The sequence below is a fragment of the Macaca nemestrina genome, chromosome 12 (assembly GCF_043159975.1).
Source record: "Macaca nemestrina isolate mMacNem1 chromosome 12, mMacNem.hap1, whole genome shotgun sequence".
Taxonomy (NCBI): domain Eukaryota; kingdom Metazoa; phylum Chordata; class Mammalia; order Primates; family Cercopithecidae; genus Macaca; species Macaca nemestrina.
In genome coordinates this window covers 127,977,375-128,554,090 of record NC_092136.1, presented here as the reverse complement: position 1 = coordinate 128,554,090, position 576,716 = coordinate 127,977,375, and the positions used below count along the sequence as shown (strand labels likewise).

The 576,716-nt window shown below is 44.6% G+C and overlaps 8 protein-coding genes, 5 long non-coding RNA genes and 1 other non-coding gene across 52 annotated transcripts in view; 10 read left to right on the top strand and 4 right to left on the bottom strand.

Annotated features, from left to right (window-relative positions):
• The window catches only part of LOC105476208 (Rho GTPase activating protein 32), a 308,635-nt gene extending 241,852 nt beyond the window's left edge, over positions 1–66,783 (top strand). For 12 of the 13 annotated variants that reach the window (XM_011731907.3, XM_011731908.2, XM_071075804.1 and 9 more), the window contains 12 exons: positions 31,828–31,977; positions 42,422–42,524; positions 43,861–44,005; positions 44,448–44,530; positions 48,415–48,522; positions 49,100–49,245; positions 49,812–50,007; positions 51,648–51,793; positions 53,858–53,929; positions 56,806–57,684; positions 58,374–59,416; positions 60,727–66,783. In XM_011731907.3, coding sequence (XP_011730209.2) covers positions 31,828–31,977; positions 42,422–42,524; positions 43,861–44,005; positions 44,448–44,530; positions 48,415–48,522; positions 49,100–49,245; positions 49,812–50,007; positions 51,648–51,793; positions 53,858–53,929; positions 56,806–57,684; positions 58,374–59,416; positions 60,727–62,979 — 5,324 coding nt within the window. In that variant the 3' untranslated portion in view covers positions 62,980–66,783. Of the gene's footprint in view, positions 1–971; positions 2,020–31,827; positions 31,978–42,421; positions 42,525–43,860; positions 44,006–44,447; positions 44,531–48,414; positions 48,523–49,099; positions 49,246–49,811; positions 50,008–51,647; positions 51,794–53,857; positions 53,930–56,805; positions 57,685–58,373; positions 59,417–60,726 lie in introns of those variants that run through there. The other variant, XM_011731912.2, reaches the window with a different exon arrangement.
• On the top strand, positions 142–766 carry LOC105476209 (cytochrome c oxidase subunit 4 isoform 1, mitochondrial-like). Its single transcript, XM_011731914.2, has one exon. The coding sequence runs from the start codon at positions 208–210 to the stop codon at positions 715–717; it is 510 nt and encodes a 169-aa protein (XP_011730216.1). The 5' UTR covers positions 142–207; the 3' UTR covers positions 718–766.
• Positions 36,909–37,012, top strand: LOC112425684 (U6 spliceosomal RNA). Its single transcript, XR_003016827.1, has one exon. It is a non-coding gene; the product is annotated as a U6 spliceosomal RNA (small nuclear RNA).
• Positions 66,784–108,039: 41,256 nt separating the features above from the next.
• On the top strand, positions 108,040–113,039 carry LOC139357384 (uncharacterized). The gene is made up of 3 exons (XR_011610372.1): positions 108,040–109,026; positions 111,657–111,731; positions 112,628–113,039. It is a non-coding gene; the product is annotated as an uncharacterized lncRNA (long non-coding RNA).
• A 1,617-nt stretch (positions 113,040–114,656) lies between these two features.
• LOC105476215 (potassium inwardly rectifying channel subfamily J member 5) lies at positions 114,657–145,841 on the bottom strand. 4 transcript variants are annotated; one of them, XM_011731924.2, is made up of 5 exons: positions 131,197–131,283; positions 127,342–128,442; positions 124,634–125,580; positions 120,297–120,587; positions 114,658–115,900 (listed from the first exon to the last, which is right to left on the bottom strand). In XM_011731924.2, exons 2-5 carry the CDS (start codon positions 127,374–127,376, stop codon positions 115,830–115,832), a joined length of 1,344 nt encoding a protein of 447 aa, XP_011730226.2. In that variant the 5' UTR covers positions 127,377–128,442; positions 131,197–131,283; the 3' UTR covers positions 114,658–115,829. The 4 variants fall into 4 exon arrangements, with proteins under 4 accessions (XP_070931899.1, XP_011730226.2, XP_011730229.2 ...); XM_071075799.1 differs by having other exon boundaries at positions 114,662–117,661; XM_011731927.3 differs by lacking the exons at positions 127,342–128,442; positions 131,197–131,283 and adding an exon at positions 145,564–145,841.
• On the top strand, positions 131,182–197,928 carry LOC105476213 (potassium inwardly rectifying channel subfamily J member 1). 6 transcript variants are annotated; one of them, XM_024791063.2, is made up of 3 exons: positions 131,182–131,305; positions 132,200–132,367; positions 195,674–197,928. In XM_024791063.2, exons 2-3 carry the CDS (start codon positions 132,245–132,247, stop codon positions 196,811–196,813), a joined length of 1,263 nt encoding a protein of 420 aa, XP_024646831.2. In that variant the 5' UTR covers positions 131,182–131,305; positions 132,200–132,244; the 3' UTR covers positions 196,814–197,928. The 6 variants fall into 6 exon arrangements, with proteins under 6 accessions (XP_024646831.2, XP_011730221.2, XP_011730223.2 ...); XM_011731919.3 differs by lacking the exons at positions 131,182–131,305; positions 132,200–132,367 and adding exons at positions 168,790–168,992; positions 169,512–169,644; XM_011731921.3 differs by lacking the exons at positions 131,182–131,305; positions 132,200–132,367 and adding an exon at positions 168,792–168,992.
• A 10,532-nt stretch (positions 197,929–208,460) lies between these two features.
• On the top strand, positions 208,461–211,848 carry LOC105476212 (uncharacterized). Its single transcript, XM_071075797.1, has 3 exons — positions 208,461–208,519; positions 209,649–209,823; positions 210,838–211,848. The coding sequence occupies exon 3, from the start codon at positions 210,847–210,849 to the stop codon at positions 211,318–211,320; it is 474 nt and encodes a 157-aa protein (XP_070931898.1). The 5' UTR covers positions 208,461–208,519; positions 209,649–209,823; positions 210,838–210,846; the 3' UTR covers positions 211,321–211,848.
• Positions 211,849–223,900: 12,052 nt separating this feature from the next.
• Positions 223,901–349,642, bottom strand: LOC105476218 (Fli-1 proto-oncogene, ETS transcription factor). 2 transcript variants are annotated; one of them, XM_011731928.3, is made up of 9 exons: positions 349,570–349,642; positions 277,257–277,468; positions 267,460–267,614; positions 262,770–262,973; positions 253,715–253,780; positions 230,823–230,888; positions 229,029–229,088; positions 227,082–227,129; positions 223,901–225,861 (listed from the first exon to the last, which is right to left on the bottom strand). In XM_011731928.3, the coding sequence occupies exons 1-9, from the start codon at positions 349,606–349,608 to the stop codon at positions 225,332–225,334; spliced, it is 1,380 nt and encodes a 459-aa protein (XP_011730230.1). In that variant the 5' UTR covers positions 349,609–349,642; the 3' UTR covers positions 223,901–225,331. The 2 variants fall into 2 exon arrangements, with proteins under 2 accessions (XP_011730230.1, XP_070931896.1); XM_071075795.1 differs by lacking the exon at positions 349,570–349,642 and adding an exon at positions 341,927–342,275.
• LOC139357620 (uncharacterized) lies at positions 278,458–295,742 on the bottom strand. Its single transcript, XR_011611176.1, has 2 exons — positions 289,608–295,742; positions 278,458–289,366 (listed from the first exon to the last, which is right to left on the bottom strand). It is a non-coding gene; the product is annotated as an uncharacterized lncRNA (long non-coding RNA).
• LOC105476216 (uncharacterized) lies at positions 289,742–344,525 on the top strand. Of its 11 annotated transcripts, XR_011611173.1 has the most exons (8): positions 289,742–289,878; positions 294,087–294,198; positions 295,391–295,471; positions 295,741–295,881; positions 296,865–296,983; positions 312,673–312,851; positions 314,471–314,662; positions 314,954–315,091. It is a non-coding gene; the product is annotated as an uncharacterized lncRNA (long non-coding RNA). The 11 variants fall into 11 exon arrangements; XR_011611174.1 differs by lacking the exons at positions 314,471–314,662; positions 314,954–315,091 and adding an exon at positions 344,082–344,525 and having other exon boundaries at positions 312,673–312,772; XR_011611169.1 differs by lacking the exons at positions 295,741–295,881; positions 296,865–296,983; positions 314,471–314,662; positions 314,954–315,091 and adding exons at positions 340,222–340,284; positions 344,082–344,525 and having other exon boundaries at positions 312,673–312,772.
• LOC139357621 (uncharacterized) lies at positions 349,349–355,030 on the top strand. Its single transcript, XR_011611177.1, has 2 exons — positions 349,349–350,058; positions 353,811–355,030. It is a non-coding gene; the product is annotated as an uncharacterized lncRNA (long non-coding RNA).
• Positions 355,031–401,418: 46,388 nt separating this feature from the next.
• On the top strand, positions 401,419–428,795 carry LOC105476221 (uncharacterized). 5 transcript variants are annotated; one of them, XR_011611164.1, is made up of 8 exons: positions 401,419–401,611; positions 403,925–404,130; positions 406,636–406,717; positions 410,314–410,405; positions 414,817–414,887; positions 423,264–423,500; positions 428,075–428,529; positions 428,709–428,795. XR_011611164.1 is itself a non-coding variant. In XM_011731936.2 (8 exons), exons 2-7 carry the CDS (start codon positions 404,055–404,057, stop codon positions 428,228–428,230), a joined length of 714 nt encoding a protein of 237 aa, XP_011730238.1. In that variant the 5' UTR covers positions 401,420–401,611; positions 403,925–404,054; the 3' UTR covers position 428,231; positions 428,709–428,790. The 5 variants fall into 5 exon arrangements, 4 of the variants coding, with proteins under 4 accessions (XP_011730238.1, XP_070931894.1, XP_070931895.1 ...); XM_011731936.2 differs by having other exon boundaries at positions 401,420–401,611; positions 428,075–428,231; positions 428,709–428,790; XM_071075793.1 differs by lacking the exon at positions 423,264–423,500 and having other exon boundaries at positions 401,422–401,611; positions 428,075–428,231; positions 428,709–428,790.
• A 19,220-nt stretch (positions 428,796–448,015) lies between these two features.
• Positions 448,016–576,260, top strand: LOC105476220 (ETS proto-oncogene 1, transcription factor). Of its 4 annotated transcripts, XM_011731932.3 has the most exons (10): positions 448,016–448,112; positions 462,385–462,467; positions 478,368–478,512; positions 544,142–544,261; positions 545,229–545,429; positions 548,609–548,686; positions 549,674–549,922; positions 554,288–554,548; positions 571,415–571,533; positions 572,467–576,260. In XM_011731932.3, exons 2-10 carry the CDS (start codon positions 462,399–462,401, stop codon positions 572,680–572,682), a joined length of 1,458 nt encoding a protein of 485 aa, XP_011730234.1. In that variant the 5' UTR covers positions 448,016–448,112; positions 462,385–462,398; the 3' UTR covers positions 572,683–576,260. The 4 variants fall into 4 exon arrangements, with proteins under 4 accessions (XP_011730234.1, XP_011730235.1, XP_011730236.1 ...); XM_011731933.2 differs by lacking the exons at positions 448,016–448,112; positions 554,288–554,548; XM_011731934.3 differs by lacking the exons at positions 448,016–448,112; positions 462,385–462,467; positions 478,368–478,512 and adding an exon at positions 512,416–512,814.
• On the bottom strand, positions 485,853–489,869 carry LOC139357619 (uncharacterized). Its single transcript, XR_011611165.1, has 2 exons — positions 489,543–489,869; positions 485,853–488,847 (listed from the first exon to the last, which is right to left on the bottom strand). It is a non-coding gene; the product is annotated as an uncharacterized lncRNA (long non-coding RNA).
• Positions 576,261–576,716: the final 456 nt, after the last annotated feature.

Here is a 576,716-nt window from a genome sequence, read left to right as displayed (position 1 = left end):
TAATAGAACTGCCTTCATTAGATTAGGATAAAAAATGTTTTTAAATACCTAGAATTGTGTGGCACATAAGTGCTATAATGTTATTTTGTAAATTAAAAAATACCTGAGAGTAGAATTTACGTTAATATTAGTAAAAAGTCATTGGAACAGCTTCCGGTCGCGGGACACCGGGCGTAGAGGGCGGTCGCGGCGGGCAGTGGCGGCAGAATGTTGGCTACCAGGGTATTTAGCCTAGTTGGCAAGCGAGCAATTTCCACTTCTGTGTGTGTACGAGCACATGAAAGTGTCGTGAAGAGCGAAGACTTTTCGCTCCCAGCTTACGTGGATCGGCGTGACTATCCCTTGCCGGATGTGGCCCATGTCAAGCACCTGTCCGCCAGCCAGAAGGCCTTGAAGGAGAAGGAGAAGGCGTCCTGGAGCAGCCTCTCCATGGATGAGAAAGTCGAGTTGTATCGCATTAAGTTCAAGGAGAGCTTTGCTGAGATGAACAGGCGCTCGAATGAGTGGAAGACGGTTGTGGGCACTGCCATGTTCTTCATCGGCTTCACCGCGCTGGTTATCATGTGGGAGAAGCTCTATGTGTACGGCCCCCTCCCGCAAACCTTTGACAAAGAGTGGGTGGCCATGCAGACCAAGAGGATGCTGGACATGAAGGTGAACCCCATCCAGGGCTTAGCCTCCAAGTGGGACTACGAAAAGAACGAGTGGAAGAAGTGAGTGAAGCTGGCCTGCGCCTGCCTCTGACACCTCCATGCAACTCCATGCCTATTTACTGGAAACCTGTTATGCCAAACAGTACTACTGCTAATAAAATGACCAGTTTACCTGAAAAAAAAAAAAAAAAAAAAAAAAAAAAAGTCATTGGAACAGAAAATAGGTAAATATTTTCCAATTCATTTGTTTCTTCAATAAATAAATAATTGGGTTAACACAGTTCAGTATTATTAGTTAGTAGAAGTATTGAATCTCAGTATTTATATTGTATTTTGCAAATAACTAACAAGAATCTTTAAAGCTTTAAAAAGTCACAAATTGAGATTGAATGCCAGTTTGATAATAGTTGCCAAAGATTTTCACTTTTGCTAATGAATGTCTCTGGTAGAGGAAAATAAGTGCCTTGGTACTCCATGGGTGAAGGAGAGTTACATATTTGACCTCTGTGTAGTATATGAAGGAGAAGGTTATACTTGGGAAAACTTCTTTAATTCTGGATTTCCCATTCTGAAGAAACCTTTTTTATTTTTTTCCCTAATAATTGCATAAGAGATTGTCTTAGAATTTTTCACACAGACACTGTGTAAGTTGATACTTAAAAAAATGTGTTAATGGAATAACAATCTTAGCTCAGTATCAGCAAAGATATTAAAAGATTTGTTTTCTCAGCCTATCCTGTTGTTTTAGTGATTCAGCCTTTTACTGGCAGTACTTCCTACTTGATCAATTACTTTTCTTATTTTAAAGGAGCCTAAAGTGCCATCATTTTTATTGGATACACTGTCTCCCACCTACTTAGCAAACAACTGACAAGCAATTAACTTTTTAAAAGAGAAAAGACAATTTAATATCAATTTCATATGGTGTTTTCTGAGCAGGAAATGCTCACCTGTGTGGGGTTGATGGGTGGAGCTCTTCTGGTGAAGCCTGTTCTGCAAGTGTGAGTTTAGGCTGGGGCGTTTCTGTGGTGTTGCAAAGCAGTATGTGCTGAGAGAGGAGGATTAAGCTCCTGGAGGCAGAGCTCTCCCACACACTTGCTGGCTTGCTGGGCTCCACCGACTGGACTGAAAACAGGGCCAAGAATCGTGCTGCTGCAGGGGTCCTGAAAACAGCTGGAACGTGGCAGTGATGTGGGACCTCACTTGGAGTTAACCTGTGGTGGTGAGGTTGGAACCAGTGTGATTATGATTTATTTTCTACACTCATGTACGGAATGCAGAGCTGTTGTATCCTGATGAATCTACTGCTAAATATAGTCATTTGGAATAATTTTAAGTATTGATCTTAAAACTTGTACCACAAGAGGTAAGGAGATCTCAATCAGTCATTTAAATATTTGACTCAAACAATCTTCAGAATTTTTCACTGAAACTATTTTTAGATTATATTTGGGCATATGCTACCTTGGTTGCTCTTAGGTGAATGGTTAATTATTTAATTATTTAGAAATTCAGCAATTGAACATTAGTATTTGTCATGTTTGTAGAGAGGTGATTACTTTTTGAAGTAGGTTTTGCTGATTGTACAACACAGATGGTTATTTTCCCAGTCGGTTTCAAGAAATATCTTTTTTTCTCCTATTTCCAATTAGCTTATTTCTTGTTTTCTGTGCATTAGGTTAATATAACAAAAATTTTTATGATTAAAAGAACCTGCCTTTATTTCTTAAGCTGCCAGCTTATATCATATTTTTAATTTTTTTCCTGGTAGGTTAATAATATTTCAATTATTGATTAATGGAAATGGGCAGTGCTAATACACTTAAAATAATTTGGTAGGCTGTATAAAGAGGCTCCTTAAGTTTGCATAAGAAAGTAACCTTTCTGGCCTTTTCCCTTCAAGTATGGTGCTTCCCCCCTTCATTGGTATTGGTATTGGAAAGGATAACCATCTCCATCCATAAAATATTTTGTATTAAATCTCAGAGATTTTACCACTAAGATGGTATTCCATATGTATATGGTGTTTCTTCAGACCTCAGTAATAAATGCCTTTCATTAAAATAACATGGAGACCAGAATTTTCTCTGAATCACAAATCAGCCCTTAATAGGGCTGATTAGTATGTTCAGCTTCTTAACAGAGGTTGAACATTTTTCTTTCCAGTGCTTAAATGATATCAATATTTTAATTTTCAAAACCATAAATGGAGGAATTTCAGAATTTACAGCTCTTTTTCATAGCTTTTTAAAAAAGCATCTACTACTCATATAATAATGGTTTGAACTACAATTTCTTTTTTAAAAAAAGAATGCTATATGGCATTTAGTGGAAGATATCAGAAATCTAAAATGTCTTAGGTTAAGTTTATATTTAAGAAAATTATAGGAGGAAGGACTAGAAAGTGATGTCATGTTCTCAGTCCTGAATCCAGGATAGATAGCCAGATTCCATGTTCTGGAAAGCTGAGTCAGTTTTCTGCTTAGCCCTGTACCGCAGGGATTCTCAAAGTTTTCAGATCAAATGTAACAAGAAATTGTAGTAGTAATAATAGCTCTTATTTATTGACACAGAATTAAATGTTTGGCACATACATTTCATGTAAGCATCATAGTAACCCCAGTGAGAGCTGTTGTTAGGGTCATTTCCATTGTGAGTGAAAGAATTGAGACTTAAGTAGGTAATTTGCTCAAGATCTTGCAGTTGGAAAGTGATTAGGGACTGAATTATAACCCTTTGGTCTGATTCCAAAGCCTATTTCTTTTAACAAAAACTCATTGTCAGTTCCATACTCACCAAATATAGAACCTTTCCCCTCTACTTCCTGCAAATCAAAACAAAACCCACAAAAACAAAAACCACCTATGATAGTATCACAGTTCCACACCAAACTTCATAGCTTAATAAAGTGCAGAGAACTATGTGACATTAAAGTATGTATGATTACATTTTAATATGACAAAACTTTATCTCAAGAGAGTTTTTACACCGTTAAAATTAAGGTTCTAAGTTTTCTGATTTCTAGAACTAATGTATGTTTTGCTAGTCCTGTTACCTTTGATGTACCTGAATTCCTAGGAATATGTGTTTGTTATATTAAATTTTTGTAAGAATACACAAACATGTCCTCCTGAAATAGTACTAGCTTTTAAGCTTCTTATCAAATAGTACTAGTTCAGCCTGGAAAAATAAGAGCCTAGACAATTTAAAATTTCTTAACAGGTTTTAAAATCTATATTCTGTATATAATATCCCATTCCAATGTTAAAACACTTTAAGTGTCAGGAATTTATATCTACTTCATGTTTTTTCCTCCTGCTTCTGGTAAAATGCAAATTTTCCTTTTGTTCTGTTTTTAGAAATGAAGTTAGTCATAGTCTCTTATATAATAACTGAGGTGGTAAAGTCAGCAAGTTAAAAATACTTCTTACTTTGATTTTGTACCAAGTTGAGAAACAGAACCAATCATATTTATTATTTTAAATTTATAATTTAAATTTTGAAATAAAAATTAGTATCACTTTTAGCAGGAAAAAGGTGTTGCTTATTTATGTCAAGGTAAAATAACCTAAATTTGAGCCTTCTTTGATATTTATAACTGAAATCTGAAGCTTCTAGAAAAGTCAGTGTATAATGTAGATAATAATAGTCTTATCTTAACCATATGACCATTTTCCCAAGGGAACTATGATTTTTAAAGGTCTAGCATGAGCGGGTTCCGTTTTGTAACAGTTTTTGTACTCCTCTAGGAAGGGCAGCAGCATAGTGGTGTTGCTTTGGTTTCATCTTTAACCCTGGAGAAGAGATACAGTTTTATTCAAATGTCTCAATATTTTAGTTAACCGTTGGTATGCCATTCAACATGAGTTGTGCTGATATTCTGAAGAAGCAGTTTATGGCCCATTTTCTGCTCTCTTTTCTCTCAGTGAATTGTTTTTACCTCTTCTGTGTCTAAAAGATTCTTTTCTAAAATCTACTACAGATTTATTTTCTAGATCCCTTGATGTCATTCATTTGCATTCCAGTCAGTAATGCCTTTACAAATGGCTACTCTTCTCTCATAATTAGATGGAACCCTGTTTGACTTATGTAACTGTTAGTAGCTTTCCCGTTTTTCAGTTGAGAGCCATTACTAGTGGTGCTATTTTAAATGTAGCCTTGCATGTATATGAATTTCTGAGATACTTGGTTTTATTCCTTTGAGGTTGGAATGTTCAGACAGCAAACTGTTTCATTTAATTCCTGATCCGGCCCCAGATATCTTTTCTGTGACAGCTCTTGCAGCTGTTGTATACATCAGTTAAAGAACTGTGGTTTTTCCTATTCCAAAATTGTTTTTTTTTTTTTTTTTCTTTTGAGACGGAGTCTCGCTCTGCCGCCCAGGCTGGAGTGCAGTGGCCGGATCTCAGCTCACTGCAAGCTCCGCCTCCCGGGTTCACGCCATTCTCCTGCCTCAGCCTCCCGAGTAGCTGGGACTACAGGCGCCCACAACCGCGCCCGGCTAATTTTTTGTATTTTTAGTAGAGACGGGGTTTCACCGTGGTCTCGATCTCCTGACCTTGTGATCCCCCCGCCTCGGCCTCCCAAAGTGCTGGGATTACAGGCGTGAGCCACCGCGCCTGGCCTAGTTTTTTTTTTTTTTGTATTTTTTAGTAGAGACGGGGTTTCACCGTGTTAGCCAGGATGGTCTCGATCTCCTGGCCTCGTGATCCGCCCGTCTCGGCCTCCCAAAGTGCTGGGATTACAGGCTTGAGCCACCGCGCCCGGCCCTCCAAAATTGTTTGTGATAGATTGATCAAAAATGATTCTGTACTTTCTTACTTCACAATCGCTTTGCAGTGCATTAAAATTCAAGACCCAATTTATCTAAAAATTTTTTTGACATATACTTGGGATAGGGGTGGGAAATGAAGCCCAAGGCTGAAAAACTGTTACATTCCTGATTTTAAAAAAGTGGTTCCTAGAAAGACAGTGAGAATTTTGTTTTGTGAGCATCAACCTGATAGATTATAAGTTTTCTGAAGTTCAGAATCTACAGATAGTATTTACCTTATTTTTCTTTTACTGCAGTAAACTCTTGAAACCTATGTCAAAAAATAATTTTTATAAAGTATATGACATTTTATAATAAAAAGAGTATTATAAGTGACCATTGTACTGTTGATCAAGGACTTGCAAGCAAATAAAGAAGTAAACAACAATATACCATATGGCGTGACCAGCAACTGTGAATGTCCTTAACAATTAAAGATAATACAAGCATCAAGTCCAAGAAACAGTTATAAGCATGTTATGTAAATTAGTTATGTACGGACTCCTTATTACTACTAAGCATTCATCAAACTAAATAATTAAAATTAATTTAAAAAGTGTTAAACCTAATATGCTTAGTAACCTTTAACAGTGATTTTTTATCTTAAATTTTTATACCAGCCTTCTTCCAAGATGATTTAGAGAGCCTAATTTTTTTTGACAGAGCTCTCCAATTACGTTTTAAACAATGTCCTTTTTTTCTCCTGATAAATTCCCCGAAACTAAAAGTATGTTTCATAGATTTTAGAGCTTTGTATGCTATTCACACTTCATACATTCTCAGAGTACTTTATAATTTCTCAGGTATTTTCATTAAAATCTAGAATCATATTGCCTGGTTAAACTTTTCATTTTTCATATTATTAATCTGAAGTCTAAACTGCTTAATTTCCTTTTCTAAAATCTTACAGTGAGTTATCAGCAGAATCGGGATTAAAACCCTGTCTCCACATTCTTGGTCTGGTACTTTCTCACTAGCACATGCCTTAGCCAATAATGGCATGATTGGATGAATGACCTTAATTAGACTATATGTCTTATTATTGGAAAATAATAAAAGCTTTCAGTTACTAGGTCATTGGTTGAAGGATGTATTTTTAAATCTTCAAATAGGATTGCTAACATTTTATGCTTACTACATGTTTTTACCACATATACAACTGTGTATTTAGATATTGTAGGATATTACTAAATAAACTAAAGAAAGTGAATTGAAATATGAATAATAAATTATCTTGATAATTAGAACTAGATATATAGAAGGGAGGAAAGGAATAAAATTTCATTATTCTGATAACTCTTATTACATTTAAGTTATTACACAGAATGTGATGGGAGATAATTAGAATTTATTTAATATACCTGTTCTTTTGATATCAACTTTTAAGGAGGTAATTCTGATGATTAGAGAGTTGTTTATATTTCGAATGTAGATTATTTTGAGTGTGATGTTAACACAGATTAAATTAGTTAATACATGTAAAAGCCTGGCACACAGTAAAATAGTAAGCACTCAATAGTCATTACGTATGCAATAATTATTGTTATGGTATTACTGTAGCGTCTAGATTTTCCTTCAATTTTTGTTGACTATCTGGGTTAAGATTTACCTTTTCCTTCATGCTGTCTTTGTAGGACTGGGAGCAGGTCAGTGGGTGGTGCCAGAGAGAGGGCAGATCTGTCACAAAATAGATCGGAAGATTTACAGAGATAAGAATAGTGACAGAATTTCTTCAGCATGTCCTTATTTCATCAAACAAAACTTACTGGGTTTACTTTGCAAGAAACTCCTTTACTCTAATTTGAATGATATTTTTTGTAAAACTGGAAAAACACATCATCAGAGTTATTCATGTGTATTTTGAGTCATTGGCTTAAAGAACTTCTTTTATATCATTAGTCATAATGGTATGAAAACATTAATTATGTTAAAGCCTTTTTATGTTATAAAAAGGAAAATTTTCAAAAGGGTATATTTTTCTATAGAATACTTGTTATATTTCTATATTATTGGAAAAAGTATTTGTTCAGTTCCTTTAATATTTACATTGCATATTGAAATCTTGCCCAACTACCTACACATTTTTATTTAAAAGATTTGTAGTGTTATTACTCTAGTGAATCATAGATTAATTTGAGTCCAGTTATTTGTAAATAAAGCTTTGTTGGTTAAGCTTACACTAATTTAACTGATATACTCAAGGCTATAGACTGAGATTTATATCACATATTTCCCAATATGAATGCTAACTAAACTTTTTCAGAAACTTTCTCAGTTGCCTAAAGATCCTTTTAGGACAAATAACAATGCTTACTAAAGATAAGTTTATTTTTACAATTCTTGGCAATATTCCTTTTAATAAATTTGAAAATACTCAGTACACAGTTCAACTATTTACTTAAGACTCTAAATGTAAATCAATGTCATTTTTCTTTTGCTGCTATTTAAGGCATTTGCTGATGCCTATTGTAGTTTTTCCATTATTTGTCTGTGCTTTCACCCGATACAGTTCTTCTGTGTTTGTCTTCCTTTACTAGAAGTTCACGTCTAATGTGTTTACAGTATTCTTACATTTATTACAGTTGCTAAGACGGAACTTTACCCTGGCTTAAGGCTATTATTTTTTTAAGTTGCCACTTGCCTTTTCAAGTCTATTGCACTCATTTATATCACTGCAAAGGATACAAGGGAAGTAGGAGTATTTAAAAATATAAAAGCATAAAAGCAAGCCTTCTGCACGTTCTGCACATGTATCCCAGAACTTAAAGTATAATAAATAAATAATAATAATAATAAAGTCAGAAGCAAGAAAAAAAAGTAGTTACAAATTTAGTGTACCTCATTCAAAACTTAAACTAAAATATCAGCTTAATAGATGGAGAGAAATCATTTGATAAAGGTCAACACTTGTTCCTTTTATATATCTTGGCAATTAGGACTAGGTAATTTCTTTATATTTGAGGTTTCTACCCAAAAAACCCAAGTGAATTCTATTCTTATTGGTGAAACATAAGAAATAATCTATTTAAAGTCAGGAACAAAATAAATATTTATTGGGGGTCCAGTGAAGTTAGACAAAAAGAATTAAAAGGATTGGAAGGGAAGAATCAAATATATATTATTTGCAGATTTATAAATCCAGATGATTCTATAGTCAAATTTTAAGAAATAATAACAAGGTTCAGCAAGGTTGCTGAATAAAGGATAAATAATACAAAAACAGTAATAGCACATTTATTAAGTTTTGCTGTCTAGCACTAAGTGCTTTATAATTTTAACTCATTTAATTCTCACAACAATGCTGTTGAACAGTTATTTTTTTAAACTTTTTTTTTTTTTTTTTTTTTTGAGACGGAGTCTCACTCTGTCGCCCAGGCTGGAGTGCAGTGGCGCAATCCCGGCTTACTGCAAGCTCCGCCTCCCGGGTTCACGCCATTCTTCTGCCTCAGCCTCCCCAGTAGCTGGGACTACAGGTGCCTGCCACCATGCCTGGCTAATTTTTTGTATTTTTAGTAGAGATGGGGTTTCACCGTGTTAGCCAGGATGGTCTCAATCTCCTGACCTCGTGATCCGCCTGCCTCGGCCTCCCAGAGTGCTGGGATTACAGGCATGAGCCACCACGCCCGGCCCCTTTTTTTTCGTTTTTGAGACCTGATCTTGCTCTTGTCGCCTAGACTGGAGTGCAGTGGCACGATCTCAGTTCACTGCAACCTCCACCTCCAGGTTCAAAAGGTTGCAGTGAATCTGCCTCCCAAGTAGCTGGGATTACAGGCGCCCGCCACCACACCTGGTTTATTTTTGTATTTTTAGGAGAGACAGGGTTTCGCCATGTTAGCCAGGCTTGTCTCGAACTCCTGATCTCATGATCCGCCCACCTTGGCCTCCCAAAGTGCTGGGATTACAGGCATGAGCCACCACACCTGGCGTAAACTTTTTCATAGATGAGGAAAATGAAGTACTGATAATTTAAATATTTGTCCATAATCATACCGTTAGGAGCTGCAGAGGCAAAATTGGAACCCCAGAGGTCTGACTCCTGAGTCTACCCTTTACAACCCTGCTAATTGCCTTTCTGTACACCAATAATAAATGATTAGAAAATGTAATTTAGAAAACTCCATTTTATAACATCAAGAAAGTCATAAAGCTCCTAAGACTATCTATAACAAAAGTTCGTAAGACTTTTATGAAAGGAAATTAGACACATTTATTGAAGGACATAAACGAATTGTAAATAAGTGGAGAGATCTATTATATTGATGGAAAAGAAGACTCAATATCATAAAGAAGTCTGTGGTCCTTCAAAATAATCTATAATTCAATGCAGCTTCAATGAGATTCTAAAAAGTTTTTTTCTCCTTCTAATTTGACAAGCTGATTCTAAAATTTATGTGAAATGGGAAACAGCTAAAAATAAGGCAGTTTTAGAAAATAATAGTAAATGAAGGGACTCATCTTTCCAGTTATTAAGACTTACAGATTAAGAAAGTGAGGTATCGATAGAACTGAGAGAAATGAGAGAACTCAGAAACAGACATCTTACATGCTATATGCATTTTTCACATAAGATAGAATCAGTCTTACAATTCAATGGTGAAAGGGTTATTCAATTAAAGGTGACAGAATAGTTGGTTATATATATGGAAAAAAGTATGTATCTCTCCCTAAAATACATGAAAAAACAAAAGTTTTTAGGAGAAATAGGACAATATGTTTATGACTTGTAAGGAAAATATCTTAAAAGTACAGAGTGATTCCTGTACCTAAAGACATTTTAAAAGTTGTACAAGAAAAGACAAGCCATAGACTTGGAGTCAGTCTTTATAATATGTAAAGTATTCGTTTCTATATTATGTGAAGAATTCTTATCAGTAAGAAAAAGAAAACAAAATAGAAAAATGGGCAAGGATATGAACAGTTATTTCATTGAAGAAGAAAACTGAATGGCCATGTGAAACACATGAAAACAATGCCTGTTCTGATTAGCAGTCACAGAAATGCATATTAAAGTGAAATATAATTTCAGAAATTTGGCAGAGCTAAGTAGAACAAAGATATGAAGAATGAGGACTGAAAAATGCATCTAATTAGAGTGTATATTGATAAACCATTTTAGATAATATTTTAGCAAAGTTGAAATATGGTCGAAAAGTAGCATATTCTACAACCCAACAATTTTCGTCCTAAACATGAGTGCCAGAGAAGTCCTGTCACTTGTGCCCAGGGAGACACCAGATTATACAGTGCAGTCATGATTGTAAGAACAAACACTTGTAAACTCTGATAGCAGGAAAATGGAAATATAAGTTGTGGTACATACTTAGAAGAGAATATTGTAATGTAGTGTAAGTGATATACTGAGCCACAGTGCCATGGATAAATCTCAATACACAGTTTTGCAGAAAGTTTGATATCAGATGATTCCATTTCTGAATTTGAAAAACATGCAACATTTTAGTATTGTTTATGGCTACATACACATGTTGTTACAGTGTAAAGACATGGATGGAAATGATAAATGCTAAATTCAGGATACAGGTTCTCTGTAGGAGAACAGGATTGCAGAAACAGAGTGGCTTCAGCTATATCTGTTATACTTAAGGGAAAATAATCTGAGGAAATAATGTGACACAATGTTAAGATGTGAAAAACCTACATGATGGGTACATGGGTATTTATCATATTATTCTCTTAAATATTTCTGTATAGTCAAAGTATTGAGCAATTTTAAGAAATAAGTACATTGACATTGGGCTCTAATACTTTCTATCAGTTCCTTAGCTCCTGATTTTCCAGGGCAGTCATACCCCAGGCCTATGTCTTCTGGTCGTGTTTTCCAGTTAGTCTGTGCTAAAACTGGTCTCTAGAGACTTATGTGAATACAAAGCTAATTAAGCATTAAGCCAGTAGGCTTTTAAATAGTAGTCAGGTTAAAACTAGGTATAATACAATAGGAGTTTTGTTTCAGCACTTTTTTTTATTCTTAACATTTGTTATATTTTCTTTTGAAGAGCAGAATTTTCAGAACATTTTTAGTTCATTAAATGGATTTGATAGTTGTCTAGAGAAAAATTCTTTCTTCATATTCATTAGTGCGAATAGATACATTGTGCTTTAAATAAAAGCAATTTATGGAATTTTAAATTAAAATTCAAACTTTTTAATATTTGTTTAACATAAAGTACTTTAAGGTATGCAGCAGAGACTGAGAATGATAGAATTTGTGAGATTATAAGAGAGCCTTAAATATTACTTAGTGCAGTTGCCTGTATTTGGATTCTCCTTGCTTAAATTTCTACCAAGTGGTTATCTAATCTATGTTTGGGAACTTTGAATGAAAGACAGGATATTGTATACAATGTGTAAAAATCCACTGGACATGTTAAACATTACTCTCATATTTTATTATACCTTTGGTTTAATCAGAACAATCTGCACAGGTATTATATATTCCCACCAATACATTCTAATTTTGTCTGCTTGATGTTGTGAATTTATTACCTTTCCTAAAACTTGATGTATATAATCAAATAAACTTAATGCTGAGGTCATTATCTTGGGACAAACCATGTTCCTATACACCCTGTATAGGAACAAATTAAGCCCAGATTTGTCTTAAGTCAGTCTAGAAGATTTCTGGGAACCAATTCCTAAAACTTTAGAGAAAGTATTATGAGAAAGCAAGAATTCGTTGGGATTGCTGGGGAAGCATTATACTGGTATAATTAAACAGCACTGCCCTGCCTCTTCATGCCAAGGTTCACTACGGCTTAATGAACTGCATGTTTTTTAGTATCTCTCTATAAACTGGTTATTGGTATCATAAAGATTTACCTTGGAGATACTAGGTTGTGTGTCATACTGCTAAGGCTTTTAACTACTGGAAAGACTGGACTGGTAGGGTTTGTCTTTGGTTTAAAAAAAGATTGCAAATATAAAGTATGTCATGTCTAAATAACATTGTGGCACAAGTTGTATTTTAGCCCTCAAGTGGGAAATTTGAATATAAAGTAGTATGGTTTGCTTTTGTCTAAGTATTGTTTTGCATTTTATTTTTTATACATTTTATCTGTAGAAATACCATCGGTATCATTTTAGTGTCTCTAATCCAGGATGTTTGGTGAACCTTAACCCTCACAGCCGTGCTTGCCAGTGTTCTTCTGTAGAAATGGGTTTGTAAGCACTTAATCATCTAACCCTATACCCTGCCTTCGTCAGTAGAAATCTTCTGATATAATTGATAGTATTAGATACTTTGCTCGTCAAAAGGTAGTAACTAGTAATATTGAACAGGAAGGCAACAGGTGGGGATCAGTGCTCGTGTCCCAAATAAGCTCTTTTTGGTTACTTGAATGTCTAAGAAATGGGAAGAAAGTTTAAAATGAAGAAAACTAATTTATAGTTTTGCTCAAACTCTACTAGGAGGCTACTGTAACCAAAACAGCATGGTACTGGTACCTAAACAGAGATATAGACCAATGGAACAGAACAGAGCCCTCAGAAATAATACCACACATCTATAACCATCTGATCTTTGACAAACCTGACAAAAACAAGAAATGGGGAGAGGATTCCCCATTTAATAAATGGTGCTGGGAAAACTAGCTAACCATATGTAGAAAGCTGAAACTGGATCCCTTCCTTACACCTTATACAAAAATTAAGATGGATTAAAGACTTAAATGTTAGACCTAAAACCATAAAAACTCTAGAAGAAAACCTAGGCAATACCATTCAGGACATAGGCATGGGCAAGGACTTCATGTCTAAAGCACCAAAAGCAATGGCAACAAAAGCCAAAATTGACAAATGGGATCTAATTAAACTAAAGAGCTTCTGCACAGCAAAAGAAACTACCATCAGAGTGAACAGGCAACCTACAGAATGGGAGAAAATTTTTGCAATGTATTCATCTGACAAAGGGCTAATATCTGGAATCTACAAAGAACTCAAACAAATTTACAAGAAAAAAACAAACGACCCCATCAAAAAGTGGGCAAAGGATATGAACAGACACTTCTCAAAAGAAGACATTTATGCAGCCAACAGACACATGAAAAAATGCTCATCATCACACACCATCAGAGAAATGAAAATCAAAACCACAATGAGATACCATCTCACACCAGTCAGAATGGCGATCATTAAAAAGTCAGGAAACAATAGGTGCTGGAGAGGATGTGGAGAAATAGGAACACTTTTAAACTGTTGGTGGGACTGTGAACTAGTTCAACCATTGTGGAAGAGAGTGTGGCAATTCCTCAAGGATCTAGAACTAAAAATACCATTTGACCCAGCCATCCCATTAGTGGGTATATACCCAAAGGATTATAAATCATGCTGCTATAAAGACACATGCACACCGATGTTTATTACGGCACTATTCACAATAGCAAAGACTTGGAATCAACCCAAATGTCCATCAGTGACAGACTGGATTAAGAAAATGTGGCACATACACACCATGGAATACTATGCAACCATAAAAAAGGATGAGTTCTTGTCCTTTGTAGGGACATGGATGCAGCTGGAAACCATCATTCTCAGCAAACTATTGCAAGAACAGAAAACCAAACACCGCATGTTCTCACTCATAGGTGGGAATTGAACAATGAGATCACTTGGACACAGGAAGGGGAACATCACACATTGGGGCCTATTGTGGGGAGGGGGCAGGGAGAAGGGATAGCATTAGGAGATATACCTAATGTAAATGATGAGTTAATGGGTGCAGCACACCAACATGGCACATATATACATATGTAACAAACCTGCACGTTGTGCACATGTACCCTAGAACTTAAAGTATAATAATTAAAAAAAAAAAAGGAAACAACAGGTGCTGGAGAGGATGTGGAGAAACAGGAACACTTTTACACTGTTGGTGGGACTGTAAACTAGTACAACCATTGTGGAAGACAGTGTGGTGATTCCTTAAGGATCAAGAACTAGAAACACCATTTGACCCAGCCATAGCCATCCCATTACTGGGTATATACCCAAAGGATTGTAAATCATGCTGCTATAAAGACACATGCACACATATGTTTATTGCAGCACTATTCACAATATCAAAGACTTGGAACCAATCCAGATGTCCATCAGTGATAGACTGGATTAAGAAAATGTGGCACATATACACCATGGAATACTATGCAGCCATGAACAAGGATGAATTCATGTCCTTTGTAGGGATATGGATGAAGCTGGAAACCATCATTCTCAGCAAACTATCACAAGAACAGAAAACCAGACACCGCATGTTCTCACTCATAGGTGGGAATTGAAAAATGAGATCACTTGGACACAGGAAGGAGCACATCACACACCGGGACCTGTCGTGGGGTAGGGGGCTGGGGGAGGGATAGCATTAGGAGATATACCTAATGTAAATGACGAGTTAATGGTGCAACACACCAACATGGCACATGTATACATATGTAACAAACCTGCACGTTGTGCACATGTACCCTGGAACTTAAAGTGTAATAAAACAAAAATAAGAAAATAAAATGAAGAAAACTAATTTAAGAGATTTATATATGGAAGTGTTATTAGATCCTCAAATTTGAGTATAATTAAATTGAATATTTTTATTTATATCTCCAAGGCAGTGAAATTAATCTATCTTGATAAATAATTGATTATTTAATTACGTATGCCAGAACTTCTCACTGCCTGCCACAGTGAGGAGGAGTCCAGTTAAAATAACATCACCAGCAATGCTGAAACTATGCAGAACGCAGTTTAATCTTCCTTTGAAGGCTTTTGGAATCACTTAAGACTTTATGTCTAGTCACCATTATGAATATCCATTATTTCAGTGTCTCAGATTGGGATATACATTGGCAAGAAGAGACCATATCCACCCCTCCCACTCACACACCCAGTTTAGATGTTTTGTGGAAAGGTAACGATGCAAAGTGGCCATTCAGAGTAAAAGCCAGAGCTGCATGTATATCAGCACAGTTTCCCAGAGCCCTGGAGTGCCAAATGGGGGCACAGAGTTGCCAGTGACACCCTCCATTATCTTAATTGTATGCCCTAGTGCAACTCTTACTTAATTGGGCCTTGTGTCACTATTTAGGAAAAATAAACATGAACACTCTTTACCCTAACAGGAAAAGATAGCCATGTTTCCTTGTTCTTGATCTAAACTTGCCAAACCAAGAAGCAGAGTCAGTTACCTAATGTCCTGGGAAGTCAAGTTGTACACAGGCTGCTTTTGACTAATGAGGTGTTGTGTGGGAGAGTTTGGTTGGAGGATCATAACTAAAAATGTGTTTCCAATGACTTACCACTGAATTGTGAAGATGTATGTTTATTGGTCAGTATATAATTCCAGTTATAAAATTGCTAATCGATGTGAAAGAAACAAATGTGTTCTTTACTGTTGAGAAGCCTAGTTCAATATGGCAGACTACCGCTGCAGTTTAAAAACTGTTCTCCCTCCATTTGTGTTGAAAATGGTCACTTTTTCCTTTCTTTCTTTTGGATACTGTTACTACTGACTCAGGATTTTTATTTATTTGATCTTTTACGATCAGTTATAACCATTCCTTATGATGCGTGGATCATCCCACATCTGCCCACAAGAGTCTGACTCAGCCCTTGTCAGGGATCCCTCAGCTGTGGGCATCCCCTTGCTTTCTGTTACAAGCTTTCCATTCTCATCTTGTGCTTTGCCTGCTTCTGACTTGCATTTGGGGTTTGTTTTGATAAGGAATTTTACTTAGCCACTAAGATCTGAGACCAGAGGTCTTCATTGCAACCGATATATCATTATTTCTAAGCCTTTTAAAGTGGATAGAGCTTCAGGAAAGTGTGTGAGTGTTTTAGTCATGAGTTCATGTTGATGTTTCCAAGTCAAAGTTAACATTACAGGTTTTTCTTCTTAACCTTTAGATATTATAATTGTATCTCATTTTCTCTCACATGGAAAATCTTTGTTTTGTCCCACAATATGTATAAAGTTGTTTCCAAATTACATTACCAATATTATTGCCAATAGTAAAGGAGGTGGATGGAGTTAAATATTACTTTGCAGGATTTTTTTTTTGTTTTTGTTTGTTTGTTTGTTTGTTTTGTTTTGTCCTTAGAATATATCCCACTAAGCATGTGGTCCTTTTTTTTTTTTTTTTTTTTTTTTTTGCATTTTTTATTTCCATAGGTTTTGGGGGAACAGGTGTATTTGGTTATATGTGTAAGTTCTTTAGTTGTGATTTGTGAGATTTTGGTGCGCCCAACACCTGAGCAGTATACATTGAACCCAATTTGTAGTCTTTTATCCCTCACCCCCTTCCCACCCTTTCCTCTTGATTCCCCAAAGTCCATTGTGTCATTCTTACGCCTTTGCATCCTCACAGCTTATCTCTCACTTATGAGTGAGAACATACGATGTTTGGATTGCCATTTCTGAGTTAGTTCACTTAGAATAATAGTCTCCAATTCCACCCAGGTTGCTGCAAAAGCTATTAATTCATTCCTTTTTATGACTGAGTAGTATCCATTGTGTGTATGTGTGTGTGTGTATCACAGTTCATCCACTTGTTGATTGATGGGCATTTGGCATTTGGGTTGGTTCCACATTTTTGCAATTGCGAATTGTGCTGCCATAAACATGACTGTGTAAGTATCTTTTTCATATAATGAATTCTTTCCCTCTGGGTAGATACCCAGTAGTGAGATTGTTGGATCAAATGATAGTTCTACTTTTGGTCCTTGAAGAAATCTCTATACTGTTTTCCATAGTGGTTTTACTAGTCTGCATACCTACCAGCAGTGTAGAAGTATTCTCTCTTCGCTGCATTCAGGCCAACATCTTTTTTTTTTTTTTTTTTTTTTTTTTTTAAACAAAATGGGAGATATTACAACTGACACCACAGAAATACAAAAGATCATTCAAGGCTACTATGAACACTTTTATGCACATATACTAGAAAGCCTAGAGATGATGGATAAATTCCTGGAAAGATAAAATCCTCCTAGCTTAAATCAGGAAGAATTAGATACCCTGAACAGACCAAAAATAACAAGCAGTGAGACTGAAATAGTAATTTTAAAAAATTACCAACAAAGAAAGTCCAGGATCAGACAGATTCACAGCTGAATTCTACCAGACATTGAAACAAGCATTGGTACCAATTGTATCGACACTATTCCACAAGATAGAGAAAGAGGGAATCCTCCCTAAATCATTCTATGAAACCAGTATCACTCTAATACCAAAACCAGGAAAGGACATAACTGAAAAATAAAACTATGGACCAATATCCTTGATGAAAACACATTAAAAATTTTTTAACAAACTTCTATCTAACCAAAACCAGCAACCTATCAAAAAGATAATCCACCATGATCAAGTGGGTTTCATACTAGGAATACAGGAATGGTTTTACTTATGCAAGTCAATAGATGTGATACACCTCAAACAAAATTAAAAAACAAAAATCACATGATCATCTCAATAGATGCAGAAAAAGCATTGGACAAAATTCAGCATCCCTTTATGATTAAAACCCTCAGCAGCAAAACTTGCATGCAAGGGACATACCTCAATGTAATAAAAGCCATCTATGACAAACCCACGGCCAACATAATGCTGAATGGGGAAAAGTTGAAAGCATTCCCTCTGAGAAGTGGTCCTTTTTTTTAATATTTTAAATTTAGTTTTGAACGTGTAGAAAGAACATGAACGTGTAGAAAGAACATTAACATGATTCAGAAGTCAGGCTGTGTAAAAACGGTATACTCAGAGACGTCTCACATCTTATTCTTACCCTTTTCCCTTTTCCCACCTGTTGTTTTTAACCCATTTTTATTAGTTTCTAGTTTATCCTTCTAGTGTTTCTTTTTGCAAAAATAAGCTCACGTGTACATGCATATTTGGGTGGGTGAATTTGTGTGTGATGTGTATATTCCTCATCCCTTCTTATTGTAAATATGCTGTTCTCTGCTTTGCTTTTTTCACTTAATGTATCCTGAAGAGTACTCCCTATCAGTAGGTAGAGATCCTCCTTAAAAATTAAAAAAAAGAAAAAATTAACCAATAATACTCTGTGCGGATGTATCGCAATTTATTCAACCAATTCCCTATTAATGCTCTTTTGCGTTTCTAATAAACATATTTGGTTATTTTTAAAGTAACCCAGTGTTTTAAAATGTTTTGACATGTTTAAACTGTTTATTTGTAAACTCTCTATTCTGGCCTATGATCCCAGCCTTTGCATACCCCTTAAGCCTCATTTCATACCACTGTCCCCTGGCTCCCTACCCCTCTCATGGCTTCCAGCTCAGATATGACTTCCTCAGAGAAACTGTTCCTTACCTCTCTGTTTAATGCAGTTTCTTTCAAGTCACTAATACGTCAGCCTGTTTATTTTTTTATTAGCCACTATAAATAATCTGATATTACTTTGTTGCCTTCATTTAGGCAGTATCATTTAGTGGATAAGAGTTTGGGCTATATGCTAAATGCCCTGATTTGGAATCCCGGTTATGTGACAGTGGGCACATTAACCTAGCATTCTCTGCCTCAGTTTCTTCATCTAAAAATGGGTATAGTATTAATATTTTCCTAATAGTGGGCTGTGAGAAATGAATGATTAATAAATATAAATATTTAGGTAGTTATTTGTACATACTAAGTGTAAAATAAATGCTGGCTGTATCCATATTACTATTTAATCATTCATTGTCTGCCATCAGTAAGCTCTGTGACAGCAAGGACCTTGTCTCTCCTGTTCCCCATCATAATCTCATGACTTAGAGCAGTTCCTAAGTTATGGTAGGCACTTACACATTTGTTGCTAAATGATTAATAGTTAATATTCACTTTCCATTCCTTTGAAACATTCTTAGAAATATGTTACTTAAAGAATGCTTTCTTATATACATCATATGCAGTTGCCAAATTTGACAGTTATTTTCATCAAATTCAGCATCAAAATATAAATGCCTACTGTTAACATGTATTTTGGAAGTTCTGGACAAAATCTGAAACACAAATCAGAAGCTTTTACTATCAGACAAAAGCTAGAATGGCCATATTTACTTTGACACAGTTACATATCCATGAAATTCAAAAGAATCAACTAATATCCTTCTAAAATTATTGAGAGTTTAGTAAATGATCATATGTGAGCTATACATTAAGAAATTGTTTTCTGAGAATAGAGAACTCAGAAGTAAGATTGCACGCCTACAACCATCTGATCTTCAACAAACCTGACAAAAACAAGTAACAGGGAAAGTATACCCTATTTAATAAATGGTGCTGGGAGAACTGGCTAACCATATGCAGAAAATTGAAACTGGACCCCTTCCTTACACCTTATACAAAAATCAATTCAAGATGGATTAAAGACTTAAATGTAAAACCCAAAACTATAAAAACCCTAGAAGAAAATCTGGGCAATACCATTCAGGACATAGGTATGGACAAAGATTTCACGATGAAAACATCAAAAGCAATTGCAACAAAAGCAAAAATTGACAAATGGGATCTAATTAAGCTAAAGAGATTCAGTACAGCAAAAGAAACTATCATCAGAGTGAACAGACAGCCTACATAATGGAAGAAAATGTTTGCAATCTATCAATATGACAAAGGTCTAATATCCAGAGTCTACAGGGAACTTAAGTTTACAAGAAAAAAAAAAAAAACCCCATTAAAAAGTGGGCAAAGGACATGAACAGACACTTCTCAAAAGAAGACATTGATCCCACCAACAAACATCACTGATCATTAGAGAAATAGAAATCAAAACCACAATGAGATACCATCTCATGCCAGTCAGAATGGAGATTATTAAAAAGTCAAGAAACAACAGATGCTGGCAAGGTTGCAGAGAAAAGTGAACACTTTTACACTGTTGGTGGGAATGTAAATTAGTTCAACCATTGCGGAAGACAGTGTGGCAGTTCCTCAAAGATCTGGAAGCAGAAATACCATTTGACCCAGCAATCCCATTACTGGGTGTATACCCAAACACATGTAAATCTTTCTGTTTTAAAGATACGTGCACCCATATGTTCATTGCAGCACTGTTCACAATAGCAAAGACATGGAATCAACTCAAACACTCATCAATGATAGACTAGATTTTTAAAAAAGGGGTACACATACATCATTTTATGCAGCTATAAAAGGAACAAGATTATGTCCTTTGCAAGGACATGTTTGGGGGTAGAAGTCATTATCCTCAGCAAACAAAGGCAGGAACAGAAAACCAAACACTGCATGTTCTCACTTATAAGTGGGAGCTGAACAGTGAGAACACATAGATGCATGGGGGAAACAACACGCAGTAGGGCTTGTCGAGATAGTTAGGGGGAGGGAGAGCATCAGGAAGAATAGTTAACGGATGCTGGGCTTAATACTTAGGTGATTGGATGATCTGTGCAGCAAACCATCATGACACATGTTTACCTATGTAACAAACTTGCACATCCTGCACATATACTCTGGAACATAAAAGAAAAGTTGAAGAAAAAAAATTGTTTTCCAGCATACTAGTAATGACCAGTTAAGGGCATAATTGAAGCAAGGTATTATTCTACTAAAGCAGAAAAAAAATTAAGTTACCTAGCAATATTGCTAATAAGAAATATGTGGAATGAATCCTTTATGAGGAAAATTAGAAAAATCTTTTGAGAGATAATAGATTTAGAAAAATTATGACATACGCTTTCCATGTAGAAATATTGAATATTACAGAAATTAAAATTCTTCCAAATTATTATATAATGTTAAATTGTTACAAACCAAACTTACTAGTTTTCTGGGGGTCTTGTCAAAATTATTTTAAAGTTGGTATGGAAGATGTTTACAGATGAACATGGCCGGGCACAGTGGCTCAAGCCTGTAATCCCAGCACTTTGGGAGGCCGAGACGGGCGGATCACGAGGTCAGGAGATCACGACCATCCTGGCTAACACGGTGAAACCCCGTCTCTACTAAAAAATACAAAAAACTAGCCGGGCGAGGTGGCGGGTGCCTGTAGTCCCAGCTACTCGGGAGGCTGAAGCAGGAGAATGGCATAAACCCAGGAGGCAGAGCTTGCAGTGAGCTGAGATCCGGCCACTGCACTCCAGCCTGGGCGTCAGAGTGAGACTCTGTCTCAAAAAAAATAAATAAATAAAAAATAAAAAAAATAAAAAAATTGAACATAAATGGTTTGATGACCACTCTGTAACAAAGATTCATTACACACAATCTGCTAGCAACTAGAGGAGAATAATTACACCAGCCTGTAACTTTTAATATAGTAATATTATATGTGACAAACTTCTGAAGTTAACCTCTATACTATAAATGCCTCATTAGTAGAAAAGTGAGCATGTAATTTAATTTTACTGTGAGGAATCTCAGATACAACAGAGGTTATAATATACCCAGAGTTTCAGAGCATGCATGTCAGAAATAGCATCAACATTATATTGAGATTGCAAATAAGTTTTAACAGGTGGTGTAGAAAAGGATAAAGGTTTTGCATTTAATCTGGGTTATGGTCTAGGATGACGGCTTTGTTGTACTTTGTCCAAGACTTTTACTGGTTTTAGCCTGGAAAGTTCCATGTCTCAGGAAACTTGTCAGTCATGGACTAACCAGGATGGTTAGTCACCTTGTGTAGTCTATAAAAAAGACACAAATGTCTGTAAATAATGTTTTCCGTAGAATGAAAAGAAATGGATGGCAGATGTCTAATCTTGTGTAGAGTAGCCCATCTAGTGTTCTATCTAGGCCATAAGTTACTCTAGGCACACAAGGTTCCCTCAGGAATCCTCATCTGTTCAGGAATGTTAAGGTTTGGATTCATTCACGACTGTATAGTAGGGGAGGAGCAAAGCAGGACAGCCAAATAAAAGGCTTCACTGATTGTTTCCCCTTCAGGAGTACCAAATTTCACAATTCTGCACACATGAAAAAACACCCCCATAGGAACCAAAAATCAGGTGAGCACTCATAGTACCTGATTTTACCTTCCTATTGCTGAAAGAAGCACTAGAGAGGGTAGGAAAAACCAGTCTTAAATCACCGTTGCCACCCCTTGCCCTGTCCCCCAGTAGTGGCCCTGTGGCACAGAGAGAGAATCTGTGCTCTCTCTTAAGGGAGAACTTAGGGATTTTGAGACTTTGTCTTGAACTCACTGCTGCCCTGTCACAGTGGAAAGCAAAACCAGGTTGAACTTAGATGATGCCCATCTGTGGAGGGAGCATTTAGACAGCAGTAGACAGAGGGGAAATCTCCTATCCCAGCGGTCAGAACTCAGCTGCAGCTAGCCTCACCACTGCAAGCTAAAGTGCTCTGGGGCCTTGAATAAATTTGAAAAGCAGTCTAGGCTGCAAGGACTGCAACTCTTAGGCAAGTCTTAATGCTGAACTGGGCCCAGAGCCAATGGACTTGAGAGGCCAGTGACCTACTGAGACACCAACCAGCGTGGCTAAGGGAGTGCTTGTGCCACCTCTCCCCTTACCCTAGACAGGACACTTTGTGACTCCAAAACAGATCCCTTCTTTATGCTTGGGAAGAGTAGAAGGAAGATTAAAGAGGACTTTGTCTTGTATCTTGGATACCAGCTCAGCCATGGTAGGAAAGGGCACTGATGAGAGTTGTGAGGCCCCCATTCCAGGCCCTAGCTCCTGGACCACATTTCTAGATACACCTGGGGCCAGAAGGGAACCCACTGCCTTCAAGGGAAGGACTGTCTTAGCAGGCCCCATCACCTGCAGACTAAAAAGCCCTCAGACCCTGAATAACCAGCAGTGATACCTGGGTAGTATGCCATGGGCCAAGGGTGAGACTCTGAGGTAAGCTGGCTTCAAGTGAAACCCAGCTCATTCCTAGCTGTGGTGGCCATGGTGAAAGACTCCTTCTGCTTGGGAAAAGTAAAGAGGACTTTGTCTTGCACCTTAGGTACCAGCTTGGCCACAGTGGGATAGAGCACCATGCAGACTCTTGGGGACTCTGATTCTAGGCCTTGGCACTTGGTCAGCATTTCTGGACCTGCCCTGGGCCAGAGGGGAGCCCACTGCCGTGAAGGATGAGTTCCAGGCCTGGCAGCGTTAGCCACAAGCTGACAAGAGCCTTTGGGCCTTGAGTGAACATCAGTGGTAACCTGGCAGTACTCCCTGTGGGCTTGTGGTGGTGGCCATGGGGTGGCTCCTCTGCCTGTGGAAAGGGGAGGGAAGAGTAGGAAGGACTGCATCTCATGGTTTCAGTGCCAGCTCAGCTGCAATATAGTAGAAAAACAGGTAGATTTCTGAAGTTTTTGACAGCAGTCTCTGGCTCCTGGACAGCATCTCTGGACCCGCCTAGGGCCTGGGGGAACTCACCGCCTTGAAAGGAATGACACAGCTTGGCTGGCTTTACCACCTGCTGATTATACAGTCCTTGGTCCTTGAACAAACACAGGCAGTAGCCAGGTACCAGTTACAGTGGGCTTTGGCAAGACCCAGTGCTATGCTGGCTTTGGTTTGACCCAGTGCAGTCCCAGTGGTGGTGGCCACGGGTGCTTGTTTCACCCCAGCTCCAGGTAGCTTATCACAGAGACAGAGAGAGACTTTGTTTGGGAGAAAGTAAGAGAAGAAAACAAAAGTCTCTGCCTGGTAATCCAGAGAATGCTTCTGGATCTTACCGAAGACCACCAAGGCAGTACCTGTACAAATTTGCAAAAACTACAGCATTATTGAATTGGGGTGTCCACTAATTCAGATACAGCTTGTATTGTGATGCAGATCACAACACCCAACTTCTTTTGAATACCTGGAAAGCTTTCCTAAGAAGGACAGGTACAAACAAGCCCAGACTGTGAAGAGTACAATAAATACCTGACTCTTCAATGCTCAGACACTGACAAACATCCACAAGCATCAAGACCATCCAGGAAAACATGATCTCACCAAATAAAGTAAATAAGGTACCAGGCACCAACCCTAGAGGTGCGTGACCTTTCAGACAGAGAATTTGAAATAGTCATTTTGAGGAAACTCAAAGAAATTCAAGATAACACAGAGAAGGAAGTCAGAATTCTATCCTGTAAGTTTAAGAGGTTGAAATAATTAAGAAGAATCTAGCAAAAGTTCTGGAGTTCAAAAATGCAGTTGAAATACTGAAGAATATATCAGAATCTGTTAATAGCAGAATTGATCAAGTGGAAGATTAGTGAGCTTGAAGACAGGCTGAAAATACACAAAGGAGACAAAAGAAAAAAGAATGAAGCATGCCTATAAGATCTAGAAAATAGTCTTAATTGGGCATATCTAAGTTACTGGCCTTAAAGAGGAGGTAGAGAAAGAGATAGGGGTAGAAAGTTTATTATTCAAAGAGATAGTAACAGAGAATTCCCAAAATGAAAGATACCGCTATCCAAACACAAGAAGTTTACAAAACACTAAACAGACTTAACCCAGAAAAGACTACCTCAAGACATTTTAACAATCAAACTCCCAAAGGTCAAGAATAAAGAAAGGATACTAATAGCAGGAAGAAAAAAGAACATACAGTGGAGTTCTAGTATATCTGGCAGCACACTTTTCAGTGAAAACTTTAAGAGAGAATGAGTGGCATGACATATTTACAGTGCTAAAGGAAAAAAACTTTACCCTAGAGTACTATATCTGGTGAAAATGTCCTTCAAACATGAAGGAGAAGTAAACACTTTCCCAGACAAATAAAAGCTGAGGAATTTCATCAACACCAGACCTGTCCTATAAGAAATGCTAAAGGGAATACTTCAGTCGGAAAGAAAACGACATTAATGAACAGTAAGAAATTATATGAAGATACAAACTTAGTGGTAGTAGTAAGTACACAGACATGGAATATTATAACACTAACTGTGGTGTGTAAACTGCTCTTAAGTAGAAGACTAAATGATGAACCAATAAAAAATAATAGCTAGAACAACCTTTCAAGATGTAGACAGTATAATAAAATATAAATAGAAAAAAACAGAAAGTTAAAAAGCAAAGGATGAAGTTAAAGCATACAGTCTGTTAGTTTTCTTTTTGCTTGTTTGTCTATGCAGTGTTGTTATCAGCTTAAAAATGGGTCATAAGATAGTATTCGCAAGCCTCATTATAACCTCAAATCTGAAAGCATACAATGCACACACTAAAAGTAGAAAGCTAGAAATTATATCATACCACCAGAGAAAATCACCTTTACTCAAAGGAAGACAGGAAGGAAGGAAAGAAGGAAAAGAAGACCACAAAGCTACCAGGAAACAAATAACAAAATGGTTGGAGAAAGTCTGAACTTATCAATAATAACATTGAAAGTAAATGGACTAAACTCTTCAATAAAAGACATAGAGTGGCTGGATGGATGAAAAAACAAGACCCAATGGCCTGTTGCCTATAGGAAACACACTTCATCTATAAAGATATACAGAGACTGAAAAGAAAGGGATGGAAAAAGAAATTCCGTGTCAATGGAAACCAAAAAAGAGCAGGAGTAGCTATACTTACATGAGACAAAATAGATTTCAAGACAAAAACTATAAGAAGAGACAAAGAACGTCACTATATGATAATAAAGGGGTCAATTTAGCCAAAAGATATAACAACTGTAAATATATATGCACCCAACACTAGAGCACCCAGAAATATCAAGCAAATATTGTTAGAGCTAAAGAGAGAGAGAGATCCCAATACAATAATAGCTGGAGACTTCAGCATCCCACTTTCAGCATTGTACAGATCTTACAGACAGAAAATCAACATAGGACCTAATCTGTACTATAGACTAAATAGACCTAATAAATATTTACAGGACATTTCATCCAACAGCAACAGCTACAGGATACATATTCTTCTCCTCAGCATGTGGATGATTCTCAAGGATAGACCATATGTTAGGTCACACAAATCTAAAAGTATTCAAAAAAAAAAAAAAAAGAAAACATTGAAATGATATCAAGCATCTCTGGCCACAACAGACTAAAATTAGAAATCAGTAACAAGGAATTTTGGAAACTGTACAAACACATGGAAATTAAACAGTATACTCCTGAAAGACAGTGAGTCAATGAAGAGATTAAGAAGGAAATTGAAAAAATTTCTTGAAACAAATGATTATAGAAACAATGTATCAAAACCTATGTGATACAACAAAAGCTGTACTAAAAGGGAAATTTATAGCTATAGGTACCTACATGAGAAACAAGAAAAACACCCCAGCAATGTATTTTAAAGAACTAGAAAAAGCAAGAATAAACCAAACCCAAATTAGTAGAAGTAAAAGCAATAATAAAAGATCAGAGCAGATACAACTGAAATTGAAAAGAAAACACCAAAGATCAACAAAAGAAAAAGTTGGTTTTTTGAAAAGTTAAACGAAATTGACAAAACTTTAGCTAGACTAAGGAAAAACAAAAAGAAGACCCAAATAAAATCAGATGTGAAATAGGAAACATTGCAACTGACACTGCAGAAATTCAAGGGATCATTAGGGGCTATTATGAGCAACTATATGCCAGTAAATTGGAAAATCTAGAATAAGTGGATAAACTCCTAAACACATTCAGCCTACCAAGATCAAACCATGAAGAAATCCAAAACCTGAACAGACCAATAACAAATAATGAGATAAAAATTATAATAAAAAATCTCCCAGCAAAGAAAAGCCCAGGACTCAATGGCTTAACTGCTGAATTTTACCAAACATTTAATCAAAGAACAACAACTACCAATTCTACTGTATTCAGAAAATAGAGGAGAGAATACTTCCAAACTGATTCTACAGAGCCAGTATTACACTGATACAAAACCAATGACACATCAAAAAAAGAAAACTACAGGCCAGTATCACTGATGAATATTGATGCAAAAAAAAATCTCAAAATACTAGCAAACCAAATTCACCAACACATTAGCAAGGTCATTCATCGTGGCCAAGTGGGATTTATCCCAGGGATGCAAGAATAGTTCAACATACACAAATCAATACATGCGATACATCATATCAACAGAGTGAAGCACAATACCATGTGAACATTTCAGCATTACTGAAAAAGCTTTTGATAAAAATTCAACATCCCTTCTTGATAAAACCCCTCAAAAAATAGGTATAGAAGGAACATGTTTCAGCATAATAAAAGCCATATACTACAGACCCATAGCCAGCATCCTACTGAATGAGGAAAAACTGAAAGTCTGTTAAGATCAGGAACATGACAAGGATGCCCACTTTTACCACTCTTCTTTAACATAGTATTGGAAATTCTGGCTAGAGCAATCAGAAAAGAGAAAGAAATAAAGAGCACTCAAACTGAAGAAAAAGAAGAAACCAAATTATCCTTGTTTGCAGATGACATGATCTTATATTTGGAGATCCTAAATACTCCACCAAAAAACTATTTGAACTGATAAATTCAGTAAAGTGGCAGAATACAAAATTAACATGAAAAAATCAGTAGCATTTCTGTATCCCAACAGTGAACAATCTGAAAAAGAAATCAAGAAAGCAATCCCATTTATAATAGCTACAAATAAAATAAAATACCTAGGAATTAACCAAAGAAGTGTAAGATCTTTATGATGAAAACTGTAAAACACTGATGCAAGAAATGGAAGAGAACACAAATAAATGGAAAGGTATTCCACGTTCATGGATTGGGAGAGTCGATATTGTTAAAAATGTCCTTATTACCCAAACCAAACTACAGATTTAGTGCAATTCCTATCAAAATACCATGACATACTTCACAGGAATAGAAAAAAACATAGTGAAATTTATATAGAACTAAGTAATAGCCATAGCAGTCCTAAGCTAAAAGAACAAAACTGGAGGGATCACATTACCTGACTTCAAATTATATTGCAGAGTTATAATAACCAAAACAGCACGACATAAAAACAGACACATGAACCAGTGGAACAAAATAGAGAACCTGGAAACAAACCCACACACCTACAGTGAACTCATTTTTATCAAAGGTGCCAAGAGCATACACTGGGGAAATAACAGTCTCTTCAATAAATGGTGCTGGGAAAACTGGATATCCATGTGCAGAAGAATGAAACTAGACCCCTCTTTCTCACCTTATACAAAAATTAAGTCCAAATGAATTGAAGACTTAAATCTAAGACCTCAAATTATAAAACTACTAAAAAAATTGGGAAAAATATCCAGGAAAATTAGAGGAGAAAAGATTTCTTGAGTAATACCAGACAAGCATAGGCACAAGGCAAAAATGGACAATGGGATCACATCAAGTTTAAAAGCTTCTGCACAACAAAAGAAACAATCAGTAAAGTGAAAAGACAACCCACAGAATGGGAGAAAATATTTGCAAACTACCCATCTGACAAAGGATTAATAACTGCAATATATAAGGAGCTCAAACAACTCAAAGGAAAATAATTTGATTAACAAATGGGCAAAAGATCTGAATAGCCATTTCTTAAAAGAAGACATACAAATGGCGAGCAGGTATATAAAAGATGCTGAACATCATTGATCATCAGAGAAATGCAAATTAAAACTATAATGAGATGTTATCTCACCCTAGTTAAAATGGTTTTTATCCAAAAGACAGGCAGTAACAAATGTGGAGAAAAGGGAACCCTTTTACGCTGTCGGTGGGAATGTAAATTAACACAGCCACTATAGAGAACAGTTTGAGGGCCCTCAAAAACCTAAAAATAGAGCTATTATACAATACAGCAATCCTACTGCTGGGTATATACCCAAAAGAAAGGAAATTCGTATATAGAAGAGATACCTGCACTGCCATGTTTGTTGTATCCCTGCTCACACTAGCCAAGATTTGTAAGCAGCCTAAGTGTTCATCAGCAGATGAATGGATAAAGAAAATGTGGTGCATATACACAATGGGGCAGTATTCAGCCATAAAAAAAAATGAGATTCAGTCATTTGCAACAACATGGATGTAACTGGACGTTATTATATTAAGTGAAATAAGCCAAGCACAGAAAGATAAACTTTGCATTCTCACTTATTTGTGGGATCTGAAAATCCAAACAATTGAAATTATGGAGACAGAGAGTAGAAGAATGGTTACCAGAGGCCAGAAAGGGTAATAAGCCGATGTTGGGGGGGAAATAGGGATGGTTAACAGGGACAAAAAATAGAAAGAATGAGTAAGACCTAGCATTTGATAGCACAACAGGCTGACTACAGTCAAAAATAATTTAAATGTACATTAAAAAATAACTAAAATACTATAATTGGATTGTTTGCAACACAAGGGATAAATACTTGAGGGGATGGATACCCCATTTACCCTGGTGTGATTATTACACATTGCATGTTTGTATCAAAATATGTACCCATAAATATATATACCTACTGTGTACCCATGAAAATTTTAAAAATGTATAATAGGCCTCAGTAAGACTCTCAGTAATCATCTGCAAACTTAGTAGGTGGATTGAGGCCATCCAGCTTAGTCTTCTATTTAACAACTAATCTTTGAGTTCATGATATTGTTGTATGTTGACTTTTAGCATAATTATCCCTATAAGCTGTACTTCTCAGCAAAAGTCATTTTTAAGGGATTTGTTCACTTTCCGTTTTTTTCAGTTGTCTTTCTAATGTGTCAGTCAGTGGAAATATTTTTTCAAATATTAATTTACTCACCTTTTTCCTTGATCTATAACGGATTTAAGATGATATACTTAGTATATTATAGATGAATGTTAATGGAAGATCTGATGCTTGTGTGGGTGTGTGTTTTGTATTTATATAGCCATTAGGTTGACAAGTGTGTTCTGTGTCATTATGGGATTGTCCTCTTTGCAAAATGAGAGTTTTCTTTTTTCAGTTATATTCAACAGATTACAAGTACTATGATAATTTCTAACCATCAAGTAAAATAATTTAAAAATTGACTAGAAATGCAAACCGCTTTTACACCATTTTAGGTCTTACTTACTATAAAGATCTCCAAAGCAATACATTCAGTAAAACTCAGGTTCCTCTTGTAATCCTGTAACATCCTTAAGTATGCATTGGGAAGATGACTGGTTTACCAAGCTTGATTCAAACATCGTGGGTTACAACACTTAAATTTGCTTACAGTCTCATAAGGTAAGATGGTGAGAAGATATCGAGGGAACCAGCCCCGAGTATTTTAATGTAGGTTCTTTTCTATTTTCCCTAAGTGTTGGCCAGTCTGAGAAACAAAGGGGAAGAGTACAAAAGAGAGAAATTTTAAAGCTGGGTGTCCGGGGGAGAAATCACTTGTCGGCAGGTTCCGTGATGCCCCCTGAGCCGCAAAACCAGCAGGTTTTTATTAGCAGTTTTCAAAGGGGAGGGAGTTTACGAATAGGGTGTGGGTCACAGAGATCACATGCTTCACAAGACAATAAAATATCACAAGGCAAATGGGGGCAGAGCAAGATCAGAAGACCAAGGCGAAATTAGAATTGCTGATGAAGTTTCATGTCCTGCTGTGCATGCATTGTCATTGATAAACATCTTAACAGGAAACAGGGTTCAAGAGCAGAGAACTGGTCTGACTAAAATTTGAAATTCCTGACTAGGCAGGAATTTCTTAATCCTAGTAAGCCTGGGGGCGCTGCAGGAGACCAGGGCATATTTCATCCCTTATCTACAACTACATAAGACAGACAGTCCCAGAGCAGCCATTTTAGAGACCTCCCGCTGGGACTGCATTCTCTTTCCCAGGGCTATTCCTTGCTGAGAAAAAGAATTCAGTGATATTTCTCCCATTTGCTTTTGCAAGAAGAGAAATATGTCTTTGTTCTGCCCAGCCCCGCAGGCGGTCAGGCCTTATGGTTATCTCCCTTGTTCCCTGAAAATCGCAGTTATCCTGTTCTTTTTGGATACTCAGATTTCATATTGTTCATACACACATGTTTTACAAACAATTTGTGCAGTTAACACAGTCATCACAGGGTCCTGAGGTGACATACATCCTCAGTTTATGAAGATGATGGGATTAAGAGATTAAAGACAGGCATAGGAAACCACAAGAGTAATGATTGAGGAAGTGATAAATGTCCATGAAATCTTCACAATTTATTTTCAGAGATTGCAGTAAAGACAGACGTAAGAAATTATAAAAGTATTAATTTAGGGAACTAATAAATGTCCATGAAACCTTCAAAATTTATGTTCTTCTGCCATGGCTTCAGCCGGTCCCTCCGTTCAGGGTCCCTGACTTCCCGCAGCAAGAAGAAAGTACAAAATTATGATGTTATTTATAACACAACTCTTAGCTAAACTTCTGCTGAAATTTCCTAAAGATTATAAAGTATGTTTATAATAGATTATTTTGCTGTCAGCCTCTTGAGATATGCTTCTTTTTATGCTAAGTAAAATGTAACCTCTTGCCACAACTCAGATCTTTTCTCTTTATTGATTTCTAGTGTCTAAAAAGCACGGCAAGCTCATTACGTTCTTACGAACATTCATGAAGTCTCGTCCAACAAAACAGAAGCTGAAGCAGCGGGGAATCTTGAAAGAGAGGGTGTTTGGTTGTGACCTGGGGGAGCACCTTCTAAATTCTGGTTTTGAAGGTAAAAATAAAATGTGCAAGCTTATACTTTGAGTTTCTGACCTCTCCATATTGGTTCTCTATGACCAATTATGGAGTAGATTTAGGCAAATGATAACTGTTTCATTTCAGTTCAATGCATGTATTAAGCTTTCTCAGGTACTCAGTTCTGGGTGGACCTGAGAATGAAAAGTCTACGAATACAGTTTGGCATCAGAGATGCTCATGTTCTGTTCCAGAAGAGTAGGACATTCACACGAAATATATTACAACCACCCTGTTATTTTGCCTTACTTTCTATTTCTCCCTAGATAGCTTCTTCAGCCAGTTTTGCCACCCACATTTTATCCTAAAATATTTATCTAATTATTCTTATGGAAAAAAGATGTCATAGTTTTGAGACATAAAATGCCAAAATCAATCTTCCAATTTTTTTGTTTTTAAAGAGACAGGGCCTTGCTTTGTCGCCCAAGCTGGAGTGCAGTGGCGTGATCATAGCTGACTGCAGCCTTGAATTCCTGGGCTCAGGCAGTCCTTCCAGAGTAGCTGGGACTACAGGCATGGGCCACTACACCTGGCTCATTTTTATTTTTCATTTTATATTTTGTAGAGGATCTGTATTTTATTTTTTGTAGGAATCTATATTCCTTTCTTTATAAATTAAATTATGAATCAAGAATTTAGTTGTTGGATGGTGGGATGGATAGGAGGGAAAGAAAAAAAGGAGTTTTCCTTTCATATTTTAAAATAGCACTTTCCTCCAGCATCTCCTTCAGAAATGCCAGAAGATGAAGGCAGGATCTACCTATGATGTTGTTAAACACAAGAAATAGGTGATTGTGAAATTCCAAATTAGTATGGGAAATACCCATTGTGCCTTTTGAGAAGACCATTAGTGAAAAACAATGGTAAAGTAATACTAATAATACTGAGTTGATAGTGTCAAATTCAAATTAAGGTCTTACTCGTTGTTAAAAGAATATCAATGGACTTAGGAATTTAATGCAAACTGTACCATGTTTCTTGAGCGAGTAGACAAAATGTTATTTCAAACAGATGTTATTCCCAAATTAATACCAACTTGATGCAGATCCCTAAAAAACAAAAACAAAAGAAAAACCCCTGAGGATTACTTTTGCAGCTAAATGCACATGGAAAACTCAACCAGTGACAATGTCAAAGAAAAAACTCAGTGATAGGATGGGAGTTTTACTAGTTTTACTATATATTAAAACAATCCTCAAAACTAGAAAAGCAGAGTTTTCACTGTGTGCGGTAGCACATGCCTGCAATCCCAGCACTTTGGGAGTCTGAGGCAGGCAGATAGCTTGAGCCTAGGAGTTCGAGATCAGCCTACACAACATGGCAAGACCTGGTCTCTACCAGAAATACAAAAACTAGCCAGCGTAGTAGTATGCAGCTGTAATCCCAGTTACTTGAGAGGCTGAGGTGGGAGAATCACCTGAGATTGGGAGGCAGGGGTTGCAGTAAGCTGATTTCATGCCACCGCACTCCAGCCTGGGCGACAGAGCAAGACCTTGTCTCAAAAAAAAAAAAAAAAAAAAAACTTTTTTTAAAGGCAGAGTTTTGTGCAGAGAATGAAATGTGAGTGAAACAGCTTAGAGTGTTCAGAAATAGTTGTTACTATACATAAGAATCCATTGTGAAAAAAGTATGGTTTTAGAACCATGTCACATGGAAGAGCTATTTATACTACATATTAAGATAATTAAATAGCAGTTTTGAAAAAAATTCACACTTCATCATACTGGAAATAAACCTCAAATGTATAAGTTAACCATTTTAAACTTATAAAATTGCCAATGTGAACTGATTTTGTTTTGAGATAAAATAGCTTTCTCAAATTTAAACAAAAAACATAAAGAGATGCATATATATATATATAAAATATATATATATATATACACTTTTCATATAATGAAAAATAATGTAGAGGAGAGGTACCAGGAAATATAATCATTTTTTGGATATGATGAAATGCTGCTATTATAGTGTATGAGAATATCGTTTCAGATTTTTTAGAAAATTAAAGTTCCTGAGTAAAAGAATGGAGAAAAGATACAAACATTACACAGAAAAATGTTTATCGTTATTTGTAATCATGGAAATGTATCTTTAGGCAATTTTGAAATACCATTTTACTTTGGTAAATATTAAAATAACAAAGCTATTTTTCTAAATTATGATATCCAGTGCCATAAATATAGCAGTGATTTTTACCAGTAGGTTCAGAATCGTTGGTTTCAGGAAGTTCTGAGTTAGCACTACCTTTTTGGAAAACATTTGACATTTCATAGCAAGACACTTTATAGTGTTCCTTTCATCTAACGAATCCATCCTTAGGGACTTATCTTAATGTTATAATTAAATAGAAATAAAAGTGTTCATCATAGCATAATGTATGAGAACAAAGAAAATGAAATACCCAACTTTGGGAGAATGTTCTTTTTTGAAATGGGGTTTCACTCTGTCATCCAGACTGGAGTGCAGTGGCACAATCTCAGCTCACTGCAACCTCTGCCTCCTGGGCTCAAGCTGTCCTCCTGCCTCAGCTTCCTGAATAGCTGGGACTATAGGCATGCACCACCACACCCAGCTAATTTTTGTATTTTTTTTGTAGAGGTGGGATTTTGCCATGTTAGCCAGGCTGATCTCGAACTCCTGGACTCAAGCGATCCATCCACCTCGGCCTCCCAAAATGCTGGGATTACAGGCATGAGCCACCACACCCATACAGGGGAATGTTCTATAAATGCTGAAGCTATTAAAAATTTTAAGTTTGGGCTGGGTGAGATGGCTTATGCCTGTTATCCTAGTATTTTGGGAGGCCAAGGTAGGAGGATCGCTGGAGGCCAGGAGTTTACACCAGCCTGGGCAGCATAGCAAAACCCCATTTATATAGGAAAAAAAAAAACCAAAACGAGCTGTGCATGGTGGCACACACCCGTACTCAGCTAGTTCAGAGGCTGAGGTCAGGGGATTGCTGGACCCCAGGAATTGGAGACTACAGTAAGCTATCATCCTGCCACTGCACTCCAGCCTGGGCAACAGGGCAAAACCCTGTCTCTAAATAAATAAATAAGTTTGAATACAATGTAGGAACCTGAAAAATATTATCTATAAATAGTAGATACAACTTTTGAAAGTCTGGATACTTAGGTGATATGAAAAATGAATATAATTATAGTAAAGTATTAGAGAATATTGTTTAGATTTTTTTTTCTTAGTTGTCTTGCTTTTTCAATTAAAAAAATTAGAGGAATATTGGAAATGAATTTAATAATCCTGGAAGATTAATCCCTCTTTGCCAAGTTAAACTCAAATGACTAGAAAAAAAATTAACTTGTGACATTAAAGTGTAATTGAAATTCAGTAAACCTTAGGAGCCAGAAACCTCGAAGACCGAGGTCAGATATATTATACTTGGCATATTAAAATAATTTCCTGTTTCATCAGGGTTGGTAATAAGTGAATAAATATTCATAAGAAGGATATTCATTTGAATATTCAAATGAAACCTAAATCAGCAGAAGGGAAACCTTTGAAGTTTATTAACTAAAATTTTAATTAGGAAATAAAACTTTTTTAATAGCCAAGTGATTTAGTAGTTTGTCTTTGATTTAATGAATATATGAGGAATTTCAGTTTTTTCTGATTTTAAGACTTCATAGGGAGCTGGGTGTGGTGGCTCATGCCTGTAATCTTAGCTCTTTGGGAAGCCAAGATGGGAAGAGCACCTGAGCCTAGGAGTTTGAGACCAGCCTGGGAAACATGGCATGTTTAATGCCCTGTAACATGTTAAACCTTGCTTAGATGTGATCATTAATATGAAAAAGAGGCCTGGCGTGGTGGCTTACTCCTGTAATCCCAGCACTTTGGGAGGCCGAGACAGGCAGATCACTTGAGATCAGGAGTTCAAGACCATCCTGGCCAATATGGTGAAATCCTGTCTCTACTAAAAATACAAAAATTGGCCGGGCATGGTGGCATATGCCTGTAATCCTAGCTACTCAGCAGGCTGAGGCAGGAGAGATTGCTTGAACCTGGGAAGTGGAGGTTGCAGTGAGCCAAGATCTCACCATCACATCTGGGTGACAAGAGCAAGACTCCATCTCAAAAAAAAAGAAAAAGAAATTGAAAGAGAGTTTTCCAATTTGTCCTGCCATGCTCATTAGCTTTCAAATATCAATTCAATTTTAGTTGTACTTAGAAGTTTCAGTTATGTTTCCATTCTTCATAAGGTTGATAGGGGAGGACAGAGGCTATTATATCACTTCTTTCTGAAAAGTAGCAGGTTAAACTACAGTATTCATCTGTTCCCTAATTATGATAAAAGCTGTTTGAGTGGAACAGTTTTTTGGTATCATTGATTTTTTTTTTTGTAGAGACACTGTCTTTACAAAAAAATTTTTTTAATTAGCTGAGCATGGTGGCACGTGCCTGTGGTTCCAGCTACTTGAGAGGTTGAGGTGGGAGGATCTCGTGAGCCCAGGAGGTCCAGGATGCAGTGAGCCATGATTACACCATGGCACTCCAGCCTGGGCAACAGAATGAGACCCTATCTCAAAAAAAAAAAAAAAAAAAAAAAAAAGACTTCATATGTATTGTCACATGGCCTATAACCACAGTTATACCATATGTGTGTATATATTTACACATACATATATAGAGAGAGACTATTTTAAAGTCTAAAACAATTAGAATTGAATATGTATTTTAAACTCTAAAATAATTAGAAAAAATGAAGAAAAAATGATTATATACATAATTGTGAGGAGAGATGAGACACATACAGTGTATATAATATTGATATGTATCATATAATTGTCTTTCTCAAAGTTTAGACTTTAACATAGTGTCTTTACCCTAAACAAAATTAACCTTGCATTAGATTTTTCTGAGAAGGAAGCTCATATCAAAATTACATTTTATGTGCTTGCTTCGACAGCACATATACTAAAATTTGAACAATACAGAGATAAACGTGACCCCTGCACAAAAATGACACACAAATTCGTGAAGCATTCCATATAAAATAAAAATTGTTTAAAAATTATGTTTTGGTAAATGGTTAATTCTCTGAATATTTCCTAGTGAAAAATCAGCTTTGTAGAGAGATTATCCTGTTATACTTTCTGAACTTCTGAGTACCTCTCTGTTGGAGCAAGTGACAAACTTGACCTGTGTCTTCTGTTCAAAATGTTGTCAGAAGTCACAAGGAACCTGACAAAGCCATTGTCTTTTTATTCTTTTATGTGTGGTCCCTGGTGCTCAATCAGGATTCAGAATGGTCATACAGAGTTTTAGCTATCACAAACCAGTGTTTATAATTGAGTTTATTAAACATTATATCACAGTTATTTGTGGAACTGATTGTTTAAAAATCTGCCCACAAAAAAAAGAAATAAATAAAAATCCGCGTACATAGTACCTGTTTTGAGCATAGATTATACTAATATGTCATTTACTTTGGCATCTTTTTGTTTTGTTTTGTTATGGAGTTTTGCTCTTGTTGCCCAGGCTGGAGTGCAATGGCACAATCTCAGCTCACTGCAACCTCTGCCTCCCAGGTTCAAGCGATTCTCCTGCCTCAGCCTCCTTAGTAGCTGGGATTACAGGCACCCACCACCATGCCTGGCTAATTTTTTTTTTTTTTTTCCTGTATTTTTTGGTAGAGACAGGGTTTCACCATATTGGCCAGGCTGGTCTTGAACTCCTGACCTCAGGTGATCCACCTGTCTCAGCCCCCAAAGTGCTGGGATTGCAGACATGAGCCCCTGCCCCCAGCCTACTTTGGCATCCCTACCTGTAGCTTTAAAATGTTTTTGTTGTTGTTGTTGTTGTGACGTTAATGTCTTTTTCTGGTATCATTGATTTTTTTTCATAAGACTTAGTATTTTTTTTTCTGTACATATTTAAAACTGAATTTCGTTAAAAATTTGAATTGAGATCACTAAAACAAAATAGTGAGAGGTTTATAGAAAACTAGGTCAAATTATGTTTGGTACAAAATATTACAAATATTTTGGAACCCTCGGAGAGGACTCTCTGTTGCCTGAACATATTTCTGTGTTGTAGTATATGCACAAAATTTTAAATCAGAGAACAGTAGGAAAAGGCAAGGCCCAAATAACCCCAGAAATTAATCCTTTAGGTAGTCATACTAGGTAGAATCATGATGCACATTCTAATAAGTAACACTGTACTCGTGTCCCTTTAGCCTGGAAACCACTTCCCTGAAACTGAACTGAGCTTTTTCATCTGTATCTGTAATGCTTTCGTGATGCCTGGAAAATGGAACAGACTTAATAAATGCATGATTGATGAGTGAGTGAGCGAGTGAATGAATGAAGAGAAAAGAGCCGAAACGAAACCAAAACTGTCAACAAAAAAAAATCAAAGATCAGTTCTTGTCATACTTATTTCTTACTTCTTTTAGCTATATTCTAGTTTTAAGGATCATCGATTTTAATTTAAATATATACTTCTTATTCTGTTGTCATATGATGATATTTTTAAAACTAAGAATGTAAAATCAAAGTAAATCAGAAGTGTATTATGTGGAGAATGTGGGAATGATTCTGAAAATCGTACCGTCTTTTGGAGGAAGCATTTTGGAGGTTTCTGGTGTTATATTTTGACTGGGTCATTATTTGGTGTGCATTTGGCTGGTTCGTTAGATGGTTTGGGGGTAGCTAGCAAAGTGCCTTTTTTTAAAACTAGGATTTTTTTTACAAAACATCATATATTGGATTCCTATACTGCTTTCCTACTCTTTCATGCAAAAATAAAACAGATCTTTTCTCCTTTTTTCTTCAGACATTGTTTTTCAGTTTCTGCTCTCTTCAAGATTCAAGTTTATGCTTTTCTTTCATTCTGCCACCCATTTATATTAAATGACTCATTTGTCTCCCTTAAGCTTATAAGTAATAGTTATGTAATTTTGTTTATTAAGCTGATTATGTGATTGTTGCGTAGACATTCAGTCCTTCTACTCAGGGAACATAAAATATAAGGAAACGATTCAGATGCTTGCTATGAAGTAGTACATGTGTAGATACTTGGTCATATCAGGAAAAGACCTCTAATTCTCCATATTTTCAATGTTTTCCTACTTATTTGGAAGAATAAACAGATATGAATCTAATAACATACAGATATACACATCCAATGAAAATTACCGACACTTTTTTTTAATAAATGGTAGCTTATTTTTATGAAAAATTTATGTGTGCTGGGAGAGCCTGATAATATGGAACTAAATCCTGTGCTCTGAAGGGTTTTTCTCGAAGACTGCCCTTCTGTGTGCCCGGGTGGATCAGCACGCTAATTTGGAGCATATATGATGAGAAGCATCTTCTCAGTGCTTTACAGAAAAGAATCTTAACTATTTTCCTAAGAATGATGTTAATTATCCCAGTAATCTCTAAATATACCCTTTGAAGCAGGTGACTGAAATATTCTAGCCCCAAATTTTATTATTCCACTTCCAGTTTTTCAAATTGAAACCTGAGACACCAAGGTTATTATTGGTGGGACAATGTTAGAAATAGAACCCAAGCTTTTATAAAGATACTATGTATTTTGCATGTCATTTCGACACAAAGGTTGCTTCTAGTGTCAATTAAATCCACAAGAAGCACCCAGCAATTCTACCTGCCCTTCATCTTTACTACAGAAACATAACCTTTTCTTGTTACTGAAAGTCTTGAATATTTTTAGAGGCAGAAAGCATATAGTTGAAAATGTATTCATATGAACAAGTTCCATATGAAAACTAAGGTTCCTTTCCAGCTAACTTGACCAGATAATGACTATTTCAGGCTCTCAGGGCACTGGTAAATTAATTCACTTGCTAATTTTACACATTGTGTCAGGACAGTGTTCCTGAGTTTTAAATACTCAAAGATGAATGATGCATGGTTTTGCTTCTGAAGAACCTGCAGTCAGAAAAGGGTAATAGTTGTATAAACAAATAAGTGATAATTTGAAATATTGTTCTATGAGCATATGGAACACAAAGCTCAGCCACCTCTACTGGTGGGTATTCAGTGAAGGCTCACTTAAAAGTGAGAGTTTAGGCCCGGCGTGGTGGCTCACGCCTGTAATCCCAGCACTTTGGGAGGCCGAGGCGAGCGGATCACGAGGTCAGGAGATCAAGACCATCCTGGCTCACATGGTGAAACCCAGTCTCTACTAAAAAATACGAAAAAAAAATTAGCCGGGCGTGGTGGCGGGCACCTGTAGTCCCCAGCTACTCGGGAGGCTGAGGTAGGAGAATGGCGTGAACCCGGGAGATGGAGCTTGCAGTGAGCCAAGATCGTGCCACTGCACTCCAGCCTGGGCGACAGAGCGAGACTCTGTCTCAAAAAATAAAAATAAAAATAAAGAGTGATAGTTTAGCTGGATTTTGAACAATAGACAAGAATTTTCTATATGAAGAGGGTTATGGGAGAGAGTCCAGCTAGAGGAAATTGTTTTGTGAAGAAGTCATAGGATGATTGGTTTGTATGGCAAAAGGTAACACTTCACTTGGCCTAGAGTTGTACACCATGGAATACTATGCAGCCATAAAAAAGGATGAGTTCATGTCCTTTGCAGGGACGTGGGTGAAGCTGGAAGCCATCATTCTCAGCAAACTATCACAAGAACAGAAAACCAAACACCACATCTTCTCACTCATAAGTGGGAGTTGAACAATAAGAACACATGGACATGGGGAGGGGAACATCACACGCCGGGGCCTGTCACGGGGTAGGGGGGCCGGCGGGTGGGGGGCTAGGGGAGGGATAACATTAGGAGAAATATCCAATGTGGATGACAAGTTGATGGGTACAGCAAACCACCATGGCAGGTGTATACTTATGTAACAAAACTGCATGTTCTGCACATCTACCCCAGAACTTAAAGTATAATAAGAAAAATATATATATAGTGTGTGTACATATATATCTTATCTATATAGCTATATAGTATATAGTATAATCTATATAGCTATATAGTATATAGTATATATACTATATAGTATATAGTATAAAAAAGGTGTGTGTGTGTGTGTGTGTGTGTGAAATAAAACAAAAGCATTGGCTCTGTACTTGGACTGCCTGAGTTGGAATCTCTCACTTCTGCCACTGTTTCCTGCCTGCCCTTGGGTAAAACTTACTCTAAGATAAATTTTCTTCTTTGTAAAAATGGGAATGTGATAGTACTTTCCTTGTAGGATTTCTTTGAAAATCAGAGAGTATCCGTTGTAAAGTTCTTAGCATGGCACATATTTAGTACTTAATACTATCAGCTGCTGGTTTTTGTTTTCTGATTTTATTTTTAATCAAAGATAAAGAGGTTAAGTTTTAAATGTTGTTATAGGATCTGACAGAATTTAAAGATGGACTTCAGGAAGGACAGCAAAAATCAGGAAAACCAAGGAAAAGTTGATTGTAATAACAAAGGAATGACAATATACTGTTAATGAAATACATTCACTAAAATTATCTAATTAAAATGTCTTATTTGCTTCATTTGCCACTCTGAATGTTTCATCTCTAGTATAGTAGCTCTTTGCAGACCAAATTTTCCAAGCATTTCTTTTCAAGAATTTTAACTAACCCTGTCAAACGATCATGCTAAAGTCTGTAAACTCATCAATCTGCATTGCAAAACAGCTAACATTAAATTCTCAGCTATTATAAATGTTTGAATGGTTATAAAATTTTGTATCATATACTTTGAAAATTCTGTTCTATCCTGCATGCCCCGTCATAGCTGTCCAGTGTATATGCATGGAGCTAACCAGAGAGAGTGCCCTTTGTCATGAGCTGATAATATAAAGGCAAAATATCAGTAAAGTTAATGTAAATATGGCCAGGAAGTTACAAGATTCCATCTATTTGAAATTGCCTTGGCCTTTGTATTATATTGGTGTTTTGTTTATTGAATAAAGTCAGAATTTGCATTAACTATGAAAACATAGAAGATACTTTTTTAGAAGTAAAACTTTGCAGCACTTACAAGCAATTATATTGTTGAGATTTAACTTTGTATATTCATTTGCTGTATCTGAAAGTCAGCTGAACAGCTGTGTTTGTTAAAAACCTGGCATGGTGTTAGGACTAAACAGTTCACTCTACTGTGATGTGTAACTGTAACATGATCTAAATGAGTCTACTGCAGAAGAGAGACTGTCCTAATGTATGAACTCTTCTACTCAGTTAAATATCATGGCACAGAACCAGTCTTGATTATTCAGGAATTAGTTATCTAGTTTAGGTGGGAAATTAAATAAATATACCCTCATCATTTTTTGTAGTGGATTAATTTTTGCCCCTTTTAACTTTAATTTACAAATTTTATTTTGCTTTTGTGAACTAAGACTATCTTATTTTTTGGTGTCTTTGGTTCCAATGAATACTACCAACTTAATCTATTTCTTTAAAAATTCTCTTTAGTGCCCCAGGTTCTTCAAAGCTGCACAGCCTTCATTGAGAGATATGGCATTGTGGATGGAATATATCGCCTTTCTGGTGTTGCCTCTAATATCCAGAGACTACGGTAAAATCTTACATGGCACTTTTTCACTCAACTAATTAAAATGAAAATATTTTAAAATGGATTCACTTACTTTGATAACCTATTTTCATTAAAGATAATTTAGATAAAATAAGAAACAATATCTGTGTTATTCTCTGTGTATACTTTTCTAAATGGCATTTTTTTCATCTAGAGTCAGAGAACCGTGCACCTTAATCTCTTCAGTACTTGTAGTTTGTCTCTTTATAATGTTTGAAGATTTTAGCAAATTGAGTTTGAACCAATGACAGCCATGAGAGAGAAAATTTGCATTATAATAGAATTATTCTTTAGGTGTTAATTAAAATGGATGGGAATGGAACAGTTTCTAATCTCCTTTGACCCTGATTCTGTGTATATGTTCAAGTATGCATCTCTACATATTTCACGTTCTCCCCAAATCTTCTCTGAAACAAAAACAGTGACAAACTCTGTGCCAGCAATATTTTATTTTTGCTTAATCTCTTGGATTCTAGATTATTCTTGATATGCCATTACCCTTTCTTTTTTACTGTAGTACATGGTAACTGCCATTATTCTGTAGAGATTTTAATATTTTAGTGGATCACAGAGCCCATCTCAGTTTTGGGGAATATATGGCTTGAAAAATACATAAATTAGTTCTTATACTAAAGACAGTTTCAGTTTAAGACAAAGTAAATCTCATATTCATATTGTACACACACATTAATCCTCTAGGTGGATGATAAGTGGTCTCATGCCTGTGGATTAGTATTAATTAACCTCCTGGAGAGTGAGCTTAATCTCCCTTAATATTCTGTGTACAACTTTTATTTTACTCATTCTAATGATACACATTTTCCTGCCTATTAAAATTTGTTGTTAGCTAGGAGTTGCTTTATGTTGTTTCTGACTTTTTTTATCCTGCTTCAGGAAAGCATTTCTGTGTTGTACAATTTGTATCTGAGGAATTTCTGTTCATAATTTTTCATGGATCCATTGCCATTCAGTGCTCGTCTCTGGAATTGCCAAAATATTGGATATTCAAGTCATTAGCAATTAGGTCCTGTTTTCAGACTGTTGTACTATAAGAGCTGTTCATTCATATGTATCTCAGAGGCTGTTGTTCATTTTAATATTAAAGCTGTGCCCTTAATTTCCACATGGAAAGATATCTGTCTTGTACTAAGACATCCAGTTATTGCTGAAGTCCAAACACAAATGAAATATAATAAATGGAAGATAATTGCAACTCACTGAGATAGAGCTGAACACTTTTGGGGCTTATGCTTTCTGTTTTTAAGACACGTATTTGCTCTCCTCAATCAAACGATTTGCTTGTCATCTTCTATGTCAGCCATGAATTTGACTCTGAGCACGTCCCCGACCTGACGAAAGAACCTTATGTTCAAGACATCCATTCTGTGGGCTCCCTATGTAAGCTGTACTTCCGGGAACTCCCAAACCCTCTGCTTACCTACCAGCTGTATGAGAAATTTTCTGTGAGTACAGGCTACTTTTGAATCTAATTCTTTATGGAACTTTGCTGTGCTTTTGTTCAAAACACGTGACCATTGGTTTGGTCACATGTAAGAAATAGTTCTGTGACCGAAATGACTCCTTAAAAAAAAGAAATATTGCCAGCTAGTCAGGGGTCTTTGCTGTTTTCACATTGTCATTCTTGTGCTTTCTGACTTTGAGCTGCTAGTCTTGTCACCCTTAATACTGATTACCATCAAGCCTTTTTAAAATTAGTTTCGTAGACCTCAGTGTTCACACTATGCGGAAACCATTGACTTCCTTAATACAATGTTGTGTTTCCTCACCATTTCACATCCAAGAGCAAAGCAAGTTGATCTCAGAGTGAAAACTGAATTGTAAGTGAAGAACTTTCATTTTTACCAACAGAGCTCACTAGTTTATTTTGTACTGTAACTGTTCTAGGATGCAGTTTCAGCAGCAACAGACGAAGAAAGGCTGATAAAAATCCACGATGTCATCCAGCAGCTCCCCCCACCACACTACAGGTCAGCCACAGTGGGTAAATACCAGGCAGAGGTAGAAGTCAGTTGACCTGTAAACGTTTTTTTTTTTTTCCTTTGAATTTCTATTTAAACTTCCTTGGAGTTCTAATTAAACTTCCATTATATATATACACACACACACACACACACACACACACACACACACACACACACACGATGTATGTGTACATATATATATGTGTGTTTATGTATAGATACTCATTTGTCCTTAGATCCCCAGGGCCTGGCACACTGCTTAGCATTCTATAGGTACTTAAAGGTTGAATGAATGAGTGAATGGATGGACAAAAGGATGGCTGACTAAACTTGGGGGTTTTTTGTTTGTTTTAGTTTCTTCTTTGGTTTTATTGTTGTTGCTACTTTTTAAAACCTAATTTGATTTGTGTGTTAGTTTGGACTCTTGGAAATATTTGTGCTATGTCTGAGAAAGCCAGAATAAAATTGAAGGTTACTTTGCCAGTTAGAAAAGGAAAATAGTAGAAACTAGATTCTAGTATGCAAAGAAACAAAAGATACATTTTAAAATTCCAGTTATTGACAAGAAATTAAATTCAGCAGATGTTCTAGTAATATGCAAATTAAGTAATTTATTATTTTTTTTTCAAAATGACATTGCTTATATATATGTTTCAAAAATCAAAAATCAGCACTATAGGCCAGGCGCCATGGCTCATACCTGTAATCCCAGCACTTTGGGAGGCCGAGGTGGGTGAATCACCTGAGGTGAGGAGTTCGAGACCAGCCTGGCCAACATGGAGAAACCCCATGTCTACTAAAAATACAAAATTAGCCAGGCATGGTAGCGTGTGCCTATAATCCCAATTACTTGGACGCTGAGGCAGGAGAATCACTTGAACTTGGGAGGTGGAGGTTGCAGTGACCTGAGATCGTGCCACTGCACTCCAGCTAGACAACAAAGGGAGACTCCATTAAAAAAAAAAATTCTAATTGTGGTTTCTGTTTAATGTTTATCACCTTTGCACCATCATAAATGTCAAAAAGTCATAAATTGAACCGTTGTAAGTTGGAGACTATCTGTATACAGTCTTTCTAAAACATAAGGTACTTGAGGTCATGAATTCTGTCTTGTTTACCACTGTATTTCCAGAATAGAGTCTTGCAGATAGATGTTCAATAATATACACTGCATATATATTTTATATCTTCTGTACACTATTTTATAGCTTGACTATAGATACTTAAATGTATATATATCCTAATATCCTCTTTGCCTGTCTTCTAATATATATTATATTACTTACCATGCATATATGCCCTACCTGGATTTTATACCTTGTCTGCTATTAATATGTACATGTATATCTCCTGCTTTATAATGTATACAATATTTTGTGTAACTCTTTTCTTCACTATAACTTACATGTGTGTGTATCTCCTACTTTATATATCTTTTGATGGACTTTTTATCCAAAATTTTAACATCAACATTTCTGAATTCCTCAGATGTTCTTGAAAAGCGTAATTTTCAATCGTGTTCTCTCATTTGGATATGCCATATGTTGTTTAACCTTTCACAGTTTGCATATTTAATCTATGTATATGGTGGGGTCTTTTCTTTTTCCTTTTTTTTTTTTTTTTTTTTTTTTTTTTTGAGGCAGGATTTCACTCTGTTACCCAGGCTGGAGTGCAGTGGCACAATCTTGGCTCCCTGCAACCTCTGCCTCCCAGGCTCAAGTGATTCTCCCACCTCAGCTCCCCAAGTAGCTGGGACCACTGGCACAAACCACCATGCCCAGCTAATTTTTTGTATTTTTGGTAGAGATGGGGTTTTGCCATGTTGCCTAGGCTGGTCTCAAACTCCTGAGCTCAGGCGATCCACCCACCTCAGCATCCCAAAGTGCTGGGATTACAGGTGTGAGCCACTGTGCCCGGCCTTCCTTTTCCAATTTTGAATATTACTATGAGGGCCATCCTTTTACGTGGAATCTAGATTATGTTTTTTATTACAGGATAATGACCTGGCAGTGAAATTCTGGAAATCTAAATTTTATTCTCAATATTAGACTACAATATCCAAATTACGTTCCAGGTTGCGAAGTTTTGCACAATTCGCACTCTCATCTGCTGAATATAAAAGTGCTCATTTTATGGAATCCTAAAATTCTACATTAACTTTTAAAAACATCTTTATAATTAGATAGGCAACCCAAATAGATGTCTTTGGTTTTTTAAATTTGCAATTCTTATAAAATACATTTCTGAAGTCCTTTAATCATTCCCTTCATTCACCTTCCTTGAGTAATAAAATTTTACATGGTTTTCTAAGTACATTTCTCAAGCTTCTCACCTCTGTCATACCCAGGCCAACCTCACTTTGGTTTGTCTTTCCTTATTTAATTATATACAGGAGAGACAGAGAATTACCATTTTAACTGTAAAGCAACTACAGTGCCCTTGAATATGCAGGCACTTTGGAACCACTCTGACCTTGATTTGAAATGCAGCACTACCACTGCTATTCTGTGGAACCCCGGCAACCTTGACTTTGTCCTTGGTACAAGGGGAATGGTAATTCTGTGCTTGTTAGAGCTCTTACGAGAATTAAATGAGACTGCTGGTAAAAGCCTCTTGAACAATGCCTAATGCCGAGTCTATTATATTCCTTTTCCTCTCAAATTCATGTTAGGTCCATCTGAATCTTTGTGGCTTATATGTAGACCACATTTTATCTTTTATTACTGTTTCATGTAATAAAGCCTTGTATTTCTGTCTCCCATTCATTGTCTCTATTTTTTTTTTTTTTTTTTTTTTTTTTTTTTTTTTTGTGAGACAGGGTCTTACTCTGTCACCCAGGCTGGAGTGCAGTGGCATGATCACAGCTCACTGCAGCCTCAGCCTTCCTGGGCTGAAGCAATCCTCCTGCCTTAGCCTCCCGAGTAGCTGGCACTACAGGCATGCACCACCACACTGAGCTAATTGTTTTTATACTTTTTGTAGAGATGGGGTTTCACTGTGTTCCCCAGGCTGTTCTTGAACTCTCAAGTTCAAGTGATCTGTCTGCCTCAGCCTCCCAGACTGCTGAGATTACAGGCATGAGCCATCACACCCAGCCCATTGTCTTTAATAGTTTTACCCTGGGTACTATTAGGTAGGACACTTTGAGACATGCTAGGTGGTAGATAATAGCTCTGTGTATGCATGCACGCACACACACACACACACACACTCACACGCACACACACTCACACACACACTCTCACACACACACTCACACACACACACTCTCACACACACACACTCTCACACACACACTCACACACGCACACACACACACACACACACTCACACACACACACACACACACACTCGGCACTTACCTGGTTTAACTTACATTTAAGCTGATAATGTTTTGTTCTCAGAAATACTCTTCCCTGTTGTTTACTCTCAATATATATGGAATTGTTTAAGTAAAGCAAATTTTAAGTAGTCAAGATAAACCAGAATGTGAGTATTTGAATTAGGCTCTTTATTTCAAAAGCATATCCTTTGCTCAAATGTTCTCCCCTTGATGCCTATTGGAATTTTTCTTTTAACTGTTTTTAGACTTTTGAGACATTACTGTTTTCTTTCATAGAAGTGTTGAGGCCCTTTCCTATTAGTGTGTCTGCTGCAAGTAGAATGGCATAACTTCAAAATGTTATTTGTTCCAGAAACTAGCTTTGGTGAAGGATTCACTTCTAATAAGTAATACTTCAACCTGTTAAGCAGGAAAAAAGTTTTCTTGGGTTTGTATGGTCCCTTTCTTCATTTTGCTATTGCAAACTTAGAATTTAATTAGTAGGTTTTTATGTTCTATATTGCTCCATCATGTTTCTTTCTGTTAATATGTTGTATTTTATTTTCAGAACACTGGAGTTCCTGATGAGACACTTGTCTCTTCTAGCTGACTATTGTTCCATCACAAATATGCATGCAAAAAATCTAGCAATTGTTTGGGCTCCAAACCTGTTAAGGTAATTTGCATTTCACTTGTGACTTTTAGTACAACTAATCCTAAATAAAAGGCTGATTCATCAGTGTTCCTTAAGGAAATTTTTAAAAGATAAAACAAATCTGTTCTTTTTATTTGCGTCTCCCTAAAACAGGCAACTGGGCCTTACCTAAGGGACAGTAAAAGTATGATTTCTGGGGGCTGGGCGCGGTGGCTCACGCCTGTAATCCCAGCACTTTGGGAGTCCGAGGCGGGCGGATCATGAGGTCAGGAGATCGAGACCATCCTGGCTAACACGGTGAAACCCTGTCTCTACTAAAAATACAAAAAATTAGCCGGGCGTGGTGGCGGGCGCCTGTAGTCCCAGCTACTTGGGAGGCTGAGGCAGGAGAGTGGCGTGAACCCGGGAGGTGGACCTTGCAGTGAGCCGAGATCGCGCCACTGCACTCCAGCCTGGGCGACAGAGTAAGACTCGCTCTCAAAAAAAAGAAAAAAGTATGATTTCTTCCTCTGTTTGTCTGTGATTTACACGTTTAAAAAAAGAGGCCCTTTACGAGTGCTATCTTTACAACTCTGTGGTGAAAATGTTTACCTCACAGATCAAAACAGATAGAATCTGCCTGCTTCAGTGGAACAGCAGCTTTCATGGAAGTGAGAATTCAGTCTGTGGTTGTTGAGTTCATCCTGAATCACGTTGATGTGCTCTTCAGTGGCAAAATCAGCATGGTCATGCAAGAAGGGGCAGGTACGACTCAGATGGGTTCTTTCCCTACCAGGAGTGTGTGTCTGAGCTTCCGAAGAAGTGGAAAACCACACATTTCTTACCACAAAAAAAAACATGTCGCTGGTATAAGGCAGCTAATAATGTATCGCTGCTTACCAAAATGCACAATTTGACAGTTATTTTGTGTGTATGTAGTGAATACTGCATATTAGACCTATTTTGATCTAAGTTCATGACACATTAAAAAACTTGTCATTCATTATTGATGTGTATTAAAGTATAAAATGGAGCAGAAGAAGAAAAATTCCTTCCAAAACTAAAAATATCTGAGCGATTGATCACCTTTCCTCATATCTTTTAAGAAAGGGAAACAGTTATTAAAGAGTTGTATGTGTGTGTATGTGTGTCACTGGTATGTCATCTTCAGTTTTTCATTTAATATAAAGCACTATGGGTTTTGCTATTTAAAATACTTGAAGAAAATTTGAAACAGCAGATAGGTAGATAGATGGAGAGAGAGTTACTAACAAATTGAATCCACTCACACATAGTTGACTCTCTTCATCACCTTCCTTTTCTTTTTGAAGCTTCTCTGTCAAGGCCCAAGTCCCTCCTGGTATCCTCTCCATCCACCAAACTGCTGACACTGGAAGAGGCCCAGGCACGAACACAAGCTCAGGTCAATTCTCCAATTGTGACGGAAAATAAGTATATTGAAGTAGGAGAAGGACCTGCTGCACTTCAGGGGAAATTTCATACCATAATTGAGTTCCCACTTGAAAGGTAAAATTTGTTAAATCCTATTTTAGGATATGATTTTCATAGCTATGCCCTATTATTTTCTTTTAGTTTGCTTTTAATTTTGTATTTTAGTATTACTCTATCGAATTCTAGGCTCATCCCAGAGAAACCTGTTTATTCGAATATGGATGATACTTACCACTTCGTGGGGAATGATACAAATGATTCTTGCTTTACAACATCATGTAATTTTATAAAAGAAGAATGTCAGTTGTATAGGGAAAATTGTTTGGAAAAATGAGGATATACTGTCACTACATAGGGTTGATTTTTCTCTCTGAACTATGTTGTTTATAAATTTGTTTAGAAATAAGCTGTGTTGAACAGTTTATTCAGAAAGTCAGGAATGGACAATGACTTGTTTGACATTGGTTCCACATTAAGGTTAGAAGAGATCAATAGTGTGGTCTCCCAGCCAACAGCATCAGCATCACCTGGTGATCATTATTAGAAGTGCACATTGTCCAGTCGTCCAGTCACACCCCAGACCCGCTGAATCGGAAACTCTGGGCGTGGGACCCAGCAATTGGTCATTCATCTAACTTTCCAGGTGATTCTGATGTCTGCTAGGACTTGAGAACCACTGCAGCAGTTCACTCTTTCAATGTCCCTTCCAGCTCTGAAATTCTGTTACTCTAAAGAAATGATAATAACATGGTTTCTGTATCTTCTTTACTAGGTTATAGTAGGAAGACTAATGTATGTAAAAGTTATTTTTGATGTCTCTGCTACTCCTTTGGCTATTACACATGAATGTAAGGATTTTGATTCTCTGGATTGGGTAGTACTAATATAACTTTAGAATTTGTTCTTCCCGTATTTTAGTATACTCCTCTAACTTCCTTTCACTTCCTGTGACTAAAAACATTCTGTCAACGAAAAGTCGGAACATACTCTTTTACTTTGTCATCCTGAGTTTGTCTTCAGCATCTTGATTTTGTATTCTAGTTCCATAATTTTTTCAAAGATTTCTTTATGGAGTAGTAGTAAAGAGAGTAGATATTGGGATGTAGATAGGCCTGGGTTCCAATTCTGACTCCATCATTTAATAGTTTTATAATGTTGAGGAAGTTATTTGAACTTCTTAGTGTCATAATTTCCTTGGCTGCGAAATGAGAGTAATAGTACCTACCTCATGTGGTTATATCTGATTTAAAGGAGATATTACATATAAGGCAGGTAGCAGAGTGCCTGGCATTCGGTATATGTTTGTTATTATTCTTAATCTTTGTCTTATTTTTTTGCCTTTATTCTCTACTCACACCTAAATCATTTTCTTTAACTCTGTATTATTGTTGAACACTTAATATTTCCTATTCCCAGATATATCTTATTCCCACTTATTTTTCAGTTTGTGAGGTTGGATCCAAATATGAAGACATGTATAAGAATGATCTTTGTGAAAATAGTTACTAATACTAAAATCTGCATGTTTAATATCCATTTTCTGCTTTGGCTGCACTGTGTAGAGTGTGCTGTCTGGAAGGTAGATGTTTGCTTACTATTTCACTTATGCCTCTCCAGGCTGTTTGGTTCTTTCTGTCATGTGTTCATTTCTTTTCTATAAGAAAAGACAGACCCATGGCTATCTTAATATTGATTGATTATTTTCTCTTTCATAGAAAGAGGCCTCAAAATAAGATGAAAAAGTCTCCTGTGGGTAGCTGGCGTTCCTTTTTCAACTTGGGGAAATCATCATCTGTTTCTAAACGAAAGCTGCAGCGGAATGAGAGTGAGCCTTCAGAGATGAAAGCCATGGCTCTGAAAGGTGAACGCCTGGGAGATTCTCACTTCTGCTGCTGTCATGATGGTCTTTGGTTGCTCTGGGCACATTCTTCACATATTGTTATGATCCGCTTCCGTAACATGTTCACAGTTGTGTCACACATATGGAGTGTCTTCTTTCACCAATTCTTTATTCCTAAACTGAAAAGTAATATTATATAAATGATATATAAATATGTAGAAGTATGCAATTTCTTTTCTTAAGGAAACTCTATATATAGTGTAAATGTGATTAAATTCCCATATACCTTGTATATTGTTGTAAATAAATACTGCTATGGTATCTAAATTTATCGATCTGTATTTTTACAGATCTAAAAAAATTTCAAAACTGTGTTTCAACATACCTTTCAAGTTTATAACTCTTTTAACTAAAGAAGGTATTCTTTATTAGGAGTCTCATTAATAGAGTATTTTATTAGATCGAATAAATCTATTACTGTTGAAAAACTGCTCTTTTAAAAATCGTTTAAAAGCCATGTTCTATTGATAGTAACAACTTCTGAATCTAGGAAGGATAGTAGTACTTTCTTCTTAGGTAGTGTTTGAGGTGTAATGTTCAATTCATTTAATTCGTCATTCAGTTTGCAATCATGTAGAGCATGTGCTAACTATTTTGATAGCAGTCTCTGCAGATAGAAAATTAAGGTAGTCTGCCTTCCAAGTCAAATTGGGAAGTCATACGTGTAAGAAAGTGAATTATTAGCACAGAATCATAGTTATTGAAATAGTGGTTTAGGCTAGGTACAGTGGCTTACACTTGTAATCCCAACATTTTGGGAGGCCAAGGCGGGAAGATCGCTTGAAGCCAGGAGTTCAAGACCAGCCTGGGCAACAAAGTGAGGCGTTGCATCTACAAAAAAAAAAAAAAAAAAGATAAATTGCAAATAAGCGAGGCTTGGTGGCACACACCTATAGTCTCAGCTACTCTAGAGGCTGAGGTAGGAGGATTGCTTGAGCCCAGGAGGTTGAGGCTGCGGTGAGCTATGGTTGTGCCATTGTACTCCAGCCTGGGTGACAAAGTGAGACATTGTCCCTTAAAAAATAAAAGAAATAGTTACATGAGATAGTTATAGTAGGAATTGTCAACTCTTGTAGAGGAGGGGCTAGTGATTAGAAAATACAGCCTTTGATATGGGTTGTCAAGGAGAAGTAGGGATTCACCTAACTGACAAGGGACTAAGAATGGTATTTCAAGAGATGGGAGCAGAGTGAAAAGAAGCCAGCTGAGGGCTGAATTTTGGAGAGAAGCAATGTTTAAAGGTGGGAAAGGAAGAGCTGTCATGAGAGGAGAGTAAGAAGAAATGATTATAAAGGTAGGCAGAGAAAAAAAGATGCATGCTATCCTTAGCAGGGGAAGAGGGGGTTAAAAAGAAAGCATTCATAGTGCTGCCAGGGGGTTAAAGAGGACGAAGATATTTAGCGAATAAGATTCACATATGTACGTAAAGTTACCTGTGTTCATATCCCAGAGTTCCCGTAACAAATTACCACAAGTCGAGTGGTAAAAAATAAACAGATTCTTTTTTTTCCGTCTGGAAAAAAGTCTGAAATCAAGGTATCAGCAGGGCTGTGTTCTCTCCAAAGGCTCCAGGGAAAAATCCTTCCTTGCTTTTCCCAGCTCCTGGTGGCTCCTGGCATTCCTTGACGTGTGGCAACATCCCTCCAATCTCTGCCTCCATGTCCACATGGCCACCTCTGTGTCTGTGTGTTCTTACAGGGACGCCAGTCACTGGGTGTAAGGTCCACTCTACATCCGGTCTGATGTCATCTCAAGATATCATATTGGTCTTTACGAAATGTGAAAGAAAGCAGCATCTTAGTTAATCTCTATGCTCAAATTCATCATCCTTTAGAAAAGAGATTTTTCACACGGGAAACCATTTAAGAACAGTGTCACACGCTATATAATAGAATACTAAATTGCTGTCAAAATGTACAGCTCATCACTCTCAAAAGTTTAAATGTATCAAGGAAAACACTGATCCCATTAACCACATATGTAACAAATAATAAATCTTCACACTATTTGTTTTTTATTCTTCAGGTGGCAGGGCAGAAGGAACCCTCCGTTCAGCTAAAAGTGAGGAGTCTCTTACCTCTCTCCATGCAGTTGACGGTAAGACTGAAAGCTTCAGTCATTTTAGTCTATAATGTATTGCATAAAAGAATACTGCAGTTGAGTTTATTTTTATATACCTGTGCTTAATAAGTAGGCTATTCATTTCCTAGGAATACTAGTATCTATATAGTATTATTCAGATTAAAATTCATTGATGCTTCCACGTGGTAGCAGTCTTTAATCTTTTCATTTTTGGCATGACTGCTATTCAGTTTACATAAAAATAGCTGAAATATTTCAAGTTAGCCATTTATATTTATTAATGTCTAGTGAAAACTTGTGTTATTACTATTTCCTTTAAATTTTACAATGGGAGCATAATTTTATAAAGTGTATAATTAAGCAGTTTTGATATTTAGACCAGTAGTCTTTTGTCTTGCAAATGGCTTAACCTGGTCTTAAATTTCATAGATTGGATTGATTACATGTGGTCCTCATTTACAAGGATAATTAGTACTTGGAGAAGGCAACTTAAGATAAATCTTTGGCCAGACGTGGTGGCTCACGCCTGTAGTCCCAGCACTTTGGGAGGCTGAGATGGGTGGATCACCTGAGGTCAGAAGTTCCACACCAGCCTGGCCAATGTGGCGAAACCCCATCTCTACTAAAAGTACAAAAGTTAGCTGGGCATGGTGGCAGGCACCTGTAATCCCAGCTACTTGGGAGGCTTAGGCAGGAGAATCGCCTGAACCCAGGAGGCGGAGGTTGCAGTGAGTCTAGATTGCACCACTGCACTCTAGCCTGGGTGACAAGCGTGAAACTCTGTCTCAAAAAAAAAGAAAATCTTTTTAAAATAGGGACTAAAATTTCATGGTTAAGGGTGAAAAGAGGTTTGACTGCAGTGTAACTTAAAAAACAAAACTAAAAAATTGTGCAAATAAGTTTATTTTCTCTCTTATTTAGCTAAAGTTAGATTATGGTTATATCTATGCACTAATTTTTAGAATAAAGAATTAAATGTCAATTTGGAAGAAGCTTTGTTTTTTTAATAGAACTGTAATAGCATAATAGGACATTCTTCATTTATTTGAATTGAGTTTTGCCATTGCAGCAGAATTATAAAGAAAGTCCTTTTAAAAAAACTAACCAGCCGGGCACAGTGGCTCACGCCTATAATCCCAGCACTTTGGGAGGCCGAGGTGGGCGGATCTCGAGGTCAAGAGATCGAGATCATCCTGGCCAACATGGTGAAACCCTGTCTCTACTAAAAGTACAAAAATTAGCTGGGCGTGGTGGTGCTCGCCTGTAGTCCCAGCTACTGGGGAGGCTGAGGCAGGAGAATTGCTTGAACCCAGGAGGTGGAGGTTGCAGTGAGCCGAGATTGTGCCACTGCACTCCAACCTGGCGACAGAGCAAGACTCTGTCTGAAAAAAAAAAAAAAACAAAAAAACAAAAAAAACAGGAGCTACATTGATTTCCAAAGGGCTTTTCTTAATCCAGTGATACTCAAGAACAAGTGAAATCTTGCTCTTTTGAAATATCCTGAAGTATCATCATCTTGGTCAGCTTCCTCATCTTCATTTAATAACTCTTCTAACTGCCAGATCCTCACTTATCAATGGCTTTGCTTTTGATTCCAGAAGTTCTTCCCCGTCACTTTATCCGAGTGTCTGACATCATGTGAATTTTCCAAGATTTTCAATTAAACTAGTCAAGATAACTTACAAAAACAATGCAGCAAGCTAGGTAGATACTAGTGTTAAGCAGAAGATGTTTGTAAGGAATTAATTTTATGGGTAATCAGTATATTTGTGAATACATATATATATTTTAGACAGAATCTTGCTTTGTCGCCCAGGTTGGAGTGCAGTGGCACAATTTTGGCTCACTGCAACCTCCAACACCTGGTTTAAGTGATTATCTTGCCCAGCCTCCTGAATAGCTGGGACTACAGGCATGCGCCACCATGCCCAGCTAACTTTTGTATTTTTAGTAGATACTAAAATGGTTTTAGTATTATATTTAGTAGATACTAATATATTTAGTAGATACTAAATGGTTTCGCCATTTGGGCCAGGCTAGTCTCGAACTCCTGACCTCAGGTGATCTGCCTGCCTCAGCTTCCCAAAGTGCTGGGATTACAGGCATGAGCCACTGTGCCCGACCAATAGATTTATATTTATTAAGATAGTTTCTGCCTCTTTAAATTACTTTTTAACTATGGCAATTAAAATAATCCTAATAGAATAGTTTCTTTTTTTTACCAGTTTGATATTTAGCAACATCGTAAAATTATGTAATACTCTCTGCCACTCTTGAGGACTCTGCTTGGGAAACTTAAAGCCTATTAAGGGAAAAAAAATGAGGTTCTTGTTTAGTATCTGAAAGGAATTTTTTACTAAATATATGTAAATACTTTATGGGATTGTGAAGATTTTTTCATTGAGAAGTTCAGTTTATTTAGAAATTTGAATATTATAAGGATGTTTCCCCACAAAAAAAAAAAATCCATTTTGCTATTATAGATTCAAAACGCCACTCAAAGTGATTAATTCCTCCTCATAAGTCATATGAGGGCCAGTGATAAAATAAGACACAAAGAAATGAAAAGCTTGCCCAAAGTCACACCAAGAATCAGTGTTGGATTAGTAATAGAATCCAAGCATTCTGAGTTATTTTTCCTATCCAGACCATGAAATACTGCATTCACCCTCTGATTCTATCACATGTTCGCTATGTAGCATTTGGTTTGGGAGTTCTATTATCTCAAGTTTAAATGATCTGTGTGCCCTGAAAGAATTTTCAGAAAGAAAATGAGAAGTAACACTTCCTTCACCTAGACAGTAAGTTACTTCTGTGCTGAGTAGGTGACTTACCCCAGCATTGTGTATCTAGGATGTTCACACTTTGACATTGTTACTCATTTTTTCCAGGTGATTCTAAGCTCTTCCGACCCAGAAGACCCAGATCTTCCAGTGACGCACTGTCTGCCTCTTTTAATGGAGAAATGCTGGGGAACCGCTGTAACTCCTATGATAATCTGCCTCATGACAATGAGAGTGAGGAGGAAGGAGGGCTGCTTCATATCCCAGCCCTTATGTCTCCTCATTCAGCTGAGGATGTTGACTTGAGCCCACCAGACATTGGAGTAGCCAGCCTGGATTTTGATCCAATGTCATTTCAATGTAGTCCTCCCAAGGCCGAATCAGAATGTCTGGAGAGTGGTGCTTCCTTTTTAGATTCACCAGGATACTCCAAGGATAAAACAAGTGCCAATAAAAAGGATGCAGAAACAAGTGGTAGCCAATGTCAGACTCCAGGAAGCACAGCAAGCTCTGAACCTGTCTCTCCTCTTCAGGAGAAACTGAGTCCATTCTTTACCCTGGACTTGAGCCCAACTGAAGAGAAATCATCTAAGCCATCCTCCTTTACGGAAAAGGTCGTCTATGCTTTCTCTCCGAAGATAGGACGGAAATTAAGCAAATCACCTTCTATGAACATATCTGAGCCAATTTCAGTGACCCTACCACCACGGGTGTCAGAAGTCATTGGTACAGTCTCAAATACCACAGCTCAGAATGCATCATCTTCAGCCTGGGACAAATGCATTGAAGAAAGGGATGCCACAAATAGATCCCCCACCCAGATAGTAAAGATGAAAACAAATGAGACAGATGCCCAAGAAGGATGTGAATCTGAAGTCCAGCCCCTGGACCAGGTGGCTGCTGAAGAAGTAGAGTTACCAGGGAAAGAGGATCAGTCTGTCTCAAGCAGTCAGAGTAAGGCTGTAGCTTCTGGACAGACTCAGACAGGTACCGTTTGTTTTCCTCCATTCTTTCTTTAAGTTAAGAGGGATCTGCAATCCTGTGTGCCATCTGTGCCTTTTAGGAGAGAAATTTGTCCACAGCTAGCCTTTAATCAAAGAGAATGCTTTTCTGGGTGGTGCTGATGGCTCAAAGCCCTAAATTAAAAGCAGTCAAACAAAACTCCCCAAAAGGGCCAATGGTCCTGCTTCAAATCTTCACAAAAGCCCCCTTATCTCTTTGGACAGTGAGAATTCGTGGATAATTTTTGCACAACTGCGTAGCTCTTGATTCTGTTTTCTCTTCTAATAAAATATCTTTATTGTAGCCTTCCAAGTTAACAAGCCAGCCTACACCATCAAATGTAAAAACTGTTCATAATAACAGTCTGCAAGCACTTGAAGCTTGTTTTCTAAGCAATCTTTTCTGAGCCAGGTGAGGGATCTGCTTTTTTCCCCCCATCTCTGTAGCAATTCAAGAAGAGATTGCGGTCTTTATACACGGTTTGTTTTAGTTTTCCTTCTGCACCAGATGTGTTTTCTACAGCATTTGCATGTGGGATAGAAGATCATGGATTGCCATTTTGAAATATGGAAGGCACCTATTTTTTAGTGATCACATGGGGAGTGTTTGGCTTTCCATTTAGGATAACGTAAGCTACCTTTTCACTCTCATTTTTTTTCCCAATTTCCCACTAGGAGCAGTTACCCATGACCCCCCTCAGGATTCCGTTCCTGTCAGTTCAGTCTCTCTTATCCCACCACCACCGCCTCCGAAAAATGTTGCCCGAATGTTGGCGCTAGCATTAGCTGAGTCCGCACAGCAAGCCTCAACTCAGTCATTGAAGAGACCAGGGACCTCTCAGGCTGGGTATACAAATTATGGAGATATAGCGGTGGCTACAACTGAAGATAATCTGCCCAGTTCTTACTCTGCAGTTGCTCTAGATAAGGCCTATTTTCAAACCGATCGACCAGCAGAGCAGTTTCACCTCCAGAATAACGCACCAGGAAACTGTGACCATCCTCTACCAGAGACAACAGCTGTTGGGGATCCTACCCATTCCAACACAACTGAATCTGGGGAGCAGTATCACCAAGTAGACTTAACAGGGAATCAGCCACATCAAACATATTTATCTGGGGACCCAGAAAAGGCCAGAATTACTTCAGTTCCCTTAGACTCAGAGAAGTCGGATGATCTTATAAGTTTCCCTGAAGACCAGTCTGGGAAGAACAGTATGCCAGCTGTCTCCTTCTTGGATCAGGACCAGTCTCCACCCCGTTTCTACAGTGGAGATCACCCTCCTTCTTATCTTGGTGCAAGTGTGGATAAACCCCATCACCCTTTAGAATTTGCAGACAAATCTCCCACGCCTCCTAATTTACCTAGGGATAAAATCTTCCTTCCTTCTGGGTCCCTTGCAGACAAATCACCCACACCTCCTAATTTACCTAGGGATAAAATCTATCCTTCTGGGTCCCCCGAAGAGAATACCAGCACAGCCACCATGACGTACATGACAACTACTCCAGCAACAGCCCAAATGAGCACCAAGGAAGTCAGCTGGGATGTGGCTGAACAACCCACCACTGCTGATATTGCTGCTGCCACCCTTCAGCGCACACACAGAACTAATCGTCCCCTTCCCCCTCCACCTTCCCAGAGATCTGCAGAGCAGCCACCAGTTGTGGGGCAGGTACAAGCAGCAACCAATATAGGATTAAATAATTCCCACAAGGTAAGAAGGGGAAGATATCAGTGAGATGAAATATACTATTACCAAAGGTATGTCACTTTTCAGCAGGGTGTGTTGTTACCTTTGAGTCAGACACAACAATTGCTTTTAAGCCCTATGGCTGGTTTCCATGAAATAATTCCCATTTGAGGTTGGAGCCTGCCGTTACCTTGATGCTGGCTTTTCCCGAGGAAAGGGAGTAGCTCCTCCATGACTATAGCTTAACTGTACCTGCTCCCTTTTCTTCTAAAGTGTCTTGGTAGTTTATTCCTAGTAACACAATAAACTAGTAAAACACTAGTTTATTCCTAGTAACACTTAGTAAGACAAAGTGGGCTTTAAGGTTGTGAGTTGTTTTTTTTTTTTTTTTTATTCCAACTCCATCACTGACTCATTGTGACTTTGGGCAAGTCATTTACCTACCCTCTGCCAATTATTCACAGTTACACAATGAAAATACTTCATTCTCAAAACATCCGTAGGACTGTCTGCCTTGCAGACTTTTTGCAAGTGTAAGAGATTATAGTACCTTGGGATTTTTGTTACTTTCCTAGCATTCACCAGCAGTTTGTCCCATAGTCAGGCACCTGCTTCAGTGAGAGAATGTAGTATACAGAATGCTAAGGTTTCTTCCTGAATTTCCTCATATTTTAAGAAGGGCCACAGGTTGTTTTTCTTAGTCACCTTGAACTATTAATAGGACCTCAGATTTTAGACCTTAGTGGAGGATGCTGTGTTTACTGCTTCTCAAGGATAGCATGTTTTCAGTATGAGGATTATCTTTGGCCAGACTAAGGTGGAATCAAAGGTAGGGGAGAGGCAGTAGCCTCTGATTTGAATATTGCCTTTCCCTATTTTTGAAGGCCTAAAGCTGCTCACTGTGTACAACTGTGAATTTCAAAAGTCTCTCCAGATGATAGAATTAACTCTTAATTTAACAAAATGTCCTTGGTGTTGAGACTGAGCTAGACTAAGAGACCGGGTATGTATTTTTAAGCTCTACAGTATTACTTGACTAAACCTCTCTTGGTTTGTATATTAAAATCATGCCATAGGCCACCTCGCCTCGCATTTAAAACCTCTCATAAATTAGAAAACTTTGAATGGTTCTCCAGAGAGAATACTATATTTATACAAAATAGCAGCACCAGCCTTCTTTTCCTATCAGTGGGTACAGATTCTTTGCAACCACATGGCTTGGGAAAGTTCAAGTTGCTACCCAACCAGCCTCAATTTGTGAGTTACAAATTTAATAGTACTTGATTCATAGACGGAACAAAAAATAGACGCATAGTATTATGGTCTTTCAATAGGTTCAAGGAGCAGTTCCAGTTCCAGAGAGGCCACCTGAACCTCGAGCCGTGGATGACCCTGCGTCTGCCTTCATCAGTGACAGTGGTGCAGCTGCTGCTCAGTGTCCCATGGCTACAGCTGTCCAGCCAGGCCTGCCTGAGAAAGTGCGGGATGGTGCCCGGGCCCCGCTGCTGCACCTGCGTGCCGAGTCTGTCCCTGCACATCCCTGTGGCTTTCCTACACCACTGCCCCCCACCAGGACGATGGAGAGTAAGATGGCTGCTGCCATACATTCCAGCAGTGCAGATGCCACCAGCAGTTCAAATTATCATTCCTTTGTCACTGCTTCATCCGCCTCTGTGGATGATGCATTGCCTTTACCACTTCCTGTCCCACAACCTAAGCATGCTTCTCAGAAAACAGTTTACTCCTCCTTTGCTAGGCCCGATGTCACCACTGAACCCTTTGGTCCAGAAAACTGTTTGCATTTCAGTATGACTCCAAACTGCCAGTACCGTCCCCAGAGTGTACCTCCACATCACAGTAAATTGGAGCAGCACCAAGTGTATGGTGCCAGGTCAGAGCCACCAGCCTCCATGGGTCTTCGTTATAACACATATGTGGCCCCAGGAAGAAACGCATCTGGACACCATTCCAAGCCATGCAGCCGGATCGAGTATGTGTCGTCTTTGAGCTCCTCTGTTAGGAATACCTGTTACCCTGAAGACATTCCACCATACCCTACCATCCGGAGAGTGCAGTCTCTCCATGCTCCGCCGTCTTCCATGATTCGCTCTGTTCCCATTTCACGGACAGAAGTTCCCCCAGATGATGAGCCAGCCTACTGCCCAAGACCCCTGTACCAATATAAGCCATATCAGTCCTCCCAGGCCCGCTCCGATTATCACGTCACTCAGCTGCAGCCTTACTTTGAGAATGGCCGGGTCCACTACAGGTATAGCCCGTATTCCAGTTCTTCTAGTTCCTATTACAGTCCAGATGGGGCCCTGTGTGATGTGGATGCCTATGGCACAGTCCAGTTGAGACCCCTTCACCGCCTTCCCAATCGAGACTTTGCTTTCTACAATCCTAGGCTGCAAGGAAAGAACTTGTACAGTTATGCTGGTTTGCCTCCACGTCCCCGGGCCAACGTGACTGGCTATTTCTCTCCCAACGACCATAATGTAGTCAACATGCCTCCGGCGGCTGATGTGAAGCACACCTACACCTCATGGGATCTTGAGGACATGGAGAAATACCGCATGCAGTCCATCCGGAGAGAGAGCCGTGCTCGGCAGAAGGTGAAAGGGCCTGTCATGTCCCAGTATGATAACATGACCCCGGCCGTGCAGGACGACTTGGGTGGGATCTATGTCATCCATCTGCGTAGTAAATCAGATCCTGGGAAAACTGGACTTCTGTCAGTGGCAGAAGGAAAGGAAGGCCGCCATGCAGCCAAGGCCATCAGTCCCGAGGGAGAGGACCGCTTCTACAGGAGGCATCCCGAGGCAGAGATGGACAGAGCCCACCACCACGGAGGCCATGGTAGCACGCAGCCGGAGAAGCCGTCCCTGCCGCAGAAGCAGAGCAGCCTGAGGAGCAGGAAGCTTCCTGACATGGGCTGCAGTCTCCCTGAGCACAGGGCGCACCAGGAAGCAAGCCATAGGCAGTTCTGTGAGTCAAAGAATGGGCCCCCTTATCCCCAGGGAGCTGGCCAGTTAGATTATGGGTCCAAAGGGATTCCAGACACTTCTGAGCCAGTCAGCTACCATAACTCTGGAGTGAAATATGCTGCATCCGGGCAAGAATCTTTAAGGCTGAACCACAAAGAGGTGAGGCTCTCCAAAGAGATGGAGCGGCCTCGGGCTAGGCAGCCTTCTGCCCCAGAGAAACACTCCAGAGACTGCTACAAGGAGGAAGAACACCTTACTCAGTCAATGGTCCCGCCCCCTAAGCCAGAGAGGAGTCATAGCCTCAAACTCCATCACACCCAGAACGCGGAGAGGGACCCCAGTGTGCTGTACCAATACCAACCGCACGGCAAGCGCCAGAGCAGCGTGGCTGTTGTGTCTCAGTATGATAACCTGGAAGATTACCACCCCCTGCCTCAGCACCAGCGGGGAGGCTTTGCAGGGGGCGGCATGGGGACGTATGTGCCCCCCGGCTTTCCCCATCCGCAGAGCAGGACCTATGCTACAGCTTTGGGTCAAGGGGCCTTCCTGCCTACAGAGTGGTCCTTGCAGCATCCTGAAACACAGATCCATGCAGAATGAGCCCTGGAGCAATAGAGTTGAAGCAGCCTCTGCTGGACAGTGGACTGTTCTATTTTTTTCAATAACCAAAAAGATTAAAAAACAAAAAATACTATAAAACCCCTGGCCACATTTAAAAAAAGATAATAAAAGTAAACACATCACCATCTTTTTCCCCTTCCCTGCTTCATTACCACCTCTTCCATCTATAGACTTTGTCATTTTTGTCTTTAGAAAAGATCCGAAGGATGGTACAACCCCGTGCTGAAACCCAGTAGAGAAACCTGTCGCAGGACACAGATCTAGGGCTAGCTTGAAAGAGCCTGAGGACTGCCTTTCACTGAATTCGAATTCAGCGTTGTCCTTTCTTCTTAGCATTTGCTGCGTAATTGAGAGCAGCTCACACCGATGTCCTGGTAGCCTTCTGCATTCCCTGTTGTCTTCCTGCTTCTCCATCAGTAGCTGCACAACTTGCCCAGATTGACACACTCTTCTCACTTCACTCGCCCCATCTGAGAAGGAGCTTGTGTTCAGTTAGAGTCGTCGAAAAATCCCTGATCCTTCAAGATCAGTCAGTCAGACAGCAACATTATAATTAAAAATAAGAAATTAAGACTTTAAATTAAACATTTGGTAGAGTCATCATAAAACACCAGACCACTTAGACTCAGGCTGAACCATACTTTTTCTATTCTTACTTTCCATCCTTGTTCCTCACGGCTCAATGAATGGGCTCATATCATGACAGAAGGGATTTTTAAAAGTTAGTATTTAAGGAAACTTCTTAGGTGGAAGATAGTAAAGTTCTTATTGTCAGTGAACTTTGTTAGCACCAGAAAACTCTTATTGATGCTTTTAATGCATTGCCTGCCTTCAGGTTTTCTTCTTACCCCACCCCTCAATAATGTTTGGTGAATTGTAATTCTAGTAAAACATGTCATACCATTGGTTTTCCTAAATTATCAGCTTTCTTTCATTAAAAAAGCCCAGCATGGTTTGACTGGATAGACACACATAATTTATTATGAATATAAATTTCCGTGTTTGTTTCTGTTTCTAAACCTGAGTACAGGATCCCTGGGAATTTAAGTAGCTACAAATTATCTATTATTAGACTGCAAGTTCCTGCAATAACGGCTTAGTACACAGCCCCATTTCATCAGTGGAGTTCTGGGCAGTTATCATTGCTGTCCTAAGCCATTACTGTCATTTGCTTACTCTGTACTTGTGTGGTCACAGTCGTGTTGTAATTACCATCTACACCAGCATTTCAGGTATAGCTCTTTATAACTCTGGAGACATGTTAAACATGTTTAACACCTGCAGCTTTTGAAAGTTGCATTCCTTATTAGAGTAGGAACTCTCTAGCCCAACTCCATTCTATGTTCTCAGCTCCCTCCACCCCACAAAATACATCAGACTAGCAAGGCAGTCCTATGTTTACAAAATGAGTTTAGATTGTCATTTCATTCCATAACTCTTAATAATACTCAAGTTTTATACATTCACATATTTTAAATGCTCAGTCTGTAGAAGACACTAGGAGAATTGCATTCCATTTATTGGATGGTTGCTGCTCTGGCTTTTTAGAACTTGAAATTTTTATTTAGAGCAGAGGAGGAAATCTTTTAAGAGGCTAAAATCATGCTGCTATTATTGCTGTGAAATTGTATAAAGATTAGGATTCATGCCAGTTTTTATTTTAAAAAATAATGTGCATTTTAAGGGTTTATATTTAGAAAAAGAAATAAAATGTTTTAAGAACAACACATTGATATGTGGGAATATTCTATAAGGTTTTCTTTTGTTCCCTTAGAATTCACTGGAGGGATGCAGTAAAAACCATAGTAGAAACCTTGAAACTCCCATATGTGAAAAGGTCTGGAAATTGAGGCCTCTACATTAAAAGTGCAGACCCAACTGGTATGTAGTCAAAGTGCTAGGAAACTTGTTAGGATACTTCCCTTTGGCACAAAAACACCCTGGGTGCTACATACAGGAGTTTGACCTTTGGTGAATATGTGGCACTAATTTTTTTTACCTTAATCGTATTTTTGTCAAATAGGCAACCCATTGCCCCTTGGAGACCACACCAGCCCTGTAAGTTCTCACCAGCAGCATGGAGGTTAGGAAGAGGGGCTGCTGTGACCAGGAGATACACATGGCTTCAGTAACTGAGAGCCTGAAGGAAGTAACCCAGGGAGTCCGGTCCTGTTGTAATATTTGTGGATTTGTTGTCGCACACATTGTTTAGTCCTGAAACTAAAGCCTTTTTTATAAATAGTAGGGTTAATTCCTCAAAGCAATTTCTTTATTCATAAATGTCCTATGGGTTTAGAAATATCAGGTAAATATTTCAAATATAGAATGATGATTGCAATTACTGTTATAAGCGTGAAACACAAACTTTAGATCAAATCTAGAGTTACTTCATTTAATGCATGCTAGCAGCAGCCTTAACTTTGGATTCAGTTATTTGAGAGACTTTTCCAGCATCTTTCCCTTTCTAACGTTGTGGGGTGGAAATCGGACGGCAAATCACTGTGAGCCGGATACCTCAGCACAGTCCACCGTGTGTGGCTTCACAAATAGAGTAACTGAATGTTATTACTTTCCAATTTTGACACGGAGCATTATGATCAAGGAAGTGGAGCTGCCTTATACATTAAACCCATAATTTAATCCTGTTGACATTTTCAGAGCCCTGCCTCCAGATTTTATCTTTTTGGCAAAATTCTGATTCCACAGTTTGGTCTGATTGAAATAAATATTCCCTGGACGTCTGGCTAAAAAATTTGCTAACAATCCCAGAGGTGCCATTTTCTTACTAATAAATTTCATCTGAGCCTTATTTCTTACTATATTCAATTTCCTTTCAAACATACAAGTCCCTGGGATGGTCCCACGTGTAGGGCCTGCACGTTTCTTACAATGGCAAAGCATTTTTTAAAATTTAGGGTCAGGTTGAAAAATTCTAGGACTAATTCTGTAGAGAGGAGGGACTGTTACTAATGTGAGTGGGGACAGAGGAGTAGGTTACCACATTTGGAGCAGTAATAGACGCAAACGATGTAAATTTGAAATTTGCCCCTTTAGTTAAAGAAGGAGCCTGCAAAGTTCATTTCTCTGTTTTCAGCCCTGTCAGTCACCCATTTAGTATGTTGGCAAAGTATTGCTTGAGCAGAATGTGTAAGAAAGTAATAATGACAGTAAAAGTATGTCAGAGAGTTACTTCTGCCACATGGTTAGAGGCATGTGATTTTCAGCACTGTGTGTTACAGAAATGTCAGGAATGGTGTATTATAACGTGTGCAAGATAATGTCAGTGTGCACAGACGGTTTTCCTTATCTGATTAGTACCGTTAATGTTCAAAGAATAAAAATGGTTTTACAGTTTAGATTCTGAATAGCAAAACCTGATTTTTCAACCATGACCTGCATGAGAGAAGCATCCTAGGAAGTCTTAGATCATACTTTTGAGTTTTTAATTTTAATTTATATAGTGTTTTTTTATGTCTTAATATTTTTGTGAACTGGTGTAAATTGTTAATGCATATAAGCTTGTGTATTTTTGTAAATAGTTTTGTGATTTATTTCTTGCCCCATATGTAAATATTTAGAGTCTCATTTCTTGCAAACTTATTTGAAGCTGAGTTGTGGGTTTGGGTTTTGTTTGTTTCTTTGGTTGTGGGGTGGGGTGGGGGGTGGCAGGGGAGGGAAGAAGGGATTTTTTGTACCTGGAGATGGAGATACCTTGTGGTTTAAAGCAAATGTCCCACTGAAAGCGATTCGAATATCAACAGAATTATTTCAGGTTAAAACAGACTGCTTTGTGTATGTGTTTCCTTTTTGACCTAATGTGAATTATAGTGAAATAGTGGGGGTAATTGATTTGGGGAATTAGGACCAAAGGACACGTTTTTATGACACATCCTATTATGCCCAGTGGTACATTATTTGAGGAAAGGGGTTAAGTGTCTCCTGTTGTTATCTATTTGCCACCTTTTGCCGCCTGGCCACATTTCCCCCAAGTCAAACACTGTTCCCTGTAGAGTGGTGGAGGCCTCTTGATCCATCCTGGAGAGTCTGGGCTGACTTGCTGCTTCCTGCTCCTGAGGGAGTCCGTGCTCTGCTCTTGCAGCCTGGTTCCCAAGTGTGCACTTCTCAGGAAACTGAATCAGCTTGTCTCAGGATCCTTCAAAGGGAATTCTGAATAAAACCATTTTTTACAGATTCCAAGGACACATCTTGGACATCCTGTTTTCTCTTAAGGGTGAAATGACCATGAAATAATGATGCCCCAGATGAGGCCACCTGCTCACAGCAAACCCAGATCAAGTGTCAGTGAGACAGTGGCTGTAGATGTGAACCAAGTACTGCAAGTGACCCAGCTGCCCAGCAGGGCTCCAGAGTTTCTTCTGCTGCCACAGTTGTCAAAATAAATACCTAAGTATCAACCAGGACTTGAAGGTGAGGCGCGGAGGACCCTCAGTATTCAGCTCTTGAATATTGGTTTTCCTACTGAGAGTCAAATTGCAAATCATTCTTCATTTTCAGGTGTTAGGCCCTGTTTTTTTTTCTTGCCAGCAATAGGGAAAGTTGTCTGTTTATTCCAGATGGCCCTAGTAAGTCAACCGTCTTTTCTGTGCCTGCATAGCATGCTCCAGACCTCAGCAAAGATACAACATCTGCTTCAGTAAGCATCCTCAGATCTGAATAAGTGTTCCCTTGGAAACTGCTCAGATGGGATGAAAGAAAAGATACAACCACAGCTCCACTGGGTCTTCTCAATTTTCAGGACTCTGCTTTTCATGCTAACTATTTCGTCACCAAACTTATTTTACACTGACAAAAATACGGTACCTACCTCTTAAAATGTGTATCACTGAGGAATCAGTAACACATACATTCGTGGTGGTTGAGATTTTAGTTGTGGTTGTACAGGAAGAGGCACATTTTAAAGTAACACTGACTCCCCATCCAGTAAAACTTTGGGCATCTGGAAACACCAGAAATAAGATATTTTAGTTGGTCATGTTTTTCATACAGTTGATAGTGCACCTCTGAAAAAGTATAAGGTTTAATTTTATTTTAGACCTTTAATCAAAATACTTCCAGAATATATTTCCAACCACAAATGTTGCTGCCAGTGTAGTCTCATCACGTGTGTCAATAGATGACCGCACCACACACAACTTAGGGATATCCTCAGGGCACTGAGAGAAGATTTGCATTTACACCAAGTGGTTTAACACCAGTTCTTTTTATATTTTTGTACCCCTTTTTTTCAGTTTTGTATGTCTTTGCTGCTGTCACTTTTTGTTACTGTCTAGGAACTACCTATAAACCCTCCTCTTCCTTTTTCTCTTTGTAATTCTAATGTGGGGAGCAAAAGTAGTTCTGAACTGGAGTCCTGAAAGGTTATCCTGAATCGTGTGGCCTTTGCGTTGTCTATTTTTTGTTACTCCGAGGCTCTTGTACTTTTCTCCTAGCAATGGGCTTGGATAGCTGAGTCTCAGAAAGATGTTCGTGTGTAAGATGCTCAGAAGGGAGAATGAAGCAAAAGCTGTAGGAGTTCACCCTGCATTTGACAGTCTGCGAGAAAGCGATGTGATTAGATGCAACAGCATTTCTGTTAACTGCAGAGCGTTTCTCCTCGCAGGAGAATGGTAGGCTCGAAGACAGTTTGAGCATCCACAATTAAGAAACCAGAATATCATGCAGACAAAACAGCGTCAGCTGTCACCAAGTCATTTGCAATTCGTGTTCTTAGTTCTCTAAAACATTTTGAAAAGCATCCTAGATTTCTCAGCCACTAGTTATGTTTTAAGCTCAGCAAGTAGTTCTCAAACTTCAGAATCCATTTAGAACACCTGGAGAGCTAGTTAGGATTCTTCAGCAACCACCAGATGGTCTGATCCATTGCGTCTGGGATTGGATTTACAAATCTAGTTTTGGTACCCATGCCATGTACCTGGTACACATGGCTGAGAAATACAGATCTAGGCAGCGTATTTAATGTGCTTGCAGAGGGAGCCATCTCTTGTTCATTGAGGTTACCACCTTTTCCCGTTCACACTTTGGTTCCCCTTCACTTTGGTGACAGAAATGTGTCATTAATTTCTCTCTCCTCTTGGTATAAATATTAAGCCCCAGACTCATTTGTAACGATGGCATGCAAAAATTAAAACCAATTGAACTGAACAAACTATAGAAAATGCAGCGTTCTTTAAAAAGGAGGTAAAATACTGCTGACTGAATAATGCCTCCTATTATATGCTTATATTATATTGTTAAGACAACCTGAGACATTTGGTCGGTTAGGGAAGTGTAGCTAATTCATACTTGCTTTTTGACAGCTAACTTTTTCAAATACTGCACTCTGGCTGGGTGTGGTGACTCATGCCTGTAATCCCAGCACTTTGGGAGGCCAAGGTGGGCGGATCACCTGAGATCAGGAGTTCAAGACCACTCTGGCCAACATGGTGAAACCCTGTCTGCTAAAAATACAAGAATTAGCTGGATGTGGTGGCACACCTGTACTGCCAGCTACTTGGGAGGCTGAGGTAGGAGAGTTGCTTGAACCTGGGGGGCAGAGGCTGCAGTGAGCTGAGTTCGTGCCACTGCACTCCAGCCTGGGTGACAGAGGGAAACTCTGTCTCAAAAACAACAACAACAACAAAAAATCAAATACCGCACTTATGGAAAACAAATAGCTCATAGGACCAAGTGATGTTCCTTCTTTTCTCACCAAAACTTTTACAAGAACTATCGTCATGTAATTAGCTTAAGTTTTTTCATAGTTTATCATTTCTGGGTAACAGTATAGCAATGTTTTTAACAGCAGTAACGAACTATGCTTACTCTAGTGCCAGTTGTTGTGAGCCTTTTGCATCTGTTAACTCATTTATTTCTCATAACCCATCAGTTTGTAGATGAAACCAAAGCATACAAAGGTTCAACGCTCTGCCCGGTGGCATCCAGTGAGTAATCCGTGTGGAGCTGAAAGTCACACCTGCACACACGGACTCAGAGCAGACTTTAGAGTTGGCTGGTTGACTCTGGACTGCTACTAACTCTAAAACGTCTACTGACCCACTAAACCCTCTAAAATTATTTCTAAAAGTCTGATGAAGCCATGACTTCCTAATCTCTAAAGTGGGAATAATAGTACTTATGAAGGGTTGCTGTGAGGATTCAATTAGATAATAGATGTTTGTACAGGGCTCAGCAGGAGAGCAAGTGCCAAAAGTTACCCAGAACTTTTACTTTGAAATAGTGCAAGACCATGCCATAATAAAAGGGAAGAGGGCTATATTATGCTGGTATCATTAAGCATTTAACCACTTTCAATTGTATCATTAAGAATTTATTAAGGGTCAACCTTTCTGAAAAAATAAACGGGAAGTTCTCCCATGGTTGGATCTCGCAGAAAGAGAGCCTTGGCAGTTAAAATGGGACTTCACAGGGAATCCTATAGCATGATGTAGTAGGGGAGAAGGTCCTTGCTTACCATGAAGTCTGAATAACGACCAAAAAATCTTGTGGGATTATTCAGTGGAAACCGTTATCCAGATAGCACTGATTATGACTATTGAACTGTGTCTACATTTCAGAATAATGTCTAGTGCTAGGCTATCTATTCCATCTGTCAACTTTCCAGTTCAGGGAAGTGGTCTCAGGAACCTCTCTGAGCCTCACCTTCTCTGCTAGTGGTGGTGCCTTCTACGGGTATCGCTTTCTCGTATTGCCCTAGTTACTGATAGGCTCATTCAATACACGAGATGGCAGGAGTAGAAGCAACATGGTGAATTTCTGCAAAAGAAGTAATGGGGAGAACAGGCCTGGTATTTTACAAAACAGTTGCTAAAGAGAGATGGATTTGACTGGCTCTCCATTTCTGGATAGTAAAACTTGGTGAATAATGAAGTTTTGTTTTGTTTTTTGAGACAGAGTCTTGCTCTGTCACCCAGGCTGGAGTGCAGTGGCACAATCTCGGCTCATTGCAACCTCTGCCCCCAGGTTCAAGTGATTCTCCTGCCTCAGCATCCTAAGTAGCTGGGACTACAGGTGTGTACCACCACGCCTGGCTAACTTTTGTATTTTTAGTAGAGATGGGGTTTTGCCATGTCGGCCAGGCTGGTCTTGAACTCCTGACTTCAAGTGATCCGCCTGCCTCAGCCTCCCAAAGTGCTGGGATTACAGGTATGAGCCACTGGCCCTGGCCTCATTATTCTTAAACACATACATTTTCCTGGTTCAAGATCAGTTAAAGCAAAATGCATTTCCAGAGAAAAGAGCATAGCAATTGCGCTGATAGTAGCTAATATCATTAAAAATTTGTTGATCGATTATCATGTACCAGGCTATCCTAAGTAGTTTGCATATATTAATATTAACTCATTCTAACAATTATGTGAGGTAACATTTTTTCTTTTATTGCCACTTTACAGGTAAATCAAGCCTAGAAAGTTTTCAGTAATGTGCCTGAGTGTGTATCTCCGAGGTTAAGTGGGATTCAGGCCCAGGCTGTATGACCCCAGAGCCTGCAGTTTTTATTACTGTTTTACTGCATTGCCCGCTGTGTATCCTCAGAGATCATGAACCCCTAACGTAGTTGTGCCTGCGAGGCTAAGACACTGTGTTGTTGATTTGCAGGGAGTGCAACTCCTCCCATTAGTCAGGTAAGGCTAGGGTTATGCTGAAGTAACAACCAAAATCTCAATGCCATAGACATAAAAAGAGGTATTTTTCCTGCTCAAGGCAAGCCTGCTGCAGGTCCAGGCAACCTTCCTGGGTAACAGTCCTCTGAGCAGCCCTTGGCATCCCTTACCCCCATCACCTAAGACTGAATTCCTGGGATGGTGTGGCATGGGAGGAGAACACTGGAGGAGCTTGCCTGAGTAGTTAAAATGTGGTCCAGAAGTCACACACGTCGTTCTTGCTCACAGCTCATCAGATAGAATGAGTCTCAAGGCCGTGCCAGTACAAGCAAGGTGCGAGTTAAAGACAGGAGACCACCTGTCTGGAAGGAGAGCAGAGCTGGGAGCAGTGCACAGCATGGAGGTCTACCTCCCACTCCACTCTCGACTCAGGTTCTCCCACGACATCTGTCACTGACAAGGGCGGCAGCATGCGGAAGAAGAGTGCTTTAGCTTCCTGCAACAGAGAGCGACAATTAAGCCCCCAAGACAAGCTTAAAGACTAGCGGTTTATAGGGCAAAAGAAATTGAGGGGCAGTATAGGTCGCCAGATGAGGTGTCACTCTTGAGACCTCATAATGGCAGCAAAAGGTTGGTCCTGCATCCACAAGCTTCTAACCATATATTGGAGAAGAAGCTTCTGGAAATAAAGAGAGGGTGTGTCTTGCTCCAGCTGCAGAGATATGGAAGATATGCAAAGGGGCAGGGGATGTTCAATGAATGCTGCTGAGAGTCAAGTACAGCCATCCTCCCTCTCTCTGCCTTGTCACTGCCGCCTCATCAGCCTCCTCGTCCTCCCATAAACATGCCAAGTCCACTTCCACCTCAGCCTTCGTGCCGACTGACACTCCTCCCCCTGGGGTGCGTAGGCCCCAGGTGTCTATGTGGCTCGCTCCCCCACTTCAAGTCTTTGCTCAAACACCACCCCCTTAGAGAAGACTTTCCTTGACCATCCTATCTCATGTAGCATGTCATTACTCTTATCCCCTTGCTTGCTTTATGTTATTTATTTTTTATCTATAGTTTCTCTGGAATGTGAACTCCAAGAGGACAAGAACTTTGTCTTGTTCATTTATATCCTGAAATAATGCTATAGCATAATATGTGCACCAACCTTTCCTGAAGGAGTGAGCTGATGGTCCCTAGTATCCATGTGCAGGTGACTTTCAGCTCCACACGGATTACTCACTGGATGCCACTGGGCAGAGCGTTGAACCTTTGTATGCCTTGGTTGCATCTGCAAACTGGTGGGTCATGAGAAAGAAATGAGTTAACAGATGCAAGAACTCACAACAACTGGCACTATAGTAAGCATCGTTCATTACCGCTGTTAAAAACATTGCTATACCGTTGCCCAGAATTGATAAGATACAAAAAACTGAAGCTAATTAGGTGATGATAGTTCCTGGAAAAGGCAGGCGCTGGGAACCCCTTTGTACTGAGTGTTGAAATATAACAGGGCATCTTACTTCAGTAGCAAGGGTGAATCCCATCATTTGTTTGGTTTACTTTCATATGTTACAAGCACCTGGACTACTGGTGTTGGTTGCTGGTTACAGAAGCAAAGACAAGAAGGCTTACATGATCTAAAATGCAACTGCCAGAGTGACTAAACACTGGTAGAATTAGTCATAAAAGGAGATCAGTTTCGAGCAGTGCTTGGAAAGTGGGGAAGGGGTTAATTGCAGGAGAGGAAGGCTGATATTCTAGGTGTCCAGGAAAGACTTTTTTCCCGTACTCACATCTACCCTACAAAGCATCTTAGGGTGTGGAACTGAGAAGGTGTCATGGGAACTCTCTTCCAGGCCACAGCAACTTTGGAAGAGAAGGAAGAATGAAGGTTTGGATCGTTTTCAACAAGCATGTAGGACCTATGTACTAAGATAGGAAAATCTAGGAAAATGTGAGTGAGTGAGTTCCTGAATGATCTGCTTCTCTAAGTTACATGAGTTTTAGAGAAGACAACAGTGATGTTACCTAGACCCTATAAAGTTACTGGACTCCCAATACCCCACATGCCCTTGAATCCCAGGAGCCACAGTAACCCTCTGAAAGGAGTGGCCATGACAGGATTTCACGGTTGCCGGGTCCGGCAATAGAGATGCCCCCCTTCCGGAGTGTTCCTCTCGGTACCACTTTGCAAGTATTTTACTTTGATTATGGTGGGAGATGGTTCTGTTCCTACCAGTGTTTTGTAATTATTAGGTTCCTAAAGGCTATACTGGCTCTCTTATTTTTATGACCCTTCTCTAAAAAGCTAAAACATGCAGGCGTAGCTTCCTTGAGGCTAGGAAAAAGCATCCAACATTGGACTCAAAAAATACTTTGCTACACGAATTACAAATGTGCGTTCCCTAACAATGGCCTCTCCCCCTCTCGGGTCATCTCCTTGGCTTTCTGGGATGATTGCCTCCTGTAACGAAGGGCACCTTTGGTTCCCTGCCTTAGAGAATGTGACTGACTGCTGGTCCAAAGCCGTCCGTTTTGTCCAGTGAGGCACCTGACAAGCTCCTCAGCAGCACATGCAGCTAACCTATAACTCAAGTGGCAGTGAAAGAGGAGGCTCGGGAGGGAAAGGAAAAGCATGAGAGCCAGCCCAGATATAAGCAGGGCTCACAGAAGAAAATGACTTAGGCTTTTTCTGATGGACCTTGAGCAGTGGAAGCAATCAGAGACGGGTGACCATCAAGCAAGGGTGTTGTAGGGGGATGGAGACACAGCATGGGTAATTGGAGCAAACCTGGAAGTCCCTCCCAAACCTAAGGTTGTGTGATGTTCGTGGAGCCATAAGGAAATGGCCTGTGCCGCCTGGAGGGGAGCTCCCTGCCCAGCTGCCCAGCGCACACAACTCCTCCCCACTGGGGCACCGTTCTCCCCTCTCGCTCCTCTTGGCACCTGCCCCTCCAAAGACTTCCAGGAGCCTTAAATTAAATCCAAATGGTTCACTTTGGCCTGTGAGATCTGCCTCTCTGATTTCATCTCCTCTTCCAGGTTCCCGTGCAAGCCGTGCCCTCTGCCTCGAGCGCTTTTCCTAGCCAGGCAAGGCTGCTCCTCCTCCGTGTCTTGCGTCAGAGACCTGCCTTGATGACCCAGTTTGATGTAGTCACTTGATCACCTCTCCCTCTTCATCTTCCAAACAGAACTTCTCATTCAGAAGTTATTTTTATTTATCGGTTTATCTATTAATTGTCTCTATCCTTTCGCTAGCTCATAAGCTCCATGAGAGCTTGATACATGGCATGCGCTCACTTATGTTTGTTTAATACATGCACCCATACATAAAGCTGAGAAAGGAAGGGATCGCTGGAAACAGTCACTTTAACAAACTTTATTATTTTGCCTAAGCTCAGCCTTTGGAAAGGAAAGGAATGTCCTTTGTAACCACACGGAGTCCCTTCATGTGTGGAGACCCAGCATGCCTACTGCATAGAAACTGGTATTTTTAAGAAGCCGCCAGATGGTGCTAGTGATACGCTTTTTCCTCACCAGTGTTCCTGTCGATGGGAAAAATTCACTGAGCTTCCCAGTAAGATAGGAGAGGGGATGGAATAGGTGACTCAGTGTGATTCTTCCTCATCTCTTTTCACCCCACTTTTACAAGGGTAGTTTTAAGGGCAGTGACCAGGCAGCAAATGCTGGATGCTGATCAGGACAGCTGATACGCTGCCTTTTTTTTTTTTTTTTGGAACTTGCCCTGAAAAAAAGAAGGCTAAGATGAACAGGTTGGATAAAAATCGGAAGAACTCAAGCGGTGGTGTGCTTTCATTATGAGACTCCATGATTTCTTTTTTTTTTTTTTTTTTTTTTTTGAGACTGAGTCTGGCTCTGCCGCCCAGGCTGGAGTGCAGTGGCCGGATCTCAGCTCACTGCAAGCTCCGCCTCCCGGGTTCACGCCATTCTCCTGCCTCAGCCTCCGGAGTAGCTGGGACCACAGGCGCCGCCACCTCACCCGGCTAGTTTTTTGTATTTTTTAGTAGAGACGGGGTTTCACCGTGTTAGCCAGGATGGTCTCGATCTCCTGACCTTGTGATCCGCCCGTCTCAGCCTCCCAAAGTGCTGGGATTACAGGCTTGAGCCACCGCGCCCGGCTGAGACTCCATGATTTCTAAGGATGATTTCATGTTTTTAAATTCCCAAGTATTGTTTATTGACATTTTTAGAACACGGTAGGCAGCATCTAGACCCTGGTTTTTCGGTTTCAGATGCTAAGTCCAGGCAGGGCTTCAGAGCCCCAGCAAAGTTTCCAACCCCGGACGCTTCTGAGGCCCGCACAGAGCTTTTCAAAAATACAGATTCCCAGGCTTGCTCCACCAAAGCCATTGTGTCTTCGTGGGCCCTGGAATGTGTATTGCCAACAGCATTTCCCAGGTGATTCCATTTCATCCGCACATTAGGAGCCACTGTTCCTGGGGAAGATCGATCTCTCCAGGCTCCCTTCTAGGACCCGCCACTTCTGCTCACTGGTTCTGGGCTTGAACCTGGCCCCAGTCAGAATCATCCAAGTTTTGCTTCATGGAACTTCATTGTTAACGGGAATCTCTCCAACCCACCCCTCCCCGGAAGGTGGCATGATCCCATAGGTTTAGAAAATAAGAGATTAAGCTGATTTGCTTTGAACTGTGTAATTAATTTCTTAGATATCCACACTACACCATAGTACTTTCTCAGAGGAAGCATACAGTAGGGATCACAGAACACTTTATTCACAGAGCAACTCCTCAGAACAATTTCAGGGGCCTGGCGCGGTGGCTCACACCTGTAATCCCAGCACGTTGAGAGTCCGAGGTGGGTGGATCACCTGAGGTCTGGAGTTCGAGACCAGCCTGACCAACATGGGAAACCCTGTCTCTACTAAAAATACAAAAATTAGCTGTGCATGGTGGCGGGTGCCTGTAATCCCAGCTACTCAGGAGGCAGAGGCAGGAGAATTGCTTGAACCTAGGAGGCGGAGGTTGCAGTGAGCCAAGATGGTGCTATTGCACTCCAGCCTGTGTGACAAGAGCGAAACTCCATCTAAAAAACAAACAAATAACAAACAAAAAACAAAAAATTTCAGGATACGTCATGTAGTTAAAAATAACCTGGACTAGGTGTCAGAAATTTTTGGTTTTGGTCATAGCTTCCTTATTAAGAACCATGTGACTCTTCTGTTTGTACCTGCTGGATTCCACATGGAATTGAGGAAGCTGACCACGTGACTTTGGTAAGTTACTTCTTTTCAAAGCCTCTATGCGCTATCTGTAAAATGGGGATAGTAACTGTGTCATGACTCCCACAGGGCTGTTGAGGAACACATCAAGTAACCTGTGAGAAAATGCTCTGAGAAGAGTGAAATACTGCACAGTGGAAGGTAAGGTCATGGCCAGTGGGATGTGAGAATTAGTCCAAAGCACCATAGGATTGAAGGTTTTCACACCAGCACAGCCACCACCTGTAGCACATCTTTTCTGTAATGAAAATAATACAAGTAATTAGTTTTAAAAGTCAAATCGAATCACAAGGCTTATGATAAAACAGCAGGTCCCATTTCTCACTTTCTATTGCTCAGAGACAAACTTTTCAAACTCTTTTGGATGTTTCTTCTGGTATTTACCACCCTATGTCTAGATAGTGTGCTAGTTCTAGATTTTTCCATGTTAGACGATCTGTACTGACTTCCTAATAAGGAGGAAGAGGATAACACTCTTCGCTAAAGCAGGCCACTGCCCTCCACATCCCACCAACACACACAGGCTTCCCCAGCCCCATTTTCCTGTGCTAGTTAGTCCAGAACCCTTTAATCAATAGTCAGTATTCGTTCTGTGCCAATTCCTCCATCCTCAGCCTCTGCTGTGGAAGTGTTCATTTCCGCCCAGTATCAAGGATCTCTGTTTCTTTGTGTTCTTCCTCTTAGAGGCAGGTAAGAGAGCTCTCTCCTGGAGTGCTGATGCTTCACCCTCCTGCCAAATCTAGAGTAGCTCTTCTCTGGGCCTGAGTCACAGCTGGGATAACTGTGGGGTTCCCTTTACCTCTCTGGAGAGGAATCCCTGGTTTCCTGGATCCCGTTTTCCTCTGTCTTATGTCATTCCCTCTTTATAGTGGGAAAGGTGCAAGGGAAGTAATTTTTGTAACCTTTCATGTCTGCACATACCTTTTCACCCCGCTGCTCTTACATTCTTTGATGGTTTGGCTTAATACAGAATCCTAGTCTGAAAATCATTTTCCCACATAATTTTGATGATACTCCTTTTTGTCTTCTGCAGCCAATCTACCTGTGGACAAGTCTGATGCCATTCTGTTTCTTGATCCTCACATGTGAACTACTTTCCCTTTGGAAACTCTTAGATCTCTTTTCTCCTGGTGTTTCTGTGTTTTAGTGATGATGTTTCTTTGCGTGGGTCTTTTTGCACTGATAGTGCTGGGCACTCAGTGACCCCATCAATCGGTCTCCAGTTCCGGGGATTTACAGAATTCTTTCCTTGGTGTTTTCTTCTCAGTGAGCCTTCTGAACATCAGCTTAATTGGATGCTGGAAACTCATGGGCCACTGAATCTACATTGATCCTCAGTTCCTCTTATCTTTTCTTTCCTATTGTCCATGTCTGACATTTTGTTTTACTTTCTGGGATATTTACTCATTTATGAAACAACCCTGATATGGAATTTGTTTACATCTTCTATATTTTTTATTTCCAAGAATTCTTTCTTGATCTTGGAATGTTCTTTTCTATGTTCTTGTTTTGTTTAATGGATCCAGGCAGTACCTTTCTGAGATATAAGAGGGAATTATTACTATTATTCTGTCCCCTGCATTTTTATCCCTTAATTTCCTTTGCATCTGTGTTTGTTTCTGTTACGTATGTCAGAAATTTTCCTCATGTCTGACAATCAGTGGCTACCAATTCAAATTTGAATGATACGCCCATGTGCATGCACACACACACACATGCACCCGCACACATGCACACACACATGCATGCGCACACACATGCACACACACGCACATACTCACATGCGCACACACACGCACACACATGCACAGGCACACACGGGGACACACGCACACGCACACATGTGCACACATGCATGCACACACTCACGCACACACACACACGCACACACACGGATTCACACATGCACACACACGGACACGCACATATACACACATGCACACATACACACGGACGCACACACATGCACACACATGCACATGCACACACATGCACATGTCCACATGCACACCCAGACACACGTGCACACACACAGGCACCTGTGTGCACACACATGCCACACATGCACACGTGGACACACACACATGCACACACACACACAAGCATGAACACACATGCACATACATACACTTGCACCCACGCATGCACCACAGATGCACATGCATGCACAGATACACACATACACATGCACACACACATGCACACACGGACACTCATACCCACGCATGCACCACACATGCACACATGCATGCACAGATGCACACATACATGCCCACAAGCACACACACATACTGTCACACACACAAGCACACACACACGCACACAGCTGACTGGAAGCTGTGTTGAGCAGGCAAGGCTGCTTAGCTAGTGAAGCATTGTTGTTGGAAGAATCATGGCCCCCAAAGATGTCTATGTTCTAATGCTCAGAACCTGTGAATGTTAGGTTATGTGGCAGAGAGAGGAATCAAGGCTGCAAATCAGTTCATTTTAAAATAGGGAGATTATTCATGGGCTCAATGTAATCACAAGGATTCCTAAAAGTGGAAGAGAGAGGCAGAAAAAGACAGAGAAGGAGATGTGAACTGGAATCCAGGTCAAAGTGTTGAAGGACTCCACTTGCTATTGCTGGCTTTGAAGATGTGGAAAGACTGCCATGAGCCCAGGAATGTGGGCGGCTTCTAGAAAGTGGTAAAGGCAAGAAAATAAATTTTCCCCTAGACAGTACAGAAAGGAGCACACAGCCAGTGGACAACCTGATTTTAGCCCAGTGAGACTCGTGTTATACTTACGAAGTTTAGAATTGCAAGACAATAAACGTGTTTTTAAAACCGCTAAGTTTGTTACAGCAGCTACGAAAAACTAATACATTTGCAGGTCAGGGACCCACAAATGTTACAGCCAAGGAGGTAGGGAGAGTCAAAGCAGCCAGGAAAAGGTGCTTGAGACCTCAGCTGGGGAGAAGAGCAAGAACTCCCTGGACTTCAGCAGATTTCACGGCTAGGTCCACGGTGTCTGCTGCGTCTGTCTGGGGGAGTTCCGCTGCCTTCTCAGCAGCCCAAAGGGCATTCCCTTGGAGGAGAATTTGGGGGTTCAGATTCTAATCCTGAACGTACTTGACTTATTTCTCCAGTAATTTTTTCAGGGCCTACCTCAGACCTCAGGCTTTGCAGAAAAAAAAAAAACAAGAAACCTTTAGAATCCACATGCATTCTGTCTCCTGGTCTGTTTCTATGAGTTTGGCTAGAGGTCGCTCCACCTGATTGAGGCCTCAGCAGAACATCATCCAGTTTCCCCGTGCTGCTTAAGGGTCTGGATTAGGAAACAGAGTTTGCCGGCTTTTTCATCTTGAATCACTTATGGGTGGATATAAATGACTCTATGTATTTCTAACATTTTGTCTTTTTAAAATTAATTTTTAAATTAAAAAAGCCAAATAACTGGAAGCAGTTTGCATACTTGTTAAACTATAAAGCATAAGTAACTGAATACTATGAAGTTATGACTCAATTTAAAACAAGCACATTAGCTAGGACAATTGAAGTTCTTTGTGTGTTTTTCCAACAGCTCATCTTTCTAACCCCTCCCACAACCCAGTATTTATCCTTTTTTTCCAGATTCACCCTTTTTTGTAAAAACTTTTGTATTATAGAATATAATATGTTGAGAAAGTGCCAAGTAAGGCTTATTCCAAAGTGAACACCCATGTGGCCATCATGCAGATCAACAGAAACATTCTCGCACCCAGAAAACCCTTCGCATTGCCGTTTCCACTTCCATCGCTAATTGTTTAATTTAATTTAACAGACTCTCTTCTGTATTTTACATTGTTTTTTCTTTCCATGTCGTCTTCGGGGTATTTTTCATCAGTCTACAAGTTCAGTGAGTTGCCTGTTACTCCTTTTTTCAGTGTTTGTCTTTTTTCTTAATCTCCAGGAGTGCTTTGCCTAAGAATATGTAAGGAAGGATAGGCACCTTTTGTTCATTTCATGTGTTGCGAGTATCTTCTCCCAGTCTGTGGCTGATCTTTTCACTCTCTTAGTGAGATCTCTCAAGCAGCAAAGTCTTCACTTTAAAGTATTTAGATTTATCCAATTTTTCCTTTATAGTTGGTCTATCTTTGAACTTCCACTTTGGATCCTTTCCTTTTGCAAGGACAACATCTTCTTAGAAAGTCCTTTAGTATGGGTCTGCTGTTAATGAATTATCTTAGTTTCTGTTTATTTGAAAATGTTTCTATTTTATTTTATTTTATTTTATTTTATTTTATTTTTTGGAGACAGGGTCTCACTCTGTGGCCCAGGCTGGAGTGCAGTGGCACGATCTCAGCTCACTGCAACTTCCACCACCTGGGTTCAAGCGATTCTCCTGCCTCAACCTAGCTAGGATTACAGGTATGTGCCACCATGCCCAGCCAACCTTTGATTTTTGGTAGAGATAGTGTTTCACCATATTGGTCAGGCTGGTCTTGAACTCCTGACCTCAGGTGATCTGTCTCCCTTGGCGTCCCAAAGTGCTGGGATTACAGGTGTGAAACACTGTGGCTGGCCAAAAGTGTTTCTATTTTGAATTCATTCTTGAAGGTCATTTCCATCGGATACAGGCTGGCTCTTATTTTCTTTCCGTTGTCTTCTAACTTCTGTTGTTTCCGTTGAGAGTCAGATTTAAGTCTAATTGTTACTCTTTGGAAGGTAATTGTTTCTTGTTTGTTTGTTTGTTTGTTTGTTTTACTCCCTCAAGCTGCATTTTAGATTTTCTCTTTGTCTCTTGTTTTCATTATTTAGCATTTTTACTATAATGCACATAGATATGGAGGTGATACATATATGCATGAATATTATACATATATTTTAAATGTTTTGGCTTAGAGTTGTAGAACTTCTTAAATATGTGGTTTAATATTTTTCAGCATTTTTGTAAAGTTCTCAGCCACTCTTTAGATGTTGTCTCTGCTTCATTTTCATTCTCCTTTCCTGGAATTCCAAGTATATGTATGTTAGATTCTCTTACTATATCCTCTCTATCTCTTACTCTTGTTAAAAAGAAAACATTTTGATCCATTTCACAGAGTTTCACTGAGCCAAGAATGATTTGCTTCGTTGTGAACTGGGCAGCCCTCAGAACATGAGGAGGTTCAGGGAGCTCACTCTGCAGTGTCAGCAGGATTTGCTTCATTGTGAACTGGGCAGCCCTCAGAACGTGAGGAGGTTCAGGGAGCTCACTCTGCAGTGTCAGCAGGGAATCTCTCTAGACAGAAAACCCCAAGTGAGTTACGGTAACAGTTTGATTGCTGATGGCTTGGCACTTGCCTTATTTGAAAGTGGCCTGATCAGTTGGCTGCCTGTGACTGGCTGAAGTTATTGGCTGACACCCAGCTGTTTGTTATGAAATGCTCCTAAGTTAGTTGCAAGTTTGTTTACATACTAAGTTAGGTTGCAATTTTTTATGTAGGGACTTAAGAAAGGAGTCAGCCTCAGCCCAAATTTAATTTAATTTAACATTCTGTCTCCTGTATTTTGTCTCTCCATGTTTCATTCTGGGTGTTTTTCATCAGTCTACAAGTTCAATAACTATTTTTAGATTTATTTATTTATTTTAGACGGAGTCTTGCTCTGTTGCCAGGCTGGAGTGCAATGGCACAGTCTCAGATCACTGTAACCTCCACCTCCCAGGTTCAAGCGATTCTCCTGCCTCAGCCTCCTGAGTAGCTGGGACTACAGGCGTGTACCACCACATCCAGCTAACTTTTGTATCTTTAGTAGAGAGAGGGTTTCACCATGTTGGCCAGGATGGTCTCGATCTCTTGACCTCGTGATCCACCCACCTTGGCTTCCCAAAGTACTGGGATTATAGGCGTGAGCCACCACACCCAGCCACATCCATTGAGTTTTTAAAGTAGAATCTGTTTTTCAGTTCTGAAATATTCTTTTTTTACATATATAGTTCCAGTTCTCTGCCAAAATTCTCAATACTGTCTTTGTCATCTTAAACATGTATACATGGATGTTTATTTTTATTCTTATTTTTTTGAGACAGAGTTTTGTTCTTGTTGCCCAGGCTGAAGTGCAATGGCGTGGTCTCGGCTCACTGTAACCTCCACTTCTCAGGTTCAAGCGATTCTCCTATCTCAGGCTTCTCAGTAGCTGGGATTACATGTGCCTGCCACCACACCTGGCTAATTTTTTTTGTATTTTTAGTAGAGATGGGGTTTCTCCATATTGGCCAGGCTGGTCTGGAACTCCTGACCTCAGGTGATCCGCCCGCCTTGGCCTCCCAAAGTGCTGGGATTACAGGCGTGAGCCACCACACCCAGCCACATAGATGTTTTAAAGACCATGTCCAATAGCTTTTATTTTTTGAGTCCTTGTAAGGCTGTTTCTATTGCCTGTTTTCTCTTAGCTCATTTCCTTTTCTTGTTGTGTGCCTGTTATTTCTCATTGTGTGCTGAACATTATTTTTGAAACATTGTTTGTTAAAGCAATTTGAGGGCTAGGGTAATATCACCTTCCTCCAGAGAGGATTTCAGCTTGCTTCCGCCATGCATCTCAGGATGCATAACACTGGGAGCTATGCAGAGGATGGCTCCAAGTTATCCTTGGAGATACCTTCCTCCAATTTCAGAGACACAGGATAACTCTTGGAGTTACCTCCTCCAATTTCAGAGATTGAGAAAGCTTGAGGCTGAACCACAGTCTCCTTGAAAGCAGTCTGCTTCAGTTCAGTTAGCTCCGAGGGTGCAGCTTTTCCATGATCCCCCCCAAAAGGAAGAGGGTTCATCAGGCCACCAGCCACACACAGGCTCACCCTGCGCCAGGGGGCTCTGCACTCCATGGCGGGTGCACTCAGCCCCGCCTTTCATCCAGCTCCTCTAGAACCTACACAGGCCTCAGGTGGAAAAGTGGTCCTGGCTGCTGGCTCTTCTCCCTGGGCCTCTGGTCTCACTCCTAGATCTTTCCCTAGTAACTCATCATTATCTTGTTACCACACTAACAAGAGCTAAGAATGCCTTCAAGAGCAATTTTTAAAAGATCTTATCTACCTCTTTAATTTCTTCTCAGCTGGAGGGTTGTTCTAAAATGCTGAATTCTGCACAATCAGGAGCAGAAGTTCTCTTGGGACTTTAAGCAAAGGGGCTCTGACCACTAGCATTTATTCTTTAACACGTAATACCAGGTCATTGTCCAGGAGACCGGCGTTGCAGCTGAGAATACCCTTGGTGGGGGTGGGGGTGTTCAGTGTGCTGGGAAGAGATTCTGAAGAAACTCTGGGTCATGGTCAAACTTCAGTTGCAGCCCTTTGGTTCGGAGATTGGCTCAGGAAAAAATCTTGTTATTTTCTTTATATATTTTTAAAAGGCTTTTAATGCTATGGATTCTATAGGGTTCTTTCAACTGGAATTGTGTCTATATGGATACATTTCTCTTCAAGTTATAAAAATGTAGTTAAATATCCTCTAAAAAGAGAAATAAACAGCCCCAAAACATATTTTAGATTTAGATTTCCCAACTCAGGCAACTTGGAAAATAACTAAAAATATTTCTGTGAACTGAAAGCTGCTCTTCTGAGCTCGCCGGTGTAACCAGACTCGGTCATGACAGTGCGTCACTGGGCTTCCTCTGGCTTTCTGGGCCAGGGCTCCAAATACTGGGAGTTTGCCTTCTTAACCTCGGAGAATATATAATCTAGCTAAAAACAGACAGGTGAAACCATCTAAGGTCATAAATATGCATAAGATGGTATAGTGAAATGTACATATTTAATAGCATTCAAATCTTCTAATAGCAAGAAAGAACACTTATGAATTATTCTACTTCACTGACTGCTTATTTATCATAAACGCTACAGTCAGTGCGTTATTGGAGTTGTTGACTACCTTTGGCTTCCTCTGAGACATTTTAATGTATATGTACAATCCAAAGAGTTTTATTTATTAATAACCACTAGGACCTATAAACGTGGTGTAAAATAACAGGCAAGAGAGTAGGCCCAGGAACCAGACTGGCTGGGTAGGAATCCAGGCTGGCTACTTACTAGTGTGGTGACCTTGGTTAAGTCATTTGACCTCACTAGCCCTCTGTTTGCTGTTCTGTAAAATAAGGATAACAACACCTATCCCGTGACATGTTTTGCAGAACAACTGGGTTCATATACATAATGCATTGAGAATAAGGTCTGGCACGTGGCGAAGCACTCCATATAAATTCTTACTCTTCTTAGGCAGGCACCCCCAAGCCCTGGGCCACGGACCGGTATGGGTCTGTGGGCTGGTAGGAACTGGGCTGCAGGGGGTGAGTGGCAGGTGACCCAGCAAAGCTTCATCTGTATTTACAGTCGCTCCCCATTGCTCACCTTCCTGCCTGAGCACCACCTCCTGTCAGATCAGGGGCGGCATTGATTCTCACAAGAGCACACAAGAATTTTATCCTGAACTCCACACGTGAGGGATCTAGGCTGTGTGCTTTTTATGAGAATCCAATGCCTGATGATCTGTCACTGTCTCCCGTCACCCCCAGATGGGACCGTCTAGTTGCAGGAAAACAAGCTCAGGGCTCCCACTGATTCTACATTAGTGAGTTGTATAATTATTTCATTATATATTAGAATGTAACAATAATAGAAATAAAGTGCACAATAAATGTAATACACTTGAGTCATTGTGAAACCATCCTCCTCTTCAGTCCATGGAAAAATTGTCTTCCATGAAACCAGTCCCTGGTGCAGAAAAGGTTGAGAACTGCTGTTCTTAAGGTGCAATTATGGTTAAACATTTACCATGGAGAACTGAAGTATAAACAGGAGTATACTTTGTGAATTATTACCAACAACATCCACATAAAGTGGGAAAGGGGAAAATCCATTTTATTCTCAGCCAAGAGACATTTAAAGCACATACTCTCCCTGCCCCGACTCAAATGGGAGGTGTAGAAAGCACTTTCCTCTTTGTCCTTCCAGAATCTCTTTTTCATGTGTCTTATACTCACAGCTGAAAAGGTCAGCTGGTGGCATTTCTTTCTGGAGGCAATTTTGCTGAAAGCATTTTTCACCTTCTCAGTGTGCAGGGACTGGAGGCTCAGTGAAGAGGATACGGCTATGTCCACGTCATGTCAACTCTCAACTGATTGTAGAGTTGTTCTCCCACCCAACTCAGTCCTCTCTCCCTTTACCCCTAACAGGAACATTTAACTCTGGTTACTGACTACAGCTCATTGTGATTTTTGAGCACATTTATTAAATAGCCTGGGGTAATACTTTTTTTTTTAGATGGATTATCGCTGTGTCGCCCAGGCTAGAGTGCACAGACACAATCTCTGCTCACTGCAACCTCTGCCTCCTGGGTTCAAGTGATTCTCCTGACTCAGCCTCCTGAGTAGCTGGGACTACAGGCGTGCACCACCATGCCCAGCTCTTTTTTTTGTATTTTTTGTAGAGACACGGTTTTGCCAGGTTGGCCAGGCTGATCTTGAACTCCTGACCTCAAGTGAACCACCTGCCTTGGACTCCCAAAGTGCTGGGATTACAGGCGTGAGCCACCACGGCCGGCCCTGGGACAATACTTGAATGGAGCTCCATGGACTGATTACTACCCACCAAAACGTTCTATCCTGTTGAAATATAAATGTATCTGAAGCAGACACACAAAAACATGCTTTCCCACATAAGCTCCCACGCACTGGGCAACTTCCCTTCTGCCTAGTCCTTTCATGTTGGTGTTCTTGAAGCTTTTGGCTTCAGTGCCTTTTCTTCGCTCTCACTTTCATCCTGAGAAATTGCATCTACCCCAAGGATTTCCTTTCCCACCTATTTGGATCTTTTGTTTGCAACTTTCTCTTAAGATCCAGGCCTGTGGATCCTACTTTCTGCTGGACTGCTCCCATCTGGAGATCTCACAGGCCTCTCAACTCAGCCCCTGTTTCTGAATCCCCTAATTATCCTCTATCTACTTGGTCACTCAAGCCAGAGACTTGCCCTGGCCTCCTTGTCTCACTCTACCCTGCCACTGACGATTGAGATCAGCTTGTCAAGGTCTGTCACCTGCAGCACTACAGCAATTGTTTGTCTGGACTCCAGTTTTTAAAATCCGTCCCACAAAACATGACTGAAGTGGCCAATCTGATGATGCCATCCCTTGGCTTAGATTCTTCAATTAACATATCGATCAATGAAATATGCACAAGAACCTCCTAGAATGGAAGTTCCTGGGCCCCGCTCAGAAAGATTCTGATTCAGCAGACCCAGAATGGGGTTCAAGAACCAACACATTTAACACTCAGACTGCTCTGGGGCAGGTGGGCTGTGGGCTCATTCTAAGATGCACAGCACTGCAGGATGCTCCAGCCCCTCAATGTGGCCTGGATGCTCACCATCTTCTGGCGGGCATACACCTCTATAACCTCATCCATGTCTAACCTCTTCACGTCCTAAAGTCCAGCAGGCAGGGTCAAAGACTAGGGTGACATTAGGCCAGGCCTGGGAATGCTGGAATCTTGGCCTGCTGTTGATTCATCGTTGCTTTGAGGGTCTGATTGGAGGAGCTCTGCCCTCAAGCTGTAATAGGCAAAAGTAAGAAAAGTAACCCATTGTTAGTAGCTCAGACTATGCTCAATACCCTGGAATTCATGGTTCTCTTATAAAAACGGAAATGCTGAGTATGGTTTAGCAGAGGAGAACTGGCAGGAAGCAAGACTTTCCCACTGTGTCAAGGGGTGGGAATAGGCCAAGTCTACAAAGCTGACCTGAATCCATTTGTCCAACTGGTGAGCCTGTCCGGCCTATCCCCAGGGGCCAGACCTTGCCCTCGCCCCAAGCAGTAGATGCGAGAGCAGAGAAGGATGGTCAAGTCTATCTAAGGAGACAGGCCCTATAGAAGTGTTCTGATTGCATGGGAGCAAATTTTAAGAGAAGTGCCATGCATGGATAACAATATTCAAGCCACAGTAACTGCACACTGGTAAATTGTGGTTAAACTTGGTGCAAAAGTAATTGTGGTTTTTGTCATTATTTTCAAATGGGTCTTAAGAAGGAGTGTTGGGGGCCAGGTGCAGTAGCTCATGCCAGTAATCCCAGCTCTTTGGGATGCTGAGGTGGGCAGATCACTTGAGGTCAGGAGTTCGAGACCAGCTTGGCCAATATGGTGAAACCCCATCTCTACTAAAAAATACAAAAGTTAGCCGGGCATGGTGCAGGAACCTATAATCCCAGCTACTCCGGAGGCTGAGGCAGGAGAATTGCTTGAACCCAGGAGATGGAGGTTGTGGTGCCTTGAGATGGTGCTCCAGCTTGGGTGACAGAGTGAGACTCTATCGAAAAAGAAAAAGGATTGCTGGGGGAAGGCTGGAAGCCCAGGGAGGAAGCAGGGATTCCCTGCCCAGCAATGATTGTTCCCTGGTTGCTGGAGGAATGATGGAATCAGAGCCATCCAAGGACCAAAGCTCCGCACCTCTTGCTATCCCAGACTCTCTGGAACACCAGGAAGAAAACATATTTGGACAAAAATTATTCTTGGCAAAATTAGAACTTTTGATTCTGGAATGAGACAAGGAAATATATCTGTATCTCAGAGAGACAATGAATTTTTAAAAGGAAATCTGGACCATTTCTCAGGATGAGGTGTCTTACCCGGTTAACTACGAGCCCCCCAGGATTTGTACTCAGTGAGGGTTCATCACATCAGGTTTCCAGTCTCTACAATAAAAACAGCCAGGGAGAAATTACCCAGCACTGGGAATAAAGAGCTCCAAAATAGAAGCAGCTTTCGAGGAATTTGGAGTGATAAAAAGGAATAGTATGTCTGAAAGTTGGCAACATGTAAAAAGGCTAAAAATGACAATTCTGCCTGTGATACTATCTCTAGTGGGCAACGCTTCATTCAAAAGGCAGGCACGTCTCCCCTCCAGGCGGGAGTGGGAATCTCACTGGGGAACCGGGAACTACATTTGAGCTGATGCAGACTTAGGGTCAGCTGGACAAGGGAGCCCCGCACCCAGACACAGCGGCGGTCACCTCACCTTGCACTGTCTTTGTCGGTCTTACAGGCATCGTCTTTTCCAGCCTCATTTGAGCCAGGATCTGACTTGCATTTCTAGGTCAGGCCTTGCCATTAGGGAGAGATGAAGTCAGCTGATGAGCATGCCCGCCTTGAGGAAGGACAGAGTGGGTAGCAGAGTGTAGGAAGTCGGAAAAAACAATGTGCCAGGTAAACACCTTCAAGTCAATTTCGAGAGACGGGGTAGAAACTGCCAGGACTTCGGGGAGCCCTGCCTCGCGGGTCTCCCTGCGCCCTCACACTTTGGCTTGATATAATGCCACCTTGTCCCTGAAGAGAGGCCTAATTTAAGCTGAGCAAGAAAAGGTGAGAAAGACTAAAGTCAGCGTTGTGGAGAGACGCCAGTTTCTGCTGCACACGTGGAAACGACATGCACATAGAGCGAGCTGGCCCAGCTCCCAGCCACGTGGCTCATGCTGTCCCTGCTCACCCACCCGTTGCCTTCACCCCCAGCAGCACTGGTTGTGAACAGGGCACCTGCCTGAGCCACCCCACCACTGCAGACCTGCCAAGGACAGGCAGGGACTCAGCCATTCCCCTCAAGGAGCCCAGGGGCATCTCCAGGGACGGCTCCCCAGCCTATGGGTTTGCTCCTGACAGGCCATGCTCGGGCTCACCTGCTCAGCTCACTCGGAAAGCCTCTGCTCAGACCCGCACTCAGTCAAAGCAGGAGGAGACCATTTCCACGGGCCCTCCGACTCCTAGGAGGCAGGGGAGGAGAGGGGAGGGAGGGGGCCAGCCCTGGTGCTTCAGGTATGCTCCGACCACCGCAATTCACTCTGCTGTGTGCCTGCTGTTTCACACACATCTCAGCGACTGTGCGCAGAGGGTGCGGCTGTGACCGTGCGCAGGCGAGGCCTGGAGGAGTTCAGTTAAACGGCTCTCCCTCGATGGTCCTCAACCCTGAGAGTGCATCAGAGTCACCTGGAGGACTTATGAAAACATAGACTGCAGAATTTCTGACTTGGTCGAAGGAGGTTGGGGCCCAAAATGTGCATCTCTACCAGGTTCCCGGGTGACGCTGATGCTGATGCTGATGCCGCGTGTCCAGAGCCACACCTGAAGAGCTACTGCGCAAGCTCACACAGCTAGCAGACCACTGAGCTGGGGCTCAGACCTACGTCAGCCCTGGTCCACGGGCCAGGCCCTTTCTCATGTCCCATGGTGAGCAGGGGCATGGTGGCCTCACGGACAGTGACCAGGGCCCCTAGGGAAGCCTGTCTGGAGGCCACTTCACTTTGAATGGATCTGAGACAGAGGAAGGACTCAAGTTGTGGGAGCCTGGGTCCTGGGCACAGCGGGCATGTCACGGCAGGGGTCACCAGCCTCCTTTGAGCAGTTCCCTGGTTCTGCCCCAGCTACCTGTGGTTGGTGGTGGGAGGTTCATTTGTTAGTTCTCTCAGCAGTGACTCGCTACACTTACTGAGAGCTTACCATGCGCCAGGACTGCCACAGGTACGGGGATGCAGAGTGTCCACAGCCCCCAAAAGGATTGATGACAGGACCCTCCATGTGGGAAGGGCTGTGACTGCGGGCGGGACACGGGGCAGGGCACCTGTGTTTGCCACAGCCTCTAGAGGATGTCTTCATATTCCCATCTGTGCGCGGGGCCCCTCCTCCACCAGCTCTGCTTCTGGAGCACAGCCGCGCAAGTCCACAGCTGGTGACTGTGGCTGGCAAGCAGGGGAAGGTGGGTGGGGGCGGCAGCTGTGGGCTTGCCACTGGGTCCCAGCAGACCAAGGCTGGGTACAGGGGAGCATGGGCTGGCACTGGCAAACCCTCCTCAGAGAGCAGCAGGCCAGGAACCTGGGATGGGACTGGCAACAACATTTGCTGAAGGGAGAACAGTGCCGAGTATCCCTCGTGTCCCCCCAGCAGCCAGAAACAAGCAAAGAGAGAAGTCTCAGAACCGGGGAGAGGCCCCTGCCTCTGCACAAGGCTAAACGTCATGCCAGCTGGCAAGAGAGAAATGGGTACAGGGCCCAGGGGCATTATCACAGAGGAAGGCAATGAAGGGTGCGTTGGAGGCTGAGGCAACCCATTATAACTGCACACACCACACACCAAGTATCCACTAATTTAGGCTATCACGTGAATGGTCGTTTGGGAACTGAGATGTGTGAGGGCCCAGAGGGAGGGATCCAGCCAGCTGGGAGGAGGTTAAGGAGGTCTACCTTAAAATACTTCCTATTCCTTCTCAGAGAACCCATGGACACTGGCCACAGGAGGGAGAGGAACGGCATCGCAGGTGGAGAGAATCGCTTGTATGAAGGCACAGAACGGGGCAAGAAGATGGTGGTGGACTTTCCCCAGGAGCTGTTCGGGAGAGGGAACAGCGGATGCCGAGCTCTTCCTCTGCCCTGGAGCAAGTCCCATTTCCTCAGAGAACATGGCCCCCTTGGGCCAAAAGGACATGAAGAAGCTCTTGCTAATGCCAGCCTGGCTCTCCCCATCCCGCCCCCTGCGTCCCTGCCCTCCTGGCTGCCCTCCCTTCTCCTAGCTCTGTCCCCTCTCACTTCAGGAGCCTCAGGTCCTTCAGATTTCTGCTCCAAAGTCTGGGGGTCTCTGGACGGGTAGGATGTGATCTCACCACCTCTTCTCTTGCCCAGACTTGTTGGGATGAACTTCCTGATGCTGGTGGCGCTGAAGCTGACACTAGCCAGGGCACCTCCCTGACATGAACGCCCCTTGAGACTGGGCCAGTGCTCCTGGTTCCTGGGCACCTGCAGAAAGGCACCCAGCATGGCCGCCGCGGCACGCCCTGAGTGTGTGGGTGGGGGCTGATGCAAACTGACATTCCAGCTGTCCCAGTCCATTTTGTGCTGCTCTCACACAACCCCGGAGACTGGGCGATTCATAAAGGACAGAAACGTATCTACCCGCAGTTCTGGAGCCAGGTGCCAGCAGGTTCCGTGCCTGGTGATGGCTCCAGTCTGTGCTTTCATGATGGTGCCTTGCTACTGCGTCCTCACATGGCTGAAGGTGGAAGGGCAACAAGTGAATGTACTCCCTCCACACAGCCCCTGCATCAGGACCCCTGATTCCAATCATGGCCTAATCCCCTCTTAAAGGCCCCACCTGTTAATGCTATCACATTGGCAACACCTGGATTTTGCGGGTGACCACATTCAAACCGTAACGCCATCTAAGGCTGCTTCTGCCTGAGACAAGTGTGCTAATGTCTGCCTCAGAGACAGGGCCGAAAGCAGCTTGCTCTGCCCTGGCCTGGAAGCAGGGACAGGGGATAACTTTCATTTCTCTCTTCCAATGCCAGCTGGTCTCAAACAAAACTTAGCCCCTCGTGCCCTCTAAGGAGTGGGTTCCTGTGCAGGAGGCTCTAAGGTACTTTGTGATAAGAGACCAGGGAAGGTAAGTGGGTTCCCTCTCATGCTTGGCGTCCAGGTGTTTGAGGGTAGCTGCCCAGGGCCGTGTGTTGAGGGTTCTAAGGCCAGGGCTGCAGCAAGGGGGGATGGGTGCATGATGAATTTGCATGGTAGCTGGAAGTGTCCCCTCTGAATGGCTCCCTGGATATCCCGGGACCACTGGCCATTTGCAGCCTGAGTCCCAGCATGAACTCAGCTAGGGCCCTCCTTCGTGTTAATGCTTCACTTTTCAAACAGGAAATAGAAGGAAAACAAAGCTGGTTTCTAACAAAAACTTTGATTTTAAAGCCAGAGTATGAGTCAGAAACATCATCCATTGCAGCCAACTTTACATGGGAACAGCCCAGATCTTCAAAATAAGCAGCTGTCATTTCATGGCCCCAAGGCATCGTGTTTCCAGAAGAGCCACAGTCCCTCTTGCATTGAGATGGGTTGTAGCATGACCTCTTAGAGAATCCGACAGTTTCGGGCTGGAAAGGGGATCCCTTTTGTTCTGTCTGGACACTAAGGCAGTGCATCATCTACAGGTACATGCCCTGCATGGCTGCTGGCTTGTCACCCAACAAAATGCCCAGCATTGATCCAGACGCATAGGCGTGAACCCTGGAGAATCCTGTTTTCTGTGGCTGGAAGAGGCAGGTGGAGGCACCAGCTCAAACTGTTCACCTCCTGCCGTCTATCCTGCAGACCCCGGCAGGCCACATGGTGACCTTCTATGTCCATCTGGGGCAGCAGGCAGCTGCCCCTGCCTCCGCGGGGAGTGAGCAATGGGCCGCGGGAGCACTTGTCCTGGGCAGCTCTTCTGAGGGTGGCTTTGCACTGCCACTGAGTTTTGGGAGCCCAGGGCCTGTAGTCTCCTGGGGGCTGCGTGCAGAGTGTAGTTCCCCAGAACCAGATGGGGAAGGGAACCGCGGGGAAAGAACGTGACCTTTGGGCTCAATCCTGGTATTGAAGCCCTGTTCGTTCTTTTACATTTTCCTGATGTGCAGCATTGGGTAAATGCCTTCTGAGTTTTGTTACTGCTGGTTAAATTGGGTGAGAACTTCATAAGGTTGCAGGAAGTATTCCAAGAAATAGTACACGCACAGTACTTAGCATGGTCACTGCACGTGGCTAGCGTGCACCAAACTGGCCCAAATTGACTAGAATGGGGAGGGTGGCAGGTGGCAATCTCTACTTTCTTTTTAACCTGAGGCGTCTGTTGCTACTTGCCGGGCGGGCTTCTGGCCTGTGACGAGCGCTCCCACTCTCTGCTGCCCGGAGACCTCGGTGGCTTTTGGGGTATTCTTTGTTCTCAGTGCCTTTGTGTGGAGAGCCTCTGTCTCCCTCTATTCTGTGGGTGATGCAGGGGGTGCTGCTGTGGGCTGCCCCTGGAGGTCACGGACTCTGAGCCTCGGCTGTCAAGGATGGGGCCTGCCGTCCCTGAGCTCCCGCCGCCCTGGGGAAGCCATGTGGGCAGTAGCTCAGAATGCAACTCCCCCCTAGAGCCTGGGCCACCGGGGACTTGCGGGAGAAAGAACAGGGATGCGGAAGACTGGACAGTCCTGAAAGCTGAGAGGGGCCACAGGAGCCCAGACGACAGAGGACTATGGGAGACAAGTGAGGGCACCAGCTTCCCTGCGTTGAGGGCCCGTGATACCCAGGAGGGCAGAGAGGGAGACAGGGAGCCGGCCGGGAACCTCTGAGCAGGCGAGTGGGAGAGAGAGTGGGACAGAGAAGGCGGCTCTGTGGTCCGCTCAGATCCATCTGACTCCACACAGACGTGGAGTTCTCTGAGACGCCTTTCCCTGAATCTGAGAGCTTACTCACAGGAGGCTGGGCCCCTGAGACAGAGATCAGGCATGTAATGAATGAATGTGAATCGTGAATACAGCTGGAGCACCCCCAATCAGGGTAGCCCATGCCTTCCAACTGTGGACACAGAGGCCTCGTTGCTTTCCCGAAAGTCTAGTTAATGACTAGTTAATATCTAATCAATGACCAGTTAATGACAGTGCTCCCAAGTCCATCATCCCACCCCCTTTCCCCCAAATTCAGCACAAATGGCATCAGTTTGAGCTTCCCAAAGCGTCTCCTAAGATGTGTGGTTACAGTGGTTACAGCCCTACCCTAGGGTCTCTGGGTGCATCGGCCTCCCGCTCCCAGATCCAAGCACGACCGAAACCCTCACAATAGAAATCATCATTGCTGGCCCAGCGCTGCCACCGCTGCTCCTGCTTTTAGCCTGTTTTGTTTGTTTTTAGTCCCTTAGGCACTGGCCCTAACAACAAATGAGGAGAAGCCAAGTTCTCTGCTTTCTGCATTCAGGGTCTGCCCTGGATGGGGTCCTCCTCTAAGGCGAGCTTCAGATCTGCTCAAGCTTCCGGCGGTGGGGCCAGGAGGCAGGGCCTGGGCAGGGGAGACCAGAGCCTCTCGATGATGCCTCCCAACGGCAGGGCTCAGACACACACACTGGACTGGGGAAGCCCCTGCAGTGAAAAGCGAGACAGTCTTTTGCCTGCAGTGGCCCTGCGCAGACTCTGCTCTCACCGTGGTGCTGACATCCCAAGTTTTCAGACTCGCCAGCACCCAGTGACAGCATCTGTGTCCCCAGCTCAGGGCACTGGGTGGAGCTGGGAACTGACAGCCCTGATCAATAGTCCCAAGAGAAAGGCCAGTCCTCTTCCTCCTCGGAATCCTGGGTTTCTAGAAGGCAAAAGGTTTTCTGAGAAACAAGGCTTTTGGAAGGAAGGCGGTGCCTGGCTGGGCTTTCAGAAAGGAGAGTTAAATGGAGAGGCTGAACAGAGGACACATGTGGAACGCATGGGGAGGGGAGGCTGGGGCGCAGGGCTCGGGGTCTGCTCTTCTGTGTCCATCCCGGATCCTGCTTTTGTCCAGATGGGCCTCGGAGCAGCAGTCACTTACTCCAAGAAGTCATTTCCTGTGGCCAATCATGAAGATGACGCACTCGGAAGCTTGTGGGCTCTGAGGAGGGGGAAGGATGCAGCGGCCATGCATTCATCCCAGCACAGGCAGCGCGTGGCTCCGGAAACAGACACAGGCTGGGCCTGGCCCAGGAGTCTGCCAGGAGCCAGGAGCGTCTGCACCTCCCTGGAGGCCCAGGCTTCTCTCCCCAGAAGCTCAAAAATCACGCAGCGTCTGAAGTGCAGGGCCCAGGTGTGCTGGAGTGACAAAGCCCCGAGCTGTGGTGATGGGAGGGAGGAAGCGCCGGTTTTTGTCTGTTCTTTGGGCGGATTTGCTGTCTCTGTCTTTGTCTCTAATGTCCTTTGCACCACTGACCTTGAGGAGCCTTTTGTTCCTCCTGTCCCAGTTTGGTTTCCATGGGAACCTGAGTGGCAGCGTCATCACTTTGCTGAGGTGAAATGCCCCCCGATGCCATGAATACCTAGGGGAAAACCTGCCAGAGAAGCATAAACCATCCAAGAGACGGCCTGCAGGGCAGGGCCTCACAGCCTGCTCCCATTCTCTCTCAGGTTTCGGTCTTTTAGCTTTGTGTCTCCAAGTTCACGGAAGGTGCAGGGGAAGAGAAGCTCCATCAGTTTCGTCTGGATCTTGGTCCTCAGCAACTGTCTGGTGCCTGACAGGTGTGTGATAATTACTTAGTGAATTCATGGGTGTGGGCTGTGATAGAATTAAGTGATTTGACGCCCTCTCGTTAAATTCAGGTAACAACATAGGGTTTTTGGAGTTTGAGCCTCTCCTGAAATTTGCCATCTGACAAAATGACATCATGGCAGAGTTGTAAACTACTGTGGATATATTTTATTTAATTTCTCAAATTAAAATAAAAGGTAATGGTACACGTAAGAGTGGTCACCACAGCCAAGCTCATTGACACCCACTGAACTTTCTCGAATGGGCCGTGGGATGCTGGACAATGGGAAAAATTGGAATGAGCGGTCTTCCATTCCAACTTTAGTTTCTGCAAAGCTGTTGAGAGCATGGAGCCAGGCTGCGGGGTCTGGGTTCAAATCCTGGCTCTACCACTTAGGAGCTGTGTGTACATGGGCAGGACAACTGGCCTGCCTGAGTCTCAGTGTACCTGTCTATAAAATAGAACGACAATGGCTTCCATCTCACAGATTCACTGAGTAAAATGGTATATGTGAAATGCTAAGAACAGCACCTGTACATAGTATGTCCTAGATATCTCATTGTTACCATTAGCATATTTTGTTTATTCCACAATATATTGTTTTCCCATTTGATATCTATGAAATCTAAAGATGTTTTTTTCCTGTCTTGGGAGATAGAATAATGCTCTGTCTTACAATGGATTGTTTTAGATTCACTGAAATTCACTGTTGTTTTTATCCCTGGTCTCTAACATGATATCTGGTAAATAACAAGGACTCCATACATTTTGCAAAGAGCAAATTCTCTCCCTCCCCGCTGAGACCTTGGTCTAGGTCTCTCCAGGCCTTTCTTTCCTGGAGCCACAGTGCTTAAAGATAGGCCACTGGGGTCAGCACGTAAGCCTGAGCTGTGATCAGAAAAAAGCACCATTGAGGTTGCAGTGAGCCGAGATCACACCACAGCACTCCAGCCTGGGCGACAGAGAGAGACTCCATCTCAACACAAACACGAACAAACAAACAAAAAGGCACCATCTAGAAATGGCCCCGGCACTGACTAGTGGCCACCTCATTTCCCCCCTTGACCACTGGGCCCACTGGGTGGCTAGGCTGCCTCATTTTGCATCCTTCTGACAATCAGAGGGAGCTTTATATCCATGGCAGTCAAGGCCCTCCGGAGAAACAGAACCAACATGGTGTGTGTATAGAGAGAGAATGAGCCTGAGGAATTGTGGAGGCTGGCTAATCCAAAGTCTGCAGGGCGGGCTGGGAGGCCACAGACCCGGGAGGAAGCCAGTGCTGCTCTTCACTCTGAGGCTGTCTGCTGGGGACTTTCTTCCTGCTGGGGGAGCTGAGTCCTTCATGCTCTTCAGGCCTTCATTGTGTTCAGCCGCTTGGATGAGGCCTCCCTGCATTACAGAGACCAACCTACTGCACCAAAACTGCTGATCCAACGTTTATCTCATCCAAAAAACACAATCACAGAAACATCCAGACCAATGTTAGACTGAATATCTGGACACCGTGATCAAGGCAAGTCAACATAAAATCAGCCGTCACCGTGTCTATGGGAGGATTCCTGGAGTGAAGGTGTGTGTTTGCTGAAGACCCGTCTTCCCCAGGAGAGGCCGCGCCTGCTCCCCCGTGATGTCCTAGGGGCTCTGTCAACTCTACCGTAGTATCTTCTGTTATCTCTCCAGCAACCCTGCCCTGGAGTGTCTTCATTTTTCAGATTAAAACAATCAGAGTTTAAATGCCTTGTTCAAGGGTAACTCTGGGAAGCCAATACACTGGACAAACCCAGGTTTATCTGTCTGCAACTCTTGCTTTGGAAGGATAATAATAGCTACTGTTGCATTGTTTTATTATTGTATTTAACACTTACGTTTGCTATATTTCAGGCACTGTTCTAACTATGCTAACTCTCCCCAAGAATTCCAGAGGCAGGTGTGATTCACAAGCCATCTGAAGGTGGGAACCACCTGCGGTCCACATTGCCTGGGCACTGGCCCCCAGGATGCCTCAGAGCTGCCCCAGGCCGGTTATTTCTCTCTCACCTGCCAATCCTCTTCCCTACAATTTTTTTTTTTTTTTTTACTGAGCAGCTGATGAACATCTGCTCAGGGTGGGCATGAGTGCCCTGTAGTGTTCACGCCCCATCTGCTCTTAGCACCTCCTAATGGCTTCTGAGATTGGTGCCAGTTTCTCAGTCTGACACGTTTGATGAGAGGCTGGACACAGGACAGGGGTGGGGTGTGGTCCACGCCCACAGTGCTCCTGGCGGCACCCTGCACCTGGCTTGTACTTTCCTTAATGGCCAGTGGCTGAGGCTCAGTCCTTCTGCCCTCGTCCTCGTGAGAAACATGGATTTTGGCAGCGGGACATCTGTCGCTCTCTGAGTGTTCATTCAAGGCTGAAGTCCCGAAGTCACAGGGAAGCCACGGGGTCTCCTCCGTCACTGCTTCCCGGGTAGACCTCTCCGTCAGGACAGAGCCGGGTGCTGAGGGCGCCACAGAGGGAGGAAGCGCCACCTGGACCACTGGGCCACCAGGTGGCTGAGGCCTTCGGCACTTTGAGAAGACACCGGTGATTACCTGGAGTGAACAATGAGTCCACTGAGGGAGACCACGAGCATTCAGTGGGAAGAGGGAGCAGTGTGGGTTGGGTTGGGTATGAAGAACAAAGGCGGTGTGACTTCATCTGGGGAGTGGAAGACAAAGAGGATTTTCCAAAAGGCAGAGAGAAGGGGGCAGAACAGGTAGCAGGAAAGCAGGGAAGAGCAGAGCACCCCTTGGAGAGGGGTTCTCTACCTCATCCCGCCTCGGGCTCTGCGTCCCCACTCCCACCTACCCCGGCCTCACGCCCCGGGTAATCTTTGCCATTGGCATCTTCTGCTTCCTCTTCTCCAGCAGACATTTCCCATCCGCACTTAAACATGCTTCAGTGTCTTGCATCTTAAAACATCAGCTCACAATCTGAAACTCCAGAATCATCTCTGCCCACCCCCTTTCCCTGCAGACACCTGCTGCCCTGGTTCTCACCTCCACATCATGACCAATATTCCAGGAATCAAATCATATGCACCTCCTGTCAATCCTCTTGCCTGGTGCACCCTCAGCTCCTCTACACTGGCCTCTGTGTCCACACCCTGACAACAGCTCTTGCTAAGGGGCACCGTCCCCCTTGCACTCCCCATCTTGGCAGTGTACAACACTCCTCCTGACACGCTGGAAGTGCTCCTCCCTTGGTCTTTGATGGCCTGGACACCTGGCTCCGCTGGTTTGTCTTCTGCCCTTGCACTTTCCTCCTCCTTCTTGGGCTTCTGTCCTAGGCCAGTAGCTTCCTTGGATGCGTCACAGAGGGTTCACATCTGCTATGCTTTGGATGTCTGTCCCCTCCGAAATCATGCTGAGCCATAATCCCCAACACGGCAGAACTGAGAGATAAGGCCTTTGAGAGGTGACTGGGCCATGAGGGTCCTACCTTCATGAATGGATTAATCCATTTGTGGATAAACGGATTCACAGATTAATGAGTTAGTGGATGAATAGGTTCTCATGGGATGCCTTGTGCTGCCTCAGGACTCTGCATACTCCCTGCCATCAAGAAGACCCTCACCATGTTTAGCCCCTCAGCCTTGGACTCCTCAGCCCTTCATAAAAAAGGAATTCCTTTTCTTTCCAAATTACCCAGTTTCAGGTACTCTGTTATAAGCAATAGAAAATGGACTAAGATAACATTCAACACAGAAGAAAAGGAACTCTTTTTCAAGCACGATCTTTCTCCAGTATTTTCTTAGCAAATGTGATCATTTATCCTTTGTTCAGGCCCCAAATGAGAATGCTGATCTTGACATCCCTCACCTTACTCAGTCTCCTTCTCCCACCCCTCACCCTACTCAGTCCCCTTCTCCCATCCCTCACCCCACTCAGTCCCCTTCTCCCACCCCTCACCCCACTCAGTCCCCTTCTCCCACCCCTCACCCTACTCAGTCCCCTTCTCCCACCCCTCACCCTACTCAGTCCCCTTCTCCCACCCCTCACCCTACTCAGTCCCCATCTCCCACCCCTCACCCTACTCAGTCCCCTTCTCCCACCCCTCACCCTACTCAGTCCCCTTCTCCCACCCCTCACCCCACTCAGTCTCCTTCTCCCACCCCTCACCCTACTCAGTCCCCTTCTCCCACCCCTCACCCCACTCAGTCCCCTTCTCCCACCCCTCACCCTACTCAGTCCCCTTCTCCCACCCCTCACCCTACTCAGTCCCCTTCTCCCACCCCTCACCCTACTCAGTCCCCTTCTCCCACCCCTCACCCTACTCAGTCCCCTTCTCCCACCCCTCACCCTACTCAGTCCCCTTCTCCCACCCCTCACCCTACTCAGTCCCCTTCTCCCACCCCTCACCCTACTCAGTCTCCTTCTCCCATCCCTCACCCTACTCAGTCCCCTTCTCCCACCCCTCACTGGCCCTGTTGATGCAGGACTTTTTTCTTGGTCACTTTGCAAGCTGGGGACCTCCAGCCAGTGACACCCCACCTGGGCCTCGCTCAACCATGCTACCTGCTGCAGGAGACGGCCCGCCCACTCAGCCTGCCTGGGCAGAGTTGGGCTTGCGCACTAGTTCCCAAGATCTTGTCCAGTATCCAAGACGAATGAGCCGATCGAAGACTGAGCAAGGCAGGGAGTTTCACTGAGTGAAGAAATGGCTTTTGGTGAAGAGGGGATGTGGCGGTGGTCCCCCTACCTGAAGGTGAGAAAGTCCCTGTATGTGTGGGTCCAGGGCTTTTATGGGCTCAGAATAGGGGAAGGGCCGGCAAACAGGAACAGAAGTTCTCAGTCTGGTCCGAGATTTTACCCAGGACTGTCTTCAGCTTGGAGGTGGGGCTTCACCCGGAACCCGCCCCTATCTGCCTAGACATTTGGCTGCTTCTAGTCAGTATCTGTCAGTTCAGAGCTCAAATCCAGTGTCACTTCCTGGAGGAACTGGTTAGCACCCGGGCTAGTGCTCACTCTCCTGCTACATATTCCCACACGGCACTCTGCTCAGAGCAGATCTCAAAGTCTGAATGCAACACTAATTGCGGGATGGCTTTTTGCATGCCTTCCCTGGTCCCCAGAATGAGGCCTTCAGTTTGCCTGCTGTCACTTCTGTGCCCTAGAGTATGTGTTGCACACTGTGGGTCCCCAGGGAGTCTGCTGAAGGCCCCAGCCTCTCCCCTACACTGCAAATCTGATTGTTGCTCTTTCTTGCTTGAATATCTTGGGTGGCTTCAAATGATCCACAGCTCCTCTTGTCAATCTCTTCCGCTGAAATGAAGAGGGGCAAATGCAGCTGGAGGTTACCTTCTAAGCAAATAACAAGTAATGCAGAGACAGAAAACCAAATACCGGGGCAAGGTGTGGTGGCTCATGCCTGTAATGCCAGCACTGTGGGAGACCAAGATAGGTAGATCACTTGAGGTCAGGAGTTCAAGAGCAGCCTGGCCAACATGGTGAAACCCTGTGTCCACTAAAAATACAAAAAATTAGCCCGGTGTGGTGGTGGACGCCTGTAATCCCGGCTACCAGGGAGGCTGAGATATGAGAATCACTTGAACCCAGGAGGCTGAGGTTGCAGTGAGTGGAGATTACGTCACTGCACTCCAGCCTGGGTGACAAAGCAAGACTCCATCTCAAACAAGAACAACAAAAACAAAAACAAATACTGGATGTTCTCACTTATGAGTGGGAACTAAACGTTGGGTACACGTGGACATACAGATGGCAACGATAGACCCTGGGGACCCTAGAGGGGGTAGGGAAGGAGGAAGGTGAAGATTGAAACACTCTCTATGGGGTACTATGCTCCCTGCTTGGGTGACAAGATCGCTCGTATACTAAACCTCAGCATCACGCGATATACCCAAGTAACAAATCTGCATGTATATCCCCAAATCCAAAATAAAAGATGAAAAAAATTATTGTGAAGTTTGCATTCCAATCTATAATATCCACTTGCTAAAAAATAAAAATGACGCATCCCCACAAAACTCCACAAGGAAAAGTATGCTCCAAGCTTTTCCTCACAGCCGTGGCGGGCACCGGGACCCTTCCAGGGACATAAGTGGTGGTTTGAGAAGTGCGGGTTTGATCATCTATAGCAGATGCTGCTGATGCCAATCAGCAAGCCCCGGGCCCCCGCTGGGTGTCCCCCACCTGCAGTGGATAGTCATTCCTGCTGACACGTTCCTACCACAAGCCCTGGCAATGATAGCTTGGTTTTGTTTTGTGTTTTTCAGTGCAGTAAGAGCTTGCCTGGCCAGTTGCAGAGCTGCCTCCTCCTGAAATTCCGTGAGTTGGAAGCCCCCAGGGCAGCCCTTAACCAATGGGGGAAAACGCTGGTGTGTAAATCCCCCAGCTTCCCTGGGTGGGCTGCTGCTGAGCCATATTCTACATGGCACTTCCAAGGATCCCTGATAGGGGAGGATGGGGCCCTGAGACTGGGAGTGATTCGTCAGCTGGGTCCTTGGGAAGATGTCGTTAGATGTGCCAGAGATTTACAGGGGTAATGCCTGTGAACAAAATGGGGAACTAAGCAGAAGTAAGCAGAGGGAGCCCCAGGTCTTGATGCAGGTCTGACACCTACGAAAGGAGAGGGAGGAGGAAGGAGGGTCAGGCAGGAAGATCCTCAGAATGCAGGCCACTCAGAAAACTTGGTGAGTGGTACAGGGGCTCCTGCCCAAGACTGCCCATAGAGGAACCCACCACAGCAGTCATCATCAGCTTGCTGTGCAGGCCCCTGTCACTGGAGGCTGTCTGCTCATTGTATTCCTTGGGGCTGGACCTGTTATGAAGGGAGACCATTCTCTGTCTTTTGCAAAGGAGGTTAAGTAAAGGGCCTGAGGTCACTGAGCAAACTGTAGATCCAAGGCTTGCTTCTGGGTTAGCCGGCTCCGAGACATGTGCTTAATCTCTGACCCATGTGGCCTTGGAGAGTGGGCCAGCAGTGGGCAAGACCAGCCTCTTGATAACAGTAGAAGTTAAAGTGCACTTGAAGTCTTGGCTGCAAGTGGGACAGTGTCAAAACCTGGGGATGCCAGCTTGACTCCAGATGGTGGTGAGAAGTGCAGGACACATCTGCAATGGCAGCCTGAGGCCATCTATGTGGGGGGAATTGCAGAGCTCTGTGAGCTCAAGCTGGTCTCCCTCAATTCCTTCTGCTCACATCAGTATCCAGGATCGTTTCCAAGAATCTAGGCCCCCAAAGTGGCTGCAGCCCCCACCCCATCTCCCTACCTTAAAGATGGCTCTGTACCTAGGGCCAGGCTACCATGTTGTGCCCGCCTGTCTGTTTGGGGACAGAGCTGAGTTTTCACTTCTGCAGCCGCATTCTGCACAGATGCTGCTTGGGCTGTGCCATCCATGCGGTAGGGCAGGGAGCCCCCACCCAGGTCCACAGATGGTGACAGGTGAGTGGACAAGGAGATCAGAGGGACCTGGGGAAGCTCCGAGCGTGGGGGGGCCTCACAATGATTCCTGATAGCCTTTCACTAGGGTTAGGTTGCATTTTCACCCTGGGGGCCTGTTTTAAAAATGAAGCAGCCCCTATGGACGTACACACACACACCCTGCCACGGAGGATAAACGCAAGACCAGTATATCCCAAACTATCCTTTTCAGATCATCAACATCTGAATGGCAGAGGATGCACTGTTGTTTTTTTTTTTTTCTTGAGACTGAGTCTCGCTCTGTTGCCCAAGCTGGAGTGCAATGGCGTGATCTCAGTTCAGTTCACTGCAACCTCCACCTCCCGGGTTCAAGCAATTCTCCTGCCTCAGCCTCCTGAGTAGCTGGGACTACAGGTGCCTGCCACCATGCCCAGCTAATTTTTGTGTTTTTTTTAGTAGAGACGATGTTTCACCATGTTGGCCAGCTGGTCTTGAACTCCTGACCTTAAGTGATCCACGGGCCTTGGCCTCCCAACATGCTGGGATTACAGGTGTGAGCCACCACACCTGATCAGGATGCATGTTTAAAAGCAGACTCCGGGGCCCACATCAGACATACTGGATCTTCACGTCTGCACCCAGCAGACTAGGTCACACTCCAAACTCTGACAACAGCTCCACAAGGAGGCTCCGGATGTCAGCACTGAGGGGTGTTGAGGGTCATCTGGTTAAATGCCTGCGTTGCGGAGGTGAGGAAACCGAGTGTGAGATAGACAGTCACCCCTCTGGGCTCAGGCTCTGTGATGGCTGCTCTGACTCACAAGCCAGAACCTTTTGAGTTATTAACAGTCTAATGTGCTGATCAATTTGTCCTATCATTTCCCCCTCGTAGTGACAGCCTGAGGGCAGAAACTGTCAACCGGCTCCCTCCCAGTGATCAGATGGACTGAAGTGGGCACAGGTCCCACTTCATCAAATAAAGATGCAGTACACCTAATTCCATTGAACTGCAGGTAAACAACATAAAACTTTTCAGTGTAAGTGTGTCCCCAGAACTGTGTGGCACACACTTACGTTCCAACATTAGTCAGTGATCATCTGAAATTTCAAAGGAGCTGGGAAGCCTGTATTTGTATTTGTTAAATCTGGCAGCTCTACTCCCAGGAGCTAGCACCCCTCTCAAGGCAATGAGAGCGATGCCGTGTGGGGGCCTCTACTGAGATGTGGTTTTTGCACAGGGGGTCTTCCGTGGATGCCGCAGGGGAAGGAGGAGCAGCTGTCAACCCTGCAGGCTATAACCTCGACAGGTGGAGACGTGGAGGAAGATCATGTGTGCCTGGAGAGCACAGGGGTGGGCCATATGCCCCCAGGACTGCTCTGCTGCCTCTCCTTGGAAGTTCTCTTAGTCAGCTTGGGCTGTATCACAGGACACCATAGATGGAGTGGCTTCATCAACAAACACTTGTTTCTCACAGCTCTGGGGGCTGGGAAGCCCATGATGAAGGTGCCAGCAGATCTCATGTCGCGTGAAGGTTCACAACCTGGTTTGCAGAAACCCAGCCTCTCCTTGTATCCTCACGTGATGCAAAGACAGAAGAATCTTCTGTCTCTTCTTGGTTCTTTATTTTTGAGACAGAGTCTCACTGTGTCATCCAGACTGCGGTGCCAGGACTTCCCGGACTCAAGCAATTCTCCTGCCTCAGCCTCCCGAGTAGCTGAGACTACAGGTGTGTGACAACACACAAGGCTAATTTTTGTATTTTTTGTAGAGATGGAGTTTTGCTATGATGCCCAAGCTGGTCTTGAACCTCTGAACTCCAGTAATTTGCCCATCTCGGCCTCCCAAAGTGCTGGGATGACTGGCATGAGCCACCGTGCCCGGCCTCTTCCTCTTTTCATGAATGCACTAATCTCACTCCCAGGGCCCCACCCTCCTGACCTCATCTAAGGCTAATCCCTTCCCAAAGGCCGCACCTCCAGATCCCATCACATTGGGGTTAGGGTTTCAACATGGGAATTTGGGGTTGGGGGACACAAACATTCAGTCCAGAGCAGAAGACAAAAACCAATGTCCAACACATACATAGAGGTTGAGGGAGGGTAGAGAAAATCCACTCCATCTGACAGGGAGAGCGGGCCAGGAAGGAGCCAGGCAGAGATAGGAACACCTGGTTGGGATGGAGAGGGAGTAGCGAGTGCCAGGTTTACAACTCCTGCCCTCCAGAACCACTGCCCTCCCTAATCCCTGCCTCAATAACCCCTGCCTCCCTAATGCCCTGCCTCCCTAACCCCTGGCCTCTCTAACCCTCAGCCTCCCTAAGCCCTGGCCTCCCTAACCCTCAGCCTCCCTAACCCTCAGCCTCCCTAACCCCTGGCTTCCCTAACCCCTGGTCTCTCTAACCCCTGGCCTCTCTAACACTGGCCTCCCTAACTCCGGCCTCCCTAACCCTCAGCCTCCCTAACCCACAGCCTCCCTAACTCTGGCCTCCCTAACCCCTGGCCTCCCTAACCCTCGGCCTCCCTAACCCCTGGCCTCCCTAACACTGGTCTCCCTAACCCTCGGCCTCCCTAACCCCTGGCCTCCCTAACACTGGCCTCCCTAACCCTCGGACTCCCTAACCCATGGCCTCCCTAACCCCTGGCCTCCCTAAACTGGCCTCCCTAACCCTTGGACTCCCTAACCCTCGGACTCCCTAACCCTCGGCCTCCCTAACCCTCGGCCTCCCTAACCCCTGGCCTCCCTAACACTGGTCTCCCTAACCCTCGGGCTCCCTAACCACTGGCCTCCCTAACCCTCGGCCTCCCTAACACCTGGCCTCCCTAACACTGGCCTCCCTAACCCTTGGACTCCCTAACCCTCGGACTCCCTAACCCCAGGCCTCCCTAACCCCTGGCCTCCCTAACACTGGCCTCCCTAACCCTCGGCCTCCCTAACCCCTGGCCTCCCTAACACTGGCCTCCCTAACCCTCGGCCTCCCTAACCCCTGGCCTCCCTAACACTGGCCTCCCTAACCCTCAGCCTCCCTAACCCTCGGACTCCCTAACTCCGGCCTCTCTAACCCCTGGCCTCCCTAACCCCTGGCCTCCCTAACCCTTGGCCTCCCTAACCCTCGGCCTCCCTAACCCCTGGCCTCCCTAATCCCTGCCTCCCTAACCCCCGGCCTCCTTCTCAGTGGCAGTTTTCTCCTTGTACCTCCAGGGAGGGTGGTGAGAAGAAGAGATGGGAGCGGGGAGCAGGAGGGGGAATTATCTAGACAGCAAGTTCCAAATCTGACCTCCAAACGCACTCTCTTGTTCCTTGCTCTCCTCAGGAAGTGCTTCAGGTGCCAGGGCAGCTGGCCCTCCGAGGGCCTGCTCAGCTCTCAGGACACATGCCCAGCTGCTCACAGGCTGCAGCGCCCTGGGGGCTGAGGTCATTGTTTTGCTGTATGACCTGGCAAATAATTCTCTGGGGGCGCTTCTGCTATAGATGAATGGGCTAGAGCCTTCCACTGTGACTAATGCCACATGTCTCCCTCAGATCGGAAGTGCATTCGTCACCGCAAAGCAGCTGTCTGCTTCATGAGCAGTGGCTCCACTGAGGGCCCACGCAAGTAGGCAGAGAATCCCATTGCTAAAGGTTCTGGCGGGTCCCTCCCCCATGTGAAAGCAGGATCCCTCCCCCACCAACAAACCTCACAAGCCAAGGGGGCAGGGGGAGCTCGCTTTTCTAGAAAGGTCACTCATCTGACCTCTCATGTGCGGGGTCAGAAGGGAGCTGAACCTTGTTAGCCAGGATGGGCCCTTGGCCCAGCATCCTGCATGGGGCATGTGGGCAGCATGGCCGGCTCTGACTCGGGTGCCTACCAGGAGCCCCCGAGCCAGGACCTGGTGTGGCAGCACTGGGCACAGGGCAGCCAGGTGCTTAGTACGTGCTCAGCAAATCAATGCAGGATGAGGCTGGGTGAGTTGTCAAGAAGGAGGAGGAGGGAGTGTTCTGGGAGAGTGTGGGGGTCTCCCCTCAGGGGAAAGTCCCTCTCAGAGCAACACCAAGTGCACAGCTGACTGGTGCTGGAGAAGATGCCTGGCCAGTTTGGCCCACCAGGTTCTTGGAAAGCCAGGGATGACGAGGAAAACACGGGGACAGTGACACAAAGGAGGACGAGGGTGGAAGCGATGTGGCCTCTCTCCACACGTGGCCCCGATTTAAAGGGGGAAGGAGTTAATGTTTACAGGGATGCCACTTTGAGTAAGGCCGAGCCCATGAACTCTTATTTAATTCTGTAATAGTCCACGAGGGAGTGACCCGTGTGCTGCAGAGAAAGAGACTCAGAGGTTGAATCTGGCTCTGTCAGATTGAAAAGGCTTTTTTGGCCGGGGCACGGTGGCTCACACCTGTAATCCCAGCCCTTTGGGAGACTGAGACAGGGGAATCACTCGAGGTCGGGAGCTCAAGACCAGCCTGGTCAATATGGTGAAACCCCATCTCGTCTGAAAATACAAAAATTAGCTGGGTGTGGTGGTGGGCGCCTATCATCCCAGCTACTCGGGAGGCTGAGGCAGGAGAATTGCTTGAAACCCGGGAGTCGGAGGTTGCAGTGGGCTGAGATCTCACCACTGTACTCCAGCCTGGGTGACAGAGTGAGACTGTGTCTCAAAAAAAAAAAAAAAAAAAGGCTTTTTTTCTTCCAAGATGGCGTGGACACTTGAAGTGCAGCTGAAAATGCTTGCGGCTCTCCATCTGGGTGGTGTTTGAAGATGATGGTGATATGCTTATGCAAGGGTAGCATATTAATATGGCATGTGTGGTTTTCCATGTATAACTCTAATTGTAAATTAGTGAATAAGGCAAAGGTGATCGTAATCCACTTGCAGGTCAGTAAGAAAGAAGTGAGCTGTAGAATTATGAATGTACTGCTATGAATCTCGGAGGGGGCATGTCTGTGTGTGTGTTGTAGATGTGTGAGTGAAAATGTCACAGTCTGCCGGACGTGTCTGTGAAACTAGGCTGAAGGGTTTTGCTAAAGAAACTGAAAGCTTTCTCGAGAAAGGCAGGGTAAGGAGGGAGGGGCACCTGGAAGTGATGAGCACTGACTCATCAGATGCACGGACCATCCGGTAGCAAATAAGATGAAGTGGTACCACATGGGACATGTCACTGAAACTACAACCAAAGCTGCTTATGAATTATCTTCCAGAATCAGCTATGCTAGGCAGAGTCAAATACAAATTAAGGGCTATGGGGTGCACTGGGTGGCAGTGATGTAGGAATCAAAGTTTATGTTAACTACGAAGTTCTTCCCCCACAGCTGACTTCTGAGATTTTCCTCCCTGAGGTCTCATATTGCAGAAGGAGCCAGTTGTTTCCTTCCATGCACCTTTCTGCCCACCAGCTGTTTCACTGATTCAACTGTCTTCTCTCCAGCAGATGGGAAAATGCAAATCTGTAAGGAGAATATGGAAATTCACTCTTTTAAGCCAGCTACTGTCAGATATCACAATAGAAACCAACGAGGTGACAGGACATTTAAAGGAATGCTTCAAAAATGAAAATAAGGCATTTAAGTGGGCAGTGGAAATCAAGAGAAATGGCAAAGCTACAACATGAAGAGAGCTAATTAGGAGGAAGTCAGAGCAGCCCAGATCCTGCGACAAGCAAGCCAGCAAGCGACATGGCCGCACTCAGAGGGAAGCGAAGCAGTGTCAGTGAAGCCCAGGGCTGCAGGAGAGGTCCTTTGGCCGTCCTTGGCGATGGTGGGTCTGCGGGGAGCAGATGGGTTGCAGTGAGGATGGTAAGGGGTGCTCTGCTCAGGAGGCACATAAACCAGCGCAGCCTCTGGCTTGCCCTGGCATGTTCTCACCTGATGACCCCTCTGTGGGCTCCTTGCTCAGCATCCCCCGGAATCACAGGGACCATGGAAGCAGCAGTTGTGATGGTCCCTGGGAGAGTCTTGCCAGGTTAACAACACCTAGAGAGTGCTTGAAGGCCGGGGCCATGGGGATTTGAGAGTCTAAAATCAGTAATTCGCAGAAGGATCGGATCGAGGCAGAGAGGAGTGTTATGGAGGAACCAGGGCCTCTGACTTGCAGAAGCAAATGGACAGAGCATTTGAATGGACAGAGCATTTGAATGGGTGAGCTCCTCAAGTGTCAGTCCTAGCCTGCCTCTCTGTCCATGCTCTGCTTCCTTCGAGGACAATCTTAGCTAGGAACTTAGCTTCAGGTCCCACTTACAGCCCAATGACTCCCAAACTTAGGACTTTCACTGTTCTGTCTTCAGAGGTCTAGGTATATGCAAATGCTGGCTTTTGAGGGTCCTCAGATGCAAACATGCAAATGCAGGGGCTTGGCTCAAAGCCAAACTCACGCCATTCTCTTTCCAACCCCTCTGAATTAGATTCTACTCCAGGGCAGCTGGGCTCAGGGATTGGGCAGCCCCCGTCCATTTGCTTCTGCAAGCCAGAGGCCCTGGTTCCTACATAACACTCCCCTTTGCCTCGTTCCGATCGTTCTGCGCATTATTGCCCTGAAAATATCAAATCCATCTACGTATCTGTAGCTCCACTGCCTCCTCAGTCCAAGTGGCCATCTTCTCACCCAGCTGGCCCCCCCATGCCTTCTCTTGTCCCTTTGGAGCCCCTGTCCTGTGTGGCCAGTTGGCAAGTGCTGTTCCCTGCGGGCCTCTGGCAGGAATGTGGCTAAGAGGGTGCAGGGGGCCGGCGGAGTGGGGCAGAGGGCACAGGAGTGGGATGGCAGGTGCCTCTCAGGTCCGCAGGGGTTTCTCTCAGGTTGGCAGGATGAAGGGCCACGATTCCTTTTCATTTCTGTTTCTTTTTTTAAAACTTGGAGCATGAAAGAAATCTTGGGAACTGTTCACTGTAACCTAAGAAAGAGGGATGCCTGTGCATCCTGGAGGAGCCCAGTGGAAACCCTCAGGAGTCCCAGAAGAGCTCTCTGCAGACAGGCCTCCACGCGCAGTGGGCAAGGAAGGCCCCGGGCAGGGGGCTGGGCACGGCTGGCTCCGCGCGCAGTGGGCAAGGAAGGCCCCGGGCAGGGGGCTGGGCACGGCTGGCTCCGCGCACAGTGGGCAAGGAAGGCCCCGGGCAGGGGGCTGGGCACGGCGGGTTCCCGAGATTCAGGAGAAGTCCCCTACAGAGCGCGCTCTGCAAGCCCTGGCTGTGGAGAGGATGAAGGTTTTGCCTGGAATTGGCACTGTCTTTTGATGGCACATTTTACATGTGTAAATCCTTAATGCTGATTTGATGGAAAATCATTGCTTTTGTTGACAAAACCTGCATGTTTAGTCTCTTCTTTCACTATTTTTTTTTTTTAAATGAATGTGTCCATGTGTTTTTACCAAGTTCTTGCCTCTTGTCCAAGAACTTGGTTCTTGGTTCTTGTCCAACAACATGGACATTTGTCTTTATAAAATAGAATGACGTTTTTAAACCAACAAAAATTATTCTATGCAATGAATCAGAGCAATCAGTGCAGAACCCTCCTTCCAACCTGGCTGTGGGCTCCCAAAGGGCAGGGACTGAGTCAGCTTGGTTTCCCCAGGTCCTGGCGGGACGCTCGGGACACAGAAGGGGCTTGGCAAATGTTTGCTGAGTATACATCTAGCCTAAAACGATGGCCTGGAAAGGCATCTAGGAACACCCTCATTCTACATGTAAAGAATCAACTCCCAAATCCCTCCACCCTGAAAGGGTTTTGTTTGTTTGCTGGTTTTTGTTTTTTAAAGGAACAATCTGATTTTCTTTTCTTTCTTTTTTCTTTTTCTTTTTTTTTGAGTCAGAGTCTTGTTCTGTCACCCAAGCTGGAGTGCAGTGGCGTGATCTCAGCTCACTGCAACCTCTGTCTTCCAGGTTCAAGCGATTCCCCTGCCTCAGCCTCCCGAGTAGCTGGGACTACAGGCGCACGCCACCATGCCTGGCTAATTTTTTATATTTTAGTACAGACGGGGTTTCACCATGTTGGTCAGGATGGTCTCGATCTCCTGACTTCATGATCTGCCTGCCTTGACCTCCCAAAGTGCTGGGATGACACACATGAGACACTGCGCCCAGCCACAATCTGATTTTCATACACACAGGAGGATGGTTAACATGGCAGTGGAATGGGGCATTATGCATGGAAGGTAGGAGGACTGCAGGTGGAGGGCAGGGCCCAGGGAGTCCAGGATTGGAGCTGGGAAGAGGATCATGAAAGGGAGAGGGTGGGAGGCAGAGGGGGAGCTGGATTTCACTGGACACCACATAAAGCAATCCCAGTTTTCCAGATGTACAAATGTCAGATGCATGAGCAGTGCTTTGTGTAATGCAATTTCCCTTTTAAGATGAACACTTTAAGGGCCTTGAAAAGAGGCTGGTTTTCTCTTTCAGATGCTGCCTATTTGAAATGGATGTGGAGCCAGCTCTCAAGGTCAGGGCTGTGCGCTGGAAGCCTTCTCCATATTGGTAAGGAGTCTGCATGCCGCCTGGCAGCCCACGTACGCGGGTGGCTGAGCTCGTTCCCCAGCTGCAGACAGGCGGGAAATGGAGCAAGTGATGTGGGCCGTGGACCCTGGCACTGGGAAGGGTCCTCGAACAGTCTGACCAGCTTCTGACACAGAGGGCATGTGCAATAATAGGAGGGATTTGTCCAGGATGACTCAGAAATACTCCTGGGTTTACCACTTGGAAATATTTATGAAAAGAACTTAGACTGACCTGTGACGTTTAGACCTTAAAGGACAGGGTTAAGGACAGCCAGACAGAGCTGTTCAGACTGTGCCCCAATGTGGCTGATGACCTGTGACCTCCAGGACAAAGGAAGGGTCACACCATCTCAGGGTGGACTCACAGCAGGTCACCCCAGATAAGCCTCTTGGTGCGCTTTCCCCTGAACTTGGCATGAGATCTGAACTCAGCCCTAGCTCACAGCCAGGTGTGCGCTGACTCCCCGCTCCCCTTTCCCAAGGCTGCTGCTTCCCTGGGCTCTTTTCAGTTCTTTGGATACAGCTGCCCCTTCCACCCCAGGACCTTTACACACAGCTGATCCCCCAGAGCCCTTGCGGGAGGAGCTCATTCCTGCTCCCGTTTCAAGGCTCAGCTTCCGGGCTCCCCTCAGAGCCTCAGTCCCTGTGGCCTCCCCAGGGGCAGCCCTGCTGTTCCTGACCTCAGCCCCCTGTTAGTTTCCCTCATAGCCCTTATTGCGAACTGGAATTCTTTGATTTGTGTATATTTTCTGTCTCTGTCTCTCCCCCTCCCCACCAGACAGAAAATTTCATGAGGGCAAGAAATCATATTGTCTCTGCTCTGGTCTAAATATTTATCTCCCCTTAAAATTCCTTTGTTGAAACCTAACCCCTTAGGTAACAACATTAAGAGGCGGAGCCTTTGGGCAGTGATGAGGTCATGGGAGAGGATCCTTGTGATGGATGAGTGCCCTTATGAAAGCGGCTTCAAGGAGCCTGTTGGCCCCTTCCACCAAGTGAGGACAAATGTAAGGCACCGTCTGTGAGGAACAGGACCTCACCAGACACCTGATCTGCTGCCGGACTGATCTTGATCTTGGACTTCGCAGCCTTCAGAACTGTGAGCAGGAAGTCTCTGCTCTTTCACTCTAAGGTATTTCTGTAATGCAGCCCCAGTGGACTAAGACAGTCTTATCACCACTGAGTGTGCGGTGCCTTTTCCTGCTCTGGGCACATAGTAGGTGCTCACTAAATATATGCTGAATAATAGATGTGTGGGAGAATTGAAGTAATGAAAAGTCAGAGATGCTTCAGACGTTGTGTGGAGTTGGCCCTGTGCTTTCTGAGATGTCATTTTAATCCTTTGTCACAATGAGATGGTTGTTGGAAAGCCCTGCAAAGCTTCACTGATGCCAAAGGGAATGGTCAGGATGGTCAGCTCCTGGACTAATGCCCAGGTACTGCTGCTGCTGTGGGGTTCTGGGAGACCTAAACAGGAGCAGCTTCCCTGCAGGATTTTATCTTATATTCAAAGACAGGGTGTGTCCATGGGGTGCTTCATCTGAAGAGGAGGAGTGTGTGAAGCCTCTCCCAGTGCATTTATTGAATGGGAAAGACACCAGGAGATTAAACAGCCACACTCTCATCCATCAGGGCACAGTCTGGGTTCAGCAAATGCTCTTCCCCCTTTCTTAACTGTTTCCATGAGCCAGAGCAAGCGGGCTCTCCTCTGTAGGGAGAGAGAAGGTGGGTGCATTCCTGAGTGATCATGCCTTCCCACTTCCCCAGGTAACTACATGGTAAGGCGAGGAAATGGTTATTGCCTCGAAGCTTCAGATCACACAGAGCTGGCTGCAGTCTCTTCCATGAGCATGTTTATTTAAGAGGGGACTTGGGGACTGGGTGTAGTGGCTCACTCCTGTAATCCTAGCACTTTGGGAGGCCAAGGCGGGTGGATCACCTGAGGTCAGGAGCTCAAGACCAACCTGGCCAACATGGGGAAACCCCATCTCTACTAAAAATACAAAAAATTGGCTGGGCGTGGTGGTGGGCGCCTGTAATCCCAGCTACTCGGGAGGCTGAGGCAAGAGAATTGCTTGAACCCAGCAGGCAGGGGTTGCAGTGAGCCGAGATTGTGCCATTGCACTCCAGCGTGGGCAACAGAGTGAGACTCTGTCTCAAAACAAACAAACAAACAAATAAATAAATAAATAAATAAATAAATAAAAAATAGAGGTGATTTGGAATGTGGCATCCAGTGGGCACATGCACAGGAGTTCTCAGTGAAGCTACACGTCATCTCCTCTTCCTCGCTCCCTGCTGCAGCCTCACCCAGCGCAGCCGAGGATTGCTCCACTTACACTTTTGCTTACTTGGTAGAAAAATGAAGCTCTAAGTATATGGTAATCTGCCCAAATTCTCAGTAATTTCTCCTCTGGGATTTAGGATTTTTGCCTCCACCAAGTGAGCCAAGGTTATTTGAATAGCAGCTTCTGAGTCAACGTAAATACTCAGAGAAAAAGTCAGCAATGTTTCTGTTTTCAAAACTCCTTCCTAGACATTTATTTACCATAAGAAAGTCGGCAGGCTTTATCACTGGGATCTAACAAGGCCTAAGGAGACATCTGCTGTGCATGCGTTGGTGTTGGTCTTCTTCTGACTGGAACCAGCAGAGCGTATCTTCTGGGCCCGGGTGAGTTTTCTTTTTTCTTTTTTTTTTTTTTTTGAGACGGAGTCTCGCTCTGTCACCCAGGCTGGCGTGCAGTGGCGTGATCTCGATCTCGGCTCACTGCAAGCTTCGCCTCTCAGGTTCACGCCATTCTCCTGCCTCAGCCTCCGAATAGCTGGGACTACAGGCGCCTGCCACCACGCCCGGCTAATTTTTTTTTGTATTTTTAGTAGAAATGGGGTTTCACCGTGTTAGCTAGGATGGTCTCGATCTGACCTTGTGATCCGCCTGCCTCGGCCTCCCAAAGTGCTGGGATTACAGGCATGAGTCACCATGCTCGGCCGGACCCGGGTGGGTTTTCTAAGGGTTACTTTCAGATAGTTGCTTTTATTAGATTATGGGTCTAGTTCTCCTTCCTCAAATTGCAATCCGAGCTTGACTGACAAATGTGCAAATTCACAGATTCATCGTTTCCCTGACCTCATGTCTCCATTCTGACCCTGAACAGTAAATGTAGTGCAATCCCCAGGCAAGGGACATTCCCAGAGCTCCTGGCCTTTGCATGGGTCTTTCCCAACGTAAAGGCAATTCACCCTCAGAGTCACCAGGTACTTTTGTTCATGGCTGATTTTGAGGCTCAGCACGTGCTTTTGGCCCAAGCCCCACACAGATTTGCTGATGCCCGGCTACCGTGGCGGGGCCATGGGGCCAGATATGGGAAGCGCTCCCACGCACATCAGAGCTGCGCTGCCTTTCTCCTCTGAAAATACTGCTTCTCATTTTGAATCGGAGCCCTGGTGAGCATTGGTGTTGGTGTACGTGAGGGATTTTCTGTAAATCTCGGCTCTTCAGTATTGCCACTGGGTGACCAGAGCAGAAGAGAAGCGAATCTTACATCCTCTTCTGCTAATGACATTTTCAACAGAAGCTTTGGGACTTCTCTTGAAAGATCCTGAGACCTTTTGCCAACATTAGAAATCACAGCCTCCTCTGCCCCTTTCCCACTGTTCAGAGAGAACGATCCTTTTGCAGATGTATGCCGGCAGCAGAATGCTAGTCCAAGGGCCCCCTAAAGTAGGTATTTTTAGAATTACTCATTACATAGGTAATGTGGGTTCTGAATATTTGACATTAAAGAATGTACAGAAGTTATTTGGGGGTGGCATGAATGACTTAGTGTGAGAACCCTTGCTGCCCGCACCCTCCGCATCTGCTGCCAGCTCTGCCTCCAGACACCTGGTGCAGCTGCCCCTATCCGGCTGTCTCCTCCCCACCTTTGCCCATTCTCCCACCTCAAAACCAGTGGTCTAGATGTTGATACTACATTTTTAGGCTAACAAAACCAAGAAGGACAAGGTTTCTACAAGTGGCAATGAGTTTACATGGGCAACTAGTGGCCGTCTGTTTAAAATGAGAAAGAGTTCTGCAAGGTCAAGTCCATTTTATTGTGTGAATGTTTAGCAGTGCAGTGGTGTTCTTTTTCATATGAAGATTGATGAATCCTACACAGGGAGAAAAAGATTTGACAGCAGTTTAAGGAGACATTGTTAGCGAAAACCAAGGCGAGCCGAGTAAGCGGCTTCTCCCCCGAAAGCAATTCTTCCCTGTCTAATCTCTTTTTGCAGCTCATTAGTTCTCTGGGAATCAGAAAAAGGTTGTTTCTCAATTATCCTGCCACAGGGGCACATCCTGGGTGAAAGCCGGGGCTCTGCGGCACAGCAGGTGAATCGGCACGACGCCATCCCAAGAGCCAGGGCTCTCCTTATCTCTGTTGCCTGGGTCCAGAGAGGTGCCGTGGATGCGAGAGTTTAGGCAGGATCACGGCCCCTGCTGTTTGTTTGGGAGGTGCTTGGCACCAAGGTCATGCCTCTTATTACTACCCGTAGCCTTAAGCAAGCTCATGAACCTCTCTGAGCCTCAACTGTCACGTTGGTAAGAGCTTCTTGGCAGTGTTTTGAGAATCAAGTGCCTGACCCACGGTGGGCACCTAACACGTGCTCCATGATGCACAGGCAGAGGTGTTTCAGTTAAAAGACAGTGGGCAACTTTGGTTTTTGGCAACTTCAGTACAAGCAATTTAAGTTTCTCTGGGGCTCACCTCACATGAGGCATAGGATCGATGGGGGCTGGAAGGCAAGCCATGAGATAAGGGGTGTGAAAAAGACGCCCCACTGTTATAGATCACGAGCAGGGACAGTGCTCCCCAGACGGCAGGGGCTCTTCTCCTCCAGCAAGGTAACTGCTCAGGCCAGGACCTCAACCTCAAAGCAGAAGCAGAAGGCGATGGGCGGTGGGCTCTCTGACTACACAGGAGGCCGGTGGGAGGGAAGTCTGAAGGGGAGAGTCACGGGCAATGCTCATTCTGCCCTGGCCTGGGGACAGGATCCTTTAGGCAGTGGTGACATCTGTCAGGCATCAGATTGGTGGAGCAACGAAAACAAGTGGGAACGGTTCTCTTCTGAGTTCCTGGAGGCTTCTCCCTACAGGGGACATTCTCAGAGAGCTTCAATTAAGGCAAGAAACCAGCTCTCCAAACTTTCAGCATCCGAAAGTGAAATATCTATCACTTTGGGATTTTGGAGATACTCAAGACTGTGGCAATGACCAGTGCACAACCCCATCTTAAAGCAGGGTCAGCCCTCTGGGGTCCATCAGATGTGATGGCATGGGCTCAGAGCCTTCACAGAACCAAGGGCTGTGGCCTCTGAGTGGTTCGTATGAGGGAGCAATGTTTTGAAAATGGCTGGGCGCGGTGGCTCATGCCTGAATCCCACTTACTCGGGAGGTTGAAGCATGAGAATCGCTTGATCCAGGGAGGTGGCAGAATTTGCAGTGAGCTGAGGTTGTACCACTGCACTCCAGCCTCGGCAACAGAGCAAGACCCTATCTCTACATAAATAAATTAATTAAATATTTTGAAAGTGACCCCTTGAAACTCTGTCCACCATCAGACTCTGCATTTAGTAAGTCCATGTTTATTCAAGAACTTCTAGAAAATGAAGAACTTTTCAAACTTTCATTGCTTCGACTGGTCACCAGGAAGGAGACTTCCTCGGGACGTGAAGGGGGTCTTCTTGCTTTTAAATTGGCGTGGTAGAAGGCAGAGGGGGCACACTGGGGCAGTGTTGCACTAATCCCACTATGCCCAGGCTCGGGCCAGGCAGGGAGTTTTGGCTAAGGACCCTCTGCACACTTCCTCTCCTCTACCCAGAGCTTCTAGACTTGGCTGAGAGATGTGACCTGGTCCTGGCTCACGGAGGGCCCTGGTGGAATGAGAGAAATGGAGAGTGGCTCCCTTGGTCAGTTGGGTGATGTTTCAGTCATAAATGAAGGCAGGTGTGGGGAGGAGCCAGGCCACTGTCTGGGTGCAAGGCCGGCTTCGCCTTCACCTCCCCTCCCTTGCTTAGTTGACCCCCATGGGCTCTAACCTGGGGGCACTGACTGGTCCTAAGATAGGCTTAGATCCAGCAAGGGGGTGTGGAATGGTTTTGCTGTTAGTAACCCTGGGGTCCAGGGAGCCCCGGGGGAGTGCTGGCTTCAGCCAGAGGGTTCCAGCTGTAGCTCCGCCAAAAGGCACCCAGCCTTGGTGATGAGCTGCCTGTCTGAGACTCCTGGGGGCATGCAGCTCCCCTGCTGGGGCACCGTCTGCTTCCCCTAAGTGGGGTGCCAGCCCATTCCCCATTCCCTCCAAGGCCTGCTTCCCCACGACGGATGCCTGGGACCACAACTCCACGCCCTGCCACTGGTGGGAAGACCTCATTTGGCCATGGCACCCTGCGCACCTCTCAAGATCCAGCCCAGGAGCAAAGCTTTGGGAGCCCCTCCTGGGAGTGCGCAGACCACAGAGGCAGTTCCCATCCCAGGCTGGCCCACTCCCTTCCAGCCCCAGGCCTAGAAAATGCATCTGAGATGAACCGGGCCTGAGCTCTGAAGTCTTCCCTTTGCTCTGCCTCAACTTCCTATGGCTCTGCTTCTCTCCCGGGAAGAAGTGCCATAACCAGGGCAGGAAAAGGCTTCCATTCTCAAAGGCCAGTTGAGAGCTGTGAAAACTGGGTGAGGCCTCCGTAATTCTGTGGCCTGGGGACATTGGCACTCTCTCCCATCAGGCCAGCTAACCTGAAGCCTGTGTGTGTCAACACGCATTCCGGGACCTGACAATCTGCCCCCCTCCACCCTTGCTCTTACTGGGCCTCCAGAGCAGAAAACCCTGGAGGTTGGTGATTTTCAGGCTCTTCTCTACTCTTTTTCTCTTAACACTCACCGCGTCCCTGAATTCTCCTGCTGACCGCCTTGCCCTGTTGTTTCCAGCCTGGGAGGGGCAGCCACTCCCTTCGCCTTCCCAGGGCATCCTCCCTGCCCTCCCTGCCCAGCCCTCCCGGTTGTAGCTCTGCCTGCAGAGGGAGGCCCAGGGGCTTTGCAGCACCGGGCTGGGAGCTTGGTCCAGGCTGAGCTTGATGGTGAAGCTGCCACTGCAGTCACCTCTCACTTTTGATTCACATCCTGTCATCTGCCTTGATGGCAAAGGTGCTGAGCCCTGTGGCAGAGTGTCTCAGCCACAATTGGGGCAGATGCTGATTTTTTTTTTTTGATGGAGTCTGTCGCCCAGGCTGGCATGCGGTGGCACAATCTCGGCTCACTGCAAGCTCCGCCTCCCAGGTTCACACTATTCTGCCTCAGCCTCCTGAGTAGCTGGGACTACAGGCGCCGCCACCACGCCCGGCTAATTTTTTATATTTTTTTAGTAGAGACGGGGTTTCACTGTGTTAGCTGGGATGGTCTCGATCTCCTGACCTCATGATCTGCCTGACTTGCCCTCCCAAAGTGCTGGGATTCCAGGTGTAAGCCATCGCACCCTGCCCAGATGCTGATTTTTAAATGCTCCTGGCTCTCCTTTTTCTTTGCCCCATTCCTGTTTCAGGGCCAACTGGCTCATCGTGCTCCTTGACACTCAGCTTTCTCCCCAGGTCACACCACAGGCTCGCCAAGATTGTGAAAAAAACAAAACAAAACAAAAAACTACTGTGATGATTAGAAGCACTCTGAGATTTTTGGGCCAAAAAGCACTAGAAAAGCCCCAGCTGCTGGGGTTCCCCTTGGTGGGAGGTGCAGGGCACAGTGTGATTGGGAGTAGGCCAGGAAGCTGCTGATGCCACTATGCTTGTGCTCAGAGGGGCTGTCTAGTCCCAGGCCACCTTCTAAGAGTCACTCTAATGAGATCGATTCTCCAGTAGGTTACATTGGACACACAGAACACAGCAGAGGAAAAGCACACACTTGGCAGATAGTAGCAGAGAACACCAAGGGCTGTATGCTCTGTAGCTCTCAGTAATGGGTCATCAGTATCTGATTTAAAAGGAATTGCCTATGTGACACGGATGGACCTTAACCCATGAGGGCTCTGTGAGCTCATCCCAGACTAGAGGTTTGAGCTCCCATCAGGTAAGGCTCCTCTCTGAATCCACGGCAAGCCTCATGGTGGAAGGAATGAGAGGACAAGGTGATGGCTCTCTCTAGATGTTAGCCCCTGGAGGGTCTGTGAGACCCAAAAAAGGAAGTGACCCAGGGCAGGGAGAGAACAGATGCCACCTTGTAACATTCACCATGGGGAAACTCATCCTGGCCTGGCCCTTAGCCAGCACCCACAAGAGGCAGCACTGCCATGGGGGGCCCAGGAAGGATGCCACTGGCTCAGGGAGGCCCTGTGCTGGGAGCTGTGGGGGCTGGGTATATGGTTCCTCCCCACAGCCTTGATGGCTTCTGAGCCCCCAAACAGCACACTCAACTATTCCCCTCCCCTGGTCCCAGGCTCTGCAGTGCCTGTGCTCACTGAAGCCAGTGACAGGAGGTCTTAGGGAGGCTGCAGCCCTCACACCGAGCCCCTGGCCTCCCTGGACCCACCTAGCCTCTTGGGCTCATTGTCTTCATTCTGCTCAGCCTCTGCATCCAGCCCTGCCTCAGCACAGCCACCTAGCAGCGGGGGGCTGGGGAGGTACTGGAGGAGCCGGCCTTCCCGCTTCATTTCTGCCAGCTCCTTGGCACAGCAGCTGGGTGTGTTGGTCTCATAGGTGTCGTGGAAGGTGTTGTAGTCCACCTCATAAAAGCCCTTTTCCAAAGTGAGGACTGGTGTGAATCGGTGGCCCCAGAGCACCTCTGTATCCATGTAGGAGCTCCGGGCTTGGCAGGTCATGCCTGGGAAAACAGAAGTTACATGCATTATGATGCAATCATCCATCCATCCATTCATCCATCCATCCATCCATCCATCCATCCATCCATCCATCCATCCAATCATCTATCTATCCATCCATCCATCCATCCATCCATCCAGATATGGAAAAAAAGGCAGGAAAGGGCAAAGATATAGCCATCCATCCATCCATCAATCCATCCATCCATCCAATCATCTATCCATCCATCCATCCATCCAATCATCCATCCGTCCATCCACCCAATCATCCATCCATCCATCCAATCATTCATCATCCATCTATCCACCCAATTATTTATTCATCTATCCTTCCAATTATCTATCCATCTATCCTATCACCCATCCATCCATCCATCCACTCATCTACCCAATCACCCATCCATCCAATCATCCATCCACCCAGTCATCCATACATTCATGCATTCCTTCATCCATTCAATCATTCATCAACCATTTCATGAACATCTGCTTTGTGCTAAGCACAGTGGAGATGTAAAGCTGAATACGACACATCCTTGCCCTGGAGGAGTTCAAGGCATGGTGGTGGCAGAAAATTAGAAACCAACATGCAAGATTCTGAAAGTCATTTCCTAGAGATTGGAGTGAATAGATGTTGGAATAGTTGAAGGCAGGGACTTGGTTCCTGAAAACAGCATTCAGGTCTAGAAGATTGAGATGGGAAAAAGGCAGGAGAGAGCAAAGATAAATTCAGCGTGAATGAACACGGAGAAGCTGACAGGCATTTGGAACATATGGGGATTGTTTTGGGTAGACACATAAGGAGAGAGGGCTCTACACTCACATACACACAGTAAGAGGAGCAGACGCACACACAGAGCTTGACTTCTTGATTTGAGGCTGCTCCAATGCCTCGCTTCCCGTCTACTCAGCCTGTGCCATGCCTGTGCTATTTTTAGGTGTTGCTTTCTCTCCAGAGAGGAGAGCAGCTTTGTTTATGAATGAGGAGGCCTCTGTGCTTAGGGTCACAGGAAAGCAACTTTCTGATATTTAATCTTCTGGCCAAGGAAGGCATTAACTGTGCTGGTTGGGTGCTGAAGGCAACCATCTCTGGCTCCCACTTTGAGTTTTCTCTGGGAGGGGCTCATACAAACCAGACCCAGGTCCAAGGCTGCTTCTCAGCCCCAGCGCACCCACACAGGTGGGCCCACAGCCTGCCCTCTGCTCTCAGGGATGCCTGCCTGGGCCGGGCCTCTCCCTTCAGTCCTCACCCTTGTTGTCCCCACAGCCTTGGCAGAGAGGCCCGAACTGGGCCCTGAGCAGCCTAGACTATGCCAGATATCTGCAGGCTCCCAGGGCCTTGGGAAAGGTGTGGGCAGGACCTTTCCCCTTTGGGCGCCTCCTGCTGCTCATGGGGTGTGGTAGCAGCTGCCCTGTAGCTAGAGATCCTGCTGTGTCCCTGTCACTGCTCGATGCCTCTGGAAAGGATTCTCCAGGTGTCAGGTATAGTGCTCAGCACAGGGTGCTCCTTTTCATCTTGAATCCTCCCAACAGCCCTAGGAGATCGATTTTCCTCACTCTGCTGACAGGGTAAGCAGCTGGCTCAGACCCGCTCAGGCAGGATACAGCAGAGTTGTGCTACTCAAGCCGAGGCATGGATTCCCAGCCCACACCTGGCTGCATGTGCCTGACAACCAAGCCACCCACATCCAGGACAGATGTGGGCCGGGGTCTCCTGCCCTATCTCCCTGGATCTCCCCTACAGTTTCTGGGACAGAGCAAGCATAGCCCAGGTTGTAGGAGGGGAAGGAGGACAAACCGTGAGGACAAGTGAACGGTGGGCCCCTGACTTCGAGGGAGGCATGGCTGGGGGTGTAGCAGGGCGGATAGCACTGGTTCCCTCCACTATGAGCCTGTGGGCGCTCTCCCCGCTGTGTGGCTGGCGAGTGAGGGCGGCCTTGGGGAGTGGTCAGGCATGCTATGATTTGTCCCCATGTCTCTCACCCAATCCCTTTTTTGTGACTCCAGAGTGGAGCTCTTCCCCTGAAATGCAGCCTGGGTCCTGATTCTGACCCTAGAGCCAAGGACAGGGTGACCTGCAAGCCCCTAGCTCTGCAGGGAAAAGCTTCCTGCGTCCTGACTGTCCTTGGCCCCGGGGGCTGCCCACCTGCCACCATATGCTGCCTACCAGGCTCCAGCCCCCAGCAGATGGCTGAGCAGCCCTCTGTGGCACCAGTCCCTGGAGCCTGTCATTGCCCTCTCCTGGTTCCACCGACTTCAAAATGGGAAGGCTTGTGGAGTCTGGGTCTGAGTCCCCTGCCCGGCAGCCAGCTTCCTGGGGTCTGGAAGGTGTGCTTGGCCATCTTTCTGACAGGCCCCTAGTATTTCAGGGGGGCAGAGTGGTGAGAGAAGCTCCAGATTTGTAAGTGGAAGAGCTGAATATGCGCACTCACTGTCTACATAATGCTTTTGAGGTTCAGCTTCGACATCTGTAAAATGAGACTGAAGCCAGCTCTACACTGTTGTTTGCAAGAATTAGAAAAATAGACATGCATAATTCTGAGTGTGATTGAGTTTCTAGAAGCCATCCTTAGGGCCTGACCAGCTGCTCATTGTACCTGGTTGGAAAGAAAGGGAGAGAGGGACAGAGAGAGAGAGAGAGAGAGAGAGAGAGAGAAAGGAAGGCACGAGGAAGAAACGAAATACGCAGGATGTCGGATTTTGCTGGGGGTGGGGTGGGGACTAGGATTCTCAGCCAGAGCTCAGGCGGTCCCAGGCCTTGGGATCCCTGGAGCCACCTCACAGAGGTCTGCCGTGGCTGAGTGGCTGAGGAATCGGGGGGTCCTTGGTTACCAGCTGCCGGTGAGTCAGTAGCTGAGCAGGGAGGTACCATGCTGGCCACAAAAAGGGCATTTTCTTGGGCATATGTGGATGTTGATGCCTCAGTATGGATGCATTGGTGTTTTTTTTTTTGTAAGAAAGGAGCCTTGCCTGCCCTGGGTTCACTAAGCCAACCTTCTGCAACAACGCTGAGGGCTGGCTGCTCCAGAGGGGGCCCAGCCAAAAGAGCCCCTCCCCTGCAGCAAAGTTCTTTCCAAGTAAAGGATTGGTGAGAACCCTTTTGAGTTTAGGAAATTCTGCATCCTCTCCTTTCCCAGTGATGAGACTCAGTGGGTAAGGAGAGCGAGAAGTCCACTAGTCCACTGTAAAGAAACCAGTTCGCCTTTGTTTCGCCCTGTGATTACCAGAGCTATCTGAGCAGCAAGCTCTTCTGGGTAGAATACTTGTTCCAAGAAGGGGCAATTTGGCCTGTTGGAAACAAGTGCTGGCTCTGGGGTCCCCTGCCTCAATTTCCACCCTGGCTCTATCACTCAAAAGTGCTTGCTCTTGGGCAAATAATTTAGCCTGTCTGTGTCCCTGTTTCTTTATTTGTACCTTAATAAAAACTATCTCAGCTGGGCACTGTGGCTCACACGTGTAATCCCAGCACTTTGGGAGGCCAAGACAGGTGGATCACAAGGTCAGGAGTTCAACACCAGCCTGGCCAACATGGTGAAACGCTGTCTGTACTAAAAATACAAAAATTAGCTGGGCGCGGTGGCGGGCACCTGTAATCCCAGCTACTCCAGAGGCTGAGGCAGGAGAATTGCTTGAATCTGGGAGGTGGAGGTTGCAGTGAGCCGAGATCGGGCCACTGTACTCTAGCCTGGGTGACAGAGCAAGACCCTATCTCAAAAACAAACAAGCAAGCAAACAAAACAACAACAACAACAACAACACCACAAAAAAACCCACTATCTTATAAGGCATGCAAGGACATTTGGCCAAATGATAGATGTTTATGGTTTAGGACAGTGCCTGAAAGTTGGGAAGCTCCTGTCAGTGTTAGCTGTTGCTATTACTCCATCTTGAGTAGCAGTACCACTCAAACCACAATTTAGGGATTGAACGTGTTGCCTGTGCCACCCCAGGACTCTCAGGCACAGACCTGCATCTTCTTGAGTCACAGTGGTCTAAGTCTGAAGTGTAAGTAGGGCCATTTGTGGCTAAGGAGGACAAAGCACCTTACCTGTGGCTTCCACCATCCCTTCTAGAATGACCACAACTTCGAACTCCTCCTGATGCAGCTGAGCCTGAGACATCTCCCAGAAAGGGCTCTTCTCGTTGATCTCGTGGGAGATGATCAGAGGAGACACCAGGAAGAGGCGGTCATCACCCGTGTCGAAGCCCACGTTGATGTCGGTCTGGTTCAGGGGGATGAACTCCCCCTCTTTGGTCTGCCGGGACTTGATGAGCTTGGCTCGGATGGAGGCCTCTACGATGTGGGAGTTGCGGAGGTCACCCACCCGGAACATGAGGCACAGCTTCTCGTCCCGCATGGAGATGACCGCGTTGTTGGAAAACATGAGAGTCTCAGCTCTCTTCTTGGGCTGGCTGATCTTGACAAACATGCACCCCACCATGAAGGCATTGACGATGGAGCCCAGGATGGCCTGAACCAAGAGGAGTATAATCCCCTCCGGACACTTCTCTGTGATGACTCGGAAGCCATACCCAATGGTTGTTTCGGTCTCAATGGAGAACAGGAAAGCGGACACGAAGCCACTGAGGTTTTCAACACAAGGAATCCACTCTTGGTCACCAACATGGTCCAGGTCACCCCGGATGTAAGCAATGAGCCACCAAATGAAGCCGAAGAACAGCCAGGTGACGGTGTAAACCATGGTGAAGACGAGCAGGTTGAAACGCCACTTGAGGTCCACCAGGGTGGTGAAGAGGTCACTCAGGTACCGGTAGGTCTCCTGGACATTGCCGTGGTGCACGTTGCACTTGCCGCTCTTCTCCATGTAGCGCTGGCGCGGCTTCTTGCCCTCGGCCAGCAGGCGCGTGCGGTCTGTGGCAATGGGGACGTATTCGCGGGCCTGTTTGGGAATCCTCTTGGGGTCCCATGGAGTGACTCCAATCTCCATGTCCTGGTTCATGGCATTCCTAGAATCACCAGCCATAGCTGGGATGCTTTGAGTTAAAAAAGACATCATCAGGGAAGTGGGCTGTTCTGATTCACTAGAACACAAGATCAAAGGCCACTCCCGCCCCGGGGCTCTCCCAGGCTTCTCCTCTGGATCCAGGGGTCGGGGTGTAAAATCGTCAAGGGCAGGGGCCTCACTCTCTTACAGGGTTCTTTTTTATCCCTGGTGCCTAGTACAGAGTCTAGCACATAATAGATGCTCGATAGCTGTTTGTTGAATGAATACATAAACAACACCTAGGTGCAAAGTACACATTAAGTGTTAAAAGGGTTTGAGAAATGTGGGAGCAATTTTAAAAAGAATAATCACAACAGTTTATTAAATGTACTATGTCCCATGCATTCCATGTGGATTGTCGCTTATTATCACCACAGCAACTCACTGGCATTAGATATTGGAATTCCCACTATATAAACAACATATTGTTTGCTTATGAATCAGGCTTAATTCAAATCGTCTCTCTCCCACCATCAGATGGTAAGCTCCACAGGGGCATAAGTGTGTGTTCGTTTTGTTATGTGATATTCCAAGCACTTAGAACATAGCCTGGCACATAGATGTATTCAAAAAGTACTTATTGAATAATTGGATGGATAAATAAGAAAATGTGGTTCCAAAGAGGTTAAGTGACCCCCAGGCCACCAAATATTAGGCAGAGCTGATATTTGGATTCCTGCTCATCTGGCCCAAGCCTGTGCTGTTTCTTTCATTCCTTATTGTCTCCATTTATCTTGAGGCCTTTTAGCAGCAGACAGAAAGGAAGAGGCGGCACGTGTCTGATTTGTCGATTGGTCACTCCTACCATCTGAGTGTGAAGTCTGCGGCCATCTGAGCACTTATTAAAATGACAAATTGCTGTGTAGGCTCGCCATTAGAAAATTTGATTCCCTGTCCTCTAAGAAATTGAAATGGACAGGATGTTAATGACCCCAAGGCTCTTCAAAGGGCATAACGTGTTTGGGGGGTACCTGCCACACCCCCAAGAGATACCCAGACGCCTGCAGTACAGGTGTCAGATATTTCCCTCAAAACCCGTTTGACATGCTTTAAGACTCTCATGCAATTAGGAAAGACCTCTTTAATTAACAATAACAGACTACATTTCTGAGCACTCAGAAGCCAGGCACTGCACTAGGACATTTCTATCCATTAGCTGATTTAATCCTCACAACATGGTTAGATAAATACTATTATTATCCCCCCATTTTTCAGAAGAGAAGAATGAAGCTCATGTAGCATGTGGCCAAGTGAGGTTCTGGGTCTAAGTTTATCTGGCTGCAGCCCGAGGCCTGACCCATAGCACTCAGCACACAATGGCCAGCAGACACTGATGCTCCATGGCTCATGCTAAGGCTGATGACCTGCTCCCTCCAGAAAGTTCTATGAGCTTCCAGCCCTGGGAAACGTCACCTTAGGGATACTATCCTTCAACCCTTCTTCCTCTTTATAAGCAAGCTTTCCCTGAATTCGCAGGTACCCTCCTTCCCAGGTATAGGGTCCCCCAGGAACCACCACTTACTTATCTGTCCTGATCAAGGAACACAGAATGCCTAGACTGCTCTGCCACCTGGCCAGCTGCATGTCTTTTCCTGCAGACCTGAGCCCTGGAAACATTCCCTGGCGCTGAAACCCTGTTTAGGTTGTCACCTGAAATACTGAAAGATCAAACATGTTGCTAAACATGTAGGAATTAGCCCAACTTTAGTCCAAGTAACTCCATAACCCAGAGCCCTTGCTGCAGACGTACCTAAACAGAGCATCTCTTTTCTTGCTGTCCATCATGAGGACCACTGCAGCGCTCTACATGTAAGTTCCCCTCATAAGTGCTTTGGAACCTGGTGCTTTCTTCTTTGGAATCTCAACTGACCCCATTTGGGGATGGTTTGGGTAGTCCCTTGCAGGAATTCCCCTGCCACCATTCTGAGGGTGACTCCAGCTGCAGGTTCCACCAGGCAGAACACCAGGAAGCTGTGTCCCCAGTGGAACAACCTGGAGAAAGGTCTGTCAACCACGGAGCCGACTGCCTAATGGCAAACCAAGGTAGATTCCAGCTGTCCCGGGAAGTCAGATGACCCTGGCAGGCCTTTTCCTGTGCTGCCTGAGTGGTTATAGCAATTTTAAAGTAACCTTTAAAACATCATATCGAAAGGTCATCTGAAGGGCTATTTGTCCCACATATCCATTGGCCATTTCCCACTCTGCATAGGGCCACCTGCTTCCTGCTCCTTCGTGTGGCAGTTAACAAAGATAAATGAGACAAGGAGGAAAATGCTTGGGGCTATCTTTGCAGAATCCCCAGCAGGAATTTGCTTTGCCTTAAGTGGGAGACTTCATCCTGAAAACCTGATCACAGACGCTCGGAGATGGTGGAAAATGCTGCTGTCCCAAGGCCCCGTGTATTCTGGACACCCCAGCTGCTGGAACCAAGATAGGGTTCCAATGGGGGTGCTGCTGCGGACTCCCTGAGCCACTGAGGTTGGGCAGGGCAGGCACAGTGCCCACAGGAATGAGTCATCGGCTGGGGCACATGGGAGCTCACATCCTCCTGTGCTCAGCTCTTTGGGGAAAACAGCTTGCTGCTGATTTTCTGCACTGTTTCCTTCTTCATTTTTAAACAACTTGCATAGATTCTTGCAGGCGAAGGCTTTGTGCTGTACTAGAAATGGGAAAATGTTTTCTAGGAGACTTCAGCCCAGATAGGAGAACTTTTTGCATCCGGCAGATAGGCAAAGGTGGTTTACTTTTGATTTGATATTGGGATGCATTCCAGTGCACTGGAATCATCTGCAGAAGTCATTCCTTGCTCAACCCAGGGTAACATTTGGATTCTAATGCAGTGTCCAACAACCTGCTTTGTGGTCCAAAGAAAAACAAACAATTTTCTTTGCTCAGTTTACTCTGCTATAAATCCCAGATAATATTCTCTGCCCCTCCAGCCCTGGGAGCCAATTGTAGGGATTCTTGGAAGGAATACATGATACAAACATAAATATAAATAAAATAAACATACGTATTCATAATCTCTCCTCAAATTGAAATTTAATGCAATATCCCATTAATTCCATTTTAAAGATGAAGAAAGAGAGGTAGAGAATATCTAAGACAAGGAGCTAAAGGCCCAGAGGGCAATTTGCAGGGCAAGCATTGGGCTGACTGGCATGGAGCCTCTACTGTTCAGATTTCTTTTAAGGGTAAGTAAAATCCCCATCCTTGAAACCCTGGCTTCCAGTGTTGTGTGCCTATCAAGTCAAAAGGATTTTCAGGGACAATGGAGATGAAATTCTTTAATCAGGTTTTTGAGATCCGTTCTATTAATTATGCACTCATTAAGCACACATTAATTGAGGAACTACTGTAGCGGAGCCCCTGTGCTAGGAGCTGGACATAAAGCAGTGAAGAAGATAAACGCAGAGCCAGCCCTCCCATTGTTGATATTCAAGCATTTCCTCTTTGAAGCTAGGGTTTTTACAGAACTGTCTGTAGAGGACAGACAGCGAGGAACGCCGTGGCTGGCCCAGGCAAGGCGCACATCCTAGCTACTCTCTGCAGGACGCAGGGAAAGGCACTGACTTGAGCAAATCCTATCAAGCCTCATCAAGCCTGTTACTGCTCTTCTTCCATCCTCTCCTGTGTCTGCGAATGGGAAGCTGTGCTGAGACATGAAGAAAGCTTTTGGAAAAGACAGAGCTTCAAGTCCAGCAAAGTGGTTTAATCCCTTTGATAGGAAAACACAAGTGGAGAAAGACTCAAAAGAGGCCAAATCAAAGGAAGTTGTATTTCAGATGATGCATTAGTGAATCTGACATCCATTTAGATGGACCTCTGGATTAAGAAGGTCAAACATCACGCACCCATAGGGAGGAAAACTTGGTGGTTTTCCTGGAGAGATCACGGCGTGGTCTGGAATGTCAGGAGTCGGGGCCACAGCAACTTGATAAGAGCCTTGCTTGGGGGTCAGCAGGGCTTCCTGGAGAGATCACTGGGCTGGGAGTGATTTTTCAGACTCAGTCTCCCTATCTGTGATCACAAACATCTCTATCAATTTCCTACTTTCTCTCTCAGATATGCTGGATCAAAATGTACATTCCCTGAGCTTTGAAACATGGGATGAGGTTGGAGGAAGAGGAATGGAGGAGGGTGTGCTTATGTCTCATATGGAGATATTTGTATACTCTTCTATGGGAATATATATGACTGTACTCATAGGAAAATGCTCCAAACTGGTTGGTGAATAGGCTGCCCCTCTCCCCTCAAGGCCCTTTAGGGTTAGCAGGAAGCGTTCAAGGTGTTACACTTGAATGTAACACCAGAATACATGCTGGTGACAGGGAAGGCACTTATAAGTAGGCAGAATTCCAAGACACCCTGGTGATTCCTGCCCCCTTGTAGACACCCCCTGAGGAACCCCAGGAAATCCTCACTCCCATGACTGGGGCATGTCATATGGCAGAGCTGACTTGAAGAAAGAAAGTTCGTCGGGGATGAGCTTGACCCAGTCATAAGCCCTTTGAAGGGATTGGGCTTTTCCTGAAGTAGGAGATTCAAATTATTAGAGGAATTAGACAGAGGGAGGTTTTTTTTCTTTTGCTGGTTTTAAAGATGGAGGGGGCCACAGAGCAAGGAATGTGGGTGACCTCTGGGAGCTGAGAGCAGCCCCCAGCTGAGAGCTAGCGAAAAAATGAGGACTTCAGTCCTACAACCACAAAGACCTGAATTCTGCCAGAACCACAGGAGCTTGAAGGGGGCCCTGAGTTCCACATGAGAATGCAGGCCTCGCTGACACCCTGGTTTTGGCCTTGTGAGAACAGAGCAGAGAACACAGTCGCATCGAGCCTGGACTTCTGACCTACAGAACTGTGAGCTAATAAATGGGTGCTGTTTCCAGCCATTATGCCTGTGGTCATCTGTTATGGCAGAAATAGAAAATTCGGTACAGAAAGGGAAGCCAGATCATAAACAGTGAGGAAGGCTGACTCTGGCATCAGATGACCTAGGTTCCTATTTTGCCTGGAGCTGAGGCACATTTGGAAAAGTTACTTCTCTAAGCCTCCGTTGCTTTATTTGCAAAATGGGGATAACAGTACTCACCAAGAAGAGCTGCTGCGAAGATGAAATGAAAAGTGTGTGTACAGTGCCTGGCTTACGGGAGCCCTCCTGAGAGGTAGTTCCTACGATTTTCCACCAGGGGGCAGGGCTGGGAAAAGGCGTGGGGCTGAGGGGCCGGAGTGCTTCAAACAACTCAAGGATAAGGAAGGAGAATCAAGAAGTCCCGAATTCCTACGGAGTGTCTGCATCGTGCTCCCACTCCCAGGAGAGAGACGTTATCTTCAGTTTACAAAAGCGGAAAACAGGAGAGAGTTTAAAAACCTCGCCCGGAGTCGCACAGCTAGCGCTGCAGGCTCTCCGGCTTCCGCCTCAGCTGCCCTCGATGAGCGCATGCCTGGAGGCCCCGCTCGGCTGCAGCGCCGGTGGGACTGGGAACCCGTGCCCCTTTCCTCCCCCCGCCCCGCCCCCCAGAAGCCAAGCCTGAAGAATTGTCTAAGAACTTTCCTTTTCGTCCCTCCCACGACTAAGGTCCAGGTCCCAGGAGTTTCCCTTGCACCTTCATCCCTGGCCCTGCAGAGGCCTGCTTCTCGCTTCCAGGGTCGCCAGAGCGCCCCTCCCGCCACCCGTCGATCTCCTGGCCGGATCCTGGGAGAGAAGCAGAGGAGGTTGGGACCGGAGATGGGGGCTGAGACTGGGGAAGGGAGCCTGGAAGAGATGGGGAGGGAGGCTGGGACTGGGGAGCCTGAGGGCGGCGGGAACCGGGAGTCCTGAGCGCCGCAACCTCTAGCCTGGCCTCGGAGTGTGACACACTCCGCGGGGGACGAAGCCCCCACTGGGGCTGGATAAGGCGATGCTCGCCGCCTGGGTTCGGCCCCCTAGTCAGCTGCAACTCCGCGGCGGCGGAGGAGGTGGGGCTGGGGGATGCAGGCTGGGAGGGTGAGAGCCAGGAAGAGCCTGCGGAGGGGAGACAGAGGCCCTGTCCCCAGGGAACGGGCGTGGGGAGGCCTTTGGCAGTGCCGGGGACTCCCCACCAGCGAGTCTGTCTTCCTTCCAGCGGCCCCAGCCACCTGGAGGCTGTGCCCAAACCACACAGGTGGACAGGATCCTCCCAGGGGCCAGTCCTGGTTTCCCAGGTTTTCACAATTACTAATCTTAAAACAAAACAAAATTATCTTCAAGTGTAGTAGAAGAGGTTTAATGGCGCAGAGCCTGGTGGTAATAAATCTTTAAAATTCCTTCAGGTATTTCATTCAAAAACCTCACCATTTTGCAGCTATTTGTTCTATCAACTTAGGTCTGTGTCTATTTTTGAATTCCTGAATGTTTTACGGGTTTACTTTTGGAGCCTGTTTGTTTCATAGCACATGAGGGAGTAGGTGTGAAGTCCCAGTGGAAACTGACACAGGGCTTCACTCATTCAGTCAATTAGTCAATCAGTGAACCCCCGCTCAACACCCACTGGGTGTTTGAATTATGTCGAGCTCTGGGGACACTTCGCTGGCATTCCTGTGCTTTCCATTCCTGGGTATCTGGCTAAAATGCAGGTTCTGATTCTCTAGGTCTGGAGTTTCCAGAGTCCGCGGTTTTGCTAAGGAGCTGCAGTGATGTTGATGCGGCTGGTCCTCAGTGCACACCTGAGTAGCACGACCTCTCTGCTCGGGACACACGCTGCCATCAGCTGGGAGCTGGACAACGTGCTGATGCCTAGTCCCAGAATCTGGCCCCAGGTGAGTCCAACAGGCAATTAGATTGAGGACCCTTGATGCATTCTCTGTCCAAAAGGAGTTCCCGGTCTGGTGGGGAGTACACAGGCAAAAAAAAAAAAAAAAAAAAAAAGTGCAATAGAGAGTGAGAGAGAGGCCAAGGTGCAGTTCTGAATTTGGCGTGTCTGGGGCTGGTGAGGAAGGGTCAGGAAGGCCCTGGTGAGGAAGGTGCCCAGTGAGCAGGATGAGGTGGCAGAGCCTTGTGGGCATGAGAACAGGGGAGCAAACAGGAATAAAAGTTGGGGCATGGAGTCCCTGTTATGTGCCATCTTTGTGCTGAGTGTTTTTCGTGCATTGTATCATTTAATCCTCAAACAGATCTATGAAGTCTGGTTTAGTCGCCTCATTTTACAGGTCACAGAAGCAGAGTGATTCAGTAGCTTGCTTCAGGCCACGGTTACTAAGCTGTGGACTAGGTTTTGTCTGATTCCAAAGGCTCTGAGTGCAGCCACTGCTGCTGGGGAGGTTGTTCCTCCTGAGCCCTCTGGGTGTGACCAGGTTGTTCTGAGCCCCCGGGGGGATCAAGCCCTGAGAAAACTGGCCCTGGCTGGAGCCAGATCCACACCAGCCTGATCTGCACCAGGGAAGGAATTCATGATTTCCTGCTGTGTGGCCCACTGTGCACAGGCTGCCCAGCAGCTCAAGTCACTTCCCGCCAACCAGGGCTGTGTTCTCCCTCTCCCTCCTGCTCCCCTCCAGCATGCTCCCTATTCATCTAACAGCTGCTCCTCTTATTGTGGTTAGACTTTTTCTAACCACAATACTTGCCCCCAAAGGTCCCCGATTGCTCCAAGGAGATAAGGTGTCCATGCGTCCCAGGTAGCACCTGCTGTTCTGGCAGCATCACCAAGAGTGCCCCGTCGCTCTCTGAAGGTCTGCTTGGACAATGGCGCCCACAGTAGAAACAAGAGCACTAACTAGCAGCCGCTGATTTCATTCTTAACACGCATTTACTGGATTCTCCTTCTTCTAAGGCAGGTCTGCCTCTGCCAGGAGTGAGGGTAATGCCTCCTCACTCTGGAATTTCTCTGCTGGGCAGGATGTCCATGTCATAGTAACCAGAACCTGTGGGTCTTGTGCTGAGCTCTGCCGCCTACACCCGTGGCTGTGGCTGTGTGAGGTCAGCGAGCGCAGCTGCTGGATCGGGTTCTTCCGACACAGACACACTCTACATCCTTCTTGGTCCCGTGCAGTTAGTAGGCTTTCTCCTATTTCTATTTAAATGGGATGTCTTAGACCCTCATTTTCATATTTTGATGTAGAGAAACATTTAAAATATTGCATTGTGTTTATTCTAGGAAAAGCAAATATACAAACCCATGATAAATGTGACCAAAACTTCCCCTGGGTTTGGGGGACATGGTAGGGAGTGGTGGGGACTGTGGTGAGCTGTACACACATGCAGTTCTAAAGCGGCAGCCGCGACTCGCCTCTAGTTTATTATTGCCTTGCCATGCCGTGGAGCCAGTACTGCAAGATCCTCCTTTTGCTTTTTCCAGAAAAGCCAGAAATTAAACTTTTGAAGATGAAATTTCTCTTTTTCCATGTTGACCACTAATTCAACAGTTTTTGAAAAAGTGAGCAAGCCATAGAAGATCTCTGTGTGAGTCGGATTCAGTCTGTCAGCTGCCGGTTTGTAGTTCTGGGCTAGGGAGTCAGAGAGAAGCTTTTTCCTCCCATGGCTACGTTGGGCTGCTTTGTGAGTTAGGCTGAGTGGTGGTAGGAGTTGTGGTAGTGCCACTAGATTCCTCTCAGCGCCTCCCTGTTTGCACTAACAGATCTGCCACAAACATTACCTGCCAGTCCTCAGGACAATGAAGGCAGGAGGCCCGGCAGGAAGAGGAGGACTCAATCTGCAAGGCCCATGATAGCAGAGAGGGCCACCTGGGCTGCCCCCTCAGTGCCCATCAGCCTGGTTCCCATGGTCCTAACTAGCTCTGTTGCCTTGCCAACAGCCCTGTGCTCCCCAGCCCCCTCCACCATGCAGATGGCTGCTATAACATCCCTGTTCCTTAATGTGTGGGGTTCCTTGCTGCCCTCTCCTCCCTAACTGGCACCCCGTGCAAACCTGCTGCAGAGAACTGCGTCTTGGGCAATGGCAATAGTCCTCCAGTTCACCAACAGTAAAAATGGTCTCAATGGGGAGAGATTTCTGACTGCAAGCGCTCTGAGTCCTTCCAGAGGAGGGCTGGAGAGACAGGAGGGGGGATCAGGCAGCCTCCTGAGCTGGTTCCTGGCGCCGATGTAATGGATGCTGATTATCAGCGGTGAGGGCATCCCGGAAAGGATGGAAAGGACTGCAGAGCTGTGCGAGATGAGTGGGATGAGGCCGCAGGTGCTGATTTTTATGCCCAGGATGCTCCTGGCTGTCATGGACTCCCAGGGCTCCAGGCATGCATAGCTCTTTCACCTCTTCTCCAAGCAGAATGCCCCAGAAAGGCCGCCTCTATTATCCAGAGTGGCTAGAGTCTCCGGTGGCTGTGCGCGGGGACTGAGGGCCAGAATCAGGGCAAGGGGCTTTCAGTGAAACGCAGAGCCAGGCAGGGACAGCGCGGATCTCGGAACAGTCTGTGTCAGATGGGACACTTCATCCCCGCGGAGCTGTCCGTGCACACGATGTTCTCTGATTGCCAAGCTGTTAAGGGCTCCGTGGAAGGGAGCTGCTGGGAAGGCGGACGAGGCATCTCAGGCGGGTGAGGGGCTCTGCTGCATCGGCCTTGCTCACACCGACCATCCCTGGGGAGCTGTCACTGGCACCCAGGTCTCCCCTTCTCAGCGCATCCTGTGCCTCCATTCTGGGCTGCCTCTGTCCCTCGAAGGGGAGCTCCCCACATGGGTGGGATTATTGTTGAGAACAAAGTTAAGGTGTTGACGAGGATGCAGGACTGAGGTTGATCCCAGAGTCACTCAGTTGTCCCTCATTTTGCTCAGAGACACCCTGACCAGGACAAGCTATTTAGGGAGCATCTTTCCTGTCTGTGCCACATTCTCCATGGCCTTTGCACTCTTTTTGCTTTTGCTTTAAACACGTCGTCAATTCATTGCCTGCGCAGCTTGTACTGCCTTTTGGTTTTTCTTTGCAGAACAGCTCTGGAATTGAAGTGTGTGTGCGCGTGTGTGTCTGTGTGTGTGTGTGCGTGTGTGTGCACGTGCGCGTGTGTGTCTGTGTGTGTGCACGTGCGTGTGTGTGTGTGCGCGCGCGCTGCTCTGGACTAGGAGCTTTACATGTGTTAACACACTTGATCAGCTCAGCAACACTGTGGAATAAGTGTTTTATGTCCATTATTCAGATCAGGAGACTGAGATTCAGAGCAGGGAGGGAACTTGTCGGAGGAACATGGCTCGCAAGCAGCAGAACCTGGGTTTGAACTGACAGCGGCCTGACTTCAGAGCCCACGCTTTCCCACGCTCCTACTGCACACCCATTGGAGTCCAGCCATCTTGGTTCTGAATCATAACCCTGACTCTCCTGGCCACATCCTGTGCTCCACATTACATGTTACTCTAGAGGTTACCACCCTGGGTCTCTTTCCTATATAAGACATAGAAATACTACTTGTGGAAATCCTAATGTTCCTGACATCTCTGCCATTTTATCATGAAAAATCCTATCCTACCAAATACTGGTGTAATGTACTTGGCCCCCCTGGATTGGATTGGTATAGGTTAAGGGCAGATATAAGGTCTCAAATAATCCCGGTATTCCTGTATGTGGAGTTATTATTATGGAATAATAATGGCAGTTTGCATCTCTGTTGGGCTCTTCCAGCTCCGGTGTTGGCTCATGAGAATCCTATCACATTAGTCCCCTTTTATAGTTGGATAGTGGGGCTTGCCAGAGGGCACACTAATTTGGGTTAACTCGTTCCCAGGATTCTGGCATTGTAGACACAGAAACACCTACTGTGGAGTTTTGTGTAATAGAAACACTGAAAGATTTAGCAACAGGTCTGCCAGGCGGTCCTGACTTCTGGCTGCACAACAAAGGGGGGCGGTTGGTGCCAAATGGGGCAACAGAAAGTGAGTTTGGGGCCTGCAGAGCCTCAGGTAGCCCAGACAACCGGGAGAGAATGGGCTGCTTATTCCAACTCCATCCTTGGAGGATTCCCCACCACAAGTCTAAGGAAGTAATAAAACCTCATGCATTATTTTCTGATATCTGGAGAGAAACACGTACCCTAGAAATGCTGTGGACTGATTCCACAGTTACTTTGTCATTAAAGAAACCAAAATACTGAGAGGTCACCATAAACACAAAAAGGCAGAGAGAGAAGGATTAAATGGTGTTTCATGTAAGGATTTTTAAAGGGAGGCAGAATTCTAGTCTGAAAGGAGAGCAGGCAGATCTGGCATTTTGCTTGAGGAGTTCAATTCTTTGGAGAAAATACAGAGACAAAAAGACCATTTTGATGGTATTTAAAATATCCCTCTGTCCAGCATATCTAAGTGAGTCTAAATATATTCAGCAGTTTTTTAAAGGGCAGATATCGGGCCCGATTCAAGGTATGGAATATAGATTTGAAAGGCTTAGTGACAGGTGAGTGCCTTTCAAGTAACTTAGCATCACAGATGAAGCCCGTGATTGAGCACTGCACCTATGGAGCAGGCGCGTGAGCTTGTGACTGAGCTTCCCACCTACCAGCCTCCCATTTGCTTAGGATGAGTAGTTTTCTGCCCTCCTTGGTGAGCCGCTGTGGGCCACTCACCACTCCTTACACCCCTTCCCTTTAGTACTTAGCTGTGGCTTACTTGCAAAATCCACATGCACCCTCCTGGATCCCACAGACGATGTATGAAAAATCATGGCCATGAAAAGGGCACGGAAATCAAATTAATTAATTTTGCCTTTTCCCCACATTTGTTTCTGTCTGTCTGGTACTTTTCCTTTTTAAGCCTACCATCTCTTTGAAAGTGAGCCGCACAGTGATAATCCATTTTCCTCATCGTAACCCCACAGTGTATGTATTCCACATTAAATAATAAAAGGGATTAATAATTAAATCAAAATGAAAAACCACTTGTTTCCTCTCTATAACCCAAGGGACAGATTTCCTGGGCTGGTGCCAATTTATCAGTGATGATTAGGCAATATGAGGTAGAAGTGCACAGAGATGACAGCCTGAAAGCAAGGTAATTAGAATTTGAATATATTCATATACAAGTGAACAGGATCAGATGGTGCGGGAAGGTAAATGTGAGAAAGAGCCAGGGAAACTGGACATAACAGGTAAAATCCCAATAATTATAGCTACCTACTGGGGCTGTACCATATACCCAATTTTATTCCAAATGCTTTACATTTCAGAAAAGGTATCAGGTAGATACTGTTCTCCCCATTTTATAGATGAGAAAACTGAGGTGCAGGAGGGTGAGTCAACTGTCTTGAATCTAGTAAGTGATTGATCTGGATTTGAACTCAGGTTGAGTGACCCTTGGAGTCACACTCGATGTCTGAGCAACTCCACAAAAATGGAATGCTTAAATGATCCAGGAAAGAGGAGAGAGACAAATACCATGGGAGAAGAAATGAAACAGAAAAGTCTGGTGAGAGTAAGAGAAAAACAATGTGAAAGAAATAGGAAAGGCCGGCAGTGGTGGCTCAGACCTGTAACCCAGCATTTTGGGAGGCCGAGGCAGGTGGATTACCTGGGGTCAGGAGTTTGAGAAGAGCCTGGCCAACATGGTGAAACCCCAACTCTACTAAAAATACAAAAAAATTATCTGGGCGTGGTGGTGAGCACCTGTAGTCTCAGCTATTCGGGATGCTGAGGTATGAGAATCCTTGAACTCAGGCAGCAGAGGTTGACAGTGAACCGAGATTGCACCACTGTACTCCAGCCTGGGTGACAGAGTGGCACTCTGTCTCAAAAAAAAAAAAAAAAAAAAAAAAAAAAAAAAAAAAAGAAAAGAAAAGAAAGAAAGAAAGAGAAAGAAAGAAAGAAGAGAGAAAAATTAGAGTAAGGAGTTGAGAATGAAAGAAGGATAAAAAAAAAAAAGCAAAGGATAAGGAAAGACAAAGTGAAGTGTAAGTGGATGTGGGCATCAGAATGAAAGCTGAAGAAGAAGAAAGAACGAACAGATGAGAGACCCAGCTGAAGGGAACTGCGTCTTGGTGCTTGCCATGGGGTACTGCTCATGTGCTATCTTATTTGACTTTCCCATGGCATTTCAAGGTAGGTATTACCAGACACGTTTTACAGAAAGAGAACTGAAGGTCTGAAAGACTAATGTCCAAGGTCACACAATTAGTGACAATTACAAAATGCCAAAGAGAGAAACTGAAGAATAGCAAATAAATGGAGAAACATACTGTATTCATGGATTGGAAGACTCAATATAGTAAAAATGTTGATTCTCTCTGAATTCGTATACAGATTCAATGCAATTTCTATCAAAATATCACAAGATTTTTTATAGACATAGATAAAATTATTCTAAACTTATGTGAAAAGGCAAAGCAACTAGAATAGATAAAACAATTTTGGAAAAGAATAAAGTGGAAGGAATCAGTCTATACAAGTTCAAGACTCATTACATAACTGCAGTGATCCAGACTATGTGGTATTGGCAGAAGGATAGACACATAGATTGATGGAACAGAACAGAGAACCCAGAAATAGACCTTTGCAAATATGCCCAACTTATTTTTGACAAAAGTGCAAAAGGAATTCAGTGGAGGAAACAGTCTTTGCAACAAATGGTGCCAGAGCAATTGCACATTTTTAGGCAAAAAAAAGAACCTTGACCTAAGTCTCAGACTTTATACCAAAGTTAATTCAAAATGCATCATGAACTTAAATATAAAACAATAAAACTTTCTAGGGAAAAACATGGGAGACACTCTTCAAGATCTAGGGCAGGCAAAGAGTTCTTAGACTTGACAACAAAAGCACAATCCATAAGAAGAAAAACTGGTCAATTAAACTTCCATCAAATTAAAAACACTTGCTCTTAAAGACTCTGTTAAGATGAAAAGGCAAAATTACAAAATAGGAGAAAACATTTGTAAATTACATATCTGACTGACAAAGGACTGGTATCTAAAATATATCCTTAAAAATTCTCAAAACTCAACAGAAACAACAACAAAAGCCAATCAAATTAGAAAATGGGCAAAAGACGTGAGAGGATATCTGGAGGGCAAATAAGCACATAAAAAGATGGTCAACAGGCCAGGCATGGTGGCTCATGCTTGTAACCCCAGCATTTTGGGAGGCTGAGGTGAGCAGATCACCTGAAGTCAGGAGTTTGAGACCAGCCTGACAAACATGGTGAAACCTCGTCTCTACTAAAAATACAAAAATTAGCCAGGCGTGGTGGCACGCACCTGTAGTACCAGTTACTTGGGAGGCTGAGGCCAGAGAAGCACTTGAACTCAGGAGGCAGAGGTTGCAGTGAGCCGAGATCACACCACTGCACTCCAGCCTGGGCGACAGAACAAGGCTCTGTCTCAAAAAAAAAAAAAAAAAAAAAAAAAAAAAAGATGGTCAACGGCATTAGTAATCAGGGAAATGCAAAATAAAACCCCAACAAGATAGGACTAGAATGGCTAAAATAAGAAATAGTGACAATAACAAATATTGGCAAAAATGCAGAGAAACTGGATCACTGATACATTGTTGGTGGGAGTGTAAAATGGCATAGTCACAATGGAAAACAGCTTGAGAGTTCTTTGAACAAAAAAAAACCACTAAACATACAACTACCAGATGACCCATCAATTACACTACTGTTATCCCAGAGACATGAAAACCTATGTACCTATGTTCACACAAGAACCAGTACACAAATGTTTATAGCAACTTTATTCATAATTGCCCCAAAGTGAAAACATCCCGGATGTCATTCAGTAAGTGAATGGTTAAACAAGCAATGGTACCTTCCCACTATGGTACATTCCCACTACTCAGCAATAAAAAAACCACACACACACACACACACACACACACACACACCCCACCCCCACCCCCAACAAGCACACAGGCACACCCCCGAATGAATCTCCAGAGAATTTTGTTGAGTGAAAAAGGCCAATCCCAAAAGATTACATCCTGTATAATTCTACTTCCATAACATTCTTGAGATGACAAATACAGACAAGTGATTGCCAGAGGTTAAGGAGAGGGCGGGGTGGGATGGAAGTGGGCGTGGCTATAAAAGGGCCACATAAGAGATACTCCTGGTGACAGAAATGTTGTTTTCTTATCAGTTATGTATTCGTTTTGATGGTGTACTACGGTTTTGCAAAATATTACCACTGAGAGAAACTGGATGAAGGGAGTGGCAGATCTCTGTTCATTATTTCTGAAACTGCATGTGAATGTATAATGATCTCAAAATCAAAGCGTTTAGTGGAAAAATAAGGAATGACTGCAGTAAAGAGATGGAGTTAAAGAAGCATAAATGCACTAAACGGCATCCATGATCAAGAGAATGAGTGAGGCCGGGCGCGGTGGCTCACGCCTGTAATCGCAGCACTCTGGGAGGCCGAGGCGGGCGGATCACAACGTCAGGAAATCGAGACCATCCTGGCTCACACGGTGAAATCCCGTCTCTACTGAAAATACAAAAAATTAGCCGGGCGAGGTGGCGGGCGTCTGTAATCTCAGCTACTCGGGAGGCTGAGGCAGGAGAATGGCATGAACCTGGGAGGTGGAGCTTGCAGTGAGCCAAGATTGTGCCACTGCACTCCAGCCAGGGGGACAGAGCGAGACTCCGTCTCAAAAAAAAAAAAAAAAAAAAAAAAAAAAAAAAGAGAGAGAATGAGTGAAAAAAAGACAAAAATGGAGGGGAAAAAAGAACCAAACTGAGAAAGAGAGAGAGGGAGAGGAAGAGAAAGGAAATAAAATGTGACGGAGCCTGAGTATTTAGGAGGAGTCAGGGGACATTGAAAGAGACGCAGGAGAGGTGGTCGGGGCTGGGGGCAGCCGCAGGCCCAGGCCTCCCTCCCTACTGCCCTGTGTCTAGCCTTGGCTCTCTCCTCTCCAAACCACTCCCTGGGCCCCTTCTACCCTTTCACCAGCAAACCTGTTTCTCAAGCCCCCTTAGAAGCCTTCCCTGCTCCCCCAGGGCAGCCCGCCTTCACCCCTGCGGCTCCTGTGCCTCTCCCTAAGGGCACGCAGCACCAATGCTGGAGTCTCTCCCGGCAGCTCTGCCGCCCCCAGGCAGTGGTCTGAGAGCTCCTCGGGTGGGCGGCAGGCCTGGTGTGTAAGATCCGCCCCCTCCCCTGTCTGACTCAGGTGCCTGCACAAGGTCTGGCCTGTGATAGGAGCTCCCTACTCATTTTCTGAGGGAGTTCATCTGGAGAAGGACACTTCACAAAGCAACCTGACTTGGCTGGGGAAGCTTTCATACTGTGACATCCAGTGGGCCAGTTCCTGGGGCCTGGCACCCATGGCTTCTGCTGGCACTGCTGGACAATCCCCCTTGCTGGAGCAGAAGCAGCACCTCCCACTGCCCCGGGCTCTAGGCACCAAGTCCTCAGCAGTGCCCTCCTCCCTGGGGTTAGAGGAGTGGGGGGCACACTCTAAGGGGGAGATACAGGTTTGGTTCCAGGAAGCATCTGAGGTCCTGTTGGTTCTTGCACTGCGCCCCACTCCCATTTTCCTTTCTGAGCAGCAGGAAATAACGTAAGATGATAGCATTGGACCTCCCTGATTGTAAAGTGGGGTGCCTGAAACCTGAGAGAAGGTATAGTGTGGGCAGCACACCCAGTCCCGGACCACCAAGTCAGAGGGGATGAGAATGAGACTCTGAGTTTGCTCTCTCCTTCCCTCCCCAACCCCTCCATTTCTCCCCCGCCCTCACCCTTTCCTGCCCCCAAACTCTCTGGCCATCCTATTGATTGATCCCTGGTGACCAGGAAGTGCCATTGCCACCTGCCAACTGGTCAGATGATCCATGACGTTTGCCCTCAGCTTGCTCTGGTCTGGAACGATAATGGATGTTAACAGTTTAAGCACTAGCCAGGATCTCCAGGGTCACATGTTAAAGCTTTGGCTCTACCATTTAACTTAGCACGGCTCTTGGCAAGGGTTCCCACCATCCTGGGCCCTGCTGACTAGAATAGCTCCCTTATCAGAATGTCAAGGTAGGAGGAGCTAGATAAGCTGCTGCTGCCCAGGCAGGGCCTTCAGAGGCAGCCGCTCATGCCAGCCCTGGCTGGCAGAACGTCAGAAGGGGAAGCTGTCCACTCTGTTTTAAAACAATTCCAGAGAAAGCCACTCCACAAGTCTTTTTGAAAAATACACTCAGGTATTCTTATTCAAATACCTCACTACATTCCTCTGAACTGGAACTCCCATTCTTCTTGTTTTTTCTTTAGAAAAAAAAAAAACCAGAAAGATTTCTCCATGTCTGACAACTATCTTAACAGTTATCTGATGACGGATCCGCTCTTGGAACACACTGCCAGCCCTCAGTGACCTGTCTATAGCTCACACACAGTGAACATTTTCATCCAAAAATAGCCCCTTTGAGCTACCTATGGAGTCCCTGACCCCTGCCTTCTCTCCACCATCCTTCCACCTCCAGCCTAAATGGTCAATCAGTATTGGCTCAGAAAATGCAAGTTTGCTAATATTCTCCTAAACAAAAAGCATAACCGTGCCCCAACGATCACATTCCAAGGTTTTCAAAAATTAATGATTTCTGGCACATGATAGGTGATCAAACGAATGGTTGTTGAACCAGAAAAACAACAACAACAACAATGTAGAAGTGGATGCAGTTTTCAAGTACGTGAAAGCACAGCACACCCGTTTGTGGCTTCGCCCACAGCAGGCAGGAAGAAGCAGGTGATTTGGAGGGCACGTGGGAACCAGAGACTGGGCATTCTAGTCATTTCTTCCCTCCGTGGGGGTTTACTTCATCACAGATGACTAGAGCAGCCTTCAGAGTCTCCCAGATTCCTGGACAAGAAACCCAGTCTGGTGCTTGCAGAAAGCCCCAAAGGGATCTTGCTTGGCACCAGGGACAGCGGGGCTGAGGAATGCTGTGACAGAGCCACACACATGTGTCTGCTGGAGCCACAGACAACGAGCTCTGCACTGCTCAGGACATGCCAGCTGACTCCGGAGAAGCCATGGTGGGGAATCCCACTAAGAGCTAACTTCATCCCAGAGAAGACAGCTAAGCTTTGGGGACAGCCCCGGGCAGAGTGAATGTGGCCCAGGTTCTCTTTGACCCCCTCACCCTTGGCTCCTCCTCTAGCTGGACTGCTCCCTGGATGGAGCACGTTCATTTTCTGCTGAATGCAGGCAGACTACTTCAATCCAAATGCTGCGTGTGAGTAATGCCAGCGGTTTCTAGCAGCTTTTGGAGAGGCCAGAAAACAGCTACGCCTGAGTGACTGGTTCCCTTTCTGTTGGAGAGCTGGGTCTAGAACATTGTTCTGGGGACAATCCTTGTGCTTTGTGGAATGTATAGGCAAATTCTCCATCCTTTCTTTCTCTTTTTCTTTTTGAGATGGGGTCTTGCTATGTTGCCCCAGTTGGTCTTGAACTCTTGGGCTCAAGTAATCCTCTCACCTCAGCCTCCTGAGCCAGCAAGTTCTCTATGTGCTGTTTCTCTTTCAATGGTGGCCCTGCTGCTGCTCTTCCAAGAAACACATACCCTGTTCCCCGGGCCTCCCATTAAAGGCCTCATGCCTCTAGGCAGAATGGTGCCATCTCAGGTGGGCTCCATAGTTTAAAATGCCAGCCAAGCGGACCAAGCTCTTTATGCCAGAGTCCAACCATGGGCCTCTAACTCCCACATCATTCGCTCTGCCCTGTTCATTCCTCAGATTCCAGGAAGCCTGAGGGCCTCATTCAGCCAGATGATGCGATTTACACCTGGCTTTGAGGAAAAGCAGGGACATGGGAAGACCAGAGCAGCTTTCACAATTAGCTTTTGTTAGTGGAAAGACCCTGGATGTAAAGCCAGAGGACAAGAGTTTTGGAGATAACAGTGCTGCTGCCACTTAGTGCTCGGAATCCTGTTACCCTTACTCTCATGTGTAAAACAGAAGAAATAAGCTCTGCCCCACAGAACTGGTGTCAGGATGAACTCATGTAAACGTATCTAGCTCAGCACCTTGGTTTCATAAATATTAGACTTTTCCTCACATGGACAAGTGCTTTGGGAACCAGAAAGCCCAATAAAGCATGGCTTATGAAAACAAGGTATGTTTTTGAGTCATATCTAGGAGAGAATCTCCCTTTATGAGCTGTGCACCTGAGGCAAGTTGCACAGCCTCTCTGGGCTGCTATTTTTCACCTGGAGAATGAGGATGATAATCTCAGCTTATTGCAAGGATTGAAGCAGAGTAAAATGCTCGGAATGTTCCTGTTGATCTTCTGGTGTTTGAAAAGGCTCCTGGAACAGGTTCTGGGCTGGCCTTGCTCACCCTGATGTTTGGGGTAGGCCCTAGAACTTTGGGGGCTGGACCTGAGGACCTCCACAGCCCCCGGGGCAGGAGAGCCCTGCTTGAGGGAAGGCGCAGATAAAACCAGGGGCCAACAGCTCTGCAGGGAGAAGCACTGACTTAAAGAGAAGGGGAGCAATGACAAGGCCGCCCTTCCCTGTTCCCTATCCTCTGTCCCCACAGCCTTGACCCCTGGCCTTTCTGAACCGTTGGAAAGCTGTTTAAAAGGAGATAGGGAGGTACGCAGGAAGTGACTCGGGCAGCGAGAGGGGCAGAAATCACAAGGCCGTGTTTCCAATTTGGCCACACTTAAAAGAGAAAGCAAGATTAGGCTGGGGATCTAAGGCTGAGGGGTGCACCGCCCCCACCCTGGCCCTCCCTGCTCCCACTTGAAGGAAGAGTCCTACCAGGTGAATAATGTCCTCCCCACCCCACCCACTCCTGGCCACTGTTGCCTCTCAAACCACTGCTGGGAGATCTGGGGCACCCCCAGGTAGCCCTGGTCTAGTGCCAGAAGTTAAGGTGTTTATGGCTGGGCTCCCAATGCCCAGGGCAGCCTGCAGCCACGGAGATCTCCAATTTCCTGGCTAAACTTGGGACTTGCCCTAAGCTTTTCCTTATCCCCCCTGGCTACCAATCTAGCAGGTTCCCTGTGAAAGCCTGCTGCCCAGCGATGGACACCTGAGGGTGTCGTCCTGCCCTCCAGAACCCTCGAGCTGGGGGAGAAATGGAGGAGGAAAAGAAGACAACTTACTTGTTGAGATCAGAGCTTCCGAGTCCCACTGATGCTAACTTCTGGGGTGTCCCTTAGCGGCAGTGCAGGGGTGCTCAGGGCTTTTGAGGGGACTCCCCAGCCCCTGTCATGACCCCACGGAGGAGCTGTAGCTGGAACCTCTCCCTGTCGTGGGGTCCTGTGGGCAGAGGTACTTAAGCCATCCTGTTCCTTCACTCGCGGTCCCTTGGGTCACTCCCTTTCTCTAGCGAGAGCAGCTGCTGGAGGCAATCTCTCTCTCTCCTCTCTCTCTCCTCTCTCCTCTCTCTCTCTCTCCTCTCTCTCTCCTCTCTCCTCTCTCTCTCTCTCTCTCTGTGTGTGTGTGTGTGTGTGTGTGTGTGTGTGTGTGTGTGTGTCCCCTCCTCCCTCTCCTCTCTCCCTCTGTCCCTGGTACAGATGAATCTCTGGGTAGTAACGCGACTGGAACGGCCACCGGCATTGGCGGCGGGAGACGGGCTGGGGTGGGGCGGGGGCTCCATGTGATCGGGGACGCCGTCAGCTTGGTAGGACTGGGAGGGAAGAGGAAGGCGGAGAGAGAGCCCAGCAGGCATCCAGCCCTCGCGTCCCCGCGGCCCCCTGCGCCCTCCCCCGGCTCCCCCTGCACCCGGCTGCACCCCTGCTGCAGGGTGCCAGGGACGGAGACTTGCGCGCGCGCGTGTGAGCGCCCCATGCCTGTGTGTGAGCGCCGCGTGTGCACGCGTGTCCGTGTGTGAGCCCCGTGTTTAGTGGGTACGGTGGAGCAGACAGAAAGAAGGGAGAAACTATTAGGGCAGAAATCTTGGCTCGGAGCCTCGGCGGGGCTGCTCAGTGGCTCTGCGGTGCGCTAAGCTGGCGGTTGGCAGCATTTCGCTGTTTCCCGAGAGGGATGGAGCAGATGGGGGAATTCCTTTGGGAAGGCGGGGGAGCCACAGTCTGGGCACTACATCCCCCGCGCGACGGCTCTGGCTCCCGCAGTGGAGTGAGGGTCCGGGGGCCTGATCCGCCAGTTGCAGGTGGAGTAGGTCCAGGGACAGGACCCAGGCCAGCTGTCCCCGGGCTCGCTGCTCATCCCGGAAGATCTCTCCCTGGCGTGCGGCGGTGGCTGGGCGGCGATGGCTGGAAACGCGCCCTGCACGGACAGGAGGCCGGAGCAGCCCGGAGGGAATGGAGCTCAACCTTGCCCAGGCGTGGGTAGAGTCGGCGTCCTCCGCGCCACCCTCCCGGCCCTCGCTTGTGGATTCCTCCCTGCCTTGAGGACAGATGATGACCAGAGTGTATGCTTTAATTCGTGGAAGCCCTAGGAAGGGCAGCTGCCAGGGCAGGCTAAAAGGGAGGGCTGCTGTCTGGGGAGGGCCGGCAGGTGCCTCTGAGGACAGGTCTGTTTAGGGTGGCCCTTCTCATCCTGTAATGTTCCTTCTGGCCCTCTCTGTTACCCAGCCTTTTGGGGTCAACACCCCCCATGCCAGCCCCCTCTCTCAGGGGCACACACAGCTTGGTCAAACGTGGGGTGTCCCCAGCACCTAGCACAAGTGCTAAGTGAATGATGTCTACGACCAGAAAACTGATTTATTACATTGCAATGAGAAAAATGCGTGTCACTAATACTGGAGGGCACCAAGTCCATCCTCTCCTGTAAGCACAGTGACAGGGAAACTTAGTCTCTAATAGTGGCCTGGGGGTCCTCTTGCCTTGGAGACCAGCGTGCAGACAGCCCATTGCCCAGGCACCCTCCCCTGGGACAGAGCACAGAGCCGTCCAGCCCGAGTGGGCCTCCTGGATGCCCCTCTTCTCTCTGTAGAGGGGGTGATAACTGAATGTGGCTGCAACAGGCCCTGACTAACAGAAAGCTCTGTGTCCACCTAGGGGATTCAGCTTGCCTAGGTGCTCACGCACTGCACCATACGCTGCTTGATGTCAGGGCTTAACACTATTGAGGAGAAAGTTCTTAATTCCCTAATTGCCTAGTTCTTGGGAGAGGCTTTGGCTGTGCAGTTCTCAGGTCCAGATAACACACACTATAATCTTCTGCTGAGCCCTGAGGAGGGCTCTGTCCTGGGGCAGCAGTTGCTTTTGGATCAGGTATAAAGACCATGATAGTCCTTCTGCCATTATGGGGTGGGGGTAGGGGGAGCTGGACTGACTTTAAAGAAAATATAGGGTACTCTGGGAAACACTGCTTTGCAAAGATTCTCTCAGGGATGGGACCTTGGATCAGGAGACAGAAAAATTTGTGTCCAGGTCTCACCTGAGAACTGAAAAATGAGAAATTTGGGGATTCTAGTCCTGACTGATTGTTGCGAACTTAGGGGAGCTTTAGCTTCTCCATGCCCAAGCCTCTCAAAGAGCACGGACAACATTTGAGGATAGAAATGCAATAAAAGAACTACTCAGGGAGCCGTGCAAGGTGCTAAGTGTGTCTTTCATTGTCTGAAAATTGATGAGGCGGCGCTTGAAAGCAACAGAAAATGTGTATGTATTATCGCTGTGAATTAGAGTACAGCCCCACCTCTTCTGTTCCTTTTATCTGCTTCTCTTACCTTCTTTCATCGAGCGGGAGATGGGTTCACAATTAAAGATGTTCTCTTTAGAATATGAGACTTGCAGAAAATTATTTTTTCTCCTATTTATAGAAATTCTATTTGCATTTATGAGGCTGGTAATGTCTCATAAATATTTCCTGTTAGATAAAATATTAATTAATGGAGTTTGTTGAGTTATACTCTGAAATCCCAACTAAATAGCTTCTAAAACAAATATTTTAAACATTTTCTCTCATGTCAGGAGAATTCTTCATACATTCTTTGTGTACGTTAATAAGCTCATCCGTAAACAGCAGATATCAATCAAGTAAGGACATAATATTTTGCATATTTTTTTATAAGTAAGGACGTATTATTTTGCATATTTTAAAAACTGGGTGGCAGTATTATGTTAAATAAGATATCTTATTTACTTACAGATATTTATCAAGTAAGGACATATTATTTTACAAATTTTTTATAAGTAAGGACATATTATTTTGCATATTTTTAAACTGGGTGGCAGTATTATGTTAAATACGTTTATTTATTAGTTAAATAACTAAATAAACTAACTAAATAAATAAACGTATTTAACATAATACTGCCACCCAGTTTTAAAAAACAAAACCAGGCATGGCCAACACTGCCAGATCCACATGGGATCACCTCCTCTTCCCTCAGGAGAGGACCAGCCACCTGAGTTTGGTGTTTCTCTTTCCCATAGCTTTAAAAATGCTAAATGGACACGCACACACACACACCCCTACACCTACACCTACACATCCTCACTTAGTGAGTATTAACTGTATGTAAGTATTTTTATGTCCACAAACTCTTGGTTGATAAAGGCCTACTATGTTTGAGACACTTTGATAGGTGCTATGAGAGAGACTAAAAGGTATAATGGTGGGTTTGATCTCAAATGTCTCACATCTAATGGGGAAGGTGGCATATCTGTGAGTAGGGAGGAGTTAGCCTACAAATTAACGTGGGATTTTAATTCCTAGGTGTTAATTGGGAGCTGGTGTGGAATTGACAGGAATGCTAACACAGCTCGGAGAAGAGAAGCTGGGACTGACTTCTGACGGAAAGGCTACCCAGAGAAGGAAAGCCTGAAGGAATTAGGAAAGGAAGACTAAGGTTTGAATGTGATGAGAGGGAGAGGAGTCACGGAGCTGGGCTGGGAATCAGGGCTTGAGAAGGGAAGGCTCAGGGTGCTCAGGGACCACAGGAAAGGGAAGGGTTGCTGCTGGGGGATCAGAGGAGTAAAGTGGTGATGCCAGTGGCTGTAATTAACGCAGTGCCTACTAGGTGCTGAGCCCTGCTCAGTGCTTCATGTAAGTAATTGCTTGTAATTTTCTTGACAGCCTTGGGAGGGAGGTAGCTTTAGCACCTTTCTCAGGGGAGGAAACAGACTCAGACAAGTCAAGTTCCCTCGCACTGGCAGGAATTTCAGAGCTGCTCTCAGAACCCAGTTTTGTTAGTTTCCAAGATCATACTTCTAATTGTTATGAGATGAGCTTTGTCTCTCCCGAATTCAGATGGTGAAGGCCTGATTCCGAGTGCTTCTGAATGTGACTGTATTTGGAGACAGGGCCTTTAAAGGGGTGATTAAATTAAACTAAGGGGACTGGTGAGGTGGCTCACGCCTGTAATCTCATACTTTGGGAGGCCAAGGCAGGTGGATCACCTGAGATCAGGAGTTTGAGATCAGCCTGGCCAACATGGGGAAACCCCGTCTCTACTAAAAATACAAAAATTAGCCGGGCGTGGCGGTGCATACCTGTAGTCCCAGCTACTCAGGAGTCTGAGGAAGGAGAATCTCTTGAACCTGGGAGGTGGAGGTTGCAGTGAGCCGAGATCGTGCCACTGCACTCCAGCCTGGGCAACAGAGTGAGAGTCCATCTCAAATTAAAAAAAAATAAAAAAAAAAGAATTAATTAAACTGAGACCATTAGGGTGAGTCCTAATCCAATCTGACTGGTGTCCTTATAAGAAGAGGAATGACCTTGAGAACACTAGGAGAAGGCAGCTGTCTCCAAGCGAAGCAGATAGGCCTCAGGAGAAATCAACTTTGTTGACAACCTTGATCTTGGACTCCTAATTTCCAGGGCTGTGGGAAATCAATTTCTGTTTGAGCCACCCAGTCGGTGGTGTTTTGTTATGGCAGCCCTAACAAACGAAGATGCTAACCCCGCATCTCTGCCTCTCAGAAGGGCCTCGTACCCCAAGCTCTGGCATCTGGATTTTCTTCTGCATATTGAAAGCAAGTATTAAACATTTCTGAGTTAGGGAGAATGATGAAAATCAGTGTGAAGATTTCCCTGGGGGTGGTCTGTGTATGATTCTTCATTTTTTCATTTCAGTGAAGACTTATGGAGCACCTGTTTTGTGACCTCTGCAATTACAGGGACCATGTTTGTCTTGTTCACCTTGGGGTGCCACCTACTCCCAGTGCTAAGCACCGCATCTGCTACATAGGAGATGATCAATAAATATTTGTCAAATGAAAGAAAGGATATGGGGTAGGTTCCGCAATTAGAGAAAGATGACAAGACAAATACAGAACTTGCCTTCAAGGAGCTGACAGTGTGGTGAGACTGGTAGTCAGTTTGTGGTTAGTTTAGGTGGAGCTGAGATTATTGTGCAGTGCCACCCAACGGAAGTTTTGCAATGAAGAAAATGCTTGATATCTTTTCTGTATAATGTGGCATTGTGGCCATTGCGTATGTGAAATGTGGCTACTGTAAATAGAAAGGGAATTTTAAGTTTTAATTAATTTGCATTTAAGTAGGCACTATGGCTGGTGGCTACTGTACTACACAGTCTAGGATTAGAGGCAGGGAGAGTGTTCGTGGGCTGGGCCCTGGCGCTGGCCTGAGGTGATAAGGCTGCAACAAGGCAAAAGAAGGAAGAACCTTGGGATGTGTAGTGGGTTGCACAGTCTGGCGGCAACAGTGCCACTCCCTGGGATCATGTATGAAATGTAGAACCTCAGGCTCCACCCTCCACCTGCTCAAAGAGAATTCGCCTTTTAACAAGATCTCCAAGCGACTCTTATGCACACTGGGGCTTGGAAAAGCATGAAGCAGATGTAGCTGAGAAAGGGTCAATAGGAGCCCAAAGCGAAAGAGGAATGAAACTGGATTGCGTGGAGTTGAGCTGGGCTAAGCTCCCCTGAATCTCCAGGGGCACTGAGATCCCCTCCTCTGTGGACACCTTGACCCCTCTGCTTCCTTCTGACAGAGCTCTGATCACATGTGTCGGAGGTTCTGTGACCTGTCTCTCTCCTCTACCTGCAATCTACGAGTTCGTTAAGGGTGTAAACCTTGTTTTTTAAAACCCGAGTAAATGTTTATTGAATGCGTGCATGCCTGATGTTGGGAATGAGAAAATTAGCAGGAGTAGGTGGCTGGGACGGGAGAGCTGCTGAGTTTGATTCTAGACATGCTGCATGCATGTCTAACTGAAGGTTGGTGAATTGCCTAAGTGGAGTTGTCTGAAAAGAGGCAGGAATGGATGTCTGGAGATGAGGAGGGAGTCAAGGATGGGGTGGAGATTTTGGAGTGTCATCCACAGAGGGGAGAAGACTGAAACTCTGAGAAATAATTTAGATATCTGGAGGAGGGTGGAGACAGAAGGAGAAGAGTCAAGAGCTGGGAACCATGCTCAGATCTGGGACAGAGGGAGGAGGATACAGAACGGGAGATAAAGGAGTGATCAGGATGACGGGGGGTCGGCCAGGCTGCGGTGGCAGAATGATCTGGAAAGGAAGAGTGGCAAGAAAACTGAGTGGCCAGTGTGCCAGAATCCCTCATTAATAGAATATTTCTTTCATAGTATTTATCTCATGAAGCCTGTGTGTAACAGAGCAGAGGTCCGAAATAGGTAGCCACAGATCCAGAAAAGTCATGGAAAATAGAGCCAATGGGAAAAAAAGAAAACCCTAATCATTGACCAGGCCATCAAGCTGCCATTAGTGACTTTGCAGAACGTGTTAAAGAGGCCTCCTATTCGTCTCAAAACTCGAAGCAGACATGCTTTTGGGGAAAGTGGCCTGATATTCATGCTGATGCCTTGGCTTCTCCCAGTGCATAAGCTTCCCACTTGTCACTGAATAATCCCAAATTCACTTTTCCTTGAATGTCATTCAATTCTGACCACAGGGAGCACCAAAGGTAGCTTCAGCTTCCCTGAAACAAGCTTCCTGTTCCTGAATTCCCTCTCATTCGTGAGTCCAGGCCCAGGTGCCTGAGACAGGCATTTGCCACAGCTGGCCACACCATTGAATGTATCGAGTTAACATCTGTTTCTAGAGGGCACAGCACTTAGCCCCAGGACTCAGCTTCGTGCCTAGCACTGAGCTTCCAGTTATTGCACCACTAGGGGCAAATGATGTTTTTCTTCCTATTCAGTGAAGTGGGATCCTATTTAGCAAGGAAAGAAAATGAACAACGTTAATTCCTTCCTAACTTTTTTCATAACAAGCTTACTTAATTCTGTTTCGTGGAAACTCCACAGACATGCTGACCAGCACCTGCCCTGCCCGGGTGCGGTTTCCACAAGGGGGACAACAGCACCATCTAGTGGTTGAAAGAGATTTCACACTAGGTAGAACACATGTATTGACTTATTTTGATTTTTAGTTTTTGTTTTATTACAGTAATATATTGGCCGGGCGCGGTGGCTCACGCCTGTAATCCCAGAACTTTGGGAGGCCGAGGCGGGCAGAACACGAGGTCAAGAGATCGAGACCATCCTGGCCAATCAACCCCGTCTCTACTAAAAATACAAAAATTAGCTGGGCGTAGTGGCGCATGCCTGTAGTCCTAGCTACTCGGGAGGCTGAGGCAGGAGAATCCCTTGAACCGGGGAGAAGGAGGTTGTGAAGCATCACATTCTTCTAAATAATTTGAAACAAAAGCAGTTGGGTTTTCCTCTTTGACCATCTTCCAATCTCCAGAGGTCACCACTTTCATTTCTTTTGGCTGTTTTTTCCCCCTTGATTTTTGTCTCTAAATGACACCCTTCTAGTAATACTTCTAGATGCTTCCATCTTCAGAGACGACCTATGAACTTTCCACCGCTGAAGATGGAAACGTGGCTCCCTTTCCTCCCCTGTCCCCACCACATGCTCACATACTTCCCACTTCTCATCCAGCAAGGGAGCTGTGCCACAGTTTTGGTTGGATGAATACTCAGTTTTAATATTTTTATGTCCATAAAGTTCTATTTGTATATAACTGATCCATGCAGCAAACCAGATTGCTTTGTCTTTCCTGCACAACGTTTTGTCTTCTCTGGAGGTACTAATTCATTGTCTTGGTTTGGTTTGTGTAGTTGTCCTTGCTCTTATCGCCAATTTCTTTTTTCTTTTTTTCTGAGATAGAGTCTCGCTCTGTCATCCAGGCTGGAGTGCAATGGTGTGATCTTGGTTCACTGCAACATCTGCCTCCTGGGTTCAAGCAATTCTCCTGTCTCAGCCTCCTGAAGAGCTGAGATTACAAGTGTGCGTTATGTGCCACCACGCCCGGTTAATTTTTGTATTTTGGATAGAGACAGGGTTTCCCCGTGTTGGCCAGACTGGTCTCGAACTCCCGACCTCAAGTGATTTTCCTGCCTTGGCTTCCAAAAGTGCTGAGATTACAGGTGTGAGCCATCACGCCTGCCCTTATCACCAATTTCAATGCAAAAATTTCCACCTACAATTTCAATCTCCTCTCAAGATGTCCAGATGCACCAGAAGTCCTACTGATTGCATCTGGAGAAATCTCCCTGGGGCCTTCTGCTCCCTTTGGTCTGGCCTGGTTGCCCTCTCTGCCTAGCACACAGCTGACTTCCTGGCATCTCTGTTTCCTTTGCCTCACTCCCATATTGCATCCCCTGTTTCCTGAATGCCATGCATGTTTCTTTCTTGGTTTACTCTCTTACTTTTTAGGAAGAACACGTCCTACCATTGCTTCCTAGGAAAGAGAGTGTGCAAGGTACAATTTTGAGACTCTGCATATCTGAGAGGATCTCTATTCTATTCTGTTGGCAGCTTGGGCATGTGTAGAATTCTAAATGGGAAATTGTTTTTCTTCAGAATGTTAGAGGAATTTCTTCTTCTTCCACATTTCAATTATATTGTTAGAAGCCCGAAGCAAGTTTCATTCCTGATCCTTTTGCGGGTCCTCTTTTTACTTTCTGGAAACTAGCCAGATCTTCTCTTAGTGAGTAGTGGTGTGAAGTTTCACAATGATGTGCCTTGGTGTGGGACTGTTTTCCTCCACTGTACGGAACACTGGGTAGCCCTTTTAATCATTGCCTTCCCTTCTGGGTGAGTTTCTTGCAATGCTTCTTTGAGGATTTCCTCCTTCCTATTTTCTCTATTCTCTCCTTCTGGAATTCCTCTCACTTAGATGTCAGATCTCAGAAACCTCTCATTTCCTCATCTTTTTTCTCTACTTTCATCTCTTTGTGTTTTTGCACTATGTCCTGGTAGATCTCCTCAACTTTTTTCTTTCAACCCTTCCATTGAGATTTTTATTTTTCTATCATATTTTAATTTCCAAGGGCTCCCCTTTTTTCTATTCCCTGAAGGATTTTTGGAGCACCCTCTTTATTTGAAGCGTTCTTCTCCCTGGACAGACTCTGTTTCCTCCAAGATGCCTTTTCATGCTTGTGTTTTCGCTCTGTCTTTCCTCAGATGCCTGATAACCAAGTAAGAGGAGGCTCTGGGCCTGTGAACTTGACATCTGTCAGCTTCCCTGGAGGGTGCACTGGCAGGGACTGAGCTTGTTACAGGAACACTTGGTATCAGATTTTGCTTGGGGGAAAGTCGGAATCCTCAGGATGAGCTCTTTCAATCTCCTGCTTGGAGGGTTGAGTCCTGACCACCAGCCTCTGAAACCAAGTTGGAGGAGAGAGCTGGGAGTCTAGATATCTAGTGTGGATATGTTTACTTAGTCATCCTTTGGGGGGTATGACAAGCCCATCCTTAACGGTTCTGTGTGTTTTTCAGTCAAGAGACCCTTTGTTTTCCACTTTCCAGAGAACAAATCTCCAGGTTTCTGCCAGGAAGGGTTGGGAGAAGTCTCTTATCTGGACAGAGTCAGGGAGGGGAACAGGAGGTCTAACTAGGGTGCTCCCTGAATGGACTCTCAACCCATCCCCTCTTCTTTTGGCTGCTTCCTTCACCCCCCGACTTCCAGAGGTAGACAGGGTCATGGACATCTAATCATTTTGGGATTCTGAAGTGGCAATGGCGCTAGTTCCTGTTTTTTGTTTTTTTGTTTTTTTGTTTTTCTTGCACAAGTGTCGAATGCATCTTCTTTCTGGGTTTCAAGAAAGTTGCTATTGTTTCCTCTCCAGTTCTTCTCACCCTTCAGGGTTTATCCTTTTTTATAAAAGCTGTTGTTTTTACTGGGATTTTTGGACGGGAGCAAAAGTAGAAGCATTTCTTTAACTTGCCATCTTTATGCTGAAGTCATTCATTCATTTTTAATCACCCATTCTGTAAACATTCTTGACCTTCTCCTGTGCAGTAGGCTCTCCGGTAGATTCCGCTGTGCACTGATGAATAAGGCTGTGTTTCCTGCCCCCATAGGGATATGTATTCTGTGTGGTAGCAGATAAATAAATAGCTATACAAACTTAAATCTCAAGGGGACACAGCTAAGGGTGATGGTTGGCTGTCTCCATGAAGGTCATCTGTCTTCCAAGAGACCCCAGAAGGTGACGTAGCTTAGACCATTTGCAAGGTGCTCTTGCAAGTTCAGACACCTAATTTCCAGCACAGCCATCTCCCGGAACACCCATCTCCACCGACTGAAGTTCAGCCTCCTGACGTCCAGATGAGAATGCGAATTTGTTCATTAGCTGTGCGTGACTGTGCCGGGGGCTAGAATACACAAGATGGCACGATCAGCAAATCTCTCCCTACAGGGGGCTGGACAGGAAGCCAAATCTTGATTGAAGCATGGCTGGGTGAGTCTGGAATCTAGCAAGGGCATGAATTGTCGATGCCTTATGGCCATTGTTCGTGGCTCTTGAACAAGAAGGAAGGGCATGTTCACTGGACTGGAATGCGGGAGCCTGCTGAATGAGGCTTACCCTTCCTGGAAAGTGCCTGATTCACAGCCCTGCTGAGGCCTTTTTTCCTTCAGGTGCATCGGGTCAGGTTGGGGGAAGACACAAAGAAACTGGACTTTTTCTAGATGGGGTCAGACTCCCCCACCTGCCTCCAGCTGATCAAGCCGTCCCCTGACACTCTGGCAAAGACAGATCTTACTGCGTCAGGGGACACTGTCTCTCACTAGATGCAGGCTCCAAGTGGGTCATCCCACATCTGTCTCTTGGTGGACACACCTGCTGGGGGAATTGAAGAATTGCATGAGGGGACTGATGAGCTCTAGAGGGTCACAGAAAAAGACCACCTACTTCATTTCACAGTAGCATCAGGAAACATGCATTAGACAGTTGTTCCCAGAGAATCATTTTCCCCAGAGAACCTGGCAGTCCTTAGCCCCAGTGCCCTTTTGAAAACAAGAAGCTAAGTCCCAAAGCTGTGGGGGTGGGGGAGTAGCCAGGATGGGATCTTCCTCCTCCGTTAGGATTTGCAGGGCATGGGGATGGGCGCTCATAGCTTCTGCTTACTGAGCCAGGCAGGACAAGGCAGGACTGGGGTGTGGGCGGCACAGGCAGGCATGGGCAGCACAGGTGGGCATGGGCAGCACAGGTGGGCAATGGGGAATAGGAATTGGACATGAAAGTGCCCCATGTCACTTCTGCTCCAAGGCACCAGGGCAGGCCAAGAGCTTGGGCCCTGGACTTTCCCTCTGCGGCCAGGGAAGACCCACTCTGGGGGCCGGGGTACATGACCACTCAGTTGAGCAGAGGCTTTGGTGGGGGAGCTGCTGTCCCCAATCCCCCTCCCTGCCCCCACCCTCCCACTCCATACAACCCTCCTCCTTATGGTGCCCCCAGGCCTCTGACCGCGCCTGATCCTGGTGGCTGTGGACCTCACCAGACCGGCCTCATCTCTTTTACCCAGCAGCACCACGTCCCCCAGCCTGCAGTCCTGCCCTGTGTAAGACTGTAGTTCAGAGGAGGCTGCAGTCCTGCCCTGTGTAAGACTGTAGTTCAGAGGAGGCTGCAGTCCTGCCCTGTGTAAGACTGTAGTTCAGAGGAGGCTGCAGTCCTCCTCTGAAAGCCAGGGAGAGCAGCACAACAAACACTTAGGGTTTTTGTAGGATTAAACACAGTTTTGTATTTTTTTAAAGGGGTTTACCGGAGATTATTAACCTGACCAAGAGGCAGGAGGCCAGGGACAGTCTCCGCCCTCCTCTGCAGCTGCCTTCTCATGCTGACATGATCTCATAAGATCATTCACCAGAGTGCTGTGGGAAGGGCCACACAGACAGTGAAGGTCGCTATGGTGACTGCCCCCTAAGCAAGGCCAAGAACCCTTTACAGAGCAGAGTCCCTGCTGGGATTCTCTTGCCTGCGGGCAGGTACAGCCCCGCATCCTAGTAGCCAAGCCTAGGCCAGGCCTTCTGTGCGGTCTGATCTCCAAAGAGCATCCCAGACACCCAGCACCTCCATTTCCACAGCCCCTGCGGGCCCCAGGGTCCCTGGAGACAGCTGTCTCTATCTGCATGTTACAGCCAGGGAAGGCTCAGCGTGGCCTCCGCTGTGCATTGGTGGAGGACTTAGAACTAACACTGGAACTTCCTCATCCCTGGCTATATTTGATTTTAGTACTACACATAATAGTAATAGCAAGCAATGATATTTTATATAGTATTTAGCAGCTACAGGGCACATTCACACAACATTGTATATGGCAAGTAGAATTTGTCCTTTTTTCCAATGAGAAAGCGAATATGCAGAGGTTATGTAACCAATCAAGGTCAGGCTGCTGAGACACGGCAAAGGCGGACCTCGAGCCCGGATTTGCAGATCCAAATTCAGTGTTTTTCCTACTACCCAAGCTCCCTGAGGCTGTCACCCTGAAGTGTGGGGCCCTTATTCTAAAGCACGTCTCCTTCCCCTGAATGGAATCCTCATGAAATAGTCCCCCAGGCACTGCAGGCTCAGCAAGAGTGCAGGGACCCTGGCCAAAAGGCCAGTGAGACCCACTCTTTGGAAGTTCTAGGGTATTCTGGAGAGGCCTGGGGTTTGCAGTTGGTCCCGTAGGCCCTGGGCCTGCCAAAAAGACTGTCCCACGGCACCAGCTGTGGGTGGATCTTTGAGCAGCATGGTAAGGAGTGGGGCAGGTCACATCATCTAATGTGGCTGAAGGGCGTTGACTTCAAGGTCACTGCACTGCTTTGTCTTTGCGGAAGCTGACCACTTCCAGAGCCCGGGCGAAGGTGCGCGCCGAGTATCTGCGCAAGGGGAATTTGCTACCTGCCTGGCCCTGCCCACTTCCCCCCAGCATTCAGTGAGCACACGGGCTGACCAGCTGGGAACGTGTGACCCTACTTGTTTTGACTTCAGACATTATAAGGACACGTGTGAGGCAACTGAGGATCTGGAAGAAAGTGAAATGCTGAAGTATGGAACCGTAGAAAGACACAGGCCAGTGCTGACCACAATGTAGAGCTCGGGATCCCTCTTGAGCCCCTGCTTTTAGCTTGCCAAAGGGCCCCAGCATGGTTCTCTGGCCTCACTCCCTGCCAACCCCCCAGCCCAGATCTCCTCTCTCCACAGAGGAATGTGAGAAGCAGGGCCATCACCATCTGTTGCTTCTCTGGTCAGAGGTCCCAGCTTGAACCGCCTGCTCTGTGGGAATCTGACAGGTCTGGCAATGACTGAGGGAGTGGTGGGTGGTCCTCCCAGGATCTACTGGCTGCTGGAGGGATTGTAGCCCCCAGTGAAGACCATCAGCCAGACCATCATAACCTGGTAATACCCTGGGTCTTCAGAGAGGAGGCGGAGGGGTGGGTTATGCACACAGTATAGGGGCCACTGAGCTTTGTCCTCAGCCCAACCCACTGCAGATGTAGGTCTTGGTGTCTCTCCAGAAACAGAATGAAAAGTACCTCCCCTGCTCACTCCGCCAGAGACAGCACAGTACAGGCCTCCTGCATGTCCTAGCACCACCATGGAAGGCGCAGTGGGCTCTGTGGATCTGACACCTTGAGCAACTCATGCCTCGATCTTGAGTACGTGTGAGACCCCAGCGGGCACCTCTTGGAAAAGACTTTCTTGGGTCAGGGTGGTGACACTTTGCAGTGGAACAGGCATCCCGGACTAGCAGGTTGGGTGAGACAAAGAAAAGGGAAGACACAATTTTAGTCATCCTTCATTCATGCTTTGGACAGGTATCACTCTTGGGAGCTCTGGAGCGTGAGGATCTTTGGGAACATACAACAATGACTCGGAGGAGGTACCTACCCTCCTCCTAGGACTTCAAGCCAGTAAAGGAGAAAGCCATGATCACGGATGAAAGCAACTTGAGAAGTAGCAACAAAGTCCTGCCAGAGTGCAAGAGTTAGGGGAGGAGGGCGTGACCACTGACTTGGGGGTTGGAAGCCTTCATGGAGAAGGCTCTGGGAGGCTGCTGTCTCCCTCTGCTTGCTGGTGACAGAGGTCAGGAAAGCAGTGAGGCCAGATCCTCAGAATGAAAAGTCGAATTTCTGTGGTGAAGCCACCGTGAGGCTCTTGGCCCATCTTCCTGGCCTATTTGTATTCATCACTCCAGCCTACCAGACAGCCATCTCTGCCCCAGTGCTCAGACGACCTACACACACGCCAGCCTTTCCCAGAGATTTATTTGTATATATTTACTCTTTAAACTTCTAGTAAGTTGCCCACATTTTTTTCGTAGACATTATCAGGTTTTTTTGTTTTTGTTTTTGTTTTTGTTTTGTTGTTTTGTTTTTTTAGCTAATGTGTGAAAAAGGAGAGAAATGTGAAAGGAGTGGGGACGGGGGGAGAGGAGACGCTCTCCAAACTGCCCTTGTGATTTCACCATCAAGCCCAGACGCTGGGGAGCAGACATTGTAGGTCTTCCCTGAGGTTTGCGAAGTTCCTTGTCCCAATTCCTGAATGTTCAAAGACTGAGAGAGAGTATTTTGTCTTTGTGATCTGCTTAGTATTTATGCTTCCATAGCACAGTGGAGGTGGAGTCTGGGATCTGAGCGCTGGTTCTCTGTCTGTCATCCACGTTCTCTTGGGCAAGTCAACTGCCAACTAGCCGTGAAGGTGCAGGCTGGGGAACATATGGGTTCTTTCTTTCTTTTTTTTTTTTTTAGACGGAGTTTCACTCTCGTTGCCTTGTTGCCCAGGCTGGAGTGCAATGGCCCAATCTCGGTCACTGCAACCTCCACCTCCTGGGTTCAAGTGATTCTCCTGCCTCAGCCTCCCAACATATGGGTTCTTTAGCACTTGTAAACCAAACAAAAGTCACTTCTAGCTCAATAAAAATCACTCTATGAGTTCTAAGGGGCATTAATAGGAGCAAGATGTCTAGCATGAAGGAGGTGATGGTCCTACTTCACTTGGGCTGGTGGGAGCACACCTCCAGAGGGCCAGCCCCGAGGGGTACGTGTGAAGAAGGTTCTTGGCAGGCTGGAGTGTTTGGGTGGATGTTGTTGAGGCAAAAAGCACAGGAAATATGGACAGGCCAGAGGTGGCTTTTTTTATTTTTATTTTTATTTTTGAGATGGAGTCTCGCTCTGTCACCCAGGCTGGAGTGCACTGACTCGATCTCGGCTCACTGCAAGCTCCGCCCCCCCGGGTTCACACCATTCGCCTGCCTCAGCCTCCAGAGTAGCTGGGACTACAGGCTCCCGCCACCAGGCCCAGCTAATTTTTTGTATTTTTGGTAGAGACGAGGTTTCATCGTGTTAGCCAGGATGGTCTCAATCTCCCGACCTCGTGATCCGCCCGCCTTGGCCTCCCAAAGTGCTGGATTACAGGCTTGAGCCACCGCGCCTGGCCCAGAGGTGACTTCTACATTCCCTTCCAGTGCAGGGAGTTTGTGAATCTATGAACCTTTCTTTGCATTCCAGGAAGCAGCTGCTCGGGGAGTGGCGGTCCAAGGCTTTTCAGATTGCTGGTGTGGAACCGAGCTATGGAAAATACTGAGCAGTTAGGTTCCCAGAGTTAGTGGCTGAGTGCAGCCTTGACCCCTCGTCTCACCATCGACACCAGGACCCCTTTAGGAAGGGTGTTCAAGGCCCTCCGGGAGCACCTCTTGCTAAACCTCTGCTTCCTCATCTCTAAATACTTCTCCGCCTCCCTCACAGGCAAAAGAGATCCGGACAATAGAGTAACATCAAAGGGTCTGTGAACTGCAGAGTGAGCAGGCGGATCGTCTTCACCTAAGGGGCTCACCGCTGAGTCTCGTTCCTGTGCTTCCTGGGAGGAAAGCTACGGTACACGCCTATGCACACGCGTGTTACCTTGTTCCCCAAGCTGGAGTGCAATGGCACAATCTCGGTCACTGCAACCTCCGCCTCCCAGTTGCAAGTGATTCTCCTGCCTCAGCCTCCCAACATAAGGGTTCTTTAGCACTTGTAAACCAAACAAAAGTCACTTCTAGCTCAATACAAATGTCTTTACAACAGAGGGGAACTGGATAATCCACTGTGAAGACAAGAAGGAAAGAACATTGCTCTATGTTCTCACAAGGGAAAGGTTTTGAGAAAGCCACATGCAAGAGATAAAAATGCTTTCCCTCCGAAACCTGTAGCAGCCCGTCCGGAACGTGGAGCAGGCCCTCAGCAGAGGAGTCGGTGGTGGAAACCCAAGCGTCCTGGCTGCAGTCTTCCGGGAGCTGCAGTGTGAATGCTTTCCTTCTGACGGCAGACAGCTGAGAACCTGCAGGGTTAAAAGTGCACAGTCCGGGAAGCTTCCGTTCCCAGGAGAGCGCTATCAAGTCCATTTGCGGGCGCTCCACGCGGTCTACCTAAAGGGAACAGCCTGCGGCGCCGGCGCCCTATTCATCTCTACCGGTGGGGAGATGGAAAAATACCGTGCTGCTTAGCATTGATGAAGCCCTTGCTTCAGGGAAACTGACTAGAATCTATTTAGTCTCCAGGGCATTTCTGAGAGGCAAGCAGGCCTCAGGGCACTGCAGAGGGACCTCGTCTTTTTGCAGAAAGCCTGGCAGACAGCAAAATGAGGCCAAGCCTGAGGGCTCCCGGCTCCTTCTCTTCCTTGTGGAATGCCCTTTCCGACTGGCGTGAGTGTCGGGGCTCCGTGAATAACCTGCTGTGTGTCTTTGGGTGTGAGATTTGGGCTATGGGATGTGTCCGCACAATATCCCAGAGAAGGAAAAATTTTGTATCTGTCAAAAACCTACTAGGGATGTCAAAATAGGAAACAATATTTATAAATACGAAATTCTGGGTAAAACATGGCAAAACTCCTCGAGATAGACAATAAGAAACAAAGAGAAGTGGTGAGCATCCTCCTACAGAAAGCCCCCGCCACCCTCACCCCGGCTCCTGCATGCCAAGAGCCTGTCCCTGCCCCAGAAGGAGGCCACAGTGCCTTTGTGGAGGGGTCTCCACAGTTAAGGAAGGATGAAAGGTCACCCTGCCCAGCACAGCAGATCCTGCCACCTTGTTCCCATCTACCCTTCTGCCTTGTCCACCAGCACGTCTTCTTTTAAGCTGGGCTTTCTCCTCTTGACTAGTCCCCCCTTTACTCTCTGGCCTCCAAGCTGCTTCTCCTTCCTCTTCTCCCCACCTTCCATGACCACCTGTCGTAATTTTAATCTTTCTATAGTGTCCAGTCCAACAGCACCATTTCTGTGAAGCCTCTCCAATTTCCCCAGCTGGACGGAACTTCTGTATATTCGTAACCCTTCCTATGCGTTTATGCCTTATGATGTTTGTGACTGTCTTCCCTTCTATAAGAGATTCAACTCTTAAAGGGCAAGGGCCATGTTTTATCATTGTTGCAACTCCTAAAGTGCCTAGCCTGCTGCCTTTTATTTAGCAAGGCCCTCAAAAAGCTTTGGATGAATTAATTGGAATCATCCAGATTTTCCCTTCATTCAGTTAGATTTCTTTTTCAAAGAAAGGCCTTCAGCCTGGAATTTCTCACTAAGTGAGATGCTTTCATCTGCAGTGGCAGGCCAGGTTTCGGAGGGAAAGCATTTTTATTCTTGCATGTGACTTTCTCAAAACCTTTCCCTTGTGAGAGTGTATAGCAGTGTTCTTTCCTTCTTGTCATCTCAGCGGATTATCCAGTTCTCCTCTGTCGCAAACACATTTGGATTTTACCATCACTCTTTCACCAGACAAGAAAATCAGGCCTCAAAGGTAGAAGAGCCTATTCCAGCAGAGTCCCTCTGTCCTGTTCCATTTAGGAGGGCCTGTAAGGTGATGTGCCTTGCTGCTGGTGGTGTCATCTGCATGGCTGCCTTTCCTCAATCAAAGAAGGGCACTCACAGGTCAGCATCTGCAGAGAGCAGTGACCTGGGATTCCTTATGTATGGATGGGAAACCGCTTGCAGGTTTGTGGCTACATGAAGCAAAGATGCGACTCAGTCTCATTGTGTTTGAACACATGTCAGTGAGCTAGTTTTGCAAAACGCGTGCGACTGTGGTGATGAAGTCATATATCAATGAGACTCGCCAGTGGACACTGCTTGGCTCCTCCTGTCTGACTCTCATGGCTGCCAAGCATGTTTTCCACATCACTAAACAAGATCACCCCTCCCTTGGAGCTGGAGTCAAGGAGAGGAAATACTATCCACCAGAAAAAAATCACAACCACACTGTCCAAATACGAGCATTAGTCTTGGAGTTGCGTTTCTGAAAAAAGTGTCTGTCCTCAGCCAAATCTTTAAAGGGGCTTGTGGGAGAAAATAGGGGAAATGTCAAAAAACTGTACCCAGAGGATTCATTCCTTTCCCCCCACCCAAAAATGGATGCTGGGAGAAGATACCTGCGAGTCACTCAGCATTAGTTACTGTGCCATTCTTACTTGGGGTGTATTGGGGTGTGGGGGGATGGCATCCACTCCCAGGGCTCCAGGAGCTGTGGTTCAGGTGAGTGACTGTGGTTCAGGGCAAATCAGATGCTCCTTCTGAACGACATAGAGACCTATGATCAGTGCACAGCATAGAGACCCACCATCAGGGCGTTTGCTTCGTCTTGCCTCATTTCATTGTAAATTATTAAAAGATAAAAAGGGACTGTGCCTTTAAATTTTACTGTTGTTAAAGTAATCCCATTATCCCCTCTATATTCCTCTCCACACTCCCATATAGCTAGATCAGACATTTTATTAGATCAATACTCAATGTTGCATTCCGATAACTCTAATATTGTTCACAGCTGAACCAAGTTAGGGTATTATAAGTACATTTTCTCTCCTTTAAAATTGCTTGCATTTAGTGGAGTTAACAATGTTCTCCTTTTCGTGTTTACATAGTTCTCTATATGTCTATCACTGATTCATCCTGAAAATCTCTTTCAGAACCATAAACACCCTCTTAACACATATGGGCAATTCAATCTGTTCCATTTTCCTGGGAGGTGGCCACCTCTCCTTGCTGGCTATTCTTGGGGTCAGCTGGGCAGATGTCCTGCAGGGTGGCCCTCCACCATCACCCAGGCAAGCCCCTTTGCTTCTTGCCTGTGCGGGAGCCCATGTGTCTGGGATTTCCTGTGTCCCACTTTCTGGGGTTCTTCCCTTTCTTTAGTGGATGCATATTCTAGTCATCTCCTGGGAAATGGTCTGGAAGAGGTAATTTGAACCTTGTATATCTGAAATAGTCTTTATTCCACCTGCACATTTAATTGAGGGTTAGTCTAGGCATAGAATTATTTTCCCTCAACATTTCAATTTGAAAATGCTCCACTGTTTTTTGTAGCATCCTGTGTGGCTGTTGGGGATTCAAGTACCCTTTTGGTGAACAATTATTCATAATCATTGATGTGCAATATATTTCTCTTGCTTTATCTCCAATGTTTTGAAGTTTTATGAGATTGCCTTGATGCGGTTGACATTTTTCGTTCAGAGTTCTTAGTGGGCTCTTTTAATTTGGAATCTTGTGGCCTTCATTTTGAGAAACTAAAATAATATATACAATTCCTCCATAATTTCTCCCTTTTATTTTTTCAGTTCTTTCTTTCTGGAACTTGTAGTACTAGTCTGGGTCCTCCAGGAAGGAGATGCCAGGACAGGATGAAACATGAGAGGATTTTGTTAAGGAAGATGGTGGTGAGAGAGTGTGGGGAGGAATCTAAGAGAGGCTGGGGGCTGGGGTAGCAAATCTGAACCCTGCAAAGGAGAGAGGGAGGGAGGATTGGAGGGTGCATCTCGTAGGGGACAGCTGTCGTGGAGCTGAAGCCCCATCAGAGAGCCTACCTCTTCCAAGAACTGGCCTGCCTTGGTGCTTTGCCTCACTCAGTGACCAGGAGCAGCTCCCAGAGTGTGTGCATGGAGCAGAGGCTGTGGAGGGCCTCAGCAGCTGCAGCTGCCAGTTGGCCAGGTACGTTCTCACGGCTGCCACCTCCTATCATCCTGTGAATGCTGACTCTCCTGCACGGATTCTATCCTTTTCTTATCTTTTCTCCCCTATTATTGTCCCTTAACAAAGAATATTGGAAGATTTTCCTAGCTTTATTTTCAGATCATTTTATCTGCTCTAATATTTAAATTTCCAAGTGCTCTTTCTTGTTCTTGGAGTCTTTTTTTCTAGCTTCTTGTTTGACATTTATAATATCATCTTTTTTCTCTGAAGGTAATTGAGGGTTTTAGAAAATTATCTTGCCCCCTGCTATGCCTCTACTTACTCGTTTCCTTTCTGTGTTTGCCTTGACCTTTCTTTTTCATGTGAAAGCCTTTCCTCAAATGTCTGGTGACACTTGGCTGCCTGTCATTTAAGAAAGTGCCCCTAGTCAGCTCATTGGAAGCTGTGAGGGAGAGGGCTGCGTTTGGTCCTGCCAGGTGGAGGAACACCCAGGCATCAGTACTGGGAGGTCTTTCCTCTCAGCCCATTGGATTTCCCTAAAGAGTCCTTCGCGGCTGGGATGAGGCACCTGCGTGCTGAGTAGAGGAAGGGAGTCATGGGTCAGTCATCCTGTACGCAGATTTTCACACAACCCCCTCAGTCTCCAGGATATGCCTTGCCCCCTGCCCTAAGTAATGCAGAACCCAAATCCATACCCTTCCTGGGTTTCTCCAGAGTCAACCTCAAACCCTAGGCTGGGGAGTCTGTTTCCTAAAGGCACTTTCAACCAGTGTTCCTGTTTCCAGCCCCACACATCAGGTCTTCTTTCAGAGGCTCCCGGCCCCTCTGTTGTGTGAATGGGAATGTGCTACTATCCTCTAAATCAGACAGGCACCTGCAAAGGCTTTTTGTTTATCTGAATGACTCCTGTTGGAATATTAGTCATGAATAGGATAATGTATTTCAAATGTTCCAAACTTCTTTAAGAGAACGGGAAAGAAAACCATCTGTTGACTCTGGTCTTTGCTCAGGTCCAGAGGCGGGAGGCTCCAGGTCCAGTCTGAGGAGTAAATGTTGGATGCATAAACTCATCAGTGTTGGGAACCCAGTGAGGCTACACAGCACAGAGGGGCTGGACAGAGTCAGGGGAAGAGGAGCTGGCTTGTCTCCTCATTGTCACACGCCGTCCCACCGTGGAGGACTCAGGCTGTCTCGTGGCTACAGAGGTAGTGAAGCGGTTGCCAGGGGCCAGAGCAGGAGCAGAATTTCTCCGTGAAGACAGTGGTTAGGAGGAAGGACTGAGAGCGCATCCCGCTGGGGTACTGGAAGGTGTAGGATTCCATCAGGGCAAATGCTATCGCTTGTGCTTTAAGACTAGGATTTGTGGAACAGGTAGAATGCATCTCCTGCCCTCCCCGTTGCTTAGCAACAGGCCTCTTTCTCATTCCCAGCAGGTCCAAAAGGGCCCAGTTTTGAAGGTAGGGGGCAAGGAGTGGGGGATGAAGGTAGGATAACTCCCTGGTCTGCATAATAATGAGACATTCTGGCTCCTTTGTGCAAAAGGTACCCGCCTTGCAAATGAATGAGGTAGTTGAAAAACATTTCTTTTCCCTGCTTCGGGTTTATTCTGTGAGGATGAATGCTTACCTGGGGCAGGCACATGTTTCTGTGTATGTGTTTGTATTTCCACAGCAGTCTGCTGGATTGCGAGAGTCAAAGACATGTTTTCAGCCCACACCGGTGGGGAGGTCACAATGCCTGCTCCCGGGGCTTCCACACTGGACACTGGGTCAGGGAAGCCCCCGTTTCCTGAGTTGTTCTGTGGGACTCCAAAGGGCCTCCTGCCAAGCTCTCTGACAGTTCACATCCCATCTGAATAGCCTCATGTGCCAGTCCAGAGCCTCTGAGAAGCAGATGCCAAGAGGGGATTAAAAGTGCCAGGATTTTGTTGGGGGAGATGCCCAGGTGAGGAACGTCAGAGGGAGCCTGGTAACTTGCAGCTGGTAGACCACGGTCTCAGCCCCACCAGTGTAGTGCAAAGTCTGTGCTGTGAAGCTCTGCATTGCCCGGGACAGGCTGGCTGGTGAATGGTCAAGGGAAAGTCAGGTCAGCCTGACCTAGGGCAGGAGTCCCCACACCTGGTCTGTGGCCTGTTAGGAACTGGGCTGCACAGCAGGAAGTGAGCGGTAGGTGAGCAAACTTCATTTGTATTTATGACCCTCCCCATCACTCACATTACCGCCTGAGCTCTGCTTCCCGTCAGATCAGTAACGGCATTACAGTCTCACGGGATCGTGAGCCCTTTTGTGAACTGCACATTTGAGGATCTAGGTTGTGTGCTCCTTGTGAGAATCTAACGCCTGATAATCTGTCACTATGTCCCATCACCCCCGATGGGACTGTCTAGTTGCAAGAAAACAAGCTCAGGGCTCCCACTGACTCTACATTATGGTGATGTTGTATAATTATTTCATTATTATATAATTATATATAATATATAAAATATATAATATACAATATTATATTCTAATATGTAATATAATATATAATATAATATAAATTATATATTAGATATAATATATCAGAATATATTATATAATATATCAGAATATAATATATTATGAAATAAGGAATATAACAGAATATTATTTTGTAGAATAGAATAGAATTTTTTTCATTCTATAATAGAATAGAATATTTCATTATTTCATTCTATATTCATTATTTCATTCTATAATATTATATAATAGAATAGAATATTATTTATATATTAGAATATAATATATAGTATAATATAGAATATAATATATAATGAAATAAGGAATATAATAGAATGTAATAGAAATAAAGTAATTATTATAAATAAACACAGTAGAAATAAAGTTCACAATAAATGCCATGCGCTTGAATCATCTTGAAACCATCCTCCCCCACCACCTCCCTGGTCCATGGAAAAAATGTCTCCCATGAAACTCGTCCCTGGTGCCAAAAAGTTTGGGGACTGCTGTTCTAGGGCCACTGAATGATTCACAGGACAGGAGACACTGGTGAGGGGCTCCCTGGGGACTCCTACTTCCCTGCCCTGTAACATCCAGCCCCAGGTGCACACATGTTCAACCTCATGCCTCTGACTTAGACACCATCAACATAAGCATTCCAGCCTTCTGGTTCCAAGCCAGGGGTCCATAAACAAATCCTTCTTAGTTAGCCTCGGGAGCTCAACACCTTTGGTATCTCACCCACTTAACTGGCACGCCTACTCTTGTTGGATCTGGTTATAAAGTAAACTATGTTCTTTGAGAGCTGTTGCATACAGATGAGTTGGTAGCCAGTCTGAGCTGGCCCACAGACTCATAAAATCAACAGGGCCTCAGGTACCCTCACCCAGCACATCCAAACTCTTGCATCAAAGGTGCAAGGACTTGCTCACATCGAGAATCTGGCTGCTTTCTTGGAGACCAAGAAAATGAGTTTTTGTTTCTACATTTACTCCAGCAATCCATGAGGTAAGAGGAGAAACACCTCATTGTCTCTTTGTAGGAAAAAGAAGTTAATTCTTGTGAAAATTTAGACCTCTTTTCCCCACCTCAAATCTAGGCAGACTTGTCTGTCCACTTCTGGGGGGATAGATAGAAGCACGGTTTTAACTCACTCACTGGATGCTTTTGATGTGCTGGTTATGTTTGGATTTATTAGCTGTGAGCTACATCTTGCCTTCCCTGGGCCACTCCGCAGCCCTGCGGCTGGAGGGCAGTAAGAATCTTTGGTTGCATCATGCCTGGATCCGAAGTCTTCTTTTGGCGGCAGAGATGTATGTAGGGTTTTCATCTCCGGTGGCATCCTTTCAATTGTAGCAAGACCTTGCCTAGGAACACAACCTCTGCCAGGCCTTTTCCATCTTTAAGGTAGAGGATCAAGGTGCTAGTGGGGTCTATTACGGAAAACATCTATCGGGAAAAGGCAAGAGTTAGCAAGACATTTTGATTACCTTCGCCCAAATGTCTTTCTTTCCTTTCCTGACGTAGGACTTCATAGGAATTTTGCACCATTCTGAATGAATACATTTGGATTTCTCAACATTTGTTCAGCTCCCTAATGACTGTTGTGACAATTGCTGTATACCAGTGAATGCCAACTGTTTATCTCTGCTCTGAACAGGTATGGAGCCCCTTCTCTCAGTATCTGTATCTTACAGATTTGGTGCATAGGCACTTAAAAGGAGTTGGTCTTTCTCAACTAGCAACCTTTAGGAAAAATGATTGGATTTTTCTCCTTTTAGCTGGGCTTACAAAATGGAGCAAAACATCATGATTGTGCAAAGGATCCGTTATGGACAGAAACTTGGCAGAGTCCCTCACTGGATGCTTTTGATCTGCTGGTTGTACCTAGATTGTTAGCTGCGAGCTGCACGCTGCCTTCCCTGGGCCTTTCCTTGGCCCTGGGGCTGGAGGGCAGTTAGAATCTTTGGTTGAATCTTTGGTTACATTGGACGAGCTGCGCAGTCTTTGTGGGCTCCCTTCAGTCGTGGGCTTGGCTTGTGTTGTCTTACTCTGCATTGTTTAGTGTAAATGGATTCTCACTAAGCTTCAGCTTCTAAGAGCATGATGGGATAGGGATATCTGGGAATGTATGGGCCATCAGAAAAGCTTTTTTTTTTTTTAAATACTCAAGTCATGAAGGTGGATTTCTTCTGTGTAAAGAGGTGCACCAAGTCATTGTAGGTGCAAGACTGCACTTGCAAAGAAGCAGAGTATGTGAATTCCTTGTGAGTGGGTCTTGATCTTTAATGCTGTTAGTGACTTTCGGTTTGCCTGATTGTTTTTTTTTAATATAAGAAGCTTGTAATTGCCAAGCATGCTTTGCTGTGAAGAGCTAAGACTCAAAATTTCCCATGCATGTTCCTTTTCTTTCCTCAGTAATGTGTTTTTCTGTGCTAGGTTACAAGTCTACCCTGGACCTTGTCACAGCTCAGTGATTGTCCAAGGATTCAGCTGCGACTCACATGCTTTGCCTTTTACTTGCCCCAGGGTTTCCATGCATTGAAGGCTTCCTGGTGCTCTCTCAGTGGAATTGCTTCTGGCCTGGCAGTTTGATCCTGAGGGTGACCCACATGTTTCTCCCCTTGGCTCCACAATTTAGGATGCCAATGATGACTGTTGTCTTCTCTTCATTCTTGTCTTTCTCATGACTATTATTATTATAGATACAGGTTTTTTTCTTCATTTGCCTTTCAACAAGCGTGTAATGAGAACTCATTGTGTCTGGGGTGCTAGGTCCTGGGAAACCACTGATTGGCTTGGAAAACACTGCTCTGGAGGGCAGGCACTTGGGCTAGGGGATATGTGCATGGAAACAAACTGTCACACGCTAGTGGGAGAGACACCATGATGAGTGGGGACTGTGACACAAAAACGTAGCTCATGGTATCATTGCTGCCTGCACAGGAAAGTACATCATACTTTTCCTATAGAAGACCTCATGGAAGCATGATCCTAAATGCCCTGGGTGAGCAGGAAGGGGCCTACTGGAGGCAGGGAGAAGAACATTCTAGAACAAGGAAATGGCATTTACAAAAATATGCAAGCATGAGACAGAGCACGGCTTACACAGGGAATACCAGGCTGGTGTGGCTGAGGGTGGGTGACCAGGGGAGGGGTGAGGGAAGCTGCAGGGTGCCATGATGAAGGACCGAGTATGTGATGCTGAGGATCTTGGGCAGTGTCTGGAAGGTGGTGAGAACCAGGGTAAGATCTTGTTTACGTTGTGGAAGGGTTGCTCTGCCTGCAAAGTGCAAGGTGGACTGAGTAGGGTAAGACCACGGCCGGGTAATCAGGGAGGAGATTACCAAGAGGCAGAAGGCACAAGGTCTGGTGGCCGATCGGCTGCAGAGAGTGATGGGGACAGGTGAGGATGAAGTGGAGCTCTGAAACAGGAGCCAGAGACTCCCAAAGGCCACAAAAAGAGCACACCTTGAATGGCACAGAGCCTTTTCCTTCCATTCACCCTCCCACTTTCAAGACTGTGATGACCTAGGCTCAAGCCAAAAGAATACAGAAAAGGGCCCAGGACTTCTCAATCTGCTCTGTCTCCTGAAATATATATGGTTCAGGAATAGTATTAGTACTGCTGTGAAATAGCAAAAAGTGGTTGGCTTGATTATGTTGTTCAGAAATCATCATGAACAAGCAGGGTATGCAGAAATTGGAAAAAGAAAACAGAGCAAAAACAAACATCTACAAAAAAATGCTGAAGAAAAAAATTAGTGTAGAGACATATAAAAGATAGACCCCTAGAAAAGTCAACAATAGGCCTGGTGCAGTGCCTTACACCTGTAATCCCAGCACTTTGGGTGGCTGAGGCTCATCTGAGGTCAAGAGTTCAAGACCAGCTTGGCCAACATGGAAAAACCTCATTTCTACTAAAAATATGAAAATTAGCCAGGCCTGGTGGTGCACACCTGTAGTCCCAGCTACTTAGGAGGCTGAGGCATGAGAATCGCTTGGACCCGGGAGGTGGAGGTGGCAGTGAACCGAGATCGTGCCACTGTACTCCAGCCTGGGTGATAGAGTAAGAATAAAAATAAAAAAAAATAAAAAATAAATAAAAAAGAAGAAAAGAAAAGAAAAAGAAAAGTAACAATAAACCTTAAGGGTCAAAGGTTGTTCCCTGTTTCAGGCAGGATGATTTTAAGCCATCCTTTTAGAAGATTGTGAAGGATGTGCAAAGTGTCAGCCTTTCTTGCCACTGCCTTGTCAGAATCTGTGAGCAAACAGAAAAAAGAACGATGCCCTTACACATGAAACTCTCGGATTCTTTTTAGAAAAATAACAGAAAGAAACCAAAAATAGTGCAGAGAACAGGTCGCTTCAAAACTATTGAGGATCCAAAGATGTTCTGCCCTAAGGAATTGCTTCTCAAAAACTGTTATTAAGGTCCTTATCTGTCAAATATAAAACCCAACCCAAAAGCATCCCATTAGAAACTAGAGCATTGAAACACTAATTTTGAGCAATCATTGTAAAGCCTCATCAAATCCAGCTCACTCATTGCAGGAATACACAACTCAAAGGCCCTAGGAAAAATGTAAATCTGAATTTTCCCAGCACTGTTTTGGATAAATAATTTCTTCTCTCAGAAGAAGCCTGTTGTTATTTTTCAAAATGGGTTTCCCAGTATGCAACAGAGTCCATCTCTGCATGCATGTATCTGCCCTGTGCTGTGTTCTGCCGTTACCATGCTTTGTAAACTTTGCATTCTGGTTAGATGCATGTGACCCACCCATGCTTCTAAGAGAAGATTCTTTTTGAATGCTCCGTGAAGTACAAGCCAGAATTTTCCATTTATTTAGAATTTCCAATGTTCCTGCCCCTCCCTCTCCTCCACTTGCACACACACCAATGTTTCTTGGCTGGGATTCAGGAATTGTATTTATTGGGGTCTCCCAGTGTGTCACCATATCCCCAGGGAGCAGATTTAAATGTGCGACCCAACACAGTTGAAAGCAACAGATTAATACTGTCTTTGCAGAGTTAAAACAGCCCTCTCTCAGGCGACTGCCTCTAGGGGAAGTCTCATGGTTCGTTGCCCTTGATTACATTCTCGGGAGCTTTCTGGTTTTAACCAGATCTACCATTTGTCCTTGAGGAGCTCAGGAGAACTCAGCAACTGTGAATAACTGTTGCGGGTCTTTTCACAAGAGAAGATTCCGTGAAGTGTGCGGCCCCTTGGAGTCCGAGAGCAGCAATGAGATGTTCAGAGAGATAAGGGTAATCCTGGTCTCATGCTGGAAGGTGCATGTGACCATTTTGGGGATCAGGGTATTTGGATGCTGTTAAGGGAAGTGTTGGACGGCTGATGAATTATGCACAGAGTATGGGGAGCTTGAATCGGGTTCAGAGATAAGCCATAGGCATGGGCTAAGGTCACTTTAGAAGACCTCTGGGAAGCCCCTGCTGTGCTGGACTTAGTGAAGTGTGATGATACAGTCCCTGTGCTGCAGAAGCTCCGGTCCCCAGGAGAGGATGAGTAGGGATGACAGGTACAAGAGTGGCTTCGTGACACATCAGCGGACTGGCAGAGCATGAGCACGTTTTAACCTACCGACCAGGCTCCCCAACCCAGTCTGCTTCAAGGGCAGCCCTGGGGGATGGGGGGAGTGGTAGGAGAGAGGGCTGCTTCCTCTCCCAATACTCCATCCCCTCAGAGGAAGCGGAGAAGGGGAGTCAGGAGACCCCCAGAGCGTGCCCCAGGACCAGGTCTGAGAGTCCTTTCCAGCATGGGGCCCTTCACTCCTAGTCCTGCCTGAATCCATTGTGCACGAGAATTCACGCCCAGGCTGGGCAGTGCTGACCACTGAAGAGACAGGATGACGTCTGCTGGGGACAGAGGCTGCCAGGGAGTGGAGAAAACCCCGTGCGGCACTCGGATTTTCTTCAGCTTCTTACTGACACACCTGCTCCTTTGGCTGGGCGGTTCCCAGCCTGTGGTGTTTACAGATTTGGATTTCTACACAGATGCCCCTTAAGTATCTTGTAGCAGTGGGGAAAGGGGTGGGGAGAGAGCGGGAGGATGGCACTGCGGCAAGGGGAGTGGCGCGACCCAGGCACCCAGCGCACAGCGGGCAAATCCCTTCCCACGCGACCGACCACATCCACTGAGACCTGAAGCTGGGAATAGGCAGCCACCGGAGAAGCACAGCCGAGAGCTGGGGGTTGAAACTGCTTTCTCATCTATGAAGAGGCTGGTTTTCTCCTCCTCACTGAAGGCCAGAGGAAACAAGACTTCAACCTCACCCGTTAGGATGTGGGTTGGAAATCAGGAAGAAGCTTGGGCTTTAGGGGTGTGGAGAGGCAGGAATCCATGTCAGCGGGAAATGGACACAAACTTCTACAGACACAGAGCCTGCATCTTTCTTTCTGGGAGGGGTTCTGGTGGCCGCTTACTGGCAGGCAGGGCACGGGGCTGGCGTTTTTGGAAATCTTATCACAAGGCCCTCATTCCTGGGCTTGCACCAGGGAGGCGAGCCCCAGTTCTCCTGCTCTCCAGCGGCTCCCAGAGCAGGGGTATGTTTCTGATGACGGTCACCTCTGGCTATCACTGATTCTGCCTTTCTTCAGGTTGCCTGGGTCTATGCCATCAATGAGCCTGTAATCACTGGGTACAAGCTCCCTTGCAGCTTCCTTTCTGTCTGAGGTCACAGGGATACCCACTAGCCCTGTTGCTCCCATCTTGCCTCCTCACTCGGCATGTTTCTCTTCCTGTTCTAAATGTCCCAGCTCATGCTCCTCCATGGTACCATCCCCATTGACCCCAGCCCCACTAGGGCCCCCGATGCTGGGTCTCAGCTGCGAGTGAATGCTGCAGCCCTGCGTCAGTCGCTCAGTCAGCACCCCACCACAGGAAAGCGCCGTGGGCAGAAGCTGGCGGCACCAGAGTTTCTGTCTTTGCTTGCTTAGCCATGTGGGTTAGGGAGCCCCAGGGACGCCAACAACCAGACCACAGGCGGGCTAATTTCCAAATGCAGACACAGTGAATGCCACCCATATTTCACCAGTGACTGGAGAGCAGATGCTGGGCCATTCGTGGGCCCTGCGTGTGCCTGGGGATGGAGAGAAGGCAGGACACTTGAGGGAGATGCCAGTGCTGCCTCTGAGCTGTGGATGCTCCCTGCCCTGGGGTTCATAAAAATAATCCTCTACGTGGCGCATAGAGTATTTTTGTGTTTTCTGAAGTATTATTACAGGCAGGCCCCAGCAACATGATCTTCAGCTCCCAGATAGGGAAATTCCCGCACCAGGAAAGGGGCTGGACGTGCACCTGTCACATAGCTGCTAAGTGGAGCTGGGTCTCTGGCCTTCAGGGCACTTCCTTTGTGGTCACACCTGGGTTTCAGAGCCACTTGGCTTCTACTTTTCTGAGCAGCTTCCTTCAGCATTTTCTTGTTTCCTCTCTGCTTGCATCCCGCCTGCCCCTTGGGGTCACCCTGTTTCCAGCTATTGCATCTCCAGGCCCCTTGGTCCAGCTGATGTGGGTTACAAGGCCCACCTGTGAGGTGGCAGTGGGCTAATTTTCAATAATCCAGTTGGTGACTGTCCTTCAGAGAGAATCTTCTGGAATCCTTGACTTAGTGACAGCATAGAGACTTCCTGAGTTCCTTAAGTCACATCTTCCTTCCCTTAAGTCACTTCTTAAAAAAAAAATCAATTCATTTGTACAAGAACTCCTGTATGCATTTCACACAGTGAAACCTGTGCAGTGTCACGCACTTATGTGAGACAGTCATTGCCTCTCTTTCACATTGTCAGGATGGAATTCTTCACTGGACATCTGCCACAGTATCCTGCCGGCCTCTCAGTCAACCCATCTTCATGTCTCACTGAAGTCTCTCTTGCCATAAATCCAAGTCATGTTTCTATAGTGTGGCTCCTCCATCCGGATTCTCCCAAGCATTGCATCATTTAACCTGTACGATGGCCCTGGGAAGTAGATAGCATCATTGTCATCTGACAGATGAGAAATCTGAGGCCTGACTCTTGACCCGTCTGAGGCCAGACAGGTGTCCTTCCGGACGCCCCTCTGAAATCAATGCCGACCTCCCTGCGCAGCGCCCTCAGCAGGCGCCAGGGGGCGCTGCTGCTGGTAAGCGGGAGGCCCGGCGGAGGCGAGTGTGGGCCCTGCCGTGCCTTCTGTCTCCCCTGCGCGTTGCTGCCAGCGCCGTCTGCAGCACCAGTGCCTACTTACGGGTACTTTTCAAGGTCACTTCTAGTTACTGTTTCTTTCTAAGTCCTTATCACAATCTATAATTACTCTGTTTATTTGGCTCCTTTTAATTTCCTGCCCAGCTCCCCCACTTTCCTGGGTCTTGTGAAGGCCGTACCCCAGTGCCCAGCGCAGGCGGCTCCCACTACAGATGACCTGACAGATGCAGAAGGGAGGGCGAGCCAGGAGAGGGCACGCAGGGAAGGGAGGTGAGGAGGGAGGGCCAGCCTTTCCCCCAGGCCTGCCTTCCTTTTCTCTCCTGGCTTAGACATCTGAATTTACTCATCTTCTGGGCCAGATCTTCAGGGAACTTGGGGTGGAGACATCGGGTTAAGACCTGGGTTCCGGCTGGGCGCGGTGGCTCAGGCCTGTAATCCCAGCACTTTGGGAGGCTGAGGCAGGAGAATTGCTTGAGGCCAGGAGTTCAAGGCCAGCCTGGGTAACCTAGTGAGACCTCATCTCCACAATCAATATACTAGCCTGGAGTGGGGTACTTGCCTGTGGTTCCAGCTACTCAGGAGGCTGAGGCGGGAGGATCCTGTGAGCTGGGGAGGTAAGAGGCCGCAGTGAGCTATGATTGTACCACTGCACTCCAGCCTGGGCAACAGAGCAAGACCCTGTCTCAAAAAGAGCTGCGTTCCTACCTCAGTTCAGCCTCATATGAGTTCTTTAAATTCTCTAAACTTCAGTTCCCTTCCTTGTCAAATAGAGAAAACTAGAGCTGCTTCATGGGGTTGCTGTGAGATTGAATGAAATAATTTCTGCCGAGCCCCTACCGCAGTTGCTGGTACATGACAGAGATTCAACAAGTGTCCACTCCTTTTCCCCTGTGGTAATTCCATGCCTAGAAGGGACCCACCATTTAACCCCAATCCTGTAGAGTAAAATCAACCCCTTATGTGCCTTCAATCACATAAGAGGGGTAATTTGCCTGGTGGGATAAGGGTCTGGTAGCAAATTCACTACCACCTTTCAGGTCTGTGCCAAAGAAAGTCACATGGGAAAGGATTAGTTTTAATGAGTTTCTTCCAATAATTAAACCCAAGGTAGACACATAGCTACCTGCTGAGTCCTATACTAGGCTAAATTCTAACTTTCTAGCTCTGTGAACTTGGATCAATCACTTAGCCTCTGGTGTTTGGTCTCCTTCTCTAGACACTGGGAATAATAATGCTGTGTATGTCATAGAGTGATTGTAACTACCGAGTTTAGCCCTGGAGACTGCCTGGGACATAGTAAGATCCGTTAATGTCAGTGATTTCTGGTCCATGGATGAGAAGGAGAACTGCCCTGACCGAACTAGTTTCACGAAAACTTTATGGAACATTTATTATTGGCCAGCCTCTTTTATATATCTTGTCTTCCTTCACCTTCAAATCACTCTGAAAAGTACACGCCCTTCCCATTTTTCATTCATTCATCCATTCACTCCTTCAACAAACCCTAGCTGTTGCCACGGAGACATGCGCCATTCGAACAGAGGTTAATTGTCAATCAAATATGGTGGTGCAGAGTTGACATTTAACTGTTCTTACCTGTCTTTCATGGTAGGGCTCATGAATGTGTTGTGAACCTCCTTAAGGAGTGGATGTTTTTCTCTGGGCACTTCTGCTTGGTCTGTAGCATGCATTTCCTTGTCTCTTCATTCTCAGCTGCTCTTACTCGCCAGTGTTCTTTGCCTCTGCATCCCTTCCCATCCCTCACCATCCCTCATCATCCCTCCCCATCCCTCGCCACCCCTTGCCATCCCTCCTTAACCCTCCCCATCCCTTCCCATCCCTTGCCATCGTGGAGCTTCTCACATTCCCTTTGCCCACTCTATTTAATCCATATTTTATGCAGTTTCTCCAAGCTCTTGCACAGGGTTTAGCTGCTCTTGCACTTTTTAAAACTTTTAAACCCTTGACTAAGCCAATAAATGCTAAAATTGGGTAATTTTTAAAAAATGTAAATGAATACCCAGAAACACATTTTAATGTATGTTTTCAGGTACAATATTGAGTTCAAAATACATGAGATCTACGTATTATTACTCACTGTAGAAAATCTAAGCTTAACTTAAAAAGACGAGGGGGGCAATGCTCCCAGGTGCATCCCGAGCCAATGCACAGGCACTCGTCCCTGCCGCCTGTCAGCATTGGCACTTATGAATCCACCATATGCAGTGTCCACACCATCCCTGGGTGTTTCCTTGGTCATTAGTTTGGTGAGCTAGTGAAAAACTAGCTCAGCTACAACTTGGAGAAAAGTAGCTTCTCTCTTCCCTGGCCTTCTCTGTTTGGAGAGAGCCCTGAGGCCCAAGGAGCAGTGTTGGGTATAACATAGGGATGCAGCTGACGGGTCCCTGCACTTGTGGCACTCCCAGCCTGGGGAAGGGCACTGACCTTGGTCAAGAAAGATCTGTAGAGTCTCCACTGTGGATCCGCATGCTGGGGATTCAGAGGAAGGCAAGACGGGCTGCTGTCCTGGAGGGTGCATTCTGTAGAGGGGAGATGGACAATCAGTGAACGCATCACCAGCAGGGAAATAAACAACCAACCTGACAGCCACTCTTGATAAGAGATGGGAAGAAGCCAAGACAGGATGGAGTTCCCACTGGAGCAGCGGATGATCCTTAGATTGGATGCTGAAAGGCTCTCGAAGAAGGTGGTGATGGAGCTAGGTCCCCAGTGACATGGAGCAGCCAGACACTGGAAGACCTAGAGCAGAGCAGCCCTGAAGGAGGAAGCAGCAGGTGCCAAAGCCCAGGGCAGGAGCTGCGCCGCACGCTTGCAGAGCAGAGGGGGCGGGAACATAGTGAGTGAGGTGACAGCGGGGATGACTTTGGGCTGTGGAGTGTGGCAGAGTCCCGGCTATATGGGGCCTTGAGGTCATCAGAACAAGGGGAAACTGAGAGAAGTCTCAGCAAGGCAGCAGCGTGATCTGATATTCAGGACTCCTTCCTCGCTCTGATGGTGTGGACTCTATTACAAGGAGGAGAGAGAGGCGGTGGACAGATCAAGGAGCCCATTTTTGTAGCCCAGCCAAGGAATTATGGTGGCCTGGCAGCAAAGGAGATGAAGAGAAGAGGACAGAGAGGTCCTGACTATATTCTGCAGAAAAAGCAGACAACATTTGCTGATGGATTGCTTATGAGGGTGAGAGGAAGAAAAGAATTAAGGGTGAATCAAGGTTTCACTTGACTCTAGGGTAATGTGCCATTGACAGAGCTGAGGATGATCTGAATTGAACAAAGTCAGTATCAACTCACTTGTATTCAGTGCTAAGAAGGAAAAGAAGATGGTATTAGGAAATTTTTTTAGAGTAGGAATTTCAGCCCAAGATGCCTATACCCAGATGTGCTGTACCCGCATATATCACACATGGAGCTGCCCCTCTCCTGCTCCCTCTTCTGCGGTCCTCTCTCTGCCCTGCACTCTGAGGGTGGACATGCACCTCTCACCGCAGCCTAGTGGCCATGGAACCTGCAACCCCAGCCAAGAGCTTTCAGAGAAAGGATCATGCCAGGCATCCATCACAAAGCCTTGTGCCCTGGCTGCCTCTGGGTCTGGAAGGCTGGTCATGCAAACCTCAGAGGAAATTTAGTTGGTCTAGCACAATTGCATTCTCCTCATGTAATTTAATCTTATCGTTTCATGGCCAATCTTTTTCTCTCTGATCCACAGATTTCACCACTTCGTTAATTTGTCCCTAGCAGACAGATAAACAGAGTCTTCTCCCTCTGGGCCTCATGTACACAAAGATGCTTCTGACAGGCCCCTTGAAAGCAGCTCAGAGCCTGCTGTCTTTTCCCGCCCGTCAGTTCTGGTGGGAGAGCCTTCTTTAAGAGGCTCCAGGAGGGGATGAGGGGAGAGAGAGAGAAGAGTTCCCAAGACCTGGCAAGAGCCCGGAGCAGGACTGTGCATCCTTCCTGCATTTTCTCTGCAGCTCACACAGGCACAGTGGTGCTGTCCTTGGGTCGGGCAGGTGAGAGCTGCCTGCCCAAATCCAGACCTGGGAGTTAAAACTGAGTTCCCCAAGTGCCACCCCAGTCTTTGGCTGTCCCAGTCCTGATCTCTTCATCCTGACTCTCGTTCAAGAGTCCACAGCCCTTGAATGTGGTCTCTTCATCAGAGCCCCTCAGCCCTGCTAAACAAGGAAGGTACCCAGCATTTATTGTGGCTTTCCCCATACTGAATCCTCTACTGGGCCTTCTGACAATCCTATCTCAGCACTGTGAAACAGATTTCCTTATTTCCATGTTCATGTTCTCTAAACGTTCAGGTTTGGAGAAGCAAAGTAACTCGCTCTGATAACAAGTGGAAGAGGTGGTGTTTAAGCCCAGCTCTATACTGCCTTATAGCCTATCCCTTCACTACTTTCAAGGCACCGGTGGAGCCCCATCTTTGCTTTGCCAACCTTATTTGCTGGCTCTTTGCAATAACGTCTTCAATCGTAATGCGGATTGCAGCTTGGACCTCACACCCTCTGGGTGCCAGGGAGCCAGTATTTTGGTTAGTGCTAAGGCCAGTTTTCAATCTCATCGCAATTCCTAGAGGTCTTCCTTCTATCCTCTTTTCTCCATCTGCTCCAGTGAAGATCAGGGACCTTGGCAAGGTGTGAAAGGTCAGGACTCAAATGATGCTGGGGAAAAAGAATAAACCCATCACTGAAAATGGGTACAATTTTTGGAAGTGTGGGAGGGTAAGAAAAGTGAATCAGGAAGACAGTCATGTCCAAAACAACAAAAAAGAAAAGGAAAGGAAAGAAAAACTGTAAATAGTTCACAATGAGCTCCAGGGTTTTTATTGCTCCTTATGTTTCTTAGCAACATTTTTGTTTGTTTGTTTTCCAGGCTTAATCGATTACATTGAGAAATTAGCTCTGTAAAAACCCCAGGTAGGCTGCTGGGTCACGCACCAGTAAGCTGCAGAGGTGGAATTCAGGCCTGACTCCAGACATGTGTTTCAAGGCCAGAGACTCAGTGGGGAGCCTGCACGTGCGCTCCAGCTAGACCACCTCGTTTCTTTTCATAGGAATTAGTACTCTTAGAACACCAGGTGCTTCAGTTTCTTTCCCCAAACCTATCATGCATCTACAATACTTAGTAAGATCTAGGTTTGGCCTTGCAGGTGTGTCATCAAACAGATCATTATGATTTGTGCTACTCCAGATGAGGATGTTGAGAGGTGCTGGTTGGGGACATACTTTCTAGTTCTTGATAGTGGCCCTTATTCAGGAAGTAAGTGAGGAACATCCAGCCCTGCCTTTGAGAAAGGGCCCAGCCTCTGGACATGCACAGTGGGGGGTTTCTGTCATTCTCCCGTGAGCCCTTGAATGTGGACTCCACACAACTCTGTGCCCTGTTGTCACCCAAGAAAGCAGCAAGGTCCCCATCCCAGTCACCTTCCATCCTTCTCTCTCCTTAGCGTATGTGGTGCGGGGTGGGGAGCAGAGGGAAGCAGTGGCACTGGGGAAATGTGGGGCAAGGAGGGGTTTTGAATGGGCCTGTGGGCCTCTGGCTCGTCTGTGAGGTCATGCTGAGTCTCCGGAAGTGCTGGCTCAAGTGGTAATTGGAACATCCGCACTGCTGACTCCAGGAATACAAGGGCTATGGGCAGGGAACAAAATGCCTGAAAACATTCAACAAAAGATGTGCTGAAAGAAGGAGAAAGAAGGAGAAAATGAAACCGAGCTCCCAGGAGAGCCGAGAGAGGGAGCTCTTGCTTGGCTGGTGCAGTAGGAGAGACCCTGTGACTTTCCTCCCGTCCCACAGATCTGCCCTCTGGCACTGGGAGGTGTGAGGGACTTCACCCTGGAGCTGCCAACCCCGGATCATAACTGAACACCATTCTCAGGCTTGTGGAGCCCAGGTGCAGGTGGATGGGTGGGTGGGTGGGTGGGAGAGCCCACGGTCCAGCCTGGACTGCTTCACCCAAACACACCTGGGCAGCAGCAAGGAAGAGCTTCTCCTGTAGACCCTGGAAGAAGAGGCATCTCCCACACTAGCGGGCCTTCTGTTTAGCAGTGAGGGTGAGCAGAATAATACTTTCCAGGTAGATTTCTACAACACAGAAAACATTAGACCAGTGAAAGAAGCCGAAGAGTGTATGATTCCATGTAAATGATATGTTAGAATAGGCAAATCTACAGAGAAAGAGAGTTAGACTGGTGGCTGCCGGGACTGGGGAAGAGGCGATGAGGAGTGACTGCTAATGGGCACCAGGTTCTTTTGTGGGTGATGAAAATGTTCTCATATTGATTGTAATGATGGCTGTGCAACTCTGTGAATACACTGAAAACCACCTATCATACACTTCAAATGAGTGGGTTTTATTTGAAGTGGGTCTGTGTTGTAGCATCTACCAGTACTTTTTTCCTTTTTAGAGCTGAATAATATTCCACTGTATGGATACATCACATTTTATTTATTGATTCATCAGCTAATGGACATCGACTGTTTCAAAAGTTTCCCCTTTTTGGCTATTGTGAATAATGCTGCTATTCACATACTCATTTTCATGTGGATATGTGTATTTCTCACTGAATCCCCATAACAACAAAGGCACTAGAATCATCAGTATAGTGTGGAAAAGTACAGCTCAGAGAGGTTAAGGAACATCTTTGAGGCTGAAAAGCTTCTTTTGATTTGGCTTGATTTTGGTAGAATAGCAAATACATGAAAATAAAGTGGAATTTAATTTTGCCTTTTCCAGGTCATTATACACACCACTGAGTGAAAAGAAACGAGGAAAGGAATGAGAGAAAGTGCGTCAGCAGGCCTTCTCTCCCGGGAGGTGGGTCTCAGTGAGGGCCCCGAGCTTGCCTGCCTTGGCATGGCTCTAAGGTCAAGGGGGATGCCCCCTTCCTGCTTGTCCTCTTTGTTTCAGAGGCAGACACCAGGATTGCTCAAGAGCAGTTCAAGACATTTGCTGGAGAACCCAGCTGGGAAGTCTCCCAGGCAGTGTCCTGTTCTGAGAGGGCTCCTGGGTGGGCTCTGCCCGGTGATGAGGATGGGGGCATGCTAAATGCCAGCAAGAAGAGCCCCAGTGAGAAGACTCCAGCATTTGCTCAAGGGCAGCTCTGTGGCATGGAACAAACGGTCACCGAAGCTACTGGCTCTGCTCCCTCTGGCTCCAGGGTTTTCCCAGAAAGCACTTGGACGTGGGAGGGTGGGTGATGACGTGCCGCCCCATTAATGTAACTCTGATGGCTTGGCAGAACCCAAGCCGAAACTGGTAATCACTGACCCTTTGAGGGTCAATGATACCCGTGGGGCATAGCAACAGAGTCAACAGAAATGCTGGCTCTCCCACTAATCCACTGCCCTAGAGCCTGGCTATTCTTACCTCCTCTCTGGGAAGCAGGATGCTATTGCAGCCTGCACAGTAGCTAGAGAAGCCCAGGATTAAAGGCCTCACAGATAGGGACAGGATTGCCTCCTTTCATTCAATGCATGGCAGGAGCTTGAAGGAGAAACTGGAATTGCACGCAGTATGACTCAAGGTGTTAATAGCTTGATCATGTTCTATGTCCAAGTGTGGTCTAAGCTCTTTCTATCCATCTGTAAGCTAGATATGAATGCCCCCATTTTTCAGACAAGGAAACTGATACACTGAGTACCCAGTGTTAGAGCTAGTAAGTGACTGACTTCAGATTCAAACACTGGAAACCCACTTCTTAAATCCTACGCCATAGGTCACTTGATGGGACTAGGACAGAGAAACTTCAAACACACGAGGTGTGGGCCTAGAAGGCATCCAAATCCCCTTCCAAACCCAAGCACCTGGTGCTCTGTGCCTTAGTTCTTGTGTGTCTGTGGAAGCTGGGATACAAGGGCCTTCTTTGCCTGTGCAACTTAATGAATACTAGTCCCCTTGAGTCTTCATACTCAGTACATTAGCTGAATTTTTTCCATTTTATAAATTGTCAAGGTTGGGCATCCTATATGTTTTCTTTAAAACAAAGTGCACTTTCTTGTCGCAGACACTCGGTAAAGCATGTTCAGGCCTCCTGTCCACATGGAATCCATGCCTTTCCAGTCTAGAAAGACTGAGTTGATTTAATACCAACCCAAACCACAGAGAACTAGAAGGGTCAGACTAATCACAGGATCTCTGCACACATAATAGCTACAACTTTTTAATAAACATTGAAATGCCTTCATTAAACTCCAGTGCCATTTGAGGTGGGTGGCTGAATATGAGACTTAAGAACAGTTTCATTACAGATATATCCGGTTTTCAGAACAACCATCTCCTTCTCAACTCACGTACAGGATAAACAAGTGGAAGAATGATTATTTGATTTGCAAAAATTATTCTTCACTTTATAAAATAATCCACTATAGGATTCCTATAAATATCTAATATCCTAATGCATATGTAATATGATTCACCATACACAATTTCTGTCTATATACATCTTTTGAGAGTATACAGTGATTTCAATATGGAATATCTAGATATGTATAATGATATTTTCAATGCAGCGGTGTTCTTTTTAATAGCAATAAAAATAAAAAGACCATGAGACTAGGAAAGACTGTGGATCATTGTGTTAATTTAATTTTCAATCTTAAAATCACTAGAAACTAGAATGGACTATTTAGGGAGGTGTGGCCTGAGCATGTGGTAGAGGTTTGAGAACTTGGGTTAAAGTTGAGTCCACTGGAGCCTGAGCTGACCTTTCTGCCTTTGCTGATGTGGAGGGTCCTGTGTGTTCCTGGTCCAGACTGACTGAAGTTTCACCCTGGCTTCTGTGTGGGCCTGTCCTCTGTCCCCAGACAGTAGCCATGTGTGTTGTATTTTACCAGGTATCTTCTCTAGTGTGCCTTCATCCCCATCCTAGGCCCTGACAGAGACAGTGTGATAAGTTCTGATCCCCACAGGTGGAATCCCAAACCAAGCAGCTCTTGCTGGTCATCCCAAGATCTACTTATACATGAGGTTTTGAAAATCATCTCCTGAACCTCTTCCGACAGAGGTGAGTGGCTTGATTTTCAATAAGCAACTATTGGACACCCCAGGCTACAAGAAAGCTGGGTAAGCATTTGGTTATGCAGAGCCTCTTAGGCAAAGGCCGCGGGACCTAATCATCTGCCCGTTCAGGTTCTGCAAGTGCTGAGTCCCACCACCAGCATCAGAGAGTGGTGTTAGGCTGGCATTGCCCTCTCCACAGCCCCTTTCAAAAATCAAGCACACTGAGTCATTCACACTTTCCTGTATTTGCTTATTTCCTTGACAGATACCTGTTGAGCCTCTGTTCTCTGCCTGGTGCTGGGGTGGGTGGGCACTGGGGACATGGCGGTGGAGGAGACAGCACAAAAGTAAATGTATCAGTTAAAATTACTGTTCATACCACAAATAAAAGGAAAGCATACAATCAAATATTGCAAGGAGAGGAAACTTGATTTAAATGGGGAGGGGGATCTTCTTCCTTCTTTGAGAAACTAACATTTACATGTCCTTCTGAGAAATGACATTTAACTTGAGGTCAAGAAGTCGACAAGGGGGTGGGGGTGGTGTGGGGGACAGTAGAGTGCCAAGGGTTCCCAGCTGAGGAAATAGCAGGTGATACAGGACCAGAGAGGTTAAATGACCTGCTCCAGACTCTACGGTTGGAGGCCGGAGGGCCTCTGATGTGTCTTTTTGCCTTTGTATCCCCAGTCTGCTTCCTAAACATGACCTCAGCACTGACTCCAAGGTCAAGAGCTTTGCCCTCTGCTAAAGCAGTGATGAGCATGGGGCGGGCTCATCGTCACTGGCAGGTCTTCCTTATCCACCAGGTTGTGGGTTGGCGGGTGGGCAGGCGGGGTTGTGGGGGGGTTGCCTCCTCTTCCCACAGGAGCCATTGTCATCATACCAAACTTGTGCCTATGGAAGAAGTAACAACACCCTGTAGAGGTCTACAGATGTCCCTAAATGTAAAATGTCACTCCCACAACTTCAAGTCATTTGCTTATGCCGGGACAATCCACAGAAGCTTCCAAAAAAAAAGCATGATGCTGGACAGCACATCTTCAGTTGCTCTCATGGCTGCTTCTTAATTCTCTTGATATCATAACCATTTCTAAACTCTGCCTGGCTCTACCAGGCCCCTCTCATGACATCAGGGCCTATGGCCTTCTCTTCCAACACATACCCTCAGATCCAACTCAGGGTACCTAGTGCCCTCTCCATCAAGTCCTCTCCTTCCTCCTCTTGTAGTGCTTTTGTAGATGCTACAAAACCCCAGAAACCTGTGCCCTCCTGATCCTTTTGTGCTCACTATCTAAAAAGGTTTGGACCCTTGCTAGCTCTCACCTTCTTATGTGATCACTCACACAAAGCAAGGAAATGTGTAGAAAACCATTCCTGGTGCAGAGTAAGTTGATGCTGAATAAATATTTACTTTCCCTCTACATTGTTTACCAACTGTGTTACGTATGCTTTAGGGTTTAAAAGCAAAGACTTGTCAGTTGGGAAGATCTAGATTCTTCTAATCTTTGCTCTTCTGGCTTTCTGCTTTGTGACCCTGGAGAAGTTGCTTAACTTCTCTGAGCCTCAGTTCCCAGCCTCCTAGAGTTACTATGAGTTTAAATCCAACAACACCTTTAAGAGATTTTGCATCCGTGCCTGGGATGATACTACAGGCCTTTGGGGGCCCAGAATGTCACTACTCCGGAGGGGCACCGCTGACATCGTGCTCCAGAGGGCGCTGTTCACTGAGACTGCCACAGCGTGTGTCTCCTGCAACAGGCAGCCGACTACAGAAACCCTCTCTGGCCACCTTAATGGCCATTCCACACTCTCTGGAGACTGTTCTCAGCCCCAGCCGTTTTATTCATTCATCTGTGCTTTGCACTTCCATTTTTTTTTTTTTTTTTTTTTTTTTTTTGAGACGGAGTCTCGCTCTGTCACCCAGGCTGGAGTGCAGTGGCCGGATCTCAGCTCACTGCAAGCTCCGCCTCCCGGGTTCACGCCATTCTCCTGCCTCAGCCTCCCGAGTAGCTGGGACTACAGGCGCCTGCCACCTCGCCTGGCTAAGTTTTTGTATTTTTAGTAGAGACGGGGTTTCACTGTGTTAGCCAGGATGGTCTCGATCTCCTGACCTCGTGATCCGCCCATCTCGGCCTCCCAAAGTGCTGGGATTACAGGCTTGAGCCACCGCGCCCGGCCTGCACTTCCATTTTTACCTTGGTTTACCTTCTCAACCCTGGCTCAGCCCACTTAATGTCCAATAAAGCAATGCTTTCCCTTAAAGTGCAGTTGAAGGGCAAGTTTAGAAGAGAAAATTCTTAGAAAATCTCTAGCATAGCCAAGTAGCTCCCATTGTGTGGTAGTGAGTTTCTCCTGTCCCCTAGGGTGTTCCAGCTCCTTGTCACTGTTCCTCACAGCCCCTGAGGATGTGCTGCTCTCTCTTTAAAAGTCTGAACAAGGCAGGGACCAAGTGCTTCTTTTTGGTCTTTCTTCATATAGCTTAGACATGCTAGCATTTCTGAAATATCTTAAGAAACTATTATGAAGAACAGCAGGAAACAATATGGGAAATACAGTGGCCAGGCATGGTGGGTCACACGCTTAATCCCAGCACTTTGGGAGGCCGAGGGAGGAGGATGACTTGAGAACAGGAGTTCAAGACCAGCCTGGGAAACATAATAAGACTCCATCTCTACAAAATCAACAACAGCAACAAAATCACCTGGGCATGGTGGTGCACACCTGTGGTCTCAGATACTTTGAGGCTGAGGCAGGAGGATTGCTTGAGCCTAGGAGGTCGAGGATGCAGTGAACTGTGGTTGCACCACTGCACTCCAATCTGGATGACAGAGTGAGACCCTGTCTCAAAAATTAAATAGATAAATAAATAAATAAGAAAGAAAAGAAATGAAAAAGAAAATACATACAGGATAAGCATCCAGCTTCCAAAGCATTGATTTCTGACTACAGCAAATGCGGACTGCCACCAAAGACTGGTAAGACCTCACGAACACTTTGCCTGGATTCAGGCTTCACTAGCTCCCAGTGGTGGGGACATCACAGCTTCCAGTGCTTCCCACTGGGACCCAATCAAGGTGCCAAGAAGAGGTATAGGTTTTTGTGGTGAGAGTATAGTTATCTTAGGATAACCAATGGCTTTGGGAAACAAGTTAGCTAGATAGAACTTAAAACCTGAACTTGAAATGTTTTAACTCATTTTAATGGGTTTTTCTATTGAACGTGGCAATATCCTGATGTTTCACTTCTTCATACAAAAACAAACGTACGTACCAATTACACATAGGCATGTAAGACTTGCGGAAGCCACGGAATGCAACTGGTTCTCGCCAATGGGCTTGTAAAGTGGTTTTATTGTGTTATAGTTACACTTCTTATTTCCTGTGCTCTTAGGGTCTGTCATGGTGTCAGTGCTCTCCAGTCAGAAGGTACCCTGTGTTTGAGCAAGTGGGACCTTTTGCAGCTATGGAGACCTACACCATAAGCAATCATGGGGCGTCTCACTGAGAGGGCTTTGGAAAGGACTTTCATAGGATCTGAGCATGTTTCAGGTGATGTGGTTGGGGAGAGGCTTAAGGAAGCAATGCTTTGCTCTGGATTAGGTGCTGTTAGGGAGTAGTGATGATTCTATGATTCAATATGTTGATAATTCTTATTATCTAGGTGAGAAGATTGATGTGAGGCTAGAGCTGTTCTGGGGAAAGAAACAGCAGACACTCATCATAGCCAGGATGGGGGGATATTTGGCCATTTTGTGGCTTGGATAACGTTTGTGTTTTGACAGAGTTCAGACATTATTACAGAGTGACCTTGTTTTATCCCAGTCCATCATGATCTGAGTGGCCTGGTCTGAGGCTGACGATCTGTGAGATTGCTTGTGCTTGACAGGAGCAAGACCCAGCCTCCTGTGCCAGGAGAGCCAAGACCTTGCTGGTAGTTCAAGGTCAGCTCCCAGAGGTCAGGGCTGCTTTTCCACCGGTCAAATCCTAGTTAATGTCTAGGGTGAGAGAAGAGCAGCATCAAGCCTTGGTACCATGGCTCTGTTCAGCCTTGCCAAGGATAATTCTCTCCCTCTATCCCGTTCCCACCTCTCCAAGATAAGACTTCTGCCCTGATTATAGAGAAAACCTTTATAAAACATGTTTGTATTTTCTAGATCTCCTGTTCTGCACTGGAAGGACGGGCTCTGAAGCTAGCATAGCTGATAGACAAGATATGTTGTCAGAACTTTCGTCACTCTCACGGAAGCCTTTTCCCCCATTGGCTGTAATCTCCAACATGGCCCATTTTGCTCCACATGGTAGATCCCAATTGGCCTGGACCAGTGACCCCTGGTTAAACTGCCACACTAGTTTAAAATTTGTGAAGAAGTGATAACAATTGTAGCTATTTATTGCATAATTGCTATTTTCTAGGAACTTTACCTATGCTATTGCATTTAAATCATACAACAATGTTTGAGAGTATATTATTATAGCCATTTCATAGGTGAGGAAACTGAGGCTCAGCAAAGGTCACCTAACTGTTGCTCAGGTCACCTAACTGTTGGGTGGCAGAGATAGGGTTCAAATCCATGTCCGTGCTAACCCAAACTAGAGGCCCTTCCACTCTGCCACACTGCCTGTAGCTGTTACCTCCTCTGGGAACATTCCTGGCTGGGATCTCCTATCTTCTCCTGATTCCTTATGCACAAAAGGCCAAGTTATTCAAAAGTGATATACTCTGGCTGGCTGGCCCAGAGATGCCTACAGAGCACGGTGTGCCTCCTGAGAGTACCAACACCATCAGACCTTGTGATGCTCCAGCCCTTTCTCCCCAGGCTGTCTTCTCTGGAAGGAGGGAGGCACCTGGGAAGGTCCTTGCTGCACTCGCACCCTGGATACAGACACACTCTGGCTTCACTGCAGTGGGGACCCACTGCTCACTCCACAAAAATGTAGGGTATTCCTGAAGTGCATTCCCAAGTCTAGCCTGGAAGAGTCCTGAAGCTCAGATGCCCTCTTCTATGCCCATGAGGCCGGGAAAGATGGTTTCTACCAGCCTTGCCAAGTTCTATCTAAAAGGAGCCCATGCTGCTCCCATGTGAGCTGCCTCATAGTGGTAAAGACATCAGAGATAACTTCTCCGGCATTACCGAACAGAAGGGAAATGCCACCCTCTGTCCACCACAGGTTCTCAATGTGATAGGTGTAGTCTGTGGAGCTGGATGGTTTACTGCTTCTCGGGGCTCTGAACCTTTGCAAATCCAGCAGGGTGGCGATCCTCCAATAGCTTGGATGATTTTCATAGAAAACAGGAAGTCCTCTGCAGCAGCAGTTACATGCACTTGTTTTCCCTCCTTAGCAAAGCTGAGTAAGAATACAAGTCCAACACCCACCCACCCTTCTGGGTCTCCTCTTTGGGGCCACCTTAACATCCTGTCCTCAATCTTTTCAAGGCAGCAAACCTGCCCCATTACAATTCTTGAATTACTTATTCGTGAACAACTTGAGAGCAGGGACTGTTACCTTTCATTGTTTCCTAGCACAGCACCTGGTATATAGCAGATGCTCAATAAATAGAGTGTTTATATTGATTAAGAAGTAAGAGGCTCTTCCCCATAATCCCATTCAATCATTGCTATGGAAAATCCTCAAGATTTTCCGTAGAAAATCTTTCCGGATTCAATCAACTGTTGGTAAAGCAGTAATTTTTTCATAGAAATGAATTTCTTCTCCACTGCAGTTACAAAGGGACGGGAGAAAATCATCTGACTTCTTCTCTCAGGCCACATAGCTCATATTTCCTACCTCTAACCTGAAATCCTGACTCTCAGAAGTGTCCTAAAGTTAACTAAGGCTGTGTATGAGCCATGAGAGGTTTGACTAAAAGGCAGACTACAGTAAGTGTTTTTGTTTTTCCATTTCTGTGGAGGAATAATAGACTTCTAATTCTAAATCAGAAGCAGTAACAGCCATGCCTATTTCCCTTTCCCCTTTTTGACACAGTGGCTGTTTCACTGCTGAGCAGGCTGGGGTGGTAAGTGCTGTAAGAAATCCCAAATTCATAACGAATTGTTCTCAAGTGGGTGTCTCTGGAAGAAGAGCTTCTGCACCTGGGTTCATCAGATTCGCTAAGCACCACAAACTGTTGGTCCCTCCCTTAAAATGCGCACATACTGACTAAAGTAGATGTTACATACAAATGAAGCACATATTTTTATGGAGAAAAGGAAATTCAGGAAGAAAATATGTTTATTTTCAAGAATTTGAAGGGCTGTTAAATGGAGGAGACTTCAGACTCATTTAGAATTTTAATGAGTTTTCTCTGAAGCACAACTAGAAGAATGTTCTTTATCACAGTTTCTCCTTTAGTTCAATAAAAAAAACATGTCAAATGGTACACCAAGTGCAGAGTGTGTTGGCTCTAGCTTGCCTTTGCAGCCCAATGTCTCCCTGAGGCTTTCCATGCTCCATTATTTGCTTACTTGAAACTTCTTTCAGCTCCTCCATGTTTTCTTTCCTCGGTTGCCCCTGCCTGGGTCCCATAGAAGATTACACTGTAATGTGGTCAGTACGGTACACGCAAGACATCTCCATTAGAGTGGGAGCCACCAGATACTAAGTGATATAAGTGACAGCAAGCTCATTGATTTTATGTACTCATTGGTTTATTTATTTATCATCATTCAGCAAATATTTATAGAGTTTCTACTGTGTGTGACTCTAACTCATCTTCAGGGCTTGGCCTCAGGGTTGCGGTTCTGCTCATCAAAATATGTGCTCCCCGGAGGGCTCCCACTGTTTCATATCCTGGCATTTATCACTGGTCATTTCACAGTTGATTGACTCATTTGCACCGCCCTCTCTGCTGAAATGGGAGCTGCATGATAACAAGGACTGATGTCTAGGATGTCTAGTACAATGGTCAGCACACACAGTCAACACCGGGTATCAACACATCATCAGTGAATAATGATTGATAAATAAATTAATGTATACATAAATGCAATGAGTTTTCTGCCAGTTGAAGTAAGTTTGCAAAGAAAGGGTGGATCCCCAGCTGATGGGGATCTTTTAAAAAAGTTATTCTTTTTGGCATTATACCAACCATGCTAGGTTGTTAATTGATTTCCTTAGTTCACTTCCCCATTAGACTATGAACTCCTTGAGAACAGGAAGAGTTCTATTTGTCTTTGAAATCCTACAGAATAAGCATACAATCAATGTTTGGGAAGTGCACAAAATGTCTATTTTCTGAGAATGTATTGTTTACAGAACAAGAATGCTGAGGCACTAAAGAAAAAGTGGCAGTAATGTAATCCACTTGCTTTGCCAAGCCACTAAGAATACCTTGGTAAATATTAGCTAACGCGCAGCCCTTTGCTTGCTATTAAGATTTACTGATTTCAATAGAAAGGAACCTAAAAACTGAGCATATTATATAACGCAGACACCAGGGACAATCTCTAATCACCTAAGAGTTCATAAAATACATATTGGCTCTGTCTGTGGTTAGATTAAATGCCATTGTCTAAAAAACGTAGGATCTGTGCAATAATGGGTCTGCCATGAGAATGACAGCTTTGGTTAGTGGATGAATTTATCCTGTATCATTGCATTCTCTAAGAATAATCCCTCTCACTCTGAACAAATAAATCAATAGCATTGGCTAACCCAGTGCATATAAAAAACACCTTCAGTAAATGCCAGGTTTTCCAGAATAATAAAGACTTCCAACAATAAAGACTTCTTTTAAGTCTGTTTCTTACATAACTGTTGTATAGAGAGATTAACGTGGTATCTTGTTTCTTCCTGGTGTGATCTTACTGTTGTCTTGTAAATATGTACTTATCTATGTCTGTATGTTCACCTGCATCTTTGTGAACCCTTGGAAAACTCAGTATTTCAGTGGGTTTCAGAGAATAGGCTGGGAGATTGATGATAAGTAACTATTTCCGGCCAGTAGTTATTAGGCACAACTTTTAGGAGAAACAAGTGAGCAATAGAGCGTGGCCAAGGAGAGGAAGGCAATGCTGGAACCCAATCCACTCCTGCCCCCCAGGGACCTTAGCTGATGGCTTGTCATGTCTTGGCATGTTGGTATTCAAGCCATGTGATGTTGGAAAGAAAAAAATACATATTCAACTTGGGGCTTGGTCTGAGAACAACCAATTGCCTTGGTTTAAATCACACGATTCCACTATCAAATTAAGTGTTTTCAAGTTAACACAAATTAGCGTCAGTCCACTGACTGTCGCCTACAATAAATTAGGCTGAGTCTGAAAGAAATCAGTCTGCATAGAAAGACCAACTCCCAGCACCACTTCCTTGCTTTTTCCTGCCATGAATGCTTCCAGGTGGAATGTGTTTGAGACATTGGTAAGTGGAGGCTGGGGAAATCACCTCTCTGCAAAGCAAGGCAGATATGAATGTTTCATTATTAATGCAGTCATGGAAACCCAACGTTATTCAAGTGATCAATTGGGATACTTCTTCACTCTACAGAAATCTGCTTTACCTTTAAAAGTAAAGTGAATTTAAGGGAAGCTAGAGGAGCAGGGTGGTGGGGGAAAAAACTCAGAAGTTGGTGTGTTAGGAGCCATCTCTGGAATTACAATGTATGACAAAGAGAATGTGGATTCAGTTGATAACTGTTGGTTTTAGAATTTACTATTTGAGCTGAGAGTCCCTCTCTGGAGAGCTGGATAAACAGTCGACCCTGAATGCACCTGGGAGAGAGAGAGGTCAGTCCACATGGGTGTAGACCAGGGTAAAGGATGCGTGTACGAGGAAAGGAGACCATTTCCTCCTCTGTACCTCACATGCACCATCCCCTAGTCCTCGCTGGGGATTTGAGGTCAATGAGGGCAGTGTGGGAGGAGAGGAGGGCCCTCTGACTATGTGCATTGTTTATTCTCTTGGCAGCATTTTTTTTTCTTTATGTCTTTAAGACCTGTTCTCAACATTTCCAATCACCACAGCTGTGGTTTTCTTATCACCGCTTTGACTTGGTGTTGGCTTCTTGTGTTTTCAGCTGGGTTAAGGCCTTGAACAAGACACTATGGGATATCACTATTATTTAAAATGTATCACTCAGTTGGTTTCGCTTCCTAGTTCTTACGAATAAACACATTTTTCAAGGGGGATTTTGAAATCTATTTTAAAAACATATTTGCATTTAATGAAAAATACCCTGAAGACATTGCAGACCAGGGTGGGCACACCTTAATATTCTTGGGCATAGGGGAGGAGGTAATCTAGCGTTTATGACTTTGGGTTTCACCATCGTTGGCTGTTTATGGGACAGTCCCTTCACTATTTTGCTGTAAAATGGAAGTCACAGTAATGCCATCTATAAAAAATCAATTGAGCAGATAGGAATTTGAAAAATGTAATTCATTCACTGAATTATTTCATTTATGTTTACTGAATAAACAGTAGGCACTCATCAACTGTGCTAGCAACTGGGATATAGGAATGAATAAAGTATGGTCTGTCTTAATGGAGTATTATTTAAATCAATGCTCCCCAGTCCTCCAGCTTTGGAGTAGGGAAGGAAGTGTGAGATGTGTTGATGGTGGCTCTCATACTATTCATTTTGGGAATCTTGGGAAACCATGGGGAGAGAGTAGGAACAGGCTTGTAGATTTATGGAGAAGTCCTGTGAGACCATCTGGTTGGATCTGAGCTCTGTTCTAAATAGTGTTGAGCATTTAACAAAAAGAAATATGACCCATACTTGTCTAAAAATATTTTAGGGAAGTGTAACTTTAGAATATGACATTTGATAACTGAGACACAAAGTGGTAGAAGCTCCCCTAGACTGGAGGCAGGGAGCCCTATATTCTAGTTGTCATCCTGCCACTGGCTAGGTACATGAATTTGGACAAGTCATTTAAATTTTCTGAATCTGTTTTCTCACTTGATAAAAGAGAGAACAGAATTGAATTAGGATTTTTCTTGATATATGAGTATCAATAGAAGTACATAGATGATTTAGGAAGTATATTGATGAGTGTTTTATGGATCAGTTATTTATTTTTCTGTATCTCAAAAATATATATAATGCTTCAAGTTTGTGATTTCTCAGAAATTATTGCTTAACATAAGGCTAAATTTATGAGAAGGTGATTTAAGTAATATTCAATAAAAAAATACAGGTCACAATTGGTTATTATAAACATATTTAAGGTTGCGTGAGACCAGTTGAGGTCAGGAAACACTTGAATATATAATCTCTTAGTCTGTCTCCATTTCTAGCTCTCTGTAATTATTTTGACTCTTTATATTTGAGTAACATGGTCTTCCAGTGGAAAGTTTCTATCAGAAATAGCATTGCGGTATCCAGAATAAACTTGTCAGCTCGCCAAATGATTAGTAACCCAGATAATTTTGAATGATCTTTTCGTAGTTAGGTCTTTTATGTGAGTCACCTAGTTCACTATTGCTACAAACATAATCCTTTTTTGTTTTTCTTTGATGTGTTTTCAGATCAGGGTGTTGACAGAAAGTATGTTCAAACGTCTTCGGAAATGGGTCGTCACTCGCTTTTTTGGGCATTCTCGGCAAAGAGCAAGGCTAGTCTCCAAAGATGGAAGGTGCAACATAGAATTTGGCAATGTGGAGGCACAGTCAAGGTTTATATTCTTTGTGGACATCTGGACAACAGTACTTGACCTCAAATGGAGATACAAAATGACCATTTTCATCACAGCCTTCTTGGGGAGTTGGTTTTTCTTTGGTCTCCTGTGGTACGCAGTAGCGTACATTCACAAAGACCTCCCGGAGTTCCATCCTTCTCCCAATCACACTCCCTGTGTGGAGAACATTAATGGCTTGACCTCAGCTTTTCTCTTTTCTCTGGAGACTCAAGTGACCATTGGATATGGATTCAGGTGTGTGACAGAACAGTGTGCCACTGCCATTTTTCTACTTATCTTTCAGTCTATACTTGGAGTTGTAGTCAATTCTTTCATGTGTGGGGCCATCTTAGCCAAGATCTCCAGGCCCAAAAAACGTGCCAAGACCATTACGTTCAGCAAGAATGCAGTGATCAGCAAACGGGGAGGGAAGCTTTGTCTCCTAATCCGAGTGGCTAATCTCAGGAAGAGCCTTCTTATTGGCAGTCACATTTATGGAAAGCTTCTGAAGACCACAGTCACTCCTGAAGGAGAGACCATTATTTTGGACCAGATCAATATCAACTTTGTAGTTGATGCTGGGAATGAAAATTTATTCTTCATCTCCCCATTGACAATTTACCATGTCATTGATCACAACAGCCCCTTCTTCCACATGGCAGCGGAGACCCTTATCCAGCAGGACTTTGAATTAGTGGTGTTTTTAGATGGCACAGTGGAGTCCACCAGTGCTACCTGCCAAGTCCGGACATCCTATGTCCCAGAGGAGGTGCTTTGGGGCTACCGTTTTGCTCCCATAGTATCCAAGACAAAAGAAGGGAAATACCGAGTGGATTTCCATAACTTTAGCAAGACAGTGGAAGTGGAGACCCCTCACTGTGCCATGTGCCTTTATAATGAGAAAGATGCTAGAGCCAGGATGAAGAGAGGCTATGACAACCCCAACTTCATCTTGTCAGAAGTCAATGAAACAGATGACACCAAAATGTAACAGTGGCTTTTCAACAGGAGTAAAACAAAGTCTCTAAAGTTCCTAGTGGCTAGAAGCATTATGAAGCAGTCAACAATTTAGGGGTACAAAAGTAGGATGAGAGCTTTCAAAGTCTACCAGCAAATGACCCCTGAGCCTCGCAATTGTGCGAGGCTTGTCCCACAAGACATGCATCTCTACAAGGCTACTGTATTAGAACGTGCAATGCATTTATATGAAACTGGCATATGGGAGCCATAGGTGCTCATTTGGAATCTTAAATATGATTATTTGAGCTCATATAAGGTTGATGGGAGCAGACAAAATTATCAAAAGTTTCATGCATAGGCCAAATATTTTTTAAAGTTTCCTTAAACAAGTTATGAACTTCAGAAAGGATCAGGGAACAATAATAATCTCATTTTGATTCTACTGATAAGAAAGACTCCACTTTTATTTTAATGTGGACTTTTACTCAAAGAAAAATTGTCTCCTAATTTGGGGAGATGAACCAACCAATCAACGACAATAAGAAAATGCTTACACAAGGAACAATTTGAGGCTCTAAGCTTCTCATGTGGTACATTTAGACAGAGGCTAAATCTACACACTAGAATCTTGATAATACCTTCCTGTAAGACAGAACACTTTAGTTAAAAGTGGTGATGATATTTCTTTCAATCTGTATTGGATGGCTTAAAGGGCTATAAAACTGTTTATAAAGAGCATTTCCTGTTCTTCCAAGACAGCAATGAGGAGTTGGAAGGTGCAAAGTCAGTAGAGAAGGGAATGTATCATTAATGCACCTGAGAAGAAACAGTTTCATGTGTTTCTCCACCTAGAGTTTGTACTGGAATGCTATTTCTAAAGAAGAAGTGGGAAAGAGAGAGGAATGGGATGGAGCCCCACAGTCAGAATGTTACTATGTCTTTCTTTCTCTGGGAGCCCATCTTCCTAAAAGGGATCAGCTTATGGAAAGATTGACCTTGAGGGGAAGGTTCTACTATGAATGTCTTTTTCAGATCCCCAGCTGCATCATTTTGAATGTGTCCTGGAAAAAAGCTGGTACTCAAAGCTGCTTAGGAATCAAAATGTTTTCAGTGTGTTGATTAATATAGTAAATTTCTGAAACTGTGCATGCACTTTGATTATTATTATTATTACTATGCATTAGCTGAATCAGGTCCCAGGTGAAAATCCTCTTGCAGATAGGACCCTCTCCTGGAAGGGGTGGGAGGAGTGGAGAGGAAGCAGATAGGACACATTTGTTGTCTGGAGTCCTCAGGAGGAAATGACCCTGGCCACAGACACACCCCTTCCGGTACAGCTCCATCACGCCTCTCCAGTGTGAGTCTTGGCACATAAAACGGTAGCTGCCCACAGTTGTTGGGAGGGATGGCTTATGTTTTTGCATGCCTGGGTTGTGTTTGTACAGATCTATGCACCACTCCGGTCCTTCTGACTAAGAACAGTGGGAAGTCTGATGGGTTTAGGGTTGCACACCTTGTCAGTGGCCATAACAGTGGCCATAGCTGGCCCATGTGGGACTCTCACTCTGTGCCTGTGAGTGCTTTGGCATCACAATCACAATTTAATGTGCTGACAGGAAAAAGAAATCAGGTATCACAAGCTTGAGGGAGCTGGAATTCTCTGCTGGCCCACTGTCATGATGTAGCCCCTTCATAAACTGGAGGGAAACTGTGTTGACACTTGTTCCCAGCAGCATGCATTCCTCCTGGTGTATTCTCCTGCTGGCTGGCAGCGTGCATGTGGATGGCTGGAAGTGAGATGGTCATAAGCAATCCATTCCCTTTGATTGTTTAGGGAGCTGAACAACTGACATCTTTCTGATTGGTATTTACTTCTGGGTTATTCGGTGGAAGCCCGTCTGCTTCTAAATATCCCTTTGCTAGGATCAAGACACTCTGCACCTGGAGTCTCTTTTTTAATGGAAATTCCCATTGACCCTCTAGCAACCATTAACATAGGTACATCCAATTAAGCCCCTAGGAAATGAGGCCTGGAACAGGTAACTTTTGATAGGTCTAAGGAGTGGCTGGAACCCAAAAGCTCATAAAACTCCTGTGCATTTCAAGAAAGGGGTTAACAAGGGCATGGTGCTCAAGTAGTAAAGAGAAATGAAAAATAGCTTCAGAAGGCCAAACTGCTTGTGGGTTAACACCACTGCTAAAGGCAGCCTTTTTATTACAATGCAGTAACATTTTTCCCAGTGGGATCTGACCACATCAGTACTGCTATTCGCTACAGATGCCAGGTTTTTCTATTTGCTGATTTTAAAAGCAAGTCAATAGTTCTAATTCCCTTCACGAAAAACTGCATCCCATGATGCATTATTATATTCAGAATTTTCCTTGAGACTGATTCCCTTTGAATTGCCCAGTTCATCTCTGTTGCTATGGGGATTTTGACTAAGAGCATTTGATCCTGGTTGAATCTTCCTGGACGTAGGTTGGCTTAAGCTCCAATATTTAAGAGTTCAGATTTGGGAGGTTGTCCTTAATGGAAAGCACTAAATGTTTAAAAATTATTTATTCCTTAAGAGAGAAAAGTCAGAAGGGAAAGATCTTTTCTGTGTTGCCAAATCTAAGACATGGGCTGATCGGTGACTCTCGTTCTGTGTCCATCACTAAGAGAGTGTGCAACCGGACCTTCCAGAAGAACTCCCAGGGCGGATTGCAGAGACAGTTGAGGAAGTGTCTTCCTTGGGGATTTTTCATGCGACGGAATATGGGTCCTCAACAGGATGCTTCTGTGAATAGCACGGGGATCTTTCCCTGTCTAGAACAAACGTTAGGACAGCTTCTGATGGAAAGAATGCAAATGAATCCGGCCCCGCCCCTGAGCCGTTGTTGCCTGCCATTACAGGAAGTGTGTGTCAATCAAAGCTTGACAGGGGAGATAGAGCATTTTATTTTGGAAGCCAGAAGTTTGAGAACAATGACTGGAATTTCCTCTTTCTGTCCGGCAAGGGCTGTTTGTCATTGGGGAGATAAAAGTCCAGGGCCAGGGAATAAAGGTTATCGGGAACTGCGCAAGGCAGAGCCATGGGGGGTGGGGGGGTGGGAGGAGGGGTTATGGAGGAAATCTATTTCAATGCCTGTCATTAAGTTTCCATTAAAAGAACATTCAGTTAGGAATTCAAAAATAATTTAATCTCCCCAGCCAGATGCACCCAGCTGGACTCCTTGGAGCTGAGCCCCTTGGGGAGGGAGATTTGCACCACCGGCTGCAGGGGCCAGGAGCTGGGGTGCGTCTCTACCCAGTGCGCCCTTGACTGCTTGGGTGTTCTAGAAGACATCGGTATCCTTCTGTCAAGTGGGAAACCCCAAGGCTTGTGCAGTGGCAGAAGAAAGTTATTTACTAAGAGTTATTTACTAGGTTGTTACCATGTCTGAGGTTCTGTTTACAGCATTTTATACACCTTCCCTCATTTAATTTTCCCAGCAATCCTAAGAGGTCAAGACTCTGATTATAACTTTATTTCACTTGAGGCAGCTAAGGTAAGGAACGTGTCCAGAGTCACTCACTGGAAAATGGCAGGGCTGGCATGCAAACCCGGGCAGTCCGCCTTGAAAGCCCATGAGTTGAAAATCCCTCGTCGACATCCTAGGAGGGATCACCCTCTGAGGGGATTCCCCAGGGCCATCACACATTTCCCTGAAACCCACAGATGACTGGTGCATGCTCTTGGGATGCATCTTATAGTTGGGAGAAACCACTCATTGCTCAGCACAGGACAGAGCCCTGGCCAGTGCTGTACGAACATCTCCGGAATTGCAGGTTCTAGGAAAAGGCAGTCTTTTCCCACGAACTCTGGGTCATCCACCAGGCCAGTATACGGAAGTATCGGGGTGTCCTGAAGATTTGATTAGCCAGTTGGTGCAAAGTATCTTCTGAATACTAATATATATACTGCTCTCTCTAAATATATACAAACACTGAATATATGTACTACTTATATATATAATTAAAAACTATGTGTGTGCGTATGTGTATGTATACACACACGCACATATACATTTATATTTCAGTCTTTGATGTAGAGGCAGATATTATTTCCATTTTGATATGGGAAGTGGCGCCTCAGTTCTCCCTGGAGAACAGCGCCTGTGTTCTCTACTCACCTCTGTATTCCTAGCACCAGCCTCTGCTAGTTCCTCGCACAATCCATACATGGTTATAATGAATAAAATAAACAAATGAATGATTTGATCAAGGCTGGTAGTGGATTCAAACCCACATCTGTCCAATGAACTTTTGACTGACCTATGTCATCGACCAGTCATTTGTCAAGGGGCCTGGACAAATGACTTAACTTCGTTAAGCTCCAGTTTCTTTATTTGTAAAATGGAGTTTTGTAATAGAGTTAAGGGGGAGATTCAGTGAAATAATAGATGTTAAAATCCATCTGTCGAAAGTAAATGGCTATGGACACGGCAACACGGGATGGGAGCAATGGGTTTGAAGGTGAGGACTGAAAGGGAGGACACGGGTCCCCCAGAGCAGACCCGGCACCTGATGCTTCAAGGGCAAAGAAAGCAGAGCCCAGGGCAGGGCCTGATGGAGACCAGTGGAGGCCTGGGGGACAAGAACAGTGCCTGCAGGGGTCCGTCCCAGCTAGGACAGGCTATGAGTTGGGGGGATTTTAGTAGAATCCTGGTACTTTAGGTTTGCCTTCAATTCAAGAGATGCTTATTTTGGGTTTACTGTGAGCACTGGGGATGCAAAAAAGAGGAAGGAAGGGTCCTGCCTACTGCAGAGAAGATCCAGGAGTTCCAACCAGTCCAGGGGACGAGAGTTAAACTGGAAAACTGATAATGTGGGGGAGAGTCTTTTTTTGTCTTATGCCATGTCCTTATGATAGTTTCAACAAAAACAATATTGACTCCACTGCTAACAATAAGACTATTGATTACAGTCTTAAAAGTATTTGGGATTAAACATTTTGAAATCATCTCTCCTATAGATTCTCTTTATATAGCAATGTACAAACAACACACAGTGTTAGTCACTTGAAGTAGCTCTTTCCTCTGTGTGATCAGGTACCAACTGGACACAGGTTCATTTGTTTCCATTTATTTCCAGTCGTTAGAGTCTGTTTACTGTTTTCCTTTTTTGATTTAACCATTTCTTTTATGAATTATGCAAGGAATTTATATAATTTCGAAACCACAGAACAGGGTTTAGAAAACATGCTTCCATTCTTGTGCCCTCCACTCTATTTCTTCCCCTTCTCTAAAGGGTAACCATCTTGATTATTTTGTATCCTGTGGCAGTTGCTTTGTGAAGGATGTAAGCAATGCATATGTGGCATGTTAGTACTTACATGCAGCCCCTACTCTTACACAAAAGGTAACACTCTAGAAACACGGTTCTGCAGGGTTTTCTTCACCTAACAGAATGTTCTGCAGATCACTATGGAGGGATAAGTGCTGATAATACCAGCATCTGTGGGACACCCTGCCGCTCCTTCGTGGGTGCTCTTGCAGTAGTTGCTGGGCTCTTGCTCCAGAGGCTCCTGCTGTGTCGTTTTGAACCTGAGCGACGGTGGCCTTGTCTGTTTTGCCTTCCTGAAAACCTCCCTCTCTTTGCAGGGTGCCGGTAGGGCTGATTCTGACCACCCTGCTGGGCAATAAGCTGGGCTTTCGACCAGGGCTCCCAATGGGAGACAGTCTGGCCAGGGCCAACAGCTCTTTGAGGATCAAACCTCCGTGGAATTTTGGCTGGGTAGAAAGTCAGAAGAAGTATCCTTAAGAAAGACATGCCACTCCAGTACATGGGGTGGGGGCTCGGCTGGCGAGGGGAGATTCAATTCCCAGAGCATTCTGGATAACTCCCTTTTGATTAGCATCCTCTGACCCTTTGGGGTTAGGGTCATGGAGCTCACCATTGTGTGGAAAATTTTGTGTGCAAGTATATTAAAATTGAAATTAATTAAATTAATGAAATGAATAAAGGCTACAAACTAAGTATGAAAAAAGTGCTGAAGGAGGCAGGGGAAGGCTTCTAGGAGGAGAAGGCAGCTGATCTGGGTTCGAAGTGTGGCTACGATTTGACAGAGGGAAAGGTGAAGGGTAGAGAGATGAGTGACCAGGTGGGCACATGTTCCAGACGAACAGAGCCACAGGAGTGTGAATGTGCCTGGGGGCTCTGGGAAGTGCTGTGCAGTTTTACATGGCCACGGCATGGCCATGTGGAAGGAACGGTCCAAAGAGGCAGAGGTTTGGTGCCAGGCAGACTTGAGTTTGAGTCCTGGCTTGATCAGTCAAACCACCAGAGTCTCTGAGGGGGCATGGGATGATTAAACATGTATTTCAGGACTATATCTCTTATGTTGGCATGAGGGACGGATTAGAGCATTAGAGGCTGAAACTAACTTTGGAGGGAGGCAGAGAATGTGTTGTCATTTCCATTTTTCAGGAGGGGAAACTAAGTCTCAGAGACCACATGACTTGCCCAGGTCATGTAGCTGTAAAGTGGGGAAGCAGGAGTCAGAACCCAGGGTGCCTGCCTGCTAGTTAGCCCAGCGTTCTTGCCTGCACCTCTCCCTTTCCTGGAGCCACCCACAAGCTTCGTGCCTGGGGGTCACCGTTCCTGAAGGAGAATGCACCTGGAAGGTGGTAGCCAGGACCAGAAAGGCAGGTGAGTCTGGGAATGGAGAAAGCACCGCACCCTTGCATTGCTTCTTTTGGGAACACAGAGGCCATGTGTATCTACAGTTGCACTTAGCATCTGAGGAAACTGGGAAGCCCTCACTGGAAGGGAGAATACGGAGGCACCTTCCTCTACACCAACAAAGTGAAAGTCAGCAATCACTAATAAGTGGGCTGTTGAAGCCACCAGCAAAGTTGTTTTTAGTTGAACTAAAAATGGCAAGTAGAGACCATAATTATCCCTATGGTTATCTCAGTTCCCCACATCAATGGCCAGATGCAACCTGAACCTGTGGTGGCCTCTGAAAAACACAGCCTGATGAAGCATGAAGAAAAAAGTAGGCAAGGAAGGAGGAGGGATGAAGGCAAGAAATAAGGTGCAAAGTTCAGGGGCTTTGAAGACAGATGGATTTGGGTCAAATCCCGGATTTCCCACTTATTGGCTGTGTTTGGCTTGAACAAGTTCTTAGCCTTTCTGAGCCTTTTTTTCCAGTTGTGAACAACAATACCTACCTTAAAGGGATAGGGTACAGATAATAGTATGAAATAGTATTTAACAAAATACTATGTAAAGAACCTAGCACTGTGTCTGATATAGGCTCCCAATAAATGGTAGTTTGAGTGATGATGATGATCCTGGTGATGATGGGCAAGGCCAAGGCAGGGTGGGTCTGGCTGATGAGCGGGAGTGCCATGCTGTGCCCTCATTCCCTCTGTCCTGGGCCTCATCATTTCCCAGCCTAGATTCCTGGCCTTGCTTTCCATTTCCAGGCTTGATTTTAACCTGAGACACAGTAGCTCACCTTCCTCCCTGTGCCTGCCTCCGAGGTGAACTCACAGAATCCTAGAAGCTTAGCTGTGAGAGGGACCTAGGCAAAGCCTGACTCTACCCTGTTATTTCACAAGTGGAGAAACTTAGGGCCCCTAAGTTTCTGCAGGGGGTCTTGTTCAAGAGGAATAATGTGTCTGAATGAGCTTCAGAAAGAGTCGATTGCTGACCCATCCTGTACTTCAGACATCCCCCTGGCTGGGAGTGAAGAGAGGGGAGGGGAGGGGTCGAGAGGGGATCCTACTAAAATGGGCAATCCTGAACTAACCTGCACTTTGTTGGCGAGGTGTGCTTTGGCCAGGAGGTGGCGCCATACACTTCCAATTCGCAAAAGTGAAACTGACCTGGTTGAAAAGTAGTCTGCCTCTGATGGTTAAGAGGGCTTGGCTATACTCAGAAAGCTCTTAATAATGCTTAGAATATTTAACAGAGATATATAAAATATTGGGCCTTCTAGTCATTGCTGGGGTGATAAAATGACTGTAAAAGGCATCAAAAAATTTAAATTGTGATTTAAATATAGAAGCTTATCATTCTAGAGAGATTAGACTGGCTCCAAGAGGAAGTTGTTACCGTGTGTTAGAGTCTGTGAGAGCCCATGTGCTTTACATTTTCCTGACAATAAAGCTGAAATAATACCATGACTCCCATTTTACAGATGAGAAGTCTGAGGCCCAGAGAGGTTAAGATGCGTGCTCATGGTTCATACAGGGCTGGTCAGGGCAGTGCTGCTATGTACCTATATACTCAACATTTATATGGAGTTTATTATGAACAGATATTTTAAGTGCTTCATGAGTAGCTACTCATTTAATCCCAGTAAAAACTGTAGATAGCAGAACAGGCACTTTTGAAAGCACAGGTCAGGCTGGGTCAAAATTCACGGGCTTCCCCAGGAACAGGCCAGCTCCTCTCTCCTGGAGGCCTGAGTCCAGATTCTTTTTCCGTTGCTTTCATATGAATTTGGTAACTCACTTACCCTCTCTGAGTTGTGGGTTTCTCATTTGTAAGCTGATGATAACCCCACGTGGCTGTTGAGAAGGTCAATTAGTAGAGCACATGACACAGAGTTAACCACAAAGTCATATTCCTTGTTAAGGGATTATTTTACCACAGACACCTAATAGATGAATTTACATAAAGGCATGTTTGTTGTAGGATTATGTGTGGGGATGAAAAGCCTAAGTGTACCACAACAGGGAAATGAGTTAATGCAGTGTGAAATGCCAAGATATATATATATATTTTTTGAGACGGGGTTTCACTCTTGTCACCCAGGCTGGAGTGCAGTGGCACGATCTCAGCTCACTGCAACCTCCACCTCCTGGGTTCAAGCAATTCTCCTGCCTCAGCCTCCTGAGTAGTTGGGATTATGCACCAACACTCCCGGTTAATTTTTTGTATTTTTAGTAGAGACAGGGTTTCACCATTTGGTCAGGCTGGTCTCAAACTCCTGACCTCATGATCCATCCGCCTCGGTCTCCCAAAGTGCTGGGATTACAGGCTTGAGTCACCATGCCCAGCCTGCTATTTTTAACAAATATTTGGGTACTGAGCAATGTCCTACAGACACATTTAGAAAAGAAAATACACTAGGAGCTCCATGGAGCTCACACGCTTGAGGCGGCTGATAGGGCACACCAACGCCAGAGGGGAGAATTGGCACAAGGCATCCTCACCTAGTGTGAGGCAGCGAGGAGAGAGAGCTTCTCTGAGAAAAAGACCTGGAAGTGAAATCTGAAGCAAAAGGAAGAGTTAGTCAAATGATGGGTGGAGGGGGGTCCAGGAAGAGGAAACGTGTCCAAAGTCCAGGATATGAGAGCACAACCCTTCATAAACCATATCTTAAAAATAAGGAATGATTTTAGACAATGTCCTCAAAACATCAGTTGAGAGAAGTGTGTATCAGAAATTACAAACTTTTTTTAGCTAGAAAAGGTTTTAAGTGTGAAATGTTTTTTAAAATGTCGTATTTTGTTGCATATATATGTGTACCCAAAAAGACTCAGAAGTAAACATGAATGCATTCTTACATTTATTCACTCACTCAATCATTTATTCATCAAATGTGTTTTGAGAGCTTACGGCACTGGGGCCTGCTGAGGGCCGTGGGATAGAACAATGAAGAAGACAGTCCAGGCCCCACCTTCATGGACTGACTTCCTAGAGGAGGGAGACAGAAAATAAGCAGATGCATGCATCCATTTAAAATAATTTCAAACAAGCTGGGCATGGTGGCTCACACCTGTACTCCAAGCACTTTGGGAGGCCCAGGTAGAAGGATCACTTGAGCCTAGGAGTTTGAGACCAGCCTGGCAACATAGCGAGACCCCATCTCTACAGAAAAATGGAAAAAATAGTCTGGCATGGTAGCACACACCTATAGTCCCAGCTACTTGAGAGACTGAGGTGGGTGGATCACTTGAGCCCAAAAGTTCAAGACCAGCCTGGGCAACATGGTGAAAACCCATCTCTACAAACAGTACAAAAATTAGCCAGGCCTGGTGGTACACACTTGCAGCCCCAGCTACTCAAGAGGCTGGGGTGGGAGAATCACCTGAATCTAGGAGGTGGAGGCCGCAGTGAGCTGTGATCACACCACTGCACTCCAGCCTGGGTGACAAAGCCAGACCCTATGTCAAAAGAAAAAAAATTCAAATAGTGATACAAGAAAATACGAAAGTGTGATAACATGGAGAACAACTCACAGGGAGGGCGCTTCCTCAAACCAAGTGAGGAGGGGAGGCCTCCCTGAGGAGCAGACACAGAGGGAGGGCCAAGCCACAGGAAGAAGAAGCCAGTCATGCAGACTTGGGTGGAGAATATTCTAGGCCAGTGGCCTTCAATCTTGGACACACATTGGCATCATCCAAGAACCTCAGAAACTACTGCTGCTTGCCACCCCTCAACCTTTGAGTCTGCCTTAATGGCTATAGGGGGACAATCTGGGCATTGGGATTGTCACAGGAATTTTCCTAAGCTCTCCTGGTGATTCTGAGAATGCTGACTCCTGAGAACCCTGGGTCTAGTGGAAGTGACTCACAGCATGATTCCGTCAGCTTTGGGTGGGAGCATACTGGTCATCAAATAACAGAGATCGATGTCCAGGTCTTTGGAAACCCTTAGGGCACCAGAAAATCCTGACTCCAGAGATCTGAAGAGGGGCCTAGGGATTCTGTTTCCATAACATGTGCTCTCAGGTGACTGTATCCACTGCTAGGCCCAACAGATATCCTCTGCTGGGACAAATGAGAAACCCACAACTCAGATGACCAGTATGACCAGTATGACCAGTATGCTCCCACCTGAAGCTGACCAGATCATGCTGTGGGTCACTTCCACTAGACCCGGGGTTTCTAATACTTCTAATATTCTGATTGGTACAGATTTTCTATCATGACAATACATTTCTTTTATCATAATTTTTAACAAACGGTAATTGAGAGACAGGGCATTGTAGCATCTAAGGAGCTAGATTAAATTCTGGGCCTGGATTAGATCTGGTAAATTTGAATTCGAATAAATAGTAGTGCAATCTGGGCAGTAGATGTTACCTTTCTGGGTCTCTGGTTCTCTCATCTCTAAAATGAACCCTATCATCCTACAACTCCACGAACTGGAGCTGCGGGTGAGGAAGAACAGATGGCAGCCTGAACAATGAGCCACCTGACTCCGTGCGAGGGGAGGTTTCCAAATAGCAGCCACGTCTGAACATCCAAGCTCTGCAGGATCTTAGTTTTTGTTTTTTAACTAGTTTTTAGGTGAACTCAATTTCTGGTGTTTTCTTATGGTAGGCTCTGAATGGAACACAAAAAAGTAAAGCACAGCCTTCTCTTTGTCCCATTTCCCTCAAGTTGACCCTGCTCTCCATACCCATCTCTCCATGCCCATTACAGCACTGCCACCGCGCACCTCCAAGGCCCTGGGTGGAATCGGCCCAGGCCAGCTGGCAAGATTGCTGTCTCTGTGTCCTCTCAGTTTTGTCAATGCTCTATGTCCACTTTCTAGAATCGTTCTCTTGCCTTTTCCATTTTCTCCTCAGAGAACACAAGTGTGGGCAGTCAGGCTCTCTCCTTCCCTGTCACCCACACTCCTGAGGCCTCTGTTGCAAAGTGAAGAGGAAGGAAAGACCGACTGTGCTTTTGTTTCTTGTTCAGCTTCCTGATTTCATTCTGGCCCCGCCTTTGACCAGGGCCATCCTGAACTACTTGGTCATGATTTCTGGTAAGTAAGAAGGCAGTGACTAACTAGGAAGCAAGGCAGTGTGGTGGGGCAGGCCCCTGGATCCAGAATCCTCTCCTGGCTCTGTCCCCAAGGAGCTGTCACTTCAGTTTTGTGGCCCCTAGGGGGTGTGAGCATTCCTGTAAAGAGCTGATGGGTGCATCTTTTCCTAGCTCTGGACCAGTGTTATGCTGGCAGCCTGACATCAGTGGTGGCGGAAAGCTTATGTCCTGGGAATTGGCAAATGTGATCACTCAGGGCCTACTGTATTAGTCTGTTCTCATGCTGCTAATAAAGACATACCCAAGACTGAGTAATTTATAAAGGAAAGAGGTTTAGTTGACTGGCAGTTCAGCATGGCTGGGGAGGCCTCAGGAAACTTACAATTATGGCAGAAGGGGAAGCAAACGTGTTTTTCTTCACATGGCGACAGCAAGGAGAAGTGCCAAGCCAGGGGGGAAAAGCTCCTTGTAAAACCATCAGATCTCGTAAGAGCTCACTCACTATCATGAGAACAGCATGAGGGTAACTGTCCCCATGATTCAATTACCTCCTACCAGGTCCCTCCCACGATACGTGGGGATTATGGGAACTACAATTCAAGATGAGATTTGGGTGGGGACATAGACAAACTGTATCACCCACATTTGCCCCCTTCAGTGGCCAGCTGCTAACATTTACCAGCTCACCACTGAGGGTATCTTTCGGGCCTAGCAGAGGATACAGTCACCTGAGAGCACGTGTTATAAAAACAGAGTCCCTGGGCCCCTCTGCAGATCTCTGGAGTCAGGATTTTCTGGTGCCTTAGGGGTTTCCAAAGACCGGGACATCAGTCTCTGTGTTTTCTTTTGTTTTCTGTTTTTTCGGTTCTTCTTTGAGTGGCATCTTGCTCCATAGCCCAGGCTGACATGCAGTGTGGCATGATCGTAACGCATTGCAGCCTTGAACACCTGGCCACAAGTGATCCTCCTGCCTCAGCCTCCCAAAGCACTGGGATTCTAGGTGTAAGCCCGCACATCTAGCTGGACTCTGGGTTTACAACAAGGGGTGAAACCGGTGGATTACATGCCCCTAAAGGCCATTTTCAGCTCTAAAAATATCTGCTTTTGGTTGCCACCCAACGTGTTCGTAGGTTGGTGCAGGAACCGCCAGAACTGAGCTGCAAAGAGCAATGGTCCTTCTGCAGAGCCATCTCTTCCTCACAACCCTGGGCCCTGCTCTGCCTGCTGAGCCTGCTGACAAGTTTCCGCCTTGACGGAACACTTCCCACTTCCCAGGCTTGGGCGGACCTCACGCTGGGATGGGAGGTGGGTGACTATTCCTCACTAGCTGTGGCTTGGAGGAAACGGGGTAAGGCAGCCAGGTTTTCCTACCGGAAGTGACTTCGCAGGGGGAAGTTGAAGTCTCCACGGAGAGTCTACCGGTGACCTTCCATGCCTTGGGGTCCCTTCTCCTGGCTCTAAGAGGCTGGCCTGGGGCATGCTGCCCATGCACATTGGGCTGATGGTAGATCTTGCCAGGATTTGGGGAGGAGGGAAATAGTTGCCAAAGAGAGACAGAGGCAGAGATAGACTTAATAAAACAGAGGGAAAAGAAATAAATAATAAACAGCGTGCCAGAAAGCCAAAAACACCAGGAATGCCTTCTTCAGCCATGTAAGAGGAAGCTGGGGTTAGGAAGGAGTTTGTGATGTGCAGCCCAGCAGGGGAAGCCGGTCCGGTGTATGACACAAGGTCCTTGTAGCTGTAGTTCTTTCTCCATCCCTCTCGGGCTCCATCAGCCCAGCTGCTCAGCTCTCCGGTGATCTGCACTTGGCAGGAATGGTTTACTCCACATTCCTTCTGTTTCCCCTCTCCCTTCTTTCTGACCCCAGCTTTTCCCGTCTGCCTTCTAGAGCCACCCGAGTTAGGCCTTCCTGCTCCCTCCTTCTCAGCCTCTAGCCCTCCACACTGGGCCCTGTACAATCCACTCTGGTTGGGGGCGGGGGCAGGGTGGCTCCCCAAAGCCTGTAGTCTCCACACTAACAGAGAAGGGGATCCTTCTCTCTCCATAGATCCCCCGCCACCCTGCCATCCACCAGCGGCTCCGCTCCAGAGAGGTGAGGGTGGGATCTCCAGGGGCAGGTGGAGACCTCTCAGAGGCTCCGGCGCCAGTGGGATGCCGCCCAGGAGCACACTGGAGGGGAAGGTCTGTGCTCCCCCTGGGCAGAAAGCAGGGAGAGCGTTTGCGGAAGAATGGAAGAAGGGGGACTCCAGCGGGGGTCCAAGTTTCAGCTGCCTTCTACCCCCAGGTCTTTCACGGAATTACCATCATCTTTTCAGGAAAACCAAATGGTTACTGCAGGGTCACGAGATCCCTGGACCGCGGAGGGAACCACTGTCAAGCTGGATTCCTGTCGCCCCAGCCAGGCAGGCGCACAGCCTGGCGTCCTCCCTCCAACCCTGCGGTGCCCCTGTTCTCCCCAGCCCTTCCCCACCCTCGGCGTTGGCCCACCCGAGCTGCCCCCTGCGTCCCCCCACTTCCCCTCGCCCAAGGCTGCCCCCAACCCCCGAGCTGCTCTCGGCTCCCTCGGCCACCCACACCATGAGCTGTCCCCTGCGTCTGCTGGCCCCCAGCGCCCTCGGCCACCCCACCCGGAGCTGCCCCCTGAGTCCCCCGCACCTCCCTGTGCCCAAGGCTGCCCCCAACCCGGAGCTGCTCCCGGACTACCCCGCCCCCCGCACTCTGGCTGCCCCTCACCCTTGAGCTGCTACCCGCGTACCCCGCCCCCCGCGCCCTGGGCTGCCCCCCACCCCCGGGGCTGAGCCCGAGCCGGCTCCGGCTGTCTGCGCGCAGCGCTCCAAGGCAGCGGGGTGAATGGACGGCATCCAGCCTGGCCGGCAACTTGAAAATAAAAATAAAACAGAGGGAAAAGAAATAAATAATAAGGAGCGCGCCAGAAAGCCAAAGAAAATACAATCCCAAGCCCCGAGCAGGCTTCAAGCCTGCAGCCGGCCCTGGGCCGCGAGCCTCTGGCGTCCGAGCCACCGGGCCCCTGCGCCCCGCCCGCGCGCGTCCCCGTCCTCGCAGGAGAAACACAATCCGCGCTCGCGCTGCGCCCGGGCTGAGGGAGCCAGAGAGGCCCGAGGACGCCCCCGCCCGCAACAGGGACCGGCTTGTTCTTTGTAATGGCAAATATTTATTTTGGTTCAAGTGGACCCCTTTCCACAAAGACCACTTGGTTGTAATCAGTAACACCTATTTTCAGATAATCTGCCGCTCTCTCGGCAGAGCCCACGGAACTCACCCAAACAGAGATCTTTTCAAAGAGAATTTTAAATGGGCTGAATTCACAGACGTCTGGAGGAGGGGCCTAGCGGGGGGTGGGGATGGGGGGCGGGTAGGGGGAGATGAACCTGGGTGGTCAGGCCGGAGCTGGGCCCAGGCGCTGCCAGGTGGACGCCTCTGCCCTGGGTGGGGTTGGGGGGTCTTCCAGGAACCTTTCTCAAAATAAAACAAATCGAAAACCTTTCCCTGGTTGGCCAAATGTTGCTGCAGAGGTAGACTTCCAGAAACTCCAACACCGCTTCCTTTTCCCTCCCAGAGAGCTTCTACATTGTCAAACGCTGACTCCATTGCAGGATGAGGTCCCCCAGACTGCCCCAGCCCTCGAGTCCCAGAGTTGCTGAGCGGCTGTATCCCTTACTGGTAAAGTGGGGACCAAACGTGTCCTTGTCACAGGCGAGCTGCTCATTTGAGAACGCATCTGAGCACAGGCAGCGGGCGGGCGTCCTTCTAGGTGCTGGGATCACCAGGGAAGAAAACCAGAGCGGTGCCCTAGTGGAGCCTCCTTCCAGTGGGGAGAGACGGACATTAAGCCAGTGGGTACGATGGACAGTGACGTATGTTACAGGAAGGAAAGGCCTTGAAAACTATGAAGGGCTTTGTGCTTCAGCTCTGCGGTGGAGGCAGCTCTCCGGCGGGGTGGTCTGTCTCCTGTGCAGCGGGCAGAAAAGGCCACGAGTCAGAAGGTGCTGCTAGTGCCGAACAGCTCAGGGGTGGAACTGGCAGGCCAGGGTCCAAGTCCACCTGCTAGTGTCGTTTCAGAACCTCACAACCCTCAACTATGAACAGGGACGGGCAACGCCCGCCTCATTGGGCTGTTCCAAGGGTTAAATGAAAATGGATAGCCCTCAGTGTTAGTTCCTAAAGGCCACATTTCAGCCTAGGTCCAGTGGCGATGTAGTGTCCTTCTCTCAGATGACATTTGCTGACTTTCCATAACATAATATAAGATTTCTGGGTGAAGCATGGATACTAGTAAGTCCTGGACAGGGGAGCCCCTCTGGGGAGATGCTGTCCTGGGTGGTCTCACATTCAGTGCTGTCCTGACTTTGGCCGTAGGGGTGGCCTTAGGCTGGCCCGTCAGGGTGCCTCACTGACAGTAATCATCTAGGCAAACCAGATCTTCCTGCCCAAACATATTAACTGGGAAATACGGAGAGATTGAGGCAAGATGGTAGTGAGACGAACGACCAGAGGCAAGCTGTGAGAAGGGATCTCAGTCATGGGAATGCAGGAACACCCGCCATTTTGGACACTGGTAGCTTTTTTGTTTGTTTGTTTGTTTGTTTTTGAGACGGAGTCTCGCTCTGTCGCCCAGGCTGGAGTGCAGTGGCGCGATCTCGGCTCACTGCAAGCTCCGCCTCCCGGGTTCCCGCCATTCTCCGGCCTCAGCCTCCCGAGTAGCTGGGACTACAGACGCCCGCCACTGCGCCCGGCTAATTTTTTCTATTTTTAGTAGAGACGGGGTTTCACCGTGTTAGCCAGGATGGTCTCGATCTCCTGACCTCGTGATCCGCCCGTCTCGGCCTCCCAAAGTGCTGGGATTACAGGCGTGAGCCACCGCGCCCGGCCTACTGGTAGCTTTTTTGTTCCAGCGCCAGGAGGCTGTCCCTCCAAGAGTTCCTGTTCTCCTGAGGTTCCTGTCTCCCTCACTGCCATGGCTGTTCGACAGTAAATTCCCAGTGTTCCAGGAAGCCTGCATGAATGCCTGTCAGTTCAAAGAAGCCATCTTCTATGAAGCCTCTCTAAATAATGAAGGGATTTTCTCTGACTATATGTGGCCAGGTTGAGAGTGGGGAGACCAATGACAGGTATGTGGTGTGCGTGATGGTGATTAAAACTTCAGCAGACAAAACTGTTTCAAAAGTTTCCCTTCATTAACAGTAAGGGCCTCCATGCTGTTAGAAAAATTACTTTGTGTATCCTAATGCTGTTTTCTTTGTCCTTGGAGATGACTGGAAAAAGGGGACAGGACTGATTTACTTACTCTTTGTGCTGGTTGGGCCAGGCTGGGTCTGAAGTTGTGTCATTGCTTTCCATCAAGAATGTGGCTTTCTTCCTCTGATGAGATGTCTTTAGCGTCGATTCTTAGCTCAGAGCTTGCAGAGGATCTAAACTGGGCTCAGACAACCCATTGGGGGTTGATGGCCCGGGAAAGATTATGATAAGGAAGGGGTGAGGGGCAGGAAGAGGGGTGGTGTTTTGGAATTTGGGATAATTGAATTTGCTGTGCAGCCAGCAGTTATGACTCGGGTCATCTGCTGAAGCTTCAGTTGTAAATCTACCAAGACCAGGAAATTCCATGGTTAGGCCAATCTTCGCATTTTCTCAGAGATCAGAATGGTTGAGGATTTAGTGAGAGACGGTTTTCACCTAGAGATGCTATGTGTCTCATTAAACTTTATTTTTTCGTTAATATCATTAAGCTGATTTCCTGGACACCCAGCATCAGCCCCCCGACTTTCTGTCATATTCTCGCCCAGGAAAACCAGCAGGCCCTCATGCATAAAGAATACTTGTTAATCTGGTCTGATTAGCCAGAATGCTGGCAGTGGAATAGGCCCCCTCCAGGGACCGACTGCAGTTGTCTTAACTCCAGTTTCCTCTCCATTGCCTTTGGCCAGTTGACTGAGCAAAGCTAAGGGACCATTTGTAATTAGCTCCCAACAAGCTGAATAGCTGATCTCTTGAGAATTAGATACTTCTTGCAAAGAAATTTAACCTAGGTGAATGTTGTATGTAAATATGATATTTATGGCTCTTTTGAGTTTTTTGGAAACTCCACAAATGCCCATAATATCCCTCCCGGAATTAATCAGACTTCCCCAGAGGTAATGGGCTTTGATCTTCTAGGGATATGGGTTTCCTAAATGAGCAGGACATCGTAGGGGATGCCTGTATCTTTAGTGACATAGCTCTTTGTGGGGATGGAAACGTCTTTATTTTTTATTTTACTTTGAGTCCAAGTCTCGTTCTGTCCCCCAGGCTGGCATGCAATGATGCCATCTCAGCTCACTACAACCTCCACCTCCCAGGTTCAAGCAATCCTCTTGCCTTTGCCTCCTGAATAGCTGGGATTACAGGCGTGCACCACCACGCTCAGCTGATTTTTGTATTTTTAGTAGAGACGGGGTTTCACCATGTTGGCCAGGCTGGTCTTGAACTCCTGACCTTAGGTGATCCACCCGCCTCAGCCTCCCAAAGTGCTGGGACTCCAGGCGTGAGTCACCGGGCCTGGCAGGAAATAGCTTCTTTTCTCCTCTTCTCCCTCTTCATTCTCATCTACCCCAAACCTTGGAGTGTTGGCTTTGAGCACAAATGGCAACCCTATGATTTGGTTGCTGGGTTGAAGCCACTTGATAAATCGGATTCATCTGAGTTTTGTGTCTTGGATTCTGATGATCACTGAAGTTTGTAAATATTCAGTATAAAAGGAACCGGCTGAGAAGCATCAGAAATATCCTTATGAAGGCAGATCTAGCTATAATTGAATTAATTTTGCCATTCAGAAATTAGTGGCAAGTTCATATTTCTTCCCTACAGACTAAGTCACTATGGGTAGAGTTTGCATTCTCCACATTTTAAACTTCTCGAGTGGATGTCTGACCCAAATTGGTTTCCTAATGGTTATCTGTTCTGTTATGACTTTTTTTCTGAATGACAAAACTTTGAGTTATGCAGAAAATCACTGAATGATTTGATGTTCCTAAAAGAGACAAAGAAAGAGCGAAGGAAGGTAACGCTGTCAAGAAAAGCTGAGGTGTCTGGAAAGTATTGCTTGAATATATGCAATGCTTCATTAAACATTTCTCAAAGCCAGGGGCTCTGGGCGATATAACCATCAGTGGGGAAAGAAATACTGCATCTTCTGGGGAAACCAGTTAACACCAAAGGCTAGCTTGGTAAAAATTACTGGCAAGTTTTAACAGTGGTCTAGCTCCATACTTTAACTGCATCTTCTGTAATTTTTATTTTCTCTGTGTATTTCTGGAATTAACAATAACCGAGGAGAATAGACAGCTCACGCTTCCCTCAGAATTGCTGGGCAGCTGTATTGGGTTTGGACACTTTTTGCCCAGCGGGTGCAGTTTGACAAATAGACACATACTGGATCTTTCTAGAAGCCAGACACTGGCTTATAAAGAAGGAGTTAGACAAAGTTTCTGCCCTTCATTCCCTTATTGTCTAATGGAGGACACAGACTTTGGGCACAAATAGATCCCAAGGTCTCATATTACTCTCTCTTCACAGAACCCAACAACCAAAAATAATTAAAAAACCATGCATTCTTCACCCCAGCCTCTACCAAAAACATTAACGTTATAACCCAGAACATTGCTTTTTCATCCTTACCAGCCACACTCTGTTCCCCTTCCCCTTCCAATTTCTCCCCTGCACATCTAAAACAAGGTTTTAACATTTCATTTTCTCCGCTTGTCTGTCCCTCATTGCTTCCTATCTTGTTAGCCTCTCTGGTTAACTACTCCTACATCTCTTTTTCTCCTTTAACTGCTCACCGGATTCTGCATCTCAAAAGGCACAAGGGTGTGTGTGTGTGTGTGTGTGTGTGTGTGTGTGTGTGTAAATATGGTAGCAGGAAAACCACAATTTAATGGATCTTGTGGTCCCTTTTTGCCATGCATGGTCAACACATACACACACCCAATGAGATATGTGCTGTTGTAACTGTGTAAGCACACACCTTCCCTTCTTCCTTCCCTTTTCCTTCCCCCCCCCCCCCCCCCCACTGAGGTCTTGACTCCAGTAGCCATAGGTGCAGCAGAGCAAGGCAAGAGTCAGGGGGTAGTGATATCAGAGCCTGAAAAGGATGAGAAGGGCATCCGTGTGGCACATCCTGATGGGAAGTGTTAGTGCCCTAGTGGAGTAAAGAGAGAGCATGGGCCGCAGGGTGTGCAGCCTGTCCTGGGTGTCAGGGCTATAGCTGGTGGAGGAGGGTTTGCCTGTGGAGGGGTTGCCTGGGTTGGGGCATCAGAGCTTGAACAGGGTGAGAACAATATCCACAGAGAGGCACTGCCTGGGGTGGGGTGAGGAGGGCACCCATGCAGTGGGGTGGCCCAGATGGGAGTTTAGGGCCAATGCAGGGAGATGAACACGTTGCATGGAGGTGAGGGGTGCAGCAGAGATGGAAGACTGGGTGCATGCAGAAAGATTGACTCGGAAGTGCTTATAGGATGCCTAATGGAAACCATTCTTTTCACTATCAGATAAGGGAACTACGGACACAAAAGGGGATACAACATCCAGTGTTGGATTAGAAATGAATGCTTCTGAGTGAACTCAGGGTTTCAATGTAGATAGATAGTAGAAATAAATACAGAAATAAATGTATATGCATAGTCATATAGATAACAAAAATAAATATCGATATAAACGTATAAGCATATACAGTCATGCACTGCATAATGATGTTTAGGTCCATGAAAGACCCCATATACAATGGTGATGCCACAAGACTATAATGGAGGTGAAGAATTCCTGTCACCCAGTGACATTGGCACTTATGCCCTGTGGAAGTGCAATGCAATATTCATGTCTGTGGTGACGCTGATGTGAACAAACCTACTTCCCCGCCGGTCTATGAAAGTCTAGCAGGTGGAGAGTACGTAATTCTTGATAATGATAGTAAACAACTATGTTACTGTTTATGTATCATTATTTTAGAATGATAGATTTTAGATATAAGTAGATAATGCCTACTTAAATGTTTAAAAAGTTAACTGTAAAACAGCCTCAGGCAGGTTCTAGGCTAAATATGAGTTCATGTCTTCATTTCTAACAAAAATTTCAAGGAGTAAAATGAAATATTTTTTAAATAAAAAGAGTGTATAGAATAAGGATATGAAGAAAATATTTTTATACTGTAAAATGGGTTTGTGTTTTCGGTTAAATGTTATTACAAAAGAGTAAAAGAGTTAAAAAATTTAGAACTTTATAAAGAATTACGGTAAGCTAAGGTTAATTTATTATTGAAGAAAGAAAGAGGTTTTGTGGATTTAGTGTAGCCTAAGTGTACAATGTTTACAGAGTCTGCAGTGGTGTACAGTTATGTCCTAGGCCTTCACATTCACTCACCACTCACTCACTGACTCACCCAGATCAATTTGCCATCCTGCAAGTTCCATTCATGGTAAGTGCCCTATACAAGTGGACCATTTTTTATCTTTTATCCTCATATTTTTACCGTACCTTTTCCATGTTTAGATACACAAATACTTCCCGTTGTGTTACAGTTGCCTACAGTATTCAGTAGAGTAACATGCTGTGCAGGTTTGTAACCTCGGAGCAATAGGTTCTACCACATATCCCAGGTGTGTAATAGGCTGTTCCATCTAGGTGTGTGAAGTACACTCTATGATATTCACAACCTTAAAATCACCTAAGGACACATTTTCCAGAATGTATCCCCATTATTAAGCAAGGCATGACTATATATGTATGTATATATGTGAGTGCATATAGACACATACATACATATATGATATATGTGTGTGCATGTATCTCCATCTATTGCCTGGCTCTGTACACTGAGTGGGCCTGGGAGCAGGGACACCCCATTAGCAATTGGCACATCTATCCCCAAGGTATTGGGTTCTAAATAGCATTTCCCACTAAAAAGAACTAGGAATCCACGGGGAGATGATTCATTCCAGGGCTGGGGCACAAACTCCAAAATAAGTTGTTGTGGGAGAAAGTAAGGAAGCACTTAAAGACTGATGGGAACATGTCAAAGGAGACAGGAGCCAGCGTGAATGTCCTTCCATTGGGACAATGTAATCATTAAAGAACAGGTCATATCCACTCAATAAAAGAGAAAGCCATGAGTCTTAGAGATACAAATAAATGAATGAATACATTGAAATTTGATGTCGAATGGGATATTTACATATCTTCAAAGTAAACCTCCACAAAATACTTATTGATTACAAAGGGTAAAGGAATAACTTTTCAAAGGAGAAGCCTGGGAGATACCGTCTTAAACAAAGAGTGAACTTCGTCGATAATGGGATACATTGAAATGATGTACCACCCAATGCAATGCCAGGAGAAGGCAGCGTGACTCCTGCGACGGTCCTCTCAGAGAAGCCTCAGCTCAATCTAATCACAACAATATACCAGCAATCCCAAATTGGGGAACATTCTACAGAATACCTGACCTGTCATATTCAAAATTGTCACAGACCTGAAAGACCGAGGGAATGTTCCAGACTAATGGTAGATGACAGCATACACAATCAGCGATTCGGAATGGGAACCTTTTGCTCCAAAAGACAGCAGTGGCGACAATCAGGCAACAGTGCATGGTGCCTCGGGATTACATAGGAGTAATCCGCCTGCATTAGTTATTCGATTCTCTTGATTATACCGGACTATGTAGGAAAAGGTTGTTGTTTAAATGAAATATGCCCTTAAGTGTTTGGGGTTAATGGAGCATGGTTGGAAACTTTCTCTTAAATGATTCACTAAAAACTGTTCGTCGTACTGTTCTAACTTTTCTGGAAGTTCGTGACTGTTTCAAGGTTTTACAGTTATAAAAAATCACAATTCTATTCTGTATATTCACAATACAGAATAGAATAGTGAGGTTTCACTCTATCTTCGATCAGAGAGGAACAGAGACCTGTACAGAATTTTGAATTTAAAGAGGAGTTGCCCTTCAATGAAGACAGTAAGACCTTGACAATAATACCTAGGAAATCTTGCAGTTTTCTAGTTCTTTTCAACATACAGAGCATTTTTATGTACATTATCTTACTTAACTCCGGTGATACCGTTGTATAGTTATTATAATCATCCTCATTTTATAGATGGGAAAAACCAAGCTCCAAAACAGTAAATTATAATATAGGCAGTGGACATGCTGGGCTTCATAACCAGGTTTTCTGGACTCTGGGCCTGTTCTTCGTGTACTCACTTATCATATATTTACTGACCATTTACGGTGTACTGCTGTCACTGCGGCAAATAGGACAGACAGTTCCTTTTCTCATGGAGCTAACAGGTGGCTTTAGGTCTGCAAAGAGTCTGAATCCAAGCTTGCAAGGAATAAAATCCCAGCTCCCAACCTTTATTTCTTAGCCGATTGAAAAATCCCATCCAACATTTCTGTCAAAGCACATTTTTAGCATTCCTTTATAACAATCTCAATTTATTTGCAACATCCTGCAGCTTGGCCACATGCTCCGCTGGCTTTAGGTGCACACATAGAGCCAAGGAAGGGCAAAATCCCAAGTGGGGCACTGGGAGGGCTGTGGATGGGGAAAACGCAAAGGTTCTCTGGAAAACCTAACTTATTCCTACTTTGCACCCATTTGGAAAATGTCTTTCTGACCACAAAACAAAAATGACACTGCACTGAACTCCCCAAACAGGGTGCCCACCAGTTACGCAGAACTTAATGAATGTTCTTGAAAAATACTAGCCAATACTAGCAGATAATGATGATTATCCATAAACCTCCTGTACAGCAGTCTGCAATGGGTCTTCCACACTGTCGTCCAATGTCTCATAGAAACTCAGGCAGGAGATATAACTCAGGTCCTACTTAATCGATGAAGACAAGTTACCCAGGAGGTGGAAGGGCCAGCATTTAACCCAGAGTTTCTGGCATTATATTCATTTTCATTTGTCTACTCAAATTGCCTCTTTCCTCCCACTAAAGAAAACACATGAGTTAACTCAGCTAAAATGCAGAAGGTTAATCTAGCAGTTGTAGGTGAGTGAGTGGTCTCACTGGAAATTTTTCCTGTCTCCCTCTAGAGCTTTTAAGCTGAGTGTAAATTGACTATGTGCTCAGGGATTTACCAGCTCGGACAGACTGAAACAATTAGACAGGAGGCCACATCAGACTGAGAGAGAGAGACAGACCCCAGGCTTGTGGGCCCACATTCCTTTTAAAGCTTCCCTCCCTATCCTTTCTCAACTGGCTGAAACCCTAAGGTTTGACTGGCTAACCCACTTCCTCTCACAAGTGTCCATCCCCCGAGGGAGCCTGGGATTTGTAGTTTTGGAATCAGCTGGCCTTTCATAATCCCTTAGCCGGACTCCCTAGCTGAAGGCATGTAGTGTCAGTTTCAGTAGCTTTCTATGCGATGAAATGCCCAATGCGCTTTCTGCAAAACCTGCATTCCTTCGCGGATAAGAGCAAAGCTTCTGTATGCTCACCAGAACCCAGCCAGTCCCCTGGCCCCCATCCCGGTTCTTATTACCTCTCCCATCCCTGTCCCCATTGATACAAAGCATCCTCTTACCTCGACCTCCTGAGGGCCTTCTGGACACAAGCCCAGCGGTACTGTTGATGGTGGAGGAATTTCTGAGCGAGGGAGCAGGGCTGGGCAGCAGAGAGCCATGCTTAAGGGTTGCTTTCCCCAAGCACATTCCCCAAAAGGACACCTTTTCAAGAGTTTGTAAGGCAACAGGTTTACGTGATGCTTGTTAATTAACAGATATTGGAGGAAATACGGTAAGAAACCAAGTCCACAGAAACCACCTCTCACAGAAAGTACTGCATTTTGTTCTGTTTTTTACTTCTCCACTAAGCATTGCCTTGGGTTGGCAGTGCCTTGCCTTGGGGTGGACAGAGGCTCCTTTCCTCCCTTGTGTTGTAGAACCTCCTGATCTCATTTGGTCTAAACTAGCAAATCTTATCTGAGAACCTCTTAATCCACTTCCCATTGTGTATGTTCATCACTCACTTGCATGCAGATATTATTGGTTAAGTAAAATAACAATCTTTTTAAGTGTTATTACATTTTCTAGTGGCTGTTGACTATTAAAAATGTTTTAAAATAACAGATACTGAAAATAGGCCCAGCGTGGTGGCTCACGCCAGTAACCCCAACACTTTGGGAGGTTGAGGTGGAAGGATTGCTTGAAGCCAGGAGTTTGAGACCTGCCTGGGCAACATAGAGAGACCCCATCTCCACAAATAAAATAAAATAAAATAAAATAAAATAAATAGAACTTTCTTTGTGTGGGACTCAACAACATTTTTTGACACTGAAAAAAGATGACCTCTGCTATAGACTGACTGTGTCTGTCCCTTCTCCCAAATTAATATGCTGAAACCTAATCCCCAATGTGAAGGTATTTGGAGGTGATGAGGGCATGGTGGTGGAGCCCTTAAGAGTGGGATTAATTCCCTTATGAAAGAGACCCCAGAGCACTCCCTTGCCCCTTCCACCATGTCAGCACACAGTGAGAAGATTTCCTCTATAAACCAAGGCAAGGGCCCTCACCAGACACTGAATCTGCTGGTAACTTCATCTTGGACTTCGCAGCCTCCAGAACTGTGAGAAATAAGGTTCTATTTTTATGAGCCACCCAGTCTATGGTAGTTTGTTATAGCAGACAAAATGGACTAAGACGACCTCCCGCTAAAGGACTGTTGGCCAGTGTCCCAAACTGTGGGGAGGAATAGCTTCCATGAGAACAGCTTGCAAGCCTGCATGCCCGCTTTGCTTGGCTGGCACTGTTTGTTAGATGGCAGAAACCTCATGGCACAGGCACAGAATGATCCAGTAGGGAAAAGACTGGACTAGCAGCCAGGAGGGCAAAGATTCTGTTTGTCCTCTGTGACTAGTCAGCTGCATGCCCTGGAGCCAGCTAGCAAACGTTCAATCTGGGCATTGCAGGAGACTAAATGCCAGTCCTCCCTCTGTACAAATGCTTATGAGGAGAAAATGGTGCTTCAGTCCTGTCAGCGAGTGGGCCAGCTACTGAGCCGTAGGACAAATCACTGTGGAACATATTCAGGGGGCGAGATTTGGCTAAAGCTCTATGACTCTGTAGAGTAGATGAGCCTGAGCCAGTGTTTGAGTAGGACACATAAAGAAAACCTTTAAAAGGATGAACTAATGGGCTGAGCATCTTCTTACAGCACTCAGAAATATATGCCTCCGTTTTCCCTAATGAATACTTTGCAGATTTCAAAACTGATGGGAAAATTGCGTGGCTGAGATGGAGATCTGCAAAAGAATTCAGCTAGATGGTTCTTAAACATACCTGGCCTTCATCATTCCTCCTTCTATGCTTGGGCCACTAATACCAAGTTTTAATTTTCTCCTTTCTTAGAAGTCACTAGAAACCCAGTACATGCACACACACTTTTTTCACTAACGACTAACTTCTTTGTTTTGAGAGTTAACAGCAGAGGATATTCAGTATAGAGAAAATAGGAAGAAAACAGTAGAATTTTAGTTTCAATTTATTTTGATAACACCATTTAATATGTTCTATTTTGTATTTGTTTTCTAATATGAAGAATAATGTAACAGTTTGTATATATGATTTATAAATCAATGTGCATATGTTGAGAATATGTGCTTTACACAACTTTTTAAATGGCAGGGTGCAAGATTAAAAAAAAAATTGGAGACCATTGTTCTGAAACACATCCCATTTCATTTAGGTAGACACGTTGTCTTGAAGGTACTCAGTGTTACCCAAAGAAGGTTCTAGGATTACCAATGCTATGAGTTGAATTCCTTGCAAATCAAGGAGTTCCCAGGTCTCGCTCTTTTCATTGTAAAATAGAGAAAATGAAAACAAGCTACCTAACAGTGAAGCGACTGGAGGCAAGTTTCTTCCTTGGGAAGAAAAATGACCTTAAAAATCTGCATGAGCCATAAAATCCTGGTCTGAGACCTGAGGGAAGCAGGGCGCTCATTCTCTGCGGGAGTAGCAGAAGGTGGCCACCTGGGTCTGAAGTGCCCCGGGGAGGCTGCAGAGTTAAATCTCACAGACAAGTCTGGATAAACCAGCTCGCTTTGCTCTGTTCCTTACATACAGGTTATCCATGGCCTTGGCTGCCATTTTATAAAACCCTTTTAGGCTAGAGGAAGATTTAAATAACACACAAGAAAAAATACTACAAACATCATCAACAACAATGAAAAACCACATGGATTTTATACCTTCTGCTGCACTGCACTATGTACATTTGAAAAATTCTTGATAGTGCAGGAAGTAAATAGGAAAGTTCCCCAGAAAAAAACCCTTTGACCTCACGGGGGCGGTAAATAAGAAAACTGTCCTCAGCGCTGAGAGAAGGAACCATTTATTTAGTCAAATTATTTTACAACATGGTCTTCATTGACAGTTGTCAGCTTAACACTTCATATAGTTAAAAAAGTCAACAATTACCTGCAAAATTATATATATTTTAATGTCTAAAAATATGTTGCATATATAGAGCAGGAAAATCCCTCCTCTGCACAAGGGAAAGTTTTGTTGTTTTTCCCAGAGCTGTGATTATTGCAGTACTGTTACACACATTTCCAAAGCATTAAAGATCTAAATGGATTATCTTTCCTTGCTTGTGTATGCCTGTTAAATAACTGTACCAGTGCTTTGCTTTCTCGTAAGTCAGTGACTTAAACAGCCCTGTTTCCTTTTCAGCAATAGTCATATTATGCTTTTTAAAAACCAGCTATAAAAACGTACAAACAGCCCAAATGTACAGATTGATAAAAGATGTACAAATTACATTTAAAAAAAATAACAGCAACTGATTCGATAGTAAAACTGCTTTTGTGACCGAGGTCAACTCGTTTATTTATTCTTAATTTTTAATTATTTATTTTTAATACTGTGAGATATAGGAAAATAACTCTGCATAATTTATACAGTAAGTTGCCTTCTGATTGGTTGACCCTGGTCGGATGGTCTGACAAGCGCACAGCGCTTGCGAATCTGTTTGAGTTTAGAAATCCCTACAACTTTTCCAAGTTCTGGGACCCACTGTCATCATTTAAAAAAAATAGTTATTTAATTCCCCATCTTTCAGGAATGTATGTATTTGCATTAAAATTTCTTAGTTCGTATCTTGACTATTTCTAGAGAGAGTGGTCAGTTGAGTGCATACTGTCCACTGAGGGGGATTCTGCAATGCCCTTGACGTCTTAAACACACACACCTTCTTTCCATCAAATTCCAGTTGGGTGAAAACTTCACTGGCCTTACAATCAATGTTCCAGTTGCCATCCACTGAATTCGGTCCTCCTAAAATTAGATTATAAGCTTCCCACCTCTATTTTCACTAAATCTCAAACCAGAACATGACTGGTTAAGTCCATGATTCTGTGTCGTACTGAACCCCTAATGAGACCCGTGTATTGATAAGAAACTGCTTTGGTCATAAAAACATAAAGAAAATGTACAGCTTCTTTCTCAGAACCATGACATAGCCATTCCAGTAATTTTAATATGCAACTCACAAGATGCTAGGAGACTGAGAATTCAAACTGGCATACTGGCCCATGGAATTATCCATCTCTTTGTTCAGGTAGAGGAAGCAAAAGTTACCAACATTAAAAAAAATGTTTTTAAGGAACAAATACAAAGGTTCTATCCAACAAGAAAGAACATCCAGTTTTGTCTTCTCTTCAAGGCCACATATGTCCTGTAGAGTCCAAAGCATCCAGTAAGTGTGCAGGATGGGCTTCAGCTAGAAGGCCACCGATGAGTAAGCTTCTAGTAGTAGCTGCCTAAGTGTGAAGGCACATGGGTGTTAGGATGGCGGGGGACATTGGGGTTGGGGTAGATTCCCCCCGTGGGGGAGGTCCAGTATTGTGATGCGGCTCCAAAGAAGCTGGAGGAAGTGACAGGCATGGAGGATGGATGGGGAGGGACAAAGTTCACCTTCTGCTGGTGGGCATGGTAGGAAGGCATGTAGGAGATGTCAGAAGGGTACTTGTACATGGACGACTCGGTTGGATGTGGCTGCAGAGCCTGGGCAATGCCGTGGAAGTCAAATTTGTAGGCATATCTTTTGCCATGCACTTTGGTCATAATGTTTTTATCATAGTAATATCGGAGGGCCCGGCTCAGCTTGTCGTAATTCATGTTGGGCTTGCTTTTCCGCTCGCCCCAGCGCCTGGCCACCTCATCGGGGTCCGTCATTTTGAACTCCCCGTTGGTCCCCTCCCAGGTGATACAGCTGGCGTTGGCACTGTCGGAGAGCAGCTCCAGGAGGAATTGCCACAGCTGGATCTGCCCACTTCCTGCAGGCCGTGAGGCAAACGGGAGAGAACAGAACACCTCAGTCCAGAGAAGGCAGAACCCAGTTCCCTAAATGCAGGGAGCTTCTCATCCTTTTAAAGAAACCTTTTGTTTCCTTTGACATCGGGATCGACCTGACAAGCCCTTCTTCTCACTGTTGATTTGCCTTTCTGCTTGCCTTGGGTATAATAAGCGAGGTTAGATCCTAAGATGCTTTGCCCCAAGGCCTGGTAAATGGAATGTGGGAAGTGAGGTGCAAACTCTGCCCAGAACTAGCTGTGTGATCTTAGGCCAGCGACATCCTCCCTCAACCCCTTTGGTAAGGCTTTTGAACCTCTTCATCTAGAAAGGCCTGAACCACTGTCTGATCTCTAATTAGTGGTCAGGTCTCCCAGGGAATTCCCTGTCAGCAGTAAAGAGTCAGGGGCAAGGCATGACTGTGGGAGTCATTGGGAGAAGCTGCCTCACGAGCTTTAGCTTTTGGCCCCTGGCAGGTCCTACAGCTTGGCTTGCAGCTCTAAGTTCTACAGAGAACTTGTGCAGAGAGAAAAATACCTAGAATATGCTGGGTGGCTTCTTTGTCCTCTGGCAGGAATGCCCAGGCATGAAGGAATGGGTAGCGAGAGTCCCTGGGATGGGAAGGTGAGTGGACCACACTACTGCAAGAGCCTGCTAGCTCCCAATCTCGATGGGCTTGGTTTAGAAGGATCCTCTCGAGAGTTATTTTTGATACTAAATCTTTAAAATACAAGGTCAAATTGACTATATCTGCAACTTTTCCAGGACACATCTCTTTTATAAGGCCAGATAACTCGGCAACACTTTCTAGAATCACAAATAAAGCACTTTGGAATATTTACTTATTTGTGCCTTGCATGCGGGAGACAACGGAGAGCTGAGTGGAGTTGTCTTCTTTTTCTTTCTTGCCCATTTTCTCCAGTTAAAATGCCTACCTGTGCCGCTCATTACTTATCTACACCTAAGTGCACATATGCAGTGCTAAAGTGTTTATTCCCAGAAGCATCCTCAGCTGATGAACCTTGACACCTCATAACAAGCCCTGACCTCTTGTTCACATGCTCCAGAAACAGACACTGAACATTTCAAGGAAAGAGGTGCATGTTACTCCCCACTCAGGTGTCTGGACAGAATTCTCTGTGACTTCACAAAGCTACGAAACATTCTGGCCAAAAAAAAGGCTTGCAGGCCAAGGTAAACTCACCAGGGTTGGCTAGGCGACTGCTGGTCGGGCCCAGGATCTGATATGGATCTAAGGAAATAAAAAAGGAAATTTGCTTCAGTGTTATTAAAAATATGACAACCGCCATAAGAAAACCATAAGGGTTTATACTTTTATTTCAAGATCACGGGAAAGACTGATTTCAGAAAACTTTACTGCTTTTATTTGCAGATCTCAAAGATCTTGATGACATTTGTGGTCTTCATCTCAATAATGACAGAAACAACAAAGAATAGGAACAGGATTACTTTTTCTTATTTGGCATCTAAAATGTGCAGATTATGTTGTCATTACCCAAGGCAAAACAATGAAAACATTTGGAAAGGAACTGGCTAATATTCAATGATACAATAGACAGCTGACTCCATGAGCTTAAAGAAGGTCTCATGGTTACTGGTCTTTAATAGCTCTACCTAATACTAACAACCTTATTAATCTGTTTTTTAAATGTAGCATGAAAAACACATGCCTAGAAACCAAGCAGCCTGGGTTTTAGCAGCAGTTACGTGATAAACAAATAACTTGTTGGACAATTTCTAGGAATCAGTTTTCTCATCTGCCAAATGAGTGGGTTGGGCTACTGGATTCCTCAGTTTTCTTCTAGGATAACACTCTGTGATTTGAAACTTAGAAATGTCAGCACAAACCAGAGTTTGTATTTTAGCTATAGAATGACTATTCTTAAAAATCTCACTTTACTCAAAACGTATGTGTTCATTTAGCCATGAAAAAGTCTTTGCAATATTGGTTTAGGTGAGAGGTTTATCTCCTTTTTTGTTAGTTGAGGAAATCATGGTAGAGAGCTGGGTCTCGACTTGGCACAATTGTCATGTATTTTGTGCAATTTTGCTATTTTTTAAACTATAATTACAATTTTAAAAATACCAATATGATTTTTGGGTTTCTACTTAGAACCATAAATTAACTTCAAGAGTCCTTAAGCCCATTGAGACCATCTTTTCTCATCCACACCATTGATATGATAACTCAAGTATTTTTGGCAGCTGATGCCTAATGCATAATTTTGTTGTTATTGGACAGTCTTTAAAACTCTCTAATTCTGACTTGTGATCCACAGTCAGCAAATTTTTTCTTAACCTTCCAGGTGAAATGTCGGTTGATTTTTCTCTTGCTCTGCCTTCTGTGGAGATGCAGAATAATGTTTGCCTACCCCAAAGCAAATGACTTGTTCAGAACTTTATCTCAGCTGCATCACATAAGAAGACAGAGAGAGGAGCTGGGGCTTGGGCACAGCAGCTGTCTTCAGATACGCAAAGGGTTTCGGAGAAAGCAGGAGGAAGGCTTCTCCAGAAGGCAAAGCTTGAGCGGAAATTCCAGGAGGCGGACTTTGGGTCAGATAGTGGAACTGGGCCCAGCTAGAGAGTCAATGCCCTGGTTTACTATAAGCACAAGTAAGGTAGAGGTGAGGGTATGATAGACCCAGAAATCTCCAAGTTCCTCTCCAATACGGAGTCTCCAAGTCCACAGCTTTAAAAGTTCCTCTGCCTTAATTGTTAAGCCGATCCATCACAGGGTGGGGATATTTCTGAAAGTAAGGTTTGGGGAAGTATAAAAGGCTTGGACAGGAATTTGGGGGTCTGGGATTATAGCTCTATTTCTTTCATTAACCAGCTGTATGGTTTTTAGCGAGTCACTTCACCTCGCCGGGCCTCAGTTTCTTTATTTAACAAAATAAAGCATTGGAACAGTTCATCTTCAAGTTCCTTTCACCTTTGATATTTAACAAGTCTCCACTTGATTTCAGTACCTGTTACTTCATTCGCAGGCCTATTAGGGTCAAAGATAGACCCTCTTTGAGAGAAATAAGAGAGAACATATGTAGTATATTGTTTAAAGCCTCCATCAGTTGACCATGTGGAATCAACTGTGCAGGAAGCAAAGGAGAAATTACATATCCTGGGCAGGTACCTGGCTGGGGCCGTTGCTCTGTATTCTTACTGATCGTTTGTGCCCCTCCAAGGGGAGGACCTGTGGCAAGAGGGAAAGAAATGCAGTGAGTAGGACCCGGCTCCCCGAAGGGAGTGAGACGTCTTGACAGATATGCTTTCTCACTCATTCCTTCACCCACTCTCCACTGACTCATTTATTCCTCTTGTTTTAGAAACATTTACCTAGAATCTGCTATGTGCTGGCCCTGTTCTCCATGCTGGAGATTCAGGAATGAACAAGCCATTCCTGGTAAAACTTGCAATCCAATGGGAGAGACAACAACAAACACATTTTAAAATTCCTAAAATTTTGTGTTTGCTCAAATGTCACCTTTTCATTTTCAAATTTTTAAAAAGTAAACCAACAGTAGAGCATCACTGATGGTACTGAGGCCGCGGATTTCATTTTCAAATCGGAAAGTTAGAGAAGTCCTGACTGAGAAAGTGACATCTGAGCAAAGATCAGCTGCTTAGCGGTGTCCCCGTCTTGTGAGTTTCCTCCTTGGTATCTCTCACACACCCTTTCCATTCCCATGATCACTTCTGCGTTGCAGATCTGTGTTGCTTCTTGCATGGTTTGTGGCTTAGTCTGACTGGTGTCCTCATTACTCTTCTCTCTCCCCACAACCCACCATGCACGCCACTGTTCAAAACCTTAGTGACTCCTCATTGCCTAAAGAACTAAGGCCTATCTTCATAGCATCATTTACGATTCTGTTTCTTACCTTTCCAGACTTCTTCTGCATCACACATCCTAAACTCCAGGAACCTGAGGTCCTCTCTGACTGTCAGACATGCCAAGCTGACGTCTTCCCCAGCCCACATTGCCACAGGTCCAAATCCTGCCTCTCCTTCCAGAGCTGACTCAAATGCTACCAGGTCCACAAGCCTTCCTTGATACCAACCAGATGAAAGGAGTTCTGTGTGTGCGTGGTTTCTCTCTCCCGCTTATGGGACCAGTGCATGTCTGATTCATCTCTGTGAATCTTATATTGCCAAATGTCATGTGCAGAGTAAGTAAATAATTAATACACATAATTGGAAGGGGTCTTGGTTATTGTTTTGGCATTAATTTGTAACCCCAACCTCTTTCTTGAAAGATTTTCCTTTACCACCTGCTCATGTGCTTCATATTTTGCTTTCTAGGCATGGCAAGATTGATTTCTGGTACAAGAGTTCGTGAGTCATTCTTGCCCCTTATTCCCTTAATGGGCGTTATTGGGTAGACTTCGACATGCCATCATCTCACCACGTGGTGGAGAAATTGATGTCCCAGACCCCCGGCATCTCCTCATCAGGGATGGAAGATGTGGAGGAGATGGCGGGGGTCTGAGACATCAATTTCTCCACCAAGTGATGATATGTTGAAGTCTACCCAGTATCAAGGGGGATGGGGAAATTGGTATGACTTAGCCTCAACAGTTAGGGGAGCAAAGTTATAGAGAGTCATTACCTTGATTTAAATAACAGAAGCCACAGCCAGTGACAGTGACCATTCATTGGTATAGAACCTTGTCTCAAGAAAACCTTCAAACTTCCAATGTTCTAAAACGGAGTGCAATAAAACAAAACTCAAAAATCTAAATGAAAATCTCATACCATCTTTCAAGGACTGGGTATCATGGAAAGGCCCTAAATTGGCAAATAATTTTGATGTCTACTCAAAAAGCAGGGAAACAAATGTTTGCGGCTCTCCTGTATCTTATGATCCTGTTCTCCAACCCCGTCCTCAGAAACATGCTTTCCTCCAAAGAATTATAAGACATTTACTTACTTTTGTTGAGGCCAGAATTCATGTTATTGCCCCATGCTCCTCTTCTGACTGAGTCATAAGAAGGGTCTAATGAACAATAACAAATAGGGGTATATTAGCATCGCCTGCTTCTCAGAAAAGTTGCGTGAGCTTTATCTATAGTGATCAGGAGAAATAAAATTCAATTCAGCAATGGCTTTTAAAGCATCCCTAAATTCTGGAAGTGTACTCACCCCCTGGGGTTGGGGTGGCGGAAAGAACTTTAACACTCTTTGAGAAGATCTGGGAGCCAAAGTAATGGGAAGAACCCTCAATGTGAAGTCAGAGGATTGGTTCAATTTCTCTCCCTGACACTATTTGTTGTGAAACCTGGGATGAATAAAAAGTCTCCTCTGGGCTTCAATTTTCTTTAATGTGGAAATAAAAATTTATGTTTTATCTACCTTATGGGGTTGTGGAAATGACCAAATGAAATAACATATGGAAAAGCACCTTATGAAGCTTTCTACAAATATAAACTGACACAAGGTTAGACATTTTTTAAATGTCCGTAGTTCTGAGGCAAAATCCTTCAAGCAGCTCTGAAGAGCAGGCAAGGTCTGGACTGGGTGAAAGGCCCATAAAAAGAGTGTCTCAAAGCCCAGGGCCGTGACATTCCTGGGGGCCAACTCCAGTCCCCGATTTCAGAACATGGATGATGTGGGATGACATCACAGGGGTGGGAGCACATTCCAGGCTCTCTGAGGGCTCTTGGGCTTTTCTATTGACAGTGGAGAGGACTGGGCTGATGACCACAGAGAAAGGGAAGAGGCCAGAAATGTGGCTGGGAGAGGGGCTGGATCAGGAAATGAGTGGATGGAGACCTGCTCCCCACCTGGGCATGACTAAGGGCTTGCTTCTTGATTGTCTTGGAGAATACTCCTCAAATCTGAACTTTTGTGATCGTAACCTCTTTCTTGAAAGATTCCACATGCTTCCGTAAACGTGCTCAGAAATCGATTAACTAACTAGCTGGAAACTTCTTCCTTCCCTTTCTCATGGTGGAGTCCCATTGAGACATTGAGCAGGAATAGCAGAGGAGCTTGAGGATACAGAATTATGACTTTCAAAGTCATTCCACGAACAACAAAGAAACCATAAAAACCATCCGAACAAATGGAGCACAAACCTCATCAAACAAGAGTCTGACAGGGTAAAACACAAACCATGCCCTTCAGCCCCTTCTGAGCCTCTCAAACAAATTAGAATAAGAGTTGGGAGACGGGTGGACTCTGATTGCCTGGCCTCATTGTTTCTGGCTAAGAAGATCCAAAAAACAGGGACGTTTTTTTTTGTGGAAAAATCCACGTGCAGATGCACATTCCTCAAGGCTCTGGAAAAGCCAGTTCAGTTTTAAAATTACAGTCTTTAGCAACTGGCATGAAAAGCAACACAGAAAGTGAGGGGGATGGGATAGGGAGGAAGGGCAAGGCAGGGGACAAAAGAGAGAGGCAAAGCTCCACTCCTGTTTTTGTTTTTGTTTGACTTTTTTTTTCTTTCCTAATTCGTCCTCTAAAGGGATGCTTCTTGCTTAAAAACAAACAAGACAAATGAAAAACCAGCTTGTTTACAAGCTTGGAATGAGGTGGAAGGCTCTGATGGGCATTTTCTGAGATGTCTTGCTGAGGAAGTGCAATGTTGGCAGTGGCAGAACATTTTTCTTTGAGCAGGAGGAGGCTGCTGCTTAGGCCTCCGGTAATAGATTTGGGACCAACTTCTATACTGCATTGTGTGCATGGCCAGGGAGTGGGTGTGAAGTCATAGGAAACATGTTTCTTGTCCTTGCATGTGAGTATGAGAGGGTAACTGTGATTGTGAGGAAACGCGGGTCATGTGCCTAAGGCGTGGAGGAAACACAAAGGGCTCTTGGAGGTTGAGGGAGAGGTGAGTGGAACGAGGGCCGAGAGAGGGGAGTGGATCACGCAGGAACAAGGCAGAGGTGGGTGGCGAGATGTCAAGGCGAGGTCTAGAGACAGCCATGGGAGGAGCTGTACCACTGAAGGAGAGCAATGTAGAGGGAGAGGAGAGAGGGCCGAGGCATGTTCAAGGTCTTGCTGATGGTAGCTCAGTAAACTCTGTGACCTTGGCGCTGCAGGCAGTGGGAACTAAGGGAGGTTTTGTGCATGCAGCCATGCTAGAAAACAGGGTGTGGCAAAGAATGAGCCTGTGGTGGTATGTGGGGTGGATCCGAGGGCCTGGGGGAAGGAGATCATTCTAGTGGGAGCAGAACAGAAAGTAGAAGAGAAGTGACACATTCAAACAAAAAGAAAAAAAAAATCACTAAATTTCAGGAATCGTACATGTCATCTGAACTTCTGACTTGACTTCTGACTTACTGCATGGATAAAATCTGTCTCAAGTTTTTCTAAACATTTTTTCTGCTCAATCATTAGTCTACTGAAGGCTTCAACCCTCTCTGAAAGCTATCTGGTAACCACTCAGAATTATTTTTTTTGGAGCCTAAATTATGGCCATGGCTATAGTTATCACTGACTTCTTATCAGCTTTTCTCCCTATTCTCTTATTCTAGTTCCAGGGACAGAGCAGACATGCAAAAATCTGAATGCATGACAGAATTCCCTGTCACCAACAGAGGGCATATGACCATGGGATTTTCCCGTAGCTCTGAGTGATGGAGCCTGGTTGAAGGTGTGCCTTATCAGAGCAGTGGCTTGGCAGCCCCATCTTTCTGTGATGCCCCAGGGCCTTAGGAAGGAGGCAGCGTTTGATGGGGCAATGTGTCCACAGGCCCATCTGATGGCAGAAGCCTGGCTAACAGGACTCTGGAAGTCCCAACCAATGCTACAGTCCTCACATAGGTAAAAAAAAGGAAGTGACAGAAACACAGAGGCCACCCAGCAGTCAGCCTGAACTGTGCTCTCACTGTGAAGTAATAGAGTCATAAATAGCAACAGGCCATGCCCTAAGCTGGTGTCTTCATCCAACGTCCATCCCAGCAGCCTGTGGAGTCAGAGTAGCAAAGACCACAGGCCTCCCTCTCATTTCTTTTTCATTCCCAAGTAATTGCATGGAAAATCCTCCCACTGGTACCTGGCTGCACAAAGGACAGCCTGAGCCCATTGGCTCTGGGTTTTAACAAAAGCACTCCGTAGGCTCTGGGGCTCGAAGAGACGTCTGGTCAATGTAAGATTTAAGTTAAAACCAGCATTTTCAGAGCAATTTCTGCTCCAAAGAAAAAGCATGAAGATGCAGAAGGCCAAGAACTAAAGTCTTGCATTCTGCCCTAGGGGTATGAAGAACCAGGCCAGTCTTGCAGAGTAAATGAGATACCCAAGTAAACACCCAGCATAGTGCCCAGCACAGAGGGGGCCTCAGTGGATGTTAGCAATCAAGAATATGGTTTGTGTCATAGACCAAAAAAAATTCAGACCCAGAAACATGTTGGGCAGCCTCCCAAATCCACATTAATTCCCTCCTCCCCGCAACTCCCTCATCCTCCTTCCTCTGCTCTTCTATTTCCACTTATCACATAATTTAATCAGTAATTAATTAGTGTTTGTCATTTATGGTTCCTATCCCCCTGCCTCCTGAACATCAGGTCCGTAAGAGTAGGGATCTCTGTTGGGTCGGATATATCCAAGCACTTAGAACAGGGCCCCACACAGAGTTAGTAGACTGTAAGTATTTGTTGAATGAATAGATAAACTTGGCCAATATTTTCTCCTACTTGCTACATATACACAATTCTTCTTATTGTTCATGATATCACTAGTTGAAGAGAACCCAGTGCTCCTTCCCTGACTTCACGAAATTAAGCCTCTGGCATAAGATTTCCATCTGGGGTGTTGAGGGGTAAAGACTGCATCACTCCCGTGTCCCCTCTGAGTAGAGTGGATCACAATCCACCTATTTATGAGGCATAGGCTAAAAGCTTGTTCCCACAGGGAAGTCAAGGCCTGAATGCTGCTTGGTGAAGTGATGTGCATTTTATGTGTTTTAAACAATGTCAGTGTTGAAGAGAGGGTTCATTTTTTTTTTTCCTACTAAAAGTCACTCAAGAAAAATGTAGTAGTGTGGTCATCTCCAGTCCCCAACATACACACAGAGCTATGTCTATATCCTGAATGCAGAAGTCTGGACCAGGGAGCCGACCCAGTGGCTCACATCCCCACACAAACCTCCTTGCAGAGCCCAACACCTGGCTGCGTGAGAGCTCCTGCCCCAACTGTCCCTCAGTGCATGGAGTGCGGCTTAGGCGGGGTGTGCCTGCTGTGAGAAGAAGCCTGAGCATGCATGGAGGCCCTCTAGAATGTGGTGCCTGGAGTCTGCCTCCCAAGAACTGACTTCTGGAAAGACAAAGTTGAGATGGCAGCCAAAGGCCCAGTATGTAAAAATGTGGCTGTCAGCACCAGTGCACCAGTTGACAATCTCGGTCCATTTCCATGGTGGCAGATGGCTTAATCAGCAGACAATCACACTGGTTCTGACAAACTCACTTTTCACTGTAGTGAAGGCCGACACCTGGCTTCACAGAGTACCAAGATAACAGATCTTATTATTGTGATTCCTTTTCAGAAGAGTGACCCAAAGAGCTTTGCCTGGAGTTTCTGGTTTCAGGCAGTCCTGAGATCAACTCTTGCCAAAGCAAAGAGGCCGGAGCCTCATTCTGGAGAATGAAGACATTGCCAGCCATTGTGGATAATTCAGCCTCACATATATGATGTCCTTAACAGTATCACCATTATGTGATGCTTGGTGGGGCAGAATTTGACACTAAATGGCCTCTTAGATTCCAGAAGCGCCTCCTGGGGTAGAGAAATATGAGCATGGAGATTTTTTTCCTACAAAGTCTCTGTTGGAAGGAGAAAGCTGTTTCTGGACATGACCCTCTCATAGACATACCAGTGTTAACTCAGCTTCTGTGTGAAGCTTTAACCTGGTCCTAGAAATATGGCCAAACATCTCTGGGAAGATATTTCCTTCAGCTCTGATGCCTCAGCTGTCTGAGAGCCCAAACGTCCCCGCCGGCATGCAGCCCTCCACCTTGTGACCTGACTGGAGGCCAGCAACACAGCGATATCAGCCCACAAAAGCCTCTCTCTTCATCCCCTCTGTCATAAAACCTTGCTCTCAATGACTGGGTGGAAAAAGATGAATTTTCCCCAAAACTTCTCATTGAATTTCTGGTTGCTGCTGAGAAGGCTGGCAGCACCTAACCCTGTTTATCCTTGGAAATCCTGGCTTCGGAATGCAGACCTTTCAGCCGAGCCAAGCAATGGGCAAGGCTGCTTGTGCTCCCAGCAGAGCAGGGCCCTTTGGTAGCCAGAACCAGACCTCCTTTCTTGAAAGAATGAAGATGCACAGGAGAAATGCTCAAATCAATGGTAGCCCTGAGACCCAAAGCCCTCAGCTTCCTCAGAGAGCTACGCCCACGAGGAGGAAGATTCACTCCGACTCTGACAGGGAAGAACCTACAGGTGAGCAGTGGTCTTTGTTGTTGGGCTGTCCGACAGGTTATGACATGTACTGGTCAAGGGCTGGACTAGGTGACCCCCTAAAACCCCGTCTCCGTTGGAGGTCCTGTACTTCTAATAGGTCCAGTCTTTGGGGAGGAGCAGCCTCTCCCAGACACCAACCCTGCAGAAGCTGCTCTCCTCTAAGCGTTCCTTTGTCCTGCGCTCCACCTGCCAGACCTGCTGCAGGGCCTGAACCTTCCCAACCCACAGCTCAGGACCAGCTTCTTGTCTGCTGCAGTCTCTGCTCCTCCAGTCCTCACCCTCAGCCCTGCCCCGAGGCAAAGTAGACGCAGGGCCTAGGATGTCATCGTGAAAGTATCCTTTCTCTCTGGTGGGCCTGGGGATTATTTTGACAGTTAGGAAATGGGACTTACAATCAGTTAACCTGGGATTGAAATCCCAGTGGCAGACATTGGCCTTGTGGAGTGACCTTGGTCATGTTGCTCTGCTGCTTTGAACCTCCAGTTCTGCTTCTCTGAAAAGCATTAATCACAAGTGCTTTCCACAGCTGCTATGAGGATTAAATAAGCATGTGCTAAATGGTGATTTTAAAAATACACACCACATACATGTAGTCTATTCAGTCCTGCTTGCCCCTCTGCCATGCTTATCTTGGTGAGATGAGGTTCCCAAGCTCATTGAGGAAGGCCTTGAAAAGGAAGAGAAGCCTGAGGGCTATAAAGGAGGAAGGACAGTTTTATTTCTGTGCTCCTGGAACAGTGATTCCCAAATTTAAATAAAGTTTGGCTCTCAGGCTGGGTGTGGTGGCTCATGGCTGTAATCCCAGCACTTTGGGAGACCAAGGTGGGAGGATCACTTGAGGCCAGGAGTTCAAGACTGCAGTGAGCTATGATTACACTATTGCACTCCAGCCTGGGTGACAAAGTGAGACCCTGTCTCCAAAGCAAAAAAAAAAAAAAAAAAAAAAAAAAAAAATATATATATATATATATATATATATATATATATATATATATATATAAAATAATAAAATAAAATAAAATAAATCATGGCTTTCTTTTAAAATAAGAGGTGGATTATTATCCTGGACCCTGGTTTGAGAAATCCCACCCCAGAAGACAGACAGGGCTGATGGCTATGGGTGGTCTGCCTGGATGTTAGGCGTGGGCATTACCCAGCATCCTCCTTCCTCCCCTACTGTCAGGTGCCAGAGTCTCTGCCCACCTGGCCTTGAAGCTCAGGACCAAGTCCTCACTGCATCCCACCATTCTAGCGGGGCTATTCAACCTTCACTTCAGCGGCATCTTACATCCCAAAGAGCAACAGAGGAGCTTGGCATCCACTGAGACCTTGGAAGAAGGAAAATATCCAAGGAACGCTTTCCCCAAACTTGGAACTCACAGGGAAAAAACATCCTGGATCAGGTTTCCTTTGCTTAAGGATCTTGTCCTGGAATCCAACAGCCCCTCCGCCTGGGAGCCAACCCTGCTCCGTGGAGCATAATGGAGGTACTGTTGAAGATATTAGATGGGCAAAGGGAAAAAAAGACCTAGGAGGAAAAGGCTTGGAAGAAATGACTGACTTTTAAATATGAAAAGCGTGGAGAGTAAAGGGGCACATTTGCTGGGCACAGCCTTGCCATGGCCACGTGAGGCTCCCTGCTGAGGTTGGGCCCTTCTTCTATTTCATTTCTCCCACAGGCTCTGTGTCTAAGTGACACAGATGTCTAAATGACCTATTTATTTTGATAAGGCCTCAAAGTGGGATTTTTGGGCCAGCCTCATGTGGAAAAGCAATTCATACTGACTAGATTAACTGGGTGTTTGCCAAAATTTCCTTCCATATTGGGCCATGTAGACGCAACTAAATTGCATACCTCTTAGGTCAAATCTGCCTCTGGTTTAAGAGGATTCTAGGTAGGAAAAAGAAAACATAACAGTTCACTTAGGTAATCAGGCTTGAGGATAAACGAGAGGCAGTTTATGCACAACCCCCTCTGCCCTGCTCTGACCCTCATGGTTGCAATGTTCACAGCGAGGTTGCCCTTCTTCTCCATGGCCATAGGGGATACACTCTTGCATCTGTGTAACATTCAGCTTGTATGTCCTTTGCTTTCAAAGTTCTGCAGGTCAAGGCTCACTGGTGAGTTGTCTTGTGTCTACTGCCCATGTCCTGCTTAGCCTTTGAGTGTAATTCTTTGTACACTTGTGTCCCTTGCTAGGTGATCATCTTTAGGAAGAGGGGTTGTATCTTAATCACCTTTGTTTCTCTCAAAAACTCATTCTTGCCCCTCACTGTCACCTACTTATTGGATTTAATCGATGCCTTATGTCCCACCACACATTTATTCATTCAACAAAGTTTTACTGAATGTCTACTATCTTGCCAGACACTTTTATGTGCTGAGAATACAACAATGGCTAGACAAACGTCCTTCCCCTGTGGAGCTGACATTCAAGACAAATAGTAGATTACATTGTATATTAGAAGGTGATGAACGCTATGACGAAGAGAAAAACAGAGGAGGGAAGTAGGCAGTGCAGGGATGGGAGGGCTTCTCTGAAAACATTTAATTTGAGCAAAGACTTGATCTAACATTATGAAAACGGAGCTCTACATACTTCCATAATTTTATTTTGAAAAGTGACAGATTGCCCGACATTGGTCTCAAAGTCCCTTTGGAAAGCCAATTCCTTTTCATTAGATTTTGTATGAGTGAGAGTTGTTTATGTTGTAGGATAGCAAAGTTAGCTAAGAAACTTGACGGCATCTCTTTTGATGTCTGGGAGAGGAATAGTGAAAGGTGAGATGAACCCCATCTTTTAAAGACTCAAGCACTTTTCGCATATTTCGAATCAGGTGATTGTCAAGTCTGTGGTCTTGGATTCACATTGAATTAGAACGGCCATTCAAATCAAGAAACTTTAAATCCCAGCACTTCCCACGATTTGCCTTTTGGCCTATGTCTGAAGTGCTTTGCAGGAAAGGACAAGTTTCTGGGGTCAGTGTAGCAGAAGTGGACAGGTAAGTTCATCCTGAAGGAGCACTACTTTTTTTGTTTGTTTGTTTGTTTTGTTTTGAGACGAAGTCTTGCTCTTGTGCCCCAGGCTGGAGTGTGATGGCGCGATCTCAGCTCACTGGCTGGAGTGTGACGGCGCAATCTCGGCTCACTGCAACTTCCATCTCCTGGGTTCAAGCAATTCTTCTGCCTCAGCCTCCTGAGTAGCTGGTATTACAGGCGCCTGCCACCACACCTGGCTAATTTTTATATTTTTAGTAGAGACTGAGTTTCACCATGTTGGACAGGCTGGTCTTGAACTCCTGACCTCAGGTGATCCACTCACCTTGGTCTCCCAAAGTGCTGGGATTATAGGCGTGAACCACCGCGCCCGGCCAGGAGCAATCCTTCTTTTGTGGCCTGGCAGGTGAGCAGGAAACACTTCAGTCCCTGAGCTGTGCATCCACACATCAGACAGAGCACAGTCGTTAAAAGAAAAAGAACCATCAAGTTTTGGTAGGTGGAACGTGGTCTCACTTATTATATCACAGAATCAGAGGCTCCTTTTCAGACTGGAAGGACTTCAGACATTATCTAAACCAGACATGCAAATTAGCACAGGCCCAGAGGCCCAAAGCCTGAGAGAAAGCATATGTGGCCATGTAAGAATTTTAATAGAAATTGAAATTATGACTCATAGCAAAAAACTGCCTCTCTCTAACCTCCTCTAGTATATTGGGCAGGGCTGATAATTATTTTGCAGACAGGCCCAAAAGGCCAAAGACTTCTTGAGCTCAAAGATTTTTCAAAATGATACCAAGAATGATTTCCATCTCTTTGGAAGAGTGATACCTAAAACTTATCAAGCATAGGATTGTTTGTGGTGTTACTAAGGGCTCTTAGAGATTCTTCATGGGAAGAAATTCCCTAATTTCTCATGAATCCATTCCAAACAGGGAAATGGCTCATGGCAAAGGAAAGAACTCTGGGCTGGGGGGTCAGAACTCCTTGCTTTGTCTCTCATCTCTGTCAGTTATGAGCTGTGTGGTCTGAGGCAAATGACTTAACTTCTCTGAACCTCTTAGTGAACCTCTCTATAAAAGGTAGATACTTGGCAGGGGCAGGAGAGAGTGGTGTGATTATTCTTAAATTTAAGAGTTTGGAAAAGCAAATAGCACACTGGATCCTCACAGGGATCTTTTGAGAATAAATGAGACCGTGCATATGAAAATGCTTTCTATACTCTAAAGCATCCCACAGAATTCTAGCTGATACTGTTTTTCAGAGTTTAGTTCATGAGACATAAGAAGTTAATTTTTCTTGTGTCAACCAAAGCTAATGTCTTCTGGTTCTTCCTTTATTGGAGCAGGATTGAGTAAATATTCAATGGTATTTACTGAATATCTACAGGGCTGGAAGAAAAGAGCCGGGAGAAAACTCACAATTAAAGACCACAAGGTAATCTGTAATTAGGTCCATAAATAGCCTGTAAATGAGGTGAGGCTCTGAGAAGAGACTATAGTCTTAAGGAGGAATAAAAATGTATCTCGAGGCAGATAGGAATTGAATCAAGTTTCAAAGAGTGTGTTGGATTTTGACACATAAGGTAATTGTTCCACTCAATTTTTACCATCTTTTCTTTAGAATATTTCAAATACAAGAATTTAAACTTTATCAAAGAGGCATGTTAAGCCTCTTTTTAACATTTGTATTTTGAGACAGGGCCTCACCCTATCAGTCAGGCTGGAGTGAAGTGGCGCAATCTTGGCTCATTGCAGCTTTGACCTCCTAGGCTCAAGCAGTTCTTGTGCCTGAGCCTCCCAAATAGTTGGGACCACAGGCCCGTGCCACCATGCCTGGCTAATTTTTTTATTTGATGTACAGATTGACTCTCACCATGTTGCCTAGGCTGATCTTGAACTCCTGAGTTTAAGTGATCTTTCCGCCTTGACCTCCCAAAGTGTTGGGATTACAGGTGTGAGCCACCACACCTGACCCATGTTAAACATCTTGATCTTACGGATCCCTGAGACCAGAAAGAAAAAACCCACTGACATCCTGGATAGTGTTTCTAGCCTCCATATTTCCTCCTCAAAGGCTTCTTTCCTCCAACAATGATATTTCATGAGAAACAACCTCTTTATTAACTTAGATAAGGGCTTCTGAAGAGAGAGAGTTATTAAATCTATAAAAAGAGATTAGAAAGGTTTTTATATTAAAATAACAAATGATGTTTCCTATACGTTGGCCTTTCACTAGAAGATAGCCTAAGCTCATAGATCTCTGTCTGGCATAAAAGAAGCTTCTCTGTCTCTCTCTCTCTCTCTCTCCAGATAGATAAAAGAATTTGGTTGATGAGAATTTGGTTAAACAAGTTTCTTTTAAATATCTTCCAGCTACCAATCCCCTCAAATAACCTCCCTGTGGTGGAATTTCTAAATCAGTATATTAGGCAGAACCAACACATTTGGAATACTTTGTACTGAGGTGGCCCCTGGTAGGGCATTGTGGGCCTGCCCCTTTTTTTCCCAAAGTATTTTGGGACCCCTCTCCTCTAAACAGCCAACGGGGATCACTTTTAACTTCTATTACGAACCAAGCAATGGCAATGAAGCTGCATCAAGCAAGGCCAACTGCACTTGGAGTCTTTGCTCTGTCATCTGGAGTGGGATGAGTGTGCAGTGTCATGGTGAAACTTGGTAGAGATGGGAGGCTGAAAATAGTAACATCCGAGAGTCTGCAGATAAATCAGAAGACATGCAACACCCAAATGGCCCACCCAGTGGGTGTGAACTGCCACTGAGAACTGTAGTGGAGCTCTACCCTGCCAAGCACTCAGGGTCATGAAGGCCCCTCCCTGGCAGTGCAGGAGGAGTCGTTGTTGGGCTGAGTCCAATGGGAACCAATGGGGAGGGTGCTCTGGAGTCCCCCAGCACCATTCCCACAGCCTGGCACCAGTTCCCTGCTCCACTTGGAGGTTTACCTAATGTCACCGTCCTTTCCTAAAATGTTGCTGGGCTCATGCATTCATCGTCACCATCATTAATGTTGCAGAGCCCATGGGCGCCTGTGAGGGTCTTGATTTATTCAGAGTGCATCCAAGGGCAGCTCTGATAAGAAAGACCAAAGACAGCCTGGGGAGGGCAGAAAGGGCAAAGTGGGAACTTCTGAGTGGCCAGTTGCAGTGCCTGGCCTGGCACCTTCTGGCACAGGGGTGAGAAGAGGTGAACTCTGTAGTGGCAGGAAGGCGCCTTTCTTCTCCAGTTAAGCACTGGGATGAAGCCCTGGCTCTCAATACTGGGGCAGTGCAGGGGCTGGACATTCCAGAGCAATGGAAGGAGATTATTCTAAGAACATAAGTGCTCAGCTCCAACGTTCTCCTCATTCCTTCATCTACCGAGGGCACAGGTGAATTTATGAGGGGCGTGGGGCAGCTGGAGCATCCTGGACGTGTCTTTAAGATGCTTTAAGCTGATTTTGACATCTCTTCCTTCTCCTTGGGAATCATGGGTTTGTGAAGCTCTGAGGCAGAAGATTACCCATGAAACTGGTAGAGCCATGAAATTACTTGAGGGAAACTTTATTTCTCTCAAATAAATTTCCCTCAAATAATAAATTTATTAAATTTATTGAATTGATCCACCCCCACTCTTATTTTGTTTTGTCTCTGAGACAGGGTCTTGTTCTGTTGCCCAGGTTGGAGTGCAGTGGTGCAATCTTGGCTCATGGCAGCCTCGATCTCCTGGGCTTGAGCAATACTCCCACCTTAGCCTCTGGAGTAGCTGGGACTATAGGAACACACCACTACGCCTGGCTACTTTTGTTTATTTTTTGTAGATATGGGGTCTAGTTGTGTTGCCAGGGCTGATCTTGAACTCCTGGGCTCAAGCGATCCTCTCACCGTGGTTTCCAAAGTGCTGGGATTACAGGCATGAGCCACTGTGCCTGGATGGTTTCTTAAATTCAGTTTATTGAAATTCTTATCGATAGAGTGTTACTCAATATAATACTTTCTTTTCTAAATCTCTTTTTGTCCTTTATCCTCTTAAATGTAGGATGAAACACAAAAGGATATGTGTACAATTATATAAATTATAAAGCATAACAATGGGAAAAAATCTGTGAAACCACCACAAATGATGCTTCCTATACGTTGGCCTTTCACTAGAAGATGCCTGGAACCCATTTGTCTCCATGTGGCATGGAAGAAGCTTCCTCTCCCCTTCTCTCTCCAGAGACAGATAGAAAGAAAGAATTTGACTGATGAGCATGGACAAAGCACGTTTTTTTAAAATACTTTGCAGCTCCATTGCCACTGCCCCACCACACCTGGCAAACAACCTCTTTAAAGTGGAATTTCTAAAATTCTAACTTGCTAGATTGCTTCTTGAAATGCAAATAAGATTGATCGCATTGGGTCAGGCTCCTGATTTTTTAGATGGTAGCTGGAGTCAACAGATGAATATATCTTAACAACTAGACAACATCAGCTACCTGGGAGAAATGCATGATGGGGGTGGTAGATGGAGTAGGAAAGGGCCATTTTGGAGCCCTTGCCATTGCCTAGGTGGGGAGGGGACTGCAGGAACAGACTCTCTTCTGTTTCATACTAGCTTTGTGATTCAGGCTTAACATCATACCTGTGATTCAGGTAAAATGGGAATAATCATAATGCCAACTTAATAAGGTTTTATGAAGGATAAATGTGAAGTGAATAGGAAATTTCTTGGCACATAGTAGGTGCTTAACAAATGTTAGCTCTTATTGTAGCTGCCTGGGGCATAAGAAAAGTTAAGACAGGAAGGTGGAATCGAGCAGAAAGTACATTCTCCCTGCAATGTCACCTTTCCTTGGCTTGGTGTGTCCTCAGCCTCCTCCTGATGGGCATAGACCTGAAGGGCCTGTGGAGTCCAGTTGAGAGCAGGATCCTGTGGTGGTTGGGCCAAGAGGGGGCTCTGGTGCCATCATCTTGTGACTGAAATCTGCTCTTTATCAGTCTTGCCTCCTTACTTAGGGATGGGACTGATCACAGCTTCCAAGGAACCACCCTGGGGTCCCAAGCAATGGAAATTTAGGAGAGGGTAGAGAGGAAAGGCAGTGCCACGCCAGCAGCTGCAGTGGATAGAGCCAAAACATCCACCTTGTAGAAACATCTCAAAGGGTTAGTTCTATGCCAAACTGCTGGGGAATAGTTTAAGGTACTTTGCCTATTATTGTCATCCATCCATCCAATAGTCCCCACCTTCAAGATGCTTCCCATCTCACAAGACAGAAGACTGCTAGGCTAGAATCTATTGAATGCCGCATTGGTAAAACAGTGGGTATAAGCAAAGCATCCTGGGGAAGAGCGGACAAGACCATAATGAGGCGATGCTGTCTGATCTGACCAGGGACCTAAAGGGTGAATGTCGTTCCCTGGAATATGGATTGCGGGTGGGGACTGAGACGAATGAAAGGCATACCCGGCAAAGGGAGAATGGGGAAACATGCTTCCGAAGTGCGTTTGAAGATAGAGTAGACAGGAACTAAGTCATATTTGAAGGACAGGTCTTTAGGTCAGAACCTAAATGGGCAAAGCTGTATTACCGGAACGAAACTGTCACACCTCCGTGCTCCAGGGGGATCCAGACAGTTCTGGAACTTGTCTCTAGCGGTCCCACAGAGCTGAATCTGGATGGTCTTCCAATAGGAACAATTTGAAGGGTGGGTGATCACTTCACAGTCCCTCAGGGTATGGTGGTGACTCAACTGGGTCTGAGTAATTAAAAGAAACCCCAGGATGGCCCCGTTCCCAGGCACAACACGGGCTCCTTTGAACTCTAGGTGGTCACCCCTAATTGTGCCCGTGGCCTGCATAACCTCTGGTAGCTTTGAGGACATCTGAGTTCCCTCCACAGTGGGATGTATGGTGATGTGTTTCATTAAAATAATCCATCAATCAACAGAGAAACTGGGGAGAATGATCATTGGAAGATAAGGTTGTTTGTATCTATTTCAAAAGAATCCTCAAAGAAGTAAAACCTACATACACAAAATTCCTCTGATGGAATAGGCCTACTTTTAATAAGGCAGTGGACTGATACTCAGTCTTTTGCCTCATTATCCTGGAACAAATTTACACTTGTCTTAGGAAACGGGCTAACTGTTTCCAATAATTTGAGGAAAGTGTGTCCCAGTTGCTGTGTAAGCCACACGTGTGCAATAGCAGTTCGCACAGCACACCCACGAAAAGAAATAACAGTCCTTTTACTTAGAGAAAGGAAGGATAATGGTTACTTAGAAAGTGTCCCAGACAAGCTGTCAAATTGAATTCAGAGAGCTGGAGTCTGACTCCAGGACAGGGCGGGCTGGCTAAATTCCCAAGGGATTGGGGTTTCCTGCCTGCTCCAGCTTAGAGACAACGAGTCTTTGTTTCCAGTTCTCTCACTCTCCCTCCTCCCCCGATCTCTGTTTCTCTCTGTCACCCTTGTTCTTTCTCTCTCTCTCTGTCTCTCTCTCTCTCTCTTAATCTCTCTCGTGGAAAAAAAAAAACTGCAACTCTCCGAAGAGGGTCAGATAGAAAGCAGACAGAACATTAACTCAGGAATTTCAAAGGAAAACAGTTTTTAAAAAATAAAATGGAGAGAGTAAGCTACTGTCTATCCCATAATCATAAATCTTGCCTTTGGACCACAGAAACAGCATATATACATACACACACACACTCACACACACACACACACACACACATCCAGCAATCATACCTGATTTTGCTAAGAATGGCTTAGACACATTTCATCATAAGGAAGAACATATAATGACAATGTTCTTCACAGGCTCTCCTGTGAGGCCGCAGTACCCTCCAATTGGAAGTGTGTGTGCTCTGATGTAGATGGAGCCTGTGGGGCCACAGAACCTGCTGCATGAGAGATGTTATTTACTCCCTAAAAATAACAGATTACTTCACAGTATTACGGGCCTTTTCCTTCGGGTACACATGTTCCAGACCAAGCCCCCATATGCAGGGCTCTACAAGGCAACACACACACAGCCCACCTCCACACTGAGCACCAGCTTGCGCCCTCCCATACACACACACACACACACACACACACACACACACACACACACACACACAAGGCTGCCCAACGCCCGCCCTCCCAAGGACTGCACCCAGGAGCGCATCAGCTTGCTACAGGCAGTGCATATTGCAAGGAACAAAGATGCCGTACTCGGGAACCCGTTCACCCGGAGAAATAAGGCAGAGATGTCTTGAGGCATTTTTTGAGTTACAGAAAATTTCAAAGATATATAAAAGTAGACAGCAGAGTCTAATGAACCCTGAGGCCCCATCACCCTGCTTTAACAATCATGAATTCATGGTCAATCTTATTTCAGCTCAATGCCCACCTACTCTGCTCTCCCTGGCCCAGTTACTTTGACACAAGTCCCTGACTGTCAGCTCCTTCGCTGAGCTTCCTGTCTCACAATGAAACGTCTAACTGCACCCGGTTCTCCAGGTTTCAGGAAGCCGTGGTGCATAGGTTCTATCCCAGGCTCTCTTCCTGAAACCCACATCAAACACCCAGGCCTCAGTTATTCCTGCAAGGGCTCACCTGGGCTCCCGTCTCCAACACCCAACTTGAAAACTTGCACCCACCCCAGCAAACACACTGGTTTGCTTGGTGCCTTCCTCCTTCCCTTTGCTTCAATATCTATTTCCAGCCCAGCCAGGCTGAATCTTGCTAGAGGTCTCCATCTTTCATTATGACTTCTAAAATCATAAAGGACACCCATACAGAGCTAAATGCAGGGGAAAATGGAAAGATGTGGTAATATATGTGAATTGCTCTCACTCCAAAGCACAGTAGTTCCTTCCTTCCTTAGCTGTGTGTCTCTCTGTTTGACTAGAAAGTGCTTGAGGGAAGGTGGTGTGCCGTGTTCACCATAGTTGCAGGGCTCAGCCTGGTGTTCTATGCACAGAAGATTCTCCACAAGAAAGAAATGAATGAATAGAGGAGAGCATCAATCACATAATTTAGGTCTATTCCTGACTAAGGTACCAGGTATCTACAATATCTGCCTACATAGGAATAAATGTATATATTTGTCTTCACTCCCTGTGTGACCGTGGCTGGGTCCACACCTTCTCTGGCCTCAGATCTCTTCTGTTCTGTAAGGGATTTGGAAAAGATGTCCATTTTGAGCATTAATGATTTTCTATCTCTTCATTACACTCAGAGAACTTCTTGTGTGTAGCATGCATTGTTGTGTTTTGATTACGTGCAGTTTTACATTTCCTTCATATTTCATAGGTGTGTCTCCCTAAAAAGTTGTGTTTTTGCTTTGTTTTTTGAGACAGAGTCTCACTCTGTCACCCAGGCTGGAGTGCAGCAGCGTGATCTTGGCTCACTGTAACCTCCGCCTCCTGGGTTCAAGAAATTCTCCTGCCTCAGCCTCCCTGGTAGCTGGGACTACAGGCGCCCACCACCATATCTGACGAATTTGTTATTTTTAGTAGAGATGGGGTTTCACCATGTTGGCCAAGCTGGTCTCGAACTTCTGACCTCAGGTGATCTGCCCACCTCGGCCTCCCAAAGTACAGGGATTATAGGCGTGACCCACCGCGCCCGGCCCCCTAATAAGTTTTAAAGCAGCTTGGCTATCTATGTATAGTATCCTTCACAACCCTTGGTACAGTGTTAACATCTGGTAAACCCTCAAAAATATTGTAATTAACTTGCAATAATAATGTTAACTACTATTGTAATTTTCACTGTAATAAATTAGAATAACAATTTACAATCCTTATTATAACTTTTATTGAGCACTTATTGGTGTGTCAGACGTGCTGATTTAGGAGTTTTAGATCATCCCTGAAGGGGCACTACAATTATCCTCATTTATACATGAGGAAACTGAGGCAGAAAAATGTGAGCGCATTGTCCAGGTCACAATCTGAGTCCAGAGCCTGAGTTTTAATCAGTATGCTATAATGCTGAAATAGGAGACCAATGTCTGCCTTAGGTAAACTGAGAGTATTGAAGAATCCTTATGATGTTGTCAGATGCTTGAATCAAGTATGCTGAGATAATGATTCCAGAAGCAGCCTAGAGGAAGCATAGAACACAGCAAAGGCCCGAATTTGAGTCTTGTACTGCTTCATGACCTGGGTGCCTTCTAAGGACCCCTGAAATCTCTCTGTGCCTTGTTTTCATTATCTACAGAAGGGGGATAAAAATACTACCAGCCTTGTCATCTCATGGTGATGGCACCAGAGGGCACAAATGGGATAATGGATAGGAACGTGCTTGGCAAACCCTACCGGGCTGCCAAAAAGCTGTTGTTACCATGTGCATGGCTCCTGCCACCTAGGACTCTCCTGGAGAGAAGCCAGGCTCTCATTAACATGGGCTTCAGCACCAACCAGGCATTTCACTCTAAGGCACACAGAAAGGTAGTTTCTCCCCTCTCTTTTCCATACTCAGCATGCAAGCCGACAGACTTTTTATCCATTAGCCAAGGCAACGGCTGGAGATGGCCATTCCGCCTGCAGCGGGGCTGCGGTTTTCTGTTTCTGCGTTCAATGGCAGCCCTGAAAGGCTCCCAGGCTGGGGCTAGAAGCTCAATGCTCCACAGGCCCTTGGCCGGTTGATGAGTTCCAGGAGTTAATAAACAAGGAACTCAATATCCTCTGTCTTTTGGAAAGTCAGAGGTATTTAAACAGATTCAGCATGAGGAACTAAGGAAATGAGGGCTTAGGCATGCAAAGAAGCTCTGAGGAGGAGATGTGCTGATTCTTGCATGCTGCTGGGCCAGCTGAGTGAGCTGGGAAGGCCTCCGGCAGGCTTTGCCCAGAAAAACAAAGTGAAGCTCTGACCTGGGACCAGGGCAGACACACGCACATCTGCAGCCTGGAGGACTGGAGAGAACAAGGTGTGGAAAGTCAGTAGCCCTGACTCCAGGACTCTTATATGCTTGAAAAGGTCACTTAACTTCTGCAACCCCAGTGTCCTTCCCGTAAAATCACGTTACCAACACCCTATCTACTTTTTAGAGGACTGAATGAGGACATGTCAGAAAGAAATTTCTGAAATGTACTAATGTACAGTTGTCAAAATCAGTAATATCATACATCAGTAAAATCAGTCATCAATGACAATGACAAAAAATCTAATCAGGAACGTACAGTCTCTTCACTTACCTACACCTTTGTCAATATACCAGTAGGGCCTGCTATTCCTTTTCTAGGACAGTCTGGGGCCAGACAACTGCCCAGTGTATCTCCAGGGAAATCTGGAGTAGCTCTAAATGGGCCTCATTTCTCTCCAGTTGTCTCTGTTCTCTAAAGCAGGCTCCTCTAGCTTGGCTGCAGCTTGGCTTATAGGAATAACCTGGAGAGCTCTAAAAGATTTCCAATGCCCAGGAGTCATCGTTGGAGATTCTGAATTAATGCGTCATTTTTTGGCGCTTGGGCATCAGTATTTTTTTATTTTAATTTTTGCATTTACAAAATTTTAGTAAAATATGTAACATAAGACTTACCATTTTAACCATTTTAAGTGTACAATTTAGTGCCATTAAGTACCTTCACAATGTTGTGTGACGATTACCACCATCCATCTTCAGAACCTTTTCATCTTCCCAAATGGAAACTCTTACCCATTAAACACTAATTCCACATTTCCACTCCTTGCCACTCCTGGTAACCACCATCTACCTTCTGGCTCTATAAACTTGACAGTTACCGCCTATGAGTGGGCTCATGCAATATTTGTCCTAGGGTCAGTATTTTTAAAGATCTCCAGGTGATTCTCTGTGCTCTCAGAACTAAGGGCTGATGCCAACCATAAGTCGTGTATCGGTTCATCTTTGGAAAGAGAAGAGTTTAGGGATGAAGTTGGAGCTGATAGTGGGAAAACCGTATGGACAGAAATCAAGTAATGCAAAACATTCACATCTTTGCCCAAGTTACTTTTAGGGTAGGTATTGCTTTTGCAGAAAGGCAGCTGGAAGAGAAAAGCTGTATTTGCCAGAAAGTGAGGGGCTTCTAGTCTAATCCTCTAACCTGGTTTGAGTCCTTGCTCTGCCATTGCGTAGCTGTGTACCCTTCAGTGAGTCACTTAATAGTGCTGAACCCCACTTTCTTTGTCTGCAAAATAGAGATAATAATATCTACTTCAAAGACCCAGTGCAGGGCTCCAAAGCAAAGCATGTGAAGGTGTCTGATATATTCCAAAACCCTTTATAGGTGACAGCTGTGGCTGCTATTGTAAATGGATAACAATAGCTTTTATCCTAATTTATTTTTTAAGGGCATTAGCCTTGATAAACTAAAGGTAGAGCATAACTGCGCTAGCTGGATCCAATCCATGTCCATAGAATATTTAATTTAAAGGGGCTTAAAGATTGTTCTAAATTAATTTTTAAAATCTAGTCTTACTTCCTGGGCACAAAAAACCCCTAGAGATTGCAGCCATTTTCAAGAGACAAGCTGGAAGGGTGATTATACAATTTTAAAGCAAAAAGCCATTCTAATTTGATAAGCGCTTTGAAGACACATTAACAGACAGCATCTCCTCAATTTCCTTGCTTTGTGCTTGATGTCAGCACCTGCCCTTTGTGGACTGCACCAGTGTGCACTCACACACACACACACACACACACACAGAGCTCTGGTGCTCTTGATGAACTCTGGATTTGTTTGGGGCTGTGTGTGTCTTATTCAAAGAAGACGGAGCCAAGGTTGCCTGATGTCTTCTAATAGCTAATAGATAGTGTTTAGAGCAGAGCAGGAGAGCCAGTGAGAGGTGGGGAGGAGGCAGGGAGGGATAGAGGGAGGGCTTGGTTAGCTTTGTCTTGCTAATGTACTTTGTTTTGTGGCTTGATGGGTCGTTCAGACAGATTCAGACCACCTCACAAGGGGAAGGCATAGAAGAGCAAGACAGCTCAAGTGGAGAGCTTTACTGGGGACAAAAGATGCACCTGCAAAGCACAGGCTTAATCGTCTCTAGAGGCCAGGCCCAATGTTGGGAGATAAATGCCGGCACCACCTGAATAAGGTCCTGGCAGTGTGCGTTTGCCTGGATACTATAGTTAATTCATTTCAGAAGAGGGGTTGCTACCCAGCAAGAGGGAGCTGCTCCCACAATAAGCCTGAATGAGCCAGCAGTGTTACAAATGTACTCCCTAAACACAAAAGGGCCAAGGGAAGGAAATGCGTATGGCAGGTAGAGGACAGGGCTGAACAATAAGACCTGCGGAGGAGGAGGAGGAGGAAGGAGATGGTTAGCAACACATTTCAATTTGGATAAACCAGTTTCTAAACTAAACCCTATATCTGAAGCCCAGTATCAGAAAATCTTTCATTAGCTCTGCTTCAGAGCCTCACTGGCTAATTCTGATGTTGGTAGCAGGTTGTAGCCTGAAGTGTTAGAGAAACTTACAAAAATTCGAATTCAGCAGTTCAGAGGTTAGGGCTCCTCCCAACCCTCCCTCCCTCCTTCCCTTCCTTCCTTCTTTCCTTATAGCCTTGCTTCCCTCCCTCCCTATCTTCCTTCCCTTCCCTTCCTTCTCTCTTTCTCTCCCTGCAGTCATTTTCCCCTTCTTTTTTCCTCCCTTCCATTTGTGGATCCCTATCCACAAATGAAATACAACTCAATATGTGAAAGAAATCAAAGGACGGTGGCTCTTGAGCCCTCGCAATGTGGCTCCTGTCATCTCCTTAGAAGCTCCAGAGTCAGGGCTGGCCTCTTGCTGACCAAGTTCCTCCCTTCATTTGACAGGAAACTGAGGTTCAGGGTCTGAAGTGATTTTCTCACGGGAAGCCAAAGGTGCCCTGACCTTCAATCTAATGCGTTTGCCACTAAAATATATTTTCTGTCTTACAGACATTTGCAACAGCATATTAAAATAGGTCATCCAGTGGAATCTGACTCACAATGCAGAATGAATCCATAGAAATTCAGTTTTCATGACAAAACTCAAGAAATCTGATTTGGAAAGGAAAAACAGTGGCAGAAACAGGACTGGCTCAGGGTGGGATAGGAGAGAAGGAAGCAAATGAAAAAACATAAATATTTAAAAGTGGATTCATTCTGTGGTATAACTCTTCCACTAAACCTTCTGGTCATTATTCAATTATAAATTGTTAACAGGAAACACAAATTTCTATGTGATCAAGTTGTAACCTTGGGCAAGACACCCAGCGAGTGTTTTTGGGTCTCTGTTTCCTTCCCACCCCATGCGGATGTTGAGCCAAATGGTCTTTCCTTAGAAGAGCCTTTGTTTCTCTGAAAGGTTATGCTATGCTGCGCTATACGTAACTGATCCTGAGAGCTTGTGCCTTTCTTCTATATTATGGGGAAGGTGAGTTAGAGAAAAACTGGGGACAGAGAGCGAGCCAAGGAGGACAGAGTGCCTGCCACACTCTTATTATTTATTCTTCAAGCTCCTATTCAAAAGTCCCCTCCTCTGTGGAATTTTTGCCATGCCATGCAAGTATTTTTTCCAGTCTCTCTCTGGTTCCTAATAATTATGCATTCACATTTTTTCTCCTTTAAACCAGGTACCATGAATTATGCCTGAAATCTAACACAGTATCGGAACCACTCCTCATGACGTTTCATAAAGACACTGAGCAATGCTATTGTGACATTTACTAAAATCTTCGTTGGCAAAGAGCATTTGCTGAGGCAGTTTTCTTTCTCAACAAAACCAAACCAAACCAGACCAAACCCTTAAGCCACCATTTAAAAAATGTATTGACATTGCTAAAATTTTTTTTGAGACAGAGTCTCACTCTATCGCCCAGGCTGGAATGCAGTGGCGTGATCTCGGCTCATTGCAGCCTCTGCCTCCTGAGTTCAAGCGATTCTCATGTCTCAGCCTACCAAGTAGCTGGGATTACAGGTACCTGCCACCATGCCTGGCTAATTTTTGTATTTTTAGCTGAGATGGGGGTTTTGCCATGTTGGCCAGGCTGGTCTTTGAACTCCTGACCCCAAGTGACCCGCCCACTTCAGCCTCCCAAAGTGCAGGGATTACAGGTGTGAGCCACTATGACCGGCTGCTAAAATTTCTTCGGAAAAAAACCTTTAAGGGTAGACATGCTGGAATCCTTGAAATCCTCATTTCATTATTTTCATCAGAGAAAACTCCCAACTTTCAACTTTGAAAGTAAGCAGCATTCATTTTTTCCTAAATGTAACATGTTTTCCTGCATGGAATGACAACTTCAAGTTGTATCTTTGTGATATTATTACAAGATACTGTAAAACCTTCTTTACTGTATTTTTGCAACTGGTAGCACAAGTGGCAAAAGTCTTTGGCTTCTCGTCTTTGTATGCTAGGAAAAGTTGAGTGGAACAAGCTGGTTTTTTGCGTCAACCTTAACTGCATGGGACTGTGTCATGTCTGGTTCAGAAGAAAATTTTAAGTGCACAAAAGAACAAACTTACCTTCTTTGACGCTCAGTCGTGAGGATTGGTCTGTGTGGGAGGTTGTATTATAGGCCAGCAGTGAACCTGAGAGGCAAAACATAAACAGGTTATCACCAAAATGTTCTTCTGAGATCAAGAGTAGGAGATGACATGAGGAGGGAGTGGAAAGGGAAAGAGATGGGGAGAGGGGAAGAGGGACAGAGGACTCCTAGAAAGAAAGGAAAAGCGAATGGAATCCGTTTGCTCGGAGACAATCATACAGGCCTGTAATAACTTTACGGAGTAAAGAGACAGAATACATTGGAATGAAATGCTCTCTGGGGAAACAGACAGCATGACCCCTGAGCTGCCATATTCATCGTTCTGAAACGTTCTGGTCTGTGCCATCTCATGATAGGAACACAGCACTGAGAATCAGTAAACCCAGGTCTGTTCCAGTTGTTATTAATTCACCATGTGACAGTTGGTGAGTGACTTGACATGTCTAGATTTTGATTTTTTTTCTTGAACTAGAGCAGAGGTTGGCAAACTTCTATCAAAAGGAGAGAGTAAATATTTTGGCTTTATAGGCTAACTACAGTCTCTGTTGCACAGTCTTCTTAGTTTTTGTTGTTTTGCCCATGGGCCAGATTTGGCCTGCAGCTTATAGTTTGCCATGGCCTGGCGGAGAAGCTAGTATCGCTCCTTCCTGCTGTGGTATCCTTTGGGTTTACATACACATGGGTCCTTTCCCAGGTGAGGGTAAGGTGCACGGGTATCTGTTGCTGGTGGAGGGGCGCTGGGAGTTGGGAAGGAGATGAGTGGTAGTATTCCAATAGGAACTTTTGCTTCCCTTCACCTATGTCTAAGAGCACACACTGAACCTGAAGAGTCATGCGTTGAATTTTCTGTAATCTCAGAATGCTGATATCCAATCTTTAAAAATTCAACTTCAATGCATACCTCTTCTATACCCAGAACTTTGAAAGAATAATTTGCTGTTGTTGCATGGAAAACATATTCTCCCTTCTTTCCTAAAACTAGATTTGTTCCTCTGTTTAAAGTGAATTCAAGGTTGTAATTTGTGAAATTTAGGCATTTTTGCCATTCTCTTTGAGACTCTCCTAGGGAAATCTTAAAGAGCTCTCGAAGCTAGGGCTGGGATCTGCTTTTACAAAACATACCGTAAGTTCAACACATGTGTTCGAGGCTAAGAAAATTCTTCTAAACAACGCTTTTCCCTGCTCCCTGTGGCCGAGTGGACTGGCTTGGGTGCCAGGGGTGGGAATGGGCTGTCAGACACTCCTATTTTTAGTCTCCAGTCATGGAAGGGATGCAGAAATGGAGCTGCCGCCTCACCCAGCTGTGGGCGTTTGGTTGTGTGCCTCAGAGAAAATGTGTGCACTACCCAAGCCAGGCGATGAAGAAGAGAATTTATTTATTTATTTTTGAAATGGAGTTTCGCTCTTGTTGCCCAGGCTAGAGTGCAATGGCACGATCTCAGCTCACTGCAACCTTCGCCTACTAGGTTCAAGCGATTCTCCTGCCTCAGCTTCCCCAGTAGCTGGGATTACAGGCATGTGCCACCACGCTCGGCTAATTTTGTATTTTTAGTAGAGATGGGGTTTCTCCATGTTGGTCAGGCTGGTCTTGAAATCCTGACCTCAGGTGATCTGCCTGCCTTGGCCTCCCAAAGTGCTGGGATTACAGGTGTGAGCCACCGCATCCGGCCAAGGAAGAGAATTTTATAAGAATTCTCCAGCTGCCTAGAACATGACTGTTAGTTCTAGCTCTGCAGCAGCTCTAGACGGAAACAAGAAGGGGGATGATGGGGGTGTATTGAGCCCTCTGTATGCCAAAGTGTGGCTATGTGGATGCCATGTTAGAAATGAGACAGTCACATGAATGTAACATTCAAGAGCCAGCTACATTTGGTTATTCCATTTTCAAGAATATCAATGACAAAGTAAGGCCGGGACAAGTTCCTGTTAATAGTCACACAGCAAAAAATGATGTTTTGGGCAAAGATGGACCACATATTTGACAGCAGTAATAGTGTATTTTTACTGTATCTTTTAAATGTTTAGATGTACAAATACTTGCCATTGTGCTACAATTGCCTACCATATTCAGTACAATAACATGCTATACAGGTTAGTAAGCTAGGAGCCACAGGCTGTAGCATACAGCCTTAGTGTGTAGTAGGCTATGCCATGTGGGTTTGTGTCAGTACATTTTGTGGTATTCACATGAAGATGAGCTATCCCCATCATGAAGCAAAGCATGACTGCATGTTTATTAAGCAAATGAGAGTTTAAAATTAGACCTGCGTCTTATCACTGACTAGCTTTGTGCTCTCCATTGATTTCTCTCATCTCTCTGAGCCACCAGTTTCTCATCTGCAAAATGGGTGAATACCACTTAGTGGCATTGTGAAGATTAAATCAAATAATGCATGTAATGTGCTCAGAATGGACCTTGGCTCATAAGTGTTCCATAAATGCTAGCTATGATCATTACTATTTTTACATCCTTTCTCCCACAGATGTCACAATTACATACAATAGTTCTCTTTATACATGCGTTTACTGAGCATTAGTCTTGTCCTCCGATTAAAGTTATGAATGGGTTCTGCTGCAATAAGAAATAATTCGGCACGACTGGAAGGAAGTGAAGAAATGGAACCAAACGTTCCCAGGGAATACAAAAAAATCCCAGAAGCAGGACCAAGAATGCTTGACTCTCTGTCCCTGATGTTCTCTCCCTCAGGCTGAAACCTCACTGCTGGAGCAAATAAAGAAAAATGATGGTCTCTGAGGAGCAAACTGCCTGAGTCATTAGTGCAGATGTAGCCGAAAGCACGAACCTTAGATAAACCACATTTATTACATTTCCCCCTTGGTGAAAGTTCTTCTTTGGGCACACATGAATTCCACAGGAAACTCCCAGAAAGCCAAGAGAAAGGGTCATTTGACCTCTCCAAAGCTTGCATGAAATACATATTTCATGGCAACCTAGGAAGAGGATTTTGCCCTAAAGACTGTTCTCGGTTCAAGTTTCACTCCTAGAAGGAGAGGCTGCCTTCCCCAAGCAGGGGCTGGTTGGGGGCATCTGGCCTCTCACCCAAGGGACCCAGATTCTCTCCTCTTCTCCAATTTCTACTTCATCAGTTCCCCAGGCTCTGTTTTCTTAAGGAACTTGGTCCGACGCAGGCAGGTCCTCCTGGAGCCCAGCCTCCCTCTCTGTGGCTTTGGACTGCTTTCTCCTGCCCTTGAGGCTCTTTCTGGCCTGACACCGCCACAGGCCTGTGCTGCTGAGCTCCCCATCCTTCCTGATACCAGCACCTCAGGGTAAACAGGCCACGGTGAAGTGGGGGATGCAACGCTCCCGGAACATGCACAGTGTGCCAGACGCTTGCCATCTATTCTCTTACTTAATCCTTGCATAAGCCACGCAGACCAGCATTCCCTTATTCCTTTTTACAGATGAGAAGAGCAACAGTCAGCGAAGTCATATCATTTTCCGAGGATCACACAGTCAGAGACTGCAGGAGGCAGGACCCCCATCCTGGTCTGTCCACAAAACCTATCCTCAGTCCGACAGACCCCACCGCCTCCAGACTAAATCGTAGAAACAGGCAAAACTCACCTATGGGCTTGGGAGGCAGGGTGGTGGTTAGTTTTGGGGAGGAAGTGGTCGTGGGGTGGAGAGAGGGTGCAGGGGGCTGAAATTCTACTCCTTGACCTGGGAGGTGCTTATGCGAGTGAGTGGATTCACTTCATGATAACGCCTCAAGTAGCGCACTTAATGATTTCTGCACTTCTGTGTTATAGTTCAGTTCAAACTGAAGTACAAGATTTGCCTACTTGGTTATTTGTAAGTTTCTGTATGTGTGTTTGTATGTATATATGTGCATATGGGTGTGTATGCATATACGTATATCTATTTATTGGGGCATTTTTGCTCTAAAAAGCATAAAGTAGTTCCTGCTGAGAACAGAATGGCCTTCCCAAACTGCAAGCATGCGGAAAAGATCGTTTTCCATTCTATGTTTGAGTCCATCTGCTGCTAGAGACAGTACCTGGATCTGAAAGGAGAGGAGAGTGAGCAGTGTGAGGCTTTGCAGGTGTGGGGTAGAACCCCAACAATCACGGTTTCTGCTGCTTCACATTCCCCCAACCTAACCTGCTTTTCATCGGGGACACCTGGGCCAGGGGACACAAGAGTCCCAGTGCTAAAGCCTTTGTCTCCTGCCTCGCTGTGACCATAGAATTCACCAGTGCCCCCTCACAGCCAGCCTATTGAATCCAGGTCTCCCTTTTCTCTGGGCTGCACTGCTATATCCATAGCTCTGGCTGAGGGTGCGGGAGCGGGAGGGTGAAAGGCTCTGGGCTCTTTTAACAACAATCCTGGCTGACTACTGAGTCCAGGGAAACCCGACCTTTTGTTCAGCTGGAATTCTGTTCTCCCTCACCGGTCAAACCCCGGCCTGGAAGTGATAAGATTGCACCAGCTTAATTGCCCAGACTCAAAACCTCTGCCCGACCATCTGAGGCTGCAGGTAGAAAGACCACAAAACGCAAAATGTGTTTTCCATTAAAGTTGAAATTAAAAATGGGAATCAAGATAGGCACCTTTTCTGTGGTCTCCCCGTCGCGCAGTATATTTCATTCTTTTGAGCAGCCACTGTTTGAAGACGCAGTTTCTTAGTATTTTTTCCAGGTCAGACCCAGATAGACATACAAAACCAACTTGTTTGTAAAATTTTAAAAAGGCTCTTTTTCCTCCTGCCTCCCCTCCTCCCCAGGAGCCTGGGGCTCCCAGACATGCGCAAACTCCCCCCAGCGGCCCTGCGCCTGAACTGCCCGCCCTGCGCCCTCCGTTTCTTCGAGGTCCATCCCCGCCTTGGCCTGAGAAGGGACAAATCTCGTTCCCGCAGCTGCTGCTGCGAAGGCTCCTCTGCCACAGGGGGTGTGTCTGGGAGAGATACTGGTGGGGCCGACAGTCAGGCCAAGAGAAGGACAAAGTTAGCGTGGCGATAGGTTTGGCTTAATCGGCCTTCTTCCAGGAGGCCACAGGAAAGTTTTTGGAAAGCATTTATCTCTTGGTACAAATGACAACAGAAAATGCCGTGGGGGAAGTGGCCGGGCTGTCCACGTGGAAGGCCGGGCGGGAGTGAGGCTGCCTTGCCTGTGTGGCGCAGGCTGGCTTGCTGTCTCCAGGGCCGGGGGGACGTCGGCAGTGCAAGGCCAGGGACTGGGACTCCAGACGCCTGAGTGTTAGACACCAGGTGCTCTCAACTGGCTGGACGCCTTTGAACCAACTTCTGAAGCTGTCCCGGCCTCAGTGGTTTCAGCTTTAAAATGGGTATTGTAGGTAGTCGTCCACAAGGGGGCAACCTTTGTTTCTTTGAAGACAGAGCCTCCCTGTGTCGCCCAGGCCAGAATGCAGTGGTGCCATCTCAGCTCACTGCAGCCTCCCCCTCCCAGATACAAGCGATTCTCCTGCCTTAGCTTCCGGAGTAGCTGGGATTACAGGAGCCCACCACCACGCCTGGCTCATTTTTGTATGTTTAGTAGAGACAGGGTTTCACCATGTTGGCCAGGCTGGTCTCAAACTCCTGGCCTCAGGTGATCCACCCGTCTCAGCCTCCCAAAGTGCTGGGGTTGACAGGTGTAAACCCTGGAGTTTCCCAGGACCCATGGGAATGACCACAAGGACCGTGGCCACCCCGTCATCACAGTCCTCCTTGCATTTCCTGTGGCCGGGGGTGGGGGGGTGGAGGGTGGGCAGCGTGTGACACAGCTCCTCTGGCACAGCTGACACACCCAGGTGTGAAGAACAAACACCTCCCTAGCACGCCTGGCCATCAGACAGGGTCTGTAGGGGCTTAGGAAACTGCTCTTTCTTCTCCACCCTGGAAAATATATTTGCATTTAAAATGTAAAAGTCTAGCTCCCCTCCCAGACCACCAGAATAAACAGTCAAGTGAAATTTACATTTTCACCAAAATGTAAATTTGATGCCAAAGCTTCTTATCCTATGAAGTTTTCCTTTTTCTAGACTTTCCACTAAGCCCCAGAAAGATTAGATCAGAGAAGTGCCACCAACTTGGAGTCTCCTGACATCCAACCAGCCACAGGCTCAGGTCCCCAGTTCTGCTCTATCAACTTTCCTTCACCTGGCAGCACTTCCTCCACCGGAGTGAAGGATCTCAGCTATTTTCCTTCCATCTCTTGCTAAGGGGGAAATATCTGAGCCCCACCTTCCTCTCCAACAAAAGGACAAGATGATAAAGCACAAAGAATCAGCACCCTCTCCCCTTGCCTTGACTCATGGCCTCAAACTGTCCACAAGCACTGGCCTTCCTCCTGAGCACAAAACATCCACTGGAAGTCAGTCTGGAAAAACAATAAAGTGTTTGAAGGCTTTAAAAGGGTTTAAAGTGCTGGTTGTCACTGGGGAGTTCCCAGCAATCCAGAGCAGAGACAGAGCAGACGCGATCGCCAGCACATGGCCTCCTGCAGGCGCTTAGCAGCCAGCCACCACCTCACACTAGAGGGTCCCCAAGGCTGGAATCCCAAGGTAGACACCAATTAAAAAGCAGCATGAATCTAAAAGCCTTTTCCCTGACAGTGGATCATTTTAAGTCTAGGTTCCTCAAAAGGATATTTCAATACTATGTTGGGGCAAGTTTTTTTTTTTTTTTTTTTAAATTTAACACAACTATTTTAATTTTTTGCTTTCGTAGGCAGACATGGCTTTTCTATCAGTGCACAGACCACTTTATAATGAGCTTTTCCACCCAACATCATATCCTAAGCACTTCTCATGGTGTTTCCTGATAATCATTTTAATGGCAGAATGACTACTTCCCACCTTGTGGATGTGCTACTGTTAGCCACCATCTTCAACTCTGGATATCCGCCCTGCATGTTCAAATGTCTTCAGTACACAAGCTGGATTCCACCTCGTCTCCGCTCTGGAAATATGCTCCACTAATAAGTCCCTTTTGGGAAACCTAACATTTTTATTGATTGGGGGGCATTTTCTGTCTATAAATATTCTTAAAAAGAAAGAAGCGATTCACTTTTTCTTGCCATGCTATACCCCCCAAAATGCCATCCTCTGCACCTCCACTTCAACCTTGTTATCTGCTCTTCTCCAATAGAAGGTCTCTCTACCAGTGACCACCTTCTCGGGCATTTGTCTCACTCCAGCATCTGTGCTTCCATGGTTTGGTGGCAGGAAGTACTAGGGGGATTTGGGCTGTTTATGGACTGGTTAGGGCCCGGGGGTCATATGGCATGAATGGGCTTTCTCCACATGGAGAGAATGCCTTGAACATTCTACCAACAAGGGCATCTGCCAAGGAGTCTCAAAGCACTAGACCATTTAACTAACAGTTCAGAGCATGCCATCTATGCTACTGTTGTCCTCTCTACTCCTGCAAATGAAAGAAAGGGCTCAGGGTTCCTGCAAACTCCTGCTGGAATCAGGTTGCTTTGCTGGTCTCTCCTTCTCTTGCTAACCTCCATGCACCCACCCTGGCCTGCCTAGATCACTGCGGGACTCTGTTCAAAGATCCTTATTTTTAAAAATTCCACAAACAGTTAAAAGCTGAAAATATGAATTAGAAAACGCTAATTATCCAAAGCTCTGAAAAACTGGGTGGAAAATTGTCCCCGTGTTTGAAATTGTTTCTTGGGCTGACCTCATGTTACAGCAAGACTCAGACATGAGGTAATTGCTCCGGGGCTAACATACACTGCATCATCTACTTTCTCGCACTGGTTACCAGACGCTTCGGAAAGGTGACCAGAGAGCACAGAGGCACCAGTGGAAACTTCCAAAGGCATTTTTTTGATTTTTCATTTCTCCAGCCAGCACGTGTTGCCCCTGCCCCATGAGGAACACTGCGGCTGAAGGGGACAGTGGATTCCAAAGACGGGGAGTTAAAGGTCCACCGAATGATGGAGAGCAAACAGAGCTCACCAACCCAGAGCCAGCCATTCCAGGAAAAGCAGGTCCCAGAGGTGCTGTCTAAGGATCTCAACTTGTGAAGGGGGCTTAAAATCATCAATCACCTGCCCAAAGCTAACCTCCTGCAAGACTCCCAGCTACCTTGGCCATTCACAACAAATAGCATCTCAAGGCTGCCCTGTCTGTCTTTGCACAGGGCTGTTAGAATGCTCTTACATAGTGCGAGCCCATACCTGTGTTCCTGTGATCCTAGCACCATCTTTTCAGGCCCCAGGACAATCCTTCCATACTTAGGGGTAGCACTGGTACACCACCTGGCCTGGATTTCCAGCAAAGTGTTCAGGCTGAGGTTACCAGTGGAACTAAAATAATTCCATTCTTCTGCTCTGTGTATATTTCATATCAAATGAAATTCATATCAGACTGATGGGCACTTGGTGCTAGAGTGCCTCTTATTAGATAAATCTCTTGGACAACTGCCCACTTGCTTTCTTAAGCTCACCCTTTCCAAAGCTCTTTTCCTTCTCTTAGCTGTACCAGAAGAAAGTCTCCAGATCCTAACACACCTGCAGCTGTGACTGCTCTTCCTTATCAAGGAAGTGTGCAGATACCAGCCCTGTCAAATGGGGTTAGGGGGTGCCAGAGTAGCCCAAGATTAAGAGGAAGCTAATATGTAAATTGTTTTCAAAACCTTAAATCCAAAAGCCTTGAATGTAGAGTTTCCTGGAGGAATTTTAAATAATCACTTAGGAAAACACCAGCCAGGGCACAACCCATCTCTATCTATTTTCAAATTGGGATAGTTTCTGGAAAGGCAGTCTCATGGGAAGAGTGTAACCAGCCTCTGGCAGACCCCCTCCAGGTCACAGCTCTCTATTTTTCTCCATTCCTCGTTTTACTTCCTTTGACACTTCAGGATTGGGTCTGCCCCTCGCAGGGTCTGTAGGAGCCCACGTGACCTTGGCAACGCTACAGGCCCCACAGTGCTGCTCCCGCAGCATCTGCCCAACCTGAACGGGCAGCACTGACTTCCTCTCCCTGGGTTGGCCCCATGGGAAACGAGCAGGCCTTGCAGCTTCCTCCCAGCCCTGGGCGCTTGGGTGGCACTTACTTTCCCTGAGGTAACTGAGGTGTGACAACAGCACTTCCGTGTTGTAGAGGGTGGTGGCGCGGAGGAAGTCCTCCTTGTTCATTTTACACAGTTCCTTGCCATCCATGTTCTGGAAAAAGGATGTGTCGATCTCCATCAAGCCGTACTCCTTTATGGCCCATTCCAGCCACTGCCTCACATGCTCCTGTGTCCACAGTGTAGGGTCTGCAGAGGAGAAGATGTTGTTAGCAAGGGCTGCAGGTAGGTAGAGGCTCCCTGAGAGCTTAGGAAGCCTCCCTCACCCCTTGTCCCTCTTTCTCTCCCTTCTCTCTCTCTGGGAAAGCTCCCTTCCAGATGGTCCCCCTGGAACAGCCATCTGGCTCCATGGCATCTGGCGCTGCCTGAACCACTTAGCACTCCAGGGAGGTGCTTAGCTGCCTCGCTACGTAGCCTGACACAGCACTCTTTAAAGTTCTGGAGAGCAGTTGAAACCTTTGCCTGAGAAATGGTGGCATCAAAATGAAAATAAACACAATTTCACAGATCCCGGGACCAATGTCTCTGGAAAGGGGAACCATCTGTATTTCAAGAATATTAATGATTTCATGAAAGAACACGGATCCCTCAGATGGCTACAGAAAAGAAACAGAGAGAGAGGCTTTTACTGCAATTCCATCTGTGCAGTTGAAAACCCAGTGGTGTTAGTCCTGAACAGAAACCCAATCTAGATTTTCTCCTTTCGAGCACAGCTGTGTTGAAATTTCTACCAGGACATCCCCAAAACAGTTTTTAGATATTTAAATACCCAAAGATGAGAGATGGTATCGGAGAGAACCTTTCAGCTCTTGAGTGAACACAGGTAAGATAACCACTGAGGCCATCTCTGTGGTAGGACACTCATACCTCCTTCTCCTTCTCAATATGTGTGTGTGTGTGTGTGTGTGTGTGTGTGTGTGTGTGTGTGTGTGTGTTGGGGATGTTGCACTTTCAGCACAAGTGATGAGTTCCAGCAGGTTCACAGTAGGCAGAACTCTTTTATCACTTATCACAGTCTGAAACCCATCTCTTCACTTGGCAACCAATTGTTAGTAGGTCCAATAAACACCTTAAATATCCTCATCATAGAATAAAACTACATGACGCTTGCCTTCAAGAAATACTCATTCCCATGAAACAGGTAGGCAGGCACACCACTACTAAGCAATGGATTGTGTGGCGGTGGTTTGAGGACTCATAAGTGGAAGGGAATCGTGAAAATTTGGAGAGTCATGGAAGACTTCCTGGAGGAGGAGAGACTCGGCATTTTATTGTGAGTCAGCCATCAGCCTCCGGCTTCTAATGAGCCTGTTTAACATATTTATTAGGCAGGAATATCTGTGCTACCCCTCAACCAACTCACCCTCTCATTCTACAGTGTCTGTGAAGGCTCGTGGCAAAGCTGGGAACCAGGATTGAATGACTAGGAGTGGACGCGGGGAAAGAAGCAAGGCTCACACTTCACAGCTGGGAAGCCAGAGGCAGGTTTCCCAGCACTTTTACACAAGCATGTGTCAGCTGCCCTTGGGCTCTCCATCCCACCTTGGCTTTACGGGTGAGAATCTGGGTGGAAGGGCCCGAGTCTGCTTTGCAAAATGCCCAGGCCCTGCCCGTGCATGAGAGTTGTGGCTGTATTGTGCTGGAGGTGGAGGAGCTGGCAAAGGGGAAGAGTTAGGAGAGTTTGGGTTCACAGGTCACAGCCTGCTGCTGAATGTCATTCCAACAACCTAATGCCCCGTGAGCAGTGACGGTTCAGATGGTGGGTGCTATGTGCCACCAGCTCCGTGAGCCCTGTTTGTACTTACCAAGGAAATCTTTTAATATCCCCATTTTACAGATGCATTGTGGAGTCTTAAAAGGTTAAGTCATTTGCCCAAAGCCCCATTGCTGGTAAGTATCTGGGCCGGGGTTCCAAAAGAAACCATCACAGGACTTCACTAAGTTGAAGAGGTGGGTCCCCCCCAAAGCCCCTTTCCTCTTCTCACCATCCTGCTTTACCTCACCTGTGAGTTACACTGCTCTGATGCCAAAAAGCAGAGCTCCTCTAAAGCGTCATTATGCAAGTATGTATTCCTCTCTCTCAGATACATTTCTTGCTCTTTTGCTCTCCAGAAGCAATTAGGCACGGATCATTGGCAAATGGAAATAATTTTGCACCTTTTCAGAATTCTAGAGAAACATATCGTAGGGGGAGTTGGATTATGTAGCATATTATTTCATTCTTCGCTTCTCCCGGTTCCTCACTTTTAGTATCCAAGGCCTCAAGTTCAATTTTACACCATATATTTTATTTATTTTATTATTTCCTCCCTTGCTTTGGGCTCTGCAACAATATTATTTCTCTACCTCTACAGCACAATGAATTATAAATCTTCAACTCTGGATCATGCTAAACTCTTCCAAATGCTATTTCCTGGATGATTTAGTCCTAGTTTCTTCCCATCTGAACATGGAGCTAGTGATTAACTAGGGCCCACATTTATACTTGTCTTTAAATCCCATCATAAATTCAATCAGTTATTCCACTAATATTTTATTGCCTTGATTTGTGGACTTGCCCAAATGAGACTTCCCCTTATGTCCACAGCCTGGCCTGGAGGAAGCCAAAATGTGTGACGATCTGAAAGATCTAGCTGGAGCTAAAATAATGAAGTAAGTCCATAGCCTGAGAATTCATTACATGACGTGCTTTGAAAATCATTTGACATGAATTTGTGCTATTTTCACCATCACTGCTCTAGGTAACTTGGCTCACTGAAGCCTGAGGTTTTGCTATTCCTTTCGAAAGCATTTCAACACTGACTGGAGGTTTGGAGGGTTGACGTAGCAGTCCAGCCACTTCTGCCCATTTTCCAGATTCCTTCCCAAAAATGACCCCCAAAATGAGATGGTGCCAGAGGTTGGTTCAAAGACAATCTCAGATCCCCACACTCTTCAGTCCCACAAGCCTTCCCTCCCGGGCTGGGAGCTGTTTGGCTGAAGCAGGGGAGTTTGAAACCGTTTGAGTGAAGACCCCGTGAGACTCAGCTTTGCTTTGGGGTGTACAAAGAGATTCCCACCTGTCAGTTGTGGTACGGTTTCCTTGTCTGCTTTCGGTGAGGAGGGAGACGACACACCTGGGCTAAACGTCACTAGCTGGTCTCCTGTGACAGGTGGCTTAAGTAATGCCATGGAGATAAAGCAATTTACACGGTGCCTGGCACCTAGAAAGCACTCAATAAATAGAAGCAATTCTTCCTCTTCCTTTGTTAGGTCAGATGCTTGTGAAAGAGCAAACTTAGAATTGCTTTAGGAGTCGTTTCTAAGTCCTAAAGGATACGGAGAAATTCCTGTAGGCCCCACCCCTCTCCTGCCTCCCTCCTGCTCACACCTTCTTGAATGTGGCCCAGAGCACAGGGAGGCAGCTGTAATCCAGGGATATGGTGAGATGCAACTTCTCAGGAAAAACAAACACCACGGGCCAAGGCAGGAGGCGCCCCTTAAAATTTCTGCCTTTAGACCTACAGGCAGATGCCTTCGGGCTACCTCAAAGAGATGTCTAACCTTTTGACTTCAGATGCAACTACATTTACACTTTTCCACATGGCAGGAGTTTTGCCTCTCTGGTAAAGTTATTTTGGTAAGGTCAGGTTTAGTCTCTGCCCTGTAATCCACTTTGCTTAAGATTTGGACGTCCTTGCTCCTTCTACCTGGCACCAGTTCTACACGTGGCAGTTTTTAAACACCCTTTTTGTGCAGGTGGCTGAGCGTGCTGGTGCTAGCTGGGGTGGAGTGTCCAGCCAATGGACTGAAGGACTGAACAATGATTTTATTTTCTGGGACCAACAGCACCAATACCTAGGGAAAAAGAAGCTATTTTTACCTAATGATATAACTTGTGGCACACATGTTAAGGCGCTCCATTAGTTAAATATAGTTCTTTCTATTTTAAAACTGAAAGAACTGGCTGTAATTTTGGAAAGGTGGAACCCGGCAGATGCCGGGAAGTACAAGCCTGGAGGGAAGGACAGGCCTCTGCAGCTGCCCTCCTCACAGGCAGGGATGCCCACATCCAGAGCTCACGGGAGTCCTTTTGGGTGGAGGCGGCTTTGCCTCTGCTTTCTGAGCAGCCCGTCCTTGAGGACCGGGCCGTTGATGTAGAGTTTGTGATGTGGTCTGCTTAAGGGTGGGGCTTCTAGCATCCACACATCAGGTGACATCTGGGATACTGTCTTAGGGGGCAGCTAGGAAGTAAGGTAAAATGTGTGGCCTTTTTTTTTTTTTTTTTTTTTTTGAGACAGAGTCTCACTCCATCACCCAGGCTGGAGTGCAGTGGTGCGATCTTGGCTTCCTGCAACCGCCACCTTCCTGGTTAAAGCGAGTCTCCTGCGTCAGCCTCCTGAGTAGCTGGGATTACAGGCGTCCACTACCATGCCTGGCTAATTTTTGTATTTTTTTTTTTTAGTAGAGATGAGGTTTCACCATGTTGGCTAGAACTCCTGACAAGTGATTCACCCGTCTCAGCCTCTCAAAGTGCTGGGATTAGAGGCGTGAGCCACCACTCCCGGCCCGTGTGCAGCTTTCTCCATTTTGCAGTTCCACAAGGGATAGAGTATCAGATAAAGGTTTAGATGCTCCCTGCCCCTAAGAGAGCGGGGAAGTGAATGGCGCCCAGGCAGCCTGCTTCCCGAGTTACCTGCAGGGACGATGACTCTCCTCTCATTGGTGGTCATGTTGGGAGGAGGGGGGCCATTCTTCTCGTCCATATAGCTGTTGTAGTTCATGGGGTTGGACTCGCCTCCACCCACCAGCTTGCTGCATTTGCTCACGCTGCAGTCCACCGGAGACTCCCTACAGTGAGAAGAGACAAAGCCCAGAGGCGGTCAGCACTGACAGGGCAGCTCGCCCCAGCCTCCGAATCATGAGCTCCAGGGCTCCGATGACGACCATGGAGCCCTTGCCCAGCCGCGCCTGGTGCCATGACGATGATGATGCCCTCTTTCTATCCTCCATGCTGCCACCAGAGTTTCCTTCAAATCCCAGCCCAGCCCTATAATTACAGTACGTAAAACCTTCTGGCAGCGCCTTAGTGCCCTCAGACCAAGGTCTGAGCTTCTTTGTGTGGCATCGCAACCCTCCCTGTCTGACTGCAGCTTACATTTTTAGCCTCACTGCCAGGCAACCTAGTCCATGCTCCCAGACACGCCTTCCCCACAGTCCCCCAGCACTTGGTGCCCGCCTTGGTTATAAGGACTTGTCACACTGCCTGATTCTTAGCTTGGCCTGTGCCTCCTGACTGCTGAGTTCTTGAGAGGATGGTCATCACTCTGTTTAACCCTAATATTCTTACATAGGAGGTGAGCAGCAAATGCTTTCTCAGTGAGTGATTTCTGTTGTACCTAGAGAAGTTTAATGCATTTCTCATACACTGTTATATTCGAATTTTCCAGTAAACCCCCAAGATAGGCACAGCAAGGGTTACTATCTCCTTTTCATGGTTAATGAAATCCAGACAGGGCTTTCTGGCTCAGAGTCACACAGCTAGTCAAGGTGGAAACAGGACTCGGGTGTTCTGTGTTAAGCTTCACTATCAAGCACACATGCAAAAGAGCTGGTTGCTACTTGGAGAAGGAATGGAATCCAGGAACTTCCCCCTGATGGAGAGGTGGTGGCCCTGTGGCATTTTGCAGCCCTGACCCCAAGCTCACCGTGGAGCAGTATGGACATTCACAAGGGAGAAAGCAGATCATCCAACTTAGCCTAGAGCTACAGAACTTGATCAGCACCTGGTATTTTGCAGCACTGGTGATTGGGCAGCTGTCTGGAGGGGTGACGTCCCACCCATGGCCACCTGGTGCCCTAAAGCAGGCTGGCAAACACACTCTGCATGCCCCCCCAGCCCAGCATCACACACCTCCAGCATACTTGGGGGAGGTGCCACCCTGTCACACCCAGTGCCCGCTGCTCAGCCACTCCAGCAGCAGCAGGACCAACGGAGATGATGGGAAGGCCAAGCAGAAGCTGAAGCTGTAACTGCCGTTATACTGAGCGGGAAGCATCGGTTCTGGCAGCCTGGGAGACAGCCAGTTCTCTCAAAAGCTCCAAACCAGGCCTTCAGACCAAGGAGTTCAGATAAGGTTCAGATTACAGCCTTCCAACTCTAGGCCACATAACCTCTCCGGACGTTCCAAAGGCCTGGCCACTGTTCTCCATCCCCTGCCAGGGGCAGGAACGGACCACAGCGAGGCCTTGAGGAGCAGGGCCATGCCAGATAGGGAGCCCAGGGCTTCCTGAGACCCAGGCAGGGCGGGGAGGCCTGAGCACATTCAATAAAGAAAATTAAATGAATTTGTTTCTTAATCTGAAAGGAAAAAAATATTGAAGATCACTTATCATAGCTGGGAGATAAATGCTCCACTGAGATATTAGAAGTCAGATGGTAATTTTTTCCTGATGTCTTACAGAGGGGAACATGGGCTGAAAATGAAAATAAGATGTATAACTCACACATGTTAGAATTTAAGGTTTTACTATTCGCCTACTGTTTTTCCAGGCAGAGAACCAAGAACCAGCCGTCAGAGTCGCAGATTGCTGAAGGTTTAACATCCCCATGGCAGTGGAGGGGAGGCAGTAGCACATCAGGGCTTTTCACCAGCGTTTGGCCCTTTGGCTTCGGCTGTGGAAGGACCTGGCCGGAGATGAAGCAGTCCCGGTCAGACCCTGCTGCCTGCATCTGAACCGAGCTCCGGCTGGAGTGCACTGGGTCCCCTCACCCGCCCTGGGGCTAACTGCAGGCACACACTCGCACACATGCATGCCCATGTGCACACACACTCCAACACAGAACATGTGTGCACAAAACTCCACCCACATGCATGCACACACGTCAACAGAGAACACATGTGCACACAGATGCATGCCTCCATGCATGCACACACGTCAACACACATGCACAGATATGCACTGTACACATTCCAACACGGAACACACATACTTCACCCACATGGAAGCACACATTTGAACACAGAGAACGTGCACACACGCACGTACACTTCATCCGCACACACACGCAGAGCTATTGCACACACACGCATACACATTACACACACATACACACACACTCACACACACGGCCTGGCAGCCTTTCCCTGCATCCTTATCAGTTGTGAAACAGTCCAACTGAAGTTTGAAGGATTCAGTTGGCCTGCAACCAAGTGAGCAAGGTTTTCACTGGCGGGCGGCCTCTGTGGGAGAGGCGGGCTCCACACTGCATGCTCTTCCCTTGCAGGATGCCCAGAGCAAGAGGGCAGAGGGCCTGGGCAGGGGTCTCTCGGAAAGGAGAACGACAGCAGGGGGCAGGGGATGGTGGGACAGGAGGGCACACTCCATGGGCTCCTCCCCTGTGTGGACGGTGGAGAGACGATTTTTGGAAAAATTCTTTTCCACATCAGCCGGGCCCCTGGGGATTTCTGAGTTAAAAACTGACCTCTTGCTGTGCAGAGAAGTCAGCACCTCAGGACTCACTGAAATGGAGTGAGCCTTTAGGGTTATGGCCATGTACAGTAGGCACAGGTGGCAGGGCTGGTCCCAGGTGCCAGGGATGGAGGAAAATAAATGTGAAAAGCTGAAAGAAATGTTTCCCCAAACCTGCCTAACACATGACCTTGTAAGGAGAGGAGCCACAGACACCTGGACGAAGGGAAAGTGGACTCAGAGGAGGAGGGGGCTCTCTTGCTGGGGTGGCCGTGGCCACTCATTCCCTGAGCAGAACCTCCTCATTCACTGAGCCATAGAAGTTCTCCCAGTTCCGCTTCCCTCCTCCTCTCTCCCTGCCCCCGGCCCTGTGCACACACCTGCTCCCCAGCTGGACAGGTGATCGCTTTGGCCCCTCGCCTGCTAGGGTGTTTCTCCTCTGGAAAAAGGCCCTGTCCTCGGTGCCAGGCTTCTGCACTAGGACCCGTAGGCCGGTGTCCTTAGGGAGAAGGGCTGGCACCATCCTGGTTCCCCACACTTGCCCAGCTGGCCCTCCTCCCACTGCTCAGGGAGAGAAAGAAGGAAAGCCATACCTCGCCCGCTCGCCTGCCAGACCTCCCTCCATTCTTGCAGCTCCCAAGCACCGTGCCTCCTCCAGCCAGCGCAAGCCCTGCGTGCGGCCATGGGGCTCCACGGCTGCCGCTCAGGGTGGGTACAGGTGAAGCCCAGCATAAAAGGCTGCTCTTTAATGAGGCAGCTGGTGCCTGTGAAGAGGGCTTGATGAAAACAAGCGGGAGGGGGAGCGCGGGACGAGGTTTTGCCATTCAGCCTGCCTGCACTGCTGCTAATTTGTATTAAGACCTGCACTTACAGCTAGCATGGGGCTGGGGCCCACTGGCAGCTGATAGCACTGGGACAGGTGACAAGAGAGCCTGGGGCTGCCACAATAGATCAGGGAGGTGGCGGTGGCCCCAAGGGTGTAATAACGAGGCACATCTCCTCCATCTCAGGGCAACAGAGGCCACAGCAAAGCTGCCGAGGGCAGGGTAGCCCTTGTCCTTCATTTCCACTGCTGGTCATAGCTCTTTACTCTTCGAGTTCTGTGTGTGTGTGTTCTGTGAACATTGCTACTGGTTTCCAAAAAACCTTTGCAATCTGTTAGACGATTTAAAACAAGGTGTGAAATCTTGGGTGTTTGGATGAAGGGAGATTTCAAAGACTTCTCCCGAAGATTACCTCTTTAGACTATCAAAAGATCTTCTCTACCTTCCTAGTCTACTCAGAGCAACTGAACTTGGGCATATCGTCAGACCCGCAAATCTGAGCCCAGGCTCACTGTCAAAGGACACCTGATGTTCACACGGCCAAAGTGAGGCCTCGAGGGCTACCTAAGTCACATGGTTGCATTAGGACCCGTGGCATGTGATTCCTGCGTAGTATGCACCCTGTGCAAAAATTAAACAATCTGTATTGCCTTTAGGATATCTGCAAGACATACATGTGACTCTTTTGTTTTTGAAAAGGAGATGCAATAACTTAAAAGCAAATTCCAAGAAAAGAAAAAGCATCACCCATGATAAAGCCGTCGCCCTAATCTACTAGCTGTTTTCATCTCCATACACAGTAGATGCTGCTAACTTTTCCAGGATCCTGTGTATGCCTCCCCACCCAGGTTACGTGTGACATGTCTCATACTGCAAGGTTCAGAGCACAGGAGTTTAGAAAGGGGCCTCACAGCCAGAGAGGCACAAGTTCCATGGAACAGGAGCTGATCCTTCTCTGTGTGGAATGTGAGTCTCTAGGTGTCCAGGGCATCCAGACCCTGGGGGCCAGGTCAGGGAGTGTCAAGGCAGGTGAGCGCTGAACTCTGGTCCTGAACACCAGGCTCACAAGGCAAGTCTTGCATTTCCCTCTATAAACTGATATTCTTTTCTTCACGGGATGTTTTCCCCAATCCCTGTGGTTGAGACAGGATGCAGCTGAGAGTTATTTGCAGACCACAGCTTGGATCAAGTTGCTGAAGTCTACATGTGAAAAAGAACCTATGGGCCATACTGTTTCAAGGCAGCCCAGCCTAACAGAGTCAACCACAACAGGAAGATATGAAGAAAGAGGCACAAAACTCCCTCAACACGGGAAAGCCACCTGCCTCTGAGATCCTCAGACCTCAGTCTCTGCACTTGACTCTTTGCCCCGGGCCAGAGGGTTTGTTATTGGGGTGAAAAGCAAGTGGGCATGGTAGCTTCAGGCGCACTGCACACCTCCTTCCCGCCAGAGACACAAATGCCAATGGGTCTCCGGTGAGCATGAAGATGTAACTCAGAAGCCCATGCTGTCAAGGAACACAGAAAAAATGCGCTGTGAATCACAGAACAGTCCAGAACACTGTGGCCCAGCACTGTCCAATAGAAGTAGAATGGGAACCACATGCGCGAGATACATACTTTTTTTTTTTTTTAATATGAGATGGTGTTTTGCTCTTGTTGCCCAGGCTGGAGTCCAGTGGCACAATCTCGGCTCACTACAACCTCCGTCTCCTGGGTTCAAGCAATTCTCCTGCCTCAGCCTCCCGAGTAGCTGGGATTGCAGGCATGCCTAGCTAATTTTGTATTTTCGGTAGAGACAGGGTTTCACCATGTTGGCCGGGCTGGTCTTGAACTCCCGACCTCAGGTGATCCTCCCGCCTCGGCCTTCCAAAGTGCTGGGATTACAGGTATGAGCCACCATGCCCGGCCGAGCTACATAATTTTAAATTTATTAGTAGCCAGATTTTTAAAAGAAAACAAAACGATGAAATGAATTTTAATAATATATTAAAGTATATTAAGATGTTAACTCAATATAGCCAAAAGATGATCATTTCAGCATAATCAATAATCAATGGGATACTTTACACTTTTTCCATAGTAAGTCTTCTAAATCTAGTACGCAGTTTATATTTAGAGCACATCTCAATTTTCAACTAACCGTATTTCAAGTGCTCAGTAGCAACCTGTGGCTAGTGGCTGCTGCATTCAACAGCACAGGTCTAGCCCGTGAGCCAGGCGATCTCAAATTGTACGCCCTACCTTGGTTTTCTCATCTGAAGTTCAGAATCATTACAACATCCTCTCCTATCTTTTTGTGTTATGGCAAATTAGACCACTGCAAACAACCAAATCATATGTAAGTAACAAACTGTCATTATCAGCAATACTCAGAGGATATGAGACGCACGGTGTTCAGGATGAGAGATTTAAAGAGCCTGGCATTTATTTCATTCTGTCATTGCTTTTTGCGTAATTAAATGACAGGGTCTGACATGGTTCCACTGTAAGCAATGACATTTTTCTAAAACTCCTTGCTTCCTGCTAGCCACTAGTCCAGCTTACACGTGAGCCCTTAGGGAATATTTGTGGGGTGCTGGCGATGGCCGTGCCTAAGCTGCTTGGCTCTGAGAGCCCACAGGATTGTCTCTGCTTGCCTAGGGTGGGTGAGAAGACATCAGTCTTTCCGAACCTACTTTGTTACCTGCTGATGGTCTGGGTCAAGACAAGCAACTCAAAAGCAGAGGCTGCTGCTCTGTGTAGCCAAAGCCAGGGAAATATCCTGTCTGTTCACTGGAATATTCACACAGGCCCTCTCCAGCTGGCTTTTGGTGTGACTGGAGCCAGGTATGAGCTGGCAAGTGGGTTCCAAAAATCAGTTTCCTTGGGCCCTCTTGGCCCAGGATCAGTATCCTGGAGTGCTTGAGGATTCTCTGGGAGCAGGGGACGGAGTGGTGAGCAGCATACTTCCTTCCCACCAGAGACACAAATACCCATGGGTCTCCAATGAGCATGAAGATGGAACTCAGAAGCCATGCATCAATGCGGGCTCAGCATTGCAGGGGCTGAGTCAGCAGACCTGGGTCTGTGTCTTAACCTTAAACAAGCACCTTCTCTTTTGAGTCTGCTCAGCCATGTGTTCATTCAGTTATTTATCTGACGACAATTTATTGAGCACCTACCGTTTCAGGCCCTGCTCACATGTCAGGGGGGGAGGTGATAAGAACTAGGACACTCTAAGCAGAGTAAAGAGTGAGGAGGCACTGGTTTCAATCAGGTGGCCAGGGGAGGCCTCTGAAAAGGTGAGGTTCAGGTAGAGAAACCCAAAACTCGTGAGGGAGAGAGTCATATGACTAGATGGAGTAGGAATGTTCCAGAAGGAAGGAGTTCAGGGGAAGAGATTCTGAGGCAGGAGGGTGCCTGGGGGTCTAGGAGCAGCAGCTAGAGTCTCCTGAGGCTGGTGTGGAGGGAGGAAGTGGGATGGAGGGGGCAGTAGAGAGGATGTCGGAGGGATGGTGGCGCCATGCTAAGGGCTTTGCATTTCGTCACAAGCCATTAAAGAGTTTTGAGCAACAGGGTTACAAATGAGGAAAGCATGGTTCTGGCTGCTTGCTGTCCGGAGAACAGACTTCAGGAAGGCAGGAGGAAGTGGGGAGAGCAGGATGCCCCTGCAGAAGCCTAGGAGAGGTGCTGCTGGCTTGCACCAGGCAGGGGCGGTGGAGGTAAGGAGTGGGCGGATTCAGGTTACAACAGGCCAGAGAATCTCCAACAAAGCCGGGCGCGGTGGCTCATGCCTGCAATCCCAGCACTTTGGGAGGCTGAGGCGGGCGGATCATGAGGTCAGGAGTTCAAGACCAGCCGGGCCAACATAGTAAAACCCCGTCTCTACTGAAAATACAAAAATTAGCCAGGTGTGGTGCCACGTGTCTGTAATCCCAGATATTCAGGAGGCTGAGGCAGGAGAATTGCTTAAACCTGGGAGGCGGAGGTTGTAGTGAGCCAAGACTGAGCCATTGCACTCCAGCCTGGGCAACAGTGTGAGACTCCATCTCAAAAAAAAAAAAAAAATCTCCAACAGTGGGACCTGGATCTTCAACAAGCATTGGGAGCCCCTTGTGGAAGGGCCCCATTTAGGAGGCGTCGTAGAATAGGCCTCCCCACCGGGTGGCCATTGGCAGGAATGAGGCGGTGGTGCAAAAGCATGACACATGAGCAGAGGGAGCAGAAAGGTGCCTAGCGGATGGCACGTGGGGCTGGAACCACATGCCTGGGTTCGGGCTCCAGCTTTGCCTCCTCTAAATCCTTAGACAAAGCAATCTCCCCTGAAAGCCCCACTTGCCTTCCTGTGTAACAATGAAGTTACGGTAACTACTTCGTAGGACAGTTGTGGGGAACAAGTGGTAAGATAATATGGGAAAATGTTCAACACACCATGTCCTTCGACTGTTAGGAACTCCAGCACCATCAGAATTACCTCTGGAGGGAGACTCATCTGAGGGGCTATGGGCTCAGAACCTCTGAGCCTTCCTGAAATCCCAGGATCTGGAAAGGTGGCTGAGATCCCAGTCGCTGGTTTTGGTTAGTGGGGTTGAAATGTGGTAGGGCTGGGAGTTCCCACAGGCAGGTCTGAGGCCACGGGCTGCTCTGGAGTTCTCCCTCCCAACCACGCTCATTCCCTTCTCTCTCTTCAATCCAGACTGGTTTCCTCAGTGACCTCATCCACTTTCACAGTTCAAACTCCTTAGAGATGATGCCCAAACCTAAATTCCAGGCCTGAAAGATTATCTGAGCTTCAGTTCCCAAAGTCTAGTAGACGTTTTTATCTGGATGTTCTACCGATTGCTCACAAGGAATCTCAAAGAGAATATTGACATCCCATCCTAAAGCATTTCCTGTGCCACCTTTCTGCAGCTGCTCACAGCACCAGACTTTAAAATGTGCAGGCTTTAGTGGCCTTTGGTTCTTTCCTGTCATGTACCCCCTTCATTCACACTGTATTCACCTAAGCCCTGTTAATCATCTCTTTGCTATCTCCCTTATGTATCTATCCTGTTCAATTTCCATAATCACTACCATCACTTAGTTCAGAACTTCATTATTTCCTATCTGGGGTATTTTACTAACTTCTTCACTTGTCTTTCTGACTCTCCCGTCCTACCCTTTGTGCAGAAAGATTGTCAGTTCGCTAGTCTCAAGTCACTGCTCTGATGAGGTTAAATGTCACATCTGTGCTCAAAGTCAGCCTCTGGCTGTGGAATCAACGGCACATGTTTTCAGCCTGCCATGCAGGGCCCTCTCTTACTCTTTATTTTCATCTCTTTGTGCCTTTGGCCCAGTAGATTACCTGGTATTTTGTGAATGAGACTGATGTTCTCTGTCTTTCAAGTCTTTGCTCATAACAATCACTGTCACTACAGAGCACGTGCCTAACGCGTCTCAGGCACCATCCCGGGTCCTTTCCCTGCGGCATCAGAGTAACGCTAGAGTAAGGAGCCATGAGGAAGTGAATATCCCAGTCCTGCCTGAGAAAGGAGAAAGCTGGGGCTCTGAGGGGTTTCGATAACTTGCCCAAGGGGGAGAGGCAGGATGTGAAACTGAGGCTGCCTGTCCACTGTCCTCTTCCATGACCCTGTGATTTTCTCTCCTTGGACCCTCCTGTCTCCATTTCTACAGGCAAAGCCTGAACTGACCCAGTACTGTACCTCCTTCATGCACACTTTCCAGGTGCCTGCCCACTCCCAGACACAGTGAGCCCCCACAGGCGTCTACCTTCCTCATCCCTTCTCCACTCTTACTAAAGAATGGTTTGGTCACCTTTGCTCTGCTGAGACCCGCCCAGAGGGGTTAAGTATCTTCAACGGGACAGGGAAGAATAGCTTACCACTAAGCTGTCCCCAAGAGGACTGGACCTGGGCCTGGGATTAACAAGAAATAAGTGTTCCATGAGCGTCTGCACAGGCGCTTGGGGCCTGACTCTTACCTGGCCTCTGAGGGCTGCATGGGCCCCAGAGAGCCGGGGGGCTTCCTGGCCCTACTCCATCCCATCTTCAGTGTGTGGCCCTCTCTGCCTTAGCTCTCTAGAGACTGACACATGCTTCCTGGCCCAGCTCCAGAGCTCCATCTGCTGCAAAAACCTTAAGTGCCCGAAGCCACTTACTGCAGATCTGGTGACTTGGTGCTTTCCTCCAGTCCTGCATAGGCCTGGCGAGCTTACCTGGATCCATTCATGTGGTCATACTCCCGCTTGACGTTGACCCTCACTGGCTGATTGATCCACTCCTGCTGCGGTGGGAGGGGGTTGATCTTGTGGGGCTGCCCGTAGTCAGGACTCCCCGAGGCAGTCATGTCGGCCTTGGGGAGATGGGCCGCTGCTCCGTATGCTGAGTCAAAGAGGGACTGGTCGTCGCTCACCACCGACAGAGCCTCCTGCAGGGCCAGAGAAGAGACAGAAAGCCCAGTGTCACTCTTCACCCAAGCAAGTGGCACTCTTGCTTTGAGCTGGCAAGGTGGCCCAGGGCTGCCACAGGACAGCTTGTCTGGAAGTTCCTGTTTGACTCACACTCCAGGGGGCAGATTTGCCCTTATGCAAACCAGATGGGTGTTTGCAGGTTACCTGGGTGAGGACAGACTTTGGGCAGTGGAGTGGGGATGGAGGATTCATGAAAGTGGGTTCATTTATTGGTTCTGTAGTCTGGGACCCCCAAAAAGGACGGTGGAGATAGGGAGGCCAAGAATAGTGGTGACTTGGCATGGAATGTAGTATTGTGGTGGTGTATGAATGCTAGATTCTTCCAGGCATAAGCAGAAATGCCTCTTATGAGCTGAGTGGAGTCATCAGCAGTGAGGGGAGACAGGAGATCCAGCATTTATTTTCTAGGCAAGGCCAGTGAGATCCACCCAGAGAGGCTAGGTGTGCTGCTCAAGGTCACACAAGGGAAGGGTGGGGCCCATGGCTGTGGCCAGGCCAATTTCAGTTTCCTTATTTGTAACAGGGATAAAAATAGCTTTAGCACAGAGTTGATAGGTGGATTAAGTGAGAAGATCTGGTCTGGGGGTGTAGCTTGTAAGAAATGCTCAGCAGTTTGCTGAGGGCCCTCCAGGAGGTGCTGGTACATCCTATAGATCTCAATGTTGGTGACTCAGCCAACCAAAGGACGAAAGAGGAATCTCAGACACGCGAAGTGCCAGTCAGGGCAAGACTGTCTGAAAGAGGCTGTTGGGTCCTCCCACTCATATTATTCCATCACTGACTTGGGTGTGACTCTGGGAGATCATGGATTAAGAAAAGAAGTCTTGGCCAGGCATAGTGGCTCATGCCTGTAATCCCAGCATTTTGGGAGGCTGAGGTGGGAGAATCGATTGAGTCCAGGAGTTCTAGACTAGCCTGGGAAATGTGCCGAAACTCTGTTTCTACCAAAAAAAAAAAAAAAAAAAAAAGAAAGAAAAGAAAAAGAAAAAAGAAAGAAAGAAAGAAAGAAAGAAAGAAAGACAGACAGAAAGAAAAAATTAGCTAGATGTGGTGGCATGTACCCAGCTACTTGGGAGGCTGAAGTGGGAGGATCACTTGAGCCCCAGAAGTAGAGGCTGCAGTGAGCCATGATCGCGCCATTGCATTCAGCCTGGGCAACAGTCTCAAAACAACAACAACAACAACAACAACAAAAAAAAAAAAAACCTTGCACATTCCGGAGATCTGCTACCAATCAAAACATGAGGATAAGAGCCTTCCATTATTCCATGTCACATCGAATCACAGGCATCCAAGGTCAGGGACCAGGGCATAGTGTTCACTACAGCCATATAATTACACCAAAGTAAGTCTTCAGAGAAAATGGTAGTCATCTATAATTGATATATAATCTCTATAATCAATAATTATATAATCTATAATTGTGAATAATAGATGTGATAATACATGCAAAGTACTTAGAACAGTCTCTGGCACAGAGTAAGTCATACTCAGAACATGTTAGGTATCATGATTATCAACATTCAAACAAAGATTCTCTTAGGCAACCTGTTAGGGGCTGCCTTGTGACCTCACAAAATTCATGTGCTGAAGCCCTTACCCGCAGTTCTCAGAATGTGAGTGTATTTAGAGATAGGACCTTTAAGGGGGTGAGGTGAAATGAGGCTGATAGGGTGGGCTCAAATCCAATACGACTGGTCTTCTTAGAAGGAGAGGGAATTTGGACACGCAGAGAGCCCCCAGGGAAGTGTGTGCACAGAGGGGCTGCCACGTGAGGACACAGCAGTCATCGGCAAGCCAAGGAGAGAGGTCTCTGAGAAAAACCAATCCTGCTGGCACCCTGATCTTGGACTTCCAGCCTCCAGAACTCTGAGCAAATAAATTTCTTTTGCTTAAGCCACTGGTATGTGTCATGGAAACCCTAGCAAATGGATATACCATCTTTACTTGAAAATGTAGTGATAGGTGAACAGCACTTGTTAAAGCTGGCATTTGTGTACTTTCCTTGTGTAATCCACATTCCTGAATTGAATGTCTTCTTCAGAATGAATGCTCTTCATATGCCTGTGGAATTACAACCTGCTCCGTGGGCTTTCTCTTCTCTCCCAGGGCCATTCTCCACCCCAGCAGACTCACAGCCATAATTCAAAAGAGGAGGTTCTTTTATGGCTGTTTTCAGCTGGGATCAGGGAAAAAAATCCTGGAATATGTTCTATGAGTCCTGCTTTTGCACCAGATGGCTTTGGAGTGTAGGTGCATCCAGAGGTGCATTCAAAGCAGAGCTGCCCACACAATATTAGAACACTTACATCCTCCAACCGAGGTGATCTCCCTAGACCTAATATCTGCTGAGACGCTTCTTCATTTTCTACCAGATGCCCTTGAGTCATGCTCAGAGTAAAGCTGTGCTTGTCAGAACCATTTGTTTCTTGGTTATCATATCCACTCTTGATTTCAGCTAGAGATCAGCTTTGGCTTCGTATCCTAAATTTTGGACTGTTACCTGGGCATAAGGAATTATGGTTCCGAGCTGAAAAGGGTGACATTGCAACCTTTCAGACAGCTGGCCCTGACTCCATGAAATTCCTTGAGTTCCACCCTGGAAGCAGAGGACACATTACCACCTATGACCCCTAAGTGTCTTTTGGTGATAAGGGTGAAGAGCATGCACCACAATCCTGCTACAAAAAGAGATGACATTTCAGGAATCAGGTAGCATCTTCTGCTGTAGAGAATGGCTTACATTCTTAGTTTATCATTCATGAACCTTGGGGTTTCCAGTAAAATAATTTCTTTCCCTTCCCTCTTCTAGGTTGGGGAAGAAGATGATGGGCTATCAGAGGCAAATAAGCCCGGGAGGCAGGACTGGGCACAGTGACGCTCCAATAGACGGGCAAAAAGTTCCTCTCATCATTAGCCAAAGAGGGTGGGCCAGGCAACAGTGAACACAGGGTGGTCCTGTCCAAGGGGACATGCAGACGGCAAAATCCAGACTTACAGCAAAGAGAGTACACAGGGAACACAAAGCCGGGTTCTGGAGGCAGACCTAGGGGAGACTTATTAAGGAAGTGAGTGGTACACAGCTAGAAAAAACAAGTGATGAGATAGAGTGTAGGTGTAGAAAGGGCACAAAACCTGTTTGAACTCATTTTGGAATAAAAGTTTCCTTAAGAATGTGGTTCACAATCAAGGAAACTCCAATCAAGTGGCAACGTTGTAGGAGGAGAGCGTCCTGGTTCACCGCGAATGCCTCACACTACTGTCCAGTCTGGGCATTTCTCTCTGAGATTCTTCCCTCCCTGATGGCCCATTGACATGCTCTTCCCTTGTTCAGTACACCTCGCGCACTCCTTGGCTGGATCCAGCTCCCTTGCAAGTTGTGAATACCGTTGTCATCCTGCCACAATCTGCTTAAAACCCTCAGAGAGCTCCCTAGAGATAGACCACAGCAAATCTCTTATCAGCCACTTGTCTTCCAAAGGTCATCTTTGTCCCACCTGCCACCCTTACATTGCACAACTTCCTCTTGCTGCAACTTCTGTCCAAGTCTAACTATTCTCACTGCTCCACTAGACAAGCCCTACTCAGGTATGCTTCTGTGTCTTAATTTTGTGGTTCCTTTTGCTGCAAGTAACCTTTCTTTAGCCTTTCACCCTGATGCACAATTATCTGTGCCATTGTGTAAGGTAAGTGAGATCTTCCTGAGAGCTTCCTGTTTCCATGAAACCTTTCTGGTGATGACCTCTGACTCCTTTGAGCTGTTAACAGCTCGTGAGAATACCGCTTTGGTTATGCATGCATGCACACACACACACACAGACACACACATCCCCCTTCTATTTGCAATCATTGCTAGACCAAAAACTTTTTTCCATTACAATGTGGAGAAAAGAAGTGATAGATCATGGGGGCTGTGAAGAGAGAGAAGATGAAGGAGAAGGGTTCCCTGTCTGTCTCATTGGGCTGAATTTGAAAAGCTAATATGGGCAAGGGAAGGGAGGTGAGGGCCACTAAGCGGAATAAAAGATTTGGGGAGATAAGGCCCCAAACAAGCTGATATGAGACCCAAGTGAAAAAGCAGAGTTGGGAAGGAGAACATTCTTGCTGCTTCTGCAAATAAATGGCACCCCCTTTTGCAGTTCAATAGCTTTAGGAGCACCCCAAGATCATGCCCTTGCCAAGTACACTGTCATTTTTATGATGTCACTGGCAGTAGGGAGCCTTCTCCAAACTGCTTTAGGAAGACCAGAGTAGGGACGGAGAAGGCAAACAAGAGGAATGAGTCTGGGCAACTTGATGTGGGTGCTGCTGTCTGCAGGCGAGGAGCTGCTGAGTTGGAGAAATTTCACTTATTTGCAGCTTGTTATACATGAGGAGCTGTTGCTATTTCATGTGTGTCTTATAAAGCTCTTTACTTAAACTCTTAAAACTTTTTAAACCTAAAACTCTTCCTTATACTTAAAGCTTACAAGGAAATGAGCATGTTGCTAGCGTTCAAGAACTTTCCACCAATAAATCATCAATAAGTATTTAACTGAGCTGATAGGCTGGATGTAGAAAGAACACCAGCATGCAAATTCACCATCCATCCTCAGAGGGACTACATTCCTTCCGTTTCTAATGACTTTGCTTCTCCTATTGTTGCTGATGATTTTATTCAAGGGAAGAGAAGTTAGTTATTATTTAAAAGACTTGTGGGCTCCATGGGGCTTTAGACCATGCCATGTAAAATTGACTTCCAAGTGAGAACGACAGGAGGCGTGGGCTCCTAGCCCTGTGTGGGGCTCCGTTCTGGGGTTCCTTCTTGACCCAACAATTGTCACCATAAGAGGAACCCCCAGGCTGGCTTAGTCATTGGCTTCTGAGAAGCACTTTCCTTTGCAGAATGCTGGAAAGGCTAGGTCTGTGGGTCCGGAGGCTCTGACCTCTCAGCCACTGAATCCTAGATCCAGAGGGTAGCACAGGGTCCCTTGCTCCAGGTAGGGAAGTGTCCCAGCACATTTGTACCCAATGATGCCCCTTTACCAGAGACCTCTGGCAAGGTGAGCTGCTTGGGGTGGCATCTCAGCTATAGCAGATCACTCACATTTGCGGATAGAAATGCTTCCTTTCCACGACCTCCTCCTGGTCCTGGATCCAGCAGGGGCATGCTACCGACAATGCACTTGTCTCAGTAGGACGCTTTTTCTCCTCCAGTTTGGGCAAGGTGCCTTTAGTACATAATACACCCTCTGTCGTCATTACAGGCAACAGATACAAGTAGTAATAATCACAGCACTTATTAAGTATAAAACACTGTTTACATGAGTAACCTAATTTAATCCTCCCGGCAATTCTACGAGGGATGTACTCTAATTTTTTCAGACGAGAAAATGGATATTCAGAAAAGTGAAATAACTTGCTCAGTCGCACAAAAAATGAGTGTGATGTGGGATCCAAATTCAGGTCTACAGCCTAAGCACATAACCACAGCTCTTTACAGGTTCTTTCTTGTGAATTTTCTGTCCTCTCAATTAGACCATAAGCTCTTTGAGGGTAACTGCAGTGTTTATTGTAACTTAGAGCACAATCTCGAGTCAGAGAGATTTGCGTTTCTATACAAGCTTCATCTGCTGCTCATTCTGCATCTAGTACAACTTCTATGAACTTCATTTCCTCATCTGTAGGTTGGAGATAATATCAGTACCTAACCTGGCAATTCTGGATAAAGATAAAATGAGAAAATATGAGTAAAGTACCTAAATCAAGCACCTAAACTTCTTGGAGCAAAGTAAATACTTAAAAATGTGGCCAGGCACGGTGGCTCACATCTGTGATCCCAGCACTTTGGAAGGCTGAGGTGGGAAGATCATCTGAGGTCAGGAGTTCGAGACCAGCCTGGCCAACATGGTGAAACCCTGTTTCTACTAAAAATACAAAACTTAGCCAGGCATGGTGGTGGGTGCCTGTAATCCCAGCTACTCAGGAGGCAGAGGCAGGAGAATTGATTGAACCCAGGAGGCGGAGGTTGCAGTGAGCCGAGATAGCGGCACTGCACTCTGGCTTGGGCAATAGAGTGAGACTCAGTCTCAAAAGAAAAAAAAGAAAAAAATTGTTTAAAAAGCTGGGCACAGTGGCTCATGCCCATAATCTCAGCACTTTGGGAGGCTAAAGCAGGTGGAGTGCTTGAGCTCAGGCATTCAAGACCAGCCTGGGTAACACAGCATAACTCTTTCCCTACAAAAAATAAGAAAACAGGTGTGGTAGTGTGCCTGTGGTCCTAGCTACTTGGAAAACTGAGGTGGGAGGATCACCTGAGCCCAGGAGGTGGAGGCTGCAGTGAGCCATGATCATACCATCCAGCGTGGGCAACAAGAGTAAGACATTGTCTCAAAAAAAAAAAAAAAAAGTTAAAAAAAATTTTTAATGAAGGTCAGTGCTGAGAAATGGCGTGAGAATCAGTGGGTTGGAGATGGGTCAAGAGGGAGTTCAGATAAAGCCAGAGCGATACCTACTTCTCCGCATGTTGATTGTTTAAAAGATTAGTTGCCTAAATTTCTAGTAAGTAGATTTGGTGATGATAGAGTCTGAAATGCAAATCCCATGGGCTCCTAGAGAGCAGAGCCGATTTCACTAATCTGCATGTCCACTCTTCCTTTAAAACCATGGCTGTCATTCCATTGCAGGCTCAGCCCTCTGCCTGTTTCTGGCTTCTGAGTCCAGGCCTCTAGGTGGCATAGATAAGGCTCTGTTGTATAGCCTGAATAGCCCTGTGAATGAGGAGAGGAGGCATCTGTTGTGAGATAATGAAAATTGTAGGTGGCCAGCACCTATTTATACTGTTGTTCATACACCACATACTCAGTGAATATCAGAAGAATGGCGTGGGTACGTCTGTGCATTCATGAATTTTAAAACTTCACTTATTTTGGAATTTGTCACGTATATGTGCCTATATGTATCTTTTCTTTTTATACTCACAAATGTGTCTTCCAACATTTGTTTTCCTTAGATTAAGTCAAATGTTACTTTTCATGTGCACATCAGTTGAGTGATGGGGATGTGGTCAGAGCATAGCCTCATGATGGCCTGGCCGATATGAACGATGAGCAAACAATTGCATCTCCAAACAGCCTAGCTAAGGCCGAGACGGAAAAGCCTCCAGAGGGGCAAGGAAAGAGGAAGAGGGTGGCTTCAGGATCTCCCCATTTCATTTGGGAAGACAATAAGAGAAATTTCTGCCATTGTCCTATGTGTGGGAAGGAACAAATATTTCACAGTTATGAGTCCAGTGGAGTTAGAGGAGGAAAAACGCCAGACGTGGACATGAGTAGGAGACCCTTTCTGTCTGTTCTTCCTTATATGTAGGCTGAGTTTTATTTCTTTTTTTTTTTTTTTTTTTTGAGGCGGAGTCTCGCTCTGTCGCCCAGGCTGGAGTGCAGTGGCGCGATCTCAGCTCACTGCAAGCTCCGCCTCCCGGGTTCCCGCCATTCTCCTGCCTCAGCCTCCCGAGTAGCTGGGACTACAGGCGCCGCCACCACGCCCGGCTAATTTTTTTGTATTTTTAGTGGAGACGGGGTTTCATTGTGTTAGCCAGGATGGTCTCGATCTCCTGACCTCGTGATCCGCCCGTCTCGGCCTCCCAAAGTGCTGGGATTACAGGCTTGAGCCACCGCGCCTGGCCGGCTGAGTTTTATTTCTAACACAGAATGACCCAAGACACGGGGCCTGAGAAGCACCAATGTCCCATGTGTCCTTCCCATTCCTTTCCTTCTGGCCTGCCCTGAATCTCCTAAGGACAGTTGTCTGGGGCTGAGCAGCTTGGCTGGAGTTGGTCGGTGAAAGGAATGTCAAAAGCAACCCGACCAAGTTCCCTGTGGCTGCCCTGCTCAGTGGGCCCACTCAGCCGCTCCCGGTGCAGGGCTCTGGGACGCTAATCTCTGGCATATCCGTTACCCAGGGTCACCACAGGGAGCACACTAGCTTTGGCTTTTTGTTACATTCTTTGCATAATGACATGAAGTCCCTTCTCCTGCCAGTTGGAGAGAATACGAAATGTAAACAAGACACTTAGGTGCAGAGCCCTCTGTGTTCTCTGCTTTGGGAACCCAGCAGGCTCTGCAGCAGTGGGGGTGATCAGCCTGGGTTGGGGTCACTCCAAGTCTAATCTGAAGTGTCAAGAGTAGGTGGCTGCTCTGAGCAAGGCCAACCCTTTTGCTTCTCTCACCTCCCTACACGCACCCATTTCTTGCTCCTTATTTCCACTGCATAGAGGGCAGGGAATGAAAAGGGAAGAGGAGGTAAATTTTATGGCAGTTGGATAAGGAAGAAGATAGGAAACATTAGTCAGTCACCAAAAAAGCATTAACTGAAAACTCCTTTGCATGGGGCACAGTCGCATTTTCTCAAAATGACCATCAGAATATTTTGGATCTTTGCCTCTCTCTTCCCATCAAAAGGCGGAGCTTATTTTCTCCCCCCTTGAACCCAGATGGAACTTTGTGATTGCTTCAAGAAATGGCCTTGCATGACTTCCGGGACAAGGTGATAAAGGTATTATGACTTTCACCTGCTTCTTGTTCTCTCTTGGGCCTCTAGTCCATGGAAATCGCCACCATACTGTGAGGAAGCTCAAATTAGCCCAAACTGAGAAACCATATGGAGAGGCCCACAGGAGAGGAACCGAGGCCACAGCCAACCACAACAACATCAACCTCCAGACTTCAGAGTGACGAGCCTTCAGTGAAGGATAACAAAACTCACGAGCCTAATAGTTGGTTTATGCCACTAGGTTTCGGGGTAATTTCTTATGTAGCCATAGTAACCGGAACATCTCAGAGCATTTTACTCGGCAACCGAAAACCCATATTCAAAGGCTGTAGAGGTGACTGTCTGAGTATCCTTTCACTGTGGTTATCGACACTGGCTGGCAGGAATCAGCACCATGACTGAGCAGGTGGGGAAACTGAGGCACAAAGCATAACCTTTCTAGGTTCACACAGTGAGAGGGAATCAATCTCAGCATTAAAGTCTAAGTCCTCTGATAAACACATAGTGGAATTATCTCCAAACAACAAAATCAAAATAAACAACAGACAAAAGCCAAACAAGGACCACTTTTTAAAATGAGAACGATCAAATAGAATATGTATTATTTACTGACATGAAGTTTCCAAGGAACTTTTACTATCATCACCTCATTTAACCTCTTAAAATATGAGTTAGGATCCTTATATTATTGAAAAGAAAATTGAGGCTTAAAGAGGTTTGCTCCTGGCCTCCGGCCCTCACCTAGTGAGTCTCCAGACTGCTGGCTTGGCTGCAAAGCTTCTACTCTCCCCCTAAACCGTTTCCACTTTGCCATCTCCAATTTTAGGCCATGGCACACAGCCAAATCTGCCACAGAGCCTCAGAGGGCCCGGCTGACTTTTCTTTTCTTTCTTTCTTTCTTTTTTTTTTTGAGATGGAGTTTCATTCTTGTTGCCCAGGCTGGAGTGCAATGGTGCAATCTCGACTCACTGCAACCTCTGCCTCCCGGGTTCAAGCGATTCTCCTGCCCCAGCCTCCCAAGTAGCTGGGATTACAGACACCCCCCCACCACACCCACCTAATTTTTGTATCTTTAGTAGAGACGGGGGTTTCACCATGTTGGTCAGGCTGGTCTCGAACTCCTGACCTCAGGTGACTCACCCACCTCGGCCTCCCAAAGTGCTGGGATTACAGGTGTGAGCCACCGCGTCTGGCCCCCGGCTGACTTTTCAAGGAGTCTTGTTGAACATCATTCCCCCTCCCAAGTGCCTTTCCCCTTTGACTTAAAATTCCACTTCCTGGGGAGGGGGTTCGGCAGTGGATGACCCAGAGAAAGAATTCCTAGAAGATGCAATTGGAATTATTTGCAGACGACAGTACTTTATTTAATGGCGTTTTACAAATGAAGGGTCTGAGCCTAAGTGAGCTCGGAGAAGGGGATCTCTGCTTCCTCCCAGGACTGTGCGCTGTAACAGAATCCAGAGCCATGGCCTTCTGTGCCTCACGGGCCTCCCGCTCAGTGCTGCTCCAGGTCTCCCGTGGTATTTACCTTTGCCTGTTGACTTTGAGTGTTCACAGTCACTTTTTTGACCATAACCACATTTAAAGGGCATCTCTAAAGATCAAAGTTAAATTCTCCTCCCACAGAGAATGCTTTTACTGCTGAAAAGCAAAAAGTGCTGAATATGGAAACTCACAGGATGGGAGATAGAACGTTCATCTGAACCCCACGAAGCGAACATTTTACAGTGCGTTTTACTTTCTGTTTCCTTCCACTGGGTCTGCTCACTGTCCAGTGGCTTTTTCTAGATGGCAGTGGGAACCACCGAAGGGCCGGCAGTGCTTTACTGGGTGTAATTCTTCACACTTAACCGTCCGGGACCAAGCTCCTCTCAGAGAATAAAGTAGGGTGTGGCCTGACCATTAAAGTAGGTCCCACAGTGTCAAAGGGACAGGGCAAAGCCAGACTGAGATGTTGAGACTTACTACAATTAAGCAGCTTAGATGTTCTCTTCTGTAAGACGGAGCCAGTATTCTCCCACCCAGCCTGATGGGTGGGAAGGATTAAACACAGGCCTCACTGAAGCAAAGGTGGGATGATAAAAACGGAACCAGCAACCAGCACGACAAAACCCAGATGGCATGGGAGAACCCGCAGGGAGGGCTGCTTCTGGGAAGGCCACCTGGGTGCACCAGCACACGTGCTGTCCCACATACTTTTCCCGGGGACTCTGTTCTGCCAGATTTCACTGGAGTGGCTGTACCAGTCATGAAAAATACTGCAACACAGCCACACAGGTGGATAAAGTGCTCCTGCATTGAGATGCATCACTTCCCTCCTCTGCTCTGGGACAAAGAAAAGGCAGGTGATGGGCACTGTGGCTCCTCCAGAACCCTGCTCTGAGACTAGGGGCTGCTGCCCTGCAGCCCACGCCTCATGGATTGTCATGATGTGAATGTTGTCCCTGACCTGCAGAATGGTTTTCTGATCCTAGTGATGGTGCCGCCTGAGGATGGGTGAGGATCTGGACCCCACTGGGAGCAGCCTCTTCCTGCAGAGGAGCCCTGGCCATCCTGGCTGCAGATGGGGTCAAAAGGCAGCAAGCCACAGCACTGCTCTCTTCCCTTCATGGACAGCTGCTTTAAGTCTGTTATAACAAAAGGCACAGGCCACCAGCTGGGTCAATGTGGAGCTTTATTGGCTGTGCAACTTTGGGCAAATTACTTCATCTCCCAGCTCCTGGACATTTTTAACCATCCTCTACTGAAAGCTTCATGCTCTCTAATGATGACAAATGGTCAGACTTCCCTGACCACAGAGAGCTGAAAGTTTGCAAGAAGAGCCTCCGTGGAAAGTGACTGCAGTGCTTCCCTGTGGAGTGAATTTCGCCCACTGCAGGGATGAAGGAGTAGCCTGGGAGCCAGGATAGAGACCCGGAGCTTTCCTATAGCTCGAGAAAGAGGCTTCTGAGAGCGTCCCTTGAGGACTGGTCTTTCTGGGAGCTAGACCAAGAGGATCTCAATCTGGGTCTGCAGGGACAAGAGAGGACTCTGCGTGACAAAGGGAAGGTGGGAGTCAGAATATTCAGATCCTAAAGGATGGGATCCCGCAAGGGAAACAGAGACTTGGCCACCAGGGTTGGAGGCGGCAGGTTCTGCAAGTTTTCTAAGCCTTGAGGAGAGGAAGGAGTGCGGATGGCATGTGCCCTTGGGTGTCTCTTCGATTCCGGGCGTCATGGGAACGTTCCCATTCTTTATCTCAAGGACAGATTCTAGTTAGGCACCCTGAAGAGAAGAACCTCATCAATCTGATTCCTGGTTTTCATCCCCAGTTGCTTGCACACTTCCTGGCACCAAAGAGGTGTGCAATGAATTATGTTAATAAATAAAAGCCTCAGCGCCCGATGGAAAATGCAGGGACCCTCCCTCCCTGCCCACACCTCCACACCAGTCAGACTACCCCTTCTATCTTTATGCTTTGAGCAATTTTGATGAAGCCTTTCCCCCCAGGCTTGTCTAATTTTTTTTTTTAAAGCAGCCACACCCAGTGACTCTTTCTTCTTCAAATTTAAACATGAAGCCACTGACCGCTTTCCCCAAACAACCACTTGAGGTCCTATTCCTAGAAGCTATGATCTTATCTGACGATTTCCTCACGTGGCAGTTGCCATGGCAACCGGGGCCCTCACAATCACAGGAAGCCCACGAGGAAACGGGCACATGGCGGGGCTTCAGTCCCTTCCAGCAACACCCAGGGAGCAGCCTGGCAGAGGGACGAAGGCCAAACCAGCCTCGCGATGTCCTGCCTCCCGCACACAAGCCAGGAAAGAACACCGCTTCATCTCCACGCACAGACGAGGCCTGCATCCATTTTATTTCGTTTCCTCTCAGGGCATGGGGACGGGGGAGACCCTGAATCCGCTTTCCAGCTCTTAATGGCTGCTTCTTTTCCGTGATTCACGGCTGAGGAGCCATGCTTGGTGACCTCGGGCCCATCAAGTCGGGAAGCAGGTCCTGAGGGTGCAGTGTTTCCAACTAGCACATCTGGGTGAACTGCTCTGTCCAAGGTGTTTAGCTCTTTTGTGGCCCAGGGCATATGGTTACCATATTGTTGCAGCGACATGTGGCAGAAACCTTGTGGATGGGAGTGATGGAGGGAGGTGGGGCCTGGGGAGGTCCATTTTCTGGGAGAGCTCGGCGGCCAGGGCCCTCTCTGCCCAGTTCCTGTGCTCTGTTTCAATCTGCTCCTCCTTTCCTTTTGTGCTCTCCGTTCATTTTCCCTCTGTCACCTTCAATTGTTCTGCCCCGTGCTTCCATGCCTTCTCTTTCTTGCTCCGCCTCCTGCATTTTAATGTCCTATTTCAAATAGTTTTTCTTCTTGTTATGTAAGGCTCGCCTGCCTCTTTCCTTCCTGCACTCTTAACCTTTAGAGGCATATTTAATGTACATTTAATACACATATGCAGCTTCACCTGCATATAATTGCCTCCCCGTCTTCTCTGCCTAATCATATCTCATTCATTCACCAAACTGTTGAACACCTCAAATTCCGCCTCCTCCAGGAAGTCTCCCTGCTCACTCCAGCTCAGCACAGGAACCTCCATTCTGCTGAAGTCTGTTGTATGGTCCACCTCTACCACCAATTTGGCACTTTATCTTAGACTGCCTTGTCACGTTGCTTTGATATTTATTTAACCGTTGCCTTCCATTGTGGTTTTTCATAGGTTTATGTTCTAGCTCTTCAACTAGATTGTAAATTCCCCACGATAATTTTCTTTGTGCTTGTCTGTAGACATGATTGTCACTTACTAGCTGAGTGAATTGGTCCCCTTATCCATAAATGGGCACAATGACAGCACCCACAGGGTTTTGATGTGAGGATCGAGGGGGCTCTCCACTCTGCTGGTTTGTGAGAGGTACAGTCCTGTCGTCTTTGATATATTACCCACAGAGCCAGACTGTCAGGATCTGAATTCTGCATCTACCACTTGCCAGTCTTGTGACCTTGGACAAGCTTTTTAATCTCTCCATGCCTCAGTTTCCTTTTTGGTAAAATAGCGATAATAATAGTGTTCTAACTCGTGCCTGTCACATAGCCCTCCCTGAATGTAATAATCATGGTACAGAAAAGGCACTCTATCTCTCTGGGCTTGTTTATGTACCTATTACATAAAAGGACTGAGCTACATGATCTGTTTAAGATCCCTTCCAGGGCTTCAACCCTAACATCTTTTAGTGGAGTGATTCTACAGCACCTTTGCCTGGAACGGTTCCACTTTATGCTATTGTTCCAGGAAATGCTTACTAGCGCCTCCTTTCACTCAAAATTATCCCACTTCGGATGATGCATTATATGGCCACCCTGTCTATGAGTAAGCTCACATAACATGGTGTTCATGAGCTTCATGGGCCCTTTGGTTGTCATGTTCGCTCTCCCTTCTAGAGGGAGTCAGGGGAACTGAGGACAGCCTGGTCTCTACATGAGGAGCCAAGCATCCTCTCATCATGGAGCTCAGGCTCCCTCTCTGGTGCACAGCTGGTCCCTCCGTTGGCAGCTGCCCTGCAGACAGTCACTCACAGGGCTGGCCTACATCCTGCTTAACTGGAGTGCTAAGCCTGGACAGTCCAGCACAGGGGTCTCCTGTCTCCCGGCATCCATCTATAGGCAAAGTAGATATTTTGTGAACAAGTCCTGCCGTAGTCCTCCAGAGAAAACATTTCAGTGGGTTTACATGGAGATGTTTTCTTTGTCAAGCTCAGTAAAGCTGAGCAGAAAACCCAGCTAAAACCCACTGACAGTTCCTAGGGGCTTGGACTAGTTTAGTTACTCCATAAGGGGCAGTTAGTGTTCTACTCTTGGAAGCTGCTGGAGGTGCCAACCTTGCCCAACAGAGCCATGCCTGTCTGTCTGTCTCAAGGACATGTGTCTTCATGGCAGGGAGGCTCAATCCTCCACATTATAAAAACTTGTGGGAAATGGAAAATTAGCCTACCAGGTGTACATGCCCTGAGATGTCCCAAACCTCAAAAATTTCTGAACTTCTATGTCCTGTTCAGTTCCATTTTCCTCAGGATCCATTGTCAAAGTCTGCCAAGTTTCCAAGTTCGTTCTTTCTTTCTTTCTTTCTTTCTTTCTTTCTTTCTTTCTTTCTTTCTTTCTTTCTTTCTTTCTTTCTTTCTTTCTTTCTTTCTTTCTTTCTTTCTTTCTTTTAGAGACATGATCTTGCCATGTTGCCCAGGCTGAAGTGCAGTAGCATCATCACGGCTCACTGCAGCCTCAAACTTTCGAGCCCAAGGGATCCTCCTACCTCAGCCTCCTAAGTACCAAGTAGCCGGGACTACAGGCACACACCACCATGCCCAGCTAATTTATTTATTTATTCTTTATTTTTTGTAGAGACAGGGTCTTACTATGCTGCCTAGGCTGGTCTTGAACTCCTTGCTTCAGGCGGTCCTCCTGCCTCGGCCTCCCAAAGTGATAGGATTACAAGCATGAGCCACCATGTCCAGATGGCTCCAAGTTCTTGCACTGCGACTTCCACTTGGTTTTCTGTGTGATTGAGATCTCCCTTGTTCATTGTGGGTTGGTGATGTTCATGAGAAACCCAAAGGCGATGAAGCCAGTGGAGCCAACCTTCTCAAACCTTTCTCTCTTGGGAAACTGTGAGAGCAAAATGTCCCCGGGGAACCTTGTGGTCCTCTTGCTCCTTTTATCATGAACCAAAAATGCTCTCAGGTATGACGTCAGTCTGAATGGCCTGTAAAACATGTTGGCGGTTCTACATAAAACCAACAAATGCATACTCGTCAGCATCAATCTTAAAATCAGGATCAAGAAACAAAAAACTTTACCTAAACTTCTTATTCATTTACATAGAAAGAAGTTGAATTCTCTGATTTGGTCCAGGGGAGATGACTGTGATGCTGGCACTGTTCTAAAATCTGCACCATGCAATGCAGAAGCAACTCGACTTGTGAGGTTGTTGAGGACTTGAAATGTGTCTGGTGTGACTGAGGAACTGAATTTTTAATTTTAGTCAACTGTAATTCATTTGAATTTAAGAAGTCACGTTATGAGTGGTTACCGTCTTGGAGAGGGTAGGCTGTGGACACTTGTGTTTGGTGACCAGACTATGTGCTCCTCAAAACATGCGAAGGTCACTCTGGATATTTCTTTAACATGTCTTGTCTCACAATGGTGCCCTAAAACAGATTTGTCCCACAAAAGAACGCTCATTCACTGATGTATTCATTCATTTAGCAAATATTTATTGCATATCTTCTATGTGCCAGGCACTGTGATAAAAGCCAGGAGTATGTCTATGGAAAAATGATGCCATCGTTTTAATGGTATTGTTAATGACTATGAGATTAGGAGAATTGTGGGACTTTTCCTCCATGGAACTGGCTAAGTCCCTGCAGTGAACTAAATAGGTGAAATGCAGATTATTCTGGGAATATGCATGGTAACCCTGGAAAAGTGAATAGCTGCGGCAAACCTGCCGTGTAAACACAGGCTGTGCACACAGGTGGGGAAGTGACAACGGGAAAGGGGAGAAGAGTCTGAATTAAATATGGTGGGAACGATGGTATGTTTGAAGCTTAGATGAAATAGGAATAAAGTCCTCGAAAGCGTTCTGGAAAGCACATGGCATTTACAAATGGAAGCAGTGCACTGTCAACGTCACTGTGAGCTCCCGAGACAGTCCGGGCACAAGCTTCCCCAGCCACCCCCACGTAGCATCCCAGAAACCAACCAAGCAAAGGAGCCATTGCCTCAGGAGAAGGTGGCAGAACTTGAGGTAAAGAGGTGGTGCAATTGGCTACCAAGGAAGGGATTTCAGAGGACAGGAAAGCTGTGAACTGAGCAGGAATGGGGGGAGGAGGGGCAAAGGCATTAACACTTCATTGGCTCAGGGACTTTCTGGTCAGAGACAGCCAGCCAGGACCTCAGATGAGCATTTTATCCCCTCTTCTGCAGAGCACACAGCAAGAAGGAGAGGGGGACACGAAGGCTTGACTTTGGCACTTTCTCCATTGAGTCAAATGTTGTGGCTCTCACTGCAGGATCCTGAAACACCGCTTAGATCTGGAGTCCTCTGGAAGGGCGGAAGAAAGAGTCCACAATAAGATGCCCCTGCATCTGGACTGGCTGGAGGCTCTGGCCTGAAGAGTCACGGTAGGCAGAATGACTGTATCTTATTTTATTTATTTATTTATTTATTTATTTATTATTTTTGAGATGGAGTCTCGCTCTGCCACCCAGGCTGGAGTGCAGTGGCACGATCTCAGCTCAGTGCAACCCCTGCCTCCCGGGTTCAAGTGATTCTCCCGCCTCAGCCTCTCGAGTAGCTGGGATTACAGGCGCCCATGACCACGCCTGGTTAATTTTTGTATTTTAGTAGAGACAGGGTTTCGTTATGTTTGCCAGCCTGGTCTCCAACTCCTGATCTCAAGTGATCCACCCGCCTCAGCCTCCCAAAGTGCTGGGATTACAAGCATGAGCCACCGTGCCTGGCTGAGTGACTGTGTTTTAAACCAGAGCTTGCAGACTGTGGGCCCTTAGCCCCTTAACTCCTTGCCGTTGCCGGTGCTCCTTAAATGTCAAACCCAGCCTGGGGATGCTGGCTTGCCAGCGTGCCTGGGAGCTCTTCCCTTTTTCCCTTTGGGTTAACAACAATATTTGCATGAAAACAGGATCTCTCTGGCTGCACCTTCTCTCCTTCCTCATCTCTCCACCAGCCTTCCTTTCTGTTCACCTAGTCTCCATCCCCATTGGCACCAGGCTGAGGCCCAAACATCATCTAAGCAACCACCTACCACCCCAACTCTAACAAGTGGCCTCTGAGCTATAGGGGTGTACCACTCTGAAGGGAGGACCCTGTGATACTAATCTACTCCTAGTCTGACTGCCAACACTGTCTGATCTAAGTGAGGAAGAGCTTATCTAAAACATTACTCTCGTAACCCAAAGGGGTTACTGAACTGTAGTTTGGGTGGGGCTTCTCCCTCCCTCCCAGCAGACTAACCCTCCTAATTATTTTTAATTTAAGCTAATATGAAAATATTTGCATTCTCTGAGCATGCAGAAAATTAACCAGGGCAAGTGGGGGAAGAAGTGGGGAGCTAAAAGTATATTGGAACCATGATTAGGCCAGCCTAGGAGAAACAAGGTTGACCATATTTATGGAGTCTTGTTCTTTGATGAGCCAACATTGTTTGAGGATTTCTCTGACTTAATTACAGGACTCTCATGGGTCACGACTTCTGTAAGCAACAAATGTTACTTTGAAAGGGAAGAAGTGAATAGATAGAAAAGGTTTTGTCTTTAGACGCCATTATTTGTCATGATAACAGATTTCCTCTTTCAGGCCCATGTAGGTCCCTGGAGAGCCTTATGGAGGGCACCGTTCAGGCTGGAGATGGTCTGATCTCTCTCTGTCCACATACATGTGCGTATACATTCCCAAATATTTATTTCACTGGTTAGCTTCTCTTCCAACTCCCACTACAGGCCTTAGGGTTTCTTGGGAGATTGCTTTCTGCACTTATGGGGCAGAGACGTGGGGTGGAAGTTGGTGACAAGGAGGCATCTATTCCCTACCAATATTAGGGCACATGAACCAAGGCCCATGTGTCCCTCACACGTGGGGATGAGAGGCCCCGCCAGTGGCTCTGGCCAGGCTTGATGCAGCTCAGACGTGTCCCTTTACTCCCACAGCTAGAGGAAAATCCTGTCAAAATGGCTTAACGATCTTCTAATATTTCCATGCAATTAAGGCCACATCTGTCTCCCAGGCCCCCACACTCCTTTGCTGGTGCACAGACATGAACCAAACAGTCTGTCTTGTCGATCTGGAAGGTAACAAAGAGCTCCATTCATAACTGTAGGCACTTTCACCATTTTTTTTCAAAGTAAAATAGAGTTTTCACTTTGAGAATAACCTGTGTGGCAAGCAAGCGAAGGATTTTTCCCCCCTAATAAATCAAATTCAACAGCCTAATAAAATGCTGGCTCCCCCTGCCCCCACCACTGCCTCCCTCCCTCCCACCGTCCCACTCTCAGCCAACAATCCCTGGGAATGGAGAGTAGTGGGCAGACCCAAAGGAGGTAGGGAAGGTGAGCTGAGAGCAGATGAAGGGAATTAAAACGCCTTTTGAAGGCTCATGGGCTTGTTCGGCAGACTAAAGAGTGAGATCGGTGGGGAAGGGGGTTGAGGGGTGGAGGCAGCAGGAGCGTAAGCAGTGTGCCTTTCCCTTTCCCTCTCCACCTACTTTTTCAGCCATTCTGGGCTTGTTTTAAAACACTTCTTTTCTTCTCCTGCTCCCTCTACTCCACAGCTCATCCCCAAACCTTCAGTAAACCTGCTGCTTCCTTTTTTTTGCATGGGGAAGAGCAAGAGAACTATGCTCCTAAGGATGGAGCAAGTGCTCTTGGGCCCCACCTGCAGCTGAAGGCCCAGGGAGGAGTGCCTGCCTGCCTGTCTCCTCAGAGCAAGGCTGAGAGATCTCCCTCAGCCTTTGAAGCCTCCAGAGAGTGAGTTTGCAGGAGATAAGTGCTGATAAACATCGAGTTTGGTGCTTATCCGCAGCAAACACAATCTTTTGAGGTTCTCTCTGCACTCACAGGCCATAGAGACTCTAATCAGAAAACAGAAGGGAAAATGCAAAACCAAGCAGTATTTGCTGCTGATTTTTCTTCTTTTTTGTTTTGTTTCGGTTTACACACTGAAAAGCCCAACATAGATATTGTCATACAAGAGACTCCAGAGCAGAAATGTAGCCCTGGGTCTTTGCTTTGTTTGGCTTTTTTGGTTCTGACGTCAAGGGAAGATGTCTTCACAGAGCTGCACATGAAAAGGATGGGCCGGACACTGATAACGACGGCAATCTGCCTCCAGCATTCTTCTTTCCAAAGCGCTCTTAGTCATTGCATTATCTGGCCCTTATGGCAACTCTTTAAGGTAGGTAGGACAGATGGTTCACAGGTAAAGAAACGGCGCCTGAGCTAGGATATGGGATTTGTCCAATGTCACACAGCTTGAAGTGGGGTGCCAGGAGTAAAAGCCAGATCTTTCTGGGTGTAAAGCTGGGCTCTGTTCACTCTATATGATGCAGAGGCTCAGCAGCCGGAAGGTAACCAGGAATCGAAGTGGCCTTGAATGTGGGTGTCCCACCTGGAAGCATTTGGAGAGCTCGGGCGGTAGTGGATGAAGTCAGGTGGAGAGGGCTTTGGGCTTTGCATCATTTGAGTAATGAGAGAAAGGTGAGGCCTTGGTTGTCTTGTATTTTGAGGCATTGTTTTTATCTTATGTCTTATCTATGGGATATTAGCAAAAAGCGGATGTGGAAGATGGAGTGTAGAGTAGAAAGAGCACTGAGTCAGAGGTCCAGGGTTCTGGTCTCTGCTCCACCCCTGTCCAGGTAGGGGGTCTTGAGTTTCAGTATTTTCTTCTATAAAATAAGGTGGATGGCACTTAAGTCAGGAGAGCAGGGCGACGTTAAGGGGAGCTTGGAGAATGTTTGCTCCCCTATATAGTCATTCTTCTAAAATTATACTGTAATAATGACAATATTAAGGTAAAACCTTGCCATGACTTGTTAAGGCTCAAACAGTGGTAGAACCTGGTGATGTTGATCCCTTCCAACTTCAAAACTCAATGACATTGATGTGGGAGTCTTGAATTTGGGGAACTGCTGATGGCCATTTAAGTCCATAGAGATAACAGGCTATTTCCACACGGGTTTTGATTAAGCAATCCTACTTCTGACTGCCAAGCAAGCCCTCAATGTTATGTATCATAAGCTCCGAGCATTCGTCTGCAGGTAGAGAGACAGTGAACCTTCCACAAGAACCTCACAACACAAGTAACTGGAACTCAGCCCAAAAGAATGTTTCCTAAGGCTAAAGGTGACATGATTCACATGAGCTATCTTAGGCACTTCAATAAGCCCTGGATGGCCATTTCTAGGATGGGAAGTGAGATTGTGGGGTATGCTGAGGCAAGAGGGCTTTTACTCGATCTCTATTTAAATTTTCTGCAGAATATATTCGTGCACCGTTTATTTTATTTAAAATCAATTTTAAAAGATAAAGGAAAAGAGGAATGTCTTGTTCACAGATGAGTTCATGGTTTGGAGACAGGGCTGAACTACATTCTTGACAAAGATTCATTCAAGTTCTAGAACTCATAGACATTAGAGAGGAGGACCATGTTGCAGAGAGCTTGTGTTCTGGTGTGGTGGGGTCGTGGTGGGGGAGGCATGCTCCATATGTGTCTATCATTCAAGCCTTGTATATAAAATCCCTACTTTCTGCTTCAGCATTTGGCTTTTTCAGCTCCCAGCGAAGGAGACCTGACAATAGTGCGGTGAGGTGGTCAGGGAACGAACCCATTGTACAGATGAGGGAGCGGATGAGCTTGCACCCTGGCCTCCCCTTCCTCTGTCCTGCTCCCACTGAGCCTGTGCCATCCCTTCCATGTAGCTAGCTGGATTCAGCAAACTCAGTTTGAAAATGGACTTTCAGAAGTCCCTATCCACTTGAGTTAGATCTACTGCAGAAAACCGTCTCTTGGGCACTGAAAGATATCCGTGTTATTTCACATAAATATATACATCTTTTTGAAAATGTTTGGTTGGGTTTGTGGCCAGAGGCTTGGCATGGTTGTTTGGTTGTTAGAATGTGCTTTCTTTGGGACGAATGCAAAGCAGGGGTTGTATTGGGATGCTGAGTCAGGCTCTGCCCTCAGTGACAAGGAGTCTTTGTCTTGTTCATGGTTCTCCCCACACACCTGCACACATATAGATACCCACAAAAGCGCATTTTGAAAACTAATAAAAATTGCCCTGAAAATATTTAACTTATGCAAATACTACTATAGCAGAAAGTACGCATATAGACAAAACAGCAATCTACCTTTTCTAGAATCTGAACAAAATTTTCTGTTGATTATATATACAGAATTTGCTAACATTTGCCTTGGGAAACCAGTAAACAATGCAGTTATTGGTCCACTGTCAGCCTAGGCTTCTGCTTTGAGATGTTTTACCTACGGTGGAAATTGTCGTCTGTACCTGGCATGTCTCTGGGTGTATCTAAAACAAGCATGTCTCAAGAAATCTTTCCAGTTCCTACATTCTCAACCAAAGTTTCTCAAGTGACAAACCAACTCAGGGTATGAAGCTACCAGTTAGAATTTCAAGTGTGACAAGCCTGCTACAAGAGTGTATCTTAACTCTAGGGTTTCAGAAGCCAGAGGGCTCATGCTACCGCCAAAAGCTGTGGCTTACCAACTCGTATCACCTCTTTCCTTGGAAGTTTCTTAAGATTCCAAAATGTAAGAATTATTACCAGGTGTTCTTTGGCTAGTGATGTCTGATTGCTCTGCATATATGAATGAATGTCTACAGCTCCTCAGAAAGGAAAGCAAAGAATAATGTTCTTATACTGGGCGGGGGTGGAGGGTGGGGACCTAGAGGGTGGCTGAGTGTTCAGCTCTAGTAGCTTGCATTTCCTGTTTAGTGGGCATGAGGGGTTTACACAAGAAAGTCTCAATGTTATGCTGGATGGACAGCCTTATCAATCATGCCCAAGGAATCTCTGCCTAAAGATGATCAGTTTGGCTTCTGCATACCACAAGGAGGTTTCAGTGTTTAAGAACTTCGGGATCCACAATGTCTTAATTCTAGATACTTGTTTCAATTGTCTTGTCCTATTTGTTCAAAGTTCCCTTCAAAGTTGAACAATTTCTCAGGCCAGCTCATAGGACCCTTGAAGGAAAATTTGAAAAAAATCTTATTATTCTTAATACTATTTTCTGTTTGCAGGAATGATATGAATTTGCCAAGGGACTTGGCATCTAAAGGTTGGGGGAGGCTCAGGAAGCCCTAGGAAGTTCATAAGAACCTCACAACTTAGTTTCCAAATTCAGACTCCTGGTTCACTCAGCTACCTAGGCCGTCATGGGTCACATAGCTGTGATAAAGTTACCTTTCCTATCTTATCTAGACATCTGATAATATGGATAATGTGAGGATTATTTCTCCATCATCAAATTGATCTGTCAAGGAATTATACCAAACATACAGTTGCAAAGTTCTCCCAAACTGGCGATCAAATCTCTGAAAATTAAAACTAAATGGTGTATTAGGAAGTATACTTTGTTCTTAGATGCATCCAAACCTTAGAAATAAAAAGTCCACCTTAAATCCATCAATACAAATAAACGATAACCATGATTACTTCTATGTTATTATACAGGACTTTAAATATACACTGAGGTGCCAGAACAAAGTCCTGGGCTGGTTGAATTCTTATACTTACCTCCATTTCTGCCTCTCTCTCTTTTTAATGGAACTGGCAGAAGATGCATTTTCTAGACTTATTTCCCCTCATATTGTTGTTAAAAGTAATAATAATGACAAGTGAAATTTGTAGATTATTTTATAGTTTAAGACATTGATCATTTATAGTTAAGACATTGAGCCTTCCCACATCTATAATCTTATTTAATTACTTATTTAATTTTATAATCTATAATCTTATTTAATTAAGAAGGCAGGATTATTCCCCTCCCCCACTTTGCTGATGAAGAAACACAGGTTCTGAAGGCCAAGGACTACATTTGTGGTCACAAAGCGGGAAGGGGAAGAGTGTGAGCCCAACCCTCTGGACTCCTTTCCATGGGGCCCTTTCCACGACGCCGCACTTTCTCAGCTGCATTCTTTGCCCACAAACACTACAGCAATGAGTACATTTATTTTTCCATATCGATACTATTTTTCTTTCCCTTTTGATCTTGCCCCTTTGGTTAGATGGTAGGCAATTTTAGGGCAAGATCTTTATCTGTTCGTTACTTACTGTTTGAACTTGCAGTGGGCTCATTAGGGGTCCAGGGACATTTGCTGATTGACGGCATGCACTGGACATGAGCCTGCTGGCTTTGACATTTTAAAACTGCACACTTCCCTCAGTGACAGTATGCCCAAGCAACAGGCCTCCCTGACATTTTCTCAAAACCAGGAAATGAAACTGGCCACCAAGAGCAAGTGACCGCCAGCCAGGGCATTGGTGCAAACCAAGCAAAACACACCACAGTGCAGGCAGCGCGGGTCACAAGGATGAATGCGTTCGATCTGCAGTTATCTTTGAAGAAATGTAGCATGTTCCTTCCTCCCACCGTGGTTTCAGCCACAATCATCCTCCTCTTTTAAACCGGTTGAATTATGTTCCTATACAGTATTTGTACACAAAACCCAACCGTAGACATGCTTTTCCCTATGATCTTGGTCTCTGCACATGCACAAGAATAGCCTTCTTCCATCTGAGTACTAAGCCTGATCCTGCTTAGCTTCCAAGACCAGATGAGGCACGTTCAGAGCAGTGTGGCCATGGACAGCACAGCCTCCTCTAAACGTTTTGGCTGAACTGGAGGACAAAGCAGGGCTGTTTAATATGCAAAACACTTTTTTCTTGCGTTTTCCTTTCTATAGCTTCCCCTCTTTAACCACCCCTCTCCACCTCGCTTTTAACCAAGTCAAATCTTTGGCAAATGGTTTTGGGGATTTTTTTCAGCATGTGGTAGCAAAGGTATTTTCTGTCTGTGGCCTTGGAGCCCCTGGGTGCTCCGGGGAAGCTGCCATTGCACAGGTAGCAGTCATCTGAACCCCTGCAGCTCAGCAGCAAGCCCCGGTCATAATCATGTGCTCTGTCACTCCTCTCCTCACTGCACCGATTGCAACCCAGATAGGAGGAGCATGTGGGAGCTGACTCCTTGCTAAGCAATGACTTGAGAGAGAGAGAGAAAGAGAAAGACAAGAACTTCTCTGCATATGAATGCATCAACATGTACCTCTCTGGGTACCTTTGTTCCATGTGAAAGGAAGGGAGGCAGCCAAAGTAACCCTTGGCTAATTAGACAAAGGCAGACGGGCACAACAGAGAAAACTTCTGCTGGATCCAGTATCTGCACAGCTTCAGGGACTTTCAGCGCACAGCGTCTTACGTCACACATGCATAACGTTCCTGCCAACTGAGTCCAAATGGCAAATGTGGTCTTTGTAGCTTGACCTGTGACACCCAACAAATTCTAGACCATGGTTGGATTTGCTGTGACTCACTTTGCATATTTCCATTATTTTTATCTACTCTGGCCCACTAACTTGACCATGTTCACTCAGCATCAGCCAGGTTCTAAAGAGTGAGGGGAAGCCGAGAAAGCGCGAATGGCGGAAGTGCGTAGAGCTACTGAGATGCTTCTGGGACACTAGCAGGACACTGATCCCACTAGTTTTTGTCATAGTATGGATCCTGGACTTGCTGCCTCAAAATCACTTGAAGTGCTGTTAAAAATGAAGATTCCCGGGACCATTCCAGATCCAATGAATTAGAATCTCTGCAGCTGGAACCGAGGAATCAGCATTCTATACACTCCCCAAGGGAATTTTGTGCAGATGTAAGCTTCAGAGCCACTGAGTTAGGTACTCAGTGAAAACAAAATCTCTTGCCATCAAATTTGATTGGAAAATGCTGCAGACTGCATTGTGCCACACTTTCCCTTGGAGCTTCAGGATCTCCATTAGCATACTCAAGGCTCTGATAAGTCCTGATGCAAAGAGACTCGTTTAAGTTCCTTTTAATTTCCCACACTCATTTGAACACAGAATCCTGTTTTGAGAAAGCAGCTTTGAGCATCCCTTGGACACATTTGAGAAGTAATGAGATGCTTTAGTAAGAGCCGCTATTGCAAGTCGCTGAAGGACTCTGCTTCTCTAGATCTGATTTTTCCTCTCTTCCTCCGCCACAAACCTCCCAAACAATTGTAAAAAGGAAGTGTGCTTCTCTGGGCAAAACAAGGGCATGCCAAGCCCAAGAGATCATTTATTTTTTTCTTTCTTTTTTGGTAACTAGTTGATTTTTAGAATCATAACTTGCTTTGGTTATGTGTTGGAAGCAACGAAGCATATTCCTCCTGTCTTAATCATTTTTGTGTAAATGTCATGTAAAAAACTGGGGCTTTCCTTGACTTCTCCAATCCCAGGCTTGTATCTATCCAGCCTTAACGTCTTTCTCAGAACACTCTAGTTTTTCTTCATAATACGTACTACATTTATAATTAGATATTCACCTATGCAAAAGTGTGATTCCTGTTGCTCTCCTGTTGGACTACACTCAATGGAGGCAGGGTCTTCATCTGTTTTGTTCGCCTGTGTACCCAAGGACTTAGCACAATGCCTGGCAGAGAGTATGCACTCCAAAACTATTTGTCACATGAAAGACTTTCCAAGTTTTTATTTTGCAGCCCGAATAGAACATGACAGTCAAAATTACATAGACTCACATTGGTTCTGTCTGCCCATCAGAATTTCCTGAAAAGCTTTTTTAACATGCATGGTTCTACCTTAGATATCCCAGACGAGAAACGGGGAAGAGAGCTGGAGAATAATCTGGTAGTGATTGGCTGAATGGATGGAGAAAGAAGGGAACCAGTGGAATTTTTTTCTTGTCTCTTCTCCTGCTATAGGTTTTTAGACAAGGCTCGGCACATTTTGGTGCCTTAATTTATTTCACTGTTTAGTAAAGCTGGAGTCACATTTGCCACTCATCTCTTGAAAATTGCATGAGATGTCTAGTTAAGCAATTTTCTTTTCTTTTCTTTTCTTTCTTTCTTTCTTTCTTTCTTTTTTTTTTTTTTTTTTTTTTTTGAGATGGAGTCTTGCTTTATCCACCAGGCTGAAGCACAATGGCACAATCTCAGCTCACCGCAACATCCGCCTCCCAGTTTGAAGCGATTCTCCTGCCTCAGCCTCCCAAGTATCTGGGATTACAGGCATGTGCCACCACGCTCAGTTAATTTTTGTATTTTTATTAGAGATGAGGTTTTGCCATGTTGCCCAGGCTGATCTCGAACTTCTGACCTCAAGTGATTTGCCCGCCTCTGCCTCCCAAAGTGCTGGGATTATAGGCATGAGCCACTGCGCCCAATCTACTTAAGCATTTTGAAATCTTAAAATAAGAGACAGTTCTGAGGTCAAATCATGACGACTATTTCTAGCATGATGGCTTTTCTGCACGTGGCTGTGAACTTTGGGTTTTGCCAAATGATTTTTCATGCAGTTCACTCAGGAAGGTGTTTTGCTGTTGTTGTTGTTGCTGTTTTTGTTTGCTTTTTGTTTTTTTGTTTTTTGCTGACACGGCCCCTTTAACAGAAAAAAAAAAAAAAGGGCTGCTCTGCTCAATTTGTTAACCACCCTTTCATACTTGACCTCTTATTTTGTGGTGCAAAAGTTACACAAGCAGACCGTTAGACAAGCACACTGGCTCGCTGGTGTGTTTTGCACCATCTATCTGCAGCCAGGCAACCTGTGCTCAGAAAAGATGACAGCAAACTCACCAACCCCCACATTTAGGTTCCTAAGGGCTCCCTGCCCCTGAGCAGTGCTGGGGTTCGTCCAGCCCAGGTCATAAGCAGCACAGGAAGCAGAGGGCATGGCTAATGTACATGTCACCATGTGGCTTATGGTCACAGCCTCACCCTACCTTCAAACCTGTGCAAGCTGCAACAGCAACAGGAAACGGCCAAGCGTCTATATATAGCCACACTGAACTTATCCAAAGGTGCTGTTTTGCACAGATTATTATGAACTTTTTCACTGAGAGAGGACGTGATGGCATGTGCCTTTTCCTCAGGACCTCCCGAGGCACTTGTAAAATTAACCATTCCACCTGAGAAGGAAGAAGGATGTTACACCTTTTGGTTTCTTCATTTTCAAGGCAAACAGACTGGTGCCTTTTCTTTTGCAAAAGATTTCCAGACACATTCAGTGAAGGCTAAAAAAGGATGGGAAATGGCAATGGAAACACACAGGATTTCTGTGAGTCTCTAAATACAGCCCATCTGGGAAAACCATTCATTCCATACATTGAGTTTCCCCTGAACATCATTGATTAGTGTTTGCTTCTCCCTAATACATTTCCCTGGCAAATAAATAAATACATCCCTTCACGGTGTATCCATCACATAGCCCTTGGTGTAGCTCCCCTAAGATCCCAAGAGGCAGAGACAAAAGGAGTGGGTGTCAGGGCTTGAAGGGCCCAGCACCACAGATCACCTTTGTTCTCAAAGGGAAGCCTTCAAAAAGAAGTGAAAACATGTCTCTGTTCCAGAGCACTTCTTTACTGCTTTGGAAGCGACCTTCTGGGCCTGCCAGTGGATTTATCAGCATTCTAGAACAGAATGTATATTCTTGATACTGGGCCTGACTTAAGTGACAGCGATTTGCTCCATATCCAGCTCTTTCCCCTATTGAGTAAGCACGGAAATGAATAGGATGAGCAGCACAGCTACTGAGATGCTGGCCCACAAAGGTGAGTGTAAACACGTGGCCTACACACGCAGGCTGGGTGGCCTTGGCCAATTAGGAAACCTCTTTGAGATTCCAGTTTTCTTCTGTATGATAGGGTTGTGAGGATGGAATGAGAGAGTATAAGTAAAGTTTTTAACACAGTACACACTTAACAAATGCACAATACAAGGTAGGCGTAGTCAAAGTGGTAATAATATACGAATCAGAGGAGGACTTGAGAGGAGAAAGAATCCAGACTTCAAGATTTTTGACTTTTCTGTTTCCTGAAACTTCCCGTGCTAACTCAGCTGGCTGGCTCTGGCAACGTGAATGAACTTTGTATTCTGATATTAGAAATGGTTCAAGGTCAAGTGCCAGGTGAACATAGTTTCTTCAGAGCACTCCCTAACACAGTGTCACTTAATCAACGTGGTGGCTAAAATTTGCAGTTCTTCTATTCTGAAAAGGCATTAAAGTTATAGAATGCATTTTGAAAAAATAAGCATCTCTTTAGCAAAAACCATTCTGGAGAACAAGGCCAAGATGTTTCCCATCTCCACAGTTCCACCAGCCAGTACCCGGGACACGCTCTTCCCGCCTGGTTCCCAAGAACCGGGCTCTTGGAATGGGGAAGCAGAGGTGAATGATCTGGCTGCCATCCTTTTAAAAAAGGTGACAGGTATGTGCATTCATTTAGTGTACATGACGCCTGGTACGAGGACACCAAAAGGAACAAAAGGGGGCCTCAGTTGTCCTGAGTCCTGAGTTCATTCTGGAGCCCGCTTGCTGCACTCATATTTCCCATGGGCAGCGCCATGTGCCTCACAGGCCTCCACTCTGATCCTTTTCTTGTCCCACCTCTTCAAATGCACAGCATCGCCAACCATTGTTCAGTCTCATCACTGAAAGCTGAGCACACAGTGGCAGAGGCCAAAGCCTGTGGCTGTGTGTGCCTGAGATTAAGACTTTTATCTGATCTTTGACAACTTGCAGAGGAAATCCTGTTCCAAAACTCAGAGCTCTGAGAGAAGGGTTGCCAGCAGTTCTTCCCTCCCACCTGTGAGATAAATCAGGGCACCTGAAATGCGAACCTGGGCTCATGGTTGAGAAATACAGTAAGCTCACCTGCTCTCACTCCATTCATCTCTCCCCCTACCTTTTTTCTTTGAACCACGGAGCATGACGAAGTCCCTGGGCAGAGCCGGGCTGGGAGTCCTTTGTATTGCCCTCGTACACACCCAGTTACAAAGTGGAGGTGCCCAGTGGAAGACTCCCTGCCGCTGAAACTCAAATGACTGTCCTGGCTTTTGGATTCATGCAGGAACTCAGCCAGCTCTTTCTAAACCGAGGCAGACACGGGCAGCTGTGTCACCTCTGTGTAGACCCAAAGTGGTTCTCAACTCCTTGAGTCGAAGAAGAACAGGCAGAAGGGTGTGTCTCTGGTGGTTGGAGTAGAGGTTGCAGAAAGTTGTAGGTTCCTCTCATTTCCTTCACCCCACCCTTGGCTAGGGGACTAATTGAATGTGGCTAGTTCTAGATGGTTCATCACAGCCCTGGACTTGACGTAGCCAAGGCAGGTTTACCTGATATTCAGGTACAGCTGGGATGCCCACCAGGGCAAATGGGGAGTGCAAATGAGAATTTCTGTTCGTAAAGGGAAGAATCCCAATACAGAATGCACTGGAACGTTTGCCTTGACTCTGCTCCTTGGATGGCTTCCCTTACTGCAAAACAGGAGTGGCTCTGGTCCCAAGGACGCTCAGGCGTACTGGGTGCCCGAGGGAAATGGGCAAGAAAGAGAAGGCAGAGAACCTGCCTGAGGGAGCTTTTACTCACAGGGGCCACTGCAATTATGGAAGAAATGTTGTTCAAAAAGTGTCCAAGCATCAACACACAGGTGCACCACCAGCAGCAGGCCAGAGAGGGTGGTCCAGCTCCAGAGGTGACACAGCTAAGAGGTGCAGCCTCTGCCGCAGCACCCTCATTGTGCAACAAAGGGACACACGGGTGATTACTACGCACTTTTTGGCTCTAGCGTCCCATGGTTTTGTGACAGCCTCTGCCAGATAATTCATTAAGGATGAAGCCAGACTCTTCCTGCTGCCTCCCAGAGGGAATCCGGAAGTGCACTGTCTATGCCAAGGCATGCCCATGTCCTGGCCGCTCCACCCGCGTGGTGAGCTGGATGGAGACAGCGTTAGTCCCCGGCCTGTCGCACTGTCAGACTCCGCAGCATTTGGGGCTGCACCTTGCGGTTCCTCTTCAAGCAGAGCTGCTCTGCTGAAGGCCCAAGACAGAGGGCCATATTTTGTGTTTTGTTTTGTTTCAGCTTGTGAGGAAAATGAACTTGCTAGTCAATATGGAACTGGCCTGAGGGGAAGTGGGTCAGGGAGGGAAGCTTTACTTCTGGCCGGTGTGGGACAGAGAAGAGAGCAGGAATGCCTGATCTTCTGTCCCGTTCAACTCCTTACCTCTCCACTTAGACAGAGCTAGGCCAGACATAGAGGACGGGTGCCTCTTTTGCTCTGAGATGGGCTGTGGCTGTGGGACAGGGTGGCTGGATGCAGCGGTGTGCTGGAACTGGCTCGTGAGGTTCCTGAGAGACAGTTGCGTGCGTGTCTTCCCAACTGCATGCCCAGTTGGAGCTTGAGGCTGGGCACCATGAAATCGGTGCAAATTACACAAACCTGGAGAGCCAGTTGTTAAGTGTTTATGAGCACATGTGACTGAATGTACCTGCTTCTCAATCAGATGGGACTCAAATCTATGTACCAAGGTCTTGGGCTGCAGCAAGTCAGCCTTTGAAGCTGATACATCAACCCTTTCCACAACCATTACTCTAGACCTGGCTCTTGGGCTCTGTCCAGGTCCTGGCCGCCTGCATCTCATGGAAAGGTTGAAACAGGACCTGACTTGCTGAGATCAGCATCTAGACCACCCAACTCCTCACATGCTTCCTCTTGAGGACTTAAAGTGGCTTGCTGTGGCTGCCTTTCTAATCCATCAGCTATAAAGTATATACATAATACTAGCCATTATTGATTTAGGAGCTACTGTTTGCCAAGTACGGAACTAAGGACTTTGCGTAAGTTATCTCATTTCATTCTCACCATAGCCTTATGAAATAATTTCCTCATTTTATAGTTCAGGAAGGTGAGGCTTGGGAGGTTACCCAGCTTATAAGTGGCAGAGCTAAGATCTGAACTCAGATCTGATTCCAGAGTGTGCTCCTTCCAAAATCTACATTCTATCAACTACAGACATGCCAATTATTAGTACAGAAGAGGATTCTCCCTCTTTGAAAATATATCCAAATATTAACTCCAGACAGGACCTTCAAGAGTGGCACAGCTCCCAGGGCCACCATGCAATCAGTAGTGCCCTTCCCAAAGACACAGCACCCTCCCCTGCGAACACACTTCCTCTTCCCCCCTCTGCCCCAGCCGTTGTCCCTCCCCTCCTTCAAACTCTACTCAGAACTTAACTTCCTCCTTGAAGCATTCTGTCATTAACCCCATTCAGTTTTGATCACTTCACTAACTTTGCTTCTCCTCAAATACTTATAATGTTCACACTAGATTTCTGCTGCCCTGTTTTTACAACCGTGTCCTCTGGCTGTCCTTCATTAAGCTGCACCTATGGGCAAAGCACCCTAAGACGCTTGTTCCACTGTGGCCTCTGGGGCTTGGCCTCCTCTGTCTCTGTCTGTGGGCCTATGGATAACCTGCCCTTCCTATCTAAAAAAGGGTACTGCCCAACTCTCTAGCCAAGTGACTCAAGTATCCACTTTGTTCCGGCCAAAGAGGCCATTGGTGTGGAGCTTAGGCGGGGTAGGGGTGGCAGGAGAAATAGCCAGGCCGGTTAGTGTTCCTCCAAGAACTCTCCTTCTCCAGCCTTCAGCTTTGATGACACCTCTGAGGATTTCCTCTGTCCAGTCTTGGGGCCAGGCAGGGACCTCATTCTCTGCAAGTGGGTCTTCCCTTGGGCTTCCCGGTTGTACCCCCAGCCCCCTGTGCCCCTGGATTGAGTTGTAGGTTGAAACTAGCCATGGAGTAGGAGTCTGGGGCTGGGTTGGGGCAGCATCTTAATGTGTAATCTGGAGTGTTCTGAAAGGTGAGCCCACACAGGGGAGCATGGGTGGGTGTCAGCTGGGGAGGAGGGCAGGGAGGCTGAGCTGGGGGTTGGGGGAGATTTATGCCTGCCAGTCATGCTTCAGAAGCTTCTGAGTGGATGGAGAAGGGAGACCGGACCTCGAGTGTTCTGGAAGAAGACTCCAGTAATGTGATAGTAGCAGCTGGTCTGATTTGCATCTGGGAAGCTGAATTGTTCAGAGAGCTCAGCTGAAGCAGGGAGCCATCCCGGAGAGGCCTCCCCTGGCCAGCCAGGATTTGGACTCCTCAGTCCCCTCTGGCTTCTCTTCTGCCTTGTCCTTGTCCCCTACTCTCCCCATGCCCAGGACACATTTGAATTCCTCCTCACTGTCAAGAGCCAGCTGTGATCTCACACTGCCTGCTTCTGTCCTGAACGTTAACAGGCTTTTTCTCCTGCACGGACTGCCACTTTTAGACTGGCACACAGTTTTCACAAGACAGGGTTTTGTGGTTTGGGTTTTTTTTTCCTTCATAAGTTTGCAGCTGCTAGTTTTGAAACCACCAGCCCTGAGGCAACTCAGACACACACACAAACACACATGCACACACACACACACATACAGAGACACAGAGAGAGAGAGAGAGAATGAAAGAGAGGGATGATGAGATATCATTTTAGAAATCATTTATTACATTCCAAATGTCCTTGCTTACAGTCAGGCTTCTGTTGGTGAAAGACGCCTAGACACACTTAAGGGTTTGTGGGCATTTGTGGGCATTTGGGCGTCAGGGTAGTTCTCATGAAGTGTGTCTCCCATGCTGGGTCCCTGGCTGTCTGAGGCTGACAGGTGAGTGGTGAGGGCCCAGAACTTTTGGTTATGATCTGACATGGACCGGCCAGCCACCTATGTCCTGCTTGAATGTGTGTGCATGTGGATGCACCAACGTGTGTAGGTTGGAGGCAGGGGAAAGGGGAGGAAGCGGGAGATATAGGAAGACCCTGATTGAGTTTCTGAGAATTATGCAGGAATCACATTCAGGCCTACCTAATGGATCCCTTTGCCTATGCAGCCATATATCTTTAGCTGAACACAGACTTGAGGCTAGAAGAGCCCAAAATAAACTGAAATGAGAACAAACTACTCATCTTCAGCTCTCCCCTCACCCTCACACATCCACTAGCACTTGTGGTGGTCAATTATAGTTTTTATCTAAACCAAGAGAACACCTAGAGTCTCAGCCTAGCGTCCTCCCCCTGGACAGAGCATGGGGGGCCCTCAAGAGGCCACGCTGTCAGCCCTATTCTGGGTGACTTTTATGCCGTCTCTTTGCTGGCATTCTTACTGAACCTCATCATTCTCTGCAGGCTTAATCAAACACTTTTTGCCTGTGGGAGGAGAGAGAATCATCGTGATATTACCAAGGAAGGGAAATGAGGAACGCCTAGGCCTCCTAAATAAGGCCTGCTTTGACCTGAGAGTGCGGAAACAAATCTGGGACTTTGGGAATCTCTACCTCCATAAACCTTCGTGCCTCTCCTAGAACCATGCACCCATTTTGATTCCACGTCAAGACGATGTGTGCTCTTGTTTCTCCTCACCCTTTCTCCCCACTCATTCCTTACCAAACTTATTTGGGGTCCCATGAGGCTCAGGCAGCGTAAGCAGGAGAGCTTGGGATAGATTTTTCTTTGTATCATCCATACTCAGTGAATGTTCTGCACATGGCAGGCACTCTGTAAGTGCTTATTTAACTGAATTGAACAAAATGTTAGTTGTCACACCCTCTTCTGGAAACCTGCACTGATTTTCCTGTCACTGACAACAGAAAACCCAAATTCCCTATAGCCTGGCACAATAGGCTTTCCGGGGTCAGGGCTCACCCGCGTCCTGCCTCCTCACCTGCTGCCCCATATCCGTGGCACTCTCACTGGCCTGGCACCATCCCATGTTCACACCCTTTCCGTGCTGGTCCCTGTCCCTGGAATCCCCTTTCTGGTAAATTCTGAGTCATGTTCAAAATCAACTCCAGGCCAGGCACGGTGGCTCCCACCTGTAGTCCCAGCACTTTGGGAGGCCAAGGCGGGCGGATCACCTGAGGTCAGGAGTTCGAGACCAGCCTGCCCAACTAAAAATACAAACAACTTAGCCCAGTGTGGTGGTGGGCACCTGTAATCCCAGCTACTCAGGAGGCTGAGGCAGGAGAATTGCTTGAACTTGGGAGGCGGAGGTTACAGTGAGCCGAGATCACGCCACTACACTCCAACCTGAGTGACAAGAGTGAAACTCCATCTCAAAAAATAATAATAATAAATAAATAGACTCCGTTGTTCCTCCTCTATAAATCTGTTCCTGACTCTTGGGTCTTTCCAGTAGAGTTGGTTGCTCCTGCCGTTGGGTTTTTGTGATGTTTTGCACCTAGCACCATGAAAGCACTTGTTTTTAGTGTGAGTGTTCATTTACACCTCTTTCCTTCAGAAGATCTTAAATAATTCATCAAAGACAGGGATCATGTCTTATGCATAATTGCATTCTCAGTTTTGCACACTGCCTAGAATAGTAGGTATTCAATAAAGGATGATTACAGTAATGAAAGAACAAATGGATTCCATTGATCTACTTCTGGAATCTCAAGCAGGGTTTTCCTATACCTATCCTCCTTCTTCCCCTTTCTTTCCCATACATCACTACCTCATGGGGCTCAGCACATATATGGCGCCAGGACTGCATCTCTTTTGTTTCATTTTCTGGAATGTCTCCATTCTTTGGCACAAATTTCCTAAGATTACCCATAGCGTTCCTGCTCACCATGCTTCTTGGGTTTCTGATGTTTGCAAAGACATTGACTCATCACCTGGAGATGTAGACACCCATGGAGATGGGCCTTCCTGCACCACAAAGTACCTCCTCCATGAAGCCCTCCTACATGAGTCCAAGCCCACAGGGAGCTTCCATCCCGCCTACACTGCCTGAGCCCCCACTTGCTCCTCTCTTCTCTTTAATTGTACCATGGTGCCAACTGTCATGTTGTTATGGAGTGAGTGTTTGTGTCCCTCCCCAGACTCATACATTAAATCCTAGTGGACAATGTGATGGTATAGGAGGTGGGATCTTCAGGGGGTGATTTGATCATGGAGGCGGAGCCTTCAGAGTGGGATTAGTACCCTTAATAAAAGGGACCCAAGAGAGCTAGCTTGTCCTGTTTCTACCACACAGATACACAGTGAGGAGTCAGCAGTCTGCACCCTGGAAGACAGCCCTCACTAGAACCCGATCATGCTGGCACTCTGATCTCAGACTCCTGGCCTCCAGAACGGTGAGAGATAAACATTCACTGTTGATAAGCCACCCACGTATGGGACTCCATTACAGCAGCCTGAACAGCTTGGACACGGGTATTTTTCCTCCCGATTGTTTGGATTCTCCCCCACCCCGCGGTGCCCAGTGCTTGATAGGGGAACGACTGCACGAGGTGTTTCCTCATGGCCTTTCTGCACACTGGCCTCCGTCCCTCATTCCCCAGGCTCTGCACTTTCCCAAGGGGACTTTACCTCATCTGAGTAGCTCCTGATCTAGCGATATTAATCAGCCACATCTCAAGGACTGTCATTTTTGTTATAGAATACATCTTTGATAATGTATACATTTTTGGAAGTTTTTTTTTAATATTATGAGATTTTTATTGCAAGTAAGGTTCAAATATATTTTCTTTTTTTCTCTCTGTTGCTCTCTTTTTTTTTTTTTTTAACTATACTTTAAGTTTTAGGGTACCTGTGGAAGTCACACAAATCTCTTGGTTCAAATATAGGTTAAAAATGGTAAGATTCTCCCCAGCAGACGAAGCTGCATTGCCTGGAGTCTGAGCAGGCAAATCCTGCAGTGTTTGCTGGCACTCTGGGTGGTGGGCACAGCAGGAATGGCATTATGAGGGCCACCTCTGGCTAAGCAGCCAAGGTGTCCATAATCACCAAACTGGCATCTCCGGGCTGCTCTGCTCCTTGCCTGAACATCCTCCTCCTGCCCTTCTCCCTTCTCTGAGAAGCAGCCCTTGACCTTGTCAGCTTTTCCTCTGCTTTCTTCCTCTCCTCGATACCCTGTCAAAATTTTTCAGGTTTTCCATATTCCCAGGACCTTGCTAGGCTCAGCTCATACAGTAAATGTCATATAGTCATGTGTCAAATGTCGTACAGTTAAGTCATGTCAGGGGGTAACTTTGACATTTTTACATGAGCCTCCTGGAAGTTCAAAGGAGTGAACTCGTGGTGAGGATTTCAGGCAGATGGACACATGACGGAGGCTTCTGCGGGGTGGGTCTTTTGGAGCATCCTACCATACTACCTGGGCTGCCTCCATCTAAGACCAGCTGCAGACAAACAGGAGAAACATTCCCACTACTCAAGGATGACCAGGGAGCCTCTGACTCTAGCCACTCAGTGGGGCCTTCTTAGGCAGGAAGAGGAGGGAAGCAGATCCCTTCAATTAACACCTGGCCTGAGTCATTGGGCTTGGGATTCAGAGTTTGGAAAGTCACCCAAATGCCTTCATTCCCAAACCTGACCTTCTAGAGAGCCTGGAGCTGGCAAGCTTCAGATTCATTTGTGTCAACATGTTGTTTGGTTAATGTAGCTGAGCATCTAGGCCCATTTTCTTAGAAACAGGAAATCCCGGCGTGCCAAGAGTAAACATCCCAGCCCCCAAAGGTTTGGGTTCATGTAGGAACTCCCTGACCACAAGGGTCTGTGGGTCTGTGTGCTTGAGCCAGGCATGCTCTTGCGCCCATAATTGATCTTGTATAAAGAGATGGTCTCTCTGCAGCTCAGCGGCTGGACTGTGAGCCTGAACCATGCTTGAGGCTGGTTGGGGATAGGCTAAGAACAGGGTCACAATTTCAAACATAAAGCAAAAAAGCATTAGTGCTCTTTTATAACTTGACAGTCATCTCCCCTGCAATCCCCACCACAGACTCTTCAATTCTAGTTTCTTCTGTTTTTATTCTTTGTTTCTTCTGTGACAGCAGGGAGCTCGTCTATCTTCGCTTCCATTCCATCCCTATATTCTATACCATGCCGCGAATAGGAGGCACCAAGTACAGGCTGGCGGAATGAATGAATGATTGAATGGATGGCACCGTGTGAATCAAGGCAGCAGAAGAAGGCATTCCTGAAGGGCTTGACCATTCCAGCTCTCTATGGGGTATCCTGCAGGGGTGAGCTCCACATACTTACTAGTCTTAAGGGGCTCACAGAGAGTTAATTCCCTCTCACAAACTTGCCAGCCCCTAGTTGGCAAAGACAGATTCTCCAGAAGCTTCTCTGGGTTAGTTGAGCAAGCTCAGGTTAGCTGGGGCTGGAGGAGAAAACACTGGCTGTGCAGAACTTGACTGGGTGTAGGGGGAAGGGCCAGGGGTGGCCAGAGGGGGCTTCTGTTGCACAGAGGTCCGGCTTGCTCGCCAGACAAAACCCTCAGAAAGCACCTTCCCCACCTCCGCCACACACAGAGAAGGCGCAGAGGGCCTGGCCTCTTTCTTACAAGGAGCCCGGCTGACCCTGTTGCTGTGAGGGGCAGAAAGAGTGGCAGACAGCTGCTTGGAGACGCGGGAGTCGCTGAGCAGGGCCCATGGAGTCTGACAACGGAAGAAAAGAGGCAACCCTTCTATTATTAGTGGCTGCTTTCCACGTATGTGTAAATCAAACAGCCTATGCAAAAAGAGGCCTCCTGGTAGCAGGAAATTCAGAGTTGTGGGTGTCTTTGTGCTATCAGATCGGGCCCTGGGCTTGCCTGCAATCCGGTCTTGGACGGGCTTCCATCTGGGCTGCATTAAGAGGCACAAGGAGGTGAGCGAAGGCCCAGCTTGGCCTCCCCACCCCCCAGTGTTTCTGGTTTTATGATTCTAGGGGGACTTTGTGACTTTTTAAACATCGTCTTTCCAGCAGTTCATGTGGGCTCCTTTTTAGAGCCTATACTGAAGATTTTATGAAAATCCAAAAGAGATAAGGCTGTCTCTGTTACAAAATGCCATCTCAGGTCCAGAAGCTGCACATAACTAAAGTAATATCTACTATTTCAGAGCCCAGGACTTGACTTCTGTGTTTGGTGGTTTGCTGTACTTCCATCAGAAGTAGTGATATAGTGTAATATTTAATGATACAGAAACATGGCCGTCATTTAATATAAAGAGAATAGAAGGAGGTTATAAAGCAATATGATTCTGGCTAGATAAAAAAAATACATATATGTCTATATATTTGCATTATGAAGACCAGAAGGAAGGGCACCAAAATATGAATCGGCTGCTTTCTGTATAGTGAGTCTATGGGTGCTTTTACATTCTTATTCTGTAATTTTCTATACGTTTTAAATTTTATACAAGGATGAAGTGCCACTTTTGAAATCATTATTTTAAAAAACTTAGACGACGCATTTAATGAGTTTTTAAAAAAAGTAAGCCAAGAAACAGAAAAAAGGTAGTAGCACCTGCAGGATGGGCTTACTAACTTAGTGCTGTTTCTCAGCAGCCTTGAGCAGGATTTCCATGTCCCTTGTCTCCCCTGGCCCTGACGCCATCTCCTCCCTTTTTCCTTGCCCTGCATAGCTCTTGTCCATTTTGCCCGGTGACCCCATGCCGCTGGAGCACCCTGCTTTCTCACAGCACCGACCTGCCCAGCGTCTTGCCCTTGCTTGTCCCAGGAAAGCAAAGGAGGCCCCAGAAACGTGAGCAGATGGGATGAATGTAATTCAGCTCCCAAAATCTGCTGTAAGTCTCCCTTGTCCTTTGAGTCCACCAGAGATCGTGCCAGTCCTGTAGAGCTTACACTGAATGCAGAGCTCTCGCTGTGTTTGTGTAATGCACTGTTTGACAGCTTATTAGGTGCATTTCAGCAACTTCCCAATGTCACATCTATCAGAGCCTGAGACTCCCAGGGGAACTTATTCAAGCTATAAGTAAATAAATAACACAGATTTTACACACACACACACACACACACACACACGAGGAAAAAGGGGAGAAAGAGTACATACACACGCAGACCATTTTGTCCTCACAACGTTACGAACTGGTTTATTTTCTTTATCTAACCGATGAGGAAACTGAGACTGACAGGTCCAGTCACATGGCCGGAAGTAGCAGAGCTAGAATTTGAACAGGGTCCTGCCTGTCTCCAAAGCCTGGACTCTTCACCAGAATGCCTTCCCCACTTCCATACTGCAATCCAGGCAGGCCACTGTGGGTGTAGTGAGTCCCAAAGCTCCATAATTACAGGGTTCAACTCTGCCTCCAGAATAACCATGACAAAATTTGTGGAAATGTTCACAACAGCTCTTTACTTCCAGGTTCTGAGATCAGAAACGGAAGTTTCAAAATACCGAAAGTTCGTTTATGTTGAACATAGTGCTTAGGCTAAAAGCAGGAAGTCCAAGAAAGCCTGATCTCATGAGATTTTTTCAGCCCAATTTGGATCCACATCTGCACTTCTGGATTTTCCACTGAGTCTAACCTCAGCTGCTCTGCTGGTCTCACCGAGTCTGCACCTCCAGCATTGGGTACAGTTAAATAACATAGTCGGCTGCTGTTCACTAAGATTTACCCAGGGATTGGCCACTTGAAAAGTAAAGTAGTGAGCTGGGACAGGCAGCAGAAAGGAACAATTGAAATTTGAAAAACAGGCGTTTCTTTTCATAAAGCTAAAAAAACCCAAACCCAAACAAACAAAACTCTAAACAATAATTCATCCAAATAATGGTCTTGCTGTTGTCTCCAGGTGCAGGAAACAAGTGAAAAAGAGTCTTACCACCTACGCCTTCCCGCCCCAGTCCTGGTTTCTCCATTGGTCAGTATGCGACCAGCAAAGGGGAGGGGAAGGTGGTGGCACTCAGTGGTGTGCCTTGGGCTGCCAGCTTTGGGGAAGCCTCTGAATGTTGGGGAGACTCATTCCCGTATCCCCACTCCCATAGCTTGAGGCACTTTGGAAAGCAAGTTTCTCATGTTGCGGATGAGGAAACTGAGGCTAGGAGAAGTGGAAGGATTTGCTCAGGCCACACACATCTAGTGATGGCGGGAGCTGGGATGAGAACCCAAATCCACAAAGATGTGGCCTCTTCTTTGAATCATAATAGCTGCCCTGCCTACCTCTCAGCACTCGAATGGATTAACAGACATGATAGGGTTTGCAAATGACAAACATAAAGTAAGTGTTAGTTGCTGTATTTTGACATATTCCAGGTAGTGACTTAGTTAGTGTTGCTGGTGCTATATTTAATTTGGGTCCCATTCCAAGTGTAGAGTTTTCTGGGGATGCCATTATCTATGAGGCGTCTCTGCCAGGAGGGCTCAGAGGCTCCCAGGGAACACTCCCTATACACACACCATCCCCAGCACCACCTTAGGGGTTCTTATGGGAACATCTGGAGGACTTCTGCATCACAAAGATCTATAGTGCATTGTGGTGTGAGCTCCTCTATTCAGGGACTAGAACTCATTATTTTGAAGCACAATTTCAAATCAGCCACACCCAACTGCAACAGTCCAAGAAAGGTAGCAGACCGCATCTTAGAGCCACCCCTTTTCAATTTCAGGCACCCAGGCATGCGGGGGTTACTGTCTTGCTTTGTAAACCTGTTCAAACTAGGTGCAAAGTGGATGTAGCGTGACACATTTAGCAGATGTGTGGCCTTCAGTGAATGATTTAACTTCTCTGAGCCTCAGTTTCCTCATCAGAATGTGGTAATTGCAATATATACTTGTGACTTGGCAAAGGAACTAGAGGGGATGTTTATAAACCACCTGGCGTGCACACAAACAAAGGCTCTTCCTGCCTGCCCTGCAGCCCCAAACTGCCCTTTGGGGTAGACCCTGAGCACCTACACGCCTTAGAAACAGCATCCCAGGGCTCCAGGAGGGCCTACAGAATCTGGAAGAGCAAGTCCTTCAATCTTGCGGTATACTATTTCGTTTTCAAGGAATTTCTTACAGGCAGCAATTATGAAATAAATGTCACACAATAGCAACCCCATCATGCGTGTGCTTTTCTATCAGTGAGGTCCTCCTGGGAATCTCCTCTCTCCTTACACAGTTCCAGGGAGGCCTTCTTAGTCCCATCACAGGTGTGCATTCTTGGCTGGGTGCTCTGGGTTGTGATGCACTTGGAGCAGGGGTGAGGAGGGTAATCTCCCCATCGCTTGAAGCTGAAGTGGGAGGAAGCAAGGCCTTTCATGTGGCAGGGTCAGGCATTCTCCCCAGAGCAGCGTGTGCCCCGGAAGCCAAGCCGGTAGGACCAAGCAGAAGCCGCCACTGCTTCCTCCCTACCTTGGAAAATTACACAGCATGCCACTTTGCCTGCTGGCTGCCAGGCAGATGCCCTGCTGCTTTCCGAAGCTGTCCTACCTCCTTAGGATGAAAAACAGTGATGTGCCCATGCCCGCAGTGACGAGTGTGCCCTGCCTTCCTCCTCCTCCCTGCACTGGAAAAAGTACAGGGTCTGTAAACAAGTCATTAGATTCAAGATCCTGCCCAATTTAGACTCTTTGTCTCAGTTTTCTCCAGAGTAAACTCGCGGTCACACCCACTCAAACCAAGCAAAGCCCAGAAGGAATGCAGAGCCCTGTGGCCAGGCTCACCGCAGCTGACCCTGAGATGCCCAGAGCTCCAGCCCTCCCGGGCTGGGAGAGAAGAGTGGGAAGCCCAGAGCACTCCATTCCATCAGGAGCGGAGCATCGGCTCTGATAGGCACACAGCTAAGATCCCAGTGTCTAGGTTCAAGTCCCCAAAGCAGCTTTTACTTTTGGAACTAACTCTCCAAACTATCGAAAATCAAAAATCCATCTCCTTGGAAGTCTGGCAAGCAAAGCCCCACGATCAGCTTCTCTTTATTCCTGTACTTCCCGTACAGGCAGGCTTCTAGAAAACAGAGGCTGGAGAAAATGAAAGTCAATGCCAAATACTAACCAGACAGAAGAATAACTGCTTTTCCCCACAGCACCCCCACCCCCAGCTCTGGCATTATGGGCTGGGGAACTGGGCCCCTCTCCTGCTGCTGAGGATCTGTTTATTTTGCACTCCATAAAGGGAAACCAGGCCCTTTTCTGACATTTTGGCTTGTAGGGGGTGGGGAGAGAAGGAGGTCCAGAATTTAAACTCAAAACCAGATCAACTTCTCCAAATCTCCTGGTGCTTTTGCTACGATTCCTAAATGGGCCGCATTGTATGAATCAGGCTTTTTACTCCCCCAGCCAATGTGCCTCCATTTCTAACAGTCTGACTCCTAACCCTACCAATGCCATAAACTGCCATGACCCCTTACTGACTTCTAACCACACAAATGCTCCCCAGATGAAATTAGGGACAGACACACTCACAAGCAGCTTGGCAGCTCTCCCTGCCTCTCCTGCAGGAAAATCTGTGCCTACATCACAAACCTTGCTCTCCTTAGTGGATGGTGGCTTCCTTTAAACAATACAACAGGGAATTTCCTTTGTCCTGGAAATGTTCCGCTTGTCATCAGTGTTATCCTTATCAGCAGACCACAGTGCAACCAGGAGAGGCCCCAGCATGCTCAGGACTCGTGGGGTATCATTGCAAAATGTTTTCTTCTTTTTTTTCCCCTGCCTTGAATTCAAAGCATGACCTTTACGAGTGGAATTCAATCAGGTCATCTCTCAGATTCCCCAGTGGGAAAATAAAAGTGGCACAAGCAAAGTCTATTGTTTCCATTGCAAGAAGGTAGAAATGTTGTTTTCTCTCTAGATCATCCAACTAAACGAGGTGGGATGGGGGATACAGAGATAATAAAATGACCCTTACAAATTGAGATCGTATTAATAAAACGTAGCCTCAGTCCTGGTAGTCCCATGGAACTTGCATAGCAGGGGCTCTGCAAATGTCATTGACTCCTCAACTTTTTCAGTCCTTCACCGTGGCTTTCACTATTTTTAATGCAATTTATTTCTATCTGGACAAGTTTGAAAATAAATTTTTGTTGTCTTTAAACAACAGGCAAGCAATACAGTTAGGAAAAGGGGTGGAGGCATGTGGGAACACCAGAAGGCCAGAGGAATTGCAAAAATAAACTTCTGCTAATGGTAACACTCTTGTCTTCCAGGGCAGGAATAATTAATTGTATATGTTTAATCACTTAGCAACCCTGAGCTCTTATTCTGAGAAGCTCAAAATATTTCACATATGCAGTGAGTAAAGTCTTTGGTATCAGACAGAACCTGCTAGCTGCACAACTTTTGGCAAGTTACTTAAGTTTCATATGTCTTGATTCTTCTCACTGGGTGAGTGCAAGTCATGATAGGTGGATTCCTTGGGGCTGTGGTGAAAGTCAAGTGCTAAAATGCCTTCAAGGGCCGGGTGAGGTAGCTCACCCCTATCATCCCAGCACTTTGAGAGGCCGAGGCTAGCGGTTCACGAGGCCAAGAGATCGAGATCATCCTGGCCAACATGGTGAAACCCTATCTCTACTAAAAATACAAAAATTAGCTGGGTGTGGTGGTGCGTGCCTGTCGTCCAGCTACATGGGAGGCTGAGGCAGGAGAATTGCTTGAACTTGGGAGGTGGAGATTGCCATGAGCTGAGATTACACCACTGCACCCCAGCCTGCTGACAGAGCAAGACTCTGTCAAAAAAAAAAAAAAAAAAAAAAAAAAAAAAAATCTTTCAAATGTTTAGCACAGTGCTGGGCTCATCAGTAACTACTCATTAACCATCATCATCATCATCATTATTGTTATTGGCATTACTGATACCTCCTGGCAAAGTTGTTTAAAGTAATAATGAGGTAAAGGGCACAGCCATTCCAGAAAAGATCTTGAAAGCCAATCCCAGTTCTCAACCTCTGTAGACTCTAGAATCTTAGATCAGAGGGTTTCCTCAGAAATTCTAGCAAACATCAGATATAGATAGCATGCCTGTTTAGTAGGTGTTTCTTTTTTTGATCTTGCAAAATGCTTTTACCGCCATCTTTATTGCAACATCACTTCGAGGTAAAATTATCATTGGAAGAATCTCCCTGTTCTGCAGTTGAGGAAACTGGAGCATGAGAAGGCCCACGTCTTTGATGGAGATCAGGATAGCAGTTTATGTCAACGCCAGCCGATGCATCTTCCAGAGCTCTATTTGCAAATGCTGACTTTTTTTTTTTTTTTTTTTTTTTAAGTCAGTGAAGAGTTATATCAAGTTGAAACCCAGTGCTTTCATAGGCTGAGATTTCTAAAGGTGGAATTCGGCTTCCTAGAATCTTTTTGCCTTTGAAATTTCTGGATGCATTGCATAGTAAAGGCATGTTAACCTATGCATATGTACTCTATGCACTCAGTAAAACATTAGTCTGATAATGCCTTCTAAGGTAATTGTCCTCTCACAATAGTCTTCGTTACACTCTGCTTGCCTTTACTGAAGAAGACAGTGGCTAAGAAAATGACTTATGGCCACATAGATAATGCCTGAGGGGGACTATGGTTAGGATGACTAAGCTCAAGGTACTTAATTTAGCAATGCCCCGGGCGGCCATTTCATTCATTCACTCATCCAGCAAAGACTTTTTGAAGTCCTGTTCTCTTTCATACTGACTCCTGCTTATCTTTCAGGGTTCGGCCTAAATGTCACTTCCTTAGGGAAGCCTTTGACCTCTGAGACTAGGTTAGGTCCCCATGTTATGCCCTCCAGAGGCACCCCATACTTCCCCTTTCATAGAACCCTTTGCACTTGTAACAACAAGCTCAATACCTGTTTTTTTTTGCCTTGACTATTACCTCTGTCCAAGGAGGAACCATACCTGTCTGTTTTACTGCTGTACTCCAGCATCTGACACATAGAAGCTGCTCAATTAATACATGGATATGTGTCAGGCACTGAGGACTTGAGGACAAATGGCCAGAGTTTCTGCCCTCAAGGAGCAAGCAACTAACTCACTTTGTTCACAGAATTGTATTCTATGCATACTTCTTACCTTCTTTCCAATGAAATTTGAAACAACAACAACAACAAAAAAACAAACGTGGAATGTTTTAAATGGAATAGGGATTTTTCTGAAAAGGCATGAGCTGCAGAACTGTCAAACTAGTGATAAATTCTATGTAGTTAGGAAGAGACTAATAAAGACTCTAATTGGACATTTACAATTTTATCCTTTCTGGAGAGCAGGTGTGAGTGAGAAGCAGGATTACAGTGCGTCATCACCCCCCATTACAGAGTTAGACCTCAAGGAACAGGCCTCATTTTCTCGGAGGAGTCTGCCCATCTTTGTTTTAAACAAATTTTTGCCATTCAGTGACAGATACAGGATTGACCTTCGCAATGATATGTACCTGAAGACATCCAAAGAAAAATCTGCTATAGTTCTGCTCATTAGCAAGACTTCAGTAATGAGGTCAGATCTCCCCATGAGAAAAACTGGGGTATTTATTCCTCATGGTAATTCTAAAACCACAAGAGGTGTAGCATGCCATATATTTCTATTATCCATGGGTGAGAAGTAGGAAGGGTAGAGAAAAATTGCTTCACGTCTCAGGGATATCAAGGATATAGATCTTTGGAAAGTGTATGATATGTTTTGGCTCTGTGACCCCACCCAAATCTCATCTTGTAGCTCCCGTAACTCTCACATGTTGCAGGAGGGACTTGGTGGGAGATGATTGAATTGTGGGGGTGGGTATTTCCTGTGCTGTTCTCATGATTGTGAATGGGTTTCATGAGATCTGATGGTTTTTAAACAAGCTCTCTTTTTGCCTGCTGCCATTCACGTAAGGTGTGACTTGCTCCTCCTTGCCTTCCACCATGATTGTGAGACCTTCCTAGCCATGTGGAACTATAAGTCCAATAAACCTCTTTCTTTCTTTTATAAATTGCCCCGTCTCGGGTATGTCTTTATCAGCAATGTGAAAATAGACTAATACAGTGCACCATAGGACAGCACTGGCTTAATCCATTTTGTGTAGCTATAACAGAATATCTGAGGCTAAGTAATTTATAAAGAAAAGAGGTTTATTTGGCTCATGGTGCTCATGGTTCTGCAGGCTGTACAGGAAGCATGGTGCCAGCATCTGCTTCTGGCGAGGCCTCAGAAAGCGTACAATTGTGGTGGAAAGTGAAAGGGGAGCCAGCGTGTCACATAGCAAGGGCAGGAGCAAGAGGGAGAAGGAGGAGGTCCCAGACTCTTTTAACTACCAGATCTCAGGTGAGCTAACTAAGTCAGAACTAACTTCTCACCGAGGGGAAGACACTAATTCCTTCACCAGGGATCTGCTCCCATGATCTAACCACCTCCCACCAGGCCCCACCTCTAACACTGAGAATCACACTTCAACATGAGATTTGGAGAGGACAAACGACAAAACTGTGTTGAATACAAACCTAGGGAATACTCATTGGAGAGAAATTGGGTTTCAAAGACTACCAGTCTAACTAGTAAGTTTTAAAATAATTTTTTTTAAAAAAAGAAAGACAAAGGCTACCACTTTAGCTGGTTATTTGCTAAATTAAAGTTGCTTTGTTGACATTTATACTTAAGAAAAAATATTACAAACGGTTATAGGGATCTGGGAACTAGAAAAGCAAACCATCTGTTAATAGTAGGGAGTTCTACGTAATAGGAAATCATATTTTCATGGTGGCATAAAGCATTAGAGCTAAAAATGACCTTAAAAATAAGTGAGTACAATGCCAGTATTTTGCAAATGGAGAAACTGAAATCGCCATTCTGTATAATAGGGATTCTTTTTGGCCAAGATTATTTTTCAATGAAAAAGTATAGGGCAAAGCCCATACCTTTCTTCAATAAGCCCAATAAACATTCAATCATGATTCGTGAATATCCTTTTGATAAATTCCAAATGCCCTCATTTGATAGAAGGGAAATAAAGTATTACATTCTTAAAGGTCAGCAGAGAATTAATGATGAAGCCAGGAGACTGGATAGAAAGCTTAGCTCCAGCCCCAGGCCAACATGATAATGCTGAACATTCACTTTTCATTTTGTTTTGCTTTAATGTTAGTCATAAGAATAAATGGAAGTGTTAGTCTCCATGTGGACAACACATTGCTGACTCAGATCAAAATAATCCATGTAAATATGCCCCTCTGACTGAATTCAGATTTCAAGATGATATTTTTAACTTGAATGATACAGACTTGCACTGGCCACTATGGTGGCTTCTAATCATGTTTAATTAATTAGATTAATCAACTAATTAAATTTAACTGACTTAATGAAAAGAGAATACAATTTTAAATTTCCTTCCTCTAGCCATATTTCAAATACTCAACAGCCACTCAAATAGAGAGTACAGTGGCTACCACAGTGAACAGTGCAGAACAGTACATTTCCATGTTTGCAGAAAGTTCTGTTGGACAGCCCTGATAAAGAAAGTTTTCTTAATCTTTCACTTTCCTTGGACTTTAAGACAGGATTAAAAAGGTTGAGAAAAACTGATAAAGTTTCCCAAATCGCTTCTCCTAAAAAATTGTGCAAGAGCTATATCTGTTACAAAGTTTCCTATACATGAATATCTTCAAAAGAGAGATTTTGGAGCCATGTATAGCCCAATAAAATACTATTGCTCCCAAATCAAATGCAAAATCAGAAACTTACTACCTGAAGAGATTATAATTTTTTACATAGTTAAGGTGGCAGGACAATGAGTTTGTCCAAACCCTTTATACAATCCAACGTCACAAAGATAGACAAATTTTCTGCAAGGCTGCATTTGCTTTCATTGTGTCAGATATTCTTCATAATTTGAAATATAAATTTGAGATACTCTCTAATCTCTTTACCTTCACTCTGTGGCGTTAGTGTGGAAAAACACAGCATGCTTCTTCAATACAGCATCTAGATCTTGGTGGCGATTTGTTATCATGCAGAAAAAGCAGTAGGGCTGGTCTTAGCTAGATTGTGGTCCCTAGGAACGACAGACTAGTGTCTGAGCAGTTCAATGTTCGGCCTCATGAACTTTGAAATCCCAATTCTGTTGACCAAGAATAAAACCCTAATACCTAGTTCAATGAGTTCAATCAAAAAATTTCAAAAGAAGTTCATCATTTTATTACTAAATGTCTGAATGAGCACTTAAATGGAAATGGTCAACTCCATTTTCCTTTCTTCAACTCTTCATTTTTGAGCTTCTTCATTGTGGGGAGAATATGGGCAAATGTTCTCCTTCCCTTCACTTCTGGTCACATAATCATACTTGGTTGTGCAGTGTACCATGAAAGACAACAATATGAGGTTTCCTAAAATATTGATGATGCGTGATGAGAATAAAGACCGACCCAGCTTTCCTGGTCTTGTTGAGTGAAAGAAGGGCCTCCATCTCTTGTGACTTCAGCACTAAAAGAGGATCATCTTCAAGGCAAATTACCTCTTTTGTTCTGTCGTCCCTTCACTCACACCAAAGTCAGTTAAACCTATTACTAGCATTTACACTTAATACAGACTGTCACAACCCAATTAAATTCACATCCCTTGATCAGGGGAGCTCAGTTCTACTGTCTTTCTGGAAGGGATGGTCAAACAGAGTACAAAAGAACTGAAATGGTATCTCCCTCTGAATTCACCAACTTCTAGCCTGGTTCTGTGTTGTATTACCACAAGGACATGGGGAAGATAATAGAAGAGGTGGCACAGATGTATGGATGGAGGCAGCCATAGGTATTTGGTCAGCCAGACGGATGTTTTCAAACTATTCACAAGGGAGTGCTGTAGCATAGGTTGGACAGGAGAATTTGTTTCTCTGGTGTTTTCTGTTTGACACAAATCTCTTTATCAGCAGCACAAGCCTGGAATTCCTGAAGCCACACTCATATCCTGCCATCAGTTTTTACGTAAACCCCCCATTGATTGGGATGGGAGTTTCACAAGTAGAACAATGGCCGGATACGCGGGAGGGAAAGGAGGAATATGGGATGTTTGATCTGTACTTGTGCATTTGTAGGGGATGGTGTCTACATGGGCAAAGAGATATGAATAAGTCACTAATTGATGAATTTAACGACATGCAAGCAAGTATTTGAAGTCATTAAGTCCATAAAAAAACAACCCAACAGATTTAAGTTACGTTTATTGTCTGTTATATTCACGCATCGACTTGAATGAGAATAATAACTAAGATAATAACAACTAGTATTTGCACAGCACTTTACAATTACAAAGTGCTTTTACTCCCATACTACTTTTGATTCTTATAATTAGTAAGATTGGTAGAAAACTTAATGTTACATATTATTACTACCAGTACTATTGTTATTTTACAGGTAGGAAAGGAGATTAGAGGAGTTATTATCTGACCCAAGACCACACAATTAATAAGTGGGTCTGAACCTAGATTTTCAAACTTCACACTGCATGTGGCTTTCACAAAATCACTCTGCCACTGTCACAGTAATCTGGCAAAATACTCCAGAAGTTTACTGCCAAGCCTTCCTAAGGTTTTGTCTCACCTTTCTTAGGCAGGAAGCACCTCACAGCACACAGCGTTCACACATTATATTTACATTGTGTGGGCATGAAGTCACATTTGGTAACTTTGGCTAACTGAATATTGGCTGACTGAACTTTGCCTGACAAATAAAGAGACAGAGCAGGTGCTCTTTCTTTAGTAAAAAGTCCAAATAAGGCTCAGAATCTGAAATGCTGCATGGTTTACAATTGGCAACAAGAAAGCCATCTAATGAGCCACCCAGTAGTTAAAGTGTAGTAATTAATTAATGCTTTTCTTCAAGAAACTCAAAGCAACTCACTACTCCAGATTTTTACCAAATCCATAGAAGAAGAGGATCATTAAGAAGCCTTAATCTTTTTGGGTAAATGAACCACCTGAGAAAGAGAGAGTAACTTGCCCAATGTCACCAAGCCAGCCTAAGGCAAAACCAGGTACAGAACTCAGACTACCCAAGCCAGTGCCCACGTTAGCATTTCAGAGGGACTGATATATAAAACTCTCTCAGGGGAGCTATGCACAGGTGCACCCAGACAGCTTCACCATCAAAGCTTTTTAAAGAAGATGAAGAATGAGGCTCACTCTAATAGCAGACAACAAATTCCTTCCAATTAGAAGGGAGTTAAAAGTAGTGTTAGCATATGAAAAATGCCAATCCACATGTTCCATCTTGGATGAGACTGACCACTCAACTGACTGCTTGTTGGTGGTGACTGACTGACCACAGTAAGAAGGACTCTTATGTCTCATGTAACGCTCTTCTCCCTTTTTCAGTAGCTCTAAGCTGAAAGCCTCCTTCCCCATGCCCAGTGATGGGGAAACCAAGGCACCCACCTTCAGGGATACCCCTGTTTTCCCAGGAGTTTCCCTTCACTGAGGCTGTGTCTCCCCTTCCCTTTTAAGTGTGCTTGTACTGTGCACGCTAATAAAACATTCTTTCCTGTTTCCAATTATTTTCAACAGTTAAGCATGCAAATGTCTAAATAACATCTATTAAGCTTCTATGGACATTTAGGAGAGAAAAAAAGATTAACCAACAAGAATCTGAATCATCAAAGAGCTCTTACAAAACCAGTGTTTTGAGCCTTTAATTGGAAGTGAATCAGAAACAGGCATGTGAAATTTCCCATGAAATACACACAGGGTTTTAAATTTTTTAAAAGGGTGCTCTGGGCAGAGAAGAGTCTGGGTCACACCCTGTCCAAACTGATAGGAAGAAATAAATAATTCCGATGAGCTCTGAACCCAGTCCCACTGCCCCGTCATGGCCTGTTTACAAAACTCGGGGGGTAAACTCCAGGAAGGCAGGGAGGGGGAGCCATGTGGTAATTCCTTTACCACACTTCGGACTCAGTACATTTATAGAGACCCACAATCTCCAGAAGGAATGGCTTAGGAGCCCAGAGCAGCACAGCCACAGGGCTGGATACCTTCCCCAAGGCACCCTGGGAAGTCTCCACATGCTGGTTTCCTGAAATGACATTTCTAGAAAAGTCACCTGCTCTTTCTCCCTCTCCTTTCTAGAAAAGTGCAAAAAGCAGAGGTGCCCTTTAAGTCCCTGACCTCTAGGGAAGTCCTCTGTTGCACCAAAGACCATATTTGAGAAGGAGGACTTGTGCCCTTTGACCCATGTGTTCTTATTATGGAGAAGGCCAAAGGCAGGTCAGTATGGTTCTCTACAGGCAGTGTTATCAGGGTGGGAGGAGTTGCTTGAGATAATGTATGAATCTTTTCTTCAGGATTCCTGACTGGTCATAAACCTGGGTACAGGACTATCGACAGAGTACCGTGCTGGGAAAAGAAAGATCCCAAGCTCACAGTGTGGGGCAGTCATTTTAACCCCTTGCCTTTGCTGTTGCCCAAGCAGGTTATACGAAGCAGAGCACACCAACTGTGCCCCATAACCCCTTCACAGTCTCCTCATGCCACATAGATTCTGGGTTATTTTCCTCTTTGCAAATACTCTCTTTAAATCCATTTTCAACTAGACGTGATTAACAGTGAGGACTGGGTTAGGAGAAATCATTATGAATTAACCATGTTGAATTAGTCCTAAGAAATGCCTCTTGCCAGAAGAGCTACATTTGTTTTATTGTTTACCCTCTTCCAAATCAGCAATCCTTTGAAAGAGAAAAACCTACTTTAATAAAATTTGGGTGGCTACATGATTACTCACTTGCCCGTGTGGTTCCTATGGAAAGTGTCCTCTTCAATCCCCCAGGAATATTATGACAATGGTCAGAAAATAGGACCAACGAACAAAGAGGCATGAGTCCCTCATTGTAGAACGTGGTGTTTGGGGCCATGAATACTTGAGTTCTGCTTCCAGGAGCTCTAGCCTAGTTCTCATCTTTTGATACACCACATCTTGAAGCCTCAGTTATCTCTCCGTCAATGGCCTCTTTTTTTCTGAGACTACTTGGGAGGAGGCTATCCTAAGTTGGCAATGTGTGATGGGTGCTTTGGGAGATATGACAGAGAAACAAGCAGCTCTCTTAACAGTGCTCCCTTGTTACCCTGGGTCATGCCTAAAGGTCTTTCAGTAGTAATGTGTAGAGTGGATAGTGAGGCCACGTTGTAAGGAGTGATATGGGAGACACTCCAGGCAAAAGAAAAAAGCAACAATCTCAACCCAATTTCTGGAATTTCTTCTTCAACTGATTTTGATGATCCTTTGGATACTTGGACACCCTGGAGCTTCTTCTCCTATATGCACATTTCTAGAGTCAGAACTCCAAAAACAGATAGGTTGAAATCTCTAGACAAGAGGGTTTCCTTACACACCTGCCGTGTTGAGCTCAGGTAACAAAAGGTTAAACTCTATGTAAAGAGGTGTTCCACGTGCCTCTCGAAGGTGTATGCACGTATGAGGTGGGGGTGCTCGTGCACTGAAAATGGCTTAATTTTCCCACTTTGAATAAAATCAAACTGCAACTAGGATGAATTCAAGTAGCTCATTGACCCCTGGTAATTGCACATAGGGTAAATCGGGATGTTACACAGAACGCTGTGGAAAAAAAAAAGCAAAGACAGGCGCTTGGCCCTATGCATTGAGAATGAAAATTTTAAAATAATAGGTTCTTCAGGGCTAAATTGTGTTTGCTCCCAAGGATCCTTGGAGCTATGGTTTTCTTTGTTCTGCCAAAGGAAAAAGGAAATATATCAGGAAGCTGGGCCAGTCCACAGGAAGTCTCACTTGGTCTGATAAAAGGAACTGGTGTGAGGCAGCTTTGGATGCAGTTATAAGTCAATCAGCCTTGAAATAACAAGAAAGGCTATTCAAGAGAAACTGGAGCCTGAAGTCAGCCCTACTCAATGATTTCCTTTTAACCTTGCAAAACATTCCCTTCTTTGTGTTTTATATAACCTCCTGAATCTGTTATTTTTTTTAAATGTGTATAGTTTTTTGTGTATATGAGTGGAATAGAATGAAAAAGAGAGCAAGATTTAGAACAAGAAAGGAAGAAAGAAGGCCCAAGGGTAGAGGAGGAAGCCTTAGCAGGTCAAAGAATATGCCATTCTCTACTGAGCTATAAAACATTTAAAAATCAACTCATTAGATCATTATGTGAAAACAGAACCTGTCATTTCACACCAGTACACCTGCTAATGAAGCCAGACAGGCTTTCTTACCCGGGACATAGGCCTTCTTGAATAAAGAGTGGTGAAGAATTGAGCAGTTTCATGAATCTGACGGGTGCAGACTGTGGATAATGGTCACTTAGACCAAGGGACAAAACAAATAGTAACAAAACCTACATGGTCCCCATAGATAGGCTTGTAGCTGAAACTATATGGAGATGTATGTATCAATCTGGTGATGTATCACAGTGGCTAAGCTTTGTGGACTTTGGAAGTAAACAGGATTAGGTTCAAATCATTGTTTTTCTATTTTCTACCTGTATGACCATGAGTAACTTACCCAACCTCTTCAGAATGGAAATACTACATACATCACAGGGTTGTCACGGGATCAACTGCTTGCCTTAAAGGTTTGAATAGATATTGGCACCTTGAGCTGGATAGATAACTTATTCTCTTTATAACTATGATTGTTCTTCCTTATTTTTATTCCTCCACTGATAACAGATGAACGTTTCTTTCTCTTAGGTGAGTACTAGGGAAAGAAAGGCCTTAGCTTGGGGTCATGAGGACCCATGAAAAATGGTGGGTGATACAGTTTCAAACTGAATTGGGGCCTTCTGGGGTTGACTGTGTTTGCCCATAGAACACCACTTCCTGTTTTAACAAGAAGAAAAAAAGCCTTCCAGAAAACCCATTAAGAGACTCAAAATTCTTCTTGGACATCAAATTATTGTTTTTAGAAGAGTTAAGTGTAAATGAATCAAAACCAGACAAATTCAATTTCCTTTCAATTAAACAGGATTTTTTTTAAAGTCCAGGGGAAAGACGCTTGGAGCCAAAGAGTGTTTTGGGTTTTAAATGAGACCAAATTTTGGAAAAGAATCTGAGACCCCAGAGTGGCGTCAGGCCCTATTCTTAGTTTGCATTAACGAAAAGGGATTAGCACAGTTCCAGTGTCACTTGGCAATAAAAACAACCAGCTCGGAGAAGCTCACCAAGCACCTGCTGAGAGCTTCTGCCTTCACCTGGCCTTGAGGGTCACTCCACAGTATGAAATGCAGCCCTGAGATTACGGGAGAAGAGCCACACAGGACCAGATAGAACATCTACGTGAGGTTCTATCATCCACACCCCAAAATAAGAACTGTTTTAAAGCCTGTCTAGGATCAGAGTCAAGTGAACATGAGAGCTGAAAGGAAATTTTGAAATCATACCTTCATTTTATATGTGAGAAAATCTTTAACATGAGTGATGAGGAAGTGAAGTGACCTGCCTAACATTCCGTAGCTAGTTTGGGATAGAGCTGGGGCTGGAACTCAGGTCTCCAGATCCTAAGCCAGCCAGTTTCTCCCCGTATTTACCTCGATTTAGAATCTTAAAGTCACTGGGACCAGCACATTTGGTAAAATCTTGTTGCCCATTCATCTTTTTACAAGTCTGTTTCTGTGTCCCTCTTTACGTTTGTTTTTTTTTTTTTTTTTTTTTTTGAGAGAGAGTCTCACTCTGTCACTCAGACTGGAATGTAGTGTTGCGATCTCGACCTCTGCCTCCTGGGTTCAAGTGATTCTCCTGCCTCAGCCTCCCCAGTAGCTGGGAACACAGGCAGGCGCCACCACACCCAACTAATTTTTGTATTTTTAGTAGAGGCGGAGTTTCACCATGTTGGCCGGGATGGGGATGGTCTCTATCTCTTGACCTCATGATCTGACGCCTTGGCCTTCCAAAGTGCTGGGATTACAGGAGTGAACCACCGCGCCCGGCCCAATATTTTGGAACTTTTTGCTGTTTTCCATGTAATAATATACATTGGAGAACTTTCTAAATCAGTGTATACGACAGTTGATTTTATCCCATTTTGTAGTTGCCTGGCATTTTCTTATATGTATCTTTCCTCCTTTTTTTATCTAGTACCCTACTAATGGACATTTAGATTATTTCCAACTTTTGCTGTAACAAACAATGCTACAATAAACATCTTGTACATATATCTGAGTGAACATGGCTGTAGAATTAGCATTATCAAATTTGTGTAAATATTTAACTTCTCAATAGATGTTGCTCTCTGGAAAGATTATACCAAGTCATACTCCTAACAAGAGGATAAGACAGTGACATTTCCTTCACTCTTTCCAACATGAGACATTAAGCTGTTTTCGTCTCTGCTGCCCTCCTAGGTCATAAACATTGGAATTTTATTATTTTCATTTGAATGTCTTTATGCATGTGCTTGAAATTCTTTTCATATATTTATTGCCCATTTGTATTTTCTTTCTAGTGTTGTCTATTCATAGCATTTTTGCCTATTTTCTGTTATTTGTAAGTAGTCTTTGTATAAGAAGACATTTATGCTTTATGAATGATAAATATTCTTTCTCAGTTTCTCATTTATTTTTCACCTTCCCTATGGTATTTTTCTCCATGGCTTTTTTGTTTGTTTGTTTGTTTGTTTGTTTGTTGAAACAGAGTCTCCCCCTTGCCCAGGCTGGGGTGCAAAGGCGTGATCTTGGCTCACTGCAACCTCCACCTCCTGTGTTCAAGCAATTCTTCTGCTTCAGCCTCCCAAGTAGCTGGGACTACAAGCATGCACCAGCATGACCAGCTAATTTTTGTACTTTCAGTAAAGACAGGGTTTCACCATATTGGCCAGGCTGGTCTCGAACTCCTGGACCTCAGGTGATCCACCCGCCTTGACCTCCCACAATGCTGGGATTACAGGTGTGAGCCACCATGCCTGGCTCCGTGTTAATATATAAATAGAGTAACTAAAGCTGAGAATGGGAGAATCAGAAGAATAAATATCCTCGGCTGAAGCCCTGGCTTTCCAAAAATGTCCTTACAGTAGATTCATATCACCAAGGGTGAAGGGGCAATGGAGAATATAAACTTGTTGTTACCTTTAAGAAAATGTGTCTAACCATCCTTATGATCATAAGCCACAGATAAAGATTTCTCCAATGAGTATTGCTTCTTTTGGAATTTCCAATACTCAGAGCTGAAAATCAGAAAGAAGAGAAATCTCTACTCTCTAAAAGCCTGGAAGAAATAGCATAGAAACCTTACTCTTGTTCATTTACATGAATGCTCTGTTGAGCACAGTGCCTGGTAATATTATTCAACATTTGGGTGAATGAATAAATGGATGAGAATGAATTCAGTCATCAGTGTCTAAAGACAAAATGACTCTGTAGACGTGACAATTTCAATCGAAACATACGCTTTTCCATAGACTGTAATAGTGTTAACTTAAAGCAACTCAAGAACAGAGTAATTTTCTAATGTTAACCTGTTTGTTTTCACATTTTTGCTACATAAATGGTGCTGCAAAATTGCTCACTCTCCAATTCCTTTCCCATAACATCAATGAATACCCATATATTCAGACCTAACAACTCTGCTACTAGAGTGTTAGATTCCAGTAGACATGTGAAACCCACACAATGTCTAGAAATTTGAGGTTAAAGCTCCCATGGCACCTGTAATTCCGGCCTCTTACATGTGTGCACTGAGATGTGACATGAGATCTTTCATTGCCTTGGACACATAGCACTGGCTGGGTAAATGGGGCTTGCTCTTGGGAAAGCATTTCAGTGTTCAAGTCTGCCTTCTCTTTGAGGTGATTTGAAAAATTCTCATACTCTAAGATTTTGATCTTAAACTAAATGGCAGACACATTGTTTCCCAAAGATGGCAAATCTCTTAAATACATTAGTGTTTGGTTCATTTTTGTAGGGATGAGCAATTTTGAAGGTACTGTAAAGTTGATCTGAATTATCTGAAAATGCATCTGAACACTCAATCTCTGATCCTGCTTGGAATGACGGTGATGAGTCTCTGAGTTTTTGGTTTGCTGGGGTGAAGTATCATTATTTCTAACTGAGACCATGGGCCCAGCCAACTCGTGGAAGAATGTCAGACCTGTCTGAAGGCCCACAGAAATTTGATTTGAGTTTTAGAGAAACATTTTTTTCTTTTGTCTCCTCTCAAGCACTATCTGCTGACTCATTCTCAAAAGGAACTAAAATTGTAGCCCAGGATAGAAGGCCCAATTGAAAAGATTGCTCATGGAGAAATCCCCAGAACCCTGGGAAGGAAGGGATGCGAAGGATAATCACAGTTTTATGTCATCTGGTGAAACAGAGTTTCTCCTCCCTCCCCCAATGCCATATTTAATCAACAGGTGTCTTTGAAGACAACAGATAGCACTGCTGGTTGCTGAATCTATCTCTGGTTGTCTAATCCTGACTGCTGCTCACTTCTCGTGTGGCCTCTGATAAGTGATGGAGACACTCCCATCTTCATTTCCTAAGGAGAAGAGGGTAGGAAGGATTTGTTTCTAAGAGACTTGTACAGCTATGTAGATCATCCCTCTAGTCACAAGTTTTCATTCCTCCTTTCTATACACGTTACAAGACCCAGGTTATTATTATTTTATATTATTTTATAATAATATAATTATTATATTATATTATATATAATAATATTATTATTATTTTATAATAATAATAATAACCTGGGTCTTGTAACGTGTATAGAGAGGAGTACAGAGGCAGTCATGGCTGATTGCAGCCTTGACCTCCCTGGGCTTAGGTGATCCTCCCACCTCAGCCTCCTTAGTAGCTGGAACTACAGGTGAGTGCCATCATGCCTGGCTAATTTTTGTACTTTTTGTAGAGATGGGGTTTCTCCATGTTGCCCAGTCTGGTCTTGAACTCCTGGGCTCAAGTGATCCACCCGTCTCTGTCTCCCAAAGAACTGGGATTACAGGCATGAGCCGCCATACTCACCCGCAAATTCCTTGTTATGGCATGTAAGATCTTCTGTAATCTAGTTCCATTCAGTCTTTCCACTCCAATCCTCTCCATCACCTGTACACTTTCCTCCCCAAAGTACCCTTCCACTCTCCTAGAAAGCCCTTTACCATAGTTTCCTGTGCAAGCCCCACCTATCTTTCAAGGCCAGGCTTAGATCCACCTGTGCCAAGAGGCAGTGTGGACAGTGTGTGTAGAAAAAGCAGGAATCAGGAATGAGAAACACTGGGCTTGAAACCCAACTCTGTCCCCTGTTAGTTATACTCTTGGGCAAGTTGCCTCACTCCTCTGAACTTTAACTTCTTCCATGTAAAGTAGAGACGCCATGGTATTATCTCCCATAGGGCTGCTGTGAGAATGGGATGCAAGAGTGTATGGGCCAGTGATCTGTGAAGGGACTGTATGATCTGTGAAGAGGTTTATGAAAGGGACTACATAAACAACTATCATCATGAGGTCTTTCTCTGTCTCTCCAGTTCAAATTGTCCTTTCTTTTCTCAGGGCTATGGTAACACTTGCTGCATTCTGCAGGGCACACAGACGTGGCTTATCTTCTCACTAGATCTCCTGGCAGAGCCCTTTTGCCACTGGGGTTCTATCTTCACAGAACGTAGTCACATAGTCTAGTCCCTGCCTAACAGACATGCAATCACCTTCGTATGGTTGGTCAGTTTATGGTGCCCCTGAGGCTGAGGTATTACCAATACCCATAAGGCCAGCTAGCTTTGCACAGGAGAGGGTTATTCCATCGATTACCTACATTTTGTCAAATTTGCACTATATTGGCCCTGCAGGTGATAGTGTGGGGACATATAAGCCTATCCATAGCCTCTGTGGAAACATCTCAGTGCACAAGCTACTGATGGTGGGTCTATGAGGTCAGTGGCAGAACTGTAATACACAAAGAGTGACCTCACTTAATGATACCATCCCGTGGATCAATTAATGCGTGATGGGAAGAACACTATAGATATGAAATCATTAAAGCAACAGAAATTGAAACAGGGTGGAGTCTTCTGCAGAGGAAGAGACACCTGCATAACTCTGAGATTACAAAAAAAGCTATTGTGGCTGGTTGAAAGTTTTATGAGACTGTGTGTGTATGTGTGTGTTTGTGTGTATGTAACAGACAATGTTCTTTAGCATAGTTAATTTGTTACAAAATAAGCAAAATATAGACTTAAAAGGAATGTTTTAAGTATAGAACAAAAAAATTATCAATATAAAAATTTTCCCAACTCTTTTTTTTTTTTTTGGCTGGGGGTAACTTAGTACTAGCGTTAGACTAATGCTATATATCTAGAAAGAGGCTTGCTTTAAATCAACTATTTTTTAAACAAATGCCAAGTTAACTGTTTAACCCTAAATGGAAAGAGACATCAAAATCCTCATCTTTTTAAATGCAGTTGTTATTCAAGACCTACTTATGACACAGTCTGATGGATCCTTCAGACGCCTTCTAATAGATTTCATTTAAATAGTCCAATATTCCATTATTAAAAGAGTTGAAATAAGAGTTCAGTCTACCTGCCCATGATCTGTAGAGGGGCTTGGGTATTTCAGTAAACTACTATATTTTTGGTTGTCTCCTTGTAATGGAGACTGTTTACTTTGTCTGCTGTAAAAGAAGGATTTATTTTGGAAAACAGTTGTATAAAAATTCTATCCAAAAATTTGGAATTTGTTTTTTCTTTAAGGATAAAAATAATTCAAGATGGTAGTGATACATTTGTATATATTTTTCATTAAATACCAGAGGTGTCTTCAGTGTAAAGTGCCAAATTCTTTATGATTTTTCTTTTAAAGACTTCTCTCTCTCTCTGACTCTCTCTCTCACACACGCACACACACACACGCACACACACACGCACACACACACACGCACACACGCACACGCACACACACACACGCACACACACACACGCACACACACGCACACACACACACGCACACACGCACACGCACACACGCACACGCATACACGCACACGCACACACACACACACGCACACACACACACACGCACACACACACGCACACACACACACGCACACACACACACATGCACACAAATGCACACACACTGCCTCCACAGTGCTATAATTCATAAAAATGTAACAAAAGCAAATGATATTTTCATGGTACAGTGGAAAGAACACTGGCCTAAGTGTTCGGAGCCCTGAACTTTCACCATGACTCTGTTGGTAGTTTGCTGTGTGATCCTAGACAATTCATATAATACCCTAGACCTCAGTTTCCCCACGCATAAAGTGAGAATGTCAAGCTAAATACTCTCTAAAGCTTTAAAGTTGCCAACCTACAGACTTAAATTTGGATAGCAGTGGAACTGGAAGGAAGCCTTTTGGTGGAAATTATTCACACACAAAACAGGATTCCACTTGGTAACTACCTGAGGGGAGCAATTCTGTGTGGTCACGGGGACAGATCAACAGACAGAGGCTATCTTGTCTGGAGTTCTTGTGAATCCAGGGGACTTGGAGATTAAAAGGTGTGTGTGGTACAGGGAGGCAGCAACACCTTCTTGAGGACAGAAGTCAAGCCTCTGTTCCCAAGTATTCCTCACTCTGCTGCTTCTCCTAAACCTTGTCCAGATGTTTCCCTGCCCTGCCAGTGACAACCTGCCCCTCCAGGGCCTTGCAGAGCCAGCAGTAACCCTGACCCTTCTTTCCTGCTGTGCTTGTCCATTGTTGGCTGGCTGCGTGGCTGGTGCTGCACTCTTCTGAGGTAGATGATGAGAGAGTGTCTCTGCCCAATTGTGACTTTGTTAGACACGCTTTTCCTCACCATCCTGGCTATATAGCTTCATTACTTTCCGTTCCCTAACCTGCGTTATTGCTTTTCAGAAGATATGTCACCACTCAACTGAGACTGTTCCCTGTATGTGTCAGCCGCCTCCACTAGAGTCTACATTCCTGGAGGGTTTTGATCCCTGTTTTATCCTCAATACACAGGGCAGAGCCTTGCAACATAATAGATGCATCATAAGTATTTGTTGAATTAATCAAATATGCATGATGGTAAACTTGGACCTGTGTTCTAATTTTCTGACCAATCTGTCCTGGTATGCCCATTCCCAAAAGCAAACTTCAATTAATGTGTATGCAGCTAAGGTGGCAGACTGTAAAAAATTATTCCTGTGACTTGTGGCAAGGAGGTGCTTTGGCCCCATTTTCTAGATAAGGAAACAGATTCAAGAGGTGCCTTGCTGTAAGGCACATGAAGTTCAATTAATGTGTATCCAGCTAAGGTAGCAGACTTTAAAAATTCTTCCTATGACTTGTGGCAAGGAGGTGCTTTGGCCCCATTTTCTAGATAAGGAAACAGATTCAAGAGGTGCCTTGCTGTAAGGCACACGAAGTTCAATTAATGTGTATCCAGCTAAGGTAGCAGACTTTAAAAATTCTTCCTATGACTTGTGGCAAGGAGGTGCTTTGGCCCCATTTTCTAGATAAGGAAATAGATTCAAGAAGTGCCTTGCTATAAGGCACACAGCTACTAGGTAGCAGAGCTGAGAATGAACCCAGGCTTTCTGACCCCAAATCCACCATTCATTCTCTATTTCCCACCTTCATTCACCATGTCTGTCTTCTCTGTCTCTCCATCTGTAATGGCACCACGTACATTGACTCAGGCATTCATAGATAAAATTAACTGGATTCAACTGAAGTCAGCCTAAAACTAAGATGCAGTTTTTGAAACCAGGTCATTTCTTAAAGCAGCAAACAGTATCATGTGCTTTTTAACACTGATAATATCAGTGTGGGAAGCAGGGGCGTGGGTAGGGTGTTGTTTAATATCTCAAGTTAACCTGTCTGTGACAAAAGAGTAGCATGGCTCCAGCAAATATTGGTTCTCCCAGTGTGATGCTCAGAGCCTTCCCAGGAGCTGTTTTTGGAAAAGAGAAGAAAATATGATATGGAGGGACTTATAAAGAGGGCAACAAGATGGAGATTTTGTAATCACATAGAGTTGTGCAAACTATGCACAAAATAAAGGGCTTCTGTGAAGAAATCCAGATTTCCCTGGCTTCCTGCACCAAATATCACCTGAGTGCCGAGACCCACAGATATTTTGAAATACAGACATGTCTTATATTTGAGGAAGAACTATGCAGGTGCATAAAATCACATCCTAGAATCACTCAAACCTGATTTTATCAGGCAGTTCAAACCGGAAATGGACATCCTGGATTTGTGTCCACAAATTAGACCCGCTCTGTAGTGTCTTCAACCTCGATCAGTGTAGGGCTGGATTTAGCACACATACAGGTAAGTGTTCTTGTAAACGCATATGAGCATGATATTTTAGGCATTGAGAAGATTGGGAAGATACTACTGTAGAGTCAACCCAGTTCCACTGTTTCATTTTTGTGATGATGATGAGGCTCAAACAGGCTTAATGGATGGTGCATTCTCACCAAGACAGCAGAAGAATGCTGGCCTCTCTCCTGGTCCACTGTCCTCTCCAAGCACGGTATTTGAACTATTGTAGGAATGGGATCTGGAAACCCCAAGATCCAGAGGTCACATGCGAACAGAAAACTGGCTTTCACACAACTTAAACACCAAAATATACACTAAAGGCTCAATCCTGCAGAATGCTTGCAGACTAAAGATAGCTCTGTGGGGACTCAGCCTAGCCAGGTAACTCAGGTGAATGACAGCCTATTCACAGGGAGGGTTTGGAGGAGCTCCTGGATCCCACCACCCACATGAAAAGAAAGGACTTTCACTCCCATCCTTGGCCTGGAGTGTCAGGTTCCTGCTCTAAGCCTGTTCTCGAGGCCTGCCATGCCAATCCCTGTGTGTATCTAAAGAGGTTAGCACATCCTGGGTACACAGACCACAGCTTCCTCCTTTTGCTCAGGGCCTGTGCGTAGAGTTTAAGCAGTGTGGAGATATTTCTTCACTTTTCCTTAGGGTGTCCACATCAAGACCCTGAGGCCATCTTACCACCCTTCTGGATCAGAAGAGGCCTTCAGAGTAAGTGGTAACTGTCCTGATTGGGGGGAGGGAGTTTTCTAGAGGGGAGCATCTCATTACTAAACCCAGAAATACAGAGACACTTGCATGCACACATCAACAGGAAGCAGAGAAACAGGCATAAAATGGCCCAGTGACCCTCACTCTTGGGTGTTGGCAGGAATCCCCTCTCACCTACTTCTCACCTACTCACTTTGGGTTTGAGGAACCCAGGCTCTTAGAGGCTCTTATAAGCTCCCTTTAACCCATTACAATCAGTTATCTCATCTCCAGATTTGCAAGTTCCTTCGGTTGGTGTCTTTTACCTAAGTCAGCGTATTTCAAACTTTCATAAAAAAAAAAAAAAACTTAGAAAATAAAAACCACGACCCCACCCAGAAGATAAAAATCTCTTGAATCCTCTGAGCCCAACATCTTAGCCTCCTCTCGCTGAGCCCAGAGCAGGGAGTGGACTCCTTCGGGTTCTGGGGAATGGCGGGCTCTGCCAGTCCCCACCTCGCCAGCCTAATAGTTTCTCCAGACAAACTCCCGCTTGGTGTTGCGCGGCAGCCTCGAAGCTAACCCCTGGTCCCATTCATTTCCCTAGGTCCTCTAAGGTCTGTCACGTTAGGGGGTTTCCCTCCTCCCTGCTCCTGGCCCCACTTGGCGAACCCTTTGAGAGACAGTAGTCAACCTTTCTGAAGTGAGACGCGAACCCAAACCCTCACCTTTCCTCCTGGGCTGCACTTTGCAACCTAGACCCAGGCGTGGCGGCGGCGGCGGGGGTGGGATTGGCCGGGCGGGCGCTGGGCGCGGGCTCACAGCCGGTCCCTGCAGTGGGGGCGGCTCCGAAGGACGCAGGACCCTCTCAGAGGCGACAGCTCCAGGAGCCCTTGTCCTGGAGCCGGCGTACGCCTGGGCGCGAAGGGCCGGGGCGCGGGGCGCTAAGGATCTGCGCGAACCGGGGCTGGGGAAGGTTCCCCGCCGGAGAGGCGGCGAGGCCGGCCCAGGAGTCCCGCGGAGCCGGCAGCTCTCCAGCGCCGAGAGCCGGGCGACTGAGTGCCGAGAGGAAGGGAAAGCGCTGACATGTAAACAGGGGCTTCCATCTGGAGGAGCCCGCTCAGAGAGAGCCCCCGACACACTCACTTGCACCCCTACCCTCCCGCGACGAGGCCACTTACCCACCCCAGGGCCCACCAGGCAGGGACCCGAGGGGGGGCGGCTGCAGCCCCCGCCCCCGCCCCCGCCGTGTTCGGCCTCTGCGGAGAGGAAGCCCAGTGCCCAGCGCTGGGGCCAGGGAGCTCCGGGTGCCGGTGGGAGTGGTGGACCCCGAGGTCTCCCGCCCTTGACTCGGGTCTGCACCCGGGGTCCCCAGGTTTCCCGCCTCCCCCTCCTGCAGCCCGGCGGGCAGCGAGGTGGGAGGGGGTCGGGCTCCACTTTGGGGCAGGGATTTAGGGGGAGGTCGCCCTCGATGAGGCGCCTGGCCGGCTGGCCCGCGAGTAGGACTCGCCACCCGAGCGCCGGAGGAGCCGGCGCGAAGCCGGGGCGAGGAAGGAAGGGAGAGCGGCCACGTCTTCCGGGACGCGGGCCCCGCACCTACCCGCCCGCCGCTTCGCCTACCCGGCCTGTCCCCGCCGCCCGCGCCCACTGCCCCGCCGCTTACCTTAATAGTCCCGTCCATTTGGCCAAGTCTGCAGCCGAGCCCCCCAATATTCCACACATTGACCCGGTTACAGCCTGACCTCGCAGCCCCTTCGGATTAGCCCGGCGCGGCCTCCCTGGCGCCCTGGGCCCTCCCTGCGTGCCCCCTGCGAGCGCCCTGCCCTCGCTCCCCTGTGCACGTTTGTTGTTGTAGCGGAGCGAAAGAGACAGTTAACCGGATGAAACTTTTTTTTCAGCTAATTTTGGGAAGTGACTTCACTTTGCGAATCGGGGAGGAAGTCCTATCTCTCTCTCTCTCTCTCTCTCTCTCTCTCTCTCTCTCTCTCGCCTCGAGCTCTCCTCTCTCTTCTCTCCCCTCTGTTCTCCCTCTTCTTCCCTCCCCCTACACCCCCTCTTCCTTCCCTCGGCTGGTCCTGCTTTTCGCATCACACACTATATAAATATACGCGGAGATGCCCAGACACATTCACGCGCTGCGCACACAGGATACTTGCTCCTGGGAGATAAGAGCTAGCCGGGAACAATGACGGGGTCCACGCCCAGCGTCCGCGCCCTGATTCCCGAAGTCTGCACCTCCCCCCCATCACCTTCCCCCAAAATCCAAAGCCAAAGACCTTTGGCTTCTTTGCTTTTCCTGAGGCGGTTGGCCGAAGGTGGCCCTCCTGACTCATTCACTTTCCGTTTCTTCCCACAGATACGTTCATTAATGCTTTTTCCAGCCGGAGACAAACGTTTTGAGGGTAGTGTGTGTGTGGAGGGGGGGACGGGTACGGAGGGAGAGTTGACTAGGGCTGCGGGTAACCCAGCGCCTACTGCCGGGGACGCAAACCGAGGCAAACCAACCATTAAAAAGTGCATCCAATAAGAATTTTTCCACTCAGGCCCTCCGCTGCCGAGACGCGGCAGACTCCCAGAGCGGCTCACCCACTCATCGAAGCGGATTCTGGGCGGTTTCGGGCTGACCCGCGCTGTCAGGGAGCGGACTCCATTCCGGGGCGCATTGTTAGGAGAAGGGGCCCCTCGGGGCGGTGCGCCTCGACCCTGGGCTCCCGGTGCCCGCAGAGGGCGGAGATCCGCGGTGCCCTAGGCCACCTATCCGCATCTTTCGAGCCAAACCCCCGGCGCTTACCCGGACCCGACGGCCCAAGCACTGACTCCCAGGCAAGAGTCGCCCTTCCTGGTCCCCAAGGAACTGACACTACGGCGGACGTTCCCTCTACGACAGTCAGCAGGTCCCAGGAGCGCAGCACGCAACAGCGCAGCGCAGACCCAGAATTTTCCCGGGATGAGACCCGGAGGCCCGCGCTCTGGACCGTCCTCCCTACCCAGCCTGGAGGCCGGCGTTCCCCGGCCCACCCGGAGACCTCCCTCCCTCCCTCCCTCCCTCCTGGGTCGCCGCGCGCCCCAGTTGGAGCAGCCTCGGGGGCTGGGCTCTTTTGGCCGGACTCCCTTCTCCCGGACATCCAAAACAGGTTACCTTGTCCACGCTCTCCAGACCACGCTTTGGACTTGCTCACTTTTATTTAAGAGTCCGACGGGGGAAAGAGGGAAAAAAAAATCCAGAGGAGATCCAAGTCAATTGGAAGAAAAAATTTCGAAAGGGTGTCCACAGAGGCGGAAAAAGGTGACTTATTGATTCTTTATTTCTTCAGGAGCAATTGAGCCGGAGAGCTCACTCGCCTCCCTCCCTCCCCCTCCCTCTCTAGAAATTAGTCTCATCAATTCAGCTGCAATTTTGGGTTCGAATACAGACACGGTCTGAACGTGACCAGACCTGGAGTGGCGGGTGCAGCCTGCCAGCAATTGAGAGTCGGTGTGCGTGTTGGGGGTGGGGGTGGGGTGGATGGTGGGATGGGGGCCGGGCTGACTCCCCCCGCTCCTGTCTGCTTCTCAATCCAGGGGTCTGCTCCGGGGCTCCCCTGGGACCGCCACATCTGGTTACCGCTAGCGGGGTCAGTCCCCCCCTTTGCCTGGGGCCACCAGTTCTGGAGTTCAATTAAAAGAAATCAGGCTTAACCCTTTCCTCCCCGCGGCAGGCTGCCTGCCCTCTCACTCCTCCCTTCAGCGTTTCCACATGCTTTCCAGAGAGGAAAGAGGTTAACGGGAAAGGAAGAATGAATTACATCCTTTCAAACCCCAAATTGTTTCCTTTTCAGCCCAGGCTCTACCGACCTTCAAACTACAACAGAGCTTTCAGGAGAATGCGGAGACAGGGCTTCCCACCCGGACCTCACCAGAAACCCGCACACCCCAGCCACACTGCTCGTCTTTCAGGCAGAAAGGACTCCAACTCCACCACCAGGAGGCCCCCTTCCTGCTGCTGGGCAGTTGCAGAGGCTGTTCATGGCATTCCACAGGTGGCGACTGCCCCCCACCCTCCTCCTAGCACTTTAGAGGGTACCTCTGTGACAGACCATGGCTAGGTTTCTCTTTGCAACTCCTGTTGGTCTGGCAAGCGACAGATCATCTTCACTACATTAGTCAGTAGTCACCCGAACATCCTTATACTGTCCCCCAATTCCTTTCAGCACCAGCTGCCTCCCCCATTGGAAGTGTTCAATATGGAACTAGATTAAAATGAAGACTTGCCCCTTAGTTTTAACTGTGGAACTTGATAGCACTTTCTGTTTCTCCAAAGCTATGGCAATTTCATAGTTTTGGAGATGGGCAGGGGGTAGTGAACAGGCTGGTATAGGCACCACTAGATGTATACACACAGGCACGGCTTCCCCTTTGTGACTCATAGACTGGCACTGGTGCCACTGTTGTTGGCAATTTTCAGCCCCCTGGAGAAGCTCCTGTCCATTCACAGAGGTCTCCACCCAGAAAGAAGACCCCACCTAACTGACTAGATCTCTGCAGGAATCTCAGATTTCCTCCATCCAGTGTTGGCATGCCGGTGGGTCAGTTTGCCCCACTCTTATGTAACTCGCGGTTTGATGCTCAACTCCACTGCTGCTGCTGTTTTTTTAAATCCTGAAAGGGGGTGGGGGAAGCGCACTAACCAAGCACAATAGTAAACAAGTCTACCCTGTTTAATGTGGTTACCACCAGACATCTGGAAAGATGGTTTGATCCTGGCAGCTCACATTGTTTTCACGAGCAGCCAAAGGGAATATTTTGAATGTTTGCATTGAGACAAATTGATAGAGAGCCTGCGGTGAGGGCCGCTACAAATGAAAACTGTCTGGTGTTAGCCGGGCAGACCTCCCCTTCCCTCTCTTCTCCCTCCTCTCCTCTCTCTTTCCTCTTTCCTTAGTCTCTGGGCCTAGCTTGGGGAAGGTTGCCCCTGCCCACACACTTGTGCACACCCTCTTTCCTGGCTCACCATGGCTCCAATGGCCTCACCCGTTCCCAGACTGGGCAGAGCTGCTGAACAGGAGCTGGTATGAGTGCCATCAGCGACAGCTCACATTCCACCAACTCAGGGTTGGCTTTCAAGTCAGAGGCAGCTCACAGCCAAGGAAGCTCTTCCCAGTGTTTAAAACAAAAGCTACCAACTGGAGAAAAAAGTATCTCAACAACAAAACAGCCCACCACATATTTCCAAGTCTGGGGTCACTTACAGAAAGCGTGCACATGGGCGTGAATACTCAGGAAATATTTGGACTTGGAGCATTTTCATTTGGAACGCTGGTGAGACGACTTGCCTCGCACCATTCGCACTTGACAGTGTTTTCAAAGACGCGGAAGTCCTGCTTCCCCAGGGAGGGGAGCGGCGGGTCGAAACGTGTCTTGGCTCGCTCAATGTCAGCCCTTTTGACCCGGTCAAGACTTTCCAGACACGGGCTTCCCGGGCTTCTTCGGCCCCAGCCTGGGTTTGGAGTGGGCGGACCTGACGATCTGAGCCTGGTCCCTGGGGTACCAGACCCAAGGGTGGCTCCGTCACTTGAAACTCCGCAGGATGCCAGGCCTGGCAGAATGTCTCGGGCGGCTCCTCTCCGTCCGTCCTTAGTCCTCCCCTCCCACCCCCCTCTGGTCCAGCGAGGCCGCAGCGGGTATCCGAGCTGGCAAAGGGGGAGGAGGAGAGGGCGGGAGAAAACGGGAGGGGTGGGCGGGCAAGCGCCAAAACTCCAGACTGCACAACTGCAGCTTCAAGTGTCTGGCCTCTCGCTCGAGGCCATAATTAATTTGAGATTTATTTTTATTGGAGAACTCGAGTCTCGTCTGACCTTAGCCAAACAAGGCAGCTCAAGCCGCCCCTGGATGCGCTTGAATGCCGGAGAATATTTCTGCAGGAAGCCTCTGCAGGCGCGCCTGCTTTGAATTTGTTTCTCAGACTCCATCTACTCACAGAGGGAAGGAAGATTTAGAACCTCTGCTCGCCCTGCCCTCTCTCCACGCTGGTTCTTGCCTTAGCGCAGAGCTGGTTCAAAACGCTACGTGGGAGGCCGAGGCGACGGGAGGGCCGGGGGAGGGCCGGGGGCGGGCAGGCTGGGGAGGAGGAGGGTCTCCAAACCCCCAGACCACGCGGCGTCGCTGAGGAAACCCCGGAGGAGGAGTCCAATACTGACCAGAGAGAGCAGGCTGACAAGAGGTGGAGACCAGCCAGGTGTCCAGACCCTCGCCCAGTGGCGGCTCCAAGATGGGGCCGTTGGGATGGGGCTAAGATGGGTTCAGTTTATCCAGTCTCCATCAGCCCCCTCCTGCCAGCCTCCCCAAACAGCATTCATTCTAAGAACAGATCCATGTCCTTGAAACTCAGCTTCGCCGGCAGAACCACCTCAGGGGTGCGTCGCTGTGAACATTCTGGGGCTAGCAACCTCCTTTCGTCCGGGGGACAGGCGGAAGACGGCGTCTCCCCCAGAATGCAGCCTGGGCCCAATCCTCAGGCTGGTAGGTGAAGGAGTTAGAGCAAGGAACCTGGGGGGTACACAAAGAGAAAAAAGGAGGACCCTGCCAGTCCCTCGGGGGTGTTGAGCTGAGGACGGCGAGAAGCTTTCAAAGATGTGCTCTGCGCGCTAGGAGAAAGTGCTTTGCACTCTGCTGGCATCGTGCAGGTGCGGGTCAGGGTTACTCCACTGGGTCTGCTGGTCCCTCCACACCCCCATCCTTAAACAAAATGTTAGGAATGGAAGTTCCAGTTTGAGGACCAGTGCACCTAGGTTTGAATTCTAGCTCTACACTTACCAGCTCTGAGGACTTGAACACTTCCTTAACCTCCCTGTGCTTCCCTGTCCTCATCTGTACAATGGGGTTATAACAGGACTTATCTCAAAGGGCTGTTGTAAAGACGAAATAAGCCTTTAGAACTTGCCTGGCAGCCAGCACAACTTTGCCATTACTATATGTATCTTGGCTCTGCCCCTCACATCACATTAACCAAACACCACCTCAATTTCTCGCCTGCAGAATGGACTACCTCCTAAGATTGTTGTTAATATTAAATGACCTAATACAGACACAACGCTTAGAGCAGCGGCTGGCGAAGGTAAGAGCTGAGAGGTAGCTATTAATGTCGCCGTTGTTATCCATCAACTACTGCGTGTCAGTGTCTCCAAGAGTCACCCTCTTCCCTCTCTCCCTTTCCCTTGTTCTTCCCTGCCCCTTTCCTACCTAAAGCGCTCTTATGTGGGCAATTACCTCCTTTACCTCTTTGTGGGACCCCTCAGAGCCCAGACCACTATCCAGATCGTGACCCCGGTGGAGTGGGCACCCTTGGCCCTTCGGGGCCGGCTGGGCTCCTCCCTCATGGGGCCCGGGCCCCTGGGCCCGCGGTGTTTGTCAACAACTCCTGAGCCGGGTGCCTGCTAGGCAACGGCAGGGGCTTGGCAGCCTGCGACTGTTTGTGCCCCTCTGGCAAAAGTTCGGTGGAGGGAGCCGGCGGAACAGACCTAAGATTGTCCCTGCCACGCAGACCTTTCGCCGCCATCAATGCACCCCTTTGTGCAACAATACAAACTTTGTGGCTGCTGAAAAATCCATTTTTCCCCCTTGAAAAGAGCTCCTGCGGCGAGCAGCTTCTCTGATGGCCCACAGCTCCCAGACTGCCGTCTCCTCGTCCCCCAGGAGGGTCCGCTGCGCTCTCCTGGACCGATTTGCTTTGTCCCTGACCCGTGGCCTGGGTGGGGCTCCGGGGCTCCCACGTCCCTCTAGGGTTCCTCATCCCTGAGGTCCTGGGTCCCAGGGTGTGTGTGGACTCGAGGGTTCCTACGAGTGGGAGAGAGACTGCCCCTCGCCGCCCCGGGGCCATTTGCAGTCCTCAGTGCAGAGCTAGAAGTGAGAGCTCCTCTTGCCGGGCTCCGGTACCCCGAGTGGTGTGAGTGCGATGGGTTACGCCTTCCTAAACTTCTCAGGAAAACTGGGGACAGCGAATCCGTGAGCGCCTTAGTCTAACCTTAAAGGACGTTCCGTAACCCCCTGGGAGCCATTTGTTATCCATCCATTCACTGGTTATTGCTATATGAATCACACTCATTTCATTCATTCATTCATTCACTCACCACTCACTCAGGCATTATCTGTGAAACACCCCCTTTTTGGGCCAAGCCTCTAGGATTAGGCCTTCCTTTCCTGAAGTGACCGAGTGGCTCCTTCAGACCTCAGGTGCGTGAGTGCGAAGATGCGTCCGTGTGACAAGTTTTCCTTTAGAGAGATCTGAGGAGGGTTGGACTCCTAATTGGGAATCCTTGGACAAGACGTGAGAGTCCGCACCCCATCGCACAGGCCCAGGCGCTGTCATGGCATTCGCCCGACATTTGAGGGAGCTCAGCTGGGCCTCACGGACAGGTCTGGGGAGCACTTGGAGGCGGGGTTTCAGGATGGAGAGGGCTGGGCAGAGATCCGGGAAAAGTACGCGGGTATTCGTAGCACCGCGGAGATCCTTCCTCCTCCGCTCTAGGACTGACTCAGATGGTCCTGAGCTTTGGGTCCCTACTCGGAGGGCGTCAGGTCGCGGCTGTGTGGCGTGAGGGGACCTAGTCGCCGCCTCTCCCGTGGGCAGGGCCTCCCGGCGCGCACTCCCCGCCCCACCCAGCCAGCGGATTTTCATTAAACTTGTAACCCAGGTGTCCCAGCCTCGATTTTTTACATTCTTGGAAACTGTTATGGAAAAGAAAAAACAAAAACAAAAAAAACAAAAAACCCTTCGATGTGCTGTCAAATATTGCAATCTGCGCTTCCGAGGGGCGGGCGGGGCCAAAGAAGGTGGGCTTGAGGGCTGAGCGCGTGTCAAACCTGTAGGAGAAGCGCGTGGCGCCCTCATATCCGCACACAACCCCACATACACACACCCACATGCAGACAGACGCACGCATGCACACATGTGCAGACGCGTTCACACACAAGCGCGCGCACGCGCTTAATGCAGGGAACCCGCTGTGCGCCAGCCGCTCAGAGCACACCACCCTTTGGGATCTGACGCTGCGAGCTGCTAGGTCTTCCTGCACAGGCTTCACTAGGCTTTCCTGCTCCCAGTTTCCCAAACACTAGCCGCCAGGAGCGTTGCTTCTCAACGTAGGATTCCCGAGGGTCTGTGCCACTCTCATCTGGCCCGGAGCGCCCTAGCTTGAGATCCACGAACCGAGAGGAGGGCCCACTTCCACCCCTACCCCTTTTTCCCAGGGAAAGGGAAAAGGGACCATAGGTCCGGGTGGGGTAGAAGCTGGGGGTCATTACCTGTTTAAAGATGCTGGCATGTCTTACCTTGACGTAAGACGACGTGTCGGGGACTGTCTGAAACATCGTGGGTTGCTGAGGAAGGGTCGGGAACGCCCAAGAACCAGCCTGGGAGGGAGAAGCCTCGGTTACCCGCGAGTGGAACGAGGGGGAGACGGTGGGATGGTGGCCTGGTGGTGATGAAGTGGGGATGCAGATGAAGAAGACTGCAGGGGTTTGGGAGGCTCAGATCCGCCTATTCCGGCGAGGGAGGGTCCCAGTGGTTGGGTCTTGACCATTCTCCCTATGCCTCGGTCCTGTCCCCGGGCTTCAGGCCAGGGTACGGTGAGGACTGAGAGCCACCTCACACCATTGGGTTTCCTCCCTACAGTCCTTTTACTCTCCCCTGCCCGAAATCAGACAGTCGCCTCCCCCAGGGCCTGGGCGGTTTCGAACTGGGGATGCCCGCAGCTTGTTCTGGAAACTCCAGGATGTTCTAGTTCTTGGTGTTGAGGAGAGAACGCGACCAGGGTAGAGGCAGGACTCCCCTTTCTTGCAGCCCGAGGAGCAGAAGCTTACAGAGCTGCCAACGCTGCCCCGCAGGGCACAGACGTGCTTGACTCCCTCACCACCCTTTCTTTGCCAGCATCCAGTGCTCTTCTCTGCTGGTGGCCCGGCGACGGAGGAAGACTAACGCAAGGTTAGGGAGGTCTGTGGAGGTCCCCTTCTCAGAGCCCCCTCTCTTTTAAAAGAAAATAGGTTTTTGGGAAGAGACAGCTACAATGACTGTCAGGTCCTCATTTTTAGAGGCAGGAGAGGTGGTGTCTTACTTAGGTCTGATTATTTGGGCTGGAAGGCGCAAAAGTCACCCTAGGTTGCCAGGTGCCTCTGCCTGAGTGGGTCTTTCCCTGACTTAGCCCAGTCTGGCGGCCCTATCTCTCCTCTTCCTTTCCTTCCTTCTCTTAACCATCTTTAACGTGGCAACTCACAGCTTCTCTGGCAGCCAATGTGTTTCTGATAAAGCACTTTTCTCCCCACTAACAAATTCCAGCTTTTTTTTTTTTTTTTTTTTTTTTTTTTCTCCTGAAGCCACAAAACACACACACACGAGTGCAGGGACAAGGTACATTTCTCGGGCTCAGAGGTTCCCTTCGCTTCAGCCTTTCCCCTAACCCCAGCGATCCCGCCGGTCCCCTGCATTTGTTTTTGGAAAGTCGAAGTGTAATTTACAAGAAAACAGAGAGGAAAGAAAGAGAAATAAGAAAGCCCGAGAAAATGGGAGAAAGGAGGAGACCCCAAAGTCCCGCAATTCCCGACTACAACCAGAACAATCAGCGAGACACACAGAGGCGCCCCGAGTCTGCATCGCCCGCAGAGGATCGGACACAAGTGGGCACTCACCTTAGGCACCCTTTCCTGCTAAGCCCGCAGGAGCGGAACTCCGGGTAGCTCCAGGATGTATTAGTTCTCGGTGCCTGTCCTGTGTGCCCAGAGCTCCCAGAAACTTGGCAGTGAGGAGTTATACCTGCTGCCTGCCTGGAGTCAAAGTTTGCCTCTCTCCAGGACCTGCAGATAAGCAGCCTCAGCTCCGGCGCATCCTGGGGGGCTGCAGGAGCCGCTATGCAGGAGCTATGCGTACACTGCAGCTTTCCCCTTCGCTGCCTCCCGCCAGCTCTCTGGGTCCCACTCCCTCTTCCTTTCTCTTTCCCCTTCTTGTAATTTGATTTCCGTTTTCTTATCAATATTCCAACTGCTGTCTGATGAATTGTTCTTAATAGTACAGTCACCCGTCTGCCCCAGCTGCTTTTCTAGAAACCACTGTGTGTTACTAGGAAACTTTAAAGAATGCTAGAAATCATGCACACATATCATAAATATAGACATACAACTAAGCAAAGCCAAAAGAAGACATGCAGACCCACGCTTCTTTGAGCTGATTATTTATTCTTTGAAAGTTCTAGATTATCGATATGCAAGTAATCATTCCTCAAACTTGATATTGGTGAAGTTCTCTTTTGCTTTTTGAGCCTTTAAGGTTTTCCTTCTTAAGGTTACTCCTCCCCTTATTGAGTCCTACTGCGCCCGCCCTCCCAACCACCACCCAGAATAAACCTTTTTTTGATCCACTTTTTCTAGGTAGTATCTATAAGAGCAAAGTGGATTGCACATGCCATAGAAACAGCCCTACTCTGAGGTTTTAATTAAAAAAAAAAAAACAAAAAACTCCAACAATTTGAAAGCATTCTTGGTAAGGAGTTGTTTCTGGGTTGTCAAATTTGTGTTTTCTTATAATTTGGAATGTTGCTCATTCTTTCACTTGAATGGAGCTCAGATTTCTGAGTCAGCGCTCAAATGGGCCCTTTCTGCTGCCCAATCCCAGGGCCATTACCCACAAAATAGAACCTGCATTGCTGAGTTGCTTGTGCTTTGGGGTGGGTGGATCTCTGGCAAAAGGGAATTGTTCACAGTTGTTTCTAACCAGGGGGCAGGACGGGGGGCAGGGTGGCAGTGGAGAGGTGACAGGCAAGGATGGAGATGGGACTATGTCAGTTTGCAAAAACTGACCTACTCAGCTTCCTGCACCTCTCTGAGTTGGCTTCTGTTTCTCAAGCGTTCTCTTCCTTCCTTCTTGGGTATCCAGATCCCTGACTGCTTTGCTCTGGAACCTTCGAGAAAATTTATTTAGTACCTGCTCCCCCCACCCCCTTCTCCAACTGCCCAACTGGCTCTGGACATTTCTGACCAAAAGGCAATTGCTGGGATTCCATTTCAGGAGAAAACCGCACTTATCACCCAAATCTCCCCACGTGGGGGGTATGACGGCTGGCGGCAGCGTTATTCGTTATTTCCTTCTCAACAATATCCCGATTTTTCTCTCCCATCCCTCCCCCAGAGTTCCACATATTGAAACATTTTGCTGCTTAATAAGAGCAGCCGGGAGAGCAATGAGGTGAAAGGCCAGGCTGGGACTGTGACTGAGGCTGCCTGGGCTGGGCGCAGAGGGCTGGGCTGCCCCCGCCCTGCACATTCCTGACCACTGCTTAGGAAAACAAGATGGGGGGCCTGGGGAGAGGAGGGGGCCTGAAGGACTAGAGCCGCTGTCCCAGATTTTTGTTCTTGGGATTTTTGGGGAGATCATCTTCCCTCCCAAAGAACAAGCATACTATTCCAAACAACTGCAAATAAAACAGTAGATGCCCTCTTATCAGATAGTGCATCCTATGTCGTGCATTTTAAAGACAGATTCTCTTTAGGAAAGCTGGAGATTTGAAAATGAAGGCTTCAGCTGTGTTAGAGAAAGTGGGAACTAAACAAATTGTTGAATATCTCACCATCCTCAGTTTTTCCACTTCTTCCCTCTCTTTCTCCTTCCCTCCCTCCCTCCCTCCTTCCTTCCTTCCTTCCTTCCTTCCTTCCTTCCTTCCTTCCTTCCTTCCTTCGTTCCGAGAGATTTCTAAGAGATCACTTGGGTACATCCCTCTAGATTTGAAGCTCTTCCTTCTTCACATTTTCACAGTTGTTATTACATCCTTATTTGTAGATGTATCTGTTCAATGTTTGTCTTCTCCCAATACCTTGTAAGCTCCCTGAAAGCAAAAGTTGAGCTTGTTTTGTTCACAGTTAGACACCTAATGTCCACATTGATATCCTTAGGCAGAGAAGTGGGACAACTATTAAGCTAATTCCCTTCCATCTAACCAATAACTCATAAGAGAAATATAAAACAAACAAAACAAAAGCGTCACATTGTTATTAAGGAAAAACTGACAGGAAAGTTTTACCTGAATAATACTGATTCATTTTCTGCTTTGCAGGGAGGGTTACATAAAATCAGTGTTCATGGGTATGCTTCATTTGTGCATAAATGGTTTAACCAGAGAGATCATGTCCCTTCCAAGCACCCTGGGGGATGGTCACAGATGGAGGGTCCAGTGTCCTAGGTTTTGTACGAAACTCCTGTGTGCTTGTGTGTGTCCTATTTCCCATTCTTCCTGTGACTTCAGAAGCCAGAATGGGTATTCATTCCAAGGGTTAGGCAAATGATCAAACTCGTGGTGATCTTAGTTAAACAGGTGAGCTGAGAACGAACTGAGGAATAATCTGAAGTCCATTTCAAATAGGGTGTAAGAAATGGACATACACCTGGAAGCCTACTGTGTGTGTGTGTATGTGGCAGGGGGTGGTGATGGGAAGGGCTGTGACACACCCACTGGGAAAGTGAGCCCTAGTCACCCAGTCCAGGGTTAGGTTTGGGGTAGGAGTAGGACCCAGGCTGTCTTATTTTTCAGGAGGATATGGCCAACTCCCTTTGTCACCTGGAGCCTTCAATTCACCAGAAGAAAATTGCTGAAATTGGTAACAGCTGCCATGAAGCAGGAGCAAGAGAGAGGCAGATGGAGGCAGGGAGGACTCATTAAAGCCAGCTTACCCCTCCAAAGGGAGAATGGGGTGGGGAGGGGGTTCTTGCTCCACAGTTTTTTTCCCTCGCCAGCCTATACCAAGCTGCTTCCCTGGGCCACAGATTTGCAATGCAGAGCCTGGGTAGCAAGAGACTCTGGTGTGGAGGTTACAGCAGCAAGAGATTGGAATCCAAGAAGGGCACTTCAGTAGGAGAGCAGGGGAAGGTATCTGGGCAGTGCCCCTCTGGATCATCCACGCACTCCATCATTCTGAGCAAGACAATTAGGACTTAGCTTCCTTATTTGGCAAATGAGAGGGCTACATTATATCATCATGAGATACTTACAAATTTGAACATGCTATACTTCTGTAAGATTATTTAGCCCGGGGAAAAGATATGAGCAAAAGGCAAATTAATGTTCTAGGATTAGGAACTTTGGGTTCCAGTCTTGGTTCTGCTCCTGATGACTGGCACTGTGGGCTGAATTGTATCCTCTCCAGATTCACAAGTTGAAGCCCTAACCTCCACTACTTCAGAATGTGATGGTGATGGGAGACAGGGCCTTAAAAGAAGTGAACAAGGTAAGATGAGATCATAGGGTGGGCCCTTATCCAATATGACTGGTGTCCTTATAAGAAGAGGAGATTAGGTCACAGACATGTGCGATAACAGAGGAAATCCCACGTGAGCACACGGTGCAAAGGCAGCCACTGACTAGCCAAAAAGGGAGACCTCAGAAGACACCAACTTGCTGATAACTTGATCATGGACTTTTAGCCTCCAGAACTGCAAGGAAATCAATTTCTGATGCTCCAGCCACTAAATCTGTGGTACTCTGCACAGCAGCTCTAGTAAACCAATGCAACTGAGGAATAATATTTTGCCATGATTTGGTTTCTCCAAGTAAGTAAAAGGGAATAAACAATGGTGACTCATTTCACTCAACCCTTCTAGAACCTACTCTGATGATCAGTATCTATTATGAACCCACAATGTGTTGTGTTTGGTTTGTTTTGCTTTGCCATGTGTGGCTTTGTGTATAAAGCAAAGCGATGCTCCTATCTTTATGGTTCTTTCCACTCCACATAAAGTCCAAAGCCACCCTGAGTTTCTGCCTCCTTTGTGGATTTTCTATTCTTTTTGCTTTTAATGATGGTGAAGGAAGAAAGCCACTTCCTGTGCTTCAAACAAGCAATTTCAGATTTTAAAGGGTAGCCAACAGGGAGTCACCCTCCTTATCTCTCATTATCTGCGTCCTCTTGTAGCCCTTGACAGGCTGCAAACCTAGATTGAGCTCCCGGGCATTTCAGGGAGAGAGAAGGGGTGGGAAATCTAGTGAGCGAGATAAGTTCAGGAAATAGAGGCAGTGACTAGAGCAAGGACCATGGAAAGAATGATCAGACAGGGGTCGCTTTGGATTCTAGGATGTGTGTGACCTTCAATTCCCATCATGTACCAACACACACACACACACACACACACACACACACACACACAGACACACTCATACATATCCCAGGTGTAGAAGAAAATCCTTGGATGGGTAGGAGAAAGGGTAAAAGAGGGGCTGCTGGGGCGACGGCTCTGCCATTCACACTGGTACAGCAGAAGAGTCTCCCCCAAGCAAACAGATTAACCCTCCTCCCATTCATAAATCAAGCATATGTAATGTGCCCTAGGATTGAGGATGCAGAAGTCAGGTTATTGGAGGACAAATAAGATTATGCATTAAGGCATAGAGGAGTTCTAAGACCAAAGCTTTTATGTACTGTATATTCATCCCTCTAACCCTCTTAGCAAATTTTTCTTCTCAAGTTCATCTCTTCATAAACATCAATTAATTTATTATATTTTATTACATAATCTCTGAGGCCTATTCTAGCTTAAATTTACATAATTCTAAGGAGCATATTACTAGTTTCATCTATGGTTATATAGTTTTTCATGTTATTGGGAAACATTCTCCATTGATGCTCCTGTTTAAAAACTATGGAATTAATCCTTTGCAATAATTTCAGTATGATTCTAAAGAGTGGAATGCTTTTTCTGATTGAATCATTCATTCATTCATTCATGTGTCCTGGGGAAAGGGGAGTAAAAAGGACCTGAGTAATATCACTTTGCTATTGATGAGAAGGCAAAGGTTTGCAAAGATTGTTATCTTTGCTTTATCAATCTGGCCTTACTCAACCCTGAAAAGGAGGAAAGAGAACAGAATTAAAAGAAAGCATAAAGTTCGGGACTCCTTGTAGAAAAAGTATGACATTACAGTTTGATGGGAAATGAATCAGCAACTTTAAAAGATCCAAAACATAATTGCATAAATGGGACAACTGGTCCATCCATTGAGACTTTGAGTTGGAGATGATTGTGTTAGTTGGAAAAAACCCCAAATCCTTTGGGACACCATTAAGAAAAGTGCCACAGAAATACAAAACATACTGTAGCCCTGAGGTTAATAGAGAACAGTGTCAACCAGAGCATAGATGCCATTATCTTTGTCCTCTTCCTTTCTTTCTGACCTTAATTTTAAACAGAGAGAGAGAAAGAAGAAAGAAAGGAGAAAGAAAGAAAGAAAGAAAAAGAGAGAGAGAAAGAAAGAGAGCATGCTAGAAGTCAAGCAGCACCAATGCCAATTACATTTAACATAAAGGTTTGGGGAATATTTTTTAACGGGGCTGGTAGGAGTGGGGTGAAGCATGAGGAGATAGTTGAATGAGAAGGTATACATGATATCCCTAATGCTAGTGCACTAGTGCTTAAGGACAGTCTTTGGACAACTGAGATGTGTTTGGCCAAGTGCTTCTAACTTCCAGAGAGAAAAGATGCTACATAAATACTTGTCTGATTAAATACTGGTCTGATGTCTGATGTTTTATTATTATTATTACCTTCAACTTTGACAGACAGGGGACAGTGGGGCCCCAGAGAGGGAGCATGACCACTCAGTATTACTTCAATGCATTTCACAGCTGAACACAAAACAACATGGCCCACTAAACACAATAAACACTGGGGACTCACAGCCTTGAGAGTCCCTCTGAGGGAACCTGGCTTCCCTAGATAAGAGATCAAACGTAAACGGCATGTTTTTATTTTCTTAGTGTGTTTTAAAATCAGATTTTGTGAACTAAAGTTTCTCCTAGATTTTTGGTGGAGGGAAAGAGGAAAACAGATATTTATCCAAATCCTATTTTCTCTTTTTAAAAGATTAGACACCCAGACGAGCTGAGTATTTGACTCTGAAATTTTTATTGCTTCAAAGTGATTGGTAACGTGGAGATAGAAAGAGTAGGAAATTATATTTCCCTGTCTATACACATCCGGATGCTGCTTCTTTAGGTGATTATTATCAGGGGTTCTATTTTACAACTGGAAGAGGAGGGGTAGAGTGACATGGACCCTGAAGAAATAGTGTTCTCCTTCACCAACCCCCACTACTCCCCTTCCCAAGCTCTGACCAGACAGTGAGTTGGCCTGGGTAGCTCCCAGAGCGAGCTTGATTACAAATTGAGCTAATTCAACATGTCCTTTATTCTCTCAGCTTGCCACTCGCTTGACTGTCCTGTTCTTTTGAGGTCCCTATCCTTTTCATTCCACTAAATGTTTTAATTGAGTGTCATCAGCAGTAAAACATCAGAGCCAGGGAGGAGGGTTCCTACTGAAAATATCACAGGTCAACAGAGGCAAGAGTCAAGTGGGTATCATGACGTCAGCTATTAGCTTAGGGAACCAGACGCCCCCATCTTTTTTACAACCCCAGCCGCAGGTAAGCCCAATGTGCAGTCAAGGTGAAAAGTGATTTGCTAAAGAAAGAACGTCACTCAGGGTGAATAGCCAGCAAGCTGTTCAGCATGGTTTTCTTCTGATGACTGGCATATTTCAGTTGCACAGTCCTTTCCACTTGGAACTAAACTGAATTTTGGCCTGCATCCCTACAAGAGAAACTGGCCATGACTGTGGGGCCCAGAACCCCATGAGATGATAAGCACTCGCAACCTTGAGCACTTATCTCCTCCTGTATCTGGCTTTCTCGCATTTATAAAGTAAATCGGGAAATCTCACCACAACAGGCTTTCCTGTGAGGAGGCTGGCATTTCCTGCCTGCCCCAGTGGGGACAGGAATGAAGGCAACACATCACTGGTGTTTAGGCTCTCTCACTTCAGCTCCCTTGCAACTGTTGTGTAGGACAGTGTCACCCACCAAGATCAACCATGATGTGAGTTGGAGCTAAGGAGCGGGTTATTTTCCAGGCACATTTCTTATATGGTATTCTATTATACCGTAGAAAATAACCCCCATCCCACAGTTACTTGTTTGAATACACACACACAGATGTAGATATACAGATTTACCATATGTGTATGTGTACCATGGGCACACAGCTGACATTAGCGATGCCACTGATATCAAGTATATCAGTTGCATCAATTAATAATTGGTTATATTACAATTAAATTATATTTTTTGCATTTGGAAAACAGTTATATAAATTCCATGGTTTAGCATTTTAAAAACTGTATAAATCAAGAATGCTTTTGTAAAGGGAATTGTCCCCTTCCACTTCTCATATTTATCTTTAGAGTAAATTTTACTTAAGTTTTAATACATGTGCTATTGAAAAGCCACCCATGGACATAAAAAAGCTCACATTTTACTTTTGTCAAAGAAAGATATGAGTGAATATAGAAAATCTGATCTTGTTCTTCTATGACAACATTTATTTATTTATTTTTTATTTTACTTTAAGTTCTGGGACACATGTGCAGAACGTGCAGGTTTGTTACCTAGGTATACATGTGCTGCGGTGGTTTGCTGCACCTATCAACCCGTCATCTAGGTTTACAACATTTATATAATATATTTTATGGAGCACTTAGAGGCACATGTAACTAGACAGGACCTGAGAGAAATCTGTGCTGAATTTCCAGGTGAAGAAACAGATTCCCAAACAGAAATTACCTCTTTTTCGATGGCACAGTTTAAATTCATTGTTTCCTTAAGGGACATCATTAGTGTTATCACCATCTTTAATTTGGCGAAAACTGAGCCTCATGTGAAAAAGCGGAGTCCCAGCAACATTAAGTAATTGATCAGACTTTTCAGGGAGAGCCACAGGGCCGGGCTAGAGCTCACTTGCATTGTTTAACTTCTAATCTCATGTTTGCTGGTTGAGTTTCTATCAACATGTCGTATGAATTAGACTCATTTTCCATTCACTTTAGGTGGTAGTGAGTGTTGTTCACTAATAATACCAATTCACTGATTTCCATAACTCTCTTCCTTCTTTCCAAGTTTAAAAGATTCAGTTTTGCCTTTTATTTCTGTTCCTTTCATCTTAGGAGGAAGAGTTGCAAAGATGGGACAGATAGTTCAGGCATACCCTTCACCCAGCTTCCCTTAATGTTACCATATTTTATAACCATGGCACCATGATCAAAATTTAGTATCTGTACAATGCATTTAACTAAAAAATACTCAGATCTCACTGGTTCTTCTACACTGATTTTCATTCTGGTCCAATGTCCAATCCCTGCATTTAATTGTCAGGTGTCCTCAGTCTCCTCAGTCTATGATAGTTCCTCAGTCGTTTCTTCTCTTTCAAGACCTTGACATTTTTGAAGAGCATTGGCCAGATAATATCTTATAGGGTATTTGGGTTTGTTTGGTGTTTTCTCATGATTAAAGTTATGTATTTTGCAGAAGAACAGCACAGAGGTGATGTGTAGTACTCATGCTAGGGGGTATGTATTAGTACATTTTCATGTTGCTGATAAAGACATACCCAAGACTGGGTAATTTATAAAGAAAAAGGGGTTTAATGGCTTCACAGTTCCACATGGCTGGGGAGGCCTCACAACCATGGTGGAAGGCAAAAGACACGTCATACATGGTGGCAGACAAGATAATTTGTGCAAGGACATCCCTTTATAAAACCATCAGATCTTATGAGACTTATTCACTATCATGAGAACAGCATAGGAAAGACCCTGCCCCAAAAATTCAATTACCTCCCACCAAGTCTCTCCCATGACACATGGGAACTATGGGAGCTACAATTCAAGATGAGATTTGGGTGCAAACACAGCCAAACCATATCAGGGTACATGACATTGGTCTGTCTTAGTATTATGATGTTAACCCTGATCACTTCATCAAAGTGCTGCTGGCCAGGGGCCATTGTAAAGTTGCTATTTTTCCCTTTGCAATTAACAAGAATTTGGGAAAAGATATTTTGCAATGAATAGGCATTTTGAGGGGAGATACTTGGAAGCTACACAAATATCCTATTTCTTCTTACTCTCTTGCTCATTGGTTTTAACGTCCATTGGTGGATTTTACCTTAAGCAATAATTACTGTGGTGGTCTATGGGTGCTTGCACTCCTTCCTTTTATATTCAGTAATGGAATTCACTTGTAAGGAAGAGTTGTTCCTTCACCCTCATTTATTTATTTATTTAATAATCTATTAACATCAGTATGGACTCACTCATGGATATTTGTTTTATTCTCAAATTGAAATCCATTCTTCTCATAATATATTTTGTTGCTGATATGTTCCAACTTTGCTCTTTGATAGCTCTTCCAGGTTGACTTCTGCTTCCATTTGATGTGTCCTATCTTTTTCAATTTTTTCTTTAGCACTTCCTTACTTAAGATGCTCTAGGATCCTTACTTAAGATGCTCGGGCATCCCCTGGTATGCCTTAAGATGCTCTAGGATCCTCTTTTATTTTCCCTGCCCAGTCCTGGAATCAATTGCTTTTCCAAAAATCTCTGGTTTCTTTCATTGGAGAATGGTACTTAAGAACCAAGATTTGGGAGTTGGGTGTGCTCATTGCTAAATTGGTGCCACTGCTTCTAAGGTCCCTCAGCAGACCCACAAGGAAATGTATGTGTGTATACTAACCTAAATATATACATGAATGTTTCTATATCTTTCTGTTTGTTTGTATCTTGGTTGGCCATGATTGCCATAACAGAAAGCCAGATTGGGCATCTTAAACAAGATAAATTTATTTCTCACAGTTCTGGAGGCCAGATGTCCAAGATCAAGGCATTGACTGGTTTGGTTCCTCTTCAAACTTTCTCCTTGGCTTTCAAATGGCTGCCTTCCCCTTGTGTCCTCACTTGGCCTTTGTTGTGTGCACTTGCCTTCTTGGTTACTTCCTCTCCTTATAAGGACATGAGTCATATTGGATTAAGGTCCACCCTAAAGATCTCATTTAACCTTAATTATCTCCTTAAAGGCCCTAACTCCAAATATACAGTCACACTGGGGACTAGGCCTTCAACCTATAAATTTTGTGATGATGCAATTGAGTACATACCAATTTGTATACATGTTAAAAATGGATTAATGCTGACACCTCCAATGCCAGCCCAATAACACAGTGTTCATTCTAGAATTTCCTCTTTGATTATTTGTAATCTATTTCCCCAACAGTGAGAAATCTGGCACTCACTATCAACAATACATTTACTTATTTGTTCAACCATTTCATACCTGTAGTTTCAAAATTGCTAATTCATACTCCTGGGAGAAAGAAATGCAAATGTTTGTGCATAGTTCTTTTTGTTTTCAGCCTTACAGTATCTGATCAAAACACCTGTTTTCCAAAGTTATTTAGGTCATCTCTTTTCTTTATCAACCTTCAAAATGTTTGATATCTATAATACAGTTAGATTCAGTTGTTGTAGTCTTTATTTCATCTTGTATTCTCTTGAAATTGAGGTTGATTTTTAATATTTACATATCATAAAATTTACTTTTTGTGGTGTACAGTTCTACAGGTTTTGAAAAATGTGTAGCATCACCACCTTGTACAACAGCCCCATCATCCCCCAGATTCTTTTGTGCTGCCTCTTTCTCCGCCCCCAACCCCTGGTAACTACTGTTTTGTTTTCCGCTCCTGTAGTTTTACCTACTTCATAAAGTCATGTAAATGGAATCACACAATATGTAGCCTTTGGGATCTGGTTTCTTTCACTTAGCAAAATGCATTTACTATTCACTAATGTTAATAACTTGTTCCTTTGAATTAATAACTTGCTGCTTTTCATTGCTGAGTAGTATTCCACTGCATGGATGTATCATATTTTGTTTATCCAAATTTTGTTTGTCCAATTTCTCACCAAATTGGTGAACATTTGCTATTGGGGGTACAGGTTTTTGATAAGATAAAAATTTTGAATTTGTTTAGGTAAATACCTAGGAGTAGAATTTTCGAGTTTTATGACAAGTGAATGTTTAGCTTTACCAAAAAATGCCATACTGTTTTCTGAAGTGGCTGTACTGTTTGGCATTCCCACCTGCAGATTTCAGAGTTGCTCTTAATCTTAATATTTACCAATGCTTGGTGTTAATTAGAATTTCCTTAAATGACTAATGATGCTGAACATCTTAGTCATTTAAGGAAGGTATACTTGTCATTCATGTATCTTCTCTTGTTCAGACCTTTTGTCCAGTATTTTATTTTTCATATTGTTCAGTTTTGAGGGTTCTATAAAAATATATGCTCTGAAAACAGATCCTTTATCAGATTTATGTTTGCTAATATTTTCATCATTTATGGCTTATCTTCTGCTTTTCTTAACAGTGTCTTTCTCAGAACAAAGGTTTTAAATTTTGATAAAGTACAATTTATATTTCTTTATTTTATGAATCTTGCTTTTGCTGTCATATCTAAAAATGCTTTGCCATACTCAAGGCCACGCAGCTATACTCTTATGTTTTCTTCTAGAAGTTTGATAGTTTTAATGTTTTAATTTTATTTTTCTAAGAGACAGGGTTTCACCTGATACCCAGGCTAGTCTTAAACTCCTGGGCTCAAGAAGTCCTCCTGCCTCAGTGCTGGGATTACAGGTGTGAGCCACCGCACCCAGCCTAGTTTTAAGTTTTATATTTAGGCCGGGCGCGGTGGCTCAAGGCTGTAATCCCAGCACTTTGGGAGGCCGAGACGGGCAGATCATGAGGTCAGGAGATCGAGACCATCCTGGCTAACACGGTGAAACCCCGTCTCTACTAAAAAATACAAAAAACTAGCCGGGCGAGGTGGCGGGCGTCTGTAGTCCCAGCTACTCGGGAGGCTGAGGCAGGAGAATGGCGTGAACCCGGGAGGCGGAGCTTGCAGTGAGCTGAGATCGCGCCACTGCATTCCAGCCTGGGCGACAGAGCGAGACTCCGTCTCAAAAAAAAAAAAAAAAAAAAAAAAAAAAAAAAAAAAAAAGTTTTATATTTAAACCTATGATCTGTTTTAAATTAGATTTTGCATAAGGTGTGAGGCATATGTAGTGGTTTATTAGTTAATTACTTAGCTTATTTTGCATACAGACATCTAAGTGTTCTAGTATGATTTGTTAAAAACACTATTTCTTTTTCCATTGAGTGGCATTTGTACTTTGTCAAAAATCAATTGACCACATTTGTGTGGGTCTGCTTATAGATTGTCTACTCTGTTGCATTGATCCATATGCTTATCCTTTTTCAAAAAGCAACACAGTGCTTGATTATGGTAACTTCATAGTATGTCTCAAAGCCATAGTGTGAATGGATAGCGTGAGCTCTCTGACTTTGTTCTTTTGCAAAATTGTTTTAACTACTCTAGTACTTTTGCCTTTCCATGTAAATTTTAGAATTGCCTTGTCGATATCTCAAAAAACCTGCTGGGCTTATGATTGGAACTGTGTTGAATCTGTAGATAAAACTGAGAAAAACTGACACCTCAATAATATTTAAAAACATTAACATTTGAGTGCATCTTTCAAGGAAGTTACATGTACAACATTGTTATTTATTAATGCATCATGTCATGATATTTTGCTCGACTTTGTCACAAATGGCTAAAATGAGCTGCAAATATCAATATTTAATGTAACATAAATGGTTCAGTATTGAGGTACAAAGTAACATAAATTTCCTCTGGATTATTAAGAAATTAAGGGTACTATGTCTCCAAAGTGAGATGTGAAAAATCGTGTAATGCTGTACATACAGAGACTTATTTGTGTCAATATTTCAATTACTTTTGCAATTAAAAAGTCATTCCTTTTTTCTCACTAGAAAACTCCTTGAAAAAGAAAGATCTATAGGAAGTTGAACATATATTAAGGAGTCAAAAACTTGATTGGCTAATAGTGCTGTAAAGAATGATTCAGTAATTACCACTGAACCAACATTACTGTTTTGTGAGGCAATATGGTGTGGTGGTGAAGATTCCAGCTTTGGGCCAGACAGACCTAGGCTTCTGTAAGGGTTCTGCTCCTTATGAGCTCTGTTACCCTGGACAGTTACCTAACGTTTGCAAGCTGTATTTTTCTCACCATTGAAATAAGAATAGGTAATAGCAACCATCTTGAAGGTTTCTAATAAAGACTAAATTATGTTCTGCACTAAAGCACTTAGCACATATCTGGAACTTAATTCTTAATTAATATTAGCTCTATTAATAAGTATATTTTTGCCTTAAATGTCCTCTTTTACTTAATTGATGAAATACGATTATACTAAATTCTACAGCTTTTAGTAGCTGTAGTTGCCAAAGTCTACTTATTCTGAAAAGTAGTAACATCACCAGGAAAACGTCTAATAAAAAATTGCTAAACTATTTGCATTGAAATCAGTCTCCATATAGGGAAGTATTCATAAATTACCACTTATCAGAAAAACAGAAAGTATAAGTGATTGATTGCTGACTCACTTTTAAACCAAGCTAGGCTACATGATAACCCAATAGTATTCTTGAAGTATTTATTAATGCAAGAAAGCTTTCAGCTTATAGGCATGCATGCACACACACATTGTGGTGTGTTGAAAAGTGAATTGTGTTTGGCCTTAGGAGTTAATCTAGCCCAGTTTATAAACAATCCTCTTTAGCTACTTAAAAATGTCTTTCACTCCCTTCTTCCTCCTGTATTAGCGTTGGAAAAGTTGCCTCTCTTGAGCCCCCAGTCTTCACCATGTAGGTGTTATTATTAGTGTCATCTCTACAGCTTCCATACACATGTTCTATTTGATCAAAGGCAGCACTAGCCACAGAAAAGAAATCTTGAATATTAGGTGCTGGCAAAAGGCATCTATTACTGGATCCTTAGGACTCTGTCTTTCTACTTTCAGAGCCATCATATGTCAGAGTTGGTGAAAACTGAGAACCAAAGTGAAGCAATTTGTCTTCTGAGTTTTTCATGCGGTCAGGAGAAAGGCTGGGACCACATGGCCTGACTCTCAGGCCAGAATTTTGTGCACAACTTGATCCTGTGGTGTCAGTTCTGCACGCAGGAAGCTCAGGACAGCATCTTGGAAGGTATCTAAGCAGCTCTAGCTAGTGGGGATCCAGACACAGGCTCAAAGGAGTTCAGGAAAGGCAATAGGCCATCTGAGCCCTAGAGGATTTGTTCGGGTGCAAACCTGGCCAGGGCTTTGGGACCTGGAAGAACTGGAGGCACACTGGGTTCTCCATGGTGGGTAAGTTTGAGTCTCTCTTCTCTGATTCCATTTCCTGCCTCTAACTGCCACAGCTTGATTGTTGGGACTTAGCCACCCGTGACTGTTGGGGGAAATAGAAGAAAGGTTGAGTTGCTGCACTCATCTCCTCTCCTGACACAAGGGCCAGGACTGGAGACAAGTGAGCCACGTCAGAGCCCGTCAATCACGGTCACCCTCTGTCTTAAAGCCATTCTGCTGGGATCCAGGGACAGAGTTTCTGAGAACCTTGCAGGAGGACTCTTTCTGCACTTAATTTCTTTTTTTCTTTAAGCATAGAGACAAGGAACTCAGGCTGTGATGAGAAAGACAAAAGAAATGCACAATAAAGGGATGGTGGTTAAGTTCTAGGAAGAGAGCCAATGAATGACTATTGAGAGATGAAATCAGGAATGATGATAAAGACTTTGCCCTAAGAGGTATGGTTATGAGTTGTTGCATCTAGATATTCACCTCTGCTTTCCAATTACTAAGAGCTTATGTACATCATTCTCCTCCATCTTGGCCTCTGTGTTCCTAGTCTTTTTTATTTATAATTTTTTTTTCTTTTTAGTGAATGGGTCTTGCTATGTTGCCCAGGCTGGTCTCGAACTCTTGGGCTCAAGGAATCCTCCCTCCTCAGCCTCTCGAATTGCTGGGATTACAGGGGTGGGCCACCACACTAGGTCCTAGTCTTTTAAATGGGGATCTGATGCACTGCTGAAAATGAGGTCAGATAGCTAAGGGTAGCAAAGATCCTAAAAAGCACATCCCAGCCCATGTGCAGAGGACATTTTTAAATGTCTTAAAACTTCATTTAAAAAATTCACTGATGGCTAAAAATATCCTGTTGACACAGGCCTGTCTGCACTCCCTGATTTTTCATTTTACGTGCAAAAATTTATGTTTTTCCATTTTCGTTGGCTGAGGTTCTGTTATTTGAAGGTAAGGTGTGGGAAGTCCTTCAGAGGTTCAATGGGAGACAGAGAATCGGATATAGTTTTTCTATCTGGAAGCAACTTTCATCGAGATTAAAAAAAAATGTTTAGGCTCCACTTGCTACTGTAACCTCTAGTCTTCTGCCAAATGGCAACACAACAAAGACAGCCTCCTTTTCAAGTTTCTGGTTATTAAAACAACACAATTCCAGACAAATAAACAGAAACAGAAAGCTGGAGCTCATATTAACAGTGAGCACATGTGTGGACAAAGGAGGAACCTCTGCTTGGACTGTCCAACAACGTCTCCTGTTGGCTAACCGACCTGAGGCCTCTCACTAGGCGAAGACCCCAGACCCCCAGCACAGGTCCTCACACGCACGAAATAGTGAGCCTGGGAAAAATCTCACAAACAAGTGGCCTCTTCTTTTTGTTTGGTTTGTTTTTTTGCCCCATTTCCCAACTTTAGAATTTGTTCATGGAGATTTGAGTCAGTGCCCAAGTTTCTAGGGGCTATGGCTACAGACAAGCTGGTTGAACTCTTCTGCACTCAGTGATGGAAAGAGTGGGTGTGTCCGAGGGGGTAGTGGCAGTGAGTCATCTGGGAGAGTTTGGGTAGAACTTCATGGGGCTGACACATTTGAACTACATGGTCAGCTTCTCAGGCTTCTGTCGCTTCCTCTTGGTGATCATCTTTTTTAGCATTCACCTACCAGTGGGGTGAGAACCAGGGGCCTTGTGCTGGAATGCAGGGAGGATGGATGGAGCCCAGAGGCTGGATGCATGCAGGACTGCAGTCCTGGTGTCCCACGGGCACCTGGAAGGTTCACACAGCTCTTGTAGCTGTCCCCTCCTACCTTTTGGTGTGGGGTCTGGGCAGGCAGTTGAGTGTACTCAGGAAATGGTGTAGCAGCAAAATCCCACTCATTCATTCCATGGCTTTCTCTCCTTCTCTTTTGTTCTTTGACCTGGAAGGATGCTATTTCCCCTCTCCACCTTCTGCGAGGACATGCAAAGAAGTGGCTTTCAGGACAGAATTGAACCCAGGAGGAAAGCATTTCCCTGTAGTCATTTTTCTTAGGCATGTAAGGAAAGGTTTTCTCAGCTCTTCATCTCTGTTCTCAGGGGATGTCTTTAGGCCATTACAAGGTAGTATCTGTGGATAAGCTGCTGCTAAACCTTGGAAACAAAAAGTAAATCTAACACTTAAAGACCTCCTACAGATATATGATGTTTCAGAGAAGAAATCGTTCATAAAAAGCTGAAGAGCTGAGTTCCCTGCAATGTGTTAAATAACAGAGGGTACAGAGCTGCTTTTTGTTACTTGGAGCAAATTAAATGACAGGAAAGACCATGAAGCAGTTGGTGGGATGGTCAAGACTTTGGAATTCATCTCTGAGGAATTTTCATCTTTCTGAGGATTTTGTGTATTCAGCTTTTCTACATTCAGATCTGCGACTTCTCCTGTTTTTGATCTAGTTCTCCAGGATCTCTTCTGGGGTATACAATTCCCTCAATTCTCTCGGACCTCCTCTACCTTCAAATCTCACTTCCTTACTGAGGGCTTTATCAGACTCATCTCAAACTCCCGTTTTTGGATGATCGCCCCAAAGAATGTAGAAGCTAGACAATGTTCCCGATAAGAAGACTTTTAGTTTTGAACACCTAAAGGGTTTGGAGGCCTACCTGGCTTCCAGTCCCTCTTCTTCTCTTCCTGAGGGAACCCTGTCATGGGGCGCATCTCTTCCCAACACTGCCTGAGTTTCTCAGGCAGAGAGGAGCCATCCTCAGCTCGAGCATGGGCTAAGGTTTGGCTACAAAAACCAGAGCACATTTGTCCTTGAAAATGTTTGGTTCAGGAGTGGTCATTTGCCCTCACTGTATTTGAGGGAAAGATTGCAGAGGCTTCTGCAAATGTTCTTTCTCACTTTTAAGAGGAGCCATAAGTAACCATTTTCCCCTTCTCTACCTCACTTTCTACCTGTGGCTGCCTTATGACCATGAGGGAAGCTACTCTGAGAACAAAGCTGATACTTGGAGGAAGGCAGATGGAGAAAATCTCAGCAAAATGCAGGGGGAGTCCTGATTTCATGGTGTTAGAATCTGCCCAGTCTCTGGATGCTCAGTTATACGAGCAAATGAAACTTTTTGTTTAAGCCATCTGCGTCAGCTTGAATCATCCCAACTGAGTTAGGGGTTTAGACTCAGCATAGTGTAAAGTGACCTAGTGAAAGAGAACTCCAGTAGGAATCTGAGGACCTGGCCTAGAGTTCTAGGTACTAAGTATGTGTCTGGAGCAAGCCTGGTCCACCTTTGGCAGTTGATTCCTCAGTTAAAGGAGTGTATTGATCATTGTGTTATGTCACAAGGCTGAGTGAATATGGGATATGTCAAAGCTTCAAAACATGCTGTGTAAAATATTATTATGATAGCCATCGTATGTCGCTTCAATCCATGAATCCATCATAATGAAAATAGCAATAGTGGCTAACTTTATCGAGGGTTATGATTTGTTAGGCCCTGAGCTAAGTGCTTGAATGGCTTAGCTCACTTCACCTGCATTGCAATCCTACAAAGTAGGTTATTATGTCCCCATTTTGCAGGTAAAGAAAAAGCATTAGAAAAATTAATACACTTTTTCAATGTAATACAGCTTGTAAGTGGTAGAGTTTACTAATAAATTTTAATAAATATTTGACGATGGTGATATTAGGTTGTTGCAAAAGCAATTGCGTTTTTGTTTCTTTTTTTTTTCATTAAAATGGCAGAAACTGCCATTACTTTTGCACCAACCTAATCCTTGCCTAAGCATATGCTCAAGAAATTGTCAATTCCACAAACATCACCACCAGTCTGTAATTCTGTATTAGGCTTTCTCCCATTTTTAGGTTTTTACTATTCATTTCTTCATTATCTAGATTCCTCTTATGGCTCCTTAACTCCTTCAACTAATACAAATTTCCCCTTTACAATTAACTACTATATTTATTACCGTACTAGGAAAAGAAATACCTTGGGCTGGTGTTGGTTTACACACAACTGTGAGTGTGTGTGTGTGTGTTATAGCATTGGTGAAAGTAGTGAGTGTTTTAGATATTTTGAAACTGTTAAAACAGAGGCACTTACTGAGATAGTGTCTGAAACAGTGTCTTGCTGGTCATAAAGGCAGCTGCCAAGGGATCTAACAACTTGTCCTGGGGTACTGAAGGTAGGTACAGATTCAGTGTCATATGGAAAGGTCTCCTAACTGTCTACATAACTGTTCTCAACTGGGACAGCTGTGCCCCTCCACGTTTTGATGGTCACAACTAGGAGGCGGTGGCATGCTATTGGCATCCAGTGGGTGAAGACCAGGGATGCTACTAAACATCCTCCAATGTGCAGGACAAGAATTACCCAGCCCCAAGTGTCAATAGTGCTGAGGTTGAGAAACCCTGCTCTAGACACATCCAAGGACCAGCACTGAGCTTTTCTTTCTATGTCATCTCTGCTTGGTTAAGAGTAAGGCAACACTTCCTGATCTATGGTCAGATGTGTGTCCTGGGATGTTCATGAATTGATGTCCATGCTGGGGGCTCAGCAAAGCCTTGGAGCCCAGCAAGGTGTGCTCCTATTGCAGGAGACACAGGCCTCTTCCAGGAAGCTGTTGATAGAAGGCTCTTACCTGACAGAGCTGAGGTCCGCTGATCTGCATCTCTTGAATAGAACGGCATGGTCTTCTCCATTCTGTTTCTACCGAGGTCCCTAGTGCACTGGCTGCTGATGGGGCTTGACTATTTCTAGGAGGGCTCCTCCCTCTCGTACCATTTCCCAAGATTTAATTCTACTGTGTTGGCCACTGACACATTCGAAGGTCCTGGCCTCAGTATCTTTGTTCCTCTAACCAACCCAGGTTGCCACCATCAAGTTTCTTTAGGATAGGAGGTATGATCACTTTCCTGTCTTCTAATTCTCTCTCCCCCGTGTTCTGGCACACATTTTATGCCATTGTACACTTTGGACCTTTCCTTTTGATTCCCAGGTGCTTAGATGAATGGAATATTAAATACTAAAAAGAACGGAATATTAAAATATATGTTCTTTTTATCCTCTTGTTATAGACATCAAAATTCTCCTTATGGCCATGTGGATGCCTCTGAATGTTGGGGAAAGAATCAGGACATAAAACAAAGAAAGAAGAAAGAAAAAAGATGGATATGTCAAGATCTTATTTCACGACATCAGAGATTTCATAAGTTTCCTCCCCCCATATACTTTGGAGTTAGAAAGGAGGTAGTGGTGGTAGAGGATAGTTTTATGGGTTTAGCCAGATGTGAGGGACATCTGGTGACTAGATGTTTGTTTTTTAAGCATGCCTGACTGTTATGCTGATGAGATGGGAATTGGGAGTTGAAAGGTGGTTGCTCTGGCTGCTCTACGAGACAGCATTGGTTCTGAGAACAAGGATTAGGGGTAGAGTGAGGAGAGGTGGTTTCGCCTGGCAGCAGGCACTCTTTCCTTTCTGTGCCTCCATTTCTTTATTTGAAGATGAGACTCCGCCTATTCCTGATGTAATAATCATAACGATTTTGCTGTAAGTTACAAGGTGCTTATTAGATAACAGGCACCGCAGGCTCTGGGCACGTGTTTCCTTATTTACATTCAGCCATCATGTGCGAGAGCCTGTGATGCTCTGAAGAGATATCCCCTAACTCTTCTAAAATGAATGCCATTTTTTTTTTTAAATTATCACTGTCGGTGTCATGCTTTAGACTTAAACATTCTGTTCTCACATTCAGGAGTTTTACTGTTACCAGCGCCAGGGTTATATATTTTTTGATTGCTTGTTTTCTGCATGGTATTGATCAATTGTCTTAAGTCATCCACGTCCAGTAGCCCATTTTTCTCAGAGAAGCTGCTAGGCTAATGGTATTACTTGTGACTGTGAAAGCCTTCATGAAAAATGAACTTTCCCACCCCAGTGTCATATCTTGGAACCTTTGTTTCATAAGCTCCAACTAGGTGAGACAATTGATGTCTTTGGAAAAAAAGGGTTAGATTTTCTGGAGAAAATAGCTCTTGAACTTGAGTCTTTGTTTCATCAAAGGCAGCTGGGTGAAATAGAGGGTTGCATTTGATACTGAAAATTCATACTTCAGAAAATGAAATGCCGCTGTGAGAGGATGCTGCAGGTGTGGATTTGAAAGCTGATGGAAGAAGACTGTGAACAGAATTCTACCTCTTTGCCAACACTGTGACCAGCATCCCAGGATCCATTTATTGTGAACAGGTTCCTGGTATGTTTGCCTGTTCTCCCAGTGAATCACAGGCGGCCCCAATGGAGTTCCACAGAGGTTGTCAGTGGCAGTTAGGAAAAGACTCTGAAGTAAATAGGAAAGAAGAAAAGATGGAAGACATACATGGTGGGGGAAAAAGGCCTGAGAGTCTTTCAATGAAAAGAATGGTAAGTAAACATGAGTGGAAGGAAAAAGTAATGAAACATTCAGGAGATGGGGCAAGATCTTGACTTGAGAGCCAGAGACCAGCAGCCTAGCGAGCGTCTAGAAGAGTGTGAGAGCCGCAGACCCAGAATAAAACCCGTCAGTCGTTCAGAGTATGCTGGCCTTCCCCATTGCCTCCCCCACTTCAACCACTGCAGCGGGACAGCCCTGGAATCAGTGAGTGCAGAATCTGATATGGCCGGTGGTAAGGGCTGGGGACTTGGCCACACAGATGAGCAAGCCTGCTCCCTGGAGGGCTGTCCTGCCTATCTGCCGCAAGAGGATCTGACCTGTTATGTGAACACTAGAGACTTATCACAGCTTAGAGGATTTATAAGGGATTTGATTGCTGCTTTGGAGTGGGCAGGCTCGCTGCGCTCAGATGGGCCCCTGCAGGTTGTGGCATCTTGTTTTCTTAAACTAGGGGAGGGGTGTTTGATTTGTCAGGAGGGCCCTCAGCTTCAGAGAGTGAGGAGGGGTAGAGAATGTGTGTGCGTGTGTTGCGTAGGGTTGGCGGGGAGTCGGGCTGAGGAGCGGTGCGCAGGAATAAGACAGAGAGTGGAAGAAAGAATCTATTTTGGAAATTTCTCTGCACAGTAACATATGCACCCCCCCTCGGCTTGTAGGAAAGAAAGCTGAGTTTTTCCCCCTGACATAGGTAGTTTTGTACAAGCTTATAAAGCAACTCTGAAAAAAAAAGAGACCCTAACAATTCCCACCCTACTTCCCCTGTTTTCAGTGGCCCTTGTGTTCAGTGTTGAGCAACCAGAAATGCCAAGAATTGGCTGCAAACCGGGACCCATGCCCTTTTGTCACATCCTATGAAGGGGAAAGCTTTTTTAAAATGTAGAACTCTCAAAAACAAAAGTAATATTTTGTGAATGGATCCTTACAATAAACAAAGAAAACAGAATGATTACCGTAGGATATCAACTTTCACATACAGTTTAAATATTACTACCACTTGGGATCAACCGAATACTTTCAACTCTATAAAGTTTCCATTATTTCATTTAGCCAGAGAAATATGCCGGCTAATATTTTATTAAGTCTGAAAATACTTTAACCAGGCCTTTCTATATCTATCAAGTTCAAAGAGATGATATAGTTCATGTATTAAGACTCCATAAAGTTTAGTACTAAAAATGTGGATTATATTTCCAATACTTATTAAATATTTTTGTCTATTGGCTGATTTATTTTAGGCCCACGGGCACATGTTTTTATTGCAGGGTGGGCTTACATATGCTCCTTCTAGATGGCTCTAGCATCTTTCTGCTCATGAAGATCACTTAAGATGAAAGGCATAAAAATAAGGTACATTTTAGGTATCTAGGCATGTGTTTAATACAGCCCTTCTTTATAATCCTTATTTCTGGTCCTGGGCATCAAAGAAAAAAAAATGAAAAGTCGGCACTGTTCTCTTAAAAATACGTCAAGGCCCCCAACTCTTTAACAACACAGGAAATGTCAAATATTATATGGATATAAATAACTCAGTAAAACAGGGTTACAAGAACATCTGGCTTTGCACAGTTCCACGCACTCGGCTGGCGCAAAGATATTTCAGTAATACTATCCAGTCGTCGGGTTGTGTGAGACTGTGGGGCACAGAAGGGAATTTGAGTGTCGAGTGAAAAATGTGCTTGTAAAAAGGTCTGGGTTGTTATCTGTCTAATCCGTCCTAATCTGTTCAGTCATTTGCTCTGGGGGCTCTTAAGAGAGGAATACTGACCCCCCTCTGGAAACCAGTCTTTTAGACAGATACCCCTCGGGGCCCCAGGGTTAGGGAGGGAGGGCAGAAGGTTAACGACCCTCCCCTCGAGGAGCAAGCTGCCCCAATGATAACTGGAAAGATCATTTTTAAAAGGGACATCTCAATTTTCGGGAGGACTTGCAGCTTTATTTCAGGTCTAGCACTATGGAGGTGATCTGAAGGGAATGTGGTAATACACATCTTTGCTCTTGTTCATTTTGTCTTTTCCCTGATGGGTTCCATTCCTTGATTCCCTTCCTCTCTTCCTTGCCTCACATTCTTCACTGTAGGCTTTCCTTTTATTTTTAAGACTTCCTTGGGCTCTGGGCAAGCCACCATTTGTGGAAGGCAGTTTGTGCAGTTTGGACTAGTTGGTGTTCATTTCACTTACACAAGCTTAAAAAAGAAAGCAAAACTCCAAAACAAATATACACAAAAAACCCACACAAGGCATTTAAGGTTTATGGTTTTCCTCTATGTCTAAATTACCATGTCCATCATTAAAAATAATAAAAAGCAACATCATCCATGTCAAAAGAAGACAAAGTGAACTATAAGTGATAGGTAGATCTTAGATCCTTAAATGATTCTCACTTATTTCTTCTGCAAATATTGAGTAACTACTATGTGCCAAGCACTGTGGTAGGTAAAAACTCAAGGCCCCTCCTTGCCTTTAAGGAACTCACAGTCTAGTGGAGGAGGCAACACATGGAAATAAAGTTACCATATGATATAATGCAATACAGTGCAATGCAATGCAATACAATGTTTCTAAAATGAAGTGAACCAATGAAAGAAAGTAAATATCAGATAAAAATAACTTGCTTAAATATCCTTTACCATCCATTGGAATATCTAGTTACACTTGCATCTTTCCACCCCTTCAGCAGTCTTTCTGGAAGTCATTTGATCCTTAGTTAAAACCAAGTCTAGCTGGAGAAACACAGACAGCTCAGTAGCTGAATGGCCATGCTCCTCAGTGCTAGAGCCGGAAGTGGAGGTGAAGCTGATTTCTTTCTGAAGCAGCTGGGAGAAACTGCATTGAGCTGAAAGAAATCCTTTGATTTGGAGTGTGGTTCACAGGCATGCAGATAATCTGGTTCTTACAGGGGTTCTTGGGAACCCCAAAGTGCTACCCTTAACACATACAGTTTTGTGGGGGTTTATTTTTTTCCTCAAATTATCTTATTATATTCATTAACTAACTGGTTAATTCAACTACTATGTACCTAAAGAGCTCCTTCTAGGTGTCAAGGTCTGTGATAGATGACAGTCCTTGCTTTCAACCTCAGTCAGGTGGGGAAAGCCATGTAAACAAACAATTAAAACACAGTGTGATAAGCGTTAGGAATCCTTGCTCAAGATCAGAGGAAGATAAAGAAAGCTCTGGACACGATGCTAAACTCCGGGAGGTGAGTGGATTGGCTTCTGATGGATCAGAGTAATTCTCACACTGAATATTTCAAAGACAAATGGCACTTTTCATCCAAAATCATCCTGATTGGCTACATACCTTGTATATATTAATCAGATTATTTCCCAATTCCCTTTCACTGTGTGCTCTGTAGACTTGGCTTAAAAGGTATGGCCACTCGTCAGCCTGAACTGAGGACCCTGCCAGACCCTGTGATTAGCTCCCCAGAACATTTCGAGGATTCGTCAGGTTAATGTGTTGGTGGGATCCCAGCCCCCACAGGTCCAGCCCATCCCCAAACACCCTGTTGAGCATCACCTGCCAACCTGCTCTTCTACTGCAGTCTTGCCTTTCTATTCCAGGGATTAGAGAGAACAAACTGCCGCCAGACAGCATCGAGATTGTGACACAGCCCAGTACACTCCAGGAAATTCAAACGGACAGAAACTCCTGCCTTCTGCTATTGCAAAAGTGGCTTGGTGTAGCAAGATGCCAGTTTAGGACTACGGGCTGCCACTAAAGGCTCCTGACCCTCTCCGCAGAGATGGGAGTGCCTGGGGGTGGAGTGGCGGCGCGCTGAATGCTTTGGCAGGGTTGAGATAAACACTCAGGTTGAGGCATTTTTCATCTGTTTAACCAGATCTCATTATATTGTCAAACAAGACTGGGGCTCACAAGAAACAGCTATGCTATTTTTGTTGAGAGCTGGGACAAGAGATAAGAATTTATTTTTTCCACGGAGGTAAATTTCCTCAAGGCTGGGATGCCAGGCAAAGTTTTCACTGCAATAGAAAGGGTGGGGACAGGGAGGTAAGCCCTTGGAAATTCTGAAGAAAAGTCCAAGGGTACTTCCTATAACTCCACCTTGCCTGAGATGAGGAAAAAAGAGGACTTCAGTAATAATGTCACCACGTCCTCTGCAGAGAACTCCCTTCTGTGAGGCCACCTATTGAACTTTATCCCTAATCCTGCACTCACAAGCTATATCACTCGCCGCTCCTGCTGACTCCAGAAAAAGGCTACTCTGTTGTTGCTGTTGTTGTGAAGTTCTCTTATCTTTTCTAGGTGGAGTTGACTTTAACATGAATTGCTTAGTCTTGATGACACCCAAAAGTGAGGTAAATTTTTATGCCACCCAGCCATTAGTTGGAATTCTGGAGGAATACTTGTGATTCGTGTGAAAATCCTTGTGGAGAGTTTTATAAAGAGGTCTTACTGAAATAGAATATCTGCATTTTAGAAAACCCAAGGCAAATGTCTGGTCAGTGAATCGTTTTTTAACCACTGGCTTCTCTCATGCCTTCTCTCTATTTCACATTTGTAGAGTGCATTTCCTACCCATGGCTGTTTTTGTTCTAAATCATAAAACTCTATGGTGTAGCTTTGATTTTTTCAAATTTATTCTCTCACTTGTTTGCATTTCAAACCTTCTCTACTCCCTGCAAGCCTCTCACATCCCTACTTCACCTCCTGCCCAAAGGAGAACCTTGTGTCTTACTGTACTGAGAAAAGAGAAGCGCTTAGGGGGCAACTTCTTTAACTTCCTGCAACCAAATCTGCAAATTCATATTGGCCTCCATATTACCCTGCTCCTTTCCTATGACAGCGGAGAAAGCGCTCCTTTCCTATGACAGTCTCTTGGGTCGCCATTTCACAGAGTAGGAAACATGCAGAGTGATAAAGAACTGTCCATGATCTTGTATCTAGTCAAAGTCAGTGGCAGATGACTTTGAACTCAAGCCTCCTGATGGCCCAATGCTGTTCTCACTGCATCATAGTGCCTTTTAATTTTTAAAGTTAGGTAAGCAGTATTTTATTTCAAAATGTTTGCAGTGGACATGTCTGTCAGGCTTCCACACTCCCTGAAGGTATTTGCAAGAGCCCTGGATCTCTGCATGGTGTTACATGTGGCTCTGGGAAGGTTGAATGTACCCTCAGCTCTAGCTGCAGAGAAATCACCTAGCAGCATCTCCCAGCCACAATGATTGGTTCAGAAGTTGGTCCATGTCCTAAGCTGGTCCAATCAGAGTGGCACATAGATGGCTTCTCTCTTTCTGTGTGGTATGGTGTGAGGATGGGAAGCCTGGAACCACTGCAACTATTTTACCAGTATAAGGTAAGTCAACCTGGGGATAAAGCTAATCACAGAAATGGACTGAAAACAAGAGATTTGCAGGAAATTAAAGCAGGTTAAATCATAATCGAACCTTCTCAGTTATGTTAGTCATACATTCCTGTATGAAGGAATGTATGATCTTAACTCACTTTGAATTCAGTTTTCTGTAACGTATAACAAAACACAACTGACAGATATAACTGTTTTTCTGATTAAAAGATTAATTTGTGTACATGACATAGACAATTCTGAAAAATATAAAGAAGAAATGAAAGTAATCTACAATTTTACTACCCAGAATAACTGCTGTTAACACTTTAAAGGCTCCTTTCCAGTTTTTCTCGGAGAAGAGGTAGAAATTAAGATTTGTTTGTACAGTGTTTTTTTTTTTTTTTACTATTATACTACATGAAATTTACATGTTCTTGTGTGATCATTGAATATGGCAACATGTTTAAACTACTTATATTTATTTTCAAAATAGCTATGGTTGAACTTAACATTATTTAGTTTTACTTTTTGTGTATTTCTTTGTCATTTCTTACAATTTCATTTTTAAAATCACTTGTGTTATATAAAACAATTTTTAGATTCAGTTTGTTAAAAGAAAAACTTCAGCCAAATTAAATTTAAAGTTTAGTTAAGCAAGGAATGATTCGCTAATCGGCAGCCCCCACAATCACAACAGATTCAGAGAGACTACATACAGTGCAGCCACATGGTGGAAGACTTATAGACCAAAAAAAAAATAGGAAATGACACACAGAAATCGGAAGTGAGTTACAGAGCAGCTGGATTGGTTACAGCTTGTCCTTTACCTTATGTTAACACTCAGCAGTCAGTGTATGGTTGAAGTAGGGCTGCTGGGATTGGCCAAGTCTCAGCTATTGTTATAGGCACATACTCCTCAATTAGGTTTTCAATCTTGTCTACCTATTAAGTTAAGTTGCAGTTCATTCACAAGGACTCAAATATAGAGGTGTAGAGTCCTCAGGCCATATTTAGTTTGCTTTAACAAGTTGTCCTTAAACATTTACTGAGCACTTGCTCCCTGAAAAGTTCTGGGAACAATGACTTCCTGCCCTTGTGGAGCATACTGTCTGGTGGAGAAGGCAGACATGTAGTCAGACACACACAAAGATGAGCGTATTATTATGAATATGGTGCCTATTTTAAAGGAAATGACATGTGTACAAGGTTAGGGGGTGTAGCCACACATCTAGACCTGTGGGGAGACAGGAGGGTGGGCTGTGAAGTCAGGGAAGGGTTCCATGCAGAACTGATGCTTGAGTGGATTAGGCAAACATGGAAAGAAGTTAGCTGGAGTGAGGGAGGGTGTGTGGGGTAGGGGAGACCCTTTTCTGCAGAGGGAGAAGAATGGGCAAAGGCCACGTCAGGAGGCAGCTCAGCACATCTGAGGATCTGCAAGGTCGCTGTCGGAATGCATAGTGAGGGGAGATGGTGGGGTGCGGCTGGAGAGAAGGCACAACTAAACCATGAAAGCCCTTAGGGGCCATGCCAAGGACTTTGTACTTTCTCTTGAGAAAACTGGGATGGCATCAGAGAGTTTTAACCTAGAGGAGGCTGATAGCATAGACCTGTGGCTCTCAACATCTACCTGAGGCAAGGATGGGCTGGAGGCTGGAGGGACATCTGTAATCCCAGCACTTTGGGAGGCCAAGGCGGGTGGATCATTCAAGGTCAGGAGTTTGAGATCAGCCTGGCCAACATGGTGAAACTCTGTCTCTATTAAAAATACAAAAAAAAAAAAAATTAGTGGGGCAGTAGTGGTGCATATCTATAATCCCAGCTACTCAGGAGGCTGAGGCAGGAGAATCACTTGAGCCTGGGAGGTGGAAGTTGCTGTGAGCTGAGATCATGCCACTGCACTCTAGTCTGGATGACAGTGTGAGGCACTGTCTCAAAAAAAAAAAAGGAAGAAAGAAAGAAAAAAGAAAATATACACAAGGATTATAGAGATTTGAACATGCTTAATTGTTGACAGGAGAAATCTAGATGTGACAGTTGATTCTTTTTAAAAAAAAATATTTTGATCTACATTTCTTTAATTATCCAAAGTGAAGAAAGTTGCTTTTTAAAGCATTTCCAACAGATGATATACACTTATACCATTTTTACTTTGCCACACACCCTTTTCCTTTTCCTTAGTTTTTAGTCTAGATAATGGTTCCCATATATTCATTTTGTACACTCTGTATTTAGTTTCTTAAAATCACTTCTGACATTTGCACTTAATTTTGTAACCATGGTTTAAAACAATTACTTAGGTTTAACTTTACATGGAATTGATTTAAATGCTGCCTGCCGGTATGATGATACCTTGACACTCTCAAATGTGGGTTCTGAAATTCCTCACTCATTTGCTGTGTGTGTGCCAAAGGGGTACATAGTATTCTATTCTGAAGTCTTGCCTAGTTGAGAATGTTTCCTTACTGTCCTCACAAGTGGAAGACAACATTGGTGAGCATATTATTTCCCTCTTATTTTCTGTTGCACTATAAGCAACATGGTTTTCCTACCTGCATACTTCTAAGGTATTTTTCCTGTTATCCACATCCTTACAATAGAGTTCTGGAATGTAGCTACTTGTTGCTGATTTTGCCTAGGATATGGTGATCACTTTTGGTCTCAACAACATTGCTTTTCCCTCAAAAGTGTGCAGCTATGACTGCAGTCATTGCTCTGGTTTCCGTCTTTTTGGTTTATTTCTCTGGACGCCATCATGCTCACACTAGACCTTTATTCTTTGCCTTCTGTGTCTAGCATCTTTCCTCTGTTTGTTTTCATTTTGGCCCTTTCCTTTGCATTCTAGAAAAACTTTTCAAGTCTATTTTCCAATTGCTGATTGTTTTTCCTGCAATTTTAATTCTACTTTTTCCTTCCAACATCTAATTCTGCTATTGCATTTTTTATTTGCTTGTTATCTTCCATTATCTTGCTCATATCTTTTCATCTTTTATCTTTTTTTTTTTTTTGAGACAGTCTTACTCTGTCACCCAGGCTGGAGTGCAGAGGCACAATCTCGGATCACTGCAGCCTCCACCTCACAAGTTCAAGTGATTCTCTGACCTCAGCCTCCCAAGTAGCTGGAATTACAGGCACCTGCCACTAAGCCCGGCTAATTTTTGTATTTTTAGGAGAGACAGGGTTTCAACATAATGGCCAGGCTGGTCTCAAACTCCTGACTTCAGGTAATCCGCCTGCCTCGGCCTCCCAAAGTGCTGGGATTACAGGCGTGAGGAGCCACCGTGCCTTCTCTCTCTCTCTCTCTCTCTCTCTCTCTGTCTTTCTTTCTATCTCATATTCCGTTTCCTGCTTAGGTGTCCTGTTACTATTTCAAAGATGCCGTATCTCCTAACATTCTATTGAAATTACCTCTTTAGAGTTCTGATATTTCCAAGAGCCTTTATGATGTGCCCTCTCTTTTTCCCTTTCTCTCGCTCTCTCTCTTTTTTTTTTTAATTGCATTTTTCCCCATAAGACTCATTGCTTACCAAACAAAATGGTTGCTAATATACACAGCGTGTGGATTCCTGTGTGTCCTCCGGGTCCCGGAGCCTACGTTGAATCCCCTTTTCATGTTAACAGGCACATGTCAGGTACATCCAGGGCTGAGCTAACTTTCCAGCATCTGGCACCTCTTCCTCCGGCTTGGTCTTCTGGCGTGACAGGGCGTTTTCATGCTTAAGTCTGAGGCCTACACCTCCCAGAAGGCAATGCGCTGTTTCCGCCCGGCTTTATTCCTGGCTTTTCAGGCTCTCATTAGTTGTGGAAGCAAGTCGTGATGAGGGTGTGAGGGAGGGCTGGGGCACCGGCCCCCTCTGGATGGAAGTGTCTGCACTGCGGAGGGAGAGCAGACTGGCATGGGAAGGTAACCGGCAGACTTGTTTCATCCCTAACACGCTTGGCTGCTTTCATCAGTCAAGTTCCATCAGACGCATGTTTGTGGGAAGTCTTCTCAGATTCTGTCAATATACTTAATTTTTGGTGTCGGGAATTTTTGTCTTTTTCTGTCTTAAGAACAATGTTAACGGAAGGGAGGCAGGGTCTTAAGTGGAGGGTTTAAATAGAGGCCAGATGCCATTTCTTGCCTTTAGTTTAAGGTTTGAGTGGTGGTACCACAGAAATAAATCTTAATCAATTAAGATGAAAGCATAAAGCTTTTGGCAAAGATGAGGAAATGGCAAGAGCCAGCCGTATGACAGGCAGCAGGTGGTTTGTGGGTGTGTAACCCTCCGGGTGGAATGAGCGTTTCTTTTTGCTGCAGTCAGAAAGACTCTTACAAATTCCAGACTCCCTCCATCCCTGGCTGCATAGATCTCTCCTTCCTTTGGGGATTCCGGGATTTCCTATGTCTAAAAACTGTTCCTTATTTTCTGTTAATACCAGTGTGTTTTAAATGTGCTTAAAAATTAGTGCACCAGAGTCTATGGGATATTGTGTCATAATAAGAAATATAGCCTGTAATCCCAGCACTTTGGGAGGCCAAGGCAGGAGGATTGCTTAAGGCCAGGGGGTTTGAGACCAGACTGGGCCAAAAATGAAATGATAAATAAAGATAATATTAAAAATTATTATATATAATATATATAAATTATTATATATAAATAAAAATTATATATAAATTATATATAAATAAAAATTATATATATATAAATTATATATATACACATATGTATATATTTGAGCTTTGTCGCTAGTTCCTGACAAAGAACTCCTAAAACCCTTGGACACTCCTGAGTGATGGGTGTGAGCAGAGCCTCTTTTGTTATTTATAATAAAGTTTTCTCAGCCATATCAGGTTTTATGCTAAGGAGGTGGCTCTTGGAGGGCGGGAGCTGGTTCCCAGAGGAACCAACCAGTGATTAGAGGGTTGAAACTTTCAGCCCCATCCTCTGACATCTAGGGAAGGAAGAGAGGCTGGAGATTGAGTTCAATCACCAAAGGCCAATGATTTAATCAATCGTGCCTTGGTAATGAAGCCTGCATGAACACACTTTGAACACCAGGGTTTGGAGAGCTTCCAGGTTGGTGACCAAGAACACATCCATGTTCCAGAAGAGTGGTTCACCTTAACTCCACAGGGACAGAAGCTCCTGTGCTCAGGACCCTCTGTGGCCTCACTCAATGTATCTCTTAGTCTGGCTGTTACCCATTTGTATCCTTTAAAATCTCCTTTGTAATAAATTGATAATAATAGGTAGTAATAAGCTTTCACTGAGTTCTTTAAGCCATTCTAGCATATTATTGAACTCAAGGAGAGGCTGTTGGGAAGCCCTGATTTATAGCTAGTCTGTCAGAAGTGCAGGAGGCCTGGACCCGTGATTGGCATCTAAAGCGGGGGCAGCCTTGTAGGACTGAGTCTGTAACTTGTGGGATCTGACATTAACTAACTCCAGATAGGTAACGTGAAAATGGAATTGAATTGTAGGAAACCTAGTGGGTATTTGGAGAATTGGGAAATAATTTGGGGTGGAACAGCCCCACACATTTAGTGTCAGAAGTGTTGTGAGTATAGAAAACAGTCCTGTGCTTTTAGTCTGATTGTGTGGGAAAAACAGTGTGCTGGCCAACTGTGGCCCTGTAAGATAGGGTGTTGATATGGTTTGGCTGTGTCCGCACCCAAAATCTCATCTTGAATTATAATCCCCATAATCCCCACGTGTCAAAGGAGAGACCAGGTGGAGGTAATTGAATCAGGGGGGCAGTTTCTCCCATGCTGTTCTTATGAGAGTGAGTAAGTTCTCAGGAGATCCGATGGTTTTATAAGTGTTTGATAGTTCCTCGTGCGTTCATTCTCCTTCCTGCAAGGTAAAGAAGGTGCCTTGCTTCCCCTTCACCTTCCATCATGATTGTAAGTTTCCTGAGGCCTCCCCAGCCATGCTGAACTGTGAGTCAATTAAACTTCTTTCCTTTGTAAATCACCCAGTCTTGGGCAGTTCTTTATAACAGTGTGAGAAGGGACTAATACAGGTGTAACCCAGATATTGCATAGACTTAGCTGGCTCCATGAGATAAATACCCATGAGTTGATAGAAGGAAAGAGTTTGGAGGACTTGCTAGCGTATTAATCAACATTGCATAGTACATTTGGGAGTAAGGTTATTCCATTTATTTAATAATAGCCAAGATGTATTGACCACCTACCATATGTCAAGCATTAAAATAGATAAGGAGGATACATCAGTGAATATGACAAATTACCTGCCCTTGAGCAACTGCGAGTTTTTTTAGTGGAGATAGATAAGTAACCAGAATATTACACGTGCTCAGCAGACCTGAAACTGGGGTACGTCCATGGTACTATGAAAGAGTGAATGAGGGGGACTGATATGGCTTGGATGTGTCCCCACCCAAATCTCATCTTGAATTGTAGCTCCCATGATTTCCTCATGTTGTGGATGGGACCCAGTGGGAGATAGTTGAGTCATAAGGTGGTTTCTCTCATACTGTTCTCATGGTAGTGAATAAATCTCATCAGATCTGATGGTTTTATAAGGGAAAACCCCTTTCATCTGGCTCTCATTCTCTTCTCTTGTCTGCTACCATATGAGACACGCCTTTCGTCTTCCCCCATGATTGTGAGGCCTCCCCAGCCACGTGGAACTGTGAGTCCGTTAAACCTCTTTCTTTTGTAAATTGCCCAGTCTTAGGTATGTCTTTATCAGCAGCATGAAAATGGACTAATACAGGGACAATTAAACCAATTGCAGTAGATACAAAATAACCCACAAACGGAAGTCAATTTTTTTTTTTAAAAGAAACCTCTAGTATAGAAGGATATATTCCTCAGCTGAAAGAAAACCTAAGTCTACAAAATCAAAGAGGGCATGAAGATCCAGTCAAGTTCAATTTTTAAAAAAGTACTTGTGGTGAGTGGTCAACAGCACAGATTCTGGAGACAAATCATTTGGACTTGAAGCCTCCAATACTTCACTACTTATGAGCTGTTAGAACTTGGGCTATGCACCTAATCCCTGAGCTTAGTTTCCTCATCTGTCAAATGGAACTAACAACAGTATTTGTCTCATAATGTTTTCTTGTAAGGATTAAATGAATTAATACATGAAAATTGTTTAGTTTCCAGCATGTAATAAATATTGGATGCTAGGAGGCACATTGTTGTAAAATTGCCAAGTTTCAAAATTAGAGCGAAAAATCCTTAAATTTTCCAGACAGAAAGAACAAATTATAGATAAATAAGAAGCAATCAGACTGGCATCTGACCTCTTGTCTGCAACAGGGAAAATTATGAAATGGTCAAATAATGTAACAACCAATGAATCTAAACTGAAATCTAATGGATGAATGGTAGGCTGTTCTGGAAATGCACCGTGGGTGCTAGATAACAATTCTTAAAATAAAGATATAGACTATATAGGCTGTAAGGGAGATCCTCATACTGTTCCAGAATTAAACAATCACAATAAAATGAGCTGGTGGAGTGGAAAAGGAACAATTTTGTGAAGATTACTTTTTGGGTAAAGAGGAGTAGGAAGAGGCAATGTTTTAAATATCTCTTTGTATTAGAATATAGAGAGATGGGGAAAAAAACCTCTTGGAGGGAGAAATAGCTGATATTTTGTTTTCAAGCAATAGTGGAGAAGGAGAATTACCTGCCAGATTAAGGGCACTTGGAGAAAAATGGTAGCCCTCAAGGGAGAAGAAATTCCAGAAGAACTCTAACAAGGAGGGAAACTGCAATGAATAGCCACTTAATCAAATAAGAAAAAATAGGGACGAAGGAAAAAGAAGAAACAAGCAAAGTAAAATTAATAGCAAACATAAACTGAGCGACCATATGGTATTGTGATTAATAGCCCTAGTGGTCTTGAGACTTGAGCAGTTCACTCACATAAAGTGCTTAGAACGTGGCGGCATTAGATGAGTGAGCCTCCTCTGCTCCCTCCTCCTCCTCCTGTCCCTCCTCCTTCTCATTCTTATTATTGCAATACATATGAATGAACTGAATTGTGTTATTAAAAACAGAGATATCAGACTGGAATTTAAGGGACATAATTCAGTTATATGCTATCCCTTAGAAAAACACTTAAAGTGAAATGATTAGTTTAATATAAAGAAATGAATAAGCATTACACCCGGTAAATGCTAATAAAAAGAAAGAAGGAGTAAAATTAATCTTATAAAAGTATACATTTAGAGACATTAAAAAGAAGAAGCCTAGTTATGAAAAGCTGAAAAAGTATAAATTATGAAGATATATAAGATATAAATGTTTGCATTAAACCATACGTAAAAAGTAATAAAAAGAAAAACTTGATAAAAATAACATTATAGGAGAAAACTACAATGTATGTTTCTCAGAACTTGCAATATCATGTAGACAAAAACAAGCAGGGTTATTGGTAAATTGAATCATACAATCAATAAATGCAATTTAATTACATATACATGTATGCATATATTATGTATGTATACATATGTGATATTCAATTGTGTGTACATACTTTCATATTTTAATTTAAAAATACATACTTTTTCATGTGTTCAAGGAACATTTACAAAAATACACCATGTACTTGAAAACCTTGACAAACTAAGAAGATAATTTGTTTGGAAGATTCCATCCAGATCATAATCTATCATAATTAAAAACAAGTAATAAAATACATCCAGAAAACTTACCTTCTGGGAAATTAATGCTGTGAGATTACCCCTTAATTAAAAGAGAAAATCAAAAGTAAGTTTGCAAGCCCTCCAGAAAGAAAAGATAAGGCACGTATTTCTGCCCCCATACCTATGTGCTTCTGCTAGTGTGACTCGTGCCAGGCAGGTCCCAGGGAAGCCATTCTCTGCCCTGAGTCCACCAACTGTATAGACATGGGGTCAGAGCCGCTGCCAACACTGGCGAGGGCCAGGCAGATGTGCATGGAGGAAGTATGAACCTCAGGTAAAAGAAAAGACAAACTTAGCAGGTTTCAAGTCTTTTGTCTCAAATGGCATGAAGGCAAGGGAGACTTGCCCGAAGAAGTATAAATTCATTTTCTTGTATGTCTTGGTGTTTTGAGGTGTGGTTTTGGAGGAACTCACACATTTTCACAGTGTTTGCAATAGTTGCGCATGGTGCCTGAGGAACATTTTGCAATATTGAACATATTACGCTTGCATTTGTGCACATGGAGGTCTAGACGATGTGAATCAAGTGTGATAATTATTCTTTACACTTGCAGTTAAAAAGACATTAAATCAAATACCGCATGTTCTCACTCATAGGTGGGAATTGAACAATGAGATCACTTGGACACAGGAAGGGAATCATCACACACCGGGTCCTATTGTGGGGAGGAGGGTGGGGAGGGATACCATTAGGAGATATACCTAATGTAAATGACGAGTTAATGGGTGCAGCACACCAACATGGCACAGGTATACATATGTAACAAACCTGCACGTTGTGCACATGCACCCTAGAACTTAAAGTATAATAATAAAAAAAAAGATTAAATGTTAGAATTCCAAATAGTTTACTTTTTATAAAACTATTTAACAATCTTAAATTTCAAAAATTATATTAAGATGTCAGCTTTTATTAATATAATCAGTTTTTATTTAAAATTTGATATTTATTTTCCATAATTTGTACTTGATGTTTTAATTTTAATACATCATTTAAATAATTTTCAAAGAGAAAAACTTCTGAAAACATATGAACAATAATTTTAACTTCCCCCTTTTAATATTCACTTTAATTTAGGTTTTTGATAACATATATTCAAAATGTTTACGTTTTGAGTACAATTTTACCTTGAAGTTAGTACTTTTGATAGAATATAAATTATGTGAAAATCCTGATTATTACTATATAATTAATGATTTGGCCAAAATGTAAGTGTGAGAAACAAAGTTTTTGGAATAAATATATTACAATTTATTCTTTATATTTGTCTTTATTTTATTCTCACTCAAACATTGTTGGTTCATTAAGAGAACAAACAAGCCTTCAAGATAAATTATATTCTATTAGTCTTTGTTATTTTGCTCATTTTTAACACTATTAAACATGCTTTATAAGATATTGTCATTGCAAAAGCTTATTTATCAAGGAGGACAGAACATACTTATGTACCAGTTTGCTAGCTTGATTTATTTAAACTCCTGAATATTTAGACACATGCTGTGCTGGCCTCCACTGGGGCTCTGGAACGGGATGCTGCAAATGTGGAGGACAGGTCTGTCACTCAGAGCTGAGCTATCACAGTGCTATTGGTGTAGAGCCTGAAGGAGCTTGTCTCAGGGTCATTTTATAGACTGAAAATCTATTAGAAATTTCCACATCAGATGGTTATAATATACCCCTGCATTCCTGAAGTGGTAGAATCATTTTGTTCCTGTAACATGGGGATTATACTTATACTACTCTTTTTTTCATGTATGACGATAAGGGGGATTTCAGCACAATGTTAGAAAGAGAAGAAATGTTTAAATAGTGGGAGAATTTTGAATGAATGAGGAGTCTCTGTAGCACTTAAGATCCACAGAACCTTTCCTGCTAGTGCACTGCAAAGCATGCTCTTTTCATCATTCCAGGAGATTGGTAGAGTATAACTTGGTGTAAGAATGCTTTGAGTAACCCTGACCCTGGTTAACACAAGATGTCCCTGGATATTTTTTAAAGGAGTCATGGCTTGCTTAGCCTCCTCTGTCTCCAGATTTGGAATAGCTGGAGTAATTGTTTGTTAATTGGAAGTTTCTCAGAGTTTAAGAGAGACAATGTTGTGTAGTGGTTGAGAACACAGGCTCTGCAGCCAGACCGTCTGGGTCCAGAGCCTGTGTGTGCCACCTACTTCCTGGGTGTTCTTGGGCAAGTCCTCCATTTCTTTGTGTCTTAGTTCTGTTATCTGTAAAATGCTAGTATAGACCTCAGAGGGTCATTGTGAAGATTAAATGAGTTAAACAGTGCACAGATCAGCACCTGGCACACAGCAGGCACTATATCTGTATTTACTCTTGTTATTAAGTGGGGCCAACATTTGATTCCATTCAATAAATATTAATTGAATGTCTGCCTTATGCCTGGTTGATAGATGGCAAGAGAATGTCTATCATGTGTCACGCATTGTACTTAGCTACGGACATCAGAGTAAAGAAGGCCTAGTCTCTGCTCTATCTGGGTATATAGAGTATGGGATTTCAGACAAGTAATCAGGTGATTACGGGGCAGTTTATTTTGTAACGTAATCCTGGGAGCTGTGGGAGCAGTTAGGAGGGCTCCCTGCCCCAGTCTTGGGTAGTCAGAGATTATTTCTTAGCAGAGTGGAGTGAAAACTATGATAGAGACTGTATGCTTATAGAGGGAAGTGAGGCATTGAGATTCATTTAGGTTATAATGACAGTAGGTATTGTCTGTCTGAAATGTTAGGTATTTAAAGAAATAGCAGTCAGGGCAGGAAAGGGGGCTTATTCATCTAGACAACTGTCTCGGTGTTCCTCTTTGTGGCGGCAGAAGCAACCACAGCCTCCAGAGTGCCCGTTCGTGTTGTCTGCCACGCTCTATGTTCTGAGAATCCTTTAGTGTTCCTTTTGTCTTAGCTCATGCCCAACCAAGGACCATCTCTGGGCTTACAGAGTGTTAATTTATCTTCTGAAACATGTCTTCCTTTTTAGAGACTTCCCTGCAAGTTTCCTGTTTCCATGAGCACTGACAGATCCTGTAAAGACTTTCGATTCATGGATTAAGCATGTGCAAGAGAGGAGTCAAATTGCACTGAACACTCCCAAAGGATTTCTTTTCCCCCCCTTTCTTTTCTTGCTTCCTTCCTTCTTTTTCCTTATCTCTCTGCTCCATTCCCCACTTGCCCCAAATCCTCAGACTTCCTCTGTGGATTCCAAATAAAGATTTCGGAGACTTTAAGGGCCTCTATTAAGCAGGGACCCTCATGGGTCTACTTTAGTTTTGGATAAAGCAGTTATTTGGTGTGATCATACAAACAGTATAAAATCCATGGGTAATTAAAGAGGTCCAGAATCTCCCTTTCGCCCTGCAAAATATATCCCGTGACAGAGGAATCCACATCTTATAACTCTCACTCATCAGGGTTAAGGCAATAAAAACTTTGCTGAAATTTCAAATGTTAAAAGAGAGGGGATAACAGCCAGCAGTACTACAGTGTGAATTCGCTTCTCTTCCATCCCCCTCACACCCTCTCCCTTCAAGAGTCATGAAGGCATGAGACCTAGGACCTAGAATTTTAAAGGAGCTGAGGGATTTGAAGAAAAGAGCAATGTTACCTGAGGGAGAGAGGCTGATGGAATACTGGCAGTGGAGCTTTTCTTTTGACGTGAGCCTTGAACATGTGGAAATGGAACAAAAGACATCAGCAAAGAGGTGGTGGGGACAGAAAGATGACCTTTATAATCTTATATAAAGAAAGCTGTGCACCAGAACTCCAGTTATCTCCCTTCCCTTCCTTGCCCTTCTCTTCCTTTCTCTTCCCTCCCTCCTTCCTTCTTTCTCTCTCTCTCTCCATCTATTCACCTATTTATTTAACAAGAAGGAGTGTGAGTGCCTATCACAGCCAAGCAAGGCTATTTCTACATTCTGAGTGTTCACAGATGAACATGTATGGATCTTGCCCAGAAGGAGCTCAATGCAGTTGGAAGGACTGAACAAACAGAATCACGATGTACAGTAAAAAGCATTACGAGAGTTGAGGACACATCAAACCCTTCCTGGTGACAGTTTCACAGGACATTTGGGCAGGAGTTTGAAGGGCGAATCGAGATTTTTCAAGTGAACATGGTGGGCTAGGGATTCCAGCCAAAGCTGGATGACAGCGTGGTGTAGTCCAGGAGGGGAAAGTAGCTCGCCGGCGTGTGCTAGATAAATGGCATAAGGCCTCTGTGTGTGGCGCTTAGGGCTCCAGCTACTGGTCTAGGGCGGGGAGCCATTGGGTTAAAGCAGAGAGCCCAGGATGAAACTCAGAAAACATCTCCATTGTGTGGAAATCAGATCAAAAGTACTCATAATTTTCTCATAAATGCATGTCATAAAATTGAAGGATGAAGAAATGAAAAGGAGGATGTGAAAGCCAAGAGTACTGGGGAGGTAAGCAAGTCCTAAGGGACTTCCGGACTTCCTTTAAAGCTGGGCGTTTCGAGAGAATGGGAAGCTTGTTCAGAACCCCCTCGTTCCAGACTGTGACTGTGTCAACACAGAGATCAAACAAAGTGAAAATATGACAAATAGAAGATGCATATTCAGCATAGTAATTAAAACCAAAATCCAGTAATTCAGGTTTTATTTCCTTGTTTTTTCCTGCTAGGCTTTTGACAATGATTAAATTAAGTGCAATCTGTAGAAGCCTCCCTTCTGCGTGGACTGCCTGGACCCATCTTGGCCTCCTTGGGATTCATCCTTTGTAAGACAATGGGAAGAAAAGGAGGCTTACAGAATCTCCCTGGCCAGTGGTCAGTGCTAGGGACCAGGAAGGGGACATGGGAGGGGGTGCAGGGACTAATCTGTGTCTCTTTTTATCACTGCCCTTAAAAAAAATCAGACTTCTTACAAGAGAACCCCAGCTGGCCTTTCTTGAGCCCACATGAAGCATGTGGAAAATGGCTCACATGTGCCATTTTCCTGAGTTAGCAAGCTGGCCTGGCTTCCCTTGGGTCCTCCAGAGCAGCCCTGGCGAGGAGGGAATGGAAAAATCATCCAGAGAGAAGGGGAGGGGAAAAAGCAAACGGAATTCTGGTCAGTGGCTCCTGTTGCTTTTGGCTCCCCAGGAGTGAGAGCCCCTGGCTGCCTGCGGCCTCTCGGATAGGCAGGAAGGCAGAGTGCTGGGGCATTCAGTGGCCCTCTCAGCTTCTTAGTCCTTGCTAAGCTTTGTTATTTATTTACTTTTACATTTCAGTGGCTTCTAATTTATGGAAACAGGTGGAGAGAGAGGGAATGTAAGGCATAGCAGCTTAGATGTGGCCTAGAGGACTCGGAGAATGACACACTTTCCCCTGTGGTTGGGTGGTGGAGGGACTGGACATTGCAGTCAGAGTGCCTGACCACTGGGCGGTGACTCCTGGAGTGGTCGGAGGCGAGCCGTCGCTTTTCTGTAGTCTAGGCCTGTAGAGGGGGGCCAGTAGGCTGCCCCAGGGCCAATCTGCTAAACAGAAAACCCAGAAATGATGGACCCAAGATGTATTATGATGTTTGGCACATGGTAGGCAGTCCATAAATGCTTGAGTTTGGTGACAGTGTAAATTCTAGAGCCCAAGCTGATGGGAGTTCAGGCTCTCACAGTGCAGATCATTTGTGGACAGTGAAAAATGAACAGGAATGTACTGGATTCTGAACTCGGCTCCTGGCACAAGTAGAATATGTTTGTATGATGCTAATTCTATTTATTGTTTTAAAATTGGTACAATGGTCTTTTTTTCAACTTTTATTTTTAGATTCAGGGGGTACACGTGCAGGTTTGTTGCCTGGACCTATTGGGTGATGCTGATGTTGGAGTACAAATGATTCTGTCACCCAGGTAGTAAGCAGAGTACGCAACAGTGAGTTTTTCAACCCTTGACCTCTCCCTCCCTCCCTTCTCTGGTAGCCCCCACTGTCTATTGTTGCCATCTTTATGTCCACAAGTATCCGATGTTTAGCGCCCACTTATAAGTGAGAACACGTGGTATTTGATTTTCTGTTCCTGTGATAATTTGCTTAGGATAATGGCCTTCAGCTGTATCCCCATTGCTGCAAAGGACATGATTTTATTCTTTTTCATGAGTAGGTAGTATTCCATGGTGTATATATACATTTTCTTTATCCAGTCTACTGTTGATGGGCACCTAGGTTGATTCCATGACTTTGCTATTGTGAATAGCACTGTGATGAACACATGAGTGCATGTGTCTTTCTGGTAGAATAATTTGGTTTTTTTGGGGGGTGGAGGGGTATGTACCCAATAGTGCAATTGCTGGGTCAAATAGTCGTTCTGTTTTAAGTTATTTGAGAAATATCTAAACTGCTTTCCAAAGTGGCTGAAGTAACTTACATTCCCACCAGCAGTGTATGAGTGTTTCTTTTCTTCACAGCCCCATCAGCAACTGTTGCTTTTTGACTTTTTAATAGTCATTATGACTGGTGTGAGATGGTATCTCATTGTAGTTTTAATTTGCATTTCTCTGATGATTAGTGATGATGAGTATTTTTTTGTATATTTGTTGACCACTTGCATATCTTCTTTTGAGAAATATCTGTTCATGTCTTTTGCCCATTTTTTAATGGGATTATTTGGTGTTTGCTTGTTCAATTGTTAAAAACTTCTTTCTAGATTCTGGATATTAGACCTTTGTTGGATACATAGCTTGCAAGTATTTTCTCTTGATCTATAGGTTGTTTGTAGTTTCTTTTATTGTGCAGAAGTTGATAGTTTCTTTTGTTGTGCAGAAGCTCTTTAGTTTATTTAGGTACCACTTGTCAATTTTTGTTTTTGTTGTAATTGCTTTTGAGGACAGTCATAAATCATTTCCCAAGGCTCATGTCCTGAATGATGTTTCCTAGGTTTTCTTCTAGGATTCTTATACTTTGACATCATACATTTAAATCTTTAATCTGTCTTGAGTTAATTTTGGTATATGGTGACAGGTAGGGGTACAGTTTCATTCCTCTGTATATGACTAGCCAGCTATCCTGGCACCATTTATTGAATTGGGCATCCTTTCCCCATTGCTTATTTTTGTCAACTTTGTCCAAGATTAGATGGCTGTAGGTGTGTGGCTTTATTTCTAGGTTCTTTACTCTGTTCCGTTGGTCTATGTGTCTATGTTTGTACCAGTACCAGGCTGTTTTGTTTACTGTAGCCTTATAATATAGTTTGAAGTTGGGTAATGTATTGCCTCCAACTTTGTTCTTCTTGCTTAGGATTGCTTTGGCCACTCAGGCTCTTTTTTGTTTCCCTATGAATTTTAGAATAGTTATTTCCAATACTGTAAAGAATGGCATTGGTGGTGGGTAGTATGATGATATTCATGGTATTGATTCTTCCAGTCAATGAGCATAAAATATCTTTCAATTTACTTGTGTTTTCTATGATTTCTTTTAGCAGTGTTTTGTAGTTCTCCTTGTAGAGATCTTTTACTTCCTTGGTTAGATATAATGTTAGGTATTTTTTGTGGCTATTGTAAATCAGATTGTATTCTTGATTTGGCTCCTAGATTGAATGTTTTTGGTATATAGAAGTGCTACTGATTTTTATGCATTGACTTTGTATCCTGAAACTTTGCTGAAGCCATTTATGAGATCCAGGACCTTTTAAGTGGAGTTGTTAGGGTTTTCAAGATATAGAATCAGATTATTCATGAAAAGAGACAGTTTGACTTCTTCTTTTCCTATGTGGATGCCTTTTATTTCTTCCACTTTTCTGATTGCTTTGGCTAGCACTTCCAGTACTTCATTGAATAGGAGTGGTGAGAGTGGGCATCCTTGTCTTATTCCAGTTCTCAAGGGGAATACTTACAGCCTTTGCCCATTCAGTATAATGTTGGCTATGGGCTTGTCATAGATGGCTCTTATTATTTTGAGGTATGTTCCTTCAATGCCTAGTTTCTTGACGGTTTTTATCATTAAGAAGTGTTTAACTTCATTGAAAGCTTTTTCTGTGTCTATTGAGATGACCACATGTTTTTTTTTTTAATTCTATTTATGTGGTGAATCACATTTATTGATTTGCATTTGTTGAACCAACCTTGCATCTGCGAATGAAGCCTACTTGGTCATGGTGAATTAACTTTTTGATGTGCTGTTGAATTTGGTTTGCCAGTATTTTGTTGCAGATACTTGCTTGTATGCTCATGAGGGATACTGGCCTGTAGTTCTCTTTTCACATTCTGTCTTTGCCAAGTTTTGGTATCAAGGGGTTGCAAGCTTCGTAGAATGAGTTAGAGAGGAGTCTCTCTTTCTTGATTTTTTGAAATAGTTTCAGTAGAATTGATAACAGCTCTCTTTGTATGTCTGGTAGAATTTAACTGTGAATCCATCTGATCTGGGGCACTGTTTTTGGTTGGTAGGTTTTTAAAATTATTGATTTAATTTTAGAACTCAATATTAGTCTGTTCAGTGTTTTAATTTCTTCCTGATTCAATCATGGGAGATTGTGTGCTCCCAGAAATGTATCAATTTTCTCTAGATTTTCTAGTTTGTGTGTATAGAGGCATAAAATCTTTTCCAGAAAATCAAATGCTGAGGGAATTTGATACCACTAGATCAGCGTTACAAGAGATCCTTAAGGGAGTTCTAAACACAGAAACAAAGGAATGATACCTGCTATCACAAAACACAATTAAGTACATACCTGCAGACCTTATAAAGCAAAACACAATAGAAACTACAAAGCAAATAGCTGACAACTTCACAATAGGATCAAAACATCAAATATCAATATTAACCATGAATGTAAACGGTCTAAACTCCCCACTTAAAAGCCACAGATGTCTTCAAGAGACCAATCTTATACGTAATGACACCCATAGGCTCAAAGTAAAGGACTGGAGAAAGATCTACTATGCAAATGTGCATAGAGGCATTCATAATAGTTTCTGAGGATCTCTTGTATGTCTGTGGGATTGGTTGTAATGTCACCTTTGTCATATCTGATTGTTCTTATTTGGATCTTCTCTCTCTTTTTCTTTATTATTCTAGCTGTCATTCTAGTGATTTTGTTTATCCTTTCAAAAAACCAACTTTGGGTTTTGTTGATTCTTTGTATGGATTTTTGGGTCTCACTTTCATTCAGTTCCACTCTGATTTATTTATTTTCTTCTCCTTTGCTAGCTTTGAGGTTAGTCTTTCTTGTTCTTCTAGTTCCTCTAAGTGTTATGTTAGATCATTGAGACCTTTCTGACTTTTTGAAGTAGGCATTTAGCACTATAAACTTTCCTCTTAACACTATTTTTGCTGTATCTCAGAGATTGTGATATATTGTGTCTCCGTTTTCATTTATTTCAAAGATTTTTTTGATTTCTGCCTTGATTTCATAGTTTACCCAAAAGTCATTCAGGCACAATTTGTTTAATTTCCATGTAATTACATGGTTTTGAGAGATCTTCTTGGTGTTGATTTCTATTTTCATTCCACTGTGGTATGAGAGCACGGTTGGTATTATCTCAATGGTGGTCAGTCTTGGTTCTGTGGTTGATAGGTGGAATACTCTGTAGATGTCTATTAGGTCCAACTGGTCAAGTGTCGAGTTTAAGTCCAGAATTTCTTTGTGAGTTTTTTGCCTCAGTGGTCTGTCTAATACTGTCAGTAGGGGTGTTGCAGTCCCCCACTGTTATTGCATGGTAAGTCTTTCTGTAGGTCTAGAAATATTTGTTTTATGGACTGGGGGTGCCAATGTTGGGTGTATATATATTTGGAATAGTTAGGTCTTCTGGTTGAATTTTATTTGACATAACAATGATGACTTCTGCTTTTTTCTTCCATTTGCATAGTAGATCTTTCTCCAGTCCTTTACTTTGAGCCTATGGGTGTCATTACGTATAAGATTGGTCTCTTGAAGACATCTGTGGCTTTTAAGTGGGGAGTTTAGACCATTTACATTCATGGTTAATATTGATATTTGATGTTTTGATCCTATGGTGAAGTTGTCAGCTATTTGCTTTGTAGTTTCTATCGTGTTTTGCTTTATAGGGTCTGCAGGCTATGTACTTAATTGTGTTTTGTGATAGCAGGTATCATTCTTTTGTTTCTGTGTTTAGAACTCCCTTAAGGATTTCTTGTAACACTGATCTAGTGAGATCAAATTCCCTTAGCATTTGATTTTCTGGAAAAGATTTTATTTCTCCTTCACTTGTGAAGCTTAGTTTGGTGGGATATGAATTCTTAGTTGGAATTTCTTTTCTTTAAGAATGCTGAACATAGGCCCTCAGTCTCTCTTGGTTTGTAAAATTTCTGCTGAAAAGTCCACTGTTAGCCTGATGGGATTCCCTTTGTACATGATCTGCTCTTTTTCTCTACTGTCTTTAAGATTTTTTCTTTAGCATTGATCTTGGACAGTCTGATGACTGTTCTTGGTGATCTTCTGTTCTATATGCCTTGGTGATGTTCATTTTATGTAGTATCTTGCAGGTACCTAGAGTTCTTATATCTGGATGTGTGCCTCTCTAGCAAGATTAGGGAAACTTTTTTGAATTTTTCCCTCAAATATATTTTTCAGGTCGTTTGCTTTTTCTCCTTCTCTCTCAGGAATGTCAATAATTTGTATATTTGGTCGCTTTACATAATCCCATAATTCTCAAAGACTTTACTCACCTTTCAAAAATATTTTTTTCTTAACTTTTGTCAGATTCAGTTAGTTCAAAAAACCAGTCTTCAGGCTCTGAAATTTTCTTCTGCTTGGTCCAGTCTATTGATAAAGCTTTCAGTTGTATTTTGAAATTCCTCAAGTGAGATATTTTAGTTTTAGAAGCTCTGATTGATTTCTTTTTAAGATTTTATCTCTTATTTCCTGAATTGTTTTTAGAAGTTTCTTTGTGTCGATTTACAACCTTCTCTTGGATATCAATGAGCTTCCTGCAATCTATGCTTTGAATTCTTTGTCTGGTATTTCTGAGTTTCCATTTTGGTTAGGGACCATTGCTGGAGAGGTGGTGCAATCCTTTGATGTGGTCACTGTGTTCGGATTTTTCATGGTGCCAGAATTCTTGCACTGGGGTTTCTTCTCATTTGGAGATGCTGGCACTTCTAATTTTTATAATTATTTTCATGCAGGTAGGATTTTTCTTTTTCTTTCTCATCCTATACTGTTATGATTTTTCTTTTTTTTTTCTTTCCCTTTCTCTTCCCCCCAATTCCTAGGAGGCGTGACTGTAGAGAATTCTGGGTAGAATCTTTTGACTTTGCTTCTATAGTCATATGCACTTCTTTCAGCAGGTTTTATATTGGGCTGTGCAGCTCATCGTACAAGCCTATAGGTAGCATTTATAGGTATGAGCCACCTGTGGGCAATGTGGTTGGGTATATATTTGATCCTTGTTTACTGGCAGAAGCTCTCTGTTGCCTCAGGCAATGGGCTGATTTGTGAAATATCCAGTAGTCTGAGGTCCCTGCTCAGCCTTGAAGGGGCAGGAGCCACAAAGTACAGGGCTGGACCAGGCAGGTCCTCCTGCAGTTCCCCTAATGGCAGGCGTAAGCACCAGTGTCAAGGGAGAATCCAGTGGTTAGCCACCAGGCACCCAGAGGTGTGTCTAGGCGTGGAGCTGGAAAACCTCCTTGGCTCCAAGTTCTCTGCATGGGGATGGGGGTGTGTGGTAGCCTAAGCTAATCCAGGAGAGTGAGAGCTCCAGATGCCTGGAGATCTGCCTGGACATGAAGCAAAGAGGGCCTCCTTGCACCAGGATCTATGCACAGGAATGATAGGACTGGTTAGGGTGTTGATCCAGGTGAGCAATACTCCAAATGCCTGAAACTGCCTGGGCCTGAAGCAGAGAGAGTACCCCCGAAACAAGATCTCTGAACAGGAGAGGTGGGGCATCTCAGGCTGCTGGACCAAGCAAGCAGGTGCCCTGAATGCCTGGAGGTCTACCTGGGCATAGAGCAGAGTCTTGCTTTACCACAATCAATGTCTAGTAAGGGTGGGGCAACTTAGGCTGCCGAATGAAGCGAGCAGGTACTCTGAATATCTGGAGACCTGCCTGGGCGAGGAGCAGAGAGTCCCATTGCACCAAGATCTGATGTCCAGGAATGGTGGAGCAGCTCAGGCTGCTGAACCAAGAGAATGAGTGCTCCTAATGCCTGGAGATCTGCCTGGGCATGGAGTAGAAAGGGCCCCACTGCACTATGATCTCAGGAGAGCAGGGTAGAGGGCCCAGCAATGGCACACACAGATCAGTTTCAGGTCTCCAAGCTGGCTGTGGCTACAAGTCTCACCACCCAGCAGAAACTGCAGCTGTAGCTCTCCTCCCACCCCAGGCTTGCAATGAGGGAGAGCACAATTCCAGCACCTACTGCTGAGGTGCCTTCCACAGTTCTGGCTGTGGAGGCTCCTACTCTGCTCCAGAGCAGGTACTCCAATCTCTGGCCTGAGACTACAATGCCTGCACAGCCAGACTGCTGGGTTGCCAAGGAATGGCTGACTTAGTATGCACCCAGATTAAAAATGGCATCCTGCTCTAAGTCCCAAGTCTAAGAAAATGTCTACAGCTTTTCTTGGTGTCTTTACCTCTCTGGATCTCCATGCATCTCCCCAAATTAGCTCCAGGGCTTAGGAGAAGCAAAGTGCAATCCCTTGGCCTCGGTTGCTCAGATCCCCAGGGGAAGGATGAGCCACAGATGAAGGCTTTCCGCCTCTCTCACGTATGGGGCTTCACTCACTTTTATCAGCTGGATGCTGTCACAGGGGCTGTTTGCTGTTGTTCTCCTCTTTGAGATCTGGGGTGTCCATGATTCTGGTACATTCCCAATTTCCTTTTGGAATTGAAGCTCACAGAGTTCATCTTTATGTTCTCTTTTGCTATTTCCAAGTGGCTGAGGCATGCTAAAAACCTCTAATCTGCCACCTTGGGAAAAAACAAACCAACCAACCTATAACTGTGCAGTTGTCTTTTATGCCTGTTACTAAAATATTGTCAGCATTCGCCTGTGAGTTCCAAGATTGGGTGGCATGTTTGTTTTCTTCTCTGTGCAGCAGGGAGCCCTGACACACCTATCATGGCCATTTTGCAGGGCAGCAGGTAGTGTGATCTGACCTTGCACAGCACTGAGAGTGAGTTTCTTCTGTATTTCATGCCCTCAGCACCTAACTTGCTGAACTCCAGCCCTAGCCTCTCACCACTGCTCCCAACAGGGAGATGGAGCATCTAGAAGAGACTCCAGGAGACAGAGGATGTGGAGAAGGCGGGGAATCACAGGGGGAGCCATGGCAGCCCTTTTGTTTCCTAGAGGCCAGTTCAAATTCTGTCTTAAATCCTAGCTCAGGTTGGGCACCAAAATACGTTGTACCAAAGGTCAGGTATTTGCAGTTGACTACATTCAGCCATACTGCTTATGCTGCCAACGCTTGGTCACTGCACACAGGGCACCCCTTCTCCCCACCCACCTCCGATTTCCCTTTCTCTATTGTCCTCTTAACCTCTTGCTTCTCCTTGCTTCACCTGTGGCTCCGCTCCCTCTTTTTTTTTCTTCCCCAACTGTTGCCATTGCAGTTTTAGGAATCTACAGTCAAGCCTTTTTCATCATCCTCTACCATTACAAAGACCACTTGTGACGGTGAATTTTGTATGTTAACTTGGTCAGGCCATAGTGCATGGGTGTTTGGTTAAACTTTAGATGTTGCTGTGAAGGACTTTTGTAGATTTTAGAATTTAAATCAGTAGACTTTGAGTAAAGCATATAACCCTCCATGATGTGTGTGGGGGGGCCTTGTGCAACCAGCAGAAGGCCTGGCCTCAATAAAAAAGACTGCAGTCTCCAGAGTAAGAAGAACTTCTGTCTCCAGACCGCCTTCAGACTCAAACTGCAACAACTCTGTGTCTCTCTTAGGTCTCCAGCCTCAGGCCAGGCCCTACAATCGCAGGAGCCAATTTCTTAAAATTAATCTCCCTCTGTGACATAGTTTGGCTGTGTCCCCACCCAAATCTCATCTTGAATTGTTGTTCCCATAATCCCCATGTGTCATGGAAGGGACCTGATGGAGACAGTTGAATAATGGGGGCAGGCTTTTCCCATGCTGTTCTCGTAATAGTGAGTAAGTCTCATGAGATCTGATGGTTTTATAAAAGGCAGTTTCCCCACACACATTCTCTTGCCTGCCGCCATGGAAGACATGCCTTTGTTCCTCCTTTGCCTTCCACCATGATTATGAGGCCTCCCCAACCACGTGGATCTGTGAGTCCATTAAACTTCTTTTTCTTTATAAATTACCCAGACTCTGGTATGTCTTTATTAGCAGTGTGAGGCTAGACTAATGCTCTCTCTCTCTTTCTCTCTCTCTCTCTGTCCTATTAGTTCTGTTTCTCTGGAAAGTCCTGTGTAATATACCACTCTCTCCACTCAAATATTTGAATGGAAATGCACTTTCTCGTGGGAGGATACTCATTTTCGGATTTACATGCACTGGATCCTGGAGTGGAATATTTTCTCAGTACCCAGCACTCCCTCCAGATGTTCAATTTTTTTTTTTTTTAATAAAAGTTCATCTTCCATCATGGCCCATACTCCCCAGTGAACCAAATTTCAGGTTGTGTTTCCTCATTAGCTGAGAGTTTGGACCTGTCTTAAAATCTGCTTCTCTACCTTAACTCCTGTTTTAGATCTAGCACAGGGCCTGTTCTACCAGCCTGGCTTCCCAGTCTTGACCTCCTGCTCCAATGACCTGCATCTCCTCTCTTCTGCTTTCCAGCCCCAGAATCCTGACCTGGATCTTGGCATCACTGCTTCCCATAGCAAAGTTGATGTTCTAGTCTTAGACTGGTCTCTTACTCTTTTAGTTTTCTTATAAGTAAGACCGGTCTTTGATCTCACAGATATCTCTGATCCCTTGGTCTCCCTGCTTCCTTCTTGTCTCCCCTATGGTTGATCATCTGGACCACACTCCCATCAACATTACCCTTGGCTTTCTTGGGTCATGACCATTCTTCACTGGATTTTATGGCTTATAAGGGCAGAGTTTGTATTGCTGTTTTTCACCCTGCATATTCAGAGTAGTGCATTGCAAAACCAATAAATATTTGTCAACTGAATAAATTTCATACACATCCAATGAACTCCCAAGCCTGGCTCAGTGCTACAAGTCATTGCTTTTGATCTTACACCTAGAGAAGCAGAATAGGGATAAAACAAATCACACAACCATGCTGACTTAAAAAAAAATAACTGTAGTTTTTTAAAAACTACAACTTTACAACTAAAATTCATGGTCTTTTAACTCAGCTAGAATTCAGAACTTCTCATCAACTCTTTCACTTGTTCTAGGTCAGCTTTTTCTTCCATGACCCTTACTACCTAGTTCACACCTCTACCCCCTCACTTCAGACTTTCTTTTACTATTTCAGCCCCTGTTCTAACGGCTCTTCTAATTCCCATTTCATGAAAAAAAGTGAGTCTATCAGGAATTGTCTTTTCCATGTGTCTACTTGGCTACTGACACACTTTTTTTTACACTGTTCTGCACCTATTCTGGCCTCTTAACTCCTAATAAGTGGCCACTCTACCTGTTCCCAGCCTGGCAAGAACCTTTGAGGCTAGACCCCTTCAGGACATCAGGGAGCCCCATTTTCTGCTCCTTCCCGGAAAGAGAGCTGTCACTGGGCAGTCAGCATTATGACGCAGCCGGGGTGGGGACCCAGGGAGGCAGCCCGCGACCTGACTTGGAGCCCCTGCATGGTAACAGGAGCTTTTGAGGCCGTCTGCTTTCCTCCACTGAGCTTGTGGGAGAAGACAGGGTGTTCACGAGGCTGACATCAGTGATGTTCCAGGTTTCGGGTTATCCCCGGGGTCTGGAGGCAGAGGTTTTCAGGACAATGGTGCCGCTTTCTAGACAAGCAGAGCAACCCTCTGGTTGGTTCTTTTTGCCAAATAGACTTTCACTCTTCTCCCATGGAACCAGGCTGCCCAGAGCACAGGAGGCAAGGCCCAGAGCCCAGGGAAGCCCCCAGGGGTTATTGCAGGACCAGAGACTTGCCAGAGCCTGCTGTGGCCCAGCCCCAAATAAGCTGGGACTTGGGCCTCTGATTCCATTGGGTCTCATACGGACCCTTGTTTTATGGATATTTAAAAATCACAGAACTGCTAAAGGTCAGGCCGGGGACCCTTGCGACTTCTTTACTGGCCCAGCAGTCACGTCTTCCATCACAAAGGTCACTGAGTGTGGCTGGGCTGATGTGATTTACCTACCTTAAAAACCTTATGTGCTGTGAAGGAGAATGTAGTAATGCCCTTTTTCTAACCTCCTTTTTTTTTAACCTTCTCCACCCCCGTTTTGTTATAAACCACCTCTGAGTTGGACTCTGGTCTCCCCAGAAGTCCTGGGTGGGGGAGGCTTTTCTTGTGGTGATTATGGGCTCTCAGTTAGAAATTAAGAGAGGCCTCCAGAGCCAGCCCCTTTGGTCATTAAGCCATCATCTTGTCCTCTGGAAAGAGGTGATAAATGACACTCAAACAGAAAACTAGCTCTGCGGGAGGGCCCGGCCCTGTGACTCCTTCTGTGTCATCCCAACCTCAGGCCAGGTGTGCACATCCCGCAGGAGCTCCAGTCATCCTTGTGAATGGCCCTCATTCTCTGAAAACCAAAGAGCCTGCGCATGACTAATAGGACAAGCTACAAACCCCCCAGAGGACTCACAGGGCCCTTTCCAGTCTGGCTCCCCACTTCCCACCTCATGCCTCTTCTGGTCCCTGGGAGTCCCCACCCCAGGCCTCTGTGCTCTGTACCCTCTTGTCTGCACTGCTCCAGAGCAGCTCAAATAACTCCCCTCTGGAAGGGTCCTCAGTGTGACCCTCTGCCGCACATTATAGGCATGTACTCTCAGTGCTGTCCTGCAGCCTGCTCTGGGTGGCCCATGGAAAAGGGGCACCACCTGCTCATCCGTGTGCCCAGCAGCTCCCAGCACAGTGCCTGATGCCACACGGGAGCCTGGGAAGAGTTTGCTGAACATTGCACGGGCCCTAGGTGTGCATGTGAAGGTCTGAGCAGTGCCCGGACTTGTCAGAGACTAGAGGGGTCTGCCCAGACCCAGGGTGGCTTTGGGTGTCTGCCTCTTTCCCTGCATCTTTTGGGAGATGCAGCGGTTAGCCGCATTGCACCACCAGCATTTGGGCAGAAGGGGTCTCTGTAGGTGCAGGACACAAGTTCTCAAGGCAGCTACAGCTGAAGGAAGCTACTTCTTAGTTGAGTAGATTCAGACTTCTTGAAAACCCAGCTAATGCTCATTAACTGCTATCCTGGGAGGCACTCAGCACCTTTAGTTTCTTGAAAGCAATGCCCCCCTCCATTTGGCCTCCCGTTGGAAGATATGTTTCAAGATCCCTCTCCACATAGAAGACAGTTTTGCCCCTCTCCTCGCATCCCAAAACTCACCTGTCCTTTTCTTTAAAATATTGTATGCAAAGGAGTTTCTCCTTGTATTTGTTTCTCCTTGCATGTGTAACAGATATAATTGGAAAGTGCTTCCCGAATTAACTTTTTCTCCTGTTGTTAACAGGTTAATGTCAACAATCAGAATACTAAAAATTTACAGTAAGAGTTAATTACTTTTTTGGATTCATATATAATTTTTTTTTTAAATCAAAAAAGTTTAGCTTTATTTAAAAATTACATTTTCTGATTTTTGGGTTGTTTTCTTTTTTTTTAATTAATTTATTATTATTATACTTTAAGTTGTAGGGTACATGTGCATAACGTGCAGGTTTGTTACATATGTATACTTGTGCCATGTTGCTGTGCTGCACCCATCAACTCGTCATTTACATCAGGTATAACTCCCAATGCAATCCCTCCCGGATTCATATATAATTTTTAAGTGGTATGCCAACTGTCCAAACTATGTACTGGTTTTCTTGCCCATTAATTTGATACTTCCTTTTCATATAATTTTTCTCCATAATGAGATATCACCTTACACTCGTGAGGATGGCTGTTATCAGAAGAATGAAAGATAAAAAGTGTTGGTGAGGATGTGGAGAAATTCAAACTCTGGTGCAGATGGTGTGAATGTAAAATGGTACAGCCGCTATGGAAAACGGTAGGGAGGTTCCTCAAAAAGAGAAAAATAGAACTACCATAGGATCCAGCCACTCCACTTGTAGGTATTTATCCAAAAGAACTAAAATCAGGATCTTGGAGAAACATTAACATGCTCATGTTCATTGCAGCACTGTCAATATGAGCTAAAATGTGGAAACAGCCTAAATGTTCATCAACGGGTGAATAAAGAAAATGTGGTGGATACAGAATATTACTCGGCCTTAAAAAAAGAACGAAAATCGTGCCATATGTGACAATATGGATGGACCTGAAGGACAGTATGCGAAGGGAAATAAGCCGGTCCCACGAACGTTAACTGATTTTCCTACACGCAGTAAGCATCCTCTTAGTCATCTCTTCTTACTGATTCCCTGCCTCTATGGTAGCTTTTATTAGCATGGTCAACCAAGAATGGGAATAACTATGGCTACTGTTTGTTGGGCATTTATTCTGTGCCAGTCCAGGGCTACATGGCTGACATTTCTCTTTCTAGTCCTTATGGTGGCCCCGCCTGGTAAGTATGGGCATCAGTGTGACATGTGGGGGTGAGTCCCGGCTCCGGACCACACCACATGGGTTCAGCCCTGTGTTTTTCAGTTAGCAGCTGTGAAGGTTTCTGACTCACTCTAGGCCCTAGTTTTCCGATTTGTACAAAGTGGGTACTAATAGCACACAAACTAGAGGGTTTTAGCAAGGACTAAATTGGCTAACACATGCTAAACACTTAGGACAAAGCCTGCCACATAGTAAGCAATAAAAAAAATTACTCTGTATTCTACATTATACAGAAAAGGAAAGTGAGTTAGAGAGATTAGGTAACTTGTCTGTGCTGGAATTCAATCCAAGGCCCTTGGCCTGTTTTATGCCAAAGCTCAATCTCTTCTCAACTATGTGGGAACATGCAGACATAGCTTGTTGGTGTCAGAACTGGGTTTTGAATGCAATTATTGGGTTTTGCTACAAGCTGACCTGCCTTTGGGCCTGGATGGTGGTTTGTCTTGGCTGGTCGGAGAGGGAGGGCTGGAGGTTCCTCATTTTATCTTCTTTTACTGTACCCCTCTACGTTGGCCTTCAGGGGGCGCCATTGAGCTGTATTCACTAGGTTCCAGGAGGAAGGACTTCAGTATAATCTGAAATTACACATGATGAAAAGAAAAACTCGAAGGCCGAAATCCAAACTGCTAAGACTTTTGTCTTTATGAAAAAACAGTTACTAAAAAACAAAATTCCTCCCCTGCAAGAATGAGAGGACTTTTCAGAAGTCAAGGTTCTTGCAATTTTTTTTTTTTTTCTGTGCTCAACATACCTGTACTAAAAAAAAAATAATAAAAAAAAATTTTAAAAAACCCTATAAAATTACCTTAAAATAGAACAAAACAAAAAAGCACCGAAGACACTGAAACACAAAAACTCTGGAGACAGGAGATAATTGTCAGAACCTGCAGCCTTAACCTTGTCAGGGAAGATGTTCTAAAACCTGTCTCTCCACCGACAGAATAAGACAAATGTTTAACTCTGGTTAATGCTAACAAGGATCTAACACATCAGAGAGCATGGAAGCCCTGGAAAATAATTGCGACCAACTTTCCTTTGCTGATTTGCCAAATCTGAGGTTCCAGATGGTGTGGTTTAGCTGGAAGCATTCAACAGGAAAGCCCACCTGTCTCCATGGCCAGCCTGAGCCCACCTGGGGCCTTGCCACACCTACTGTCTGACCTCTGGCCTAACCGCAATGCCAGCCTGTGAAGCCAGCCTCTGTGTGGAACTCGTGCTCTTGGAGAATTGTCAGAGCCCTATGATGACCCTTTGTCCACAAATGGTGGACAGTCTGATCATTCTTCGTCCCTCTCTCCTCTCAGGCATACACTAAGTGTGGGAGAGAAATATCCTGCTCAAAAGAGAGTGCTCCCTATTCTGGCACATCTGGAAATCATCTGGCAAATATCTTCTGACCATCTCTGAGTGAAGAAGCCTTCAAGTGCATCAGCCCTTTTCAGCTGCCACAACTTTCTCTTGTGGTCATCCCCGTTTTACAGGATATGGAGGGGTAAGGTGACTTCAATGTCACCTAGCTCCTGGAGTCGCTATGTTGAGATTCCGGCTCCTCCGATTTAAGTCCGGGAGTCTATAAATGACCAGATCTTCAAATTTTGCTGCTCAGAACCTGGGGCTGAAGCTGAAATTCACTCAGCTTCATCCTTCATTGGCTGGCTGTCTTCACCTTTGCAGGACTTCCCAGGGCTGTGCTGAAAAGAGAATCTTTGCTCTGATGCCCTCAAATCCCCCTCAAATCCCCCCTTTGGCAAAATGGTTAGGGCCTATCTGATGGAATGTGAGGTACACTCAGGAGGACTCTCCAATCTCCCCCAAGGCCCCCCATTTTGATCTTAACCTTCCTGGTTTCATGCTCACCACTCACCTCCTGTAGCCCTGACCAGAATCCTTCCATTCTGTAGAATGCAAACACCTTCAGAAGGGGATGGCCACTTTCATCCCTAAGGTCTTAATGTGATCTGGTTTAGAACTCTTTTCTTTGCAGGAGGGGGAAAAATAGGAGTAGGAAGCAAAAGGAAAAGGGTCAGGAAGCGCTAAGGGGAAGGGATGGGGTGCCGCCTTTCCATGTGGCTGATGGCCGACCTTGGTTCTGGGTGCATAGGTTCTGAGACCACCCTCAATGACACAAAGTGTTAAATACAGGGTGTCCTGATGCGGGATGCAAAACAACACCCACCCTCTCCCCCAGCCTACCCCTCATAAGCCGAATATTAATTCTACGCCCCACAAACACTTTGATGGCATCAATGCGGTCTAACAGTACGTTCTGTTTTCTGCCATGCAGTGTGGGTAATCGCTCAGCGCTCTTCGGTAGTGATGAAAGAATCAGACTCCACTGCAGAAACACCTCATTCTATTCTCAGAAGGTCAGTCATGAGAAATGGAGCTTTCTTTAAAATGGGCTTACAAAAAACAAAAAACAAAACAAACTTCATAGCTTATTGACTGAAAAGCTCTCCATATGCTTTTTTTTTAAAAAAAATAATAAGCAGAGATATAGTTAATAGTTTACAGATTTTAGCTGGGGTTTTTCCTTTTTTGTTTGTTTATGAAATGATTTTGCTTCTCAGTTTTAAGAAGACATTTCACACCTCCCTCTGAATTTCTCATGACTTTGACTGCTGAACTAAACTTGACACTCTTGTACCCAGGGCTGTGCTGTTAAGAGAATCTTTGCTCTGTAACCCTCAAACACAAGTATCTCCCAAATGTGGAGACATTTCAGGATCTCTCCACAAATATGATCTTTAAGACTTACACTTTGGCAAATCTTCAAGCCCCAAATACCTTGCAACTCCATCAGTGACCCTAATTCAGAGTGTATACCTCTCTGAAGGCCACCGGGCTGTGACCATGTGGGAGACATCTGAGCAATCTCCAGGGTCACTGAGCAACCCCCAACACACACAACCTGCCCAAAAGGGCCTGGTGTATTTCTTCCCCAGGCGGCAGCTGGATTCTAACTTACTGCAAACAGGTCACATTCAGTGACTTGACGCACAGATGGGGCATGGTGATGTCAAGCAGCACTCTTCCCTCATCACTGTCCCTATTTCTTCCCTCAGTGTTTCAGCCAGTGTGGTCCTGATAAGAACTCTGTGGGCAACCAAGTTCAGCTCCTGAGCTCATTCCGGGTAGGTGTGGAAAGAGCTAGATGAGGAAGGAGGAGAGCAGGCTCTGGAAGGACGTGGCAGCCTCCCTGTCATTCTTTCTCTCTCCTCCACTTTTCCTCCCTACTGTCTTCACACGAATGGTTTTTCTGGGTTTATCCTCTTCTCTCATAGGTGATAAAATATCCCCCACCCCTCACAACACCTCCAGTGCGGATAAAGGAGGGCTAGCATGCTCCTTCTGGTGGTCATTTGTTGCAGGACACCAGTATAGACCGTCACCCAAGTAGCAAGAAGAGAGGGGTCTCTTGATTTCTGGGGCGGGCTGGCACTGATCTGGCTGGCTTACATGAGTCAGCTGGGCTCAAGCTCCCTGGGGTCCCAGGGCACGAGAGTGTTTGCAGCTGTGAGTAGATCCAGTCACAGTGACCCCAGCAACGCCAGATCAGGGTGGGCGGTGGGGCGGGGGGCGGGGGCGGGGGCGGGGCCTGACAAGCCCCAGTTTCTGCTGTTGCATCTGCGGGATTCGAGCCTTGGCAACGAACTCCACCCGCTTAACAACAATTCATGGCATCTAATTGCTCTTTCCTTTCCATTTTATTTAGTAACTGGGTTCAGCCCAGGAAACTCTGGCTTCCAATCCTTGAGTGTTTTGACTTGGGGACCGTAAACTGTCTGATTTCTTGGACAAACATAATCTTGAGGAACTTTTCTCTTCACACAATGGCTGGGCTCTGTGAATGTCATGGCTCCCCATTCAGGTCTTGGTAGATTTTTTTTTCCCCCTTCCTACAGACGTCAAACTACTTAAAATAAATATTCCCTTTGGTTTTCGGGGCTCTTTCCTTTGGATTACTCACCTTTGTCTTGGATTGGAGGGCAGCTGGAAGGCAGAGATAGGGTTCATGGTGACTCCCACACAGAGGACGAGTCGCCTAGGCCGGGGAACCCAACCTAGGATTTTGTTTTTAGTGATTCTGGGGTTCACCTTTGACGCTGAAGATTGCACTGTTTTGCCGACGGTACCATCTATCCATGTGTGACTTTCCTATTTTGAGTGACTGCTAATCGTCTCCTTGCTCCAACTTCCCCTCCTCTGTGTCCCCCACCTGGCCACCATAGTTCTTTCTGGAGCAAATCTGGTCATGTCTCCCCACTCCTGCTACCAGGAACCTCTGAGGCCTCAGAGATGAAGTCCCATTTCTCAGTCAGGCAAACCGAGCCCTTCATGGTATGGCCCCTCCTACCTTCCCAGTCTCTTTTCCCACACTTCCCTGGGCGGCCCCTCCTCCAGCACCCCTCCAGACATGGGGTGTTGGCTTACCGTGTGTGAGTCCTGCTGCCTGACATTTCTCTTCCTTCCTTGTCAGAGTCTAACTCATCCATAAAGTCCTTTTTCAGATGGTACTGTGTGAGGGCTTCCTATACAGAGAGCGCCCTCCACCCCTCCTCTCTGCCTCATGTATATATACATGTGTATATTATAGCAATCACTGCATCACATTGTGGTTGGCAACTTTCCAGCCATCCAAATAGCAGCTAGCTTACTTACTGTTACAATTATTATTTCGGAGCAAATAGACTAATTACCTTAATTCTTTTTCTTCTCCTTCTTTGTCCTCCCTTTTCTCATTCTTTTTGGTGGCTAGTAATATTATTTTCGCAAGCTTTGCTGAATCTGGTATCGTGCCTGGCGTTCTGAAAAAAAAAAATACAGTTTTGCATGCTAACTTTTGCCCTATCAAATACCTGCAATGCCTAGCTGCAGACCAGGCATTTTGTGTTTGCTGCTACCTCATTTAAATATCGCACACACTCTGTGAGATAGATGTTTTGTTTTTCTAATTTTCACATGAGAAAGACCAAGGCTTAGTGAGTTTAAATCCATTTTTCAAGGTTCGCAGTGGCATAATGTAGACTCAGGTCTCTCTGATCCCAAATCCTGGGTTGGGTGGGACTACCCCACAGAATTGCACAGGGACTCTGTGTGTGGGAGCCGGGCCAGGAGGACTGTGCCCCAGAAACATACTGTGAGGGTTGACCTTTCTGTGCCTTCATGCTCCGTTTGTGGGATGGAAATGGAAACATTAACTTATAGTCCTCGGGATGGTCGCTAAAGGCAACAGGTTTGCACGAAGGCACCTGCAATTGTGAGACATTACAAGAAAGTAAGATCATTGGGTCTTTGCCACCCTTCTGCAGTCTTATTCCCATCCCACCCTCAAATGTATTGTGCTTTCCCAGTACGAGAGAATCACCCCTGAAGAAAGTCAGCTGCAGTTAGACTGATGCTAGGTAAAACCAAGGGTTTCGTGTCTTTAAATTGGGGGCAAGAGCGAGTGGGTCTGGTGGACTTACGTGTGGGAATGTCAGAAACCACGTGGCGACCAGGTCACACCGAGCGTAGGGTGGGGAAAGCCTGTAAACAGAGCATCCGAGGAAAAGGGAAGTTGGTGGGGGAGGAACGTGACTGCGAGGCAGCATTCTCTGGGCTGAGGCAAGCTGAGGTCCAGGCACAGGGTGTTGAGTGAGCATCCTAAACGTCAGGATCCTGGTGACAGGCGCATTCTCTGTAACACTCAGCATCACTGAGTGTGGGACCTCCTGCCCTCTGGGATCCTGTCCTTTGTTCCTTTCTTTTCATCCAGGCCTAGGATCCACTGGAATTGATCTGTCAGTGCGTGTTTATTAAAACACCTACTGGGTACAGGACACTGAGAAGAAACAGAATTGTATAACTCTGATCCTGGGCCTTATTCATGAGAAGCTTGGCTGGAAAAACATAGATAATAGATTCCTACACTGATTCACTCTTTTAGCCATTATTTATTGGATGCTTTCTTGTGTTTCAGAGTAAAATGGAGGAACGCCAGTGAACAAACAACACACCAGGGGTGTGGCAGTTGTTGCTATTCAGAAAAAGAACACCTGCGGGGGGAAAAGGGTGAGTGGAGGAGGGGATCTGCAAGCTGTTTGGTGTAGAGTGGTTGCTGAGCCGGGGGCACCCCCGATGCAAAGTCAGACCCAAGCTCACACCTTTATTGCTGCCTATGGTGGTGGCAACCTCACTCTCGTTATTGAAACAGGACACGTGGTCTAATTGCTGGGTTTTATTGACGGAGGTATTTGAAACTGGGTCTTACTGAAAAAATTTAGTGTGGGTTGTTGCCCTACTGAGCTGATTGTACGCCTTAGTCCTATGGTCCCTGCAGTGAGCGGCCGCCCTCTGTGAGTTCCCCTCCGGTGATTAAATGGGGGAATAAGTGCAAGAAAGCCAGCTGCGGGCAGTAGCAGCTAGTGTGTCTCTCTGATTCTCAGTCACCTTCTTTTAGCACTGTTTTTTGGTTTCCTGCTGAAGAAAGACAACTGAAGCCAGTCACCCTGCAAGTTCACCGGTGCCTGTCACCTCCCTCTCAGGCCCGGGAGCCCCGCCTCTGCATTGGCATCCCCCCACCCCGCTCCCCGCTTTCCTGAGCACGTGGCTGGCCTGGTTGTGAAACTTCTTGTTTGGGGAGTAATCCTATCTCGCCCTATCTGCCCCAGTTATGCTGAAGTCAAGCGAGGACTGTTTTGTCAAAGTCGAGTGGTGCCCAGAACCCATCTCTGAGCTGCTACCCACCTCTTCTCTTCAAAAACAGGAAGTCACCTCAGGCCAGAGTAAACCAGTCCTAATGCCTTGGGGTGTGCATTTTGTTAGAGCTCAGAAGGTTGGTTTAAAACTTGGCAAGTGACATCCCTGGATGGCCTGGCCATGTTCTTTTTGTCTCCTACCAAGCTTCTCGATTTCTCCTTCGCCCTGATCTTTACTCTATGATTCGGAGTCAAGCTTCTTGGGTGAGACCTTCAAGAAAAGTCAACGGTGGGTTTAGAGCCCCTCCCAGGGATTTGAGGACCCCGTCCTGCAAGTAGACAGTTGACTTGGGGGGTTGGAATAAAGGATAAGGCCCCAGATTCTGGAATCCTTTTTTTTTTAATTAATCTTATTTGGTTTTTATGTTAGTTTTATGTTAGCTGACACTACTGCCTCAGAACCAAAGTGATACACTTATTTATTTTATTTATTAATTATTATATAATGTAGAACAGTCTGGTTTTGTTGCTTTTAAGTGATGAAGAGCCTTTCTTTGCTCCCCACCAACCTTTTTTCTTTTCTTTTTTTAGGACTTGCATTAAGTTGTGAATCAGATGTTAAGCGAAGTGGAGACGGAAGGAAAATTGATGACTTCATAATATTTTTACAACTTTACAACAAATATAAGTCTGAGTCTGTCGCATGTACCAGGGTCTAATAAGGGCAGAAAGCAAAGGCAAACTCAAGTTTATGAGCCCTCCCCCTACACACAGAGGTGCCGGGGGACGGGGAAAAATTATTAAATGCAGAAGACTAGCTCAAAAAGTGTGGGAATTTTAGGGTTAACACTGCAAGTAATAGGTTGTGGAAAGCAGGAGTGTGGGATGTAAGTTTTGACACAGGTCTCCTTAGCACAGCTGGGGCAGTGATGGCCACAAACACGAGACAAGACAGCAGCTCAAGTCAATGGTGGGCGTGGCACCTTCCGAACTCCTGGGAGTCAAACACAAGGGGCAGGGTGGCGTCCACCCATCACTTTCCTAAATCCTGCATTTCTAAAGACAATTCAAGGAAGCAAACAATATCTTGGTTTCTAGAAAAGATTTCAGGGTTCTAGGGGACAGAGTTCATAGGACGTGAACATTGATTCCACTACAAAAACAAGTAAAAAAAAAAAGAAAACAAAAAAACAAGTAACAACAACCACCTAACCTAAGCAACAGCAAAACTGCAAGGAGCTTTTGGAACAAAGGGCTGTGCCCTCAGCCTCCAACTACACACTCAGGCCTCAAGGTGACCTCTCTGGTTACGGAGGCATCACCTTTTCACTGCAAAGTGATACATTTATGTATTTCATCATCAAGAAGGAAAATACCAGTTTTACTTTTTAGGAGGCATGCTGTTAGCTTTATCCTAAGCTGCTATTGTAATTCGGGGATAGATCAAGACACAGACACAAGGACTCATGTGACTGGTGATCAGGGCCACCCGAATGGAGTGTGTCCAGGGAGTTGCCTCTATAGCATCGTTGACTGTGTTCATGTCCACACAAGGACACTTTTCGTAAAACCCCTGCACACAGAGGTCCCCAGCACCTCTGTGTGTAGGGGGAGGGCTCATAAACTTGAGTTTGCCTTTGCTTTCTGCCCTTGTTAGACCCTGGTACATGCAACAGATTCAGATTTATATTTGTTGTAAAGTTGTAAAAAATATTATGAAGTCATCAATTTTCCTTCCTGCACTCACCCGTGATGCCGCCCCGCACAGATGTCTGATACCTGGAGCTCTTCCCTTCCCTGTCTAGTGTCTTAGCTGCATTGCCTCCCGCTTCCTCTCTTCTTCTAATCGTCATCCGTTCTGATCTCTCTCCCTCTTTTAAATCTGAATTCCTTCCTATTTGGAAATAAGAGACCTTTAGGGCTGACAGACTTAGTGAACAATGAATGAATGTGTTCTCTTACTCCATCATTGATGAGATATCCCTACCACCCTGCCCGCCATGTGATTGTCAGCTGCTGAAGAATGTTGAAACCTAGAAAGGAATCCAATGGTGAAATCAGTTGCTGGGGAGGGGAAGGTGGAGTTTAAGCTAAGACCCAACGAATGCAGGACAGGAGTGTCGTGGGAGGGACTTGTGCTGGGTGACCTCCAAATCCGGCCACCTAGGAGTCCATGCTTCTCCCTCCTCAGCTTCGTCTTGGAAGTGTCTTGGGCACCGAACATCCTGCTCCAAGCTCTTTGCTGCCCCTTCGTCTGCCCCAGGAACATCCCTGGAACTCCCAGCATGTGGTTTCTTGGAAACACACGTGTGGCATTTCCTCGAGGCAAGAGCTCTGTATTTCCCCAGGCTCTGACACGCGTCATGGCCAGAAGGAGGGATGCTGGGTTGGGTCCTGGAGTTCCCTCTGCGAGAGAAGTTAAGTTTACAGCTTTGTCTTGGGACATTTGCTGAAGTCATGTTTCAAGAGGCAAATCACATCTGCTGCAACATGAACCGACCACCAGGCAGTGAGATGCATAGGTTCTCAGGCTCTGAGACCCTATGGGAAATTGCCTATAGGGCCCCACAGCCTGGGAAACTGGCCTAGAGGTTTTATGGAGTGACTAATATCCTACAGGGAACAGCCGGGTCCCAGGACTTGCATCAAGGTCAGCAGACCGGCCCCTCTCTGAGCAACACTCGTGGGATTATTCATGTCCATCTGGAAGAAACTAGTCTCTGAGTTTGATTCGGGGCTTCTTTCTCTTTCCCACCTCTCACCCCAGCCATGTAATTTACACATCGTTTTATATTTTCTGTTGGGAGATCACAAAGCATCTAAAAGGCAAGCAGTGGTTCTCAAGCTGCAGTCAAAGGTATATGTGTGGGGCCAGGGGACGGGGAAGGGCATTGCTGTTGAGAAAAGGGAGGGAGGGAGAGAGATGGACAGAGAGAGAGGACATGGGAGAAGGGGCCAGGAAGCTGGGTCTTGTCAGTTTGACACTGTAATCTTACACTTGATGATCCTGTCACATTGGACACTACATGACAAAATTCAAATGAATTTACTTTTAAAAATGTGGATGATAGAATTGGGTGAAATCTTGCCACAGACACAAAATGGTTTTTTCTCCATTTGGAAGCATTGGCAGGCAGAGATGTTTTGTGTCTAGATACTTCACAGGCTCAGCCAAGCGTGGGGTCCTGCTTGGTGACTGTTGTCCGTAGTGTGAAGGCTCTCCACATCCCTCGTCACTCTGAGCTCCCCAAACACTGAATTTTACCCTGCCAGCCGGGGTACCTGGCAAGTGGGTAATTGTCTAAGATTTGGTTATTCTTTCTTCTGCAATGAGGGCAGGTAACGATTGGGGCTAGAAGAGGCCCAGGGAGAGTGAGAGGTGGGGTGGATATACTTGGGATTTGATGACACCAAAATGATTTTAAATCCGGATTTCTGGGCCATGCGACTCTATTAAAAATTTGAGATCCAGTTTCTTCCTGTGAAAGAAATGTCAGTGTTTCTGAGTATCTAGTATGTCGCATTGCATGTGGTAATTGTTCAATAAATACAGCCATTATTATGATTTACTAGGATCAGCTTGTTTAACTCAGGTGAAACCAGAACCCAGGCTGGAACCTCGCAGAGAGGAGGGATTTGGAAAATACTCCTTGAGTGGGATTAAGTGATTTGCTTAAGGTGACAAGCCTAGAACCCAAGTCTCTGGCCCCCAATACAGGACTCTTTAGAAACAGTTTCACCTTGCTCATTTTCTGAACTGGCTTGCTCTCTGTTTTCAATCACAGATACACCAGAGGCTTTTGCACGATCCCTTTTTCCTGAAACTGACTCTGCTGAGGATGTGATGTGGATACGGGTGAGTTTAGCTCAAGTTGCTGCCCCAGAACAGCTGGCTTCTCTGACTGAAGCCTCCTGGGTTGGAGCAGCTGAAGGCTGAGCTGGAGGTGGAGGGGAAGAAGGAAAAATGTCCATCCAGAAAAGAAACTGTCGGATAAAGCTCTCTCCCCTGTAGGCCTGGCGAGAGGTTGATAAGCCATCTTCAGGGATGTGCAGGGAGTGTCTGGCCCTGCTTCCGTGCAAAACCATGACTCAGGAATATTGTTCACATCCTCAGGATGGCACAGGGGCTAAAAATAAATCATGAAATGCCACCCAAAAAGACCTGATGAGGGGGCAGTGGCGGTGGGAAGCTTCAGAGAGTCTAAAGCTAGGAGCCCAGATGGACGGTGCCTGTGCAGCTGGGAGAAGGAAGAGAGAAAGAAGCAAAGGAGAGAAGGAGGCTGTGTGCTGGACCAGGGGCACGTAGAAAGAGAGGGAGAGATGGAGTCAGACAGAATCTGATACAGGAGAGGCAGTGCAGGAAGCACAGTCCCGAGGAGGAGATGGTGTCTGTGGCACCGTGTAGCTGGCATTTGAAATGGCAAAACAGGGTGGGTGGTTAGTGGGAGCCTCCCCACCACTCAGCACTGCACCGCCTCTGTCCTTCTGGGTGATGCCATATGTGTCTTTGGTTATCAGCTGCACGCTGGCGACCCCAGATCTTCATCTCTGACCCTGATCTCTGCCCCGGGGTTGGTCTGCGACCTTCAGCTGCGCTAACAGGGACTTTCCAGCCTTGTTCTGGGAAGTCCTCGAGATCTGAGTGTGAGGGTGGGGGACTAAGGGCTAGGGCTCATGGTGCCTTTACTTTCAAACCAGTGCAGCTCCCTTTAATTTATTTTCTGCACTGGGTTTCCTCAAAAGTGACCCTTTCCCCATCTGCTCTCCTGGCCTCCCCCAGCCCTGCCTGCCCTTCTGCACTGAGACTGCCCATGGCTTCACCCAGTCACTCAGACCCGGGAGCCAGCTTTCCACCGACACCCCCAGTCCGTGCTACTGCTCGGAAATGCTTGGACTTGGCACTTTCTCCCCTGCCTGCGGTGGTGCACCCCCTCAGTCCCATCCTGCCCAGCCTAGGCTGCTGTGACCCCTGACTTGCCTCCCTCCTCTCCTTCCCTTTTGGGCTGTACACCACTGTTGGATTAAACTCTCCCCCATCTACACTGTTTTGCTGCTCACCTTTCAAAATCCTACAGTGGCCCTCTTTGGCCTCTCGTGGACATCCCCTGACCAGAACTCAAAGGCCCTCCTTGCCCGGCGCCCTGCAGGTCCTACCCATCCCCCTGACCAGCTGCCCCCTACACAATCCGGGTGCACCCTCCCTCAGGCTTGCTCTTCTTACCCCACCCAAGAATACCCTCCACCCCATTTACCATCCTTTGGTTTTCTTCAACTCCAGTCTTCTCTACTTCCTTCTCCAAGACTCCCCTACTTATTTGAGCTCATTCCTTTTCCTGAACACTTGCCATCTTTGCAGTCTGGGACACAGAGCTGAAATTGGCTATATACAGCCTAACTCAATGGTGAGTGCAGAGCCTGGACTTGCTCTCTGCATCCCCTGATGCTACAAATGCTGCTCCCAGCCCCTAGCTGGGTCTTCCGGCTCTGGTTCTGTGGTGCCCACCTTCCTTCACTCCCCACCTTTCCTAAGGCACAGTGAGCCTCCTCCACCCAACTCATATTTTTCCTGAGTCACTACAGGTCTCAGGTGGTTTCACGTATACAGGCCTCGATTTTGCATGTATGCAGGCCTATTGCTTTGGGTCACTATCGGCTTCCAGGGCGGTCTTTGTGTCCCCAGCCTTTCTGTTTTCTCAGTCAGTGGAGCTGCCTAGGCCCATTCTTATTTTTATGCTTTAGCCATAGCAACTTCTATGTGGTTGAGGCAGGCCAGGCTTCCTCCAACCAGGGCTGCCTACCAGGCCCGTGCCATCCCTTTCCATCATCTCTGGGCTCCTCCCCCTTGCTCCTCAGCCTCTTCCTGAAAGTCACTTCATAGGAGATGCTTTCCTCGACCTCCCAGGTGGAGCCAGGTGCCTGTTCTGTGCTCTCAGAGCCTCCTGTGCTTTTCTGCCACAGCGCTTAGCATAACCACAGTCCCGCATCTCCCTGCAGGCCATATGCACCACTGGGATGGGGACCTAGGCTGTCTATGTTGCTCTCTGCCCCGATCCTAGCACTGAGTACTATCTGGTGTAGCTCAGGTCAGAATATAAATTTGTTGAAAAACCACAGTAGCAGTGCCTTGGATTTGGGAGTGAGGAGCCAGTTGGTACTGGACCCAGGGATCCTGCCTTTCAAACACACCACTGGTGTCTTGACATCACTTTCCACTGCTGCCTTTTTTTTTTCATGTTGAGCCAAGGGTCAGCTTGGAAAAGACATTACTGTCCCACTACATTCTCTCCCATTCCTTGCAATAAAAAGGCAGTCTCTGGCTAAAATTCTCTACTCCTCCAATATTGATAGAGCCCCTTCTCCACCTCCTACCTCCCATCCCTCTCCCCACCTCCCCGAGCTGGGACACAGATTGGAGGCAGCAGACAAACGCAAAGGCCACACCTCTGCCAACCTTGCGCTTCTCGTCTCTAAGACAGATCTGGAGGCAGAGCTGGAAGTCAGGAGGGAAGAGACACAGCGCAGAGCCTGGCGGGGAGTAGGGGTGGGACCCCTGAGAGAGACCTGTGGAGGATCAGTCATGTTGGGTGAAAGAGCCCCCTGCATTAATTTGTCCATCCACACCACCGGTGACCCCTGAGTGCCGACCTGGGGTGTGAGACACACCTACTTTCTCATAGAGCTCATGGGCTGGTGGGGAACTCAGGCACTATAGAGGCCCACAAACCACAGCTTGCAAAGAGATTGCGCGGCTATGAAAGGGGCAGCTGGGGTCCCAGGCTGGAGAATTGTGTGCCCCTGCCTTGGTCCAGGAGGTGGAGGACAAGAATAAGGTGGGTTATAGATGTGTCTTGCTACCCACCTCCATCCTGCTCACTGTTCTATCTTTGGTGACTTTTCTCTCTTACTCATCTCAGAGCCTCTCTCATGTATTCACATCCCCATTTTCTGCTTTCCACATTCTCCCCGAGATGCTCCTTGTCTATCCTAACCCTAGAGACCTAGAGGCTTCCTTGTCTTTCATGCTTGGCTTTTCCCAGTGAAAGCCCTGGAGTCCCAACTTCTGGCTCACCCTTTCTCCCCTAATCAGCAGACCTTATACACGTGGGGGGCTGGAAGAAGCCTTCAAATGAAGCATGCCTGGTCTCCTGGCCTTCTGGACCTACCCTGTCTTCCCCACCTCTCTCCCTCGTTTACCATCACTCCATTCTTTCCACTCCTCCCTCTGCCTCTCTCCACCTCCTGCTGCTGCTGTTTCTTCTGCCGGGGCGGGATGACGAGTGGTCTCAAGGCAGGAAGGAGAGCCCCTCCCCTGGGCAGGTCCTCTTTCCAGGCACGCGAAAAGACCTTGCTTCAATCATTGACTTTCTGATGCGGGGCAAGTTGATCAGCCATAGTTCTGCGGCTGTCACTTCATCCTTCCCTGCTTTTGTCCTATGCTTCTTTGTTCTGTCAAACTCACAGGAGAAGGAAGTAGGCAATTTACTGTCTTTCTGGAGAAAGGAGAATGCAGGGAAGTGGGGACCCAGAGATGTTTGGGCTGCGCTTTTTGATACGTGGTCTGTGGTTTTGTTAGATCCCCCTCCCTTTCTTTCTTGATGCAAAATGCTTTAGAAGGAGGAAAATTGCATTTAATGTTTGAGTGTTCTCTTTCTCCACAGATGTCCGGGAAGCTGGTGTCGGTGGCGGGCCGTGTTCGCAGGCCCAGGGACGCTGTGGCCGGGGCTGGATGGGAATGCAGGGTGGCCGTGTATTAGCTGTGCAGCCTTGGGAAAAGTACTTCATTGTGCTGAGTCTCATTTTCTTATTTGTCTGTTCTGATTGCCTTTTAGCGACACCATAGAGGTTATTTTTCAGCTTGCTCCTCTGTGAGGATTAACTCTATTGAAGTATCTAAAGTACCCGGCACAGGGTCCTGCACATACACCTCATTTAAATGATCAAGTGTATACTAAGAGCTCATGTTCAATTCTGAAAACTGTCCTGGGCCTGGGCCATGTGTTCGGAGTGTGGAGAAGAGGGAGCCAGTAGTCCCCTCCCCTGGTCAGGGGGCCTGGGTCTGTGCCAGGGAACAGAAGGGCCGGCAGCCAGGCCTCTGTCCCCAAGAGCTGGGGCGCACATTAAAGCCTGTCATAGCTCAGGAACTGGGCCCGCTGCGGCGGGCATCTGGATGCTCTTAGATCTCGGTCTGGATTCCTTCTGCTTGTCTTGTGTAATTACTTTTCGGCAGTAGGCAGACCAGACCTTGGGCTTTCCTCTCCATGGCCCAGCCCCAGGCCTTCCCGTGCATAAACATTGGTGCAGGGGATGGGGAAGTTGCTCCAGGACCTGTGGATGAGGCTTCCCTGTGTGCTCCTCAGCCCCCTACGTCAGCTGCTGCTATCTCTGTGCAAAAGCAGGACCTCCAGCCTGTGCCCAGCTGCCCTCAGCAACCTGCATCTTCAGATGAGAGATGTATAGGAATTGGAAGGGAATTTCAAAATTATCTGGAAAGTGTGACTGTTGAGGGCTGCCACTTGTGTCCACTCCCTGGACCATTTTTCCCCCACAGTACTCATGTTATCACCCCCTTCCCTCAGGGTTGATTCCACTTTCTGTGGTTAGACCCATGGTGATATCCCTTTGCATTTGTGAATCCGAGGTGGAGGCAGGTTGGTGTTGGAAACCACGCCCTGGACTTTGCTGTTCTGTTCCAATCAGCAATTCTAGGCAGGAATTTCAGGGATGCAGGGAGGGAATTACCCCCGAACAGGAAACTTCTGGAGGTGGAGGCCTTTGGGCAACCCTCGGATCCCTCTGAAATGAGCATGTTGATACTTGGTCCTCATCTTGTTTTGGTATTCTTGGTGGCGGGTGACGCCATCTGTCTCGCTCTCCTGCTGTGCTTCCTCAGTGGGCCTTTGGGCTGCCACTCTCCCTGGCTCTCCCTACTGCTTCTCTGGTCCCTACTCAGCCGCTTCGGCTGGTTCCCAGTCTTCTCCTCAATCTCTTAGCTTTGGAGCATGCTTGGTTCTCTGTCCTTTTTTCTCTTCTCCTCTAGTCTGTGGGCTTCAGAAGGCATCTATGTGCCAGTAACTCCACATTGTAACTCCAGCCCTGACTCCCTCTGACTCCACACACAGGGAACTCACAAGACAGTCGTCTTGGAATTCACATGGCCACAGTTGAACGCCTGGTCTCCGCCACACAGCGGTTCATTACAGTCCTCTCCTGCTCTGCAATTTCCCTTCCAGGCTCCCAGTTTCTGAGGCCAACGCCCCTGCGGTGGTGCTCCACATCTTTCTGTTTCTCACAACTGACATTTGTCAGTGAAGCCTGTTGGACCTGCTTACAACTCTCTGGGGCGGCCAGTGGCTTCTGGCTCCTCGTGGCCACCCTGCCAGGCTGACCCCTTGCTGTGCCCCCCTGGGAGTTCTGCAGTGGCTCCGTCGCCCTTCTCAATACCTTCTTGATGCAATTCCTGCTTTCCTATCAGCTGCTTGTCCTCCAAAGAAGCCAGAGCAGACAGATCATGATTTTCTTCTTCCCTCCCCATCTTCAAATCTTTTCTCAAATGCCACCTCCTCAATATGCCTGCCTTGACCACTCTGTGAAGTTGCAGCATGCTCCCCCGCCCCTCCCATCTGCCCAACTCCAGGACCCTACTCAACGCCCATTGCAGTTTCTTATGCCCTTGGTTCGTCGTCTGTCTCCCCTCACCAGGTTGCAAGCTCTACTTTGAGTCTCAAGAGCCTGGGGACACATGGCAGGCACTCTGGAGTATACACAGCATTGTCACTTTTGACAGCTGTCCCCTTTGTCACCCTCGGGTTGTGACCCGAATGTCCCTTCCTCAAGGACTGTCCTTGGCAGAGCCAGGCCTCCCTCTGCCACCCTACTGCTCTGTCCCAGCGCCATCTTTCAGAGGTCATTGTCAGCACTTGTGAATGCACATTTGCCTCATGCTCACGTGTTTATTGTCTGTCTCCTACACCCGCACCCCCAGCCGCAGTGTTTACTTCATTCTCTAGGGTCTTCCTAGTGCTTGGCATAGACCTACATGGAATAGATGTGAATTAAGTAAATATTTGTTGACTAACTGGGAAGCACTTTTTATATACTCTTGTATTTGATGATCACAGCCATCCTGTAAAATGAGTATTATTTAAGTGCCTATTTTTGTTGCTGTTGTTGTTCTTGAAAGAATCTGAGGCTCAGAGAGGCTGAGCAATTTGCCCATAGACACAAAGCTAGGTGGAGGAGCCAGCCTGAAGGCTGGGGCTGTCTGACCGGGGGGTGTGAGTGAGGAAGCGAGTGTGTGTGCATGCACGCATGAGACTCTGTGCTCTTGCTTCAGCATTGCACTGTGCAGGAGGCTGCCTCCCCTCTACGGAGGGCTGTCCGTGGCCGCCTTCTCTCCTTATCGCTAGATTTAAGCCCAGTCAGAAGCCTGCTCTGGAGGGCCTGATGCCCATTACTGTGAGGTCCCAGGCTGCCTGCTGCCCTCTCAGCCCTATAAGCTCCATTGCTTCCAAGAGAATGCGGGGTCCAAAGTCCTGCCCCTTTGCACACACAGCATGAGGGCTTGGGTGAATTTGAATATTGCATGACACCCACAGCCACCTGAGCCCCCTCTGAATGTAGGATCCATCCCTATCCAGAACTCACAGCTGCCGTGGTCTCGCTCAGTCACGCAAGCCCACCAAGGGCACAGCTGAGACGGCCCAACCGTCCTCCCCTTTCCTTCCTACCCACAGCAGGTGTCTTGGTCACATCTGCCTCCCACAAGGAATGGACTGGTCTTTTCTACAGGAAGGGAAGGGTGAGGCAGAAGCAAAAAAGAGGGCTCCCTAAAAGCAGTTGGGGAGGACCCAGGGGGCTGCACTCCCAGGCCAAATGCAAAGTGCCCTGAACCTGCTGAGGAAGGACAGGTGAAGATGAACACTGCGCCCAGAGCCCACCGCCAGACCCAGCTGTGCCTGCTGTTCCAGCTGCCTAGCCACAGCACGGCAAGAGCAGCAGCAGGCCCTTGCCAGGGAGGCTCGGCCTGCTTCCTGGGGTCCGGGGACAACTCCACGTGTGTCTTGTGCACATCACAGCCACAGCTAGGCTTGCTGGAGCACGACAGCATAGAGGCTGGGCAGGAGGGCTGGCTGGGACAGGAGCCTGGGACCAGAAGTTGGGCAAACCCAGAATCTTACTCAACTTTATTGTTATTGCATGGCCTAATATAATATTTGAAAACTGGGGGCCGATCTTTCGGATCCCTGGATAGGCAGGATGAGAACCAAATGGCAAACTGACTGAATTCATTTTAAAATGATCATCTGTGAAGCTTTTCCCCCAGTTACAATATTGGATGCAGCCATTTTGGCCCACCTGATGCCCCACTCCTTTCCTCTTCCTGGCTAAGCTTTTGCTTTACTAGTAGCTGACATGCTGCGCTCATCAGAGGCACTATGCAGGTCCAAGTTCTGGTCTGGAAGTCTGTGCATGGCTGCCAGGAAAGAGCGAGGGGTAGGTTTTGAATGGGGTGGGAACTCAGGAGCTATGAGCACAGTCCAAGCTATTCATTACTGCATCCCAAGTTCACACACACACATGCGCGCGTGCGCACACACACACACACACACACACACAGTTAATTTGCAACAGGCAATCCCTAAAGCAGCCCATTCAATGCTATTCTATCAAATAAATATAGATCTATAAATAGACCTCACATTTTGCTTCAAAAAGTGACAAGTGCGCAGAAATAATTTCACAAACAAGCTAAAATGTTGGCAGGCTTTGCATCCTTTGCTCCGATGTTGCGTGCATCTCCTAGATGATGCCTTTTCGAGCAAATTTGCACCATATCTTCTGGTAGCAGTAGCTTTAAGTGAAGGTTTTCTTCACTGTGTCAGTGTATTTTCCTTTACCTTAACTGTTTTTTGGCTTCACTGTTTTGGGTAAAATGTTAATCTATTTTTTAAATTAAACTCTTCTCAGAGTGCTACTAATAGAAACTGGCATGAGATAGAGAATGGAAGGAAGGAAGAAGGGAAGGGAGAGAGGGAGGGAGGGATGAAAGGAAAAGACAGAGGGAGAGAAGGAGATAGGAAAGAAAAAGAGAAAATGAGTCAGCATCTCCCCTGTCATGACCATTACCTGGCTATGTTCAGGGAAAACCCACAATGACAAGGACGTGTTCACTCCCACTCCTCATTTTGCTCTTGCAATTATAGACCTGGTATCCACCTAACTGTATTCACAGATTACAGGGACCATCCTCCATTGTTTTATGAGTCTATCACAAATTATGACGGACATGGAACATGGAAACCAGTTTCTACCAAAGCCTGTGAGGACCATTCTGGACAAATTGGGAGAGAGTGCACAGAAGCCTGGAGAGCTGACCTGGGAGGAGGGTCACAGTGCATCACATCCAGCCCTCTTCCAGCCTTGCACTCCTAGCTGCTCTCATCCCCATCTGCTTACACCTTGCTTACAGGTGGGTTCATCTCTACTCTGAGCCAGCTCTGACAATGGCATTGAATGTTTGGTGACTTTGTCCCAGTCACCCGTTTTAAGATAGTATGAAGTCTTGGGACCCAAAGCATGTGCCATGTGAGACCTACAGACAAGCACCACAGATACACTCCCTGTGCTCTGGAATCTCTCAGCCATGACAGGCCCTCACCTGTCGTGCTGGCCTCTTACTCCTTGGCATCAAGAGGTTGCCTTGATGTTTTTGACCTAATCCTCAAGTTCACTGTACAGACTGAAGTCTTATCCTAGATTAACCAGGCATTCTAAAGCCTGTTTTCTCCCAGGGGCTGGATCCAGTTTCATGTGTCCTCAGCCCCTGATTGGGTCTTGTACACACGGACAGGGGTCTCAGCTCTAGCACTGCCATTGACTTGCATGTCCCTCAGCCGACCTCCAGCACTGAGCTGCTCTTAGTGCCTGACTGCCTTGGCCCCAAGGAGTTCCTCTGTCTGCATCGTACCAAGGCCTGGCTTCCTCCTGCTGTATACAAGGCCCAGCAGTTCTTGCACTAATGCCTGCCACACAGACAGGGTCAGGGAGAGAAAATGTCTTGCCAAAGACGCTTAGCTAGTTGGAAGCACAGTCTGAACAGAACCTACTAGATCTTTCGACCTTGTGTCTGTGAGTTTTCCCCTGGACTTGCTCAGGTTGCTGCACACCCCCATGTTATGTGCCACCTGAGCAAATAGGAGCCCAGTGAACAGCACAGACACAGCATAGAGAAGGCGCAACCATACAGCCAGATGCCAGTCCACCCCCACACTCACTCCACATGTGTGGCTGCCCCTGCCAACGCAGGATGAGACTTTTACCGGTCTCTGCTCTCTGCCAGCCCTGAGCTGCACAAACCACACCGCCCCACCACTGCAGGTGGTAATTTGCATGGGGGAGCAGAGCGTCTCCCAGGAGGCTAGGCCTATCTAAGTTTCTCTTCTGTACTTGGGAGATGAACAGCCTCTTTTAAAAGAGAGAAAAACAAGACACTAGTAACTCTGTGCTTGGACCCGGGCCTTTAGGTGTTTCAAAGCCTCCCGTGGCTATTTCTGGCCCCATTGTCGTCTGGGTCTGAGAGGAAGGCCTGATGGCGATTCTGTACTTTAAAGGCAGAAGCAGAACATTGTTTTTGCCAGCTTTGATTTAATGGCCAAAAACAGTTATAGGAAACTGTTCAGCAGATGTTTTATGAAACTCAGAAAAGATTGGGTCTTTTAGAAGGGCTATTTTTAGACAAATGCTTCCTACCATTGCGGGGTTGGTGCTCACAAAAGGGACAGAAAATGGGAGAGAGACTTGGAGGGAGCTTTGAACATTTTGATGATCACATTTTATTTTTCCTTGCGTTTTCAGCATGAATTAAACGTACCTGGGAATCTCTGGAGGGTCAGATAATTGCAGAGGTAGTTCTGGGAGGAGGAGTTGATTTTAGAGCTCTCCTTCTAAAATGAGAGTTTCTCGGGTGCTAGGAAAATCTATATTTTTCATCATTTTCCACCTTCTGATGTTCCAGCAACACAGAAATGCTGTTTTTCCTTACTCTATTTTCTGAATTAACTCTTTGCCTGAATTAACTTTTTTCCTCTCAGCTCATCCCTGCCTTTATTATGTATTTATTTAATTTTTTTTTTTTTTTTTTTTTTTTGAGACAGAGCCTCACTCTGTCACCTGGCTGGAGTGCAGTGGTGCAATCTCAGCTCACTGTAACCTCCGACTCCCAGGTTCAAGCAATTCTCCTGCCTCAGCCTCCTGAGTAGCTGGTATTATAGGCACACGCCACCACGCCCAGCTAATTTTTTTATTTTTAGTAGAGAGAGGGTTTCACCACCTTGGCCAGGCTGGTCTCTAACTCTTGACCTCAGTCATCTGCCTGCCTCAGCCTCCCAACCTGTTGGGATTACAGGCGTGAGCCACCGCGCCCGGCCTCATCCTTGCCTTCTTTTCCCTCTGCCTTTTTTACCTATTACACTCTAAGCCGTCATTTCACGCCCAGAGCAGGCATTTCCTCACTCAGGATGCCCTTCCTGAGCTCTCTAGGTGCACTGTGCTTCCCTTCCTCATCTGCTGGGCTGCTGCTTTCAACACCGCAGCCATTCTCCTGCTTTACCATCTGTTTCTCTGTCAGCCTCCTTCCCAAGGTCTGAATTCTCTTTCAGCTCTCGTCACTTAGTGCTACTTAACACAACAGTAGGCTCAGAATACATGTTTATTGAGTGAATGGATGGCTGGAGGAATGAATGGAGTGAGCTAGTTAAGGAATTTTACCTGGTTAAAAAAGTTTTGCTTCATCTACAAGAGCAGAAATCAATTCTTCTTGTCTCTGATGTTCAAATCAAACCCAAGTCTGTTAACTACTATAATATAATAAAATAATTACCTACTATGGGGTGGTTATTGCTATGTCCAGGAAACTGAGGCTCTGGTGCAATCAGATAAGGACTGGCATGTGAACGCGTTCAGATTTGGATATGTGTCTTTTAATTCCAAGTCTCTTGTTTTCTCTACTCCGCCGGAGGGAATAATTGTCTCTGGAGCAGAACTTCAGGAAACACGGGGTGCCCGGGCGCAGGAAAAATCCCCTGGTAAGGGAGAGGGCACAGAAAAGGGAGATGGGGAACCTCAAAGCACATGTTTTTCCTTTACTGCTATTTCTGGGGCTACTTCCAGCTGGAACAAAAGGACACTGAGGCTGTCCCAGGTGGAGACAATAGACTTCCACCTTCTCCCTGCCTGTCCCAAGTCCTGTGGCCAATGTTCAAAGTCAGCTGAGCAGACCGAAGACCAATCACTTCCATCTCTCTGGAAAGTGCGGGAAATTAGCTTAGACAGAACAAGGCTCTCACGTTATTTGACATCTCCTCCATCAGGGTCTCCTTGGTTTCTCAAGCCCTTGTTGAATACTTTCCAGAGCGCACTTTTAAGCGGCTGAAGGTTCGTTAGGTTCTGATATCTGGTAAAAGGATCATCATCGCCTGCGTGAGGTTCCAAGGGCTACATCACGATGCTCTGGGCAAGAGTTCGAGAGTTTCCTGGAAGCTGAGCCCAGGCAGAGCCCTCTTTTATGTTCTATAGCCCTTCAGTGAATGTTTCCACATCCTTTGCTTTCTTAAGCTGTCATTTTTTGAACACTTTCTATGTTGTCGTTACTGTGCTAAGTGCGCTGGAAAATGATCTCACTTCTCTTTATTTAAGGCTCCTTTTAAAAGCACATACTATAAAAATGCGTCCTTATTATTAAGGAAAATTACTTTCCTATGTTGTCAATGGCCCTATGTTTGACAGACGAGGAAACTGAATTGGATAGAAAAGTTCAGTAACTTGCTCAGTCACTCAGTAGGTGAGTGAATAGCTGGGATTCAAGGTCAGGTTTGGCTGATGCCAGAGGCCGAGCTCCTAAAGGCATCAACATCTATCTCAATTTCCTAGTGGTTTTTGACTGCAATCCCGGGGAAGCTCTGTCTCGGCGGAACTTTTCCTTTCCAATCTTCACATGCTTTTTCAGACAGTCTCTCATCTTAACTCTTCCCCAATTGTCTACCATTTTCCAGGACTGCTTATTGCATTGTCTCTTCTGACTACAAAAGTCTTGAGGCAAAGATAGAGACATTCACTGCTAAGGTTCACAGCAAACTTAAATCTGAGTTTGAGCAGCCACAAAGCAGCCTCAGAGTAGAAGAAATGCTGACAGAGATGGAATGTCAATGGCCTTTTGTGGTGCTTTGCTAGAAATATGAACAACGGCATATTAGAAAGAGCTGGGGAAGTATTTTTTCAGTGGAGGTAGCCTTTTCCTAGGGCTGCTGCCAACTTACTTTATTTACTTCCTTACCTATCTGCTATAATCGAGGCGTCGGTACAGAGATCAGCAACTATTTGTGGAACACTTCTGCACCAGACAGACTGGACTAGGTTACACTGTGGTAACAAGAGCCAAACCTCAGTGGCTTGAAGCAACACATCTTACTCAGCTGCACGAACACTGGGCTAGCAGGGGGTTTTGTTCCATGGTATCAGAGTTACTCCAGGCCCAAGTTGATAAGCAGCTGTCACCTGACACGTACCAGAGAGAAAAACAGAAAGGCCGAAACTCTTCAGTGGTCCTCTAATTTTCTGCCAAGTGACCCTGTTCGGATTTCATCCTAGGACCACCTCCTAGGACCACTCCCAATTTCAACAGGGCAGGGAGCGGGATTCTACCTCAAGTCCAGATTGGGGAAGCACTCGTCCAGATTAGTGAACAACTTTTGATGTGCTTAATACTGGGTGAGGTATCGCTGAACAAATAAACATGAGTCTTGATCCTGCCCTCAAGGAGCTCCTTATGTAGTTGGGGAACTAGGATTTCCCATGCATCAGATGGGTAAAGAACGTCATGAGTTGGTATAAAATAATGTACCCTGCCAATCCACATAGAACACACATATCGTATTTTTCTCATCTGGTGTTTTGCAAATTTCTGCTAAAAATTCACATCATTTCTTGTTACTTGTTCCTCGGATAAGCTCTTTAAGAACAGAATCTTACTTTATCTTTTATTTTCAGTTCTTATCAAATATCTGGAACACAGAAGAGCTTATTACATGTTGTGTGGATGGATTAAGCTTGCTGAGCTATTTGGAAACAGGAAGAAAAAGCGTGCCCGGAATTCAGAGACCACCCATGGAAAGGCACGACCTCCACTGGGTGTTCAGGACTTGAGGTGGTCAGTATTTCTGCTCCTTCCCAGCAGACCAGCTTGCTCCCACTCAAGCCCATGGCTTGCCTTCTCTCCTTGGAAATCTTACATGCATCTTGTTGACTGACCATCCCAGGAAGGAAGCACCCATGTCTTCTACAGTCCCGACTGCTTAAAACAAATATGCTTCTCCTGCTCAGATAACAGTCAGCAGGGCTAAGGATCCTACAATCCACAGGTTTTCAATACTGGGAAAGTGCTACTCTGTAGGGATCCTCTAGCCCACCATTGTTTCCTTTATGGAAACTGAGGCTTGGAAAATGTAAGTGGCTCTCTCAAAGCTTCATAAAATTCACTGGGAGATCTGGGCTGGAGTCCAGGTGTTTTGACTCATTTGTTATTGCTCTTTATAGTCTGGATTTATAGATGCATATTTCTGTGTAGACTTGTTGATAAACTTTACATTGACACCTAAGATCTTGTATTTCCCTTTCTATCAAGACAATGTTTAAAGCAAGACAAACAACGAAAGAAAACCAAAATAATGTGGTTTACATGCTAGGAGAAGAACAGTCTTGTTGCCAACATAAACGAGCTCTCATGGAAACCTCTGCCCGCCAAGAACACTTAACCTCCACGAATGACATCTGTGCCACAAGGGTGCAGCTCGAAGTCCCAGGTAAAGTAAACCATCTCTTTAGGGTGGCATGAATGGGGCAGCTTCTCATTCTCAGAAAAGGCTGCCATTATTTTGTAGAAAACAGTTGGGATTTGAAACCGGATCTGGCTCAACTCTCAACTGCACCTGCTTTCTGAGCTTCAGTTGCATTATCTGTAAAGTAGTATTATCTGACTGGCCTAATTCATATGGTTGTCCCACACATCAAAGATGACAACAAGAGTGAAGATACTGGATGAATTGTACCCAAATATTAGTTGGTGCTAGACCCTGATTCATGGAAGGTAGCATCCCAGAGATTATTTTCTTCCCTAATCCCTGTTTGAGGCAGGGGTTGAAAGAAAGTGGAATTATCCAAGGTCATTGGTCATGACACTTCTTAGTTCAACCATCACTTAATGTTCTGATGGGAAAGAGGCTAAAGAGATCAAGTGGGCGAGGGGAGCCATGGAGACAAAGTGGGAGTCGATTGAGGACCAGGGAGGGTGGAAAAGGAAAATAACCACCTCTCAGAAATAAGGGCAGAGTTAAAATTATCCAATGAATAACAGCAATAATATTACCTCTCACTTTTCTTCTCTGACAGCACTGGTTCTCCAAAAATAAACCAAGAGCAGAAAGGCAGTATGGCATGTGGTCAAGAATACAGGCTTAAGAGTCAGATTAATTCCAGTTTGAATTCAGGTTGCCCTTTACCTGTATCTTTACCTGTATGTCACCTTGGGCAAATTGTTTAACCTCTTGTACCCTCATTTTTTTCTTTCAGCAAAATAGAAATAATATCACTACTTCCCTTAAGCATTGTTAAATGTTATGATGTATGTTGAATATTTAGCTCAGTGCCTGACAAGTAGTAAGGGTCTAATAAGCGTTAGCTCTTAGTATTATTAACAGTGCAGCTATTAGCAGGGAAATACTTCTTGAATTTAAGGTGAGACATTATTCAACTTAGCTTGCTTCATACAAATGAGCCAAGAATCCTTTGTGCATTCTCTTTCCCTTCCTTCCTGATCAACTGGCTCTTTTTCAATCTGTCTTTTTTGTTTCTTTCTGCTTTTTATCGCTATGTAATTGTTGTTCAGATTTTGGGGTACATGTGATAATTTGATACATGCATACAATGTGTAATGATCAAATCAGAGTAATCGAGATATCCATCATCTCAAGCATTTATCTTTTCTTTGTGTTGGGAACATTATAATTCTTCTCTTCTAGGCATTTTGAACTATACAATAAATTATTGTTAGATATAATTTCCTTACAAAAATGCAGTTAGAAGGAGTAAGTTCTAGCATTCCATCAGTCTTAATTAAACATTTTATTGAGTGTATCTTAGTGCTGATCCCAATGAAAGGCAAATGGAACAATTAATTTGCCCATAAGGAGCTTCGTAAATTAGGACCAATCTAAGAATGTCACAAGCTGATATAATTATTTTTATTTCTCATAGCCCTAAGGGATGTGAGAGCAGGAGTAGCCAGTACTCCCAAGGTCCTATGAGGGTTGTCACAGCGACACACTTCGGCTCCCTGACAACAGATGAGGTTCCAAGGTAGCCTTGTATGGAAATGCAAGCTCTGCTTCCACAACGCCTCCACCTCATTGCTATAACTGGTATCATAATCAACAAGATGAGACTGTCTTTCCTGTTTTTTGAAGTAATGTTTGCTGTAACCTAGGATAAATAAACCCCGACTCAGTCTTTAGACCAGGAAGCACTTTCAAGGCCTATATCCTGTCCTGGCAGGGAGATGGGATCAAATGAGCGAATGGGTCTTTCCATGGCTAACTGCTGTGACAGCTGCCGTGCTAAGAATGGCAGGAGCCTCTAAACAGCAAGCTGTCCAGTGAGAAGAGGAGGGAAGGTCCACTAGGCTATGTGGAATTTTCATTTCCTGCAGCTTTGGAAAATGAGATCTCGAGGCAGCCATGTTTATTCTGATCATGTGGAAATTAAAATTAGAATAGGGGAAATTTGAACCCACCTGGTCTAGGGTATGCAGCAGACTCATGACCAGAGGATATAAGTAACAAAAAACAAAAGACAAACCATAATAATAATATAAAAATAAAGCTATTGGAATAATATTTTAGTCTGGAGGAAAAACGTGTAGTCTCCTATCTGAGGCAAAGCCTCAGTGGGATTGAGGATCTGGGAGCCCTGAGGGGTCACAGAATCTCTGTAAAAGAGAAAGCAGGCACCGTGTGGGGAGGGCACATGAGGCCCAGGTCCTCAGCTCTGGGTGGGGCAGAAGCAAAGGAGCTGGGCACACTGGCCTTGATTCCCTCCATCTCTTGCAGATGCTCCCTGAACCTGAACTTTCAGCCAAGTGGCTAGAATTTCTACTGTCTGGCATTTGTCTGCTGGTCAGAGAATGACATCTACTGGTAATGTGGTCTAGGAGAAAGACCCTGAAGCGAGAAGGCCAAGAAATAGAATCTGGTGCTATCTATGCTAACTGACTATGATCCAAATCGAATCTGAGCCTCAGTTTCATCATTTATTAAGTGGAGAAAATACAGCTTGTCCCACAAATTTACTTGGAGGAGAGATGATTTAAAAGCATAAGTGCTTTGAACGTAGAAAGGAATCACCACACATCTGATAGGATTCATCTCCCTCCCTTTCAACCCCACAGTCTTGTCTCCAGTTAAGCTCTTGTGCTTGCCTGGACTGTGGGATTCTCTGGCTGCTTTCTCCAGCTATATTTTGGCAGCAGGGTGCCTGGGAAGCACAAGTTTGGCATTCAGAGAGTGTATCTAGCCCATGGCTGTGGGTGGCATAGAACAGAGCCAGGAGAATTATTTCTCTCTCAGCTCCCTTTCTCAGTTCCCAGTTCTGTCCATGGGACCATTTCCCCAGCTCCTTTCCCATATTTTGGTGGGGTGTGTAGGCACTGCACAGAGTTTGCCCGTTTCATAAGAACTGACCGCAGGGTGTCCAGCTGTGTGGTCATCTTTCTTAATCTTTCTGGCCTGGCAGGAGGAGAATGGACCTTGGGCAGATTTTAAAGCCATTTCTGTAAAACTGATGCTGCAAGTCAATGAGAAGCCTGCACTCAGCTTTCCAGGCAGGGTTTGCCAAAGAACAAAGATCCGATTCATACTAACTCATTGACTGCCTTATTTGTAATTCCCCCCCCCCCTTAATATTATAAATGCAGGCAACCAGGAATGCAGGCTTCGCAGATGACGATTTGCACAAATCAGTTTTGTTTTCCATTTTCTGTATATTTCTTATCCACCCCCTTCCCCAACCCAATATAACCCATGGAAATACCATCAGTGCAGGGGTAGAGGAACCGGGGTGCCCTTGTCTAGAATAGAGGAGAGCCATGTGTGTGGAGGATGAGGCTGGCTCTGTAGGCCTCTGCAAAGAAGGCTCCCCATCCTCCACCCTGCCACCTCGGTGTTTTCAAGGTGTGCTGTGAGTTGTGTGGGTGTCTGGCTGCAGAGTGTTCAGTAAGTCAGCAGTTTCCTCAGATCTTCATGCAGAAATTTGATTCTACCACAGGGAGCATTGAAGCTGCTGACTTAGAAATCACACAGAGTAATTTAAACATTTGGCACATTTATTTGCATGCCAGAAATGTGTAAAAACTGCCCGGCTCTTGTCCATAACTCCTGGCTTATCGACTGAAAACGACCACTGGCGGGGTTTCCTATAGCTTAGGATTTGAATGCCTCATCTCCTTGGGACTCAAAGGAGTAAAACTATGGGCAAGAAGCCCGTTGAAGGGTAGGAAAACTGAGGCACAAAAATTTATTAAAAGATTTTTCTGCAATTATCCTGTTTCTTTTGATTCCAAATTCTACAATATTTCCAAAGGTCCTCGTAGCCTCTTTGTAAACCATCTCAGAAAAAGAAAGCCAGGTTTTCATGAAAAAAAATGTTGTGGTCTGATTTATCTCATCCCAACATAGCAAGTGTCATAGGAGAAGTGGCTATGGGTCAGCAGTTTCCAATACAAATAATCTCTTCCTTTAAAAAGCAGATTTAAAAAAAAAAGTATAAAAATTTATTTAATTAAAAAAAGAACAGAATATTACGAAAATGTGCAAGTTAACTTTCCCATACTACAGTTGGTCAAAAGGTAACCACTTAAACCATTTCTGTTTTTATTATTTGGTAGTTATTTACATATTTTATGTTTTCCACCTCTTGAAATATATACTTATATATACTTTTTGATATAATTACTTTAAATCATATCAATGAACCATCAGTACAAGACATAAAATGTGGCTCAATTACTCTACACCCAACCCCTTCAATTTCCAAATCTTTAAGTTATTTTTTTAAATTTTAGTTTTATTTTAGCTATTATTATAACTTTAAATAATATACTTTAACTTTTATTTCTTGATTTATCATCTTTAGATAATTTATCTGATCTCATGTCATGTAAAATGTAGAAATTAGCACCCCCATATTTCTTTCTACTTTTTTTTTTTTTTTTTTTTTTTTTTTTTGAGACGGAGTCTCGCTCTGTCGCCCAGGCTGGAGTGCAGTGACGCGATCTCGGCTCACTGCAAGCTCCGCCTCCCAGGTTCACGTCATTATCCTGCCTCAGCCTCCTGAGTAGCTGGGACTACAGGCTCCTGCCACCACGCCCAGCTAATTTTTCTTTTTTTCTTTTCTTTCTTTTTTTTTTTTTTTTTTTTGTATTTTTAGTAGAGACGAGGTTTCACCCTGTTAGCTAGGATGGTCTCGATTTCCTGACCTCGTGATCTGCCTGTCTGGGCCCCTCAAAGTGCTGGGATTACAGGCGTGAGCCACCGCGCCCGGCTCTTTGCACCTTTTTCCATATATCTCCACCTACTAATATCATCATTATATTTACATTTCATTTTGTAATCAAAGTTAAGCCATTCATACTTTGACTGTAGGTTGATTCTAAAAATTAAAATCTCATTTAAGATAATTATGTATTCATATTAAGATTATTCACCACAGAACCAACTTGTATAACTAGACTTTACAGAAAAAGGTATAAATATGTGTCACTAAACTTGTGTACTGATAAAAAATACTCCAAGTTTTAAGGTCAAGTGGACTCTCTTTCTTGTACATTATGAATTGGTTAAAATCAGACCACATTCTAGTTTTCTTCATATTACTTTCTTTCATAGTTTTTTGTTTTCCCTGGTGTTTCTAATAGCTTTTCTTTCTTCTTGTTAATTGAAGCAGTTTATGGCCTCACCTGTCATCTAACTTTTTAATAAGTATTTGCTATGGGATAATCTACCTTCTTTTAAAGACAATAGACAATTTGCTGTTCTAATTTGGATGACTTCTTTTAATACCTCTTATGTATCTGTCTCTGGGATAAGGTTCACTGTTACCTGGATTTCATTTTCTTTTCTTTCTTTGTTTCTATTTTCATTTTGTTAAACAACATCATCTTATTTCTTTAGACCTTATGGAAGGTAAACTTTCATATTCACTGTGGGTCTTAAAATGTTTGCATTTTATTCTACTAGATTGATGGTTTAAGTACAGAATTTTAGGTTCAAAATTATTTTTCTTCAAAAATTTAAAGATATAACTGTCTTACCCCTTAGCATCCAGTGCTGCTAATGTAAAGGCTGATGCCAGTCTAATTATTCTCATTCTTTTGTAGGTGACTTTCTAACTTTTCTCTAAAAGCTTTTTGTATTTTCTCTTATCCTTGGCTGAAACTTCAGTTTTAAGATTGGTGATTTTCTTCAGCTCGCACAAGTTTTCTTCTAATATTTTTCCCTATTATTTTCTCTCTTTTTTGGAAACTTCATGAAGGGAATGTTGGCTATCCTGGATTAATCTTCTATGTCTCAGCTTGTATTATTTCACATTTTGTATTGCAAACTTTTGTTCTTTGTTCCAAGAGACTTCTCTGACATATTTTTCAGTCATGTTATTGAATTTTTATTGGGCAACTCTGTGTTTTTTAGTTTCAACAATTCTCTTATTCACTACTCAATTGTTGAGTAAATGTTTGTTGAGCCCTTCCTTGCTCCTTACTATGTGCCAGGCACTCTTCTAGACCTGAGGAAAAAGCAATGAGTGAACCCACAAAGTCTCTTTCTGCCCAATGAGAGGGAAGACACACAGCGAACAAATGAGCAAGTAGACACAAGGTATGTCAAATGGCGATAAGTGCTATGGAGAAAAATAAAGCAGAGTAAGGTGAGTAGGGAGTGCTGGGGATGGGGATGGAGATTTTATTTTATATAAGATAGTTAGGCAAGAACTCATTAACAACTTAACATTTTCATATGACCTTCGTGAAGTGAGGGAGAGAACCATGTGGAACCACAGCCAGAAGAGGAAGTACAAAGACCTTGAGATAAGAATTTCCTTACTCTGTGCTCCTTTTCCATAGTATTCCAAAATGGCATCTTGGGAGATTTTTAATGATATCTACGACTTTAAACATACTCATGTTTTGTTGCATTTGAGACTGTCCTAGAATCCATTTGTAACTAACCTCAGCTCTAAAATAAAGCAAAACATATCCATATTTTCAACCAAATAAACCTATACTGAGAAGTTCCTAAGAACTTAGGCACCAAACAAAATGCTGAGAATATGAGGATGAGTAAAACATAGTCATCACTCTGAGTGTACACAATTAAGTAATGTGCACAGTAGTAATTGCTCACTGGATTTATCTATAGGGTCATCAAGAATGTTACTGTCTGATCCCACAGTGATGCTGCTGGTGATTCTCAGAAGGGTGAAGTCAGGCAGAAAAAATTCTAAGTGCAGAAGAGACAGAGATGAAAAAGATTTTGCTATAGGATCAAGTTGGAGAGGGCATCCTAGATGGTAGTAGACATGTAAAACACCCACGACAAAGAAAAAATTCCTCGTTAAGGGTTTTTATCCCATTCAGTCTAGTTTCTGGAGGCCTGAGATGAGCTCATGCATAATAACTCAGTTTTCCCCCTGAGAGAGAGTCTGAGAAAGGAAGCAGTTACAAGGGAGCAGGATCGGACAAGGATTGTCAGCAAATGGTCACTAATGTATGGCTTTCCTCTAATTTTTAAGAGACTATTTGCCAAGTGAGTGTGGCCTTAGATTGGAAGGGGTGTGTGAGACATGGAACTCAGAACTGCATGAAGAATCTAGAGTTTGAGGTCTAACACTGGTGGATTAGGTTTGGTCAGATTATTCTCACATCTACCTGATTTTGAAAAAATTAATTATATGGCATTTCTAAATGCCATGAATATTGTGAATATTGTTTCGCATTGTGCCAAAGTTCATCTTCCTATACTTTCCATCAACTGGGCTTAGTTGGATGCTTTGAAAGAAAACACTTCCTCTTCTACATTACAACCTTTTACCTATTTAAAAGCAGCAGTAAAAGTCATTGTGGTAGTGAATTCCCAGATCCTTACTGGGATAGAATGATAGATGTTGTCTGGTCCAGTGCAAGAAACTTTTCTACAGCATCCCTGCTAGCTGGTCCTATAGCTCTGTTTCAACTTACACAGTGCTTTTCAGGCACTCACTTCTTTTTTGAATGGCTCCAAATGTTCAAAAGCTCTCTAAATGTTGAAAAGCACTTCACCATTTTGATTTGAAATAGGCTTCCCTGTAGTGTTTATCTACTGATCCAAGTCCTATGACACTTGTCTATTATGAGGCAATTTCAGTTCCAACAATGAAATATTATAACAGGCTGCTGCAATGAGCCAAGGCAGGATTCATCTGAGCTATCATAAACAAAATTTCCAACTCTTTCATATGCAAAGTGTTCTTCTTTCAAAGCATTTTCTCTCTCTATTATCTCATTTTATTTTTCACCATCTCAATGAGAAGAGATCTTATGCTAAAAGCCCAGGCCAACAGTAGGGAGTGGTGCCTAGTTCAACGAGTACCATTGCTGTGTTTGGTTAACAGTGACAAGGAGGGGAGAGAAGTAATAAAGAACAAAATGTCTCAGAAGATGCTCAGTGATCTGATGTCATCATTCTTTGGAATACTCCTTGCTGATATGTGGGAATATCAGCACCTACTGAGATAATTAAATAGCCAGGACTATTCCCTCTCCCCTCCTATTTTACACCAGAATCACAAGTTTCCAGGGTCAATGGAATTCAGGATAAAAGTAAAACATCAAAAGCTTCTTGTATCTTCCCTGTGGATGTGCTTCAGAAGACTCTGGTGACAGATGTCGAGTCTTTTTGAGATACTCAAATTGACAGACTCCGGAGATATGCAGAGATAAAATTCAAACCTGTGCTTAATCTCCTAGCATTTGTTAGTCTCAAGCCAGTTATATTAGTAGCTTAGTTAGCCTGGGGGCAGGGAAGAATCCTTTCTTTCAAGCAACTGGCGTGAAAATTTTCTCAAGAATCCAGTTGTTGCCAGGTGCGGTGGCTCACACCTGTAATCCCAGCATTTTGGGAGGCTGAGGCGGGTGGATCACCTGAGGTTGGGAGTTCAAGACCAGCCTAACCAACATGGAGAAACCCCATTTCTACTAAAAATACAAAATTAGCCAGGCGTAGTGGCGCATGTTTGTAATCCCAGCTACTCGGAAGGCTGAGGCAGGAGAATCACTTGAACCCAGGAGGCGGAGGTTGTGGTGAGCCGAGATCGCGCCATTGCACTCTAGTGTGGGCAACAGGAGCAAAACTCCATCTCAAAAATAATAAAAATAAAAATTAAAAGAATCCAGTTGTGCAGGACTGCATATGGAAGCTTTAGAAAACCCCATAAATGTTTCTATGAACTACTGTATCCGACCTGAGGAATTTCTTTATCTTCCAAATTGTGGGCAAATTGAGTCCTCTATCCATTTTTAGAGACTACAGTGGAAAAACCTTGTCTCTTTGATGTGGAACACAAAATCCTACTGCTCTTTTTAAAACAGGAAAAATCAACATTTCTGTTTGAGTGTGCCTTTTACATTTCCTCCTAGTCTGTCTCTGGCTGGAGCCCTCAAGAAGGTAGAGACCTGCTTGAACTTCCAAGAGTCGATTTTCTACACCGGCAGCATAGCGGTCAGATGAGTCTGGTGCAGGAGCACCTGTAAAGGTACCTGCTTATCCCTGGGGCTCAAAACAGGCTCTCACTTTCAGTAGGAGACTGGTGCCGAGTTTGCAGAAGCAGTGGAAGAAGCAGCCAATCACCCACCTTCTAATGAAAGATAAAAGGCATCACATGTCATTGTTTCAGGGAAAGAAAGAGGAACCAATTAGAGAGAAAACAAATCAAAGGATGAAGGGGAAGAGGAAATGCCTCTCATATGGAGCAGACATGGAGGCAAAGTTGAGCAGGTAGGCAACTGTGCATTATGTGACTTATGTGTCAGATACTCCTCCTGGAAATTCAAGAAATCAACCATGCAATCCTTTACTTCTCAGATGGGAAACCTTGCCCCCAAACACACAACTAGTTAGTAAAACTAGAAATTAAATCTAGGGCTGATGATTCTTCTCATTACTAGAAAAGTTAATACGAAATGAAGCCTCTGTACTGTGCTCAATTTCTGAATTGCAGGAATACATGTGAGAATACCAGGCAGCTATATAAAAATACACTGCAGAAGGCCCATTTAATGATATTATAAGAAAAAAATAGGTTAAAATACCATGTATGATATAACCTATTTTATTTTGTATAATGTAAAAAATATCTGCACAGAAAAGACAGCAAAGAAACTATCCATCAAAATGTTATCGTTGGCTACCTCTGGGTGGGGAATTATGGGCGAATTTAATCTTCTTGTTTTGATTTTTTCATATTTCCCAAATCTGAAACAATTTACATGTATTAGTTTTAGGTTAAAGAAGAATAACTATTTGGAAAAAGAGATAGAAGGCAGAGTTGCTTTTGAATTAAAGATGGAAGTCCCTACATTTCAGTCTTGGAAAGTGATTTTAAAGGAAGTGTGTAATTTCAATATAAGTTATTCACCCTAAGCTTCTTTGAATTTTGATCACCTTTAGGGCTGACTTTCTCCACAATCTAGACTAATATCAGTCCTTCTGAACCTCTCACACATCGGAAGATTTAGCTCTACTCTGAGCAAGGGGCAACAATACCTTTTCCACTGTTACTCTGTTTCTGTTCCTTTGGCTCTCTCTCTCTCTCTCTCTCTCTCTTTTTCTTTCTCTCTCTCTCTCTGTTTTTTTTTTTTTTTTTTTTTTTTTTTTTTTTTTTTTTTGTAGACAGAGTCTCACTCTTTTGCCCTGGTTCCATCACAGCTCACTGCAGCCTCAACCTCCTGGGCTTAAGGGATCCTCCCACCTCAACCTCCCGAGTAGCTGGAACTACAGTTGACAGCCACCATGCCTGGGTAATTTTTGCATTTTTTTGTAGACAAGATCTCACCATGTTGCCCAGGCTGTTCTCAAATCCCTGGGCTCGAGCAATTCTCCTGCCTCAGCCTCCCAAAGTGCTGGGATTACAGGCGTGAACTATAGCCCCCAGTGGCCCTCTTTAAAAGTATCTGTTATCCAAACACCCAGAATTTCTAAAAACTATTTTTTGAAATGGCACCAAATATGATTAAAAGTACTGGACTGTATCACGTTGTGCCTTGGCCAGGGATGAGCTGTGATGCAAGTTGCAAAAAACAGCCTTAATTGGGAGTTTAATTCCGTTAGATAATGAGCCAAATTCTCTCCAGGCACAAGCTGCTCCTTGGGAACAAGGTCAGTATCCCTGGCTATTCCGGATGCTTTCTGGTTGGTGCAAAGGTTGAGTTCAAGTTTATGTGATTTTCTCAGCTGGTTAAAAAAAAAAGTGCCTTTTTTATTTTTTTTATTTTTTTAACATTTCCAGTTAAAAATACTGGAAACCAAAGTGTTTCTTGCCATACTCTATGCTTGTTCCAAATCAGGACTGGGATCCCATCTCTACATACGTGTACAACGTGAAAAGTTTCTCGTAACTGAGAACCACTGATAAGAATGAGTAACATATTTCAGGTGTTTTTCAGTCTTGAAACTCGGAAAATAAACTAGGTGGGCAATCAAACCCTGAAGTCTAGGTTCAGTCCAGAAATCACAAGTCAATTTTTTTCTATTTTATTCCTCCTCAAGGAAAAATAACATGAGGGATGTATTGAGACAACTACTCAAATAGAGAAGGAAAAAGACACCAGATGTAGACTGAATTACCCAGATAACAGACAAAAAGAAATCTGGTGTGAAGTAGTGACTCATTCTGTCTGTTTATGCAGCCTGAATTTTCTGGTTAATTATCAGCTCTTCACTTCACTTTGTGCTACGTAAAAGATAAATTATTCTCCCGACAGATTTATTTCTGTATTGACCGGAAAAAAGTTCATGCTAAAATAGTTGTGTGATGTGTACTAAAGAGACAGTTAGGTGACAGCATTTGGTGTTATGTTGTGGAACACCAGCAGGAACAATGGGAAAAGGATGAATGCTCAAAGAACCAAAAGTTAAGAAATTGTTAGATTAATTAGATCACATATATCCAACATTCAAATATCTATTTTCCATGTCTCCATCCATGCATCCATCCATGCATCCATGCATCATCCATCCATCCATCCATCCATCCATCCATCCATCCATCCATCCATCTCTTCTTCCATCCATCTATTTTTACCCATTCACTCATCATTCCATCTGTTTATCCATTCATCTATTCATCCACTCATCCATCCATCCATCCATCCATCCATCCATCCATCCATCCATCATTCTAGTCATGTATCTATCCACCAAATATTTATTTAGCCTTCATGTTTCATGCACAGTGGTAAGTGTTGCAGGAACAATGGCAAACAAAGCTGATCCATTCCTTACCCCCATGGTTTTACAATAAACAAAGAAAAAGGACAATGCACAAATACAATGTAATTCTTGCTACAAAAGGGAAAGTATTACACTACTGAAACATGTGGTAGAAAGACAGAATCTAGTGAGAAGAGGGAGATAGGGGTAGTCAGTGAAAACCTCCTTGTAGAGGTAGAATACAGGTCAAAACCAGATGTATGATTGTCTGATACATCTGGATCTTCTTAGTTTGTCTCCCTGAGCCTCTGAGTACACAGATAGTCTTGGCTATGTTGAGGAAGTAAGGGAAGTATCTAGGATAAAGATATCAGCAGCAAACCTGGCATTTGGTTGAAGTGGTGTCCTAAAAAGGCTCAAAAACACACCATTCTATATCCAATCATTCATCAGCATCAGGTCAATATAATGAGTATATTAACAACTGATGAATGTGGCTTTCTATAAATCTCTCACCACATTCATGGATGCAGCTGACTGTAGTTACTGGACTTCTGGCCCTAGGCATGTTTTGAAACAGCAAAATCTATGATGATTTTTTGTGGTACATTGAATTGCTCTATCCTCTTCCTGGTCTACTGGGGACTGAGCTATCCACTGATGCCCAGAAATTTAGTGTGAAAATGGGAGAATTATTCCTTTGACAGGTCAATTAATCTGAATGTTGCTTCTTTAGTATGGTTACCCTAGTCCCAAACATAGACCAATAGACTCACGGAAGGTACTCAATATGCAGCCCAACCAACAGGCTAACCACTTAGTGTTGATGACATTTGGCAAGGTGATTTATCCACTTCCCCTTAAGGGAAAAGAGATCAATCTTTCTGATTCTGTTTACTTTTCTGAAGGGTGATGAGGTGGCAGAATCCGTAACGATTATTCCCAGCTCACAGACTATGGCTTCTAGAATTCTTGGTCATGATGTTCTCCCCTGGAAAACGTATCTTATCTGAGCAGAAGCTACTGAGTTAGTTAGTCCAGGTGCAGGGCAAGCATGGAAAAGTCCAAGGCACAGATACTGTGAAACTGGAACTAGGGCGGTGGCTTCCTGCGCACCTTGGAGAAAGGGGAGCCCAGACACCTCCCAGAAGCCCTTCTGGCCTCCCATGCATGTAGGAGGGGAAGTTTAGGACCAGTTTATCTAGTACAGGTCTGGAAATGTATTAATGGTTTTCGTGTCCCTCCAGTGAAAGTGGGCTGCCTTCTAAAATTGGGACTAGAAAACATGCTTGGGGAAACTCAAAAGGTTGGCTCTATTTCAGTTGCATTGGGGAGGAGGGCTTGACTCCAAGTCTGGGTTCCACCTGTAATCAGTGGACTGCTGCATAAGGAAAAATTAATGCAGTTGGCATGACTTGGTGTGAGCCACTGAGACATAGCTGCAGCTGTCTGTCCTTCCACAGACTCAGCAGGACACCCTTCTCCAGAAAGTGTGTCTTAATTATGTTACTGGGGACTGCAGCTGTCTTTTCTCTCTGGATTAGCAACCAGCATTCCAAGTAGCAGGGACCGTCAGCCCCTGGGTTTTTCTCGCGTGAAGATTCATGGATTATGGTGAGAATGACTCTGAATTGGGAAATGGGAGCCTTGGGTCCATCCCTGGCCGTGCCATTGCTAGTAACAGTCAATAGTCATTGAGTATCAAGTCTGTTCTAAGCACCGAATTAGCAACTCAGGTCTCACTACCTCTTTAATCCTCACAATCATCTCAGAGGTGTAGAGTGCCATTATCTTCATTTTGTATATGAGAAAACCCAAAATCAGAAATCTTAACATGTCCATGGTAATCAAGAAAGGACAAAGGCTAGAATTTAAATTGGGAAGTTTGATCTCAGAGCCTGTGCTATCGCTCTATGATAACCTGTCATCTTCTTTGGACCAATAAAGTCATGTACTTAACTGTAAAATTTAGTTTTTTATTCTTGTTACTGGTGCAATACAGCATTGTACAAAAATCAGAAAATACAAACGTAACAAGAATAAAACAAAAAATCTTCCATACCACCAGAAATAACCTCTCAATATATAGTTGATTTATGCTTTTAGATTGTAAAAATGGCCTTATGCTGTACACAATGTATTTTGAGCTGTCAAGCCCTACCTTTTTATATTTATCCAGTCTTTTATATTTATCCATAGTATGTTCAAGGGAGTGTGCTGGGGAGGCAGTTTATGTGACTACTGGTAATAAGGAAATGTCAAGGGCACAGACCCTGCACCCCCAGAATCACATTCTAGTGGGGGAGATAAGGCAGGAAAGACGTGGACAGGAGATACGGGAACTTAAATAGCTCATTGTGACGACACAGGAGCGAGACAATGGCTGCGTGGAAAAGCGCAGGGAGAGAAAGAAAGAACTGGAGCTGGAGCTTAAGGGATGCCACAGGGGATTACGGGGGCTGGCTGAGATGATTGAGGCAGCTCTGAAGGGGCCGATCTGGAAAGATGTAGCTGCTGAACGTACTGCCAGATGCATGGTAGCAAGTCCCAGAGCTATACATCGAACACAATCCCATGAAAAAGGCCTAGTGTGGGTATAAGAATAGAGGAAAGACTGGAGACTGCATATCAAACCCTAAATAGTAGTTAGCTTTTTGGTGTGAGATTGGGTGGAAGGTTGGTGTGAGATTGGGTGGAAGGGGACTCGGGGTGGTGATTCTCAGTTTTGAATTTGTACCCTTCTGTATGGTTTGAATATGCTACAACCACATACTCATCCTGTAATTAAACTGAGATTGAAAAATAACTTTGGAGGAGTTAGCTTGACAGAGAGAAAAAGTGAGAGGTATTTCGAGGGAGAAGTGACCAGGGAGACAGAGTGACAAAAAGTACATAGAAAGGAATGGGGGTAGGAGGAGGGGGTGGTAAGAGATGGGGTTTGCGGTGGGCTATCACGCATCCCACAAGGGTCCGTTCTGCTGAAACTCTCTGAGTTTGTGGAGTCCAGAGGATGTTTAACAGGCCCAGTGGAACCAGGATGGAGAAGAATTTTTGACTGACATTAGCTAAGCTACTTTGCAGGAAGTCTAGCTGGGGCCCTGTGCCCAGCTCATTCTACTTTCTAGAGAGGAAGAAAAAACCAGAAAGTTGGTGCAAGGACTAATTGAGCAGCACATCAGGGGTCGTGGGAAGACTATGCCAAGAAATCTGGGTCTCCATAGGCACTCTGGCGCACACAGAAGGATGAGCACCTGTGTGCCAGATGTGTGCACACGTACGTGTGCCATTGCAGTCTCATCTGTGGCTCAAGACAAAGGCTTTGCTTTTGATCATGGAAAGGAGAGAGTCATTACAAAATACAGGCTAAGAAGTTCCAGAGCTGGAGTGGGAATACACAATGGTTCTCTGCTCTTTGCTTTATTCTCAGTGTATTTTCTTGTTCTCTTCAATATTCAGTGATAACCACACTTATAATGGTATCTGGGTTTCACTCCACTTGGTCTTGGTAGTTTGTTTCGATACTACTTCTCTGCACGTGTGAAGTCTTCTGAATTATCATGAGGCTTTTTTCTGAGATGGAAGGAAAGTTAACATGTAAAATGCAATACACGCGTAATGTTTTGCTTTGCTTTTCCTTAAATTTAATGCCATTTCTAATTTCAAACTTCACACTTTTCATGCAGTGGGTGGTTTTAAAGAATCATTCTAAGTCGCTCTGAAGGGGACTTGTGCACTTTAGGGAGTTGGGGTGGCAGTGAGGGAAGGTTGCTGGTGGGAGCGTTGAAGACCCTTGCAGAGCTAAGATTCTGGGAACTTACTTCCCTTTTTCCTCTTAGGACATACGAACTTACAATGTAACTTGTTATACTGAGAAAAGGAAAAAGGTTTCCTTACAGTAAGAAAAGCTATTCCAGAAATTCCTTCATGCCCTGTCACAATTGTATCCAAACTATATTGAAACTACAATCGTTTAGGTGAGGCTACAGAGATACTCCTTCAAAGAAGCAAACAACTCGTTTTGCATACCCCTTTTACATGGGGTCAACAGGTACCCATGTCCCTGGATCGCTGAGTTTTAATTTTTTCCTTGAGAATCATAACGATCATATTGCCCTGTCAACTGAGGTCTTTCCTCATAGAGTTATCTGTGGACATGGAAAAGAAAAGCATTGCTTCTACTGTTTACACAGTCATCCAATCACATGGTGATTTCAGCACCCCTGTGAAGTTGGGCTGGTATTACTACACCCTCTGGGGACCACCACTGTGCAGTGGAGGGATCCTCCAGGGACTTCATATCTTCTTCTTTTAGAGGATCATTTTCTTTTGTCCTATATCATCCATGTGGATCAGAAAGCATTCTTCTGCGGAAGCCTACTTACTCCTAATGCTATATATGTATTTTTTTTTACCCTTGGGACAACATATTCTTTTATTGTGGTAGAATACATGTAATGTAAAACTTACCATCTGAACCATTTTTAAGTGTACAAATCAGGGGCATTAAGTACATTCACATATTGTGCAACTATCACCCACATCCGTCTTCATTCCTTTTTTATCATCCCCAACCGAAACTCTGTCCCCGTTAAACACTAACTACCCATTCTCCTTTCCTCATCCCCTGTTAACTTCTATCCCTTTTTCTGTCTCTATGAATTTTACTATTCTAGGTACTTCATACAGGTAGAATTACACAATATTTGTCTTTTCTCTATTTGTTTTATTTCATTTAGCATAATGTCCTCAAGGTTCATCATATTGTAGCATTATTGGAATTTCATTCTTTTTCAGGGCTGCATAATACTCCATTTTATCTACATACCACATTTTGCTTATCTATTCATCTGTGGATAAATAGTTGGGTTGTTTCTACCTTTTGGCTATTGTGAATAAAGCTGTTATGAACAATGGTGTGCAGACATCTTTTTGAGTTCTTTCAATTCTTGTGGCTATAGATGTACAGGTTGAATTGCTAGATCAAATGGTAATTTTATATTTAATTGTTTTGAGGAACCACCACACTGTTCTCTACAGTGACTGCACCATTTTACATTCTCAGCAGCAATGCACCCTTGTTCCTGTTTCTCCTTATTCTTGCCATTATTTTCTGTTTCTTTGATAATAGCAATCCCAATAGATGTGAAGAGGTATCTCAGTGTGGTTTGAATGTGCATTTCTGTGATGACTAATGATGTTGACCATCTTTTCATGTGTTTATCGGCCATTTCTGTATCTGGAGAAATGTCTACTCACGTCTTTTGTCCACTTTTAAATCAGGTTATTTGTCATTGTTGCTGTTGAGTTGTAGGAGTTCTTTATACATTTGGGGTATTAAGTCCTTATTAGATATGCGATTTGCAATTTTTTTTTCTCATTCTGTGGACTTCCTTTTCACTTTCTTAATAGTGCCCCTTGATGTACAGCATTTTAAAACTTTGATGAAGTCCAACTTACCTATTTTTCTTTTGTTGCCCAAGATTTTTTTCCTGGGATAAGCTGTCATATCCCAGGAAATCATTGCTAAATCCAATGTCATAAAGTTTTCCTCTTTGTTTTTATCTAAGAATTTTATAGTTTTAGTTCTAATGTTCAGATTTTCACCTATTTTTGTTAATTTTTAAGTATGGTGTAAGGTAGAAGTCCAATGTCATGCTCTTGCATGTGGATACCCATCTAATGTTATATTTTTGACGATACTGTTTAAAACCAAACTTATTGTTTTCCTGGGCATTCTCTAGGCAATTTATGACAGTGGTGGCTTACTTTGCACCATTAAGATTTCTTATGTTCTACCACACCATAAAAGGCAGTGGCAGAGGAGGGAGGTAAGGTCCTGAAGAGTTCCTGTCTATATAAACTCAGCATAGACAAATCCAGACTTCAGAAGCCCTCGACAGCCACACTGTACACCCTTATAGAGCAAGAATCCAAGTCTTCTCAACTTTGTTGTTTTCAATTCTCCTGCAAACACAGTGAATACAATTGTAATTAGTTATGATTGGTATAATTGACCATGGGCTCTTTAAATGGGGCAATGTGCTGAAACTGACTGGGCTACAGGGGCAGGCTGAAGCTTCCCTAGCTCTCCTCGTAGACTTCTTTTGTAGCTTGTATTACATTTTGGGGGGGAGATGTTGATTTATGTGTCTGTCTTCTCACTGCAATGCAAACTTGCTATCTTTCTAGTGCCTAGAACAGTGCCTGGCACAGAAAATTCATTAAACTAAACTGAACCAATAGCACTACCCTCTTTCTTTCTTCCAAGTTAATGTGCAAAGGCGGAAGATGAGCAGTAAAATCTTCCTTTACTTACAATGTCATCTTAACTGCATTGCCAGCTTTATACAATGAAGGCTGATGATGATGTTGCTCCAAATGACAGTTATTAGATTTTCATGGATTTTCAAAATTTGTATCTTCATTAAAAAGAGAAAGAAGCCAACTATGACAAATCTTAACTCCCGCCTCCTACTCAAAGAAGATGGAAGCTTTTAGGATAAAAGTCTTAGATTAAGCAGCCAAATACTGACTTTTCAAAAAAAGAATTGCAATAACTCCATTCATAGAAATGAGATTATGCTGTAACATTCTTACCATAGTCCTGAATATGTGAATAAAAGATGCTATGTATTTTCACTTAGGACAGATGTAAGATTTTCATATTGTTTACATTTTCCCTAAATGAGAAATGTATGAACACTTCTGCCCTTTCATTCCTACACCACAGACCATGAGTCAGGGCTGCTAAAGGTAGCCTTATTTTAGAGATTGCCTAAAACCAGACTTACATGAAAAAGGGATTTTAGCTTTACTTTTCAGAAATCACAAGTCCCCATCCAGTCAGCTCTCTTCCACAAAATTACTTTATTTTCTTTAGAAAATATCACATTTCACATCAAGTTATTAGAGAGAAACGGGAAGCCTGAGCAGGTGACTGGGTGGTGGACGTCCTGTTTGCTGACAGTCTCCAGATCTGTTTCTAAAGCAATCCCTTTCCCTCACCTGAGCCCTTGCCTAGGTAAATGGGGGCTCCATTGAGAAAGTCAAGGAACACGAAGCATGAATATTTACATATTCAGTAGAGACTAAATGCATCAGCAAATGATAAGGCGAGATACAGTGTTATCCCACTGAGCTAGTTCCCTTTTGCTCATCTGCCTCCCTGTTACTCTCCAAGGCTGAGTTATATTCAGTTGAAGTGTGATTTGAAGAATAGAAAATAAGGTGTGGTTTGGTGCCGTCACCATCAATAAACACTGCTTTCCACCTAGACTGCTGCGCCTGTCCCAGTGGCTGCTGTCCTGATGCCAGGCGCAAGAGGAAGACTGCCTTTTTTCCAGCTTTCCCTGGCTTGACCACACCCCCCCAATTTAAGGAGGCAGCACTATTAGAAACATTATGGTCTTTGCATCCTCTTAAGCTACTGAGCAGAGGATTCCCGCAGGTAGTTGGAAAGAGACCACAGACTTTGAGGGAAGCTCACTCAGGATCTGCTCTCCGGCAAAGTAGTAAGTGAGGTGTGTGTCAGTCTCTGCCTAAAACTTTTCAGTCCATTTTCCTTTTCCTGCTTTAAAAAAAATTTCTGTGGAATTAAAAAGTCGATAGAGACATTCAGGATACAAGTGAGTTTTCTCTTTCTCTTTTCACATCTTTCTGTATTCCCATTTAATTGCTTAACAACAATTTTCAAAAATACTTCCTAACCTTGTCAGAATAGTCTGAACACAAGACTATGTTTTAAAAAATGTTCCCTGCTTCATAGAAGCAAAACCATGCACGTTTTAGATACCCGTAGATTACTTGTCAGAAACCCCGATTTTTTTTTTTTTTTCCAAATTGGAGCACTTCCAAAGAAATAAAGCTGTAGTTAAACACAGAAATTTCTTTTTTTTCTCTTTAACTCCTAGTAAACCTATGGTTTTACTCTTTTCCCCCCTAGTAGCTTAATGAATTGCTTTTAATAGAGAGGAAATTGCTACAGGTTTGAATCTTGCAAGCCAAACTAGCCTGTTTGGTGTTTTTCTCTGTCTTGGAACTGACTTGCAGACGTTCAAGGATCTACAAGTTCTTAAGTCTGTTATTGAGATGTGGTGTGGGTGTGGGCTGGGGTTGTCTCAGAGTTAGGGAGGTATTTCTTCTCGCCACGGTAGAGCTGGACTCAGTGGCAGGAGATGTCCACGGCAATTCCTCTCCCTCCAGTGATTTTATCTGGCCATGACACTTTGTATGTTACTTCTCATCCGTGGTTAAAGGTCTCTGTTACCAACTTTTAAAGTAGCGTTTGCTTTGGGCAAACTTGAAAAGGTGCTGGGTCAATGAAATCAATGCATTCTATTGCAGGATTTCCTTATTACCTTTTGGGTAAGTTTTTGTTTTTAATCTCAAGGCCATTTTCCTTCTTACTTTAGACCACTGCTATGCAACTGAGAAAAGAGGTATTTGTTAAACAGCCGGAAATAACGATTCTAAAATGATACCTCGCGGCAGCTCCATTTGATTTGTAAAATTACTGATACTATAACTCTTTCATCAGTTGTGGTTTTGGATTGCGGGGCCTCTTTTTTATCCGAAGAGAAAACCCCTTTTTCTTCAGGGGCTGCGGGCTGTGCACGAGGGCGGCAGGGTGGCCACTGTTGCTGTTGAGAGTCTTGCTCACCTGTTGTTCCTGAATGGAGGGAAGGGAGAGCTAATGAGTTAATGTCTGCAAAGTGCTTTGAAGATGAAAAGGTCTTTTCATGTGTTCGGTAGTGCAGTTATTAATATTAATATTTGAAGAAGCGTGCTGCTTCTAATTGTAAATCGACTACTTCCATCCTTGCCAACTCAGTAGTGAAATAACAAACAGTTCAGGCAGTCATGCAGCCTCTTCCGTCCTGGTTCCGCTGCTGAGGATGTGGGAAGCCAAGCCGAGAGCCTGATTATGAAGCAGGCATCTTTGCCTGGCAGGCTTCTTACACGGAGGTGCTGGTTGCTGGCTGTGAAAGGATGTCCTGAGGCAGAGCCCGGGGGAAGCTGGTAGAGGGGTGGGATCCTTTGGCATCTGGCAGTCTGTGGCCCTGGAGAACAAGGCAGAGCATGGACTTGGGTCAGTGGCTGGTCCCAGATGATAATGGAGTTCAAAGGCAAGTAGGGTCAGAACTTGAACCAGCAGTGGGTCAGGGTAGGGAAAGTGGCTGTGCACTTGGATTGTGTCAGTGATTAGCTTTGTAGCAGCGAACAGGGATTGAACGTGACTGTGCCTCTTTCCCTTCATGTCTAAAAGGTGAACAATCATTTGCGCCCTGCCTGGTTTACAAAGATGAGAGAATAGAAGTAAACAGCATAGGGCTGTGAAAAATCATAGTGCCACGAGGTCAAGGAATGTCTGAATAAATACTGCAACAAACTGGGTGTGTGAGTGCAGGTCCTCTCACCTAGGGGAGGGTGAGGCAGAAGGCAAAACACTGTGCAAACAAATAACACATTTCTCTCTTTGATTGCACTGGTGAATTTCTTACTGATAACTGAGGTTCTGACATACCTTGTGATTTTATTTATTGGTGAATGGATCTGTTCTCTAATTACCGGTTCAAAATTCCTAACTGTTCACATCAAACAGCAGAAGAGAATGATTACATCCCACAAGCTGAGACATCCTTTCCTTCCTTCCTTCCTTCCTTCCTTCCTTCCTTCCTTCCTTCCTTCCTTCCTTCCTTCCTTCCTTCCCTCCTTCCTTCCTTCCCTCCTCCCCTCCTTCCTTCCCTCCTTCTTTCCTTCCTTCCTTTCTTCCTTCCTTCTTCCCTCCCTTTCAATCGTTCTTTTCTTTTCCTTCTTTCTTTCCTCTCTCCTTCCTTTCTCTTTCTTTCTTTCTTTCTTTCTTTCTTTCTTTCTTTCTTTCTTTCTTTCTTTCTTTCTTTCTCTCTCTTTCTTTCTTTCTTTCTTTCTTTCTCCTTCCTTCCTTCCTTCCTTTCTTCCTTCCTTCTTTCCTTCCTTCTTTTCCTTCTCTTCTCTTCTTTTCTCTCTCCTCCTTTCTTCTTCTTCTTCTCTCTCTCTCTCCTCCTCCTTCCCTTTCCTCCCTTTCTTTCTTCATTATGGACATTATAAAGTATTTAGCATTTGAGCAAAATTAATGTGGTATGCAGCAACTTAGTGGCATTTCAGGCAAATCTCTTCAATCCTGGGGAAAATTAGATGTGAAAACATAACTTACTTTTTCTTTCCTCATCTCCTTTATCCCTGCTGTATTGAAAGTATAGCTTATCGGACTCCACCTTTTAATTTAGATGATTCTCTGGTTATCATACCCATTTTTCTTCATTTCACCTAAGGAAGGATACTCAGCCCTAATGTTTACTGAGCACTTAGTATATGTTCCAACATCCTTGCTAGGTGCTTTGCAGAGACTGCTTCATTTCATCTACAATGAAGTTTTGAGGTGGGCACTCCACTCTTGTCATCCCCATTAACCAGGTGGAAACTCTGAGGCACAGTCATATGACCACCTTAACTCATGGTGAACCCTGATTAGAGCCAGTGGAATGTGAACCCAGAGCTTGTGACTGGAACTGCATGTCATAGGAATCTAAGTAACTCTGAGACACTTACACACATTTAGGATAGATTTTTCTGCTTAGACTGATTTGCTTGTCTCGGAGAACCCTGGATTAAGCCTGTTTTCTGAAGTGGTATCTGTGGATTACTGATTCATTGTTATGAAGATACTGACTTTGAAGAAAGGCTACCCAGGCCTAGTTTCCTGGGTAAGTCAGTCAATCCCTTCTGTGACAAATATCAGTTTTATTTCTACTCCATGCCCGGCCTTGTGCTGGAGACTGTGCCAGATACAGAATAAGCAATATGTAAGCTCCATTTTAAAAATTAACACAATTATCTTTACTAGAAAAGAGGATAAACATGAAAGACAATATAATTATTAAGTGGTGTAGTATAATCTATACATGCTTTGGGAGTTTCGGTAGGAAAAAAATGGTATCTAGAGCAGTGAGGGAAGGATGTTTCTCATCTGTCTTTTTCTCAAAAGAGGATAGATTTCATATTCCCGTGATCAAGTGTTGGTGCTGCCTTCAGAACTCAGAGGGAACAGACTGGGTAGTACTTACTAGCATGAGAGTAAGCAACAAACATTTAGTGCAAATGTCAGGAAAATATTTTCAATGGGGAGGAAAAAAAATATACATTTTCAAGAGATGTAGAAAGGTGGAAAACTCCAGAGTTTTAGTCTTTTTAGAGATTTAAAAGAGATTTATTCTTTTTAGAGATTTAAAAAATAACTTTTCACTTTGAAATAATTCCATATGCATAAAAGTTTGCAAAACAATGTACAAAAAGTTTCCAAAACATTTGAGTCTTTTACAATTGTAAAAAAAAACATAAAATGCAAATAACTCTTTGAAATTATCTCTTGGTACCTCTGGTAATCCTTAATCCAAATGACTCCTGTCGATGGAAGAGAGCACCATTGCCAGTTTCTTGATCAAAGGGACCAAATAACTAGAACCATGTCTTCTTAGGAAGAGCAAGAAGCCTTGGCAGATGTGCATCTGGCATAGGGCTCCTGAGACACCGACAGGTCCTGAGTTACTCAGTTCTCCCCAGCCGGGTTTGTATTGCACCTGAGGTTATCAGCATCTGCTCAGCCTTGGCACAGAAATCTTGCCTGTTCCTCCTTGGGCTCTGCCTCCTGAACACCTACCTTGTTATAATCACTCATGAGTTTAACCAAGTTAGTCCAGCGCTGCCTTGCTACTCACAGTGAAGTCCTTTGACCTGCGGCATCAGCACCACGTGGGAGCCTGTTAGAAATGTGGAATGTCTGGCCAGACCTCAGACCTACTGCAGCAGACTGCATTGTAACAGGATCCCTGGGTGATTCACATGCACATTACAGGTTGGGAGGCACTGCTCTAAAGAAAGAGCAGAAAGAGACAAACGAAACTGCAAAAACAAAAAAAATGAACAAACAAGAAATTGTGCACTATTATCCGCAGCGCTTTACTACTTCCTTATATTTGTATCTAGTTTCTAAAGCGTTACTCCACAAAAGATTGACATTATATCAAAAAGATGTTGGTTTAACTCAGGAAGCTGCAATATTTCGCCATTTGTGCTATGCAATCTTTCAATGAGTTAGTTCCCCAGTGTAAGAAAAATGCTTACTTCTTGGTTTTATGCATAACAATGGTACAAACAGACTACCATTAAACAGAAATTGTGGCTCTTTTCTCCTGCAAAATTCTTGACTAATGCTACTCAACCTATGATTATGAAAGAGAATCCTGTTTTCATGACTTGAATACAAGTCTTTAGAAAAAGAGATGAGGGATTTAGCTATCCGTGTTCTAGCTCTAACACTTAAATAACCTCTGCCACGTTGGGCAGTAGAAAAAAGTAATTAATGTAAATCAGTAGTGTTACTAATTAGTAACATTAGTAAGCATTTATTATTTATTAATTATTATTAGTAAGCATTTATTAGTAAGCATTTAGTAATGCTTACTAATTGCCAGGTACTATTGATAAAATAGCAATAATAACAATTATTATTTATTGACCATTTTTACTATGTATACAGCATGCTGCTAAGTATTTGTGTTTTGTTATAATCCTCCTCTATAATCCTGAAAGGGTTGGTATTATTATCTGCATGTTATAGTTGAGGAAACTGACTGTGAGGTTAAGAAGTTTGCTCATGGCCATGCACTCAGCAAGCAGTTCTATGTTCACCCATAGTGTGTAACTCCAGGGTTCTTGATCACTGCTAAGCACGTAACCTCTTGGGCCTCAGTTCATTGAAATAAATGAGAAGATTGATGAATGTTTTCCAACTCCAAAATTCACTGGATTTATACAATCCTTCTTTATATAAGAATGCTAGCAAGCTGTTTAGCCTTATACTGAGAAATTGGAACCTTACAATTTGGGTAATAAAACAAATGAAACTCCACCATGAAAATCACAATCAGACATAGTCCAAGAAGTTGCTTGCTGGATTTGAGAGATCTAAGGCAGCTGGTATCTTTTAGTTCAATTTTAAACGGGTATTATTGCAACTATCCAGTCCCTTCTCATTGTTCTTAATAAAATCTCTCTCTATTTATGGTGCCTCTCAGTTTTGTTGAGAATTCCTTTAGAGCCAGAACCAAGTCTAAACTCTGGATTATGTCTGACATGCTTCACAGGCTAAGAGTCAAAATGTGATTCTTTAAAATTCTAGGCTCTTCAGAGGTTTCATTGGCAGCAATCATTGGGTTAGAGTTGACATTTTTAATCTTGTGGCCCTTCTTTGCGTTGGACTTGGAAAATAATCTCTTATTTCATGGCCTCTACTACAACCATTCTTGTGAAGCACAGAGTACTTTACATTATTCCTCCAGCTTATTCCTTTTTCGTTTTGAGGTTCTAAGTAAAGCACAATCCTCATTTATTTATTCAGTTATTTATGAGTACTTACCATGCTCCTGTCTCAGGACTACATCCTAAGGCCAAGTGTGATCATTTGTTGAATTTCATGGTAAAATACAGGATTTGCCTTCCCTGACATAGCATAGCGTTTGTACACAGGCTACGGCCACTTTTACTGTAAGGCAGTGTATTGAATACCACCTTTGATCTTCAGGAAGATGTTCTGACAGAAGCATGATTGGCTAGAAAACTAGATTGTTAGTATTTCAAAGGTTTCAGAGACTAGAATTGGCATTTTCTTAGTTAGATTCCTAGACCTAAGAGTTGGCAGGTTTTAATGTATTTCCTTGATGCCTAGGAGAAGCAAGACCTTTCTGTCCATTGTTGACAATGCCGTTTCAGTACTGTATGGTGAGGGATTTGTTTCCACTGAGAGGGAAATGCATAAAATAATCCATGAAGCATTCCTTATTTCTTAACTGCTGTGGTATACCAGCGTAAAACATCTTCTAGTCCTTCTCTTTTTCAGGAGACAGTAGTGAGCTACTCCTCAACGAAGGGTAAAACAATATACTCTTTAAAATTATAATGACATGAGTTCATTTTAATATTCTAAGAAGGATTCATTGAGCTATGTCAATTCATGTAGGACTTGAAAGTGTTATGCTTAATTAGGAGATGAGTTTATTTTTAGAGAAATAGGAGATGGATATGACTCATTTCCATTTAAGCAAGGGTTGGGGGAATAATTATAGTGAAGTTGGGAAGAAACAAAGACTGAGATGTTAATTGTACTGTGAGTTGCTGCTCTGTGACCTTAGTGAAAGAATAAATGCACTTAGCTTAAGACACAGAAGCCAGTAGCCCATAATTCGGAACACTGCCTTCATTTGTCAGTGCTGGCTACTTAAAATAAGAAGGAATATTTACTACTACTGTAATGTTGGATTACTTAGTCAAGCAAATGAGGTTCTTATAGATTTAGTAGTGAGACAGAAAAACCATCTTCAGTTCTTCTAATCCTTCTTCTTTTCTACGTGTTGTAACCACAAAATATCCATGGGGAGTGAGGAATGTTCAGCTTTCCTAGATATGATGGATCTTAAACTTGAGTTCTTAGAGAATTGGACTTGAGAGCTTTTGTTACAGTGACAGGTCAGGGAAGACATCTACTCAAATGATTTGAGAAATACGTGGGCTACTCACGAGAATCAGAAAGAACACACTGAAGGAGTATAGATGAACTCATCAATCTGGTACATCCTTCAGTTTAGAGAAAAGTGCCATCTTGCTTGTAGTTAATGCTTGAGAAGCCTAACCTCGGGGTCACACAAGGACACACTTCATCATAGGGATAATTTTGTTTTTTTTTTATGTCCAAACGATACCTTCACTCTCTTGGATAAGCTCAGGATGCACAAGGATTGTACACACCAACTCTGTTTCAAGTACTTTAGGTACTTTTCCTCACTTAGTAAACAGACACTTGTTGCATGGCTACTATGTGTCATCCGAAAAGACACCATCCTTACTCTCAAGTTACTCATCATGCAGGAGCAGAAACAGGCATAGATACGGGAAGTGTCATGAACTTTGTTACATTGTTACAGTAATCCCACAGAGGGGCATCAAGGAGGTACATGCAATTGTCAAAGAGGGTAGGGGGGAGGGGAAAGCTTCCTGAAAGAGGAGATACGCTGAGTCTTCAAAAATACATTTCCAGAGTATTCAGAAAAAATAAATTAAAAGTCTATACGTTGTAGATTAAAGATGTTGCCTTGGTAACCCAGGTGTTGCCTTTAGTTTGGCAAAAGCGCTGTTGTTTGGAGCAGGTTTTCTTTACATGGCTAGTTCTTTTGGAAGCCAAATTCTTTTTTTTTTTTTTTTTGCAATGGAGTTTTGCTCTTGTTGCCGAGGCAGGAGTGCAATGGCAACATCTCAGCTTACTGCAACCTCTGCCTCCCAGGGTAAACGATTCTTCTGCCTTAGCCTTCCAAGTAGCTGGGATTACAGGCATGCACCACCACACCTGGCTAATTTTGTACTTTTAGTGGAGATGGAGTTTCACTATGTTTGTCAGGCTGCTCTTGAACTCCTGACCTCAGGTAGTCTACTGGCCTTGGCCTCCCAAAGTGCTGGAATTATAGGCATGAGCCAACGGGGCCGGCCCTGGAAGCCAAACCTGTATTCCAAGCCAAAAGGACATGCTTTTTGTTTGTATTGATAGGAATCCTAAATTATTGACATTAGGATAAATGCTCATTGGAAATTTATTCAAATTTTGCATAGCTTTCAAAGAGGAAAGGCTGGGGCGAGGCGTGGTGGGGAGAAATCTACATTTTCTGCCACAGCTTTATTGTGATTTTGAATTCCCCATGTGCCATCTTCATATCCAGGATATGTTTTAACCATAATTCCTTGCCTATGAAGCTAACATGAAGACCAGAGGGCAAGTTGAAATTTAAAACACGATGCCTTTGTCAGTGGGAGTCTAATTTTGGCTTGTCTATTATGGAATGCAGTTAGTCAATATGTATTCAAATACGGAATGCACATTTTCTTTGTCCCCAAAATGCTCCTTTTCGGCATTTAGTGGGAACGTAAAATATTTTAGGAATTTTTATAATGACAAAGAATTGGGGACAAATTAATTATACAATAATAAGAGGCTCGTTAAAAGTATGATACATACATACAATAGAATACTTGGCAGTCGTCATCTTTAGGATAGAGAGCCACATTTATCAACAGAGAAAAATATCCATAGCATTATGTTAAATGTCAGTGAACAAAGCAGGTTACAAAAGAGCATGTGGAGAATAATCTCATGAAGGTAAAATTGTAATCACGTGTGTGTGTGACATCTATGTTCGTTTAGATACACTAAAAAATACTCATAACAATATTGAACAAATTATTAGTGTAATTATCTCTACATGCTGAGGTTTCAGGTGATTCTAATATCCATCTGTGACTTCTTTGTATTTTAATTTTTGCGGTAACATTGTATTAGCTTGACAAAAACAATTAATTTCAAAAGAATTTTTTTTCAAAAGAAAAATATTTAAGGGTAATTTACTTGGTATTTACCTAAAGGCATAGTTTTTCTTTTAGGAATACATAACCCCAAATGAAAAAGGCTTAACTGATGTCAAAGTTATCTAGAAATACAGCCAAGCAGGGTCAGAGTTGATGTGAACTGGATCCAGCCTTGGTTCAAGCCTGGCCTCTTTGGGATTTCTTGATCTTCTGCTGCCTTGCCCTGAACCGTCCCTCTCCTCCGTAATTTTTCGTTTATTCTGTGTCTCTCTCAACCTGCCCTGCCCTGGCAAGCCCCGGGTGAAAAACAGTGACATCCTACAGGTCCTGGCCGGGTTGCCAGCTTGGGGAGGGTAGAAAGTTGGAGAAGTGGTCACTTGCTCTATGAAGAATAGAATTCTGGAGAATCAAACAGGACCACAGTTTTAAAGTGATTTTTTGGACATGAGACACCCAGGTAAGCCAAAGTGTTGACTTTTTTGTCTTCTCCATCACGTGCTTGTTTCTGTCCCTGCCATCCAGGGTGACGAGGGTGCTTAGAGAAGCATCTTCTCTCTCTCTCTCTTTTTTTTTTTTTTTTTTTGGTTTTTTGGCAGAAGAGAATTCCCTCCCACGTGACAACTGTTTGAACATCAGCAGCACCAACATTTTTCTTAGTATTGCACACATTTATTGCATAAGTACCAAGCAACCGTGGCATCTGAAGATTTACTCCCCAGCCAAGAAGCATCCATGAGACCTGTTTGGGTGCAAAAATGATTTGGACACTTGGTAACAGAGGGTCTAGAGAAGCACCTTCTCTAAGCACAGGAGGAGGCTGAAGACCAGGAGTCTGGTCTCAGCTTGGCCAATTAGCAGCATCGCCTGTCTTCCTCCTCATGTATAAAAAGAGGGGCTTACACGAAAAGAGAATGTACAAGTTTTCCAACTTACACTATTTTATTTAGCAGTTATCTATGTGCCAGTTACTTTCCAACACCAGACTAGGGTCCAGGGATCTGGAGTGAAGAAATGAACTAAATTTCCTCTCTGGGGAAGCTTAAATTCTAACAGAGTGGACTTTGGAGAAGATAATGCACAAACACCTAGGTGTCAGAGTCGGGAGAAAGGTACTGCTACTCATATGCGGTGATGGGAAAAGCCTTCTTAGATGAGGTGGCACTGAATAGCTATGTGAATAGAAGGAAACGGTTTTCCCTTAGAAACGGATCATGAAGCAAATGGATTATTTCAAGTGGTTCTTTATCTAGACCTGCAATCTATTCAGATTCTCTATTTTGAGGAATAAATATATTCACATCTGATCTACCTCTTATATTTTTAGTCTTGTGAGACCAATTCATTCATTTATTCATTCACTGATTTAAAAAACAATGAGTTTCCATTATGCCCCATGGTTTGTCTTAAGTGCTGAAGACAAAAAAATGAAAAGGCATGGTGCCTGCCTTCGAGTAGCTCAGAATTTAGCAGGAGAGACAAACAGAAACAGATGGTTATAAAACAATGTGATACGCACCGTGATAGAAATACACTCTGGGAACATGGACAAGGAGCCGCTAGCCCTGGCTGGGGTGAAGGGTGGCTCAGGAAGGATTCCAGGCTGCAATAACCTCTGAGCTGAGCCTAAAACCCAGAGGAGGCAGGGTTCACTCATCTTGAGGGTGGGTGGGCATTCCTAGCAGAGGGGGGAACACGAGAAGGGCAGGGGCGCGAGACATGGCACCGCATGCCTAAGAAAACAATAGAGTTCCATGTTGCAGTGGAGGTTGCAGGGGGCACGGCGAGATGGGGCTGTGGAGGTGGGAGGGAGCATGGGGGGCACAGCAAGCCACAGTCCAGAGCAGGGCAGCCTCATTCCGACCCACTTATCCTGCGGCTCATGTGGCGCAGGTCCTTTTCAAGAAAAATAAACTCAGCTCTGCAAGACCCTCTGTTACCAAGCGTCCAAATCATTTTTGCACCCAAACAGGTCTCATGGATGCTTCTTGGCTGGCGAGTAAATCTTCAGATGCCACGGTTGCTTTGTATTTATCCAATAAATGTGCGCAACGCTAAGAAAAATGTTGGTGCAGCTGATGTTCAAGCAGTTGTCATGTGGGAGGGAATTCTCTTTTGCCAAAAAGCCAAAAAAGAAAAGAAAAAACAAACACTACTAAAAAAAACCCACCTAAACACTTCATTTACTTCTTCTGAGAAGGTTTACGTCTCTAGCAGCTGTTCTGTGTCACAATCTACAAGTGGAAAAAGGGCGGGTTCCTTTTTTCTTTCTCCAAAAAAATAATAAAGCAGCAATCCATTTCTGTCCCAGAGTTATTTCCTGAGACGAGAGCCCTTGAGAGCCCTGGCAACTCCCTCTTGTCAGTTTCCTCTCTGGGCAAAGGGCTTTTCCCCAAGGGAAGTGTCATTCATACAGTCATAGCTTCAAGAATACAGTCCAGCACAGAGTGCACCAGATGTTGGGCCAGAGCTTTCCTCCCTCACTCTGTCAATGAGAAGAGAAAACATATTTCCACTGAACCCTTTTCCAGGAGTGTTGCTATGAGGGGGAGTGTTGTCTGGCCGGCAGACAGAAACCCTTGGTGTCTTTGAGCTGGGCTTCAGGATGTGGCTGCCAATTCCAAAAGTCCTTTCTCTTACAAATATGTAAGTAAAACAGACATTTGAAAGGTGAAGGTCCTTTGCCGCTTGTGGGACTCTAGGGATGATTTATAGGGCCATGTGGTTACACCTTGCTCTATGCAATCCTTCACAATTTCCTATTCACTGCACCCAGCAGAACTGACTGCTTCCTATTTCTTTTTCCATATTGTTGGCCAACTACTCATCACGTTATGCTATGGTTATATGTGAGCCTGTCGGTTCCGCTGCCTGAAGATACGGACCCTGTCTTTCTCAGCTTCTTCCCCAGTCGGATAGAATCTAAGGGCCATGAGGTCAGGAATCTTTGTTTACTGGTGTGTTTCAAGTGCTCAAGGCCGTGCCTGGCACATAGTAGGTGCACAGTGATTATTTACCAAATGAATAAACAGGTCACTAACAAAGGACGCCTATTACATGATTGTTGGATGAATACAATCGTACTCCCTTATCTGTGGTTTTGCTTTCCGAGGTTTCAGTTACTCTCCCTCGACCAAGGTTTGAAAATAGGTGAGTACAGTACAGTAAGATATTTTGAGAGACAGAGAGAAACCACATTCAATAACTTTTATCACGGTGTATTGTTATAATTGTTCTATTCCTGTACTAGTTATTGTTAATCCCTTACTACATCTAATGTATAAGTTAAACTTTATCATAGGTGTGTATGCATAGGAAAACGCATAGTATGTATGGGGTTCTGTACTATCTGAGGTTTCAGGTCTCCACTGGAGGGTTTTGGAACAAATCCTATTTGGGTAAGGGGAGACTACTGTAATCTCCTGAGGTCCGTGAGGACTCAGGAGATCCTTGGGGCTTTTTTTCTGGAGGAAATCAGAGGGATGAATGTTTACGTGAAACAGCATTCCCACATCACTGGGGGGAATTCCAAAAAGTACTAATTTCTAAAAGGTATTAGTTGCCCTGCAGGACCCTGGAGGGATGATCAACATTTCCCTAGGGAATTTGATTGTGGTTAAGCCATTGTCAGTATGACACAATCAATGTTGTTAACTTTTATGTCTCATCCAAAGATCTCAAAGTAGATCAAAAACTTTGAAGTGGGATATAGGGTTTGATGATGATTCATCAGGACTTTAAAACTTGATTCTAAGAGTGAAAATGAGGAACGCTTTGGTGGAAAAGGAGCCATGGAGCTCAGTGAGATGATCCTCACAGTGTATGGTCAGGACAGGCCGACCTAAACCATGTGACATGCATCTTACTCTTAGTTTCATGCTCAGTGCCTAGTACAGAGTCAGACCCATCATAGGTACTCACTGTTCTTGGAAACAAACACTGAATAGTGACCCCTGGTGCAGATGTTAACAATGTCCCCGGCCTAGGGTATTTTGACCTTTTCCTACTATTCAGCTTCACCACTGAGGAGCTCTTCCTGGCTTTGCTGTAGCAGAGATCAATTTCCTGAAAAACTAAAGGACAAAATCTTGATTAACATAGTCTAGCTATCCAGACCCTTAGTTAATTTTTAAAAATTAATGTTATTTTGACTGCATTTGGAAGAAAAGACATAAGAAAAAGGCAAAGTTTTAGTTAAAAACACAAGGCGTAGTTCTAGGATAAGATATGTCTTCAGGAGGTTTGTAGCTTACATCCCTTAACCATATGATATTAGTAGTTTTGTGGTTGTCGCTCTTAGGCAGTATAGTTTTATGTTGCCAAGCCTGTTTAACTATATCATTTAAACATTTAAATATATTTCATATGAAAGAAGGGATCAAGATGGTGAACCAAACTGCAAATTGAACATAAGACATTTCTTAGTACTCAATGTTTCTTGAAATGTATCAATTGCTTTAAATGTTAAGAATTAAGGAAAAGGCAGACAAATACGAACTGGAAAGCAGTGAAGTTAAAGCGTCACTTCCTAACAATAAGAATTTGGCCTCTGAGTGGTATGCCTAGGAATTTAATCTTCGAGATTATTCAAGAATGACTTTTTAAATGCATAGTGTAACGTTTATGAAAGTGTGTAATGCACTTTCGAAAGTATTTAGGTCAACAGAGATGTTCGATATGTAACGATGACCAGTAGCTAGCTGGAAAATCCCTTCAGCCAGAAAATTGCTCAAGCATTCTAGTCACTCAGACTTCCAATGTAGAAAATAGCTCTCAACAAGAGTTATTTTAATAGCTCTCCTCCTTTTTTCAAGATGAATAATGTTCAATCCCTTTTGCAGGGTTTCTCTGTTTATCTGTTTCTTGGGGTACTGGGTAACGTACCTCTTCAGGAGAGCTTTTTCCATCCTTCCCTTCTCCAATCCTTTCTGTGTTTATTCCTTTATCAATTAATTTATGCCCCAACTATGTATTGTATGTCTACTTATGTGCCAGGCCTGGCTGTGGGTCGGGGAGACACACAAAAACTTGTTCCCGCCCAGAAACCCTACAAAAATGTGCCTCTTGTGGTGCACTGGTTTGCTGCTTGTTGTCTGCAGTGTGCAGACATGATCTGTTATCCACGTTACCTTGCAACCAGGGGACTGGTTCTGTCTGAGGTCTGCTCTTACCGGTGCCAGGAGTTAGTCACTTTATCTTTCTGAATTTCCATTGTTTTCCCTGCCACGCAAAGAAGTGAACTGGTTGGTTCCTAAGGAGACTCTTAGTTCTAAGGTTCATGTCCTCCTTGGGGATTCTAGTCCACAAACCTGTGAGCATCCAGAGGCTCAGTGAACGCCTTCTCTCACACAGGTGCTGAGAGCAGGATGAGCTACTTTGTGGATTCTGCTGGGAGCAGCCCTGTCCCTTACTCAGCGGCTCGTCCTGCAGTGGTGGTGAGTGGTGGCCCCTTCCCCGCCCCTTTGCCCACGCAACCTTCTCCCCTCCTCCCCGTACTTCCTGTATCCTGACTGCCAGTAGACAGAGAAGCCAGAAACCTGAACTCCAGGGTTTGAATCAGCTTTGAATCTTACTCAATTGTAAGATTATCTATGATTTTATCAGCATGTAAAAGAAAACCAAATACTGATGAATTTGCTGAAGAAGTTTTAGTATGTTTGAGTTTGAGAGAAATGACTCAAATATGATGAACATTTAAAGCCAGTTGATTTTCACTGCACAGTTCATTTGATGAAGATGTTTTACATATTGATGTACCTTATTCCTATACATATTATAATTTAACTTATTTTTGACCTCAGACACAAAAAGTCAATAATGCAAGTTTTCTAATCACAGACTTTAAAAGTGAAAATGGAATATGACAATAAGTTTATGGGAAAATTTCATAACTCCTAGAATAAGAGGGGACAAAGAGATTTTAAAATAGGACTGGATAAAGTTTATTGTCCATAGGTGAGAAGACCCTTGCCCAAGCTATATGCTGATCAAGGGAAATGCTTTGACAAATTTCTCAAAAATGTATTGTGTGAGGGATCTTATAATGTTGTCACTGATCACTTCCAATGTTAAAAGTAACTAATATCAGCAACTGTGTCATTAATTTTTCTTTCTAAATTCTGTTATGTTTTTATCCAAAGATAGCCATCATAAATGTTGAAATTTTTTTATATACTTATAGCAAAATACAGACAGCTAAGTTTGTTTTATTTATTTTTTTTCTTTTTCTTTTTTCTTTTCTTTCTTTTTCTTTTTTTTTGAGACAGAGTCGTCCTCTATCACCCAGGCTGGAGTGCAGTGGCACAATCTTGGCTCACTACTACCTCCACCTTCTGGGTTCAAGCGATTCTCCTGCCTTAGCCTCCCGAGTAGCTGGGATTACAGACCTGCACCACCATGCCTGGCTAATTTTTGTATTTTTGGTAGAGAAGGGGTTTCACCATGTTGACCAGGCTGGTCTCGAACTCCTGACCTCAAGTGATCTTTCTTTGAGATGGAGTCTTGCTCTGTTGCCCAGGCTGGAGTGCAGTGGTGCAATCTCTGCTCACTGCAACCTGTGCCTCCCAGGTTCAAGCAATTCTCCTGCCTCAGCCTCCCAAGTGACTGGGATTACAGGTGCCTGTCACCACACCCAGCTACTTTTTTGTATTTTTAGTAGAGACAGAGTTTCACCATGTTGGCCAGGCTGGTCTCAAACTCCTGACCTCAGGTGATCCACCTACCTCGGCCTCCCAAAGTGCTGGGATTGCAGGCGTGAGGCACTGAGCCCAGCCACAAAAAAGTTTATTATATTGTTATTATTATTATTAACTTTTCCAAGTACATTTATGGGTCTGAATTAACACCAATAAACACGAACTCATTTCTGACTTGTCTTTGACTCTGTCTTGCCAGAGATTCTGTATAGTTTTTAACACTGGTTAAAGTTAACTATGACACATAGTTAACTATGACCTCTCACCGTAATTGTATATTAAAAGACCTGAATTGTTTGAAGTTGTTTTTTTGGCATTAAAAAAAAAAAAATCTCTCCGTAGCTATTTTATGTTCAAGGGAAAAGGCACATTTTAAGGATGATTGGGGCATCTCTTTTCAGTAGCTGTTTTTACCACATTTGTCTTCTTTTTAAAATGGCTTCTGTGTTCATGTAAGCACCATTTGCTAAGACAAAAAATTAGAACCAGAAAAAGGTTTTAGACAATAGTATACGTCAGAAATACGTTTAAACTGCCCCCTCCCCAACACTCCACTACACGACAAGTCCAGGCAAGGAGTTACTCAAGTTTGCTTAGTAGCGATTGCCAAAGGACTTGGAGCTTAAGATCATATAGAGGGCTGAAGAAGTTGCCAGAGAAGGGCTCCTCCTCCTGTTTCTCACATAGAGGTCATCATTTAAGGTTAACACAAATGACATTAAAATTTCCTTAAAGATAATATTGTAGAGATTTGCTAAAATAAATAAGGATATTGTGATTTCAGAGCAAAATGTGCCATTGACTTGAAAAACAAGATTTAAAAGCCAGTCCATGTTAATTCTATTTACAGGTATTATAATCAAATTAAAACAGATTAATATCTTGGCTAAGAATGAAATGCCATGGCTGGGCTCAGTGGCTCACACCTGTAATCCTGGCACTTTGGGAGGCTGAGGCAGGCAGATCACTTGAGGCCAGGAGTTTGAGACCAGCCTGGCCAACATGATGAAATCCCGTTTCTACTAAAAATACAAAAAAAGAAAAGAAAAAAAATTAGCTGGGCGTGGTGGCACATGCCTGTAATCCCAGCTACTCAGGAGGCTGAGGCATGAGAATCACTTGAACCCAGGAGGTGGAGGTTTCAGTGAGCCGAAATTGTGCCATTGCACACTCCAGCCTGGGTGACAGAGCGACACTCTGTCAAAGAAAGAAAGAAAGAGAGAAAGAGAGAAAGAGAGAAAGAAAGAAAGACCACACAAATATGTACTTAGATACTGAAATAAAAAGCCTATTATAAGTATAAAAGTTGCAGATATAATATAATGTTATCCTGGACAGGGTATCTCAAAATTGTAGGGGAATAAAAAAACCCCAAATCAAATAACTCTAAGTGCATAATTTCAACTAAAGACACCTCCCTGCAATTGAACACCCTGGATATTTTAAATAAATTCTGAATGGTTTCCATTGGTTTCCAACCAAATAATCCATTTACGCCCACCCATGACAGCCATATCTGAAAAACATTAACGTGTGAGATCCTTTTCACTACAAAGTTCGAAGTTGCTTGAGTGAAAGCAGAAGGTTGCCCAAAAGAGCTGCTGGATTATTGTTTCTTGCACCTGCAGTCCTAACTTCTCTCTGGGCCTCAGTTTCTCTGTCCCTGAAACGATTTAGGCCACCTTCCAGAGCAGGCAACGAAGCCCTTTAATTTTTTCACATACTCTTTCTCTAATAAAAATTAAGAAGTAAATAACACTTATTAGTATCAACTCAAGTTCAGTAAACCAACTCAAACCATAACCTCTAATTTTAGACTGGGCTGTAATAAACAGAGTATCTGTAAATTGTCTACAAAATATAACCTTAGGACACTGGCGCTAGAGACATCAGCAAACAAACTTCACATTCAGTTGCAAACTAAGATACCCTGGAGGGGTGAGCACGGCTTCATTAACTTTCCTAGATAAGACAGTCAGAGCCCCAGGCAACCAGCGTCTTCTCAGTTCTTTTGGAGCCTCCCTGTCTAGAGCTCAACCCATAGTGCTTAATCCAATAATCCAAGTCCTCCTACCTGGTGCCCTAGTCTCTGATTTAGTTAGTCTGACACACCAAAAGAAAAAAAAAAAAAGAAAGAAAGAAAGAAAAAGAAAGAAAAGAAACTCTGTCCCATGTATGGTAAATTCAGAGTGAAAAGAAAACCATGAGAGTAGTGGGGTTTTCAGTAGGGGGTGATTTTACCCCACAAAGGGATATTTGACAATGCCTGGAGACTTGTCTCCTTGTTAAAATTTAGGGTGTGCTCCTGGCCTCAGAGAGTAGGAGCCAGGGATGTAAGTAAACATCCAGTAGTACACAAGACAGCCCCCTATGATAAACAATTATCCAGCCCCAAATTCTGATGGTGCTGAGGTTGAGAAACCTGGTCTAGAGTAGCCACAGGTCAAGCTTGAGAGCAGAATGGGACTGTGTGTACAGACTGCTCTAAGCAGGTCTTGGTTACTAGTAAATTATTGCCTTAGAAAGGGAAATCTAACAAAAGAAAGTGAGACTGCGTTCCTGCTCCGAGGGGCTCTTATTTAGCAGGCTGCATTAGTTGGCCAATAAACAGTATCTTCTAATATAGGATGTCACTATTTTCTAGCGCCTAAAGATAACTAAGTCTGGCAGTCCTTGCTTGTAAATTAGAGGTCACATTAACGTTATCTGGTCATTTGCTGTGGAAGAATGCTTGGAAATCACGGGAGTCACAATGGTTAAAATCCATGCTGGCCTCAGGTAATCACGGTTTTGCACAGAATTCACATTCTCTGCCTCAGGGTCAGTTTCTCAAAAGCAGGACTCACATTTTCCCGTGTGTAAGGTCAGCGCTTTGGGAGGCCGTAGTGAATGAGGTGATGTCACAGTGGGGAGGTGGAGAAACAACACTCTGGGAAGTCGTCTGGCCATTGTGTGGGAGGGATGACCTTTCCAGGTACTTCTATGGGCTGTGTCAGGGACCCTTTCATGCATGAGGAGGAAGCGCTTCTTCCTGTTATGCTGCCTCTGCAAGCCCAAGCCCTCTGCGAGCCTGGAAGTCCCTTGCAAGCCCAGTACTTTTGTCCTCTCATGCGTCATTCTCCCCTTCACAGCACTGTGCTGGCCCCGCTGAGAGTGGCGGTAATGAGCGGGCTGGGCTGCTCTAAGTTTTGGCTGAACATGGCCCAGCCTGGGCTGCCTCACCGGCAGGGAGGATGTGCGGAGGAGTTCTTGGGGGATTAGTGACCCATTTGGCCATGCGGGCTTTAGGAAACACCTTGGACTATACAGAGGAAAGGAACTGACCACTCACCTCCTCCCAGAGCCACTGACTTTGAACAACATGCTCAGGCAGGAGTGGCCCACTGTGCTCGGCCTCAGGGAAGGCACCTATGCCTGAGAGGCTAACTGCATATCCCCAAGTGCCAGAATATCCTATGATAAGACTCTGGGCTTAGGGGACATCCCTGGTAATTCGAGGGTGAAGTAACTATTAAAAACTCCCCACTCTTGGTTGGCCGCGGTGGTTCACGCCTATAATCCCAGCACTTTGGGAGGCCAAGATGGGTGGATTACCTGAGGTCAGGAGTTCTAAACCAGCCTGGCCAACATGATAAAACCCCGTCTCTACTAAAAATACAAAAAATTAGCTGGGTGTGGTATAAGGCGCCTGTAATTCCAGCTACTCAGGAGGCTGAGACAGGAGAATCGCTTGCACCCAGGAGGCGGAGGTTGCAGTGAGCCGAGATCGCACCACTACACTCCAGCCTGAGCAACAGAGTGAGACTCTGTCTCAAAAAAAACAAAAACAAAAATGAAAAAATAAAAAACTTGCCACTCTGTCGCTCTCCCTAGATCAAATGTGTTTCTCTTAAAACATGGTCCCTATGTTTTTTGAATGAAAACAGGGGTTCAGAAACTGTCCAACAAAAGGCTGTTTTTTGACTTGTGAATTTATGCCATGAAAGCCTTCAGAGTTGTATAAATGGGATCCCATTTATTAGACACTTAATTTCTTTCATTGTACAGAATAAAATAGTATGAAACCAAGGATATTGCAGACATATGAGCACTGAATGAAAAGCGCACTGGAAATAAGCCTGAGTTCATGCTGGAGGTCACCTTGGGAGGTATCCCAGGGAGGCTGTCAGTCATTGCCAGCTCTGGGCATTGGCCTCCATCCTTCCTGTGCAGTTCCAGTGGGACTTGGGTACCTGGGGGTCAGCTGAATCTCTAGTTGGTGCCAGCATAGAGGGTAGTCCTGCTGAGGGTAGTCCTGCTGAGCCATGAGGCTTAGCTAAGTGCATTGCAGAAAAAGAGCTCCAAATTCACCACGGCCCTCAGAACAGCTCCCTGTCACAGAGACTTTTGGGCAATTCCTCTTTTGTACATTTTCTTTCTTCCTTCTATAATTGATTGATCGACTGGTTGACTGTTACACAGAACTCTATTTCTGCCGTCAGGCCCTCTGGTGAGGCAGAAGCCGACCCACCGTACACGGTCTCCTTGACACCAGACATGACATAGAGCCTTTCCTCCTGGTCCAGGCAGCTGTGGAATGGATCCCAGCCAAATTCTAGTGGAAAGCACTTGGACTTTAGAATCAGAAAGGCCTGGATTAAATTCTCTCTGGTGGTCTTTAGCTATTTGATCTTGGGCAAATTACTTACTCCCTCTGAGCCTCAGTGTCTTCATCTGTAAAACAGGCATAGTATAAGGTACGTGGAAGGTCACTGTGACGGTTCAGTGAGAACATGCGTGTCAAGCGCCTCCACAAAGATGACCTCCATCAATTCCCTTTTCCTTTTAGTCACTATCTCATCTCTTTCTGTTCTGGACTTTTTTATTGTGTTAGATGGATACTGGGGCTGGGAAGGGGCGAGGATTTCCACTTGTCCATACAAGGGTGTTGCCAGAAGAAGATGGGGCTACTGGGGTGAAGATGGAGACATCCTCATTGGGAAACCTCCTTGTTTCATCACTGCCCTGCATGAGAAACAGCTCCCTTGCCACCAGATCAAAGTTCTCTTGTCATGGCTGGTGGTTTACAACCCCATTGTGTAAACAGACCTGGTTTTCTTATCTTGAGTAATTGCAGTTTAATTGGGCCTCCTTGGGATGCAGTTCCCTTCTTACCCAGGGCTCTGGCTGTTGGCACACTGACTTCCAGCCCGTAGGCCTCCAGACTCCAGCCACTGGATGTGTTCACAGAAGGGTCACTGTGCTGTCCCTGCACTTCTTGTGCAGTGAGTGTGCTTGCTGCCATGAAGCCTAGTGCAGGCACCCTTTCCTTCTCTCTGGGAATCCTGGAGAGCAATGGGCAAATTATTTGGGACTAGAGAAGTGGGAATCCACAAAAAGAAATTTAAAAACTAAGTGGGAATGAGACTGCTGACACATAATGTTTAGGAAAATTATTTATGCTCGTAACTCTTAGTGGTTGTCATAGAAATTGAAGGAAAAAAGAAAATAACCTATATTTTTCCAGCATCTTGGAATGTGGGGCTTCTCTAAGCTAAACTAGGTTCAATCATCACAAACTAGAGAATTTCAGAGTCAGACCGCAATGTAAAGACCATCTTGCAATATCAGGAAATTAAGATCCTAAGAGGTTAAATGAATTACTGGAGTTTCCTCTGGTATTTTGTTATAGCACTCCTGTCTTGGTCCATTAGTGCTGCTATAACAAAATACCTGAGATTGGGTAATTCAAAAAGAATAGAAATGTATTGCTCACAGTTCTGGATGCTGGAACGTTCAAGACGAAGGCATTGGCAGGCTCTGTGTCTGCTGAGAGTCCTGTCTCAGCTTCCAAGATGGAACCTTCTTGCTGCATCCTCTGGAGGGGATGAACGCTGTGTCCTCAGTGGTGGAAGGGTGCGAAGCAGCCAAACCCACTCCTTCAAGTCCTTTTAAAGGGCCCTAGTCCATCCTTGAGTGCTTTGCCCCGACAACTTACTCACCTCAGAATGCCTCCGCCTGTTACTATTACCACACTGGTGTTTTACACTTCAACATATAAATTTGGGGGACACATCCATAGCAACTCTTTACAAACACGTTTAATTAATTAATTAATTAGATATTTGGTGATATGTAAGAACTTATAACGTATTTTCATTCATGTATTTATATGCCTTGTTTATGAAAACTTAGTTTTTCCTGATTCCAGGAAAACAAAAACAAACAAAAAAACCCAAACTCCATTGTGCAGATTGCTGAGCAAATTGAAATTACTGGATAGTCTTCTGGCCATGGCAAATTCTACCAACCGTGTCCGTAACAAGGTTTTGAGTCAGCCTCAGCCTCCATCTCCATACCACAAGATGCCTAAAGCTGTCACCCATGGTACCACTGGGCGTCTGAAGGCTTCATGCTAAGCGAGGGGCAACCTGAAACCTGCAGATCTAGAAGCTGCCAAATGCCTCTCACCTAAAACCTCTCAGCAAGAGAGTGTCAACTGCAGGCCCCCAGGACTGTGGCCTCAAGTCCCACCCCCTCCCTGTCCTTCAGCCTGTTTCAGTGAGTGTTGGCTGTGAGTGGATGCTGTCCTGGTCTCAGGCTGGTATGAGATGTAGTGCTGGTGTTGGCTGCACCACCTCTGACTTTGTGTGCTTCCCCAGGGGGTCCCTAGGGAAGCCAGCACAGCTTTGCATTAAGAGCGTAATTAGACATCCCCTTCTCTACAACCCTCTGGGCTTCAGACTTTTTTCTGCAGAAACCTGCAGTGTGTCAGGCCTGCACTTTCACCAAGGCCCAAGCCCATTACTCTTATTGTTTTAAAAAGAATTTCCTGGCCTTGAGTCTAAAATTAAACTGCCTTTGAGAGTTTCCTATTTTGTCTGTTCCTGCTTCTCCTGGTGGCTGCACCCCCTCACCACCCTCAGGCTTGATCAGCAAACTCCGGAGAGCTGGGGAGTGGTTCTGTTTGCCTCCTTCCCTTTTGCCTCTCAAGAGAGCAGAACAAACGTGCCCTCCGAACAGATGTGCCCAGAAACCACACCCTTGCCCGTGTCCTTCTGAGGCCAAATACGCTCTGACCAAAACTGTTCCTCACCATTGCCAAACAGCCCATCCGTAGAGGGGCTGGCAGGGTACGGAGGTGCTAAAGTGTCTTTTGAGGATGAGGAAGTCCAGACTTTATCAGAAGTGTGTGGAGTCGCATAAGGGTGACTACGTGCAACTAGGAGGAAGGGTTTAAGCAGAGAAATGGCCTAGGTATTGCACACACTTTACCTGAGCACCTGGCAGGTAAGAGCCCCTACAACTGTTCAGTAGCAAGATTCTTCCTGGGCTTCACTGTTCTCTACTGAAACGTGGGCAGATGGTGACAAAACTGTTGGAGCGGGGCTTCGGGAGAGAATGAAGACAAATAACGTAAGGCCTTTCCTGCATTTCAAGGGCACATTGTATGTCATAGACCCACATGATGACTCTGATAAGTTTAGGCTCTCCAGGCTTGCCCACCGTGGTGTGGCTGTTTATCCAATGAAGGTTGTCTGTCATAAGGTCGGGAGAAAGAATGTGGATGGATCAGCAAAAATGACACAGAGTTGTCGAGGAACTTGGAGATCATGGAGGCCGACCTCCTTAGGAAGCAAAGGTTCAGAGAGGTTAAGGAACAGCCCGGAGGTTACACAGCTCCTTAAATATAGAGCAGGACTTGAACCCCTAGGATGCTTGATTTCTAGTCTTGTGTCTTTCTGTTAAAGTGCATGAGCATCTCTGACATTCCTAGAAAAATAATACAAAGTTATCTCCATGGTGCAAATCACAGTGCCCATCCACCCAGTGTTGACTCAGCCTTGCTTCTGAGTTTAAAGCATTTTTAGAAAGCACTAGCATCTAGAAATATCTATTGTGTCTTACGTGTTTATGGCCCTGTACTAAGGCTAAGCCCTAGGATTCTGAAGTCAAGCAAGGAAAAGACAGATTTGCTCCTATGGAGTTTAGGCTCCAAGTAACACATACCGAAGGTGAGCAACGAGGGAGTTACTCACCGCATGTGGACATTGAAGATGTTCTGCTACGGACAGAAGCTGACCGAAAGACTAGATCACCCACTCCACAGACACAGACTCCTCGTGTTCATGATTTGCTGTTGTAAAAATATTCTCCTTTTTTTTTTTTTCAATTTTGGGGGACTTTGGGGGGCGGAGAGGGGGAAAGCCATGAGCAAAAGGAATGGCTTTAAGATGTGACTGGTTGGAGGGGACAGGTGAATAGGCAGTTCCAGGGAGATGACCATGGGCAGTGGAGGAGGGAATGGGCTAGCAAGGTCCAAGTTCCTGACTTTGAAGCATTGGGAAGTGGTGCTAGGGAACAGTCACAAACCAATGAGCGCTTCCTTGCAGGAATGGTGGTGGTGGTCGACCCAGGTGGTAGCTGTGGGGCTGGCTCACCTCAGAGCAGAGCAGGACCAAGGTGTGTCCACTGACCAACTAGTTGCCAGACTTCTGGGGCTTCATTTCATTCCCAGGATTAGATGGGTGGAGCATTGAGGCTGTGGGCTCGTGTCCTCTGGTAGCCTCTTTCCAAGAGGACAGAGAGAGCCATGCTGTTTCCTCCACGGCTCAGCACAAGGTGTGACGAGCAGAGAAGAGGTGTGTGTTTTCCTAAGATGCCCACGGGAACCCCTTGCTCCATGGCTGCCTGGGGACCACCCTTTTCTTTTCTTTTCTCTTTTTTGAGATGGAGTCTCGCACTGTCACCCAGGCTGGAGTGCAATGGCACGATCTCGGCTCACTGCAACCTCTGCCTTCTGGGTTCAAATGATTCTCCTGCTTCAGCCTCCCCAGTAGCTGGGATTATAGGCATCCACCACCACACCCGGCTAATTTTGTACTTGTAGTAGAGACGGGGTTTCACCTTGTTGGCCAGGCTGGTCTTGAACTCCCGACCTTGTGATCCGCCCGTGTTGGCCTCCCAAAGTGCTGGGATTATAGGTGTGAGCCACCGTGTCCGGCCGAGACCATCCTTTTCTTAGTGGCCTCTTGTTCACCACCCCCGGTGCTTAAAGCTCTGCTCTTGGCTTCCATGATCCTGTACTCTTGCTTGTTTTTCCTCCTACGTCTTCAACCAGTACTTCCTTGTGCTTTTTCCCCCCTTGTTTCTCCTCTTAACTGTCAGCAGCTTTACAGATCCACTTTCGATTCTTACCCTTGTTGTCCTGACTGCCATTTTCCTTGAGCTGTGCTCTAACTCCATCCTTTTTGCTGCTAGATCTAGCTTGACTCTTTCCTGTCTTCTCCCATCGTGCATTCTCCTTAGGGACCCTCCACCAAGTTGCCATCACTCCATCTGAACTCAACCAAAGGCAACATTGTCTTCCACTCTTCTTATTTATGTCCCCTAGATTCACCATTTTCACTACATAAACATAAGCAATCTAAGTAGCATCTTGGATTTTCCTCTCTTTATCTCCTATGACCAGTCAGTCATAAAATCATGTCGATTTTTCCTTTAAAACACATCCAATATTTCTTATTTCCTCTTCACCTCAACACCCGTGGCCCACCTCTTTCTTCAGGACTGGACCACAGTGAGGTGAGTGAGGCACCCACATGGGGTGCCCCCAAACTCAGTAGTCAAGTTGAGCAATATCTTAATGTAATATCTTTTAAAAATCAGAATTAATGCAAACATTATTATGAAAAAAATCAAAATTTTAAATAAAGTCAGGAAGAGTGTTACTGATTTTTCCCAATGTGGCTCAGCAAGGCTCTGCTCCTGACCTGTGTCAGCCTCCTCGCCTTCTTGCCCTGCCCCATCTGTCCTACTCAGCACCATCAAATAGGTCTTTCTTGAAGGCATTGCTTCACCATGTCCCAGGCCTCCAGCACGGCCTCTAGTGGCTCTCTCCTGACGCCAGATTCCTGTTTGGCCTGCATGGTTCTCTACACTGTGGTCTTACCCTGCCCTCCGGCTTGAAGTTTTACTCCTTACCCTCGACTGATACCATCCTCAATGCCCAAGGGCATACTTTTCCCTTATGCTTGTCACCTCCAAACAATACCGTCTTTATCTCTCTATAACACCTCCCTGAATCTTTCTTATTCCTCCTTACATAGCTGTCGATGTTCTTTTTTACCTGTCGATGTTCCTCTTCTTTTGCTCACATGGCCCTTCATCGAATGTTTTAGGGCAAATCTTACTCAATCTTACAGTTATTACCTTATACTGCTTCCTCCAGGAAGGCTTCCCTGCTGCTATTCCCCTCCCCCTACACATTGGTACTTAATTCTGTCACATCCCTCACTGTAATTTCCTGTTTACTTGTCTGTATGCTCCTAAGGCTATGGTTTATTTGTTGCTTATATTGTATTCTTAGCATCTAACATAATACTTGTCGTAGACTAGGTGCACCGAATATATTAGTCCATTAGTGAGCATTGCCATAATTCATTGAGTACCTATTATGGAACAGTAACTACCATTCTTGAGCAATTTGTACTTAAGCCATGCAAGCTGCATGTTGTGCATGTAGCAGAAAAGACAATCTGAAATCAAATAGACTTGGGTTAGAATTCTGTCTCTATTATTCTTTTAGCTGCATGGCCTTGGGAAATTTACTTGGCCTCTTAAAACCTCAGTTTGCTCTTCTGTAAAATGAAGATGAAAATGCTAATCTTGCAAGATTGTTGTGAGGATTAAAAGTGACCAGCACGGCCGGGCGGGGTGGCTCACGCCTGTAATCCCAGAACTTTGGGAGGCCGAGGCAGGCTGATTACCTGAGGTCAGGAATTCAAGACCAGCCTTGCCAACAGGATAAAACCCCGACTCTACTAAAAATACAAAAATTAGCTGGGCATGGTGGCACATGCCTGTAATCCCAGGTTCTTGGGAGGCTGAGGCAGGAGAATCACTTGATCCCGGGAGGCGGATCAAGGTTGCAGTGAGCCAAGTGCACCACCGCACTCCAACCTGGGCAACAGAGTGACACTCTGTCTCAAAAGAAAAAAAAAAGGAGACCATCTCTGGTGCAGAGTGCCAGGGGGCACTGAACAGGTGTGTGATGTTTGTTAGGTCCTTTGGGCAATCACCTGTGGGATGGGTGAGTGAGAACCTGTCAGATGGTTTTCTCAAACCTGTGGCAGAGATGGGGAGTGTTGCTTGCATCTTGTTGACTCATCAACAGTTGCAGCCAAGAAAGGAAGATGCCAATGAAGAGGCCCGGTAAGCAGGGACCTGTTTGGTGTGGTGGCTTTTTCAAGCAATGAGGTGGGGGCTGGGCTGCCCAGATTTCTGACCTGTTAATAACCTGCTTTTTTCTCCTTAACTGAGGCAGTTTCATAATGAATTGGAACTGGTGATGTGGTTCTCTTGAGTAAAAATATCATTTTCATACTCTATGAAATAGTTATTAAGTCGGTTCATGAAATGTCTAACAAACAGGCAGGTGTCTAGATAACAAGACCATGAAAGGCTTCTCAGGAGCATCCCCTAGTAAAGATTCTCGTGGTTAATGGTAGGTTTTGTACATTATTGCCTTCTCATTCTTAAAAATAGGATCTGGTGGCTCCACAGAGGACAGTTACAGAGGAACTATGCCTTAAAAATATACAGAGGGTTTCATTTATAAAATAAAAAACGTGTTGACCAAAAGCCCAGCTGTGGGCAAGAGAGACTCGAGGAAAAAAACCAACCATGTCAAATCAAGCTGATTCTGTGCATGGTTGTTACTCAAAGGCTGTGAGTTGACCTACAATATGGCTACCCTGTTATCACCCAGGTGTGGACCCACATTATTTTGTACCCTACAAATTTACTGATTATCTACCTTCTCTCTGTCCTCTGCACATTGTTCCCAGATTACTTTTCTTCAGCCCCTCTTTGCCAATTACACCTTGCCTTCAAGTGGCTTTTCTTTAGCAGAGAAAACCCAAACTTTTAAATCTGAATTCAAGTTCTTAGGTTCCCACCACCCTAGCAGGGCCTGTAACAAACTACCTGTCTACCTACTTACAAGAACCAACTCATACTACCTACTACCACTTTACAAGGATCTTTTGTTTTTGGCAAACCATGCATGCTGTCCCAAAAGAAGACAGATGTGGGTAACTTAGAGTTCTTCATAGCATTTAGAATCAAAATTTTCTTACTCAAGACCCTATTCCTACAACTCTGATACTTGACATTAAATTTTGAAAAAGGCTCTAAAGGAATATGAAAAAGATGAGGCTATAAATTGAGAGCACAAGGCTTGATTTATAAGACTAAGAAGTGTGTTTTGAATTGATTCAGTTTCAAAGTTTTGTTGAAGACCTGCTTATTGTTGGGAATCCAAAAGAAGTATTTAATGTAGCTGCTTCAGGAGCGTATAGCATTAAATAAAATTCCAGCAAAATGGTTTGAATCCAAAATTAAGGAAACATTTTATTTTCATTTTCTTTTCTTTCTTTCTTTTTTTTTTTTTTTGAGATGGGGTCTTGCTCTGTCACCCAGGCTGGAGTGCAGTGGCATGGTCTCGATCTCAGCTCAGTGCAACCTCCACCTCCCAGGTTCAAGCAATTCTCCTGCCTCAGCCTCCCTAGTAGCTGGGATTACAGGTGCCTGCCACCACGCCCAGCTAATTTTTGTATTTTTAGTAGAGACGGGGTTTCACCATGTTGTCCAGGCTGGTGTCGAACTCCTGACCTCAGGTGATTCACCCTCCTCGGCCTCCCAAAGTGCTGGGATTACAGGTGTGAGCCACCGTGCCTGGCCAGGAAACATTTTCCGACTGATGCTCAGTAGTGTACTCTCGCTGATGGTTCCCCTGTCTCCTGGCCCCACACACGTATAGGTGGCAAATCTACCATTGCTCCATTTACATTCTCACAGTGCTCATCAAGGCCCCTGGCAACAGCAGGTTAAGGATGTTAGCCTCTGATGCAACACAACTGGTGACGTTTCCATTGAGTCCCACTTACATCCTCAGTACCTTTAACACAGTTGGAAGATAAACAGCCCCAAAGTAAACTTCGTCCAGCTCTAGTTTGAATGATTTTATTAATATTATGGAAAACCAGGTCCAATATCATGTGCATGGAACCTTCTTCTACATTTTGGGTCCATTGTCATTTTTCTCTGTGCCAATATATTCTCTTCTGTTATTTTTACTGAACTTAAGTGAATGGGCCATTGCAAATTGGGGAAGAGAGCAGATAGTGGGCAACTGAATCTAACATAGTAGTACTGAATTCTTGTATGCTCAGGAGAGGACATAAGTTCTCCAATTGGAGAATCTTTCTGGGAGTTGCAAGCTAGTCTTCAGGGGTGAGAATACCATCTTATGAGCTACATTTATTGGGACCGTAATGTCAATAGATTTAACCATATTAAATTCTAGCAGAGTTTGGTTTTCTTAGTTGGGGTTTTTACGAAGGTGCAGGGGCCCGAGAGAGTAATAATAAAAAAGAAAAAAGAAAGTCGAGGATGGGCCAGTGTAGATTAGAATCCTACTCTCAGGAAATCTTCTTTCCATGAATTTGCTGCTTTTCCTTTTGTGTCTTGGTTTTTAACCTATGTGCCCGTTTCCAGAAATGTTGAGGATTTCTTAAATTAAAATAATGCCTACCTTATATTGAAGACCAGGCCTTACATACTTATCACGTGCATTTCATATAATATATAATTTTATTAAATGCAATTTTGTATTTTATTTTGCTTTATATACAATTATCTCATACATTATTTCATTCAATTGTCCTACTTCATGAGGTAAGTATTATTACTTCCATTTTATTTTTAGAGGTAGGGTCTTGCTATGTTGCTCTGACTGAGCCTCAAACTCTTGGGCTCAAGTGATCCTCTTGCCTTAGCCTCCCGAGTAGCTAGAACTATATGTACATGTTTCCAGTTTCTATTATTTTCATTTTACAATTGCATGAACTAAGGTTTGGCTGAAGGATCAGGCCCAGGCTCCATGTTGGTAAGTGGAAGAGCTGGGATTTGAATTATGTATACCTGGCTTCAAAGGCTAGGGTTTTAAACACAGCAAAACATGACCTTCCATATAGCACATTTGTCTTCCTTAAGAGAGTGCTACGTGGATTGGGATCGTATATTTTATGGAGTTCATAAAACTACTAAGAGTGTGGCACAAGTCCTCAAAAATTGGGGGAAATGGACAGTTTCTGCCTAGCAACCAATGTCTTTAAAATCTATACAAACTGATTAACCAAAAAATGAGGTGAATTTTATTACATAGGTCCATTTTTTTTTCTTTAGTATTTATCATTTACTTGTTGTATGGTAGTGGAGTAAGTCTTGTAAGAATATCCTTTCATGATGTTTTTACAGAGTAAGGTACCATTAAAAATAAGCCAAGAGTGTATAAATTCAAGATGGTCAGCATTCCACCCTGCTATTAACCATGAGTTCTTATTTGAAGGCCAGAAAAAGTAGTCCTTAAAAACTTGAAGAAATGGAGGAAGATAGATGCATATATAGTCTGAGTGAGAAATTCTTCTCATTCCGTGTCTTTATGTGGGGGGTTAAGGGAAGAAAACAATAGTTGGTTCTGTTCATCTATAGATGATTCCTACTTACATGTGATTGGATGATATGAAGTCATAGTTCCTTTAGGGCTACGCTGAGATTTTCCTCCTAATAAGTTTTCTTCTATTTTTTATTGCACAGAGGCAAGGACCTAGCAACACTTATGAAGATCCTCGAATGACCTGTGGTTTCCAGTCCAATTATCACCAGCAAAGACCTTGCTACCCCTTTTGGGATGAGATGGCAACTCAGGAAGTTCCTACTGGTCTTGAACACTGTGTCTCAGGTAGGAACGTAAACAAAAGCTGGGAATGAGGATAGAGTTGAAGGACAATGGAAATCTGATGAGGGCTGCATTCTTTCAAATAACAGCTGCCATGGCTTATGCGGGTACGGATGCTATTGTTCTTGAATGGAAAGTCCCGGGCCTTCTCCATAAATTTTGGGTTACTTTATTCCCCGACAGGAAGTCTAAACTCTAGGAATGGGCCCAAGAAAGGTTGCTTTAGGTCTCCACCTTGCAAACAGTTTTGCCTACCCTGCATTTCCTGACACCCGTTTTGGCTGTTGTCAGAGAGCCTAGAAGTTTTGCAGTCACAGAGTCTGAACTGGATAAACAAAAAGAGTTGTGTGAATTGCTCGGCCTTCTTAAATAACATGCTTTCTTTCGATGGTCATCTGTTTCCACTGTTCCCGGCCTCTCTGTCTGTGTCCACCGGATCCCACTTCTTTTGCCTCTGTCCCTCTCTCCCTTCTCTCCTTCCATTTGCTGGTGGCAGTGCTGCCCTCTGGTGAGCGGGAGTCTCCTCCAGAGAGCTCTCAAATCAATGGATCTACATTCCCAGGGACCTCAGGAGTCTGAAGTCCTCATCTCCATGTGGTTTTCAGGAGACGCTCTGTTTCTCACAATTCCATTAGTCCTTGGTTTACCAGCTAGTGGTTTGTTTTTTTTTTTTCCTAAACAAAAAAGATTAAATTTGAATTTGGGGATTTTGAAATGATCAATTCAGATATTAAGTTCACTTTTACATAAGACTATGTTATGATAACATATTTAAATACCAAATAGCCAGTCAAAATCTGTGTTTTCTCCCAGGATGAATTCTTAGTATAAAAATGTCATTACTCTTACATGTTGGGAAAACGTAATTCTAGGGAATGACCTGGGCAGGGCATGGCAGGGGGAGTCACTAACTTGAAGGCTACTTTTTGGTTCAGTGTTATTTTACCCCACAACATTCTTTGGTCAATTACTTAAATAACAGTGGAGAAGTAAAATAAATGTTTGCTTTGTTGTCCATGCTTTATTGCTCATCAGGAATAAACAGACAAAGGGCAAGATGCTGTGGCAGTCCGTGGGCTGTGAGTGTTGTGGGTGAGGAAGCATGGGGAGTAGCTTTCCATTTGCCTGGTTTCTCTCCGGGGCAGAATGAAATCAATTCGTGTGTCCCACGTTCCCTTGACTCAATAGCCATTGATCTTTGAGGTATTCTTTGGCACTGCCCTGGATTGTAGACATAGTAATATTTATGCTGTCACTTTCTGCTTGGTATCTCAGTTCCTCTAAGCATAAATACAAAAGTCTCAGCTACCTAGCCATTTCACAAGGGAGCTGGGAGGATTTTGTACCTGTTCACAGGTTAGACTTAAGGAGTAAAAATTTGAGGACATGAGAAAAGTGATCCTTTAAAATTCTAAACAAAATAGATTTTGTTTGTATAAGCAAAAGGTCAAAATGGTTGTGTTTATATTTGTATAATTCTTGAATCCTATTAATGCCACAAGGCTTAAGTCTTATATCTCCCAGTGCAACTGAGATTAAAGCTGCCTTCATTTAACACTTTCAGCTCTGGAGGGTCTCTGCTTGCTACAAGTTACATCTTATTAATGGCTGAGACCTTCTCTATTTGCTCGTAGCCTGAAGATCAGAATGTCTCTTCTTCATAGCAAAGAGACGTGGCCTTCCTTTTCCTTAACTGAGAAGTACGTGCACTCCCAAGTGGAGATGATTTTTCATGCTGCTCTTTGTTAAGTTTCTCAAAGGTAAAGACGTTTTTATTTCATGGCCTAGGAGACAGTGTTTGGGAAGCATATGAAGAACAGCTTTAAAATGCAAGGACTTATAGCAGGATAATAGCATCTTCCTCTCATAGTTTATAGTTGCAAGAAGGAAGCTGGGGTCACCCCGGCTTTTGGTAGGTTGAGAAGATTGGGGCATAGAATAACCATTCCTAGAATGACCTGGGTTACCGTCAACCACAGCTCAGAGATGGCACACAGCTTCCATTGGGGTGTGGCCCCTACCAGTTGGGGGCAATCTCTTCACAAATGTGGTGGTTGTAGTTCCCACTGTCCTAGACTCCCTCTGATGGAAATGTTTGGCAAGAACCCTGAGCCTTTCTAGCCCCTCCTTTAACTTTTGAGCTTCCCAGATGAAGGAGTTGGAGGGATTATTTCTGGGCTGTGGTCCAGCTCTCCTCAGCGATGGGTGTTGTTTGGATGGGGATCTTGGGGTTATAGGGAAGGGAGATGAAGACATAGACCAACCAATGATTTCTCCAGCTGTGGTACATTTCCTTGGAGATGTGTTGAATATAAAGAAAGAGAAAAAATACTTGACATTTTTTTCATCTTCTTTTATCCTATTTATAACTTCCGTTTCCTTCCCATCCTCCGTCTCATGGCTACTGCCCACCCCTGCTCCCCCCTCACGTTTGTGCTCTCAGAAGGGATGAATGAACTTCTTTTCCAACGACTACACATCTGTCAGTGCAGAGAATACTGACAGGAGGGGCCATCAAGGAATGAGCAAGTCTTTTCAGAATGTTGTTCCTATTCACGAAGGGGCAGAGGCTGAGGAGGAGGAGGAGGAGGGGGAGGAAGAAGAGGAGGAGGAGGAGGGTGGCGGAAGGGTGGGAGGGAAGGGGAAGAGAGAATCAAGCAGAGAGAAAGTATGAATGAGGGAAAGCCTTACCAGGTGAGTGAGAGAGAATACTCAGGCGCCAAGGCCTGTTGGGAATCGATTGGACAAAATAGATGATAAAATGGGTGTGGTGGAAGAAAGATGTGTGAAAATGGACAGAAAATAAAGGTGGATATTAGTGGCGTGGTAGGGAATAATTGGAAAGGAAGATGAAAGATGAATGGGAAAGGGAAAAAAAGTGGGGAGCCCAGAAAAAGACAAGGCAAGAACGGGAGGGGAAGATAACATGAAAGAGAAAAATAGATGAATCTGAGGACATTAGCTATACAGCTAAAAAGGGAAGCCACATTTGCATGCAATTGCCTGTGCAGCTGTACATTTCTTCACAACAATCTTGTAGTCATCATTTTCTTTCATTTCTGCCTCCTCCTACCGTCCGCCTCTTCCCCCTCCTCCCTATCAGCCTGGAGCCATTAGCGAGAGCCAATGGGGCTGAGTGCTGGTGTTCTGCATGAATGAATGGGTCCTTTCTGTCTCAGCTTCTCGTCATCCTTCTGTTAGGGAACCTTGTGAATCAATGGAGCCTCTTACACAAGACATGGCTGAAATGTCTGTTACTGTTTATAGTCTGACTGGAGTGGAGCCACTGACCCTGCCTCCTCTCTGCTCCCTTCCTCTATTCTGTCCCTCAGCCTCAGCCCTTTCTCTCCAACCATCATAACAAGAATCATTTTTATGTTTCAGTCTCTTGCTCCTGTCTCTAAGAGCTCACTGACGTTTTACTGTCATTAACTGTCATAACTAGTTCCTGCCCACAGTCCTGTTGGATAGACAGGGTAGTAGCAGTGAGCTTCAGAGTGGTGCCCAGACCTAGCTGAAGTCAGACACTGCCTGTTTTCCAAAACTGACATCAGAGACCCAACTGAGCCCGCAGGACACAAGACCTCAATCCATCCCATCAATGCCAGCGGTCCATATTTGATATTAGCCTCACAGTTTTGATGCTCATGAGTGGTCATAGTTTCTATCAGAAAATATGATGCTTACTTAGCACTCTTCCAAACTGTTATAATATCAAATTTTTTTTTCATTTCAAGGACGGATTTGTCTGGAATAAGGCAAACTGACAGATGTGATGTTGTGAGCAAATTACACTTTTGCAAAATACTTGCTTAGAGCTAGGAAGCAGCCTGGAGCTAGAGAACATAAGAAGCACAACTTACCTTCATGAGGAGGAACCTACAGTCTTATTACCGTGGTCCTCGATTTGAGAAACAAGACAACGCTTTTTCTTCTTGTAGAATACAGTTTGCTGTGTCTCTGGTCACTGAACACAGCAAAACCTTCACTGAACCACATTCACAGCCTATCTGCCACTTCCCATTCTTCATGAGAAAGGACATTTATTTCGTGTAGTAGGAAAGAACCCAGACACTGGACTCAGGTCGCTTGTGTTTGCATCAGTTCTTCCTACCTGTGTGATCTTAGACAACTTAATCTTTGTAACCCAGTTTTCGGATCCGTACCAATGATTCTCCAAGCATGGTCCCCAGACCAGCAGCATCACTATCATCTGAGAACTTGTTAGAAATGCAAAATCTTGAGCCGTACCCTAGACTTATTGAAGCAGAAACTCCCAGGGTACATGAGAATCACTTAGGGCTTGTTAAGACACTGGTTATGGAGTTCTACCCCCAGCGTTTCTGATTCAGTGAGTCTAGGCTAGGGTTCAAAAATTTGCATTTCTAACAAGTTCTCAGGTGCTGCTGATGCTGCTGGTCTAGAGATCACACTTTGAGAACCACTAATACGTGTAAAACATAAAACAGTGCCGTCACTTAGCAAGCCTGATATGAATATTTGCTATTATGACTCATTGTCCCGAAGTGCATTTTGGGAGTCCAAACTGCGTTTCATTGAGTCAGAGAGTGACCCACTGATTGGTTGAACACGTTTGGTGACCAGTGCCACGCCCAGGATGCTGAGAAGATATATGGAAAATGGGAAGCCTCAGTTCTCCTTTAAAACAACTTTTATGCAAGTGTGTGTGTGGGTGTACATTTACATACTAGAGCAAATGGTTTCCATATGAAATATTACACTTATTTATGACATAAAGTTTGGCAGTGTTAATGTGTGACTTTGGATCTCACTAAAATCTCTAAAACAAATTTACTAACAAAATGGTGGAACTAAAGAATGTCTTTCCCAAATAAACTTTGGAAGTTCAAATGGGAGATATGCTGAGGGTCCGAGTTCATAGTCCCTCCTGGGGCTTTCTCAGACGGCCTAGCGGCTGGGAGAGATCAAACCTGGGCCAATGTTTGGAAAGGGCTATCCACAACCAGGTGGGACGTCTCAGCAGGAAACACAGATGCCTCCAATTTGGCTTTTAAGTGTTGAGAACGCTGAGGGAGTGCCAGAAAGACTTGTTAAATGGAGACTCACCTTGCTCTGAAATGTTTATTCTTATAGCAGGTCTGTGGTTTTACAGAATGGTGTTTCAGACTCTGTCATCTGCTGCACCCCTCTCTTCTTTCCTCATTCAGGGTGTGCTTTTCTTTTCTAGAGGGTCTGTGTCAGGTTCTTTGTTCTTCAGAACAGTTCTGGTCGTGAGAGTGTGTGCACTTTGCAGATGTTGTAACATTGGACGATTACAATATTGGACTAATGCTGTCCCTGAGAAGAGGCTGGACTGTTCCTCTCGGAGAAGACTTATAGGGAGTCCAGGCGAAGTGAATTGGAAACACAACTGGGCCACTCCGTGGTCTCAGAGTTTATTTTTTATTATTCTTTCAATTTTCCAGCTCAATGAGGAATTGTCTATGCTAATGCCCAAATATTCTCTAGGGAATTAAACTCCTGTCTAAAGTCCAAACATAAAGGGAGATGGGGAAACGTGGACCTTTTTGGATTCTGCCTGGATGGCTGTGCTGTTTGGGAGGAACAAGCTGTAACCCTATCTTAGGTTCCAGCCTTTCACAGAAGGCAGAGGTTGGGGCCTAGCTGCCCTGACAAGCTACTCCCAGTGGACAGTACTGAGAGAAGCCTGATGCAGGAACAGCCTTGCCACATATCCCCATCCCATCTCTGAGAGGGCCAGAGGTTGGAAAGAGGAAGGAAAGCAAGGCCAGCCTAGCCCAAGCAGTCCACTAGGGAGAGTCCACATGCCTGATGTCTCCCGCAAACTTGCTCTGATTCAGTTTGCTCATCTGATACTGAGATTCTGCGAATGCCTGACTCTGTACTCAGTAAGTGGATACTCAGTAAGTGGAGGACGTGCCTCTGATCAGCTGTGGCCTGAAGTTGCTCCTGCTTCCTACATGGCCTCTTTCTTATTCCTCCCACCTCCTGCTGCCTTGGTAGCTTTTGAGCTGGTACTATTTCATATTCAGATTACAAGGACTTTGGGTATACATTTTGAGTATAATTGAAGAGTGTTAAGTCCAAGCAGAGGGTTTGGCCTGGTGTTGTGGGAAGAGCCAGCCTATGCCTCAGGAACCCATCAGCATTGCCCGGTAGGGGCCCTCGGCCTTGGCTAAGTCCACTGAGATTCCCAACCCTCACCTTTCACAGGTGAAATACACTCTTTCCAAAGAGTTCTTGTGCCCACTGCATGAGGGTAGTATACTTAAAAGGTCATGGCCTATCACAGGGGACCAATATATAAACGCTGCTTTTCTTCTTTTTCCTTTCACCACCGTGGGAGTGTGGATTTAGGTGAATCAAAGAAACCAGATGCCCACTGACGTCTGAGTCCTGCCCACTCTCACCTTGCTCAAGGCTAATGTGCTAGCATCTGCCCACTGTGCCTTCACTGTGCCTCATTTCACCAGTGAAAGGAGAGGCCAGCCTAGTGAGGACCAGAAAGAGCTGCACACCCAGGTTAGAGACCAGAGACCCCATGCTCTCAGGAGTGACCCCAACAGCCCCGAGGAAGGAGGGCTTGGAAAGGCCTTTACAAATGTAAATCACCCCTCCAGGTCCCCGGGAAGGAAGGAAACCAAGACAGAGAAACCCAAGCCTCCAGGCTGGGTTCGTGGAGTGACCATGGAAAGGCAAGCCTTCCGCAGGCCTGCGCTCGGACTCGCAGCTTCTCGAACATCCTAGGAAGTAACAGCATTGCGCTGGGACTCCCAGGGGGCTGCGGAGAGAAAAAAACGTTCTCTCAACTTTTTCAAACCACAAATATTTAGTCCGAGTTGGGAAAAGGTCCCTGGGGCACCGAGTTCTTATGCGATTCAAGCAGTTTGACCCCTCTCCTGGAACTCCTCGCACGGGGGTGGGACGGTGGACGCCGCTGGCTGGCGTCAGGCCCCGCTCGCCTTGGGTCGCGGCACTGGGTGAATGGACGTCTTCGGGTGGGCGGATGAGGTGGGAGCCGGAGCCCAGCAGAGGGGCGAGGGGCGCGTGAGAGTGGAGGGTGGGGGCGGACTGCGCCGCAGGGACAGCCTGTAGTGCTGTGTCTGGCCGCCTGGAGACACGGGCCCTCTCTCCAGATGTTCACTGTGTTTATAGCTGCCGAGGCAGGAGACCCAGCTCCCTCATTAATAAGTTGCTTTCTTGCACTGCAGCCAGGGGTCTCAGCCCGGAGCCTGCAGCTGGAGGAGGCGGCCCGCTCCCCTCCCCCAGCCTCCCGGTCCCTAACCCCACCCCGCCTTCCTCCCCTGCAATCCTCCCAAAATACACGAGCACACAAAAAGAAAAACACCAGCAGATTTTTTATTTCAGAGAGTAAACACTTGGGCCATGGGGGTCTGGAGGTTATGGGAAAAGAGGAAACCATCAGGCTAATCAGGCAGCACACACTTCCCCTGCTGAAATAAAACAGAAATCATTGCTCCGCAGGGCGGGCGGGTTAACCCCGGCGCTGCCAGCAACGCGGGCGCAGGCGAAGCCGGCCGGGAGCTGGGGCGTCCCGGGACGAGCTTTCCACTCCCAGGAGAGGAGGCAGCAGAGGACGGGCGTGGGCTGCCTCGGCCTGAACCTCGCCCTTCGGCCTGTGGCAGCGCCTGTGCCCAAGCGGGGCTGAAGAAACAGACGGTTGGAACAGAAGAGATTCTGGGCTTAGATTTAGTTTTGCAAGAGGTTACAGGGAGGTCTAGATAGGTTGTGGAGATAGAGAGATAGGTAAGAGTGTGTGTCGTTACCGTTTAACAAAGGATCAAGAGAGCTGGGTAGGGCTGGTTGGGGCACAGGTTTCAGCCCTGCCATCCACCAGCTGTGCAACCCCGGACAAATCACTGAACCCTCTGAGCCTCAGTTTCCTCGCTTGTAATATAATAGTGCCGACCTCACAGAATTACTGTGAAGGGAGAAATTTCAACAACAACAACAACAACAACAACAACACCGTATTGAATGTGGAAATGGCAAAGCACCAGGCATGGCGTGGAGAAGGCTCTTAACTCATGATTTCATAGGTTACCTTTTCATACATTACCGTAATTGCCCAGGGTTCCCCTCCCTCCTTTTCTTCCTTCCTCTCTCACTTCTTTTTCACTCCTTTCCCTTCCCTTCCCTTTGCTTTCTTCCTTCCTCGCTCTTTTTTTTTTTTTTCTTTCTTTCTCCCTCTTTTTTTCCCTATTGAATGCCTCCGGGTTCCATCTTCACTGACTTGTTCCCTCACTGCTGTCTGAAGAACTTACATAGCTCATGGGACAGAGGTCAACAGTCAAACATGAGGCCTAATTGTACTCTGAGAAAAATCACCTTCCCACTGAAGCATGGGGTAACCTTGGCTGTCCCCAAAGCTGCCAGTGTGAGTGGCCCCTCAGCTTTCAGTCCCATATCTTGATCTAGTCATTTGGCCACACCCTCCCCACCATCCCTATTTTTTAAAATAGGCATACGCTTTTCCCATTCCATTCCTGGACATCCCAGTTAGATTCCTCATGACCTTTGAAGAATTGTTTGCCTCTTTCAACTTTCTTGCTATTTAAGAAAACAGGACTTTGGGGTCTCTGTTAGGTGGAATTAAAAAAACAAAACGAAAAAACAAAGCCACCAGTTTTCAAAGCTGTGTCATCGGTCTTTTCCATACCTCCTGAGACTTGCTGAAGTAGTGCTTGAGAGGCAGAAATACCAGTGATTTAAGTAGCTACAGAGTTCCTTTGCCGTTTTTACTGGGTATCTTACATACCTCATACATTTTAAAAAAAATCAATCTTGACAACTTTTTGCCATATCTTAGACCTGCTGTTTGTCATGGAGCTGGGGTTCTTGCCCAGGGGAGTTTCAGGAAAGTGTGATCCTGCTGAAATTTTGTGCAGAAATTTTTTTAAGGATCTTAAAGTTGTCTGAGACTCCCAAAGAGGTTAAAAACTACTGTTCCAAGGGAAAGGTACATTTGTACCTTCCTGCGGCACTTAGCACATTGTACTTCTAGAGTACGCAATGCATATTTTGTTGAACTGGGATGAATTCTCTGGTATAAACTTCCTTCCTATAAATCCCTTCTCCCTGCTCTGGTCAGTCCCAAGAGAGTGTATTTAAATCTGGAAGTTGTTTCCATTCCATTGTCTCTGAGACAGAAGCATGATGCCTTACCCAAAGGCTAGCCAGATCTCTCCTTTTTCTTTAACATATTTTTTCATTTCATGCTCCTCAGGATGATCTCTGTAAACACCCCAGGAAAACTGTGGACCTGGGACCTCCTTAAAGTGAGCTGGAGGTAGGGATGGGGAGCTTCAGTCTGTGTCAAAGCACCACAGGAAAGTCACACTGTGACCTGCGTCTCATGGACTTTCTAGTGCACAATAGATTTTCCCCAGCATCCTTATGTCATGTAGGGAAGAAAAGATGTAGAAATAGTGCTGCTAAAGGGAATAGGGGTACAGAAATTCAGAGCTAACCCCTTCCCCACTGCAAACAATGTACACTTGGCTGTTCATATCCATGGGTTCTGCATTCATGGATTCAACCAACTTCAGAGCAAAAAACAAACAAACAAACAAACAAAAAAACCCGTTAATAATATTTGCATCTGTACTGAACATGTACTGACTTTTTCTTGTCATTATTCCCTAAACAATACAGTATAGCAACTATTTACATATCATTCACATTGTATTAGGTATTATGAGTAAACTTGAGATGACTTAAAGTGTATGAGAGGATGCGCATAGGTTATTTGCAAATACTACACCATTTTATATCAGGGACTTGAGCGTATATGAATTTTGGTATCTTAGGCAAGGAATTGTCCTGGAACCAATCCCTCATGGCCAAGAGACTGTATACAGGAATGACTATGGCAGAGAAACTCCTGGGTGCTACAGACTCTCTCAGCTCACTGCTCCTGAACCAAGGTCATTCTTTTGGAGTCTTAGCCCTCATTTCTGATCATCAGCTTCTGTTGGAACCATTGACTGTTACATCTACTGCTACAAACTCACTTAGAAAAGTGGAGGCCATTTTCAGACTTCTCCAGTCGAGACAGATTACCCAACCCGAGTCAACTACTTTGAACTTCCCAGCAATGTCTTAGCATTTTCATCTTTGGTCAATACATCAGGTGGATATTCTTAGCTGAGCAGGGTTTAGAGTTCGCATCCTGGTGAATGTCCACTGGTTGAATTTTGGGTTTTATAATGAAAGTGGCTGGCTCCTTGAGACAGAAATGACTGTGGGCTGTTCCTGGAGAGTTGAGTAGAGATTAGAAATAATAGAAAGTTGTTGTGCTCACTTCGACCATACCTGAAATATTTGGACATCTCATCAATACTTTGGGTTTTGAAAACTCTGAATTTAAAGTTTCTGAACAATAAAACTAGCTACCATGATGCAATATTTTCTTGAATTTTAATCTTTTGTTGTGTTTTTAACATGGTTTAGATCCCTCTGAACTTCCTGTTAGATATCTGTGCATATTTCTATGTTGCTTCTTAACTGATCAATTATAAATTAAAATATAGATGAAAAATAGCTCATAGCCCATTCTCTTCCAATTCTAGTAAGCTTACTCCAGAAAGTCCAAAATAAAGCCTGTTCTTCTAGAGCTGCTTGAGAGGTACAGTGGTTACCATTCATTAAACACCTTCTGTATGCCGAGGATCGCACATATGTGGTCTTTTGCTTTTACAACATTCCTATGAGGGTGATACTATTCCCATTTTACAGATGAGATAAATAAGACTTACCTCCCCAAAGAAGCCTAATTCTGGGAGGCAGATTGGTAATTAAACGTAAATATTCCTCCAAAGTGTATGTTCTTAACCACCATACACATTTTGCCTGCCCAAACATTTGTTCACATCTTCATTGCTGTCTCACCCTTTGTGACAATTGCCCACCTCCAGGATAAGAATAGATAAGATTTCCTAGCTTTCTCACAAAGCAGAGACCCATACAAATGCCACAGGGATGAGAAAGGGAAAACAAGACACTGTTACCTGATTTCTTTTGTATCTTCTCTCTGGTTTCTTGGAGTCCAATATTGGTCACTTAAGGGCACGAGGAAGCCTGATAATTTGCAAAGCTCCTCCAGAGAATGGTTTTTCCTTTGTTGGGCATTCAGTTAGGGTGTAGAGGGTTTGCTTACGTCTTCACCTAAGCATCATACTCCCTTTGTCCCCTTACACCACCTCCCCTCCCCGCAACCAGCCAGCTCCGTGAGCAGACAGAGTCACTGAGCAAGACTAAACCCTAAGAAGTTTCTGAAAGGTTATACCCTTGAAGCTACCCACAGTGTACATAGCACGTGCTGAAGTTTACACAGACTTCCCAGACCTCTGAATAGAGAGACTAATTGTGGGGAAGCTGCTTTTCAGCACACAGGATGGGCTGTTCCCTGTGGGTTTTACTATCAAAAGGCTTTTAAAAGTGCAGTGTAGCCATTGTTGACTATTTCACAATGAATTAAATACCATTTCTCTCCTCGCAGCTGTTCCATGTGAGTGAGTGTAGAGCGCTTTTTTTTTTTTTTTTTCTTTTCCTGGCAGAAGACGTCTGCTGTATAAACCTAAGCACTGGGGTAATGAGATTATTTGTGTGCGAATTCTTTAGGAAAAGCATTTCTTTATTTTAAACTCAATGTGATGCAAGGCTGCTGCTCTGGAGACGGGGAGAGGGAGAGCCTTGGAAAAGAATGGAATTGCAGTGTCTTTGAGCAGAACTGGGAGTAGGCAGGGGTGAGGGGCTCAGGGATTAGGCGTGTAGCCTCAGTACATTTATCCACATTTCCCTACATTTCCCTAGGGCTGCCTGCATCTCTCAGCCCTACTAACTGGGCTACAGAAGAGGGAAATTCCATATATATATATATATATTTATTTATTTATTTATTTTTTATTTATTTTTTTTTTTAGTAAACAATTAATCACTTTTCCATCTGCCCTTTCAAAATTCCTTTCTGATCTCACAGGTTTTTAAAGCAATTGAAGAAACAGCTTGCTCTATACCTATTTTTATCTCAAAGAGCTTTTAATATAAATTGTAAAATATACAAGGAACTGACTTTCTTATGACATTTAGGGCAGTTTCCAAAATTTGGACGTACTCAGCTTTAATAGTACCATACCATTAAGTGCTATAACATGTATCCACACATCTCTTGCTTGACTTTTCCTCTTCAGAGTTTTCATTTATTTTTCACAGACATTGAGCTTTAGGTGAGCAGTAAGTTGGAATTAAGTATAAGGTTAATTAAGATTAAATACAAATGTAGACTTAACTCTTCCTAAAATGTCATTAGGGAGTCAGCAGCTGTTTTTTAGATCCACTGAGGACTAAGAACAAAATGAGATTAAGTGGAAAAAGAGGGATTTAGATTAGTGAGGGGAAAATATGACTCTGCAATCCATTATTAGAGTTTATAAATTACCTCCTCTCTCAAATATCTTTCAGGATATTTCGGAAGGAGTATGAGTAATTTTTTTTAATTATTATCCTTCTGGTTCTATCACGTAAGATAAAATTTTCACAACCTTTTAAGGGAATTTAAGGGAATGTTTTAGGAAATGATTGAGTGGGAAAGAGCAGGCCAGATGTGAAAGGAGAGCGGTTGAGTTTGAGAGTAATCTTTTAATTCTGCTGCAGCGAGAGAGGCAAAAAGGAGGCACGAGCTGGGCATGCTGATATGAAAACTCAACCAGTAGATTTTTGGGGCTGAGAGAAGGTCTGAAATGTACGTCTGCACCTCCCCCATTGTTACTGGTCACTTACTTTTTTCCTTTTCCAAATTTCCCAATGTCTATGTCAGAATGGGCAGTTGGAGAGTGATCATTTTTCCCTGTCTTTAACAGAAGGGAAAGTTGTGCTGCAAAGATGGGGGAGAGAATTTACACTGTTCTGGTAGCTTTGAAATGCATAATCTTTTCCCTCTTCCTGACTGTGAACTAGTACTTTTCTATGTGCATATATATCACATTCAGTTTACTTTGAAAAATAAATTATTGTAAAAAAATACCTCTTTAAATATTTATTTATTTATTTATTTATTTTGAGACAGTTTTGCTCTTGTCGCCTGGGCTGGAGTGCAATGGCACGATCTGGGCTCACTGCAACCTCTGCCTCCAGGGTTCAAGCAATTCTCCTGACTCAGCCTCCCGAGTAGCTGGGATTATAGTCGCTCGCCACCATGCCTGGCTAATTTTTGTATTTTTTTGTAGAGACGGGTTTTCACTATATTAGCCAGGCTGGTCCTGAACTCCTGACTTCAGGTAATCCACCCATCTCGGCCTCCCAAAGTGCTGGGATTACAGGTGTGAGCCACCGCGCTGGTCCTAAAGAAAATCTATAAACCAAAGAATAATAGGGAGGGAAGGCATTTTGGTGCCATCACTTAACGGTTAATACATGGAGGGTGTCTTCCATGGGTATTTTTTGTGACTGGTGTTCACCTGAGTCACACACAGATACTTCAGACTTAAAACTGAGCTCGCTGCTTTCTCTTGACTCTGTAACCTATAACTCTGTAGCTAGTGGAGGGGTTGTTGGTGTCTTTAACGTCTCTCTTGTTTTGATGAAGGTCACTATCAGCTACCAATCACCAGGCTAGAGAACTGGTAGTTAATGACTCCCTCTCCCCTGTTTTTTTTTGTTTTTGTTTTTTTTTTAAATACGTTCACACTTGTGTTGGCCAAGGAAGGATCTTTTTGTTTGTAAGTGGCAGACGCCTGACTCAAACTAGCTTCAGCGTAAGAAAGCATTTCCTGACTTAACAGATGGGAAGTCCAGTAGAAGAGTCAGCCTGGGGGATTCTAGGGAATCCAATGATCTTCTCAAGTCTTTTACCCTTCTCCTCCTCCCTCCTCTCCTCTTCCTGCTCTTCCTCCTCCCTCTTCCCCTTTTCCTTTTCTCTCATTCTAGCTCACGTCTGCTTTGGTGGAAGAAGAGAAGTCCATAGTCATAGACCTCATTAAAGAATTCCTTGTTCCTGATGGTTTTATATAAAATTCCTGGTCTGTATGCACATCCCGAAGGCAATGAAAGAAATAATGGGGGTGGGGCACTCTAATTCACCATGTGGGACATTACTACCTTTGTGAATAGTAGGTGTAGGGGTACTGTGATCAGCAGTTCCACCAGAGCTAAAAGAGACAGTTTCCTAAAGGAAAATGGGGGGTCCTGTACTGGAAAAAGAAGGAAAAGACTAGAGAGAGAAAAGCAGCAGACGGCCACTATATTTTCATATTCAGTCACAAGTCCCATTACTTTATTTTCTACATAGCTCTCGTATGCAGCCCTTATTATACTCAATACCTGTGTTCAGACCCCAATTGTGTTCCCATGATACTGGTGAATACATGTATTGTAGAGATCATTGCACCATACTATAATCATTGTTTTGTCTTTCCTCTGAGACTATGTACAGCTTGAGGGCAGGGGCTTTGTCCTTGTCATGTTTCTGGTACCTAGTGGAGTGCCTAAATTGCCACGGGCACTCAGTTAATGTCTGCTGGAGAAGCAAACCAGGTTATTAAATTAATCTGTCAGGGTCATTGGGGGTACTACCTAAGATTTAAAAATCAGTTAAGAAGTAACAAAAATTAAAACAAAACAAAACAAAACACAAATTTTGCAGTAATTTAGAATAACACCCAAAGCTCAGCTCAGAAGACTTTTTGTGTTATGGCTCCTCTCCTTCTAAGGCAAAAGGACTTCGCCATTTATTTCTGTATCCTCAATGCTTAGCCTAATACTTGCCACAGAGCAGAGGATTTGATAACTATTTGTATCTTGGTTGTCCAAACTTGTCCCAGCTAGTGGAGGGATGGTTGGTGTCTTGGTCCTCAATTAGATCATGGGTAATTCCAAATTAGTGACTGGTTTAGGGTGTTAGTGACATTAGAGCATCTTTATTTCGTCCCTTATTAATCAACACATATTTATTAAGACCTCGTTCTTCATGAAGCATTGGGGCTATAAAGTGGGGTTCAGTCTTATCCTCAAGGAACATCACGCAACGTGGCTGCCATGCTGAGACAGACACAGCCAAGCAGGCAGAGCTGGTGAGCACCAGGGGACTGGGAATGATGAGAGGGATGGTCCTGTTGAGACTAGAATTATGGAGAGACCCTCCTGAGGCCTCCCAATCACGTGAAACTCAGGGTGAGGGGGTTTGCCTTGAGGAGCACTCAATCATCCAAACTTAGTTGGCAGAATGAGGATAGAGCACGATTTGGAAAGGGGTTGTTTTACTGGTGTTTGGAAGAGTGGCCACTCCGGCTCTGCTTTATGTATCCTTGAGCGTTGTTATTCTTTCTTCTCTCCCCTGTGTTGATTTTCACCTCCCTCACCCTGGTCTGGCCTCTCTGTGGCCTTCCTGCTGCTTTCAGAGATGAGCTTAGACTCCACACGGGGCTCCCAACCTGAATGAAATATCCCATTCCTGGGGCCGCTGCTCCCTCACTTCATTAGTGCTCCTTGCTGTTTATAAAGCCAGGAGATAATATTTTTAAATTCCATTTGGAGTTTCCCGGGCAGCCTCTCTCTAAGCCACTTAGGAAGTTTAGAAAAGAAGGTCACAGAAATGTTAGACGTTTTTCCACTGAACTTCGGTGAAGCAAATGATCTTAAGACGATGTTCATAGACCCCAGTAGGCAGGCTTTCCTGGATGATACGATATTCTCCCTCTTTTATTTCTCTTGCCTTCACCTCCAGAAAACCAACTTCTTTTTTAAAAAGAATTTATTGAGGTGAGCTTTATTGAGATATAATTCACATACTATACAATTCACCTATTGAAAGTGTACAATTTAAGTTCTTTTTAGTGTATCTACAGTATTGTGCAGCTCTCATCACAATTTAATTTTAGAACATTTTTCTTCTTCTTTTCTTTTTGAGATGGAGTTTCACTCTTGTTGCCCAGGCTGGAGTACAATGGCACAATCTCTGCTCACTGCATCCTCTGTCCGCCTTCTGGGTTGAAGTGATTCTCCGGCCTCAGCCTCCCAAGTAGCTGGGATAACAGGTGCCTGTCACCACACTTGGCTAATTTTTTGTGTTTTTACTAGAGACAAGGTTTCACTATGTTGGTCAGACTGGTCTCCAACTCCTGACCTCAGGTGATCTGCCCACCTTGGCTTCCCAAAGTGCTGGGATTACAAGCATGACCCACTGCACCTGGCAACATTTTTATTCTTCTTAATAGAAATCCTATATCCATTAGCAGTCGGTCTTCATTCTTTCTCATTCCTCCTACCTCCACACCTCAACAGCTACTGGTCTAATTTCTATCTTTGTAAATTTGCCTATTCTGGAATTCTCATAAGTAGAGTGATACAATATGTGATCTTTTGTGACTGGCCACTAGGCATAATGTTTTCAAGTTTCACCATGTTGTAGCAGGCATCAGTATTTCTTTTTATCACCAAAGTAATATTCCATTATATGGCCATGGCACATTTTATTTATCCATACTTTGATGGCCATTTAGGTGCTTTTCACTTTGTGGTTATTATAAATAAGGCTGCTACTAACGTTAATGTACAAGTTTTTTGTGTGATATGGGTCATATGGTAACTCTATTTGTGGAACTGCCCAACTGTTTTTGAAAGTGGCTGCTTCATTTTACATTCCTACTAGCAATGTGAAAGGGTTCCAATTTATCCAGTACCCTCATAGTGAATGAGCAGTAGTATTTCATTGTCGTTTTGATTTGCATTTCTTTAATAATTGATGATATTGAGCTTTTCTCGTGTGTTTACCGGTCATTTATATACCTTCTTTGGAGAAATGTGTATTAAAATCCTTGGCCCATTTTAAAATTGGGTTGTCTTTTTCTTGTTAAGTTGTAAGAGTTCTTTATATAGTCTGAATACAAGTCCCTTATCAGGCATATAATTTACAAATATATTCTCCCATAAAGTGGGTTGTCTTTTTACTTTCTGGATGTTTAGAGTTTGCAGCACCATAGGTTTTTGTTGTGATATAGCCCAATTTATCTATTTTTTCTTTTGTTTTTAGTGCTTTTAGCATTGTACCTAAGAAATTATTGCCCAACACAAGGTTATGAAGACTTAATCCTGTTTTTTTTCTTATATGAGCTTTATAGCTTTAGTTCTTACATTTATGTCTCTGATCCACTTAGAGTTAACTTTTATGCACAGGGGTCCAGTTTCTTTCTTTTTCATGTGTGTATCTGGTTGCCCCTATTATTTGTTAAACGAGTGTTCTCTCCCCATTGTCTGTTCACTGTTGTGGACAGAGATTTTTAAATACATATGTCACCTACATTTATGAACTGCCTCCTTTATCTACGGCAAAATAATTATTTGTATTAAGTGGTTCCTCAGCACTGCTCACTACAATGCATGAGTATTTTGAGGATATCTGAGTTCAAACCTGGTTTGGGGTGTGTGTGTGTGTGTGTGTGTGTGTGTGTGTGTGTGTGTGTGGTGTTTTGACCTGAATAAAACTACCACCATTCATTCTTTACTTTTGGCCAGACACTGCCATACATTTTACATACATTACCCTGTTTAAATCTTACCAAAGATTCTGTGAATTATTAACTCCATTTTACAGACAAGTAAATTTTTCAGGCAGTGAGCTTTATGTAGTTGAAATAACTTGCCAAAAGCTACACTGTTTGTGAGTGACAGACTTCAAATTTGAGCTCAGGTGAGCCTGACTTTGTAGCCTAGTATGAAACACTGTACTGGTCCTTGGACATGTTATGTGAAATAATAGTAACCAGGAAAAGGCAACATAAAGCAGCTACTATGTGCACAATTTGTGAAGAATGCAAATCTGAAAATCTAGTTATGCTAAATGGCTATCAATTTCCTCATCTCTAAATAGGAAGGTTAACGCCCCCCTTACCTCCTGAATTACAATCAAATATTTAATTTTTAAGTTAATTCTGGGTGTTTGAACTCTAAGAAGGAAAAAATAAGTCGGTAGACTTTTCTAGGATAATTTCATCATACTTTTATAAATCAATTGTTTAAATCTCATTTAATGCAAGTGTTTCTGCTTAATACCGTATTATTTTTTTTTTTCCACTTTTCTTGTATTTTCTTTGGTAAGTTTCAAAGAAAGTCACTAACAGTTGTGTGGCAAACATCCCAAATCTACTGAATTTATCATATACCAGACTTTTAAGAAAATGAATATATTCAATTTGAGGGAATAAATACTGTGAATCCAAGGAAAGCGGAAACACTTCTTGTATTGAAGGTATCAATACATATTATTCCTGAAGTCATCTTCTAAGTCCTCTTCCCTGTCTCATTACTTCTTCTCCCTTCTTGTAGGTGCTTATTTGGCCTTTGGTGAAGAATTTGGGATATATAGCTTTAAAACAATGGAACATTTCCCAGAAAGTATTGTTTTTGTGTTTGTAATGCTACGTCCTATTTGTCCTGAAGTCTTTATTGGAACATGTTATTACAGAATTCCAATATACACGTATAAGTGGTAAAAAAGCACAATTAGAAATATATGTTCTATGACCAGCTGCTCTTATTTAGTAGGTTTTCCAGTGTTTTCCTGCTGCAGCTGCTAGGAAGATGTGCACTGGACTTTGAATGTTTTGGGTGCAGGAGTTTATTTCATGTCAGTTTCCCTTGCTTCTTAGTTCCCAGGGGAAGGGAGCTGAGTCCTTGCTTTCCTTTCCTTTCCCCTAATACCCAACTGTGATTTAATTCCTCCTCCAGTTCATCCTTGAACTCAAGCAGATACATCACTTGGGATCCTACTGTATCCACCTTCCAATGACAGCTTTGTTTATTCCCACTCTGAGTGGAGATAAGTAGGAATTAGTGGATTAATAGTCTCTGTATTCACCAGGCCATGCTTTCCCTCCCTCTCCCTCTACACATTCTGTGTTAGTGGGAAAATATTATCTCAGGTAAATTATGGTACATAGTGATAAAAGGTCTAATTTAAAAAACCAACAAATGACGACAAAAGACTTGGCAGGAGAAAACCATATTCTAAGGTCTTTGAGTGGCAGGTGAAAGTGATTTTGGACACATGAATGATTTGAAAGAGTTGAGCTAATATGCATCTTCAGATTTTGCACAGCTGACTTGGATCAAAGTTGTGCAAAACATTGGAGAGAATCTCGGAGCCCTGGGCAGATACAGCATACAGTGAGGCTGGGATCCTTTCCCACCTCTTAGGCATTTCTCAGAGGTACTGTGAGGTGATAGTGTTGGAATTATTTTGTGATCTTTCATGCTAGATAACGTAAAGCATCCCTACTATTTTAATCAAAAGAAAGAGTTGATGTGTATTCATATTTATTTCTGAGGTTTGACACAAAAAAAAATTTAAAATGACTCAAACTTTGTGAAGAGAGTATGAAATGAATGTCTCCTAATTGCTCTTCCATGGGATCTGATTTGCAGAATTACAAGGTCAGCTTAGCCTGAAGTCATTGCTTAAGTAACCTGCTAACTGGAATGTATTGACATGAACTGTCAACACGGCTGCTCCCTTCAACCAATTCCAAGCTCTTCCTCCTCCTGATGAGAGTCTGTTATCTTGTGTGTCTTGATTTGTCTGTTATGTCCCTTAACATTATTCACAATCTCAAGTGGATCAGAAAACAGCTTTTGCTAGACCACAGAATGTATGCTATTCTTTAAAATCTTAAGATCTCTACAATCTGTTTACCCAATGTATTGAATTCTTGTACCTGATATCTCATGATAATGTTCATTTATGATACATATTTCTTCTTTTCTTACTCTTTGAATAAAGTATATTGATTGTATGCATCTTATATTTTTATTTGATTAATACTATGACATTCACACTTTTATTCATTTCAAATCATTCTTCTCTTTCAACCATGTTTTCCATTTATCTTTGTTGAAACAGTTTTATTTCTGCCTTATAGTTTACTCCTTCTGTCCTTGACAAATTAACGGGTGTGATTTTTACATGCTCAATTCTCAATGGCTGCTTTGTATACATGCCAAGCTGTATCTGGAGGAGACAAATCTATATGAAAATGCAGGTATCTTTGTCTTTACTTATTATCCTATTTTTTATGTATTTAGAGGTCTTAGATTACTCTTCTTTAAGGCAGCATCTGAGAATGGAGGCACACTGTGGTAAGGGAGAGTAATAAAGAACTTACTGCCAGCCAGAGTCTAATTTTACAGGTTTTAATCCATTATGATCATTATAAAGTGAGCATTCCACTTTAACAAGTAGGAACCTTGCCAGAACAAAGTGACTGCCAAATGAATGACAGTGTTTGCTCGCTTCATCTCAGGTTGGAGGTTACGAACTCTTACTGATACAATTACTTATTAACTGCATGATCATGGAATCTTCCTCTGTTGCTTTGTGCCTTAATTTCTCTTTCTATCTGGAAGGTGCCCATGAATATTAGAAAGACACAACTTTTCAAAAGTTGAGATTGTGGTGGTAAAATAACAAGGAAAGAGCTGGCCCTAAATGTCATCCTGCAGAGAGATGAAGGTACACAGGATTTATCTGGCAGTGAGTGATTTTTGCCATAAGACTTGATGTGTCAGGGATGAGACCCACTCATTGACTTTGGTTGTTTTTAAATGTTTGGGATTTGGCAGAGCTCAATATGTATTTGGTCAAGTCCTTTAATTTTTCTTGTTTTCCTGTAAAAACTCTAGAAGAAAATCTAGGCAATACTATTCGGGCACAGGCAAAGATTCCATGACAAAAACATCAAAAGCAATTCAACAAAAGCAGAAATTGACAAATGGGATCTAATTAAATGCAAGAGCTTCTAGACAGCAAAAGAAACTAGCATCAGAGTGAACAGACAACCTACAGAATGGGAGGAAATTTTTGCACTCTATCCATTTGACAAAGGTCTAATATCCAGAATCTGCAAGGAACTTAAACGAATTTACAAGAAAAAAAAACCAAAACGAAAAACCCCATTAAAAAGTGGGCAAAGAACATGAATAGACACTTCTCAAAAGAAGACATTTATGTGGCCAACAAACATATGATATAAAGCTCAACATCACTGATCATTAGATAAATGCAAATCAAAACCAGAATGAGATACTATCTCATGCCAGTCAGAATGACGATTATTAAAAAGTCAAGAAACAACAGATACTGGCAAGGCTGTGGAGAAATAGGAATGCTTTCACACTATTGGTGGAAATGTAAATTAGTTCAACCATTGTGGAAGACAATGTGGCAATTCCTCAAAGATTAAGAACCAGAAATACCATTTGACCCAGCAATACCATTACTGGATATATACCTACAGGAATATAAGTCATTCTATTATAAAGATAACATGCATGCGTATGTTCATTGCAGCACTATTCACAATAGCAAAGGCATGGAATCAACTCAAATGCCCATCAATGATAGACTGGATAAAGAAAATATGGTACACATACACCATGGAATACTATGCAGCCATAAAAAAGAACAAGATCATGTCCTTTGTAGGGACATGGATGGAACTGGAAGCCATTATCCTCAGCAAACTAACACAGGAACAGAAAACCAAATACCGTCTATTCTCACTTATAAGTGGGAGATGAAAAATGAGAACACATGGACACAGAGAGAGGAACAACACACTGGGGCCTGTTGGAGGAATGGGGGAGAGAGAAAATCAGGATAAATAGCTAATATATGCAGGGCTTAATACCTAGGTGATGGGCTGATAGGTGTAGCAAACCACCCATGGCGCATGTTTATGTGTGTAACAAACCTGCATGTCTTGCACATGTATCTGGACCTTAAAATAAAATAAAATATTTTTAAAAAGGAAAAAAATTTCTTGTTTTCATTGCTAATTTTGAGGTCTATGAGCATTTCAAGGAAAACTTAAATTGTATATGGGATTTTTTTATAGTCTAGTCATCTACTCATCTATATGGGACATCCAAGAAGACTAGGGAGTCTTCCTAAAAACTCTTGGAAGGAAAGGTTTGTATGGTCTGAAGATTAAATGAGCTAGAAACCTCAAAGACTAGTTTGAAAAGTTAGGCTCTAGAACTATTAAGCAGAGTTAGAAAATACCTGGCCTGGTCTCCCTCCATGTTTATTATTTAAAAAATTGTATCTAAAAAGTGCATGTGTAAACGTGTGTGCGTGTGTATGAGATCTGACAATTTCAAACAAAGATAACCATGTCATAAAATAATAATGCCCTTTACTATGCACAAAGGCCATCTGTAGTGAAGCTGGAAGTAGGCCTGAATGTACCATCTTACATCACATTTGGTATAAAGTGGTTATTTTATTCATTCATTAAGTCATTCTTTTACTTATTCATTTCATTTACTCAGTTACTCAGTTATCTCTTCTTCCAACACTTATTAAGCATTCACTAAGTCCTTGTGTTTAAAGCTGGAAATTCAAATTTGAGTAGAATACGATTCCTGTTCTTGAGGGGCTCAGACTATTTTCAGTAATGTCAGCGCCCCACTGGAAACCTATATGTGCTGCTGAGCGCTCAGAGGAGGAAGTGCCTGATTTTATCTAGCAAGGCCCTGGAAACCATGGGGGAGGTGATTTGCTGCTGAGTCTTGACAGAGGTGCTGGGCAGGTAGACCAGGGCTTTCCAGAAAGGAAAAAGCCTATAAAAATGCACAAAAGAGCGAAGAACTAGAGTGTGCTCAAGGGATTGCCACAAGTCCAGGATTGTTAGAGAGCAGGGTCCCTATGTGGGGGAGAAGGTGACGTGTGGTCAAAAGGTAAAGAGGACCAATTTTGGCCTTTTGGACAGTGCTTGCATTTTATCTGCTTGGCGGTAAGGAGTGTCTAAGGGAGTTTAACCTAAGGGGTGGTTTTCTGCATCCTGTTTTTAGAAATCTGGTGGGAATGGCCACCTTGGCTGCATCTTGCCCAGGCTCTCTGACTTTCGGGAAAGTCCTCTGACGCTCTCCTGCAATGGCAGCGGCAGCCCTTGTGTACTGTGATGTGGGGAATGCTGGCCAAAGATTTTACACTGTGATGAAAACTTTTGCCTATCCAAATAATTTATTTTAAAAGCAGTATGAACCTTATCCATTCCTTTAAGGTGGAGGTGACTAGCGTCTGGGCTTTGGATGGATATGGAGCGTGAACAAACTCACCAACATTGATAAGGATGGCTTTTCAAAGGTGATGGCTAATTGGCGATGGGGGTGGGGCTTAGGAGAAGCGGAACATTGGCCTGTCTATCACTGGGTTCTTTGCAGAGGTTTCTGACAGAGGAAAGCTAATCAGGAGACCTGCATGGGGAGAGAGGCGTGTTATTTAATTAGCTTTACAATGGGCTGACTTGAAGGCACGTGGTGGTTTTAATAGAGGGAGATAGATGTCCTTTTTTGCAGGGCTAATTGTTGGGGAAAAGCAGGGTCTTTGTTCAGACCCAGCATGAGGGCTGTGATCTCTTGGAGCCTAGGGCTGCCCCTGCTAATAATTTTAGACAGAGCTATTCAAGGCTGCTCTGTAGAGAAAAGAAGAACAAGAACTGTATTGTGTATGCAGGATCACTGCCCAAACCTCCCCAAAGTCACTGGGAAAAAAAAGGAGAGCAAGAGGACTCAGCCATGTGCATTTTGGAGTATGTCCCCATCATTTATTTGCTATGGTTGTTGGAAAGGGCAAAGTGACACTTCCATCAACTTGGAGCTGAGGTGGGGTGACTTAACTAAACACCCCCAGAAAACCAAGTAAGTCTGCTTTCCCAGTGATACAGCATTCGTCTTGCCAAAATGGAGCGGGCAACTAGCGAGAAGACTATGACTGCTCTCTGCTGCCAGCCTTGATGGCTAGGCGCCAGGCGATGGTAGTGCCAGAATGCAAATTACATAGCTGATGTAAATGGCAAATTCTGTGTTTTTAGAGGGCGGTCCTAAGAGCACCGATGGTTTGACTGGTGACCCAAGGGGCAAGATGAGAAACCTTTCCCTAAGGTTCTTTTGGGCAACTGGTCAGCATAGGTAGTTAACACCAGGGAGCAGAATGCTTTATCTGAATTCCAAGTGGCAAGTCCAAGCTTGCAGGGAGTGCTATCTAGGTTCAGAATTCTGTAGCTAAAATGTATGTGTGTGGTACAATTAGAGATAGATAGAGGTTTGGGTTTATAGCACAAGTTAAACTGTTCATACCACTGCACTCCAGCCTGGGTGACAGAGCGAGACCCTGTCTCAAAAAACAAAAAAACAAAACAACAAAAATGACAAAAACTGTTGGCTGGCAGCGAAAGAGACAGCCAAGGAAAATGTAAGATGCGATAACACAGAAAAAGACTTCTGTGAAGTGAGTGCAATAATATGCTGTCTAATGGGTGCTAGTTTGGGAAGTACCTCAAGCAGAGTGCTATGGGGGCACATTGAATAGCATGTGGGATTCTTCCCAGATTGAAAGTCAAATGCTGAGGCCAGTTGCTTAAGAAGGTCTTATTTTGTTTAGGTTGTAAAAATCAAACGTGCAATCCAGAGAGTGGAGAACCCAATACTGGAAGGAATTCAAGAGGGTACATATTCTCTTTGCTGCTAATTTGTGATGTAGCTGTGAGTCTATGATTAGAACTTTCATAATTGTATCTCACATCTACATAGTGGGAAGCAATCCCCTTTCATCCAAGAGGGATGGTGTCAAGGATTTGCGCGATTTGTATACCTAGACCAAAAATTATCTTTGTCACTATGTCATGATTTTAACAGCACACATGAAGAGAGGACACTGTGCCCTTATTTCTTCTTAAGAATACTATATACCACAGTTTGGATTAACATTCACGAAAATTTTATGCTCACTAAATCCGAAGTCACAATTCTGATTTTTAAGATTAATAATAGCAATGAAGGGTTACTGAGTCCTCATTCTGCATCACGCACAGTGCAAAGCACTTGGCACCCATTCATCTCATCTCAGTTCAACTCTGTGAACTAGGTACTTTCCTCATCTCCATTCTATAGATGAAGAAACTGAGGCTTTCTGAGGTCAAAGACTGACATCTGGAGAGCAGCCAAGCTAAAATTCAAACTCTCGTCTATCTACTGCCAAGCTTGTGCTCTTAACCCATTCTACTATGTTGCCTCCCTGGTTATTTTAGAGTTTAAATTTATTCGATAGTGAGGAAACCAAAGTCTGGTAGTTTCTGCTTGGCAAGAAACTGCAGGTTTTTGTATGGACTATTTGGAAACAGGAACACTTATTTGGAATAGCCTTTTTACCTCCACACCTCAGTTCAATTCAATTCAATTAGACAAATACTCTCTAGGAGAAAGCATTAGCTCACTACAAGTGGACAGATATGTAGAGGCTGGACCTTTCCTGGGTCTAGAATTTTGTTGCCAGCCATCTGGTCTCTCTCAATGCTGTGGAATCCCCTGGAAGAAAAGTTTATAATCTTCTTGATTTTAAAAAATTCTCAACAATTATTCAGAATTTTAAATTCCTGGAAAGGGTTCTCTCTTGGGAATCTGCCATGAGAGCGCTGACTGGCCTTTGTTCTTTCCTCTCACAGTCCATTGCCAGCTCCCCACCCAGCTGCACCTCCTCCTACCCCTCTGGGATAGGTCCCTTGTGGTACTTCCTACCCAAGGCCTTTTTGCGATGAAGTCTTTCAAGATGGTTTCCCAATCTGCGGAGAACACATGTTTCTGATCATTCTGATGAAACACGTTTCCATTAAGAAACAACTTCTATATGCTTTCTGCTTTCTTCATTCTGCACGTTACCTGTCATTACCTATCACTGCCAGCCCTGGACTCTTGAAAGTGTTTCGCAGACCTGTCTGATTAAATGGCGCCCTCTTGCATGTCACACATGCCCATTTTGCTTCTCTTCTTTTCACCAACTCAATGGAAGAAAGATTTTTATTGTATAGGAGCCAGTCCAGATAGATGAGATGTGAGCTGGGTTTGTTCCACCTCATGAGTCATGGGCAGGACCATCCACTACATTCTGACTCCTTCACAGGGCTGATGCAAGATGTGGATTGAGCACAGCTGGCTTCTTGTAAGTTAAAGAAGACTTCATTTCTTTTTGGTCCTTAAGAGCTGAGAATCAAATGTGAGCTGTAACGCCGGAGAAACTGACATGTCCCTTTTTGAGCTTCTTATTCAAATCTATCAACTTTACATCATTGGCATGCTTGATGCTCAGTAAATTCTAAATATGAATAACTACATTGAATACCCTAAAGTTGTTTTAATGAATTTATGCTCCTGCATATTTATGAAACTTAGATTCTGTGCACCCTTTTCAGGAGAGTACATACCAGAAAAGAGGATTGAAGCAGCATGGGAACTTAAAAAGTGCTGTGCATTTTATTTCCTCTGTTGGTAGAGTTAGCATTGGTGAAACTAGGATTCATGTTAATTCATTATGACACTGTAATGCTGCTCAATGAAGGATGCCTAAGGTAAGATAGGCATAGATTCTTGAGTAAAATGTTTGTGGATGACTGCAATGGCATACTCAAAGAATGTTATATTTACTGGCTAAGTAGGATGTTCTCAGTGTGACACATCAATTTTTCTTGGGACTCTTATATGGAACTGGTTCTGGAAGAAGTGATGTAAAATAATGTGTGTTCATGATTCCCCCTCAGAACTCAGGAGAAATGATAAGCCCTCACCAAACCCAATATTTCCTTGGTTTTTAGGCTTTAAGATCAGCTGCCTTTTCTGTTCCAACATCTTGATTACCCATTAGCAGATACAAACCATGAAGTGCAGAGAGTAATACTCTACTTTGACAAGAGTGGTTAGGGTTGCTTTATATGTTTCTGTGCCACCTGCTAGATGGTAGCAGCTCCATTTGATCCTCCCTGTCCTTTTCATTTCCATCTTCACTCTCAGCCCATCCCCATGTACCCCCATTTCTACTTCCATCCCATACCCTTCCTCACTATAGACTCATCTGTATAGCCAGAAGATGTATTTCAAAATACAGTGCTTCTAGAGTCCTGACAGATTAAACTTGAGAAGGTGAAAGGGATTTGTGATAAGCACCCTGGCTCACCATAAAGCATGTAACAGTCTATTCTTTCTCATAAGATGGAGGAAATTGAGTTCATTTCATGTATTTCCCTTATCTTACAAATAATATATATAGCAGTTACACATCTTACCTTTGTGGTAACCAGTGAAATAAAAGATTCAACTCAAAGTTCGGAAATTCCTGAAGACTGCTTCTGAGCAGCCATCTGAGAATATGAATAGCATGATGTATAAAATGTCCAGGCTGACGATCAAACAACTGATTTGCTTTGTGCTGAGCCAAATGTCATTTTTTACGTGAAGTCTCAGAATAAAAAATTAGATAAAAAATAAAATGAATGTTGTGATCTTAGCAACATTCTCCTTTAAGGGGATGGGAGGAATGGGAGGAACAGAATAAAACTTTATGAAGACCTTTTTAGTTTGAAATGAGTCAGTTGGTTGGCTCTTTAATTTTAACTTTGGGCAAATTTGAGTCTCACTTTAGACCGAACTAAGCAAAACAAAACTGGTATCTGAGCTTTGTTTTTCTGTAAAAATGTTACAGGATGTTAGGAAGTTAACTGTTCATTAATTAAATAATCAACATAATTTATAGGGCTCTTACTACCTTGAGCTAAACACCATGGAGTGTAATAATGACTGAACCTCAGTTGCTGCCTTTAAAGAGTGTAGGAGACTGACACGCATATTCAAATATGTACTAGGAGTGTGTTCTTGAGCTGAGCAGAAAAGTGGCAACTTGCAGGGGTGGGGTGACAGCTTCTGTGAGGGAAATTCTTTGTGTACGGCAAATGTACATGTGAGAAAAAGACTGAGAAACACACTCTGTGTTCTGCCTAGATTGTCAGCTTGACCTTCTCTTGTGTCTTCTGTGACCTCCGGAGATCCTTTCACCTCCATTTTATCCCGGATCCTTTGCATGTCTTCCAGCATGAGGACCTCCCATTTATCTGTTTTCTGTAGTTCCATGACTGTTGGCCATGCAGGACAATTAATTAAAGTATGGGATACTTTACTAGGTCTTAACTGCATTTTGAAATCTTGGGGACTGAAGTCCCAGAATGACAAGAACATAAAATCACTGTGTTTCTACCTCTTCATCTCCTCTCCTTCTCTGTCCTCAACTTCCCCTTCCATTGTTCTCAGAGGACTTCCCTTCCACTACTTCCTCCTGTACCACTGTCCCTTTTCCTTTCAGGGCTATTTCTCCTTTTTGTGCTCCACTCATCTCTGCTTCTTGATCTCTAGGGTGGTAAATGTTAGTCTTTTGGGGCAATTGATTTGGCATTTTAAATGAAAGTAGTGGGGAGAGGGGAAAAGATTCCACAGTGAAATTGTCTTAATGTAAGATTCAAACCACAACTGCAGAGAACATCTGTTTTGAAGTTTGATGTTGTCTTTGTAACCCAAGAGAAAAGCAGAGTAAGATCAGAGGAAGGCCTTAGCCTTCTGCCAGGATGAAACCACCTGCAGCCTTGGACCGTGGGTGAAATCCTGTAGCCCTGGGATGCAGAGCTTCTAGGAGACTGACTGTCCTCTTCTGTCATATTATTAAAGGACGTTGGTCCTCTTGCCATCTGTGCTATTGCCATTATCCCTCTACCTCCTCAAGAGTCCAGTTCAGGACAATTTAAATTGGAATCCCAATTACATGATCCCCAAAGGCTCACAGAGTAACCTGCATTCTGCATTCACAGCAATCCCAGGCAACATGCTCAGCCTGCTTCAGGAAGGCACACAACACTGGGTGTGGATGAGACCTCAGAACCCTCTAACCTTGGGCAGCTCCTTGTCTCTTCCTGTCTGAGCCATGTTTGATTCGCTGCAAGAGGAATACGTGTCTAAACTGCTGGATTTTAAAATGTCGCTTGGTCTGTGGATTAGGCCAATCCATTCCACATTGTTGGGGCTGCAGATGCAGTTGAATGGTTCATAATTATAGTCTAAAGAAACTGCAGACAGCAATAGAGCCAACCCAGGCCCTTTCTCTCCTGACAGCCCATGCCAAGCTGTCTCCCACAGGGAACCATAGTATGGTTATCCTGCAATGTACTTGCCCAGAGACAATACATCCAGTGTAGAGAAAAAGTTGGATTTCTAGAAATTGAGTCTGCTCATCTATCTGCTCCTATGTCCATTGTATCCTGCCTTGTGTCTCAAAAGTGTCTGGTCCTTCTCCTGCCAAAGTGAAATGCAAAGTAAGTGCAAGGAGATGCCGGGGAGAGAACTGCTATCGGGGCATGTGGTTCTGGTACTCGCACTGACTTTTTTAGGTTGTGTGGCCCTGGGAAGAATAATTTCCTCACTCAGACTCATTTTTCTCCTCTGGTAAATAGGAGTACTGGACTTGGAGAACACTAATAAACTCCCATTGAGCTCTACCATGTGACAAACCCAAGACCTAAGGTTTTGTCTCCAAAGAGGCACCACAAATGTGATCTTCTTTCAAAATTTAAACTATCACTTTTCTGTGACTCAAAACAAACATAAATCTGTAGTTCTCTTCTTTGGTCAGGTAGTTCTGGAATTTCTCAAGTGAGGCTGATGCTGGGCAGGTTGCCAGTTTAAGAACTGAGGAAGGGGCTTGAAGAGATTTTTAAATTAAATGTGGTGATAGTTGTTTTATCTCTCCCTGGAGATAGTTCAAGTAAATTGAGTATCCAAGCTATTCTGCAAAGGGATGGCTGTAGAGAGACATTTAATGTGATTTCTCACATATTCTACTGTGTACTGGATCTTAATAAAAATAATCAAATACTAATTCACACCTAGACACTGTGCTAAATGCTTTGCATACATTATCTCATTTAATCATTCAAATAGCCTTCACAGGTGTGTGCTATTATTATCCCTAGTTGAAACATGGAGGAACTGAGGTTCAGGATTGTTTAAATGACTTACCTGTGGCAATTCAGCTGGTTAGTTGGTAAAGAATTTGAACCTGAGTCTTATTCCAAAGCCCACACTACTATGCTCTTTGTTTTCTTATAGAGAGCTTTCTAGGGCAAACAGGCTTCCAAGTCCTCCCCTCTCCCCCAACCCCACCCCACCCTCCCTTCTTCCCTCCTGACTGCAGCTCCTCCTACCCTCATTGTTTATTGTGCCTTCTAAACAATAGCCAATGAGTCTGTGTTCCATTCTAGGGAGAGCTAGGGGTGATTTTATTCCCTGAAACAGAGATGAGGTTGTGACACAAAAAGGTTAAGTGGCTTTGGTGAGGTCACAGAGCCAGCCTGCAGTCAGCTACAATACCATCTGAGTCCCCTGACTTGGGTCCCTTAACCGACCCTAAGGCATTTTGGCATCCAAGTTTAATTAAGAGAGTTATTTTAATTTTCCTTCCTATCTCTAATTTTCCATTTTATTGCTGCTCGATAATGTAGATATTGAAGTGCCAGGCATTTTTCTTCCCTAGTGTGCTTTTTAATGACTAAACTTATCACATAAAAACCACTTGCCTTAGAGGTAAGCTTTCAAAGCCTGTTTCTGTGTATGACAGAGACTGTTGCCTTTTCTCAGAGAAAAATGAGACCACAAATGCAGCTCAGACAGGTTGTTGTTAATTGAGGGCTTTTTTTTTTTTTTTCTAAATCTTACATTTATACCAGTAAATCAACATCTGTGAGTCATAAACTGGTTCTGGATCAGCCGTTAGTGGTCTGAATGTTTTTGTACCTACCTTCAGAAAAGCATATTTTAGCTCAAAACTCAGGGATTCTTTGTTTTGTTGAAGTTCAAGACTCAGGAGTAGACAACATGCTAGGACACTTCTGGAGAGGGAAAGCCTGTCTTCCATGATTGTTTAACATTAAGTGTATATTTATATTTCTTTTTGATTGAAGTTGGGGTGGAGTTGAGGGAGGAGTATAAATAAAAAAGAAAGTGTGCTTTTTACATACTCCATGTGCTTGAGGAATTCCTGTATGAAGGTGACTATTTTCTTAATATTATTGTCTAGCTCCACTCTTCTGTTTCCCAACTCCTGCAGACTTTTCTTGGCCCTTATTGACTTGAAATTCCTAGTGTAAGGCGATTCAGCACTTGGTAGGATATAATTAGCTGAAGTCTAAGGAATGCTTAAAAATACAATTCTGTTTTTTCCCAAATGCAGGAGGAACAGACTGCTGCAGTACAAGCACAAGCAAAGAAGTATTTCTTTGACTGATTTTTTTTTTTCCTGAGTGCCTTAAAAACCAGATATGGTATTGAAGTATCTTGCCCAAGTGGACGAAAGGCAAAACTTGGCTGCTGTTGTTTGGTTGGTGGGGACACTGAGGCATACATGTAACTGAATTGTTGTGAGTGTTGGGGATAGAGGTTCTGCTCTACTATGAACGGAAAAGGGCACAGCCCCTGACATTTTTTAGTTCATCTTCACAAGCCAGAGCATATCAAATTCACTTAACCATTGAATTAGGAAGCCCATAGTGACCAAAAAGCTGATAGTTCATCATTCAACACATATTTACTGAGCTCTGTAATGTCTTAGGCACTAGGCTAGGCATCATTTTTTTAGCATATGATAACATAGACGTATCACTTAAAGTCCATATGAACATTTAGAAAAATCTACTTGTGTCCTAAAAAGAGAATGAATAAAAATTTCATTTATTAATATTGATTAGATTAATGAAGCATGACCCTTGCAGACGTGATGGGATTATTATATCTCAAATATGTAAAAAATATTTTAACATGACCTTATTAGTGCTCTTCATCCAAATCCAGGGTTAGATGCATAACTTCTGATGGCATAAATATTCATAATTAATATCATCTGCATGTAACTTTCCTGGCAGCCTGTGGTGGCGCCTGGCTCTCTCTCCAACCTCCTGCTTTACGCAACCCCATTCCTTGATTTGAACATTCACACATTTTGTTTCTGTGCTTCAGGACTGGGTTAGGAAAAGGATGATTGACTATCTGAGTTGTCACCATTGAAGAATTAGAAAGAATAATTTTCCTCATTTCTAGAGTGGAAAGTGTTTACAGTTTAATCATGGCGGGCTTTTTTAGTATCTAATTTTGGTGGATGTTAGCAGCAGTGTTTAGGCTAGTCTGGGGAAGAAAGTTGAGGAGCAGACTGGGGAAGAGAGAAAGGAGTTGCTCCGAGGAATCTGCATTTGAAAATAGAGAAGTACTCACCAATCCAACCCAATGTTGGATTAAAAAATGCCAACATTTTCTTAATACAACATCAACAAAACAAAATTCCCCAAAGCAACTCTAGATTTGTTCACTTCTTCTCCTGATGAATTCATAGTGAGTAAGGCAGGATTGATTCAAGAACCTTTTTTTTTTTTGTGGTTCATTTGGACGTGTAAATGCACAATTCATTCATCAGCTGTTTCCCTAGGCTTTTCCCAGGACCAGAAGTGTCTGTTCTTGTCATCTGGAGGCCAGCATTGTTTTCTCATACCTTTTGGAAACACAGCTGGATTGCAACAGTCTTTGTTCTTTCAAAAATTAGGACTATCACATACAAATATTTTCCTCTGGTCACTAAGGAGGGACTTAATCTGGAGTTTAGACCAGGAGTCAGATATATTTCTGTTCCTGGCTTCCTCCCCGATTTGCTGTAGGAAACTTGCAAATTACTAAGGCTTCAAGGGCACAAAACTGGGTTTAGATGAAGGTAAGCATGTGTGTTAAAACTTACCAGAGGCAGAGGTTACAGTTGCAGTCAAATGTTGGGAGTTCAAATGTGCTTAGAAATCAGGAAACATTAAAAATAGCTTTCTCTGAGATTGCTCAGGAAGATTTATGTTAAATCTTTTTGTTAATCAAAGATGGAGCTCAATACTTGGTTCTAGCTATGTATTTAGATATACTAGTTGATTTGTTAATTAGGACAAATTATCTCTATTTATCACAACCAATGTATTAGTGGCAAACCATGAATTATTCGGGTTCATTTTGTTTTATCTCAAGCGCTGGGAGTTCCCAAATGGAACAGAAACTGTGCATTGTGATTCTGTCATGGCTGCCAATGATGTACTCCAGAAATTCAAAACCACAGAACCTCTGCATCACTTTTTTGGTGGCGGTCGTGGGAGGGTTATTAGTTTTATCTAAAAGAGGAGAGTCTCTGAAAGGAAAGACAAAGCTTTGGCCAATGGTGACATAATTACAGGGACAGAATAATTAGAAATACATTATAACTTCCCCTTCAACCCAACCACTGCTGGACGTAAATTGGAAGCTTACGGAAGCTCATGGCTGGGTTCTAGTTTGGGGTCCCGTTCTGGATGCTCCTGCCAACGCAGGAGCATTACATGGGTGGGCTCTGAAAAACTGAAGCCTCCTCCAGAAACACACGCCCTGACTCAAGACCCGGCTGGAGTCCAATATTCCTAAAGCCCTTTGAGGACACGGGCTCACGAATCCCCTGCGCCTGCCCGCACGCTCGCCTTCATCCACATGCCTCACGTCCTGTGTGTCAGTCTTTGTGAATGAATGATGTACACGCACTTGGAAAACTATGCTGCTACAGGGAGGGGGCGGGAGCGGGTGACCAAGCCCTCAAGAATGCGTGGAGAATCAGACGGACTTTCCCGAAACGGTGGAGGCGGCCTGTGCGCCCAGCCTGCCCACCCGCTCCCGGCCCTTCCCGCCCCTGCCTGGGCTCCGCGGCCCCGGGCTCCGGGCACTGCTCCTCCGCGGCCGCGGCCCGGCCCCGCGCTCGCCCGCCCTTCCTTTCGCTTTGGGCCGCGGGCGGCGATTGGCCGCGGGGCTCGGCCCCGCCCCCGATGCCCCGCCCTGCCCCTACGCCCCGCCCCTCGCTCCCCCCAGCGGACATCGCCGGGCCCGCGGCGCGCGGACCCAGCGGCCGAGACGCGGCACCGCGAGAAACGCCCTAAGGAGGAGGGGAGAGCGCGGGAGGGCGAGAGGGAGGGAGAGCGGCCGGGAGATCGAGAGCGAGCGAGGCAGCCGCGGGCGGAGAGGAGGGAGCGGGCGAGGGCCGGGCAGGAGGAGCGGGCGCGGCGCGGGCGAGGCTGGGACCCGAGCGCGCTCACTTCGCCGCAAAGTGCCAACTTCCCCTGGAGTGCCGGGCGCGCACCGTCCGGGCGCGGGGGAGAGAAAGGCAGCGGGAATTTGAGATTTTGGGGAAGAAAGTCGGATTTCCCCCGTCCCCTTCCCCCTGTTACTAATCCTCATTAAAAAGAAAAACAACAGTAACTGCAAACTTGCAACCATCCCGTCTGTCCCCCACTCCTGGCACCATGAAGGCGGCCGTCGATCTCAAGCCGACTCTCACCATCATCAAGACGGAAAAAGTCGATCTGGAGCTTTTCCCTTCCCCGGGTGAGTGGCGACGGCCGAGGCCCCCACCCAAGCTCTCGGCCAGAGGCCGGGGTCCCCTGAACTTCTTGCCCCTTTCGCCGTTCCCTTCTGGGCGGTGCATTTCTTCGGGAGCGGGGGATGCTGTTGGCAGCTGGATTAGGAGGACGAGGAGCAGGAGGAGGAGGACTGTTGGTGGCCCTAGACCCTTGGTTTTGGGGGTGGTATTTATTTTCACAGCTGTGTTTTTGTGAGTGGTGGGGAAAAGCTTATAGAATTTCCAGTACCCCATTCCTGCTTTTCTTGTATTCCCAAATGAGCGAGAACCCTCTGGCCTTATTCCTTAATGTTAAGGGGAGATGGACGCTGCCTCAGAGGACATCATCCCCTGACTCCACGTCCCCGATAGAACTGAGGCTGGGTGGAGGGCCCCGGGCAGTCTAACGGGTTGGCCTTCAGGCACATTTTCAAATGAGCTCTTGCCTCCCCAAGCGTCCCTGTCACATGCCTTGCCTCTCTTTTTCTGGGTTGAGGGTGAGGAGACCGGAGGAGAATTGAAATTATCGTCTTAACTTTGAGAAACTTCCGACCCTATTCTTGTAGGTTACTTACTTTACCCATGTTTCTTATCTGCCGTAAATTTTTCTTCTGGTACCAAAGGTCCATTGGAAGGAAAGCATCCAACACCCAAATGTGACTTTGTGTCTTTGGTACATGGTGTTGTCCACCTCTTTCATTTATATGCATTTGAATAAGAGAAGGATACGAAGTATTTATTTATTTATTTTTGTCTTTGACACAAATATTGTTAAGCAACTTAAGAGAGTCTGGCCTTACAGAATTTCTGAAACAAATGTAGTTTGAGAGGGAAAGATGCTTGCTTTTAGGATAAGGCACTGCCAGTTATCCTTAGAGATGAGTGATTTTGGAGGTGGAAGTATGTAGAAAGATACAGGGAGAAGGCAGTGCACCCTGGAAAATAATTAATTGAAAGAACAGGCTCCTCTGTTGTATCTGATTATCAGTAAGTTTAGTTGCTGCGCCCTGTGGTTAACACTTCTTTGCCTCTGCCATAATTTATTGCTTACTTTAACCCTTTCTTACTCTGCTTAAACTTTCAACACCACCAAACTGATGTTTTGTCATTCTGAGGTCCTTCAGAAATATTAATAAAGACATGTAAGTCATGTCCCCTCACCCTGGGCCCCCTGACATTCAGCTCCAGGACTGCTGTGCGCAGAAGGCTGAGATTCTGTCTCCTCGCAAGGATGATGGTGGTGGGAGCAATGCCGAGAGCGCACCTGGAACCATGGAGGCATTTAAGGCATTTAGGCCTACAATTCAGAAATGATGTTTCTGTGATGGTTGTGTTTGGGGGTTCGAGGAAGCTAGAACGAGTTCTATTTGTCACAGTTGATTCAAACCATATATAGAAGTGAAAGGATAGTTCACAACAAAGATATAAACTCAACTAATAGGTCCTTTCCTTAAGAACGACTTGTTTATATGTGTTGTTATGGGTGTTTATGGGGGAAGAGACAGATTTGGTCATCTGGGAAATATCGTGTCGATATGTCAGTCCACATACCTACAAGGGATTTTTCATCCTGGGAATGAAAAAGAACCCTTGGCAACACATGTTTCAGATCACAGTGAACAGCCGAAGCAGTTTTTTTGGTAATTTAATATTAAATATTAGAGACAATGTATATGGTGCCCTCATTTCAGTTATTGATTAAAAATAAACTCTGGGCGAGTAACTTTCTTTAGCTTTCTCTTCTGTAAAATGGGGACAATAAAGCCTAACGCTACAGTCAAAGTCCATTGTAATAAGCATACTTGCAATGACTTTCTTTTTCAAAAAAGATTTCCAAGCCACTGGTCATCTTTTATATGTGACCTTCAATACAACAAAATTTCAACTGGCCAAAGAAATTGGGCAGTCTCCTGCCATTCATTGTAAAGAGGTTTGATTTCTAGCACCAATATTTATTATCTTGGAAAAAATAAAGACAAAAACTTGAAAAAATATATAGACTATAATCAACTTTTTTTTTGCTGGACCTTTAGTTGCTTATATGTGGACATTATACCCACACCTCAGAGAGGAAAATAGAGTCACAGAAAAGGTAAATAATTGACATAAAACTATGTAGTGAGCCAGTGGCTGAAGTACAATCAATTCATGTTTCTAACTTCGCAGTGTATCTTGCTTTGAATAATGTTGCAAGATACCTTCCAAAAGCTCAGCAAAGAAATCTCGACTGAGACTTAACTTGCAGGTGCAAAGCAAGGTTGGGAGAAACAGTGTTTCTGGCCAGGGCTGTCTGCTTTTGTTAGTGGAAGGACAAGACATTGGCTAAGTGCAGATTTGCCTTACCCATCAGACCATATAGGACATGTGTTTAAAGTTTAACTTCTCACAGCGTAGCTTTTTATCCACAGCTGTGACTTAAATATTTGTCAGAATGATTTCTTTGGGTTGCTTAGTTTCTTATGCATGGAGACAGCTAGTGTGGGATCTTATCTGGCTTAAATGATTAAACCAGAATTTTCTCCCCACCCCGTCCCAAATTCATGAGTTCCAGAGAGAGGCAGTAAGGAAGTGGGGTGTCCAAACAGGAGCCACAAGACCTGGATTATTTGTCTTCCTGGCTAGGACCTGACCAACAACCTTTATGTACTTTTATTCTATTTTGAGACTTCACAGGAGTTTGACGATGTTAAGTACTAAATTAACATATACTCTGAAATAACATTAGAATTGACTTTTCCTTGCAAGTGTAAGAGTAAGGTGGGATATGCTGTTTGATGGCAACAGTGTGATTGCAAGGATCGTAAATAGCTTAAAAACAAACATAGCCATTGGGTTCACTCCTGGTTCTCTCCCGGTGGAGCCTGCTTCGAAGGGACCAGGTGCCAAAGCCAACACATTCCCAAGGCACTTAATTTTTCCTTTCCTTCAGCACTCTGCTCTACCTTCTTGGTGAGGTGAGCTTAATGTCCAGATAAGAGCAGGACCTCTAATCCTGGATACTTGCTGTTTTATAAGAATAAAAGGATGAGCCTCTGGCCCCACCCGCCCTCAGCAGAGGGTGTACATCCATCGGGAACATGCATTATACTTAGAGATAGGAAGAAGCTTTGTCCTTGCTCAGCTTGGTCGGTCTTTGTTTCTTCATCAGTGTAGACAAGAAAGAAGGGCAGAGCTGCCCAGTCTATTAGATCACTCGCTCACTGTGCTCCCAGATCCCCGCCGACCATACTCCATTAGTGACTAAAGAGCTCCGCGCGGTTCAGAGCAGAGACTCTGGAGCCTGCCTGTCTGGATTTGAATCTCAGCTCGCCACTTAGTAGCTGTGTGACTTGGGACAAATGACTTAATCTCTCTGTGCTCCAGCTTCTGCCTCTATAAAATGAGTGTAATCATTCTACTTCATAGGATGAATATGAGGATTAAATCTATGAATATGTGCAAAATCTTAAAACAGTGCCTGATCCATAATAAATCCTATTTAACAGTTGACTACAAAACAAGTCAACAAAAAATGATCCTGATCAGTGTAGAATTTTCAGAGGCCCTTGAATGTTTGTTAGGAGATAAGGTGGCTATGTTATGCACCTCCTGATAATCTATTATTTGAGAGGGAATGAAGAGTAAAGTTAAGGAGGGCCTTTTCAGCTGCTTGGCTGAGATCTCATGCCCGTGAAACTTCATTCTGTTCTCCAGGGAGCAAACAGTGAGAGGTAACTTTCAGAGAGTGTCTTGGATCACAGTTAGAGGCATAGGGGTTTGCCAGTTACTTTGGGTGATGGATATTGTCATTGTTACCTCAGAGCAGGGAGGCTACCAAGTCTAGAGGCAAGGGGAACATTTGCAGGGTTGATGGAAAAGTCAACTTTTCAATTATCCAGGGCTGAGAAATGCATCATGTCCAGTTATTATAAAGCATCTCCTATTTTATTTATTTATTTGGTTGGCAGAGCCTGCATTCCTGGCATTTTTGGTTGGTTTGTGTTGCTGTTTTTTTGTCTGTGTAACTTTTTTTTTTTTTTCTCTTAAAGAGGCCAGACCACCCTGTAGGAACATCGCTTCCCTCTAGGAGACAAACCAGCCCGTGGTCAACCTCCCAGAGCCCAGGTCACTCTAGGGTCCATCAAATCTCTGCAAAACTGGGAGCTGGTTAGTGTAGGTCAGGATTTTTCGGGAGAGTCTCCCTGTTTCAGAATACAGCGGATAACTCTACAATGGCTACAGTGACAGTATAATTACAGTTGTCTCTCTGGTTTGTGTAATGAATAATCCACGGCTGTGGTGGAATTCCATGAGCTTGCGTTGAAGGTGGTAGGTTCTTGTCATTCAAAAGTTGTTGGGATATTTCTAAAGCACACATCGAGCCTGCATTGTGTGCTGGGCACGGTCAGATAAAAGAACACTTTTATGCTTCACACTTACTCTGAGGTGTGGTGGAAATATTATTTTCTCCATTTTTCAGATGAGGAAAATGAGATTCTCAGAGATGCATTCTTGGCCTAAGGCCACACTCTGGAAATTTAGAAACTGATGAGACGTTGTAGGCATTTGATACCTAAAATTTTGAGTTATTCTCAAAAACTCTGGAAATTAGAACACGGGCAGGTGAGAAGGCAATGCTGGTCGGTGCTCTGGGAGTTCAGGAGGTACAGTGGCTCCCTGGTATCCCTGCAAGACCCCCCTGAGCTGGATCAGGTGGCCTCATTGTTAGCCCAGTGCTTCGTATGGCTCGGGGAAAGGGTCCATCCTGTGGGCTGTCCCAAGGCCTGGCAGTCCAGATGTGTTGCTTTAGAACGATGTTTAAAAGTTCCAGCAGTGCTTACCGCAGCGAACCAGGGTTCTCGTTTTTGCAACGTCTTCCAGATGGCCTTGGCTCCGTCCCAGGTGGGAAGGTGGTTATGTTCATCTCCAAGGTCAGTCCTTCACTGAGCCTCCAGATTCTGCCCATTTCATCTCCTTCATCACTGATGTTGCTGTGCATTGACTCTCTCATAAGCAGGATGATGAGACATGGCTTAGCAAACTAGTTCATTTTCTTCAGGCAGTTAAAATTTAATTTTCCTGCTTGCAGAGATGCCCATAGGCAGTTGCGTTTGCTGCCTGTGCCTCAAATAAATTTTGTTTCCCCCCCTAAAATTTAGTTTTTTAAAAAAGCCCGTTCCATGTGTCAGGGCACATGGTCTGGAGTTGTCCTGGCACAAGGAAGGAAGGACAGCCCCAGGTGTCTACCCACAGGCCTGCCAGCTGTCCCAGCCCATGGCTCACAGACAGGCACACTCCCCTGCCACTTGTCTAAGGTTAAGGCATTGGTTTCTTTATTACTGCATTATGGAGAGCATTTTCCCGAATAGTTAGTATGCTTGGGCCCGCACTGTCACCGCAGAGAGGAATTTGTGTGTGAACAGCATCATCTCCATGTTTTTATTTAGCTGCTCCTTAATGAAAACCTTGGCTCCGTTTTCCTGCTCACGGGGAACCTCGAATAGCATTTGCCTCTATGTTTGCAGTGTTCTAGGTCTATCCTTCGCTCACAGCTGTTAAGCTGTTCTTAACTCAGGGTTAGGAATGTCACGGGTATTCCCAAATCTATCATTTTTACTTGTCATGTGTCTGTAGCTACTTTCTGCTATTTTTTTCTTTGTTTCTGTTGAGTTGATGATATCTTTTTCAAAACTTCAGTGGATGTTTTCCAAATTGCATAAACAGGCTATTTCTACTTGGCTGCTTTTCTGAAGCCTTGGCCTATCTGCATCCCCTTTTCCTTCTCATTGTATAGTTTATAATCTCCATGCAGACACAGAAAGACATAGGTCTGTAGGGTGGATTGTGGTAGGTCTGGTTTCATTGGCAGAGAGCCATGCTTACAGACATGCTCAAAATATTGCTATTCAAGCTGTAAATATTTTATTGATCACTTGGCCAACTCTGTCATATTTCCCAGGTGCTTTCCAGTGTCTACTGCTCGGGTGCAAGCCTGTCACTTGACACTTCAAATGTGGCTTATTACTGCCCCTTCCACTTTTCTCAATTGTTCTTTCTTGTAGCATTTAGTACTGTCTCTAAGAGTTGTAAAATATTGACCCAGATAGTGCTTTTAGACCCAAAGTAGCATTAGAAATATTAAGGCTGTTGGACTTCATATCATAATGGTGTAGAGACAGGGAAACCATATAATTTACCACCCAAGCTGGGATACCTTCGAGAGTGTAAAGGGGCACTATTCATAACTGCATCAGAATGATAGACATTAACTGGGGCTCTCCCCACAGATGAGGGTCACCCGCGTTAGACACTAAATTTGGTCAATTGTACTTTCTAGAATATCTTCTCTCAATTGCTAATTTTAGGGTTTAGACCATCTAAGTAAGCTAATAGGGCACGATTAAGAGTTTGAAGCCCTTTAAGTTTAGTATGTTTTCCCCCCAACCATGAATTATATTTTAAATTTGTTTCTCAGCATCTGAGAAACCCAAATCAATCTCAAACAAGTTCACTTCAAGCATTCGAAACCTCTTGGTAGCTTTGGGTAGCTGTGATAAGCCATTGATTTTTGCTTTGCAAGATTCTGTGGAGAAACTGTAAACTCTGCATGTAGCGTGTGTGTGTGTGTGTGTGTGTGTGTGTGAGACAGAGAGATAAAATGAACTTTGAAGTAGAGGGACGTGTCTTCATTACACAAGTGAAGACAATTACGATTTTTATTTTGTTTTGTTTAAATGTTTATTGAACATGAGAAATTTTACTTTGGGCTAAAAAGGAGCAAAAAAAAAATGTTGTGTTTTCTTTTTGTACCGTTAAAGTGGGCAAAAACAAAAGCAAAAATAAAAAACAAGCCCTCAATTCTTTAGAAGGGGAGGAAGGCAACGGTGGATTCAATTGCAAAATTCTTTTTGAATTAAAAAAAGACAAGAATAAGAATGAGGACAGGAAAAGAGTAAGAAAGTAGAAAGAATGAATGAAAGGAAATTGTAAAACTAAAAATGAACAACTTTAAGTGATAGTACATAGATTTTTGGAAAAGCCTCCATCTGGGCCAAACATTACACCTGGTTAGGAATTCCAGGCTCAGGTGGTCCCATGGACAGTTTTGGGTCTGTTGTGTCTACTCCTTGCCTGTGGTCATTTCTGAATGCTTTAAATCCCTCATGGGTAGATGGGTGGTCAGGACAACTCAGATGAAATCTTCCCTGGGTTCCAGGTGCTTCCATGGCAAAAAATTCTGGAGGACCAGTGTTTACATTTATGAAAATATGTGTGGATCAATGATTGTATTTTCTGTGTCTGTTAAGCTCTCTCTTGCAACAGTGGTAAGTTAGTTTCATAGGTCAGCTTCATGGGAAACAGGGGCACTTCTGAAGCATTTGAAGGAGGTGTAAGAACAGGGAAAGGATTATTTTCCATATAGAGAGCAGCGTGGGAAGAGTGCTGCAAGTTTGGAATGAAAGAGATGCTTAGATAAACATGAAGGAAAAAAATTTACTTGTAGAAAGGGATGAAGGAAGGAAGTAGGAGGCCAGGACCCAAACAGCGTTTTGAACCTCAGGATGAATTTTGCCTTTGAAAGTAGGGATATTTAAGGGCAGAATAGAGTTATTGGGTAAGCTTATGAGATAGGTAATTTTTTTTTTTTTTTTGGTTACTTTCCCTCCCACTCACACTGTTGTTAAAACCTCTGTATCAGTTTATCAGAATAAGCGTTAAACCTCAGAGAAGATGACAAAATTGATCAGGTATGTATTTTCAAGGTACAAATGGAAAATAACCTCAGTCAGGCACAGGAATCTTCTAAGCCTGGTGAGAGTTTGTAGATAGGGGTTTTTTGAAGTATTTAGGGTCTCCCACTCTGTGTCAGGTATTATACCTGTTCTCTATGAATGACTTTTTTGTGTGTGTAATTAGAGTTGTCTGATATATTTAGAATTGGGTGATGCATTAATATCATTCATGTTCAAACTAAGAATGTGTTGTTGAGTCTGATTTTCTTTCAATTTTTTGTAGAAATGAGGTCCTGCTATGTTGCCCAGGCTGGTCTTGAACTCCTGGCCTCAAACAATCTTTCCACCTTGGCCTCCTCAAGTGTTGGGATTACAGGCATGAACCACTGCCCCCGCCCAAGTCTGATTTTGAAATACCCTTTAGGAAACTTATCACAGGAAATTTTCAGTGGAAGAGTTTCCATGTGACTGACTTTTATACTTCTAGTACCTACACATTTTTCCTATTTGATATCTGTGGCCAAAAATGTAAGTTAATTCCATACCTTATGCACCAGTTGTCTGACATCATTAAGATATGAAATAAATGTACAGAATGCAATGAAGAATCACAGATTATCATATTTGTTCCTTACCAGTAGGAATAAATATTGTGTATGAAATAAGCAGTGTCCACTCTGTGGGGAGAATGTGGGCTGGAGAGCCGGGAATGTTGGTCTCCAGTCACAACTCTGCATCGGTGTCTGTCTGTGTGACCTTAGGCAAGTCATTGCATTTTTATGCACCTCATTTTCTTCATCAGTCAAATAAATTCATTGCAATGATGACCTGTTAGATTTCTCCTAACACTGACATCCTATGACTTTAGGTAACATTTAAAACAGCCAAGGATTGGAGGGTGCGTAGACTGCCATTCAAGAGGTAGGCAACATGGGGATTTGCATCCGAATCCCCAAATTCTGTTAATAACAACTTAATCATTGAGGAATTTTGGGTGCTTTGGTAAAGGGCTACTTCCACAGAGAAACAGAGATGTTAGAAAGTGTTGCCAGCCTAGCTCACCATTGGGGAAATGGAGGCATGTTGTCTCAGGTAGAACTGAACCAAGAATCATGCCTTCCTCGTGGTCTTCCTTTCAGCTTCCCTTTTCCATGAGCCCTTGCTGCAGTTGCAGCTGAAGGCAGCTCCAGTGCGGGTTCTCACCTGGAGGAGGGAGATGGAAGTCCAGGGTTCAGTAGGTGAAGCAGCCCGTCCAGCTGCTTCTGCAGGGCCGAGCCTGTGGGCTGAGTGATGAGCTTCTTTCATCCAATCTGTGTCTTCTTGATAGACTGCTCTGGTCAGAAACAGTCCCTCCTGCCTGGGGAATGCATTCTGCTGTTAGCCATGGCAGCGCCTCTCCTGACAGACCCAGTGAGTCAGGACCCCGGCCTGCTGTTTGCCCAGAGGGAAGGGCCAGGCCTGCGTGCTTTGGGTGCCCACAGAATGGTGTCTGGGTGGCCACAGGCTGACCCTGCAGTGGGCACAGGCTGCTTGGCAGAGCTGGAGGCGGACAAGAAACCACCTGCCTTGGCTTCCCCAGCCACCCCGGAAGCTACAAATGTACACTGGGGTGTGGCGGCGGTGCAAGAGCGGTGCCCACACATGGGTGTTATCTGAAGTCTCATCTGATTGATGTTATTTCTACATTTTGAGAAAGGTCTGTCACAGTTACCCTTCTCTTTCCAAAGCAGGGACCTAAGTTCAGCCTGCCAGTTTTTGGGGAAAAACAAAGAAAACGATCATTGATGACAGTGTCGAGTTTATCTACTGGTGCTTGTGTAAGCATTTCTCATCTCCACCCATCTTTTCTTTTTTCCTCCTGTTCTGTTTATTTTCTAGTAGTTATTGGGTGCGAACGTTGTGCCAGTATCCTCATTATTTTGCCCCAATAGTGAAGCATTATTATTGCCATTTCATAGATGAAGCAACCGAGATTAAACGACTTGCCCAAGGTTGCAAAGCTGCTGAATGGAGGAGTTTAGATTCAAACCCACCTGTGGCTAACTTGAAATTTCCATGTCTGTTGTTTTCAGAATTCTCAGAAATATTTGGGTGTTTGTGGAATTTGGGAGAAATACTAAGGTCCGTTTGTGCATATTGTTTGCTAGTTCATCTTAATTACTTGGCTATATCTGGTAGCATTTTACAGTTTGCCATGTGACTTCACCACATTTGAGCTCATGGTAATCCTTAGAGCTACCAATATTTTACAAATAAGGAAAGTGTAGTGCACCGATGCCAAGTTACCCTCCCAAGGTTCCAGGGAAAATAAGCAGAGAGTTAGAACATGAAGCTCCAGTCAGTTTCTCCAAATCCCCTGACATTTGAGTTCAGCCACATGCATTTCTTTGATTAGATGAGTATCTAGTACATTCACTTAAATATAATAATAATGTTAATAATCAATGTTAGCTTGAGATCAAAGTGTCAACAAGGCATTCTCTTCTCTTTTGGTGGAGGTAGATTTCACCCACATACTTTATTTATCTGTAACAAGTCCCACATAGCTGACTGATTATTAAGCTTTGAGCAGGTAGCACTGGTCACTATGCACAAGTAACTAGGATTACTGAGCTTTGAGCAGGTTGAACAGATCACTATGACATAGGCTCTGGAAAGTTTGTACAGATATGCATGATGCCAAAGCACTGGCAGAATTGTTGGTAGGCTGGCAAGTTAGTTCCTTCTCAAGGAAAAAAAAATGTGAATGATCCCATAGGTTACTAGACAGACATGCAGTTTCCCTTTGGAGAAGGTTGACTTTGGACTTTGAGAAATACAATTTTTTTTCTTTTGATCTAAAGAGATTTGAAAAGAATAGAGGTCCATTTTTTGTTTACCTATTCTGAACTATAAGGCACATTGCTTTGTTCTTCTGTGCCTCAGTTTACCCCTTTTAGTGAAGGAGTCTATTTTAATCAGTGAGAGCTTCAGGTAACTGGAGGAATGCTTCAGGAAAAAAAAAATGAAAAAATCATTGAATCTTAAGCTGCATGTTATGGAAAAGAACTGTACCAAGGAGGCATACAGAAATTAATGTCATCTTAGATGAACAATTTTTTCACCCTGCTAGTTTCCATTTGGGACATAGGGTATTTGCTGTGGCACCATGTATAGACACTCAGAGCTTAGCAGAGTTATATCAGATGATCTCCCTAAAACAATGTGTTGTTCCTTACCAAAAAACGTAAGCCCCTCTGGCCGGACCTTATTTTGGTCATTATGGGAGCCAGAGCATGCCAAGGTCAAATGACAGGTTTTTGATATGGGAAGTATTCTTTTGGCTGCTGGTGTTTCCTTGGGAGTGGGTGTAAACCTTAAGTAGCCAGTAGTGACCTTGGGTACCTCTGGATTACTAGGGAAGAGGAGGTGGGGATGGGAAGTTGGGTGGTACACCTGATTATAGCAAGAATGAAGATAATAGTTTGAAGTTGGCTGTTTTAAATCTGGGCACTAACTTTAATGCCTGCCAGGAAAATGTTATCTTGTAAAGCAAATCCCAGTGAGGTCACGAAGTGTGTCTCCTCCTCAAATTGGGGTTCAGCACTATGACTTGGTGCCTCCATGTAACAATAGTTTTGGGTTAGGCCTAAGGGGTCCTTGGTCTTAGCTTTGCCTGGTTTGAAGATTTTTTTCTGCTCTTAACTGGGCAGGGTGGTCATCTTATTACCTTCTGTTGTCTGATGGGAGAATCAGGATACCCAAGGCTGGCTTTACTTTAAGCCACCAGATATGGACACATGTCTGTGTTATCTTTGTATTCTTCTCCAAGAAGGATGCTCCTAGTGAGTGAGCTGCCTTTCTTTGAGAGAGAGGGGGAAAGTTAATGAGTTCCCATTTAGAAAGTACTCTGGAGTCTTTGGTGATTCAAGGAGTGTTATTAAATTAGTGGGAGATATGATACGGAGTGGGGATGCTAAATACATATGAGCTCCCCAAGGGTGAGTCGTGTGTGTGTGTACAGGAAATGCATCCTTGATTTCATATAAGATCAAGAGTTCAGTCTTACACCTCCCTTGCCTCCTAATGGAAACCAAACATTCTTCAAAACTGCTGGATGCTTGCGTTTCTTTACATAATGCAGTTCAGTTGGAGTGAGAGAAGTGAAGCTAATATTTAGAGAGTACCTACTATGTGTCAGATACTTGGCAATGTGCTTTACAGAAATACATCATCACATTCTTTAAACAACCCTTTGAGGTTGATACCTTAATTCCCATTTTGTAGATAAGAAATTGAGTCCAGAATTAAGTTCAGATAATTTGCCCAAAGCCATAGAGTTTTCAAGTCATAAATTTGATCTTAGACCTTTCTAGTTACCAAGGCCTACCTACTTAGACAGAATCCATTGGAGGGAAAACTTTCTAACATTTTTCTAAGAGGTCTTGATTCTTGGCACATTTTTCTGTGTGATGTGTTCTCTGTCAGGCTTGTCATGATCAGGGGTAGGAAGAATGCACTCATTTCACTTATACATATCTACCATTGGGATGTATTAGTAGTGGGAAACTAAAAAACAAAAACAAAACATTTTGCATGATTTCCATGGTGCATTTTCAAATCCAAAGTAGACTGATGAAAGGTGGCTAGCCAGATTTACTAAACTTGTGTACAGAATTGGTGCTTTGGCCCCCACTTTCCACATTGGACAATTGAGGAACGAACTGAGAGCTCCACCCTGGCTTGAGAATTCTCCAGGGAGGGGATGTTCAGAGGCACAAGCCTAGGACGTGAAGCTACTTGATGCAAGAGGGACGTTTGTAGAAAAATAAACACACACACAGAATGAATCAGCGTCTCCATGGTGGACCCGATGTTAACCTCTGATTCAACTGGAGATTTTTAAAAATAAGGAATCTATTTCCGGATTTCTGAAGGTCTGTCTTGCAGGGAGCTTTGTGGCTTTTCCATGCCTTCCACCCATCCTCTTCTGTAATGGATGGTCTGATGAAAGAACTTTGAAATTTCAGGCTGACTGCAAAGTCTCCAAAGGATCTGGGGTGCTGGGTGAACCAAACAGCGATTTAGTTTTTTTAATGAGATTGGGCCCTGGGTGACTTACCGCTGGTTTCTCCTGGCTTTGATCAAAATATCCGCCTAGTGGCATGGTGCAGGCAGAGAGTGATGAGCAAAGATGATGCAAGTCTTCAGTTGCCCCCAACTGCCTTGCTTTGTAAGAAAATATTTTCAGTGTTTTTATAGGCAAGCAAGTCCTAAGGAAGTAATACTTGAATTTCCAAAAGCTGGTGCAGAATACACACTAGGCTCTGCCTACACAAGCTAGTCACAAATCTCTTTATGAATCTTCTCTAAATTCCTGTTTTGAGGAGCCTAAATGAAATTCACCTTATTTAGTAATTGGTTCTTGGTTCTTATATTTGTCAGGTGGATTTATTTATGCCACAGGCATCTTACCATGATCTTACGACACAGAGCTTAGATAAACTCTCTATTTCTCTTGGGGTACGTGAGCCCTCTAAGACAAAGGAGAGATATTTACATTTAGAGTGCTTTATAGTAAGTAATTGAGTCCCTGAATCACACAGCCTCACTTTCATTACATTGGTTATAATGATATTCCTCACTGGAAGCAGCACCATGTCCTTTGAAAGAGCAGAGTTTTGAGGTAAGACAGCCCTGGGTTTGAATTCAGGCTTGATCTTTACTAATTTTTCCTTAGACAAATTATTTAACTTCTGTAAACCTTTCCTTTCTGATCCTTACAAAGGAGATAATAATAAAGAGCTTTCAGGGCTGTTGTTAGGATTAGAGATAATTCCTGTGAAATACTTTTATACTTTTTCATTGCCACAGGGGCTCAATAAACCATTATCTTGTAGGTCACCAAATTCTGTACAAAACTTCATTGCTGCTGTCGCTGTTATTACTTCAGTGGTTGTTAAAACTGTGGTTACTGTTAACCTGGTTACAGAAAATTTTCCACTTGACACCTCCATCACCAAGTGGGCCAGAGCCGTCCCTGTGGCCGGTTCAATTATTTTCAAATGCCTCTCACGCATTTTTACCAAACATGAGTTAGGGCTTGAGTTATGATTCCAACTCTAAAGCATTATTTTTAGACACTGCCCTTGCCAGTTCAACAAGGCAACTTTTTGGAATTGACGTTATCAGGATTTAAAATTATTTTAATTGCTGAAGTACTGTCGTCTTTGCCCTGCAGTCCTTTCTTTTCTGGGAGGTGACCTAGCCATTCAAGGTTTAAGAGAAAAACTCTATACCTGATAATCCAGCCAGGCAGGATTCGAACTCCTGTTCGCTCAGGTGTCACTTCCTGAGCCAGGCTGCCGCCGGAAGGTCCAGGTCAGTGAATTCATTTGGCAGCTCCCTGAAGATAATAAGATTCAAGACAGAAAAAGCCCACCGACCTTTCCTTCTTTGCCACAGCTGTACCTCATGGCCCCAGAAAATGGCCATCCCAGTTCTAGCAGGCGTCCCCTAAGGAGGACGTCTGCAGGAACCGTGCACCTCTGGGTATGCTGGTTGCTGATTGCAGTGGTTGATTTATAGCCAGAATCTGGCACCTAGAAAAGGGGATCTGCGTCTTTAAACAGCTGTGCGCCACTGTGTGTAAATGTGCTTGCTAATCCAGTGACTAATTCAGTATATTATAAAGCAGCACTGAGCCGGCTGCCAAGGCAGGGCTGGATCCCAACTGGAGTGGTGTGTAAGGCTCAGAGAATTATGTCTTGAATTCTGCCACACCATCCGTCGCTGAAATCTCATCTGGTGTGTTCTCTGAACCAGAGTCAGCCCTGGCCTTCTGGTTCCTGTCTGCCCACTCTGCTCCCTCTCCCTTTCCCTCTCCCTCCCTCCGTTTATTTACTCATGGAGGGTGGAGCCCAGCCCCATCTGAGTCAGGGCCGGGGAACCAATCAGTGGTGCTCTGGGGCATTCCAGGGCCAAAATTCATGATCCCTTTTGGAAAAGAATTTCCCAAAAAGATCCCTGGCTTCACAGTATTGTGACTGCATCTTCCTCAGTTCCTGTACAGTGAGCCTTCACCGCCCCCGCACCCCACCGCCCTATCAGCTTCTCCTCTGTCTCCCCCACCAGGGACTGGAGGGGGAAAGCCCTGTTTGATGGAGACTTCTTCCCCATGAGAATCTTAAGCATGTAAGTATAAAGATGCACAAATCACTTTAAATGAGCACTCGGCAGCCTTTTCTGGGAGCATCTTTAGGGTAGGGAACTTGAGGGATTTTGTTTGTCTTCTAGAACCTGTGACCCTTTCTCTTTTGTCCTCACATAAGTGGTCTCAGAAGTTGCAGATACCAGGTGTCTGCCTCTGGAAACGGCCCTTGCCCAGCCTCTCCCATGGTTGGTCTCCCAGTGAGTATCGTGGGGCTTCCATCTCACAAGGATTTCCAGGTGGCGGAGGTGGCTGTGGGAGATCTCATCCTCTCGTCGTCTTCCCTTTCAGTAATGCCACCATCTGCCAGGAGTGCCATCCTGGACACCTTGCCCCCTTTCTGTCCCTCACGCCCTACACCCAGGACATCTTACATGCACTCCTTCCTACCCCCTCCCCCAGTGCTTCTGGACCCGTCCAGTTCACTCAGTCTGCATTGCAAAACCTTCCGCTTCAGCCATGATCCCAGCACTCATCGTGTGTTGTGAGCATGTAGCGATTGCTTGTGTACTTAGGTGGTGTTCGCTTCTCCCACTAGAGGGAAACTCTGCCTGAGGGATCTATGGTGCTCATCACCAAGGTGCTCATTGTTGGGCTCATAGCAGTGGGCCAGTAGCTCTTTCTCTCTCTGTCTCTTTAAAATTTACTGTTTTTTTTTTTTTTTAATTGAGATATACTTGATACAACATAACATTTACCATCTTAAAATGTACATGTCAGTGCATTCTAGTACATTCACAGTGTTGTGCAATCATCATCAATGTCTAATTCCAGAATGTCTTCATCACCCCCAAAAGAAGCCCCATGCCCACGAGCAGTCAGTAGCTCTTTCTGAATGAAAGAATGCTGTGCAGCTAGAATGAGAGGAGGTGGGCCTGTATTCCTGATCTGGAGCTTGGAACACACACCTGGGGGAGTGCTGCATCTCCCCAATCTCAAAGGACTTTTTCAGTCCCTCCTTCCTCACCACTTAAGCCCAAGGTTTATTCTGAGGGCTCATTGGTTAGGCTCCACTGTGTAGTGAGCTAGTGTCGTCTGGACAGAGATAATGAGCGCTTTCACCAGCTGCATGCAGACAGTTCAGTCCAGGGAGCTTGGGGCTGTGGTGGCTGCAATTTCCTAATGGCTTCCTGATGAGGCAAAGCCATTTATTAGCAGCGGATGAGGGCTGCACATCCCAGTCTCTCCCTTTCCTACCTACCCAGGCAGATGGAGAGTGACTTCAGCTCTCTCCGCCTTTTGCATTGATCACTTTTTCTCTGCTCGCCACCCATTGGTTGGTCTCACCCATTGATCTGGAGATTGGGCCTGCCTGGCGACTTATCACCCTCTTGGGCTTGCTACTGGGAGAGGCGTCTGAGGCTGTCTGCCTCGGATCCGCGTGGGTGAGACTCTGGGGCAGCAGCAGGAACAACAGAATGCTGAAGACTGGGTGTTTGGGGCCATTAAAGAGAGGCCCATTGGGAAGGAGAGGAAAAAAATCTGTGGGACGTAGAAGAGATCACAATGAGGTGGATCTTTCCTGGAACCCTTAGGTCTCTGCCTTCCGACTGCATTTGCCTTCACAACTAGAGCTGCTTGTGTTGCTTCGGGCCGTGGCCTTTCTGGGGTTCAACAAATAGCTTCATTAATTAGATAGATCAGATTCAGCTTACTGGCTAGTGCCCCTGATGTTAAGTTCTGGCTTTGTCAGTGGGGTTTGTCGTATTCCCTCAACCCTATCACCATGGCTCAGTGACCCTATTTGGAATACCAGCAGGACTAGAAGGGTGGTAGTATGAAACCTTTAAATGATATGATGCACTCTGTCTTACGGTGCTTTTTAGGTAAAGGTCCATAGCTCACTGAAGTTAACTACAGTCTTCACTCTTTCTGGATTGACAGGAATAGCACCCTCAAATTTCAGAGCCATCAGGCACCATGGCGTCATGCTATTGGAGTTGACTGTTGAAAGTTGCTTGCTTAATATCCCTGCTATGCAACAGGGATGTTTGCTAGGAGGAAGCTTTTCCACCTTACAGTCTGACCTTTAGTATTCTAGACTTATAACCTGAAATAGGAGTGGATAGCATCATGGGTCTATAAAATCCCATCATGTTTATTAGATCTTTGGATGCCTCGTTCCTCTGTGATTCTTAATAACTTGGGAAGGAGTAGTGTTTATCCAGAATGATGAACCAGGACTTGATGGTAGTGAAGACATGGGAGAAAGCCTCTCCCTCCCAGTCCACCGTTGTAAGTAAACAGCAATGGTGTAGAGGAAAAAAAGATCCCGAGAGGGAGCCTAGAGTTCTAGAATTAGTAGCCATGTGACTTAAGGCAAGTTGATGTCACCTTGAGCTTCATTTTACCCACCAGTCAAAGAAAAGGTTTGAACTAGATGACGTCGAAAGCCTCTTCTAATTCCGTATTCCAGAAATAGTTTAGGACCCCTGACCAGTGGCAGAGCTTGGCTCCTCCTTCTCTCCACTTTTCATTCATTTTATAACTACATCTGCTTGCCAGGAAAGAGAACATCCCTCCAAGGAGTTGTTAAAGTTTTATAGCAAATTCTGTAAATTCCTCTTTTTTGCTTTTTGGCCCTGGATAAGGCTTTACGCATCATATAGCTAGAGTGAGGGCAGGATAGAGGGACAGAGACAGGGAAATGTGTGAACACACCAGGAGAGGACTCGGGCTGACAGTTATTGCTCCAGGCCATAAAAAAGGCCAAAGCTGAAGAGATATAGAGACCAAAATTAAAGATTAGGTAGGTCTACACAAACCTTGGGGTAGGCTCGGATGATAGGTTTAGCAGTGAGCCTAATGGTTTAGGGAGCGTAAGCATGCTCCCTTCGAAGCTTATTTCTCTAGGTCCCTCCTTTTCAGTGCAGGCAACTTGAGCTGGGTCCCCACAATTATTGCCTAAATCCCTGAAGTCTCAGGATTTCTGACTCCTCATTAGGGACATACATTTAGATTTACTGCTCTGTGTGGGGCCTGTATTCCATGAGCTGTACCACGCTGGGGCGGCACCATCAGTTTCTGGTATGTTTAGCTGGCGTGCCGGCATTAGTGGGAGCCTGTGATAGGCGGAGGGACGGCCATCTCGTGTGCTTACCAACATTCTCAGGGTGGAGATTTCTGCATCTTCTCTGATGTCAGCCTTGCTTTAGGGTAAGAATGTGCGTCTCTCTGCCTTCTCCTGACTCCTGCCATGTGGTTCCCATGTGGCTCTTGTGAATTACACTGGGATGATTCAGCAGGGCCCTTAGAGAAGGGAATATTTAGTCTGTTGGGAGCAGGGGATAAGGGAGGAGTCAAGGAAGCAGTGTTTGAATGATGTGCCGTATCAGGTCAGGTGACCTATGCACCCACTTAGATCTTCGCAGTTTGGTATATTTTAGATGGTCAAATACTTCATCTGAATTTCAGTCTCCGCCATTTGCATAGCATGAAAGATGTACGAATATGTTTGCTTGTTACGGGCTTGTGCACATTATCTGTTGTCCCAGTAGTTCAAGTTTATGAGAGTACCCTACAGATGGTCTGGACCCTGAGCATCTTGACACACTTCTGAAGTTGATGAAGAGCATGTGGGGCTGGGGAAGGAACATGATGCATCCCTTTTAACCATTTCTTGGCTCCTAGGGTTCCTTGGCCCTAGCAGTATCCAGCATGTGCCTGCTCTGTGCTTAAAATTTTAAGTTATAAAACATTTAAGTATTTGCTACTAGTTCCCTCCCAATGGGTTGACGTTATCTGAGATATTGTCAGTAAAATATCTTAAGCTATTTAAAGGAAAAAGAGGAAAAAAAAATCTTACTTAGATTTTTATATCTCCTTACATATTGGTTTTCCAGGAACAAGGTGGGAAGTTAGTGACAGGAACTTGAGGCATGAGTGGAAATCTGAAGTTACTGCTCAGGGGATCTCTTTGTTGAGCCCTGAATTTCTTGCCTCTGGAAGATTCCAGCTTTACACTTGGGATTCTTAAGGTTATAAGGTTGGACAGGATCCAGGGGTTGCAGTTGCTTACTGTTGGTTGCCCATTAACCTAAGGGCTAAGGGCTGTTGGTGGAAACTCACAATGAAGGCATGCAGGAGGAGATGCCTGGGGGGGCTCACGGCTGTGCCTCCCTCCCGGTGCCTTCCTCCCGGGCCCAGGCTCTCCGCATATTCAGTTTGGTGTGTATCACAGGCTAATCTACTGGTGGCTCTTTTTAGTAAGCCTGTAGGAGGATTAAGGATACAAGTAACACAGTTTGGGAGGGATTAAAATTGATTATCTCTCCAAAGCCATGTTAGAGCAAAAGGTGAAATTCCAGAAAATAGAGATACCCTCAAAAAGGGACTGAAATAAAGGGAAGAAGAGATTGTCCCTGAGATGTAATGCTCACATATCTGTGAATTTCAGCTCTTGGCCTCTTTATTTGTCTCCAAAGAAATGAGGAGGGAACTTTCCCAGGGAAAAGCTCCTTTATAGTGCTCCTAAACATGTATAATTAACAGACCTAATCAGACTGTTGTTTCAGAAACCATACAGTTGACCTCCATCGATTAGTTATTTTTTTCCTTGGCATTCCCACCTTCCTGCAACCTCTGTAAAGAGAGGCCTTAATTGCTTTGGGCTGGGCAGAGCAGCAGTTACTTTTCTCATCTCTCCCTTCTCAGCAGTGGCTGTATTTTAGCAGAAGGCAAGCAAACTTAAGAGAACCTTTAGGCGAAGAAGCAACTATGCGAGGAAAAAAGAAGCCCATTTCTAAGCAGGCAGCCTTCTTGGTGACCTCATCTTCCTCCCAACTTGGGTCCAGTTGGAGCTGTGCATACAGGGCAGACTTCCAGTTCCTCCTGTCTGGGACTAACAGTGGCAGATATAAATAGACCAAGACTTTGTCTATAGCCATTGTTCTCTAACTGCCCATTGTTTCTGGAAGCAAAGCAATGCTGTGGCTGCAGCTCTCTCTCTCTTACTCTCTCTCTCTTTCTCTCCACCCCAACCTCTTTCTCTGTCTGTTTTTCTCTCACTGTGCAGGGGTCTGAATTCCAGCTCAGCCATTTGCACTATCAGCCACCTTTGCACTTGCCTGATGCATAGAAACTCAAGGGGAGAACTGGCTCCACAACTGGTAGACCAACTGAATATTGTAACCTCATATTTTGATTCCAGTAATGCTTTTGTCTGAGTCTTTCCATGATATATTTGTGGTCAAGACAAAGATATGTGGATCTAATGATAGTAAAGTCAGGAGGATTTGTAACTGGTTGAGCAACTATACCCAACGGGTCTTGATTAATGTGTCAGTGTCAGAGTAATGCACAGCATCTGACATTATGTTATGGGGATCAGTACTTGCTGGTTGCCTTTTCAACATTTTTTTTAGGGGCTTAGAATAGAGAAAGATGCAGAAAGCACACTTAGTGCATTGCAGATGGTGCAAAGCTGAGAGTGACAGCTAATAGGATGAGCACAGATTCAAGATATAAAAAAGTTCTTAGAAACATGGATTGAAACAAAGTGAAGTTAATATGGGTAAATATGAAGCCCTCTCGTGAAGTTAATGAAATTCAGTCAATAGGTATAGAACTGGTTCAGTATCAGTTTCTATGGAGAGGTCCTGGCAATGTCCTTTGAGTGGCTTTTGTAGTTAGGCTGTTAGATCAGTGTTGTCTTAGTCTGCACTAATCAAAGCTTATGGAGTAAGATGATCATCTCATTGTTCCTATTTAACTTCTGAGAAGCATGATGTTCACCTATGAATGCTTATGATACTCTTCAGGAACGTAGGCTAAGAGGAATGCTTCTAGGTGGAGCGAGGGGAGTGGCCAAAAACCCTGCCAACATGAATGGTTGAAGCAATCAAGGAGTTTGGAAACATGGATGGAAGTGACGATAGGAGGAAGAAAGCAGGGGAAAAGCTCCCAGAGGAGGACAGATTCGCTTTGTGCTGCTGATCTCTCAACCAGCAGAACAAGGGCCGATTGATAGAACTCCTAAGAAGGCAGATTTAAACTCATTGTGTCTAATCATTTTGAAATAATCATTTTGGCTTCTAAGTGAAATTATATAGCTCAAAAAGGATGGGGCAACCAAATGTCTTAAGTGAGAAGACTTCTGGGGAAGTATAGTGGTCGTTTTTCAGGTCCTGCCCTGACCCTGATGACCATTCATCATCAAGTACTCCTCTATGGATCTGGAAGTTGGGACAGGGTGTGCACGCATCCTGTGTTGCTTCAGTGCCTGTGGCTGCCGTATTGAGAATCCTTGTCTGCTATACTGGGAAAATGGACTTGCATATTCTTATTTTTCATTGTGGTTTCCCTAGGTTGAAGACAGACAGTTGTGCTGTGTGAATGTGGATGAGTATGCTTTTTCCTTCTCTGTCCAGATTTATTTATTAAAAGAAAAACACATCTGCATAAAAAAGCCTTAGAACGCAGGAAGAATGTCCACTTTGTTTTTCTTTCTGTAGCACCAAGACATGTGGGGTTTCAGCTTCCTCTAAGAAGTTTTTGAAGACTGGCTTTCATCTCAAACAAGACTTTTTCCCATTGGAAAAACGGTCCTTTTTTGGTTTAAAAATGTATTTATATAATGTATAAATAAATAAGAAAGTTGAGAGAGAATTTCCTTTCAAAATTGATGAAAAAATGTTGCTTTCTGAACATCATTAATTGGGAGTCAGTTGTTGCCTCTTCCCAGGCCATTGCCACTCTGCATTCTGTTTTCTTTATTCTGGTTTACAATTTTCCAATATTCCCTTTCTCTGCTTCCTCCTTTCTTTCCCTCTCTCCTCCCTTCTTGGCCAGCTCTCCTCCTCTCTCTGCACCCAGCTCCAGCCTTCTCCCTTGGCGGCTACCCGCATGGCCACTGCACCACCTTCCCAGCCCCCGTTCCTCCTTCCTTTCTCAAAGCCTTTCTTCCTTCTGCCCTTCCCGGGCTAGCTTTGAACGCCTGAAGCCCTCACTGGAAGAGGCCTGTCTCTGTGTTTGTTTCCTGCGTGGGAGGGAGAGGCAGGCCTTGAGAAAACAGTTCAAAAGTGCAGAAAAACTTTACCTCTTCCAGCCTAAATAAACGGGCTCTACTCCATTTGTTTGCCCAGATTTTTCCTTTGCCCATGGAGAAAACTCCTCATCGTACACCTTGCCCAGTCTGGCCTTCTTGGTGATTCTCAGCACCACTCTCCCGATGCCTGTTTTGCCCCCCGACCAAGTGCCAAGTGGGCCCCGACCCGAGGTTTGACCAGGCCAGTTCTGGGTAGGATGTGCAGTGGAGCCTGCTGTCGGCAGAGAGTCTCAGGGATTGAGGTTCCTCCCTGTGCCACAAAGAGCTTGTTCTGTAAATGAAAATGTTGGCGAAAATGAAAAAATAAATGTTACCATGCCCCATCATTTTTGCCTCATTTGCTTTTAATTCTATGAATAGGTGCAGGGAGAAAACATCTGGCTTTAGTGTCTGAAGATGTGGGATTGAGTCCTTGTTATCTCACTTTACTGGCTTGACAATCTTCGTTGTCACCTAAGAAACCTTTGTGAGCTTTGATTTCCTCACCTACCTACATGATAAAGATCATACTACATGTGCTTGTTTTGAAAAATCATACGAGAATATTCAAGAAAACACTTTCTAAAAGATATAGTTCTATTCAAATAGCAGGAATGATAATTATAGGTGGGAGTTAAGTGAAATTAAAATCAATTGGTTAGCCCAATTCACCAGCATCTGCAAGATCTCAGAGGATGAGGCCTCAAAGGCCGTTATGTAAACTAGAAGTAGTGGAAGCTGGGATTATAGCAAGATGCAGTTGTCAGATAGTCTCCATTGTCTTCCTGGGTGGGGTTATCGTATGTCACGTTGGTACCAAAAGCCTTATGATCCTGTCATGAGAATTTTAGTGAAGGCAGGGCAGGAGTTGTCTTCATTCAAAAGTGTAAGATGGGGGAAGAACCAATAGGATGCAATGTGGTTCTCTGCAAAGCCGTGGAGAAGAAAGGGCCCAACTCATTCTTTCCTCCTGAGTAATGTAGAGACCATGGCTCTGTGTTTTTCATGACAAAGAAGTCACACTGTTCTGGGACATTTAGGAACTGTAAAATATGTCATGTGGTGGGAGTCAAGTGTAATTATCTATGCAGGAAATGCTTTGAAACATGTGAAGTACTTTGTAAATGACTTGAAATGATCATTTAAGAAGCTTAAATGATTCTTTAATGTACCCTATGGAGGTGGTCTTTGTACACAGGAATCATAATCTCAATAGCTAAAACTTCCTTTTAAATTGCTTGAGTGTCATTAATTTAGAGGCCCATAAATGACAGTTACAACGCAGCTTGGGTTTTGGCAGATTCCAAACACATAGAAAAGAGTTCTCAGCATAAAATTATACCTTTACTTTGTGCCATATTGATTCTAAGGTGGAACTCTTAGGATATTTTTATAACCAAAAGGCATCTTAGGTGCATTGGATTCATGTAGTTCTGAAGTGTCATGGCAAACATATTTTAGATGCTGATTGTTGCAAGAAGCATTTTCCCCTTAGCAGACTGGAGGATGCAGAATAGGTAAGAAATTAGTCTATTCTGTTAGAAAAAAAAAAATGCAGTTTCAGGGAATGTCAATTTCCATTTATATCTCAGAATCTGAGTTTTGCATTTGTTTTTCTTATTTTCTCAGTCGCTTGTTTGTACCTGGAGAAATTGCCAGATTCCTTCTTGATGCTTCTGTAAGCATTGGGAAATAAAATCTTTTTTTTTTAAGTCTATATTTTATAAGATGCTTTTCAGTATAATCAAGTAGCCAATGATTTGTTGAGCACCTACTATGTCTTAAGCTTTGGCATTTTCACATACAGTCCACTTAATCCTCACAGCATGGCGGGTAGAGCATCCTAGAGAATGAAAGCGAGCTTCATCTGAGGGGCTTTGAGACCTGGTTTATGTACCTTCACTTGCCAGGCTGCTAGAGAAAAACACATATTTAGAAGCCTTTCCAGCAGGACACATTCATTCATGTATTTCCTATTTTAGGCCAATTGCCCAATGTTTAGGGTGGGAGATTTGAACTAGTCTAAGGAAAGAGCAAGAAAATTTAGCTACAGGACCCAGGGGGCAGTTCTGCTTTCTGGCTCGGATCCTGGAACGGAAGAGCCTCTCTGGGTTTCCCTGAACACCTGGAATTGATTTGGGTTTTGCTCTGACTTCGAAACATTTGCTGAGGTGGAGGATGGTGGAGGAGGTAGGAAAGAAATAAATCCAGTGATTAAAAATAGCTTGTGCATGTCAGGTGCCTGAACGAATTTGGGAACATGCCTGCAATCCCTTTTGTCTGGCAGGTCTGAACTCCGGCGCTGCCGAATTACAACTGCTTTCATTTGTTTTTCCTGCTTCCCTACCATGTAATGGTCAAGGGCTCATTGGAACCATGTGTGAGCCTGGTGAGTCACCAAATCCTCAGGACTTCAGTGGTAATAATGTGTTAAAACTCCTTTTGGGGGATGGGGCAGGAGGTGGATGAAGGGAAGAGGGAGAAGTCTGAGGTCACTTCCTACAGATGTTCAGTGCGCTGAGCCCTCTCTACAGGCTTCTTTCTCAGGCCTGGCTGCAGGACCCGAAACCAGCTTCTCTATGCAATTTGGAGCTGCCTTGCAGGAGACCATCTCTTTTGTCTTAGGGCAGCTTCCCTCTGCGGAGAGGCATCTCCTCAGAGTTGGCACGTTGTACCCAAAGAGCGTGCTTTCCCTAGTGGCTGTGTGCATTGGCAGCAAACCGAGATACTGTAACTTGAGACTGGCTTGCATTTTTGGTCAATCAGGTCACTGGAGGGTGAATTGGGGATTTTCTATGCAGCTTCTTCTCCCTTCTTTGCAGTGGTTTTCATTGGCTGGTGACTTCGAAAGGGTTAGGTATTAAAAGAAGGTCAGAAACCCAGTTGTATGTTTCCTAACTCATATGAGTCTGTTCCAGGTCCCATGGTATACTATTGTTTGGGACAATAATAGACGGTTTGGTTGGGATGGGTGGCCTCAGCATGGGCACTGAGTCATTTATTGCTTTGCTCTTGCTGGAACCAAGAGTCCTGCATTTCCCCCATTGTGTTGTCACATCATTGGGTTTATGAAAATATAGCCAAGGGGCTGAGGAGGGACATTTGTCTCCCTTCTTTGCATTAACCTTAACCAGAAACTTTGTGGATTATAGCACCTCCCTGAGCTGGAAGTCCTGCCTGCCCGGTTTCTAGTGCCTCTCACAGGAATCGCTTACCACTCCCTTCTACTCTACTTCCACCCCATATTTATATGAATGAGAGAGGGCAGTAGAGACTCTCTTTGAGATTCCTTTGCACATTATTCTGAGATCATTAGCTTCTTTATCAGGAGAGTCCTCTTGGAGACCAATGACCACTTTCCAGGGGTCATCAACTTGAGAAGCAGAGCTATCCGTCAGTGTGGCTACAGCCATTTCTCTATTTGTATTAGTCTGAAAGGGTAAAGGTGCCTTATCTCCTACACTGGGACTTGTTCTTGGCAGTTCGGCAATGGTCTTACCTTTCACACTGCCCTTTTGTGCTGACCAGAACTCCCAGCCTTTTTATTTTATTTTTTGCACACTTTAGTTACAGTTGTAAATTCATGAGGATGTTGACCATTAAGATGAACTATCACTGCAGCCTTCTGCTTGTAGGAAGTGGAAGTCCATAGAACTGGCTTACCATCTTGATTTGAAATCATCTCTCTGTGATCTAACACTGGCACTTTCCAGATCATGACAGTGTTGCTTTGAAAGAAGTTCTGTGGTTCAAATGGGCCAATGCATGAAATATAGACCTAGATTTAAGCACGAGAGAAAGTAACTTGAAGCCTTTTTTTCCTTTTCCTTGAGTTTATTTGCCTTTTATTGAACTTTAACTGTATGATCTCCCTTTATCTAAAAAATATCCTTGTGACAATGAAATATTTGTGGGTGAAATGACTTGTCTGGGATTAGGTGTATAATTCTTCTGCGTGTGTGTATGTGTGTACATGTGTGTGGAAGATGAAATAAAAACGGGTAGTATTGATAAATGTTGAGTAGAGTTTCTCTCTACTTTTATGTATGTTTGAAAATTGCCAAATAAAAAATGTAAAACTCTATGAGGGATATAGACAGCACCTATGAACAGACCTCTTTTAAAAGTGAATTGAGTAAGTGACTTATCCAGTGTGTCTACACTAATGGTGTAAGTGAAATCTGAACCCATGGATTTTGATCAACAAGTTGTCAACAGTGCATGCCCCCTTCTCTCTTTTTTCTTTGTCTTTAGAATCCTATCTTTCAATTTGGAGAACTGTTCTTTTATCCTCTCCATGTGGACCAGAAGGTTTATTCTTGGTTTACTTTTACTTTAAAAAATATATTTCAGTAAGCCTCTATGTAACAAATTAAACTTCTGTTATATGCAAAGTTGCCCATTAGGTTGAGTCAGGGTTACACATAAACAGAGAAGGAAGCCAGGTTGTCACTTAACCCATTTGCTGCATATGGAAGGAAGCCTCACTCGACTGAGTGCCAGGAAAGGAAAAGATTATAGTTGATTCTGTAAATGGCTGTTAATTATGTTCTTACGGGGCTAGCTGTATGAAACCCTGGGTTTCTTGGAATGGTTTTAAGTTTTTAATCACTCCTAAAATCTTTTAAAGTAAGAAAGGAAAAGTCCCATTTGTTTCTTTCTCAGCTCTGAAAATGTTGGTTTTCCTGGATATCTGATCCATTTCTGTTTGCAGTGGAATGGAGAGAAAGGCCCTGAACTTTAAGAGTTAGAAGAGTGGCTTCTAGCCACTCTTCTAGATAGTCCCTCATGGCCTTGTGACTTTAGGTCAAGCTCTTGATCTCTCAGGGCCTTGATTTCTTCATATGTGAAATGGGGACCTTGTGATACCTTTCCAGGCCCCTCAGCAGTTTTGTGTTTAGAGGATATTTTGGAGTAGTGTCTGTAAAGAGTCTTGGCAAACTGTAAAGCATTTCTCAGGTATAAGGCATATTACTTACTCTTGGTATTTCTTTCATGCTGCTATTGAGTGTGACCATACCCAGCACACATGACTGGTATCATAATCTGATGGGGTTGGGCCCAGTTCAATGGTCATGCAAAACTGGGACATGCACCTTGGATTTCTTGTCCTTGGCTGTATCCCTCATCTCCTAACCCTAGGATCCCAGATGCTCCAGTCTTCCCATGATCATTGATTGAGAATGGTGAGAGAATAAACTTGTGAGGTCAGTAAGGCCAGATGTCTTGAACTTCTTGTGGAACAAAAGCCACCTAGTGTTTAGATTCTGTGTACCATTGTTGGTAAGAGCCATTCAGTTTCAAATAACTGAAAAGAATGGTATGAAAAGACACATGAAACACCCTGGAAGGGTTCTTGGAAACTGAACAGCTCTTAACTTTGAGTTACATGTAAGTGAATGGAAACCCTTGTTTTACATTTCACTTGAAACATCTATGAGGTGGTTCAGGGTTAGGCCACAGTGAAAAATGAGCAGATGTTTCCCCGCATTCAAAATGCCACTAGCTTATTCTTCTGCAGATTCAGGGAAAGCTACCTGCTCACTTCTGTCTAAATACTGTGCAATATTGTAATGGTTATTTAATCACCAGCTTCTGCACAACTGTCCTTTCAGAGGTCTAGGGGAACTCCTATAAATATTAACTGAAATTTGGAGTCCCAAGGAATAATCAGTGGGCAAGAAATCTAATATAATTGCAATATATTTATGTCCTCATTTTCCAGTGTGTTTAGAATCTCCACTGTGTTGGCATAGTGTTTCTTCAGGGCAGATTCTCAGCGTTTTGAAACAAATATGTTATTTGAATTTAAGATATTATAATTATTAGCACAAAGGAGATTTCAGTATTTTTCCATAAAATATAATTAGTTAATGTCTGTGGAGGTATTGATTAACTTCCGGACACTGATTCTAAAATTAGAAATATTTTGTACCTAATGTAAAAATATTATAATAGGTAATGAAGTAAAGTATTTTAAGAGTAAAGAGGTATCTGCTTAGGCTAAGTCACGTCAGATTTTCCACCTGTGTAATGATGTTATTATTGTTTTTGATGAGTATAATCAACAGAACTGCTACAATCTGCAGACAACATAAAGGGAATTTTTGAATTAGTATTTTCTATGATGGGTTTATTTTCTATTTAATATACACTTTTGAACATGATCAGTCATCATTTAAGTGCAATGCTCACACAACTGAAAAAGACAATCTTTGCCAACTGTTCACTTACTTATAGAGGGGAGTTTGACTTTTTTTTTTTTTTTAAACTACAGTTCCACACTTTATAGGATAAAGTTCTGACTTTTATATCTAAATCCTTTGACTCCAAGGACAATGCTGATACTGTGTCTTCTCTGGAGCTGATCAAGTCCAAATGCAGGTGTCCTAAGTGGACGGGGATGGTTTCCCTCAGCTGGAATGTGAGCCCTTTTTTTCAGAGATCTAGCACTTGAGTCTCACAGCCAGAGGGGCAGAGCCAGGCACCTCTGACGGGGCCCCAACAGCACGTGGACTGGGCTTGTGGAGGTGGCACTGAGGTGGAAAGGCAAAAGTAATTCTAGCTGCTTTCCTGGGAGAGAACAAGCGAGAACCCAGAAATGCCTGCCCACTGACAGGAAGCAGAAACCTACGAGGAGAATTGTCAGCTCAGCAGTCCTGTCCAGACCGCACTGTCAGGGCATGTGGAGTTATGGGAGCCAGAATCAAGGAACTTCTTTTTCAGGCTTTCTGCTGTCATCCTTGGCTGTCACTTCACACTGGCATCCCACTGTCCTAGCTTTCATGTTGAGAAGATTCTGGGGGCCTCCTTGTCAGTCTCATCCGTCAGTTCCCGTTGCAGCAGAACCACTGCTTGTCCATTTGGCCTGACCTGTATTTTCCACATGTGTTGTCCTGGCCAATTTCCGCCATCAGTAAGGTCCTTTTCATCAAGTCATAAATCTAATGGAGGGAACAAACACGCACAACAAAACCCACACAGTTCAAGTTCATGAATTCGTGTTGGATGGGGGTGAAGGGAGGAAAGTTGCTTCAAATTTGGAAAAATTTAATTCACTCAACATTTGTCGATTGACTCGTGTGTTTAGCCGTGTGCTGGGAGCTGAGGCGGCCACAGTTGTTTCTTCTCTCAGAAGCGATACTCCCTGGTGAACTGGAGAGCCCTTTTCTGTAAAGTAAAACTGATTTCTACTGTAAGGGAAGACATTTCTGGACCTGCCGCTTAGCTGTTCTTGGAGGTGTAGAGTGGGGATGGATGGGGAGCAGCCATGAGTTTCTTAGTGACTCATTTGATGATTCCTCCGTTGTGTGACGGGCTGGATGTTATGTAATCAACACTCTATCCCCTCCCCCAATTTCTTCCCCCTAACAATCTGGGATTTTCCATCATTCTGTCAACCTTTCTGGAGACATGTTGATTTTTTCCACTAGATTTTTTTGGGCATGTCCAGGGCAACCCAAACTCACCGCTCCCTGGAACTTCAGATTCCTCATCATTGGCAAGGCCTGGAAGAGCAGCTGGGGAGCCCTTCTGTTCTTCCAGGGCACAGCCTGGACTCTAGCAATTTCCTGACAGCATCGCTAAAAGCAACCAGGAGAGAAAGTACCTCCTTTCCTTCTTTTATGCAGTGTAGTTTCCACTTAGTTCGACATTCAGAGGCAATATGTTTGCTCCTTTTTTCGGAGATTTATCCTATGTTTTAATTTCATTCAGCCCATAACACATTCTTTATGTCCAGGGAATGTTTTTTAACCAACCAAAGTTTAGAAACAGCCAGTTGAAGAATTTCTGCAGTAGCCTTGCCTGGAACTTAGTCACTTTATAAGTCAGTTTCATGGGATACACTGAAGATTCAGGTTTCTAGAAATCACTTCGGTAAAGTGTATCACTGTCAAAAGGTGACAGGAAAGCTAATGGGGATTCTCAGCTCATGTCTTTGCTTATTCACTTTTTGTGGGAAATTGTGCCTGAGGTGAATTCAGAAGATGTTTAAGTTCAGCTATATTTATGTACCATCACCGTGAACATGGTGCGCAAATACAGGAGGATCTGGATGGACATAGCAGAGATTAAGGTGCATGTGGGTATAGCAAATGATGATACATTTGCAAATCTGCAGGCTGTAATGCCTCACTCTTCTTCACTACTGACACTAACCAAGCTTTATAGATTTTTCATCCTGTATGCACTTCAAATTGGCTCACTCATGTTGTCTGCCTTGCCACTTTTGTAGTCAGAGCCACCATCGTCTCTCACCAGGACTGATGTAGTAACTTTCTAAAATGTCTTGCTCGTCCATTCATACTCACCTCCGAAACCACTCTTTACAGAACAGGTAAGGGCGTCTAAAAACAAAATGATCTTTTTTTTAGTTGATGCTGATGTCACTGCTCTGAGGACTACACTTTGAGAACCACTGATCTGGAGTATTCTCTTCTTCCTAAATTCTCATGCATCCTTCGCATCTCAGGTCAAATGTCTCTCTTCTAAGGGAGGCCTTTCCTGTTTCCCTCAGACATCCAGGAATTCCTGTTGCACATTAACGTTGCATCATGTACTTCTTCTTTGAAGCCCTTATTGACATTGTATTTGAACACTTAACTGTATAAATAGATTTGTAGTGGCTGAATCTACTGCAAGAATCAGATAGCTAGCGCCTGTGGAGACTATTTCTGTATTGTTCATTGTTGTTTCTTTGACTCCTTGCACAAAGCAAGTTCTAGATAACCATTTGTTGAATGAATGAATGAATATTGTTATTTCCTTTTCATAGGTAACTTAAAGCATGTGGTAACGTTAATATTCTCGGTAAATGTGAAAGACAAGCAGGGACTGTGTATAAATTAGTAGAGGTGTTCAGGAAGAGTAAACATATTTGTTTGTCAGTGATGCAGGACACTTTAGGCCTAGCACAATGTGGAAAGCCCCTTAAATTTTGCCTGCTCATGCCAGCACAGAGGCTCATGCCTATAATTCCAGCACTTTGGGAGGCTGAGACAGGTGGATCACCTGAGGTCAGGAGCTTGAGACCAGACTGGCCAACATGGTGAAACCTCGTCTCTACTAAACATACAAAAACTAGCCGGGCGTGGTGGCACATGCCTGTAGTCCCAATTACTCGGGATGCTGAGGCAGGAGAATGGCTTGAACCCAGGAGGCAGAGGTTGCAGTGAGCTGAGGTCACGCCACTGCACTCCAGCCTGGGCAACAGAGTGAGACTCTGTCTCAAAAAAAAAAAAAGAAAAAATGTCCTGCTGTGGTGCTCTGGTGAGGATGCTAGCATAGTTGTTTCTCAGCTTGCCTTCTTACAGCCCATTTGTGATGTTTTATGAGTGGTTCATTACCTATGTAATTTTTGTTATTCATATGCAATTTTTTTCCTGCAGATATGGAATGTGCAGATGTCCCACTATTAACTCCGAGCAGCAAAGAAATGATGTCTCAAGCATTAAAAGCTACTTTCAGTGGTTTCACTAAAGAACAGCAACGACTGGGGATCCCCAAAGGTATGATTTTGTAGTTGGAAAAAGAGTGATTGGGGTCAGACCCTTTGGGAAGACTCATTTTCTCACCTGGAGTGTGTGAGGCAGACGTTACACTAAACACATTGGAGTCAGCAGCTATGGGCCACAGCTGCCATCTGTTAGGGCAATCATGACACACATACTGAGGCTGCCCCATCTCCTGGGCTTGTCCCTGCCATCTTGGTATGAGGACAGTGGTCCTCAAACTTGCCTGCTTACTGAAATCACTTCTGGATCTCTTGGAGCAGCTCTGACGTTGGGCAGTACACCTGCTGTCATCTGAACGTCTAAGCGTCATTGGCTGGTAGAGCCAGGTTAAACCTCAGGTCATGTATGAAGATTGCATGTTATCAGTATTACAGTGCTACTCAAGGCATGGCTTACCATAAGTACAGACTTTGCAGAGTATCTGGTATAATACAGGCACCTAATAATGTTATTACCAAGTGCCATTTGAATGACTTACTACTACTAATTGCTACAATTATTACCACTATAATTGGCTAAGATAAAAAATAATTGAGAATAATAGTCTCAAGTATATTATAAGTTAAGAGCAGGGAGAGGCATGAGCAATCTCTTGTTATTATTGCTATTAAAGAAGCCATTTGTTCTCTTGTTCAGGGCTTTAAAAAAGTCCAATGGGAATAAGGCAGTGAAAGAGGAGATTCATGGATATCTTTGCCTGCAAGGGCAGAGAATACTCACGTGGTACTTTTTGGCTGGCAGTAGTGACGTCCGAGCTGGTGAAATAGAGAAGGCAGAGATGTTGAATGTGGAGGGGAGGGTTATGGAAGGCACTCGCTGTGCAGGCTAGGCTGGTGCTTCCTCATTCGATGAATAAAGATAGCATTCTCAGCTAAGTTCAGCTCCTTCAGTGTCCTCTCTGAGGCTTGGATAGGAGTGAAAAGCCTGACCTGCTGGATCTTCATCTGACCTCTTTCCTCAGACCCCCGGCAGTGGACAGAAACCCATGTTCGGGACTGGGTGATGTGGGCTGTGAATGAATTCAGCCTGAAAGGCGTAGACTTCCAGAAGTTCTGTATGAACGGAGCAGCCCTCTGTGCCCTGGGTAAAGACTGCTTTCTCGAGCTGGCCCCAGACTTTGTTGGGGACATCTTATGGGAACATCTAGAGATCCTGCAGAAAGGTAAATATGTGGAAACAGGGAGAGGTGGAGGTCATGTGGGGTTGCTGTGAGAGCAGGTAGGGGACTCACCCAATGGTGGGACGTCGATGCCTTTCTCTGTGGGCGTCCTATTGTAGGACGTACGTGGGGACGTGCCTGGTACACTGCTCAGCATATAGCAGGTACTCTTAGATGAGTGTTAATTTCTTTTTCTTCTACATATTGGGGGTCCAGATATTAATCTTCTGCAAGATTGTACCTCTGAAGCTTCTTGGATTGCAACATTCTAATCCAGGTCCTTGTCTCAAACCCATGCCCTGTTTGAACAAGCAGTGCCCACAGCCAACCCAAGAATAGTTTGTGTGTGTGTGTGTGTGTGTGTGTGTGTGTGTGTTTTTCTGCAATCTTAATACATACTGCCTTGATGCATGGCCACATAATACCTGATCACATCCCAGGAAAGCTTAGCTTCTGAGAGCATATTAATAAGACAGATTTCTCTGCCCCCTAACTGGATTGGAATTGCAGTAGTGCATCATACCTTTTACATCTGGAGCAGGAACTGGGGTTATATCAGGACGCTGTGTTGCAACCTTGTAATGACATGGCCTCCCCTAACAGCCTCTTCCAACCTTTTTGGACCAAGTGACTCATGTACCACAGTCCTGGCTGAGTATAGAAACAGCAGCAGGCGGCAAACTTGGGTGTTTTTGCCCTTATTTTTCTGATTTTTTCTTAAAATAAATTGCAGTTACCAGCAGTCAGCAGTGCCCTCCAGCTGACTGTAAGCCTAGAAGCCCATTGCCTTCTCTAACCCAGGCCCACCCTTTCCCTGTGGTCACCAGCTCTAACTCTTGGCACAGACGCTGGGGGAGGGGAGCAAAACTCAGGATTAGCACTTTTACCCCACATAATACCTTCCTTTGTTTAAGAATATATTCCACTCTACAGTGCTCAAGAGAGACCCAAACTAGATTTCTCTGTGCTCAGAAGTGTTATCTTTGTTCCTTCTCTTCACCTTCTGTTAAAAAATAAGACATAAAGGAACACAGGAAAGAACTAGGTGAGTCTCTCTGTGGCTGCTTTTACCGAGGGTGGCAGGCAGTTGCACAGGCTTCCCCAAAGCACTGGCGTGTTCTCCGTGCACAGACACCCACCCATAGGTGTTGACATAAGCAGCCTGTTTATAGAGGGAAACGATATGGCAGGCTCCTAACAGATCTGATTGGACTGTTGACTTCTAAACACAATAGCAGATTCCATCAGACTGTGTAACCCAATATATTCTACTAAGAGGCTGTTTTCCTCCATTTATCACAGTGGAGCTGCCAGGTGTTTTGGGCTATCTAAGCCTGTCTCTGATTGTAGTTACAATTAATATCTCTATTGTGTCTCCTTGTTTCCAAAGTGCTTTCAAATACATTTTCTCTTTGGATTATCAAAATCACCGTGTGAGATAGTAAGGACAAGTCCTATTATTGTCCTTGTCTGTAAAATGAAGCTCAGGCTAGCAATGTCTTCAATATCACTCATCTCCTTAAACTTCATTTTATTTCAACTTTCAATACATGTTTATTTTATTTTATTTATTTATTTTTTGAGACAGAGTCTTGCTCTGTCACCAGGCTGGAGTGCAGTCACGCGATTTCAGCTCACTGCAACCTGCGCCTCCCGGGTTCAAGCGATTCTCCTGCCTCACCCTCCCAAGTAGCTGGGACTACAGGTGTGCGCCACCACACCCGGCTACGTTTTGTGTTTTTAGTAGAGTTGGGGCTTCACCATGTTGGCCAGGATGGTCTTGATCTCTTGACCTCGTGATCTGCCCGCCTTGGCCTCCCAAAACATTGGGATTACAGGTGTGAGCCACCATGCCTGGCCTCAATATATTTTTATTTAACTTAAAATTTAACATCCCATCCTGTGCTTTTTGTATAATAATGTGGACTCACAGGGGCCTTTTGGCCCCTAAGACTGGTTTAGCCTCGCTTAGGGTAAAGGAAGAATGTAAGAAAATTTAAGAGAATTAGGATATAAGTTAGTATGTTTGAGAGCAAAAGCCTTATCATCCCACCCAATATTCTGTTGAGAGAGGCAGAAAGAATTCTCCCTCTTCAGGTTCAGTTACTTGACGAGATGAGCATGATGTTTGTGCTGAGACTACAGCTTTTGTTCTGTAACTAAACTAAAGCAACACAGCACCAAAAAAACATAGCTGTTTGGGGTGGGGTGGAAGGCCAGAGGTACGGGGATGTTTCAATCTGATAAACTGCTAAAGCAAAGTTTAATCATTTTATCTCAACTGGGAACTGTTTTTTCTGTGCAGGCATAAACTTGTTTTCTCATCAGACTTTGCTCCTAACAAGCTATCAAATACCTGAGGAAAAACCCAAACCCATACTCTCTTTATGTCAGATTCTTACGGTGAAATATAATCAGACTACTCCATACAAGAATTGGAGGCCATGGCATTTGTTCCAGGGTAATTAGAGGATCCCAGGCTCACTGCAGTGTTGTGCAGAGCTTTCTGTCCGCAGGTGCACTTCGTCTCCCTTCCTCTCCTTTTCCTAGGGGAGTTGGCATCTGGGCAGGAGCTTGGTTGGGTTGCTCTTCTCTCCCTTTATACAAGCCCAGTCACATTTCACCAAATGGAGTCACCTTACCAGTGTCCTGCTTCTTGTCTGGGCCTGAACTTGAAACCTGAGGGCAATGGGAAAAATACAAAACAAAAACCAGACATCTGTTAGAGGAAATGGAGAACATAAAATCTACTGCCTGAAGACTGCCACATATTTTTGAAAAGTTTTGAAATTGACCAGTTTGGGGGTTGGGGATTGATCCTGCTAACCTGTGATGTACTCAAGCCTTTGGCTCTAGTGTGGTCGACATACACGCAGTACGAATTCATTGAGAATGAATGCTGAATGCCTTCTCAGCCCTTAGAGATTACTCATGGATTCTCTTTCCAAGATACTAAATCCCATTTTGCAGCTACTGAAATAATAACTTTAGTCATATTTTTTTGATCTCATGTTTAGACAAGGTCACAGTCAGGATAGACTCAGATACCAACTCAGTTAATGAGTATGCAGATTTCTTAGAAAAGGGGTTGAGATCATTGTGTCTTTGCATCCAAGATCCTTTTAGGCCAAGCATGACTTGAATATTGACCTCGTTGTTCATTCCCTATCTGTTCATTACAGAGGATGTGAAACCATATCAAGTTAATGGAGTCAACCCAACCTATCCAGAATCCCGCTATACCTCGGATTACTTCATTAGTAAGTTCATTTCTACTCCTTTATAGGAAACTAGGAAAAGACCCCTATCTCCGTCGATCTCAGGCTCCTTCATAGTAATTCTATCAAAAATAATATCTTCTTAGATGTAGACTCTTCTTTGTTACTTTCTTTTATTATTTTCCACAAAGCACCAAGTTTCAACCTATATACATGTTTCATTAACCTACCAAGTTCCTACACACTAAGATCCTTCTCTGATACCTTCAACCTGAAAGTCATGCAGAGAGACTGCAACTGGACCCCCTAAACTTTTGTTCTGATTTGGTACTGTTCACTATGATGGCCAAAAGAGGGTTGGGTTAGGAATTTGATCTTGGCCTTTGTTGTTTCCTTTTTACTAGTGGAGATGACAGCATTTCCTCTAAAATCCTTCTTTAAGAGTGTGCTATGCAGCTTCAAATTCTATTAGAGGAAATACAGCCTTCTCCTTTTTCGTGTAAGATACCCCACCATACTGAAAGATAGCCTGAGGGAAAGAATGGCTGTAGGCCTGTTGCACTAATGTAAGCTCTGAGATATAGGAGCATCTTATCTGATGGCTCTGCTTTGAAAGGGAATATTAAACAGGTTTTATTTTTTAATTTTATCTTTTTACATGATTACAATTTTTATTCCAGTAACACAATGATGTTAACTACCCTGTGTCAAGAGCTTATTGTGTGGGGAATGTTGTGGGCATTTTACCTATATCCTCATTTCATCTTCATTGCAGTGCTCCGGGAAAGATCGCAATCTCCCCCATTTTATAGATGAGAATGTGAAGTCAGGAAGTCAATTATCTTGTCAAGGGCCATAGCTATTTAGTAGTGGACAAGGTTAAAAACCCAAGCCTTTCTGATTTAAAGTATTTTCCCTTTATTCTCTAAGGAGCTTGTTCCACGTCATACGGCCTCTGTAGGCGGTGAAAAACTGCTTTTTTTAAGTACAAATCTCTCCTCTCTTTAATTGCAAACCCTTTGTTTCCAGGCTATGGTATCGAGCATGCCCAGTGTGTTCCACCATCCGAGTTCTCAGAGCCCAGCTTCATCACAGAGTCCTATCAGACGCTCCATCCCATCAGCTCGGAAGAGCTCCTCTCCCTCAAGTATGAGAACGACTACCCCTCAGTCATTCTCCGGGACCCTCTCCAGACAGACACCTTGCAGAACGACTACTTTGCTATCAAACAAGAAGTCGTCACCCCAGACAACATGTGCATGGGGAGAGCCAGTCGTGGTAGGTCATACTTCTTCTCTAAAAGCTCTTGGGTTTACAAGAATTACCTGACTCTGTGAGTGTTTTCAGGTTCCATTTTTTTTTTTTCTCATTTATTAGACATGTAGATTCCTCAGTTTCAGCCTTCCCATCTTAGAGTGTCCAGATGCTAAGAACTTTCCATCGTGGTGTTTTAGCCAAGTCCATTATTGTGGCAAAGGCCATGGGGTCCACAGTGAAATCAGAATCAGGCAATCTAAGAAATTAAATGTCTTACTTGGGCAAAATGTTTCCCTCAGTTAATAACTCTGGTTGAATTTGGTCACTTTGAAAGGTATGCTCTATTTTCCTTGAGGAGGACATAATCAAATAAAAATGGTTCAAGTGACCACCCTGGAAAACCCTTGAGCTTAGCATGTGTCCTGGTGCTCCTCCCAGAGGACTCCTGGGTCTGACCGTAGATCCTGGCTTGGTACCTGGAATGACCTCTGCTGGCCAGCCTGGGATCTTTAGCCTCCTGTGACTTTTTTGGTTTGGGAAGACACAAGATGGTTAACCAACGGTTTGTTTGGAACCAGTCATCAGCAGTGTGGTGAAAGTGTGTATTTAGCTAGAGGACCAGGGAAGGAGGTGGCCAGGGGTTTCCAAAAGAAGGTAGTTTTGTTAACATGACTATTATAATAATGATAAAATGTTCACTGTCAGTGAAGAAAATGTTTCAAAATAGAGCTGGTTGTCATAGAGCAAAAAAGGTAAAATGCACCCAATCTTTAGGAACAGGACATAAACGCTCAGAGATACAACCTACCTAGTAAAGTGTCCAAATTGTTTTGTTTCTGAGAAAAATGCAGTCTATTGTAAGAAAGCGTTTGTCTATTTAGCAAGAGCTAGATGATTTCTAAAAAGGTGAAAAAGATGACTTTTCTGGTGGGTAAATGGGAAAGAATTATAAATGGGAAGAGGAACGGGAGAAAGCTGACAGGTGGGGCTTGGGTCGGATGGCAGGCTGGGGCTGGCCTATGAGTGATTTCTGCTCAGTGACTGACCATATGTGGTACCTATTGTGAGGCTCTTGGAGGAGAGCCCAGTGGCACCTTTACTTTGAAGAATCGTGGGTCCTGCACAGTGTCATCTTCTTCGAGTATTCAGGCTCACACTTCCTCCCAGCAGGCCTAGGGATCACCAGCAAGCCCTGCAGAGGGAAAGTCCCTGCAAAATCAGAACCCCTAATCTTCCTTCTTAAGGCCCCAGGGTGTTTGTGTTTCAGACCGAAGGGGATGGGTGGGACCAGTCGGCCTTCCCCTTTCTGACTCTTTTTATTTTTGGGTGCGTGTCTATTTAAATACATACACACGAGTGTGTGTATATGTGTTTCTGTTTTATCAGGGGGGTCACAGTATTAAAACGACTTTCTTCCTTGTGGGACTTTCTGTACATCTACACGGTGAGGCCAAGCCTGTGGGTTTGCGCTCGGCCATGTTGTAACTTTGGGTAGATCTCCCGTCACATTGTTTTGAAATTGCATCTGGCTTTGCATTTGTATAATTGTCTCTTTTCCCTCTCCTTTCCTTCGTTCTTGGTTTTGGTCCCCGCCACCCCTCCAACCCCAAACTAATGACTATGGACCAAAAGTGACCCTTACAAAGAGAGATGAGGTGTTTCTTTCTGGCTCCACTCTTCTTCCCTCCCTCCAAGTTCAGGCCACAAAAACTTGAGGGGAAGACCATTTTGTGCAGGGCTGTTTTCTGCGTGTTAGAAGTGCTGCAAACAGGGCCTATGCAAAGGGCCAATTGAATCTGAGATGCTGTGATTGGTCTAGACCGAAAGCATTACTGTTAACCGATTGTTGTTTGTACGAATCATAGTACAGTATTCACAGGCTGCATTACAGCATACAGAGTGCTTCTATGCCCCACTTATGTGGGCCCTAAGGACTGTCTTTGTACGAGTCTGCTCAGTGGGTGGCTGGGTGCTGTCCCATCTTCTGTATTGAGTGCTCTGAGGTCTGTTCAGTGGAGTCAGATAGCTTTGGAAGGAGTTTGCCGAGGCCCTTCTCAGAAAGTCTGGCTGGTGGACAGTTTAGAGAACACAGGTTTCCCTGCATGAGCACCGCAGCATAACTGAGTGTCTAATCCAGTTGGATTCTACCCATTTTTGGAGAAAATACCCGTAAATGAAGGTTCCCAGCACCAGGGTTGTGAAATCGAGCTAAAATGAAAGCTGCCTACTGCTGTAAACCACAACTCTCAACAGGGTTGCATTTGCCTCATGTTTGGGGGGTTGCCAGAGACTGGTTCTGGCTTGGTTTAGCCCCCTTGCTTATTGGGAGTCCTTGGAAACTCTACTATCTTGCTTGTGAAAATTGTGATCTCCTTCTTCTCCAAGTATAAAATTGGCTGATAGAGATGGAATCATTTCAGAGAGACTTTAGCATAAATACTATCAACTTGGTGGGGTGTTGATGAAAATATAAATTCTCCTTCTTAGGCTTTTGGTATGTTTGTCTCAAAGAGAAAATAAATGGCCATGAAGATCAGTAGCTGGTATGAACAAATACCTTTTTATGAGATGCCACAAAATTTCCTGTTCTGCTAAAACAAGGCTTTGACATTCTGGTTGTAGGCTGTTTCATTGAATCATTTAGTGTAAATTTCTTGAGAGAAAATTAGATTATTTCTAAAAAGGTGAAAAAGATGACTTTCTGCTGGGTAAATGGGGAAGAATTATAAAGAAATATGTATTCATTTTTAATAAGAATGAAGAGGTGCCCTTTTGATAGTGGACTGGGTGGGCCAGGCTGATAACTCCATGAAGCTCTTCAGTTTACTTTCCCGAGATAACCCTCCTGTGAATGGATGAGTGGAGGAAGGAATAAGATGAAACGGATGACACCACCTTTCTGTTTAAAGCAGCTCTGGAGGGGTCAGGAAGTAGAGAACACCCACAGCAGTGGATTTTACAGAAAGTACACACTCAGCCAAATGCCTTTTATCCGGATCTTTAAACAATGTTGGGAGCAACATCTTTTCCTATATACTTACTTTAGGTTTGGGCATCTGTTCATGTTTGATTTTTATTGTTTTAAGCAATCTCCACTGTCATGGAGAGGAAAATACACTGGGAGCACACTAATATGAAATTGTACGAGTCAGCCTTATTCTGGGATTTGAAATTTATAGATCAATCACCTCTGAACAATTAAGAGTTGATTTACGGATATTTCTATGTAAATATTTGTCACATCCCTTTGCATTTTGGCCTGTGCTGAATTGAGGTGACCATCTAGTCTCCCATGATTTAACTTAGGTTACTTGAAAAGTATCTGAAAGTTGCATATAAAAACCATTCCTGTGAGCCTTTTTAGCTCTTAGATGCATTTGTTTTCCTCTAAAACATTTTTTTTTTTTTTTTTTTTGCTAGCCTCCTTTTTAGTGGCATTTTTACCAATGGAAATTTCTCCAGGAGCTATTGTGCAATCATAGCAGCTGTTTATAACCTGGTTTGGGAAATTAATGAACTTGCATGATCTTGTGGTCAGTTAAGAATGCCTTAAGCAACTCACACAGTAAAGGATTTCTGACACGACTGTGGACCTTAACTCTTTAATAAACCATTTAAGTATTGCCTATACTTTTCCAATGAAGTTTAAATTTCAATACATAATTTTACTTGGAGAGGATAAAGAATATGGTTTTCTGTTTAGAAGAGTAATAGTGTGTGTGATATTTTAAAATCTCTTGGGAAAAGCATCTTATACCATCTTACTCTATTTGAAAAGGCATAGGGTCAGTTCATGTATTTTATGTTAAAATAGTATTTGGGAAAAATGCTAAGAAAATAGCACTTTAGTTCCAAGGTCAGAAAAGGCTAATCTGCTCTTAGTCTAATGGGATTCTTTTTTCTTATGACCAAAATATTTTCCAAACTGGGCCTTTTGAAATCATCTCATTGGCTTGAGTTGGAGTGCGGAATTCAGCCTGACATTGCTCCGATTTCTTCATTTATTCACTGGGCCTACAACATCAGCCAGAAATCGTATCATAACATGTGTGATCCTCAGCTTCTAGATTTCTGGCTTTAGAACTCTTGAGGACCCAAGCATTACTCTGACAGATGTGAGCAGCGTTTGACTCTGACTCTCTGTACTTGGAGTTCTCAAACCAGGCAGCAGAGTGGCCGTGGACCCTCAGATGGTGGCCTGGTGCAGCCCCTTTCCCCAGAGTAAACCCATGACCCCTGAAGCTTCCGTTCCCACTCGCCTCTCCCTTCTTCTGTCCCTCCTGCAGATCTGATTAGCAATCTGTCCTCCATAAGAGGGTTTTTACAGTTTTTTTTTTCCCACTCCCTCCTCCCCTGTCCTCTTCCTACCTCCTCCTTTACCTCCAGGTAAACTCGGGGGCCAGGACTCTTTTGAAAGCATAGAGAGCTACGATAGTTGTGATCGCCTCACCCAGTCCTGGAGCAGCCAGTCATCTTTCAACAGCCTGCAGCGTGTTCCCTCCTATGACAGCTTCGACTCAGAGGACTATCCGGCTGCCCTGCCCAACCACAAGCCCAAGGGCACCTTCAAGGACTATGTGCGGGACCGTGCTGACCTCAACAAGGACAAGCCTGTCATTCCTGCTGCTGCCCTAGCTGGCTACACAGGTAGGCGCCCTCCCGCTGCTGAGGCCAACTCCGTCTGCACGTTTCTGTGGGTGGGATCCTTCCTGGAAGGCACTGTGCACCTCTGACCAGAGACGACGACAGACTCCCTTTTGCAGGGCAGCGGGGAGAAGTCTCTCTAAGAATTCTTTAGTCTCTCCAGCCACTCTGCTTGTGAATAGCCATTGATTTTTGGAAGCAAATAGTATCATTCTCTTCAAAGGGATCATTTCCAAGAATGGTAGGAAACTTATATTTTGGTGTTTTTCCATGTCTGGGGGAAGGGAACTGTGATGATTTGGTGTTCCTGGAAACTCTATCTAGTGGCCTGGCATCAGGGGATTTTTCCTGGTCTGCTCCTGGGAGGTCTTTCTCAATACAAAATCAGCAGTAGCATCTCTCAAAGGCACAACTGAATGGCCTCCACACTGCACTCTTCTGCAGCACCGTTCTCCTTAGGCCAGCTGTTCAAATGTGGGAGCAGTGTCCTCAGTGACACTGTGCCCTGTCCACATCCATCCCGGCCTGTAGAGAAGACCCCTTCTCTCACTCGACTTTATCAGCAGTTTTCTTCCAGGAGCGAAAGCTGTAGTTATGACAGTGATGAGTGAAGAAAGGCCATAAAGAAAGGAAGATGTAGGTTGAGAGCTTGAGCTTTGACTGAGACTCTGGTAGTAGAGCAAAACAATTCTTTCTTCAAATGGGTTGTAGCACATCATGCTGCTTTACCAGAAAAACATGTGGAGAGTATAGCTGAGAAATAGCCAAGGAGTATTAATGTGTTAATCATCAGATCTCTCTAGTGTTTTCTAAAAATTAGAAAGTGTACCGTGAGTAGAGCTTATTTTAAAGTAGCTTTGATTACTCAGGTGTGGTCTAGGCCTTTATTCTCTTATAATTCTCTCCACTCTGGATGCGTTTTCATGTAGGGACCCTTTGTGTGGATCATGACAAACAGCAAGATCTGTGTTTCTATTGAGGTGTCTGTCTCATCTTTAGAGTATGCTGAATCCTCATTTTTGCATTCAGGGAAGCCTTAGGTCTTTTACGAAGAAAACCAGTGACCTTTGAAAACAACTCAAATGCTTGAAAACTTACTCCCCCTTCAGAGATCAGGAGTGTCTCTCTTATGTTGCATTCCACATAGCTCCCAGTGCAGTTCATTGCATGAGTAGTGCTCAGGAATTATGTCTACATGTTGGGGTAGCAACAAGGTCAAGGCCAGGAATGGAACTCAAAGGCCCTTACTTTATTCTTTCTACAATACCCCGGTGGTCTTGCTTGAACATGGCTAGCATGTAGGAACTTACTACTTTTCAAGGGAGTCCTTTCCCATCTCTGGAAGGAGATTATTAGGAAGTATATTCATTTCCATTAGAAACATCTGGGGTGAGGAAAAGTACATTAAGTCACTCTCAGGATGTACAAGAGTGCCAGCTCATGCAGTTATACTTGTTAGGGGTTAAAGAACTAGATTGCAGTTGAATATAGTGATAAAGGAAGGGAGACGTGCTGCTTAATTGGGAAGAGAAAGGAAAGGCAGAGGTAGCTCTAAAATGACTTTGTGGCCTTGTGAGGTAGACTTTATCTCTAACTGCCAGTGCTTGCTTCTGTTTTTGTGGTGCAGGGGAAACTATGCTGTAGGTCTGAGTTATGTCTGGATAGATTGATAGTTGCCTGCCCACCCTCTCCTCTGCCCGCCCTTCCTTCCTTCCTTCCTTCCTTCCTTCCTTCCTTCCTTCCTTCCTTCCTTCCTTCCTTCCTTCCTTCCTTCCCTCCTTCCTTCCCTCCCTCCCTCCTTCCTTCCTTTCCTCCCTCCCTCCTTCCTTCCTTCCTTCCCTCCCTCCCCTCTTCCTTCCTTCCTTCCCTCCCTCCCTCCCTTCTTCCTTCCTTTCCTCCCTTCCTCCCTCCCTCCCTTCTTCCTTCCTTTCTTCCCTTCCTCCCTCCCTCCCTCCTTCCTCCCTCCCTCCTTTTCTTTCCTTCCTTCCTTCCTCCCTCCCTTCTTCCTTCCTTCCCTCCCTCCCTCCCTTCTTCCTTCCTTTCTTCCCTTCCTCCCTCCCTTCTTCCTTCCTTTCCTCCCTTCCTCCCTCCCTCCCTCCCTCCCTCCCTCCTTTTCTTTCCTTCCTTCCTTCCTCCCTCCCTCCCTCCCTCCCTCTTTCCCTCCCTCCCTTCTTTCCCTCTTTTCTCTCTCTCTCTCCCTTTCTCTCTTTCTTCAGACATGGGATAAGGGAGTAAAACATTTAGTGAGTAGAAGAAAAGAGGTAGTGATTATCACTTAAAAGTCTCAAAGACTGAAGTAATCATTTTAATGAAAAAAACATTTTTGAAGCATCTTGCCATTTAATTCTTTCTCCTTGACCATTGCAATTTCACTTTTTTATACTATCTCATGTGGTGGCGAGAATAATCGTCCAGAAAACAGAAGTCCTCTGTGTTTCCTCCCAACTCTAACACACTGTGTGGTTTTAGGCAAATTTACCTTGTTACCGTTTTCTACTTTTAGTGAAGTAGAAGTGTTCATTCTTGTCTCGGTGGCAGGAAATCTGTGAAAATGTAATTGAATTAAATCAACTAATTAAATAAATGAATGCTGGACATTGTGCTAGACATAGAGGGAAAAACCCTCAATTATAACAATTCAATTATTTCAGCAAATGTCTGAGCGTATATTGAGTGCAGAAAAGCGAATATGAGGGCTCACTGTCTCCTTGAATTCAAGATATTTTAAAAATCCTTAGACTTGAACTGGATTCTCCTATTACTGTGGTCTGAATGAAAGTTGGGATTTGTGCCGGGCGCGGTGGCTCAAGCCTGTAATCCCAGCACTTTGGGAGGCCGAGGCGGGCGGATCACAAGGTCAGGAGATCGAGACCACAGTGAAACCCCGTCTCTACTAAAAATACAAAAAATTAGCCGGGCGCGGTGGCGGGCACCTGTAGTCCTAGCTACTCAGGAGGCTGAGGCAGGAGAATGGCGTGAACCCAGGAGGCGGAGCTCGCAGTGAGCCGAGATCGCGCCACTGCACTCCAGCCTGGGCAACAGCGTGAGACTCCGTCTCAAAAAAAAAAAAAAAAAGAAAGTTGGGATTTGTTAGGTATGTGAGGAGCAACCCACATTTTAGTGTTTATTTTTTTCCTTTAGTGGATACCTGGTGAACACCTCCTGCCTGTACTGCAGACTCATCCTATGAGGGTGATCTCACACCCTCATGGTGCCCCCGCCAGCCTCATTTAAGATGCATCCTAGGGAATAGGGAAGCGGATGAAATGTGCCCATACAGCCTCGTCCACCACCTGAGGCAGTCACTAGAGTGCCTATAAATGGGTGTCTAGCTTTATGCAGACATGTTAAGAGGAGCTGAAATTTGCCACAGTACTATGGACAGCAGAAATCATTGTATACACTTGTTGGCAATACATTTTATTGCTTGTAAAAGTTACACTTACTTGCTCAGGTTCTGCTCAACTTTTCCGTATGTTCCCTTAAAATTTGATTGCTCCAGAGTATGTTTGGCCACACAGTAGGGGTACACATAGCTCCACGTCACTGTTACTTGGCCTGAACTAAAGGGTGCATGCTTAGATTCTCCAAGCTGGGAAGAGAATCCATCTTCCTGCCGTTGCACCAGGAGTCTGGGTCTTTGTCCATATCATCTCCAGAGGAATACATTTTACTTCCTGATACGATGTCTTTCTTACTGCACTGTAAGTGTGGAAATCAGTTAGAAACTGAATTTTCACATTCTCTTGCACAGCTACATTCTTCCTCCAAAGATAAGAAAATTGCATCAACCTTCGCTGGGCTCCCATAGCAACTTGTTAAATTAGGTCAAGATGCGGGGGCAGATAACATGGCTTGAAAGCCTGCTTGTTAGCTGAGTTAAGAATACATCAAATGCAATGTTGGCTTCCGCCAAAATGTACCTCCTTACCTTACTGTGAACTGTTTACGGTTATCAAACTGATACCATCAGAAAGCTCCATTTTCTTTTGTTCGAAGATACATTATGAACCCCTTCTAATTACAACACGGTCCTAGAGAACTAGCCCAATGTTTTCTATATACATTTTGTAGACCTAGGCAAAACGCTTTCCAAGTCCTTGAAAAACATAGGCATCTCTTCTTCCTCTTGCTTTTCCGTTTCAGTAGGTATAGAATAATATAGTAGGTTGTCACATAGTAGTGTCTCTTCCTCTCAACCCCTCTAGTCCCATTTCATAGATGATGAAACTGAGGCACAAAAAAATGACTTATTCAAGGCCATGTATGTAACTGCATTCTGCACAGAGGTAGCTTCTGAATTGAATCTTAAGCACCAAATGTCTCACCTGAATAGAAAATCTTTTCTTCATATTAGAGAATGAGAGTACTCCTTGGTTATTGCAGTTGCCTGCCTAGACTGATTAGGACCTTGTCTGCCTCTTGTCACTAATGAACACTATGTGTATGTGGGTTAGGGGTATGTGGGAGGGAGGAGAGCTGGCCTTGGCTTCCGTCCAGAATTTTTGACCTATAAATCACCTTTATTGAACTTCATTCCAGATTGTCAGACATACCCACAGATAAGGAGTCCTATCACTTCTGTAGCTGTTCTGGAGCAGGTCTGGTGGTAATGCCCTTATCAATGTCTAGGTGTGTTCTCAGTCTTTGATTTGCAATTATGAATGAAGTGGTTTTCTTGTTTTCTAGGAGCCTGAAAAAGGCTAAACCCAAAGCCATTCGTTAACCATAATGAAATTATGTTTTATAGTGTTACACAGATTTATAAGTAGGCAGTCCTTCAGTTTCCTTAAGGCTAAATTTGGGACTATCTGGAATTCAACCTCCAAGTTTTTTTGTGTGTGTGAGACATCACACACACACACACACACACACACACACACACACACACACACACAAGGTACTAGTCTTGCAGAAAAAGAAGCCCCGTACATTCTCCTCTAGGTCCTCTCAAATTGATTCTGCCCTGAAATAAATCCTCTTCTTGTCATTTCATAGATGACTTTAGAGCCAGTCTAAAGTCACACAATAAGAAAGTCCCAGGGCCAAGTCCAGAACCTTAGGGTTCTGGCTCTTAGTTGAGTTTTAGGGTTCAGTAACCCAAAACTACTGCTAAAACATGTTTTTGAAGATAAACAACTTTACTGCAAAAGGAAGTGCTTCAAAGCCCTTCAATTCAGAATGAAACCTGAGATTTGGCAGCATTAGCTGAAATCACAGTTTTCTGAAGGAAAGCTCGATTGCAAAATAATCTCAACGTATTCAGGTACAGACAACAACTGAGGAAACTTTTAGTATGAGCCTAAGTTAGTGATAAGGAAAGAGTAAAAAAAGCAGGTTACTAGTGCAGTGTGAACTTGTGCTGTGGGCATGTTGATTAGGAACAGTGTAGAGCCTTTTAATTTGGGGGATTACTGGAGCCAAGCTCTGGAATCCAAAGTCTCTCCATGTAAATGCTGTTGCGTGAGACAGTGTAAACTGGCTCAAGTCAGGCCCCGAGAAGGCAGGGCGCTTCACTGAGGTCTGCAGGCCAGGCAAAGCCGCGACTGGCTTCCAGGCTTGCTGAAGCCATCACAGTCTCAATGTAGAGCATCCTCGGGCAGCCCCTGGTTGGATAAGAGGAAAAGAGCTTGGGAATGAGAAGGGCGGAAACAAAGTGTCTTCCCTCTGTTGCTCAGAGGCTGCTGTAATTAACCAGTTGCAGGAAACTGGCAGCCCCCTCAGCTTCAATAGAGCCTTCATGTCAGCCAGCAGCTGAGACGCTGGCAGGGATTCCATTCACTGTGCTGGGTTGAGCTGTGGATCCTAAAGGGGTGCCTGGCATGGACCTGGGGATCTCCGTGGAGCAGTAGACTCACATGCTGCTCAGTTGTGTGATTGATGGGAAAGTACTTTGGAGCATCGAGGAGGAGAATTCGCGGGAAGATTTGAACTGGTTGGGAGGCAAAGCTCTTTTCTATTGCCTGTGAGTAATTTCACTGTTTCTGCCTCCTAACTAATTAGTTTTGCATGAATTTTTCTTAATCATCTGCTACCAGAAGAAAAAGATCACGTGGTAAAAGGATTCGTCCTTACTATGAACTTTTTTTTTTTTTTCTAAATGTCTTTTTAAAAATGTGGAAAGTGGTGATTCCCTATTTCTGTCGTGGCTTTTGAAGATTGCAACTGGCTGAACTACCTTAGTGTCTTGATTCAGCTGTGGTGATACCTTGCAAACAGTCTTTGGACAGAAGAGATCTATTCATCCTGTACAATATATCTCCAACCCTGGTGCTGTTGACAACTCTCTGAGGCCTAGAGGTGCCTGGATTTTGGATACCAGAAGACTCACAGGTTGACCCCTCTGTTCTGGGTGTAGCCCACTGCCTGTTTTAGGGGAGGAGTCTCTGAGTCTTAGATTTTTGGGGTCACTGTTTCTTTAATAAAGTCTCACTACAAATAATGGAATTGGGTGGTGACTGTTCTGGAATTCCACTCTGTCTCCAGTTTGAAGCTCCACCTTTGGAGGAAGCAAAATGTTTCCATTGAGCAGAATGCAGCCAGCGTGCTGCTGAGGCATCCACACCAGTCTTCACTGCCTTTAAACAACAGGCCTCGGAAACTCCCCATCACCTCTGTTGGGAAAGGCCCTGCCAGGTGTCCCAGATGACCCTGCTTTTGCCCCCTTGGTACTTCTTTCTTTTCCTTGAATGGCCTCCCCTGCTGCAGAGAGTAAGCAGCTGCTGCTCCGTGTAGAGTCTCATTCAAGAGAAGCTCTGCCCCTCCTGTCCTCCCAAAGTGACTTGCATGTGACACCTGCAGGTTGGAGCGCTCCTCCGCACCCCGCCAGTCACTTGGGAATGCCTGCAGGTGGAAGTCCAGGTTAAACACAAGAAAGGGTGGTCATCCCATGAGGTTTTACCAGGGGCAACATTCAGGGGCTACCCCTGTAGAATTCAGAGCATGGAGTCAGACCCTGCCAACGAGCAGCTGTGTAACCTTTGGCAAGCTAACATCTCTGTATCTGTTTTCTCATCTGCAAAATGGCAGTAATAATAGTTTCTATACCATAGGCTTGTTGTGAGAACTAATGAATTAGTTTATGGAGAGCACCTGGAGCAGTGCTGGGTATACAGAAAGCTAGGCTCTAAGTGCTGGCTGTCACCTCCATCCATAGTATTCTCCAAACCTTTTATTTTTCCAGTATAATTCTAAGTTCCTTGAGGCCAGGGAACAACGCATTTTACTTACAGAATTGCAGTAATTGCTGGCAGTGTCACGGGGCATAGCAGGTATTTAATAATAGATTAGGTCTCTTCATTTCTTTAGCTCAATCCCAGATCTATTAAGTTCCTACTGTGTGCTTAGACTCCTTCATCTACACTGACTTTTTAAATCCTTCACCAAATATCACGAGGAAGTTTCTGTTATGCCCACTGTGTAAATGAGGGCATTGAGATTTTTGTTTTTCTTTTTAGAGGAGGAGGTCTAGCCCAATGTCACACAGCAAACGACAAATAAGATGACTTTCAGGGTTTTCACAATGTCAGAAAATATTCAAAATCCTGTGTTCGTTTGAGTGTGCCGGAAAGCAGGCGCCAGGACATGAGTAGATGTGCAAGGCGTTTACGGAAGGAGCATTTCTGAAGGAAAAAAAGGGAGGAGGCAGCGAAGAGAAGGCAGGGGAACCTTCAGACCACGCTGCAGGTCTGGAAGGAGGAGGTTTGGGTAGAAAGAGCCCTCAACTGTAGCTCTGTTCCAAGAAAACTCTGACTGGGCCCAGGGGATCCTTGTGTCAACGTTGTCTGCTGGAGGAGCTCTGTGTCTCCCAGAAGTGGACCTGTATGCCCTCACCATGCTCTGTCCCTGGCTGGAGCAGCCCCCAGGAATGGTGGTGCTGGTGTGGACATGGTAGAGCCAGTCAGTGATGTTCCTTGAAGCAGGAGATCTGAGTAGACAGCCACAGGGACCTGACCTATAAACATGGCTTGTTGAGACCAGCACAGCTTTTCCATGTGGCAGGACTCAAGACCATGTGTCCTGGCACTCTCAGTGGCCCGTGATGGGCTTCTGAGCTCAAGGCATGTTGTTGACTGTAACTCCCCCAACTGTATTGTCTTTTGTGTGACTCACCTCTCCCTGAGAGATAATGAGAGTGAAAGTTCTCCTAGAGTGATTGAATGTGAAAGTTTAAACTCTGAAACAAGGATGGGACTTGCTTTGTTGGAGATGCTGTCAGGGCACAGGTCTGTGGAGGTGTTTGACATTCAGAGCCGAGGCGGTGGAGTTTCTTATGGAGGCCTCTCAAGGCTAGGCTCTCTGTTCGTTCTTCTTTAAAGGCGTAGGTAGGACACTTTCAGCTCATCACATTATGGTGAAACAAAAAGTATTTGTTCTGCGACCTCTATGCTGTTGTTAATATTGTGTTTTGCTGTTCAGCACACTCTGGCTACATTTGAGGAGTGTTCAGAGATTATATGCTGGATAAACGCTTACAAAATTCGGTGTGCAAATGATCCCTTAGGATCTAGTTCAACTACCTTCCAAGAATTCTAATACGCCTGACTAGTGATTTCTCTCATTCTTGACATGCAGGGAAAACTTAACCCCTAGGATAAAATAAATTCCAGAGATCAAGTTGAAAATCCTACTGAGAAAAGACTATAGTCTTCAGACTTCTAAAGTTCTGTTTTCTAACCCTGATCAGTGAACATACCTTTCTTTCTTCTCGTTACCTACATACTTAGGAAGATTTTTCTTTGTACATTTATAGTGGCTGGAAAAACCATTTCTTTGGTTTATAACAAAGTTCTTATCCCCTTCCCCCAAATCCAAACCTAACGCATCTCTGGTGACTTCTTAAAAGAACTGGTTACCTAGAAGACATCAGGAGGAAAGAGCTATAAAGAAACCCACTTCCTGACTTGAGCTTCACTGGCTCACTGTCCAAGTTTGTGTCTGAGTGTTAGCTTGAATGTGTTAGACAGAGTTATTGGTGGGTTTAGAAGAAAGGTGGTTGCATTTGAATAGAGACTGCCCCTTTAAGAGAGGAACAGTCCCCTTTCTCCTGCCGCCGCCCCCACACATGTGTACTTGAGCACTTGCAGGTGTGCAGAGCCAGAGCAAAAACAAAGGTCTTTCCCTCATACCCTAAAAATGCGTAACTGTCTTGTTCTCAGACGCAAGTCAGACTGGCCAAATGAGCCTCGCTTAACCCTGTTCCAGGTGAGAGGACTCCACTGGCCAGTTGCCAGCCACCTGGCCTTACTGTCAAGCCTGTCTTGGGCACTGATGACTGGACAAGAGGTTCTGCTTGAACCCCAGTTAATGCTGGTGGGACCCGTCTCTTTGGGCCCAAACTATTGACATTTGTGGGGAACGGTGCTGAACTTGCTCTGGGTGAGCTCTGTATAATAATTAGGTGACGAATACTTGGTGAGGGACATGAATGACTAAGGAAAAAGGTGCATCGGGAAAAGAGGATCTAAGTCCATCTGTGGCCAAGATTTCCCTAAACCGTATATGCCTGTGATACTTTCACTTGCAAAGCAGTTTGCATCTGCTATCTCTTTTTGTGCATATGTACTTTTAACATAGGAACAAGGATTTCAGAGTCTTTCCTAACTTAAAAAAGTCCTAAATGGTTATTCTCATTTAAAATATTAAAAATTTTTAGATTTGTATACTTTAACTTTTTTTTCCTTAACCTCCAACTTTCTACTTGTTCAAAGTCGCCATACAAAAGGCCAATTTAATCGTTGGAAGTCTAATAAGATTTTTTCTGGTGCTTTTACATTTTTTTTAAATGCATCTTTTTTCCCTCTTGTCTTTTACTGAAAATTGTTTTTAAAAATATATTTTCTGTTGTTTCATTCTTCTTTGTAATTCCATTATTGTATATTCAGTTGCTCCTAAATTGTTCACCTCTTTTAGTCTCTTTCTCTCTCTCTCTCTCTCTCTCTCTCTCTCTATATATATATGTATATATGTAGATTTTTGTAATAAGGACTTAATTTACATTTTTATAAAGTAAAGAGAAGCAGAGATTACTATTTCCATTTTAGGGAAGGAAAAAGTAAAGCCCAGAGAGATTAAATGAGTTGCATAAGATTGCAGGGTGATTCAGGGAAGAACTGATATGGAAGCCTTGTACCCTTAACTTCCTACCCGGGGCTTTCCCACAGGCATCATATATTTTAATTTTATAGGATGCTGTCATCACTCAGTACTCCACTGCCTGACATGTAAAATGGCTTTTATTTTTAATGTTTTTGACACTCTTCTTTCTTTCGTTTTTGATCTAACATGCAAGAGACATGAACTCGGCACTCAAAGACTGGTTTTAATTGATTTGAGAGCTGTTTTCTTACTCTTTTTCATGGTTAGATACTGGCTATCTCAGCAACAAATACAAGTTTATAAAGTTGTTGTTCATCATGGTGTTCAGCAAGTATGCTTTCCAAACACCTGTCAGAATGTTCTTTGTTGTTAGAGTTGAATTACTGGAAGTTATATTCCCAATCACTGCCCTTGAGTTACTAGCCACTGATACAGGAACATGTTTATAGAATATATTGACACACAGTGAGTCTTTAAACCAAGGCCGTATTGGCCAGTTATAGAATGTGTTATACATGGAGTGTGTTAGAGATGAGATAAGATTGGGTCAGGGTGGGGCAAAGAAAATGTACAACTCAGAAGAAATGAGAGGCATAGAACGCAGCCAAAATATCAAGCACTCCTGACCCTTACTCTTCTTCAAATAATTTCCCCAGTGCCTTGATTGCCAGTCAGTCCAGCAGTACAGTTTCTTGAGTTCCTCATCCTCAGGCAACAAGACTTTGTGCAGCTTCAGGTTGAGCTTGGGCCGGAGGGCAAGAAACTGTCCGGATATTTTCTGTTTTGTCCTCAAACTTAATGGAAATCAGGAGATTTGGGGACCTTTCTGAATGGTGATTTAGAAGAGGATTGACAGAAAGGGGGGGTGATGCTTGGAATGGGGAGTCATCCACCCCACCCTCAGAGGTGCGTCCTCCTGTGGTAGCATGAAAGGCAGCTTGATACACTTGTGAACAGATGGGTCATTTCTGGATTCGAATGTTCTGTTTTTGCCATCATCGTTTGGCTGTGGGTAGAGACACCTGGCTGGAAGGGAGGGGCCAGCCAGGCCTGTTCCTCTGTTTTAGGGCCACCTGCCAGATGTGTGCTATCAGGGCAGAGTCAGCCCTATTGCAAGGGTGACCAACCATGAGAGTTTCATAGGTTAAAATAAATGTGGTGTCCTGCCCACACCGAGGTATTTGATTTGACTTTTAGAACAGAGCTAAAGGGATTAGCTTCTTAAAGTGGCAAATTAACTCCCAAAGGACAGGTGGTCGTTTTCATTTTTGGGAACACGTTGATGAAATGCAGCTTGAGGGTCACCCATATTATTTGGCCCCAAATATAGTTTAATAGAGAGAAGCCGTTTGAGCGGCCTTTCTAATCCTTACGCCTTTCTTCAGAGGAGGTTTGTTTCAGTAATGTAATTTAGAAAATCTTTACTGAGTACCTGCTGAAGATAAGCTATCGTACCTGGCTTTGAGGATATATGGCTCAATAAGATACAGTCTGTGTTCTCAAGGAGAACATGTCAAATGACACAGGAGTCATTCAACAGCAAATAATTTTCTGTTTGTTGGTGTTTGTTGGTGAGGCGCAGTTCTAGGCTTTGGGTTGAAGCAGTGAAAAAACAAAGTCCTTGTCCTTAGAGCGTATATTCTAGTGATGGGAGAAATGGACAGAGACCAAACCATTGGGGTGGTCTTGGTGTGAGCCATGTACAATGCAGACATGAGGAGACTGCCTGGGAAGTGCCCACCCAGCGTTGACCTCCATCTGTTTGGAAGAAAGCTCCTGTGTTCGCCTCTCAGCAGAGCACAGGTGACAAGAGTGAGAACTTGTGGTTGAAATGGAAATGAGGAAGGAGTAGAAGGAAAAAGTGAAGTTCAACCTGACCCTCTTCACTTGCTGTGAGGATGTCCTTGTCACAGGCTCTCAGACCTGGAAAATGAGAAGAATGATACTGACAGATCGGCAAATGGAAGGGATTGCCATCAAGAGCATGTTACTAACGCATTGTCCTAGCCCACTGATATATATGTATTTATACTGCTCAGTTCTTAGCCTCAGGGCAAGGGACCAGAATAGCAGGGGATTTTTAATAACCAGCTCCTCGTTGAGACAGATAATGGGCCTTGCGGCTCCCAGACAAGGAAATATGACCCAAATGAGCAGGAATTTACTTGAAGCTTTACGTTTTTTAAAAAAGTGAGATTGTTGCCTTAGATTTGAGGAGCCTTGGGGGTCCCCTTAGGGGGTGAACATCCTTGGTGTGATTTGCTTTGTGGGCTTGGGAGCTCTCCAAGTTCCCACCTGGTATTTCTTCTTCTGAGCTTGTACCATGTTCTTCAAATCAGGCCTGTCAGTGTGTAGTAAGAACTGTCCTCTTCTCCAGAGGCTGAGAAGAACAAAGTAGTAGAAGGAAATTCCCCTGCAGCCGCCTGAGAGGGAGGGTGGAGAGGGAGCAGATGGCAGGGGGTGTAGAGGCTCCGTGCCATGGGAGATGGGTGTGTGGAGTGTGTGTGTGGTGCTCTCCTGCCCGCATGGTTCTGGAAAGAGACCTCCTTCTAACAGGGACCCCTCTGTTGTTGTGGCTCAGAGCTTCGACTTGAGAAGCATACTTTCCCAGTGATGCCACTGGATTCCTGATGTGTGACACTCCCGGGCAGCATCGTGAAGGGTGCTGTTGACTGCCTTGGAGATCCCAGACAGGGATACCATTGTGAGTCACATTGAACATGTGAGCTCCCCTTCCCATGACTGGTGCTATTCTTAGTACCGTTTTCTGCTCTGGGGGACAAAGGTCACTGGGACCACAGTCCATTTGGGTAGGTGGAAGGGGCTGGGCACAGGGATGAGGGGGAGTTGCAGGGGGAATGGAGGAAGAGGCTTTACAAGGTTAGGATATAAACTTGGAGCAAGGGCAAGGGATGGGGCCCTGGAGCCCTGTGGGGTTGGGCAGACCTCTGCTAAGCAGCACAGAATCACCTTCTAGAAGAGTCGTAACTGGGAGTGCTGGACTCATTCATTGTCTACACCAGTTTTGGGTGTAAGAACTTCTGATGGGCCTGGATGTGGGTGTCGCTGGCGGATCTGTGTAGCCAGTGTGCCTTCCAACCCCAGAGCTGCCTCTAAGCTTTGGGTTTCCAAGTGGCCCCGAAGTCCCCTCCCAGACCTGAAGTGAGGGTGACGTATTGCTGTGGAAACAGGCTCCTGTGTTAGCCTATCCATTGGCCCAGCCAGGACCTGAGCCCACCCCGGCCCAGTGTTTCTGGCTGGAAGAACATTTCCATGTCTTTCCTAGTTCTCTTGCTCCCCACAACCAAAAGGCAGTTTGGGAGTCAGCCAAAAGGTGCTGGAGAGGAAGCTTCAGCGGCCATCATGAGCTCCTCTCACTTGGTACCAAAATGTGGGCTTTCTGAGGGGTGAGCCCTGTGTGTACAGGTTAGGCCGGAGTTTGCCTGTGGGGTTTCTCTGCAGGAATCGGGGGAAGGAGCCTGGAACGGACATCTCTGTTATGTTGACTGTCCTATTGTGAAGCCAATGGGAGAGAATTCTTCCCATTCATATTCCCATTATTTCTTTAGGTATCTGCTTTTCCTGTCTATCCTCCCTCTTTTCTTGGGTGTAAACAGAAAAAAAGAGAGAGCTCTGCACCTAGGACTTGGGCTTCTAGGGCCTGAATTTAATTTTTTTTCATGCCTTTAGAACAAAGGAAAAGTCACAATGAGGACAAAAGTCCTCCGGCGAGTACTCACTCTGTCCCAGACTCACTGGGTCCTATACGCTGACATCACAGAGAAAGGGCAGGGCGGGGCATCTACAGCCTATGATTGCTTGACATTTCAATTTGGAAAATGCACTGGTAGAAAAGGAAAACTAACCATTCCGTCAGAGGTTCTTCCTCTGGGAGCTGGTGCAAACCACGGGAATCAAAGGTCCCCTCTCTGCATTGTGACTACCAAGTCCCAAGGACAGGAGACTGCAGTGCGCTCCTGGGCCCTGTGTTCCAGCATGGGCAGATGTGCTGACTGCTCCCCGCCAAAGACTCATCTGGCGGAAGGATCTCCATCTTTCCATCCTTTTCCTCGGCTTGGTGTCATGAGACCCTGTGCCCCAGAGAGATTTCAGATAGTAGAAGAGAGGCTAAGGTGAACACCGGGAAGAAGAAACAATGAAGTAACATAACATAACGGCTGCCACAAGAGGATGCTGGAAACATCACCTGTGGAGGTGCAGGCGGTGGCGGGGGCTGGCACAGCCACTGGTGGTCAGATGACTGGGAGAACCGCTGGCTATCCCATGTCCTGCAACTGCTATGAGAAGTCGGGGAGAGAGTTTTTAAAGTCAGGTCCCCTTATCCCTTGCAACATTGCACTTAGTCAGGCAGTTTAGATGCCAGGCCTTTGGCCCCGTCATGTCCAGGGGGACAACGGTAGCATTGAGATGAAGAATCTGGGGCCAGGCTGCCTGGGTTCCAGTCCTGGCTGCTCCACTGCTGATCTAAATGGCCTCGCAGTGTGTCAGTTTTCTCTGCTGTGAAGTGGTAGAAACAAATAGCACAACAGTTGCATCCACCCCACAGAATTATTGTGGGGAATGAAGGAAACGAGTGCAGGGTGTCACAGTGTCTGCAGCGCAGTAGGTGCTCCATCAGTCATAGTACTCCTTCGTTTTTCTCGGTCAGGATCTAAAGCAAACCCCTCTCCTCCGAGGCTTCTTTTACATAGCTTTGGGGTAGGTGGGTTTCCTTCATGTCTCTCTTCAGTCTCTAGAGTTATTGTGAGTTTCTCCAAGAAACCTATGCTGTGACCACGGCTCTGGCAGCTGCATTTCTGGAGAGCGATTTACTGTTTTACCTCTTTGTGTCTGTTAGGATGGCTTCTCAGTGGGTTCCTCTGAGAATGTCACGGTTAGTTTTGTGAACCCAGGCAGAGAATGAGTAGCTCACGCCTTTAGGCAACTCCCAAGAAACCTGCAAATGTCCCTGAGTTGAATACAAAATGGTTTTTACTGAATGAAAGTAGAAACAGAGGAAGCTAGGGCTTTACCAGTGCAGCCCTCTGGGCTGTTGTTCGAATGTTCCTTTATTTTGTAGGCATTCACTGAGTCATTTTATTCTGGAATACATGTAAGGTATTTCTTGCAAGATGGTTTTAAAGAGCTAATGGTCCATTCTCAGAAAGAGGAGATAGAGCTATTCCATGTTTTCATATTCAGCGTGGCAAGTGCTGAGGAGGAGCCTTGGAAACCACCATTAGGAAGTTGTTACTGGAAGAGGACTTCCTTTGGCTGTGCGATGATAGCGCGCGTCAGTAGCTGTTTCTTTACTTCACTGGAGGTTGCCCTGGTCCTTTGAGTCTAAAGGCCTGGGTACTAGACCCAGCACCATCATTTCGCTAACTGTGGCTCGGAGCAAAGTCACAGTACTTTGCTGAGCACCTTTTCCGCGCCAACAGAAAGGAAGCCGAAAGACCGCTTGTGCTTCTCCTGACAACAGAGGGTTGGGTGCGGATTTTAGGAGCAAGCACAATGATGCATGTGAACATGTCTTGTACAAATACGAGATTCCACAAGACATTACCCTTATAGATTATGAAGGCAATTTCTTTTTTAGATTGAGGGGGAACCTAAAGTTTGTTTCCTGTTAAATCTCAGTTTACTTTGGATCAGACAAATTTGCAACTCCGGTGAAAAATTAGAGCCTTAGTGAGCAGAGCTTTCCTGGATGAGCTGGAGCTTCCTGGGCTATCTCCAGAGATGTGGACTGGTTCTTTCCCAGTCCCGCTCTGCCCAGTTTATGTTATAAGGGACAGTGTAGACATGTAACAAGCAACACGGACTTTTGAACCCCTATTTGTCTCTCCACCTACACCTATAAATTAAGAATCCCTGGTGACATTGTCATTTCAAGTGAGAAAGTTATCCTGAATGGAAATCGGTGTGAATATAAACCTTTTAGCATAGAATAAATTGACTGTCAGGGTATTGATGGCTAAGACAGAAAAGTATGTGTGTGTGTGTGTGTGTGTGTGCGTGCACATGTGTAATTTAGAATATACTGAACCTATGTAGAATTTCTGAGGCAGTCCCCATCTGACCTCTGAGGATTTCCTGGGTGGAAAGTTAATCCCTCAAATAGTAATGATGCCTTTTTTTTTTTTTTTTTTTTTTTTTAGTTTGGGTGCTTTCCTGTAAGTGGACTGGAAGGGAGGGTGGTGGCAGTGGAGAGAAATATTATGACTGAGCAGATATTTAACATCTATTTCCTTGTGAGAGGGCCCGAAGATAGTGACCCTTCTTCCTCACAAATCAGGGGCCACAGGCTGCCTACCAGAGAGCAGTGCTTATGAGCCATAACTTCTGCTCAGAAGTGGCAAAGACGTTCATTCCTTCGTTAATATGTTTCTTACTTCTGAAGGCAAAAATAACGACTTAGTTTTTGAAGGTGTAAAAGATGATGCTACCTTAGAATACTCCAGAGGATAGGCACAGTATTCTCTTTCTAGAATTTGCTTAGCAATAAAAATGAACCAATCCTTAAGTTAATCAAAATAAGGCACTTGACACATTTTCTTCCATGCTTTTGTTTTATAGGGAGGCCTTTGTCTTTTCTATCTGTTAGAGCTCATAACACTTCCTCTGACATGTGCACTATCTGTTGCCTTCATTTTCTCCTGGCTGGATAGGCTGAGAGAAGAGGGATGTGGGAGTGCCGTGTGTGTGGGGATTAGCTGCGAGGAGTGCTGAGTATCTGGTGTAATGATTCACAATGGCTTGTGTTTCTAGGCAGTGGACCAATCCAGCTGTGGCAGTTTCTTCTGGAATTACTCACTGATAAATCCTGTCAGTCTTTTATCAGCTGGACAGGAGATGGCTGGGAATTCAAACTTTCTGACCCAGATGAGGTAAGGAAGGAGGGGCTTGCGAGTACTGTGCTGAGGAAGGATGAGAGAGAACCCCCTGGAAGGGGTGGTGTGGACCTGTATGACATTTTCCAGGACTGCGATTCCCAGCTCTGCCACTTGCCACTCCCGGAGCAAGCTAGGTAGCCTGTCTGAGCCCCAGTTTCATTATTTGGAAAATAGAGAAAATATCTATGTTACCCATTTGTCTTACAGGATTAGCTGATAGGAGGCACTAATGTGCCGGGCAGTAGGTCGGTTATCACCCACAGAGCTGCCTCCTGCGACTTAGCCTCTTCCTAGCCCCGTGGCTCTGTGAGTGTGAAAGGGGCTAGACAGTTCAAGAGGCCTTGGGAGATTGGCTCATTAGTTTCTTATTTCATTACACACATGCTTATGGAGTAGTGGTTCTGTGCCATGCCCAATTCTGAGGATAAAAAACAGTGAAGAAGAGAGACAACATCTTTGTTCTGGCAGACATGAGAAAATATTTGTGCCCTGGTATGGAAAGAAGCACTTCCTGTTGATGAAAGACAGCTCAGCTCCTCCACTTCACACTTGCCTGTTAGATTTCATGCTTGCAAAGCAAGGAGATTTTACTAATAATATGGGGAAAGAGGAGAGCGTATAGTGTGGCTTTTCATTTATTTTTTAAAGTCAAATATTTAATCCTACTCCACAGAAGTTCAGGGTCACTCTGTTTTCATCAACTTAAAGAATCACTGTGACTCCCATCCCCGCCCAACCCGTGAAAAATGGAATTCAGAAGCGACAGGCCAGAAAAATATTTTCTATATGTACATGAATCTCAAATCATCTTACTGGAGCATCATGGGTCACCGTGAATGGGTATAGCATAGGCATACAAACATATATATTTGGTCTATCTTGTAGATTTTTGCCTACTCCTCTTTTATTTTTCTTTTTAAATTTCAGGTGGCCAGGAGATGGGGAAAGAGGAAAAACAAACCTAAGATGAATTATGAGAAACTGAGCCGTGGCCTACGCTACTATTACGACAAAAACATCATCCACAAGACAGCGGGGAAACGCTACGTGTACCGCTTTGTGTGTGACCTGCAGAGCCTGCTGGGGTACACCCCTGAGGAGCTGCACGCCATGCTGGACGTCAAGCCAGATGCCGATGAGTGATGGCACTGAAGGGGCTGGGGAAACCCTGCTGAGACCTTCCAAGGACAGCCATGTTGGTTGGACTCTGAATTTTTAATTGTTATTCTATTTTTTATTTTCCAGAACTCATTTTTTACCTTCAGGGGTGGGAGCTAAGTCAGTTGCAGCTGTAATCAATTGTGTGCAGTTGGAAAAGGAAAGCCAGGACTTGTGGGGTGGGTGGGACCAGAAATTCTTGAGCAGATTTTCAGGAGAGGGAGAAGGGTCTTCTCAGAAACTGGAAGGCTGTGGCTTAAGAGAGAAAGAAGACTAATGTGTCCAATCATTTAAAAAAATCACCCATGAAAAAGTGTCTTGAGTTGTGGACCCATTAGCAAGAGACATTGTCACATCAGAACTCATGAAACTGATGTAAGGCAATTAATTTGCTTTTGTTTTTAGGTCTGGGAGGGCAAAAAAGAGGTGGGTGGGATGAAACACGTTTTGGGGGGGATGCACTAAAAGCTGAGAACTATTTACGTATCACTCTAGTTTTGAAACAAAGATGGACTTCAGTGGGGAGGGGCCAAAACCATTGTTGTGTTACAATTTATTTTATTAAATTTTGTGCCAGTATTTTTTTTTCTTAAAAATCGTCTTAAGCTCTAAGGTGGTCTCAGTATTGCAATATCATGTAAGTTTGTTTTTATTTGCCGGCTGAGGATTCTGTCACAGTGAAAGAAAACTGTTTATATAGACCCCATTGGAAAAGCAAAACGCTCTCACTGAGATCAGGGATCCCAAATTCATGGGACTTATATAAGAAGGACAATTAATGCTGATTTGGGTACAGGGGAATTATGTGTGTGAATGTCATCTACAATTAAGAAAATATTAGTACATCCCTTTACTTACTTGTTATTAGTGGATTCTCGGGGTTTGGACTTAATGTTGAGCTAAGAAGCATTAAGTCTTTGAACTGAATGTATTTTGCATCCCTGGTTTTGGACCACAGTAAACGTAGGAGCACTGTTGAAGTCATGGAAAGGAGATCGAAGGAGGAAGATTGACTTGGTTCTTTCTTAGTCCTATATCTGTAGCATAGATGACTTGGAATAAAAGCTGTATGCATGGGCATTACCCCTCAGGTCTTAAGAAATAAGTCCTGAACGCATGTCGTTCCAAACTAACACTCTGTAATTTTTCTTTTATGTCTTATTTTCCAAGAATCATCCATTTTTTGCACCCCTCACCCCCAACTCTGTTATTCAGTAGAGAGAAATGTATGGCTTTCTGATTGGTGAGTGAAAGAGTAACTTGAGACATGACCTAAGTTGAAGAGTTTAGACTTGCTGAGGTTTAGAAGTGATGGAAATGAAGAGAGCATTTCAATAAAATGTGACTTGGCTGTCTTTGGAAGAGAAGTGCAAGGCTTTCCTTTGAATAATTTAAATTAGTCCGGTAGGATGTCAGGTGAGACTGTGTTTGCAAAATGAATGGCACAGGTGATGCTAGGGCCTCATACTTGGGTCTGATGTCTTGGCACAGGGTAAGTAAAGGTTAATTCCAGAAGAGAGGAATGACTTGAAGGCAAAGGAAACAAAGGAAGGCGGTTCGGTGAAGAGAATAAGGTTGTCCATGAGATTTGAATAGATTTTTAGTTTCCCCAATGTTTAAATACAAACATAGTCAAGCAAGGTAGTCATCTTTCTGCTGGTTGTGAGGGGGAATCTGAAAATGGAGTTTTGGGGGAAAAGTCAACATCTAACTCGTGAGGAAAAGTGCCTAATACAATTAGAACCTCCCTCACTCTATAGTTGCCCCGTTGAAAGGATGAGGAGGAGGGGTGGTGTTTTTGGACTTCCGTGAGAGAAGGAAAGACATATTTCAGGTAAGCTTCTCAGGGCTGGCCCTTTTTGGGATTTGGATGAGAAATTGGAAGTACTAACTACTTTCTAGTGTATCTTTAAGAAAATTGATTGTTGTTTACTCCCAGATCCTCTTGCAGACGCAGAATTATCAGGAACATAGCTCTGTGATTCATGAGTGTACCCATACTGATGAATTGGAGCATCCATGTGGAAAGCGAAGGCAGAATTATCCCAGCTGTGTTATTTTGATCTTTTGGATGCAGGTGCCTTAATGAAGCTCTCAAAATATTTTAGGAGCTGCTCAGGGAGTGTTGGGTGGAACTGTTTGGACTACATTGTTTTCTCTTAGATTATGTGATTTTTGTTGGGCACTGGCAAAAGGTGTGTGTGAATGTGTGCATGTGTGTGAATGGTGTGTGTGTGTGTGTGTGTGTGTGTGTGTGTTTGCAGACATGCAAAACTGCAGCTGAAATAATACCTGAGATTTCTAGGTAAGTCTTTCCACATTTCAATAATGGGTAAGAGTAGAACCAAGGCCGGGTATCAATTATTGCTTGCTGTTTGCAACCAGGCATAAAATCACTTTCTCAAAGCATCCACCGTTCCTCTTAAATTTATGTTGGAAGCTCTCCTTCTGTGAGTGTAACTCCTGCAGTTCCTCTAGCAGATAAGATATAAGAAAGTGCCTCCTAGTGCTCCTCCGCCCGCTTGTTTGCTAAAATTCCCTTTCTCTCTAGGTCCACCATTTTCAGGATTTGTAGATAGTGTATTAATTAAGACAGCTTTGTCGATCTGGCCAGATGTTTTTTCTCCTTTGTCCAAAGGCCAGAGACCATCCCAGGAAGAGTGGTGGGTGGTTTATACACTGGAAATGTTGCGTTTATGCTTTTTAAAAACACATGTTAACTTCAGAGGAAGGATGGGCAAATCTGGTCTAGCTGGGTGAAACCCTTATTTTCCCAGAGATGCCTTAACCTTTGTCGGTTTTGGCTTTAGGGTTCAGAGTCACTTTTGTTCCCTTCTTCATTCTGGGGAGGGACTTCCCTACATAGAGCCCTGATTTTGTGGCTGTGGGGATCGGAGGTAGCATTCAAAGATCAGATGTGCTTTTCCTCACTTTGGAGATGAACACTCTGGGTTTTAGAGCATTAACCTGCCTAACCTTCATGGTGAGAAATACACCTTCTCTCTTCTAGTCATGCTGTGCATGCCGCTTACTCTGTTGGGGTCTATATAAATTTGTTGAACTCTTACCTACATTCCAAAGAAGTTTCAAGGAACCATAAATATATGTATACATATACATATATAAAATGTATATATTAAAATAAAATTATCAGGAATACTGCCTCAGTTATTGAACTTTTTTTTAAGAATACATTTTTTTTTAAGCTGAGAAGTATAGGGATGAAAAAGATGTTATATTGTGTTTGACTATTTTCCAACTTGTATTTTCATATAATTTATATTTTTTAAAAGCTGAAAATTTAGAAGCAAAATGAAAAAAAGGAAAAGCAGGTGCTTTTTAAAAATCAGAACTGAGGTAGCTTAGAGATGTAGCGATGTAAGTGTCGATGTTTTTTTTTTTTTTAAATGCAAAAAAATTCTTATGGCGGAGTTTTTTGTTTGTTTATTTTAGTAGCTGATGCTGGCACATCATTTTGCTGGAGAGTTTTTTATATACTGTAGCCTGATTTCATATTGTATTTTAAACTGTGTGAAATTAAAAACAAAGAATTTCATTCATAATGCTGTGGCTTTGGCTTGATTCTTTCTTGTCTGGATCATGTATTAAAGCAGAACAAATCAACCAACCAGAGGCAAGCACAGAGGGATGCAGTTTAGTCTTTCTGATCTCACTAGCTCAGGACCGTTGGTGATAAAGATTTCCTAATAAGGTGAGAACTATAATAGGAATATAGGGAAGTCATCAAACCTCCCAAACATTGAATATATTTTGTCATCCTTTGTAGAATGCCCCTGGCCTTGTCAGACCTAATTTCTTCATGTCTGAAGGACTAAGAGCCATGTGAAGAAAATTTTTAATGACTCAACAGATAAACATTTGATTTCAGCTAGGTACCGTTCCTGATATGAATACAGAAAGTTGAACATCTTTAGTGGATCCTGTGGGAAAGGAGCAGTATTCTTGCGTCCACCATTGATAGTAATTTTGCTCTGTGGCAACTTGGGCCCTTCACATCC

Excerpts from the sequence above, each read along its gene's own strand:
- LOC105476209 (XM_011731914.2), top strand. The coding sequence starts at position 208 with ATGTTGGCTACCAGGGTATTTAGCCTAGTTGGCAAGCGAGCAATTTCC.
- LOC105476215 (XM_011731924.2), bottom strand. The coding sequence starts at position 127,376 with ATGATGGACAGCAAGAAAAGAGATGCTCTGTTTAG. Across the intron at positions 125,581-127,341 it reads AAAAGAGATGCTCTGTTTAG|CATCCCAGCTATGGCTGGTG; the intron begins GTACGTCTGCAG and ends TTTAACTCAAAG. Across the intron at positions 115,901-120,296 it reads CAATGAGCCCAAGAGGCTAG|GATTCATCAATCTTCATATG; the intron begins GTGGGTCCAGGG and ends CTCCCTGTGTAG.
- LOC105476213 (XM_024791063.2), top strand. The coding sequence starts at position 132,245 with ATGTTGATGCGGCTGGTCCTCAGTGCACACCTGAGTAGCACGACCTCT. Across the intron at positions 132,368-195,673 it reads GTCCCAGAATCTGGCCCCAG|ATCAGGGTGTTGACAGAAAG; the intron begins GTGAGTCCAACA and ends ATGTGTTTTCAG.
- LOC105476212 (XM_071075797.1), top strand. The coding sequence starts at position 210,847 with ATGGTTACTGCAGGGTCACGAGATCCCTGGACCGCGGAGGGAACCACT.
- LOC105476218 (XM_011731928.3), bottom strand. The coding sequence starts at position 349,608 with ATGTTTCAGACAGTCCCCGACACGTCGTCTTACGTCAAG. Across the intron at positions 277,469-349,569 it reads ACACGTCGTCTTACGTCAAG|GAGGCTCTGTCGGTGGTGAG; the intron begins GTAAGACATGCC and ends CTGGCCCTGCAG. Across the intron at positions 253,781-262,769 it reads CCTCAGTTACCTCAGGGAAA|GTTCACTGCTGGCCTATAAT; the intron begins GTAAGTGCCACC and ends TTTGCCTCTCAG.
- LOC105476221 (XM_011731936.2), top strand. The coding sequence starts at position 404,055 with ATGGATGGACCTGAAGGACAGTATGCGAAGGGAAATAAGCCGGTCCCA. Across the intron at positions 414,888-423,263 it reads AGGATGTGATGTGGATACGG|ATTACAGGGACCATCCTCCA; the intron begins GTGAGTTTAGCT and ends CTGTATTCACAG. Across the intron at positions 423,501-428,074 it reads TGCTTACACCTTGCTTACAG|TTCTTATCAAATATCTGGAA; the intron begins GTGGGTTCATCT and ends TTTTATTTTCAG.
- LOC105476220 (XM_011731932.3), top strand. The coding sequence starts at position 462,399 with ATGAGCTACTTTGTGGATTCTGCTGGGAGCAGCCCTGTCCCTTACTCA. Across the intron at positions 478,513-544,141 it reads TCTTGAACACTGTGTCTCAG|ATATGGAATGTGCAGATGTC; the intron begins GTAGGAACGTAA and ends TTTTTCCTGCAG. Across the intron at positions 549,923-554,287 it reads CATGGGGAGAGCCAGTCGTG|GTAAACTCGGGGGCCAGGAC; the intron begins GTAGGTCATACT and ends CTTTACCTCCAG.